This window comes from Triturus cristatus, chromosome 6, assembly GCF_964204655.1.
Source record: "Triturus cristatus chromosome 6, aTriCri1.1, whole genome shotgun sequence".
NCBI lineage: Eukaryota > Metazoa > Chordata > Amphibia > Caudata > Salamandridae > Triturus > Triturus cristatus.
The window spans coordinates 1849065236-1849585196 of NC_140589.1; the positions used below are offsets into that span (position 1 = coordinate 1849065236).

At 48.7% G+C, this 519961-nt stretch overlaps 2 protein-coding genes and 1 long non-coding RNA gene across 7 annotated transcripts; 1 reads left to right on the plus strand and 2 right to left on the minus strand.

Annotated features, from left to right (window-relative positions):
- The first annotated feature begins 30031 nt into the window (after nt 1-30031).
- LOC146822181 (tyrosine-protein kinase Src42A-like) lies at nt 30032-381598 on the plus strand. Of its 3 annotated transcripts, XM_085613317.1 has the most exons (12): nt 30032-30672; nt 213707-213825; nt 256154-256314; nt 272905-273070; nt 299566-299730; nt 310629-310684; nt 326274-326427; nt 360125-360256; nt 372793-374469; nt 375759-376541; nt 376896-377172; nt 380245-381598. In XM_085613317.1, exons 1-9 carry the CDS (start codon nt 30392-30394, stop codon nt 372990-372992), a joined length of 1434 nt encoding a protein of 477 aa, XP_085469443.1. In that variant the 5' UTR covers nt 30032-30391; the 3' UTR covers nt 372993-374469; nt 375759-376541; nt 376896-377172; nt 380245-381598. The 3 variants fall into 3 exon arrangements, with proteins under 3 accessions (XP_085469443.1, XP_085469445.1, XP_085469444.1); XM_085613319.1 differs by lacking the exons at nt 375759-376541; nt 376896-377172; nt 380245-381598 and having other exon boundaries at nt 30057-30672; nt 360109-360256; nt 372793-373481; XM_085613318.1 differs by lacking the exons at nt 360125-360256; nt 375759-376541; nt 376896-377172; nt 380245-381598 and having other exon boundaries at nt 30183-30672; nt 372793-374348.
- Nucleotides 216526-223821, minus strand: LOC146822182 (uncharacterized). Its single transcript, XR_014963244.1, has 2 exons — nt 223707-223821; nt 216526-216737 (listed from the first exon to the last, which is right to left on the minus strand). It is a non-coding gene; the product is annotated as an uncharacterized LOC146822182 (long non-coding RNA).
- A 3382-nt stretch (nt 381599-384980) lies between the features above and the next one.
- CCDC121 (coiled-coil domain containing 121) lies at nt 384981-476759 on the minus strand. 3 transcript variants are annotated; one of them, XM_085613321.1, is made up of 2 exons: nt 475946-476759; nt 384981-389537 (listed from the first exon to the last, which is right to left on the minus strand). In XM_085613321.1, the coding sequence occupies exon 2, from the start codon at nt 389511-389513 to the stop codon at nt 388572-388574; it is 942 nt and encodes a 313-aa protein (XP_085469447.1). In that variant the 5' UTR covers nt 389514-389537; nt 475946-476759; the 3' UTR covers nt 384981-388571. The 3 variants fall into 3 exon arrangements, with proteins under 3 accessions (XP_085469447.1, XP_085469448.1, XP_085469449.1); XM_085613322.1 differs by having other exon boundaries at nt 475935-476759; XM_085613323.1 differs by lacking the exon at nt 475946-476759 and adding an exon at nt 470320-470374.
- Nucleotides 476760-519961: the final 43202 nt, after the last annotated feature.

A 519961-nucleotide genomic window follows, 5' to 3' on the forward strand; every position in this document is an offset into this window, starting at 1 on the left:
TCCCGCAGGTCTCGTCACACCTACGACTCTCAGCTGGGCTGATGAGGTAGGTAAAAGGTCAGAGATGGCAGGGAACTCGGGTCTCGTCGAGCTGGGCAGTCTTGATCCGTAGGAGACGTACAGCAAACCGCAAGCGCTTAGGTGGTGCCTGCTGGTGCAGGGTGGCTACTCCTTAGCCACAAGGGAGAGTCTTCAGAAATAGTCAAGAGTTCCTTTCGTGGAAAGTGGTTCGTGATTCGGAGTTATCCGATTATCTGATTATCCAATTTGGGAAGGGGACTCGCTCCTACCTTTATTCTAAGAAAAGGGGCTGGCCCGTGACTAGGTTCTACCTATGGGTGGAGCCAGGAGGGGGGTGGTTACACCCCTATCCTTTGTCCGGCTTCGCGCCAGCTCAGGGGCTGGTGTGCCCCCGAAACTGGTTTGAGCCGGGCTATGCACAGTGAGCACCGGGGTGCCACTTGCAATCACCTTCCTTTCAGCCCTGCCTACCTGGGATACACAAACCCTGTCTGGGATGGTGCTAACACCGCCCTCGACAGGAAACCCTTTGTCCAAGCTCCCCTTGCTGGACGGTCCCCCAGCAGCAGGAGGTCAGACTTGTGTCTGGTGGCAGCATCCATTTTGTGATGCTGAGGCTTGAGTCAACTTTAACCGGGGTTCAAGGTTACTTCCATGTCGTGTCCCTCTAAAAGGGGGGAATGCTAACCCCGTCGCCAGGACTGGCGAGGGGTTCGTATTCCCATTCGTATGACACCTTACTCGACATGTGTAGGTGATGTGATGCCAAAGTTAGCAAATAACCGCAAGGATTATAATGCATTAAAAGTAGTTGGCCCGCGTCACCATGGAACGGCTATTAGGACTTGGTTCCGCAAGCCGTCGACGGGCTCAGCTCGCGCCAGAGCACCGTCCCACATGATTCCCGGCACTCTGCCTTCAGGATTGATAAGGCCTGCTATAGGAGTGACTGATAGGAATCCATGTGTCCATTTTAGGGTTTAGGTGTAGGAATACTACACCTACAGCAACGGGTGATTACACCACGTGGCCCCAGCTGTCGTGCAGCCAGTTGTGTCAGATTTGGGCGGCCATTCCAGGGGTGGCATAATACATGCTTCAGCCCCTGGTAGGCCCTGGGTACACCGATGCCCTGGATACCTGTGGTATGCTGAGACAGGGACTGACAAGGCGGCCCAGTTCCAATTAGTGGATGCACCTAATGTACATGTGTGTTAATTTCGAGAGAGAACAGCTAGGCTGTGGGTCTGATTGGCAGGCCCACAGCCGGAGAAAGTCGTAAACCAATGAAGCAAAAGCAAAAAATCTGGGTGATCATAGGATTGCAGACCCTACTCTCCTACACTGCGTTCTCCTTGGGAGGGTCCCGCTTCGTCGTGGGGCTCCCCCGCTCCTTCTGGGCGGGAGGCTCCAGAATCCACCCAAGCTTTCAGTGCCTTTTGCATATCTTCTTTGGTGTTGAGACCAGTGGTAGCGATTCTGAGTTCCTTACAGAATTGTTTTAGTTCTTTGTGAGTGTACTCCTCCAGCTGTTCCACCTGGAACACGGTACTGGCGTCGTTTTCTATGAGAACCACGGCGTTTCCTTCTGCCATCTTTGTCGGTAGTGCGTCCGCCGTTCACGGTACGATCTCTAGATTATGGGCCCGAATCCCGTCGCTTGCCACCAATGTTAGAAGGCGACCTCAGAGGTGCCCCGAGGGGGCCCTGACTGCCCTGAGACCCACCCTCAAGGTATCGTAGCCGGGCACTGGCGGGAGACTCCTCAGGGGAGGAACCTCGTACCTAGGATCGCACACTCGGCGCCACACGACAGAGAGACACCACACAAGGAGTTCTTAAGAGCAAATCTTTATCAGATCGGAGTGGTCGGATCTTTATGATCAGCAAGGTAGATATATACAAGCAGAGCGTGGGCTCCCAGAGTCTTGGAGGGGGTTAGGAGGTAGCAGGACAGTCTTTGGGGATATGGATCAAATGCAGGAGCGTACCCGGCGCACAGCTCACAATCCTCGAGCTGGGGGATACGCTTGTTGTTGGGGGGTCCGGCGGGACCAAGAGAGTCTGTGGGAGCCGCGAGTCACTCAGCAGGGCTCGGATAGAAGTTCGGTGGTCTTACGATCTTCGAGGAGCCGCGAGTCACTCAGCAGGGCTCAAGCACCAGTTCGGAGGTCTTACGATCTTCAGGGAGCCGCGAGTCACTCAGCAGGGCTCAAGCACAAGTTCGGAGGTCTTACGATCTTCAGGGAGCCGCGAGTCACTCAGCAGGGCTCAAGCACAAGTTCGGAGGTCTTACGATCTTCCGGGAGCCGCGAGTCACTCAGCAGGGCTCAAGCACAAGTTCGGAGGTCTTACGATCTTCAGGGAGCCGCGAGTCACTCAGCAGGGCTCAGGTGTTCCAAGGCGAATCTGCCGGACAGTCCCAGAGCACCCCTTGTTATAGGGCGACTCCTCTTTGATGTCCGGAGTCTGTGCAGGCAGGGGTCTTGTCACCTGGGGGACGCTTGTCGGGGTTTCCTGCCATTGTCTTTTGATCCTTTCAGGGCCGAGTCGGGAGGAGCCCCAGACACCCAGCAGGCGTGGAGCCAGCCCTCGGGGAGGCCGGCAGGTCAATCGAAACCCACCGTCCCAGGGAAGCGCAGAGGTGTGATAGAAACTGCTCCTCCCTCTCTCATCCCAAGGGGAGCGTGATGTCCTCCAGCCGGAGTGGCGCCTCTAGGCCAGGGTCGCGCTGGGGCCGGGCGGCCATCTTGGTGCATGAAGTGGGCACGCGGGCCCGGTGTGGCCGAAGGGCGGAAGGCCACGGACGGGGAAGGCTGGGTTGGGTGCGTGCGGGTTCTGGTGGGAAGGATCGGCGAGGCCGTGGGTTTAGGGGCTGGTGTGAGGTGCAGGGGTCATGTCTAGCTATGTTATGAGGGCCGGGTCTAACAGGACCCACAGGTCGGAGGCACATGAGTTGCGAGAGGACCTCAAGCAGCTCACAAAAAGATGCAGACCACGATGCACAAGATGCAGTGTGGCGGAAGATTCTGGTCACAGGAGATGCATGAGGTTGGGGCTACTTGGAGCCCGAAGATCTTCTTGGAAAGAAGTAAACAAGCCTTTGCAACTGCAAGTTCACGTGATGCACAGGGGTTCAGTTATTGCAATTCCCACGAGGAATGCTTGCCTGAAACTTGGTGAGAGGGTACAGCAGGCCTCAGGAGCTGTGGAAAACCACCACCTGTGTTGCAGAGCTGTTCGGAATCTAGAGGAGCTCAGGATCAGCAGACCGCTTGTTGGAAGGCGGACCTCGGGGAGTCGGAGAGACCACCCAGAGGGGCCCCCACACTGTACGAAGTAGCCGAGCGCTGCAGAGAAGCCTCCTGGGAGATCCTTCTCCTATTATGTACAAGCACAGTAACACCACCACACAGGACTCAAGGAGGTTGTCTCAAGACGAGCAATTCTTTATCAGCACGTTACGGGATCAATATTTACACGAAAGGGGATCAAGGGATCCACAAAGGTCTCAGTGTTTCTTTAGAAGGGAAGGGGTAGCGGGACAGTCCTTGGCAGGAGCTTGGTACGAGGGTACCTGGGGCCCAGTTCTTATCCTCAAGCTGGAGGGCCTCCGGAACTCGGAGGGGTCGAGCCGCGATGGCGTCAGCAGGGCTCTGGCGTTCAGTTCGTGGAGAGCCGCGACCAGGTCAGCGGGGCTCTCAAGATGGTTTCCGCTCAGCTCGAGCCGCGACGTCGTCAGCAGGGCTCCGAGGGAGGTTTCAGCGAGGTTGGGCTGCGACAGCGTCAGCAGGGCCCCGATGTTCCGGGGGGGGGGCTTCAAGGTTTCAGCCAGAAGGAGCCGCGACGCAGTCTGCAGGGCTCGTGGTGGTTTCAAGCAAGAGTTCTTCTCCGTAGGGTCGGCCGCGATTCAATCAGCAGGGCTCTCGACTCCGGGATACAACTGCCGGTCTGTTGTGGGGTCGCCCCAGATATAGGCCTGGAGCCCTTTGAAGTCCGGACCCTTGCGCCCGGAGGGGCGGAGAGGCCGGGTTGGGAGCGGCCAGACGCCCAGCAGGAGAGGCGCCGGGCCCAGGAGAGATGGAGGCCGATCGCACCTCGGTGTGTGGGGACGGTTGGGGGTCCCATCGATACCGCCCTCTGCCAGGGCGATGAGGTGTTCACGTGATACCCCCTGGCCAGTTCTTGGTGCCTCAATGTCTGGGCCTCGCTGGGGCCGAGGCCGGGTTGAGCGGAGTCAGGGGGACTGGTGTGCAGGGTCACGTGGCAGGCAACAAAATGGTGGAGCCCCGAGGTGTATGCGACCTCGTGCTGCTCGAACGGGTGGCCCGTGGAGGCCAGGGCGGGGAACGGGCCCAACCCCAGGGAAGTCAGGACCACGCCACGAGGCCGGGTCCAACAGGCGTCCCCCCCAGCCGAAGGCAGGGAGAGTCACCCATCTTCTTGGGGATTCTCCTCGTCAAGGCGGAAGAAGCGGGACAGGCCGTCAGCGTTGGCGTGGTCATTGCCGGGTCGGTGCTCAACCGAAAAGTCCATCCCTTGCAGGGCAATGGACCATCGCAGCAGCTTTGGATTCTCGCCTCTCATTTGCATTAACCACCGCAAAGGCCGGTGGTCGGTCTGGACCCGAAAGTGGGTACCGAAGAGATAGGGCCGGAGCTTCTTAAGGGCCCACACTACCGCGAAGGCCTCGCGCTCGATGGTGCTCCATCGTTGCTCCCGGGGCAGCAGCCGTAAGCTGATGAAGGCCACTGGGCGGTCGAGTCCCTTCTCATCAACCTGAGACAGGACGGCCCCGATCCCATATTCAGAGGCGTCTGTCTGTACGATAAACTCTTTACTGTAGTCAGGGGCCTGGAGCACAGGGGCAGTGCACATCGCGGCCTTGAGAGTCTCGAAAGCTGATTGGCAGCGGGGAGTCCAGTGCACCTTCTTGGGCTGCTTCTTCGAGGTGAGTTCCGTGAGAGGCCCCACAATGCTCCCATAGTCCCGGATGAACCGCCGGTAGTATCCGGTGAGGCCAATGAAGGCCCGCACAGCGGTCTGGGTAGTGGGAGGTTCCCATGCCTGGATGGCATCGACTTTTGGCTGGAGGGGGGCCACCTGACCGCTTCCCACCTGATGGCCCAGGTAGGTCACCGATCCTTGGCCGACCTGGCATTTGCTGGCCTTAATCGTGAGCCCAGCCCTTTGGAGGGCGGCCAGGACGGCCCTGAGGTGAACTAGGTGCTCAGCCCAGTGGTGGCTGTACACGGCAATGTCATCCAAATAGGCCGCGCTGAAGGCCTCGAGCCCGGCCAGGACCTTGTTTACGAGTCTCTGAAAAGTGGCCGGGGCATTCTTCATGCCGAAGGGCATCACCCGAAAGTGGTAATGCCCATCAGGGGTAGAAAAGGCGGATCTTTCTCGGGCGCCGGGGGTAAGCTGAATCTGCCAGTACCCGGCGGTGAGGTCCAGCGTGCTCAGGTAGCGGGCGGACCCCAAGCGATCGATGAGTTCGTTGGCCCGGGGTATAGGATGGGCGTCCGTCTTGGTCACAGCATTCAGGGCCCGGTAGTCTACACAAAATCGCAGCTCCGGGGGATGGCCGGGGGCTGCGGCCTTTGGTACCAGGACGACAGGGCTGGCCCACGGGCTGTCAGAGGGCTCGATGACCCCGAGGGCCAACATCTTCGCTACTTCGGCCTGGATGCATGCCCGTACTCCGTCGGGTACCCTGTAGGCTCGGTGTCGCACGGGGGGGCTGTCCCCGGTGTCGACATCGTGGACGCACCAGTGGTTCACCCCCGGGGTGAGGGAGAAGAGGGCTGCGTAGTCCTGCAGCAGTTGTTGACAGTCGATGCGCTGTTCAGGGGTCAGGGAGGATGCGAGCTGGACACCTTTGATGGATCCGTCGTGGACGTCATTCTGCAAGAGGTCGGGTAGGGGCTCGGAGTCGTCCTCGCCCCCCTCGTCGGTCGCCAGCAGCAGGCTCAGTTCGGTCCGGGCGAAGTAGGGTTTGAGCCTGTTAGCATGTAGAACCCGGAGGGGGTTTCGGGGGGACTCTAGGTCAACTAGGTAGGTGACGGGGCTCTTCTTTTCCACCACCTTGAAGGGCCCAGTCCACTTGTCCTGGAGGGCGCAGGGCTCAACAGGGGCCATGACCCAGACTCGCTGGCCTGGCTCGAACTCGATGGTAGAGGTGTTCCGATCGTACCACCGCTTCCTGTCCTCCTGGCTGGCCTCGAGGTTGGCTTCGGCCATGGCTCGGAACTTGCGGGTCTGGTTTCGTAGGGTCAGGAGGCATCGGTAGACGTCAGGAGGGGCGCCTTGGAGCTTCGTCTCCCAGCCCTCTTTGACCAGGCTGAGCGGTCCGCGGACCGGATGTCCGTACAATAGTTCAAACGGGCTGAACCCCAGGGACTTCTGCGGGACCTCCCGATAGGCGAACAGGAGGCATGGTAGTAGGACATCCCATTTCCGCCGGAGGGGCTCTTCCAAGCCCTGAATCATCCCCTTCAGGGTTCTGTTAAAGCGCTCGACCAGCCCGTTCCCCTGAGGGTGATAGGGGGTTGTGAATTTGTACGTGACCCCGCACTGCTGCCACAGGGACCGCATGTACTTGGAGATGAAGTTTGTGCCCCTGTCGCTCACCACTTCGCGGGGGAATCCCACTCGGGAGAAGATCCCCATCAAGGCCCGGCCTACCACGGGGGCCGTTACAGTTCTTAGCGGGACCGCCTCCGGGTACCTGGTGGCACGGTCCACGAGGACCAGGATGAAGCGGTGGCCCAGGGCGGTCCGGGGGTCCAGGGGCCCCACGATGTCGATCCCGACCCGTTCGAACGGGGTGCTGACGGCTGGAAAGGGCTGGAGGGGGGCCTTGACCCGACCCCCCGTCTTCCCGCTGGCTTGGCAGGTCCGGCAGGACCGGCAGTGGTTGTCCACGTCTCTCCGCATCCGGGGCCAGTAGAAATGGGTCACCAGACGGCTGTAAGTTTTGTCTTGCCCTAGGTGTCCGGCGAGGGGCACGTCATGTGCCAGGTTGAGAAGGAACTCCCGGAAGCGGAGGGGGACCACCAACACGCGGCTGGCCCCGAGTTCTGCCACTTTCTGTTCACTGTACAACAGGCCCTCGGCCCAGTAGACCCAGTGGGTGCCGGTCTGGTCCCCGTTGGCTTGTGCGGACGCTTGTTGTCGGACCCCTTCGAGAGAGGGACAGGACTGCTGTTCTTGCTGGAACTGCTCACGGGTGGGGCCCCCTTCGTGGCGCCATTGTGCAAGTTCTGGTAGGGCGCCGAGGGAAGCAATCTCTTCGGGGGAGGGTTCAGTAGGTCCAGTGTCGGTGTCCGCCTCGCCCTCGCTGCAGGCGGGGGGTGGTGCGAGCCCCTCGGGCTGGGCGGCACCGGGGGCCAGGGACGAGCGGGGAGCCTGGGCGGTCATGGACCGGGTGATGGCGCAGGCCCATTCGGATAGTCCCAGCATTTGGAGGTGCTCTCGTCGCTCCACTTGAGCCCAGGGGGAACTCTCCAGGTCATTCCCCAGGAGGCAGTCTACTGGGGCATCGTCGCGGACAGTCACTTTTAGTAGGCCTGTCACCCCTCCCCACTCGAAGGGGACCAGGGCCATCTGGCACAGGCTTTCGCTGTTGTCGGCCGTCCGGACGGGGCACAGCACATTGGGTAGGATCTGTTCGGGGGTCACCAGGTGGCAGCGGACAGCGGTGACACTGGCGCCGGTGTCACGAAGGGCTTCGGCCCGTTGTCCATTGACGGTGACCTGCTGCCGGTACTTCTGGGTGTTGCTTGGGATGGGGGTGCGGGGCACCATTTCTCGGCTGCCCAGGCAGACCAGGGACATGGCCGCCGGTTCCCATTCGGTGGTTCCTCGGTCGAGGGTCTCTTCTCCTTCTTCTCCTTCCCCCAGGGCGGCGGCCGCCAGCTGTCGGGGCGTGGGCCCGCCGGCCCCGCTTCTTCGGTTCAGGGGGCAGACCGGATCGCTGGCATAGTGTCCGGTTTGTTGGCAGCCGTAGCATGTTACTGGGGGCCGTGGTCCGGTTCTGGCTGGGGTCGCCCCTCTTCGGGCTATGCTCGGGGAGAGGGGTTGCTGCAGCGGCCCTCGAGGTGGGCTCTTGGGGGCCCCGGCGGGGGGGTCCCGGTTCCTGTTCGGCCATCCCCCTCCACCGCGTTGGCGGGGAGGTCCGGTGGGGTTCCTCTGGTACTCCCCCATCGAGTTCCGGGGGACTCGGGTGTTGACCCATCGATCGGCCTCGACGGCGAGTTTTCGTGGGTCGGTCATCTTGCTGTCGAGGAGGTGTTGCCTTAGTTCCACGAAGCAATTGTTGGAGAGATGTTCCCAAACAATGAGGTCGACCAGCTGCCCGTAGGTGGTGACTTTGCTACCCTTGATCCATCCTTCTAGGGCCCGGCTGAAAAAGTCCACATATTCCACCCAGGTAGTACCCGGGATCTTTTTGCAGTCTCTGAACCGCTGGCGGTACATTTCCGCGGTTAGCCCGTAGCGGGTGAGCAGGGCCTCCTTCATGTGGTCGTAGGAGGTCATCACCTCCTCTGGTAGCTGAAGCAGTGTGTCTCGACCTTCACTCAGGAACCGACCCCACAGGCCGGCGCCCCAGTCCTTTCGGGGCACCCGATGGGAGGTCATGGCCACCTCGTAGGCCTTGAACCATTGTTGGATGTCGTCATTCTTATAGTACTCCCTGACGACTTCTTTCGGGATATGTACCTTGGCCTCGACAGGCGGTAGGGTGTCTCTATTACTGGGGGTGTCGGTCCCCCCGTTCTTTGCCTTGATTTCGAGCTCTTTGAGACTTCGCTCGTGCTCAAGGGTCAGTCTTTTTTCCTCCAACTCTCGGTGCCGTCTCTTCTCTTCTATCTCCTCTTGTAGCCGTAGCTGCTCTAGGGCCAGTTTCTTTTCTGCCAGCTGAAGTTCGCCGTCCAGCCGCAGTCGTGCGAGCTCTAGTTCGTGGTTCCGGACCTTCTCCCGCTCTCGTATCTCCTCTTCGGAGAGGCCGGTTTCTAGGCTCTTTCCTCCTCCAGTTGCCGGAGTCGGTGCGGTTGATGTGGCCACCGTCAGGGGCAGGGGACCTTCTTCCTGGGAGTGGCCTGCCTCGGCCTCCAGCCAGGTCCTTAGGGCTTTCTGCATCTCCTCTTTGGTACCTAGGCCGGTGGTTGCAAGGCCTTTGTCCTTGCAGAACTGTTTCAATTCTTTGTGCGTGTATTCCTCCAACCGTTCGGGCTGGAACTCCGTGGTCGCGTTGTTTCCTTGGTTGCTCATGACTTCTGTTTGTCTGGATGGGTAGCTAGTGGGTTACTGGCTGGTACGTACTGCGTTCGGCTTGGATCCCGTCGCTGGCCACCAAATGTTGGAAGGCGGACCTCGGGGAGTCGGAGAGACCACCCAGAGGGGCCCCCACACTGTACGAAGTAGCCGAGCGCTGCAGAGAAGCCTCCTGGGAGATCCTTCTCCTATTATGTACTAGCACAGTAACACCACCACACAGGACTCAAGGAGGTTGTCTCAAGACGAGCAATTCTTTATCAGCACGTTACGGGATCAATATTTACACGAAAGGGGATCAAGGGATCCACAAAGTTCTCAGTGTCTCTTTAGAAGGGAAGGGGTAGCGAGACAGTCCTTGGTAGGAGCTTGGTACGAGGGTACCTGGGGCCCAGTTCTTATCCTCAAGCTGGAGGGCCTCCGGAACTCGGAGGGGTCGAGCCGCGACGGCGTCAGCAGGGCTCTGGCTTTCAGTTCGTGGAGAGCCGCGACCAGGTCAGCGGGGCTCTCAAGATGGTTTCCGCTCAGCTCGAGCCGCGACGTCGTCAGCAGGGCTCCGAGGGAGGTTTCAGCGAGGTTGGGCCGCGACAGCGTCAGCAGGGCCCCGATGTTCCGGGGGGGGGCTTCAAGGTTTCAGCCAGAAGGAGCCGCGACGCAGTCTGCAGGGCTCGTGGTGGTTTCAAGCAAGAGTTCTTCTCCGTAGGGTCGGCCGCGATTCAATCAGCAGGGCTCTCGACTCCGGGATACAACTGCCGGTCTGTTGTGGGGTCGCCCCAGATATAGGCCTGGAGCCCTTTGAAGTCCGGACCCTTGCGCCCGGAGGGGCGGAGAGGCCGGGTTGGGAGTGGCCAGACGCCCAGCAGGAGAGGCGCCGGGCCCAGGAGAGATGGAGGCCGATCGCACCTCGGTGTGTGGGGACGGTTGGGGGTCCCATCGATACCGCCCTCTGCCAGGGCGATGAGGTGTTCACGTGATACCCCCTGGCCAGTTCTTGGTGCCTCAATGTCTGGGCCTCGCTGGGGCCGAGGCCGGGTTGAGCGGAGTCAGGGGGACTGGTGTGCAGGGTCACGTGGCAGGCAACAAAATGGTGGAGCCCCGAGGTGTATGCAACCTCGTGCGGCTCGAACGGGTGGCCCGTGGAGGCCAGGGCGGGGAACGGGCCCAACCCCAGGGAAGTCAGGACCACGCCACGAGGCCGGGTCCAACACCGCTCAACTTAGTTGCGGTGCCTGCGAATGCAGGGGATTGACTCCTTCACTCCAAGGGAGATTTCTTCAAGTGTCTTTGATACTTCACAGGCCTTGGAAGGGTCCTGTATGATGCACAGGCACAGACTATGCAGCAAACTGGAAGAGAGACAAAGTCAGGCCCAAACGAAGTCCAGCGAAGTCCAGAGTGCCCAGACTTTAGAAGAGCAGTGGTGTCTGATCTGAATCTTATCCCACAATGAATCTAGGAACCTACACCCAGGTAAGCACTTAAGTACCATAGGGAAAGGGTTGGGTAGATTCAGGGGACCCTCCCAGGAGAGAGTTTGGACAGGAGGGAGGTTACTCCCATGTCCTTTGTCCAGTTTCACACCAGAGTGGGAGCCAACGGCTCCCAGAACTGGTTGGAACTGGACTATGCACAGGAACACCAAATGTGCCCCTCATGCACTGGTAAACACACCCACCCCATCCCAGTACACTAATTCCTGTCTGGGAGGTGGTCATACCTCCCTGATGCCTACTGTCCTACCTTGCTCTGCTCGAGCTTGGCTCAGCAGTAGGAGGGCAGAATCATGTGTCTGGTCGGCAGCAACCATTTTGTGATGTCCGGGTCAAGGAGGCTGGTACCAGGAACACTGAGAGCCGAGAGCCTTCCAGTGCTTGGAATCATACCTCCCACACTGTTTAAGGTGTGGGAGGTATGATTACAACATGTTTGATACCAGCCAGTTTTGAAATGGTCATCGCGTAATTACGCGGTGCCCCTCTATATGGTATATGGCTACTTCACTGACAACCCGGGAGAATGGACTCCGTAGGCTGCAGGGGTTTCCTGCTCATGCAGGGGCACCCTCTCACTTAGAACCAAGCACCCTGCCTTCAGGATTGCAAAGGCCTGCTATAGGGGTGACTTATAGGTTTTAAGTGCAGTGACCCTAGATATAGTAAACCTATATCTTTAGTAAGTGGTGTTAGCAACAACCCCCCCAGGCTGCAATGGCAGGCCTGTAGTTCCCTGTTGCATGGTCTCCCATGGGTGGCATATGCATGCTTCAGCCCATGGGGACCTCTGGGGTACCTATGCCCTAGGTACCTTAGTACCATATACTAGGGACTTATAAGGTTACCCCAGTATCCAATCTGGGATGTACCTAAGTGCTCAACACAACAGTTTTAGGGATAACTCAGACAGACTGGGGTCTTGATTAGCAGAATCCCAGTCAGACTAATCAAATACAGCTTAGCACCAGGCAAAAAGTCGGAGTAAAGATAAAAGTAAATCCTACTTTCCTGCACACTCCCAGGGTGCACTGAATGCGATGAGGACGAAGATCTTGGCAGGAAGAGATGCTGGTGTCTGGAGCTTCTTGTAGCCAGAAGATCTCTGCAGCACAGAGCCAGCAAGCCTTCGCAATGGCAAGTCAACACGGTGCACATGGGTTCTGTTCTAATGGACCCGACGAGGCATACTGGCCTCATATTTGCTGCGAGGGAGTTGTAGAACCACCACATGTGTTGCTGAACCTTTCGGGTCCGTAGGATGTCAAGAGCAGCAGACTGGTCAGCTTTATTTCAGTGCTTGCAGATACAGGGGAGTGACTCCTTCACTCCAAGGAAGATTGCTTTGTGTGTCTTTGCTGCCCAGAGGCCTGGACAGGAACCTGGATGAAGCAAAGGCACAGACGACTAAGACGACTTGCAGAACATCGAGACCTGGAGCAGCAGGGGTCTTCGTTGGTGCAGTCTCAGTTCCAGGCTTAGTCCAGGGTGCCCAGACGGTCGAATTTGAAGTGGTTTCGGGTTTGAATCTTGTTCCACGACGAATCTGAACAGCCACCCACAGGTAAGCCCTTAAGTACCCTAGGGAAAGGGTTGGAATGATTCAGTGTTCCCTTCCAGAGAAGAGGCTGGACAGAGGGGAGGAGTAACCTGTCCTTTGTCCAGTTTCATACCAGTGCGGCAGCCATGGGTTCCCTGAACTGGCTCAAACTGGAGTATGGAAAGGAGGGCACCAAATGCGCCCTTCAAAGCAGTCTGGTGGCACTGGCAAGCGCCCCCACCCCAGTCCAATGCACTAAGTCCTGTCTGGGAGGTGGTCACACCTCCCTGTGACAGGAAACCTATTGTTCTACCTTCCCCTGCTCAAGCTCAGCTCAGCAGCAGGAGGGCAGAATTGTGTCTGTGGTCGGCAGCAGCACTAGCTTACTGACAGACCCTGGAAGGCTGTTACTGGGAGCACTGGGGGCTCCCTGAAGGAGCTCCCTGTTGCATGGAATCATACCTCCAACACTGGTAATGGTGTTGGGATATGATTCCAACAGTTTGATACCAAACATGCCCAGGTTCGGCACAGTCAATATATAGTTAGCCATTGCGTAATGACACATAGCCACTATATGTATGAAAATGACTGACTGCAATTACAAAGTCTGGGGAATCGACTCTGGGGTTTGTAGGGGGTGACCTGCTCATGCAGGGCACCCTCACACTTATAACCTAGAACCCTGCCTTCAGGATTGAAAGGCCTACTTTAGGGGTGACTTAAGTGCACTGACCTCAGATATAAGAAACTTATATCCGTTGTAAGTGGTGCTAGCACCAACTCACTCAGGCTGCAATGGCAGGCCTGTAGTCACAGTTTGAGTAGTCTCTTGTGGGTGGCATAATACATTCTGCAGCCCATGGGAGACCCCTGGTGTACCTATGGCCTGGGTACCTGTAGGAGGCTGGCTTAGTAAATGGTGCTCACTTATGTAAGTGAAGTACCCTGCACTAACCCAGACAACACTTATGGTGATTTTAAAGGTCTTGAACAACCTCAGAAAGATCTCTAAGTGCCAGTTGTGGAGAGCAGCCTTTAAGCTTAGTCCAGAAGGAGTGTAAAGCAGCTTGTTTCACCAGTACTTAATCTTATAGTGTAGGTTAAGTGAAAAAGAACCACACAGCTTAGTTATAAAAATATGTATTTATTGTAAACACTTGCCAACACATCCCAATATCTCCTACCCGGAAATATAACCACAATACACACAATGCTTTGATAATAGAACACATAAGTCGCACGAATACACAGTGGTCTCAACGGGGAGACCAAACCATATACTAAAATAGTGGAATGCGAACCACAACCTAAGTCGAGACTGGACCCAGAAGACTCAGGTTAGTCGGGGACCCAAGGAACCACCCAAGGTGAGTACCGAGGAACCCCTGATATATTATTATTTTTTTGCGACAGAATTTCAGTTGCAATACATCAATGCATCTCATTCTCAATCGGTATGTGGAAGAGACGCACTAAACATGCTCCTTCTAAATATAGATTGGGTATGAAGTCACAAACAAAAATTGCAATTCAGTAACGTGTCATTGAATCGCAAATTGTGTTTGCTAAATACAGTGGCGGCTCGTATTAAGGGGCGTAGGGGGTGTTGCCCCACCTACCAGCATCGGGGGGAGACCTAAAGGGAGAGTGAGTCTGAACATCAATTGAGCAGTTTAAAGAAGTGCTCACTGCTTGGTGGTCCCCCGTGAAACTGGAAAGTTAAACTATGTAAAGTAAAATAAATATATATATTTTTTTTACTTACTTATACTTTGCCCCGAAGAGTCTTCCTGCGCAATGTGCGCATGTGGAAAAGCTGGGCGAGAACTATTCGTCGCCCTCGAGGCACAAGCGAGGAGCGAGGAGGCCGGTGACATCAGCCTTGTGGGAGTGGCTGAAAAAAGCGGCAGTGCATAGGTTTCAAATGGGGCGATAATGAATTGGCCCAGGGCGCGGTCAGTGGAGCGCCATTCAGGGTAATGGGAAGGGGCAGGGCTGGCTCACAGTGCACTGAGTGCAGAGGGCGGTAACAATTACAGCACTCCTTTCACCTCCATAAATTAGGCTTTCTCATTGGGTAAGGCCGAGGAGCGCAGGAGTGGCAATCCATTTAGTTTCCGTTTGGCAGGCAGTTCCTATTTCCGGGAGGGGTGTGTTTGTTGCTGGAAAAAGGCGCCTGCAGCCGTGATTTCAAACGACACGACACAGGTGCAGGTCAGCCTTTTCCCTTTTTTTGAACCCCAGGACTCGGCAGACCGGCTGTTAAATGTCGGATCCTGAGTCCGGAGCCCCTCACTGCACACATGATCTATGCAGGAGCCCATCACTGCACACATGATCTGCTCCAGAATCGGAGCCCTTCCCTTTGCTATCACGCACTCTCTCACTGCAATGAGTGCACGCACTGGCTACTCCTCAACTTCTACCAATGCACTGCCTACTTGTAAGCCGCACACTGTACTCCTGCTGCGGCTCTCACTGCATACATCGTCATCGTTTAATCCCGAGAACCTCACGGCACACACAGTCTACTGCGGATCCTCTCACTGGACACATATTCCGGAGCCTCTCGCAGAACACGTCTTTTAGACTTCTACCCTAGCGCACTGGCTGATCTGAAGCCTTTCACTGCACACACTGTCTATCGAGTCCCGAGCCTCCCACTGTATCTACCTGCTACTACTCCTTCCTCCAGGTCTCACTGCATACATGTTTTACTCCCCAAGTCCCTCACTGCACACAGCGTCTACTCCCGGTCCGTTCACTGCACATACCTACCCTCTGGACTTCTACCTGCACAGCTAACTCCGAAAGCGCACATCTGCCCCTCTCCCTGCCCATACAAACTGTGGCACCACCCTGCCAGTGCCACAGCCACCTCAGCATGAACTGGCATCCCTCCTTGCACACCCCATCATTACTCCCTGCGCATGCAGTGCCTCTCCCTTCCTTTAAATGCCAGCATCAGCCAGTGGGTTGATGCTGGCGTGTAGAGGAAGGGAGAGGCACCGACCTGTACGGAGGGGTCAGCCCCACAGGGCCCGCACTGGTGATGGGGTCACTGGGGGGTGCCCCTGTTGCAAAGCTCCGGGACCGTTCCTGCAGCTCCTTAGACTGGTTGGGCCGTGCACTTCCTGCAGCTCGAACTGCAGCCCCTGGTGTCTCAGCAGGCCCTGCTGGGAAGGCTCACTATCTCTAATGAATACGTTTTTGGCCGTTGGCAGCTTTCGGCGAGAGCAGTCTTTGTAATTAAATACTCTCTCTCAGCAAATACAGCCAATTCTCTTCTGTTTGCAGCTTATTAATAACCGTGAGGTGTGAGTAAACAGAAACTAACTGAAAGGAAAACAAATATACAGTTCTGAATTCATTCGCCAGATGGGAGCCTTTGATCCACACTCCCAACTCTGTTATAGTTTTGAGACTCTTCCTCCCATAGTTAAAGGTTCTTAATATCTACTCAGCGTGGTATTCTCAGTCATATTCTGTAAGAAAATAATGGGGATTTTTCTGTCCTGCTCTGTATTCACCGAGCCCAGAACATCGCTTATTTAGTACTGCTTATTAGACGCTCAGAACTGCACCAGCCTCCTTTAGACTCTAACTGAACCCTATAAACAGTCGTAAACAGTCACAGAAGGTTAGAAAACGTCACTAGTCAATAGACCTGTTAAGTGCAAAAGGGAATAATTAGGTTTGATGGGCACTCAGCCAGCTCACACGGGTAATGAAGGCTTAGAAAAGAGAAAATCCTAAGCAAACCGTTCCTCCTGACACATACGCCACCCCATCCCCCCAAAAAAATTAAGATGCACTGTGTAAAATGTCGCATTCAGATTCTACAGTAAAAGGCAGCAAGGCACGGCAAGATGTATGTAGCCATACATCTTGGTTACGTGAATGGTCCTATAAATGTAATTGTAGGGTACACGAGTGACTGTTCCTGTGGTGTGTTAGTGCTTTGTTAGGCATGCAGTTGTAGGGTAGTTGTCTGGTGACATTGGGGGTTGAACTGTTCTGGGGCTATAGGGTGGTGATGTGGCATTAGTAGTTGGGCAGTATGAGTGTTAGCACACTGATGACGTGGGTAGGGTGGTGCTGGATGTGAGCTTGCCATACTGGTGAAGCTAATCTAGTGTTGAGACCATGGTGCGGTACTGTGGCATATAGTGTGAGTGTGAGAATGATGGATGGGGGTGCTATAAAGGTGATTGTGCACTGGTGGTTGCAGTGCAGTAGTGTGGTTCTAAGATGGTTTTGCATTGTTGTTGGGTGGTAGTGCGGCTCAGAGATGGAACATGGTCCCAGGGGTGGTGATGTACTTCCGGTGAGTGATGATGCAGTGGTGTGGAAGTATTGGTGGGGTGGACCGTAGTAAGGCAGTGAAACATGAATGTCCTTTAAGGTGCTTTTGTGGGATTAGGGGCGGTAGTGTGTAGTGATGAGGTTGGATTTGTGGTGTCGTGTGTTGACATTCCAGTGTTTTGGGTTAATAATGCAGTGCCCTGGGTAGGGTGTTGCCTGGGATCGCCACCAAAGTGAGAATATTAGACATTCTGACAAATGTTAGTTTTACAAACACAACCCTATACTACAATTTATGCTATAAACTTAATACAATGAACAGCTGACAGAAAGAGGAATTCATGCAAAATGCATGCAGTGCTGGCTCCTTCCATAGAGGCATGGGGGCGTCAAAAATTTCTCGGGGGGAAACCCCCCCCTCCCGAACCCCTCGTAGGTGGTTCAGGCTCGCTTGCTACGCAGTGAAGTACAACAATTGTCTTACGCCTCACCACTTTCAAATGTCACCAGCCGCCCCTGGCTAAATACCTTTTTATGGTCACAAACAGCCTGATTTTGTGACTCGGACCCTTTGCGAACACAAAACAACTTAGTAGATCAGGGCCACATGTACTAAAGCATTTTCACACAGGCCCAGATGGGTAAACCCCTTTCATACATCTGGTCCCAGGTTCTTAATCTTCATTCTTGTTGAATGTCTTTCATCTGCATCAAAAGCATGATATGTTTCTTTGAGATTAAAGATACACAGTCAGCCCCTCAACCCTAGTACTGAAAATAAATAACAGAACATGGCTTTGGTAAGCCTTGTTATCACCGACTCAGTAATACTGAAACTGCCTTTGATATCGCAGCCGGTGACCTGCAGTACAGGGGCGTAGCTTCAGGGGGGTATTTGGGGTGTTACACTCCCCCAAAATGTATTCTGTTGTAAGTAGTTGGGTACAAGGGCATTCAGTCGGTATAATGAAGTGTCTATTGTATAGTGCCTATATAGGCAACACTCCACACCCAATGTCAAATAGCATGCATGATGGAATAAATAAATACACAACACAATGTTTGTTTGGGAAAATATTGCTGCAGGTTTATTCCATACAAAAGTATGCAACATGGTGGGTTATCTTACGGGCGATCCAAGGGCAGGCAGCAGTGACTGACCTACGCTGCCCTGCCCGCCTGATTGCACTGTGGCCAACCCAATCAGTGCTACCGATTATGGTGTGATCCCCTCCTTAGGATCACGTGGACCACTAGACCACCGTCTTACTCACGCCCCTTTCTGGGCGGAGCGTTGCAAGGCCAGCCCCCGGTTTTTCAGGTTTATACCCGCCCTAAGGACTAGCGGGCCGCCAACTAATTTCTTCTGGGGACCTACCATGAGGACTCCTGGTATTTTGATGGAGAGTCCGGCGCAAAGAGGGCGCCAGAAAAGCAGGGGGGTATAAGTACCTTCCCCCAACCCTTTGTGCGCTGGAAATTACGCGGCCTGTGCGTCGCGCTGAGGGACTCCTCCCCCCGGGTCCCCAGACTAGAGGGGGTGATGGTGTGCCTAAGTAGCACTAAGGGGGCCGCCCGTTTAGGTGGCCCACTGCGTGAGCCGCGGGCAGCCGCATTTCTGCATGCCCACAGTGACAAAAAACACATATACTCACACTCTCGTCTCTGTTCTGAAGGCCTGGAAAATGTTGATTCGTTTTTAAAATGTTGTTTTTTTAATTGCCCCGAACAATCTGCCCTCCTCTCTTTCCACTGCCCCTTAAGACCCCTCACCATGTCCGACTTCTCATTTAATGTGTTTTAACAAGATACCCCAGTGTGACTGTTGGGAAAATCTGAAGAGCCCCCCAGCTTATTAACCAAGCCACGCCCCTGCTGCAGTGGTTAGGTATTTGAAAACGGAGGGGGGCGGGGACTCAGTGGTAGGGTGAAGAGATGTCCCACTCCCTTAGCATACCTTGCAGGTGGGGTGGGGGCTATAGCTTGTTAGCCACTTGCCTTAGCTAGTTAGCATTGGAGCTAGGCGCTTCCTCAGATAGAGGGGAACTAATGATCGTGTGGCGTGTTTTGGGTCCGTTGTAGTCTTAGGAGAATTAACTGTGGGTGCTGGGATACAGGCTTTGCCGCTGACCGAGGCACCCACAGAGGGCCAATAGAGCGGTCAGCGCTCTAGTATCGCCTGGGCACCTTATACCCCTTCCCGCCCCCCTTGGGGGCAGGGACTCCGGTTGGAGTCCCCCCCACTTCCTGCCCGGTCGTGACGCGAGGGGCGTCACTTCCGGGGCATCTTGGTCTTGGGGAAGGCTATATAGCCCTCCCCCACCATGTTGGCGACCTCTTTATCGCCACGCCAATGCCTCCTGGGCAAACTCAACTTTGCAGCGAGGGTTTTCCCTGTTGGGAGGGTGTTTGCTTGGAGACTAGCAAGGGCCACATCAAAGATTAAAAAGAAGCACCACTGGGTCCGACTGGGGACAGGTTTGAAGCATGACCTCGCCATGTGGGGAGACTTCCTCTCGCAGTTCAATGGGACGGTGATCTGGCGTGAACCCTGGGTGGACAGTCAGGAGCTATGCCTATTCACGGATGCTTCAGGTAGGGAGGGCTTTGGGGCAATTCTGGGCAAGGACTGGTGTGCTCAGGAGTGGCCCAATGCCTGGCGCAGGCGCAACATCACTGCGAACATCACTGTACTTGAGCTCTTCCCCATCGTCATAGCATTACACCTTTGGCCAGAGACCCTGTCAGACAGAAAGGTCCTATTCTGGTCTGACAACATGGTGATAGTCCAGGCCATCAATGGACAGACAGCCAAGTGCCCGTTGGTCCTCTGCCTGCTCAGGGAACTGGTCAGGGCTTGCCTGCGCTGTAATGTGGAATGCAGGGTGTTGGACTTGGCCCTTTTTCCCTCATTTTTTTCGTTTTTGTAATGTTAAGGTGCAGGTGCTTACTTCTCCCAAGATGGCTGCCACAGACCCCTGCTAATGCAGGGTGGTCGTTTTTCATAGTAGCACCCTAGCTGCCAGGAGCTGGCTGGGACCCACAACAATGTGGCGACACCAGCCCGCCTTTTTGTCCCATAGGTAGAGTGGGGAAGCTCCTGGAATATGCTGGAACCTTCTAGAAGGGAGGTGGGGTTTTACTTTTGCCGCCTTGGCTAGAGGTCACCTGACCTAGGGCTACTTAAGAGTGGGAGGGAAACTTTTGTGGTGAGTTGGCCATTGGGGTGAAGCAGAGCTGGAAGAATCCACCAGGAGTGTAGGCGGTAGGGCCTAGCCAGGGACTTATGCCTCTGAGAGTGACAGGATTTAGGTACTGCCTCTTAAGTGAGTGAGGTGCCCTGTGAATCCCACTGATCTTGCCCAGTAGTAGGAGGACCCAGAGACTCTCTGCCAACCTGACTAGGAAGGACCTAGTCGCCCTCTCCATCCCTACCCCTGTAACAGAACCTCTTAAGGGCACCAGATACATCTGCGCCAAAAGACTTCATCTGTCAACTGAGAACTGAAACCTAACTTTAAGAACTGAGACTGCATGACAAGAGCGAGCTGTAAGCCTTGAATGCCAGAGCTGAGACTGCGTGTTCAAGCTACCCTATTGAACAAAATACTAAGCCGATTGCCAAGTCACCGGGGATCGACCAGGTACTAGCGCTGTGACCCCCGCGCTCCCTGCCCTGGTCTGGGACCCCCGGCAGCGTGCTCCGCTGAGCACTTTACCCCCATCCTTAATTTGAGCCCCCCCCCTGCGACGACGAAGCCAGCGCGCTCACCGCCGCGGCCTGGAGGCCTGGAGGAGTGCCCTGCTGTGTCGCGAGGCCCAGGCGAAGTCCGGGGCCCCGTCGCTGCCGTCGCAGCCGTGTGAGGAGGTGCGCAAGATCGGGACCGAGTTCCCCCAACGACGTGAGGACGGACGCCTGCTGACGCCGAGACGGAGGTAAGCCCGGAGGCCGAGATCCCCCCTGGTGCGCCCCCTGCTGGTCTGGAAACCACACTGCACTTGGCCCGGGTTGTCCCCTCCGTGGGAGTCCCCGCCCCTGCCTGCGCGACGGAGAGACCCCGCCGAGGGATCCTGTCCGTGTCCCCCCTTCTGTAATACTGAGTGCGGTGCTCTGTGAACTGCACCGGAGCATAGGGACCCGCTCCTCAAGTCCGGTCACCCTCCCCGCTGGAAGCCGTCCCAAGTACGGACTGACATTACCCTCGTGTGGCGCTTCACGCCACCGACTCTGCTTCCACGTCCTGAGAGACCGGGACTACGAGTAGCGTGTTATGTTATATGCTCTGCTCGCAAGTATTTACATGCCGATGATCACGAGTAGCGTGTTATGTTATATGCTCTGCTCGAAAGTATTTACATGCCGATGATCACGAGTAGCGTGTTATGTTATATGCTCTGCTCGAACGTAATTACATGCCAAGGAATGCGAGTAGCGCATGGTGATTATATGCTCTGCTCGACAGTAATTGTATGCCAGGGAATGCGAGTAGCGCCTTGTGTTATATGCTCTACTCGAAAGTAATTACATGCCAAAGAGTGCGCGTAGCGCATTGTGTTATATGTTCTGCTCGAAGGTAATTCCATACCAGGGATCACGAGTAACGTGTTGTATTATATGCTCTGCTCAAACGTAATTACCTGCAAATGGTTGCGCGTAGCGCTTTGTTTTATATGCTTTACTTCACAGGATTAGGGGCCATTGATTACGAGGAGCGCTCAGTTCTACAGGCTCCATGTTAATGTACCCAATGTCACCTGTTACGAGTATCGTGCTTTGTTAGACGGCCTGTTCAGGGAAAGACCTCTCTTAGCGCGCCCAGCGCTATACTCACCCGCACTTATCCAACTGGCGTGGGTATATGAATAAGGTTAGGCACTGCATATGTGTCGCCAAGATTGCTGTATCTACTGATTGATGGTATTAGGATGCATGTATCGCCTTGTTCTTTCCTGAACTGCAACTGACCAGCTATACTTGGATAAACTTGAAGTATTTGCATAAGTTAAACGGTGTGGCGTCACTTATTGTGTGTGTCCCTAGTCCATGGGAAGCGTGTGCTGTATGGTTGCTTAACACATAGCCCTCTGGTTGCCCGACCGGCTCGCGCCACGTTACCGCCCTTAGGGCCTGGTGACCCCAGGTTCCTACATTGGTGGCGAGCGGTGGGATCCTTGGGACTTGTGACCATACAGCACCCTTCCGTGAGGCGAAGGGCGCCACAATTAAACGCCTATCCTACATTTTTTGTTCCACAGCTCAGAAAACATTGATTGCTGCCTTGTTAGTTCCACTGTCCAGGGAAAGAGTGCAAGAAACCTGGTTAGCTATTGACTGTTGCCTACACCCTAGGAATTTTCTCCTTAGTGTCTAGGTCCCCACCTGCCAGAATGGAATCCCGGCTAGCTGACCTCGAGGGGTACACCGTGAGGCAACTGAGGGAGTTCGTGCAGGAGTTGGGGGTGCCTGGGATGCGGAAGGCCAAAGGGCCGGAACTCCGTACCGCCATTAGGGCATGGGTAGAAGCCCACCCAGAAGGGAGAGGGGATGAGGGACAGGAGGCGCCAGTTGCACCTCAGGAGGAGAGCGCCCAGGAAGTCCTAGACATCGTAAACATAGAGGAGTCTGAAAATGTGCCCCCAGGGAGACGTTCTGGGGCCAGTAGTAGGACAGGGTCTAGTAGGAGCGCGTCTTCAAAGGAGTACGAGGACAGAAGGGAAGAGAGGCAATTAAGATGGGAACTAGCCAAGTTGGAGCATGAAAAAGAAAGGGAAAGAGAGAATAAGAAATGGGCAATGGAGGAGAGGAGGATGGCGCACGAGCTTCGGATGAAGGAGTTGGAGCTGCGTGCCCTCCAGATGAGTGTGTCCAGTGAGGACACTGGTGGCAGCATACCGGAAGCTCCACAGGAGCTAGAAGTTTATTTACCCCAGGATGACATCACCAGGGTGTCTGAGGAGGCATTGGGGTGTGAACCTGAAGGGGGTGGTGCAGGGATCTCCCAACCCAGCGAGGTGGGAGAAGTGGCAGATAGCCCAGCTAGGTCCCAGGGAGAGAGGGTTGTAGGGCCTCACGACCTATCTATAGAAAGGCGTGAGACGGGGAGGTGTCCCGAGGTGCCCCAACCGCAGTCTCAGGGCCTGGAGAGTTCCGCAAGGGAGCCCCAGGTTGGGAGCCTAGGCTGTCCCAATGGGCCATCCAGTGCAGGGGAGCCCCTAGTGTCAGGAGGACCCAGGGCGACTGTAACCAGCGCTCCTGAGGTTCTAGGGTTGGCCCAGTTGCAGGGTTTAGATCCTGGGCTGGGGTGCCAGGCTCTGGGGTTGCCTGACCTGGCGGGTGGGGCCTCTGCTAACAGGGTCCCCCCGAAATTGACTTCCAGGGGTACTTTTCCCATTAGGAGGGTGCTGAAATCTGGAAGGGGGTGCAGAGGGAGGAAGGTCTCGCCTCGGGCACCGGCTCGGCCTAAGGGTTTAGACCCTAGGTTGAGGAATCAGTTGAAGGGTCAAGGCCCTGTACTGAAGAGACAGTGGTGGTCTGAGGGTACCTCGCAGGGTAGGGTGAGGAACCCCAGAAGGAGAGTTAGGGGGAGGAGAGCCTCGCCCCTGAAGGCTGGTAAGCCTAAGGGTGTGGACCCCAGGTGGAAGGACCAGAGGCAGTTTAGGACTGCAAGGAGGAGGACCGGAGTGGTCAACGGGCACTACAGGCCTGGGGCTACTGCCCCCCACTCCGCGAGATCACCCGGGCCAGAGACATCTGGACGGCCCAGGGGCTGGTCCTGGCCACAACTAGCTAGGGAGCCCCAGTGGGGTGGTTTCGTTGGTCCAGGAAGGTTTGTTAGGGAGCCATCAGGTTCCAGAGCGGAGGAGAACCTGCGGGGGCTCCTGCCGTTGCGGGCCTGCATCCAGCTTTTCTCGCCCCAAGCAGGGAAGACCATCAAGGCATTGATCGGTCTACCCTGGCTTTTGGCTGGAAGGGGGTTATGTTGGACTTGGCCCTTTTTCCCTCATTTTTTTCGTTTTTGTAATGTTAAGGTGCAGGTGCTTACTTCTCCCAAGATGGCTGCCACAGACCCCTGCTACTGCAGGGTGGTCGTTTTTCATAGTAGCACCCTAGCTGCCAGGAGCTGGCTGGGACCCACAACAATGTGGCGACACCAGCCCGCCTTTTTGTCCCATAGGTAGAGTGGGGAAGCTCCTGGAATATGCTGGAACCTTCTAGAAGGGAGGTGGGGTTTTACTTTTGCCGCCTTGGCTAGAGGTCACCTGACCTAGGGCTACTTAAGAGTGGGAGGGAAACTTTTGTGGTGAGTTGGCCATTGGGGTGAAGCAGAGCTGGAAGAATCCACCAGGAGTGTAGGCGGTAGGGCCTAGCCAGGGACTTATGCCTCTGAGAGTGACAGGATTTAGGTACTGCCTCTTAAGTGAGTGAGGTGCCCTGTGAATCCCACTGATCTTGCCCAGTAGTAGGAGGACCCAGAGACTCTCTGCCAACCTGACTAGGAAGGACCTAGTCGCCCTCTCCATCCCTACCCCTGTAACAGAACCCCTTAAGGGCGCCAGATACATCTGCGCCAAAAGACTTCATCTGTCAACTGAGAACTGAAACCTAACTTTAAGAACTGAGACTGCATGACAAGAGCGAGTTGTAAGCCTTGAATGCCAGAGCTGAGACTGCGTGTTCAAGCTACCCTATTGAACAAAATACTAAGCCGATTGCCAAGTCACCGGGGATCGACCAGGTACTAGCGCTGTGACCCCCGCGCTCCCTGCCCTGGTCTGGGAACCCCGGCAGCGTGCTCCGCTGAGCACTTTACCCCCATCCTTAATTTGAGCCCCCCCCCCTGTGACGACGAAGCCAGCGCGCTCACCGCCGCGGCCTGGAGGCCTGGAGGAGTGCCCTGCTGTGTCGCGAGGCCCAGGCGAAGTCCGGGGCCCCGTCGCTGCCGTCGCAGCCGTGTGAGGAGGTGCGCAAGATCGGGACCGAGTTCCCCCAACGACGTGAGGACGGACACCTGCTGACGCCGAGACGGAGGTAAGCCCGGAGGCCGAGATCCCCCCTGGTGCGCCCCCTGCTGGTCTGGAAACCACACCGCACTTGGCCCGGGTTGTCCCCTCCGTGGGAGTCCCCGCCCCTGCCTGCGCGACGGAGAGACCCCGCCGAGGGATCCTGTCCGTGTCCCCCCTTCTGTAATACTGAGCGCGGTGCTCTGTGAACTGCACCGGAGCATAGGGACCCGCTCCTCAAGTCCGGTCACCCTCCCCGCTGGAAGCCGTCCCAAGTACGGACTGACATTACCCTCGTGTGGCGCTTCACGCCACCGACTCTGCTTCCACGTCCTGAGAGACCGGGACTACGAGTAGCGTGTTATGTTATATGCTCTGCTCGCAAGTATTTACATGCCGATGATCACGAGTAGCGTGTTATGTTATATGCTCTGCTCGAAAGTATTTACATGCCGATGATCACGAGTAGCGTGTTATGTTATATGCTCTGCTCGAACGTAATTACATGCCAAGGAATGCGAGTAGCGCATGGTGATTATATGCTCTGCTCGACAGTAATTGTATGCCAGGGAATGCGAGTAGCGCCTTGTGTTATATGCTCTACTCGAAAGTAATTACATGCCAAAGAGTGCGCGTAGCGCATTGTGTTATATGTTCTGCTCGAAGGTAATTCCATACCAGGGATCACGAGTAACGTGTTGTATTATATGCTCTGCTCAAACGTAATTACCTGCAAATGGTTGCGCGTAGCGCTTTGTTTTATATGCTTTACTTCACAGGATTAGGGGCCATTGATTACGAGGAGCGCTCAGTTCTACAGGCTCCATGTTAATGTACCCAATGTCACCCGTTACGAGTATCGTGCTTTGTTAGACGGCCTGTTCAGGGAAAGACCTCTCTTAGCGCGCCCAGCGCTATACTCACCCGCACTTATCCAACTGGCGTGGGTATATGAATAAGGTTAGGCCCTGCATATGTATCGCCAAGATTGCTGTATCTACTGATTGATGGTATTAGGATGCATGTATCGCCTTGTTCTTTCCTGAACTGCAACTGACCAGCTATACTTGGATAAACTTGAAGTATTTGCATAAGTTAAACGGTGTGGCGTCACTTATTGTGTGTGTCCCTAGTCCATGGGAAGCGTGTGGTGTATGGTTGCTTAACACATAGCCCTCTGGTTGCCCGACCGGCTCGCGCCACGTTACCGCCCTTAGGGCCTGGTGACCCCAGGTTCCTACACAGGGCTAGACACATTGAGGGGGTAAAGAATGTGGCAGCTGATGCTCTTTCTCGTTTTCAGTGGCTTCGCTTCAGGGAGGCCTGGCCACGGGCGAGAGCACAGATGACCCCCTTCCCGGCGCACCTCTGGAGGACCCTGCAGTGGACCAACAACTGAGAACTATGGGGGAACGAGCACTGGCTCCAGGTACTAGGAAGCGCTATGGGGCACACCTGGCCGCCTTCAGATCTGTGTCTCATACCCTGGGGATTTCTTCGGCACCAATTGAGGGCAGAGTACGGGCATTTGTGGTGTGGGCCAGAGAGCATGGGAAGAGCCACTCCTGGGTGTGCGGCCACCTGGCGGCTGTGAGCCACAACGCCAAGCTGTCTGGGGGGTTAGACCAAACTAAATCTTTTGTCATAAGGGCAGCTCTCAAGGGGTGGGCTATGGATGAGCCCAGGGCCCCAGATAATAGGGCACCTATCAATTTCAACATCCTCATGGGCATGCTGGGTGTACTTGACGGGGTCACCTACTCCAGGTATGAGGCTACCCTCTTCGCGGCAGCTTTCTGTTTGGCTTTCTTTGGCACTTTCCGAATTAGCGAACTGGTGGCCAGGTCCAAGACCGACAGTTCGGGTGATGCCTTAGGCATCCTAGATGTGTCCCTCACTGATTCCCTGTCCATCCGCCTTCAGAGGTCCAAGACTGACCAGGCTGGGCAGGGTTTTGATGTGGTCCTCAGGCCACTCGGGGACCCTAGGTTTTGCCCGGTCCACTGGGTCAGGGAATATCTTGCGTGCCGCCCTCTAGCGCCCGGCTATCTACTGATGCATGTGGACCAGGGCCCCCTGACCAGGTATCAGATGGAAAGAATCATTAGGGCTAGCTTATCCATGGCAGGCTTGGCTCAGCCAGATAAGAGATACTCCAGCCACTCACTTATTGTTTGCAGTGTATTGCAGTGGTTATTGTTTTATTTTGCGTGTTTTGACATGTTATTAAATGATAAGAGAGTGTAAACCGTGTCTCTTGTTTTACTAGAGCTACCGGTATTGGTGATTCGGCATTCATGTATCTCCAGGGTGTCTCAGTGCACTTCGCACCGGAACTGGATGCGGCACTTCCCACAGACACAGTTTGAGTGGATGGGTTTCCCTGGCATGGGATTGAGCTGGCTCAGGAACAAATTGGAGCAGAGACTGGCAGTGCGGGGGGCTCCACCCAAAATGTTAGTGATTCACCTGGGGGGGAATGACCTCATTGCCTTGGGTAGAAGGCTTCTCCTGCAGGCCATGAAAAGCGACCTAGGCGAGATCTGCAAGCGCGTAAAGCAGTGCGATGTTCTCTGGTCAGAGATGATTCCACGCAGAACCTGGCGAGGGGCAAAATCAGGCGAGGCGGTTGAGCATTCCCGGAAGCGACTCAATGGGGCAATGCGCAAGTTCACTGACCAGAGGTGCCTGGGCTTCATCAGACACGAGATGATCAAAGAGAATGTGAAGGGTTACTTTGAGGACGATGGAGTTCACTTATCGCCAGTAGGCATGGACCTTTTCCTTTTAGAACTAAGCGAGGTGCTCGAGATGAGAGGTTGCAGGTAGACTATAGCTGTGGTGGGGGGCCCTGGCGGCGACGGGGGCCACCTCCAGAGCTGTGGCGGAGTTACAGGGGATCTGGAAGCAGGCCGGTACCAAGGGTACCTCTGCGCAGCACCATAGGGGGTGCCAGAGCCAAATCCGAGGAGCCTCATGGGAGGGTCCTGGAAGCCGAGTCGGCGTCCCGCTAGTCCTTCGGGCGGTTGTGGGCCGGAACAACCAGAGATTTGCTATGCGACGCTCCGCCCTGGAAGGGGCGTGAGTAAGAAGTTACCAACGGTCAAGTGATCCTGTAAGAGAGTCACTAGTAGGGCAGCAAAGGCGGGGTTCGCCCCAGTGCTGCCCGGCTCATCAGGCGGGCAGGCGGCCCAGTTGGTTGCCTATAACGGTGTATGTAATAAACCTGCAGCAATTGTACCCAATCAAACAGTCTGTGTTGTGTGTTTATTCTTGGGAAATGTATATATGGTTGGAGGGGTGTACAGAAGGATGCCAATGACTATACTATGCCGCTGACCGAGGCACCCACAGGGTGCCACTAGAGCGGTCAGTGCTCTAGTATCGCCTGGGCACCTTATACCCCTCCCCACCTCCCTTGGGGGCAGGGACTCCGGTTGGAGTCCCCCCCACTTCCTGCCCGGTCATGATACGAGGGGCGTCACTTCTGGGGCGTCTTTTGGTCTTGGAGGAGGCTATATAGCGGAGAAGTGTGGCTCAATGATTAGAGCGGCAGACCCTGATGCAGAGGTCTAGCCCGGGACCAGGGTTCAATTCCCCGCCTCGGGGGGTCTTGGGCTCAAAAATTCCACGGACCTGATAATTCTCACCTCGGTGCCATTCCAATCATGGAGTCCCACTCTGCAACTCTGGGCAATAGCTTGCTTAATCTCCACAACGGCCCCCACAACGCTAAGGATGCCTGGCCTCCACCTTGGGGGTGCCCAGGTGTGGACGCCTCACAGGGAAAGCCAGGATGGGTTCCACAGCGGTATTCGTACAAGCGCCTTGAGACTAAGGGTGGGCGTAGTTCGCGAAGTAGCACTTCGCGAAGCTACGCAAAGTGAAGTTCGCACTACGCGAGCTACGCGTAGCACTTCGCGAACTGCGAAGTAACATGTTCGCACTGTGCAAGATGTTGTTTTCAATGATTGCACAGTGCAGACAAGCAACCGGCACTGTGCAATCATTGAAAATGGCATCTTGCACAGTGCGAGCTGTAGTTTTCTGCTGCTCGAGTAGATTTTTACTCGAGCTGCAGCTTTCTCAACGCGAACTGGTAGTTTCTCATCGCGAGCGGTCGCGAGCATACGCGACCCCTCGCAATGAGAAACCTGACCTTCTCGCGTTGGGAATCTCGCCGGGAGGTTTATTTTCCATGCTCGCGATCGCGAACAAGGAAAAAGTCTCGCCAGGATGTCATTTTGCTTGCTCGCGGTCGCCAACTTGACGTTGAGGACCGCGAGCAAGCAAAAAATGACCGCAGCACTACGCAACACTACGCTACGCGTGTTCGCACTGTGCTACGTGCAGTTCGCGTAGCGCGAAGTAGCGCGAACTTCGCAAACTACGCGAGCGTAGCGTAGTGCTTCGCCCAGGCCTACTTGAGACCCTTGCGGGTGAGTAGTGCGCTATACAAGTATCAATTTACATATATAGCCCTCCCCCACCATGTTGGCGACCACTTTATCGCCACGCACGCCGCATCACTCCCTACCGCTTACCCGGCGTGGTGGTGGCAGGTGGGGGATAGAGAATATTGTAATGTTTTTCTTTTTCGTTGCAGGCGGAGTTACAGGGCGATCTGGAAGCAGGCCGGTACCAAGGGTACCTCTGCGCGGCACCATAGGGGGTGCCAGAGCCAACTCCGAGGAGCCTCATGGGAGGGTCCTGGAAGCCGTGTCGGCGCCCCGCTAGTGCTTCGGGCGGTTGTGGGCCTGAACAACCGGGGGTTTGCTATGCGACGCTCCGCCCTGGAAGGGGCGTGAGTAAGAAGTTACCAACGATCACGTGATCCTGTAAGAGAATCACTAGTAGGGCAGCAAAGGCGGGGTTCGCCCCAGTGCTGCCCGACTCATCAGGAGGGCAGGGGGCCCAGTTGGTTGCCTGCCCTTGGATCGCCCGTATGATAACCCACCTATTACATCACGGTGAATGTAATAAACCTGCAGCAATTGTACCCAAACAAACAGTCTGTGTTGTGTGTCTATTCTTGGGAAATGTATCTATGGTTGGAGGGGTGTACAGAAGGATGCCAATGACGATACTATGACATCACCAGTGCCGGCCCGGCCTGTAGTTTCTGTTCATCCCCTAGTTCCGAGAGGCTTCAGTGCTCGCACTGAGTGAGTACAAAGGCTTTTGTCATTTTATCAACATGCGCGTTCAAGTCGGCTTGGAGTTCTTGATACTCGCTGTGAATTTTCAGAAAGGTACAGAATAAACCGGTCTGGAAAGCCACTCCCTCTCTACGTCAGAAGGTTGAGTATCTGCCTGAGCCCTGCCAGACTAAAGTTCGGGTCCCCTTAGGGCTCTCGTTCGGACTTTTACCCCTTTGAGCATCAGTACTTCTAGAGGCTAATCTATCTGGCGCCTTTAAAAGCAGAGGGACTAGCTTCCAACCCCGCCTTCACAGGCACCAAGTGTGATCCTGGACAGGTCATCACATTGTCGACGGGCGCCTAGGGTGCCTAGAAGCAGATTGAAGATAAGAATAAAGCACTATATATCAGTGAGAGCAGTGTTGCGAGGCGCGCGTCTGGCAAGAGAGGGCTGTAGCCTCGGCAGATCTCGGCAGCTCCCTTGGCAGCCAGTGTGACCTGCTGGGCCGGTTGGTGACTTCCTGGTTCACAAGCCAGGGGGTGTGCACGGAGAGGAATGCACCAGCGGCGGCAGTTCCCTCGGCAGGGCTGAGTGGGGAGCATGAGGCAGCATGGGGCTGGCCCTATGCAAGAGGTACTGCTGCTGCCCCCGGGGCCCCTGCTGCCCCGGGGGCCCCGACATTAACGACGACTGTGCCCTCCAGCGCCAGAGCCACTTCGTGTCCATCTACAGCTACATGCCCCGCACCAGCCAGGACCTGAGGCTGCAGAAGGGCGAGGCCTTCGAGGTTCTGAGGGAGCAGGGCCCCTGGCTCTACGTGCAGCAGGGGGGCAAGGAGGGCTTCGTGCCCCGGGCCTTCGCCGCCAGTGCCGACAGCCTGGAGGCCAAAGAGTGAGTCCAGCCCTCGGGTGCCAGATAACTTCTCTCCCTCTGTGCCGTGTATACCTGCGAGCGCAGCTCTTGAGAGGTCGTGTGCAGCGCTAGGGGTCTCCAGGCGCATTCATCCATCCATTCACCCAGATGCGCACGTCATTGAAAGGCAAAAAGCCGACCTCTTCCTCCCAGGTCGCTGTGGGGAGGCTGCGCTTGCTACCACCCTCCCAGGTGCCCCTGCGTCTAAAACTACCCATGGGTGATGCCCCACGAGTGCCCCGCCTCGCAGGTGCCCCTGCGTCTGATGATAACCCACAGGTTAATGCTACCTGCCCCCTGGTCACCTATATGACTGTCACGCGCCCGTCCCACTCTCACATGTGTCCTTTTCACCTATATGAATGTCACTTTCCTGCTCTCAGGGGTGTCCTGTTCACCCATATGACTGTCACGCTCCTGCTCTCACTGGTGTCCTCCTCACCTATATGACTGTCACTCTCCCGCCCCTGCTCTCACAGGTGTCCTGTTCACCTATACGACTGTCCCGCTATAGCTCTCACAGGTGTCCTGTTCACAAGTATGACTGTCCCGCTCGCGTCCCTGCTGTCACAGGTGTCCTGTTCCCCTATATAAATGCCACTCTACTGCTCCCACGGGTGTCCTGGTCACCTACGACTGTCACGCTCCCGCCCCTTCTTACACAACTCTACGGATGTCTCTTTCGACCTCGCTCTTGCCAGGTCTTCTTACCCGTAGACAGTCATCCTTCACCTGTCTTTCCCCTCTTCAGACCGTGTGTTGTCATAAATACCCGGAAGGTTTGTACCTCGCCGTACTCGCTTTCTTGGGAAGGTGTGTCTCTGCGGCATAGATCTGTGTTGAATGATCAGGACTCAGGGTCGGGTTTTAAATATTTATTTTTCTTTTTTATTGTACAGTTTTATATAGCGCGAACTTGACCCGAATCCAGTATCAGAGCGCTTTACATGGCACCAGTTGCATTACACGAGGACACATTCATTTTTGTTTGGCACGGGAAGATTAAGCAATTTGCCCAGAATCACAGGATGTTCAGCGTCATTGCCGAGACTCGAACCCAGTTCCCCAGATTCGAGGTCGACCGCCCTAGCAGGCCAACTCCTCTCCCCTTAATAAGGGCCACTAAGCCTTTTATCTTCCAAAGGTCGATAGAGTACTCATTTGAACAACGCAAACTCGGAGCGCCAACACACAAAGTAGCTTGTGGTGGGCGCTATTCTCATGAATGTTTTCACTGCTCCTGATTATCTTCCACCGTTGCACGCCCCTGGCCCCTGTTCAAACACTGCTTGCGCGCCCGATTAGCCAAGGCCTTTAGTGTGTTTCATGTGTGTCCTGCCTACAACTGAGCCCTTCAGTGTGTGTCACAGCAGCAGCTGATCCCCTTCAGTGTGTGTAATGCCAGCAGCTGAGCCCCTTTTGTGTGTGCAGCAACTGAGCCCTTCAGTGTGTGTCATACCTGCAGCTGAGCCCCTTTAGTGTGTGTCATGGCAGCAGCTGATCCCCTTATGTGTGTCATGGCAGCAGCTTAAGCCTTAGCCCCTTCAGTGTGTGTCATGGCAGCAACTGAGCCCTTCAGTGTGTGTCATGGCAGCAGCTTAGCCCCTTCAGTGTGTGTCATGGCAGCACCTTAGCCCCTTCAGTGTGTGTCATGGCAGCAACTGAGCCCTTCAGTGTGTGTCATGGCAGCAGCTGAGCCCCTTCAGTGTGTGTCACGGCAGCAGCTGAACCCCTTCAGTGTGTGTCAGACCAGCAGCAGAGTCCCTTCAGTGTGTGTCATGGCAGCAACTGATCCCCTTCAGTGTGTGTCACAGCAGCAGCAGAGTCCCTTCAGTGTGTCATGCCAGCAGCTGAGCCCCTTCACTGTGTGTCATGCCAGCAGCTGATCCCCTTCAGTGTGTGTCATGGCAGCAGCCGAGCCCCTTCACTGTGTGTCATGCCAGCAGCTGAGCCCCTTCAGTGTGTGTCACAGCAGCAGCTGAGCCCCTTCACTGTGTGTCACGGCAGCAGCAGAGTCCCTTCAGTGTGTGTCACGGCAGCAGCTGAGCCCTTCAGTGTGTGTCACGGCAGCAGCTGAGCCCCTTCAGTGTGTGTCACGGCAGCAGCTGAGCCCCTTCAGTGTGTGTCACAGCAGCAGCTGAGCCCCTTCAGTGTGTGTCATCCCAGCAGCTGAGCCCCTTCAGTGTGTGTCATCCCAGCAGCGGAGCCCCCTCAGTGTATGTCACACCAGCAGCAGAGCCTTTTCACTGTGTGCCATGCCAGCAGCTGAGTCCCTTCAGTGTGTGTCATTCCAGCAGCTGAGCCCCTTCAGTGTGTGTCATGCCAGCAGCTGAGCCCCTTCAGTGTGTGTCATGCCAGCAGCTGAGCCCCTCAGTGTGTCACGGCAGAAGCTGATCCCCTTCAGTGTGTGTCATGCCATCAGCTGATCCCCTTCAGTGTGTCACAGCAGCAGCTGAGCCCCTTCAGTGTGTGTTATGGCAGCAGCTGAACCCCTTGTGTGTGTGTCAGACCAGCAGCTGAGCCCCTTCTGTGTGTGTCATGCCAGCAGCTGAGCCCCTTCAGTGTGTGTCATGGAAGCAGCTGAGCCCCTTCAGTGAGTGTCATGGCAGCAGAGGAGCACCTTCCGTGTGTGTCATGGCAGCAGCTGAGCCCCTTCAGTGTGTTTCATGGCAGCAGCTGAACCCCTTCAGTGTGTGTCATGGCAGCAGCTGAGTCCCTCAAGTATGTCATGGCAGCAGCTGAGCCCCTTCAGTGTGTGTCATGGCAGCAGCTGAGCCCCTTCAGTGTGTTTCACATCAGCAGCTGAGTCCTTTCAGTGTGTGTCACAGCAGCAGCTGAGCCCCTTCAGTGTGTGTCACGGCAGCAGCTAAGCCCTTCAGTGTGTGTCACGGCAGCAGCAGAGTCCCTTCAGTGTTTGTCACAGGGGCAGCCAAGTCCCTTCAGTGTGTGTCATGGCAGCAGCTGAACCCCTTCAGTGTGTGTCATGGCAGCAGCCAAGTCCCTTCAGTGTGTATCATGGCAGCTGCTGAGCCCTTCAGTGTGTGTCAGACTCGCAGCAGAGCCCCTTCAGTGTGTGTCATGGCAGCAGCCAAGTCCCTTCAGTGTGTGTTATGGCAGCAGCTGAGCCCTTCAGTGTGTTTCACAGCAGCAGCTGAGTCCCTCAAGTGTGTCATGGCAGCAGCTGAGCCCCTTCAGTGTGTGTCATGGCAGCAGCTGAGCCCCTTCAGTGTGTGTCACGGCAGCAGCTAAGCCCTTCAGTGTGTGTCACGGCAGCAGCAGAGTCCCTTCAGAGTGTGTCATGGCAGCAGCTGAGCCCCTTCACTGTGTGTCATGGCAGCAGCTGAGCCCCTTCACTGTGTGTCATGGCAGCAGCTGAGCCCCTTCACTGTGTGTCAGAGCAGCAGCTGAGTCCCTTCACTGTGTCTCACGACAGCAGCTGTGCCCCTTCAGTGTGTGTCACAGCGGCAGCCAAGCCCCTTCACTGTGTGTCAGGGCAGCAGCTGAGTCCCTTCACTGTGTGTCACGGCAGCAGCTGTGCCCCTTAAGTGTGTGTCATGGCAGCAGCTGAGCCCCTTCAGTGTGTTTCACACCAGCAGCTGAGTCCTTTCAGTGTGTGTCACAGCAGCGGCTGAGCCCCTTCAGTGTGTGTCACGGCAGCAGCAAAGCCCTTCAGTGTGTGTCACGGCAGCAGCAGAGTCCATTCACTGTGTGTCATGGCAGCAGCTGAGCCCCTTCACTGTGTGTCAGGGAAGCAGCTGAGTCCTTTCAGTGTGTGTCACAGCAGCGGCTGAGCCCCTTCAGTGTGTGTCACGGCAGCAGCAAAGCCCTTCAGTGTGTGTCACGGCAGCAGCTGTGCCCCTTCAGTGTGTGTCACAGTGGCAGCCAAGTCCCTTCAGTGTGTGTCATGGCAGCAGCTGAACCACTTTAGTGTGTGTCATGGCAGCAGCCAAGTCCCTTCAGTGTGTATCATGGCAGCTGCTGAGCCCTTCAGTGTGTGTCAGACCAGCAGCTGAGCCCTTTCAGTGTGTGTCATGGCAGCAGCCAAGTCCCTTCAGTGTGTATCATGGCAGCTGCTGAGCCCTTCAGTGTGTGTCAGACTCGCAGCAGAGCCTCTTCAGTGTGTGTCATGGCAGCAACCAAGTCCCTTCAGTGTGTTTTATGGCAGCAGCTAGGCCCTTCAGTGTGTTTGACGGCAGCAGCTGAGTCCCTCAAGTGTGTCATGGCAGCAGCTGAGCCCCTTCAGTGTGTGTCATGGCAGCAACTGAGCCCCTTCAGTGTGTGTCACGGCAGCAGCTAAGCCCTTCAGTGTGTGTCACGGCAGCAGCAGAGTCCCTTCAGAGTGTGGCATGGCAGCAGCTGAGCCCCATTCACTGTGTGTCATGGCAGCAGCTGAGCCCCTTCACTGTGTGTCATGGCAGAAGCTGAGCCCCTTCACTGTGTGTCAGGGCAGCAGCTGAGTCCCTTTACTGTGTGTCACGGCAGCAGCTGTGCTCCTTCAGTGTGTGTCACAGCGGCAGCCAAGTCCCTTCAGTGTGTGTCATGGCAGCAGCTGAACCCCTTCAGTGTGTGTCATGGCAGCAGCCAAGTCCCTTCAGTGTGTATTACGGCAGCAGCTGAGCCCTTCAGTGTGTGTCAGACCAGCAGATGAGCCCTTTCCGTGTGTGTCATGGCAGCAGCCAAGTCCCTTCAGTGTGTATCATGGCAGCTGCTGAGCCCTTCAGTGTGTGTCAGACTCGCTGCAGAGCCCCTTCAGTGTGTGTCATGGCAGCAGCCAAGTCCCTTCAGTGTGTGTTATGGCAGCAGCTGAGCCCTTCAGTGTGTTTCACGGCAGCAGCTGAGTCCCTCAAGTGTGTCATGTCAGCAGCTGAGCCCCTTCAGTGTGTGTCATGGCAGCAGCTGAGCCCCTTCAGTGTGTGTCATGGCAGCAGCTGAGTCCCTTCACTGTGTGTTACGGCAGCAGCTGAACCCCTTCAGTGTGTGTCACGGCAGCAGCGAAGCCCTTCAGTGTGTGTCAATGCAGCAGCTGAGTCCCTTCAGTGTGTTTCACAGCAGCAGCTGAGCCCTTCAGTGTGTGTCACGGCAGCAGCAGAGTCCCTTCAGTGTGTCACAGCAGCAGCTCAGTCCCTTCAGTGTGTGTCACTGCAGCAGCTGAGCCCCTTCAGTGTGTGTCAGGGCAGCAGCTGAGCCTCTTCAGTGAGTGTCACGGCAGTAACTGAGCCCCTTCAGTGCGTGTCATGGCAGCAGCTGAGTTCTTCAGTGTGTGTCACGGCAGCAGCTAAGCCCCTCAGTGTGTGTCATACCAGCAGCAGAGCCTATTCAGTGTGTGTCATGGTAGCAGCTGAGTCCCTTCAGTGTGTGTAATGGCAGCAGATGAGTCCCTTCAGTGTGTGTCATGGCAGCAGCTGATCCCCTTCAGTGTGTGTCACGGCAGCAACTGAGCCATTCAGTGTGTGTCATGGCAGCAGCCAAGTCCCTTCAGTGTGTATCATGGCAGCTGCTGAGCCCTTCAGTGTGTGTCAGACCAGCAGCTGAGCCCTTTCAGTGTGTGTCATGGCAGCAGCCAAGTCCCTTCAGTGTGTATCATGGCAGCTGCTGAGCCCCTTCAGTGTGTGTCAGGGCAGCAGCTGAGCCTCTTCAGTGAGTGTCACGGCAGTAACTGAGCCCCTTCAGTGCGTGTCATGGCAGCAGCTGAGTTCTTCAGTGTGTGTCACGGCAGCAGCTAAGCCCCTCAGTGTGTGTCATACCAGCAGCAGAGCCTATTCAGTGTGTGTCATGGTAGCAGCTGAGCCCCCTCAGTGTGTGTCACACCAGCACCAGAGCCTATTCTGTGTGTGTCATGCCAGTAGCTGAGTCCCTTCAGTGTGTGTCATGGCAGCAGATGAGTCCCTTCAGTGTGTGTCATGGCAGCAGCTGATCCCCTTCAGTGTGTGTCACGGCAGCAACTGAGCCATTCAGTGTGTGTCATGGCAGCAGCCAAGTCCCTTCAGTGTGTATCATGGCAGCTGCTGAGCCCTTCAGTGTGTGTCAGACCAGCAGCTGAGCCCTTTCAGTGTGTGTCATGGCAGCAGCCAAGTCCCTTCAGTGTGTATCATGGCAGCTGCTGAGCCCCTTCAGTGTGTGTCAGACCAGCAGCTGAGCCCTTTCAGTGTGTGTCATGGCAGCAGCCAAGTCCCTTCAGTGTGTATCATGGCAGCAGCTGAGCCTCTTCAGTGAGTGTCACGGCAGTAACTGAGCCCCTTCAGTGCGTGTCATGGCAGCAGCTGAGTTCTTCAGTGTGTGTCACACCAGCACCAGAGCCTATTCTGTGTGTGTCATGCCAGTAGCTGAGTCCCTTCAGTGTGTGTCATGGCAGCAGATGAGTCCCTTCAGTGTGTGTCATGGCAGCAGCTGATCCCCTTCAGTGTGTGTCACGGCAGCAACTGAGCCATTCAGTGTGTGTCATGGCAGCAGCCAAGTCCCTTCAGTGTGTATCATGGCAGCTGCTGAGCCCTTCAGTGTGTGTCAGACCAGCAGCTGAGCCCTTTCAGTGTGTGTCATGGCAGCAGCCAAGTCCCTTCAGTGTGTATCATGGCAGCTGCTGAGCCCCTTCAGTGTGTGTCAGACCAGCAGCTGAGCCCTTTCAGTGTGTGTCATGGCAGCAGCCAAGTCCCTTCAGTGTGTATCATGGCAGCAGCTGAGCCTCTTCAGTGAGTGTCACGGCAGTAACTGAGCCCCTTCAGTGCGTGTCATGGTAGCAGCTGAGCCCCCTCAGTGTGTGTCACACCAGCACCAGAGCCTATTCTGTGTGTGTCATGCCAGTAGCTGAGTCCCTTCAGTGTGTGTCATGGCAGCAGATGAGTCCCTTCAGTGTGTGTCATGGCAGCAGCTGATCCCCTTCAGTGTGTGTCACGGCAGCAACTGAGCCATTCAGTGTGTGTCATGGCAGCAGCCAAGTCCCTTCAGTGTGTATCATGGCAGCTGCTGAGCCCTTCAGTGTGTGTCAGACCAGCAGCTGAGCCATTCAGTGTGTGTCATGGCAGCAGCCAAGTCCCTTCAGTGTGTATCATGGCAGCTGCTGAGCCCTTCAGTGTGTGTCAGACCAGCAGCTGAGCCCTTTCAGTGTGTGTCATGGCAGCAGCCAAGTCCCTTCAGTGTGTATCATGGCAGCAGCTGAGCCTCTTCAGTGAGTGTCACGGCAGTAACTGAGCCCCTTCAGTGCGTGTCATGGCAGCAGCTGAGTTCTTCAGTGTGTGTCACGGCAGCAGCTAAGCCCCTCAGTGTGTGTCACACCAGCACCAGAGCCTATTCTGTGTGTGTCATGCCAGTAGCTGAGTCCCTTCAGTGTGTGTCATGGCAGCAGATGAGTCCCTTCAGTGTGTGTCATGGCAGCAGCTGATCCCCTTCAGTGTGTGTCACGGCAGCAACTGAGCCATTCAGTGTGTGTCATGGCAGCAGCCAAGTCCCTTCAGTGTGTATCATGGCAGCTGCTGAGCCCTTCAGTGTGTGTCAGACCAGCAGCTGAGCCCTTTCAGTGTGTGTCATGGCAGCAGCCAAGTCCCTTCAGTGTGTATCATGGCAGCTGCTGAGCCCCTTCAGTGTGTGTCAGGGCAGCAGCTGAGCCTCTTCAGTGAGTGTCACGGCAGTAACTGAGCCCCTTCAGTGCGTGTCATGGCAGCAGCTGAGTTCTTCAGTGTGTGTCACGGCAGCAGCTAAGCCCCTCAGTGTGTGTCATACCAGCAGCAGAGCCTATTCAGTGTGTGTCATGGTAGCAGCTGAGTCCCTTCAGTGTGTGTAATGGCAGCAGATGAGTCCCTTCAGTGTGTGTCATGGCAGCAGCTGATCCCCTTCAGTGTGTGTCACGGCAGCAACTGAGCCATTCAGTGTGTGTCATGGCAGCAGCCAAGTCCCTTCAGTGTGTATCATGGCAGCTGCTGAGCCCTTCAGTGTGTGTCAGACCAGCAGCTGAGCCCTTTCAGTGTGTGTCATGGCAGCAGCCAAGTCCCTTCAGTGTGTATCATGGCAGCTGCTGAGCCCCTTCAGTGTGTGTCAGGGCAGCAGCTGAGCCTCTTCAGTGAGTGTCACGGCAGTAACTGAGCCCCTTCAGTGCGTGTCATGGCAGCAGCTGAGTTCTTCAGTGTGTGTCACGGCAGCAGCTAAGCCCCTCAGTGTGTGTCATACCAGCAGCAGAGCCTATTCAGTGTGTGTCATGGTAGCAGCTGAGCCCCCTCAGTGTGTGTCACACCAGCACCAGAGCCTATTCTGTGTGTGTCATGCCAGTAGCTGAGTCCCTTCAGTGTGTGTCATGGCAGCAGATGAGTCCCTTCAGTGTGTGTCATGGCAGCAGCTGATCCCCTTCAGTGTGTGTCACGGCAGCAACTGAGCCATTCAGTGTGTGTCATGGCAGCAGCCAAGTCCCTTCAGTGTGTATCATGGCAGCTGCTGAGCCCTTCAGTGTGTGTCAGACCAGCAGCTGAGCCCTTTCAGTGTGTGTCATGGCAGCAGCCAAGTCCCTTCAGTGTGTATCATGGCAGCTGCTGAGCCCCTTCAGTGTGTGTCAGACCAGCAGCTGAGCCCTTTCAGTGTGTGTCATGGCAGCAGCCAAGTCCCTTCAGTGTGTATCATGGCAGCAGCTGAGCCTCTTCAGTGAGTGTCACGGCAGTAACTGAGCCCCTTCAGTGCGTGTCATGGCAGCAGCTGAGTTCTTCAGTGTGTGTCACACCAGCACCAGAGCCTATTCTGTGTGTGTCATGCCAGTAGCTGAGTCCCTTCAGTGTGTGTCATGGCAGCAGATGAGTCCCTTCAGTGTGTGTCATGGCAGCAGCTGATCCCCTTCAGTGTGTGTCACGGCAGCAACTGAGCCATTCAGTGTGTGTCATGGCAGCAGCCAAGTCCCTTCAGTGTGTATCATGGCAGCTGCTGAGCCCTTCAGTGTGTGTCAGACCAGCAGCTGAGCCCTTTCAGTGTGTGTCATGGCAGCAGCCAAGTCCCTTCAGTGTGTATCATGGCAGCTGCTGAGCCCCTTCAGTGTGTGTCAGACCAGCAGCTGAGCCCTTTCAGTGTGTGTCATGGCAGCAGCCAAGTCCCTTCAGTGTGTATCATGGCAGCAGCTGAGCCTCTTCAGTGAGTGTCACGGCAGTAACTGAGCCCCTTCAGTGCGTGTCATGGTAGCAGCTGAGCCCCCTCAGTGTGTGTCACACCAGCACCAGAGCCTATTCTGTGTGTGTCATGCCAGTAGCTGAGTCCCTTAAGTGTGTGTCATGGCAGCAGATGAGTCCCTTCAGTGTGTGTCATGGCAGCAGCTGATCCCCTTCAGTGTGTGTCACGGCAGCAACTGAGCCATTCAGTGTGTGTCATGGCAGCAGCCAAGTCCCTTCAGTGTGTATCATGGCAGCTGCTGAGCCCTTCAGTGTGTGTCAGACCAGCAGCTGAGCCATTCAGTGTGTGTCATGGCAGCAGCCAAGTCCCTTCAGTGTGTATCATGGCAGCTGCTGAGCCCTTCAGTGTGTGTCAGACCAGCAGCTGAGCCCTTTCAGTGTGTGTCATGGCAGCAGCCAAGTCCCTTCAGTGTGTATCATGGCAGCAGCTGAGCCTCTTCAGTGAGTGTCACGGCAGTAACTGAGCCCCTTCAGTGCGTGTCATGGCAGCAGCTGAGTTCTTCAGTGTGTGTCACGGCAGCAGCTAAGCCCCTCAGTGTGTGTCACACCAGCACCAGAGCCTATTCTGTGTGTGTCATGCCAGTAGCTGAGTCCCTTCAGTGTGTGTCATGGCAGCAGATGAGTCCCTTCAGTGTGTGTCATGGCAGCAGCTGATCCCCTTCAGTGTGTGTCACGGCAGCAACTGAGCCATTCAGTGTGTGTCATGGCAGCAGCCAAGTCCCTTCAGTGTGTATCATGGCAGCTGCTGAGCCCTTCAGTGTGTGTCAGACCAGCAGCTGAGCCCTTTCAGTGTGTGTCATGGCAGCAGCCAAGTCCCTTCAGTGTGTATCATGGCAGCTGCTGAGCCCCTTCAGTGTGTGTCAGGGCAGCAGCTGAGCCTCTTCAGTGAGTGTCACGGCAGTAACTGAGCCCCTTCAGTGCGTGTCATGGCAGCAGCTGAGTTCTTCAGTGTGTGTCACGGCAGCAGCTAAGCCCCTCAGTGTGTGTCATACCAGCAGCAGAGCCTATTCAGTGTGTGTCATGGTAGCAGCTGAGCCCCCTCAGTGTGTGTCACACCAGCACCAGAGCCTATTCTGTGTGTGTCATGCCAGTAGCTGAGTCCCTTCAGTGTGTGTCATGGCAGCAGATGAGTCCCTTCAGTGTGTGTCATGGCAGCAGCTGATCCCCTTCAGTGTGTGTCACGGCAGCAACTGAGCCATTCAGTGTGTGTCATACCAGCAGCTGAGTCCTTTCAGTGTGTGTCACAGCACCTGCTGGTGCCTTCAGTGTTCTGTACGTGTCACACCAGCAGCTGGCCCCTCGGTGCACTCTGTATGTCATGCCAACAGCAAAGCTTTTGCCAGCTCCTCAGATTAAAGTTCCTAGTGCCCTGCGCCTCGTAGCTGGCAGGAAGGGCACGCCGGGCACAAGGTGAACAATTCACACCTTATCAGCGCCTCTTCAGATAGTCACAGTAAACAGATTAGAAAGTCCCCGAGGGCAAACACACATGGCACTTCCTGCTCTAGAGTCCGCTTGAAGAGGCATTCATAGGTGAAATAGATATTCAGGGCTGGGAGGGAGCAGTTGCCTGCCTACTTCCTTTTCTCTTTTAACTGTACAAGCACAAAAGCTGTGACTTTGTTCTTGAATGTCCCTGCTGGGGTGTGCTCCATGTCATGTTCATCTCTCTGACATTGCGTAATCTTCTGTCTCTAATGCAATGCTCATTCCTCTGTCCCTGGTGCCATGCTCATTCCTCTCTCTGGTTCCATGCTCATTCCTCTCTCTGGTCCCATGCTCATTCCTCTGTCTCTGATGCAATGCTCATACCTCTGTTCCTGGTGCCAAGCTCATTCCTCAGTCTGGTTCCATGCTCATTCCTCTCTCTGGTTCCATGCTCATTCCTCTGTCCCTGGTGCCTAGTTCACTCCTCTGGTTCTGGTGCCATGCTCATTCCTCTGTCCCTGGTGCCATGCACATTCCTCTGTCCTGGTGCCATTCTCATTCCTCTCTCTGGTTCAATGCCCATTCCTCTGTCTGTGAAGCCATGCTCATTCCTCTGTCCCTGGTGCCATGCTTATTCCACTGTCTGTGATGCAATGCTCATTCCTCTGTCCCTGGTGCCATGCTCATTCCTCTGTCTCTGATGCAATGCTCATTCCTCCGTCCCTGGTGCCATGCTCATTCCTCTGTCTCTGATGCAATGCTCATTCCTCTGTCCCTGGTGCCATGCTCATTCCTCTGTCTGTGATTCCATGCTCTTTCCTCTGTCCCTGGTGCCATGCTCATTCCTCTGTCTGTGATGCAATGCTCATTCCTCTGTCTGGTTCCATGCTCATTCCTCTGTCTCTGATACCATGATCATTTCTCTGTCTCTGATGCAATGCTCATTCCTCTGTCCCTGGTGCCACGCTCATTCCTCTTTGGTTTCATGCTCATTCCTCTGTCCCTGGTACCATGCTCATTCCTCTGTCTTTGATGCAATGCTCATTCCTCTGTCCCTGGTTCCACGCTCATTCCTCTCTCTGGTTCCACGCTCATTCCTCTCTCTGGTTCCATGCTCTTTCGTCTCTCTGATTCCATGCTCATTCCTCTGTCTTTGGAGCCATGCTCATTCCACTGTCTGCGATGCAATCCTCATTCCTCTGTCTCTGGTGCCATACTCATTCCTCTATCCCTGGTGCCATGCTCATTTCTCTCTCTGGTTCCATGCTCATTCTTCTGTCCCTGGTGCCATGCTCATTCCTCTGTCTCTAATGCAATGCTCATTCCTCTGTCCCTGGTGCCATGCTCATTCCTCTTTGTGGTTCCATGCTCATTCCTCTCTCTGGTTCCATGATCATTCCTCTGCCCCTGGTGCCACGCTCATTCCTCTTTGGTTTCATGCTCATTCCTCTGTCCCTGGTACCATGCTTATTCCTCTGTCTTTGATGCAATGCTCATTCCTCTGTCCCTGGTGCCATGCTCATTCCTCTGTCTGTGATGCAATGCTCATTCCTCTGTCCCTGGTGCCATGCTTATTCCTCTGTCTGTGATGCAATGCTCATTCCTCTGTCCCTGGTGCCATGCTCGTTCCTCTCTCTGGTTCCATGCTCATTCTCCTGTCCCTGGTGCCATGCTCATTCCTCTGTCTGTGATGTAATGCCCTTTCCTCTGTCCCTGGTGCCATGCTCATTCCTCTCTCTGGTTCCATGCTCATTCCTCTCCCTGGTTCCATGCTAATTTCTCTGTCCCTGGTGCCATACTCACTCCTCTGTATTTGGTGCCATGCTCATTCCTCTGTCCCTGGTGCCATGCTAATTCCTCTCTCTGGTTCCATGCTCATTCCTCTGTCTCAGATGCCATGATCATTCCTCTGTCTCTGATGCAATGCCTATTCCTCTGTCCCTGGTGCCATGCTCACTTCTCTCTCTGGTTCCAAGCTCATTCATCTGTGCCTGGTGCCATGCTCCTTCCTCTGTCTCTGATGCAATGCCCATTCCTCTGTCCCTGGTGCAATGCTCATTCCTCTGTCCCTGGTGCCATGCTCATTCCTCTGTCCCTGGTGCCATGCTCATTACTCTCTCTGGTTCCATGCTCATTCCTCTGTCTCTGGTTCCATGCTCATTCCTCTGTCTCTGATGCAATGCTCATTATTCTGTCCCTGATGCCACGCTCATTCCTCTGTTTGGTTCCATGCTCATTCCTCTGTCCCTGGTGCCATGCTCATTCCTCGGTCTGTGATGCAATGTTCATTCCTCTGTGTCTGGTGCCATACTCATTCTTCTGTCCCTGGTGCCATACTCATTCCTCTCTCTGGTGCCATGCTCATTCCGCTGTCCCTGGTGCTATGCTCATTCCTCTGTCTGTGATGCAATGCTCATTCCTCTGTCCCTGGTGCCATGCTCATTCCTCTCTATTGTTCCATGCTCATTAAACTGTCCCTTGTGCCATTCTCATTCCTCTGTCTGTGAAGCAATGCTCATTCCTCTGTCCCTGGTGCCATGCTTATTCCACAGTCTGTGATGCAATGCTCATTCCTCTGTCCCTGGTGCCATGCTCTTTCCTCTGTCCCTGGTGCCATGCTCATTCCTCTGTCTGTGATGCAATGCTCATTCCTCTGTCTGGTTCCATGCTCATTCCTCTGTCTCTGATACCATGATCATTCCTCTGTCTCTGATGCAATGGTCATTCCTCTGTCCCTGGTGCCACGCTCATTCCTCTTTGGTTTCATGCTCATTCCTCTGTCCCTGGTACCATGCTCATTCCTCTGTCTTTGATGCAATGCTCATTCCTCTGTCCCTGGTTCCATGCTCATTCCTCTCTCTGGTTCCACGATCATTCCTCTCTGTGGTCCCATGCTCATTTCTCTCTCTGGTTCCATGATCATTCCTCTGCCTGTGGTAAATAAAATTCCTTTACCGGGACTGAATTTGATACAGAAACATTATAAAATAGCTCAGTAAAATGAGAGGCAGAATCCGTGATATTAGAGTTTCGGAATGGGCTTTATTCCAGTGATCGATTATAATCGGTTGCTCCAAGTTCCATCACCACGGGGGTTCAGGAAGTGAAGTACATACTTTATTGACAAGAAGTAACTTTTATAGGACATACATTACAATGAAGCGAATGCAGTAGGCGTAACAATTGATAAGGAAAATGACAATTTGTCTGCGTAACCAGAAATGGGTGTAATAAAGAGTAAAAAGGAACATAATTGGTTATGATGTCATACATAGGTGGATCTATAAGATAATACTTGGCCCAGATGCGCGCGCAGCAGTATGACGTGTAATTGACGTGTAACTAGGGGGTGAAGGGGACTTGACATTTAGCTCTACATGTGGAGACGAAAAGTCTGGGGGGTCAAGTCAACCTAATCCCAAATCATATCTAACATCCTATGTTTAAAGAACTATGTTATCCACAAAAGAAGGACTCTCGGACAGAATCTATTCTATGCTGACTGTGCGTGCATGTACAAGCGTCTAAGTGTCTACACTGAATGCGAGGGGGTAGGAATATTCCATGGTAACAGGGCTATGAATTACTTGCATGAGGACAGAGAAGCCGGGCCTTTTGCTCGGTAACTGGAAGAATGTTTACTTAAGCTACTAGGCAGGAATGCATCGGCTGAGGGGGAAGCAGATAATTCGAAGGTGAAATACAGTACTTGGCAGAGAATAGGCTGATGTCAGGCTTCGTGAGCCGCGCAGAGAATGAGACAAAGTTCATGGTCACAGATGCAGGCTCAGACTGGAGCTTTCAGAGGCAGAAGGCAAAAGGAGTTTTGATGACAGAATCAGGGCCTGCTTGCCTGGACTGTAAAATGGCATAAGTGAACCATATAAAGCCGGTGGCCTTTCATATTTAGGAATGGAATATCCGGCCTGTTCATGGCGGATCTGACAGAGGACATGTTGACGGTGGATGCATATGTATTTGCGTCTTCATAACTGGAACTGGAGGGGACATACATGTACTTGTGACACGCACATAGAACCGTTGGGGTCCAAGATAGGGGACATAACTGACCAGAAAAATCCATATTTCCACATTCCCTCCTTGTCCCCTACTTGCCCTTCAAGAGATATCAATCTTCATCAATCCATTGATCTGTTCATATAGCATCATTTGTTCTTCTTTCTTCTTCCGTGACGAATGAAATCTTGGTGGTGGAATACACGATGTGGCACACAGACCACAGATCGCTGGTCCACATTGTAGACATAGACAGCAACTGAATAGTATGAGAAGGCCTATACCTAGGAAGGATAAAACTCTCCATCCCCAGGCTGATATCACATTCCAAAACCAACTGGACCAAGTCCAAGTGCCTGGGTTCTGGTGTATCTGGCTTACAATCTTATGAAGGCGAGTGATGGCTTTATATACAGATGGCGAATTTTCTGGTATGAATACGCAGCAGCTTGATCCGATGACCCTACAAGCTCCGCCCCTATCAGCCAGGATGACGTCAAGGACAAGACGATTTTGAAGCACAACAATCCGCATAGCAGACTGCTCTTCTGTTAAATTGCCTAAGGCGGAAATAGTCTCATTCACTACTGCTTCAAGGGTTCTAGTTAATCTACGTATCAGCTTACTATTAGTAACGGTACCTATATAGGGAAAGATGCCTTTATTAAAATCTACATACTTGTCCCATGCTGTCTCAGTGTAATCGACAATGGGGAGATCTCTCCTCTCTCTGTTGTGTACTAAATGAATATTTCTGTAATAATCAGGAGGAGCTAGGAAAACAGGTGGCAAAAGGAATGCAATGTAGCAGGTACCATCCCAATCTAGAGGTAAACGCATATATGCAGTCTGACCACATACAAAGTAGGAATGGCGAGAAGCTCTAAATGAAGATTTGCCTTGATCACTGAATTCTACTATAGTAGTGCATTTACTATGGCCCATATGTATGGAACCAACCTTTCTTACACACAATTCACCCTTCGCTGGAAATACTGACATGGTGGGTAAGACCAGTTCAATTTCGGATACGACATTTAGAATCATGAGATTAGGTGTAAAATTACCTAATCCATATACTTCATTTTCTAGATCAGTTCCTGTCCTTTTGGGGCGACCCTCCTTGTCAGGGTAGCAGACCTTGAGTAAAACTAGGTTCAGGTTTCCCCATAGCCAATGATCTTGGTAAACTGCTGTGTCTGAGTCTATGGAATTGATTAAACTGAACCATGCTCCACAGGAGCCATTACGTGTAAATGGATGTGGAAAGAAAGGCAGGACTCCTTCATAATTCTGATAGGGAGGGAGCCGACCACACACCCAACAATTAGTAGCATTACTAGTCTGATGGGAATGATGTAACATACTAATGAAAGTGTTATTGCGCAGCGCAAGTCTATAAGACAATTCATGCGGAGGTAAGTCACTAAAAGAATGTTCAGCAGCAACATTATAAACATGTCTAGAAATAGGGTAATATATGTGCAACAACATACTTGTAATAATTATTAAAAGACTCAATAAAAACAAAATTAATAATGTCACTATGCAGTGGCTACGCAGTGATTTACAATACGCCTGTCGTTTCAACATTTTCCGGGTATTTTCTCTACTCAGGTCCAAGGGATACATGTCAGAGACAATTCAACCGCTTCACCTTGGAGAGGACTTAAACAATCAAATTGCTCGACTTGTTGGGCCTAAGCTTTAGTTTGTAAAGTTCGGTTTCAGTCCTTTCAACCAAAGGAAGTTTTGAATCAGTCTGTGAGGGAGTGCAGGGCATAATGTCTATTTTCGAGGATAGTCCATGAAATTTCTTGATATGACTTGAATGAATCCAGCCCTTGCGGCCCTCGATCTTCACGGCTGTCCTTGTGGTCAGCAGGACCAACTTGGGTGCTTTCCACCTGGGCTCCAGCTGAGTCTTTCGGTCGAAATTCCTCACACAGACGAGATCCCCCGGAACTACGTCATGGGGTTTCACCTCAGTGTTGTCAGGAAAGGCTGCAGCTACCTGTGAACGACAAGATTGTAGTGCAGACATCAAGGAAGCCAAGTAATCTGTCAGCATATTACAGTCAACATCAGTTATTTTTCGTGGTATAGGCGTCCCCCACATATTTGGTGGTCTACCGAAGATCACCTCATACGGGGATAGCCCTGTTCGTGAGTGTGCTACCATTCTCATGTAAAAGAGTGCAACGGGTAACGCTACTACCCAGTCGACACCTTTTTCTCTGCATATTTTGGACATTCTGATTTTCAGTATCTGGTTATGTCTTTCTACGAGACCTGCTGCTTCGGGGTGTCGGACACAGTGGAATTTCCACTGATATCCTAACAGAAGTGAAACGTGTTTCATTAATTCGGATGAGAACGGCTGGCCGTTATCTGAGTGAACAACACGTGGTAAACCGTATCGTGGGAAGAATTCTCGAACCAACTGTTTGGCAGTAGTCGGGGCAGTGTAATCTGAAACCGGGTACGCCTCTGTCCAACGGGACAGAGCGCAGACAACTACGAGAACATATTTGAATCCTCGACATCGTTCCATCTGGATATAGTCCATCTGGAGTACTTCAAAAGGATTATTAGGAGGATGAAATCCACCCTGTTCTACGGGAACGCTTTTTCCTGGGTTAAACTGGCAAGAGATCATACAGGTACGGCCCTTTTGTTTGGCTGCTGCTCGTAAATGTTTATTAAACCAAATGTGTTGAATGCTGTCTAGCATAGCTTTTTCTCCTAGATGTGCTGGACTATGTATTGTGTTAATTATAACTTGGACCATTGAATCAGGAAGGAACCATACAGACTTTTCCTTCATCATCCATCCTTGGTCCGTTTGAATCCCTCCTAATTCAGTCCATTTCTTTATTTCGTCTGGTGTAGCATGTGTCTGTATGTCAATCACGTCAAGAGTAGGATCTTTAACTGTCATACAATGTGTCGGTGTCGGGACTATTGTCTTTGTCATGTCGGGGGTTTGACTTTGAGCCGTCTGTTTAGCTGTTCTGTCGGCTAGATCATTGCCTTGGGAAATGATATCAGTAACCTTCGTATGAGCCTTACATTTCATAATTGATATTGCAGTGGGTAGATGTATTGCATCTAATAAGGCATGAATGAGGGGTCCGTGCTGAATGTGGGCACCGTGGGAAGTTAAATAACCTCTCTCTCGCCACAGCACGCCGAAGTCATGTACAACTCCGAATGCATAACGTGAATCAGTGTATATGTTGACTTTTTTATTTGTGGCTTGAATACAGGCTTGTGTCAGAGCGATAAGCTCTGCGGCTTGAGCTGACAAAGTATTTATACGATTAGTTTCAATGACTTCAGTATCTGTTGTGACTGCGTAAGCGGCCACTAACTTTCCTGTACTTGTTCTCATACATGAACCATCTACATACAACGTCAGGTCTGGATCGGACAATGGAACATCGGTCAAGTCTTGTCTGGGTTTTGTCGTTACAGTAATAACTTCAATACAGTCATGGGCTAGTGGGTCTGTTCCGGTTACTGGCAAAAGTGTGGCAGGATTCAATGTGTTACAGCGTCTGATTTCTATGTGTGGCTGAAACAATGTAAGTTCGTATCCTGTAAGTCGCGCTATAGTCAAGTGTTGTGTTTGCGTTCTATTTACAAGAACCTCTACTGCGTGTGGTACTTGAACTGTCAATGGATGTCCTAACACTATGGCATCGCTTTGTCTGATTGCTAAAGCTGTCGCTGCTACTGATTTCAGGCATGCAGGCAAAGCCTGAACTACTGGATCTAATGTACTAGAAAAGTAAGCACATGGTTTGTGTGCTCCTGCTTGATCCTGTGTGAGTACTGACAAGGCAGTACCTTCGCGTTCTGTAACAAAGAGTGTAAACTGTTTTCTGTAACATGGCGTTGCTAAAACAGGTGCTTGGCATAAAGCTTTCTTTAGGCTTTCAAAAGCTTGTGTATGTTCTTGAGTCCAAGGGAGAACAGTCGATGTGGCTGCCTCCTGTGTGGTTAACTGAATGAGTGGTTTTGCTAGAAATGCATACTGAGGGATCCACTGCCTACAATATGAAGTGAGGCCTATGAAAGCTCGTACCTCCTTTTGTGTCTTGGGTATTGGCATGTTAGCAATTAGCTGGATGCGATCTGGTGTAAGCTGCCTTCCCTCCTTGGACAGCGAGTGTCCAAGATAAACAACTCGCTGGACACAGAATTGCAGCTTAGAAGGGGACACCTTGTGCCCCTTTTCGGCTAGAAATTGTAAAACTGTCAGTGATGCTTTCTCACATTCAGGTTCGCTTCTCGCGGTGATCAGCAGATCATCGACGTATTGAAGCAGTGCAGTGTTAACTGGCATGTGGATACTGTCTAGTTCTCTTTTCAGTGCTTGGCTATAGATGCTGGGGCTTTCTGTAAATCCTTGAGGTGCGCGTGAGAATTTAAAGCTACGTCCATTTAAACTAAATCCGAACAAATATTGGCTTTCCGGATCTATTGGGACGCTGAAAAAGGCATTCTTGAGATCAATTACAGTAAAGAATGTTGCTTCGGAATCAATAGCTGTCAGTAATGATGAGATATCTGGGACCACAGGAAATTGTGGCACAATGCACTTATTTAATTCGCGCAGATCAATAACCAATCGATATACTGGCGGGGCCTTTGGATCTGTTCGTTTAAGAATCGGAATTATCGGTGAATTACATATATTGGAGTCTGTTTCCACAACTACTCCTTGGGCAATGAGTTCGTCAATGATTTGTAGTAAAGCCACTACAGCATCTGGTGGTAACTTGTATTGTCGCATTCGTGGTAGTACCACTCCTGCCTTTAGTGTAACTCGATATGGTGTAATATTCATGCAACCAACATCAGTAGGGCCTTGTGCCCATAGACGTGTAGGTAAAGTCTGCAGTCGGGGATCCATGTCTCTAGACACATAGTGACCTTTAAAATCACGTAAAAACAACCTTACACCTTCCGGAGAACAACATATTATGGCTCCTAGAGCTTTCAGGGTTTTAATTCCTAACAGATTTTCTGGACATGATTTAGTAAGCAATAAATCTGTAGTTCGGGTCAGAGGTCCTATCGTAAGTGGCAGAGGTTGTGATACTTCATTAACAATAGGTTTTCCTGAAAAACCAAGGGAAATATTCTGAGAGCCTGAGAGGGGTGCCCCTGGAACTTCACTACGTTTTATGGTCGTTCGACTTGCCCCTGTATCGAGTAAAAACTTCCTATCTTGGCCTAATAATTCACTATGTACATAAGGTCCTTCTTGATCTACAGGAACCTCGATAAGGGGTAAGTCAACTTCCCTCTCTAGGCTAGTTCATGCGTAACGCTGATACTCAGGATATTCATACTGTGCGGTCTGATACATTTGTCGTGTTGTTGTCTGTGTGGCAGTAACAGGCAACGGTGGTGCAGCTGGCACAAACTGTATTGGCTGTTGTGCGGCTGGCATGGCCTGGGCATGCTGCATAGCTCCTTGTTCATTCTGATCTTGTCTGAGTGGCCGTGATCTTTCTTGTGTTTTACCTATGGCGATATTATGTTTTAAAACTGGAAAATCGTGTACGTAATGACCTGGCTTTTTACAATAATTGCATGTCCCTTTTACAGGTCCTGCTGAATCGGAATGTGTCATACCCTTTTTATGTCCTTCAGCTGGAACAGTCTGGGAAACTAGCATTTTCATTTTCGTGTCTTTCATGCGTCTGTGTTCATGTTCTTGTTCTTCTCTGATTCTATTGTGATGGTACTGTAGCATTTGTAACATTTGTGATGGAGTGTTACCTTGCCAGGTACTCTCGAATTTTAATACTCTATTCTTTACTGGGGGCAGGGCATTTTCTACTAATTTTGTTACAAACAGATGTGGGTATGATTCGCTACTTGCTTTTATGCCACTATTTATACCAAAACATTTTTCAAATCGGGCATAGTAATCACTAGTGTCTTCATCTTGCTTCTGCTTACAGGCTGAAATCGTTCCCCAATCTTCCCTTTTCGTAGTTAATAGACGTGGCAGTACCTGTACTAATAAACCTGGTAATGCTTTAGTTTTATCCCCAAGTCCTGCTCCTGCAGCTCGGGCCTTTTCTTCCGCTTCTAACACTGACCATTCTATCTTTTGGTCACCTACCTCCCACTCTTTTTCCTTGAGTTTTTCATAAATGCCAGCAGGCATCAACACCTTTAATATTGTCATAATGTCGGGATAGGTATACTCTCCCATGAGTAACATGTCTTTAATTTCTCGGTGAAAACCCGCTGGATCTTTGTCATGACTGGGTACCACTTTCTTCATTTGTAACAATTCTATTTTTGATATGGGCGTATATACAAATACGCGCCTAAACTCGTTGTCCTCGCCTCTTATTGGGTGCACTTCTCGTAAGGGATTCTGTCTATCCATGTGATACGTGGTTCCTTCCTTGACGGGCAATGAAACATGCTCTGAGCATACAAAAACAATATACTGCTTTCTTGATTCTAGAATTTCTTTAATTAATTTAGTACCTGGACCTCTCCATTTATTCATAAGCAATTCAGTCAATATGTCAGGTAAGGGACCAGGGTCCGAATGCTGACTCCGATATAGTATAATGAGTTGTTGAATCATATAAATCCCAGCTAACCTCTGTTCATCTGGGGTGAGATTCAAAAATGTGCGTACTACTGTATCATCATTATATTTTCCGGGACTGTCCACCCAATGGACAGCTGCCCTGGCTAAATCTTGTTCATCCATGGAGTCGAGAAAATGATAACCCCTTCGTTCTCGTAGTAGCTTGTCGGCGGTTTGGAACGAATGCTCGTTAGACCTTATATTAATTATAGGTATTTGAAAATTCCTGTTATTATCTGGACATATCGGACGTATTGAGTCAGTATGACATCTAGTCTGATTCCTATTACAAGATCTTCCTCTACCTACATAGGCTATGGTGTCCGACTGTCCTGCGGGCAGTCCTGACCCTTCTTCCTCGCTTTGTTCGAACTCGTCTGCCTCTAATCTTTCTTCGTGTAGGCGTTCTATTTCTTTACGGATCTTTCGGCACATGGCTATTATACAATTTTGCTTATCGTGTCTCCCTTCTGATATATTCTGACTCCATCTGGTAAGAATTTGCATTGCTTCCGGGTCCACCCCCGGTCGGTCTACATTTCTGATCACACAGTTTATGAGGAAACGTAACAGTTCCCCCTGTATCTCTACTTTCTGGTACTCCATAGCTCTGTTAATACATTCTGGATCTCGTCCTGTTTGGACAAAATGATATATTTCGTCTAGATGCGCAGTCATTCCTGGTAACTTCGCTAAATACACTGCGGCTCGTCTGATACGCAATGAGGCCAGGGTCATTTCGTCCTCTATACCGGGCACCGGGTCATATCTACAATCTACGAGAAGTTCTTTAAGTGCACGAGCACTTACGAATTTGGGTGTACGTGAATGCGCTGACTCTTGAAAAGTAAGTTTATTTATTCTAGGTGGCGTAGAAAAGATATTGGTAGCACCTCCCGTGGCCCCGTCTGGGGCGTCGGGTGTGAAAGGATTCGTTGAACGTGACACAGCAACTATAGGTGTGGACACAGCTATAGAAGTACCTGTAGGAACAGATGCGGAAACAGATGTGCTTGCCGGAACTTGTGACTTGATTTGTTGCTGTAGGGATACGGGTACTGGATCTTGGCGTAGGACCTCCCTGATATGCGGTCTATGTGGGGCGGAATTAGCATACTCGGGAGCTGCGTCATCTAAATATGAGGAAAGAAAAACATCTTCTGCGGTTCTAGGATGCCCCTTAGGATGTACCTTGATTGGGAATAATGGGGGTGGCAAGTCTTTCGGTATCTCTGGAGTAGCCTTAGGTAATCCTTCGGCCAGAAGGGGATACATACCATTCATAAGGGCATTTCTCTGTCTGTCTACTTGTTCTGATTTCACTCTGATACCTTCCTCAATTAATAGATTTTCTCGAACTTTGTTTGAACTCACTTTACTCTTCTCTTCCTGTCTACGTGCTTTTTCTGTGCGTCTATGAGATTCTTTACGCCATAACTCAACGGCGTCCTTCTGTGACTGTCTGACTTTCCTTTTCCATAACTCTTCCTCGACTTTCATGATGCACTCTGCATCCCAGGTCCCCGCTGCGGGCCACCTCTGACTTTCTGGTAATCCCTTGGTGTAGTCTACCCATAAATCAAGAAATAATATAGCGTCTAAGCCATGTTTGTGATACATGAAGTGCCCTGGAGTGTCCCTAGGAGGAATAGGAACGGCTTCTTCGAGAACCCCTTTTCTAGTCGTGATCTGTCTTAATTTCGAAAAGAGCGGCATATTGACAACTGATCCGATACCTAATCTTAAACACACTTAATACAAAAGCACAATAATGAACAACCATTCATACAACAATATGCAGGACGTTTAACACATTAAACATTAAACATTAAACATTTTTTACCTTTAAAATAAACAACAATGATGATCGTCTGCATAACTAATCACCAAGCATAACTCTTGACACTAACTAGATACTTCGGAATACTTGATATACTGCTAAACAGTACAGATACACTGCTAAAACAGTGCAGACCGGATTTGTGTACCCAAACCCGTCTTGACCGGCACAACCTATGTGCACGTCAGAAATGCCTCCCCGGTAATGGTACTCACCGGGTAGCTTCGGAAACGGAAGGCCTCGGTAACTTGAACTTGAACCGGACTGGACTCGACTCGTCTCGTCGGAAACTGGGCTTGACTTCGAACTGGTGGGTCTCTGTATACCTCGGATCTTGCTCTCTCAGCTAGGCTCTGGTCGGGATACTTCGCACTTCTCACCGCCTCGTCTGGGTGTTGATCGCAGTCTCAGTCGCCCCCGCTTGGCCGGAGGGAGATACAGGAAATCCTGCTGGTACGCGTTATTGTCCGTCCAGCTGTGGCAGGAGACCGGGCCTGCAACTCACCGCCGGCGCGTGAGATGAGAAAGTGTCCCTATTCGGGCGCCATCATGTGGTAAATAAAATTCCTTTACCGGGACTGAATTTGATACAGAAACATTATAAAATAGCTCAGTAAAATGAGAGGCAGAATCCGTGATATTAGAGTTTCGGAATGGGCTTTATTCCAGTGATCGATTATAATCGGTTGCTCCAAGTTCCATCACCACGGGGGTTCAGGAAGTGAAGTACATACTTTATTGACAAGAAGTAACTTTTATAGGACATACATTACAATGAAGCGAATGCAGTAGGCGTAACAATTGATAAGGAAAATGACAATTTGTCTGCGTAACCAGAAATGGGTGTAATAAAGAGTAAAAAGGAACATAATTGGTTATGATGTCATACATAGGTGGATCTATAAGATAATACTTGGCCCAGATGCGCGCGCAGCAGTATGACGTGTAATTGACGTGTAACTAGGGGGTGAAGGGGACTTGACATTTAGCTCTACATGTGGAGACGAAAAGTCTGGGGGGTCAAGTCAACCTAATCCCAAATCATATCTAACATCCTATGTTTAAAGAACTATGTTATCCACAAAAGAAGGACTCTCGGACAGAATCTATTCTATGCTGACTGTGCGTGCATGTACAAGCGTCTAAGTGTCTACACTGAATGCGAGGGGGTAGGAATATTCCATGGTAACAGGGCTATGAATTACTTGCATGAGGACAGAGAAGCCGGGCCTTTTGCTCGGTAACTGGAAGAATGTTTACTTAAGCTACTAGGCAGGAATGCATCGGCTGAGGGGGAAGCAGATAATTCGAAGGTGAAATACAGTACTTGGCAGAGAATAGGCTGATGTCAGGCTTCGTGAGCCGCGCAGAGAATGAGACAAAGTTCATGGTCACAGATGCAGGCTCAGACTGGAGCTTTCAGAGGCAGAAGGCAAAAGGAGTTTTGATGACAGAATCAGGGCCTGCTTGCCTGGACTGTAAAATGGCATAAGTGAACCATATAAAGCCGGTGGCCTTTCATATTTAGGAATGGAATATCCGGCCTGTTCATGGCGGATCTGACAGAGGACATGTTGACGGTGGATGCATATGTATTTGCGTCTTCATAACTGGAACTGGAGGGGACATACATGTACTTGTGACACGCACATAGAACCGTTGGGGTCCAAGATAGGGGACATAACTGACCAGAAAAATCCATATTTCCACATTCCCTCCTTGTCCCCTACTTGCCCTTCAAGAGATATCAATCTTCATCAATCCATTGATCTGTTCATATAGCATCATTTGTTCTTCTTTCTTCTTCCGTGACGAATGAAATCTTGGTGGTGGAATACACGATGTGGCACACAGACCACAGATCGCTGGTCCACATTGTAGACATAGACAGCAACTGAATAGTATGAGAAGGCCTATACCTAGGAAGGATAAAACTCTCCATCCCCAGGCTGATATCACATTCCAAAACCAACTGGACCAAGTCCAAGTGCCTGGGTTCTGGTGTATCTGGCTTACAATCTTATGAAGGCGAGTGATGGCTTTATATACAGATGGCGAATTTTCTGGTATGAATACGCAGCAGCTTGATCCGATGACCCTACAAGCTCCGCCCCTATCAGCCAGGATGACGTCAAGGACAAGACGATTTTGAAGCACAACAATCCGCATAGCAGACTGCTCTTCTGTTAAATTGCCTAAGGCGGAAATAGTCTCATTCACTACTGCTTCAAGGGTTCTAGTTAATCTACGTATCAGCTTACTATTAGTAACGGTACCTATATAGGGAAAGATGCCTTTATTAAAATCTACATACTTGTCCCATGCTGTCTCAGTGTAATCGACAATGGGGAGATCTCTCCTCTCTCTGTTGTGTACTAAATGAATATTTCTGTAATAATCAGGAGGAGCTAGGAAAACAGGTGGCAAAAGGAATGCAATGTAGCAGGTACCATCCCAATCTAGAGGTAAACGCATATATGCAGTCTGACCACATACAAAGTAGGAATGGCGAGAAGCTCTAAATGAAGATTTGCCTTGATCACTGAATTCTACTATAGTAGTGCATTTACTATGGCCCATATGTATGGAACCAACCTTTCTTACACACAATTCACCCTTCGCTGGAAATACTGACATGGTGGGTAAGACCAGTTCAATTTCGGATACGACATTTAGAATCATGAGATTAGGTGTAAAATTACCTAATCCATATACTTCATTTTCTAGATCAGTTCCTGTCCTTTTGGGGCGACCCTCCTTGTCAGGGTAGCAGACCTTGAGTAAAACTAGGTTCAGGTTTCCCCATAGCCAATGATCTTGGTAAACTGCTGTGTCTGAGTCTATGGAATTGATTAAACTGAACCATGCTCCACAGGAGCCATTACGTGTAAATGGATGTGGAAAGAAAGGCAGGACTCCTTCATAATTCTGATAGGGAGGGAGCCGACCACACACCCAACAATTAGTAGCATTACTAGTCTGATGGGAATGATGTAACATACTAATGAAAGTGTTATTGCGCAGCGCAAGTCTATAAGACAATTCATGCGGAGGTAAGTCACTAAAAGAATGTTCAGCAGCAACATTATAAACATGTCTAGAAATAGGGTAATATATGTGCAACAACATACTTGTAATAATTATTAAAAGACTCAATAAAAACAAAATTAATAATGTCACTATGCAGTGGCTACGCAGTGATTTACAATACGCCTGTCGTTTCAACATTTTCCGGGTATTTTCTCTACTCAGGTCCAAGGGATACATGTCAGAGACAATTCAACCGCTTCACCTTGGAGAGGACTTAAACAATCAAATTGCTCGACTTGTTGGGCCTAAGCTTTAGTTTGTAAAGTTCGGTTTCAGTCCTTTCAACCAAAGGAAGTTTTGAATCAGTCTGTGAGGGAGTGCAGGGCATAATGTCTATTTTCGAGGATAGTCCATGAAATTTCTTGATATGACTTGAATGAATCCAGCCCTTGCGGCCCTCGATCTTCACGGCTGTCCTTGTGGTCAGCAGGACCAACTTGGGTGCTTTCCACCTGGGCTCCAGCTGAGTCTTTCGGTCGAAATTCCTCACACAGACGAGATCCCCCGGAACTACGTCATGGGGTTTCACCTCAGTGTTGTCAGGAAAGGCTGCAGCTACCTGTGAACGACAAGATTGTAGTGCAGACATCAAGGAAGCCAAGTAATCTGTCAGCATATTACAGTCAACATCAGTTATTTTTCGTGGTATAGGCGTCCCCCACATATTTGGTGGTCTACCGAAGATCACCTCATACGGGGATAGCCCTGTTCGTGAGTGTGCTACCATTCTCATGTAAAAGAGTGCAACGGGTAACGCTACTACCCAGTCGACACCTTTTTCTCTGCATATTTTGGACATTCTGATTTTCAGTATCTGGTTATGTCTTTCTACGAGACCTGCTGCTTCGGGGTGTCGGACACAGTGGAATTTCCACTGATATCCTAACAGAAGTGAAACGTGTTTCATTAATTCGGATGAGAACGGCTGGCCGTTATCTGAGTGAACAACACGTGGTAAACCGTATCGTGGGAAGAATTCTCGAACCAACTGTTTGGCAGTAGTCGGGGCAGTGTAATCTGAAACCGGGTACGCCTCTGTCCAACGGGACAGAGCGCAGACAACTACGAGAACATATTTGAATCCTCGACATCGTTCCATCTGGATATAGTCCATCTGGAGTACTTCAAAAGGATTATTAGGAGGATGAAATCAACCTTGTTCTACGGGAACGCTTTTTCCTGGGTTAAACTGGCAACAGATCATACAGGTACGGCCCTTTTGTTTGGCTGCTGCTCGTAAATGTTTATTAAACCAAATGTGTTGAATGCTGTCTAGCATAGCTTTTTCTCCTAGATGTGCTGGACTATGTATTGTGTTAATTATAACTTGGACCATTGAATCAGGAAGGAACCATACAGACTTTTCCTTCATCATCCATCCTTGGTCCGTTTGAATCCCTCCTAATTCAGTCCATTTCTTTATTTCGTCTGGTGTAGCATGTGTCTGTATGTCAATCACGTCAAGAGTAGGATCTTTAACTGTCATACAATGTGTCGGTGTCGGGACTATTGTCTTTGTCATGTCGGGGGTTTGACTTTGAGCCGTCTGTTTAGCTGTTCTGTCGGCTAGATCATTGCCTTGGGAAATGATATCAGTAACCTTCGTATGAGCCTTACATTTCATAATTGATATTGCAGTGGGTAGATGTATTGCATCTAATAAGGCATGAATGAGGGGTCCGTGCTGAATGTGGGCACCGTGGGAAGTTAAATAACCTCTCTCTCGCCACAGCACGCCGAAGTCATGTACAACTCCGAATGCATAACGTGAATCAGTGTATATGTTGACTTTTTTATTTGTGGCTTGAATACAGGCTTGTGTCAGAGCGATAAGCTCTGCGGCTTGAGCTGACAAAGTATTTATACGATTAGTTTCAATGACTTCAGTATCTGTTGTGACTGCGTAAGCGGCCACTAACTTTCCTGTACTTGTTCTCATACATGAACCATCTACATACAACGTCAGGTCTGGATCGGACAATGGAACATCGGTCAAGTCTTGTCTGGGTTTTGTCGTTACAGTAATAACTTCAATACAGTCATGGGCTAGTGGGTCTGTTCCGGTTACTGGCAAAAGTGTGGCAGGATTCAATGTGTTACAGCGTCTGATTTCTATGTGTGGCTGAAACAATGTAAGTTCGTATCCTGTAAGTCGCGCTATAGTCAAGTGTTGTGTTTGCGTTCTATTTACAAGAACCTCTACTGCGTGTGGTACTTGAACTGTCAATGGATGTCCTAACACTATGGCATCGCTTTGTCTGATTGCTAAAGCTGTCGCTGCTACTGATTTCAGGCATGCAGGCAAAGCCTGAACTACTGGATCTAATGTACTAGAAAAGTAAGCACATGGTTTGTGTGCTCCTGCTTGATCCTGTGTGAGTACTGACAAGGCAGTACCTTCGCGTTCTGTAACAAAGAGTGTAAACTGTTTTCTGTAACATGGCGTTGCTAAAACAGGTGCTTGGCATAAAGCTTTCTTTAGGCTTTCAAAAGCTTGTGTATGTTCTTGAGTCCAAGGGAGAACAGTCGATGTGGCTGCCTCCTGTGTGGTTAACTGAATGAGTGGTTTTGCTAGAAATGCATACTGAGGGATCCACTGCCTACAATATGAAGTGAGGCCTATGAAAGCTCGTACCTCCTTTTGTGTCTTGGGTATTGGCATGTTAGCAATTAGCTGGATGCGATCTGGTGTAAGCTGCCTTCCCTCCTTGGACAGCGAGTGTCCAAGATAAACAACTCGCTGGACACAGAATTGCAGCTTAGAAGGGGACACCTTGTGCCCCTTTTCGGCTAGAAATTGTAAAACTGTCAGTGATGCTTTCTCACATTCAGGTTCGCTTCTCGCGGTGATCAGCAGATCATCGACGTATTGAAGCAGTGCAGTGTTAACTGGCATGTGGATACTGTCTAGTTCTCTTTTCAGTGCTTGGCTATAGATGCTGGGGCTTTCTGTAAATCCTTGAGGTGCGCGTGAGAATTTAAAGCTACGTCCATTTAAACTAAATCCGAACAAATATTGGCTTTCCGGATCTATTGGGACGCTGAAAAAGGCATTCTTGAGATCAATTACAGTAAAGAATGTTGCTTCGGAATCAATAGCTGTCAGTAATGATGAGATATCTGGGACCACAGGAAATTGTGGCACAATGCACTTATTTAATTCGCGCAGATCAATAACCAATCGATATACTGGCGGGGCCTTTGGATCTGTTCGTTTAAGAATCGGAATTATCGGTGAATTACATATATTGGAGTCTGTTTCCACAACTACTCCTTGGGCAATGAGTTCGTCAATGATTTGTAGTAAAGCCACTACAGCATCTGGTGGTAACTTGTATTGTCGCATTCGTGGTAGTACCACTCCTGCCTTTAGTGTAACTCGATATGGTGTAATATTCATGCAACCAACATCAGTAGGGCCTTGTGCCCATAGACGTGTAGGTAAAGTCTGCAGTCGGGGATCCATGTCTCTAGACACATAGTGACCTTTAAAATCACGTAAAAACAACCTTACACCTTCCGGAGAACAACATATTATGGCTCCTAGAGCTTTCAGGGTTTTAATTCCTAACAGATTTTCTGGACATGATTTAGTAAGCAATAAATCTGTAGTTCGGGTCAGAGGTCCTATCGTAAGTGGCAGAGGTTGTGATACTTCATTAACAATAGGTTTTCCTGAAAAACCAAGGGAAATATTCTGAGAGCCTGAGAGGGGTGCCCCTGGAACTTCACTACGTTTTATGGTCGTTCGACTTGCCCCTGTATCGAGTAAAAACTTCCTATCTTGGCCTAATAATTCACTATGTACATAAGGTCCTTCTTGATCTACAGGAACCTCGATAAGGGGTAAGTCAACTTCCCTCTCTAGGCTAGTTCATGCGTAACGCTGATACTCAGGATATTCATACTGTGCGGTCTGATACATTTGTCGTGTTGTTGTCTGTGTGGCAGTAACAGGCAACGGTGGTGCAGCTGGCACAAACTGTATTGGCTGTTGTGCGGCTGGCATGGCCTGGGCATGCTGCATAGCTCCTTGTTCATTCTGATCTTGTCTGAGTGGCCGTGATCTTTCTTGTGTTTTACCTATGGCGATATTATGTTTTAAAACTGGAAAATCGTGTACGTAATGACCTGGCTTTTTACAATAATTGCATGTCCCTTTTACAGGTCCTGCTGAATCGGAATGTGTCATACCCTTTTTATGTCCTTCAGCTGGAACAGTCTGGGAAACTAGCATTTTCATTTTCGTGTCTTTCATGCGTCTGTGTTCATGTTCTTGTTCTTCTCTGATTCTATTGTGATGGTACTGTAGCATTTGTAACATTTGTGATGGAGTGTTACCTTGCCAGGTACTCTCGAATTTTAATACTCTATTCTTTACTGGGGGCAGGGCATTTTCTACTAATTTTGTTACAAACAGATGTGGGTATGATTCGCTACTTGCTTTTATGCCACTATTTATACCAAAACATTTTTCAAATCGGGCATAGTAATCACTAGTGTCTTCATCTTGCTTCTGCTTACAGGCTGAAATCGTTCCCCAATCTTCCCTTTTCGTAGTTAATAGACGTGGCAGTACCTGTACTAATAAACCTGGTAATGCTTTAGTTTTATCCCCAAGTCCTGCTCCTGCAGCTCGGGCCTTTTCTTCCGCTTCTAACACTGACCATTCTATCTTTTGGTCACCTACCTCCCACTCTTTTTCCTTGAGTTTTTCATAAATGCCAGCAGGCATCAACACCTTTAATATTGTCATAATGTCGGGATAGGTATACTCTCCCATGAGTAACATGTCTTTAATTTCTCGGTGAAAACCCGCTGGATCTTTGTCATGACTGGGTACCACTTTCTTCATTTGTAACAATTCTATTTTTGATATGGGCGTATATACAAATACGCGCCTAAACTCGTTGTCCTCGCCTCTTATTGGGTGCACTTCTCGTAAGGGATTCTGTCTATCCATGTGATACGTGGTTCCTTCCTTGACGGGCAATGAAACATGCTCTGAGCATACAAAAACAATATACTGCTTTCTTGATTCTAGAATTTCTTTAATTAATTTAGTACCTGGACCTCTCCATTTATTCATAAGCAATTCAGTCAATATGTCAGGTAAGGGACCAGGGTCCGAATGCTGACTCCGATATAGTATAATGAGTTGTTGAATCATATAAATCCCAGCTAACCTCTGTTCATCTGGGGTGAGATTCAAAAATGTGCGTACTACTGTATCATCATTATATTTTCCGGGACTGTCCACCCAATGGACAGCTGCCCTGGCTAAATCTTGTTCATCCATGGAGTCGAGAAAATGATAACCCCTTCGTTCTCGTAGTAGCTTGTCGGCGGTTTGGAACGAATGCTCGTTAGACCTTATATTAATTATAGGTATTTGAAAATTCCTGTTATTATCTGGACATATCGGACGTATTGAGTCAGTATGACATCTAGTCTGATTCCTATTACAAGATCTTCCTCTACCTACATAGGCTATGGTGTCCGACTGTCCTGCGGGCAGTCCTGACCCTTCTTCCTCGCTTTGTTCGAACTCGTCTGCCTCTAATCTTTCTTCGTGTAGGCGTTCTATTTCTTTACGGATCTTTCGGCACATGGCTATTATACAATTTTGCTTATCGTGTCTCCCTTCTGATATATTCTGACTCCATCTGGTAAGAATTTGCATTGCTTCCGGGTCCACCCCCGGTCGGTCTACATTTCTGATCACACAGTTTATGAGGAAACGTAACAGTTCCCCCTGTATCTCTACTTTCTGGTACTCCATAGCTCTGTTAATACATTCTGGATCTCGTCCTGTTTGGACAAAATGATATATTTCGTCTAGATGCGCAGTCATTCCTGGTAACTTCGCTAAATACACTGCGGCTCGTCTGATACGCAATGAGGCCAGGGTCATTTCGTCCTCTATACCGGGCACCGGGTCATATCTACAATCTACGAGAAGTTCTTTAAGTGCACGAGCACTTACGAATTTGGGTGTACGTGAATGCGCTGACTCTTGAAAAGTAAGTTTATTTATTCTAGGTGGCGTAGAAAAGATATTGGTAGCACCTCCCGTGGCCCCGTCTGGGGCGTCGGGTGTGAAAGGATTCGTTGAACGTGACACAGCAACTATAGGTGTGGACACAGCTATAGAAGTACCTGTAGGAACAGATGCGGAAACAGATGTGCTTGCCGGAACTTGTGACTTGATTTGTTGCTGTAGGGATACGGGTACTGGATCTTGGCGTAGGACCTCCCTGATATGCGGTCTATGTGGGGCGGAATTAGCATACTCGGGAGCTGCGTCATCTAAATATGAGGAAAGAAAAACATCTTCTGCGGTTCTAGGATGCCCCTTAGGATGTACCTTGATTGGGAATAATGGGGGTGGCAAGTCTTTCGGTATCTCTGGAGTAGCCTTAGGTAATCCTTCGGCCAGAAGGGGATACATACCATTCATAAGGGCATTTCTCTGTCTGTCTACTTGTTCTGATTTCACTCTGATACCTTCCTCAATTAATAGATTTTCTCGAACTTTGTTTGAACTCACTTTACTCTTCTCTTCCTGTCTACGTGCTTTTTCTGTGCGTCTATGAGATTCTTTACGCCATAACTCAACGGCGTCCTTCTGTGACTGTCTGACTTTCCTTTTCCATAACTCTTCCTCGACTTTCATGATGCACTCTGCATCCCAGGTCCCCGCTGCGGGCCACCTCTGACTTTCTGGTAATCCCTTGGTGTAGTCTACCCATAAATCAAGAAATAATATAGCGTCTAAGCCATGTTTGTGATACATGAAGTGCCCTGGAGTGTCCCTAGGAGGAATAGGAACGGCTTCTTCGAGAACCCCTTTTCTAGTCGTGATCTGTCTTAATTTCGAAAAGAGCGGCATATTGACAACTGATCCGATACCTAATCTTAAACACACTTAATACAAAAGCACAATAATGAACAACCATTCATACAACAATATGCAGGACGTTTAACACATTAAACATTAAACATTAAACATTTTTTACCTTTAAAATAAACAACAATGATGATCGTCTGCATAACTAATCACCAAGCATAACTCTTGACACTAACTAGATACTTCGGAATACTTGATATACTGCTAAACAGTACAGATACACTGCTAAAACAGTGCAGACCGGATTTGTGTACCCAAACCCGTCTTGACCGGCACAACCTATGTGCACGTCAGAAATGCCTCCCCGGTAATGGTACTCACCGGGTAGCTTCGGAAACGGAAGGCCTCGGTAACTTGAACTTGAACCGGACTGGACTCGACTCGTCTCGTCGGAAACTGGGCTTGACTTCGAACTGGTGGGTCTCTGTATACCTCGGATCTTGCTCTCTCAGCTAGGCTCTGGTCGGGATACTTCGCACTTCTCACCGCCTCGTCTGGGTGTTGATCGCAGTCTCAGTCGCCCCCGCTTGGCCGGAGGGAGATACAGGAAATCCTGCTGGTACGCGTTATTGTCCGTCCAGCTGTGGCAGGAGACCGGGCCTGCAACTCACCGCCGGCGCGTGAGATGAGAAAGTGTCCCTATTCGGGCGCCATCATGTGGTAAATAAAATTCCTTTACCGGGACTGAATTTGATACAGAAACATTATAAAATAGCTCAGTAAAATGAGAGGCAGAATCCGTGATATTAGAGTTTCGGAATGGGCTTTATTCCAGTGATCGATTATAATCGGTTGCTCCAAGTTCCATCACCACGGGGGTTCAGGAAGTGAAGTACATACTTTATTGACAAGAAGTAACTTTTATAGGACATACATTACAATGAAGCGAATGCAGTAGGCGTAACAATTGATAAGGAAAATGACAATTTGTCTGCGTAACCAGAAATGGGTGTAATAAAGAGTAAAAAGGAACATAATTGGTTATGATGTCATACATAGGTGGATCTATAAGATAATACTTGGCCCAGATGCGCGCGCAGCAGTATGACGTGTAATTGACGTGTAACTAGGGGGTGAAGGGGACTTGACATTTAGCTCTACATGTGGAGACGAAAAGTCTGGGGGGTCAAGTCAACCTAATCCCAAATCATATCTAACATCCTATGTTTAAAGAACTATGTTATCCACAAAAGAAGGACTCTCGGACAGAATCTATTCTATGCTGACTGTGCGTGCATGTACAAGCGTCTAAGTGTCTACACTGAATGCGAGGGGGTAGGAATATTCCATGGTAACAGGGCTATGAATTACTTGCATGAGGACAGAGAAGCCGGGCCTTTTGCTCGGTAACTGGAAGAATGTTTACTTAAGCTACTAGGCAGGAATGCATCGGCTGAGGGGGAAGCAGATAATTCGAAGGTGAAATACAGTACTTGGCAGAGAATAGGCTGATGTCAGGCTTCGTGAGCCGCGCAGAGAATGAGACAAAGTTCATGGTCACAGATGCAGGCTCAGACTGGAGCTTTCAGAGGCAGAAGGCAAAAGGAGTTTTGATGACAGAATCAGGGCCTGCTTGCCTGGACTGTAAAATGGCATAAGTGAACCATATAAAGCCGGTGGCCTTTCATATTTAGGAATGGAATATCCGGCCTGTTCATGGCGGATCTGACAGAGGACATGTTGACGGTGGACGCATATGTATTTGCGTCTTCATAACTGGAACTGGAGGGGACATACATGTACTTGTGACACGCACATAGAACCGTTGGGGTCCAAGATAGGGGACATAACTGACCAGAAAAATCCATATTTCCACATGCCCCTGGTGCCATGCTCATTCCTCTGTGTCTGATGCAATGCTCATTCCTCTGTCCCTGGTTCCATGCTCATTCCTCTGTATGTGATGCAATGTTCATTCCTCTGTCTGGTTCCATGCTCATTCCTCTGTCTCTGATACCATGATCATTCCTCTGATGCAATGCTCATTCCTCTGTCCCTGGTGCCACGCTCATTCCTATTTGGTTTCATGCTCATTCCTCTGTCCCTGGTACCATGTTTATTCCTCTGTCTTTGATGCAATGCTCATTCCTCTGTCCCTGGTGCCATGCTCATTCCTCTGTCTGTGATGCAATGCTCATTCCTCTGTCCCTGGTGCCATGCGTATTCCTCTGTCTGTGATGCAATGCTCATTCCTCTGTCCCTGGTGCCATGCTCGTTCCTCTCGCTGGTTCTATGCTCATTCCTCTGTCCCTGGTGCCATGCTCATTCCTATGTCTCTGGTGCCATGCTCATTCCTCTCTCTGGTTCCATGCTCATTCTCCTGTCCCTGGTGCCATGCTCATTCCTCTGTCTGTGATGCAATGCTCATTCCTCTGTCCCTGGTGCCATGCTCAATCCTCTCTCTGGTTCAATGCTTATTCCTCTCTCTGGTTCCATGCTCTTTCGTCTCTCTTATTCCATGCTCATTCCTCTGTCTCTGGAGCCATGCTCATTCCACTGTCTGTGATGCAATGCTCATTCCTCTGTCTCTGGTGCCATACTCATTCGTCTATCCCTGGTGCCATGTGCATTCCTCTCACTGGTTCCTTGCTCATTCCTCTGTCGCAATACTCATTCCTCTTTCTCTGGTGCAATACTCATTCCTCTGTCTCCAGTGCAAAACTCATTCCTCTGTCTCTAGTGCTATGCTCAATCCTCTCTTTGGTGCCATGCGCATTCCTCTGTCTGTGATGCAATGCTCATTGCCCTGTTCCTGGTGCCATGCTCATTTCTCTCTCTGGTTCCATGCTCATTACTCTCTCTGGTTCCATGCTCATCCCTCCATCCCTGGTGCCATGCTCATTCTTCTGTCCCTGATGCCATGCTCATTCCTCTGTCTCTAATGCAATGCTCATTCCTCTGTCCCTGGTGCCATGCTCATTCCTCTCTCTGGTTCCATGCTCATTCCTCTGTCTGTGATGCAATGCTCATTCCTCTGTCCCTGGTGCCATGCTTATTCCTCTGTCTGTGATGCAATGCTCATTCCTCTGTCCCTGGTGCCATGCTCGTTCCTCTCTCTGGTTCCATGCTCATTCCTCTGTCCCTGGTGCCATGCTCAATCCTCTCGCTGGTTCCATCCTTATTCCACTCTCTGGTTCCATGCTCTTTCGTCTCTCTGATTCTATGCTCATTCCTCTGTCTCTGGTGCCATGTTCATTCCTCTATCTGTGATGCAATGCTCACTCCTCTGTCCTTGGTGCCATGCTCATTCCTTTGTCTCTGGTGCCATGCTCATTCCTCAATCTGGTTCGATGCCAATTACTCTGTCCCTGGTGCCATGCTTATTCCTCTGTCCCTGGTGCCATGCTCATTCCTCTATCTGGTTACTGTTGGAAAGGCGTTCGCCGGAGGGGGGTTCGATGCCCGTCTTGCCCACCCCTTTGACCCACCTCTCCTACGTAGGCCGAACCAGGCGCGCACACCCTGAGATACACTACGAACAGAGTGACACCACACGTATTCTTCGTAGGACGATAGGATCTTTTATCGATGATTTCAAGGGATCTTTATGATCCAAGATGCAAGCAGTACAGCAGTGGCACAAAGTACCATAAATCGGTCGTGGGGAATGGGGGTAGCGGGACAGTCTTTCAAGATAGTGTCTCTGCGAAATACCCTGCGGATAGCTCACAATCCTCGAGCTGGAGGGTGTCGTGTCTCTGGGCGATCTCTTACCGAGTCGTCCTCAAGGGGAGCGCCGCGAGTCTCTCAGCAGGCACAGGGGGTCGGAGTTCGGGAGCCGCGATTCCGTCAGCAGGGCTCAGATGGTTCAATAGCTGGGGGCCGCGAGTCACTCAGCAGGCCTAGGTGGTTCAGTGTTCGGGAGCCGCGACCTCGTCAGCAGGGCTCAGATGGTTCAATAGTGAGAGGCCGCGAGTCACTCAGCAGGCCCAGGTGACTTCAGCGTTCAGGAGCCGCGACAGCGTCAGCAGGCTCGGATGGTTCCAGGTCTTCTCTGCATTCGTTTCTCCGGCACCCCTTGTTATACTCCGCTGGCTCTTTGATGTGCGGAGTCCTCGCAGAGGGGGGACTGGGGTGACGGAGGGGGTTCGGCGGGATTTCCTGCCGCTCACTTCTTTAGTCTTTTCAGGTGGGTCTGGGAGGGACCCCAGACGCTCGGCAGGGGAGGCGCCTGCTCCCCAGGGGCCTGGTGGCCGATCGAGTCCTCCCGGGGAAGGCGACCCGAGGTGTGACTGGGCTGGCGCCTCTGGGTCTGGCTCGAGGGTTCCCGCTCCCTCGGTCGGACATGCGTGGTAGGGTGTCGAGTCTGTCAGGGCTCTGGCCGGCCCTCGGATCTGGGTGGCTGGGGCGGCCGGAGTCGGAGATGTCGTGTCTTGAGGGTGGTTGCAGGTTGGCTGGATGATGGAGAGGGCAACGCCGTGAGGCCGGTCTCACACGCGTCACCCCCAGCTGAAAGGCGTGGAGAACTACCCATCCACTGGGGGGTTCTCCTCGCCGAAGCGGAAGAACCGGGACAGGCCGTCGGCGTTGGCATGATCCGACCCGGGGCGATGTTCGACAGTGAAATCCATCCCTTGGAGAGAGATGGACCATCGTAGTAGCTTGGGGTTCTCCCCCCTCATCTGCATTAGCCACCGCAAGGGCCGGTGGTCCGTCTGTACTCGGAAATGGGTTCCGAACAAGTAGGGCCGTAGTTTCTTGAGGGCCCAGACTACGGCAAAGGTCTCTCGTTCAATAGTACTCCAACGCTGCTCTCGCGGCAGCAGCCTTCGGCTGATGAAGGCTATGGGCTGATCAATGCCCTTATCGTCGAACTGCGAGAGGACGGCCCCAATGCCGTGTTCGGATGCGTCGGTCTGGACCACAAACTCTTGGGAGTAGTCGGGGGCCTTGAGTACGGGGGCGGTGCATATGGCGGTTTTCAAGGCGTCGAACGCCTGCTGGCACGGGGTGGTCCACTGCACCTTCTTCGGGAGCTTTTTGGAGGTCAACTCCGTGAGGGGCCCCGCGATACTACCATAGTTTTTAATGAACCTCCGGTAGTACCCTGTAAGGCCCAGGAAGGCCCGGACCTCCGTCTACGTGGTGGGGGGCTCCCAGGACTTGATGGCGTCGATCTTCGGTTGGAGGGGGGTGACCTGGCCGCTGCCCACCTGATGCCCCAGGTAGACCACGGAGCCTTGCCCGAGCTGGCATTTGCTGGCTTTCACTGTTTGGCCGGCTTGGCGCAGGGCCATTAGTACTTGTCGGAGGTGCTGGAGATGCTCGTGCCATTGAGAGCTGAATACGGCGATGTCGTCAAGGTACGCTGCGCTGAACTCCTCGAGTCCGGCCAGGACCTTGTTCACCAACCGCTGGAACGTGGCTGGGGCATTCTTCATCCCGAACGGCATGACCCTGAAGCGGTAGTGGCCATCTGGCGTGGAGAAGGCAGAGCGTTCTTTCGCTCCCTCCGTGAGAGCAATCTGCCAGTATCCGCAGGTCAGGTCGAAAGTGCTGAGGAACCGGGCGGCCCCCAGGCGGTTGATGAGCTCGTCGGCGCGGGGAATAGGGTGAGCGTCTGCTCGGGTGACCGCATTGAGCCCCCGGTAGTCCACACAGAATCTTAGTTCGGGAGCGACCCCTGGGGAAGCCGCCTTCGGGACCAGGACCACCGGGCTGGCCCAGGGGCTGTCGGAGGGTTCGATTACTTCCAGGGTGAGCATCTTCTGTACTTCGGTCTTGATGCAGGTGCGGACCCGGTCAGGCACCCGGTAGGCTCGGTGTCTCACAGGCGGGCTGTCGCCGGTGTCCACGTCGTGGACACACCAGTCGGTGACCCTGGGAATGAGGGAGAAGAGCTCTGCGAATTGTCTGAGCAGCTGGCGGCAGTCGTCGGACTGTTGGGGAGTGAGGGTGGTTGAAAGTCTCACTCCCTCCACGGAACCATCCAGGTCCTTAGCGCACAGGGGGTAGGGCAGGGGTTCGGTGTCTTCTTCCGCCCCATCATCGGTGGCCAGTAGCAAACTTAATTCCGTTCTCACAAAGTGGGGCTTGAGACGGTTCACGTGGAGGACCCGGAGGGGGTTCCGTGGGGACTGTACATCGACCAGGTACGTGACCTGGCTCTTCCGCTCGATCACCTTGAAGGGACCAGTCCATTTGTCTTGTAGGGCGCAGGGCTTCACCGGGGCCATGACCCAAACCTGCTGGCCCGGCTGGAACTCGACCAGGGTTGCGTTCTGGTCATACCAGCGCTTCATTTCTTCTTGGCTGGCCTCGAGGTTAGCCTCTGCGAGTTCTCTGAACTTCCTCGTCTGTTTGCGGAGCGCCAGGATGTAGCGGAACACATCAGGGGGTGTCCCCCGGGGGCTTGTCTCCCAGCCTTCTTTGACCAGGCTCAGGGGCCCTCGGACGGGATGTCCGTATAGCAGTTCGAAGGGGCTGAACCCCAGAGACTTTTGGGGAACTTCTCGGTATGCGAACAGGAGGCAAGGGAGGAGGACGTCCCATTTCCGGCGCAGGGGCTCTTCGAGGCCCAGGATCATTCCCTTCAGGGTTCGGTTGAAGCGTTCCACTAGGCCGTTGCCCTGGGGGTGGTAGGGGGTCGTGAACTTATACGTGACTCCGCACTGCTGCCACAGGGACTTCATGTAGCGGGATATAAAGTTAGTGCCGCAATCACTCACAACCTCGCGGGTAAATCCGACACGGGAGAAGATCCCCATGAGAGCCCGGCCCACCACGGGGGCCGTCACGGTGCGGAGGGGGATGGCCTCGGGGTAGCGGGTGGCATGGTCCACCAGGACAAGGATGAATCTGTGGCCCTGGGCGGTCTTCGGATCCAGGGGTCCCACGATGTCGATGCCGACCCGCTCGAACGGGGTACTCACAACGGGGAACGGTTGTAAGGGAGCTTTGCGTTTTCCGCCACTCTTCCCACTGCCCTGGCACGTGAGGCAGGATTTGCAGTGTACTTCTACATTCGCTCGCATCTTGGGCCAATAGAAGTGGGTAACCAATCGCTGATATGTCTTGTCTTGGCCTAAGTGTCCTGCCAAGGGTACATCGTGGGCCAGGCCCAGGAGGAGGCTCCGGAAACGCAGGGGTACCACCAGTACCCGGGTTGCGCCTAGCTCGGCGGACTTTTGCTCGCTGTATAGGAGGCCATTGTCCCAATAGATCCAATGGGATCAGGTTCGGTCACCGGCGGCCTGGGCTTCGGCTTGTTGCCTGAGTCCCACGAGGGAGGGGCAGGTGGCCTGTTCCTGGCAGAACTCTTCACGGGAGGGCCCCCCCTCACAGCGCCACTGGGCCATCTCAGGCAGTTCTCCGAGCTCAGCCAGGGCCTCCGGGGCGGAAGGTTCCGGCCCTTCTCCCGGGTTAGTGTCTTCTTCTCCCTCTGAAGGAGGGTTGTCCGCTTCTGGTAGGGTGTCCCGGCTCTCGGGGATAGTGTTCGGTAGGAGGGCTTCACCGCCCTCGGAGAGAGGCAATCGCGCGGTCATGGAGCGCGTGGTGGCGCAGACCCATTCTGGTAGGCCCATCATCTCCAGATGGGCTCTTCGTTCTACTTGCCCCCACGGGGAACTCTCCAGGTCGTTGCCCAGGAGGCAGTCTACGGGCTGTGATGTCCGGACCGCTACCTTCAGTTCTCCGGAGACCCCTCCCCACTCGAAGGGCACCAGCGCCATCTGGCAGAGGCTCTCAGAATTGTCGGAGGATACGACCGGACAGAGGGCACCGGTTAGGATCTGGTCTTCTGAAATTAGGCTGCGGTGGACCGCGGTGACACTCGCCCCGGTGTCGCAGAGGCCCTCGACTCGGTGGCCGTTGATGGTCACCTGCTGTCGGTATTTCTTTGTGTTGGCGGGCAAGGGTGTCCCGGGGACCATTTCTCGATCACCAAGGGAGACCAGGGCCATGGCCGCCGGTTCCCATTCTTCGGAGTCCTCCATCTCTTCCCCCAGAGCCACGGAGGCCATCTGCCGGGCCGGGGGGTTGGTCGTTGTGGGTCGCTGATACTGGGGACACTGGGGGTCATTGGCGTAGTGTCCGGGCTGTTGGCAGCGGAAGCAGGTGATCCTAGCTCGTGGACCTAGCCGTCCTGCGGCTCCGGTGCTTGCTGGGGACGGGGCTGAACCCGCCGCTGGTGGGCTGCTGGGGGGGCTGCTTGAGGACCCCCCGGGGAAGTCTCTTGGTCGTCCGTGGTTCCCTCCACCCCTCTGGCGGGGGGGGCCTTGACTGTGGCGGCCGTAGTCCCCCACGGGGCCCCGGGTGGCTCGGGTATTCACCCAACGATCAGCCTCAGCGGCCAGCTTCCGAGGGTCGGTGAGTTTACTGTCCAGGAGATGCTGGCGCAGTTCTACAAAGCAATTGGCCGCTAAATGTTCCCAGGCAATCAGATCAAACAGTTCTTCGAAGGTGGAGACCTTGCTGCCCTTGATCCACCCGTCCAAGGCTCGGCTGTAAAAGTTCACGTATTCTACCCACGTGGTGCCCGGTATCTTCTTGCAATCTCGGAACCGTTGTCGGTACATTTCGGGGGTGAGTCCATACCGGCCCACGAGGGCTTCCTTCATGTGGCTGTAGGAGTTCATGACCGTGGAGGGCAGATCTAGCAGGGTGTCTCTTCCTTCGCTTACGAACCGGCCCCATAGGCCAGCCCCCCAATCCTTCTGCGGGATTCGGTGAGAGGTCATGGCGACTTCGTAGGCCTTAAACCACTGCTGGATATCGTCGTTCTTGTAATACTCCTTTACCACATCCTTGGGGATGTGGACTTTGGTTTCCCCGGTGGGAGCGGACGGTGGATTCCCGGGTGGCTGTGACTTTTCGTTTTTAGCCCGCCACTCGATCTCCTTCAGGCTGCGTTCATGTTCTAGCTGGAGCTTCTTTTCGTCGTGCTCTCTTTGGCGTCTCTTCTCTTCGAGTTCCCCTTGTAGCCGTAACTGCTCGACGGCCAACTTTTTCTCTGCCAGTTTTATTTCTCCCTCGATTTTTAGTTTTGCCAGTTCAAGTTCGTGGTTGCGGCTTCTCTCTCGGTCCGCTAGCTCCTCGGGGGACAGGTTCCCCTCTGGCCCGTTGTTCCTCGTCGGGAGGCTTGGTGGTTCATGGGCAGAGTCTCCTTCCGTTTGGGTCGGGGGCGCCCCCGTCTCGACCCAGGTTTTCAGTACTTTCTGGAAGTCTTCCTTTGTGCTTAATCCGGTGGTAGCGATGCCAAGGTCTTTGCAAAACTGTTTTAATTCTCTATGTGTGTAATAGTCCAATTGATCCTCTCGGAACGGTGAGCTTATTTCGGTACCTGCGGCACCCAGGGAGGTTTCTCCTTCCATCTCTGTTTGGTAGTGCGTCAGTCGTTCACTGCACGCTCTCTTTCGGTGTCGGCTCAGATCCCGGAGGGGGGTTCGATGCCCGTCTTGCCCACCCCTTTGACCCACCTCTCCTACGTAGGCCGAACCAGGCGCGCACACCCTGAGATACACTACGAACAGAGTGACACCACACGTATTCTTCGTAGGACGATAGGTTCTTTTATCGATGATTTCAAGGGATCTTTATGATCCAAGATGCAAGCAGTACAGCAGTGGCACAAAGTACCATAAATCGGTCGTGGGGAATGGGGGTAGCGGGACAGTCTTTCAAGATAGTGTCTCTGCGAAATACCCTGCGGATAGCTCACAATCCTCGAGCTGGAGGGTGTCGTGTCTCTGGGCGATCTCTTACCGAGTCGTCCTCAAGGGGAGCGCCGCGAGTCTCTCAGCAGGCACAGGTGGTCGGAGTTCGGGAGCCGCGATTCCGTCAGCAGGGCTCAGATGGTTCAATAGCTGGGGGCCGCGAGTCACTCAGCAGGCCTAGGTGGTTCAGTGTTCGGGAGCCGCGACCTCGTCAGCAGGGCTCAGATGGTTCAATAGTGAGAGGCCGCGAGTCACTCAGCAGGCCCAGGTGACTTCAGCGTTCAGGAGCTGCGACAGCGTCAGCAGGCTCGGATGGTTCCAGGTCTTCTCTGCATTCGTTTCTCCGGCACCCCTTGTTATACTCCGCTGGCTCTTTGATGTGCGGAGTCCTCGCAGAGGGGGGACTGGGGTGACGGAGGGGGTTCGGCGGGATTTCCTGCCGCTCACTTCTTTGGTCTTTTCAGGTGGGTCTGGGAGGGACCCCAGACGCTCGGCAGGGGAGGCGCCTGCTCCCCAGGGGCCTGGTGGCCGATCGAGTCCTCCCGGGGAAGGCGACCCGAGGTGTGACTGGGCTGGCGCCTCTAGGTCTGGCTCGAGGGTTCCCGCTCCCTCGGTCGGACATGCGTGGTAGGGTGTCGAGTCTGTCAGGGCTCTGGCCGGCCCTCGGATCTGGGTGGCTGGGGCGGCCGGAGTCGGAGATGTCGTGTCTTGAGGGTGGTTGCAGGTTGGCTGGATGATGGAGAGGGCAACGCCGTGAGGCCGGTCTCACAGTTACATGCTCATGTATCTGTCCCTGGAGCCATGCTCAATCCTCTGTCTCTAGTGCCATGCTCATTCCTCTCTCTGGTGTCATGCTCCTTCTCTGTCTGTGATGCAATGCTCAATCCTCTTTTCCTGGTGCCATGCTCATTCCTCTATCTGGTTACATTCTCATTTATCTGTCCCTGGAGCCATGCTCATTCCTCTGTCTCTAGTGCCATGCTCATTCCTCTCTCTGGTTCCGTACTCATTCCTCTGTCCCTGGTGTCATGCTCATTTCTCTCTCTGGTTCCATGCTCATTCCTCTGTCTCTGGTGCAAAACGCATTCCTCTGTCTCTAGTGCTGTGCTCAATCCTCTCTCTGGTTCCATGCTCATTCCGCTCTCTGGTGCCATGCTGATTCCTCTGTCCCTGGTGTCATGCTCATTACTCTATCTGGTCCAATGCTCATTCTTTTGTCTCTGGTGCCATGCTCATTCCTCTGTCTCTGGTGCCATGCTCATTACTTTCTCTGGTACCATGCTGATTCCTCTATATCTGGTGCCATGCTCATTCCTCTCTCTGGTTCCATGCTCATTACTCTGTCCCTGGTGCCATGGTTATTCCTGTCTCTTGTTCCATACTCATTCCTCTCTCTGGTTCCATGCTCATTCCTCCTCTCTCTGGTTCCATGCTCCTTCATCTGTCCCTGGTGCCATGCTCATTCCTCTGTCTGGTTCCATGCTCATTCCTCTCTCTGGTGCCATGCTCATTCCTCTGTCCCTGATGCCATGTTCATTCCTCTGTCTCTGGTGCAATAGTCATTCCTCTGTCTCTAGTGCTTTGCTCTATCCTTTCTTTGATTCCATGCTCATTCCTCTCTCTGGTGCCATGCTCATTCCTCTGTCACTGGTGCCATGCTCATTCCTCTGTCCCTGGTACCATGCTCATTCCTCTGGCCCTTGTGCCATGCTGATTCCTCTATCTGGTTTCATACTCATTTATCTGTCCCTGGAACCATGCTCATTCCTCTGTCTCTAGTGCCATGTCTGTCTGTGATGCAATACTCATTCCTCTGTCCCTGGTGCCATGCTCATTCCTCTGTGTGTAATGCAATGCTCATTGTTCTGTCCCTGGTGCCATGCTCATTTCTGTCTCTGGTTCCATGCTCATTCCTCTCTCTGACTCCATGCTCATCCCTCCGTCCCTGGTGCCATGCTCATTCTTCTGTCCCTGATGCCATGATCATTCCTCTGTCTCTAATGCAATGCTCATTCCTCTGTACCTGGTGCCATGCTCTTTCCTCTGTCCCTGGTGCCATGCTCATTCCTCTGTCTGTGATGCAATGCTCATTCCTCTGTCTGGTTCCATGCTCATTCCTCTGTCTCTGATACCATGATCATTTCTCTGTCTCTGATGCAATGCTCATTCCTCTGTCCCTGGTGCCACGCTCATTCCTCTTTGGTTTCATGCTCATTCCTCTGTCCCTGGTACCATGCTCATTCCTCTGTCTTTGATGCAATGCTCATTCCTCTGTCCCTGGTTCCATGCTCATTCCTCTCTCTGGTTCCACGCTCATTCCTCTCTGTGGTCCCATGCTCATTCCTCTCTCTGGTTCCATGATCATTCCTCTGCCCCTGGTGCCATGCTCATTCCTCTGTGTCTGATGCAATGCTCATTCCTCTGTCCCTGGTTCCATGCTCATTCCTCTGTATGTGATGCAATGTTCATTCCTCTGTCTGGTTCCATGCTCATTCCTCTGTCTCTGATACCATAATCATTCCTCTGATGCAATGCTCATTCCTCTGTCCCTGGTGCCACGCTCATTCCTCTTTGGTTTCATGCTCATTCCTCTGTCCCTGGTACCATGTTTATTCCTCTGTCTTTGATGCAATGCTCATTCCTCTGTCCCTGGTGCCATGCTCATTCCCCTGTCTGTGATGCAATGCTCATTCCTCTGTCCCTGGTGCCATGCTTATTCCTCTGTCTGTGATGCAGTGCTCATTCCTCTGTCCCTGGTGCCATGCTCGTTCCTCTCGCTGGTTCTATGCTCATTCCTCTGTCCCTGGTGCCATGCTCATTCCTATGTCTCTGGTGCCATGCTCATTCCTCTCTCTGGTTCCATGCTCATTCTCCTGTCCCTGGTGCCATGCTCATTCCTCTGTCTGTGATGCAATGCTCATTCCTCTGTCCCTGGTGCCATGCTCAATCCTCTCTCTGGTTCCATGCTTATTCCTCTCTCTGGTTCCATGCTCTTTCGTCTCTCTTATTCCATGCTCATTCCTCTGTCTCTGGAGCCATGCTCATTCCGCTGTCTGTGATGCAATGCTCATTCCTCTGTCTCTGGTGCCATACTCATTCGTCTATCCCTGGTGCCATGCGCTTTCCTCTCACTGGTTCCTTGCTCATTCCTCTGTCGCAATACTCATTCCTCTTTCTCTGGTGCAATACTCATTCCTCTGTCTCCAGTGCAAAACTCATTCCTCTGTCTCTAGTGCTATGCTCAATCCTCTCTTTGGTGCCATGCGCATTCCTCTGTCTGTGATGCAATGCTCATTGCCCTGTTCCTGGTGCCATGCTCATTTCTCTCTCTGGTTCCATGCTCATTACTCCCTCTGGTTCCATGCTCATCCCTCCATCCCTGGTGCCATGCTCATTCTTCTGTCCCTGATGCCATGCTCATTCCTCTGTCTCTAATGCAATGCTCATTCCTCTGTCCCTGGTGCCATGCTCATTCCTCTCTCTGGTTCCATGCTCATTCCTCTCTCTGGGTCCATGCTCATTCCTCTGTCTCTGATGCAGTGCTCATTCCTCTGTCCCTGGTGCCATGCTCACTCCTCTGTTTGTGATGCAATGCTAATTCCTCTGTCTGGTTCCATGCTTATTCCTCTGTCCCTGGTGCCATGCTCATTCCTCTGTCTTTGATGCAATGCTCATTCCTCTGTCCCTGGTGCCATGCTCGTTCCTCTCGCTGGTTCTATGCTCATTCCTCTGTCCCTGGTGCCATGCTCATTCCTATGTCCCTGGTGCCATGCTCATTCCTCTCTCTGGTTCCGTACTCATTCCTCTGTCCCTGGTGTCATGCTCATTTCTCTCTCTGGTTCCATGCTCATTCCTCTGTCGCTGGTGCAAAACGCATTCCTCTGTCTCTAGTGCTGTGCTCAATCCTCTCTCTGGTTCCATGCTCATTCCGCTCTCTGGTGCCATGCTGATTCCTCTGTCCCTGGTGCCATGCTCATTCCTCTGTCTTTGGTGTCATGCTCATTACTCTATCTGGTCCAATGCTCATTCTTTTGTCTCTGGTGCCATGCTCATTCCTCTGTCTCTGGTGCCATGCTCATTACTTTCTCTGGTACCATGCTGATTCCTCTATATCTGGTGCCATGCTCATTCCTCTCTCTGGTTCCATGCTCATTACTCTGTCCCTGGTGCCATGGATATTCCTGTCTCTTGTTCCATACTCATTCCTCTCTCTGGTTCCATGCTCATTCCTCCTATCTCTGGTTCCATGCTCCTTCATCTGTCCCTGGTGTCATGCTCATTTCTCTCTCTGGTTCCATGCTCATTCCTCTGTCTCTGGTGCAAAACGCATTCCTCTGTCTCTAGTGCTGTGCTCAATCCTCTCTCTGGTTCCATGCTCATTCCGCTCTCTGGTGCCATGCTGATTCCTCTGTCCCTGGTGCCATGCTCATTCCTCTGTCTTTGGTGTCATGCTCATTACTCTATCTGGTCCAATGCTCATTCTTTTGTCTCTGGTGCCATGCTCATTCCTCTGTCTCTGGTGCCATGCTCATTACTTTCTCTGGTACCATGCTGATTCCTCTATATCTGGTGCCATACTCATTCCTCTCTCTGGTTCCATGCTCATTCCTCCTCTCTCTGGTTCCATGCTCCTTCATCTGTCCCTGGTGCCATGCTCATTCCTCTGTCTGGTTCCATGCTCATTCCTCTCTCTGGTGCCATGCTCATTCCTCTGTCCCTGATGCCATGTTCATTCCTCTGTCTCTGGTGCAATAGTCATTCCTCTGTCTCTAGTGCTTTGCTCTATCCTTTCTTTGATTCCATGCTCATTCCTCTCTCTGGTGCCATGCTCATTCCTCTGTCACTGGTGCCATGCTCATTCCTCTGTCCCTGGTACCATGCTCATTCCTCTGGCCCTTGTGCCATGCTGATTCCTCTATCTGGTTTCATACTCATTTATCTGTCCCTGGAACCATGCTCATTCCTCTGTCTCTAGTGCCATGTCTGTCTGTGATGCAATACTCATTCCTCTGTCCCTGGTGCCATGCTCATTCCTCTGTGTGTAATGCAATGCTCATTGCTCTGTCCCTGGTGCCATGCTCATTTCTGTCTCTGGTTCCATGCTCATTCCTCTCTCTGACTCCATGCTCATCCCTCCGTCCCTGGTGCCATGCTCATTCTTCTGTCCCTGATGCCATGATCATTCCTCTGTCTCTAATGCAATGCTCATTCCTCTGTCCCTGGTGCCATGCTCTTTCCTCTGTCCCTGGTGCCATGCTCATTCCTCTGTCTGTGATGCAATGCTCATTCCTCTGTCTGGTTCCATGCTCATTCCTCTGTCTCTGATACCATGATCATTTCTCTGTCTCTGATGCAATGCTCATTCCTCTGTCCCTGGTGCCACGCTCATTCCTCTTTGGTTTCATGCTCATTCCTCTGTCCCTGGTACCATGCTCATTCCTCTGTCTTTGATGCAATGCTCATTCCTCTGTCCCTGGTTCCATGCTCATTCCTCTCTCTGGTTCCACGCTCATTCCTCTCTGTGGTCCCATGCTCATTCCTCTCTCTGGTTCCATGATCATTCCTCTGCCCCTGGTGCCATGCTCATTCCTCTGTCCCTGGTTCCATGCTCATTCCTCTGTATGTGATGCAATGTTCATTCCTCTGTCTGGTTCCATGCTCATTCCTCTGTCTCTGATACCATGATCATTCCTCTGATGCAATGCTCATTCCTCTGTCCCTGGTGCCACGCTCATTCCTCTTTGGTTTCATGCTCATTCCTCTGTCCCTGGTACCATGTTTATTCCTCTGTCTTTGATGCAATGCTCATTCCTCTGTCCCTGGTGCCATGCTCATTCCCCTGTCTGTGATGCAATGCTCATTCCTCTGTCCCTGGTGCCATGCTTATTCCTCTGTCTGTGATACAATGCTCATTCCTCTGTCCCTGGTGCCATGCTCGTTCCTCTCGCTGGTTCTATGCTCATTCCTCTGTCCCTGGTGCCATGCTCATTCCTATGTCTCTGGTGCCATGCTCATTCCTCTCTCTGGTTCCATGCTCATTCTCCTGTCCCTGGTGCCATGCTCATTCCTCTGTCTGTGATGCAATGCTCATTCCTCTGACCCTGGTGCCATGCTCAATCCTCTCTCTGGTTCCATGCTTATTCCTCTCTCTGGTTCCATGCTCTTTCGTCTCTCTTATTCCATGCTCATTCCTCTGTCTCTGGAGCCATGCTCATTCCACTGTCTGTGATGCAATGCTCATTCCTCTGTCTCTGGTGCCATACTCATTCGTCTATCCCTGGTGCCATGCGCATTCCTCTCACTGGTTCCTTGCTCATTCCTCTGTCGCAATACTCATTCCTCTTTCTCTGGTGCAATACTCATTCCTCTGTCTCCAGTGCAAAACTCATTCCTCTGTCTCTAGTGCTATGCTCAATCCTCTCTTTGGTGCCATGCGCATTCCTCTGTCTGTGATGCAATGCTCATTGCCCTGTTCCTGGTGCCATGCTCATTTCTCTCTCTGGTTCCATGCTCATTACTCACTGTGGTTCCATGCTCATCCCTCCATCCCTGGTGCCATGCTCATTCTTCTGTCCCTGATGCCATGCTCATTCCTCTGTCTCTAATGCAATGCTCATTCCTCTGTCCCTGGTGCCATGCTCATTCCTCTCTCTGGTTCCATGCTCATTCCTCTCTCTGGGTCCATGCTCATTCCTCTGTCTCTGATGCAGTGCTCATTCCTCTGTCCCTGGTGCCATGCTCACTCCTCTGTTTGTGATGCAATGCTCATTCCTCTGTCTGGTTCCATGCTTATTCCTCTGTCCCTGGTGCCATGCTCATTCCTCTGTCTTTGATGCAATGCTCATTCCTCTGTCCCTGGTGCCATGCTCGTTCCTCTCGCTGGTTCTATGCTCATTCCTCTGTCCCTGGTGCCATGCTCATTCCTATGTCTCTGGTGCCATGCTCATTCCTCTCTCTGGTTCCATGCTCATTCTCCTGTCCCTGGTGCCATGCTCATTCCTCTGTCTGTGATGCAATGCTCATTCCTCTGTCCCTGGTGCCATGCTCAATCCTCTCTCTGGTTCCATGCTTATTCCTCTCTCTGGTTCCATGCTCTTTCGTCTCTCTTATTCCATGCTCATTCCTCTGTCTCTGGAGCCATGCTCATTCCACTGTCTGTGATGCAATGCTCATTCCTCTGTCTCTGGTGCCATACTCATTCGTCTATCCCTGGTGCCATGCGCATTCCTCTCACTGGTTCCTTGCTCATTCCTCTGTCGCAATACTCATTCCTCTTTCTCTGGTGCAATACTCATTCCTCTGTCTCCAGTGCAAAACTTATTCCTCTGTCTCTAGTGCTATGCTCAATCCTCTCTTTGGTGCCATGCGCATTCCTCTGTCTGTGATGCAATGCTCATTGCCCTGTTCCTGGTGCCATGCTCATTTCTCTCTCTGGTTCCATGCTCATTACTCTCTCTGGTTCCATGCTCATCCCTCCATCCCTGGTGCCATGCTCATTCTTCTGTCCCTGATGCCATGCTCATTCCTCTGTCTCTAATGCAATGCTCATTCCTCTGTCCCTGGTGCCATGCTCATTCCTCTCTCTGGTTCCATGCTCATTCCTCTCTCTGGGTCCATGCTCATTCCTCTGTCTCTGATGCAGTGCTCATTCCTCTGTCCCTGGTGCCATGCTCACTCCTCTGTTTGTGATGCAATGCTCATTCCTCTGTCTGGTTCCATGCTTATTCCTCTGTCCCTGGTGCCATGCTCATTCCTCTGTCTTTGATGCAATGCTCATTCCTCTGTCCCTGGTGCCATGCTCATTCCTCTCTCTGGTTCCATGCTCATTCCTCTCTCTGGTTCCATGCTCTTTCGTCTCTCTGATTCCATGCTCAGTCCTCTGTCTCTGGTGCCATGCTCATTCCTCTGTCTGTGATGCAGTGCTCATTCCTCTGTCCCTGGTGGCATGCTCATTCCTCTCTCTAGTTCTATGCTCATTGCTCTGTCACTGGTGCCATACTTCTTCTCCTCTCTGGCTCCATACTCATCCACTCTCTCGTTCCATGCTCATTCTTCTGTCCCTGGTGTCATGCTCATTCCTCTGTCCCTGGTGCCATGCTCATTCCTCTGTCTGTAATGCAATGCTCATTCCTCTGTCCCTGGTGCCATGCTTATTCCTCTGTCTGTGATGCAATGCTCATTCCTCTGTCCCTGGTGCCATGCTCGTTCCTCTCTCTGGTTCCATGCTCATTCCTCTGTCCCTGGTGCCATGCTCATTCCTCTGTCCCTGGTGCCATGCTCAATCCTCTCGCTGGTTCCATGCTTATTCCACTCTCTGGTTCCATGCTCTTTCGTCTCTCTGATTCTATGCTCATTCCTCTGTCTCTGGTGCAATGTTCATTCCTCTATCTGTGATGCAATGCTCACTCCTCTGTCCTTGGTGCCATGCTCATTCCTTTGTCTCTGGTGCCATGCTCATTCCTCAATCTGGTTCGATGCCAATTACTCTGTCCCTGGTGCCATGCTTATTCCTCTGTCCCTGGTGCCATGCTCATTCCTCTATCTGGTTACATGCTCATGTATCTGTCCCTGGAGCCATGCTCAATCCTCTGTCTCTAGTGCCATGCTCATTCCTCTCTCTGGTGTCATGCTCCTTCCTCTGTCTGTGATGCAATGCTCAATCCTCTTTTCCTGGTGCCATGCTCATTCCTCTATCTGGTTACATTCTCATTTATCTGTCCCTGGAGCCATGCTCATTCCTCTGTCTCTAGTGCCATGCTCATTCCTCTCTCTGGTTCCGTACTCATTCCTCTGTCCCTGGTGTCATGCTCATTTCTCTCTCTGGTTCCATGCTCATTCCTCTGTCTCTGGTGCAAAACGCATTCCTCTGTCTCTAGTGCTGTGCTCAATCCTCTCTCTGGTTCCATGCTCATTCTGCTCTCTGGTGCCATGCTGATTCCTCTGTCCCTGGTGCCATGCTCATTCCTCTGTCTTTGGTGTCATGCTCATTACTCTATCTGGTCCAATGCTCATTCTTTTGTCTCTGGTGCCATGCTCATTCCTCTGTCTCTGGTGCCATGCTCATTACTTTCTCTGGTACCATGCTGATTCCTCTATATCTGGTACCATGCTCATTCCTCTCTCTGGTTCCATGCTCATTACTCTGTCCCTGGTGCCATGGTTATTCCTGTCTCTTGTTCCATACTCATTCCTCTCTCTGGTTCCATGCTCATTCCTCCTCTCTCTGGTTCCATGCTCCTTCATCTGTCCCTGGTGCCATGCTCATTCCTCTGTCTGGTTCCATGCTCATTCCTCTCTCTGGTGCCATGCTCATTCCTCCTCTCTCTGGTTCCATGCTCCTTCATCTGTCCCTGGTGCCATGCTCATTCCTCTGTCTGGTTCCATGCTCATTCCTCTCTCTGGTGCCATGCTCATTCCTCTGTCCCTGATGCCATGTTCATTCCTCTGTCTCTGGCGCAATAGTCATTCCTCTGTCTCTAGTGCTTTGCTCTATCCTTTCTTTGATTCCATGCTCATTCCTCTCTCTGGTGCCATGCTCATTCCTCTGTCACTGGTGCCATGTTCATTCCTCTGTTCCTGGTACCATGCTCATTCCTCTGGCCCTTGTGCCATGCTGATTCCTCTATCTGGTTTCATACTCATTTATCTGTCCCTGGAATCATGCTCATTTCTCTGTCTCTAGTGCCATGTCTGTCTGTGATGCACTACTCATTCCTCTGTCCCTGGAGCCATGCTCATTCCTCTGTGTGTAATGCAATGCTAATTGCTCTGTCCCTGGTGCCATGCTCATTTCTGTCTCTGGTTCCATGCTCACTCCTCTCTCTGACTCCATGCTCATCCCTCCGTCCCTGGTGCCATGCTCATTCTTCTGTCCCTGATGCCATGCTCATTCCTCTGTCTCTAATGCAATGCTCATTCCTCTGTCCCTGGTGCCATGCTCATTCCTATCTCTGGTTCCATGCTCATTCCTCTCTCTGGTTCCATGATCATTCCTCTGCCCCTGGTGCCATGCTCATTCCTCTGTGTCTGATGCAATGCTCATTCCTCTGTCCCTGGTTCCATGCTCATTCCTCTGTCTCTGATACCATGATCATTCCTCTGATGCAATGCTCATTCCTCTCTCTGGTGCCATGCTCATTCCTCTGTCCCTGATGCCATGTTCATTCCTCTGTCTCTGGTGCAATAGTCATTCCTCTGTCTCTAGTGCTTTGCTCTATCCTTTCTTTGATTCCATGCTCATTCCTCTCTCTGGTGCCATGCTCATTCCTCTGTCACTGGTGCCATGCTCATTCCTCTGTCCCTGGTACCATGCTCATTCCTCAATCTGGTTCCATGCTAATTACTCTGTCCCTGGTGCCATGCTCATTCCTCTGGCCCTTGTGCCATGCTGATTCCTCTATCTGGTTTCATACTCATTTATCTGTCCCTGGAACCATGCTCATTCCTCTGTCTCTAGTGCCATGTCTGTCTGTGATGCAATACTCATTCCTCTGTCCCTGGTGCCATGCTCATTCCTCTGTGTGTAATGCAATGCTCATTGCTCTGTCCCTGGTGCCATGCTCATTTCTGTCTCTGGTTCCATGCTCATTCCTCTCTCTGACTCCATGCTCATCCCTCCGTCCCTGGTGCCATGCTCATTCTTCTGTCCCTGATGCCATGCTCATTCCTCTGTCTCTAATGCGATGCTCATTCCTCTGTCCCTGGTGCCATGCTCATTCCTATCTCTGGTTCCATGCTCATTCCTCTCTCTGGTTCCATGATCATTCCTCTGCCCCTGGTGCCATGCTCATTCCTCTGTGTCTGATGCAATGCTCATTCCTCTGTCCCTGGTTCCATGCTCATTCCTCTGTCTCTGATACCATGATCATTCCTCTGATGCAATGCTCATTCCTCTGTCCCTAGTGCCATGCTCATTCCTCTCTCTGGTTCCGTACTCATTCCTCTGTCCCTGGTGTCATGCTCATTTATCTCTCTGGTTCCATGCTCATTCCTCTGTCTCTGGTGCAAAACGCATTCCTCTGTCTCTAGTGCTGTGCTCAATCCTCTCTCTGGTTCCATGCTCATTCCGCTCTCTGGTGCCATGCTGATTCCTCTGTCCCTGGTGCCATGCTCATTCCTCTGTCTTTGGTGTCATGCTCATTACTCTATCTGGTCCAATGCTCATTCTTTTGTCTCTGGTGCCATGCTCATTCCTCTGTCTCTGGTGCCATGCTCATTACTTTCTCTGGTACCATGCTGATTCCTCTATATCTGGTGCCATGCTCATTCCTCTCTCTGGTTCCATGCTCATTACTCTGTCCCTGGTGCCATGGTTATTCCTGTCTCTTGTTCCATACTCATTCCTCTCTCTGGTTCCATGCTCATTCCTCCTCTCTCTGGTTCCATGCCCCTTCATCTGTCCCTGGTGCCATGCTCATTCCTCTGTCTGGTTCCATGCTCATTCCTCTCTCTGGTGCCATGCTCATTCCTCTGTCCCTGATGCCATGTTCATTCCTCTGTCTCTGGTGCAATAGTCATTCCTCTGTCTCTAGTACTTTGCTCTATCCTTTCTTTGATTCCATGCTCATTCCTCTCTCTGGTGCCATGCTCATTCCTCTGTCACTGGTGCCATGCTCATTCCTCTGTCCCTGGTACCATGCTCATTCCTCTGGCCCTTGTGCCATGCTGATTCCTCTATCTGGTTTCATACTCATTTATCTGTCCCTGGAACCATGCTCATTCCTCTGTCTCTAGTGCCATGTCTGTCTGTGATGCAATACTCATTCCTCTGTCCCTGGTGCCATGCTCATTCCTCTGTGTGTAATGCAATGCTCATTGCTCTGTCCCTGGTGCCATGCTCATTTCTGTCTCTGGTTCCATGCTCATTCCTCTCTCTGACTCCATGCTCATCCCTCCGTCCCTGGTGCCATGCTCATTCTTCTGTCCCTGATGCCATGCTCATTCCTCTGTCTCTAATGCAATGCTCATTCCTCTGTCCCTGGTGCCATGCTCATTCCTATCTCTGGTTCCATGCTCATTCCTCTCTCTGGTTCCATGATCATTCCTCTGCCCCTGGTGCCATGCTCATTCCTATCTCTGGTTCCATGCTCATTCCTCTCTCTGGTTCCATGATCATTCCTCTGCCCCTGGTGCCATGCTCATTCCTCTGGATGTATGACGTTACAACGCACACTTTTACAACACATGCACTTACAACGCATTTTTTACAACGCATAATCCATTACAACGCACTACACTTACAACGCATGACACTACAACGCATTTTTAAAAACTACCTTTACAACGCATACCATTACAACGCATAATATTACATTGCATTTAAGGTAAGTATTAGATAGTATAGGGGTAAAAATTACTTTTCTAACTACAGGGGGTGCAACAGTAGGGTAAATGTTGGATAGTATAGGGGTAAAAATTACTAATCTAACTCCAGGGGGTGCAACAGTAGGGTAAGTGTTGGATAGTATAGGGGTAAAAATTGCTATTCTAACTCCAGGGGGTGCAACAGTAGGGTAAGTGTTGGATAGTATAGGGGTAAAAATTGCTATTCTAACTCCAGGGGGTGCAACAGTAGGGTAAGTGTTGGATAGTATAGGGGTAAAAATTACTATTCTAACTCCAGGGGGTGCAACAGTAGGGTAAGTGTTGGATAGTATAGGGGTAAAAATTGCTATTCTAACTCCAGGGGGTGCAACAGTAGGGTAAGTGTTGGATAGTATAGGGGTAAAAATTACTATTCTAACTCCAGGGGGTGCAACAGTAGGGTAAGTGTTGGATAGTATAGGGGTAAAAATTACTATTCTAACTCCAGGGGGTGCAACAGTAGGGTAAGTGTTGGATAGTATAGGGGTAAAAATTACTATTCTAACTTCAGGGGGTGCAACAGTAGGGTAAGTGTTGGATAGTATAGGGGTAAAAATTACTATTCTAACTCCAGGGGGTGCAACAGTAGGGTAAGTGTTGGATAGTATAGGGGTAAAAATTACTATTCTAACTCCAGGGGGTGCAACAGTAGGGTAAGTGTTGGATAGTATAGGGGTAAAAATTACTATTCTAACTCCAGGGGGTGCAACAGTAGGGTAAGTGTTGGATAGTATAGGGGTAAAAATTGCTATTCTAACTCCAGGGGGTGCAACAGTAGGGTAAGTGTTGGAAAGTGTAGTGTAATATTATGCGTTGTAATGGTAGGCGTTGTAATGGTATGCGTTGTAAAGGTAGTTTTTAAAAATGCGTTGTAGTGTCATGCGTTGTAAGTGTGGTGCGTTGTAATGGATTATGCGTTGTAAAAAATGCGTTGTAAGTGTAGTGCGTTGTAACAGTTGCGTTGTAAAGGTTGTTCCCCCATTCCTCTGTGTCTGATGCAATGCTCATTCCTCTGTCCCTGGTTCCATGCTCATTCCTCTGTCTCTGATACCATGATCATTCCTCTGATGCAATGCTCATTCCTCTCTCTGGTGCCATGCTCATTCCTCTGTCCCTGATGCCATGTTCATTCCTCTGTCTCTGGTGCAATAGTCATTCCTCAGTCTCTAGTGCTTTGCTCTATCCTTTCTTTGATTCCATGCTCATTCCTCTCTCTGGTGCCACGCTCATTCCTCTGTCACTGGTGCCATGCTCATTCCTCTGTCCCTGGTACCATGCTCATTCCTCAATCTGGTTCCATGCTAATTACTCTGTCCCTGGTGCCATGCTCATTCCTCTGGCCCTTGTGCCATGCTGATTCCTCTATCTGGTTTCATACTCATTTATCTGTCCCTGGAACCATGCTCATTCCTCTGTCTCTAGTGCCATGTCTGTCTGTGATGCAATACTCATTCCTCTGTCCCTGGTGCCATGCTCATTCCTCTGTGTGTAATGCAATGCTCATTGCGCTGTCCCTGGTGCCATGCTCATTTCTCTCTCTGGTTCCATGCTCACTCCTCTCTCTGACTCCATGCTCATCCCTCCGTCCCTGGTGCCATGCTCATTCTTCTGTCCCTGATGCCATGCTCATTCCTCCGTCTCTAATGCAATGCTCATTCCTCTGTCCCTGGTGCCATGCTCATTCCTATCTCTGGTTCCATGCTCATTCCTCTCTCTGGTTCCATGATCATTCCTCTGCCCCTGGTGCCATGCTCATTCCTCTATGTCTGATGCAATGCTCATTCCTCTGTCCCTGGTTCCATGCTCATTCCTCTGTCTCTGATACCATGATCATTCCTCTGATGCAATGCTCATTCCTCTGTCCCTGGTGCCACGCTCATTCCTCTTTGGTTTCATGCTCATTCCTCTGCCCCTGGTACCATGCTTATTCCTCTGTCTTTGATGCAATGCTCATTCCTCTGTCCCTGGTGCCATGCTCATTCCTCTCTCTGGTTCCATGCTCATTCCTCTCTCTGGTTCCATGCACTTTCGTCTCTCTGATTCAATGCTCATTCCTCTGTCTCTGGTGCCGTGCTCATTCCTCTGTCTGTGATGCAGTGCTCATTCCTCTGTCCCTGGTGCCATGCTCATTCCTCTCTCTAGTTCTATGCTCATTGCTCTGTCACTGGTGCCATACTTGTTCTCCTCTCTGGCTCCATACTCATCCACTCTCTCGTTCCATGCTCATTCCTCTGTCCCTGGTGTCATGCTCATTCTTCTGTCCCTGGTGTAATGCTCATTACTCTGTCTGTGATGCAATGCTCATTCCTCTCTTCTCGGTGCCATGCTCGCTCCTCTCTCTGGTGCCATGCTCATTCCTCTCCCTGGTTCCATGCTCCTTCCTCTGACCCTGGTGCCATGTTCATTCCTCCGTCTGTGATGCAATGTTCATTCCTCTGTCCCTGGTGCCATACACATTCCTCCGTCTGGTTCCATCCTCATTCCTCTCTCTGGTTCCATGCTAATTCCTCCGTCCCTGGTGCCATGCGCATTCCTCTGTCTCTGGTGCAAAACTCATTCCTCTGTCTCTAGTGCGGTGCTCAATCCTGTCTCTTGTTCCATGCTAATTCCTCTCTCTAGTGCCATGCTCATTCCTCTGCCCCTGGTGCCATGCCCATTCCTCTGTCTCTGGTGCCATGCTCATTCTTCTCTCTGCTTCCATGCTCATTCCTCTCTCTGGTGCCATGCTCATTCCTCTGTCCCTGGTGCCACGCTCATTACTCTCTCTGGCTGGTTCCATGCTCTTTCAGCTCTCTGGTTCCATGCTCATTCCTCTGTCTCTGGTGCAATACTCATTCCTCTGTCTCCAGTGCCATGCTCATTCCTCTGTCCCTGGTGCCATGCTCATTCCTCTCTCTGGTTCCATGCTCATTCCTCTGTCTCTGCTGCAATACTCATTCCTCTGGTGCAATACTTATTTCTCTGTCTCTAGGCCTTTGATCATTCCTCTGTCCCTGGTGCCATGTTCATACCTTTTTCCCTGGTGCCTTGCTCATTCCTCTGCCTCTGATGCCATGCACATTCCTCTCTCTGGTTCCGTGCTCATTCCTCTGTCCCTGGTGCCATGCTCATTCCTCTCTCTGGTTCCTTGCTCATTCCTCACTCTAGTTCCATGCTCATTCCTCTTTCTGGTTCCATGCTCATTCCTCTCTTTGGTGCCATGCTCATTCCTCTGTCTCTGGTGCAAAACTCATTCCTCTATCTCTAGTGCTGTGCTCAATCCTCTCGCTGGTTCCATGCTCATTCCGCTCTCTGGTGCCATGCTCATTCCTCTGTCCCTGGTGCCATGCTCATTCATCTGTCTTTGGTGTCATGCTCATTCCTCTGTCTTTGGTGTCATGTTCATTCCTCTATCTGGACTGTTAGACCTGGCACCTTGGCGTGAGTCTCCCTTCCACTTTTTGCTGATGTGCCTCATTGTGTTTTGTTGGTGTTAGCTGCTCAGAGCACTGTGACACTGCTGATCAGTGCCACAGTGCAAGTGCTCCCTTTTAAAAATGTATACATTGATTGGTGTCCATGATTGAGTCATTTGGTTTGCTGTCAGCCCCTAGTAAAGTGCACCAGGAGTGCCAGGGCTTGTAAATACAAATACCGCTGGTGGGCCTGCAGCACTGGTTGTGCCACCCACAGAAGCGGCCTAGTAAAATATGTCTAGGGTCTGCCACTGCAGAACCTGCGCGCCGTCTGGTACTGTCGCGCTGACTGCGCAAGTGCCCCCACTTGCCAGTCCCTAAACCTTCCCTTAACTACATATTAGTCACCCCTCTGGTAGGCCCAAGGGCAGGGTGCATTGTAGGCATAAGGTAGGACATGCCCTGATGTGTGTGGCATGTCTTAATAGTGAATTACAGCCATTTTCGTTTTTCACTATTGAAGGCTACCTGCTCTCCATAGGCCAGAATGGGCTGCTGGAGTCACTACACGCTGTGACCCCAGTGGACTCATAGAGCATGGTAGAAAGTCATGTTTAGTATGCCTGGACTCAGAATAATAAAATACTTCTTTTAGTAAAGTTTATTTTAATATCCTGTGTTTGTAAATACTACTTTTAGAAAGTTAGTATTTACTGATCTGGCCATTCAGTCCGCCTCTGCGCTGTGTGTGTGTGTGTTCTGCCTAGCAACAGTAAGGAGCAGGGCTGGGGAATTCCAGGAGACAGGCTGGCTGCCAGGTGGTGGGTAGAGAGATTACACCAGGATGGGTGGGAGGAGTACACCTTGACTCTTGAATAGACCTGTGCTCTGCCAGCACAAAGCCGGCGCCGCCCCCTGTGGAGCGGCTGATGTCTCTGCCCTGCTGCTGAAAGGGAAGCGCAGAGTCACCACAACAAAGTGCTCCAAAAACTGGACTGAGCCAGGCCCAGGCCCCCTGGCGCTAAAGAACAAAAGAATTGGTGTATAAAAGTAGGAGCCTGGCTCCTAAGAAATTAGATCCTGTTTGCGCCAAGAAGAAACTCTGCCTGAAGGAGAAGGACCTGGAGAAGCTGAAGGAGGAATACTGTCTCTCTGCCTGAGAGACTGGCCTGCAGTGGGTGCCTGTCTGCTGGAAGGAGAAGGAAAGCCTGAAGAAAAAGACTTTAATTCAACTTGTGCTTTTACAAACAATCTCCAAGGGCTTGCGTGTGAACTTGCCCCCTGACCTGCGCCCCAGGAACAGTGGGCGCTACCACCCTGAAAGAAGAGGAGAAGTGCCGTGGGTAATTCCGCAAGCTGACCCCTGGGAACCTGAGCACCCCCTGACCTCACTGAGCAACGTGACTTCTGCTGCTGGCGTGGCTGCAAACAAAGTAAAGGCCTGACAGCCCGAGCACCGTGAACAGCTGCCCCCTCGAGCCGTAGCTCGCAAAGTAAGGAGGAGAGTCCTGCGTCTGAGCGCCGAGCCCCTGTGACCCCGCCGGGTTGTGCAGGCTCTTACACCCGAACTCCGGTTCTGTGTGGACTACAGAGGACTCAATTCAGTCACGAAGACTGACGCGCACCCCATCCCCAGAGCTGATGAGCTCATCGATCGGTTAGGGGCTGCCCGGTACCTCAGCACGTTTGATCTAACGTCTGGGTACTGGCAGATCGCCTTAACTGATGGGGCCAAAGAGAGGTCAGCATTCTCCACACCAGATGGGCACTTCCAGTTCCGTGTCATGCCATTTGGGATGAAGAATGCCCCTGCCACCTTCCAGAGGTTGGTCAACCAGGTGTTGGGCAGGGGTTATTTTTAAAGAGGTGATCCTTTGCCCTGACTTAGAGGAAAGGGTCCCTGCTTGTCGCAAGTGCATACCTGCGCCAACCAGAGACCCCGGATTCTAACATGGACCCATGCTCATTCCTCTGTCTCTGGTGCCATGCTCATTCCTCTGTCTCTGGTGCCAAGCTCATTACTCTCTGTGGTATCATGCTGATTCCTCTGTATTTGGTGCCATGCTCATTCCTCTTTCTGGTTCCATGCTCATTGCTTTGTCCCTGGTGCCATGCTTATTCCTCTCTCTGGTTCCATGCTCCTTCCTCTCTCTGGTTCCATGCTCATTCCTCCTCTCTCTGGTTCCAGGCTCCTTCCTCTATCTTTGGTGCCATGCTCATTGCTCTCTCTGGTTCCATGCTCATTCCTCTGTCTCTGGTGCAATAGTCATTCCTCTGTCTCTAGTGCTTTGCTCTATCCTTTCTTTGGTTCCATGCTCATTCCTCTCTCTGGTGCCATGCTCATTCCTCTGTCCCTGGTGCCATGCTCATTCCTCTGTCCCTGGTGCCATGCTCATTCCTCAATCTGGTTCGATGCTAATTACTCTGTCCTTGGTGCCATGCTCATTCCTCTGTCCATGGTGCCATGCTCATTCCTCTATCTAGTTACATGCTCACGTATCTGTCCCTAGAGCCATGCTAATTCCTCTGTCTCTAGTGCCATGCTCATTCCTCTCTCTGGTGCCATGCTCTTTCCTCTGTCTGTGATGCAATGCTCATTCCTCTGTTCCTGGTGCCATGCTCATTCCTCTATCTGGTTGCATTCTCATTTATCTGTCCCTGGAGCCATGCTCATTCCTCTGTCTCTAGTGCCATGCTCATTCCTCTCTCTGGTTCCATACTCATTTCTCTGTCCCTGGTGCCATGCTCATTCCTCTCTCTGGTTCCATGCTCATTCCTCTTTCTGGTTCCATGCTCATTCCTCTGTCTCCGGTGCAAAACTCATTCCTCTGTCTCTAGTGCTGTGCTCAATACTCTCTCTGGTTCCATGGTCATTCAGCTCTCTGGTGCCATGCTGATTCCCCTGTCCCTGGTGCCATGCTCATTTCTCTGTCTTTGGTGTCATGCTCATTCCTCTATGTGGTCCCATGCTCATTCTTTTGTCTCTGGTGCTGTTGGAAGGCGTTCCCCGGGGAGTCTGCGGAATGTGTTCCTGACCACCCTGAGGCCCACCTTTCCCAGAGCTAGGCCGAGAAAGAACAGGGAGGCCCTTCCTGGAAGGGTCTTGTACCTAGGATCGCACACGCTGCGCTTACTCTCTTCTTCGGATAGAGGGACACCACACAGTGATTCGTTGTAAGAGAATATACTTTTATCGATGATTATTAGGGATCTTTATGATCCGGCAGGCAGGTGCAGAGTTAATGCCACAAGCGGCAGCGATTTTGTGATGAGAGGTGAGGGGTAGCGGGACAGTCTTTCAATCAGTGTCTCTGCGAGATATCCGGCGCCCAGCTCTCAATCCTCGAGCTGAGGGGATGTTGCTTCTCTCGGCGATCTCTGCCGATTCTCTTGGAGGAGCGGGCCGCGAGTCACTCAGCAGGCACCGGAGATTCTTAGGTCAGGGAACCGCGACGGCGTCAGCAGGGCTCAGATGGTTCAGAGTTCGGGGAGCCGCGACAGCGTCCGCAGGGCTCAGATGGTTCAGAGTTCGGGGAGCCGCGACAGCGTCAGCAGGGCTCAGGTGGTTCAGAGTTCGGGGAGCCGCGACAGCGTCAGCAGGGCTCGGATGGTTCAGAGTTCGGGGAGCCGCGACAGCGTCAGCAGGGCTCAGGTGGTTCAGAGTTCGGGGAGCCGCGACAGCGTCAGCAGGGCTCGGATGGTTCAGAGTTCGGGGAGCCGCGACAGCGTCAGCAGGGCTCAGATGGTTCGGGTAGCGTTCTTCGGTTCGGGGAGCGATCGAGCCTCGACCAAGTCCGCAGGCTCTCGTCAGTCCAGGTCTTCTCTCCCTCCCGTCCCTTCAGCACCCCTTGTTATACTCCCCCTGGTGCCTGGGGGCAGTGTGTGGGGGTTTCCTGTCGCTTGGCCCCTTGATCTGTTCAGGTGTGTCCGGGAGGGACTCCAGACGCCCAGCAGGCGAGGCGCCCGCTCACCGGGGGCCTGGTGGTCGATCGAAACCTCCCTCGGGGAAGAGACCAGAGGTGTGACCGGGTCGGCGCCTCTCGGTCTGGTCTGGGTTGGGGGGTTTCGCTCTCCCTCGGCCAGGCATGCGTGTTGGGGATCTGGTCGGCCCTCGGGATGTTGGTCCACGGGAGCTGGAAGGCCGTGTCCACGAGGTTCGGCATGGTTGTCGTGTAACTTGCTGGTCGGGAGGGCCCACGCCACGAGGCCGGTCTCACAGGTGCCATGCTCATTCCTCTGTGTCTGGTGCCATGCTCATTACTCTCTCTGGTACCATGCTGATTCCTCTATATCTGGTGCCATGCTCATTCCTCTCTCTGGTTCCATGCTCATTGCTCTGTCCCTGGTGCCATGGTTATTCCTCTCTCTGGTTCCATACTCATTCCTCTCTCTGGTTCCATTCTCATTCCTCCTCTCTCTGGTTCCATGCTCCTTCCACTGTTCCTGGTGCCATGCTCATTCCTCTGTCTGGTTCCATTCTCATTCCATTCTCTGGTGCCATGCTCATTCCTCTCTCCCTGATGCCATGTTCATTCCTCTGTCTCTGGTGCAATAGTCATTCCTCTGTCTCTAGTGCTTTGTTCTATCCTTTCTTTGATTCCATGCTCATTCCTCTGTCTGGTTCCATGCTCATTCCTTCCTTTGGTGCCATGCTCACTCCTCTGTCACTGGTGCCATGCTCATTCCTCTGTCCCTGGTGCCATGCTCATTGCTCACTGTGGTGCCATGCTGATTCCTCTGTCCCTGGTGCCATGCTCATTCCTCTGTCTTTGGTGTCATGCTCATTACTCTATCTGGTCCAATGCTCATTCTTTTGTCTCTGGTGCCATGCTCATTCCTCTGTCTCTGGTGCCATGCTCATTACTTTCTCTGGTACCATGCTGATTCCTCTATATCTGGTGCCATGCTCATTCCTCTCTCTGGTTCCATGCTCATTACTCTGTCCCTGGTGCCATGGTTATTCCTGTCTCTTGTTCCATACTCATTCCTCTCTCTGGTTCCATGCTCATTCCTCCTCTCTCTGGTTCCATGCTCCTTCATCTGTCCCTGGTGCCATGCTCATTCCTCTGTCTGGTTCCATGCTCATTCCTCTCTCTGGTGCCATGCTCATTCCTCCTCTCTCTGGTTCCATGCTCCTTCATCTGTCCCTGGTGCCATGCTCATTCCTCTGTCTGGTTCCATGCTCATTCCTCTCTCTGGTGCCATGCTCATTCCTCTGTCCCTGATGCCATGTTCATTCATCTGTCCCTGGTGCCATGCTGATTCTCTATCTGGTTTCATGCTCATTTATCTGTCCCTGGAACCATGCTTATTCCTCTGTCACTAGTGCCATGTCTGTCTGTGATGCAGTACTCATTCCTCTGTCCCTGGTGCCATGCTCATTCCTCTGTCTGTGATGCAATGCGCATTCCTCTGTCCCTGGTGCCATGCTCATTCCTCTCTCTGGTTCCATGCTCATTCCTCTCTCTGGTTCCATGCTCATTCCTCTGTCTCTGGTGCAAAACGCATTCCTCTGTCTCTAGTGCTGTGCTCAATCCTCTCTCTGGTTCCATGCTCATTCCGCTCTCTGGTGCCATGCTGATTCCTCTGTCCCTGGTGCCATGCTCATTCCTCTGTCTTTGGTGTCATGCTCATTACTCTATCTGGTCCAATGCTCATTCTTTTGTCTCTGGTGCCATGCTCATTCCTCTGTCTCTGGTGCCATGCTCATTACTTTCTCTGGTACCATGCTGATTCCTCTATATCTGGTGCCATGCTCATTCCTCTCTCTGGTTCCATGCTCATTACTCTGTCCCTGGTGCCATGGTTATTCCTGTCTCTTGTTCCATACTCATTCCTCTCTCTGGTTCCATGCTCATTCCTCCTCTCTCTGGTTCCATGCTCCTTCATCTGTCCCTGGTGCCATGCTCATTCCTCTGTCTGGTTCCATGCTCATTCCTCTCTCTGGTGCCATGCTCATTCCTCCTCTCTCTGGTTCCATGCTCCTTCATCTGTCCCTGGTGCCATGCTCATTCCTCTGTCTGGTTCCATGCTCATTCCTCTCTCTGGTGCCATGCTCATTCCTCTGTCCCTGATGCCATGTTCATTCCTCTGTCTCTGGCGCAATAGTCATTCCTCTGTCTCTAGTGCTTTGCTCTATCCTTTCTTTGATTCCATGCTCATTCCTCTCTCTGGTGCCATGCTCATTCCTCTGTCACTGGTGCCATGTTCATTCCTCTGTCCCTTTTACCATGCTCATTCCTCTGGCCCTTGTGCCATGCTGATTCCTCTATCTGGTTTCATACTCATGTATCTGTCCCTGGAATCATGCTCATTCCTCTGTCTCTAGTGCCATGTCTGTCTGTGATGCAATACTCATTCCTCTGTCCCTGGAGCCATGCTCATTCCTCTGTGTGTAATGCAATGCTCATTGCTCTGTCCCTGGTGCCATGCTCATTTCTGTCTCTGGTTCCATGCTCATTCCTCTCTCTGACTCCATGCTCATCCCTCCGTCCCTGGTGCCATGCTCATTCTTCTGTCCCTGATGCCATGCTCATTCCTCTGTCTCTAATGCAATGCTCATTCCTCTGTCCCTGGTGCCATGCTCATTCCTATCTCTGGTTCCATGCTCATTCCTCTCTCTGGTTCCATGATCATTCCTCTGCCCCTGGTGCCATGCTCATTCCTCTGTGTCTGATGCGATGCTCATTCCTCTGTCCCTGGTTCCATGCTCATTCCTCTGTCTCTGATACCATGATCATTCCTCTGATGCAATGCTCATTCCTCTCTCTGGTGCCATGCTCAATCCTCTGTCCCTGATGCCATGTTAATTCCTCTGTCTCTGGTGCAATAGTCATTCCTCTGTCTCTAGTGCTTTGCTCTATCCTTTCTTTGATTCCATGCTCATTCCTCTCTCTGGTGCCATGCTCATTCCTCTGTCACTGGTGCCATGCTCATTCCTCTGTCCCTGGTACCATGCTCATTCCTCAATCTGGTTCCATGCTAATTACTCTGTCCCTGGTGCCATGCTCATTCCTCTGGCCCTTGTGCCATGCTGATTCCTCTATCTGGTTTCATACTCATTTATCTGTCCCTGGAACCATGCTCATTCCTCTGTCTCTAGTGCCATGTCTGTCTGTGATGCAATACTCATTCCTCTGTCCCTGGTGCCATGCTCATTCCTCTGTGTGTAATGCAATGCTCATTGCTCTGTCCCTGGTGCCATGCTCATTTCTGTCTCTGGTTCCATGCTCATTCCTCTCTCTGACTCCATGCTCATCCCTCCGTCCCTGGTGCCATGCTCATTCTTCTGTCCCTGATGCCATGCTCATTCCTCTGTCTCTAATGCGATGCTCATTCCTCTGTCCCTGGTGCCATGCTCATTCCTATCTCTGGTTCCATGCTCATTCCTCTCTCTGGTTCCATGATCATTCCTCTGCCCCTGGTACCATGCTCATTCCTCTGTGTCTGATGCAATGCTCATTCCTCTGTCCCTGGTTCCATGCTCATTCCTCTGTCTCTGATACCATGATCATTCCTCTGATGCAATGCTCATTCCTCTGTCCCTAGTGCCATGCTCATTCCTCTCTCTGGTTCCGTACTCATTCCTCTGTCCCTGGTGTCATGCTCATTTATCTCTCTGGTTCCATGCTCATTCCTCTGTCTCTGGTGCAAAACGCATTCCTCTGTCTCTAGTGCTGTGCTCAATCCTCTCTCTGGTTCCATGCTCATTCCGCTCTCTGGTGCCATGCTGATTCCTCTGTCCCTGGTGCCATGCTCATTCCTCTGTCTTTGGTGTCATGCTCATTACTCTATCTGGTCCAATGCTCATTCTTTTGTCTCTGGTGCCATGCTCATTCCTCTGTCTCTGGTGCCATGCTCATTACTTTCTCTGGTACCATGCTGATTCCTCTATATCTGGTGCCTTGCTCATTCCTCTCTCTGGTTCCATGCTCATTACTCTGTCCCTGGTGCCATGGTTATTCCTGTCTCTTGTTCCATACTCATTCCTCTCTCTGGTTCCATGCTCATTCCTCCTCTCTCTGGTTCCATGCCCCTTCATCTGTCCCTGGTGCCATGCTCATTCCTCTGTCTGGTTCCATGCTCATTCCTCTCTCTGGTGCCATGCTCATTCCTCTCTCCCTGATGCCATGTTCATTCCTCTGTCTCTGGTGCAATAGTCATTCCTCTGTCTCTAGTGCTTTGTTCTATCCTTTCTTTGATTCCATGCTCATTCCTCTGTCTGGTTCCATGCTCATTCCTTCCTTTGGTGCCATGCTCACTCCTCTGTCACTGGTGCCATGCTCATTCCTCTGTCCCTGGTGCCATGCTCATTGCTCACTGTGGTTCCATGCTAATTACTCTGTCCCTGGTGCCATGCTCATTCATCTGTCCCTGGTGCCATGCTGATTCTCTATCTGGTTTCATGCTCATTTATCTGTCCCTGGAACCATGCTTATTCCTCTGTCACTAGTGCCATGTCTGTCTGTGATGCAGTACTCATTCCTCTGTCCCTGGTGCCATGCTCATTCCTCTGTCTGTGATGCAATGCTCATTCCTCTGTCCCTGGTGCCATGCTCATTCCTCTCTCTGGTTCCATGCTCATTCCTCTCTCTGGTTCCATGCTCATTCCTCTGTCTCTGGTGCAAAACGCATTCCTCTGTCTCTAGTGCTGTGCTCAATCCTCTCTCTGGTTCCATGCTCATTCCGCTCTCTGGTGCCATGCTGATTCCTCTGTCCCTGGTGCCATGCTCATTCCTCTGTCTTTGGTGTCATGCTCATTACTCTATCTGGTCCAATGCTCATTCTTTTGTCTCTGGTGCCATGCTCATTCCTCTGTCTCTGGTGCCATGCTCATTACTTTCTCTGGTACCATGCTGATTCCTCTATATCTGGTGCCATGCTCATTCCTCTCTCTGGTTCCATGCTCATTACTCTGTCCCTGGTGCCATGGTTATTCCTGTCTCTTGTTCCATACTCATTCCTCTCTCTGGTTCCATGCTCATCCCTCCATCCCTGGTGCCATGCTCATTCTTCTGCCCCTGATGCCATGCTCATTCCTCTGTCTCTAATGCAATGCTCATTCCTCTGTCCCTGGTGCCATGCTCATTCCTCTCTCTGGTTCCATGCTCATTCCTCTCTCTGGGTCCATGCTCATTCCTCTGTCTCTGATGCAGTGCTCATTCCTCTGTCCCTGGTGCCATGCTCACTCCTCTGTTTGTGATGCAATGCTCATTCCTCTGTCTGGTTCCATGCTTATTCCTCTGTCCCTGGTGCCATGCTCATTCCTCTGTCTTTGATGCAATGCTCATTCCTCTGTCCCTGGTGCCATGCTCATTCCTCTCTCTGGTTCCATGCTCATTCCTCTCTCTGGTTCCATGCTCTTTCGTCTCTCTGATTCCATGCTCATTCCTCTGTCTCTGGTGCCATGCTCATTCCTCTGTCTGTGATGCAGTGCTCATTCCTCTGTCCCTGGTGGCATGCTCATTCCTCTCTCTAGTTCTATGCTCATTGCTCTGTCACTGGTGCCATACTTGTTCTCCTCTCTGGCTCCATACTCATCCACTCTCTCGTTCCATGCTCATTCTTCTGTCCCTGGTGTCATGCTCATTCCTCTGTCCCTGGTGCCATGCTCATTCCTCTGTCTGTAATGCAATGCTCATTCCTCTGTCCCTGGTGCCATGCTTATTCCTCTGTCTGTGATGCAATGCTCATTCCTCTGTCCCTGGTGCCATGCTCGTTCCTCTCTCTGGTTCCATGCTCATTCCTCTGTCCCTGGTGCCATGCTCATTCCTCTGTCCCTGGTGCCATGCTCAATCCTCTCGCTGGTTCCATGCTTATTCCACTCTCTGGTTCCATGCTCTTTCGTCTCTCTGATTCTATGCTCATTCCTCTGTCTCTGGTGCAATGTTCATTCCTCTATCTGTGATGCAATGCTCACTCCTCTGTCCTTGGTGCCATGTTCATTCCTTTGTCTCTGGTGCCATGCTCATTCCTCAATCTGGTTCGATGCCAATTACTCTGTCCCTGGTGCCATGCTTATTCCTCTGTCCCTGGTGCCATGCTCATTCCTCTATCTCGTTACATGCTCATGTATCTGTCCCTGGAGCCATGCTCAATCCTCTGTCTCTAGTGCCATGTTCATTCCTCTCTCTGGTGTCATGCTCCTTCCTCTGTCTGTGATGCAATGCTCAATCCTCTTTTCCTGGTGCCATGCTCATTCCTCTATCTGGTTACATTCTCATTTATCTGTCCCTGGAGCCATGCTCATTCCTCTGTCTCTAGTGCCATGCTCATTCCTCTCTCTGGTTCCGTACTCATTCCTCTGTCCCTGGTGTCATGCTCATTTCTCTCTCTGGTTCCATGCTCATTCCTCTGTCTCTGGTGCACAACGCATTCCTCTGTCTCTAGTGCTGTGCTCAATCCTCTCTCTGGTTCCATGCTCATTCCGCTCTCTGGTGCCATGCTGATTCCTCTGTCCCTGGTGCCATGCTCATTCCTCTGTCTTTGGTGTCATGCTCATTACTCTATCTGGTCCAATGCTCATTCTTTTGTCTCTGGTGCCATGCTCATTCCTCTATATCTGGTGCCATGCTCATTCCTCTCTCTGGTTCCATGCTCATTACTCTGTCCCTGGTGCCATGGTTATTCCTGTCTCTTGTTCCATACTCATTCCTCTCTCTGGTTCCATGCTCATTCCTCCTCTCGCTGGTTCCATGCTCCTTCATATGTCCCTGGTGCCATGCTCATTCCTCTGTCTGGTTCCATGCTCATTCCTCTCTCTGGTGCCATGCTCATTCCTCCTCTCTCTGGTTCCATGCTCCTTCATCTGTCCCTGGTGCCATGCTCATTCCTCTGTCTGGTTCCATGCTCATTCCTCTCTCTGGTGCCATGCTCATTCCTCTGTCCCTGATGCCATGTTCATTCCTCTGTCTCTGGCGCAATAGTCATTCCTCTGTCTCTAGTGCTTTGCTCTATCCTTTCTTTGATTCCATGCTCATTCCTCTCTCTGGTGCCATGCTCATTCCTCTGTCACTGGTGCCATGTTCATTCCTCTGTCCCTGGTACCATGCTCATTCCTCTGGCCCTTGTGCCATGCTGATTCCTCTATCTGGTTTCATACTCATTTATCTGTCCCTGGAATCATGCTCATTCCTCTGTCTCTAGTGCCATGTCTGTCTGTGATGCAATACTCATTCCTCTGTCCCTGGAGCCATGCTCATTCCTCTGTGTGTAATGCAATGCTCATTGCTCTGTCCCTGGTGCCATGCTCATTTCTGTCTCTGGTTCCATGCTCATTCCTCTCTCTGACTCCATGCTCATCCCTCCGTCCCTGGTGCCATGCTCATTCTTCTGTCCCTGATGCCATGCTCATTCCTCTGTCTCTAATGCAATGCTCATTCCTCTGTCCCTGGTGCCATGCTCATTCCTATCTCTGGTTCCATGCTCATTCCTCTCTCTGGTTCCATGATCATTCCTCTGCCCCTGGTGCCATGCTCATTCCTCTGTGTCTGATGCAATGCTCATTCCTCTGTCCCTGGTTCCATGCTCATTCCTCTGTCTCTGATACCATGATCATTCCTCTGATGCAATGCTCATTCCTCTCTCTGGTGCCATGCTCATTCCTCTGTCCCTGATGCCATGTTCATTCCTCTGTCTCTGGTGCAATAGTCATTCCTCTGTCTCTACTGCTTTGCTCTATCCTTTCTTTGATTCCATGCTCATTCCTCTCTCTGGTGCCATGCTCATTCCTCTGTCACTGGTGCCATGCTCATTCCTCTGTCCCTGGTACCATGCTCATTCCTCAATCTGGTTCCATGCTAATTACTCTGTCCCTGGTGCCATGCTCATTCCTCTGGCCCTTGTGCCATGCTGATTCCTCTATCTGGTTTCATACTCAATTATCTGTCCCTGGAACCATGCTCATTCCTCTGTCTCTAGTGCCATGTCTGTCTGTGATGCAATACTCATTCCTCTGTCCCTGGTGCCATGCTCATTCCTCTGTGTGTAATGCAATGCTCATTGCTCTGTCCCTGGTGCCATGCTCATTTCTGTCTCTGGTTCCATGCTCATTCCTCTCTCTGACTCCATGCTCATCCCTCCGTCCCTGGTGCCATGCTCATTCTTCTGTCCCTGATGCCATGCTCATTCCTCTGTCTCTAATGCGATGCTCATTCCTCTGTCCCTGGTGCCATGCTCATTCCTATCTCTGGTTCCATGCTCATTCCTCTCTCTGGTTCCATGATCATTCCTCTGCCCCTGGTACCATGCTCATTCCTCTGTGTCTGATGCAATGCTCATTCCTCTGTCCCTGGTTCCATGCTCATTCCTCTGTCTCTGATACCATGATCATTCCTCTGATGCAATGCTCATTCCTCTGTCCCTAGTGCCATGCTCATTCCTCTCTCTGGTTCCGTACTCATTCCTCTGTCCCTGGTGTCATGCTCATTTATCTCTCTGGTTCCATGCTCATTCCTCTGTCTCTGGTGCAAAACGCATTCCTCTGTCTCTAGTGCTGTGCTCAATCCTCTCTCTGGTTCCATGCTCATTCCGCTCTCTGGTGCCATGCTGATTCCTCTGTCCCTGGTGCCATGCTCATTCCTCTGTCTTTGGTGTCATGCTCATTACTCTATCTGGTCCAATGCTCATTCTTTTGTCTCTGGTGCCATGCTCATTCCTCTGTCTCTGGTGCCATGCTCATTACTTTCTCTGGTACCATGCTGATTCCTCTATATCTGGTGCCATGCTCATTCCTCTCTCTGGTTCCATGCTCATTACTCTGTCCCTGGTGCCATGGTTATTCCTGTCTCTTGTTCCATACTCATTCCTCCTCTCTCTGGTTCCACGCCCCTTCATCTGTCCCTGGTGCCATGCTCATTCCTCTGTCTGGTTCCATGCTCATTCCTCTCTCTGGTGCCATGCTCATTCCTCTGTCCCTGATGCCATGTTCATTCCTCTGTCTCTGGCGCAATAGTCATTCCTCTGTCTCTAGTGCTTTGCTCTATCCTTTCTTTGATTCCATGCTCATTCCTCTCTCTGGTGCCATGCTCATTCCTCTGTCTCTGGTGCAATACTCATTCCTCTGTCTCCAGTGCCATGCTCATTCCTCTGTCCCTGGTGCCATGCTCATTCCTCTCTCTGGTTCCATGCTCATTCCTCTGTCTCTGCTGCAATACTCATTCCTCTGGTGCAATACTTATTTCTCTGTCTCTAGGGCTTTGATCATTCCTCTGTCCCTGGTGCCATGTTCATACCTTTTTCCCTGGTGCCTTGCTCATTCCTCTGCCTCTGATGCCATGCACATTCCTCTCTCTGGTTCCGTGCTCATTCCTCTGTCCCTGGTGCCATGCTCATTCCTCTCTCTGGTTCCTTGCTCATACCTCACTCTAGTTCCATGCTCATTCCTCTTTCTGGTTCCATGCTCATTCCTCTCTCTGGTGCCATGCTCATTCCTCTGTCTCTGGTGCAAAACTCATTCCTCTGTCTCTAGTGCTGTGCTCAATCCTCTCGCTGGTTCCATGCTCATTCCGCTCTCTGGTGCCATGCTCATTCCTCTGTCCCTGGTGCCATGCTCATTCATCTGTCTTTGGTGTCATGCTCATTCCTCTGTCTTTGGTGTCATGTTCATTCCTCTATCTGGACCCATGCTCATTCCTCTGTCTCTGGTGCCATGCTCATTCCTCTGTCTCTGGTGCCAAGCTCATTACTCTCTGTGGTATCATGCTGATTCCTCTGTATTTGGTGCCATGCTCATTCCTCTTTCTGGTTCCATGCTCATTGCTTTGTCCCTGGTGCCATGCTTATTCCTCTCTCTGGTTCCATGCTCCTTCCTCTCTCTGGTTCCATGCTCATTCCTCCTCTCTCTGGTTCCAGGCTCCTTCCTCTATCTTTGGTGCCATGCTCATTGCTCTCTCTGGTTCCATGCTCATTCCTCTGTCTCTGGTGCAATAGTCATTCCTCTGTCTCTAGTGCTTTGCTCTATCCTTTCTTTGGTTCCATGCTCATTCCTCTCTCTGGTGCCATGCTCATTCCTCTGTCCCTGGTGCCATGCTCATTCCTCTGTCCCTGGTGCCATGCTCATTCCTCAATCTGGTTCGATGCTAATTACTCTGTCCTTGGTGCCATGCTCATTCCTCTGTCCCTGGTGCCATGCTCATTCCTCTATCTAGTTACATGCTCACGTATCTGTCCCTAGAGCCATGCTAATTCCTCTGTCTCTAGTGCCATGCTCATTCCTCTCTCTGGTGCCATGCTCTTTCCTCTGTCTGTGATGCAATGCTCATTCCTCTGTTCCTGGTGCCATGCTCATTCCTCTATCTGGTTGCATTCTCATTTATCTGTCCCTGGAGCCATGCTCATTCCTCTGTCTCTAGTGCCATGCTCATTCCTCTCTCTGGTTCCATACTCATTTCTCTGTCCCTGGTGCCATGCTCATTCCTCTCTCTGGTTCCATGCTCATTCCTCTTTCTGGTTCCATGCTCATTCCTCTCTCCAGTGCAAAACTCATTCCTCTGTCTCTAGTGCTGTGCTCAATCCTCTCTCTGGTTCCATGGTCATTCAGCTCTCTGGTGCCATGCTGATTCCTCTGTCCCTGGTGCCATGCTCATTTCTCTGTCTTTGGTGTCATGCTCATTCCGCTATATGGTCCCATGCTCATTCTTTTGTCTCTGGTGCTGTTGGAAGGCGTTCCCCGGGGAGTCTGCGGAATGTGTTCCTGACCACCCTGAGGCCCACCTTTCCCAGAGCTAGGCCGAGAAAGAACAGGGAGGCCCTTCCTGGAAGGGTCTTGTACCTAGCATCGCACACGCTGCGCTTACTCTCTTCTTCGGATAGAGGGACACCACACAGTGATTCATTGTAAGAGAATATACTTTTATCGATGATTATTAGGGATCTTTATGATCCGGCAGGCAGGTGCAGAGTTAATGCCACAAGCGGCAGCGATTTTGTGATGAGAGGTGAGGGGTAGCGGGACAGTCTTTCAATCAGTGTCTCTGCGAGATATCCGGCGCCCAGCTCTCAATCCTCGAGCTGAGGGGATGTTGCTTCTCTCGGCGATCTCTGCCGATTCTCTTGGAGGAGCGGGCCGCGAGTCACTCAGCAGGCACCGGAGGTTCTTAGGTCAGGGAACCGCGACGGCGTCAGCAGGGCTCAGATGGTTCAGAGTTCGGGGAGCCGCGACAGCGTCCGCAGGGCTCAGATGGTTCAGAGTTCGGGGAGCCGCGACAGCGTCAGCAGGGCTCAGGTGGTTCAAAGTTCGGGGAGCCGCGACAGCGTCAGCAGGGCTCGGATGGTTCAGAGTTCGGGGAGCCGCGACAGCGTCAGCAGGGCTCAGGTGGTTCAGAGTTCGGGGAGCCGCGACAGCGTTAGCAGGGCTCGGATGGTTCAGAGTTCGGGGAGCCGCGACAGCGTCAGCAGGGCTCAGATGGTTCGGGTAGCGTTCTTCGGTTCGGGGAGCGATCGAGCCGCGACCAAGTCCGCAGGCTCTCGTCAGTCCAGGTCTTCTCTCCCTCCCGTCCCTTCAGCACCCCTTGTTATACTCCCCCTCCTCTTTGAAGTCCGGAGTCCTCGCAGAGAGGGGTCTGGTGCCTGGGGGCAGTGTGTTGGGGTTTCCTGTCGCTTGGCCCCTTGATCTGTTCAGGTGTGTCCGGGAGGGACTCCAGACGCCCAGCAGGCGAGGCGCCCACTCACCGGGGGCCTGGTGGTCGATCGAAACCTCCCTCGGGGAAGAGACCAGAGGTGTGACCGGGTCGGCGCCTCTCGGTCTGGTCTGGGTTGGGGGGTTTCGCTCTCCCTCGGCCAGGCATGCGTGTTGGGGATCTGGTCGGCCCTCGGGATGTTGGTCCACGGGAGCCGGAAGGCCGTGTCCACGAGGTTCGGCATGGTTGTCGTGTAACTTGCTGGTCGGGAGGGCCCACGCCACGAGGCCGGTCTCACAGGTGCCATGCTCATTCCTCTGTGTCTGGTGCCATGCTCATTACTCTCTCTGGTACCATGCTGATTCCTCTATATCTGGTGCCATGCTCATTCCTCTCTCTGGTTCCATGCTCATTGCTCTGTCCCTGGTGCCATGGTTATTCCTCTCTCTGGTTCCATACTCATTCCTCTCTCTGGTTCCATTCTCATTCCTCCTCTCTCTGGTTCCATGCTCCTTCCTCTGTCCCTGGTGCCATGCTCATTCCTCTGTCTGGTTCCATTCTCATTCCATTCTCTGGTGCCATGCTCATTCCTCTGTCCCTGATGCCATGTTCATTCCTCTGTCTCTGGCGCAATAGTCATTCCTCTGTCTCTAGTGCTTTGCTCTATCCTTTCTTTGATTCCATGCTCATTCCTCTCTCTGGTGCCATGCTCATTCCTCTGTCACTGGTGCCATGCTCATTCCTCTGTCCCTGGTACCATGCTCATTCCTCTGGCCCTTGTGCCATGCTGATTCCTCTATCTGGTTTCATACTCATTTATCTGTCCCTGGAACCATGGTCATTCCTCTGTCTCTAGTGCCATGTCTGTCTGTGATGCAATACTCATTCCTCTGTCCCTGGTGCCATGCTCATTCCTCTGTGTGTAATGCAATGCTCATTGCTCTGTCCCTGGTGCCATGCTCATTTCTGTCTCTGGTTCCATGCTCATTCCTCTCTCTGACTCCATGCTCATCCCTCCGTCCCTGGTGCCATGCTCATTCTTCTGTCCCTGATGCCATGCTCATTCCTCTGTCTCTAATGCAATGCTCATTCCTCTGTCCCTGGTGCCATGCTCATTCCTATCTCTGGTTCCATGCTCATTCCTCTCTCTGGTTCCATGATCATTCCTCTGCCCCTAGTGCCATGCTTATTCCTCTGTGTCTGATGCAATGCTCATTCCTCTGTCCCTGGTTCCATGCTCATTCCTCTGTCTCTGATACCATGATCATTCCTCTGATGCATTGCTCATTCCTCTCTCTGGTGCCATGCGCATTCCTCTGTCCCTGATGCCATGTTCATTCCTCTGGTGCAATAGTCATTCCTCTGTCTCTAGTGCTTTGCTCTATCCTTTCTTTGATTCCATGCTCATTCCTCTCTCTGGTGCCATGCTCATTCCTCTGTCACTGGTGCCATGCTCATTCCTCTGTCCCTGGTACCATGCTCATTCCTCAATCTGGCTCCATGCTAATTACTCTGTCCCTGGTGCCATGCTCATTCCTCTGGCCCTTGTGCCATGCTGATTCCTCTATCTGGTTTCATGCTCATTTATCTGTCCCTGGAACCATGCTCATTCCTCTGTCTCTAGTGCCATGTCTGTCTGTGATGCAATACTCATTCCTCTGTCCCTGGTGCCATGCTCATTCCTCTGTGTGTAATGCAATGCTCATTGCTCTGTCTCTGGTGCCATGCTCATTTCTGTCTCTGGTTCCATGCTCATTCCTCCCTCTGACTCCATGCTCATCCCTCCGTCCCTGGTGCCATGCTCATTCTTCTGTCCCTGATGCCATGCTCATTCCTCTGTCTCTGATACCATGATCATTCCTATCTCTGGTTCCTTGCTCATTCCTCTCTCTGGTTCCATGATCATTCCTCTGCCCCTGGTGCCATGCTCATTCCTCTGTGTCTGATGCAATAATCATTCCTCTGTCCCTGGTTCCATGCTCATTCCTCTGTCTCGGATACCATGATCATTCCTCTGATGCAATGCTCATTCCTCTGTCCCTGGTGCCACGCTCATTCCTCTTTGGTTTCATGCTCATTCCTCTGTCCCTGGTACCATGCTTATTCCTCTGTCTTTGATGCAATGCTCATTCCTCTGTCCCTGGTGCCATGCTCATTCCTCTCTCTGGTTCCATGCTCATTCCTCTCTCTGGTTCCATGCTCTTTCGTCTCTCTGATTCCATGCTCATTCCTCTGTCTCTGGTGCCGTGCTCATTCCTCTGTCTGTGATGCAGTGCTCATTCCTCTGTCCCTGGTGCCATGCTCATTCCTCTCTCTAGTTCTATGCTCATTGCTCTGTCACTGGTGCCATACTTGTTCTCCTCTCTGGCTCCATACTCATCCACTCTCTCATCCCATGCTCATTCCTCTGTCCCTGGTGTCATGCTCATTCTTCTGTCCCTGGTGTAATGCTCATTACTCTGTCTGTGATGCAATGCTCATTCCTCTCTTCCTGGTGCCATGCTCGCTCCTCTCTCTGGTGCCATGCTCATTCCTCTCTCTGGTTCCATGCTCCTTCCTCTGACCCTGGTGCCATGTTCATTCCTCCGTCTGTGATGCAATGTTCATTCCTCTGTCCCTGGTGCCATACTCATTCCTCTGTCTGGTTCCATGCTCATTCCTCTCTCTGGTTCCATGCTAATTCCTCCGTCCCTGGTGCCATGCGTATTCCTCTGTCTCTGGTGCAAAACTCATTCCTCTGTCTCTAGTGCGGTGCTCAATCCTGTCTCTTGTTCCATGCTAATTCCTCTCTCTAGTGCCATGCTCATTCCTCTGCCCCTGGTGCCATGCTCATTCCTCTCTCTGGTTCCATGCTCATTCCTCTCTCTGGTGCCATGCTCATTCCTCTGTCCCTGGTGCCACGCTCATTACTCTCTCTGGCTGGTTCCATGCTCTTTCAGCTCTCTGGTTCCATGCTCATTCCTCTGTCTCTGGTGCAATACTCATTCCTCTGTCTCCAGTGCCATGCTCATTCCTCTGTCCCTGGTGCCATGCTCATTCCTCTCTCTGGTTCCATGCTCATTCCTCTGTCTCTGCTGCAATACTCATTCCTCTGGTGCAATACTTATTTCTCTGTCTCTAGGGCTTTGATCATTCCTCTGTCCCTGGTGCCATGTTTATACCTTTTTCCCTGGTGCCTTGCTCATTCCTCTGCCTCTGATGCATACACATTCCTCTCTCTGGTTCCGTGCTCATTCCTCTGTCCCTGGTGCCATGCTCATTCCTCTCTCTGGTTCCTTGCTCATTCCTCACTCTAGTTCCATGCTCATTCCTCTTTCTGGTTCCATGCTCATTCCTCTCTCTGGTGCCATGCTCATTCCTCTGTCTCTGGTGCAAAACTCATTCCTCTGTCTCTAGTGCTGTGCTCAATCCTCTCGCTGGTTCCATGCTCATTCCGCTCTCTGGTGCCATGCTCATTCCTCTGTCCCTGGTGCCATGCTCATTCATCTGTCTTTGGTGTCATGCTCATTCCTCTGTCTTTGGTGTCATGTTCATTCCTCTATCTGGACCCATGCTCATTCCTCTGTCTCTGGTGCCATGCTCATTCCTCTGTCTCTGGTGCCATGCTCATTACTCTCTGTGGTATCATGCTGATTCCTCTGTATTTGGTGCCATGCTCATTCCTCTTTCTGGTTCCATGCTCATTGCTTTGTCCCTGGTGCCATGCTTATACCTCTCTCTGGTTCCATGCTCCTTCCTCTCTCTGGTTCCATGCTCATTCCTCCTCTCTCTGGTTCCAGGCTCCTTCCTCTGTCTTTGGTGCCATGCTCATTGCTCTCTCTGGTTCCATGCTCATTCCTCTGTCTCTGGTGCAATAGTCATTCCTCTGTCTCTAGTGCTTTGCTCTATCCTTTCTTTGGTTCCATGCTCATTCCTCTCTCTGGTGCCATGCTCATTCCTCTGTCCCTGGTGCCATGCACATTCCTCTGTCCCTGGTGCCATGCTCATTCCTCAATCTGGTTTGATGCTAATTACTCTGTCCTTGGTGCCATGCTCATTCCTCTGTCCCTGGTGCCATGCTCATTCCTCTATCTAGTTACATGCTCACGTATCTGTCCCTAGAGCCATGCTAATTCCTCTGTCTCTAGTGCCATGCTCATTCCTCTCTCTGGTGCCATGCTCTTTCCTCTGTCTGTGATGCAATGCTCATTCCTCTGTTCCTGGTGCCATGCTCATTCCTCTATCTGGTTGCATTCTCATTTATCTGTCCCTGGAGCCATGCTCATTCCTCTGTCTCTAGTGCCATGCTCATTCCTCTCTCTGGTTCCATACTCATTCCTCTGTCCCTGGTGCCATGCTCATTCCTCTGTCTGGTTCCATGCTCATTCCTCTTTCTGGTTCCATGCTCATTCCTCTGTCTCCGGTGCAAAACTCATTCCTCTGTCTCTAGTGCTGTGCTCAATCCTCTCTCTGGTTCCATGGTCATTCAGCTCTCTGGTGCCATGCTGATTCCTCTGTCCCTGGTGCCATGCTCATTTCTCTGTCTTTGGTGTCATGCTCATTCCTCTATGTGGTCCCATGCTCATTCTTTTGTCTCTGGTGCCATGCTCATTCCTCTGTGTCTGGTGCCATGCTCATTACTCTCTCTGGTACCATGCTGATTCCTCTATATCTGGTGCCATGCTCATTCCTCTCTCTGGTTCCATGCTCATTGCTCTGTCCCTGGTGCCATGGTTATTCCTCTCTCTGGTTCCATACTCATTCCTCTCTCTGGTTCCATTCTCATTCCTCCTGTCTCTGGTTCCATGCTCCTTCCTCTGTCCCTGGTGCCATGCTCATTCCTCTCTCCCTGATGCCATGTTCATTCCTCTGTCTCTGGTGCAATAGTCATTCCTCTGTCTCTAGTGCTTTGTTCTATCCTTTCTTTGATTCCATGCTCATTCCTCTGTCTGGTTCCATGCTCATTCCTTCCTCTGGTGCCATGCTCACTCCTCTGTCACTGGTGCCATGCTCATTCCTCTGTCCCTGGTGCCATGCTCATTGCTCACTGTGGTTCCATGCTAATTACTCTGTCCCTGGTGCCATGCTCATTCATCTGTCCCTGGTGCCATGCTGATTCTCTATCTGGTTTCATGCTAATTTATCTGTCCCTGGAACCATGCGTATTCCTCTGTCACTAGTGCCATGTCTGTCTGTGATGCAATACTCATTCCTCTGTCCCTGGTGCCATGCTCATTCCTCTGTCTGTGATGCAATGCTCATTCCTCTGTCCCTGGTGCCATGCTCATTCCTCTCTCTGGTTCCATGCTCATTCCTCTCTCTGGTCCCATGCTCATTCCTCTGTCCCTGGTGCCATGCTCATTCCTCTGGCTCTGATGGAATGCTTATTCCTTTGTCTCCGGTTCAAAACTCATTTCTCTGTTTCTGTTGCTGTGCTCAATCCTGTCTCTTGGTCCATGCTAATTCCTCTCTCTGGTGCCATGCTCATTCCTCTGTCCCTGGTGCCATGTTCATTCCTCAGCCTCTGGTGCCATGCTCATTCCTCTCTCTAGTGCCATGCTCATTCCTCTTTCTGGTTCCATGCTCATTCCTCTCTCTGGTGCCATGCTCATTCCTCTGTCCCTGGTGCCATGCTCATTCCTCTGTCTCTGGTGCCATGCTCATTTATCTCTCTGGTTCCATGGTCATTTCTCTCGCTGGTTCCATGCACATTCCTCTGTATCTGCTGCAATACTCATTCCTCGGTCTCTAGTGCCATGCTTATTCCTCTGTCTCTGGTGCCATGCCCATTCCTCTGTCCTTGGTGCCATGCTCATTCCTCTCTCTGGTTCCATGCTCATTCCTCTGTCTCTGCTGCAATACTCATTCCCCTGGTGCAATACTCATTACTCTGTCTCTAGTGCTTTGATGATCATTCCTTGGTCATGCCATGCTCATACCTTTGTCCCTGGTGCCATGCTCCTTCCTCTGTCTCTGATGCCATGCTCATTCTTCTCTCTTGTTTCATGCTCATTCCTCTCTCTGGCTCCATGCTCATTCCTCTGTCTCCGGTGCAAAACTCATTCCTCTGTCTCTAGTGCTGTGCTCAATCCTCTCTCTGGTTCCATGCTCATTGTGCTCTCTGGTGCCATGCTGATTCCTCTGTCCCTGGTGCCATGCTCATTCCTCTGTCTTTGGTGTCATGCTCATTCCGCTATCTGGTCCCATGCTCATTCCTCTGTCTCTGGTGCCATGCTCATTCCTCTTTCTCTGGTGCCATGCTCATTCCTCTGTAGCTAGTGCCATGCTCGTTCCTCTGGCTCTGATGGAATGCTTATTCCTTTGTCTCTGGTTCAAAACTCATTTCTCTGTTTCTATTGCTGTGCTCAATCCTGTCTCTTGGTCCATGCTAATTCCTCTCTCTGGTGCCATGCTCATTCCTCTGTCCCTGGTGCCATGTTCATTCCTCAGCCTCTGGTGCCATGCTCATTCCTCTCTCTAGTGCCATGGTCATTCCTCTTTCTGGTTCCATGCTCATTCCTCTCTCTGGTGCCATGCTCATTCCTCTGTCCCTGGTGCCATGCTCATTCCTCTGTCTCTGGTGCCATGCTCATTTCTCTCTCTGGTTCCATGCTCATTTCTCTCGCTGGTTCCATGCACATTCCTCTGTATCTGCTGCAATACTCATTCCTCGGTCTCTAGTGCCATGCTTATTCCTCTGTCTCTGGTGCCATGCCCATTCCTATGTCCTTGGTGCCATGCTCATTCCTCTCTCTGGTTCCATGCTCATTCCTCTGTCTCTGCTGCAATACTCATTCCCCTGGTGCAATACTCATTACTCTGTCTCTAGTGCTTTGACGACCATCCCTTGGTCCCTGGTGCCATGCTCATACCTTTGTCCCTGGTGCCATGCTCCTTCCTCTGTCTCTGATGCCATGCTCATTCTTCTCTCTTGTTTCATGCTCATTCCTCTCTCTGGCTCCATGCTCATTCCTCTGTCTCCGGTGCAATACTCATTACTCTGTCTCTATTGCTTTGATGATCATTCCTTGGTCCCTGGTGCCATGCTCATACCTTTGTCCCTGGTGCCATGCTCCTTCCTCTGTCTCTGATGCCATGCTCATTCTTCTCTCTTGTTTCATGCTCATTCCTCTCTCTGGCTCCATGCTCATTCCTTTGTCTCCGGTGCAAAACTCATTCCTCTGTCTCTAGTGCTGTGCTCAATCCTCTCTCTGGTTCCATGCTCATTCCGCTCTCTGGTGCCTTGCTGATTCCTCTGTCCCTGGTGCCATGCTCATTCCTCTGTCTTTGGTGTCATGCTCATTCCGCTATCTGGTCCCATGCTCATTCCTCTGTCTCTGGTGCCATGCTCATTCCTCTGCAGCTAGTGCCATGCTCATTCCTCTCTCTGGTTCCATGTTCATTGCTCTGTCCCTGGTGCCATGCTCATTCCTCTCTCTTGTTCCATGCTCATTCCTCTCTCTGGTTCTATGCTCATTTCTCCTCTCTCTGGTTCCATGCTCCTTCCTCTGTCCCTGGTGCATGCTCATTCATCTCTCTGGTTCCATGCTCATTCCTCTCTCTGGTGCCATGCTCATTCCTCTGTCCTGGTGCTATGTTCATTCCTCTGTCTCTAGTGCACTAGTCATTCCTCTGTATCTAGTGTTTTGCTCTATCCTTTCTTTGGTTCCATGCTCCTTCCTCTCTCTGGTGCCATGCTCATTCCTCTCTCCCTGGTGCCATGCTCATTCCTCTCTCCCTGGTGCCATGCTCGTCCTCAATCTGGTTCCATGCTAATTACTCTGTCCCTGGTGCCATGCTCTTTCCTCTGTCCCTGGTGCCATGCTCATTCCTGTATCTGTTTCCATGCTCATTTATCTGTCCCTGGAGCCATACTCATTCCTCTGTCTCTAGTGCCATGCTCATTTCTCTCACTGGTTCCATGCTCATTCCTCTGTCTCTGGTGCAATACTCATTCCTCAGTCTCCAGTGCTTTGCTTAATCCTTTCTTCGGTTCCATGCTCCTTCCTGTCTGGTGCCATGCTCATTCCTCTCTCTGGTACCATGCTCATTCCTCTCTCCGGTTCCAGGTTCACTGCTCTGTCCCTGGTGCCATGCTCACACCTCTCTCTGGTTCCATGCTCATTCCTCTCTCTGGTTCCATGCCCATTTCTCCTCTCTCTGGTTCCATGCTCATTCCTCTGTCACTGGTGTCATGCTCAGTCCTCTCTCTTGTTCCATGCTCATTCCTCCTCTCTCTGGTTCCATGCTCATTCCTCTGTCACTGGTGCCATGCTCAGTCCTCTCTCTGGTTCCATGCTCATTCCTCTCTCTGGTGCCATGCTCATTCTTCTGTCCCTGGTGCCATGTTCATTCCTCTGTCTTTAGTGCCATGCTCATTCCTCTCTCTGGTGCCATGCTCATTTCTCTCTCTGGTGCCATGCTCATTCCTCTCTCTTGTTCCATGCTCATTCCTCTCTCTGGTTCCATGCTCATTCCTCTGTCCCTGGTGCCATGTTCATTCCTCTCTCTGGTTCCATGCTCATTCATCTCTCTGGTTCCATGCTCATTCCTCTGTTTCTGGTGCAATGCTAATTCCTCTGTCTCTAGTGCCATGCTCATTCCTCTGTCTCTGGTGCCATACTCTTTCCTCTGTCCCTGGTGCCATGCTCATTCCACTCTCTGGTTCCATGCTCATTCCTCTGTCTCTGGTGCAATACTCATTCCTCTGTCTCTGGTGCAATACTCATTCCTCTGTCTCTAGTGCTTTGCTCCTTCCTCTGTCCCTGGTGCCATGCTCATTTCTCTTGTCGTGAATAAAATATTACGCTCTCATAATTTCATAATGTCAATAAGATCATGCATAAAGCAAGAGGCTGAGTCTGTGGTATCAGGTTCAAAAAGGGCTTTATTCCAATAACTCGAGTCATAGGGAGAATATTACCATCACCACAAGGGATCTGGAAGGGTCTCAAAAGTATTCTCAAAACATTATTCACAGAGTACAGTATATATACATCGGAAACGAAAAGAGCAAAAGAGAGTGAGATAAGAGCATGAGGGCGTGTAAGTAGGTGTGAAGGTGGGCGTCCATGTGGGCGTCCACTTGATGATAATGGGTAATTTGTCATAGGTGGGTGGATACCTGGAGGAGGTTGCGTGCTCTGCTGGAATTGTACTGGAACTTTGCCTTACTTGTGCTCAACTCAAGCATGACGTGTAGCTGACGTGGGGAAGGGTTGCTATGCGACCGGGAGTCTGGAAGTGAGGCCTTCAGTGAGTGAGGCCTTCAGTGTCAGGACGACCAGCACATCTTGTTTATCTGATATCTGATGTCTGGAGCAGGGACTGATTTGTGACATAGGTTGCTCATCACCAAGAGCCGATGTGGCATCTATTTCTTCATTTACTTCATTTACTGCAGAGGCCTTACACGGGGGCTATGGGTTTGTTACTGGCGTGAGCTTTGCAATCTCACAAAACAGAGACAGGAAGGCTGGGCTTTCTCCTTTGCTGATGGGTTATGGTGATCCCTCCTTCTCCAGGCAGGAATGCGGCTCTGTAGGAGTAAGCAGATAACCGTGCTCAATACTGTCTCGGCACCTTGTGACAGGGCCCCTTTGGCTGAAGCCCAAGTGTGTAAGGTCAAGGATACGCAGCTGCAGCTTTCTGAACGTCTGAGGCCTGAAACCTCTGTTCGGGTCTAGCTGAGCCACAAACACGGGTTTTCATGTGGTGTAGGAAAACATGATGTAAAACGTGTAGGCCTCAATACAGATTTGTCGTTTCTCTCATGGGGGACTGAATGATGGCAGGCCACGTTATAGCATATGTATCATGATAGGAAAGGCCATGGAGGGGAAATGCATAGGTTACATGCATGTGCACATAAACGTTGGGGGGGCACATGGGGACATATAGGCCTCATAGATTTTTATTTTCCTCATTCCCTCCTTGTACCCTATGTAACGTCTATTTTCATGAGACAGTCGATCTGTTCTTGCAGCATTATTTTTCCATTTTCAATGTTTTGTAAATGGGGATGTGGAACACATGCAGTAGCACACAGGCCGCAAATGGCCGGGCCACACTGCAGACATAGGCAACAACTGAATAACAAAAATAGTATCAACCCACAGACGGTCATCACTTTCCATCCCCAAGCCGATATTAATCCCCAGAGCCAACCGGACCATGTCCACGTGCCTGGGTCTTGATGTATGCTTTGGGCAATCTTGTGGAGCCTTGTTATTGCTTTGTATACAGACGGTGCGTTATTAGGTATGAAAACGCAACAGCTAGAGCCGATGACCCTACAAGCCCCGCCCCTATCCGCCAGGATGACGTCAAGAACAAGACGATTCTGAAGAACGACCAGTCTCATAGCATACTGTTCCTGGGTCAGATTCCCCAGGGCCGATGCAGTCACATTAGCAACTGTTTCTAGAATCCTTGTTAGCCTTCGGATAAGTTTACTATTTTGGACGGGACCTATGAAGAAAAAGAATCCTTTATTGAAATCTGTATATTGCTCCCAAGCTGTCTCAGTCTGGTCAATGCCAGAGGCATCAAGCCCTCGTCTGTGTCTGACAAGCGTGAGCCGGAGATCTTGGTGATAGCTCGATGGAGCCAAGAAAACGGGTGGTAAAAGAAATGATATGTAGCACGTCCCACCCCAGTCCAAGGGCAGCTGCACATAGGCTGTCTGGCCACAAATAAAGTAGGTGTGTCGTGATGCTCTGAAAAAGGACTTTCCTTTGTCTTTGAATACTATTATAGTATCACACTCACTGTGTCCCAAATGTACTGAGCCTTCATTTCTGACACACAAGTTCCCTTTTACTGGCAGGACTGTAATTGAAGGCGGACCTGACATGTGTTGGGGCTTTACGTTCAACACTATGAAATCGAGGGTCGCATTTCCTTGCAGATACTCTTCATTTTCTAGATCTGTACCTTTCATTTGGGGAAGACCCTCTTCATCTGGGAAACATGCTTTGTTCATGACTTTATTCAAGTTACCCCATACCCACTCGCCCCTACAATCCTCCTCTTGACATTCTTTGGCATCACCGTTGATGGATGTCATTAAGGCAAACCATGCTCCGCAAGAACCATTATGGGAGAACGGAAAAGGGAAGAGAGGCAACACTCCCTTCACCTTCTGATACGGGGGAAGTCGGCCACAGACCCAGCAGTCTGTAGCATTGCTAGTCTGATGTGAATGGTGCAGCATCTGAATGAAGGTATTGTTGCGTAAGGCAAGTCGATACGATAACTCATGGGATGGCAGATCACTAAATGTGTGTTTTGTGGTAGCATTGGTGGAGGAGTGTAAGAGTGAAGCAATAGGAGGAAAAATAGCATGTAGTATTAAGCTGATACATATTATCGTGATACATAGAAGAGATAGAAAAATCAATGTAACTATACATCTACCACGTAATAATTTACAGTATTTGCTTTTCATCCTGCTCTTTCTCTCGTTCGCTTTGGTCGAGACCTTATGCAAGCCAGAATACATGTTCAACCGCTTCACCACCTAGTGGACTTAATCAATCAAACGGGTTCTGACTTATGAGATCTAAGTTTCGTTTTATATTTCTGCTGCGGAGTCTCCTCTAGTAAAGGGGGCTCAAAGTCCGAGCAGTCAGTGTTCTTTTTAAAAGTACAGTTATTCCCGAAGTAGCGTTTACAGTGGTGAAGGTGTATCCATCCTTTCCGTCCCTCGACTTTAACGGCGGTCCTTGTTGTTAGCAACACCAGTTTCGGCGTTTTCCACCTCGGCTCAAGAGGACTTGATCTATCAAAGTTCCGGATCAGGACATAGTCGCCAGGAGCGATTGAGTATTCCTTGACCTGGGTGTTGTCAGGGAAAGCGGCGGCAACCTGCGAACGACAAGAGAGTAGTGCAGACATCAAGGAAGCCAGGTAATCTGTCAGCATGTTACTATCAACATCAGTAATCTTTTTCGGCATTGGAGTGCCCCACATATTCGGTGGTCTACCGAAAACCACTTCATAGGGAGATAAGCCTGTTCTAGAATGGGCTACCATTCGCATGTAAAAGAGAGCAACCGGTAGGGCTACCATCCAATCCAAACCTTTGTCTGCGCAAATCTTTGCTAGTTTTATTTTTAAGGTCTGATTGTGCCTTTCTACAAGGCCTGCTGCTTCAGGATGTCGCACACAATGGAACCTCCAGGTATACCCTAACAGAAGGGACACTTGTTTCATGAGTTCAGAGGAGAAAGGCTGACCGTTGTCGGAATATACGGCACGCGGTAATCCATAACGTGGGAAAAATTCTCGTACCAATTGTCTGCGGTAGTTACAGCAGTATAATCAGGGACTGGATAGGCTTCGGTCCACCTTGATAATGAACATACTACTACCAGGACATATTTGTAACCTCTGCATCTATCCATTTGGATATAATCCATTTGGAGGGCCTCAAAAGGATGGTCAGGTGGATGGAATCTACCTTGCTCCATCGGAATGCCTTTACCTGGATTGAATTGGCAACAGATCATACATGTTCTAACCTTTTGTTTCACTGCTGCACGCAGGTGCTTGTTGAACCATATATTCTGTAAGCTGTCTAGCATTGCTTTCTCTCCTAAGTGTGCAGGACTATGTGCGGTATTTATGATTACTTGTACCATCGAATCAGGAAGAAACCATGTGGATTTGCCCTTTGTCATCCAACCCTGATCAGTCAGTACCCCTCCTTGTTCCGACCATTTCTTTAATTCGTCTACAGTAGCATGTGTCTGTATGTCTTGTACATCCTTGGAAGGATCCCTTCTCGCAGGTCCACAACCAATCTATATACAGGTGGTATATTGGGGTCAGTTCTTTTAAGATTAGGGAGGACCGGTGAATTACATATGTTTGAATCAGTCTCAACCACCACCCCTTGTGCAATCAGGTCATCTATTATTTTTAGTAAACCTACTTCAGCCTCAGGTGGTATTTTGTATTGTCTGATCCGTGGTAGCACTACACCTTCCTTGAGGGTGACCTGGTGTGGGGTAATGTTCATGTAACCTACGTCAGTTGGGCCTTGTGCCCATAGGTGCTGTGGCACGTCTCGGAGCCTGATGTCAATTTCTTTCATTACAAAATGTCCCTTGAAATCACGTAAATACAGTCGCACTCCTTCTGGTGAGCAACAGATTACTGCTCCTAGTTCTTTTAATGTCTTTATACCGAGCAAGTTTTCCGGACATGATTTAGTAAGTAGTAAGTCTGTAGTATGTATCAGTGGACCAACTCCTAAGGAGACTGGTTCTGAAACCTCATTAATGATAGGTCTACCTGAAAATCCCAGGGATACACTCTTTGAGCCCGAGAGGGGTGCCCCGGGCACCTCGGAATGACTAATGGTAGTTCTACTAGCCCCAGTGTCAATCAAAACCTTTTTATTTTGTCCCAGTAACCGTGCATGTACATAGGGACCCGCTTGGTCCACAGGAACTGGAATGAGGGGCAGGTCGAATTCCCTCTCTGGGCAGCTTCATGAATATGCCTGGTATTCTGGATAGTGATTTTGAGCGTGTTCATACATTTGTGTTGTAGCTCGGGCTGGTGCAGGTGCATGGACAGGCGGTGGCGGCGGTGGAAACGTATCTGATGTCTGATGTGTGTTACTGTCTTTGGGAGGATATTGACGAGGCTTTGTTTTACCTAGCGCTATATTGTTTTTCAGCACTGCACACTCATTTACGAAGTGGCCTGGCTTCTTGCAATAATTACAAGTCCCACCATTTTGTTTTGTGCTATTCTTGTTCGTGTTTGTATTTGTGTTTGCCGGTGTCGATTGGGCAACCAGCATCTTCATCTTTGTGTCTTTCATGCGTCTCTTTTCTTGATCATGTTCCTCTCTAATTCTGTTCTGGTGATACTGTAACATCTGTAACATTTGGGAAGGGCTGTTTGCTTGCCAAGTACTCTCAACCTTCAGTACTCTATATTTTACCTCAGGTATGGAGTTTTCTTCTAATTTGCTCACAAATAGATGGGGATATGAATCACTACCGGGCTTAAGGCCACTGTTGATAGTAAAACATTTCTCAAACCTAGAATAAAAATCGCTAGTGTCCTCGTCTGGCTTCTGTTTACAAGCTGAAATAGCATCCCAGTCTTCTTTCTTGGTAATTAATAATCTTGGCAAGACTTGTACAAGGAGTTCAGGTAATTCTTTAGCTCGGGGACCCAGACCAACCCCCGGGCCTCTTGCATTTTCCTCTGTTTGCAACACATCCCAGCTAATCTTGCTCTCTCCCACCTCCCAGTCTTTTTCTTTAAGTTTCTCATAAATACCAGCAGGCAATAGTACTTTTAATAACTTTAGAACGTCCGCATATGTATATTCCCCTAAGCGGAGAATGTCTTTTAATTCCCTGTGAAAACCCCCCGGGTCTTTGTCATGAGAGGGCAACATTTTCTTCATTTCCAGTATCTCTAATTTTGACAGAGGGGTGTAGACATACACCCGTTGTAGTACATTGTTTGCATCCTTTACAGGATGTACCTCTCGTAGGGGGTTCAGTTTGTCGTATGCCTGCCCTTTAACCTGCGGTGGAACGGGAAGCAGGGATCTAGTTACATATACTATATATTTGTGTCGCTGATCCAAGATGACATTAATCAGTTCAGTACCCAAGTTCATCCATCTGTCTAGTATTATGTCGTCCAGCAACCTATACAATATACCAGGACCAGAGTACTGACTTTCATATAACGTTATTAAATGTTGGACCATGTAAACACCAGCTAAGCGCTGTTCATTCGGTGGAAGGCTCAAAAACGTCTGTGCTACGACATCATTATTATATAAATCGTATTGGGATACCCACAGGGTGGCTGATCGTGCTAATTCGAGTTCGGTCGGGGTTAAGGGCTGTTCATTACCTAACCATTCATTCACCGCCTTGTCGGTAATTTGGAACAAATTTTCAAGGGAAAATCTCTTTTTTATAGCCGTTCCCTGTTCTACGGTAATTCAGGCCTTTGGGTTTCTCGAATCGTCGGGCATGGCCCACGTATTGTATTTTATCTTGGTCCACTGCTTCATCATCAGATGATAAAGCAGCTTTATCATGCGGTCCTGCTTCGTGTGATGCTATTATTGCTTTTCGGATTTTGGTCAACATGTGGACTGTCTGTCCTGATTTATCATGTTGACCGGCATCTATACGATCACTCCAACCAGTATAACGATGGTCTACATCCCCGTTTCCTTCATCTTTTTCTCTGATCAGACAATTAATTAGGAAGCGTAGGATGTCATTTTTAACGACCACTTTTCTATTTTGTATAGCATCTGCTATGCTCTCAGGACCTTCCCCTGTTCTTATGAATGTGTACATTTTCTTCAGATGTTTATCCATATCCGGTAGTTTTTCCAAATCTGTGACTGCTCGTCTAACCTGTAGTGAAAACACAAGCATCCTGCCCTTCCCTGGGTCTGGATCATATATACATTCGGGGATGTCTACTTTTACTGTCGACACCCCTCCTGACGCTGTCCCGGATCCCCCCTCCCCGCCGTCATCGAGCTCCTGGAGCTGTTCAGGCGTTGGTGGTGCAGGGAAAGATCCGTCCACGTAGGCTGGTGGGCATTCCTCTAGATAGGTGTCAATAAACCTGTCGGATGCTGTTTTTAATTTATGGGGTACTGGCGGAGGCACTCTAATGGGTCTTTCTACTGGAGTCACTTTTGCTAGTTCCTCTGAAAGGACGGGGTAAATACCAGCAACAACAGTATTCATTTTTCTTTCAGTCTGCTCTCTTTTTACTCGTTCCCCTTCCTCTCGTAAGTTCTTTTCTTTGGCTTTTTCTGACTCTGCCTTACTTCTCTCTATTTTGTGGAACTCTTTTTCTGTTCTTCTATGTGACTCCTTGCGCCACAACTCAATGGCATCTTTCTGAGCAGGTCTAGATTTTCTCTTCCATATTTCTTCCTCTACTTTCATAATGCTTTCCGCATCCCACGTTCCCGTGATAGGCCATCTATATTTTGACTCTAAATCCTTCGTGTAATCTACCCATAGTTCCAAGAACAGCACGGCATCTAAACCATGCTTACAGTACATGAAATGTCCAGCTGTGTCCCTAGGAGGAATGTTAACTGGTTCCTCTAGTACACCTTTTCTAGTACATATTTTACGTAGTTTCGAAAATAACGGCATGTTGGAATGTAGCCAAAATCAAAAATCACAATAGCGCTGTAAAAACAAAAACTATAATAAAACAAACATACATGAAACCTGACACATTCAAACCTAACTGAACCTGACTAGGATAATAACATTCATACAGGTATATCGGTGCACCTTGAATACTTTGAGATCTCTATTTCCTATAACTCTGACTGCATGCACTTGATTGCAACCCCCATGAGAAAACTCACCGGGAAGCGGAACTTGAACTTGAATTTGAAGTCGAAGGCCTCCGAAACTTGACGCTGCGCGGGGAAATGGCGTAACCTAGGTGGATCTCCAGAAACCTCGGACACAGCTCTCTCGCAGGTGGGCTCTGGGTAGGACAATCTGCGTTCCTCACCGCCTCGTATGGATGCCTGGTCGCAGTCCGTCTCCTTCGTTGGCCTGAGGGAGTTGGCGGGAAAACCCGCGACTTGCGCACTTGAAGTCCGTCACGGCTGTGGAAGGGGGCAAAACTGGACCCTCATCTCCGGCGTGTGGGGAAAGAGAATTGTCCCTGTTCGGGCGCCATTATGTCGTAAGTAAAATATTACGCTCTCATAATTTCATAATGTCAATAAGATCATGCATAAAGCAAGAGGCTGAGTCTGTGGTATCAGGTTCAAAAAGGGCTTTATTCCAATAACTCGAGTCATAGGGAGAATATTACCATCACCACAAGGGATCTGGAAGGGTCTCAAAAGTATTCTCAAAACATTATTCACAGAGTACAGTATATATACATCGGAAACGAAAAGAGCAAAAGAGAGTGAGATAAGAGCATGAGGGCGTGTAAGTAGGTGTGAAGGTGGGCGTCCATGTGGGCGTCCACTTGATGATAATGGGTAATTTGTCATAGGTGGGTGGATACCTGGAGGAGGTTGCGTGCTCTGCTGGAATTGTACTGGAACTTTGCCTTACTTGTGCTCAACTCAAGCATGACGTGTAGCTGACGTGGGGAAGGGTTGCTATGCGACCGGGAGTCTGGAAGTGAGGCCTTCAGTGAGTGAGGCCTTCAGTGTCAGGACGACCAGCACATCTTGTTTATCTGATATCTGATGTCTGGAGCAGGGACTGATTTGTGACATAGGTTGCTCATCACCAAGAGCCGATGTGGCATCTATTTCTTCATTTACTTCATTTACTGCAGAGGCCTTACACGGGGGCTATGGGTTTGTTACTGGCGTGAGCTTTGCAATCTCACAAAACAGAGACAGGAAGGCTGGGCTTTCTCCTTTGCTGATGGGTTATGGTGATCCCTCCTTCTCCAGGCAGGAATGCGGCTCTGTAGGAGTAAGCAGATAACCGTGCTCAATACTGTCTCGGCACCTTGTGACAGGGCCCCTTTGGCTGAGGCCCAAGTGTGTAAGGTCAAGGATACGCAGCTGCAGCTTTCTGAACGTCTGAGGCCTGAAACCTCTGTTCGGGTCTAGCTGAGCCACAAACACGGGTTTTCATGTGGTGCAGGAAAACATGATGTAAAACGTGTAGGCCTCAATACAGATTTGTCGTTTCTCTCATGGGGGACTGAATGATGGCAGGCCACGTTATAGCATATGTATCATGATAGGAAAGGCCATGGAGGGGAAATGCATAGGTTACATGCATGTGCACATAAACGTTGGGGGGGGCACATGGGGACATATAGGCCTCATAGATTTTTATTTTCCTCACTCTTTCTGGTGCCATGCTGATTTCTCTTTCTGGTGCCATGCTCATTTCTCTGTCTCTGATGCCATGCTCATTCCTCTATCTCTGGTTCCATACTCATTCGTCTCTCTGGTTCCATGCTCATTCCTCTGTCTCTGGTTCCATACTCATTCGTCTCTCTGGTTCCATGCTCATTTTGCTAAGTTCTGGTATTCTGCTCATTCCTCTGTCTCTAGTGCTTTGCTGAATCCTCTCTCTGGTTCTATGCTCATTCCGCTCTCTGGCACCATGCTCATTCCTCTGCATCGGCTGCCATGCTCTTTCCTCTGTATCTGCTGCCATGCTCATTCCTCTCTCTGGTTCCATGCTCATTAGGCTAAGTTCTGGTGCTCTTCTCATTCTTCTGTCTCTGGTTCCATGCTCATTCCTCTAGGTTATGCCGCTCTGTTCATTCCTCTGTCTCTGGTGCCATGCTCATTCCTCTGTCCCTGCTGCCATGCTCGTTCCTCTCTCTGGTTCCATGCTCATTCTTCTGTCTCTTGTGCTTTGCTCAATCCTCTCTCTGGTTCCATGCTCCTTCCTCTAGATTGTGCTGCTCTGCTCTTTCCCCTGCACCTTGTTTTTTTATTTTTCACACTTCTTAGTCCTGCCTCCTGAAGGTGTTCTGGCTGTGGGTTGCCGAGAGCCACCAGAGATGGTGAGCTGGTTTTGAAGAAGGCGTGGAGTAGCAAGTGAAACTAATGGTGGTCCATTAGGGTGGTAGTGATATGATCATAGGTCTTCAGGCCTGGATGCGACAAGCTGCGATGTGTTTGATGTCCTCAAGAGGTACCAGTGTTGGGTCTGGGTGGCCATCGACTATGGCATACCACCATCCAGAAGCAACTCACTTCACTTTCTAGAAGAAAGTGTTTGACTTTCTTTGGAAGAGGGAACTGGTACTAGGCTGTGTTTGGTTTTTGGCAATATATTGCTTGAGAGGGAGGTTGGGCCCAGGGTAAATTCAAGGGATTTGTATTTTGGGGGTTCAAACCCGTCAAGGTTCATGTCATTGAGCCATGTTTATCCTGTATCTTGATTATTGTTTTCGGCAAATAACAGGTATTCTGTCTCGTTTGAGATGCGCATCAGGGAGGCTCTGGACAGGTCTGGATGATGTTCAGTGCTTGAGGCGTAGGATGGCTGAAGCAGAGGAGACCTTCAAGTGGAGTGTGTATCATTGACATACTGGTGAATCTTGATGCTGTAGTTAGTGCGTAGAGCACCAAGCGACTCCATGTAAAGGTTGAAGATGACAGGGGACACTATGGAGCCCTGGGGGCTCCGCAGGTGATGGGACCTTTTTCCTATCTAAGAGTAAAGGGCTACGCTACTCAATGGAGCCTGCGCTAATGGAATAGGAAAACATAGAAGAGATATTGTATGTTGATTAAACTTAATGAGCAACCATTCATTGCTTTGCATCTCGGGAACACTACTTCACAATCTGGCATATTAGGCTTGATAATATGCCCTGGAGAATTCCAATAGAAGCCCATGTTCTGGCTTCTATTGGAATTCTCTGCGGCATATTATCAAGCCCATTATCGCTGTTTTAGAGGCAGTTTTCTGCCGCTAAAGCGGCGATAATTTTAACGGCGTGCTTGATAATATGCCCCTATGTTACAATGCATAGTATGGGATGCTAACATAATACACAGCATCGTGGAGGCGGTAACCTGTCACGCTGTGATATATCCTATGAAAACTAACCCGCCTCACGGCACAGCATCCCAGGGGCAGTGCTTCTCGGCAGTCCATTGCATCCTACAGAACATAAACCATCATAGTGAAGCACGCTGAAGTGGCATCGATAGCAACATACTGCACCGCACCCTTGCGACAACAGCTCACTACAGTGCTCTGTATTCTCGGTAGACAAACAGACCATATTGCACTGCATCCTACAGTCATTATCCTGCCACACTTCACTGCATCCTAGGGAAACCAACTCGCCACACTGCAATGCATTCAGGTTCACTAGTTCAACACGCCGCACTGCACTGTACACTGGAGACACTAAAGCACTACACTTCATTGCATCCTAGGAACACCAATTAACCACACTTCACTGAACACTGGGGACACTAACCCACTACATTTCATTACAACCTAGGGAAACCAAAGCGCCACACTGCACTGCATTCAGGTTCTCTAGTTCAACACGCCACACTGCATTGTACACTGAGGACACAGACCCACCATACTGTGACACACTCCTAGGAACACCATCTTGCCACAGTGCACTGCATTCAAGTTCCGTAGTTCAGCACTCCACTGTACACTGGGGACATTAACCCACCACACTGCGATGCACTCCTAGGAGATTAACCTGTCATAGTACACACCATCATAGAGACACCAACCCCCAGGGACCCAAACCCACCACACTCCTAGCAAATGAACCTGTTATACTACACACCATCATAGAGACACCAACCCCCAGGGACCCAAACCCACCACACTCCTAGGAAATGAACATGTTATACTACACACCATCATAGAGACACCAACCCCCAGGGACCCAAACCCACCACACTCCTAGCAAATGAACCTGTTATACTACACACCGTCATAGAGACACCAACCCCCCGGGACCCAAACCCACCACACTCCTAGCAAATGAACCTGTTATACTACACACCATCATAGAGACACCAACCCCCAGGGACCCAAACCCACCACACTCCTAGCAAATTAACCTGTTATACTACACACCATCATAGAGACACCAATCCCCAGGGACCCAAACCCACCACACTCCTAGCAAATGAACCTGTTATACTACACACCATCATAGAGACACCAGCCCACAAATCTGCACGGCAGCCCAGGGACACAACCCATCACATTGCTCCATACCTATGGTAGCTAGGCTCATGCATTTAAAGACAGGCAACATCCACTCAATGTCAAATCCACAAAGAAAACCTTTTCAAGTTAACACGCAAGAAATGCCACATCCGTTTTCAGTGCCAACTTCCACTTGTGAGGAAATATTGGCAATTGTGAAGAAATAGAAACAGCCCTAAACAAAAACATTGCACAGGTTTACACTTACCTTTTTTTTTAGGTTGAGCCTACACAACGCATGTGCTATCTGCAAGACATGCTATATCTCTTCCGTGGACTTTTGGCAGGCCCATCGATTGCCATTGGTTGTTTTCTGTGGCATTCTGAAATGCTTGCTTTTTACGGGTCAGTTACTGCAATTGTCCCTCCTTTGTCTATCTCGTTCCTCCTATTGTGACTTCACTAATGATTCCTTTTGGTTGACCCGCAGGATGAGGCAGTGCCTGGCGGGCGGGGGCGAGTGTGCGCTCTCCTACCTTTAGGTAGAGCTTTCGGTAGGAGAGTGGCTAGCACCATCTGTCTCCTCCCCCCATCCAGGGCACGCCCAAAAATATCAGCTAGTGTTGCCGGCGATCTGTTAGCAATGCGCTTCTGGTTCTAACCCCATTCATACTCTGAGGAGTGGTGTGCAACCATTCACGATTAATTCCTAGAGACACCGTGGTGACCCACAGACTCCCCGGCATGGAGAGTACATTGCCCCACTCCTGGGGGGGCCCATGTGAGTCGCTATTGTGTGATGGTGGCTGGAGAAAGGATGGCGAAGGGGTGTGGCTGTGGAGGGGGCAATTGCTTGACACTGGGTGGCTGGAGCTGCTCTGTGGCATTGGGTGAGGGGGTGGGTCTGCCACATATGTTTGGGATGGGCAGCATTGCTTCTAGCTTGGAAGGCTAGATCACAGCAATTTGCCTGGCCCCCGTGTTAGAAAATGCAGATAGTGGGAGATGTAATTATGTTCATGAAATATGTGCATAATACCAAACATATCTTTGAAACTACTTAGAAAATATTTACTGCAAAATGTTTTTTTCAGCAATTGCTGTAGTAGTTGAAATAGTCTCCAAGTGGTCTCGCTGAAAGCACTTTTCCGCAGTTGCCCGTTTGCCACGTAGCGCGTCCACATTATACATGCCCGCCTAGGCGCGGCACTCTGTACCCAGAAGCCCAAACCCTCCCTTGCATTCCATTGGCCCTCACAGGGGCTGTGCAGCCAGCAGTCCTGGAGCTGATGGTTTTACTTCCAGACCGTTGCCAGGAAGATCTTCAAGCTGCTGTTTGTCTGCCCTCAACGTCCCCCCTTTCATTGCGACTCAGGTAGAGCTCTCAGAAGGACATTGGCCAGCTCCCCTGCCCCTTCCGCCATCCTCCATCCTCACACACCGCTAGTGCACCTTTCTGTTTCAAATTACTTTGGTTTTGTTATGTCCTGTTTTACACACCGCATCTGGGATTGCAGATCAGAGGGGATAGCCCACAGGACCTCCGGCACTTAATCCATTGTCCACCCTGCAGGTGCGCGTGCACATCTGCCCTCCAGAGACCATCTCTCCATTCTTTTGCAGGAACTGTGCGCATCCGCCCTGCCGTCTTTCCTACCTTTATAGCGAGTCTGCTTTCAACGCTTGCCGTAAAGTTCTGTTTAAAATGTGATGCAAACATGGTTGCCATGGAGCGCTCCATTTTGCGTCCCCTTTTAGTTTGCCTTTATTTGATGAAATATAGCCATATCGCCACATGCAGACGCTGCTGCCTTTGTCCTTACTGCACTTAGAATTGCTTCGTCCCTACCTACAATTCTCGGGGTTCCTCATTTGACTTAACTCTCTTCTCCCTATTTCCCTCCAGCTCACATCTCCTTTCTCCCTTTCAGTCTCAACTATTACCCTCCCGTTCCAGTCTGTCTCTCACTTTTATATTTTTCTTTCCATCTCTTCTCTTTCCAAATTCTCCATCAGCATCCTCTGTCTTTCTGCTTGTATATCTCAGCGCCAAGACGCCTATCGGCAGCAGCTGCGCTTTTTAAATTACATAAATAAATAAATTAAATAAATATATAAATAAGCTGCATGCTCCCCTCTCCTACGCCCACCCTTTCATCCAGCTGTCTTCTCTATTATCATACTTCCATTCTATCTCACATCTATATCATATCTATTACCTACTAACTCCTGCCGCCTTCCTATAAATACTTAAAGTATTTTCGAATGTGTCTCTCACCACCACCCTCTAATTAACACTTACACTACTCCCTCTCTTTCTCTCACACTACCTCGCACTCTCCCACACACATCCATCATTTCCCTGATTCGTTCGCTGCACGTCTATTGGCACAGTTAAATACACAAAAAAATATCTACATATTAACACCTCTAACACACACTACCATCCTCTGCTTACAGTGTCTTCTAACTACACAAACACAGACTCTTTATAAGTCTTTAACATTCTCTACCCTTCTTTCACTCTTTCGCAGAAACCTTTTCAAGTAATCTCTCCAGCGTTCATTCACCACATCATGCACACTCTAACTAGCCCTCTCCACATTACTTTCAGTATATTCTATGCACCTCCCAAAATCTATTCATCACACCACACAAGTCCACAACTAGCAATTCCAATACAAAACACAGAATACCACTACAAATTACATACACTACACTGCAAACAAATAAACACGTAAAAACATTATCATTTACAATATCAATAGCTCTAATGTTCACAAATGCAAGACCGATTGCATTGCAAATGCTTGTTAACTTAAGTAGCCTCTACTTTTCCTATGCCTGACATAATCTCTTCTCTTGGCAGTGCCTGTTGCCCTGGTTTTTCATCATCTTCCCCTCAGACCCTGTGTTGACCAGTCTTCCCATCTCCTCTCCTGCCTTTTCTACTGCCTGCAAACTTCCCATAGCAGGTTGAGTTCACCCTGCTTGTTCCACTCCCAACCCATATGTTACCGTAGCTTTGTATTTGTCTGTAGTGTAATGTTACACATACGTATCCAGTTTATGGGGCGCAGCATCTTTCCTACCCATGAATACATGAGCAAATGGCCACCCAGTCCCTTCTCTTGAGCACGGGAAGTGGTCCACGGGCCCAGGGATGTTGATTTGAGGATGCTGTTGGGGACAGCAAGTTCAATGATATGTGCTGGGCTTCATTTGTGCTGGTGGGTGGTGGTGGCGGTGGCAGCAGCCAGGACTTATTTTCCATCATCGGACCTTGGCTCACAGAGCAAGAGAGAACGTTAGAGAAGGAGGAAAGGAAGAAGAAGGGAAGGATCGAAAGATAGCCGCAAGAGTGAGATAAAAGAGACAGGACATTTCGGGAGGTGAAGAAAGAGGCAGGGTGTGGAATCAAGAGTAGGCAGCACTGGCATTCCGCAACACTGGCACCCGGGCACACGGCGGTGGGCTCCTAAGAAAAACGTTTGACACTTCATGTATCTTTTTTTTGCAAACTAAGCGCTGGCTACTGGTGCTATTTGTACGTCAAGACCATGCAGTTGCTGAGAGTCACACTGACCCTCCCAGTAGGCAAATATTCACTGCTTTGTGCATTTGAAAGAGTTTGATTTCAAAGCGGAGTGAGGAAGGAATGGAGTCCCACAGTCTCATTGAGTTGAGATGAAGAGAAGACAAGAGAAGACAAGACAAGACAAGACAAGAGAAGAAAAGACAAGACGACAAGAGAAGACAAGACAGGAGAAGACAAGACAAGAGAAGACAAGACAAGAGAAGAGAAGAGAAGAAAAGACAAGACGACAAGAGAAGACAAGACAAGAGAAGACAAGACAAGAGAAGACAAGACAAGACAGGAGAAGACAAGACAAGAGAAGACAAGACAAGAGAAGAGAAGAGAAGAAAAGACAAGACGACAAGAGAAGACAAGACAAGAGAAGACAAGACAGGAGTTTACAAGACAAGAGAAGACAAGACAAGAGAAGACAAGACAGGAGAAGACAAGACAAGACCTGGCCACCTTGCCGGGCTGTGTGGACCCAAAGCTGTCCAGAGAGATGCATACAATGGAACAGATGGGGCCGCACAGTGCATTCAGAAAGGTTTAAAGAAATGTGATTTCAATTTTAGCATTTTAAAGTGCACTTGTTAAAGATGGATAGAATTTGAATATAAGGTGGCATGGATTCCCAGGGGTTTCTTCAAATCAGTTTTTAGGAATGGGTCTCCCCAAAACCGAACTGGGAGGAATCAGGAACAACAGTGCGGAGAATGTTTGTTCAATGCCCAGAAATACGGTGGCTGCTGCTGGTCCTTCAGTCGTCTCCAGGGTCACTAGTGCTCTGAAGCTCCTGCCCACTCTTCCAGCACCCCCATCAAAAGTCTGCGTTCTTACTATCCGCCCTTCATATCTGCACACAGAAGACATCGAAGCAGTGAAGGACCGGCTCAGATCCCACAACTGTCTTCATCACTCATTCCAGGAATTAACTTAAGGTCCCGAACACAGCATACGTCACGAGCAGGGGCGTAACACAGGCCCCTGCATCCCCCACGGTGCGGGGGGGGGGGGGGCTAAGCTGCAGGGGGCCCCCTCAGCACAGTACTCAAACCTGAGCTCTCAGGCCCCCACTCCGGATTAAATCCGGAGTGGGGGCCCCTCTGTGCACATTGCAGGGGGGGCCCTTAAACGTTCGTTACGCCAGTGGTCACGAGCAGCCCATGGCAGAGCCTTGTTCACAAACATTCGTCCTTCAGACTGAATCCCTAATCAGGGAATCTCGTTTGGGTGCCCAGCGCTGTAGGGTTGGCTTCGTATTGGATTTCCCATCTCAGCTTGGCCCCGCAATTCCGAACTATTTCAATGGCCTCGTCAGTGCTGGAATACGACCGCAAAAACTCACTCTGGTCAATGTAGTTGTTGACTGACCCACTTGTAGTCCATGATATGTGGCGAGTCGGCCTGAGCTCTCCCTTCGCCATCTTTGTAACAATGCCTGCTAGAGACGTAATAAAGTCCGAAAGGGGCGTGCCTCCTGTCCAGCTTGTGCTTCCTTCGGCAACTTAGCCTGTACAATACCCATCATGCCCTTCACTGAGTTCTCAGCCCACCCACTCTGTCAGTGTCCTGCATTAGGAGCATATTTATGATCCCCTTTGAGTCGCTCTTGCGCCACTCTGCATGGTGTAAGAGTGACGCAAAAGAAAAATTAGATTTATGACACCATGCAAGACCACCGTCCGTGGCAGTGTGTGGCTTCATAAATCTTGTGTAAGTTAACACAGCAGCAAATCGCTGTGTTGCATTACTCTTTGCCAGAGAGGCATTCCATGGGTGTTGCATGGGTGTTCCCACGCAACATCCATGGATTCGGACGCATTCCCAGACCTACAAGAACAGGTAAGCCTGAGAATGTCCCAAAAAGATACACCTCCCCTGGAGATGGGTAACAAGGAGAAACATCCTGCACAAAAACAATCCTGTATGCAACAGAGGCCACTTTGCACTAGGGTGCAAGGGAGCATTCGTTGGTGGGAGGCAGCCCATTGTGCGGCAGCGCAAGGGAAAGAACAAGAAGATGCTGCATTGCATCAGCTACTGCCCTTTCCCGGTGACGCAACGCAGTGCAGCAAGATGACTTTCTGCTCTGCGCCAGTTTTTCTTAAATATGCCCCTTGGTATCCTAAATCCATCTCTCAACCCCCGAACACACCTTCCTGGCCCATAATCCTTTTACCACTGATCAGTCAGTTGCACTTGACCTCAAGCACCGGCCTTGCCCAGAGCCACTCTCCTGTTGTTCTCTTTGCACCGGAAGTCCCCCCTGCTCCTTGTCCTCTGAAACATTGGACCAATGGGGGCGATAGCTAAGGTGCAACCAATAATGCTAATAAAGAAAGTGTAACACACAATTTGGCAGCACGCCCATAGTCAGAGGTAAACTGAGAATGAGAGAAAGAATACATAGGGCAGGGAAGACAAACGGGGAGAGGGCGAGACCTAAAAAGAGATAGCAGGAAAGAAGGAGGAAGAAAGAAGTGTATAAAGGAAGGAAGCCATGAACGAGGGTGGATAAGAAAACGAAAGAAGAATGAGTGAGATAGAAACCAAGGCAGACTAGACAGGAAGAGTGGAGGAATGAAGTGGGAGCTAACACTGAGAAGAAGAACTAAAAAGAGGAGGAAAGAGAATAGAGACACACCCAGGGATGAAAGAGACGCCTCGATCATAGAGAGGAAGAGGAGGATAAGTGAGGGCGGAGTCAAAAACTTAAGGGAGATAGAGGGGGGCTAGGAGAGTGGTGGGGGGAGGCACGAGGCTAGAGACAAGCTAGGAAAGTGGAGGTGGGGGGCATTGGGACCACCTAGAGATGTAGCGATAGAGGACAGAGGTAAGAGAGGAAACAAAGACAACATTCGAGGAGGTAACAGTGGTGCAGATCAGGGCATATAAATTCTCCCTACTTCCATGGATAGAGTAATTTCACAGATATACGCACATACACTCACCATACGCTTGGGCCCATTTCACTAACATACACTCACATTACTCTATCAGTACCAACCATGAGAGAGGAAACCGCCTAAACACCCTGCATCTACAACGAGGTCGATGAGACCTAATTGATACTGTCTTGAGTCATGATTTAAACAACAATAATCACAATAGAGTACTCAATATTTGACAAGAAATAACCACCAATACTGTATTTAAAATTATGATTCTTTATCTAAATTAGTTCAAATGGAAAGGCAATCAAAATAAATCATTATTCTCATAGTTACCTATTCTAGCTAAATGTCATAAATGGGTCAGGACAGGTCTCTTAGTAGAAGTCTCCCAAGTCGCCGTCCTCACAGCATCGATCCTCACCAAAGCAAGTTCGGAAAGAAGTGGCCTCAAAAAATCCAAATGCAATGACCACAGACCCTCTCTAGTCTAGTATATTTATAATAAAAATTACAAAATAAAGCAACATAAAATGTTCTGAGTTTCCGTTAAGCCGCTGAGCAGAGCGAGCAGGAAAGGATGTAGCATCGCTACATTTGGAAAATCTCCGCTCAGAAAAATCACAAAAATAAAAAGACGGAAGAAGGAAACTCGAGTTTACAAATGTTTCTTTCGAAGCCGCTCTTCCTTGATATCTCTAGCAGAGCCACCGCAGCATTGTCATTGTTCATTGTGACCTTATCCTCGTCCAAGGCACTTGGACTTACGCCCAGAACTGCTGTCCTCACGAAAAACTTTTAAACCAGGCGAAGACTGTGGTCAGGTGACTCTCGACCATGTTCAGCAAGGCCTTCTCATCAAAATTCGATCACTCGAATACAGGCTGTAAACGGTAGCCATCTTGTTTTAGGCCAAAATGAACCATCTTAATCGAAAGAAATACAAACAACGTTACTACATCATCGCAATGATTAAACAGTGTTAATTCCCACTAATACCCTTTTGTGTATGTAATTAACTAGCCATCTGCAACATATTTAAGCATTAGTACACGTTTTTTCAAAAGCGTTTTGTGCTTTAAAACAAACAACACTTAGCAACATTCATTTAATAAAACCTGCACATTATTATTAAGCAACAGGTATGCTTTCCCACGTGTAATTTCTCTTGTTAATCAGGTTGGTTAATTAGAATCTTCACACAAAACAAATAATTAATAATTAGGAATTAATATTTTTAGTCAACACATATAGACAAAACCGGAGCTTTAAAAACCCGATAAATTTTCAACAGAAAACTCTGCTCCAGCAATCCCCCCTTTGGTGATATTATCACCAAATAAACAACCCAAAAAAAAAATTTTAGTCAAATTTAGTCCCATTTTAGGAGAAATTGGAAATGTCTTTTTCTTTTTCACAACACTACACACCAGACTCGCTTTCATCATCCCTCTTCGTCTCCAAATAAACACTCTCCCTCAATTCTTCTAATTCTATTTCTTGTGGATCTCTTTTTGACCTTTTGTTTTTCTTTTCAATATTTCTTTTGATTAATTTATTTTTCCCTCCCCTGTTTTTACAACACAAGCACCCCAATCTTAGTATCAATAAAGCAACAATTACACAGGTCAAAGGAAACAATATCTTACCTATAATAGTACTACCTATTTTTGCAATAAAACTCTTAACAGCAACTATCTTATTAGCTATTTTAGTCCAGATACTTTCAGCTTCCAGTGGTACTAATTCTTCATGCAAATCAGTAATATTTTTGATATAGACCTTGAGGTCCTTGCTTTCGTCAGGAATGTAAGTGCAACAATGTTGAACTTTCAGCATTCCACAAACTCCACCCTCCTTAGCCAATAAAATATCAAGGGCAAGTCGATTTTGCATAGACATGGCACGTACGGCAATCATCTCCGTATTCACCAAAAGAAACCCTCCAGCGGTACTTGTCGATAAGCGATCCACCACTGTTGACAATTTCCGAATTCCATATGCATTTAAAGAAATTCCCACTGCTGGAATTAAAGCTCCAAAGATATCACCAACTATTTCGGACCAAGTTTCTCTCTTAAATCGTGTTAGTAAATTAATATGTTCTACATCTTCTATTCTATCTATATGAAAGATCTTTGGAAAGACCAGGCCCACATAACACGTGCCATACCAATGGTCAGGCAACCTGTAATAAGCCTTGTTCCCACAAACATAATACACTCCTGGGAAAACTGGACCCTCTCCTCCTTTAAAACCCCATCCTGTCGCAATGAAGTATGTATCATGACACTCACTAGTCCCAACAAAATATGTATCATATTGGGATTTCTTCCTTGTAATGCATAGTTTACCCTTCTGTGGTGCATCTAGAGCTAACGTTGGACTAGCCCCATTCCTCAATTCTTTCCCCATCTCAATGTCCCAAATTGTCTCACTCACTTTGTATTTCCCTACCTTTTCATGCATGCTCATTCTCCTTTCCTCTACCATGTTTAGGAAAGCCTTCTCCTCTTCTTTCAAACTGCAAGTCAAATTATTCTAAAAAATGTAATCTAATGTTAATTCTTCTTTCTCAATAAAAATCTCACCAAAAATGTTAGCTTCTTTAGCTGGATTCAGCCTTTTGTTCATAGACAATTGCCCAAAAATACTATCCTTGTTAGACATCACATAATCTATTTTCCCTAACAAATAAAAAACACTACTCAACACACTACATGAAATTCCATATGTAGCTGGTAAATGGTGATAAGTAACACCCTCTGAAACGGATGCAGGTAACTGCATACATACGTAGCAATCCCTTACTTCCATTGTCTTCACATATTCATACAATAATTTTGAAAAAACATTACTAAAAAAATCATTAATTGACCTATCTTTATGTATGTAAGTATTACTAATTCTAGTTGGGACTACTTTTCGTGAATTCTTCTCTACATTAGTCTCATTCTCAGTATGTATCTCAAATGTACCTATTGTAACTCTAAATGTAACTAATAAAGCTAAAACACCCCATAGTAGCATTATTAATCCAGTACAGCAACAGCACATTCTACACCATCTTTTCAAAAAGGCACATCTACTTTGATTATTCTCTATGTTAGCCATTTTACTACTTTGACCGTGTCTTTTGACTTAGCCTCTACTACTCCACTACTGCAATTCTTTATTTCTGGATTACTTCAGACAGCTAAATTTCAGACTTTCTCCTTTTCACTTTTCACCAAGTGATTTCTTCAGTTCACTCAATTTGGATATTCATCACTCTTCACTCCTTCTTCAGCAATATCAAATTGTATCAGATCATCAACAACATCCTGTGCATCCGACTCTTCTCCAATGTCAGTCAGGATAACTTTTAAGATTCCAACAGACTTTTCCTTTTCCTCAACCACTTTTCTCAAGATCCCCTCCGGATTGTCTCGATTCACTGTTTCTTCTTCTTCTCCTTCAGACAGTGCTACATAAGACCATTCCGGTGATCTGTACTTTTGGTTGGGTCTTTTAATTCTCTTTATCTCCTCGGGTTCTTTTGATTTCCTTTGCTCCTTTTTCTTCACTTCGTTTTGACTCGACACCTCATTCACTTGTTCAGCTTTCGATGTATTTGCTCTTATCAGTCTGTATCTCAGCTTCTTTACTCTGTTGTTAGGCCAAAGATCTCCTCTTACAACCTTTCTTGGTCTTGTTTCTTTATTATTTCTTTCTCCAATCCAAGTTCTCTTTCTCAGAACTCGACCTTCTGATTTCTCATTTTCACTCTCATCCGATTCTGTTTCAAATGCCTCTTGTTCTTCAGCAGTTTTCTTTTGCTCCACACTCTTTATCACCACTGCTTGAGACTTCCCTATTTCTTTCCCTCCTCGGGTCTCCGACACGCAATCTTCTTGCTGTCTACTTGTCCCTTCACCTAGCTCATCAGGAATATTCCCTACACCTCCTCGGGGTCTTCCGCAATCTGTCCCTCTCTATCTTCTTCTGACCCTACTTCTTCAAGTGTAATCTCAAGTGGATTTTCAACCTCCTCATCTGATTCAGGAGTAGTCTCTGTGGAACTGCTCTTTTCTCTTCTTTCTTTTCCACTGCTTGTTGGAACTTCAGGCTCTCTTACAGAATCTGATCTCCCTTTTGAAACTCTCAATGTTTCTCTTGAAGCTTCTCCTGGAAAGAAAGAATCACCTGACTCTCTTTCTCCTTCAGCTCTTCCAGAATTTTGATTTCTCCTTACTGGTTCTGTTTCTTCATCATCACTGGAATCTGACTCTTCAAAATACTCTTTACCAGTCCCATCTTTTGGGTTTGGAACTCTCAGAGTATGACTTGCATGGACCCAGTTTTTCACACCAGCACACTTCACTGCAGTTGTCGTAGTCAGAATGACTTGTCTTGGTCTTCCCCACCTTGGAACCAAGCAATTCCTTCTTCTGTGCACTTTAATCCTCACCCAGTCCCCTGGACTCAGATCATGAGCTTGCTTCTTCTCAAGTGTAGTAGCGTCTTCTCCAACCTGGTGAAACACAGAATGAACTGCGTCAGCCAGGCCTTTACAGTAATCCAAGAATCATGTCATCAGTTATTGTCATCAACTTATTGACAGGTACAAATGCATGACGCATTGCACGTCCCATCAAAATCTCATATGGACTCAAACCAGTAGTTCTATCTGGAGTAGATCTAATAGTCATTAGCACTAGAGGCAAGACATCAGGCCATTTCATTCCAGTGGCTAAACACATCTTACCAATCCTGTTCTTGATTGTGCCATTTATCTGCTCAACAACACCAGAAGCCTCTGGTCTGTAAGCACAATGTAGCTTCTGATGTATGCCCAATGCTTCACAAATCAAACTCATGAGCTCATTATAGAAGTGTCCACCTCTATCAGACTCAATCGTTACTGGAAATCCGTACCTAGGAATCAACTCTCTCAATAGTAACTTTGCAACTGTTATTCCATCATTTCTCCTAGTTGGATAGGCCTCCACCCATCTTGAAAACAAACAGACTACCACTAGAACATACCTCAATCTGTTCACTTGTGGCATTTCAATGAAATCAATTTGCATTCTGGTAAAAGGACCACCTTCTCTATTGTTCCCAGACTCACCACTGTCTTTTTCCCAGTGTTAAATTGCTGGCAAATCAAACATCTTTGACAAATGCTTTCTGCAATCGTCCTGAACTTTGCATTGTACCAAGTCTGTTTAAAAGACCTGATCAGCGCATCCCTTCCCAAATGTCCCTGGCCATGATACATCCTTGCTGTTGGACCCGGCCTCGTGGCATGGTCCTTACCCCCGTGGATTGTGCCCGTTCCCCGCCCCGGCCTTCACGGGCCACCCTTCTGAACTGCACCGAGGCCCTTCATCCTGAGCTGCACGAGGTCGCATACCCCTCGTGGCTCCGCCATCTTGTTGGCACCCACGTGACTCTGTGCACCAGCCAGCGCGACCCCGCTCAACCCGGCCTCGACCCCAGCGAAGCCCCGACATCGAGGCACCACGAACTGGCCAGGGGGTGCCGCAGGAACCATTCATCGCCCCCGGCGGAGGACAGTATCAATGGGACCCCCAACTGTCCTCCCCTCTCGAGGTGTGATTGCCCTGCAACTCCCTTGGGCCTGGCGCCTCTCCTGCTGGGCGTCTGGCCACCTCCACCCGGCCTCTCCGCCCCCACCGGGCGCCTGGGTCCGGACATCAAAGGGCTCCAGACCTATATCTGGGGCGACCCCGCCACAGATCGGCAGTTGTATCCCGGAGTCGAGAGCCCTGCTGATTGAATCGCGGCTGACCCTACGGAGAAGAACTCTTGTCGGAACCATCACGAGCCCTGCTGACTGCGTCGCGGCTCCTTCTTGAACACTTTGAAGCCACCTGGAACATCGGAGCCCTGCTGACGCTGTCGCGGCCCAACCTCGCTGAAACCTCCCTCGGAGCCCTGCTGACGACGTCGCGGCTCGAGCTGAGCAGAAACCATCTTGAGAGCCCTGCTGATTGGATCGCGGCTCTCCACGAACTGTACGCCGGAGCCCTGCTGACGCCGTCGCGGCTCGACCCCTCTGAGATCCGGAGGTCCTCCAGCTTGAGGATAAGAACGGGGTCCCAGGTACCCTCGTACCGCACTCCTGCCAAAGACTGTCCCGCTACCCCTACCCTTCCAAAGAGACACTGAGACATTTGGTGGATCCCTCGATCCCTTCGTGTAAATATTGACCTCGTAACCTTTTTATTGCTGATAAAGAATTGCTTGTCTTGAGACAACCTCCTTGAGTCCTGTGTGGTGGTGTTACTGTGCTAGTACGTGATAGGAGAAGGATCTCTCAGGAGACTTCTCGGCAGCACTCGGCTACTTCGTACCAGTGTGAGGGCCCCCCTTGGTGGTCTCGCCGACTCCTCGGGGTCCGCCTTCCAACATTTGGTGGCCAGCGACGGGATCCGAGCCGAACGCAGTACGTACCAGCCAGTACCCACTAGCTACTCATCCAAACGAACAGTAATCATGAGCAGCCAGGAAAACAACGCGACAATGGAGTTCCAGCCCGAACGGCTGGAAGAATATACGCACAAAGAGTTAAAACAGTTCTGCAAAGACAAAGGCATTGCAACCACCGGCCTAGGTACCAAAGAGGAGATGCAGAAAGCTCTGAGGACATGGCTGGAGGCCGGGGCAGGCCCCTCCCAGGAAGAAGGTCCCTTGCCCCTGACGGAGACCACATCAACCGCACTGACTCCGGCAACCGGAGGAAGAAAGAGCCTAGAAACCGGCCTCTCCGAAGAAGAAATACGAGAGCGGGAGAAGGTCCGGAACCACGAGCTAGAGCTCGCACGACTGCGGCTGGACGGCGAACTCCAGCTGGCGGAAAAGAAACTGGCCCTAGAGCAGCTACGGCTTCAAGAGGAGATAGAGGAGAAGAGGCGACACCGGGAGTTGGAGGAAAAGAAACTGACCCTTGAGCACGAGCGCAGTCTCAAGGAGCTCGAAATCAAGGCCAAGAACGGAGGGACCAACGCCCCCAGTACTAGAGACACTCTACCGCCTGCCGAGACCAAGGTACATATCCCGAAAGAGGTCGTCAAGGAGTACTACAAGAATGACGACATCCAACAATGGTTCAAGGCCTACGAGGTGGCCATGGCCTCTCATCGGGTGCCCCGAAAAGACTGGGGGCGGTTCCTGAGTGAGGGTCGAGACACACTGCTCCAGCTGCCGGAGGAGGTGATGACCTCCTATGATCACATGAAGGAGGCTCTGCTCACCCGCTATGGGCTAACCGCAGAAATGTACCGCCAGCGGTTCAGAGACTGCAAGAAAATCCCGGGACCACCTGGGTGGAATATGTGGACTTTTTCAGTCGGGCCCTAGAAGGGTGGATCAAAGGTAGCAAAGTAACCACCTACGGGCAGCTGGTCGACCTCATCGTGTGGGAACATCTCTCCAACAATTGCTTCGTGGAACTGAGACAGCACCTCCTCGACAGCAAAATGACCGACCCGCGAAAACTCGCCGTCGAGGCCGATCGATGGGTCAACTCCCGGGTCCCCCGGAACTCAATGGGGGAGTACCAGAGGAACCCCACCGGACCCCCCCGCCAACGCGGTGGAGGGGGAGGGCCGAACAGGAACCGAGACCCTCCCGCCGGGGCCCCCAGGAGCCCCCCTCGAGGGCCACCGCAGCAACAACTCTCCCCGAGCCTAGCCCGAAGGGGGGCGCCCCCGGCCAGACCCGGACCACGGCCACCAGTAACATGCTACGGCTGCCAACAAACCGGACACTATGCCAGCGATCCGGTCTACCCCCTGAACCGAAGAAACGGGGCCCCCGCCCCGACAGCTGGCGGCCGCCGCCCTGGGAGAAGGAGAAGAGGAAGAGGAGACCCTCGACCGAGGGACCACTGAATGGGAGCCGGCAGCCATGTCCCTGGTCTGCCTGGGTAGCCGAGAAATGGTACCCTGCACCCCCATCCCAAGCAACACCCAGAAATACCGGCAGCAGGTCACGGTCAATGGACAACGGGCCGAAGCCCTTCGTGACACCGGCGCCAGTGTCACCGCTGTCCGCTGCCACCTGGTGACCCCCGAACAGATCCTACCGAATGTGCTGTGTCCCGTCCGGATGGCCGACAACAGCGAAAGCCTGTGCCAGGTGGCCCTGGTCCCCTTCGAGTGGGGAGGGGTGACGGGCCTGCTGAAGGTGACGGTACTCGACGACGCCCCCGTCGACTGCCTCCTGGGTAACGACTTGGAGAGTTCCCCCTGGGCTCAAGTAGAGCGACGAGAGCACCTCCGAATGCTGGGACTATCTGACTGGGCCTGTGCCATCACCCGGTCCATGACCGCCCGGGCCCCCCGCTCATCCTCGGCCTCCGGGGCCGCCCAGCCCGAGGGGCTCGCACCACCTCCCGCCAGCAGCGAGGGGGAGGCGGACACCGACCCTGGACCTAGTGAATCCTCCCCCGAAGAGATGGCTTCCCCGTGCGCCCTACCAGAGCTGACACAATGGCGACACGAAGGGGGCCCCACCCGGGAGCAGTTCCAACAAGAGCAGCAGTCCTGCCCCACTCTCGAAGGGGTCCGCCAACAAGCGTCCGCCCAAACCAACGGGGACCAGACCGGCACCCACTGGGTCTACTGGGCCGAGGGCCTGCTATACAGTGAGCAGAAAGTGGCAGAACTCAGAGCCAGCCGAGTGTTGGTGGTCCCCCTCCGCTTCCGGGAGTTCCTGCTCAACCTGGCACATGATGTGCCCCTCGCCGGACACTTGGGGCAAGACAAAACGTACAGCCGTCTGGTGACCCACTTCTACTGGCCCCGGATGCGGAGAGACGTGGACAACCACTGCCGGTCCTGCCAGACCTGCCAAGCCAGCGGGAAGACGGGGGGTCGGGTCATGGCCCCCCTCCAACCCTTTCCAGCCGTCAGCGCCCCGTTCGAATGGGTCGGAATTGATATCGTGGGGTCCCTGGACCCCCAGACCACCCTGGGCCACCGCGTCATCCTGGTCCTCGTGGACCACGCCACCAGGTACCCGGAGGCGGTCCCGCTAAGAACTATAACGGCCCCCGTGGTAGGCCGGGCCTTAATGGGGATCTTCTCCCGAGTGGGACTTCCCCGCGTAGTGGTGAGCGACAGAGGCACGAACTTTATTTCCAGATACATGCGGACCCTGTGGCAGCAGTGCGGGGTCACATACAAGTTCACGACCCCCTATCACCCTCAGGGGAACGGACTGGTTGAGCGGTTCAACAGAACATTAAAGGGAATGATCCAGGGCCTGGAAGAGCCCCTCAGGCGGAGATGGGGTGTCCTGCTGCCGTGCCTCCTGTTTGCCTATCGGGAGGTCCCGCAGAAGTCCCTGGGGTTCAGCCCGTTTGAACTATTGTACGGACACCCGGTCCGCGGACCGCTCAGCCTGGTCAAAGAGAGCTGGGAGACGAAGCCCCAAGGCGCCCCTCCTGACGTCTACCGATACCTCCTGACCCTCCGAAACCAGACCCGCAAGTTCCGAGCCATGGCCGAAGCCAACCTCGAGGCCAGCCAGGAGGACATGAAGCGGTGGTACGATCGAAACTCCTCTACCATAGAATTCGAGCCAGGTCAGAAAGTATGGGTCATGGCCCCGGCGCCCTCCAGGACAAGTGGACCGGGCCCTTCAAGGTAGTGGAGAAGAAAAGTCCCGTCACCTACCTGGTCGACCTGGAGTCCCCCCGGAACCCCCTCCGGGTCCTACATGCTAACAGGCTAAAACCCCACTTTGCCCGGACCGAACTGAGCCTGCTACTGGCGACCGACGAGGGGGGCGAGGACGACTCCGAGCCCCTGCCCGACCTCTTGCAGTCCCGCGTCCATGATGGAACAATCGAGGGTGTCCAACTCGCCTCTTCCCTGACCCCGGAACAGCGCAACGACTGCCAGAAACTGCTGCAGGACTACGCAGCCCTCTTCTCCCTCACCCCGGGGGTGACCCACTGGTGCGTCCACGACGTCGACACCGAGGAGAGCCCCCCCGTGCGACACAGAGCCTACCGGGTACCCGACCGAGTGTGGGCATGCATCCAGGCCGAAGTAACGAAGATGCTGGCCCTGGGGGTCATCGAACCCTCCGACAGCCCGTGGGCCAGCCCTGTCGTCCTGGTGCCAAAGGCCGCAGCTCCCGGCCACCCCCCAGAGTTGCGATTCTGCGTGGACTACCGAGCCCTGAATGCAGTGACCAAGACGGACGCCCACCCTATACCCCGGGCCGACGAACTCATCGACCGCTTAGGGGCCGCTCGCTACTTGAGCACGCTGGACCTCACCGCCGGGTACTGGCAGATCCAGCTCACCCCCGGCGCCCAAGAAAGATCCGCCTTTTCGACCCCGGATGGGCATTACCACTTTCGGGTGATGCCCTTCGGAATGAAGAACGCCCCGGCCACTTTTCAAAGACTGGTGAACAAGGTTTTGGCCGGGCTTGAGGCCTTCAGCGCGGCCTACCTAGATGACATTGCCGTGTACAGCAACCACTGGGCAGAGCACCTCCGTCACATTAAAGCCGTCCTGGCCGCCCTCCAGCGGGCCGGGCTCACAATCAAGGCCAGCAAATGCCAGATCGGCCACGGATCCGTGACCTACCTGGGCCATCAAGTGGGGAGCGGGCAGGTGGCCCCTCTTGTGGAAATATGGATTTTTCTGGTCAGTTATGTCCCCTATCTTGGACCCCAACGGTTCTATGTGCATGTTACAAGTACATGTATGTTCCCTCTAGTTCCAGTTATGAAGACGCAAATACATGTGCGTCCACCGTTAACATGTCCTCTGTTGATCCGCCATGAATGGGCCGGATATTCCATTCCTAAGTACGAAAGGCCACCGCCTTTATATGGTTCACTTATGCCATTTTACAGTCCAGGCAAATAGGCCCTGATTCTGTCATCAAGCTTCTCGTGCTTTCTGTCTCTGAAGCTCCAGTCCGAGCCTGCATCTGTGACCATGAACTTTGTCTCATTCTCTGCGCGGCTCACGAAGCCTGACATCAGCTTGCTGCCTGCCAAGAACTGTATTTCACCTTCGAAAATTATCTGCTCCGCTCCCTGCCCAATGCATTCCTGTCTAGTAGCTTAAGTAAACATTCTTCCAGCTACCAAGCAAAGGCCCGACTTCTCTGTCTTCATACAAGTAATTCATAGCCCTGTTACTATGGAAGATTCCGCCCTCGCATCTGGTGTAGACACTTAGACGCTTGTACACGCACTAACCGCCAGTATAGTCAGTATAGAATAAGATTCTACTCTAAGCGACCTCTCTTTTGGATAACATAGTTCTTTAAACATAGGATGTTAGATATGATTTGGGATTAGGTTGACTTGACCCTCCAGACTTCTGTCGCCACATGTAGAGCTAAATATCAAGTCCCCTTCACCCCCTAGTTGCACGTCAATCACACGTCATACTGCTGCGCGCGCATCTCTGCCAAATATTTCTGCTGATACTGCAAAATTATCTCATAGATCCACCCATTTGTGACATCACAACCAATGACGTTTCTCTGTTACGCCCTATTACGCCTCTTTTCATTACGTATGTGTATTCTTATCTGTATTATCAGCTGTTACGCCTCCTGCATCTGTCTTAATGTAAATGCTTTTCATATATATATTGTTACCTGTCAATAATGTATTGCCTTCACTTCCTGAACCTTCGTGGTAATGGAACCTGAAATCCCTGATTCGAATCAGTATTGGAATAAAGCCCATTCCGAACCTCTAATACCACGGATCCTGCCTCTTATTTACTGAGCTATTTTTATTATGTTTCCGTATCAAATTAAGTCCCGGTAATTAAATTATTTACCACATGAATGGCGCCCGAACAGGGACACTTTCTCATCTCACGCGCCGGCGGTGCGTTGCAGGCCCGGTCTCCTGCCACAGCTGGACGGACAATAACGCGTACCAGCAGGATTTCCTGTGTCTCCCTCCGGTCAAGCGGGGGCGACTGAGGCTGCGATCAACACCCAGACGAGGCGGTGAGAAGTGCGAAGTATCCCGACCAGAGCCTAGCTGAGAGAGCAAGATCCGAGGTATACAGAGGCCCACCAGTTTCCGAAGTCCCAAGTCGAGTCCAGTGTCCGAAGCGTTCGAGTCGAGTCCAGTCCGGTTCAAGTTCAGTCCAGTTTCTGAGGCCTTCCGTTTCCGAGCTACCCGGTGAGTACCATTACTGGGGAGGCGTTCTGGCGTGCACATAAGTTGTGCCGGTCCAGACGGGTTTGGGTACACAAATCCGGTCTGCACTGTTTCAGCAGTGTATCTGTACTGTTTAGCGGTGTATCTAGTATATCAAGTATATAAATTCAGAATAATTCAGTTCAAGTCGAGTATCATGTTTAATGATTAAGTTTTCCTTAGATCGTCATCATCATTGTTGCTCAGTTAAATGTTAAATGTTAAATGTTTATAGTACGTTCTGCATATTGTGGTATGAATGACTGTTCATTATTGTGATTACTGTATTAAGTTTGTTCAAGATCAAGTATCAGATCAGTTTTCAATATGCCGCTCTTTTCGAAACTAAGACAGATCACAACTAGAAAAGGGGTACTCGAAGAAGCTGTTCCCATTCCTCCTAGGGACACTCCAGGGTACTTCATGTATCATAAACATGGCCTAGACGCCATATTATTTCTTGATCTATGGGTAGACTACACTAAGGAATTACCAGAAAGTCAGAGGTGGCCCGCAGCGGGGACCTGGGATGCAGAGTGCATCGTGAAAGTAGAGGAAGAATTATGGAAAAAGAAAGCTAGACAATCACAGAAAGACGCCATTGAATTATGGCGTAAAGAATCACATAGACGAACAGAAAAAGCACGTAGACAGGAAGAGAAGAGTAAAGAGAATTCTAATGAAGTCCGAGAAAATCTATTAATTAAAGAAGGTGCACGAGTGAAATCAGAACAAGTAGACAGACAAAGAAATGCCCTTATGAATGGTATGTATCCCCTTCTGGCTGAAGGATTACCTAAGGCTACTCCAGGGATACCAAAAGACTTGCCAACCCCATTATTTCCAATAAAGGTGCATCCTAAGGGGCATCCTAGAACCGCAGAAGATGTTTTTCTTTCCTCATATTTAGATGACGCAGCTCCCGAGTATGCTCATCCCGCCCCACATAGACCGCCTGCCAGGGAGGTTCAACGCCAAGATCCAGTACCCGTATCGTTACAGCAACAAGTTCTGACACAAGTTCCGGCAAGCACATCTGTTTCTGCATCTGTTCCTACAGCTACTTCTATAGCTGTATCCACGCCTATAGTTGCTGTATCACGTTCAACGAATCCTTTCACACCCGATACCCCAGATGGGGCTACCGGAGGTGCTACCAATATCTTTTCTACGCCACCTAGAATAAATAAACTTACTTTTCAAGAGTCAGCACATTCACGTACCCCCAAACTCATAAATGCCCGTACGCTTAAGGAACTTCTTATAGATTGTAGATATGACCCTGTGCCCGGAAAAGAGGACGAAATGACCCTAGCATCATTACGTATCAGACGAGCCGCAGTGTATTTAGGGAAATTACCAGGAATGACTGCACATCTAGATAATATATATCATTTTGTCCAAACCGGGCGAGATTCTGAATGTATTAACAGAGCTATGGAATACCAGAAAGTGGAAATACAGGGGGAACTGTTGCGTTTCCTCATAAATTGTGTGATCAGAAATCAAGACCGACCGGGGGTAGACCCGGAAGCAATGCAGATTCTTACCAGATGGAGCCAGAATATATCCGAAGGGAGACATGATAAGCAAAACTGTATAATAGCCATGTGCCGAAAGATCCGTAAAGAAATAGAACGCCTACACGAAGAAAGATTAGCGGTAGACCAGTTCGAACAAAGCGAGGAAGAAGCATCAGGACTGCCCACAGGACAGTCAGAAACTATAGCCTATGTAGGTAGAAGAAGATCTTGTAATAGTACTAGATGTCTTACTGATCCGATACGTCCGATGTGTCTAGAAAATAACAGGAAATTTCAAACACCAATAATAAATATAAGGTCTAACGAGCATTCATTCCAAGCAGCAGATAAATTACTCCGAGAACGAAGGGGTTATCATTTTCTCGATTCTATGGATGAACAAGAATTAGCCAGGTCAGCTGTCCATTGGGTTGACAGTCCCGGGAAGTATAGTGATGACACAGTAGCTCACACATTTTTGAATCTCACCCCAGATGAACAGCGTTTAGCTGGGATTTATATGATTCAACAACTTCTTATACTATATAAAAGCCAACATTCAGATCCTGGTCCCTTACCTGATATATTGACCGAATTACTCACGAATAGATGGAGAGGTTCAGGTACTAAGCTAATTAAAGAAATACTAGAATCAAGAAAGCAGTACATTCTTTTTATATGCCCAGAACATGTCTCACTGCCCATCAAGGAAAGAACCATGTATTACATGGACAGACAGAATCCCTTACGAGAAGTGCACCCAATAAAGGGCGAGGACAATGAGTTTAAACGTGTATATGTGTATACGCCCATATCGAAAATAGAATTGTTGGAAATGAAGAAAGTGGTACCCAGTCATGACAAAGACCCAGCGGGTTTCCACCGAGAAATTAAAGACATGTTACTCATGGGAGAGTATACCTATCCCGACATTATGACAATATTAAAGGTATTGATGCCTGCTGGCATTTATGAAAAACTCAAGGAAAAAGAGTGGGAGGTAGGAGACCAAAAGATAGATTGGACAGCATTAGAAGCAGAAGAAAAGGCCCGAGGTCCAGGTTCGGGGCTTGGGGACAAAACTAAAGCACTACCAGGTCTACTAGTACAGGTACTGCCACGTTTATTAACCACGAAAAAGGAAGACTGGGGTGCAATTTCAGCCTGTAAACAAAAGCAAGATGAAGACACTAGTGATTTCTATGCACGATTTGAAAAATGTTTTGGTATAAATAGTGGTATAAAAGCGAGTAGCGAATCATACCCACATCTGTTTGTGACAAAATTAGTTGAAAATTCCTTGCCCCAAGTGAAGAATAGAGTATTAAAATTCGAGAGTACCTGGCAAGGTAACACTCCATCACAAATGTTACAAATGTTACAGTATCATCACAATAGAATTAGAGAGGAACAAGATCATGAACAAAGACGCATGAAAGACACGAAAATGAAAATGCTAGTCTCCCAGACAGTTCCAGGTGAAGGACATAAAAAGGGTACGACACATTCTGGCGATTTAGCGGGACCTGTAAAAGGGACATGCAACTATTGTAAACAACTAGGTCATCATGTACACGATTGTCCAGTCCTGAAGCGTAATATCGCCACGGGCATTACAAAAGAAAGACCACGGCCACTTAGACAGGATCAGAATGAACAAGGAGCCTTGCAGCATGCACAGTCCATGCCAGCTCCACAACAGACTATACAGTTTGTGCCAGCTGCACCAGCGCTGCCTGTTGCTGCCACGCAAACCACGACACGACAACTGTACCAGACCGCACAGTATGACTATCCTGATTATCAACGATATGCATGAACCAGCCTAGAGAGGGAAGTTGACTTACCCCTTATCGAGATCCCTGTAGATCAAGAAGGACCTTATGTACATAGTGAATTATTAGGCCAAGACAGAAAATTTTTACTCGATACAGGGGCAAGTCGAACAACAATAAAACGTAGTGAAGTTCCAGGGGCACCCCTCTCAGGCTCACAGAATATTTCCCTTGGTTTTTCAGGAAAACCTATTGTTAATGAAGTGTCACAACCTCTTCCACTTACGATAGGACCTTTGACCCGAACTACAGATTTATTGCTTACTAAATCATGTCCAGAAAACCTGTTAGGAATAAAAACACTGAAGGCTCTAGGAGCTATAATATGTTGTTCTCCGGAAGGAGTAAGATTGTTTTTACGTGATTTTAAAGGTCATTATGTGTCTAGAGACATGGATCCCCGATTGCAGACTTTACCTACACATCTATGGGCACAAGGCCCTACTGATGTTGGTTGCATGAATATTACACCATATCGAGTCACACTAAAGGCAGGAGTGGTACTACCACGAATGCGACAATACAAGTTACCACCAGATGCTGTAGTGGCTTTACTACAAATCATTGACGAGCTCATTGCCCAAGGAGTGGTTGTAGAAACAGACTCCAATGTATGTAATTCACCGATAATTCCGATTCTCAAACGAACAGATCCGAAGGCCCCGCCAGTATATCGATTGGTTGTTGATCTGCGCGAATTAAATAAGTGTATTGTGCCGCAATTCCCTGTGGTCCCCGATATCTCATCATTACTGACAGCTATTGATTCCGAAGCAACATTCTTTACTGTAATTGATCTCAAAAATGCCTTTTTCAGCGTCCCAATAGATCCGGAAAGCCAATATTTGTTCGGATTTAGTTTAAATGGACGTAGCTTCAAATTCTCACGCGCACCTCAAGGATTTACAGAAAGCCCCAGCATCTATAGCCAAGCACTGAAACGAGAACTCGACAGCATCCACATGCCAGTTAACACTGCCTTGCTTCAATATGTCGATGATCTGTTGATCACCGCTAGAAGCGAACCCGAATGTGAGAAAGCATCACTGACAGTTTTACAATTTCTAGCTGAAAAGGGTCACAAGGTGTCCCCTTCTAAGCTGCAATTCTGTGTCCAGCGAGTTATTTACCTTGGTCACTCGCTGTCCAAGGAGGGAAGGCAGCTTACACCAGACCGCATTCAGTTAATAGCTAACATGCCAATACCCAAGACACAAAAGGAGGTGCGGGCTTTCATAGGCCTCACTTCATATTGTAGACAGTGGATCCCTCAGTATGCATTTTTAGCAAAACCACTCATTCAGTTGACAACACAGGAGGCAGCCACATCGACTGTTCTCCCTTGGACTCAGGAACATACACAAGCTTTTGAAAGCCTAAAGAAAGCTTTATGTCAAGCACCTGTTTTAGCAACGCCATGTTACAGAAAACAGTTTACACTCTTTGTTACAGAACGCGAAGGTACTGCCTTGTCAGTACTCACACAGGAACAAGCAGGAGCACACAAACCATGTGCTTATTTTTCTAGTACATTAGATCCCGTAGCTCAGGCTCTGCCTGCGTGCCTAAAATCAGTGGCAGCGACAGCTTTAGCAATCAGACAAAGCGATGCCATAGTGTTAGGACATCCATTGACAGTACAAGTACCACATGCAGTGGAGGTTCTTGTGAATCGAACGCAAACACAACATTTGACTATAGCAAGACTTACAGGGTATGAACTAACACTGTTTCAGCCACATATAGAAATCAGACGTTGTAACACATTGAATCCTGCCACACTTTTACCTGTAAATGGAACAGACCCACTAGCCCATGACTGTATTGATGTTATTACAATCACGACGAAACCCAGACAAGACTTGACAGACGTCCCATTGTCAGACCCAGACCTGACGTTGTATGTAGATGGTTCATGTATGAGAACAAGTACAGGAGAGCTAGTGGCCGCGTATGCAGTCACAACAGACACTGAAGTCGTTGAAACAAATCTTATTAATACCTTGTCAGCTCAAGCAGCAGAGCTCGTCGCTCTGACACAAGCCTGTATTCGAGCCACAAATAAAAAAGTCAACATATACACTGATTCACGTTATGCATTCGGAGTCGTACATGACTTCGGCGTGCTGTGGCGAGAGAGAGGTTATTTAACTTCTCACGGGGCCCACATTCAGCACGGACCCCTCATTCATGCCTTATTAGATGCAATACATTTACCCATTGCAATATCGATTATGAAATGCAAAGCACATACGAAAGTTACTGATATCATTTCTCAAGGCAATGATCTAGCTGATAGAACAGCTAAACAGACTGCTCAAACTCAAACATCCGAGATGACAAAGACAATAGTCCAGACGCCAACACATTGTATGACGGTTAAAGATCCTACTCTTGACGTAATTGATATACAGACACATGCTACACCAGAAGAAATTAAAAAATGGACGGAATTAGGAGGGATCCAAACGGATCAAGGATGGTTGATGAAGGAAAAGTCTGTGTGGTTCCTTCCTGATTCAATGGTCCAAGTCATTATTAACACTATCCATAGTCCAGCGCATCTAGGAGAGAAAGCTATGCTAGACAGCATTCAACATATTTGGTTCAACAAGCATTTACGAGCTGCAGCCAAACAAAAGGTTCGTACCTGTCTGATCTGTTGCCAGTTCAACCCAGGAAAAAGCGTTCCCGTAGAACAGGGTGGATTTCATCCTCCTGATCACCCTTTTGAAGTCCTCCAGATGGATTATATCCAGATGGAACGATGCAGAGGATTCAAATATGTTCTCGTAGTTGTGTGTGCTCTTTCCCGTTGGACGGAGGCATACCCGGTTTCAGATTACACTGCCCCGACTACTGCCAAACAGTTGGTTCGAGAATTCTTCCCACGATACGGTTTACCACGTGTTGTTCACTCAGATAACGGCCAGCCGTTCTCATCCGAATTAATGAAACACGTTTCACTTTTGTTAGGCTATCAGTGGAAATTCCACTGTGTCCGACACCCTGAGGCAGCAGGTCTCGTAGAAAGACATAATCAGACCCTGAAAATTAGATTGTCCAAAATATGCAGGGAGAAAGGTGTCGACTGGGTAGTAGCACTACCAGTTGCACTCTTTTACACAAGAATGGTAGCACACTCTCGAACAGGGCTATCCCCGTATGAAGTGATCTTCGGCAGACCACCAAATATGTGGGGGACGCCTATGCCACGAAAAATAACTGATATTGACTGTAATATGCTGACAGATTACTTGGCTTCCTTGATGTCTGCACTACAATCTTGTCGTTCACAGGTAGCTGCAGCCTTTCCCGACAACACTGAGGTGAAACCCCTTGACGTAGTTCCGGGGGACCTTGTTCTTGTGAGGAATTTCGACCGAAAGACTCAGCTGGAGCCCAGGTGGAAAGCACCCAAATTGGTCCTGCTCACCACAAGGACAGCCGTGAAGATCGAAGGCAGAAAAGGATGGGTGCATTCAAGTCATATCAAGAAATTTCATGGACTTCCTTCGGATGTGAATAGCCCACCTCGTGTGTCTTCACCCATTGACTCAAAACTACCTTTGGCTGAGGCCAACAGTCAGGAACTTTATAAACTGAAACTCAGGCCTAAACCGTCGGACGATTTGATTGTTTAAGTCCTCTCCAAGGTGAAGCGGTTGAATCTGTCTCCGACATGTATCCCTTAGACCTGAATCATGGAAAATTGCGAAAAATGTTGAAACGACAGGCGTACTGTAAATCACTGCGTAGCCATTGCATAATGACATTATTAATTTTGTTTTTCTTGAGTCTTTTAATAATTACTGCAAGTATATTGTTGCACATATATTATCCTATTTCTAGACATGTTTACAATGTTACTGCTGAACATTCTTTTAGTGAATTACCTCCGCTTGAATTGTCATACAGATTTGCGCTGCGCAATAACACTTTTATTAGTATGTTACATCATTCCCATCAGGTTAGCAATGCTACAAATTGTTGGATATGTGGCCGACTCCCTCCCTATCAGAATGATAAAGGAATTCTACCTCTTTTTCCATACCCGTTCACACACAACGGCTCCTGTGGAGCATGGTTTAGCCTAATTAATTCTCTGGATTCGAATTCTGCAGTTTATGAAGATAACTGGGTATGGGGACATTTGAATTTAGTTTTACTTAAGGTCTGCTATCCTAACAAGGAGGGACTTCCCAAAAGAACAGGAACTGATCTAGAAAATGAAGTATATGGATTAGGTAATTTTACGCTTAATCTTATGATCCTAAATGTCGAATCCGAAGCTACTCCAATTTTGCCCGCTATGTCAATATTTCCAGTAAAAGGTGAATTATGTGTAAGAAAGAATGGTTCCATTCATATGGGCCATAGTAGATGCACCACTGTAGTAGAATTTAGTGATCAAGGCAAGTCTACATTTAGAGCTTCCCGCCATTCCTATTTTATATGTGGTCAGACGGCATATGTACGTTTGCCTCTAGATTGGGATGGTACCTGCTACATTGGATTCCTTTTGCCACCTGTTTTCCTAGCTCCTCCTGATTATCACAGAAATATTAATTTAGTATATAATAGAGTAAGGAGAGATCTCCCGATAGTCGACTACACTGAAACAGCATGGGAAAAATACACCGATTTCAATAAAGGTCTCTTTCCCTATATAGGTACCGTTACTAATAGTAAACTGATACGTAGATTGACTAGAACCCTTGAAGCAGTAGTGAACGAAACTATTTCCGCCTTAGGCAATTTAACAGAAGAGCAGTCTGCTATGCGGATTGTTGTGCTTCAAAATCGTCTTGTCCTTGACGTCATCCTGGCCGATAGGGGTGGAGCTTGTAGGGTCATCGGATCAAGTTGTTGCATATTCATACCAGAAAATTCGCCATCTGTATATAAGGCCATAACCCGCCTTCATAAGATTGTAAGCCAGATACACCAGAATCCAGGCACCTGGACTTGGTCCGGTTGGTTTTGGAGCGTGATATCAGCCTGGGGATGGAGAGTTCTATCCTTCCTAGGTATTGGCCTTCTCATATTATTCAGTTGCTGCTTATGCCTGCAATGTGGACCAGCGATTTGTGGTCTGTGTGCCACATCGTGCATTCCACATCAAGATTTTCATTCAAGATCCCGGAAGAAGAAAGAAGAACAAATGATGCTATATGAACAGATCAATGGATTAATGAAGATTGATATCTCTTGACGGGCAAGTAGGGGACAAGGAGGGAATGTGGAAATATGGATTTTTCTGGTCAGTTATGTCCCCTATCTTGGACCCCAACGGTTCTATGTGCATGTTACAAGTACATGTATGTTCCCTCTAGTTCCAGTTATGAAGACGCAAATACATGTGCGTCCACCGTTAACATGTCCTCTGTTGATCCGCCATGAATGGGCCGGATATTCCATTCCTAAGTACGAAAGGCCACCGCCTTTATATGGTTCACTTATGCCATTTTACAGTCCAGGCAAATAGGCCCTGATTCTGTCATCAAGCTTCTCGTGCTTTCTGTCTCTGAAGCTCCAGTCCGAGCCTGCATCTGTGACCATGAACTTTGTCTCATTCTCTGCGCGGCTCACGAAGCCTGACATCAGCTTGCTGCCTGCCAAGAACTGTATTTCACCTTCGAAAATTATCTGCTCCGCTCCCTGCCCAATGCATTCCTGTCTAGTAGCTTAAGTAAACATTCTTCCAGCTACCAAGCAAAGGCCCGACTTCTCTGTCTTCATACAAGTAATTCATAGCCCTGTTACTATGGAAGATTCCGCCCTCGCATCTGGTGTAGACACTTAGACGCTTGTACACGCACTAACCGCCAGTATAGTCAGTATAGAATAAGATTCTACTCTAAGCGACCTCTCTTTTGGATAACATAGTTCTTTAAACATAGGATGTTAGATATGATTTGGGATTAGGTTGACTTGACCCTCCAGACTTCTGTCGCCACAAGTAGAGCTAAATATCAAGTCCCCTTCACCCCCTAGTTGCACGTCAATCACACGTCATACTGCTGTGCGCGCATCTCTGCCAAATATTTCTGCTGATACTGCGAAATTATCTCATAGATCCACCCATTTGTGACATCACAACCAATGACGTTTCTCTGTTACGCCCTATTACGCCTCTTTTCATTACGTATGTGTATTCTTATCTGTATTATCAGCTGTTACGCCTCCTGCATCTGTCTTAATGTAAATGCTTTTCATATATATATTGTTACCTGTCAATAATGTATTGCCTTCACTTCCTGAACCTTCGTGGTAATGGAACCTGAAATCCCTGATTCGAATCAGTATTGGAATAAAGCCCATTCCGAACCTCTAATACCACGGATCCTGCCTCTTATTTACTGAGCTATTTTTATTATGTTTCCGTATCAAATTAAGTCCCGGTAATTAAATTATTTACCACACTCTCCAACCGAAAATAGATGCCATCCAGGCCTGGGAACCCCCCACTACCCAGACCGCTGTCCGGGCCTTCCTGGGTCTCACCGGATACTACCGGCGGTTTATCCGGGACTATGGGAGCATTGTTGGCCCCCTCACAGAGCTAACGTCCAAAAAGCAGCCCAAGAAGGTGCACTGGACACCCCGCTGCCAAGCAGCCTTCGACACCCTAAAGACAGCAATGTGTACTGCCCCGGTGCTACAGGCCCCTGACTACAATAAGGAGTTTGTGGTGCAGACGGACGCCTCCGAGTATGGGATCGGGGCCGTCCTGTCCCAGGCCGATGAAAAGGGGCTCGACCGACCAGTGGCCTTCATCAGCCGACGGCTACTGCCCCGGGAGCAACGATGGAGCACCATCGAGCGTGAGGCCTTCGCTGTGGTGTGGGCCCTCAAGAAACTCCGGCCCTACCTCTTCGGTACCCACTTCCGGGTCCAGACCGACCACCGGCCCCTGCGGTGGTTAATGCAAATGCGGGGCGAGAACCCCAAGCTGCTGCGGTGGTTCATCTCGCTACAAAGGATGGACTTTGACGTTGAACACCGGCCCGGCAATGACCACGCCAACGCCGACGGCCTGTCCCGCTTCTTCCGCCTTGACGAGGAGAATCCCCAAGGAGATGGGTGACTCTCCATGCCTTCGGCTGGGGGGATGCCTGTTGGACCCGGCCTCGTGGCATGGTCCTTACCCCCGTGGATTGTGCCCGTTCCCCGCCCCGGCCTTCACGGGCCACCCTTCTGAACTGCACCGAGGCCCTTCATCCTGAGCTGCACGAGGTCGCATACCCCTCGTGGCTCCGCCATCTTGTTGGCACCCACGTGACTCTGTGCACCAGCCAGCGCGACCCCGCTCAACCCGGCCTCGACCCCAGCGAAGCCCCGACATCGAGGCACCACGAACTGGCCAGGGGGTGCCGCAGGAACCATTCATCGCCCCCGGCGGAGGACAGTATCGATGGGACCCCCAACTGTCCTCCCCTCTCGAGGTGTGATCGCCCTGCAACTCCCTTGGGCCTGGCGCCTCTCCTGCTGGGCGTCTGGCCACCTCCACCCGGCCTCTCCGCCCCCACCGGGCGCCTGGGTCCGGACATCAAAGGGCTCCAGACCTATATCTGGGGCGACCCCGCCACAGATCGGCAGTTGTATCCCGGAGTCGAGAGCCCTGCTGATTGAATCGCGGCTGACCCTACGGAGAAGAACTCTTGTCGGAACCATCACGAGCCCTGCTGACTGCGTCGCGGCTCCTTCTTGAACACTTTGAAGCCACCTGGAACATCGGAGCCCTGCTGACGCTGTCGCGGCCCAACCTCGCTGAAACCTCCCTCGGAGCCCTGCTGACGACGTCGCGGCTCGAGCTGAGCAGAAACCATCTTGAGAGCCCTGCTGATTGGAACGCGGCTCTCCACGAACTGTACGCCGGAGCCCTGCTGACGCCGTCACGGCTCGACCCCTCCGAGATCCGGAGGTCCTCCAGCTTGAGGATAAGAACTGGGTCCCAGGTACCCTCGTACCGCACTCCTGCCAAAGACTGTCCCGCTACCCCTACCCTTCCAAAGAGACACTGAGACTTTTGGTGGATCCCTCGATCCCTTCGTGTAAATATTGACCTCGTAACCTTTTTATTGCTGATAAAGAATTGCTTGTCTTGAGACAACCTCCTTGAGTCCTGTGTGGTGGTGTTACTGTGCTAGTACGTGATAGGAGAAGGATCTCTCAGGAGACTTCTCGGCAGCGCTCGGCTACTTCGTACCAGTGTGAGGGCCCCCCTTGGTGGTCTCGCCGACTCCTCGGGGTCCGCCTTCCAACACTTGCCATTGCTGACAACATAGAATTTGGCATGACTGGTCTACCATCTCTATAGATCCAGACATGATCTGTTTCTCTTGGGGCACAACCTGCCTTGATCCAGTCTTTCTTTTCTTCCTTTCCTGCCTCATCCTGCAACTGTTTCACCTCATCCCACATTTCTAGGACATTAGTAAACATCACAGAACAAAAAGACATTTCCCCTTCTCGTTCCCTAATTCCTTAGGCAGCTGTATCGCCTCAAGCAATTTTCCAATCACCTCAGCATTCTTTATTGGAGTCCCACTCGACGTCAAGAAACCTCTCTGTAGCCAAAGCTGGCCAAAATCATGCACAACTCCAAATCCATACTGACTATCAGTCATCACAGTCACTCTCAGATCTTTCCCAATTTCACAAGCTTTCGTCAATGCCACCAATTCAGCAACTTGTGCAGATTTCACTCTTTTCAATGGTGATGCTTCCATAACTTCTGAAACCTTACACACTGCATATGCTGCACTCAGCACACCATCATCATTCCTCAGACATGATCCATCCACAAACAGCACATGATCACTCTCAGGCAATGGAAGATCTCTTATGTCTGGTCTCGGTTTTGTACAGTAATCCAACACATCCAAACAATTGTGATCATCTTCTGTCTTTATACCCACACCTTCATTATCTGGCAATAATGTTGCTGGATTCACATTTACACATCTCTCAAGAGTCACATTTGATGCTCCCAGAATGACTTTCTCATATTTAGTCAGCCGACTATGTGACATATACTGAGTTCTGCTTCTTGTCAAAAGAATTGCCACATTATGAGGTACAAATACCCTTACAGGATATCCCATTATGATTCCTTCACTCTGTTCCAGACTTTTACATGTTGCAGCTACAGATTTCAGACAACCTGGTAAACCCACAGCTACAGGGTCAAGTGTCGATGAGAAGTACGCAATAGGCCTTCTCAGTAATCCATGTTTCTGAATTAACACTGAAAGTGCACATCCATTTCTCTCACTGCAGTACAACTCAAACTCTTTTTCATAGTCTGGCATACCTAAAGCAGGGGCTTCACACATTCTGCTCTTCAACTCCTCAAATGCTGCCAATTGTTCTCCATCTAGTTCCAATGGGTCTTTCATCTCACTTTTTGTCAGCTTAATCAGTGGCTTTGCTATCAAGGAGAAATTAATTATCCACTGACGACAATAACCCACCATCCCCAGAAACATCCTCACTTCTCTCTGGGTCTTTGGGGCTTTCATTTCTCTGATAATTCTGATCCTGTCATCAGTCACTTTTCTCAGACCCTTTTCAATATTGTGTCCAAGATAATGCACCTCTTTCTTGCAAAATTGCAATTTGGCTGGAGATACCTTTAACCCTCCATCTGCCAGATGATTCAGTAAAGCTATGGTATCTACTTCACAAGCTTCACGTGTCTTTGATGCCACGAGTAGGTCATCAATATACTGCACTAGTACTGAGTTTTCAGGCATGATCAAACTCTCCAATTACTTTTTCAATAACTGATTGAATATCGAAGGACTCTCTGTGTACCCCTGTGGGATTCGACACCATGCTAAAATACGCTGGCCAAACCTAAATGCAAAAATCGGCTGGCTATCATGATGCAATGGAATTGAAAAGAAAGCATGACACAAATCAATCACTGTGTACCACTCAGCATCATGTGGAATCTGATACAAAATCACTGACGGATTTGGCACAATAGGACAACATGCCACCACAATTTGGTTAACTTTTCTCAAATCCTGTACAATCCTGAACTTCCCATTAGGTTTCTTTAGTCCCATTATCGGTGAATTACACGGACTACTCAGTAGTTCTCTCAGAACTCCCTGCTGAATCATTTTCTCAATTATAGGAGTTATTCCTTCAATTATTTCTGGTGTCATTTTATACTGAGGAATGTTAGGATAAGTAATTCCCTCTTTCACTGAAATTTTCACAGGATCTACATTATTCATCAATCCCACATCCTCTCCAGTAAAATCCCAAACTGTCTTTTTCACCGTGTCTCTCAGCTCTTGAGGCAAATCCTCTGGATTAAACACAGCATATGCACCAATCCTCTCACTTTCTCTATTATCTAGAGTCATTCGGTACAAAACATCTTCATCTTGTGTTTCAAAAGCTATTCCATCCGGAGTACAAAAAATTGTACAGTTCATTTTACATAGCAGATCCCTGCCCAACAAGTACACTGGACTAGTGTCACAGACTACAAATCTGTGCATTTCCGAAAATTTCCCTATTTGTACTCTTACCGGTTCAGTAAGTCGTGTCCTGATTTGTGTATTTGCTACACCAACTACTTGGATTGCTTCATCCGAGAGAGGAAGATTTCTAATATCTGCTGACCTGACAGTTGATCTCGTCGCACCTGTGTCTACTAAAAAAGTAACACTTTCTTCATTTATTTTCCCATCTACAAATGGTCCTGCCTGGTCTATTTCTAGAGTTGCACCAAGTATGCACTCTTCCTCCTCTCCTCGGCACCGTCAATAATCACCTTCAGACTCACTCCCTTCATTCTTTAACAAATACTGTTGTACCTGGTTAGAACGCCTTGATTTGTTTACCTGCTCCTCATTGTAGAATCCCGAATCCTGATTGTACTTTTGTGACCCTCTACTCTGCGGCAAGGGCGGTTTTGGCTCTTGGCTCTGCTGTATCACAACCTTCTGTTGTTGCTGCTGTTGATTATTCCCCTCGTTCTGCACCTGTTGATTTAATGTTTTACTCTCGTTATTAGCTAATGGTGGATTGGTACATTCAGATCTCCAATGTCCCAGTTGGCCACAGTTGTGACAAGGGAACTTTTTCTTCGCTTCATCAAGATTCCCCTTTCCTTTCCCTGCATATCTGGGCCTATTCCCTGGATTATTTGCCTGTTCCACCAACTGTGCTTCTTGTCTCTCCGCAACCTTCACTTGTGCCCACATTGCGTTCTCTTTCAGCGTTCTCTGTTTTGCTTCAATTTCATCACTGAAGTACTTTGCATGTCTCAGAATCTCATCTATTTTCTTACTCTGCCAATCCACTGTATGCTCACGAATTCTCTCACTAATCTCAGGTCTCAGGCCATATACAAATCTGTATTCAAAATGACTCAAATCTTTGTCACCCAGGTGCTCATCCCCACTGAATTGATTAAAAGCCAGTATCAGCCTCTCATAAAAAGCATGAACTGATTCTTTTGCTTCCTGATGTGTTCGATCTATCTTAACCCAGTCTGTCTCTTTTGGAGGTACTTTACTTTTCAGGTATACCATCACCTGATCATACTTTCTCATTACCTCTGGATCTGGTGCTCCTGTTCTCTGATCTCTTGGATATTCCTCAGTAGGCCAACTTACAACTATTTTACACTCAGTCCACAAATCTGCTGGAACAATTATATCAAACAGACTATTCAGGTCAATCCACAGCACTTTTGACAATTTCACAAACCTGTCTACCTGCCTATACCACTCGACGGGCTTTTCTCTCAGTCGAGGAAAATCATTCGTAAATGATAGAATATCCTGTCTGGTCCATGGAACATGTAAATATCCTCCTCCAGGTATTTCTCTCATAGGATAAGCATCTACTGTTTTCTCTTTTTCTCTCACAGGAAATGCTGAATAAGTCCTGTCCACTGATTGTTTCCTTTCCTTATACCACCTATCCTTCCACTTTTCTACGTCACCCCATTTTCGCAATAAGGCGATCATCTCTTTAATCTGTCCTGTTCTACCATTACCATTCAAATTTTCAATATCCTTGTCTGTAAAATCCATCCTGTAAGACCTCTGCAATGCTTTCACCTTATCAATGTCAACTCCTTGCTCACTCGCTATTGCTCTTAACCTGTCATGCGTATTTTTAGCTCTCCAGGTAATGTTTTTACACATGAATAACAATTCTCCATCATGATGATTTTTTAGAATGTCTGTAGGAACTGTCCCTACAACAAGCTCCTCTAATTCTATGCGTAACTTGGCCACATCAATTGCCTGGGAATCTTTATCCCTCTTTTGAAGGACTTTCATCCAATCATTCAAATCTTCAGCTGTTATTTCAGTAGTTCTTTTCACTGGAACCACCTTTTCTGGCATCCTCTGTGGTTCTAACATTGGCATCCCTGAACAACTAGCATCACTAGTATCCAATCTCGAATTAGACTGTACCTCTAATCCTCTACTGCATGTGTCACGTCTGGATTGTCTCAAATCATCATTACTTTCTGTCCTTTTTCCTGAATCTCCTGAGGGACCAGCCAAACTTGTTATCTTATTCCCAACATATGGAACCACCAAACCTTTTTCACCATCCTCTGTTTATCAAAAACAGGCATAACCGGACCTATAGTTACAGGCACCGTAACAGCTTCTAGATTCTTCGTTAGTTCCCTAATCCTTTCAGTCAGTTCTTATGTAGTTCTGGCTAATTCTCTCGTATTCTCATCACCACATCTTTTCTCTCCCTCTTTTTCTCTGAAAGGGTTACCACTTCTTAATTCAAGTGTCACAACTTCTGTCTCAATGATACGCAATGTATCTCTTATCGGAGAAACAACTGGTGTGCTCTCTTCTGGTTCTGGTCTATATGGAGGTGGTCTCTTGTAAATCATGTCATTCAAGACCTCATCCTCATAATCGCTAACTCCATATCTTCTCACTTCTGTCTCAGGAACTCTCTCCGTACCCTTCCTTTCTTCCTTCTCGTCAACTGTTCTCATAGGATATAATCCCTCTGACATACTAGCATCTCGCCATCTCCTCATTCGATCATGATGAGTTTCACGATCATGTTTCCTCCCAAACATGTACCTATAATTGCCTCCAGACCTCTGTTTTTCTCGCTCATGTACTTCCTCTTCCCATTCCACCAAAGCCTCAAACTGTGTCGGCCTTGGTCTAGGCTCTAGACCCATCATTTTCTCTCGCAAATTTCTCAACACGGCCAGATTAAATGAACCATGTTCTGGGAATGCGAAGACACCATCTTCCTTAGTATATCTAACCCAATTCTCCAACCATATACAGGTATGATACCCATATCTCGCAACCATAAAGGATGCAGGCGTTTTCGTTGGAGGTAACAATTCACCTTCTCTTGTTTTAACATCTTTATCCTTGTCAAACCATCTCTTTATTTTTCCGAACAAGGACTTCTTCTTTTTCTCTTCTTGGTAATACATTTCTGCGTTTACCAAAACTTTCTAATCCCTTCCGTAATACCAATGTGCAGTACGATATTTTATCCATTAACAGCGCGACTCACACCAACGCACCAATCCTGGAGCGTCTACGTCACCTTGTACCCCTTCCAATCTTTGCGCGGCTCACACCAACGCACCAATCCCAGCGCGAGCACTGTTCTGATTCAATATCCAATCAGAGCGCGGTCTGTATGACGTCAGCAGTTGCTGCAGTCGCTCCTGCTCCTGTCTCCTGTCACTCGTCTACCCCTCCTTTACAAAATCTACTCAGTAGACTTCGTGTCAAATTTTACAAAATCTATTAGTTACAACATATAAACATCTCCATTGTCTGCTTCGCTAACCATAGAATAGTAAAGAAAATCTATTTCACAAGAATCCCGCTTCTCTCTAGAACAGCGCTTACCTCTGCTCCACTACGGAATTATTACTCTCGTTGACACAGTAGCACATCCCTCTACTTTGCCCTTCTAACATGCATCCAGTAACTGCTTCCTCCTGGACTGTTCCTAGGAGCTTTCACAATCAACTAAATGCTCATACATTCACGCACTTTCATACAAAAAAATGTAGTACATGCACACAGAATCCTGCTTTTCCCGAGAACAGCGAACAGTCTGTCCCACTACAGAATTATAACACACATTAACCAAGCAGTATTTACCTCTGCCCAGTCCTTCAGACAAGCTCAGAGAATACCTATTACTCCTCCCGTGATAAGCTTTAACGGCAAACCTTACGGATCCCTGGGACTTAAGACCAGAGTTTCACAGATAACCTTCGCTATCATACACACTCCTTTTATACTAGAAATATATCCCTAATAGTAACACACGACGATGTCACTGATTCCGAACCCAGACAATGTGACGCGCAACTTCAATTGTCACACGTTTTTCCTGCATACGTACAGGTAATTCCAACAATCCCGTCTTTCCCGAGAGCAGCATATACTTCCCTCTGCCCTACTACGGAACTGTCACCAGCTCCCAAATTCCAGAAGCACTACATAAAACTCAACACTACGACTCCAACATATAGTATTAGTACATATACCAACATCAATCAATAATCAATAAATCAAAAAGCCAATGTACAAGCAATCTAATCAGATCAAGACAATAATCAATAACCATCAAATTGTGCTACCAGGAAATTGGTGCAGATCAGGGCATATAAATTCTCCCTACTTCCATGGATAGAGTAATTTCACAGATATACGCACATACACTCACCATACGCTTGGGCCCATTTCACTAACATACACTCAGATTACTCTATCAGTACCAACCATGAGAGAGGAAACCTCCTAAACACCCTGCATCTACAACGAGGTCAATGAGACCTAATTGATACTGTCTTGAGTCATGATTTAAACAACAATAATCACAATAGAGTACTCAATAATTGACAAGAAATAACCACCAATACTGTTTTTAAAATTATGATTCTTTATCTAAATTAGTTCAAATGGAAAGGCAATCAAAATAAATCATTATTCTCATAGTTACCTATTCTAGCTAAATGTCATAAATGGGTCAGGACAGGTCTCTTAGTAGAAGTCTCCCAAGTCGCCGTCCTCACAGCATCGATCCTCACCAAAGCAAGTTCGGAAAGAAGTGGCCTCAAAAAATCCAAATGCAATGACCACAGACCCTCTCTAGTCTAGTATATTTATAATAAAAATTACAAAATAAAGCAACATAAAATGTTCTGAGTTTCCGTTAAGCCGCTGAGCAGAGCGAGCAGGAAAGGATGTAGCATCTCTACATTTGGAAAATCTCCGCTCAGAAAAATCACAAAAATAAAAAGACGGAAGAAGGAAACTCGAGTTTACAAATGTTTCTTTCGAAGCCGCTCTTCCTCAATATCTCTAGCAGAGCCACCGCAGCATTGTCATTGTTCATTGTGACCTTATCCTCGTCCAAGGCACTTGGACTTACGCCCAGAACTGCTGTCCTCACGAAAAACTTTTAAACCAGGCGAAGACTGTGGTCAGGTGACTCTCGACCATGTTCAGCAAGGCCTTCTCATCAAAATTCGATCACTCGAATACAGGCTGTAAACGGTAGCCATCTTGTTTTAGGCCAAAATGAACCATCTTTATCGAAAGAAATACAAACAACGTTACTACATCATCGCAATGATTAAACAGTGTTAATTCCCACTAATACCCTTATGTGTATGTAATTAACTAGCCATCTGCAACATATTTAAGCATTAGTACACGTTTTTTCAAAAGCGTTTTGTGCTTTAAAACAAACAACACTTAGCAACATTCATTTAATAAAACCTGCACATTATTATTAAGCAACAGGTATGCTTTCCCACATGTAATTTCTCTTGTTAATCAGGTTGGTTAATTAGAATCTTCACACAAAACAAATAATTAATAATTATGGATTAATATTTTTAGTCAACACATATAGACAAAACCGGAGCTTTAAAAACCCGATAAATTTTCAACAGAAAACTCTGCTCCAGCAACAGAAGCCAGAGAATGTTAGAGATACCGATTCATTAATTAATGTATTGATTTACTTATTTGTTTAATGTAAAATGTTTACCCAGTGCATCTATCTGTCCCTCCAGGGTATTCGGGCGCTCTACAAAATAATTGTGGGATTTGCTGGTTCCTAAGCTTCATCAACTGTTCTCCTTTTTTATCTCTTCCAAAAAATCTGAGGGCTCCTTTCAGGAAGCCTTGATTTGCCTCCTTCCTAAAGAAAATAAAGACCATACCCTATGTAAGAATTACAGACCCATCTCTCTAATTAATCTGGATTACAAAATCTTTGCAAAAATTCTGGCACTCCGTCTTGATAAAATTTTACCTCACCTGATTGGAAAGGAGCAATGTGGATTCGTCAAAGGCCGTCACCTCTCGGACAATACCCGACTCTTTTTTAACGTATTAAGTAAATCTCACTCCTACCCTCACTCTTTAGCTGCTATTGCGTTGGACGCCGAAAAGGCTTTCGATAGGGTCAATTGGCAGTTTATGTTTGCAGTTCTTGCTTGGTTTGGTTTTGGTCCGAAATTCCTCACATACATTTCTTTATTATACTCCTTTCCTAGATCATTTATATTAGCTAATGGCCTTGTTTCTTCTTCATTTCCCTTACTTAGAGGTGTCCGACAAGGTTGTCCCCTTTCCCCTCTTCTTTTTATTTTAGCATTAGAACCTTTTCTGACAAAACTCCGAGAAAACATCAAGATCACCGGCTTTCCATATGGGGATAAGTATTTGAAACTTTCGGCCTATGCGGATGACATACTTTTATTTATTTCTAATCCTAAATCCTCTATTCCTTCCTTCTTATCCGAAGTTGCTGAGTTCGCGAAGGTGTCAGGTTATAAGTTAAATGTAGACAAGTGTGAGATCCTTCCACTAAATAAATTCTGTTTCCACGCTGACTTTTTGACCTCATCCTTTCATTGGAGCCCGACTCAGATTAAATACTTGGGTTTGTGGTTTAAACCCTCTATTAAGGACACTGTCGCACTAAACCTTAAAAACTTATTAGCAACTCTAAAAGATTCTACAACTCGGTGGCACCCTTTGTTTTTATCCTGGTGGGGTAGATTGGACTCTATTAAAATGATGTTAGTTCCGATAATTTTGTTCTATTTGTCCAATCTTCCAATCAATATACCTAAATCTTTTTATAAAAATATTTATTCCATCTTATCCAAGTTCCTATGGCATCATAAGAAACCTAGGATGTCTTTTGCCAGACTCAAATGCCCTAAGCAGTTAGGTGGAGTTAACTTTCCAGATTTCGCGACGTATCATGCCTCATTTTTTCTCCAACACTCTGTTCCCCTTTTATCTGATCATAATTTTGATGCCCCTTCTCAACCTTTGTGGGTAGATATTGAGTCTTCTTTCTTTCATCCTTTCACCTTTGAAGAATTTATATCTTTGTCCCACATTCCCAAGAACTTTTCCCTTCCCATTCTTAAAAATTCTAGGAAAGCGTTTTCCCCTCTTTTTGTGGATGGTTCTGATGATCGCTCACGTTTCTTGCATTCCCCCCTATGGTACAACCCTCTTATTAAATTAAAAAATAGGACACTCTTTTGGAAAGACTGGAGGGACCTTGGTCTTATTTGGACTCATCAACTGTTTCATGAAGGTTCGTGTGTTTCTTTTAATACTCTTCAATCTCGTTTCTCTTTACCAGTCTCCTTTGAACCGAAATATAATCTCATACGTGTAGCTGCACAGAGTAGCTATGATTCCCTTTCCTCATCTACCACTCACACTATCCCTTCTCCTCTTCCTCTCCCTTGTTTACTTGCCTCTTCTTCTGCTTCCCAAATTTATAGAAAATTGAGAGAAACTCCTGCTACTCAGGGCAAATCCAAAGTAGAATCGGATTGGGAGACAGACTTAGAGGAATCCTTTTCTCCTACCATATGGCAGAAAATCTGGATCAAGATAAGGAAGTCGTCTCGAGCAGCTAATACAACCCAGACGCTATTTTTCATCTATAATAGACTTTTGATCACCCCTGCTAAATTGAACGCGATTGACTCTTCTGTGCCTTCTACTTGTTGGACGTGTTCGGCCCCACTAGCAGATCTTAAACATATGTTATTTACATGCCCAGTGACTTACAAATTCTGGAATGACGTGTGGCGGCAGATCAATAAAATCTTTTCGACACACTTCCCCTTTACTCTCTCACATATTTTCCTGGGTAGTCTTTCCGACATATGGTCTCTCTCCACTACAGACACTCCTATTATTGACCTGCTCATAGCTGTGGCGTTTCAACAAATCACTAAGTCGTGGAAGGATGCCTCAAATATTTCTTTTCAGGCTTGGTGGTATGGGGTTTGTTATCACCATAGATTAGACAGGGCCTATGTATATCCCATTACCCTTGCTATTAAACGCGATGTATTATGGATACCAATTACAAACTTTTTGAATGAAGCTGCTCATTCTCGGCCATTACACAATCCTCGTACAGAGGAAGTTCCCAATCCTCCTTGAACATATTATTGTTGTTTTTTAAGCATCTATACGTATAAAATGTTTGTATTCCTGAATATTTCATATGTTATGACTAGAGAAGTCTCTTTATACTCAATTGTACTTTTATACTTCTTATACATGCGTGTTATACAGCAATAATATTTATACTTTTTATATTTCTACTTTGCTCTAATATTTGACAGTCTCTTTTTTCCCTTTTTGTTCCCTTCCCTTACCTCTTCCTTCCCTCCCTTCTCATAGGACAATTTTCTTTGTAATTGAATTTAGTCATGATGTTTTATTACGATTCTGTTATATTTAAATCTCAATAAAATTTTCTTTAAAACTTAAAAAAAAAAATAATTGTGGGATTACATCACAAGTGAGTGGTAACACTGAACGGCACGTGCTGCAGTAACAGGCAGTAGGGGCATTTATTGACGCTTGGACGGAGCACAACATAGTAACTGGATAAACTTGGGGTCACAGAGGTAGTGTGTATGAGAGAGAAGAGGCCGACATTAAGAAAGGGAGTTTTAGGGGAGAAGGGTGAGTTTAATTCTGCTACCCACGGGCAGAGAGTTCCAAGTGGAGGCCACATCACCAGGAAAGGAATGTTTCTGTGCAAGAGGCTTTGAGGTGAGGTACTTCCGGGTGAGCGAGAATTGGCTTCCGGGGTCACCGTCAGGAGTATGAGGATCTTGGCTAAGTACATGGGTTTAGTCCAATGCAACACTTTTGTAGGTGAGGCAACATCATTTGAATGTACTTCTTGCTGTTATAGAGGCGAAGGCATGGGTCAGCTTAAGAGAGGGAGGTGAGACAATGGGATGCAGGGATGGGGTGAAAGGGAAGCTGGGAGGTGAAGTGACAAAAAGAGATCAGGGGTAAGCAAGGAGTTCATAGCTGTCTGGATGGAGGAGACATGGATGTGAGAAAAGAGGTGGGGAAAGGGAAACTGTGAGAGAGGGAAGTGAGGGGAGAGCAGCACAGAAGTGAAAAAATGAAAGCAAGAGGGAAGAAAGAGCGATGTCACTGAGCACCTTAGACGACTCCTGGATGAGGGTGGTACGGCTGCGCTTATTCTATTAGACCTTAGCGCGGCCTTTCAATCAATCAATCACATAATTTGTAAAGCGCACTACATACCCGGTAGGGTTTCAAGGCGCTGGGAGGGGGAAGGGGAGGGAGATGCTGTTACTGGTCGCAGAGCCAGGTCTTGAGTTGTCTCCTGAAGGTCAGCAGGTCTTCGGTTTGTCGCAGGTCGAGGGGGAGGGCGCTCCAGGTCTTGGCGGCGCGATGGGAGAAGGACCTGCCTCCGGAAGTGGTTCTCCGGATGCGTGGGACCATGGCCAAGGCGTGGTCAGCGGAGCGGAGGTTCCTGTTGGGTACGTAGAAGGAGAGTCGGGCGGGGGCCACGCCCCCTCCGCCCAGTTTGTATAAATCGCGCGCCAAAGCGCCAGCGCTTCATTGACAACCTGAGAACACTACTGAGGCAGAAGCCGGTAGTCGCTAATCTATTTTAAACTTTGTATACTTGTGTATTGTGTGTGATTTTAAAACCATATGCACCCTTAAAAAACCTTGGCCTTACCTGCTCCTGAGCTTAGCGGCAGACAGCTTGTCGCTTCGCTCTTAGAGCACATCGCGTCCTGCAGCCATTTCCTGGTCGCCGCCAGACACGCCCACCGCGGCTGGCCACGCCCCCTTCCTACGCACTGACATCGACTATAAAACATGAGCCCCTGCAGGAAGCGCAGCGGGCGCGGCGAATGCGCGCCGAAGGCGCGCATAAGGCAAGCTCGTCTGCACTCGTCCGCGCCTCGGTAGCGCCCGGAGCGACCCCTGAGGCTCCAGCCCCCCTATCTTCCACTAGCCCTTTGCCTCTGGCGCGCGAGTCTTTAATCCGACTCAGAGACCACGCTCATGAAGGCCATCTGTCCTTCTTTGACACCGCCTATCCTCTGCACGACTTTGCCTGCAAAGGTTTACTGTCGGGTGGCCTGCTGAACGTCAGGTCTTTGCCTAAACATGCTAACGAAATCTCCCAGTTGATCGATAATCACCATCTTGATGCTCTATTCCTGACGGAGACCTGGACCCACTCCGACTGTAATATTGAATTGGATTGGGCCTGTCCTCAAGATTTTAAAATCCTGCATCTCCCTAGACCTAAGGGTCGGGGTGGTGGAGTCGGTATAATATATAGAGCCTCCTGGACCGTAAAAACTCTTGATATGGACCCAGTGGCCGGCACGGAAATACTTGGTCTCTCAATCGACTGCCACTCCGGAACAACTTTCACGGCTGTGATTTGTTACTGCCCACCGGGAGCCTTTAACTCCACTCAGCAGCAGTCGCTCCTCACCACCCTTACTAATATGGCTACCTCTCACAACAAGTTGATCGTCTTGGGCGATTTTAACTTATGGCCCAACGGCAGCCTAGACTCCGCTCTTAACAATCTACTACTTTCTTGTGAAGGTATGGGACTCTCCCAGCTGGTCAATAAGCCTACACACTCCGCAGGGCACCAGCTCGATTTAATCTTTTCCTCCCCCCAGCTAGTACTCCTGAGCGACATTCTGCCTATGTGCTGGACCGACCATGCGCTCATTAAATTTCACATAGCCGACAGCAGGGCCAGCAGATCGTCACTCAGCTCCGGCCCCGATCTTTTGTTCAGAGATTGGAAAGCTCTGGATAAACTAAGACTGACCGGCCCGGTTTTTGAGGTGGAAGACAGCTTCTCCATCGCTCAGTCGGTAGAGGACAACTATCTGTCCCTCTGCTCAAGGATTTCCAACACCTCCGACCGCCTCGTCCCTCAGAAAAAGGGCAAACCAAAGAGACGAGCACCTGCCCCCTGGTTCGACGACTCATTGAGAGCACTCAAACTAGCCTGCAGACAAGCAGAGAGAAGATGGAGGCAAGGCTATTCTGACACCAACAAATCTCTTTGGAAAGACAACCTCCGGGCGTACAAAACTGCCATTGCCCATAATAAGGCCAACTATTACTGTTCCACCATCACCAATGCCACCAACAGTTCGAAAAGTATCTTCCAGATTCTTAAAAACTTAACCCATCCAGACTGTGTAACTTCTTCGCAGCCCCCCACCCAAGCCCTCTGTGATAACCTCGCAGCATTTTTTATCAACAAAATAAACACCATCATTCAAAACCTGAAAACACCCCCTTCTCTGGGAGCACCTAACATTCAGGGATCCAGCACCAGTTCTCAAAACCTGACGCCTCCAGGCTCCGTCCTGACGGCCAGATTACGGGAATTTCCTCCTATCCCGGTCTCCGAGTTTGAAAGACTGGCGCTTGGAATTACCTCGGGCTCCCCACTCGACCCCCTGCCCCCTAAAATTTGGAAAAGTTTTGGAACTGAACTTTTTGGCACCATGCGCCAAATATGTAACCAGTCCTTGCACAGTGGTTATGTCCCAACCTCATGGAAACAGGCGCTGGTCACCCCACTCCTAAAAAAACCCTCCCTGAGTCCAGACTGTCTATCTAACTACCGACCCATCTCCCTATTACCATTTCCGGCGAAAGTCGCTGAACGATGGGTCAGCTCTTGCCTTTCCTGTCATCTAGAACAGAACAACTTTCTAGACGATCATCAGTTCGGATTCCGTCCCGCCAACGGCACCGAAACAGCGGTCTTGACAGCCATGGAAGACCTTCGCATGCGTGCAGACGGGGCCAGCCAGTAGCATTGATACTGCTGGAACTGTCTGCCGCATTCGATACGGTCAACCACAGCACGCTGCTGCAGAGACTAGGTGAGGCAGGCGTGGATGGCACAGCGCTGCTCTGGTTTCACTCCTACCTGTGGGACAGGAGACAGGCTGTCTCCCTCCCCCCATTCCAATCCACCTTCGCACCGGTGCCTCAGGGAGTTCCCCAGGGCTCCTCCATCAGCCCCATTCTTTTTAACGTGTACCTCATCCCGTTGATCACGTTAATTAAGTCTTTCGGGATAAAAACGATCAACTACGCTGATGACACACAGCTCATTCTCTCTTGGGAAGGAGAAGACTCCATTCCTTTAACCACCTTCCACGACTGCTTAAGAGAGACGGCTGGGTGGCTCCACAGAAACTCCCTCCAATTCAACTCCTCCAAAACAGAGGTTCTGTTCTGTGCGGCCACCAACACACCCCGCCCCTTTCCGAGTGAATTCTGGCCACCTGAGACTAGGGATAAACCTCTGCCAGTCTCCTCGGTCCGCAACCTGGGAGCCATGCTCAATAACAAGCTGAGTACGGAAACCCAGGTAGCAAAAACAGTGGGGATCTGCACAGCCCTGCTACGCTCCCTGCGTAAAATCATGCCACTCCTCCCAGCACAAGCCCGGGCGTCGATAGTCAGATGCACAATACTCAGTCGCATTGACTATTGTAACTCCCTGCTCCTTGAATCTCCAGTCACGCTGATGGACCGACTTCAAAGAATTCAATCTGCCGCCGCCAAGCTGGCTCTTGGCTGGACGAGAAGGTCTTCGGCCACAGCAGCCCTGGCCGAGCTACATTGGCTACCCTTAAAGCAGCGTGTGGCATTCAAGTCCCTCTGCATCGTCTTTAAGGCTCTGCATGGACTCGGGCCCAGACCCCTGCAAGCTTTGTTCCTGTGGTACACTCCCACCAGAGACTTACGATCATCATCAGCCCGTCTGGTAAAGGTGCCCAGATTCAACAAAGCCAGAACCGGGGGCAGATCCTTCAGGGTCGCAGCGGCCAAGTTATGGAACAGTCTGCCTATTGACATACGCCAGATCTCACAACTTCTTCCATTTAGGAAGCGCATCAAGACCTGGCTATTCCCCTAAATTCTGCCCACCTGCTAACTACTCCGGTCTATCCTTCAGCAGAGTATTCTCCAGCGCCAGGAAGCCTGCAAGGTATCAGTCGCGCTCTATAAATACTTAAAATAAATAAATAAATATGAGTCGACTGTTGAGATAGGCTGGGCCGGTTTTGTGGAGTGCTTTGTGTGCGTGGATCAGGAGTTTGAAGGAGATTCTTTTGTCGACGGGGAGCCAGTGCAAGTTCCTCAGGTGGGGGGTGATGTGGTCGCGGCGCGGGACGTTGAGGATCAGGCGTGCGGAGGCATTCTGGATTCTCTGTAGTCTGCTGATGAGCTTGGACGGGGCTCCGGCGTAGAGGGTGTTTCCGTAGTCGAGTCTGCTGCTGACTAGGGCCTGGGTGACTGTTTTCCTCGTGCTGGTCGGAATCCATCTGTAGATCTTGCGGAGCATGCGGAGGGTGTTGAAGCAGGTGGAGGAGACTGCGTTGACTTGTTTGGTCATGGAGAGTTTCAAGTCAAGGATTACTCCCAGGTTGCGTGCGTGCGTGGTCGGTGGGGGCCGGGGGGGACCCCAGGAGCATGCCATCTTGCTCGGATGTCATCTTTGGGTTTGGAAGGAAAAGCCTTGGCCTGATTAACATCTTTCCTAAAGGACCGCGCGTTTCAAGTCTTTCCACCAAACGCCAGATCCAATACGCTGGCCTTTGCCTCTGGTGGCCCCCACGGTTCTGTGCTAAGCCCTCTGCTATTTAACATCTACACCCGCCCTTTGGCGGACGTAGTGGAGAGTTGCGGTTTGACCCTTTTTTCTTCCGCAGCTGACACCCAAATTATTTTTTCTCTCTCATCTTCACAGGATTATAGACCTTCTGATCTCTGATCTCAACCTGGGCTTGAGTCGAGTGGCTACTTAGATGAATTCTAACTCTCTTCAGCTTAATGGCGATAATATGGAGGTCAAGGTCCTGGGTACGCATGTTCAACTCTGGGGTCCCCAACACCTGCTGGACTCCTTAGGACCTCTCCCCGATCTGACCCCCAAGGTTAAGAATTTAGGTTTTGTTCTTGATGATAAACTCTCAATGAAGCCTCAGGTGTCTAAGGTTAGCTCTACTTGCTTCGCTGTGCCGAAATGGATGAGGAAGATCACCTGGGTGATCCCCCAAGCAATCTGCCCAAAGGACTTTGATTCAAGCCCTAATCTTAGCCAGATTGGATTGTGGCAACATCTTATATTTGGGAATAGACAGGCATCTATCAGGCGCCTGCAGATGGTCCAGAATTCAGCGGCCAGATTGTTGTTTCGGCTTCATAAGCACGCTTCAGTCGCACACCTTCCTTGAGCTGCATTGGCTCAGAGTCACCAAACGGATTCAATTCAAGGCTCTTTGTGGCATGTTTATATCCAAAGTTGGAAAAGGTTCACTTTGTATTCAGGACCTAGTGACTCCTTGCAGCCCTTTGCGTTCCCTGAGATCTTCCAACCTGGCCTTTCGAACTGTAGCCAGGTTCCATCTGGCTCGGAAGGGAGGGCGTTCTTTTGCAGTTTGGGGTCGGAAACTGTGGAACTCACTTCCCAAATCCCTCAGAGACTGTTCTTCTCTGCTTGCATTCCGCAAAGGCTTGAAAACTTGCCTATATTAAGTTGGCAATTAGGTTTCTTGTTATGTTTAGTGTCGGGAAACCCTTTTTGGGTAGCTTCGCTTGATTATAAATTATAAGATTATAAATAAATACATCACTTGCCAAGTCCTTTTATATAGCTAACCAATACATGGCAGGGAATGGCAGTACCATTTAAAAAAAGCATTGGCAAAGTCAGTAGGCTTGGCCTTTGTATAAGGTATTCTGAGAGGCAAATACCACACATGCACACATACCTGCCCTGAGCGATGAACGTCTGTTTGAAACTTTCTATGGTCTGGAAACAGGAAAGAAGACTGTAACCTCCAAACTCGAGCGAGGTCCTCGGCGGAACCAGAGAAGGCCTCATATTAATCAGGAAGCCATGATTCTGAGCGGTCACAGAGCGTCTGTGTAGAAGGGAGAATGGAAACTCCAGTCCTCTGGGTGATGTGTAACATAACCTGAAGGGTCTCCATGAAGGCCATGTTGCTGATCCACTAACTGGGCCACTGTAGGTCAGTCGCAAGCTGAATCCTCACAAATTACTTTCTAGATTTTCTAGATTTCAGATTAATGGATGGGGTAAAATCACATATGGTTCAGAAAACTTTGCATTCTCTAAAAGAGATCTCTAGATTGGTTAATGATCAGATCAATTTTTGATTCAAGTAATAGTTTTTGCCTTAAAGATTCTGGGCCTGATTCACAGTTTGGAGGATGGGAAACGTCTTCCCAAGCGAGACAGATATGCTTCCGCCATCTTACAAGTGCCATTGAATATAATCCACCTGTAACGCGTGGGACGGGATATCCGCCACTTTGTGACGGAGTAACCCATCCGCCGAACTCTAACTCAGACCCTTGTCTTAAGGTATCGTATCAACATCTTGAAGGATGATTTGATTGTTTTGTTTCTTCACATTCCCCCACTTTCTCTCTAGTCTGTGCCACTAGTACCTAAGCCAGTCAACAGCAACATTCGACCCCGGCGAGCGACTGATCTCTGCTGGTCGTGTTGTGTCCTGTAATGCCATTGGTCGGTTCTGGTGAAGTGCTAAATGACACGGTTGTACTTGTCACCAGAATCTCAAGATGCCATTATGGGTCAATAACACGTAATAATTACTGCTGTGTACCTTTTCATTATCTGGCTTACAAGGTGTAATATGCAACTAATAGTATGCTTTTATCACACCGAAGCTTGCTTATTAAAAGCAGTAATTAAAACATTGCAGTTGACTATATGGTGGCCTGTGCACCACTGTAAAAAGAGTAGAAAGACTGGTTCAATTATTACATGGGGTTCAGTGAAGGTTGGAAAACATGTGTCTTCCTCAGTAGTGGGGTTTGACTGCTACTCTGCAGTGTGCCACTAACAAAGGGTCAGGGGGCGGCACAAGATGCTTTGTTTTCAGATTAGGGCGACTATACTGGTTGAGCAGAGTGTGTTATTTGAGGCAGTGATGCGTGTTGATTATCAATAAAACATAGCTGAGCCATAAACCTGGTGTCCTTTCAGCTGGCATCTGATTTATGATTCTTATTTTCCCACTGCGATGGTGGCCACTGTGCCAGGATCTGTGTGATTTGCTGCTCCAGGGACACAATGAATCATGATCCTGTGTCCTGGGACACACCCGGAAGAACTGAAGCATGTTAGGTTTCTCTTTAGATCTCTAGTAAAACATGTACTTTTTAGACCAATATATTCAAAGAACTCTAGTGTACATTGGCCACTTGGACCATTTTCCAAGTAATGTTCTTGTGGGGACAGACTCAGGGCTCTTCCTGCTCATGCAGGCAGTAGTATGACCAATGATCAAAGGTTCACCAGTCACCCTTCTATATATTCCATAAGTAAACTGTGTGGGCCATACTCAGCTTTTCTCAAATATGTGCACGCGCTTGTAAAAATAATTGTGGCTTCACGCGCAGCTGATTCACAACATGTTTCATTAAAGAGCCTCTCTCTCTTTGTAAACACTTCATTAAAGAGCCTCGCACAACCAAACGCCAGCAGGCACAAGTGCTTGATGACGCTCCTAGATCTACACGAAAGGACACCCAGAATAAGTCCTCTGATGGCATACTAATGTTAATAAGTACTATGCAAATGCCCACCACGTACATAACATCGCATAACTGATTTGTTCCAAGCATACCAGGCCCCTAATGTAGACCCCCAGCCTGCAGTGTGTGTCCCTTCCAATGCATGCGTGTGTGCAAGCTGAGTGTTGGTGACAGAACATATTTCCATGTACTAACTTAAAGTTGGAACTCTATTCATTAACCTGGGATATAGGTTCCAGGGTTAGGGCCCTCCGGGTGTGAGCAGCACCCTCCTGCGTCTTTCACCAGAGGGTTCAAGGGAGTCAATCAATGCCAGAGCAGCAGGCATGTGCACACTGCTTTGGAGCTTATGGAGGGTCCATGGTTAGGGCCCCACTAGTGCACACTGCTGTGGCGCTTATGGAAAGTCCAGGGTTAGGGCCCCGCTGGTGCACACTGCTTTTGGACTCACGGAGGGTCCCGGGTTAGGGCCCCGCTGGTGCACACTGCTGTGGGACTCACGCTGGGTCCAGGGTTAGGGCACCGCTGGTGCACACTGCTGTGGCACTCATGGAGGGTACAAGCTTAGGGCCCTGGTGGTGCCCACTAATGTGGGACTCACGAAGGGTCCAGAGTTAGGGCCCTGGTGGTGCACACTGCTTTGGGGCTCATGGAGGGTCCAGGGTTAGGGCCCCACTAGTGCACACTGCTGTGTCGCTTATGGAAAGTCCAGGGTTAGGGCCCCGCTGGTGCACACTGCTTTTGGACTCACGGAGGGTCCCGGGTTAGGGCCTCGCTGGTGCACACTGCTGTGGGACTCACGCTGGGTCCAGGGTTAGGGCACCGCTGGTGCACACTGCTGTGGCACTCATGGAGGGTCCAAGCTTAGGGCCCTGGTGGTGCCCACTAATGTGGGACTCACGAAGGGTCCAGGGTTAGGGCCCCGCTGGTACACACTGCTGTGGCACTCTCGGAGGGTCCAGGGTTAGGGCCCCGCTGATGCACACTGCTGTAGTACTCATGGAGGGTCCAGAGTTAGGGCCCCACTGGTGCACACTGCTGTGGGACTCATGAAGGGTCCAGAGTTAGGGCCATGCTGCTGTACACTGCTGTGGCACTGATGGAGGGTCCATCGTTAGGGCCCCGCTGGTGCACACTGCTTTTGGACTCACGGAGCGTCCTGGGTTTGTGGTAAATAAAATATTACGCTCTCAGACTTTTAAGTATATAAATAAGATCATGCATAAAGCAAGAGGCTGAGTCTGTGGTATCAGATTCATAAAGGGATTTATTCCAATAACTCGAGTCAAAGGGAGAATATTTCCATCACCAAAAAAGGATCTGGACGGGACTGAAAAGTATTCTCAATATTCTCAAAACATTATTCACAGAGTACAGTATATATACATTTCTCAATTGTACGTAAGCAAAAGAGCAAGAGAGAATGAGATAAGAGCATGTGGGCGTGTAAGTAGGCGTGAAGGTGGGCGTCCATGTGGGCGTCCACTTGATGATAATGGGTAATTTGTCATGTGTGGGTGGATACCTGGAGATGATTTCGCAATGTCAGCAGAAATACTTGGCAGAGATGCGCGCGCAGCAGCATGACGTGTGATTGACGCGCAACTAGAGGGTGAAGGGGACTTGACATTTAGCTCTACATGTGGAGACAAAAAGTCTGGGGGGTCAAGTCAACCTAATCCCAAATCATATCTAACATCCTATGTTTAAAGAACTATGTTATCCACAAGGGAAGGGCTCTCGGACAAAATCTATTCTATACTGACTGTGAGTGCGTGTACAAGCGTCTAAGTGTCTACACTAAATGCGAGGGGGTAGGAATATTCCATGGTAACAGGGCTATGAATTACTTGCATAAAGACAGAGAAGTCGGGCCTTTTGCTCGGTAACTGGAAAGAATGTTTACTTAAACTACTAGGCAGGAATGCATCGGCTGAGGGGGAAGCAGATAATTCGAAGGTGAAATACAGTTCTTGGCAGAGAATAGGCTGATGTCAGGCTTCGTGAGCCGCGCAGAGAATGAGACAAAGTTCATGGTCACAGATGCAGGCTCAGACTGAAGCTGTCAGAGGCAGAGAGCAAGGAAAAGCTTGATGGCAGAATCAGGGCCTACTCGCCTGAACTGCAAAATGAAGTAACTGAGCCATATAAAGTCGGTGGCCTTTCATACTTAGGAATTGAATATCCAGCCCATTCATGGCGGATCTGACAGAGGACATGTTGACGGTGGACGCACATGTATTTGCGTCTTCATAACTGGAACTGGAGGGAACATACATGTACTTGTGATTTATACATGAAACCGTTGGGGTCCAAGATAGGGGACATAACTGATCATGAAAATCCATATTTCCACATTCCCTCCTTGTCCCCTACTTGCCCATCAAGAGACATCAATCTTCATTAATCCATCGATTTGTTCATGGAGCATCATTTCTTCTTCTTTCTTCTTCCGGGATCTTGAGTGAAAACCTTGATGTGGAATACACGATGTGGCACACAGACCACAAATCGCTGGTCCACATTGCAGGCATAAGCAGCAACTGAATAGTATAAGAAGGCCAATACCTAGGAAGGATAGGACCCTCCATCCAAAGGTAGATAATACACTCCAAAACCAACCGGACCAAGTCCAGGTGCCTGGATTCTGGTGTATCTGGCTTACAATCTTATGAAGGCGAGTTATGGCTTTATATACAGATGGCGAATTTTCTGGTATGAAAAATGCAATAGCTTGATCCGATGACCCTACAAGCTCCGCCCCTATCGGCCAGGATAACGTCAAGGACAAGACTATTTTGAAGCACAACAATCCGCATAGCAGACTGCTCTTCTGTTAAATTGCCTAAGGCGGAAATAGTTTCGTTCACTACTGCTTCAAGGGTTCTGATTAATCTACGTATCAGCTTACTATTGGTAACTGTACCTATATAGGGAAAGAAACCTTTATTGAAATCTGTGTATTTTTCCCATGCTGTTTCAGTGTAATCGACAATTGGGAGATCTCTCTGCTGTCTATTGTGTACTAAATGAGTATTTCTATGATAATCAGGAGGAGCTAGGAAAACAGGTGGTAGGAGGAATGCTATGTAACAGGTACCATCCCAATCTAGAGGTAGGCGTATATATGCGGTCTGGCCACATATAAAGTAGGAATGACGAGAAGCTCTAAATGTAGACTTGCCTTGATCACTGAATTTTATTACAGTGGTGCATTTACTATGGCCCATGTGTATGGAGCCATTCTTTCTTATACATAATTCCCCTTTTACTGGGAATACGGACATGGCGGGCAAGATTGGTGTAGCTTCAGATTCAACGTTCAGGATCATGAGGTTAAGTGTAAACTTACCTAATCCATATACTTCATGTTCTAGATCAGGTCCTGTTCTTTTGGGAAGTCCCTCCTTGTTAGGGTAGCAGACTTTAAGCAAAACTAAAGTTCAGGTTTCCCCATACCCAGTTGTCTTGATAAACTGCGGAATTCGAATCTAGGGAATTAATCAAACTAAACCATGCTCCACAGGAGCCATTGTGTGTGAACGGATAGAGAAAGAGGGGCAAAACTCCCTTATAGTTCTGATAGGGGGGGAGTCGGCCACAGACCCAGCAGTCTGTAGTATTGCTAGTCTGATGTGAATGGTGCAGCATCTGAATAGAGGTATTGTTGCGTAAGGCAAGTCGATATGATAGCTCATAGGATGGCAGATCACTAAATGTGTGCTTTATGGTATCATTAGTGGAGGAGTATAAGAGTGAGGCAATAGGAGGAAAAATAGCATGTAGTATTAAGCTGATACATATTATCGTGATGCACATAAGAGATTGAAAAATTACAGTCACTATACATCTATTTGCTTCTTATCTAGCTCTCTTATTTTTGCTTTATGTTATTGTCCAAGATCTTATGCGAGCCAGAATACATGTTCAACCGCTTCACCACCTAGTGGACTTAATTGATCAAACGGGTTCTGACTTAGATCAAAGTTTAGCTTTGTGGAAACTTCTGGGGAGTCTCCTCTAGAAAATGGTGTTCAAAATCCAAAATCCAAGTTTAAAGTCTTTTTCCTTTGTAAAAGAGTGGTGAAGGTGCACTTTGACTTTAACGGCCGTCCCCGTGGTCCAGAGCACTGACTTTGGCGCCTTTCATCCAGGAGCGATGGAGTATTCTTTGACCTGGGTGTTGTCAGGGAAGGCGGCAGCAACCTGCGAACAACAAGAGAGTAGTGCAGACATCAAGGAAGCCAGGTAATCTGTCAGCATGTTATTATCAACATCAATAATCTTTTAGGCATTGGAGTGCCCCACATATTTGGTGGTCTACCAAAGACCACTTCATAGGGAGATAAGCCTGTTCTAGAATGAGCTACCATTTGCATGTAAAAGAGGGCAACCGGCAGGGCTACCATCCCATCTACACCTTTGTCTGCGCAAATTTTTAATGTCTGTTTATGTCTTTCTACAAGGCCTGCTGCTTCAGGATGTCGCACACAATGGAATTTCCATGTATACCCTAACAGAAGGGACACCTGCTTCATTAGTACCAGAACATATTTGTAACCTCTACATCTGTTTATTTGGATATAATCCATTTGGAGCACTTCAAAAGGGTGGTCAGGTGGATGGAATCCACCTTGTTCCATCGGAATGCCTTTACCTGGATTGAATTGGCAACAGATCATACATGTTCTGACCTTTGGTTTCGCTGCTGCACGCAGGTGCTTGTTGAACCATATATTCTGTAAGCTATCTATCATTGCTTTCTCTCCTAAGTGTGCAGGACTATGTGCGGTATTTATAATCACTTGTACCATAGAATCAGGAAGAAACCATATGGATTTGCCCTTATTCATCCAACCCTGATCAGTCAGTACCCCTCCTTGTTCCGACCATTTCTTTAATTCGTCCATAGTAGCATGTGTCTGTATGTCTTGTACATCCTTGGAAGGATCCCTAACTGTCATGGCTTTGGACACTTATTGAACCTGTAACTTTGTCATGTCTAGTGGGGTCTGAGCTGTCTGTTTAGCAGTTCGGTCTGCCAGATCATTGCCTTGGGAAATGGTATCTGTGGCTCTAGTATGTGCTTTACATTTTAGGATAGCTATGGCTGTTGGTAAATGTATTGCTTCCAGTAGGGCTTGAATAAGGGGGCCATGCTGTATCTTGGCCCCATGAGAGGTCAAGAAACCTCTTTCTCGCCAGAGAATCGGTGTAAATGTTTACTCTCAGGTGCTTAGCTCTTATGCACGCTTGTGTCAGGGCGATGAGCTCTGCTGCTTGTGCTGACAATATGTCTATTCTTTTAGTCTCTATTATTACAGTATCAGTAGTCACTGCATATGCTGCCACTAATTCTCCCGCCCCTGTCCTCATGCATGAGCCGTCAACATATAGTGTTAGGTCGGGGTCTGGGAGTGCAACGTCTGTCAAGTCTTGTCTTGGTTTAGTCACGGTATGTATTACTTCAACACAGTCGTGTGGTGAAACGCTTTCTGTACTGGAGGGCAAAAGGGTAGCAGGATTCAGTATGTTGCATCGTCTGATCTCTATGTGTGGTTGAAATAACGTTTGCTCATAGCCTGTCAGTCTAGCTACAGTCAGGTGTTGTGTTTGTGTCCGGTTCAAGAGAACCTCTACTGCGTGTGGTACTTGTACTGTCAGAGGGTGGCCCAGCACTATCAAGTCACTTTGTCTTATGGCTAAGGCCGTTGCTGCAACTGATTTTAGGCACGCAGGCAAAGCCTGTGCTACTGGGTCTAATGTACTAGAAAAATAAGCACAGGGCTCGTGTTTTCCTGCATGATCTTGTGTCAGGACAGATAGTGCTGTTCCATCCCGCTCTGTCACAAAAACATAAACGATTTGTTGTAATCAGGGTTTGCTAAAACTGGTGCTTGACATAAAGCTCTCTTTAATTCTTCAAATGCCACAGTGTGTTCTTGAGGACTTTAGTCTTTTTGTGTCTTGGGCTGGGAAAAACCAGAAATCAATTGAATACGTTCCGGTGCCCACAACTAATTCCCCTGAAAGATCACAATAAAACATGAGAAAAAGGGGAAAGCACCATACCTATTTCCTCGACTTAATTTCTAAGGGGGCTAATTTCTAAGGGGCTTAATTTCTTAAGGGGCTAGCGGGAAGCGAACCTCCTCAGGGGCCAGCAGAAAGCCAATATTCTCCTCCTTCCCCCCCTTTTTGACAGGAGGAAATCTGCAACAGATTTCACTGCTGTCAAACACTATCAAACCCTGTGTCTTGTCAACACTATTAATCCCTGTGTGTAGCTACTGGGCGTAAGCAAAATTATAGGGGATACACAGCGTATTTGAAACGGCGAGAAATCCTTCAAATTAATGTACAAACCTCATTGTGTTAGCTCATAAGCTAGCCAAATGACATCTCATATGCAAATGTCCCTATTACATGAACCTACACCAACCTGAAGTCAATATTAATGCTAGTAGGCCCTAATAGGAATGCTAAATTACCTAAATATTCGGAAAACCAAGTTTAAGAACAGTTGTTAAAGTTGATAATAAATAATTCATCTGCTAAAAAAAAATCAGTAATTCTGCAATAATTTCCACCTATACAATAAACAGCCTAATTTAAAAACAAGTCAACTTTTGGGGCCACCACTTACAAGAATGAGCTTACTAGAGCAAACTTTAAAAAGGAAATCCTGTCAGATATTTTCTCATTACCCTAAATACCGAGCCTCATTTGTCACTCTGTGGTGGCAGTCCTTATTTAAAACAGGCCTTTCAAGAGTTAAGATGCGAGTGCACAGATCATAAGTGTTCCTTAATGTCCAATCTGGAAACATATGACCGAGGCTGCCTGTCTATAAGAGAAAGGCAGTCATGTGAAAAATATTTTAGTCTTGCATAATTTTTCCTTTTATTTCATTCATCTCCAACACCAATTAGACATACACTGATAACGTGTTGTCTGCTATTTTGACAGCATGATAAAGGTAATATCACGTCTGTGAAATTTAGTAATTGTGAACAAGTTCCAGCCAAGCGCTGTGCAAAGATCGCCGTCGTCACGACTATCTCTGTACTTGCACAGGAGAACTTGGTATTAAACGCTAAACAGACTGGTCAATACAACACAAAAACAAAACATATATAAAATACATATGCCAAGCCATCAGTATACCAAGCACAGAAAGCATAGACAATTGCACTAACATATATAAATGAGCAGCGATGCGCAATTACAGTACCTACAGCTCAGAGGTGAACATTCTGGCCTGCTTAATTTGTCAGGCTTATAATCAATAATTCATTTACCTGCCCTATACACCCCCATCTGAAATCACCGTGTCAAGTCTGACACACAGAATCAGCAATAATAATCAAAAACGAAGAACACACGAACCTGTTTGTTTTCTTTTATAAAAACAGAATCAGCAATAATAATCAAAAACGAAGAACACACGAACCTGTTTGTTTTCTTTTATAAAAATGAGCTATGCATCTTCGTCAACACAATGTACCCTAATGTCCCAGACGAAGACGCACCTCTCATCTCTCCTCACAGACTTTTAACCACTGGATCATTTATCCAATGCAACTGGTGGCAGCTTGTGGCCACAATTCAAAAATGTCTGAATTTGAAAATCGTTTTTATATAGGCACATAGCCCTTAAAATTCCAAGCAAGAGCAACATTTTACTTTCTGGCCAGAAGCAATATAGCATTTTCTAAAAAATAAAACAAATCTTCTCCATAGACATTTCCTCGGGGCACTCGTTTTGCACAGAATAGAACAAGGGAATCTTTCTCGACTTACATTTCTCAGCTGCCCTGTCTTATCAGAGAAGTTAAAAATAGCCCCTCAGCGCGGCCTGAGCCTGGGCTGCCAGCCAACTTTTTTTTGTTGTTCCGGCTGCAGGCATTACACAGATGCGATGTCAGAGAAGCTTTCTAAGCAGTGCCTCTGTTCTGCTCCTCTCACCGGCCCCCACCTACACTGGCTACAAGGTCAGAATCTGTCTCCGATTTCTGTATCACATACTGCTCTACACAGCCCCCACCTTCTCCTCACTCTGAAGCTGTCAAAGACAAAAAGACTACTCAATTCCATAAAAACTGCAATAATTCGCTCAATTGAAAAATTATTTTTACATACAATTTGCACTCAGGGGGTCATAATCTCACCGACTTGACCCAGCACATTGGCTCACTGGACCACCAAGAACACAAACCTGTATTCTTGAACAATTTGCAAATTCGAAATACCCACAATTCTTTTTTTTTTTTTTTTTTTTTTTTTTTTCAAGCTAAACTTTTCAAAAATTACTCTTTCATAAGAGTGTTTCGTTGTCCATCTACTTGTTCTGCTTTTACTCGGATACCTTCCTCAACTAACATATTTTCTCGAACTTTATTTGAATTCTCCTTACTCTTCTCTTCCTGTCTACGTGCTTTTTCCGTACGTCTATACGATTCTTTTCGCCATAAATCAATGGCGTCTTTCTGTTATTATCTAGCTTTCCTTTTCCATAATTCTTCCTCTACTTTCACGATGCAATCTGCATCCCAGGTCCCAGCTGCGGGCCACCTGTGACTTTCTGATAATTCTTTGGTGTAGTCCACCCATAAATCAAGAAATAGTATGGCGTCTAAGCCATGTTTGTGATACAGGAAGTGCCCTGGAGTGTCCCTAGGAGGAATAGGAACAGCTTCTTCGAGTACCCCTTTTCTAGTTGTGATCTGTCTTAATTTCGAAAAGAGCGGCATATTGACAACTGATCTGATACTTAATCTTGAACACACCTAATACAAAAAACACAATAATGAACAGTCATTCATACCACAATATGCAGGACGTTTTAACACATTAAACATTTAACATTTAAATGAACAACAATGATGATCGTCTGCAAAACTAAATCACCAAGCATAATTCTCGACAATAACTAGATACTTCGGAATACTTGATATACTGCTAAACAGTACATATACACTGCTGAAACAGTGCAGACCGGATTTGTGTACCCAAACCCGTCTTGACCGGCACAACCTATGTGCACGTCAGAAATGCCTCCCCAGCAATGGTACTCACCGGGTAGCTTCGGAAACGGAAGGCCTCAGAAACTTGACTGAACTGGACTGGACCGGACTGGACTGGACTGGACCCGACTCGTGACCTGGATACTTCAGAACTTCGGAATCTGGTGGGCCTCTGTATACCTCGGACACAGCTCTCTCGCAGGTGGGCTCTGGGTAGGACAATCTGCGTTCCTCACCGCCTCGTATGGATGCCTGGTCGCAGTCTGTCCCCTTCATTGGCCTGAGGGAGTTGGCGGGAAGACCCGCGACGTGCGCGCTTGAAGTCCATCACGGCTGTGGAAGGGGGCAAAACTGGACCTTCATCTCCGGCGTGTGGGGAAAGAGATTAAACTGTTCGGGCGCCATTATGTGGTAAATAAAATATTACGCTCTCAGACTTTTAAGTATATAAATAAGATCATGCATAAAGCAAGAGGCTGAGTCTGTGGTATCAGATTCATAAAGGGATTTATTCCAATAACTCGAGTCAAAGGGAGAATATTTCCATCACCAAAAAAGGATCTGGACGGGACTGAAAAGTATTCTCAATATTCTCAAAACATTATTCACAGAGTACAGTATATATACATTTCTCAATTGTACGTAAGCAAAAGAGCAAGAGAGAATGAGATAAGAGCATGTGGGCGTGTAAGTAGGCGTGAAGGTGGGCGTCCATGTGGGCGTCCACTTGATGATAATGGGTAATTTGTCATGTGTGGGTGGATACCTGGAGATGATTTCGCAATGTCAGCAGAAATACTTGGCAGAGATGCGCGCGCAGCAGCATGACGTGTGATTGACGCGCAACTAGAGGGTGAAGGGGACTTGACATTTAGCTCTACATGTGGAGACAAAAAGTCTGGGGGGTCAAGTCAACCTAATCCCAAATCATATCTAACATCCTATGTTTAAAGAACTATGTTATCCACAAGGGAAGGGCTCTCGGACAAAATCTATTCTATACTGACTGTGAGTGCGTGTACAAGCGTCTAAGTGTCTACACTAAATGCGAGGGGGTAGGAATATTCCATGGTAACAGGGCTATGAATTACTTGCATAAAGACAGAGAAGTCGGGCCTTTTGCTCGGTAACTGGAAAGAATGTTTACTTAAACTACTAGGCAGGAATGCATCGGCTGAGGGGGAAGCAGATAATTCGAAGGTGAAATACAGTTCTTGGCAGAGAATAGGCTGATGTCAGGCTTCGTGAGCCGCGCAGAGAATGAGACAAAGTTCATGGTCACAGATGCAGGCTCAGACTGAAGCTGTCAGAGGCAGAGAGCAAGGAAAAGCTTGATGGCAGAATCAGGGCCTACTCGCCTGAACTGCAAAATGAAGTAACTGAGCCATATAAAGTCGGTGGCCTTTCATACTTAGGAATTGAATATCCAGCCCATTCATGGCGGATCTGACAGAGGACATGTTGACGGTGGACGCACATGTATTTGCGTCTTCATAACTGGAACTGGAGGGAACATACATGTACTTGTGATTTATACATGAAACCGTTGGGGTCCAAGATAGGGGACATAACTGATCATGAAAATCCATATTTCCACAGGTTAGAGCCCCGCTGGTGCACACTGCTTTTGGACTCACGGAGGGTCCCGGGTTAGAGCCCCGCTGGTGCACACTGCTTTTGGACTCACGGAGGGTCCCGGGTTAGGGCCCCGCTGGTGCACACTTCTGTGGCACTCACGTAGGGTCTAGGGCTAGGGCCTGGTGGTGCACACAGCTGTGACACTCACATAGGGTCTAGGGCTAAGGCCCTGGTGGTGCACACTGCTGTAGTACTCATGGAGGGTCCAGAGTTAGGGCCCCACTGGTGCACACTGCTGTGGCGCTTATGGAAGGTCCAGAGTTAGGGCACCGCTGGGGCACACTGCTGTGGCACTCACGGAGGGTCCGGGGTGAGGGCCCCGCTGGTGCACACTGCTGTGGCACTCACGCTGGGTCCAGGGTTAGGGCCCCGCTGGTGCACACTGCTGTGGCACTCATGGAGGGTCCAGGGTTAGGGCCCTTCTGGTGCACACTGCTGTGGCACTCACGTAGGGTCTAGGGCTAGGGCCCTGATGGTGCACACTGCTGTGGCACTCACGTACGGTCTAGGGCTAGGGCCCTGGTGGTGCACACTGCTGTAGTACTCATGGAGGGTCCAGAGTTAGGGCCCCACTGGTGCACACTGCTGTGGCGCTTATGGAAGGTCCAGAGTTAGGGCCCCGCTGGTGCACACTTCTGTGGCACTCACGGAGGGTCCTGGGTGAGGGCCCCGCTGGTGCACACTGCTGTGGCACTCACGCTGGGTCCAGGGTTAGGGCCCCGCTGGTGCACACTGCTGTGGCACTCATGGAGGGTCCAGGGTTAGGGCCCTTCTGGTGCACACTGCTGTGGCACTCACGCTGGGTCTAGGGCTAGGGCCCTGGTGGTGCACACAGCTGTTGCACTCATGGAGGGTCCAGGGTTAAGGCGCTGCTGTACACACTGCTGTGGCACTCATGGGGGGTCCAGAGTTAGGGTCCCGCTGGTGCACACTGCTGTGGGACTCATGGAGGGTCCAGAGTTAGGGCCACACTGGTGCACACTCCTGTGGGACTCATGGATGGTCCAGGTTTAGGGCCCTGCTGGTGCACAACGCTGTGACACTCATAGAGAGTTCAGGGTTAGGGCCCCGCTGGTGCACACTGCTGTGGGACACATGGAGGGTCCAAGCTTAGGGCCCTGCTGGTGCACACTGCTGTGACCCTCATGAAGGGTCCAGGGTTAGGGCCTCGCTAGTGCACACTTCTGTGGTAGTCATGGAGGGCCCAGAGTTAGGGGCCTGCTGGTGCACACAGCTGTGGGACTCATGGAGGGTCCAGAGTTAGGACTCCGCTGGTGCACACTGCTGTGGGACTCATGGAGGGTCCATGGTTAGGGCCCTGCTGCTGCACACTGCTGTGAGACTCATGGAGGGTCCAGAGTTAGGGCCCTGCTGGTGCCTGCTGGTGCAGACTGCTGTGGCACTCAGGGAGGGTAGAGAGTTAGGGCCCTGCTGGTGCACACTGCTGTGGCACTCATGGAGGGCCCAGGGTTAGGGCCCCGCAGGTGCACACTGGTGTGGCACTTATGGAAGTTCCAGGGTTAGGGCCCCGCTGGTGCACACTGCTGTGGGACTCATGGAGCGTCGAGGTCTATGGCCCCGCTGGTGCACACTGCAGTGGCACTCACGGAGGGTCCAGAGTTAGTGCCCCACTGGTCCACATTGCTGTGGCACTCACCGAGGGTCCAGAGTTAGGGCCCCACTGGTACACATTGCTGTGAAACGCATGGAGGGTCCAGGGTTAGGGCTCTGTGGTGCACACAGCTGTGGGACTCATGGAGGGTCCAGAGGTAGGACCCCGCTGGTGCACACTGCTGTGGGACTCATGGAGGGTCCAGAGTTAGGGCCCGCTAGTGCACACTGCTGTGGGTCTGATGGAGAGTCCAGAGTTAGGGCCCTGCTGGTGCACACTGCTGTGGGACTCATGGAGGGTCCAGGGTTAGGGCCCTGCGGGTGCACACTGCTGTGGGACTCATGGAGGTTCCAGGGTTAGGGCCCTGCTGGTGCACACTTCTGTGGCTCTCATGGAGGGTCCAGGGTTATGGCGCTGCTGTACACACTACTGTGGCACTCATGGAGGGTGGAGGGGTAGGGCCCTGCTGGTGCACAATGCTGTGGCTCTCATGGAGGTTCCAGAGTTAGGGCAGCGCTGGTGCACACTGTTGTGGGGCTCATGGAGGGTCCAGAGTTAGGGCCCTGCTGCTGCACACTGCTGTGGGGCTCATGGAGAGTCCAGAGTTAGGGCCCTGCTGCTGCACACTGCTGTGGCACTCATGGAGGGTCCAGAGTTAGGGCTCAACTGGGGCACACTGCGGTGGCACTCACGGAGGGTCCAGAGTTAGGGCTTCGTTGGTGCACACTGTGGTGGCACTCACAGAGGGTCCAGAGTGAGGGCCCCGCTGGTACACACTGCTGTGGCACTCACGGAGGGTCCAGGGTTAGGGCTCCACTGATGCACACTGCTGTGTGACTCACGGAGGGTCCAGAGTTAAGGCCCCACTGGTGCACTCTGCTGTGGGACTCACGGAGGGTCCAGAGTTAGGGCCCCACTGGTGCACTTTGCTGTGGCTCTCATGGAGGGTCCAGAGTTAGGGGCCCACTGGTGCACACTGCTGTAGTACTCATGGAGGGTCCAGAGTTAGGGCCCTGCTGGTGCACAGTGCTGTGGCACTCACGGAGAGTCCAGGGTTAGGGCTTGCTGGTGCACACTGCGGTGGCACTCACAGAGGGTCCAGAGTGAGGGCCCCGCTGGTACACACTGCTTTGGCACTCACAGAGGGTTCAGGGTTAGGGCTTCGCTGGTGCACACTGCTGTAGTACTCATGGAGGGTCCAGAGTTAGGGCCCCACTGGTGCACACTGCTGTGTGACTGACGAAGGGTCCAGAGTTAGGGTCCCACTGGTGCACTCTGCTGTGGGACTCACGGAGGGTCCAGAGTTAGGGCCCCACTGGTGCACACTGCTGTAGTACTCATGGAGGGTCCAGAGTTAGGGCCCCACTGGTGCACACTGCTGTGGGACTCATGAAGGGTCCAGAGTTAGGGCCCTGCTGGTGCACACTGCTGTGGCACTCACGGAGAGTCCAGGGTTAGGGCTTGCTGATGCACACTGCGGTGGCACTCATAGAGGGTCCAGAGTGAGGGCCCCGCTGGTACACACTGCTGTGGCACTCACAGAGGGTTCAGGGTTAGGGCCCCACTGGTGCACACTGCTGTAGTACTCATGGAGGGTCCAGAGTTAGGGCCCCACTGGTGCACACTGCTGTGTGACTGATGGAGGGTCCAGAGTTAGGGTCCCACTGGTGCACTCTGCTGTGGGACTCACGGAGGGTCCAGAGTTAGGGCCCCACTGGTGCACACTGCCGTAGTACTCATGGAGGGTCCAGAGTTAGGGCTCCACTGGTGCACACTGCTGTGGGACTCATGAAGGGTCCAGAGTTAGGGCCCTGCTGGTGCACACTGCTGTGGCACTCACGGAGAGTCCAGGGTTAGGTCTCGCTGATGCACACTGCGGTGGCACTCACAGAGGGTCCAGAGTGAGGGCCCCGCTGGTACACACTGCTGTGGCACTCACAGAGGGTTCAGGGTTAGGGCCCCGCTGGTGCACACTGCTGTGTGACTCACGGAGAGTCCAGAGTTAGGGCCCCGCTGGTGCACACTTCTGTGGCACTCACGGAGGGCCCAGGGTTAGGACCCTTCTGGTGCACACTTTTGTGGCACTCACGTAGGGTCTAGGGATAGGGCCCTGGTGGTGCACACAGCTGTGGCACTCAAGAGGGTCCAGAGTTAGGGCCCTGCTGGTGCACACTGCGGTGGCACTCATGGAGGTTCCAGGGTTAGGACCCTGCTGGTGCACACTGCTGTGGCACTCATGGAGGGTCCAAGCTCAGGGCCCTGCTGGTGCACACTGCTCTGGGACTCATGTAGGGTCCAGAGTTATGGCCCTGCTGGTGCACACTTCTGTGGTAATCATGGAGGGTCCAAGCTTAGGGCCCTGCTGGTGCACACTGCTGTGGGACTCATGGAGGGTCCAGAGTTAGGGTCCTGCTTTGCACTCTGCTGTGGCTAGCACGGAGGGTCCAGGGTTAGGGCCCCACTGGTGCACACTTCTGTGGTAATCATGGAGGGTCCAGAGTTAGGGGCCCGCTGGTGCACACAGCTGTGGGACTCATGGAGGGTCCAGAGTTAGGACCCTGCTGGTGCACACTGCTGTGGGACTCATGGAGGGTCCAGAGTTAGGGTCCTGATTTGCACACTGCTGTGGCTCTCACGGAGGGTCCATGGTTAGGGCCCTGCTGGTGCACACTTCTGTGGTAATCATAGAGGGTCCAGAGTTAAGGGCCCGCTGGTGCACTCAGTTGTGGGACTCATGGAGGGTCCAGAGTTAGGACCCTGCTGGTGCACACTGCAGTGACACTCATGGAGGGTCCATAGTTAGGACCCTGCTGGTGCACACTGCGGTGACACTCATGGAGGGTCCAAAGTTAGGACCCTGCTGGTGCACACTGCGGTGACACTCATGGAGGGTCCATAGTTAGGACCCTGCTGGTGCACACTGCTGTGACACTCATGGAGGGTCCAGGTTTAGGGCACTGTCATATAGTATGAAGTCCTTGGCACCAGGGACTCACCCATGAAAACATGCTGACCTTGATATAGTCGAAGACATTTCTGACATACTGCATTTAAAAACAAGCATTTGCAATGCAATTGGTCTCGCCTTTGGGTTCTTATAAGTATTTAGCCATGCACCGCGTTATCCTGGGTGCTGCAATATCTACTGTTTGCAGATATTTCGGCAATCTAAATCTGCAAACTGTAGATATTGCAGCACCCAGGATAAAGTGCTACATGGCTAAATACTTATAAGGCCCTAAAGGCGATTTAGACAGTGGCACTGCCGGGGGCAGCAGGTCTGCCCTGTGAGGAAAAAGGTGCAACCTCGCCGTCTACATTTCTGCATTATTGGCAGATATCCAACAAACCCAAACTAAAACGATACTAGGTCAATATTTTGCACTGACAGTGGTGCAGAGAAGACGCTGTCAGTAGTGGCGTTCCTTGTTGGCGCTATTTCAGAAAGCACATTATGTTGGTGGTCACATTATTCATCATGAGGTTTTGCGGTACCCAAGGCTGAGGCAGCATTCGTGACTGTGTTCTTCGAGCTGGCAATGAGTGCACGCTAATTGTAAAGCTGGGGAATAGGAAACAGATGTGCTGCACAGCCGGCATCAGCAGTAGGCAGACATAACAGTAACCTCCTACATCAACCCTATGGAGGAAGAGAGTCCGCGTGCGTTCTTTGAACCCTGAGCAGTGACCGTTTTGGAGCGCTTTTGAGTCCCTCAGCTGTAGCAGTAAATAATTAGAAATTGTGGGGCATATTATCAAGACAGGCGATAAAATTATCGCTGTTTTAGCGTCAGAAAACTGCAGCTAAAACGGCGATAATGGGCTTGATAATATGCCCTATGGAATTCCAATTGAAGCCCATGTTAGATGTGATGAACATCTAACCTGAGCTTCAATTGTACTCAAGGTAACCAACATGTGGGCGGATACAAAGCCCCTCTCAGGGTCCAGCAGGAGTGCGGGAAGCACTGTATCTCAGCGACAGCGCTCGCCTTGTGCCCAAACAAGTATTGTACTCAAGGTAACCAACATGTGGGCGGAGACAAAGCCCCTTTCAGGCTCCAGCAGGAGTGCGAGAAGCACTGTATCTCAGCGGCAGCGCACGCCTTCTGCCCAAACAAGTATTGTACTCAAGGTAACCAACATGTGGGCGGAGACAAAGCCCCTCTCAGGGTCCAGCAGGAGTGCGGGAAGCACTGTATCTCAGCGGCAGCGCACGCCTTCTGCCCAAACAAGTATTGTACTCAAGGTAACCAACATGTGGGCGGAGACAAAGCCCCTTTCAGGGTCCAGCAGGAGTGCGAGAAGCACTGTATCTCAGCGACAGCGCACGCCTTCTGCCCAAACAAGTATTGTACTCAAGGTAACCAACATGTGGGCGGAGACAAAGCCCCTCTCAGGGTCCAGCAGGAGTGCGAGAAGCACTGTATCTCAGCGGCAGCGTGCGCCTTCTGCCCAAACAAGTATTGTACTCAAGGTAACCAACATGTGGGCGGAGACAAAGCCCCTTTCAGGGTCCAGCAGGAGTGCGGGATGCACTGTATCTCAGCGACAGCGCACGCCTTCTGCCCAAACAAGTATTGTACTCAAGGTAACCAACATGTGGGCGGAGACAAAGCCCCTCTCAGGGTCCAGCAGGACTGCGAGAAGCACTGTATCTCAGCGACAGCGCGCGCCTTGTGCCCAAACAAGTATTGTACTCAAGGTAACCAACATGTGGGCGGAGACAAAGCCCCTTTCAGGGTCCAGCAGGAGTGCGGGAAGCACTGTATCTCAGCGACAGCGCACGCCTTCTGCCCAAACAAGTATTGTACTCAAGGTAACCAACATGTGGGCGGAGACAAAGCCCCTCTCAGGGTCCAGCAGGACTGCGAGAAGCACTGTATCTCAGCGACAGCGCGCGCCTTGTGCCCAAACAAGTATTGTACTCAAGGTAACCAACATGTGGGCGGAGACAAAGCCCCTTTCAGGGTCCAGCAGGAGTGCGGGAAGCACTGTATCTCAGCGACAGCGCGCGCCTTGTGCCCAAACAAGTATTGTACTCAAGGTAACCAACATGTGGGCGGAGACAAAGCCCCTTTCAGGGTCCAGCAGGAGTGCGGGAAGCACTGTATCTCAGCGACAGCGCACGCCTTCTGCCCAAACAAGTATTGTACTCAAGGTAACCAACATGTGGGCGGAGACAAAGCCCCTCTCAGGGTCCAGCAGGACTGCGAGAAGCACTGTATCTCAGCGACAGCGCGCGCCTTGTGCCCAAACAAGTATTGTACTCAAGGTAACCAACATGTGGGCGGAGACAAAGCCCCTTTCAGGGTCCAGCAGGAGTGCGGGAAGCACTGTATCTCAGCGACAGCGCGCGCCTTGTGCCCAAACAAGTATTGTACTCAAGGTAACCAACATGTGGGCGGAGACAAAGCCCCTTTCAGGGTCCAGCAGGAGTGCGGGAAGCACTGTATCTCAGCGACAGCGCGCGCCTTCTGCCCAAACAAGTATTGTACTCAAGGTAACCAACATGTGGGCGGAGACAAAGCCCCTCTCAGGATCCAGCAGGAGTGCGAGAAGCACTGTATCTCAGCGGCAGCGCACGCCTTGTGCCCAAACAAGTATTGTACTCAAGGTAACCAACATGTGGGCTGAGTCAAAGCCCCTCTCAGGGTCCAGCAGGAGTGCGAGAAGCACTGTATCTCAGCGACAGCGCACGCCTTCTGCCCAAACAAGTATTGTACTCAAGGTAACCAACATGTGGGCGGAGACAAAGCCCCTCTCAGGGTCCAGCAGGACTGCGAGAAGCACTGTATCTCAGCGACAGCGCGCGCCTTGTGCCCAAACAAGTATTGTACTCAAGGTAACCAACATGTGGGCGGAGACAAAGTCCCTCTCAGGGTCCAGCAGGAGTGCGGGAAGCACTGTATCTCAGCGACAGCGTGCGCCTTCTGCCCAAACAAGTATTGTACTCAAGGTAACCAACATGTGGGCGGAGACAAAGCCCCTCTCTTAGGTGTGCTTCTTAAAGCTCTTTTTCTGTGGCTACCATATGGTCAGGCGCAAAATGCGATGTGCATCCATACCTAAAATATTTTACATGTCAATGGGTAAACAGAACTGTACCTTAAGCCAAAAAAGGGTGAGGAACTTATATCTGGACGTGCAATGAGTTGAAGCCTAGGAACAGTGTGAAATCTACGAAATATATTCTTGTTATACTATCAGGGTTGTCCAAAATGTTTACACTGCACAATTTGTCACTTCTTTTTCCTCATATAATGGCTATGAGGTCAGCTCCGACAACTTTTCTGGGAATGCTTGTCCTGCGCCATTGCTGGGAGCAGAGCTGGCTTCAGGGCAGTGCAACCTGTGCGTCCGCACCTGCTGCTGACTTTGGGCGGGGGGGGGGGGGGGGGGGGGTTTAAGAATAACTTTTGGTTTAAAAGCACATGAACTTCCTTGTGCATCCAGCAGTTTGCAGGCGACAATAAAAATGCCAAGAAAACTCTGTTGATAAATGTCCCTACTAGTGAGAGATCATAATTTTGTCTAGTGACAGTTTAGAGTCATCATAAAGTAGTGCATAGGGTTAATGTGCCTGTTGCAAAGAACGTGTACCAAGCAAATCACAGTGAGTGAACTATGAGTAGCGCTATAAAAGAATTGAAATGTATTTCAGAGGGGGCTATGGAGAGATGAGGGACACTCATGGGGAGGGGTGCCAAAAAAGACTGCCGCACAGGGCGCCACCGGCGCTAGAGCTGGCCCTGACCTGGAGCGTTAGCCTCCCCTCACCTCCCCGAAGTTCGGGTCCAGTTGCGCCCCTGCTGGGGTCAATGGTGCACAGTGCTGAGAGGTCTGTAGGGGGGCGTGCACACGCGGTTTCGAGCCCAGACTTTCCCGAGTGCTGATGTTTCGGGCCCAGCGGGCGGGTGTGGGTGGAAGTCACTCAGCCGGTTCTTTGATTCCTTGTGAACAAATTGCGAGCATGCCACAGACACCACAGACTCCATGCGAGGGAGGCCCGAGGCGGGCTGGTGAGTGTGAAGTGCCCCTGGGTATATGGCGCACTTCCATAACAGGCCCCCGGCGCAGCAGCATGGACAGACTGGACACAGTGTACGGTTACGTGCAGCCAACCACGAGCGCTGGTTGCACCTTTATTACCTCCGGACTGAGCCCGGCTCAGAGGCTGTAACAGGCAACAAGGTGTTCAAGTGGCCGGACGGCTCCCTAGAGAGAGTGTCAGGGCCAGAGAGTGACGTCTCGAAGGATGTGTCCAGCGACAGCAGGTCGAGAACGTCCCCTGTGGCGTCGGGGAGGCGAGTGGTCATGTCTGGAGCAGAGGCACCGGACCAGCATATATTAGAAGATTCTAAAGGAGGCGAGGGTTAGGGTTGTGGAATGGTATACAGTCAGCTGGCCGACGACTCCATGCCTTATTTATTTACACTTCCCCAGCAGTGCAATGTGCAAAACTGAAGAATTTTAAACAAGCACCTTTAGCAACCAGTCCCAGTATTCCTTTCACAGCACACCGTTAAGGCATCCCCTTCACAGCACACCCTTCACAGCATCCCCTTCACAGCATCCCCTTCACAGCACCCCCACACCCCCTTCACAGCACACCCTTCACAGCATCCCCTTCACATCATCCTTTTCACAGCACCCCTTCACAGCATCCTCTTCACAGTATTCCCTTCACAGCACCCCTTCACAGCATCCCTTCACAACATCCCCATCACAGCATCCCTTTCACCGCATCCCCCTTCACAGTACCTCCACAGCCCCTTCACAGCACCCCCTTCACAGCACCCCTTCACAACATCCCCTTCACATCATCCCCTTCACGGCACACCATCATAGAATCCCCTTCACAGCACCCCTTCACAGCACAGCCTTCACAACATCCCCTTTACCCCACACCATTAAAGCATCCCTTTCACAGCAACCCCTTCACAGTGGCATCTTCACAGCATCCCACACCCCCTTCACAGCATCCCCTTCAAGGCACCCCCTTCACATAATTCCTTTCACAGCACCCCTTCACAGCACACCCTTCAAAGCATCCCTTTCACAGCACCCCTTCACAGCAAACCCTTCACATCATCCCCTTCACAGCATCACCACCCCCCCTTCACAACATCCCCTTCAAGGCACCCCCTTCACTTCATTCCTTTCACAGCACCCCTTCACAGCACACCCTTCAAAGCATCCCCTTCACAGCACCCCATTCACAGCAAACCCTTCACATCATCCCCTTCACAGCACACCCTGCACAGCATCCCCTTCACAGCATCCCCACACCCCCTTCACAGCATCCCCTTCAAGGCACCCCCTTCACTTCATTCCTTTCACAGCACCCCTTCACAGCACACCCTTCAAAGCATCCCCTTCACAGCACCCCTTCACAGCAAACCCTTCACATCATCCCCTTCACAGCACACCCTGCACAGCATCCCCTTCACAGCATCCCCACACCCCCTTCACAGCATCCCCTTCAAGGCACCCCCTTCACTGCATCCTCTTCACAGTATTCCCTTCACAGCACCCTCTTCACAGCACTCCTTCACAACATCTCCTTCACAGCATCCCCTTCACAGCTTCCCCTTCACAGCTTCCCCTTCACAGCTTCCCCTTCACAGCTTCCCCTTCACAGCTTCCCCTTCGCATCTTCCCCTTCGCAGCACCCCTTCACAACATCCCTTTCACAGCATCCCGTTCACAGCCCCCCTTCACAGCACAGCCTCACAACATCCCCTTTACACCACACCATTACAGCATCCCTTTCACAACACCCACTTCACAGTGGCATCTTCACAGCATCCCCTTCACAGCATCCCATTAACATCATCCCTTTCACAGCAGCCCCTTCACAGCAGCCCCTTCACAGGACCCCCTTCACAGTATCCCCTTCACAGCACACCTTAACACAGCATCCATTTCACAGCCTCCCCTACTTAGCATCTTCTTCACAGCATCCCCTTCAGAGCACCATCTCACAGAATCAGCTACATAGCACCCCTTCCCAGCATCCCCTTCACAACATTCCATTCCCAGCATCCCATTCCCAGCATCCGCATCTCAGCATCCGCTACACAGCACAGCCTTAACAGCACCCCTTCACAGCACCCCCTTCAAGGCATCCCCTTCACAGCACACTCTTCACGGCTTCTCCTTCACACCAGACTCTTCACAGCATCCATTTTACAGCCTCCCCTTCACAGCATCCCCTTCACAGCACCCCCACACCCCAGTCACAGCATCACCTTCAAGGCACCCCCTTCACAGCATCCTCTTCACAGTATTCCCTTCACAGCACCCCCTTCACAGCACCCCTTCACAGCACCCCTTCACAACATCCCCTTCACAGCATCCCTTCACAGCTTCCCTTTCACAGCACCCCTTCATAACATCCCCTTCTCAGCATCCGCTAAACAGCACAGCCTTACCAGCACCCCTTCACAGTATCCTCTTGACAGCATCTCCTTCACAGCATCTCCTTCACAGACCCCTTCACAGCTTCCCCTTCAAAGCATCCCCGTCACATTATCCCCTTTACAGGCCCCTTCACAGTATCCTCTTCACAGACCCCTTCACAGCAGCCTCTTCACAGCACACTCTTCACAGCTCCTCCTTCACAGCACACTCTTCACAATATTCACTTCACATCTTCCCCTTCACAGCATCCCCTTCACAGCACCCCTTCTCAACACCCCCTTCATAGCACCCCTTCACAGAACCCCTTTACAGCAACCCCTTCACAGCACACTTTTCACAGCATCCCCTCACATCACACCGTCACTGCACCCCCTTCACAGATTCCCCTTTACAGCACACCATCACAGCACCCCCTTCACAGAGCCCTTCACAGTATCCCCTTCACTTCACCCCATTCACAGCTTCCCCATTACAGCTCCCCCTTCAAAGCATCACCTTCACAGCACCGCTTCACAGCACCCCCTTCACCGACCCTTTCACAGCGTCCCTTTCACAGTGTCCCCATCACAGCACCCCCTTCACAGCACCCCCTTCACAGCACCCTCCCTTGCTCGGGTCCATCTCCACACAGTCCCTTTGCAGACCAATGTCTTTTATCGGTCGCCAGGGGTCGCAGCTGCGACCCTTTGTTTGTCTCTCGTGTCCCACTGGCAATTGGCGACCCCTGGCTGTAGATGTGGCACAGTCAGTGCCACTTTCTGCCCATTTTGTATTATTCTAACTGTGAATAAATATTACAGCTAATGCGGAAGTGTAGATGGCGCAGGGCTCAGTGCGCAGAGCACGAGGGAGTAAGTGTAGACGGGGTCTCTTGCACCCCTGCTGTCTCTACGGAGCTTGAGGCAAACGTGATTTGGATGTGACCGTGGAAGGTGCACCCTGAGCTGAGATGGATTTAGCCTGTCGAGGCACCTCAGTGTGGGTGGTGGTTTCAGTCTGTAGGACGCCCTCGCCCCTGGCTCCTCCGACACACACACCTCATGTTCACTGCAGTTGTAGAGTTGGTGAAGCCAGGGCCTGCAAGAACAGGTCTGCATTCAGCCCATGAATGATAAAAGCTGACTGTAGGGACGTCTGCGGCAATATACCTTAAAAATCTAAATAAAACAAGCCGCATTCAGCATGAGTGCCTCAAATCCACTGAAAAACCCGGGAGTACTTTGGGGGTGGCTCTGAAAGGGGTTTCCGAGATACTCACAAGCAAACGCATTAATGTGCGTATAGATTGCAGGTGTCAATTGACAATCGTGTTTTTCTTTTGTCCTTCACGAGAAAACATTTCCCGCCACAGAAACACTTCCCGCGAGGCCTTTGACAATTCCTTCCCCATATTTTGTCCTTGACAGTAGTGAGGGCCAATGTAGAAAGCATAGTACCCCCAGGGGCACCCCGCTTTCCCCCCTCCCCCAAATTAGGTTACCCAATGAAAACACAAGAAACAGTTGTAAGTGGGTAACAAATGCTGCAGGTTTATTACATAATTCCAGTATATGTAATAGGTGGGTTATCTTACGGGCGATCCAAGGGCAGGCGGCCATCTACTTCACCTGCCCGCCTGATGAGCCGGGCAGCACGGGAACGACCCGCAAGTGCTGCCCCCCAAGTGATTCTTTTTTACGATCACGTGCCGTTGAAATTCTACTCACACCCCCCCTCTCGGGGCGGAGCGTCGCATAGCAAGCCCCCGGTTGTTCAGGCCCACAACCGCCCGCAGGCCTAGCGGGGCGCCGACCGGCTTCCGGGACCTCTCTGGAGGCTCCTCGTTTTGGCTCAGGCACCACGTGGTGCCGCGCAGAGGTACCGTTTGTACCGGCCTGCTTCCAGATCGCCCTGTAACTCCGCCTGCAACGAAAAGGAAAACATTACAATGCTCAGAAAACCCCCCCCCAACCACGCCTACGCCGGGTAAGCGGTAGGGAGGGAAAAGGCGAGGTGGGCGACAAAAGAGGTCGCCAGTGAGGGTGGGGGAAGGCTAAATAGCCTCCCCCTCACACCTGGGCCCGGAAGTGACGCGCATTGCGCGTCACTTCCGGCCCTGACACGGAGGGGGGCACCAGTCTGTGTCCCTGCCCCCCCCCGAAGGAGGGAGTGGGGAGGGGTGACCGGGGCCCCGGGGCCACTAAGGCGCCGACCGCCGAGTGGCCCCCTGCGGGGGCCGCGGTCAGCGGCATAGTACCCCCAGGGGCACCCCGCTTTCCCCCCTCCCCCAAATTAGGTTACCCAATGAAAACACAAGAAACAGTTGTAAGTGGGTAACAAATGCTGCAGGTTTATTACATAATTCCAGTATATGTAATAGGTGGGTTATCTTACGGGCGATCCAAGGGCAGGCGGCCATCTACTTCACCTGCCCGCCTGATGAGCCGGGCAGCACGGGAACGACCCGCAAGTGCTGCCCCCCAAGTGATTCTTTTTTACGATCACGTGCCGTTGAAATTCTACTCACACCCCCCCTCTCGGGGCGGAGCGTCGCATAGCAAGCCCCCGGTTGTTCAGGCCCACAACCGCCCGCAGGCCTAGCGGGGCGCCGACCGGCTTCCGGGACCTCTCTGGAGGCTCCTCGTTTTGGCTCAGGCACCACGTGGTGCCGCGCAGAGGTACCCTTTGTACCGGCCTGCTTCCAGATCGCCCTGTAACTCCGCCACAGCCCTGGAGGCGGCTAACCGTCGCAGCCAGGGCCCCCCACCAACCCGCTATAGTCTTACCTGCACCTCTCCTATCTAGGGCTTCCTGCAACTAGCTGGAAGGGAACCATCCCTGCAGACAGAAGAGTTTGACATTCTGCCACCTCATGACAGTTTGACAGTGCTCGCGGGACTCGAACCCTTGTCCTGTGAGACCATTACAACCGTAGGCACAAGACTTATTGAGCTATGGCTCCTGGTTAAAGAAGAGTTTGAAATTTTGCCAACTTATGACACTTTGACAGCGTTTGCGGGACTCGAACCCAAGACTTACCATTGAGCTATAGCTCCTGGTGTTGTAGATGGCCCCATCTAAGCCCCCAAGGCCCGAGACGCTATCCTAATCGGAATAGGGTCTGCTGAAATAAAGGACCCATTGGGCCCGGGGAGATGTGCCAAGAACTATTCGCCCCCCAAGCGGGCAGGTTACCCTCTTCACAATTCTGGGCCTGCCCTCTTAGGCTATGAAGGCGAGAAGGGGTTTACTTAACCTTTGGCCAGCCCCTCTGATTGCTAAACCCGGAGCACAGGAGTGCTCCTCGCTGTCAGCGCGTGACCATGGGCAAGGGGCGACTCCTGCCCCTGCCCACCATGCCCTATTCCTTATGGGAATTATGCCCCTACAGATCCCTCAGTGATGTAACCCCCTAGGCATACCAGCTTCGGGAATCTGTCCGGCTTAAACATTGCGTGCTGACAGTAAAGGTCACGCATTGAGGATTGACTAAGTCCTGCTACGCCCTTCCCATCATGCTCCTCAGAAGGAGGGTGGCGGGGGGTGCCCCCCACCACAACCCAGAACATCCCCAGCGGTGCCAAATTCCTGCTCCGTTGAAGTGGAGATTTAGTGCACCCTGGGCGTGTCAAATGTACTATTGACATACTGTCCCCTTGCGATTGCCCCGCTGACACCCCAGATACTGGGACAGCAGCACCCATGTTTGCTGGCAGCACCCCTAGCGCGGTAACGTGTCCGTAAACCCGGATCCCAGTCTCCCGCAGCTGCGGTACGCGACCATTGAATCCGGTGGGGGCTACCCCCAACCGCAATGGCCCTCTAGACATTAAGAAAAGCCCTATTTTACCTGGGCCTATCTCCAAATGATGGTGGTTTCACCCAGCTGTAAGGCCCGCCTATGGAGCCTATTTACTTGTTTTGCTGCTCGGCCCCTTTATGGGTGGCCTCAGAATTAGGGCAACGCGCGTGCTCCCAGGGCACGGAGCTCCCAGAAAGCAGATGTCCGATACCCACACGCTGATACTTTCATCTGTTGCTAACTGCCCTACGGCTGGAAGCTTCCCAGGAACCGTAGACTTCGAGGTCCCACCCAAAGTGAACCATCGACTAGCGGGAACCCAGTGGTGGCAGGACCACATGGTACTCCATCCCCGCGTAGCTAACGCTTATTTGTGACGCCGGAGCAGGAGATGCCCCCTTAGTCTCAAGTTCTACCCCTAAAGGGTAACCTCGGGGGCGGACAAGTCTGTGGGAACCAACCGGAAACTTTGGTGCAAATACCGGCCCTATTCTGAATGTTGCGAATGCTGCATGGTCCATAATGCCCTGACGCCATGAGGCTCTACGTAGTGTTCACCAATCTTTTTGAACGACCACACCCTTGCTATATAACAACTATACCACCCACAAGCGCCCTGGCTAAAGCGCGGGTGGAAGGTCCTCACTGAAGCAACCCGAAATCTGTCTTTGGTTGCAGAGGAATGCCCCCCAAAGTACACCTGGACCTATATGGTTCTTTCAGCTACTTCTCCTGCAGGCCTAACTCTTGGTTATGGTGCCCAGCTCAGTGTGCTGCAGGCTAATCGGCTTAACAATGAACTATCGGTGGGTTTGAGACAGAGGGACACTCCAAGACACCGAAATAACCACGGGTTAAAATCTGCTCGCGAGCGGCGCACCCGCAACCACTTGGTCAATCACGCCGGTAACCTATGTGGTGACCACTTATTCTTTTGCCTCTAAGTCAGTGCGACCCCGTATCCAATGCGATTGGGGCACTGAGCTACACCCATATCTACACCCATCTAGTGGCTCAAACCAGACTTCCTTTAGCATTCGATAATAACTACCATTCTATCTCGGTTGCGTTGCCCTTCGCGACTAGGCACCCACCTGGGTGTCTAGGTTACAGTCATATATGTGTGATCTCCCCAATATCAGTGCCACTATGAGTGACAGTTGAAGGCGGCCCACATAAGCATGTTGGCGGGGCAGAATTGCGGGATTAAGCCTACCTATTTTAGACTGTCGGCAGCAACCCGTGTTTAACTGTTACTAACATGGCAATGACCGTTCTACGTTAGGGCTATCCCCACTTTGGTGCGCCCTGCCCAAGGACGGATGCACTTGGGAGCGCGATGCCGTAAGCAATGGGGGTGGGTGTAAAAACAACAACAACAAACGACCCAAGCCCCCTTTCAGCAAAAGGTTGGAGACGAGGGACACGTGGTCACGTGTGGTCAGGATCGGACAGCGCGACCCTTGCTGTAAATAGCACTTTTATATCGCCCGAACTCGACCCGAAGGTATGACAGCGCTGTGCATGAGCAACAAATTTACACACCTATTCGGGCACGGGAGTGAGATCATGAGCCGCCATGTCTGTGACCCTCGGGAAACCAGGCATACCAGGTCCAGCAGCTCGCATACATATTCGGGCACGGCGATATTTAATGATTTACCCACCGTCACAACCCCAGCGCGAACTCGCTCCGAGGTATTGGCGCGCAGTTCATGAGCTCCGTATTTACATACATAATCGGGCCCGGGGAGATTAAGTGATCTGCCCGCAGTCACAGCGCGACTCGCCCGACGGTATATGAAGCGCAGTCCATGCGCCCCGTATCTACATACCTATTCGGGCATGGAGTAGGATCATGAGCCGCCAGGATTCGCGACCCTTGGGCGCCCAGGTAGAGCAGGCCCAGCAGCACGCATGCGTATTCGCGACCCTCGGGGGCCCAGGTAGACCAGGCCCAGCACCACGGCTGCATATCTGGGCCTGGGGTGATCAGTGATTTGCCCACATCACAACCACAGCGTGAACTCGATCCGAAGGTAATGGCGCGCAGTTCATGAGCACCGCATATACCTACATCCTCGGGCACGAGGATATTAAATTATCAGCCCAGAGTCACAGCGTGACCCGCCCGAAGGTGTATGGAGTGCAGTGCATGAGCCCCGTATTAACATACCTATTCGGGCACGGTGGATTAGTGATTAGCGCAAACCGTAATGGCGCGAAATTATTAGAGCGCCGGACACGAGCACCGGCCAGGTAACCCACTCGGGTGCAGGGGGTGTCGAGATGGCCGGCATCAACTGATGCGCGCGAATGTGTACACGAGCAAATTCTTGTGAATAAACATGCACTTGCATCATGTGTCTGCATTATAGGAAGCCGGCCAATACATGTTGCATACTTATCTAGCACATGACCGTACTTACTCCCGAAAACGAAGATGATTGCGTGGAGCGTCCGTTGGCGTTCGGCGTCCCGTCAAATAGGCTGCATCCGACCGCAATCCGGCCAGAGCGGAACTGTAAAACAAACCATCGTTAGCAAAGAGTCAACCAAGACCACGAGCGCACGATCCGCCCCACAATTGGCCCCTTTACAAATTGCCACAGTCGCGGGGCGCTTTCGCCGGCTCAGCGTATGGAGCTGAAAGGCCCTAACGTCAAGCCCCAATTATTCGCGAGGCCAAACAACATGTTCGCGCGAAGCCTTTGTTGATCACGCTGCTGCGCACCAAGCCAACTGAGCCCGGACGCAAGCACCGCACCCCCTGACTCAGTTCATGAGAACGCGCAATTTGGAGCGCTGGACCCAAGCTACCTGCCGCACATGCATGCGCGGGGCACGTCGAAGTTCCTTAAACATTGATGTGCGCCAACGTATTGGAGCGCCGTGTACGAGCGCCGTGCCCCATGACTTGAGGTGGAAGGGGGTGTCGCAATGACCTGGGTCACCTAATGTGCGCGAATATGGGCACGAGCGACATCACGTGAACAATGCATGCACCCGAATCATAAATCCGTCTTATCGGCAGTCCGTGCATATTTACATAATGCCAAACCGACCCGAAGGAATTTGCGTCAGATTCATCCCCGAATCATGCATCTGCCTTAATGCAATCTATGCATCGCTCATCAGCCCGTATGGCAGCCCACCAATGCCTATTGCACAATATATAGCGTGAAATCTCCCCACGGTATTGGAACGCCTTACATGAGCATTGTATTCACCTTACACAGAGCACTGGGAGAGCGCTTTACGTGAGCGTCGTATTTACATTACACAAGGCACTGGGGGTTCAATGCCGTAATAAACGATCGAATACGAAATTGACCCGAGGTTATCATACAGCTTCAAGCACGCGGTGCCGGGAATGGTTCTACAGTGTTAAGAGCGCTTACTCAGTACGACGTTCAAATTCAAGCATCGGGTGCAGTGTAAAGGAGGGCTGTGTGCCAGTAAATTCTCGCGCGCGAGGGCGCCCCTGCGGTATTATGGAGCACTGCAGCGTTCACAATACCGCCAAGGCACCAAAGTCCAGCAAGCCTCTTTAAATTTAGGCCCACTGCGACGCGAACGCGCCCCCGAGAAGGTATAGGAGCGAAATCTTGTGAACAATGCAAGCACTGGTATCATGGATCTGCCTACGTAAGCAGTCGGCAATTACACGTTGCATACTTATATAGCGTGAACTCGACCTGAAGGTATTGGAGCGCTTTACATGAGTGCCGTATTTACATTACGCATTCAGGCACGGGGAGATTAAGTGTTTTGGCAAGAAACCGAGGAAGTGGACGCGACCCGAGATGATTGAACCTTGGGTTCCAGCACCAAAATCGGCAGTCTAGCCTAGGCACCCCATCCCTACAACTTCAATCGGTGCGAGTTCACCCGAGGGTAGGAACGCCTTAAACAGCCCCGTAGTTACCTTATCCGTCCAGGCACTGGGAGAATAAGTGATTTGCCTACGAACACAGGGTGTGGACGCGCCTAAGAGGTTCGCAACCTGCAAACCACACCTTTGGCGGCCGCGCGACATCCTCATCGCGGCGTGATAGAGGCGGTATTTGAGCGCTTTACATGAGTGCCCTAATTACATTACCCAACCAGGCACTAGGCGCATAAGTCAACCGATGATATGCCTTTGATCACCGGGCCACGCAGGTGCTCGAATGTCCTAATCACCATCTAAATTTACACATCGGGCCGTGAATAATTTAAACTCGCGTAAATGCTTGTTTCTTGTTGGGCACGGGGAGATTAAGTGAATTGCCCCGAATCACGGGATGTTTTGCCGACGCCGAGGCTCGAACCTGGTTCCTATTTCCAATGTCGGCAGCTCTGGCCGTTACGCCACAACCTCTTTTTCTCACGCTGATATTGGTGAAAAAGACACCGTTTTAGAGATTAGGGTTTAAAGGATCTACAAAGCAGTGTTCATTATGGTACTTCTTTGTTTGACCTCTCAGATAGCAATGAGTTCATTTACCAGCTGTTGGGCACGTATTTACATTAACTGGTTAATAGTTGCATCGCTTACTATAAGGAGACCCGTTTTAATCTTTAATTCAAATAATGCCTACAATATGCAATATGAACGTCAGGAGAGCACAAGGTAAAGCCCCCTGTCACTGCGGCCGCCCGGTATCAGAGGACCTGGACAAACAGGCCGAACTAGGCTGGCTCCCTCTCGCATACCTCTGCACGCATACCCGGTAAGCGCTGCCTGCCTCCCGGTTCTGTCGTGCACCACAATCACGCCCAGCACGCTCAGCCCCCGTGGACCTCAGGCGAGCAGCCGAATTATGGCCGTGGAGGGAGGGGGGAGCTTGTTTTATGAGGCAGGGTACCCCCAGAACGCCAACCCGTATCCGAGGTTCGAACCCGGTTCCCGAAGCTCCAAGGACGGGCGCAGATCCCCCACACCCCCCCCCCCCCGACCAGCCGTGAGCACCAGGTGAGGCAGGGTGTCCGCGCGAAACCGCGCGTTAGCCGACAGCCTCCCAGATCCCACAATGGGCCGTGCAGCCATCCCGTCCACAGCGCATCGTGCGAGGGGTGGGGGGGAGTTACGCGCACGCAACCGGACTTGCCACTCACACCGCATCCCTAACGAGGCCCTGCGCCCTCTTGGCCCAACTTGCGCCCTCCCCGCCCGTGGCCATCCGGGCCACAGGGCCCCGTCAACCTGGTACTGCCCAGGGACGGGGCGGGAAGGGTAAAGCAAGACTCACCGTAGTGCAAACGCATGATGGCGATGGGGCCCGCGAGGCGATGACGACGGCAACGATCCCGAGACAGCGACCGATCAAAAGGCGAGGTGGGCGACAAAAGAGGTCGCCAGTGAGGGTGGGGGAAGGCTAAATAGCCTCCCCCTCACACCTGGGCCCGGAAGTGACGCGCATTGCGCGTCACTTCCGGCCCTGACACGGAGGGGGGCACCAGTCTGTGTCCCTGCCCCCCCCCAAAGGAGGGAGTGGGGAGGGGTGACCGGGGCCCCGGGGCCACTAAGGCGCCGACCGCCGAGTGGCCCCCTGCGGGGGCCGCGGTCAGCGGCACATTTGCGGTCGCAATACCTGCAGTTGTGTCAATCTCCTAACTTGTGAACGTAAAAGGTGTGTTTTTGATGCGCAGAGCCCTTTTTCCTACTCTGCAAAGTATTTTTGACTTGCAACAGGGGGTTTACAAGTCAGTCCGAATCGCAGGGAGGAAAGGCCTGAAAGGGGCGTCCTGTCCTAATTGTGATGCGCAGTGACACGTGTCAATGGTTTGTGACTGCCCTGGTTGCGACCCATTGATCAGTTACCGACACGCGCGCAGGCGTGTTATCTCATTCCTGTAGGACAGCGTCTCCGTTGTGAATCGTGTCTGGTGCCTTGGGGGAGCAGACAGGGCTTCAGGGAACCACACCATCCCCCAGGGCCGGCTTTAGGTCAGTGCGACTGGTGCGGCCGCACTGGGCGCTGACCTGTGGAGGGGGCGCCGACCTCAGGGGAGGCTCTGTGTTTAGCAGTAAGTTATGATGAGAGAGATGAGTGGCACTTTTGCCCGGTGGTAGTGAGAGAATCCGAAGAGGCGGTCATGGGGCGCCATAAATGGCTATCGCACCGGGTGCCACCTGTGCTAAAGCCAGCCCTGCCAACCCCCTCCCCCCCCACATGTATTCCATGATAGGAACCATTTGTAAATCACCACCTGTCCCTTTAATGGACATGGGCTGCTTTAACTAATGGCTTCTGTTTGGGAATACAAATGCAGGGGTGGGGCTCTGCTGTCCCTTGCAGGCCACCGTCCCTGTATTTGCGGCGAATCTCACAGGGTCGGAAATTGTGACCTGCCTAAATAATAAATCATTAGCTAGATGAGTTTGCGACCCACTGCAAATGCACATTTTGCAATGATAAATTTGTACATAGGTTGCATCGCAAATTGCATTCCTGTTTCAAGCGAGTCACTATGCGATTAGCACCTCCTGGTAGCCTTTGCCAGGTTGGGATTGTGGCTGCCAAAAATGTTTAACACCCGCAAACTTGCATATTCCCCGATTCCAGTGGTCGAAGTGGGGGGGGACGGCAGGGCACGGCGTGCCCCTACTTCTTCAATTCCAGCGATTCCGTTCCCCTACTTTTTTATTTTGAAAATGCGTCCCAGGAAGCAAGAAATCGGCATGGCCTATAAAGCTCGGCGTTCCTGGCGTTCGAGGACGGGCGCAGAGAAGTAACAGGACCCTGTCTTTTTCTTCTTACCCAGAGAAGCAAAATACAGTGTCTGCTTCTGCTCTGTAGCTTCAGCTGCCTTCCCCCCTCCCCCCAGCTCTTTCCCTCTTCCCTCTCTTTCTGTCTAGCAGTTCTTCTCTTACTGAAAACCATGACTTCAAGACGGGGTTTTCACTCTCTTTCCTCTCCTTTCTCTTATTTCCTCCCCTATGAAATGGATCCAAAAATGAAAATAATTTTTGCTGGAAATGTCGTATTTTAATTCCAAAGTGCAGCATCTGGAACAAAAGGTTAAAAATAGGAAAAATAACGAAGTAAAGTAAGACAGACTGGTAGCCAGAGGGCAAAGAAAAAATTTCGGGGGGGGGGCATAATCTTTAAGCAATAGGCAGAGTGGAGCTGCAGGGGCTCTTAGAAGGGGTGAAACAACAGCGAGGCCTGAACATGCAAATGGTCTTTAAAAGACCTGTGAAGTGCTCGGGTGCGGCTGTCTGGGTGCCCGGGAAGCTGTCTCTTCCCGGGCTGCCACACACGACGGAGGAGGGGGGGGGGGGGGCGGCTGAAGCCCTTTGAGTCCAATGGGTGTTGTGCGCCTGCTGGTAGCAAACTGACCAGGTTGATTTTATTCACACCCAAACACATTAGCGCCACTTTTACAGAGTTTGCCAGTGAAGCGCTATTTTTGTTTTCTTGTCTGGGCTTGCAACTAGTGCACCAATCCTGGAGGGACTGCAAAGTGTGGATTGGAAAACAAAATGTGTACTGCGGCTCTGCGTACAGGGATGTGGTCTTTTACCATACTGCTTATGTTTTTTAAGGATATAAGCAATGGGCATTGAAATGGGTCCATTCAGAGCCCTGTAGTCATGTCCTTAACTTTTCAGGCAAGAGCACTCACTGATTTCTGAATAGTGAGTGTAAACGCATTAAGGTAACCATGTTGTTCCTGCTTACAATTCACATGGTTTGCTAAATTTTGCATTCCCTATGAGTGTTTGCTTTTTCCAGGATGTTGTCACTTTTTTTTATAGGCTGCATATTGCTCTGCATCATTTAAATTGAGCCACATCCAGGTGTTTATAGCCGGCAGCAATTGGGTTGTAGTTGAAGGCAGTGTGAGTTTTTCTCAGTGGGGCAGTATGGTGTTCATTGGGGGAGAGGATGTGGCACTATGGCCAGAGCTACTGAATTTGGAACTGGGGAACCAGGTTCAGCCTTAATACCCAGTCCACCAGACCACTCTCCTGAGAGAGCACAATCCCATGCTAGACCTTAGAAGGCTGCGCAAGACCTTAGAAGCCCTGGTGTCTTAGCACCAGCAGGTGGACCCTAGCAGTGGCAAGTGTGGGTTAACCTTCAAGGTTTGTCCACCACAATCCATATTGAAGTTCACCTCCAGTCTTGCAGACAGGCCTATGAATCAGCACGCCCTAGAGCGACAGTGACTCGGTCACTGAGGTCACAGGACACTTGAGAAGGGCCAGCTCTAGGGCAGTGCAACCGGTGTGACCGCACCGGGTGCAGACTTTGGGTGGAGGCATTATGTTTGCAAGTATATTAAGGTTTTAAAAGCGCTTTCTGCCTCCTTCCTGGCCTCCAGCAATTTTCAGCAACAATAAAAATGTCATGATGACTCTGGTGTTTAATGTTCTTCCTAGAGAGAGATCATTTTGTCTAGTGGAAGTTCTGATTCATGGAAAGGTAGCTCATTGTGTTAATGTGCCTGCTGCAAAGAACATGTACCATACAGATTGTGAGAAGTTGGCCTGGTATATGCTGTCCACTAGTTAAAGTGGGCACCTTGTACCAGTCCAAACAACCCCTTATGGATGATAGGTTAAAGACAACCTTTATTGAAAGATATCCTAGTGGTAGCTATGGAGAGCAGCCTTCAGGCTAAGTTCGAAGGAGTGTAGAGCAGCTTGGTTTACCAGATTATAACCTCTTGAATTACTAAATGAAAGGAGATCCACACAAGGTATATATAAAATATATGTATTTATTTCTAAACACTCACTACTAATCTCTTTATGAGATTAGAGTCCAAGATGCACAATAATACAGTTCTAAAACGACAGTAAATAGCACAATATACAATGGGCCCTAGGGGTGGACCAAACCATATATTAATAAAGTGGTATAAGAACCACGACTTCACTAGACACAGTGCCTAAAGCACGTAGAATCGCTGGGACCCCAAGGAACCACCCAAGGTAGTGACACAGGAGACCCACAGGGGACGTGTGCAGTGTGAGAAAGTCACGGTTGGAATTTTAGAAGTTAAGGACACTTAGGAGAGGACTTTGAGAAAACCCCTTTAGACTTAGGGGGTTCTAGGGCCAACACCCACGGGAGCACCGGAGTACTTGAGTTACCTCACCCAGGGAAGCCGGGTGCAAAGGTGTCAAATGGTGTCAGGGATCGTCGTTGATTTCAATGGCGATCTACTGCAAAGTGCTGCTGCCGGGAAGGAGAAAAGTGTCCGGTGTGATCCAAGCCTGGATCGAAGATCAGAAGAACCTGAAAGCAGAGGGTACAGAGTCTGGTTCACTTGCCAGTGACCAGGGGCACGGTAGACGAAAACACACCGATGTTGGGTGATTCAAGTGCGAAGAGGCGAAGCTTGACTCTGCAGCCACGAGGACCAGGAGGCGTCGACGACAACCAGAAGCTGGATTTGAGCTGTCCCACAAAGGATGTCGAGTGCTGGGGTGTTGGTCCTCGTATTGAACACAACAAGCCTTGGCAACAGCAACCCATGCAGAAAGAGAAAAGATGCTTTGGTGCGGACCAGCAAGGTCCTGGGGACTCCCCAAGCAATGGAGAGTCAGGACAAGTCTGGAGCAATCAGGTAAGCCTAATTAGAGGTAAAGTTGCCTTCACAGGGACCCACCAGTCGACGGACTAGGGATCGCGAAGGGACCTCGAGAGAAAACACAAAGGGCCAGCTCACGGAACACTCGTGGAGTGTAGGCGGGCAATCTTCAGTGCAAATGCTGCTCGGGGTAAGGGCTATAAGTAATCCAAAACTTAGCTGCAGGAGTTGTTGGAAAGCTGATGCTTCTGCAAAGTGACGTGGTGTCCAGGGGTTTGGTTTGCATGGTCGCCACGAGGGATACGGGCCTCAGACTTGCTGTGGGCACTGTTCTACCTCTAAGACCACGGAAACCCACCTCCTGTGTTGCAAAATTCTTCGGAGTCTGGCGGGAGCTTCGGAGCTGCAAACCAGTCAGGTCTGTCTTTGGTGCCTGCCTTGCAGGCGAGTAACTCCTTTACTCCAAGGGAGATTCTTTACTTATCTAGTTCAATGTAGATCGTCGAAGTTCCAGGATTCAGTATCAGAGTTTCGTCCAGATGTAATCTAAAGTCCTGTAGCCAGGGGTTCCTTTCTTATACCCAAGGAAGGGGTGGGACAAACTCTAGGGACCCACCTATGGGAGGGTCAGGAAAGAGGGGTGGTTACACCCATTTCCTTTGTCCAGTTTCACGCCAGAGCAGGGGCTGGTAGCCCCTGCAACCGGTTTGAGCTGGACTATGCACCGGGACACCAAATGTGCCCCCGGTGCTGAACTTCAAAGCACTCTTGGAGTGCACCCACCCAGCCCCAATACACTAAAGCCTTTCTGGGAGGTGGTGACACCTCCCTGTGACAGGAAACCTATAGTCCAGGCCTCCATAAAACAGTGAGCTATTAACCTTCATCCAAGAGCTGCATACAAACAGCAAGGTATTGATTAGAGCGTTATGTTTTTCCCCCCCAGTCTTTGATTATCCTAATGTTGCAAAAAGTGTTCTTTTGGACAGAAATCAATTCTGATTATTAAAGAGAACCCCCAACCATGGTATTATGTTTTAAAATTCTGAGTTTGTTTCTCCAGACCAATCACTATTAAACTATACCGCCTAGTAGTATGGTTGTCATGTGACTCCTACTCCTTCTAGTCCTTAGTCTTATGTAACATTTTCTATACAGTGATTTACACACATATTGATTGTCTCTGAGTAATGTGTGTGATGTAAAGTGCTCTGACACCCTACACTGGTATGAGTGGCGCTGTAAATCAAATTAAATGCATCTGAGAGAGAGTGTGGTTATGGAGACTTGAGGGGCACTGTTAAAGGGTGGTAGTGAGGGAATCCATGGCAGAGGTGGTCATAGGGGGGTACTAACAAACATTAATGCAGAGGGCACCACCAGTGCTAAGACCGGCCCTGCCCTTGAGGCCAGTCTGCCTCAACCATAGTTAGCTCCATTGGCCTTGTTTCAGAAGTAGTAGCTGCAACTCACCAGGGATTGGCAATGCAGAATTTGGCACGCACACCAAACTAAGTTTGCAAACTTCACAGTCTCTCTGCTTCATTCACAAGCACTTCTAACATGTGCTGCTTGCTGTGGGGTCACTGGAATTAAATATGCAGCAAAGGAGGACAAAATTATGCCACAGTGTTGACTAAATTATGCATTTAAAAAAAGGCTGCAGCGTAATGCAGTATATTTTCTGATATTTTATTATTTTGACTTGTACACATGCTTCAGTCTTTGGAAAGATTTTGCCTTATTAGCACCAGTGTAACATACAAATGCAACAGTGAGAAAGATGATCAGTCAACCTTTGCAATAAGCCATCCACTCCGCAGCAAAACAAGTCACATTTTTTGTTAACTTTTGATACATTTGAGCTATAAACAATTTATTAGTTTAAATGGTCAGATCATGCAGCAGATCTTGCATTAGGAGGCAAATATGGCAGAGCCAGAGTTATATAGAAAACATTTGCAAACTAGGATATTTTGCCATTCATGTTTGAACTGCTGTTGTGGAAAAAGGGAGAAGGGCTGATGGCAAACTCCATGGCTAGGAGACAAAGGGCTTGTGCTTCCACATTTTATCGTATTTGGGACATTCTGTGATTAGAAGCATATCCCACTTTGTGAATGTGTTTTACTGTCAATAACTCATTATAACCTTATATAATCATGTGTATCCATTGGTTGATTAAACTGGGCAGTGAAATGCCAAACAAATACTAAAAATTGGGATATTTGCGCATTCTGGCCACACCTCTGGCTCCGCCCACTGAGCCAATCCTTGGGTTATTCCCGCCCTCTGATTCTCCGCCCACAGTTCCCCTACTTTTTTCCCCCCACTTCGACCACTGCCCGATTCAATCAGACATCTCCACCCTGGAACGCCTCGAGCTTGCCTTTCGGATCACATACACTTGCACTTTATTCCGACCACAGCACAGTGTGTGATGTAACATCTGAGCAAATCCATTAAGGAGTGTAAATTCACGTTTTCTGCATGCACGGCCTGATTTCACACTCATGAACTGGTAGGTGCACAAATACACTAGTGAACCAGGGCGCAGCGAGGACAGTCCCGGTTACATACTGTGGGATAGGAGTGGAAGTACCAGATCACGAGATGATTCCCCACCCAATACTTTACAATGTTCTCAAACCCTTTTTAGTGGCAGAGTGAATGGCCTGAAGGTGAAAGAGGACTTAGTGTGAGAGAAAGAAGTGACTTCCTTGATGATAAACTCACTCCTTGAACGAGGCTACACCCGGTAGAGTTCATGCACTGATGGCTTTCCTCACCCAAGGGGCACCTGCTCGAGTTCATGCACTGAAGGCTTTCCTCACCCAAGGGGCACCTGCTCGAGTTCATGCACCGAGGGCTTCCTCAACCAAGGGGCACCTGCCCGAGTTCATGCACCGAGGGCTTTCCTCACCCAAGGGGCACCTGCTCGAGTTCATGCACTGAGGGCTTTCCTCACCCAAGGGGCACCTGCTCGAGTTCATGCACTGAAGGCTTTCCTCACCCAAGGGGCACCTGCTCGAGTTCATGCACCGAGGGCTTCCTCAACCAAGGGGCACCTGCCCGAGTTCATGCACCGAGGGCTTTCCTCACCCAAGGGGCACCTGCTCGAGTTCATGCACTGAGGGCTTTCCTCACCCAAGGGGCACCTGCTCGAGTTCATGCACTGAAGGCTTTCCTCACCCAAGGGGCACCTGCTCGAGTTCATGCACTGAAGGCTTTCCTCACCCAAGGGGCACCTGCTCGAGTTCATGCACTGAAGGCTTTCCTCACCCAAGGGGCACCTGCTCAAGTTCATGCACTGAAGGCTTTCCTCACCCAAGGGGCACCTGCTCGAGTTCATGCCCTGAAGGCTTTCCTCACCCAAGGGGCACCTGCTCGAGTTCATGCACTGAAGGCTTTCCTCACCCAAGGGGCACCTGCTCGATTTCATGCACCGAGGGCTTTCCTCACCCAAGGGGCACCTGCTCGAGTTCATGCACCGAGGGCTTCCTTACCCAAGGGGCACCTGCTCGAGTTCATGCTCCGAGGGCTTCCTTACCCAAGGGGCACCTGCTCGAGTTCATGCACCGAGGGCTTTCCTCACCCAAGGGGCACCTGCTCGAGTTCATGCACTGAGGGCTTTCCTCACCCAAGGGGCACCTGCTCGAGTTCATGCACCGAGGGCTTTCTTACCCAAGGGGCACCTGCTCGAGTTCATGCACTGAAGGCTTTTCTCACCCAAGGGGCACCTGCTCGAGTTCATGCACTGAAGGCTTTCCTCACCCAAGGGGCACCTGCTCGAGTTCATGCACCGAGGGCTTTCCTCACCCAAGGGGCACCTGCTCGAGTTCATGCACCGAGGGCTTCCTTACCCAAGGGGCACCTGCTCGAGTTCATGCACCGAGGGCTTCCTTACCCAAGGGGCACCTGCTCGAGTTCATGCACCGAGGGCTTTCCTCACCCAAGGGGCACCTGCTCGAGTTCATGCACTGAGGGCTTTCCTCACCCAAGGGGCACCTGCTCGAGTTCATGCACTGAAGGCTTTCCTCACCCAAGGGGCACCTGCTCGAGTTCATGCACTGAAGGCTTTCCTCACCCAAGGGGCACCTGCTCGAGTTCATGCACTGAAGGCTTTCCTCACCCAAGGGGCATCTGCTCGAGTTCATGCACCGAGGGCTTCCTTACCCAAGGGGTTCACCCATTCTGTATCTATGGGGCATGCGTTGGTACATAAGTCTCTTCTTTTCCGTTGCAGGTGGTATTTCGGGAAGCTTACGCGTCTTGATGCGAAGAGGTTCCTCATGCAGGCGGAGAACTCGGATGGCGCCTTCCTGGTCTGGCGGAATGAGGAAGTGAACTGTTATTACCTCTCAGGTATCTGACTTTGGCCACGCAGTGTGGTAACCAAGGGGTGTGTATGAGCCGTGTGTTCACCCTGCTCGAGTCACTCTCCAGCTGGAGGCATCAGAGAACAGTGATTGGCCACACTCAGGGTAGCGCCGCGCAGTGTTGTGAAGATTTCTAGGTGGTCCTGGCATGAAGGCGTGGATGGCATTTATTGTGAGATGTGAGCTCAAAGCCGTCTGCACACTTCAGTGGTATTTAGATGTGCAAGTGACTGCTTTATGGGCCTGATTCACAAACTGCACTTTTTTGTAGTAAGTTATGTCGTACTGTAGTAGTACTTCAAAAATTACTACAGCAGGCTATTCACAAACTGCACTTTTGTAGTAACTTACACTGTTGAATAGGTTTACTACTTTTCCTTATCCACAAACTGAACTTTTGCAGTAAGTTAAACTTTTGTCGTAACTTACACATTTGTGGTAAGTCCCTACCTCCATTATTTTGTAAGGGTGGGTGTTGCGGTACCAGAGATTGGCCATGTGTAGTGCTGGACTTACTACAAAAGTATAAGCTACCACAAAAGTGTAAGTTACAACAAAAGGTGCAGTTTGTGAATACCGAAAAATAGGAATTTATTCACCAGTGTAAAGTTACTCAAAAGTGTGTTACCTTTGTGACTCAGGATCTACGAGTCTTAATTCACGTTTTGTGGTTGTAGCGAAGTGATTCACTCTAATGGATAATTACACCCGCGTGGTGGTTTGTCCCATGTGGGAACATGTACTCAAGGAGATGGGGAGTGGGTGTGCCATGGCATGGATGCCTTGGAAAGCAAATAATAAAACCTCTGAGGGGCTCATGTATGAGAGGCGTGCGCCGCCTGAGCATCACTGTTCCTGACACTGCGGCAGAGTAAGCCTCTCAATCACATCTATGAGGCGGCGCAAAGCCGCTCTGTGCGGCTTTGCATGGTCTCATAGATATGGAGTACGACAAAGCAGCGCAAGTCGCTGCCTCGCCTGCCTCTGCGTCAAGGAGCGTTCCATGGGCGTGGCCGTGGGTTTTCCCATGGATTCTGACGCTGCCCCATAATTACTTAACCATGTAAACCTGGGGCAGCACCAAAACCTTACACCTCCCCAGAGCATGTGTAACGAGCAGAAATATTTTTATTTTTCCTCATTTTGTTCTCTTTCTTTGTGTGCTACATTTTGCAGCACACATAGAAAGAGGAAATCGCCTTACAGATATTAAAAATACTACTGGGCGACCCAACTAGCGGCCATAAATCAGGGGACCTATGGTCACCTTGACGACCCGGGATACGCCATGGACAGATGACTCCTCCCTGGGGGAGACTACAGTAGAGCGCTCTACTCTCGACCCCGTAAATACCCCCCTAACGGGACCAACCTCACATTCGGTCCATATATGGCATGTCAAACATCTGGGTTGGAACCGAAGACTTCCTATGGAACTCCGAAAAACTGGGGAACCTGTGGCAAACCAGGGGCTTTGATAAATGGGACCTTATAGGAATTTCCCAGATAAAGGATCTTTGGGTTAAAGATGAAATCCTCTCGTTTGCCTCCCTCCAACAACAGTATAACTTGGCGGACACTGAACACTATAGATATCTCCAAATCCAACATGCCCTCCAGACCCACGTCTCTAGGAGGTCTTCCCTCCTGGATGCGTCTCCCTTGGAGGATAGAATACATGATGGCCACCTGCCCGAAAAGGCCATCTCCTTGATATATAAAAAACGAATTATTAATATGGAGGACCCACTCCAGTCTCTCGAAGAGAAATCGATAAGAGACGGCCTTGAGCTAGACGAGGAAGACTGACAAGAGGCAGTTTCCTCCCCGAGTGAAGTGGCGATCCAGGCCAGATTGAGATTAGTACAACTCAAGATTCTCCACAGGATATACATAACTGGACCAGGATTGGTCCCTATGGGTAGAGCTGACAGCGGGAAGTGCAGACGTAAATATGGGAAAGACGGCACTTTCATCCATATTATATGGGAGTGTGAACAAATACAAACTTACTGCCATACACCGCACACTCCATGAGGTACTCACAATAGACTTGCTCCCGGAGGCGCGTAGGTGCCTCCTGAACATTTGGGAACCGACAGACCTCACCTCCTACACTAAGCAATGGGCAACATCTGGCAGTAATGATCACAAAGAGGAACATCGCACGACATTAGGGAGCCCTCCAACCGCCCAGAATAGAAATATGGAAGGAAGGTCTAGACTGGTGCATGTTCAGGGAGAAGTCAGTCTATATAGCCAGAGGATGTCCCAGGAAATGAAACAGGGTCTGGGGGCCTTGGAACTCGTACAGAGGAGATATCTGCACCCCACCAGCACTCTTGAATGAAGATGAGAACCTTACCCCCCACGATTGTTACACATTGCACACTGTGACTTGAATCTCTGTAACCGAGAACTAAAATACTTGAAATGTACGCTGTCTCTTAAACATGTTTCAATATGGTATGTCATGTCGATAATATTTAATAAAAAGAAATGTTAAAGAAAGAGGAAATCACCTCTCAGGATTCTTTTTGTGCAGGATGGTGTCCTTCCTGCACAAAAACAATCCTAGTGCAAGGGAGGCATCCTTGCACCATGGTGCAAGGGTGACTACATTGGTACCAAAGGACAAAGCTATAGCAGAACACCACTTATAGCGTATAACAATCCAAAAGCAGTATTGGATAGGTAATGGACTAAGTCCAAGTTTTAATGCAATTCTGTTAAAAAATTCACGACGGCAATCAAATGAGACATCAGGTATACAGAAAATGCAGGTAGTCCAAAGAAATCATCTGTTGGTTTTCATTCTCTTTCTATTAATTTTTTCAAAATTTCCCAGCACACGATCTTGCCAACACGTGTTTCGTCTAATCCTAGACTTTTTCAAGGCTGGAAAGAGTAAACATCATATATTCAACAATCCATAGTAATACAGAAGTAAAAAAAGACTTCTACAAAAGGATAAATCTCTATGAATCGTACGGTTTATATCTTACTGATTCTAGTATAACAATGAATGATAAAACCTCACAGAAATTCAAATATGACCACATACATTGTAATTATTGCTAAAAATAATTTTATATTATTTCTCAAGATTTTTAAAAATGGAGGAAGAGAAAAGATCCAGAATTCCACAGTGATCATATAGTAAAAAAAGAAGAAGACGAACCCGAGTGATGATAGGAATAGAGTCATAGTGTAGTGATTGACATTCTGCAAAGTACAAACCGAAAATATAAAAGTGAGTATATAGAGAATTATTGTGTGTGAAAAAAATATATAGAGAGTTATTGTGTGTGAAAAGAATATCACAAACCCAAGTGAAATTAGTCCTAACTGTAATATAAAACAAAAAGACTCATCGATATAAGTAAATTATCACAATGTAGTCTGATGTAAATACTTAATAAGGCAACGTCCGATTGTGAGCTCAAAAGCAAAAAACTATTGACCCGGCAGTCTGGCCAGAAAAAACAAGAAATGAGTTAGTGAACTATATTATTGTACACATAACAAAAATATATTTAACAAATAGGAGAAGCCAATCCTGCAAGTCAGTGGCATGTACTAGAGTATATGTAAGTGCATGTCCGATAGGTCAAGTCAATGATAAATAAGTCAACAACTGAATTTAAAGGATGAATCATTTGGGTCTAGGTACTGTTGTACAGCGGATTACCACTCATGTCCCTAAAGATTCAAGTCACACGAGTTGTGATGATCTAGGCAAGACTACCTTGTCAGCCGGTGAATGATAACCTTGTATAGGAGATACACTGTTGTCAATCCCAAAGTTTTGCGTGGAGCAATAACCGGAAAAGGGAGTAAATAGCCGGCTATATTGGTGCTAGGCAGCAAATTGTGCACCAACGCAGGGGAAAGGACAGGCATGTACCATACTGCATAAATACGGTGCAATCCAGCCCTTTCACATTGGCGTGGAAGACTTGCAGCGCTGGCCTATGCCAATTCCTCAGAAGTGAGGCCCCAAGTGTGCAATTTGTGGGAAGCCATAAACTTTGGAATGGATGCTCACGCTCCACCACAAATATAGTAGAAAAGCAGGTGCAGATTTACAAGGACTGGCGCATCCCTGCATATTAACAGGGATGCGCCAGTAAGATGCGACACGCAGGAATAACCTTGTGCCACCACGGATGCATCGCATTTACAATGCGACTCACCGTGGCGCAAGGATAGTCAGATGCCTGTCGCATCTTCTGGCGTAAGGGCAGCGCATTGCTGGAGTCGTTTCGCAAGTGCAACGCAACTCCAGCAATGCTCAGGGGCGCCCAATACCTAACATGCTGCGTCACTCCTTACGCCTGCTTCAAGCAGGCGTAAGGTTTTGACGCAGCATGGACGTAAAAGTGACTCTGTGAAATCTTGTTGATTTCACTGCATCACTTTACAAGGCTTCCTTGCGACGGAACGCCCACCCTGAATACATTATACCTGACGCAGGTATAATGTAGCGCAGGGCTTTACAACGTGACGCATCTCACTAGATGCGTCACATTGTAAATCTGTCGCATAGTGGCGCATTGTTTACGACGCAACGGTGTCGTAAAGATGACGCAAGGGGCTTGTAAATCTGCCCCCCAGTCTCTTCCCAGCAGTGTAGTTAGTAGTTGTTCCACAAAGAGTTCTATGTTGGGAATGTTGGTGGATTGTGCAATTCCAATTATTCGTATATTATTCCGCCTTGAGCAGGCTTCTAAATCCTCCGCTTTGGCCTGCACACTCCGAAGCAGTTTATCCAGGGCCATATGAGAGAGCGAAGAAGAATTGAAAGCATCCTCAGCGTCAGAGACCCTTTTTTCAACAGTATCTAGATGTTCTGTATGTTTATCTAGCCTTTTAGACATCCTGTCCATGTGAAATGATAACAAATCAATTTTCCCATCTATTTTATTCAGGTTACTTTGCATGGTTGTCAGTATCTGTTTCAGATCCGAGTCAGTAGGAGTATCTCCAGCCTCAGAACCCGACTCGGAGGCATTTTTTTCCTGTTCAGCCTGCCTGTGTGATTTACGTGGTTGGTTTTTCCCATGGTGGAAGTCCACAAGCATCACCAGGGGTGCGGCGAGTTGTCACGGCGTTCAACTGCACAATAGCTGCACTCGCCCTACACTGCCTTGCTAGAGACTGCCAGGTCCTACGTTTTCGCAGTTTCCACAAAAGCGGGTCTGTAGGCCTTCGACCCAGTGCCCTATGTTCTAGGCTCTCAATTCAGGGCACCACACTCTCCGTAGACAAGGAAAGTAGCGTGACACACAGTTTGCTGTGCAGTGCCCTACGAAGATACCCCAGCAAGGGCCAATGGAGACTAATAAATAAGCTCACCGCCTCCGTGTGAAGTTGTCCTCAAGTGGGGGAGAACACTTCCGCAGCGCATATGATGCCAGAGACTCCAGGAGCACACAGCAACCGCCACGGTCCACTCCCCCCACAACCTGAGACAGTCCGCAGTGTTCTCGGATAGCTGCTCTCTGTCAAGGAGGAAGACCCCAGACGACCCGGGCCCTGGCTGCCACAGTTGTCGCGTCGCGTCTCAGCAATAACCACCACACAGCCAGGTCAGCTTCTATTCTTTATTGTATCGTTGTGTATCTGCAGCCAGCATGCTGCACGTCCTGCCTCGTCCCTTGCTTCCTGTGGTCCGCCCCTCACCCCTTGACCGGAACTGGTGTCCGGTGACCTCTCCTGCCCTCTGCCCTCCTCGGGGTCCTAGTGCCCCATTTCTCAGGACACTACATCTCCCCCCTTTGTCACAAAGGCATTACGACAGTAGCATTCGTTAGTAATAAAATGGGACAGTCTCTTTTGTAGTCAGTTGCAGGATGTGAACTGTCGACTGATGTGACCCGTGAGATGCTGCCTAGAGCGGCATTTCACATTTCTTCTATTAGTCTCTTCGGTCTCACAATGTCTCTTCTTGGCCTCTCCACCTGTCCTTGGCCCTCCTTTGGCCTTGTTGCTTCTGCGACACCTGCTCCATTGCACTCCCTTGTTGTTGTTATCCCTTCGGTGCCTGTCACGTGCTCTTCCTCTTTTTCTTCTTTCAAGCCTTTGAAGTGTGAGCTGTTCCTTGTTATTCGCCTGCTGTCTGACTCTGCTGTTATCATTGTTCCTTTCACTTGTGTTATCGTCAATGGGTCTTGGGCGAATGCACTGTCCGACTTCCGTTGTTGTCTCTGTCGTACAATGACAGTATCTCCTTCATGGAGGTGTGATTTGATGGCATGTCGTCTTCCATCAGCATATTCCTTCATTCTCTTCTTGGCTGCCTCATCTTTTGCTGCCACGCCTTCGTGCCCCGGCGCGGCCGGTCCTTCTATCTGCGGCAGCCTTGTTCTGCTTGTCCTACCTAGTACTAACTCCGCCGGGCATTTCCCTGTCGATCCATGAGGCGTGTTTCTGTAGTCCCTCAGCATTTGGCATAGTGCTTGGCCTAGGGAAATCTGCGACAGTTTCGCCCTCTGAACTGCCTTCTTGATGTTTCCCATAAATCTTTCGACCATGCCGTTTGCTTGCGGCCATAGTGGTGTTACCTTTCTGTGCTGTATTCCGAGGTAAGCCATGAACCTTCGGAATTCCTCTCCTGAGAACGGAGGGCCATTATCCGTTTTCAACGTCTCCGGCGAGCCCCAGGCTGCGAATATGTCGTCTAGAACAGGTAGCGTTGCGGCTGCTGACGTTGAGGAGACTGATCGCACAATCGGGAATCTGGAGTATTCATCCATTATGACCAGTAGGTAAGTTCCCGCGTCTAGAGGTCCAAAGAAATCAGCGGCCATTGTTGTCCATACTGCTCTTGGTAGTTCCGACATTTGCAGTGGTTCTTTTCTTGCAGGCGGACCCGTCGTTTGACAGAGGTGACAGGCCGCGATCGTATCTTCGACTAGACGATCTAACCCCGGGAACCAGACCTTTTCTCTCAGCAGTTTTTTTGTCGCCACAATGCCCCTGTGTGACTCGTGTGCAATGCTGACCACTTGGCGTCGTAGTGAACTTGGAATGACTATCCTGGTGCCCCTCATTACGATTCCGCTGTTTGTCTCCGAGAGCTCCCCACTTATTTTCTGTAGGGCCAGCATCTCCTCCTTTTGTACTCCTCCCTTCCATGTGCAGTTGTTGTTTATATGTCTCCATCTTTGCTGTCTCGTCGTTTCTCTGGCCGCTCGGAGTGTGTCATCTCTTTCCGTTTCTCTCTCTATCTCTGTGAGAGTTACTGGTGCCGGCGTGCTTTGCTTTAGCACGAAGTTTAAGTATTCCTCGGCCATTGAGGCCTTTTTTTCTGCATGTGGCAGCGGATGCCGTGACATGTAGTCGGCTGGATTCTGCTCTTTCCCAGGTTTGTGTATAATTTTGAAGTCGTAGTCCATTAGTCTGATGCCCCAGCGCTCAATGCGAGGCGGCATCTTTGCTGCTGGGTTGCCGTAAATTGTTACTAGTGCTTGGTGGTCTGTGATGATGGTGAATGGCTTTCCGTACACAAACATGTGGTAATGCTCGCATGCCCATACCACCGCCAAGCTTTCTTTCTCCGGCTGGGAGTACGCCTTCTCAATGTCTGTCAAGCTTTTGCTGGCGTATGAGACAATCTTCCTTGGTGACTCCTTTCCCGGCAGGTGTTGTGCTAATATTGCACCCAACCCCACTGGGCTGGCATCAACCGTCAGCTCGGTGCAGAGCCGAGGGTCGAAGTATGCGAGGTGCTCCACCGTCATCACAGCCTTCCTTATCTCTTCGAACGACTCATTGCATTCTTGAGACCAGACAAATTTCTGGCCCTGTTTCGTTAGCTCTCTCAGCGGCGTGCTCACTGTGGCAAAGTCTTGTATGTATCGGGCACAGTAGCTTGCCAGGCCTAGGAATGACCTTATTTCTGCCACATCTGACGGTGGCTTTGTCTTCTTTAGCGTTTCCACTTTGCTGGGATCAGGCCTCATCCCTTTTTCCGAGAATATGTGTCCGAAGAAAATCAGTTCTGTTCTCCCTAGCTCGCACTTCTCTCCATTTAGTGTTAGTCCAGCCTGCTTTAGTTGTTTGCACACTTGCCTTAAGGCGCTGTCATGTTCTCCGTCCGATTTCCCAAACACTAGGATGTCGTCACTGTAATTGAAACTGTTGTGTACTGGTCGTATCACCTGTCTTATTGTCTCCTGAAATATTTCGGCCGCTGACGAGATACCAAAACTGAGCCGTTTGTATCTGAATAGTCCTAGGTGTGTGGAGAATGTTGTTATGTACCTCGACTGTGGGTCCAGCTCTAGTTGGTGATACCCTTTGCATAGATCTAGCTTTGAGAATCGGCACGCCCCTGTCAGCCTGCTGATCATGTCGTTCAGATGAGGTCCTGGATGACGTTCCCTCGATATTGCAGTGTTCGGTATTCTCATGTCCACACAGATCCTTATTTTGGAAGTATTTTTCTTCGGGACTGCCACAATCGGTGATACCCACGGTGTTGGCCCGTCTGCAGGCTCAATTATGTCTTGCTGCAGTAGGTTGTTTATTTCTTCCTCCACTTGCGGTTGTAGGTGAATCGGCACTCTCCTGTGATGCTGTGCCACTGGTCTCACCGCCTCATTTATGTGTAGGGTGACCTGTTTGTCTTTTAGCTTCCCCAGTCCCTGCAGTATTTCTTGATATTCTTGCAGTATGTTTTCTTTTTCTGTCATGTGGTACGTCATCGCCAACAGCCCCATGACTTGTGCCGTCACGTTACTCAGCAGGCAGGGCGCTGGGATGTCCCCTTTCAGCACATGTATTTCTTCCTGTAGCGTCACGTCCTGATATGTTAGCGTCTCAGTGAACTTGCCCATGTTTTCTACTGGTGTCTTTGATCCCCACGTGAACACATCTACTGTTGATGGCGATAGCGTTGGCCTTGTTCTCATTTTCACGTACTCGGACATGCACATTATGTTGCATGTGGCACCACTGTCTAGCACAAATTTTGTTCTGTGGCGCCCGACGTCGATGTCTACTGTGGCCGTCTTTTTTATTTGCTGTTTCTCCATCAGCTGGATGTGTTCCTGCTGTCTTCCTTCTTTGGGTGTGTCGGACATGAGATATAGCCGTGCTTCTCTCCCAGCCGTCGTCTGTTCATCCGACTCTTCCGACGAGCCTCTCTCTGCTGTCTCCATATGTCTGGCGTGTCTGGTGCCTGTTGTCCCTTGTCTTGCTGTTCGTCCCCTCTCGTTCCTAAATTGCCTGCTCATGCAGGTGCTTGCGAAGTGATTGTCCCTATTGCATTTTCTGCATTTCTGGCCCATTGCTGGGCAGGTGCCAACGTGTGGGAAGTCAAGGCCGCATCTGTAGCAGGTGACCGCTTGTTTCCTGTGATGTTGTTGCTCCCTGTTGTCGTTCCTTTTGAAATGTTCCGTCATCCGATGTGCCATCGCTTCTCCCTTTTCTTTTCCAATTTGTATTTGTTTGGCATGTTGCGTGGCCCGTGCTTCTGTGCGGGCCATCGTCAGTATTTTCTCAAGTGTTGTTGGTTCTTTTAGGATGCGTGCTCTGAACTCTACTGACAAACACCCTACGATGAGACGCGTTCGTATTGCTTCTTCGTTGTCGAATTTATCGAATTCGCAGTATGTCACCAACTTCCGCAACCTTGTCGCGAAATCATCCATGCTCTCTTCTAGTTGCTGGCATGCTGTGTGGGTCCTAGTGCCCCATTTCTCAGGACACTACAACAGTGAAGGCCGAACCATTCACCAGGGCTGCCCACCGGGCCTCCCCGCAATGCAGGCACCTCATGCACCTCCCTCCCCCGAGGAGCAAGACCTAGTCGGGTCCCCGCAGCATAGGTCCTCCCCTGGAGCTCCCAGCAGCAATCACCTCTCGGGCAGGGCCGGGCAGACTCCTCAGCTCCCAGGCCGGTCGGGGACTCACCCGGCCACGCAGCTCCAGACACTGGGCCCTCTGCAAACACCGGGCTGGATTCAGCAACAGCCGTTCATCAGCCCGAGCCCGCTCAGCCGGCCGCGATCACTGAGGCTGAGTCAGCCACCTCACCGCATAGGTTTGCCAGGTCTCTTCTCATGCCACCACCAGGCCGCACCCAGGTCTCCGACCACGCGCATCCAGTCGGAACTTCGCTGGCACTCATGATACGATTTTTGGGGAATTATACCACCAGGCAGACAATGGGAGTCGATGGCGGTAGCGTCGTGGTGAGTTGCATGCTGTTACTAGTAGGATCGTGAAGGATAGTGTGGAGAGATTCTAACTTGCAGCCATCTTGAAGCCAGGCAAGCTCCCCCCCCCCCCCCCCCCCCCCGCCAAAAAAAATCTCTTTCTTTTTGGACAAAGGTAAAGTAGTCAAAACTGGTCAAAAAGTATTTTTCAAGTTGTAGAAACACTCTCTGATCCCATAAATATAACTCCGACCATTCCTCTCTCACAACCCAAGTGTGAGGAGTTAACCACCTTTTAAAAAAAATATTTAGGCTTTTCTCTCCTACGCACCGGAATGTGTCCCTCAACAGGAATGTCCGGTTGAGCCTTGTGTACTGAGTACCTTTCAGTTTGTGAACCACCAAACTCTTTTTTTCTCTTCTGTCTACCGTTAAGTCAGGTTATCCCCTAGATCCTTGTCCTCATTCAGGGGCAGAATTACAAGCCCCGTACGCCACATTTGCGCCGCCGTTGCGTCACTTTTGTGACGCAGCGGCGGCGCAAAGCCAGAGCCATGCTGCGGGGTATTTACAATGTGACGCATCTAGGGAGATGCGTCACGTTGTAAGACCCTGCGCCACATGTGGGCGTTCCGGCGCAGGAACGCCTCCTAAAAGTGACTGAGTGAAATCTACAAGATTTCACTCAGTCACTTTTACGGCCATGTTGCGTCAAAACCTTGCGCCTCCTTCAAGCAGGTGTAAGGATTGACGCAGCATGTTAGGCATAGGGGCACCCAGAGCCTTGCTGCAGCTGCAGCTGCGTCGCGCTTGCGACATGACTCCAGCAATGCATCACCTTTACGGCAGCAGATGCGTCACGCATCTGTCTATTCTGGCCCCATGGTGCGCCGCATTGTAAATGCAGCGCATCCATGGTGGCGCAAGAGGTGTCTGCCGTGACGCAAAATAACTGGCGCATCCCTGCTGATATGCAGGGATGCGCCATTTATTGTAAATCTGCCCGTCAGTGTTTTGAAAATTCAACTCACAACTATTGGATTTACTCACCCAGCTCTTAAATACCTCCCTCTCTGAAGGCACGGTTCCAAAGGCGTGGAAACATGCAATTGTCAATCCCCTATTAAAGAAGCCCAATCTAGATGCTGACACCTGGTCAAATATAGGCCGATTTCTCCACTACTCACTATCTAAGGTGCTTGAAAAGCATGTTCACGGAGTCTAATGGCTGCTCCACCACTCTCAATCGGGTTTCACGAGCAGGACATAGTACAGAGTCAGCTCTCCTCGCAGTTACAGACTATCTTAGGCACTTCTTGGATATTGGTGGCACTGCAGCACTAACGCTTTTGGAACTTAGTGCAGCCTTTGATACGGTGAATCACATCACACTGCTTCGAAAACTAGAGGCCATGGGCATGCAATTGTGCAAAATTTGTCTGCAAGACTTTCACTCAATCCCCAAAGTTCTCTCCGACTACCAATCTATTCTGAGAACTTCATTGGCTCCCTATTAATTTTATTTCAATTACATTTTGCGTGTTTTAGTTCTATTGTGGGCTGTGGGTTTCTTGGGGAATAGGGTGGGAAGTAATCTAATTATAATCAATTTTTTTTTTTTTATTTATTAGTAATTATGGGGTAGGAAATATAAAAGATTACACTTGTGTAATAATGTTTTTGATTATTAATAATTTCTATTAAAAATAGTTATTTTTGCTAGCGCGCAACCAAGATGGCCGCGTAGGTGCGAGGCTCCCGAGGACCACCACGACCTCCTGAATTAATCCTGCCTATATCCTGTCCTTGTTGAGGGGACTGCATCGGTGAACCCGAGCTGAGGCGCCATCCGTTTTTCGTTTTCGAATCGGACCCCGGACACCGGTGGGAGCACCGATTGAAGGTTGCGGCCTTCTCCGCGCTGGCCCCCCGGATTGGAGTAGTGGGGCGATCCGGGGACAAAGCGAACAACAGCGGCGGGCAGGGCTGGGCGACTCGCGTACCCCGTGCTTTCACTTTCGCTTTTGCGCTCTCCTTGCCCTCAAGCGAGGTAGGGTGGCGGAGCGGGGTGCGGTGGTGTGGCCTTGTCCAGGTGCCCGGCTGACCCGCCGGCCGTGAGTCGTCCTGCGGCCTAGTGGTCGCCCTCCCCCCCCCGGAACCCGTGAACTGGTTTATCGGCCCTTTCGAGGAGATTGGCACGACGGTGGGAGAGCAGGCATGTCCACCAAACAAGATGGCGACCGGGCGAAGGTGAAGACGACCCGCCGCGGCCCGGCGCCTCAATCCAACAGTATGGACCGCTACACCCTCCAGAAGGGATCTCCGGAGACATCGCGCACATCCCCGGCGGGCCCGACGGAGGCATCTGCTCAACCGGTGGATCTGACCCTCCGGGACGTCATGGGCGCCATCGCAGAGATGAAGGCCTCGGTGGACCAGCGCTTCGACACCCTAGCGCAAAAGATAGACTCGGTCCTGGTGGATGTTAGCCTTGTGAGGGCTGACTTGTCCAAAACCAACGACCGGGTCGATTCCCTGGCCCACACCACAACGAGCCTCACGACGGACGTGGTGGCCCTCCAAAAGGAGGTGCGCCGGCTTGGCCAGGCGAGCGCCCTGATGGACCGGCGACTGGAGGATTCCGAGGGTCGGGCCCGGAGGAATACCGTTCGCATTGTGGGGGTGCCGGAAGGACGAGAGGCGGAGGCGGCAGATCTCTTTGTGGAAGAATTGATCCTTACCCATCTCCAGCCCCGGGGGCTGAGTAAGCTTTTTGCGGTGGAACGTGCTCACCGTGTCCCTGGGGGCAGACCTAAGGCCGGTGCCCCGCCGCGGCCTCTCATTGCCCGGATTTTTAATTTTCGGGACAGAGACGCTATCCTGCAGACCTCCAGGCAACAGGGACCGGTCAAGCTTGATAACATGGATGTGCATTTCTACCCAGACTTTACTCCGGCGGTCCAAAAACAGAGATTGAGTTTTCTCGGAGTTAAACGTCGCCTACGGGACATGAACCTTAAGTACTCAATGCTTTTTCCAGCTAAGCTAAGGGTGGAGGTGGATGGGCGCACGCACTTTTTTGACCGACCCGAGGCGGCTGGGGACTGGTTGGACACTCTGCCTGGAGATCGGGGCCGAGGGGGTGGGGGGGGTGCGGTTGGCGGGGAGGGCCCGCCGGATCAGAACTGAGGGGTTACGAATAGGCCTGGCTCTGGACAACATTCCTTTACCATTTACGGATCGTTTATGTTCCCCTCCTATGGAGGTCGTGTGGGGTCTGTTGGGGGCTTCCCTCCTCCTCTGGGGGACTAGTTAGTTTTTCACCTATGGGGCGACAGGCACACTGCACTTTGGGGGGGCTGTCTGGGCTCATGCAGGGGTGCAGGGAGGGGGGAGTTCTGTTGGGATGGGGGGGTGGGGGGGATGTGTTGTTTGTTTGCACCGCAAGGCAAGCCCTTTACTGTATTGTTGCTCTCGAGATGCTCTGTGGGGGACGACTGATTGCTTCTACGTATGATGGGGGGTAGGGATTTGACTGTGTTGTCATGGAATGTTAACGGCCTGGGGGACAGGATTAAGCGTGGTGTGGTCCTGCAGTACCTGAAACGTATCTCACCAGATGTTATCTTCCTGCAGGAGACACACCTTATAGGTAACTCCTTTCATGCCATGAATCGGCGAGGCTATCGATTGGTGGCCCACTCGGGCTTCACCTCGGGCTCGCGGGGGGTGGGTATCATGATTAAGAACTCGCTCCCGTTGGAGATTGATGAGGTGCGCCATGATGAGAGGGGACGCTACACTGTTCTGGTGGGTAGAATGGAGGGTAGAGTGTTTGTTTTTATATCAGTGTACGTCCCGCCTGGGTTACAATCTACTACATTTGCGGATTTGGGGCGCCTCCTCCTGGACCTCCCGGGTGGCCTGCTGGTGGTTGGGGGGGACTTTAATGCGGTAGTTTCTGGGTCTATGGATCGCCATCCCCCTAGGGACCTCCCCCGGGCACAGGCTTGGCTGTCCGGCCTTTTAGATACACTGGGCCTGGTGGATTGCTGGCGACTAAAGCATCCCGCACAGCGGCAATACACCTTCCACTCGGGTGCCCATGGTAGCCTCTCGCGGCTTGATTACATCCTTGTCCCGGCGGCCTATGCTGGGAGGGTGGGAGAGGTGTGCCATCTGGCGCGGGGCATTTCAGATCACTCCCCATTGCTGTTACATTTCGATGTCTTCCCTAGGGGGGAGGGCAGGGTGGCTCCAATCAATGCTTGGTACTTGCGTGACCCCACTATTCGTGCCGACTTGATCAAATCCTTACAGCGATACTTTGATGAGAATGTGGGGTCTGTCCCTTCGGCCATCTCCCTGTGGGAGGCTTTTAAGGTAGTTCTCAGAGGGGAGGCCCTCTCCTCTATCTCCCATGCCCGGAGGCGCGAGCGGGAGGAGGTAACCCGGGTGGAGGCCGAAATTGTGGAACTAGAGGGGGACCTGGGGAGCGGGGTCACTGACGCCAAGTTGCATGTTCTGCACCTCAAGCAGGCGGCCTATAGGGCCCTCGTCACGGAGGCGGCCAGGGGCCTCAGTAGAGAGCAACAGGGGCGACTGTATGATGTGGGTGATAAGGCTGGTAAATTGATTGCGTGGTTGGACAAGAGGGAGAGAGCGAGTCGTGTGGTTCCTTTGATTGAGGGGATGGATGGTGTGCCTGTCACCGAGCCGGAAGCCATTGTCTCCTGCTTCGCGGATTACTTCCGCGAGGTGTACTCCCCGGTCTCTCCCTGCTCTGAGGAAGATTCCCATGCCCTGCTTCGGGATATCGCGCTGCCCTCCCTTACGGTGGAGGACAGGGATTTGCTGGACGCTCCTCCCACCTCGGACGAAATTGCCCTGGCTATTCGCTCGGTCGCATCCGGCAAGGCCATGGGCCCCAATGGTATCCCCATCGAGCTTTACAAGCTGCGACCGGATGTACTGGCGCCCCACCTGCGCGCGATGTTCCTGGCGGCCCACTCGCAGGGTTCCCTCCCGCCGGACCAGCGTCTGGCCACAATCGTGGTGATCCACAAGGAGGGGAGACCCCGTGAGCGGGTTACATCCTATAGGCCTATCTCGCTCTTGAACGCGGAGCCCAAAATCCTCGCCAAGGTACTGGCCAACCGGCTGGTTGGCGTGGTGGGCGATTTGGTCCACCAAGACCAATCTGGCTTTATACCCCATCGTAACACGGCTCTTAATCTGCGACGCTTGCACGGGGTGCTCGCGCGTGTCCCGTTTGTGCGGGAGCCGGCCATCTTGGCGTCCTTAGACGCCACTATGGCGTTTGACACGCTTGAATGGCCATACATCTGGGCGATGCTGGCGAAATTTGGATTTGGACCGGGATTCATTAGCTGGGTCAAATTGTTGTATTCGGGCACATTGGCGCAGGTGGTGGTGAATGGGCGAGTCTCGGCCCCCTTCGCGCTGGGGCGGGGCACGCGTCAGGGTTGCCCCTTGTCACCGCTCTTGTTTGCATTGGCCTTGGAGCCCTTGGCGGAGTGGCTGCGGTGGCACCCCTCTATCCGTGGTCTCCGCTGGACCCCCGAGCATGAGGACCGCGTGTCCCTCTACGCCGATGATATCCTTTTGTATCTCGCCTCCCCGCGTAACTCGCTGATTGTCCTGGTTGATGTTCTGCGCTCCTTCGGTCGTAACTCAGGCCTTGTCATCAACTGGGCGAAATCCTGCGTGTATGTGCTTTCCGGGGAGGCTCCGGCCCTACCACGGGACTGCCCGATCCAGATTGCCTCCCAGGGGTTCCGGTACCTGGGTATATATATTACTCTAGACCCGGAGGCCCGCTACGAGCGGAACTTGCTACCCCCCCTCCAGCGCTTGCGGGAGGACGTTGCGCGTTGGCGGCGTCTTCCGCTTTCGCCGCTTGGCCGAGCGGCCTTGTTTAAGATGATGTCCTTGCCGCGCTTTCTGTATGCGCTTCAGAACACTATGGACTTGGTTCCGGCGCGCTACTTCCGTGAGGTGGAGAGCCTGCAGCGGCGCCTGTTCTGGGACGGGAAGCCGCGTATTGCTCTGGCGAAATTGACGCTCCCGTGGTACGATGGGGGAGTTGCCCTCCCGGACATTAAACGGTATTACTGGGCCTCCCAGCTAGCTGCGATTAATCATGGCCTCTACGGGCCCGCCCTGAACCCGGCATTTGAAATGGACAAGATGCTCCTGCCCGGTGGCGACTACAATCGAGCGCTCTACTCTGGCGCGCCCGACTCCCGTCTGACGGGACCGACGCGTGTCATGGTGCGTGTCTGGCACGCGGCTAATGCAGCTATGGGGTGGAAGGACCGTTTGACCCGGGCGACACCGCTATATGCGTCTGAGAGGTTGGGCTCCCTGTGGACATCGAAGGGCTTCGAGAAGTGGGACACGATCGGAATCAGCACAGTGGGAGACCTCTGGACGAGGGGTGGATTCAAAACTTTTGAGACGCTGCAGACGGAATTTCAGCTGCAAGGCAGTGAGTACTTTCGGTACTTACAAGTCCGCCACGCGCTGGGCTCCGTCTTCCCTGATGTCGCGTCCATTCCGGAGTCTTCCCCCCTGGAGGACAGAGTGCTGGATGGCCATGTCCCAGACAGCACGATCTCCCTTATATATAAAAAACTGATCAACGACAGATCGTGCCTGCTGACTAGTCTCCGCGAGGCCTGGGTTGCCGACGGGCTGGAACTGGACGACGAGGACTGGATTTCCGCGGTGGCCTCTCCGAAGGAGGTGGCCATCCCGGCTCGCCTTCGCTTCGTCCAGCTTAAGATCCTCCACCGGGTTTACGTGACGGGGCCAAGGCTTCTACGTATGGGCTTTGTCGGTGACGGATTGTGTAAGCGTGGCTGTGGTGCCTTGGCAACTTTCATGCATATTCTGTGGGAATGCCCACAGGTGGAGCGATTCTGGCGTGGTGTGCATGAGGTCCTGCGTGTGGTGACGCGTGTTGCGCTGTTGCCTGAAGCGAGGAGATGCTTGCTGAATGTGTGGGAACCAAATGACTATTCGGTCCCGCAGACGCGGTGGGTGACTCTGGGATATATGATAGCTAAGCGTGACATTGCTCAATTGTGGGGATCCCAGAGGCCCCCAGCGGTGTTAGCCTGGAAAGAACATATGGATTGGTGTATGTTTCGTGAAAAGGTAGTGTATGTGGCGAGGGGTAAGCCTGGGGCGTGGGTGAAAATCTGGGGCCCCTGGAACGCCTATCGTGGGGGTATTTGTGAGCCGCCACTGCTGCCGGCCGCCTCACCAGCTCCGTCCCCCTAGCCGACCCCCTCCCTCAGCCACGGGCATGTGGTTCCCCAGTCCCTGATCTATTCCCATTCCCCTCTTCAGAGTTTGGCTGCTGGTTGGGATCCCCCACTTAAGGAGCACGTGCCGTCACTTTGGATGGCGGGTTGCCTTGCGGGTGTGGTTTTTTGTGTTGTTTTGTTTTGAAAAAAGGAAACCGTATTGTGGGCTTGGAGTTATGTGGCCTGCGCTATTGATATCTCCTGATTTACCGATCTGCACCGCCAAGAGACTCTTACTGTCTGTATGTCATATGCTTCTGCCACTCTAGCGGCCGGCCGGATGGTTGTAGGCCCATACTTGTAACCTTTTTAAAATGTAATAAACGGTTTCAAAAAAAAAAAAAAAAAAAAAAATAGTTATTTTATGTAAATTATTTTAAACATTTTTAAAAAGATTCTTGCTAAGTATTTGTTAGATCATTTTAACATTCTGATATGTTTTTATCTTTTGTTAATTTTTAAATATTTTTTATATATGTTTTCTTTTATTTGTTATTTAAAATCTTTTGTGTTGTAGTTGATATTTTGTTTGTTTTTATTTCTGAACTGACTGCTATGCTAATATTAATTTTTACCCCTACGCTATCCAACACTTTCCCTACTGTTGCACTCACTCGAGTGGGAATAGTAATTTTTATCCCTCCACTATCCAACACTTTCCCTATTGTTGCATTCACTGGAGTGGGAATAGTAATGTTTACCCAACTGCTATCCAACATTTTCCCTACTGTTGCACTCACTCGAGTGAGAATAGTAAGCTTTACCTCTCCGCTACCCAACACTTTCCCTACTGTTGCACTCACTGCAGTGGGTATAGTAAGTTTAAACCTCTCCGCTATCCAACACTTTCCCTACTGTTGCACTCACTGGAGTGGGAATAGTAAGTTTTACCTCTCCGCTATCCAACACCTTCACTACTGTTGCACTCACTGGTGTGGGAATAGTAATTTTTACCCCTCCGCTATCCAACATTTTCCCTACTGTTGCACTCACTGGAGTGGGAATAGTAAGTTTTACCTCTCCGCTATACAACACTTTCCCTATTGTTGCACTCACTGGAGTGGGAATAGTAATTTTTACTCATCTGCTATCCAACACTTTCCTTACTGTTGCACTCACTGGAGTGGGAATAGTAAGTTTTACCTCTCCACTATCCAACACTTTCCTTACTGTTGCACTCACTGGAGTGGGAATATTAAGTTTTACCTCTCCGCTATCCAACACTTTCCCTACTGTTGCACTCAGTGGAGTGGGAATAGTAAGCTTTACCTCTCCGCTATCCAACACTTTCCCAACTGTTGCACTCACTGGAGTGGAAATAGTAAGTTTTACCTCTCCGCTATACAACACTTTCCCTATTGTTGCACTCACTGGAGTGGGAATAGTAATTTTTACCCATCTGCTATCCAACACTTTCCTTACTGTTGCACTCACTGGAGTGGGAATAGTAAGTTTTACCTCTCCGATATCCAACACTTTCCTTACTGTTGCACTCACTGGAGTGGGAATATTAAGTTTTACCTCTCCGCTATCCAACACTTTCCCTACTGTTGCACTCAGTGGAGTGGGAATAGTAAGTTTTACCCCTCCGCTATCCAACACTTTCCCAACTGTTGCACTCACTGGAGTGGGAATAGTAATGTTTACCCCTCTGCTATCTAAAATTTTCCCTACTGTTGCACTCACTGGAGTAGGAATATTATGTTTTACCCCTCCGCTATCCAACACTTTCCCTACTGTTGCATTCACTGGAGGGGGAATAGTAATTTTTAACCCTCCGCTATCCATCACTTTCTCCACTGTTGCACTCACTGGAGTGGGAATAGTAATTTTTACCCCTCAGCTATCCAACACTTTCCCTACTGTTGCACTCACTGGAGTGGGAATAGTAATTTTTACCCCTCCGCTATCCAACACTTTCTCTACTGTTGCACTCACTGGAGTGGGAATAGTAATTTTCACCCCTCCCCTATCCAACACTTTTCCTACTGTTGCACTCACTGTAGTGTGAATAGTAATTTTTACCCCTCTGCTATCCAACACGTTTCCAATTGTTGCACTCACTGGAGTGGGAATAGTAATTTTTACCCCTCTGCTATCCAACACTTTCCCTACTGTTGCACTCACTGGAGTGGGAATAGTAAGTTTTACCCCTTCCCTATCCAACACCTTCTCTACTGTTGAACTCACTGGAGTGGTAATAGTAATTGTTACCCCTCCGCTATCCAACACTTTCCCTACTGTTGCACTCACTGGAGTGGGAATAGTATTTTTTATACCTCCGCTTTCCAACACTTTCCCTACTGTTGCACTTACTGGAGTGGGAATAGTATTTTTTACCCCTCCGCTATCCAACACTTTCCCTACTGTTGCACTCAATGGAGTGCAAAATTTAAGTTTAGAGACTAATAAATATTTTAATGTTTTAATTTATAATATAATGCTTTTTTATTAGATTTTATGTTATAGGTGTATGTATATATGTATTTATTTGTAAAGTTTTATATATTTATAAAATGTAAAAATAAATCAAAATCAATAGTTTATTATTTGTTTCAAAGTAAATATATATATTACATTGTATATAAATATGTTTTTCTTTTTTAAATTAAAGTATTTCCTATATTTGGTGAAATGTATATTAAATCCAAATAATCTATTTAATGTTAAGTTTATTATTTAACATAATTAACATATAGTTACGATATTTTGTACATCGATATTTTTTCTTGATATTTTTATACTTATCATTATAAATATAGGATGCTGATATATTTAAAATCTATATTTAGGATTCGATATTTGTGTATGGGGATATTTTGGGCGTCGATATTCTATCAGTGAACCAGGAAACCCTGCCAGGGTGGGCATGCACTGTATATATCCAATTAACATAACATAACGAAAGGACAATGGACAATAATGAAACAGCTTCAGGTGTTCTGTTTCAGGATTACTGAGTGTTACTAGACAGTCAAAGACCATTCAGAGGTAAGCAGAGTCCAGAGAACAAGTTATTTACAGTGATTGCTTATTGTATTATCAGGTAAATCCATCTTTGCAAGTGCCTGTCTGCAGGGGATAGTGTTGCGTACCTTGAACTTTAGAACTCTTCTTGAAGGGTGACAGAAGCTGGTGTAGAGATTCAGCCTAGCATTGGCCTGCACTCTTTATGACAACTCTTACTTACAGATTGTAAGAGTAATCCTATTGTATACATTGAAAATAAAAATGCCTGTTTTGTACCACACCCTCTGTTACCACTTATCCATTATGCATATATACTTTGAATATTAAAACTGAGAGCATTGCAGAATGCATCCCAGAATAGTTTTGTTTTTCTTAAATGTTAAATCACAGGATTATTGCTTAATTAGAAAATATCTGTGCACTTTTCACCAATTAAGCGACCTTGTGGATCCCCCTATTAAGAGAACAAAGCCCTGAGTAAATCTGGGAGTTAGCAAGAGCAGTGCTCTGAGTGAATCTGAGAGTTAGCAAGAGCAGTGCTCTGAGTGAATCTGGGAGTTAAGAAGAGCAGAGCTCTGAGTGAATCTGGGAGTTAGCAAGAGCAGTGCTCTGAGTGAATCTGGGAGTTAGCAAGAGCAGTGCTCTGAGTGAATCTGGGAGTTAAGAAGAGCAGAGCTCTGAGTGAATCTGGGAGTTAGCAAGAGCAGTGCTCTGAGTGAATCTGGGAGTTAAGAAGAGCAGAGCTCTGAGTGAATCTGGAAGTTAAGAAGAGCAGAGCTCTGAGTGAATCTGGAAGTTAGCAAGAGCAGGGCTCTGAGTGAATCTGGGAGTTAGCAAGAGCAGAGCTCTGAGTGAATCTGGACAGTAGCATGAACAGAGCTCTGAGCCAGCTTGGGTATTAATAAGAGCAGAGCTCTGGGTGAATCTGGGAGTTAGCAAGAGCAGTGCTCTGAGTGAATCTGGGAGTTAAGAAGAGCAGTGCTCTGAGTGAATCTGGGAGTTAGCAAGAGCAGAGCTCTGACTGAATCTGGATAGTAGCATGAACACAGTTCTGAGCCAGCTTGGGTATTAACAAGAGCAGAGCTCTGAGTGAATCTGGAAGTTAAGAAGAGCAGAGCTCTGAGTGAATCTGGAAGTTAAGAAGAGCAGAGCTCTGAGTGAATCTGGGAGTTAGCAAGAGCAGAGCTCTGAGTGAATGTGGAAGTTAAGAAGAGCAGAGCTCTGAGTGAATCTGGGAGTTAGCAAGAGCAGAGCTCTGAGTGAATCTGGAAGTTAAGAAGAGCAGAGCTCTGAGTGAATCTGGAAGTTAGCAAGAGCAGTGCTCTGAGTGAATCTGGGAGTTAGCAAGAGCAGTGCTCTGAGTGAATCTGGGAGTTAGCAAGAGCAGTGCTCTGAGTGAATCTGGGAGTTAAGAAGAGCAGAGCTCTGAGTGAATCTGGGAGTTAGCAAGAGCAGTGCTCTGAGTGAATCTGGACAGTAGCATGAACAGAGCTCTGAGCCAGCTTGGGTATTAACAAGAGCAGAGCTCTGAGTGAATCTGGAAGTTAGCAAGAGCAGTGCTCTGAGTGAATCTAGACAGTAGCATGAACAGAGCTCTGAGCCAGCTTGGGTATTAACAAGAGCAGTGCTCTGAGTGAATCTGGGAGTTAGCAAGAGCAGTGCTCTGAGTGAATCTGGGAGTTAAGAAGAGCAGAGCTCTGACTGAATCTGGATAGTAGCATGAACAGAGTTCTGAGCCAGCTTGGGTATTAACAAGAGCAGAGCTCTGAGTGAATCTGGAAGTTAAGAAGAGCAGAGCTCTGAGTGAATCTGGAAGTTAGCAAGAGCGGTGCTCTGAGTGAATCTGGATAGTAGCATGAGCAGAGTTCTGAGCCAGCTTGGGTATTAACAAGAGCAGAGCTCTGAGTGAATCTGGGAGTTAGCAAGAGCAGTGCTCTGAGTGAATCTGGGAGTTAGCAAGAGCAGTGCTCTGAGTGAATCTTGGAGTTAAGAAGAGCAGAGCTCTGAGTGAATCTGGAAGTTAGCAAGAGCAGTGCTCTGAGTGAATCTGGGCAGTAGCATGAACAGAGCTCTGAGTGAATCTGGATAGTAGCATGAGCAGAGTTCTGAGCCAGCTTGGGTATTAACAAGAGCAGAGCTCTGAGTGAATCTGGGAGTTAGCAAGAGCAGTGCTCTGAGTGAATCTGGGAGTTAGCAAGAGCAGGGCTCTGAGTGAATCTGGGAGTTAGCAAGAGCAGAGCTCTGAGTGAATCTGGACAGTAGCATGAACAGAGCTCTAAGCCAACTTCGGTTTTAACAAGAGCAGGGCTCTGAGTGAATCTGGGAGTTAGCAAGAGCAGTGCTCTGAGTGAATCTGGGAGTTAGCAAGAGCAGTGCTCTGAGTGAATCTGGATAGTAGCATGAACACAGTTCTGAGCCAGCTTGGGTATTAACAAGAGCAGAGCTCTGAGTGAATCTGGGAGTTAGCAAGAGCAGTGCTCTGAGTGAATCTAGACAGTAGCATGAACAGAGCTCTGAGCCAGCTTGGGTATTAACAAGAGCAGAGCTCTGAGTGAATCTGGGAGTTAGCAAGAGCAGTGCTCTGAGTGAATCTGGGAGTTAGCAAGAGCAGTGCTCTGAGTGAATCTGGGAGTTAGCAAGAGCAGTGCTCTGAGTGAATCTGGGAGTTAGCAAGAGCAGAGCTCTGAGTGAATCTGGACAGTAGCATGAACAGAGCTCTAAGCCAACTTCGGTTTTAACAAGAGCAGGGCTCTGAGTGAATCTGGGAGTTAGCAAGAGCAGTGCTCTGAGTGAATCTGGGAGTTAGCAAGAGCAGAGCTCTGAGTGAATCTGGACAGTAGCATGAACAGAGCTCTAAGCCAACTTCGGTTTTAACAAGAGCAGGGCTCTGAGTGAATCTGGGAGTTAGCAAGAGCAGTGCTCTGAGTGAATCTGGGAGTTAGCAAGAGCAGGGCTCTGACTGAATCTGGATAGTAGCATGAACACAGTTCTGAGCCAGCTTGGGTATTAACAAGAGCAGAGCTCTGGGTGAATCTGGAAGTTAAGAAGAGCAGAGCTCTGAGTGAATCTGGAAGTTATGAAGAGCAGAGCTCTGAGTGAATCTGGAAGTTAGCAAGAGCAGGGCTCTGAGTGAATCTGGGAGTTAGCAAGAGCAGTGCTCTGAGTGAATCTGGACAGTAGCATGAACAGAGCTCTGAGCCAGCTTGTGTATAAACAAGAGCAGGGCACTGGGTGAATCTCGGAGTTAACAAGAGCAGAGCTCTGAGTGAATCTAGGAGTTAGCAAGAGCAGTGCTCTGAGTGAATCTGAGAGTTAAGAAGAGCAGTGCTCTGAGTAAATCTGGGAGTTAGCAAGAGCAGTGCTCTGAGTAAATCTGGGAGTTAGCAAGAGCAGTGCTCTGAGTGAATCTAGGAGTTAGCAAGAGCAGTGCTCTGAGTGAATCTGGGAGTTAGCAAGAGCAGAGCTCTGAGTGAATCTGGGAGTTAGCAAGAGCAGTGCTCTGAGTAAATCTGGGAGTTAGCAAGAGCAGTGCTCTGAGTAAATCTGGGAGTTAGCAAGAGCAGTGCTCTGAGTGAATCTAGGAGTTAGCAAGAGCAGAGCTCTGGGTGAATCTGGAAGTTAAGAAGAGCAGAGCTCTGGGTGAATCTCGGAGTTAGCAAGAGCAGTGCTCTGAGTAAATCTGGGAGTTAGCAAGAGCAGTGCTCTGAGTGAATCTGGATAGTAGCATGAACAGAGCTCTGAGCCAGCTTGTGTATAAACAAGAGCAGGGCACTGACCTGGCCTAGCTATTTAGTAGCGTGAGCAGAAATCTGAGGGAAGTTCGATATTACCAGTCCATATATTTAGGGCCCGATTCCGATCCCGTCCGGAAAGCCCTCCGAACGGCTCGGATCCAGAGGGCTCTCCGGATGAAATGTGCTCCAGGCATCCGAGCGAGTGAGCACGATGGGGCCTTAAGCATACAGACTTGATTCGCTCGGACTTCCATTGAAGTCTATGGGAGCCTGCATACAGATGCGTACACAGGCTCCCATTGCAGAAAATAGGTGGGTGGGGAAAAGCATACACCTTGTGGCAGGCACCCCATGGTGCCCGCCACACTGTGCATGCTTGTATCGGGGGTACCCATGGGCAACCCCGGGACCGATTCGGAGGGCCCCGGGTGAAGGGGGGCCTGTTACGGCCCCCGAAGTACGCTTACCAGAGCTTTTTCGAGTCAGAGGCTCCGACTTGATCTCGCTGCCCGACGCGTTCATCGTACTAGGTCACTCAGAAATTGGACCCATTGCGCTGCACGGGTAGACCATGTTTTAATCATCCGGAGGGCTTCGCTGACGGGTACGAGTTGCTCGGAGCGCGAGGCGATATTCACATCGTACTTGCTCGCACGTACAGCGGTACGAGTCGTTCGGAAACCGGGGCTACGAATTGGACTTGCTCACTAGGGATCCCGTTCGAAGCCCTTCGGACCGAGATTGGAATCTGGCCCTTAATGTCTCTGTTTTTTATAAAGCTCAAAAATATATGAACTTTACTTTTTGATTTCCCGTGAGAATATTTAACTTAACTCTAACAAGGAAACATCGCCAGGAGTTATGGTGGACTTTTACCTAATTTACTAAAGAAATTGCCATTAGAGGATTTTAATCCTAATACAAGATGGAACCTGGAATGTCATTTGCATCACTTGAACAACAGGAGAAGTGACAAGCATTTTAATTGAGTTTGTTGAAATTATATTTATTTTTCTGTTGTAACTTGTTCTTCTGACATCCCAGTAGAATGTATAGGAAGAACCATTGCGACAATCTGTATATTTTCCAAGGGTGTAAAATCGAAGAACAAAGAATCGATAACTCTTCTTTTAGTTATGTTTCAAGCCAGAAATGTGAATGATGCACATATTATTTTATATTTAATTTGCACTACCTAAATTATCCCAGGGATAAGCGTAACGGAAGCCTATTCATGATTGTTCAGCTATCGCCATAGGACACAACCTTCTCCCTACTGACGAGGCCCAAAAGGCCAGAACTGGTCCCGGGTTGCTTGTGTTCCAGCTCAGAGGGGAGTTGGTTTGGCTGTTCGGGCTGGACTATTACTAATGGAGCCGGTCTAAACAAGTGATTTTATTTTTAATCATGAACATAGGCATAGAGTAAATATGTGTGTGGTATGCCATATGTGACTCTTTTTTATTGTTTCTCTGAGGAAGATGTTAGTATATGTTCTTCCTTGTTGAGGACCCACAGGAGGGTGATGCTTTTGTGTTTGTTGAAAATTAGTAGCCATACACGTTGAGCGCCATTAGTGTTGTGCATGGTCCTCCTGTTTAGTGTAGGAACACTGCCGATGATGATACAGAGAGCCAGTTGGTCGGCTCATGGTGGTCGCTTGCGCGCGGCCCTTCCTATCAATTGGCCCCTAGGAACCGGTTTTGAAAAGTATCACATCTGGACATATGGTCTGACTCTGAGTTGTTATTGGATCATGACCTAACCCTATAGATGACGCTTGCCTGAGGGTGGTGTCCTATATATATAATTTTGGGTGTGACAAGCACTGAGGGCCTTTTTCGTGGTATTGGTTAATCGAGTAGAGGGCGTTCGTGGTACTCTTTCCGCTCCTCTGTAGCCCCTGTTGTGTATGCATTCAGTGCTTTACCAAGACTGGCAAACCCGGGAAATAGTCAAAATCGTACACCTTCCTGAGAAAGGAGGAACAAGAAGAAATATCTTTATTCCTCCTCGTTGTTTCATCTTTCCAAGTGTGCCACATTTTGCAGCACACTTAGCAAGAGGAAGCTCCATCTAAAGATTGTTTTTGTGTAGAAAGGTGTCCCTTCCTGCACAAACACAATCCTTCCTGCAACAGAGGCACCTTTGCACAATGGTTCAAGAGTGCCTGCATTGGCGCTATGCAGCACAGAGTGCACCAGCGCAGGGAGAGAGCGGGAATGGGCCATATCTTGATAGATGAGGGGGCATTCCTGCCCTCTCCAGGTGACGTAGCACAGCAAGTTGTTGTGCGGAGTTGCACTGCTTCAAATAATGATAACTCTGTGCTCTGCACTCGGTAAAACCCAGAGCGCCTCAGAGCTCCTCAGTCCGAATTGTTTCATAATCTGAGTCACTTATAGAGCTATGAGCCTACACATGCCCGCTTCCAAGCACTACCTTACTGATAGCATTAATGTACTGGGAGCTCTGCTCTTGCTTACGTATAGGCTCACCACGACTAGCTCCTGCTGACACCCCAAGCTCATCCTGCCATCTGACAGATTTACTCACACAGAGCTCTTCTGGTCTTACTACCAGGAGTAACTCCGAGGCCACAATTAATAAAGCACAGACCTACTTTGCCCTATTCTCTTGTAATCACTCAGTGCCACAGTCTCTATTTTTACCATAGTGAGAATCCTTCCAAGCCTGACTTAGTTTGAATAGGAATCAAATACAAATTCTGACCTCCTTCCAAATGGCTTCTTGGTGAAAGGTCTGGTTGGGTGTGGCCTGACTGTGCTCCTGTGTCTGGTGATTTTAAACCCCACTCATTATAAACAAAGAAGCCTGAAGTGAGAGGGCAGGATTTCTAAGGGATTAAAGCAGGTGCACTCACTGCGGTGACCTCTTCTGGGACTGGGTGGAGGACAGACGGTGGACCCTTGAAGGATGACAAACATTATTGCCGTCCCTCACCCCATACACTGTTAATTCAATTTGCTGTTCCATAAAGCCCTTGCTGGATGTCCTGCGGGTGTGCACCATGGCACATTCACCAGACCGGGTACATGTCAATAAACACAGCATATACGTGCATCAGTATGGCACAAGAAGGTAGCCAGAAAATTAAAATACCACCCCCTCATTTTGAACCAAAACTCTTATGGCACTGAGCAAGCGAAGCAAGCCATTGCTATCCTCCCCACAAGAGCTCACTTGTCTATTCCATTCAAGCATCTATCCATTCATCCTTCCGTCCACCCGCTGATATCCACCATTTCACCTTTACTCTCTGTTATCTATCCTTTCTTTCATTCAATATTCAGTCTACAACCGTTCTATCTGCCTGTCCATCCGTCTGCCCATCCATATCCAAACCTATCCATCCATCTGCAAACCTATCCATCAAGCACATCCATCAATCCATCCTTCCACTTAACCACCCCCTTTTACTCATCCCTTCATCCACCCATCCTTTCAGCCATCCTCCCTTCTGCTCATCCATCCACACTTTCACTCATCCATCTAATCCCCCTTTCACTCACCCATCTATCAACCCTTTCGCTCAGCCATCCACCCTTTCACTTATCCACCCCCTTTTATTCTTCCATTCATCCACCCATCCTTTCAATCATCCACCCATCTATCCTTTTGCTCATGCATCCACCCTTTCACTCATCTATCCATCCACCCTTTCACTCTCCCATCAGCCCTTTCACTCAGCGATCCATCATTTCACATATCCATACACCTTTCAACACATCTTTCCACTCATCCATCCATCTACCCTTTCACTTATCCATCCTTTCACTCACTCATTCATCCACCCTTACATTCATGTGTCCATCCATCCCCCTTTCACTCTCCCATCAGCCCTTTCACATATTCATACACCTTTCTACCCATCTTTCCACTCATCCATCCATCTACCCTTTCACTTATCCATCCATCCATTCACCCATTCATCCACCCACCCTCTTTCACTCATTCATCCACACATTTATCCTTTCACTCACCCATCCACCATTTCACTCACACATCCATCTACCCTTTCGCTCATCCAGCCATCCTTTCACTCACTCATCCATACCCCTTTCACTCATCTGTCCATCCATTCACCCTTTCACCCATCCATCCACCCTTCCATCTACCCTCCCTTTCACTCATCCACTCATTTGTTCACGCAGCTATCATTTCACTCACTCATCCATCCTGTCACTCATCCATCTGTCCACCCTTTTAACCCATCCACCCATCCAGCCTTTCAATCCGTCCATCCACTTATCCTTTCACTCATCATCCATCCTTTCACTCATTCATCCATCCATCCTCTCATCATCTATCCAGCCTTTCACTCATCCATCATTACATCCACCCTTTCACTCATTCATGCATCTATCCATCCACCCTTTCACACACTCATCCATTTTTTTATTTTACGGAGTTTTATATAGCACAAACAAGACCCGAAGGTATCGGGTATCAGAGCGCTTTACATAGCACCAGTTGCATTACATGAGGACACATTCATTTTTGTTAGGCACGGAGAGATTAAGTGATTTGCCCAGAATCACAGGATGTTCAGCGTCACTGCCGAGACTCGAACCCAGTTCCCCAGATTCGAGGTCCACCGCCCTAGCCGTTAGGCCAACTCCTCTCCATCCATCCATTCGCTCACCGTCCCACCTTTTCACGCTAATGAGGACCCTTTGTCTGTGGAGTTTGCAGACAGAAGAGGCCTATCGAGGACCCCACCGCCGCTGTAGCTGCTAAAGCGGGGGCACATATGGATGTAGCTGGCGCTTCATAACTGATGTTTATTGCTACCCAACTCCTTGCTACTCATCTTCTCAACCTTGGAGGATGAACGTCTGAGTAAATGCCAGGATTCGAACCTGTGATGAGGGGGTGCACACAGATCCCTACTGGGGTTCCATAGGTCGAAAGGCCCACTAGACCTACCTACTCTCGAAGCAGTCTGTGCCTTCCTGGGACGAAGAGCTGACCTGGACATGTCACTTACCTGTCCAGGAAGCCCTCCCACCTCCCTTTCACAAGTACAACACTTATGGAATTAGAATAACTTGTTTTTAGATTGCTCTTAATACTTTTGTTTTGCTGTTTCAAGCACTGTAAATAATAGGTGTAGTAATTAACTGGTTGAAAGGCACTCAATGGATTGACCTTAGAAAGATAAAAGGCTGGGTTGGCCTTTCCAGGATTCAGAAATCTGATCTGCAGAGCACACAAATGGCAAGTGCTTAACTCGCTGAGTCATGCTACTAGCTATAGGTCATAAATGCCTGCTGTCTGGCTGGCTGGTTTGCCAATTCTCCACTTGTGTTATAATTGCCTACTCATTTCACCTAACGCTTATGTGACTTAGCTTCTGGTTCAACATTATATTCTTAAAATAGGTTCTGAAATGTTTCTGATCTAAATATCAGATTGGAGGCAATCGTTTTATATTTTGTAACACCTAAAGTTGTATTGAGTTTAAGAGGCACTTTTCTCCCTCCGCCCTATGCGTAACAGGAAGGCCTGAAGGGTCTATTAACCAGCAGGTGAACATCAGTTACCGATTTAAACAGAGGCGTAATCCGAGGGGCTCATTCTGAGCTAATCCCACCCTATCAGAGAAATATGGGGCGCCATTAGGGCATTGGCTCTGCAGCGCCCCCGCACCCCTGGTTCCGCCTGCGATGAGAGCTGGAAAGTAATCATTAGGCAGATTCACCTGACAACAGCAAACTTTCATCCATCGTGAGTGACACTCGCATCCACCAATGGCGGCTGAATGTGGCTGATCAGTCTGGGAAGAAGAGCTGTGAGTGGCTGAGGAGTGCTGAGCCGTCGCCTCTTCCTCTCTCTCTTTGGGTGTGGATCCGATTATCTCTGTGAAACACCTGACTCTCTTTGGCCAGACCTAAAATGCAAAAGGACCGAAAGTGGATTTGAGGCTCTGATAAACAAACAAACTTTGGCAAAGCCAAGAGAGCTCTCCTTGTTAAGGGGCGTGTCGTGCTACTGGCTTTGCCAATGCTTGCTTCACCAGTTTATAATTGGCGTGGTTTATTTTTCAAATACTTTTCACTCAGGATACTCTGACGCAAATTTGCCAAGGCCTAATTTACTTTCCACATGACTATGGATCAAAACACATGCTCCAGCCATATTATACTCAGCAGTAGCCCAAGGAATTAGGGGGCATATCAGCAACAACCGGCGATAATTATCGCTAAGCGCACTTAGCGCTAGGATATTTATCGCTGGCTAACGTGGATTTTTATCGCTGAGATAGCGTGCTATTAGCAACGCTTATCTCAAAAGCGATAAAAATCCTCACGCTAACGGCCTAACGTGAGATTATCGCTGGAAACCCAGCGATAATCTCACGAAATGTGGCGTTAGCTTGTTGATAGGGCCTCACAAACTTAGCCATGATATCCATCTTCCATAGGATGTCATGGTTAAGACAGTCCTGAAGCAGGCGTAAGGAAAGTAGCGATAACAGGGGTTATCGCTACTTTTCTTGCCGCTATGCTTCATAGCGTGGGGCTTGATGATAGGAGAAATGTCACTTAGCAACATTTCTCCTGTTATGTCAGGTCAGGAACGCCCACTTTGCATCTCATTAGAGATACAAAGCTGGGCATTTGGAATTCGTGCGCTAATGCAAGGTTTCACGCGTTAGCGTGACCTTGCTAATTAGGCGATAAAATTATCGCCGCTTTTCGGCTGAAAACAGCCGCAAAAGCGGCGATAATTTTCTATTGCCGCCTTCTAGATATGCCCCTAGATTCTGGGCGTCTTGGAGAGAGGACATCTCCTTTTCAGTGATGCTACATACAACTTCTGCCTCCGCTGCCAGCGGAGTGCAGCAGTCGACCCTACCCCGGTGCATAATAAACGCCTTCATGTGCCAGGGCCTCTGCCATCATGGAACATGTGGAACCCAAGACACAAAACAAAACAACCCTTAAAGTGTGATCTTTACTAATGCCAGGCAAAAAGACACCCGTTTCTGTACTTTTACAGACATCCTTTTAGGGGTGGAGAGCCACCCTGAGAGTGCGGGAGGAGGGTATTAGAGGGGGTAAGCAGAACACGGGGGAGAGAGAGCAAAAAAACACATGCACTCACATGGCGTGCTCAAAGAAAAAAAGATCTCCCTGGTGTGAGATGAGTAAGGCCACAAGTCAACCAATCAAAAGGATGGTAAAGAAGCTATACTGCAGGGGAGAGCCAGTACAAGAAGAGGAAGGAAAGCCAATAAAAAAGAAGCAAACACATTAGCGGCACAAGAAAGCCAACCAGTGGTAAGATTTGGGCTGGTAGTCAACTGTGAGTTTTTGGTACGGCCAAAAGAGGTCTTTCAACAACAGACAGCTGAAATCTGTCTCTAGGCGAGACCTAAAAAGGCAACCACCGAAAAAACAAACGTACCCTACAAATATGCTGCCCACTTAGGGAGCCGGTCACCTATAGTTCAGAGCGATTCCTCAATTCCAGGTGACCGATTGTTCCCATTCACGTAGTTTTGGGACCACTGAGGCATTTGCCTTAAAGGAGCTGGATGGTCTCACACACCCTCTTTTAAAAAATTTTTTTTTTACAGTTTGGTATATCACAAACTAGACCCGAAGATAACGGGTATCAGAGCACTTTACATTGTACCAGTTTCGTTACATGAGGATACATTCATTTTTTGTTAGGCATGGGGAGATTAGGTGATTTGCCCAGAATCACAGGATGTTGACTGTCGTTGCTGAGACTCAAACCCGGTTCCCCAGCTTCGATGTTGATCACTCTAGCCGTAAGGCCACATTCTCTCCCCAATATATATACCCTCTGGGTATAATGCTTCATCATCTGCCATCCCGCACTCGCCAAAGAATACTCTAATGGCAAACAGCCCCCATCAAAAGACTGGGGGAATATTTAGGGAAAATACAAAAGGGATTGGTTTCAAAATCCCTAGACCTGCCTAGCCAGAAAAACTAAACTTTTATTGGAATGGTGGTGAAGTAATGGTTAAAAAGACGTTATAGGACACATGAGACTATATTAGGCAGCTCATATTCATAATGGTCAACATGTTTCAGCCCTAAAAGGCCCCATACGGCGTCTGGGGCTTTCCTCAGGACCTGAACCCTATTATGTCTACTTCAATCCCTAGTCATACACACTGTTAATGTGCATGCCTACGCACAGTACCAGATGCTAATTTCAGGTTACTCTAAAATTGGTTTTTCCTCTTATTTTAGCCGGGGTTCCCAACATTGGGACATTAATACCGACATTTGAAGGAGATAGGAGATCCTAAATAGGTGCGCTCACGGGGGATACCTTTGGCGAATGTGCAACTACAAGGCTCCTCCAGGGGATTTTAATGTCCCGAAGTGACAGACCCTGGCTAAAATAAGAGAAAAAATTCAATTTTGAAGTAACCAAAAATTGGTATCTGGTACTGTGTGTATGCATGTGCATTAAGAGTGTGTATGAGCATATGACTAGGGATTGAAATAGACATTATAGGGTTCAGGTCCTGAGGAAAGCCCTGTAACCCGTTGCAGCCTTTTCAGGGTTGAAACATGTCAACCATTATGGATATGAGCTACCTAATATAGCCTCATGTGTCCTATCACTGCTTTTTTGGTCTCCCTTCCATTTTTTGCTCTTGCCTCATGTTTTTGCTGGTTATAGATGCTTTGGGCACCGTGCCACTGCTGTTCAGTGCCACAGTGCAAGTGCTCCTTATAGTAAATTGATATATGGATTAGTGACTCCATGATTGGCTTGATTGGTTTACTTGTCAGACCCTAGTACAGTGCACTGCGTCTGCCCAGGCCTTGTAACCAATGCTGCTGGTGGGCTTGCAGCACTGATTGTGCCACCCATCGGAGCAGCTTGTAAAGTGTGTCTCAGGTCTGCCATTGCAGAGCCTGTGTGCAGTCTGGTACTGCCATGCTGACTGGGCAAGTGCACCCACTTGCCAGTCCCTAAAACCTTCCCTTTTATACATATTAGTCACCCCTATGGTAGGCCCAAGGGCAGGGTGCATTGTAGGTAAAAGGTAGGACATGCCCTGGTGTGTGTGGCATGTCCTAATAGTGAATTACAACCATTTTCATTTTTCACTATTGCAAGGCTAGCTGTTCTCCATAGGCCAGAATGGGCAGTTTGGTTATTACATTTTATAATCCTAACTGACTCAGGGAACATGGTAGACATTCGAGTTTAGTATGCCTGAACTCAGAATGATAAAATACATCTTTTAGTGAAGTTGGTTTTAACATTCTGTGTTTGGATATGCCACTTTTAGAAAGTAGGCATTTTCTTGTCTAACCATCCAAACCAATCTCTGCTAGGTTGTGTATTCCTTGTCTGGAGTTTGAGTGACAGGGCTGGGGGATTCCAGGAGACAGGGTGGGTCAGCCCAGTGGTGAATAGAGAGATCTGCATCTAGATGGGAGGGAGGAGTTGCACCTGGGACATGAATAGGGCTGGGCCTTCCCTCCACAATACTGGCTCCACCTCCTAATGTCCCTGCCCTGCACTGTGAAAGGAAAGAAGGAGACATGTCAACAAAGTGCTCCAGGACTGACCAGAACTGGTTTGGACTAGGCAAAGGCCTCTCTGCCTTCAGAGAACAAAGGAAAACTTAGTATAAATATTGGGACCCAGACCCAAGAACTTTAGATCACTTCTAGGAATCAAGACGAACCTTTGCTGAGGAGACGAACCAGGAAGCTGAAGGAGGAAACTACCCCTGTGCTGTGTGTTTGGGGGTTGGCCTGCAGTGGTTGCTTCATTGCCAAAAAGAGGAGAAAAGGACTGAGTGTGCTTTCTATCAACTTGAAGAAGAATCTCCAAGGGCTTGAACTAGAGCTTGCCTCCTGCCTGAAGTCTCAGGGAGATCAAACAAAATGGACAAGTTTCATGACTCAAAGCAAACTTTTTTTGCTGTCATTGTTGAAAACAACGTGAAAGGAGAGAAAAAGCACAACTGCTGTGTAAGAAACCCCTCACCCACCTACCTGGTAGGTGGCATGCTTCATCATCGGGGCCCAACTGGATTGTCTAGCACAATCCAGTTGTGCTACAACGCCTGAGATACAGCGGAGCAGGGTTTTGAGCAGTAAGTGAAGTGCTATGTGTGAAGTGATTTAAGAGTTAAAAAAGTCTCTGGGAGATGCCCTATGAAAAACTTTAATTATAAGGGTCCCAGGACTAATGTAAAAAAGAGTTTTTTAGCGGGATACGTAATAGGAATGTTATTTTCCTTATATCCCTAGTAACTGAGGTCAACTAGTTTCAGCCTTCTTGATGGTTCTAGAGGCTTTCGTCAGGACCAACCAAAATTAATAATAAAAATGATTTTGATGAGTGGCCGTAAAAGTAATGTATAGGCCACGTGTAAATATCAGCACACACCCTAAAGTGTGCTGTGAGTGTAGTGATATGGTACTCACAGTAACTCCGTTCGAGATTACCTGAAAATGAAGAATTAATTTAGATATGGGGAACAGTTGTGAATCATGCATATACGCTGAATGCATGCTCCTTTCGACTAAAAGGCTAGTGATATCGAGCCAAACTGATTTTGTGAGAGTGCATGAACACTATAGAGGCTTGCGTGGCTACAATGTGCCCCACGGTATCCGTAAGTGTGTAATTGTTGTAGTATTGGGGCACATGGTGCACATATTCGTAATCCATTATGTGCGTGCCTATAGCGCGGTCATACACATATTGTACGTATCAACTTGTGACTGTGCAAGTATTACAGACACTAGTAGCTAATGTGCTAAAGTGGCCAGGTGCGCGTGCAGTTACATAATAATAGGTTTACATGGTGGTATATGTAGACATAGAGTTCAGCAGACAGACACTCGTGTTTAAAATTGAAAGACAAACAACAACTAAATGACAGACAACATAAAGTACAGTCTCACTTGAGTATAGAGGTTGTTATGCCTCTGGAAATGGAACGCCGTAAGATTCTCCAAAAAAACAAAACACCACCACCGGGTAGACCCATCGTCTCTGGAATAGGCTCATTGCTTGAACCCCTGTCCCGCTTCTGTGATTTCTACCTACAGCCTATAGTTCAGTCGACTCCTGCATACTTAAAAGATACTAAGGACTTACTGAGCCAAATTAACAACCTGGAATTCAACCCTACTACATCCATCCTTGTAAGCCTAGACATTGAGAGCCTCTATACCAGCCTACCCCAAGATGACACCCTAGAGGTTCTCCGCACCTCCCTTGATAAAACAACCTGGGAGTATAACACCCCAAAATCATTTATAATGGAATGTGCGGAAATAGCCCTCAAAGACAATTTTTTCGAATATGAGGGTACCCTCTTCCTGCAGCAGTACGGAACTTCCATGGGGAGCACATTCGCTCCTAGTGTAGCGGGTTTGTACGTGTCTAATTTTGAAGAACTACATATCCTCAACTCTCAATCAATTTACAATCAAGACATCACGTTCTACAAAAGATACATCGATGATGTGTTCCTAATTTGGACAAGTAACAACCAAAGACTTAATGAATTCTTGCATTGGATTAACACACTAGACCCAAACCTACGTTTCACTCACACCATTAGCAATACCAATATTACCTTTCTAGACCTGGAAATTGAAGCAAAAGATGGAATATTGATGACTAAAACTCACTTTAAACCAACAGCGAAAAATTCTCTTCTGCATTTCCAGAGTTTCCATCCTAGGCCTCTAAGGGACAATTTGCCATTCGGCCAATATCTCAGATTGCGCCGTAACTGTAGTGATCTTAAAGATTTCAAAAAACAATCAGAAGAACTAACTACAAAACTTCAAAACCGAGGATACCCACACAGGGTTATCCAAAAAGCACAAAAAAGAGCCCGTAACCAAAACCGCGAAGGTCTACTGGAACCCAAGATGAATCTGTCAACTACCATACCACTCACGTGTGTAACCACCTTTAACACTATCTCAAATCAAGTAGCAAAACTGATACAAAACAATTGGAAAATTGTAACTTCAGGCAAACTACAATGGGAAAAACCTCTATTTTCGTACAAAAGGTCCCATAATCTCAGAGACAGCCTAGTACCGACCAGGCCAAAAATGACTTTAAACATGCCTAGTACAGTTTTGAATGCATGGGGACTTCCAGAAGTGACAGGCCACTACCCATGTGGCAACTGTAGCATTTGCCATCTCACCGAACCAACGAAAACACTCAATCTTGAACAGGATAAAATCTGGACAATCAAGAAACATACCAACTGCAATTCGGCAAACGTCATCTACCTCATCACATGCCCATGTAAATTGCGATACGTTGGGATGACCACCAGAAAGGTCAAAATCAGAATCTGCGAGCACCGCAGTAACATCCGCTGCAAACGCAGCACGACAAGACTTACTGAACACTACCTAGCCAAGGGACATACTACCAATGACATGTCATGGGTCATAATTGAGCAACTTGACCCCAGTCCAACTAACATCCAGGAACGTCTTTTCGAAAAAGAACAACGCTGGGTATATAGACTCTCAACCCACATCACAGGACTTAACGATAATGTACCCTGGAACAGCATACAGCGGCATTGATGTCAGTGAATCACTGCTTTTCGATCACTCTATAGTCTGCATATATATGATCAGTTCAGTCTTGTGCAAACATCTATTTTTATATTCCGTGCAGATCCCTACGCCCTTCTCCCCAAACACTATCTAATCTGCACCCAGTACCTCTACTCATCAAACCCAACACGCAGCCCTAAGTGGTAGCGTGTTTTCCTGCCCTTTACTCTCCCTCCTAATACATAGGCAAAGAGTGCCTCGTAGGTTGCCTCCTGTTTATTTAATATGGAGCTCTCCTCTTTTTTACTTTTTTCAATACTTTTTTCAATAATTATTTATCTGCACCGCCCGTAGACCCATCTACAATTTCCTCCCCCCCTTTTTTGTGTCACCCCACTCAGTACTCCGAACACGAGATTCCGAGTACTATTTCTTCTATTTCTACTTGCATGGCAAACGTTCTAGTCTTTCAAGCGGCAGCACGTTACTTCCTGCTTGCCGGCCTCTTAAACCACTCCCCATTTGTAACACGGCGCTGAACAAGCGGAACCGAACGCCGCCCTAGGTATTTCGGACCTGTCCTCCCTTACAAACTGTGAGTACAATACGGGCCAACCATGGTCCCGTCTAGACCCTCAATATCACATCGCTTTGACCATTTTTCTGTATTGTGCGTCAACGCGTTTACAAACTCCCCTCGCCATTCCTTCTCCATTAAGGGCAAGCGGAGAATCTTACGGCGTTCCATTTCCAGAGGCATAACAACCTCTATACTCAAGTGAGACTGTACTTTATGTTGTCTGTCATTTAGTTGTTGTTTGTCTTTCAATTTTAAACACGAGTGTCTGTCTGCTGAACTCTATGTCTACATATACCACCATGTAAACCTATTATTATGTAACTGCACGCGCACCTGGCCACTTTAGCACATTAGCTACTAGTGTCTGTAATACTTGCACAGTCACAAGTTGATACGTACAATATGTGTATGACCGCGCTATAGGCACGCACATAATGGATTACGAATATGTGCACCATGTGCCCCAATACTACAACAATTACACACTTACGGATACCGTGGGGCACATTGTAGCCACGCAAGCCTCTATAGTGTTCATGCACTCTCACAAAATCAGTTTGGCTCGATATCACTAGCCTTTTAGTCGAAAGGAGCATGCATTCAGCGTATATGCATGATTCACAACTGTTCCCCATATCTAAATTAATTCTTCATTTTCAGGTAATCTCGAACGGAGTTACTGTGAGTACCATATCACTACACTCACAGCACACTTTAGGGTGTGTGCTGATATTTACACGTGGCCTATACATTACTTTTACGGCCACTCATCAAAATCATTTTTATTATTAATTTTGGTTGGTCCTGACGAAAGCCTCTAGAACCATCAAGAAGGCTGAAACTAGTTGACCTCAGTTACTAGGGATATAAGGAAAATAACATTCCTATTACGTATCCCGCTAAAAAACTCTTTTTTACATTAGTCCTGGGACCCTTATAATTAAAGTTTTTCATAGGGCATCTCCCAGAGACTTTTTTAACTCTTAAATCACTTCACACATAGCACTTCACTTACTGCTCAAAACCCTGCTCCGCTGTATCTCAGGCGTTGTAGCACAACTGGATTGTGCTAGACAATCCAGTTGGGCCCCGATGATGAAGCATGCCACCTACCAGGTAGGTGGGTGAGGGGTTTCTTACACAGCAGTTGTGCTTTTTCTCTCCTTTCACGTTGTTTTCAACAATGACAGCAAAAAAAGTTTGCTTTGAGTCATGAAACTTGTCCATTTTGTTTGATCATATTGTTCAGGGGAAGAGGACAAGTTTTTCTTTTTCCTCGCTCTCTTTTTGTTCTTATTTGAAGTCTCAGGGATACAAGACTTCACCAACCAGCTCCCCCCTGAATTCTCTTGCTGGGAACTGAAGTGCCTGCTGTTGTGCTGGGCCTTCTGAGAGACTGCGTGTCGCTGGGAGCTGGAAGCGCGACGCAACAACAAGAAGCGTGTCGCCGCCGCAGCCGCTATCATCGCATCGCCGAGGAAGCGAGCCGCCGCTGCCACTGGCATCACCAGAGAAGTGGGATGCTGCCACAGAGGTCATTGTCGCATCACCGGAGAAGCGCGTTGCAGGGCCTGTCGCGGCTCCAAAGATCATCGAGTAGCCGCACGGCTGTCGGGCGTGTCGCATCGCACCAACGTTGTCGCATCGCAACAAAGACGCCATTTTGTCGCATCACACCTGAGAGCAGTAAGGAACCGACGCATCCACTCCCCTGCGTGTATGGAACCGACACATCACCTTCCCTGCAACCCTTTTGTTTTTGTTGCGCTACGCATCTAAGGTACATTGAGAGTAAAGTGTCGCATTTACAACTTCAGAGAACTGAGCTATTTTATAACATTTAAGAGACTATTTTTGAGTACAGTATTGTGAATTTTTGTCGTCTGGTCTTGTGTTAAGTCTATATAAAAATACTTATTTTTATACTACAACCTGTGTGGTGTCCATTTGTATTACTGTATGTGTTCACAAATGCTTTACACACTGCCTCTGAGATAAGCCTGTTACAGGTACCTACCTATGCCAACTAGAGACCCCCAAATCTGACAGTATCCTTCAATGCAAGACGAGCGCTGTGGTTTTCAGAGGCTCGCTCACCCCCTCAGCTCCCAGACGATGCCACCAGGGGTTACAGCGTCAGCAGGCATGTGAACTCATTCTTCCGGAGCAAAGACTCATGCCCGCGTCCCGGGAGTACTCATTCTAACCACACATTACATGCTCGCATACCTCCCCCCCCCCCCCGTGGAACTTTGTTTTTCCAGTGTCACAAGTGGCTGATGTCATGTTTTGCCTCTGCATTGAATCACCTGCCGCCCCTCAGATACTACTGTAATCCGCCTAAGCGCAGTGGAACTCCTGGAATGAGGCAAGTGAGGTCAGACGCCCTCCAGCCTTTCTTTGTTTGCTTCTGCCGCTCTCTGTTGGGAGGTCACTCGTTCTCTTGAACCTGAGATGTGCCGTTTCCTCGAACGTAATGCAATAAGAACAATTGATGGACAGCATGCAGAACAATGTCATACATTCACCACAGTACAGAGATCTGGGCCTAAATCCATCGTTTTTTTGCTCACCATGCCATTCCAGTTTGGACCCAGCCATATGCAAATCAGTCGTGACCCTGTGCCCAATGGGAACAGTCCAGCCCGAACTGCCAGGCCAGGTCCTCCCTGGACTGGAAACAAGCCCAGACGTGGGTCCTTGGCTCACTGTGCCACTGGAATCAAGCTATCCTAGCTGAAGAGGGGTGAAACCCCGAAACCGGTCCTAGGTTGCTTGTTTCCAGTCCAGGGAGGACCTGGCTTGGCATTTCGGGCTGGACTGTTCCCATGAGGCACAGGGTCAAGACTGAATTGCATATGGCCAGGTCTAAACTGGGGTGGCATGGTGAGCAAAAGAATGATGGATTTAACCCAGATCTCTTGACTGGGGGTGAATGTTTTGATTTGTTCTGCATTCTGTCAATCAATTGTGTGTCTTTTGTTTCCTCGAACGTAAGGCACGCGTGCCCTTTCCCGGCAGAACTCATGTCCCCAGATGGCTTCCTTCCTTTGCAGGCGAAGTGGGTATTTGCCTACTGGTCTTGCACCTCAGCTCCAGGCCCTGTAGCGTGGCAAGGATGCCATGGATACAACCAAAACACACAAGATGTTGGAAGGAATGTTGCACATTGGCAAAACATTCACCCCCAGTCATAATCCATCGTTATTTTGCTCACCACGCCACCCCAGTTCAGACATGGCCATATGCAAATCAGTCTTGACCCTGTGCCTCATGGGAACAGTCCAGCCCGAACTGCCAAGCCATGTCCTAGGATGCTTGTTTCCAGTCCAGGGAGGACCTGGCTTGGCAGTTCGGGCTGGACTGTTCCCATGAGGCACAGGGTCAAGACTGATTTGCATATGGCTGGGTTCAAACTAGAACGGCATGGTGAGCAAAAAAACGATGGATTTAGGCCCAGATCTCTGTACTGGGGTGAATGTATGACATTGTTCTGCATTCTGTCCATCAACTGTTGTTTTTGCAAATGGATACATCAAGGCAAATAATCGGTCCTCGCCACTTGGTTTGTTAGTGAAAAATACAGCTATAAGTGGCATGCGGTAGGCCCCTCACACTCTAAGGCCCTGGTGACACTGCACCTGCTGCACTATTAATAAGCCCCTGCATCAGACCCTGAGTAGTTCTTTAGTCTTTTGGCTTTTCTGAGTTGCTCAGTGCCCTTCATGCCTAGGTCCTGCCTATTCGCTGTCTGTTCCTCCAGCCTTCACTGTGCCCCGTCTGCCCACCTCCCAGGAGCAACCAAGTGACCTCGTCTTAGGCGGGCTAATCTGCCAGCCATATACTCTTCTTGCCAAGAAAACTGCATTCCGGTCTTTGTGGTTTCACTTAAGATTGTAAATATGGGCTCAAAGTCCCAGCATGCATTGTCCTTTTGGATTAATAAAGCCAGGACTGGCAGATAAGTTCACACGTGACTTGAGGCCATGTGGCAGCTCTCCCTGCCCTCTTGTCATGAGGGGCTGTCCCTGTCTGCATTGCTTAATTTGAGCTGGTGGGTTCTGATGCTTGCACTGGCATTTAATTATGCAGCACAATATCCTTGGTGCAACATCAACTGTTGCATGGTTAAACACTTATAATGTCCCAAAGGCGAGACCTATTGGCAATGCCAATGCTTGTTAACCATCTCTTCACCCCCATTCCAATAAAAGGTTAGTTTTTCTTGGCTAGGCAGGTGATAGGGATTTTTAACAAGATACCTTTTGGATTTTCCCTAGACAGTCCCCCAGTATTTTGACGGGGCCATTTGCCATTTGAGTATTCTTTTGCGCACGTGGGATGCTCGATGAAGAAGCATTATACCCAGGGGGTGTGTGAGGCCATCCTGTTCCTTTTAGGCAAATGCCCCCGCGGTCCTAAAACTGAGTGACTGGGAATGATCAGTCACCTGGAACTGAGGACTCGCTCTGAACTACAGGTGACTGGCTCCCTCAGTGGGGAGCATATTCGTAGGGTACATTTGTTTTTTCGGTGGTTGGTTTTTTTTGATTGGGAAAGTACAAACGTACCCTTTTTAAATTTCTCTATCCTTCCCCCAGCCCTCTAGATATAGAGGGCGTTTGTGTTATACAGAGATCTAAAAAAGAACAAAGAGAGCAGGAAACAGAAAGGCAGATTCCGAGCTGGCCTGCATGATGAATGGGTCCTCGTGAGATTGAATTCAGCATGTGAAGTGATACCGCTGTGCAATGTCCTAGTACCTGCAAACACAGCTTCCCATGCGTACCTATCATTTGTTGATTTTGTTCATGTTTATTCGGTTTTGGTTCCAATGTTTGGGGATTTTTTAAAGAAGTTGTTGCCTGTGTTGCCTAGGATACACCCTGGCAAACACCTACTGTGATTTCTTTAGGGAGTTCTTACCCAGTGTGTTTCTGGTTTTTCAGTGCGGATCCGGAAGTTGGTCAGACACTACCAAATCGAGTCTTTGGACCGCAAGTTCTTCCTCGTGCAGAGAAAGAAGTTCCCCTCTCTGGAGAAACTGGTGAAGTATTACTCCAACAACGCAGATGGGCTCTGCACAAAACTGGAGCTGCCCTGTGTGAAGGTGAGGGCGGCTGGGGCAGATCTGGTAGACTTTGTGGTGGGCATTAAATAGGGGCTTTGCCTTCATGAGCAGTTATCGGGACACATTTAAAACTCTGCATCCACCTTTCAGAGAAAGAAGGACACATCGCCTCCACCTCTCACTTTTACAACTTTTGGGAAACATGAATGTGTCCACCCACTAGCATTATCACACTCCTGTCACCTGAGCGCTCACCCAAGTCATAAGTGTTTACTTTCATCCTTACCCAACACAGACAGGCGGGCGTGGTAAAAAGGGTATTGAACAGTGCCCACTTGTAAACCGCATCCCATGCATGGCCAAGAAGTCAACGCCAAAATATGTTTTTCAATACATAACATACAATATCACACAGTCAACATGTAGTCAGAAAAAAACACAAAAATGTAAGTAACTGCCCCCCCCCCCCCTTAGTGCTACAGCCCTGACACCATCCATGGCACAGAAGGTCACATTGTGCATACCTATTGGCAAACTGGCTGCTTGGCAAGTTGTGGTGTGCAGGAGATACCATCTGTCACCACAAACTGCACAGCTTGTGGTACTTATCACAATACCCACACAACCTGCCCTTTGGATTGCACCACAACAGCACTATTATCAACAGTTTTCTTGCGGTCGATCAATGTACTGATCCCCCTGGTCAGCAAGACAACATCCCATTATACAACCTCAACCGTCCACCTAGGGCTGTCCACTGTGATGCCCAACCCCACCCGGTATCATGAAAGAGTGCACAAGTATTGGGGAATCAGGTGGTGGGCCGCCCTGTCCCGATGTTCATACTGTCGCTTATAGACTTATTGGCGTCGGTCCTGTACACAATGCGCATGATGTGTTGGCTGCTTATACCAGTTTCCTTTCTCCACCATCCGCAGCAGTGTTTGCTCCCATAGGTGCATCCTTTTCAACTCTACTAGAGAAGTCAATCAATGTCCACTATGGTCAGGAGGACACTTCTGACGTCAAATGTCACTATTATGATGACACAAACATCTGCCACATGTCTCAACTAATCAAGCCGAAATAAATGAAGTCGTGTACATGGTCTGCGGAACCACAAAGTCTACTGCAAGATCACCGAGTTGCCAAGCACCTTCTTTTTATGCGGTGACTTTCGGGTGTTACGCACTCAAACAGTTGTGGTTTACAGATGGAAGGTTGTGTGGTTGAACATCTGAGACAGATTGCATTGTGATAATACAAAACAGTGGCATTATACAGTCAGTGTCATATCTTGTGTAAAATGAATGTGTGAAATACCCTGAAAATTGAGACAGTCTAGAAGCATTGGGCAAGCACAAAGTGCATTTACACACTCACTTTGGATACACGCACTAGTGCAATGATGTTTGAAGGGATATCCACGGCTAGGAGTCAGTCACCAGGTCGGCGGGTTAGCCTGTGTCTATAGCACCAGCAGAAGGAAGCACTCCCCACCCCACCACACATAGCATGCATGTTCTACGCATAAATAAAACACACCACCCAATTTTTGTTTGGTTTATTACATAAACCGTTATGTAATATGGTGGGTTATTTTATGGGCGATCCAAGGGCAGGCAACCATCTGGGCCGCCTGCCCGCCTGATGAGCCAAGCAGCACTGGGGTGAACCCCATCTGTGCTGCCCCTTCTGGTGATCCTCTTCCCGGATCACGTGACACATGGTCCCTTATTACTCACGCCCCTTTCAGGGCAGAGCGTAGCAAGGCAAGCCCCCAGTTGTTCAGGCCCACAACCGCCCGAAGGACTAACAGGGCGCCGACACGGTTTTCCAGGAACCTCCCATGAGGCTCCTGGGCTCTGGAACCCCCTATGGTGCCGTGCAGTGGTACCCTTCTGTACCCATTTGCTTCCAGATCGCCCTGTAACTCCGCCTGCAACGAAAAAGAACAACATTACAACATTCTATGCCTCCCCCGCTGCTTCCACGCTGGGTAAGCGGTAGGGTGGGAGACGGCGTGTCCCGGGCGCAAAAGACGAAGGCCAGTGGGTGGGGGAGGCCTAGATACTCCCCTCCCCCCGTTCCTCGCACCCCGGAAATGACGCGCCCTGCGCGCCGCAGTACCTTGGCTGCCAGGGTAGGGGGACTGCTTCCCGAGGGGTCCCCACACAGAAAAGAGGGGTGGTGGGCTGATGCCTTGCTGGCACTAGAGGCCCGCCCTCCTTAGGGCACCCTGCAGGTGCATCGGGCAGCCGCATAGCACCAGCAGAAGGCAACACTTCCCACCCCCACCACACATAGCATGCATGTTCTATGCATAAATAAAACACACCACACAATTTTTGTTTGGGTAAAACTGCTGCAGGTTTATTACATACACCGTTATGTAATATAGTGGGTTATTTTACGGGCGATCCAAGGGCAGGCAACCATCTAGGCCACCTGCCCGCCTGATGAGCCAAGCAGCACTGGGGCGAACCCCATCTGTGCTGCCCTTTCTGGTGATCCTCTTCCCGGATCACGTGACACATGGTCCCTTATTACTCACGCCCCTTTCAGGGCAGAGCATGGCAAGGCAATCCCCCGGTTGTTCAGGCCCACAACCGCCCGAAGGACTAACGGGGTGCCGACACGGTTTTCCAGGAACCTACCATGAGGCTCCTGTGCTCTGGCACCCCCTATGGTGCCGTGCAGGGGTACCCTTCTGTACCCATTTGCTTCCAGATCACCCTGTAACTCCGCCACAGCTCTGGAGGTGGCCACTGTCACCGCTAGAGGCCCCCCGCCAAAACAGCTATAGTCTTACCCGCAAATTCTCCTGTCTAGAGCCTCCTGCTAGTCTAGATAAAAGAGAACATCCCTACTGGTTATAAATGCCCCATCAATGTCCCAATACCCCATGACGTTAGCCGGATCAGCTAGTGTCTGACGAAACAAGAGGCCCTTTTGGCCTTTAAGTTGTGCCAAGAACTGTTCACCCCATGCGGGAAAGTTCCACTGCAGCAATGACTCAGCCCCGTGCCAACCCTGGGCGGGACGATTGCAGACACCATGGCTCACATTGCCCCATCTATTAGCTGATCTCACCTAGCTGCCATCCTTCCAGCACCGTGTGTGCCTGAACCTCTGCGTGCCCCATCTATGGGACAGCCGCCCACTTGCTAGGTGACCGCTCCCCCAACCCGCCTGCCTACTTAAGCTATTATGGCGAGAAGGATTATACTTAACGTTTGGACAGTCCCCATGTTTGCTAAATCCTGACGCACAGGAGTGTTCATAACTGGAAGTGTGTGACAATGGGCAAGGGCCCTCCTGCCCATGCCTCGTATCCCTTATTCCTTATGGGAATTTGACCGTTCAGTTCCCCCTGTGGTGGAACCCCCTGCCATACGGCTTAGAGAATTTAACTGATAAATCAGTATGCCCTTGACGGTAGCTTGGAACAGCAGTGTCTGATGAAACAAGGCGCCCTTTCGGCCTGTGAAACTGTGCAAGCACTATTCACCTCATGAGGGAAAGTTACACTGCGTCACATGACATCAGCCCCGTCCCAACTCTGGGCGGGACAGTTTCTAATTTGCACAAAGCGCCATGTCTGCAATATGGTGCCTAACATTAAAGGCATACTACGTCCTACTTACCCCCATCCTCGAATATTCCCTAATAGAGGGGGGGGGGAGAGGTACCCACTGCCACCCCGGAGCATCCCCAGCGTTGGAAATTACCTGCCCTTTACAGTATGGTTTTTGTGAACACTGGACGTGCCAAATGTTCGATTGACATAGTAGCCCATGTGCTTGACACCTTGTTACCCCATTTATTGGGAAGGCAGCACACTATGTTGGCTGACCGCATCCCCACCAAGCATGACTAGTATAGCTGACCGTGCTGGGCTTTTGAGCTTAACTGCAGCAACAGGTCACCTGCCCTTGGTTCTGGAGTGCACTTACTTCCCCCCGTTGACCAGACAATTGCACAGACCCCTTTGAATGCTAACCCTGGCGAACACCTTATAGGTGTGGAATCAGGTTTGACCATGTATGTATTATTCCCGCTATAGGGGACACCTCACCCTTTCATATAGTGACAACTTATGCAGTGACTTCGCTTGCTTAACTGACGTTGGATCACAGATGCCAGTGCCTGCTAACCATCTGAGACCCTGGATGCTTGAACTCGCAAAAGTGTATTACATACTTTCAGTGGATCTGCTGGGGGATACCACAGACCGGATTGGTGGCTAGACCCTTAAGAAGCACCCAATATGCACCTAGGCATACCTCTACATGAGACTGGCTTTACACATCGTGACCCCGGGGCACGACATCATGCCCGCGGGGCACGATGTCGCTGAAAGGCCGGTGTATGTTACCCACTCGCTGATACTTATCTATCGCTACTGCCCTTACTGGGATAAAAGGAATTCTGGATGCTTCCTAAGGACTGTAGACCTAAAGCTCCAACCTAGTTTGACCCCAAAACTTAGGGACAACCCAAGTAGTAATCATGCCCTTCAGTGTACGTCTATTTCAGCGTTGACTATCAACGTAGTTGGGACACCGGTAGCAGAAGATGCCCCTACTCGTCTCAGTTCTAGCCCATAGGAGGAATGAGCCAGGGGGCAGACAAGTCTGTGGGAACCCGAGGGGACATTCTGAGCAACTACCTGCCCTTGCCAAGAAATTGGGAATGCCAAGTGGTTTATAATAGCCTGTCGCCATAAGTCTCTAACCCAGCGAGCCAAAAAGTTAGACAATGTAATTGGATATGAGGACAGGGAGTAAAACATAAACAACTATACCTGCCCGTTCTGAAATAGAAATGCCAACTGTACGGGTGATTATCAGCAATTGTGCTCCAACTACATCTTCCCAGCCTGCTGAAAGGCAGCACCCTTTCATAAAGCTCCTGGGATGGTGAGAACAAAAACCTTTCAAATTCCCATTTCCGTCTAGCCCGTAGAAGGATAACCAGGGAGCAGACGAGTCTAAGGATAACCAGGGAGCATATAAGTCAGTGGGAACCAGGGGGAACATTCTGTGCACAACCTGCCCTTACCTGAATAATTGGGATGCCAAAAGGTCTATAATATCCTGTCGCCGTTTGGCTCTAGCGCAGTGTTTACAAACTTTTCTGTACCACAGCACACTTGTTGGATGAAAACTGCCACCACCCAGATGCTGCCCTGGCTAAAGCGCGGGTGAATATATCTTAACTGGAGCGACCTGATACCTGCCCTAGGCTGCAGAGGAATGCCCACCCAGTGTACATGGTACCTGATGCTATATGGTGCCCTCAGGTGTTCCCATGAAGGCCCTCGTTGCCAATTGCACAATGCAGTCTCAGCATTTCGCAGTGCTTCTCTTTGCGCTGTAATTTCCTGAGTCAGTGTAAAATTATACTTTCCCACCATTGGGCTGGTAACCGGTGGCAAGGCAGACTGACCTGTTATTATGTGGCTTCTGACATTGCCTCTGGATATATGCTACAGAACCACAGTGCACCTACAACACGCCAATACCACTGGCCTTAACAATGCTTGTTAGTTGCATAAGATAGCTGAAGCCACAATTCTGGCTTTGCTGCGTAGAATCATGAAAACGCATACATTCTGAACTGGTGGGGCTGTCACCTTAACGTGCTGAACATAGCAATAGGTGTCTCCCCTCATTGTATAGCAAGCTCAACCGCAATTGGGACCATTACACTAATCAACACCACCAATCAGCTGACATCAGCCCTACCCCCCAGTGAAACAGGTAAAATGTGTGTAAATCCCAGCCAAGCCAGACTAAACCATTAGAAGCAGTTTATCTGGGGCCATAAGGGATGTATCAGATATTAGACAAGCTGTCCCTACTATCTGAAACCCGTGGACTATTGACTATTGGCACGCGGTGTCGCCAAACCAGGGACAAATACACACCCGCCATATCACGTATGGATCCTGGGATTTTAAAGCCACACTAATGAGAACCTACATTCAAATTGCACACACAGCTGAAAGACCGGGCCTCGTGGATAGCGCCTCTCCCCCAAGTTTACCAAATGTAAATGGCGGCGCCTAAAAATGGACGTGGGGGCCATGTCCAACTGAATACCCCCACGGGACAACATTCGCCGGGAAATGTGCTACCCTGCGGGCTGGTAATTTGCCCGCATCCTAGCCCAGTGGAATGGCGCAACGTAAAACAAACCGGGCCATATCAGCTGGCCGAAATTTCGGCGGGACAGGGCTGCGCAACTCAACGTGCTGGTCACCCTCAGCCTGAAAACCACTCTGCCGCGCAGGAGGCACCCCCCAAGCACCACACTACGAGCCGGGCCGCATCTCCAGCACCACTCCTTCACGACTACGGGCCGGAACATCAGCCCATGCGTCCTCACTGCCATGAGCCGCTGCTCAAAGTATCAGGCAAACCCTGCTGCGTCGCCGACTGGCCAAGCTACCAAACTGATCTGTGCTCTGAAGTGGACAAGGCCCCTCCCTTCTAGTCAGTCAAAGCCAATAACCATTTCCTAAATGACATCCTCATGTGCCTGAGATTTATAGTTAGGCAGCATTATCTCTCAATATTCCAGCATTTAACTCTGGGGTGGAAGAGTCAAAGTCTATCAAACTGCGCAACCTGCAACCTATTGGTATGAAAGGGGAGCCAGGGAATGCATAGGATATCTAAAGGAGCAAAACCCATACTAAAATTGTACGCACCGCGACACACCTTTCCTTCCATTTCTTAATTGAAAAAGCTTTGTTCGACATACAATAACAGCAAATTGGGAAGGATTGAAACAAGACCCTTTATGCCATTATTTAAGATTCCTCTGCGCACAGAACGTGAAAGCACCAAGGAAGAGCCACTAAAAGCCAAGTAGAGCAAGGCGCTGCTCTCCCACAGGAGCCCCAAACCACCCACAGGTCCCACAGCATGCACGTGGAGGCCCAGCCCTCCACAGGGAGGGGCAGCAGCACTGCAGGAACACCACCCATATCGCGGGAGAGGGAGGGGGGACTGTAGAAAATAGAAGAACTTGTGAGCGTCCGTCACATGCTACAGCTTAGGCCCAAATGTATGATTACCAAATGTGGTGGGAGTAGAGACAGTGACTTGGGGACTGTAATATGCTTCTTCTCCAAGCTGAGATTAGAAAACAATGGGAAACAGCTGGGGCTATGTGGTAGAAAGTGACATCAGGAGGCTGCACAATCTAGCGTGACATTCCAGAGAAGCTGCTTCCTAGAACCCTCCCAACAACCAAGAATGAGATCACATCGCTGATAGTACTGGTTGATGTTTTGCACTCATTTGGCCTCAACTCCGGCCTAGTCATCAATTGGGCTAAATCTTGTGTGTATGTCCTCTCTGGGGAGGCTCCTATCCTTCCGCGGGGTTGTCCTATCCAGATTGCTCTGCGGGGATTTAGGTACCTGGGTATCTTCATTACCCTGGACGCGGAGACCCGGTATAACCAGAACTTGCTTCCCCCCCTCCAGCGCCTGAAGGATGATGTCGCGCGTTGGAGGCGCTTGCCGCTCTCGCTGCTCGGCCGGGCGGCATTGTTTAAGATGATGTCGCTGCCACGTTTCCTGTATGCCTTACAGAACACAATGGACGTTGTCCCGGCGCGCTACTTTCGCGAAGTGGAGAGTTTGCAGCGCCGCCTGTTCTGGGAGGGTAGACCGCGTATCGCCCTGGCGAAGCTGACGCTCCCGTGGTACGACGGGGGGGTTGCCCTCCCAGACATCAAGCGATATTACTGGGCCTCCCAGCTGGCTGCGATAAATCACGGCCTTTACGGGCCCGCTCTAAACCCGGCCTTTGAGATGGATAAAATGTTACTGCCGGGCGGCGACTATAATCGGGCGCTTTATTCTAGCTCGCTCGACACACGTCTGACGGGCCCCACGCGGGTCATGGTGCGAGTGTGGCACGCGGCTAACTTGGCGATGGGGTGGAAGGATCGTTTGACTCGGGCGACGCCACTATACGCATCTGAGCGGCTGGGCTCCCTGTGGACCTCGAAGGGCTTTGAGAAGTGGGACATGATAGGCATCAGCAGGGTGGGCGATCTCTGGACGAGGGGGGGGGATTCAAAACGTTCGATGTGCTGCAGACGGAATTCCAGTTGCAGGACAGGGAGTACTTTCGATATATGCAGATCCGTCATGCGTTGTGCTCCGTATTCCCGGACGTTGCCTCCATCCCGGAGTACTCCCCTCTGGAAGATAGAGTGCTAGATGGGCATGTACCGGACGGCACGATTTCATTAATTTACAAAAACCTCATCAATGATCGCTCGGGACTGCTGACTGGCCTTCGTGAGGCGTGGGGGGCTGATGGATTGGAGCTGGATGACGAGGACTGGGTGTCTGCGGTGGCCTCCCCGAAAGAAGTGGCCATACCGGCTCGCCTTCGTTTCGTCCAGCTCAAGATACTCCATAGGGTCTATGTTACGGGGCCGAGTCTGATGCGTATGGGCTATGCTGTGGACGGGTTGTGTAAGCGTGGGTGTGGTTCTTTGGGGACCTTTCTCCATATTTTGTGGGAATGCCCGGAGGTGGCGCGATTCTGGCGTGGTGTGCATGAGGTTTTGCAGGCAGTTACGCATGTGCCGCTGCTGCCCGAGGCGAGGAGATGTCTCCTGAATGTGTGGGAGCCAACCGACTACTCAGTGCCGCAGACGTGGTGGGTGACTCTGGGATATATGGTGGCCAAGCTTGATATTGCGCAATTGTGGGGTTCCCAGAGGTCACCGACTGTCTCGGCGTGGAAGGACAACATGGATTGGTGTATGTTTCGGGAAAAGGTGGTGTATGTTGCGAGAGGTAAGCCTGGGAAATGGGTGAAAGTGTGGGGCCCCTGGAACGCCTACCGTGGGGGAATCTGTACCCCGCCGCTGATGCCTGATCCGTCACCGGCCCCGTCTCCTTAGCCTGCTTGTCTTCCTGGTTCTGGGCATTGAGTCCACTTTGTCTCCGTCCCGACCTATCCCCCCCCTTGATATTCCTGTGTATCGGTAGGGTCCCCCCCAGGGGAGCACATGCTCTTGTTTCCGATTGTGGGTTGCCTTGTGGACTTGTTTTTTTCGTTATTTATATAAAAATGAAACCGTTGTGTGGGGTCCGGATGGTGTGGCTGCCAACGCTTCTCTCAACTCCTGTGATCTCACTTCTGCCGCAGCGTGTGTTCTACTGTTTGTATTATATGCTCTTTTTGTTTGCTAGCGGCCGGCCTGAAGGTTGTAGGCCCATCTTTGTATATCTTTTGGATTCTGTAATAAACGGTTTCAAAAAAAAAAAAAAAAAAAAAAAAAAAGAATGAGATCACAACACCTCATCGGCCAATCCAGCTTTTAGCCGCGACTGCTTTGCCTTCTGGCATCTTATGAGGTTAATGATACACTATAACGTTGTACACCAAACTGGTCTTATATATTTGGCTCCATTCATGGGAATAATTGGTTATGCGTGTGATAACGTCGCAACAAAGTGTTGTAAGAGAGGAACTGAGAAGTCACGTATCCTTACACTAAACACCCATAAATGACACATAAAACAATTGATACTTCCAAGTTCTGATCAAGTACTTCAGTCTCCTCATTGCATGTCAACATCCAGGTTCCAGGATATCCACTAGGACGGCGAGACCTCTCCTCTAAAGCCAATGTCGAACCGCTTCCCGAGGAATGAGGCCTGGCCAGCATCCGAAATCTGAAATCTGACCTCCACTCAGCCTGGCATCGACCGGGGGAGGCCTGCTGCTACGCGTGTGTGACTCACTTCTGAGCTCGTTCCTAATGGCAACTTAGCCTGGGCTATGCACATGAATTGAGAAAAGTGCCCTGCACCACAGCTGCACTTGCGATTCGCAGATTCGCAGAACCCGCTGCACACCCCATTGTCTCTAGCAGCTACAGGAGCAAAGCGAACAGACTGCACTGGCCACTCTGAAACGCCGCCCGCACACACTGAACCACTCAGCGCCCGAAGAGGACTTCGTCAGTTCAATGCAGGTCCAAGCCATGCCTGGCCGAACCTAATCCTTCCTGCTCTCCACCCCCAGAGCCTTACACAAGTAATTAGGCCTTTCACTGGGAGCAACAGGGCCCACCGCGCCCTGCACACCACAAACACGGATGCCCAACACCAGTGTTGATCCATGATGCACCTCGCCACTCTATGCACCCACGTCGGTTCCGAAATCGGTGGAAAATACCCCATCAGACGTAAAAGGGGGGCCTTACAAGGCGGTGTTCATGTAGCTGATATCATTCGCGATGGGCCAATAGGTCTCACCTTTGGGACCTTTATAAGTATTTGGTTATACAGCACAATATCATTTTGGGACTTATAAGGTCCCAAAGGCGAGACAGTGGAAATACAGTTGCGTACTTTGGCACCTACAGTCACCATTAGGCTATACCAAGGGTCTAACGTTTTCTTTAATAAGAGCTACTTATGTTCAATTGAACTCATCTGAGCTAGTCATTTTATAAGTGTTGTAATAGTGACCTCATCAGCCAAGATTACATTCGTGGCCATCATATGCAAAATTACTAGCAAATACCATCTCAGCGCATCGGGAGTGGTTAACAGCAGAAATGTAAAAAAGGCAATATTAGTAATAAGTCTCCCCCCGACACCACATGGATTATCACACATATTTTGAAAATTCTGCCATTTTTCTCCAAACTACAATTTCTTATAATAGACAAATGTTAGTCTCAAATACAGATTATTCAATGTTGGGACACATATATTATATAATAATATATTTGTAACGCCCATGTGACTCCCCTGTTCCAAAGCCCAAAAGCCACTGTTTAAAATGTAGCAAGGTGCGGTGCGTCAATGCTCTGAGTTTCTGTTTAGCGAATAGAACATCACAGTACCAGCATTTTCTTAAAATATTAAAGATTGCCTGCTGATCAAGCAAACGTAAAAACAGCCATTTATCTCACATGAGTGTATATGTATAGCCAGTGTTGTCTGGCGCGCACTGGGGTGCTGCAGATGTGTGAAGATGTGAAAATACCATGTTCCGTTTCAAACCTTACTGCAAAGGTGGAAATAAGAGTTGGCACTTAAGTATCACTTTTTTAAGAAAAACGTTCCTTGCATGCAAACTTGTGAAACGCGCCAATGGAACCAATAAACATTATGTAACACACTTAAAAATAAGTTTACAGTGTGCCTCGGTGAGCAGTGCGCCTAAGGAGAGTAGAGCGCGCCTCAAGAACTGCAGAGAGCCTCAGTGTGACTCGGTGTACACAGCGCCTCACTGTACAATGTACACAGCGCCACAGATTCCCCGTGGTGCTCCCTTTGGTTGGCCAAAGTCCCTCTCTGAAGCTATTACTACTACTCAGGCAGCATGCCCCCCTTCAGGGAAAGGAGGGTTGTTCTAGAAAATACGACCACCAAGAAGCAAGGGTTTTGTTATGTTCTTCTTTTTTTTTCTTTTTTTTAAATGCGGAACAGACTATTGGTTCCTGCCGATCGGCTGCACTGGTGTTCCTTGGGGCGATAGAAATACTTGACACACCCAGTCCCAGACAGGAACAGTGTATGGGTCACACACATGCTTCAGCGGACTCAGGACGAGCCGAACAGCCATGTTGATTATCAAAACTTCATCTCAGTTTGCAGAGCGGCTTACAAGTTTCCATCCACTGTACGAGTCTATGGAGTGTTTAATGATAGAGAAAACAAAAGCATTCCGCTCCCTTCCACAGGCTAGTCAGAAATTGACACATGAGGCCGTGGGACTCTGCTCACGGTCGATCCCCACCGAGCCCCCTTTTGGCCATGGGCACAGCCCAAAGTCTCACACGATGCTGAAACCTCTAGCGTCTAAGCACTGGCAATAAAGGCGCCGAACCGTGTGACCCCGCACGCTCGCATCATGACCCCGGATGAACCCCCCACAGGTCATCATATCTCGTGAGCCCCCGCTCGGCAACAGCCCTTCACAGCTGGTGACGGGTCGCAACCCACTGACTGCGGGGGGACCGCCACGTAGTCAGCCTCCTCAAACTGAGGCATGAATGAACCAGGGCCGCGACGCTCCGTGCTCCGGCCGTGGATGTTCGCCGTGAGCCAAACCACTCCCTAGCACCCGACCCTCCGCCCCATCCACACATTCTTCCTGCCGCCAGCTTCTGACTGGCCCGTCCTCGACTCCCAGGGAGACGGCAGCAGATAAGGTGCCCAAACGTTGTTAGTGGATGTGGAGCGGGAAGGAAGGTAGTACACACTCACCTTAAACCCCGCAGCTGACCAACTTCGCGCGCCCGGTCCCCAAGGCCACACCAACGAATCGCGGAGACAATGCGAACGACCCTCAGGCACCATGGGGCCAATCTATACCCAGCGCACGGCACCTTCCCCTCTGTGCAGTCAACAGGAGGGACAATGCTTCGACGCCAGACCCCAACAATAAATCCATCCCCGGCGAATGCCCTTTGCCCGCCAGCATGCCCCGAGGGGAACAATGGGTGGCGCTCGAGTAGAGCCCCACACAGGCACAGTGGCACCCTTAAAAAAGGGGGGGGGGAACTCACCGCCAAACGCCCTGCAAGCGACCACGACGCGGTGCATGATCAGCGTGGCTCACGACGATACGGTACAATGCGAGACAACCCGTCACGGCGTGTCCAGGGCGCAAAAGAGGAAGGCCAGTGGGTGGGGGAGGCCTATATACTCCCCTCCCCCCCGTTCCTCGCGTCCCGGAAATGACGCGCCCTGCGCGCTGCAGTACCCTGGCTGCCAGGGCAGGGGGACTCCTCCCCGAGGGCTCCCCACACAGAGAAGAGGGGGGGTGGGCTGATGCCTTGCTGGCAAAAGGGGCCCGTCCTCCTTAGGGCACCCTGCGGGCACCTCGGTCAGCCGCATTTTAATCTTCCATTTCAAGCGAAGTTACTCGAGAATGGAGAGTGCTGAACTTTGTAAGGGTGAGAATTACTACTTCCAATCCAATCAAAGCAACAGTAGAAAAAGTGTTGATTTTGGTGGGGTCAGCACGTACACTGGTCAATACGTCAGAAACATGTTTAGTTGTAAACCCGCTGCAAGCCCCTGGTGCTGTTTAACAATTAAACACGTTTCTGCAGTAGTGACAAGTGTATGTGATGGTTTTGGAGTAATTTCACGTGACCTGGAGAATTGGAATAAATATATAAATTTATATATTAAAATTTTTGAAAATAAGATAATTTATGCTTTACAAAATATAATACTTTAAAAGGAATTAAAAAAAGGAATAAATGTATACTAAGCATATATAATTACATAAGGTTTTTCAAAAATTATAAAAATACTGATAATAGCAAAAGAATTCAAACAAAATATATATAGTATCGATTTGTAATAAAAATTGAAAAAATGTATAATTGTTAAATAATCGATATTACATTTAAAAACACATTATTAATACTCATATTACTGAAAAATAATTTCCCAACGTAAGCAACAGAATAGAAAACATTAGGAAAAATATTTAATAATAATTATTCTAAAAAATTCTGTTTTAAATTACAACAATAAAAGTGAATATAAAATTATCAGTGAAAATATTCTTAGCAGATGGAATGTTTGACAAAATCTTTATAAATAACTCCATACTCCAAAAATGTTCTTAAATAAATTTGGAGATAAATTACTTACTGAACAAAATACCAGTGTAAACATTATTTATATATTTAAAAAAGTGAAAACATAATACATTCTAATAAAATAAATAAACTAATTTATTCAGTTAAATAATTTATATGAATAATACTGTTATTATCCAGTGACAATAAACAAATAATTAACATACCAAAATTATTTAAATAATTAATTAATTAAAACCTTTTCATATCTAATATTCTAATTAACCAATAGAAAAAACACATTTTAAACATTTTATCAAATAATATAACACTTAATTTACTCAATTATTAATCAAATTAACCAATTAAATGTAACAAATTCTACAACATGTATAATAAAATGTAAAATAAATATTAAAGTTTCTTCCCAACTTACACCTCAACAAACGCAATCCAATGGCCCGTCAATAATTGAAAAAAATAATACACTCAAAAACAAAACTTTAAAATATTACCAAAATGATCAACAACAACTAATACATTACAGACATAAAAAAGTTAATATAATAATAATTTAAAACACACAAAATCATAAAATATTACAAAAACACAAAATCAATATTATATACAACTATATAAAACATTTTGGTGCCCATTCCGATCCTGTAAAAAGGCCCTACGAATCGTCGTACGGAGCGTTTTCTCCGTACGACTCATACCCGGTAAACTGTCCGTACAACCTAGGAAGTACGATTCGTACAGAAAGCCTATTTCTGTACGAATCGTACAAAAGACCGTACGGGTAAAAAAAACCTAGGAATCTGATCCGGAACAGCCTGTACGCGACGTCCGTACGTATGTAAGCAGCGTTTTACGGCCCAGCAAGTACGATCCATCCCTACGGCACTCCGTATGGCCGTTTTTTACGGGAGCCAATAACAGCCGTAAAAGCTGAGTCCCCAGGGGTATGAGTCGTACAGGCCCCCCCACCCGCATATGTACGCCCCATACCCCCCCGTATGTACGCACCGTACCCCCGTATGTACACACCGTACCGCCCCCATATGTACGCACCGTACCCCCGTATGTACGCACCGTACACCCCGTATGTATGCACCGTACCCCCCGTATGTACGCACCGTACCCCCCCCGTATGTACGCACTGTACCCCCGTATGCACGCACCATACCCCCCGTATGTACGCACCGTACCCCCGTATGTATGCACCATACCCCCCCATATGTACGCACCGTACTCCCCATATGTACGCACCATACCCCCCGTATGTACGCACTGTACCCCCAGCGCATACGCATATGGGGGTACGGTGCGTACATACGGGGGGTACGTTGGGTACATAGGGGGGGTACGGTGCGTACATACGGAGGGGTATGGTGCGTACATATGGGGGGTACGGTGCGTACATACGCAGGTGGGGTGGGGGGGCCTGTACGACTCGTACCCCGGGAACAACTTTTCCCGGGCTACTAGTTGTACAAATTTCGCTTCGTAGCGGGTAGAGTCATTCCCCGTGTACGGGACGTTTTCCGTACGATTCGTACATCGGATAGCCGGTCCGGATAGTACTTGTACGCTCGGACTGTATTTTTACAAATCGTACGGAAAAGTGTCCGGGTACGTCTCGTACAACTTTTCCCGCTACGATTCGTGCGGATCGGGCCAATCCGTATGTACTTTTTCCCGTACGAATCGTACTTCAGGGGTCGGGCGTGACTTGTACGATTCGTACGGAAAAAAATACGGATACGAGTCGTACGGAAATATTTTTTAACGGATCGGAATCGGCACCTATATGTAGAAATATATAATTCAATGAACATACATTTGTGCTATTAGTTCATTACATTAATGTTATTGTACTGTTTAATTAATATTTTACTAATAATTTTTTTACATCTTTATTGCATTTTTGCATATTTCTAAAAGTAGTCATAATACGCTTGGCGGTTGGACCGTGGACCTAGCGTCGGCGATGGGTGTACCGTCGACATTGCAGACCACCGCGGTCTCTCCAGGTGGAGCGCCGTGGCTGCAGTTGACGTTTCAGACACCACAACTTGTAATACGGTGGGCGGTAGATTGCTGGTGCAGTGGTGGGGTGAACGATGTGGTTCTCGGGTGGTAGGACTGCCAAACTCATAATACGCTCCTAAGTGTATAACGGTTGGCTACTGGCACCCTCACTAAGCAGGATTCTTGATGCAGTCACCTATCTAATTATGTGAGTCTGAAAGAGGTATGCCTATTGACCAGTCTGTGATAGGTTTGTACAATGATAGTGCAATCTTTTTATCTGAGTAGGCCAGATGAGACATTTTCCTGCAGCATGGAAATGTGGTTTGCATAGAAATCCAATGAGAAAGCTCCCATGGGGCCTTGTGAAATAGACAACCAGGTATTGCAAGACTCTCTGGGGCTGTGGCAGAGTCAAGTGGGCTAAAATGTGTAGTCTTGCTGTGATTATGTCATTGTCCAGTGTTTATATTCTTAGTTAGTATTGGTGGTCAGGACATTCTGTTGTCTTCTACTGTAAGCGTCTTTTCCATTGGTCAATACAGTGTTCTAGACTAGAATGCCCAAGCGTGATGGTTGGGATGTTGGACAGTTTAAGCCATCTTCTAGGCACTCTCTGTACCTGGACTTATCTATATACTTCGTCGTCAATAAAACTTGTTATTGGTTCACCACATTCTCTTTACGCACATCCATTACTTCAGAGTATGAGCACAAATATGGCTGAAAGTGCGAGAGCAAGGATAGAAGCAGGAGATGATTGAACGGCCTCAGATCCAGTGGAAAAAGTTGAATTGTAATATCTTCCTACCTCAGTGAACACGCACTAGTGGAAAGATGGATGGAGAAAATATCATTCAAAAGGTTGTAGCGTCTTCTAGGTCTTGACTTCCTTCTAGTTCCTGATTATGTTTTCTCTGTAGATGCGTACACTCTCACACATCATATTATTACCTCAGGGATGAAGTCAAATCATTCATCTTTTGTTCTTGGTAGCTAGAGGTGCCTTCGTTGCCGAGTCTGTCTCACAACACTATTGGCCTCCTGGAGATCCAACCTAACTCCATCCAGAAGATCAAGAAGTTGGGCAGCGGCACCTTTGGAGATGTCTGGCTGGCGACGTGGAACGAAACAGCAGAGGTCGCCATCAAGGAACTACGAGGTAAATCTTTCCATGTTATGAGACTCCTCATAACTTGTGGTGTTTGCAATGAAAGTTGAGGCCAAGGTTCATCATGGCCAACCTGCCCTAGTGTCAGGAGCTTAGCTGTGAAAGGGGAAATGGCCGAAGGCCTTAAGTTTGGTGTTAAGTTTGTCTCAAAGTGCTCCTGATGTTGGGAGAAGAGGGAAATAAGGCACAGAGGGAGAACACGATTTGCCAGGTCCATTTGGCCACTGGTGATGCCAGGACTAGAACAGAGGTTTCTGGGGTCCAAAGCTCACAACATAATCTCTAAACTGTCTTTCTTTCTTAACGAAAGGTCAGCAGAAGTTTGATTGTTATGAAAGAGGTAAAAAGATGATCTTACAGAAAACCCTTGATTATCTCTGAAATAGGCTCTCATGTCCTCTACTTCACAGGACAATTCTGCAGTACAACACTTTTGGCCTTAGCCACTCATGTTACCCAAAATGCTGCTGTGTACCATTGCCAGACAGGGTCTCTTCCATTTTCAAGGGCATTTGGTGGCAGAAAACCTACCAGGTGGTCCACACATGGACAGAATCCCATTCTTTAAATATGATTTGGCATAGACACGCGCAAGATGCTTATGCAGCTCTACGCAACACAAACAGCACAAAGGGCAGACAGAACCAATCAGCTTTTGCACAGACAATGATGTTGATGCCAAAAGTTTATATGAATGCGGCAGTAATTATTTTGCTCTGTGCCGCCCCAGTCCCCTGAAAGCAAATTGGGTGTAAGGTGTCAGGAAAACCGCAAAAACCCACATGATTTTACACAAAGCATGATCATCTAAAGTTCCACACTGTGGCATAACCTGATTTTATATAGAATAGTAGAACTAAGTGAAAATAGGTCAAAACAATGGCCAAATAGAAAATGGTGTAATTTTTCCCCACATGTAATAGTGTATCAGTGGGTGAAAGCCTTTCATATCAAGCTCACTTAAAAAACAGGAAACCCCACAATCACGAAGTGCATTAGTGAGTCGCAAAAATACAGCCCCCTAAAAAACGAAATCTAAAATTACTAGACACACTGGGGCATATTCACAAGGGAAATGGCGGAGTGAGACGTTAGCCTTCCTGGCTTAACACCTCACTCCGCCACTTCAGAAACCCCAGGCTGCACCATATTTACAAGGATATGGTGCAGCCTTGCGTTTCCCCCTGTGCTGTTGTTACACTTAGCAGTATAGCGCCAACGCAGGCACACTTGCACCATAGTGTAAGGGTGTCTGCGTGCAGGGGACGATTGTTTATGTTCAGGAAGACGTCCCTTCCTGCACATAAACAATCTTGAAATGCTGTTTTGTAACTTCTATAATGCAACACACACAGAAGTTGCAAAACGGCATTTAAAAAAATGATTGTTTATGTGCAGGAAGGGGGACCTTCCTGTACAGAAACAATCAATGGCCTTTTGCTGTTTTCATGTGTGCTGCAAAAACGAAGAGAAATGAAACATTTCTCCTCGTTGCGCCAAGGTAAGACAAGGTTTTCCCTGGTCTTAATTCTGGTGCTGCCTCCTATTTACGCCTCCCTTGTGAATAGTGGGCAGCGTTAGAATCAATGGGTGTTGCGGTGGAACACCCACCACAACACCCATTGCCCTCCCCTTTCACGCTACGTATAGTGTGAAAGGGTGTCTTATTTACAAGGCAGCGTTAAGTCACGTTAAGTGGCTTAACTCTGCCTTGTAAATAAGGCGAAGCCGCTATCACCACAGGAACGTCGTAAAAAGTGACGTTCCCGTGGCGATAGGGGCTTGTATATATGCTCCACTGTCTCCGAACCTGATAACTGATAAAGCTGCGCTGGTTATGGGTCTTCTTATACATAGCCCTGCAGCTCGAGAGGAAACTTAGTGGCAAACTGATGTAGAAGACCTTAGCCCTGGCTCACAAACACTTTACGTAACATACGGTGGTTACGGACATAGAAACTGCAGATCGGCATGCTTATCAAGGAGGTGCCGTCCCCTTCTTTTGTGAACTATTATTGAAGCAGACACACATTTGGGGGATTATTCTGTCGTCAGTCCATTATTGGGACAACCATTACTTTGCGGCTTCAGACAGACGGAACCATTCTTTACACCTTGCAATCATCACATCTTGAGAGACTATAAGCTTAGTTTGGACATATCGCCATATTTATAGACTTAAAAAAGTCCAGGCAGACGAAACACGTGTATTTTTGGACAACATTGTATGAAAATCTGCTTTTAGAGTAAAAAACGTTGTAGAAGACTTTGACTTGTGTGGACTGGATTTGATAACGGACTACAAACAGGAGACTCGCCTTGTGATTTGAACTGTGTGTGCCTGAGTGCATTTATGTACTGGACATTGGGTCCACACTCTGTTTTCAAAGTGTGGCCAAATCTGCACCAAAGGTGGCTTGGTGCTTTGCACGATAGCACCACAAAGCGTCTAAACCTTAGAATTGATGTTCTGATTATAGCCAATGACTACAGATAGATGTGCAGGCATTGGGTCTAGTCACCAGATGTTGTTAAACACTTTTCATAAACTTTGCATTACTTTTTCATTGCAGACCTGATGCAAAGTGTTGAGTTGGTAGACATTCCACAGCAATTTGCGATTTTCATTGAATTGTAACCGAAAGTAACACAATGCGACGCCTTGTGTTATTTTGCATCAAGGAGGCATTCCGTGTGTGGTGGTCGTTCCAGTGCATCCACCCGTGGATTTTGATTAAATCGATATCTACAAAGAGTAATAGACACAGATTTGAGCCAAAATCCTTTGCCTCACTGAGGCTGAGTTAATGAGGAGAAATATTTTTATTCCTCCTTGTTTTTTTCCTCTTTGACCTACTCATAACCCTATCAGCCTCAGCTGTATATGAACATATATGGCTTCATTTGATTGGTTTTTGAATGTAACATATTGGCTTACAGAGCTAAAATTATTTTTTATATCAGCATCACACTACTGTGTCTTTTCAGTGCCTTGGTGAACGTAAACTAAATTCTGGTGTTTGTGAGTAGCGCAGCGGTTTTCGTGGCACAGGTAACAGTTTGTCAGAATACTCTCTTGCTTTGCCCTCATAATGTATTGATTCATGTGTATAATATTATGGTTTGCAGGAATACCCTGTTGTTGTGTGTGCATAACTCAATGTCCATGCATTTAACATATTGGTGCATAAGTATAATGTATTGATTTTCCCTCATAAAGTGTTGGTTGTACGCAGACATTACATGTTTGCATGCATATCTTACAGTTTTAAATACGTATTTTCATGGGTGCACTTTTAATGTGCTGGTTCATATACAGCATTAGAACACTGGAATGTGGAGAACTCCATTGAATACACAGGAGTGCTGCGGGCTTCTGCAGCCCGGTAGAAGCCTGCAGAGCAACATTCCAATATTGCTGCTGCTGTGAACAAAGCGCTTTCGGAGACTGAGGGGATTTAAAGCACTCGGGCTCTAAGAAGCCTTTGTTTGTAGTAATTGGAACATTCTGCCCTTCCTAGCGGGCTCTACCGGCCACTAAAGGCCGCTCCCTTGTTAAACCCCGGAGCGGGCCTTTAATGGCCAGTAGAGGCCGCTAGGTCAGGCTCCAAGGCCATATCAGAACATTGGAATGTGGAGCACTCCATTGAATACACTGGAGTGCTCCGTGCTTCTAAGGGCTGGTAGAAGCCTGCCGAGCAACACTGCAATGTTGTTTTTGTTCACAGCTGCTGCTGTGAACAAAGCGCTTTCGGAGACTGAGGGGATTTAAAGCACTCGGGCTCTAAAAGACCTTTGTTTGTAGTAATTTGAACATTCTGCCCTTCCTAGCGGGCTCTACCGGCCACTAAAGGCCGCTCCCTTGTTAAACCCCGGAGCGGGACTTTAATGGCCAGTAGAGGACGCTAGGTCAGGCTCCAAGGCCATATCAGAACACTGGAATGTGGAGCACTCCATTGAATACACTGGAGTGCTGCGGGCTTCTGCAGGCTGGTAGAAGCCTGCAGAGCAACACTGCAATGTTGTTTTGTTCACAGCTGCTGCTGTGAACAAAGGCCTCTCGGAGTGTGAGGGGATTTAAAACCCCTCGGGCTCCAAGAGGCCTTTGTTTTTAGTAATTAGAACATTCTGCCCTCTTGGGGCGGAATGTTCTAATAGCCTTAGAGCCCTCCTAGCGGGCACTACCGGCCATTAAAGGCCTGTTCTCTTGTTAAAGGCCCTCATCTTTGGCTCAGGTCTTTAACACTGGAGCGGGCCTTTAATGGCTGGTAGAGTCCGCTATGTCGGGCTATAAGGCTATATTAATTAATTCACTCTTGATATTTTACTGGTTTGTATGTATAATATTTGTATTTCCAAGCACAGCAAGTCAGTGTTTTCTTTAGAGCTTGGCAGACAGGATGAGCTGTCATAAACATGGCAGAGCACCTAGTCCGTCAAACTCATGGCCCCCACTACTCTACCTAAAATTGGTAAACTGCTATGTTTCTGACTGCAGACCCTATGCTGGATCTTCCGGCAGACACCCTTGACTCATGGCCCGACTGACATTGGACCGTCGATCAATGGACATCATTTATTCCTGTTCTGGGCTTCTAGGGAAAGCCTGCCAGTTCCAAACATGAAATTGTATTTATGAACTTCACACATTAGGAAAAAGTTGCCACAGCAGCATGGCATTAATTATTTTGTTTTTCAACAACAAACTTCTGCTTTGGGAACTTGAAAAACCAAAATGTTTGTAGAGCGGGCATATGGAGCCTGGTGCTCGCACCAGAAAAAGCCTCAGCGGTTTCAATGACGCTGCTGTGGTGGTGGCTCCACCATGCACAAATCTCTAACTATAGTAACCTGTATCCCACCAGGGCAGTGGAGTCCACCCCTTCACTGACCTGTGCAGCGGAGTGTATCCACCAGGGCAGTGGAGTCCACCCCTCCACTGACCTGTGCAGCGGAGTGTATCGCACCAGGACAGAGGAGTCCACCCCTCCACTGACCTGTGCAGCGGAGTGTATCTCACCCGGGCACTGGAGTCCACCCCTCCACTGTCCTGTGCAGGGGAGTGTATCCCACCAGGGCAGTGGAGTCCACCCCTCCACTGACCTGTGCAGGGGAGTGTATCTCACCAGGGCAGAGGAGTCGACCCCTCCACTGACCTGTGCAGCGGAGTGTATCCCACCAGGGCAGATGAGTCCACCCCTCCACTGACCTGTGCAGCGGAGTGTATCCCACCAGAGCAGAGGAGTCCACCCCTCCACTGACCTGTGCAGCGGAGTGTATCCACCAGGGCAGTGGAGTCCACCCCTCCACTGACCTGTGCAGCGGAGTGTATCACACCAGGGCAGAGGAGTCCACCCCTCCACTGACCTGTGCAGCGGAGTGTATCCCACCAGGGCAGAGGAGTCCACCCCTCCACTGACCTGTGCAGCGGAGTGTATCTCACCCGGGCAGTGGAGTCCACCCCTTCACTGACCTGTGCAACGGAGTGTATCGCACCAGGACAGAGGAGTCCACCCCTCCACAGACCTGTGCAGCGGAGTGTATCGCACCAGGACAGAGGAGTCCACCCCTCCACTGACCTGTGCAGCGGAGTGTATCTCACCCGGGCACTGGAGTCCACCCCTCCACTGACCTGTGCAGGGGAGTGTATCCCACCAGGGCAGTGGAGTCCACCCCTCCACTGACCTGTGCAGGGGAGTGTATCTCACCAGGGCAGAGGAGTCGACCCCTCCACTGACCTGTGCAGCGGAGTGTATCCCACCAGGGCAGATGAGTCCACCCCTCCACTGACCTGTGCAGCGGAGTGTATCCCACCAGGGCAGAGGAGTCCACCCCTCCACTGACCTGTGCAGCGGAGTGTATCCACCAGGGCAGTGGAGTTCACCCCTCCACTGACCTGTGCAGCGGAGTGTATCACACCAGGGCAGAGGAGTCCACCCCTCCACTGACCTGTGCAGCGGAGTGTATCCCACCAGGGCAGAGGAGTCCACCCCTCCACTGACCTGTGCAGCGGAGTGTATCTCACCCGGGCAGTGGAGTCCACCCCTTCACTGACCTGTGCAGCGGAGTGTATCCACCAGGGCAGTGAAGTCCACCCATCTACTGACCTGTGCAGCGGAGTTTATCCCACCAGGGCAGAGGAGTCCACCCCTCCACTGACCTGTGCAGCGGAGTGTATCGCACCAGGACAGAGGAGTCCACCCCTCCACTGACCTGTGCAGCGGAGTGTATCTCACCCGGGCACTGGAGTCCACCCCTCCACTGACCTGTGCAGGGGAGTGTATCCCACCAGGGCAGTGGAGTCCACCCCTCCACTGACCTGTGCAGGGGAGTGTATCTCACCAGGGCAGAGGAGTCGACCCCTCCACTGCCCTGTGCAGCGGAGTGTATCCCACCAGGGCAGATGAGTCCACCCCTCCACTGACCTGTGCAGCGGAGTGTATCCCACCAGGGCAGAGGAGTCCACCCCTCCACTGACCTGTGCAGCGGAGTGTATCCACCAGGGCAGTGGAGTCCACCCCTCCACTGACCTGTGCAGCGGAGTGTATCACACCAGGGCAGAGGAGTCCACCCCTCCACTGACCTGAGCAGCGGAGTGTATCCCACCAGGGCAGAGGAGTCCACCCCTCCACTGACCTGTTCAGCGGAGTGTATCCCACCAGGGCAGAGGAGTCCGTGGAGCGGAGTGTATCCCACCAGGGCAGTGGAGTCCACCCCTCCACTGACCTGTGCAGCGGAGTGTATCCCACCAGGGCAGTGGAGTCCACCCCTCCACTGACCTGTTCAGCGGAGTGTATCCCACCAGGGCAGTGGAGTCCACCCCTCCACTGACCTGTTCAGCAGAGTGTATCCCACCAGGGCAGTGGAGTCCACCCCTCCACTGACCTGTGCAGTGGAGTGTATCCCACCAGGGCAGAGGAGTCCACCCCTCCACTGACCTGTGCAGCGGAGTGTATCCCACCAGGGCAGAGGAGTCCACCCCTCCACTGACCTGTGCAGCGGAGTGTATCACACCAGGGCAGAGGAGTCCACCCCTCCACTGACCTGAGCAGCGGAGTGTATCCCACCAGGGCAGAGGAGTCCACCCCTCCACTGACCTGTTCAGCGGAGTGTATCCCACCAGGGCAGAGGAGTCCGTGGAGCGGAGTGTATCCCACCAGGGCAGTGGAGTCCACCCCTCCACTGACCTGTGCAGCGGAGTGTATCCCACCAGGGCAGTGGAGTCCACCCCTCCACTGACCTGTTCAGCGGAGTGTATCCCACCAGGGCAGTGGAGTCCACCCCTCCACTGACCTGTTCAGCAGAGTGTATCCCACCAGGGCAGTGGAGTCCACCCCTCCACTGACCTGTGCAGGGGAGTGTATCCCACCAGGGCAGTGGAGTCCACCCCTCCACTGACCTGTGCAGGGGAGTGTATCTCACCAGGGCAGAGGAGTCGACCCCTCCACTGACCTGTGCAGCGGAGTGTATCCCACCAGGGCAGATGAGTCCACCCCTCCACTGACCTGTGCAGCGGAGTGTATCCCACCAGGGCAGAGGAGTCCACCCCTCCACTGACCTGTGCAGCGGAGTGTATCCACCAGGGCAGTGGAGTTCACCCCTCCACTGACCTGTGCAGCGGAGTGTATCACACCAGGGCAGAGGAGTCCACCCCTCCACTGACCTGTGCAGCGGAGTGTATCCCACCAGGGCAGAGGAGTCCACCCCTCCACTGACCTGTGCAGCGGAGTGTATCTCACCCGGGCAGTGGAGTCCACCCCTTCACTGACCTGTGCAGCGGAGTGTATCCACCAGGGCAGTGAAGTCCACCCCTCTACTGACCTGTGCAGCGGAGTTTATCCCACCAGGGCAGAGGAGTCCACCCCTCCACTGACCTGTGCAGCGGAGTGTATCGCACCAGGACAGAGGAGTCCACCCCTCCACTGACCTGTGCAGCGGAGTGTATCTCACCCGGGCACTGGAGTCCACCCCTCCACTGACCTGTGCAGGGGAGTGTATCCCACCAGGGCAGTGGAGTCCACCCCTCCACTGACCTGTGCAGGGGAGTGTATCTCACCAGGGCAGAGGAGTCGACCCCTCCACTGCCCTGTGCAGCGGAGTGTATCCCACCAGGGCAGATGAGTCCACCCCTCCACTGACCTGTGCAGCGGAGTGTATCCCACCAGGGCAGAGGAGTCCACCCCTCCACTGACCTGTGCAGCGGAGTGTATCCACCAGGGCAGTGGAGTCCACCCCTCCACTGACCTGTGCAGCGGAGTGTATCACACCAGGGCAGAGGAGTCCACCCCTCCACTGACCTGAGCAGCGGAGTGTATCCCACCAGGGCAGAGGAGTCCACCCCTCCACTGACCTGTTCAGCGGAGTGTATCCCACCAGGGCAGAGGAGTCCGTGGAGCGGAGTGTATCCCACCAGGGCAGTGGAGTCCACCCCTCCACTGACCTGTGCAGCGGAGTGTATCCCACCAGGGCAGTGGAGTCCACCCCTCCACTGACCTGTTCAGCGGAGTGTATCCCACCAGGGCAGTGGAGTCCACCCCTCCACTGACCTGTTCAGCAGAGTGTATCCCACCAGGGCAGTGGAGTCCACCCCTCCACTGACCTGTGCAGTGGAGTGTATCCCACCAGGGCAGAGGAGTCCACCCCTCCACTGACCTGTGCAGCGGAGTGTATCCCACCAGGGCAGAGGAGTCCACCCCTCCACTGACCTGTGCAGCGGAGTGTATCACACCAGGGCAGAGGAGTCCACCCCTCCACTGACCTGAGCAGCGGAGTGTATCCCACCAGGGCAGAGGAGTCCACCCCTCCACTGACCTGTTCAGCGGAGTGTATCCCACCAGGGCAGAGGAGTCCGTGGAGCGGAGTGTATCCCACCAGGGCAGTGGAGTCCACCCCTCCACTGACCTGTGCAGCGGAGTGTATCCCACCAGGGCAGTGGAGTCCACCCCTCCACTGACCTGTTCAGCAGAGTGTATCCCACCAGGGCAGTGGAGTCCACCCCTCCACTGACCTGTGCAATGGAGTGTATCCCACCAGGGCAGAGGAGTCCACCCCTCCACTGACCTGTGCAGCGGAGTGTATCCCACCAGGGCAGAGGAGTCCACCCCTCCACTGACCTGTGCAGCGGAGTGTATCCCACCAGGGCAGAGGAGTCCACCCCTCCACTGACCTGTGCAGTGGAGTGTATCCCACCAGGGCAGAGAAGTCCATACCATAAATAAGGCCCTAAGTTTGAAATAAAATATACTTGTTTGTGGAAACAATGTACTATTTTCTAAGCATCTCCTACTGATTTATGTGCTCTATTGGCAGGTAGATATTGTTTATGCCTATTGCATTTGTTTTGTTTGTCAATCACACTGGCAAATGTAAATCAAACACCTTGGTTTGAATAGGTTTACAATCAAGGCCTACTCAGGATAACCTCTACAGTCCTACGTTCTGTGCAGGCTTGACCCATCCAAGAAGGCTGGTGGTTGGGTGTCGTTTGAAAAAAATAATACAATAAAAAAAGCCATTTTTAAATATAACATTTTACAATTCTTATTGATTTTCTGATGATACAGAGCACATTGTAGCCATGGCAATATATAAATGGAATCAGCAGTAATGTATACCTTCCCAAAGGTTCACATATTTTAAGCAACAGGTATTTTTCACAACAGGGGACATTGGTTCAGTTTATACCTTATTAACAAACTTTAATCGAACAATTGAAATAGGCAGGTCAGAGCAGGCGCGTACAGTCAAAAACCCTGCGCGAATGGCCGGTAAGTAGTTCAGCACCGGTAAAGAACTCCCAGGAGGGCAACTCCGAGCGGTTTGTGGGTAGAATAGCGCAATCCCATACCAGAGGGAGAGGAGTTTTGGGCATCATAGAGGTAGCAATACCCGGGGAGGCAAGCTTCAAGGCAGAAAACAATAAAAGGGAGAGTGTAACAAAGGAACAAAGAGATTATCCAACATGTGTCATGGAACGGATACAGAGTGAAAATCAATCACAAACCCCATCCAACATGGGATCTTGGAGTTCTTCAGCAAGCGCCTGTAGCTCATGCAGCGGTGTGTCCCACTCTAGTGCAATGGGGGTCCTGCGCAAGCCCCTTGCCTCCTCTTTACGGAGGGCTACTGCCCCACTTCAGCGTGGCCGCAAACCAGTATGACAATTCAGGGAGGGGAGTGTCTTTCCACTTCATGGCGATAGGTCTACGAGCAATGAGCAGGTCTAGATCTAGGAAGCCATTAGTAACTTTCCCTGATTTGTACCTCTCAATAACCCCAATAAGACCCACGTCCATGCTGCTTAAGTCCTCCCTCCCCGTGACAGTTGTCAGAGCATCCATGCACCCCCCCCCCCAACAACGATTGTGCTTCTGGACAAGTCCAGAATACGTTTGCGTTCAGGGAGCAACACCTGGGACAGCTTGATGTACTGCCACATATTCCATGCAAGCATGCAGGTATAAGGTAATCTCCGTGTAGTATGTTATATTGTATATACTGGAACTTCGCTCTGCGAGAAACCTTACACGGGTATAGAAGTACCTTGTCCCACTCTTTCTGCGTTAGGGCACGCTCGATGTCGTGCTCCCAGTTGTGTTGAATTGGGTGCAACATATCTTGCGGTGTATGGGCCATTGCACATGTGAACCATGTAATTAAGCACCATCCATTACCCATTATGTGTACCGTACGAACTAAGGGGTTGTGTCGGGCTCTGTATCCGTAGTATACCTATTGCGCTGCAGCTCAATGAACAAACTTCGATAGGCTAAAAAATGGTCCAAGGGCCGATTAAGTTCCACACTGAGCTGTTCAAATGGCCCAAGGACAGAATTCTGAAACAACGTGCCTAAGGTATCCACTTCCTCTGTCTCCCATAGTTCAATCCCCTCCCTCCCAAGGAGTTCCAGTAATGGGCGCTTGGAACTAATGCGTATCTCTGGTAAGTACGGCAACAGAGTCTGGGAGAGCCGGAGGCTTCTGATACAGCTGGTGTACGCAATGGTCAGCAGTTTAGTCAATTGTGGAGGGAGTTTCCCCATTGGCAGCAGCATCTCATGGATCATACGGGTTGCACGGCATGGCGGGGGGAGGCCCAGCTATTAGTGCCAATATCGGCAACACTCCCCATCCCTCCTACAGCAATATCTTAGAGAAATAAACAGACAAGACACATTCTTAGTGGAGAAAATTGCTGCAGGTTTATTTGCATAACAAATATGCCAACATGGTAGGATATTTTACGGGCGATCCCAGGGCAGGCAGCCCCTCGCCGCCTGCCCACCTGATGAGCCAAAAATCACAGTGGCCCTAGCAAACCGGTGTTTGTTAGATTTGGCGGAGGGGATAGCCCCTCCCACCGGTGGACCACCAGTCCACCCCGTTACTCACGCCCCCCCTAAGAGGGGTGGAGCGTTGAGGCAACCCCCGGTTGCTCAGGTCCACACCCGCCCGTAGGACTAACAGGGCACCGTCGCTCCCCCAGGGTCCAACGCGAGGACCTCCCTGGGGATATTTGGCTTTAGCACCCTTACTGTGCTCGTGCAGAGGGTACCCTTCTGTACCTTACAGCCTCTGGATCGCCCTGTAACTCCGCCACAGCTCTGGGTGTGGCCACCGTCACCGCCAGGGCCCCCCACCATGGTAGGCCTCTTCACCTCCTTCTTGCTGAATCCAGGGACTCTCCCATGTCCAGCAAAATCAGTCTATGCCCACTCTGGGCGGTGCGCAGCCTCCTCTTTCAAACGCCCAGTGGACTTAGCATGCAGCATGCCAATGCCTGATGGACCAAACCCCCTTGTTCCTCGAATCTGCGCCTGGCACTGTAAACTCTGCTGCGTGAGGAATCCTCGGCAACCTCTGACCGAGCCCCTCGCCACACTCCAAGTGGGGTTATCTCTGCCCATTGTAACACCCATGCCTACCATAGGTTGCCTAACTTACACCCAGAGTATTTCATTACTGGCCGCAGTGCCCTCCTATCCCGGAAAGTAGAATCATGCCTCCCTGGTGTCCGATCGAACTTTTGGGAGGGGAGACACCCCCCCAGTCCGTGCCGCAGCTTCTACAGCCAGCTGTACCAGCGCATGCTTAGGACCCCCAACCAACTTATCTAAGTGGAGTGCCGCCGCTTCTCCAGCAAGAAGTTCTAGCGCATGCCTGGGCCCCTCAACCAAATAAGTCAGTGGTGGAAACCCATGCCTCCATTTCTAGAATTTCGCCCGTCGCGTCAATCCCAGGCCACACGGACAGACCTTTGATCCTGGCAAAATAAAGGAATGCTAGGATGCTAACACCTGCAGGTTGAAGGGCCCGCTAGCAGGCGACCAGGTCCACCGGGCTATACAACATAACCTCCAGTTGGTGCACCAGAATACCATCCGGGAGTACCACATCGTCCAGACTCCTCCTAACTATTCATGCCAAATGTGCTCTGGTAGTTGTCCGTATATGTTATCCACCCCTCTATTTCACCCTGTAGCGGTAACAGCACCCTATTGGGACTGGACCTCATGCACTGCTGACTGGATAGTGCCTCTTCGTGTGTAGCCCAAAACCCTGCATTTTTCTGAAGGTGTACCAGGAATGTGCTGAATCTTAGCTTACTTCGCTGCTGAGTGCCCCTCACAAAGTCACAGGTGTTTCTTTGCCATTCCCTAATCTGGATCCCAAAATAGGAAGATATTGCAAGCCCCACTCCTGGGCGACTAAAAGGAAGCATAAATAGACAGGGACTTGGCCTAATCTTCACCTCCTGTGTAGTGCTCAGGACTGTTCAGACAGGCATCAATAAGGCCTTACAATCACGTGCATCAGATCCTCTGTGCTACTTCCGCTGGGTATCTGATACGCTCCCTATCTGTAGTACCTTGTAGATATTCAATCATGCCAACAGCGAGGCCATTGTAATCACCCTCCATCCTCCTGTGCATTGATCATTTGGCAAAGCCAATGGGGACCCTGGAAAGCACTTTGAACCTGATGTCCTCTGCACAGAGCAAGCACCACCCACTGTTTCCCCAAAGTGTGTCCCGTTCGGATCGGAGTGTAAAAATTGTCTTGCTAGCTTGGTCACTTCAAGCTCATATACCATGAAACCATCCTACCCCAAGTACGCACCTGCCCAACTTCTGGTGCATCTAACAGGAGGCCTTAGGGAAAACCTGTCACAGTTAAAATCAGTGGTGCAGAAACTTTACGTCGAAATCTAACCTGTGCAGTTTCATGTCCTGGTGCAGTCCCCAATTATGTGATTCCACTGGACACCTATGCCTGATGCACATGACCTAGGTACCTAGTCCAGCTAGGTTGGCGGCCTGCCTGTACTACAATCAATTACTAATTACTAGCGTACTGCAGGCGTTTCCCGGGGCCCGGCTGGATGGCCAGCACTCCTATGTGAATCCCGTACCCATAGTGCAATCCCTACGTCTAGCCTAGGGTGAATTTGCAGGAGATCTACACACCCAGGATTTAATAGATGGCCTAGGTTGATGAATACAAATAGCGCCCGACATAAAGCTTGGTGCACTGTAGCTGCCCCAAGCCCATATATGATTCGACCCCTGATTCGACGTTTCGACCCCTTAAACCCAGGTAGGTTGATTAGGCCCTTACTGACGGGGTCTTCTTCAGGACAAGGTGACGGTGGGGAGGGGGGGGGGCACCCTTTAGGAAGGATTATAACCTAATAGGTACTGGCTGGACGTCGAAGACAAAGGGGCTGGAAGGCTCCAAGGGTGGTGGAAGTAAAAGACACTTAATGAAGATAATTCTGGAAGGGTAAATTTAAAGCAGCGTCGCTGACCGTGGAGGTACCATCGGTTGGAAACGTGAAATGAATCACAGTGAATTATAGCCTCATCAATCACACGAGGAGCTTGTATCTTCCCAGAGTGAAAGGGAAGATACAAGCTCCTTATCTTCATTAAGTGTCTTTTACTTCCAACCTACCTGGGTTTAAGGGGTCGAAACGTCGACATATAACTGATACCAGTACCTTCAATAGTGTATTTTGCACTGTGTTTGTTCTAATGTACATGGTCGCTCAAACGATTGTATATCCAACGAATGCATTTCTGTTTGAATATGTCAAGTATTCCTGTCATGCGAGGGGAGGAAAACGGTAACCAGCGAAAACGGACTACATCTCCCAGGATGCTTAACGGTTGAGAGGTTATGTAAACAGGAGAGCTGTTACATAACTCAAGGAAAACACGCCCTTATGTAAACAGGAGAGCTGTTACATAACTCAAGGAATACACGCCCTTATGTAAACAGGAGAGCTGTTACATAACTCAAGGAAAACACGCCCTTATGTAAACAGGAGAGCTGTTACATAACTCAAGGAATACACGCCCTTATGTAAACAGGAGAGCTGTTACATAACTCAAGGAATACACGCCCTTATGTAAACAGGAGAGCTGTTACATAACTCAAGGAAAACACGCCCTATAAAGGGAGGAACCGGGAGGTACAACGCTGTCGGATATTGTGTTTACACCGACGTACCTGCTTCGTGAAGAGCAGTGTTCCGGAGTGGTGCTCCAGTAAGGCAAGAACGGAGGTAGGTCGAGTCGTTACTCCCTGGGCCGTGTCTTGCCCCATCGTCACCTGTGAAGGACCCGGAAGCTCTACCGGTCAACCATTGAGCTTCGCTTTTTGACTCGGCTGAGTCAAAGCGCAGTGGCGCTTTTGCTGGTTGGAGTCGTAACTCCCAGCCCGACCAGAGATACAGGGACTGCCAGCTGTAACGCACACCAGGAGGTGTTTGCCGCGTTACAGACTCGGAAGTCCACAGGATCGATCGAGCGGCTGCTCTCGGTTCAGTCTTCTTGCTTTTGATTAGGGTATCGGTGACGCATCACCAGGAGGTGACTCCGCGTCCCGGTGCAGTCTGAGGAAGAGGTTGAGCGGCTGCTCCCTTCAGGTAGAGACCCCGGCTGGGTGTTTCCCTGACTCCTCGATTCTCCCCAACACTCTTCGTGCCCCTCACAGCCTACCGATTGGCATTGTCGGCCATTTCATTTCTGCCCTCTGTTGGCATACGCCGGGATCGGCGTATATGCAGAGGACGGTTAGGACCATCCGTGCTGTGGGCTGGTAACGTACTTAGCCTGGAGGATTCCAGTGACTATAACTTTTGTTTATTCTTTGTATTATTTTTGCCTTCATTAAATAACTAACCCTTCACAAGTGGTTGCGTCCTCATTATCGTGTCTGTTAAACGATCCTGAGACGTTCAGGGCGTTACAGAATATGTGGCATAGAATAGTATGCCAAACAATTCATTTGTGATACTGTCAAAATTTGAAGTCACTTGCCCCCCCTTTTTCTCACGCTTATCACTTTTCCCCCCTCTCTTACCCCGGGCACCTTGTTGTGTTGTATTTTGCATAAGTATTGTAGATATGTTTCTAAAAAGAAATGATACTTTTGCGGAGTGTGATTAAATAACACTCTGGCATCACTTTATTGTTTTTCAATTTTTTTGATGTTTCTTTTTGATTTTGCTCCATAAATATATATGCTCTGGGACCATCCCTCTATACTGCTCTACACCCAGGTCCCAGTGATCCGTGGGTTTACCCTTTGTTCTAACGGTCCATGTGGTCAGTGGCCGGCAGATAATATAGTGCCATATAATATGTTGTGAAAGTGGCGTGATTGTCCAACTGACATGTGACGGTGTGGAGCGGGAGCTGGCAAATCATAGTGATAGGCATGTTTAAGTTCACACTGGGGAGCAGCCAGGCCAGTAGTCAACCAGACTTGTCTCCCTTATCATGCATCTTGGCCTGATAGGCCTGGAAATCAAAGCATCTCAGTTGGGCCACCACTTGGGCATGTCCCTCCCTGGCATTTATAACTGTTCAGTGACCCACCAGGGTTTTGCGAGATGCCAACTCCAATGCACCGAGGGCCTGTTCCAGGGCCATGAGTTTTCTGTGCAGGACAGGCCACACTCCCACCATGGCATTAATGCAGTACCCCCAGAGCACTACTTTCAGTGTCTCCCATTCTAGGGGTCTGGGCGTAGCTGTGCCCCAATTCTCTGCCATTTATCGAGCCAGCACCTCTCGAGATGCTTCCCGGAACACACTGTCCTCCAACAAGGCTGTTTGAAACTGCAACGTGAAGATGGGCAGACATGGGCTCCCCAGTCTAAGTGTAACTGTAGCAGGTTATTATCAAAAAAGGTCTGACCAAGATATTCTCCAGTCACTTTCCCTGTATGGACCGCTGGGTGGCAGAGAATATGGTCCCATCATACATGCAAGTCGTTGGGTGGGGAGTAGATCTTCGCATCTGGGTATAATGTATGCCAGCTTTCCAGGAGAGACCAATGGGCGAGCCACTGTGTGAGTCCCGCCGCAGTCGCCACTACAGGGGAGGTCGGTAGCGGGGGTGTCAATGATCAAGGGCAGGGTCAAGTACGCTGTTAAAGTCCCCTCCAATGAGCCACTGGATTTGTTCCCACATCGTAAGGATAATCGTGAGGCAAGCCAGGAAGGCCTGCTGGGCTACGTTCAGGACATAGATGTGGACCAGTAGGAGCTGACGGCCATCAAGCAGGCCCTCCACAAATACGTATGTTCTATCATGGTCAATTTCGGTGACAAGGCATGTAAAAGGAACAGCAGGATGTATCCAGACCAACACCACTCGGGCAAACCCATAATTTGTAGTGCAATAACACTGCCCTTGCCACCTTTTGTGTAACTGGACATCTTCACCCCGCCATGTGTGTTTCCTGGAGAAATGCAATGTGAGTGTTGCTCTGCCGTATGTATTGTTCAAACTAAGCGTGTTTTTATGCACTGTCCCCATTCCCCGCACATTCCAAGTAGGTACCTGTAGTTTATTCCTGGTGCATTAGAGGCATGGGGTAGATGCATAACCCAATGCCATGTAGGTGTGTGGTGTATGACCTGAAAAAAGTAAACAGCAAGATTAACATATTCCTCAACTCCTCTCCCAGAGTAAACCCTAAACAGGAAGTACCCAAACACTGAACAAGCAGACCTATAATGTGGGAACTCTATTAGCAGGGCCTCATCAGGGTCTCCAGCTAAAACAGAGAGAACATTGTCTGAAGGTGGGGGGCGACTAGTAACATAGGCCAAAACCCAGTCTCCAAATATGAGAGAGTGGTAGTAAAGAACACTATTTGAACCTACTCCTCTGGTCCTGCACAACACTGTTGTAACATAAACGGACAGTTGACGTGTTTGCCAGCTTCAGTGTGAGGGTAATGACCAACGGGGGAGATGACAATACCGGAGAGAAAGGAAGGCCCCATCCATTGAAACATACATGTTTCATTAACAAAGAATTCATCAAAGCCAACCAATCAACAGTTTGCAGGGTGACATTCAGTAGTACCCAGAGCATCCTTGAGTAATTTTATCTCCTGCATCCTCAGCATCAGGACCACTCGGTTGAAATCTATGGTTTGGAACTGAGACTGGAAAACCCTCTGGTGTCCAGGTAACTGCCCAAATCTACCTCATTGGCTCCCCAGACCTACTCCCTGTTGGATTTGGTCTCCCAAGCCGGGCCAGAGTAGCTTGACGAACCTTTACAAACATTTTCAACAGTTTTGAAACTATATGGTTGCCAATACTTGTTAGCCACTGGATTTAAAAATTGTGTTTTCTTCAAAAACCTGGATCTCCAGAACCCTCAGGTAGATTTTGCTCATCATTGACTCTAATAATCCATAAAAATATAATCTATTTTTATAAATTGTGTTTCTTTTGTGTTGCGTGGCTTTCTTATTTCATTGTTTGTTACCGTTAAATGCTTTACACTAGTTCCTTTCTTCAAGTTTTGCTGCTCAAAGCCATAACTACCCAGGGTTGACCTTAAGGTAGTAATAACGAGAGCATGACTGGACCCAAGATAGTTTTTGTGAGTGTACTCCACCGTAAGGCCACACATGCCATATAATACACCCAAAACCTCAAGTTTCTTCTCGGTTTTGCGAATTCTCAGCATTTTCCACATAGTCTTTATACTTTAGAAGTTAGAAAGAGGATATGCCTAAACGCACCAGTCTTTTGATTTCCTTGGACATCAGGAGTAATATTTTTATTGTAAAAAATACCCTTCGTTTTTGCACATAGGTTTAACTATTGCCTGAAATGACCAGGGCAACAACAAATATTTTAAACAAAAGATTGTTGGTTTCTTTTGACAAAAACGACTAATTATAGTGCACATGCTTTCCTTAACAACTGTACTTGTTTATAATGCTAGTGTGTACTGTGTCTTGCACAGGTCTTGGAAGCCTTGCACGTCTTTTATTCTGCACAGGTCTTTGGTTTGTCTGCCTTTCTCGGTTCTTTGGGTTGATTCTCATGCCTTGCGCAGGTCTTTAATTCTCGTTCCTTGCACGGGTCTTTGACTCTTGTGATTTGCAGAGGTCCTTGATTCTCGTGCCTTGCACAGGTCTGTAATTCTTGTGCCTTGCACAGGTCTTTGATTATCTTGCCTTACACAGGTCTTTTATTCAGGTGTCTTGCACAGGTCTCTTGATTCTCCTGCCTTGCACAGATCTCTAATTCTCATGCTTTGCACAAGTCTCTGATTCTCACGCCTTGCACAGGTCTCTGATTCTCACGCCTTCCACAGGTCTCTGATTCTCACGCCTTGCACAGGTCTCTGATTCTCACGCCTTGCACAGGTCTCTGATTCTCTTGCTTTGCACAGGTCTCTGATTCTCACGCCTTGCACAGGTCTCTGATTCTCTTGCTTTGCACAGGTCTCTGATTCTCTTGCTTTGCACAGGTCTCTGATTCCCACGCCTTGCACAGGTCTCTGATTCTCACGCCTTGCACAGGTCTCTGATTCTCACTCCTTGCATGGGTCTTTGATTCTTGTGCTTTTCACAGGTCCGTGATTCTCCTGCCTTGCACAGGTCTTTTATGCAGGTGCCTTGCATAGGTTTCCGATTCTTGTTTTCTGCACAAGTCTTTGATTATCCTTCCTTGCACAGGTCTCTGATTCTCATGCCTTGCACAAGTCTCTGATTCTCCTGCGTTGCACAGGTCTCTGATTCTCCTGCCTTGCACAGGTCTCGGATTCTCACTCCTTGCATGGGACTTTGATTCTTGTGCTTGGCACAGGTCTTTAAATCCCCTGCCTTACACAGGTCTTTTATACAGGAGCCTTGCACAGGTCTCTGATTTTTGTTCTCTAAACAAGTCTTTGATTATCCATCCTTGCACAGGTCTTTGATTCTCTTGCCTTGCTGCTTTGCACAGCTCTCTGATTCTCACGCCTTGCACAGGTCTCTGATTCTCCTGCCTTGCACAGATCTCTGATTCTCCTGCCTTGCACAGGTCTCTGATTCTCTTGCCTTGCACAGATCTCTGATTCTCCTGCCTTGCACAGGTCTCTGATTCTCCTGCCTTGCTGCTTTGCACAGCTCTCTGATTCTCACGCCTTGCACAGGTCTCTGATTCTCCTGCCTTGCACAGATCTCTGATTCTCCTGCCTTGCACAGGTCTCCGATTCTTGTTTTCTGCACAAGTCTTTGATTGTCCTTCCTTGCACAGGTCTCTGATTCTCACGCCTTGCATGGGTCTTTGATTCTTGTGCTTTGCACAGGTCTTTGATTCCCTTGCCTTACACAGGTCTTTTATTCAGGTGCCTTGCACAGGTCTCTGATTCTCATGCTTTGCACATGTCTCTGATTCTCCTGCCTTACACAGGTCTTTTATACAGGCGCCTTGCACAGGTCTCTGATTCTCATGCTTTGCACATGTCTCTGATTCTCCTGCCTTACACAGGTCTTTTATACAGGCGCCTTGCACAGGTCTCTGATTCTTCTCTGCACAAGTCTTTTATTATCCTTCCTTGCACAGGTCTCTGATTCTCACGCCTTGCACATGTCTCTGATTCTCCTGCCTTGCACATGTCTCTGATTATCCTTCCTTGCATAGGTCTCTGATTCTCACGCCTTACACAGGTCTTTTATACAGGTTCCTTGCACAGTTCTCTGATTTTTGCTCTCTGCACAAGTCTTTTATTATCCTTCCTTGCACAGGTCTCTGATTCTCACGCCTTGCATGGGTCTTTGATTATTGTGCTTTGCGCAAGTCTTTGATTCTCCTGCCTTACACAGGTCTTTTATTCAGGTGCCTTGCACAGGTCTCTGATTCTTGTTCTCTGCACAAGTCTTTGATTATCCTTCCTTGCACAGGTCTCTGATTCTCACGCTTTGCACATGTCTCTGATTCTCCTGCCTTGCACATGTCTCTGATTATCCTTCCTAGCATAGGTCTCTGATTCTCACGCCTTACACAGGTCTTTTATACAGGTTCCTTGCACAGTTCTCTGATTTTTGCTCTCTGCACAAGTCTTTTATTATCCTTCCTTGCACAGGTCTCTGATTCTCACGCCTTGCATGGGTCTTTGATTATTGTGCTTTGCGCAAGTCTTTGATTCTCCTGCCTTACACAGGTCTTTTATTCAGGTGCCTTGCACAGGTCTCTGATTCTTGTTCTCTGCACAAGTCTTTGATTATCCTTCCGTGCACTGTCTTTCATTCAGGTACCTTGCACAGATCTTTAATTCTTGTGCCTTGCACAGGTCTTTGATTCGTGTACCTTGCACAGATCTTTAATTCTTGTGCCTTGCACAGATCTTTAATTCTTGTGCTTTGGACAGGTCTTTTATTCAGGTGTCTTGCACAGGTCTTTGATTCTTGTGCCTTGCACAGGTGTTTGAGTCTTGTGCCTTGCACAGGTCTTTGAGTCTTGTGCCTTGAACAGGTCTTTGATTCTTATGCCATGCACGGGTCTTTGAGTCTTGTGCCTTGCACAGGTCTTTGATTCTTGTGCCTTGCACAGCTCTTTAATTCTTGTGCCTTGCACAGATCTTTAATTGTTGTGCCTTGCACAGGTCTTTGATGCTTGTGCCTTGCACAGATCTTTAATTCTTGTGCCTTGCACAGGTCTTTGATGCTTGTGCCTTGCACAGATCTTTAATTCTTGTGCCTTGCACAGGTCTTTGATTCTTGTGCCTTGCACAGATCTTTAATTCTTGTGCCTTGCACAGGTCTTTGATTCTTGTGCCTTGCACAGATCTTTAATTCTTGTGCCTTGCACAGGTCTTTGATTCTTGTGCCTTGCACAGATCTTTAATTCTTGTGCCTTGCACAGGTCTTTGATTCTTGTGCCTTGCACAGATCTTTTATTCTTGTGCTTTGCACAGGTCTTTGATTCTTATACCGCTGCCGTAGTCTTCTTGGAGGAGTCAAGATCTCTGACTCAGAAAAGAGTTTCCTAGGCACTTGCTTGTGGTGCCTCCCTGGCATTTTGCAGTTCTGAATTACCCGTGACCGTAGTGTACAGCTTTGTCTTGGTAAGACACTAGGACTGCAGCCTTTAATGAATTAGCCCACGTCCTGATGGTGCACATATCCGCCTGAAAGCACACTACCCACTCTGTATGCACTAAGGGGCCAGTGCACCATTTACAGAGGAGGCATCATCCTCAGTTGTTCATCCGTACCCTCTGGCAACATCCCTCTCCTGATGCTCGTCATCCACTCCACCTGTGCCGGGAAATAACCATCACTCTCTACCTGTCTTTTCAGTGCTGATGTGGTTCCTATCTGGCCTGTTCCAGAGCTCTTTCACACAGTACTGGACTGAGCTCCACCTAGACCTCTTACCCACAGGATACCCAGGGAGTAACATTCCCAAGTCCATTCCAGGAGGCAAGGCTGATCTCTGGGATGGAACACTGGAGCATCCCTTCCGCAGAGTCTGTGCTGAACCCCCCCTCGTCTCCACAGGGGCTGGGTTGTCTAGTAGGATCATCCCTGACTCTGAGTCCTCTGTTCATGGATGTTCATTCAGCAAAATGTCAGTAAGAGTGAAAGTGACACTTCCCGCTCCCTGACTTCATGGACCTCTGAGATTTGACTCACTAACCCCCATTCACCTCCCCCCCCCCCCCCTCCCCATTCTTATCACCCTATTTACTATTGAAAAGCCAAGGGCAGAACCAATGGTGAGTACATCAGAAAGTAAATCTGGCTCACTGCCTACTCTTTCTTTCTCTGCTCACCTTTATCTTCCCTGAGATATGGGGCAGCAGGGGCAGTGCCAGGGGTACCAAAGGAAAGCCTGAAGCGGAAGCTACTACCCCTTGCTACCCCTAACTGGCATCTATGGGCAAGCCGCTATTCTCAACAAAGGTACAGGAGTTCCTGTTGTGGAGGTGGGACCCCTCAACAGTATTTACTGGGACAGGAAAGAGAGGTGTGGGAGTAGCAATCTCAAACCAATAGGTCAGGTGCAGTGCTTCCCAAACTGTGTGTGAGAAGGTGGTTCTGACCATCTTATCCACCTGCATCTTTTGCTTTTAGATCACCTAGTTTTTGACCTTTTTTCTGCGGGAGAGCCTCTTAACCTGTGACTCATCCTTGATAAACTCATGGTAAAATGGATTGTACGTGGTTACTGCCAGGGTTCACCTTTTAAGATAAGGGTGCCTGCGGTGCAGAAAGGATGGTTACACATGGACACGTGTGCACATGTGTGTACACATGTGAGAGGGCTGTGCATGGGAGACTCATGTCGTGCACAGTCCAAGAACTGCTTGCAGGTAGACTGGCGCGGAAGGGACTATGCAGAGTTGGATAGTGACCTCTAAAAGGCCTTATAATGGGAGGTACACATACAGTGAAGTCTTTGTGCTTTACTTTCTTTGACTGTAGTGACGGTCCATTATATTCCTATGGAAAAGGCTACCTTAGGGCGCAGCTTAAGTTCCCTTGGGTCTAGAGACTCCAGAGTGCACCAATATGCACTGTAACCTGTGTGAAAAGAACAATTCTGTAAAGCCCAAAAGCATATCTGTACAACTTATAGGTCATCCAGGAATGTCATATTTCTTTGCCTCAGCTCAGGATCAGACCCCCAGGCCTTTTGCCATCCTGCTGGGCTGGGTTAATTACTTTTCTCTCCAGCTACAGGAACAAAGGCCTCTCCCATCGAAGGAAGCAATTAACAGTGCTTAAGTCAGCCCCGAAGGAAGACGTAATTGGGTGAGCTACTCTGCATCAATCAGCCAGCTGTCATCCAGTGCCAGGCTGAGGGCCTGCCCCAGCCAACTCAACAAAGGAGGGAGTCCAGACTTCTGGAGCCCAGCCAGAGGGTGGGCTCCTTTGAAGATTTGCTGGGGGAAGGCTCTGGCAGTGATGTCAAAGAGGGGTGGAGTTGAGACCCCCAGAGCCCATGTGGCAAGTGCCTCCTGGGTGACTCAATTTTGAGCTATCCCAGAAGACTGGGCAGGGAGGTTGGAACAGGGGCAGAGAGATGAATTGGCACATCAGGATAGGCCAGGGGCACAGCCCTGCTAGCACCCTTCGCCCCCACTTAAAAGGTCTTGCACAAGGTAGAGAGCTCTCTTGGTTGTGCTTTTCTGCTGGACAATGGACTTGGAGGCAGCCACCAAGAATAACTGGAATGAGGAACCCCCTGACTGCCATCTGACCCCAGGACCAGTGGGGCACTTCCCCAGGACCAGGGACACAGGTCCCCTTAAACCTCTGAGGACCAGTTGAGGGAAAGATTGAGCTTCTGTGTGAGGAGGAGAAGAGGCCCAGAGGAAAACCAAGTCAAAGGCTGGTGTAGGGAGCGAGTAAAACAAGCTACCTGCAAAGTTTGTCACGTTTGGAGGCCAGGAGGCCTGATGAAGTGCTCCAAGTGGCTAGGACTCGCTACTAAGAGAACGAGCCAAAGATAGTCTAGATCGGCCCAACTGGCATGTTTTGGGCAACATTTAATTTAACACAAGCGGAGCTCCGCCGCAGTGTAATCGTTGTCCTTCCAGGGGGTACCAGGCCTTGGTGGTTGCCCCTGAAATGTAACGAGGGAGCGCCATCGTGCCCCCTTGCGATGCAATCAAGGTCTCCAGAACTACATCCCTCGCCCAAGAAAAAACAATACGAGGAGTGTGCCACTGCACCCTCCTCGTAATATGAAGAACCTGTCCAGGACCCCAACCTTGGGCCTTGGCGAATGAAGTGAAGACGGGTAGCGCCATCACACATCCCTCGTTGCTGCTTGGCAGGCCCAGGACCCCATCCCTGGTCCCCGCGATGAAGTTTGAGGAGTGCTGTAGCAGTCCCCCATGTGACCCCGTCTGCCCTCAGGAGCTGGAAGACCAGAAATGAAGAGCTGGCTCCCTCTGCAGCATGCAATGATGCTGGCCGGTCCGGCAGCCGGCGATAGCAGTGTGTAGTGAGGTCGTGGGGTGCCCTGGTGGGACCAGGCACCCTGAGAAAAAGCAAAGCGCTGTTCTAATACGCACACATAAGAAAAGCGAACAAAGGAAAGCTGATTCGTCTGTATCCAGTACAGCGGGAGAGCAGATGTTCAAATATTCAGGTAACCAGCGCATGAAGCGCTCTATACTGGCCTGCGGGGCTCATCAGTACTTCAAATGAAAAACCACCCGTTTGCGGCTTGTGGTGACCCCACAAGAATGGGATCTCCACCAAAATGTTCCCAAAGTGCGGGGGAGCTGCAGGAGCAGCTCAGCTCCCCTCAGAGTGCCAGAGTCCTCACTCTGCTGGGTGGGACTCAATGGCGATTAACGCCGCAAGGTTTTCGAGTGTTTTTAAGCTTTCCCCTGGGTGGGTCTTTTGGTTTGCAGTGGGGAAGGTTGTGCTCTCTATGGGTAAATATTATGGTTGCAACCAGTTATGGCCTGAAAGTGTTTAACATGAACTTCCATGTTAAGAGACATCCTCTAGGGGGACAGGTGGTAATTACACAGGTGTGTATCTACCAAAGTGGCTCTTTGTGAAGTGCAGGGTTTTTATTTATGTTGAAAGTGTCTTTGCTGCAAACACCCTCTAGGAGCGAAGGACTATAATTACAAAGATCTGATTATAAATGTGATGCACTCAGGGGCTAGGTTTAAAGTGCGTGTTTCATGTTAAAGTAGTTTTGATGACCCAAATCACCTAGACATTTTCCCTTGTGAATGCTTTAATGAAGTAAATACACTGACAACCAATCATATGCCAAGTAAATCTACCTTATTGCCAATATTAGGTGCACCTTCATTCACAGTAATATTACATCGTAATACAAGTGAAGGTTTTGACGTGATTTGTTGTTCTAGGCCTCCCTGGGAAGGGGTAAGAATGATTACGCAATGTCAGCCAAAAATATTTATATCATCTTGTGTATATTTGTAAATTCCTGCACAGTATTGAGTAGGGTGTGTGTAATGAATGTACTTTTCCCGTTTTCGAAAAGAAAAAGCACAGACTGGACCATCATTTATTGTGTGTTATTATTGTGTAGCTGTGAATGGAGATTACTACCTCACACCACCTCCCTTGAGTAGGCCTTGGACTGCTCTACAACCCTACCCTGGTAGAGTCAAGCGCTGCAATGGGATGTTTGGTTCTCAGTGGAGGACAAATGGAGACCCATTACTTGTGCAGGCCACACTACTAATGACTCATTTTCTTACACTGTGTGATTGGGTAGCGACGATTTTTGGTGGGTCTCGAAAGTTCAATCAGTAAATAAAGATGCCTTTAAATTCTGTATTCATCTTGTCACATTTGGCGCACTTCAAAGACAGAGAACAAATGTCGGGCGATGTCTTCTGACAAACTGCTGCTTATGTGTTTTTAACGTGGGAATCGGTGTTTACAGACCCCTCTATCTTTGCAGTCACAGACACAAAAGTAAAGTGAATCATGTGACAATCTTGCTGGGGTACATGAAGTGTGAAATGAAAGTCTGTAGATGTCATTTTTTGTAATGCACAACAAAATGTAATAGCATTAAATGAACTGTACACATTCAGCAATTAGGAAAGAAAAAATGAAGTATATTTGTTTGTAATTCTGAATTCTGATGGAAACAAAGATTTTAATAGGATCAAAACAAATCAAATACTTTACATGATGATGCAGGAATGATAAATATTCACAGAAACGCGTTTTTCACACATCATCATTTTGTGCAATGTAGTTTTATCAGTATAATTGTATATTTGTGCAAATTTAGGGGCCATTTAAATGGAAAATGTGCTGTCTGTAAATTATTGCGCTCTACCACAGGATGCTTTAGGTACATAAAAAATATTGTGCCTCATTTTCAATAAAGCCAGGTGGGTAACAAATGTTTGTTGCTCTAAGAAATAATTTGTGGTTGTAAAAAGTTTGGGAAGCAGTGCTCTAGAGAATTTAATACAGAAAATGATTCTTATTTTCATGCTTCGAACCATTTATGGCAAGTGGTAACATTTAGGTGACTCCCTGTCTCCAGCATTGAGAACCATGTACGTGCTCCGGCTCCCTGGGAGTGCACAATTGTTTGTCATGCACGGTATTCTTGTTAATGCTTCCAGTGTGTGATCTCCCTCTCAGCTCTGTGCAGTAATGTTTTAATGGTATGGCCCATAGGTTTACAAGCCTCGCCTCTTTCTTCCTCTCCTAGTGAGCATTGAGTCCATGAAGGACAACATTCAGGATGAGGCTGCGACCATGTGGCAGCTGAACCATCACCGCGTCCTAAAGCTCTACGCGGTCTGCATGCGCGCCAATCCCGTCTTCATTGTCACCGAATACATGAGAAATGGCAGCCTGAAGAAGTACCTGAAAGGTAAATGTATGACAGAACAGGCATCCACAAAGGTTTGCAGAAATCCGTACTCATTAATATTCATGAGGTACAATTTCCTCTTCACATCCTTACCATTCGCTGAGAGTGACACATGCTGGGGGAGGGGACGGCCCTGCATCTCTGCATTCACACTGGTAAAGTATTGTTCTTGCAACTCCTGCCCCTAGAGGCACAGGAGTTGCAACACATTAAAATGGCAGAATGTGAAACAGACCTGGCAGTAGCAGGCTCCCCCTGGTTACCACAACTGCCACTCACGCAGCTGGAGGTGTCCCTCACAGACACCCTTCACTTTGTGATTGGTGAACGAATGCTCTTTGTGAGCGGTTACCGACTGCTCTTTGTGAACAGTGACCGGCTGCTCTTTGTGAACGATGAACGACTGCTCTTTGTGAGCGGTAACCGACTGCTCTTCGTGAACGGTTACCAACTGCTCTTTGTGAACGGTTAACGACTGCTCTTTGTGAACAGTTAACGACTGCTCTTTGTGAATGGTGAACGACTGCTCTTCGTGAACGTTTACCGACTGCTCTTTGTGAACGGTGAACGACTGCTCTTTGTGAATGGTGAACGACTGCTCTTCGTGAACGTTTACGACTGCTCTTTGTGAACGGTTAACGACTGCTCTTTGTGAACAGTGAACGACTGCTCTTTGTGAAAGGTTGCCAACTGCTCTTTGAGAATGGTTACCTACTGCTCTTTTTGAGGGGATACAGAATGCTCTTTGTAAACGGTGACCAACTTCTCTTGCTGCGTGGTTACCAACTACTCTTTGTGAATGGTTACTGACTGCTCTTTGTGCATGGTGACCGACTGCTCTCTGTGAACGGTGACCCACTGCTCTTTGTGAACAGTAACTGTCTGCGATTTGTGACCGGTGACCGGCAGCTCTTTGTGAACGCTTACTGACTGCTCTTTGTGAACGGTGATGACTGCTCTTTGTGAAAGGTTACCAACTGCTCTTGGTGGACGGTAGTCGATTGCTCTTTGTGAATGGTGACCGACTGCTCTTTGTGAATGGGTACCGACTGCTCTTAGTGAATGGTGATGCTTGCTCTCTGTGAACAGTTACTGATTGCACTTTTCGAGCAGTTACTGGCTGCTAATAATAAATAATAATAAAACCATTTCTAGAGCGCCTGGATACACTAACATAGTGTGTCCCCGCGCTAACAAATGCCGCTGCTCCCCTAAAAGAACAAAGTCCGGGGCACGCCCGAATCCAAATACAAAAAAAAGGTTAGTTTTTACACAGAAATAGGTGGGTTTTCAATTTTAATCGGAATCTTGCTTCAGAAGGCTCCATGCGAAGATCAAGAGGAAGCCTGTTCCAGTGTTTGCAGGCTAGGAACAGTGGCTGCTCTTTGCGAATGGTGAACTAGAATTTGTGGACGGTTACTGACTGCTCTTTTTCAGTGGTTACTGATTGCTCTTGTTAAATGGTTACTGCCTGCTTTAGTGACCGATTATCGACTACTCTAGGTAAAAGGTGAATAACTGTTCTTTGTGAATGGTTACCAACTGCTCCTTGTGCATGGTGAGCGACTGCTCTTTGGGGAGAGTTAGTGGCTGGTTTTTGGGAGGAAGCACAGTGGCTGGAGTCTTGGTTAGCAGGATCCTAGCCAGACCTACATTTGACATGGTAAGTACTTATGTACCTCCACAATTGGCTACTGGTGTACCCCTATAAGTCCATAGTATATGGTACTAAGGTATCCAGGGCATAGGTACACCGGGGGTCTCTCATGGGCTGAAGCATGCATTATGCCACCCATGGGTGACCACTCAAACTGTGACTACAGGCCACCATTGTAGCCTGTGTAAGCTGGTGCTAGAATCACTTATGACAAATATAAGTTTCCTTATATCTGAGGGCACTACACTTAAAACCTATAAGTCACCCCTAAGGTAGGCTTTTCAATCCTGAAGGCAGGGTGCTAGGTTATAAGTGTGAGGGTGCCCCTACATGAGCAGGACACCCCTACAAACCCTGCGGTCGAATCCCTAGGCTTTGTAAGTGCGATCAGCCATTTTGATGCATATAGTGTCCATGCGTCATTACGTGATGGCTAACTTTTTAATGGCTGTGCCGAACCTGGGCATGTGTTGCATCAAACATGTTGGAATCATAGCCCAACACCATTACCAGTGTTGGAGGTATGATTCCATGCACTGGGGCGCTCCTTCAGGAAGTCCCCGGTACTCCCGGTAACAGCCTCTCAGGGTCGGCTAGCAAGCTACTGCTGCTGCCGATCACATACACAGTTCTGCCCTCCTGCTGCCGAGCTGAGCTCAAGCAAGGTACGATAGAACAATAGGTTTCCTGTCAAACGGAGGTGTGACCCACTCCTAGACAGGACTTAGTGTATTGGGTTGGAGTGGAGGTACTTGCCAGCACCATCAGACTGCTTTGAAGAGCACATTTGGGGCCGTCTTTGCATACTCCAGTTTGAACCAAATCAGGTAGCTCTTGGCTCCCTGTTAAAGATCCTGGAAGAAGCACAGACACAGACGACGAAGAAGACTTTCAGAAGAGCTAGACCAGGAGCAGCAGGAGTCTTCCTTGATGCAGTCTAGGCTCCTGGCAAAGTACAAGTGTCCAGCCGGTCGAAGAGTTATAAGGTTTCAGGCTCCCGCTCTTTGCGAAACTGGACAAAGGACATGGGAGTATCCTCCCCTCTGTCCAGCCCCTCCTCTGGTAGGAACCCACTCAGTCATCCTAACCCCTTTCCTAGGGTATGAAAGGGCTTACCTGTGGGTGGGTCCTCAGATTCGTCGTGGGACAAGACTCACGCCTGAAAGTGTCAAGGTCACTGTCAACACTTCTGAGCCGTCCGACATAAGTTGGCATTGCTCTTCCGTGCCTCCTGGTCACCTCCTAGTGGCATAGACTCGGTTCTCTCTGCTTACAGGTTCTCTTCTTCAAGAATCCACCCTTGGACAGTCTTCTCCAGTGGCTTCTTCTTCAAAGTCTCTCATTGTGGTCTACAGCGGTTTCTGACGTCACCTCACACCTATGCACCTGGCTTCCCTGGTGTAGGTGTCCTGGTTCCTGGGGTATCCACTGATGGGGTGACTCTCCAACCTTCTGTCTTCTATGGGGTTTCTTCAAAGTCCACTGGGAAGGGTCCTTCTTAAAAACTGCAACCGCGACTTTTCCGTTGATTTCTATTGGACACATGACTGTGTTTCCACTCTGCACACAGCTCCGTGAGGTTCCTGGGTACTAACCTTGGGTTGTTCCTAGTTTCCCCAGCTCCTCTCAGTCTCCTGGTCCAAGCCCCAACTTCAGTTGCTGTTTGCTTTCCACTTTTGTAGTATATGGTTTGGTGTCCCCCTGGAGAACAGTCTATTTTGTGCTTACTTACCTGATTGCAATTGAAGTATTGTTGTGTATTTGGGTTGATATTTCTAGGTAGAAGATATACCAATTTGTTAGTGAGTGTTGCGTAATAAATAGACATCTTTTTATATACATACACTGTTTGGTTCTTTTTCGTTTAACCTACACTACATGATTAAACTGGTAAAACAAGCTGCTTAACACTCCTTCAAGATGAGCCTGAAGGCTGCTCTCCACAGCACCCAAGATTCACCACACAACCAAGATCGACCTTTGGATGAAGCATCTAACAGCCCTCAACTGTTTTCCTCACATTATTGACTCCGCTAGGTCCATGGGAAGTAGACTAAACAGATACCTGAATATGCAGAATCATATCAGTAAACCATATCAGTAATGCCACCAAAGGAGTGAATTACCAGATGAGTATTCTAAGGAAACTTAAACCCTTCCTCCTATAGGAAGACTTTAAGCTTGGTGTTGGACCCGGCCTCGTGGCGTGGCCCTTACCCCCGTGGATTGTGCCCGTTACCCGCCCCGGCCTTCACGGGCCACCCTTCTGAACTGCACCGAGACCCCTCATCCTGAGCTGCACGAGGTCGCGTACCCCTCGCGGCTCCGCCATCTTGTTGGCCTCCACGTGACACTGTGCACCAGCCAGTGCCACCCCGCTCAACCCGGCCCCGACCCCAGCGAAGCCCCGACATCGAGGCACCACGAACTGGCCAGGGGGTGCCGCAGGAACCATTCATCGCCCCCGGCGGAGGACAGTATCGATGGGACCCCCAACTGTCCTCCCCTCTCTAGGTGTGATCGCCCTGCACCTCTCGTGGGCCTGGCGCCTCTCATGCTGGGCGTCTGGCCACCTCCACCCGGCTCCTCCGCCCCCACCGGGCGCCTGGGTCCGGACATCAAAGGGCTCCAGACCTATATCTGGGGCGACGCCGCCACAGACCGGCAGTAGTATCCCGGAGTCGAGAGCCCTGCTGATTGAATCGCGGCTGACCCCACGAAGAAGAACTTTTGTCGGAACCATCACGAGCCCTGCTGACTGCGTCGCGGCTCCTTCTTGTGAACACCTTGAAGCCACCCGGAACATCGGAGCCCTGCTGACGCTGTCGCGGCCCAACCTCGCTGAAGCCTCCCTCGGAGCCCTGCTGACGACGTCGCGGCTCGAGTTGAGCAGAAACCATCTTGAGAGCCCTGCTGATTTGATCGCGGCTCTCCACGAACTGAACGCCAGAGCCCTGCTGACGCCGTCGCGGCTCGACCCCTCCGAGATCCGGAGGCCCTCCAGCTTGAGGATAAGAACTGGGCCCCAGGTGCCCTCGTACCGCACCCCTGCTAAAGACTGTCCCGCTACCCCTACCCTTCCAAAGAGACACTGAGACTTTTGGTGGATCCCTCGATCCCTTCGTGTAAATATTGACCTCGTAACCTTTTTATTGCTGATAATGAATTGCTTGTCTTGAGACAACCTCCTCGAGTCCTGTGTGGTGGTGTTACTGTGCTAGTACGTGATAGGAGAAGGATCTCTCAGGAGACTTCTCGGCAGCGCTCGGCTACTTCGTACAGAGGGAGGGCCCCCCTTGGTGGTCTCGCCGACTCCTCGGGGTCCGCCTTCCAACATTTGGTGGCCAGCGACGGGATCCGAGCCGAACGCAGTACGTACCAGCCAGTACCCACTAGCTACCCATCCAAACGAACAGTAAATCATGAGCAGCCAGGAAAACAACGCGACAATGGAGTTCCAGCCCGAACGGCTGGAAGAATATACGCACAAAGAGTTAAAACAGTTCTGCAAAGCCAAAGGCATTACAACCACCGGCCTAGGTACCAAAGAGGAGATGCAGAAAGCTCTGAGGACATGGCTGGAGGCCGGGGCGGGCCCCTCCCAGGAAGAGGGTCCCTTGCCCCTGACTGAGACCACATCAACCGCACTGACTCCGGCAACCGGAGGAAGAAAGAGCCTAGAAACCGGCCTCTCCGAAGAAGAAATACGAGAGCGGAAGAAGGTACGGAACCACGAGCTAGAGCTCGCACGACTGCGGCTGGACGGCGAACTCCAGCTGGCGGAAAAGAAACTAGCCCTAGAGCAGCTACGGCTTCAAGAGGAGATAGAGGAGAAGAGGCGACACCGGGAGTTGGAGGAAAATAAACTGACCCTTGAGCACGAGCGCAGTCTCAAGGAGCTCGAAATCAAGGCCAAGAACGGAGAGACCAACGCCCCCAGTACTAGAGACACCCTACCGCCTTCCGAGACCAAGGTACATATCCCGAAAGAGGTCGTCAAGGAGTACTACAAGAAAGACGACATTCAACAATGGTTCAAGGCCTACGAGGTGGCCATGACCTCTCATCGGGTGCCCCGAAAAGACTGGGGCGCGGGCCTGTGGGGGCGGTTCCTGAGTGAGGGTCGAGACACACTGCTCCAGCTGCCGGAGGAGGTGATGACCTCCTACGATCACATGAAGGCGGCCCTGCTCACCCGCTACGGGCTAACAGCGGAGATGTACCGCCAGCGGTTCAGGGACTGCAGGAAAATCCCGGGTACCACCTGGGTGGAGTATGTGGACTTTTTCAGTCGGGCCCTAGAAGGATGGATCAAAGGCAGCAAAGTAACCACCTACGGGCAGCTGGTCGACCTCATCGTGTGGGAACATCTCTCCAACAATTGCTTCGTGGAACTGAGGCAGCACCTCCTCGACAGCAAGATGACCGACCCGCGAAAACTCGCCGTCGAGGCCGATCGATGGGTCAACTCCCGGGTCCCCCGGAACTCAATGGGGGAGTACCAGAGGAACCCCACCGGACCCCCCCGCCAACGCGGTGGAGGGGGAGGGCCGAACAGGAACCGAGACCCTCCCGCCGGGGCCCCCAGGAGCCCCCCTCGAGGGCCACCGCAGCAACAACTCTCCCCGAGCCTAGCCCGAAGGGGGGCGCCCCCGGCCAGACCCGGACCTCGACCACCAGTAACGTGCTACAGCTGCCAACAAACCGGACACTATGCCAGCGATCCGGTCTGCCCCCTGAGCCGACGAAACGGGGCCGGCAGGCCCCCGCCCCGACAGCTGGCGGCCGCCGCCCTGGGAGAAGAATAAGAGGAAGAGGAGACCCTCGACCGAGGGACCACTGAATGGGAGCCGGCAGCCATGTCCTTGGTCTGCCTGGGTAGCCGAGAAATGGTACCCTGCACCCCCATCCCAAGCAACACCCAGAAGTACCGGCAGCAGGTCACGGTCAATGGACAACGGGCCGAAGCCCTTCGTGACACCGGCGCCAGTGTCACCGCTGTCCGCTGCCACCTGGTGACCCCCGAACAGATCCTACCGAATGTGCTGTGCCCCGTCCGGACGGCCGACAACAGCGAAAGCCTGTGCCAGATGGCCCTGGTCCCCTTCGAATGGGGAGGGGTGACGGGCCTGCTGAAGGTGACGGTACGCGACGACGCCCCCGTCGACTGCCTCCTGGGGAACGACTTGGAGAGTTCCCCCTGGGCTCAAGTAGAGCGACGAGAGCACCTCCGAATGCTGGGACTATCCGACTGGGCCTGCGCCATCACCCGGTCCATGACCGCCCGGGCCCCCCGCTCCTCCTCGGCCTCCAGGGCCGCCCCGCCCGAGGGGCCCGCACCCCCTCCCGCCATCAGCGAGGGGGAGGCGGACACCGACCCTGGACCTAGTGAATCCTCCCCCGAGGAGATGGTTTCCCCGTGCGCCTTACCAGAGCTGACACAATGGCGACACGAAGGGGGCCCCACCCGGGAGCAGTTCCAACAAGAGCAGCAGTCCTGCCCCACTCTCGAAGGGGTCCGCCAACAAGCGTCCGCCCAAGCCAACGGGGACCAGACCGGCACCCACTGGGTCTACTGGGCCGAGGGCCTGCTATACAGTGAGCAGAAAGTGGCAGAACTCGGGGCCAGCCGAGTGTTGGTGGTCCCCCTCCGCTTCCGGGAGTTCCTGCTCAACCTGGCACATGATGTGCCCCTCGCCGGACACTTGGGGCAAGACAAAACGTACAGCCGTCTGGTGACCCACTTCTACTGGCCCCAGATGCGGAGAGACGTGGACAACCACTGCCGGTCCTGCCAGACCTGCCAAGCCAGCGGGAAGACGGGGGGTCGGGTCAAGGCCCCCCTCCAACCCTTTCCAGCCGTCAGCACCCCGTTCGAACGGGTCGGAATCGATATCGTGGGGCCCCTGGACCCCCAAACCGCCCTGGGCCACCGCTTCATCCTGGTCCTCGTGGACCACGCCACCAGGTACCCGGAGGTGGTCCCGCTGAGAACTATAACGGCCCCCGTGGTAGGCCGGGCCTTAATGGGGATCTTCTCCCGAGTGGGATTTCCCCGCGAAGTGGTGAGCGACAGAGGCACGAACTTTATTTCCAGGTACATGCGGTCCCTGTGGCAGCAGTGCGGGGTCACGTACAAATTCACGACCCCCTATCACCCTCAGGGGAACGGACTGGTTGAGCGGTTCAACAGAACATTCAAGGGAATGATCCAGGGCCTGGAAGAGCCCCTCAGGCGGAGATGGGATGTTCTGCTGCCGTGCCTCCTGTTTGCCTATCGGGAGGTCCCGCAGAAGTCCCTGGGGTTCAGCCCGTTTGAACTATTGTACGGACACCCGGTCCGCGGACCGCTCAGCCTGGTCAAGGAGGGCTGGGAGACGAAGCCCCAAGGCACCCCTCCTGACGTCTACCGATACCTCCTGACCCTCCGAAACCAGACCCGCAAGTTCCGAGCCATGGCCGAAGCCAACCTCGAGGCCAGCCAGGAGGACATGAAGCGGTGGTACGACCGGAACTCCTCTACCATAGAATTCGAGCCAGGTCAAAAAGTATGGGTCATGGCCCCGGTTGAACCCGGCGCCCTCCAGGACATCCACCTTCCAACACTTGGGGTCCAAGCTCTTGTGTTGCCCAGGTTGGACTACGGAAGCTCCACACTATGCTGCCTACCTAGATATAAACTGGCCCCACTAAGGGCCTCCCTTAACGCTGCTGCCAGACTTGTCTCCGGAACAAAAATAAATATTCACATATCCTCCTAAAAGCACAGAGCTGACTCCCTTATGAGACAAGAATACAACTAAAGATTGTTTGCATGACTCATGAAGCCCTGCATTTCAAGACCTCCAGATATTTGCCACAAAAGCTAGAATTATCGGGGGGGGGGTGCAGATCTTCACAAAGCGCAAGCTCCCTGCTACTGAAACCATGGATTTTCCACAAAAAGAAAACGTGCTTCAGAGTCTTCTTGGGTTTCCCCCCTAAGATTTGGAACTCTCTGCCGCCGGATGTCTGCCTAATCTCGTCTACCTCCTCCTTCAAGAAAGAAGTGAAAACACTTCTGATGAACAAGTTTTTGCCCTAAGATAATCACCTTATGTTTTATTGATAACACCGTCTGACTGTATACCTTATTGACTGTATACCTACCTACTATTCTTGTATGGCGTAGGACTACTACATTGATGATTCTCTATAGAGGGCAAATTTACTAATCTTCATTCATACATAGGACGAGTTTCTGTTTTCACAACTATATCCTGCCTTCCTCTCATGTAAAGCGCTCAGATACCCTCTAGGGTCATGTTCGCGCTATATAAAACTTTATAAATTAATAAAATAAAAAATAAAAACAGCTACTACTTTGAGAGCTTTCCATGGTTATCAAAGACCACTCTTTGGTTACCGACTGCTCTTTATGATCGATTACCAACTGTTCTTGGTGAATGGTAACGCCTGCTCTTTGAGAATGGTAACGCCTGCTCTTGGTGAATGGTAACGCCTGCTCTTTGAGAATGGTAACGCCTGCTCTTGGTGAATGGTAACGCCTGCTCTTTGAGAATGGTTACCGACTGCACTTTCTGGACAGTTACTGGCTGCTCCTGGTGAATGGTGGCCGAATGCTCTTTGTAAAGGGTTACCGACTGCTGTTTGTGGATGGCGAACACCTGCTCTTCATGAACAGTTAGTGACTGCTCTTTCACTGTAGTTACCCGCTGCTCTTTGTGAATGGTGACCTACTGCTCTTTGGGGAGGGTTATCATCTGGTCTTTGTGAATGATTAGTGACTTCTGTTTGTGAGCAGTTACTGACTGTACTTCGTGAATGGTACTGACTGCTCTTTGTGAACGGTTACGACTGCTCTTTGTGAACGGTTACCGACTGAATGGTTACGACTGCTCTTTGTGAACGGTTACGACTGCTCTTTGTGAACGCTGACCGACTGCTCTGTGTGAATGGTTACTGACTGCTATGGTGAGCAGTGAAAAAGAAAGGGCATAAAACCAGAGATGCACTAAGGGCTAATGTTTGTAATCAGTATGTTTTGGGATTTTGACACAATTGTGCCTCATGAGTCAACAGCTAGAAGTCGTAGGTTCCACATAGAGGAGCCAAGCGGACACGGCCTTATAGAGCGGATGACTTGGGACTTATATGGGAGTCTTTTGCCGACACCTTCTATTGGAATGCAATCTGTTTTGGCTTTTCTTTGCTAAAAAGGTTTTTACAAGTTTCAGAAATAGTCACAGAACAGTTTCTGATTGGTCAGCAGCATGGGATTCTAGAAATCTCTGGCAGAAAAACCACACATGCCGCCTATCTTTGTAATGAGAGTTCAATTCAGATCTTTTACCAAGAAGCTGTAATTCCGTATTAGAATACACCACAAGGTCAACAGTTCTGAAAATGTACTCTTTGGGGAGAACAGCATGATGCTTCCCTTACTCTCCCCATACATGTGCGAGCAGCCACAGTACATGCTTCATGTTCCTTTCACACAAAGACTACAGATGCAGCAGCAGCAATGTATGAGTTAAACATGTGTCTATACACACAAATACACAGATACAAAGCATGAGCAGCAGCAGTGCATGCTTCCATCACACACCTCGGTCTACTCGTCAGCCCTGAATCCCACCTCTAAGGATCCATACGCTCATCTTACAACAATGGTCTAAAGCAGATAGCCACCGGCGACAACCTTCACATGGGTCTCTCAAGCTTTGTTAATGGTATGAGATGTTCGGTGTACCGAATGGAGAGAATAAATCATGAAATACTTGGAATTGCTTCTGGAACACATTGATTTCTGTGTCTTTCAGATCTGAAGCTCAAGAAATTCTGCTCTTTTTTTCTTCATCCTCACCTCCTTGGGTGAGAGAGATCTCTGCATCGTATTGATCATTTCGATCTTGGTGCCCCAGCAGTGATGAGTACAGCATGTCCTAAGGTACCAGATCTTCATCCTAGGTCCCTCTGCCCAAATATAAAGCACACAGTATGTGCCTCTTACATCCATAGCTTTGAGTCCTAACATTTCTGAATGTTCAATATTTAGCTTCATGAAAACTGCAAGCCTGATGCAGGAACCGACATATAAATGCTGCTGTGTTCTGTGCTGTGGGATTGTTTGAAGGAGTCTTAGTCCACAGATATGACCTGATAGATTCATTTGTTGCAATCTGAAGCTTTTCTCACTTATCAAAAATCTACTAACATGGAATTTATCTCCCATTGACAGGTCACCGACCGAGGAAAGATCTGGAGTTCTTTGCGCTGGTGGATTTTGCTATCCAGGTGAGGTCTCTATGGGTTTTTAAAATAATATTTTACATTGCCGTATTCACATTTAGTCCTGTGAGGAATCAGGTTTTAGTTGAGGGGAGTGAGAACTCAAGTCAAGTAATAATCACAACCCACGTCAGAGTGAACCATTAAAGAGATTAAATGAACCCGAGCTCAGCCCCCGGTAGCTATGGCACAGAGCAGACAGGCTTAACTTAGTGGCAATGTGTAAAGAATGTATGCAAAACCAAAACAGTACTAAAGTCAAAATGCTAAATCTTAAAAATACAAAAATGAATTAGAATAATTCAGTAAAATTCGATCAATAAAATTACATCCAAATTACAAAAATCCAATAACAGGAACCAAAGACATGAACATTTGAGGACAATCTGTCTTCTGTCAAATTGCTGCTTATTCTTAAACATGGAGATTGGTGTTTACTTTTCATTCTCTACCTAAAAGGTGAGAGGAACTTGTAAATTGAATTATGTGACAATCTTGTTGGTGGCTGTAGGATGTTATTTGTTTCAACACAACAACATGTAAATGGACTGTACAAATATTTAAAAATATATCAGTAGTTTAAAAGTACGAATGAAACACTTTTGCAGTTCTAAATTGTGATAGAAACACACATTTTAATAAGATCAAAACAATCAAGATACTTTACTTGGTGATGGGTGTTAGAAATGAGGATCTCTAGTTGGCAGCGGCTGGCGCCGATGTCCAAATAGGGATCCTTCTTCCTAAGTCAGAGTAAGGGGCTACACCCTTTGATAACCCCTGCTCAACCCTGTGGTAATGTAGCAAGAGCAGACAGGCCTATCTCAGAAGCAGTGTGTGAAGCATTTATGACCATACACAACAACGCAGTGAAGACACTACAAAGGGACACCACACAAGTAGCTATAGACAAATAAGTATTTTTATATAGGCTTAACACAAGGCTCAAAAGCGATCAGGAAACCACAATGCACATAATTACAGATTCACTTCAAAGCCATAGAGGCACTCAAAAAGCATATGGAACGAACTTAGTTCGAGGCCGGGGTACACGCGACCTGGTGATGCACAATGTACCTGAGATTGAAAGGGGCACGGCACGCAGCCTCACAAGGAAGCTGCGGTGATGACAGGTGGACTCCCAGCGGCCACAGCTCCCCGCTGTAGCGGTCCGCGACGCGCACTCACAATAATCCTGGGACGGGGCTTAAAGGCAGGCACCCAGCGGCACCCACAGGTGATAGATAGCAAGATCCTCGAAGTGGTGACTAGTGCGGGCACTCAGCAGCAAAGCTCCTCAGCTGCAGCGGCCCACAATAGCGATGGCGTTGATTCTCGTAGGACGGCAAATGCGGGCTGTCAGCGGCACAGCTCCTCAGCTTCAGCGCTCCACAATAGCGATAGCGATGATTTTGGTAACACAGGCAAATGCGGGCTGTCAGCGGCAACAGCTTCTCAGCTGCGGCAGCCCACAATAGCGATCACGATGACATTGGTAACACAGACAAATGCGGGCTCTCAGCGGCAACAGCTCCTCAGCTGCGGCGGCCCACAATAGCGATCACGATGACTTTGGTAACACAGGCAAATGCGGGCTCTCAGCGGCAACAGCTCCTCCGCTGCGGCGGTCCACAATAGCGATGCAATGATTTTCAGCCCGCGTTCCCCGCAGTAGAACCAGAGGCTCTGGAATTCTCAACAGAGGCCTCACCTGCGAGTAGAATACCTCTCAAATAGGAATCCGGACGGCTGATGGGTGAAGTCTAATGTCCCTGAGACTTCAGCAGGAGGCAAGCTCAAATCAGGCCCTTGGGTAGTTGCTTCAGCAAGATGGATAAACGTTTCAAAGTCCTTTCCCTCTCGTTACACGGACAGAGGTTCGTCTTGACATCTAGAATTAACACACCGTGTAGGGGTTTTTGCACAGATCTTTATACCCCAAAAGTCTTTGTTCTCAAAAAGTCACAAATCACTGAACCCAGCCAGAACCAGTTTGGTGTCCTCCTGGAGCACTTTATTTACGAGGCTACATCCTGCCTTTCAGGGAGAGGGGGCCTGCCATCAGACGCACAGTGGGAGGTGGAGCCATCATTCACCTTGCCCGGCACAGCCCTGCTCAGATCAAAGGGTCACCCTCCCCATACTCCAACTGCAGATCCCTCTATTTAATCCAGGTTGGTCTCAGCCTGCCCTGACCCTCCAAAGCCAGACAGCCAATACACATAACAGCAGAGCACACGGGAAGGCTTAGGCAAGAAAATACCTACTTCCCAAAAGTGGTAATTTTAAACACAGAATATAAAAATAATCGTCACTAAAAGATGCACTTTAATATTTGGAGCTCAGGCATAATAAATTCGACTTTCCTATCAAGTTCCTTGGGTCAATTAGGATTATACCAATTCATACAGTCAATTTACAATAGGGAGCATTCGCGCTGTGGCACTGGATGGCAGTGGCACAGCGCCCAGAGCATCTAACACCAGCAAACACAGAGGAGACAAAAGCGAAAAAGGGAAGGGAGACCCACGCCAATGGTGCCAGGTCTAACACGCGTCCCTTCCAGCTGAAATGTGGGGAGAACTACCCACCCACTTAGGAGTTCTCATCACTAAGGCGGAAAAATCTGGACAGACCATCAGCATTGGCGTGATCTGTACTGGGGCGGTGTTCCACTGTAAAGTCCATACCCTGTGGGGAAATGAACCACCTCAACAACTTTGGATTCTCCCCCATCATCTGCATTAACCATCTGAGGGGTCTGTGGTCTGTCTGAACCCGGAAGTGAGTCCCAAACAGGTATGGTCTCAGCTTCTTCAGTGCCCAGACCACAGCAAATGCCTCACGCTCAATTGCACTCCACCTCTGTTCCCGTGGAAGTAACCTCCTACTAATGAAGGCTACAGGTTGGTCTAGGCCCTTCTCATTGATCTGTGACAGAATGCCCCCCACACCATGCTCGGAAGCGTCTGTCTGGACAACAAATTCTTTTGCAAAGTTAGGTGCCTGAAGTACCGGTGCTGTGCACATGGCAGTCTTCAGGGCGTTAAAAGCTTTCTGACAGGTGTCAGTCCAGTTCACAATCTTTGGCTGCTTCTTAGAAGTCAGCTCAGTCAAGGGTGCAAGAATGTTGCCATACCCCCTGACAAACCTCCTATAATAACCCGTGAGTCCTAAAAAGACTCTCACCTGTGTCTGGGTCTTTTGGGGCTCCCAAGCCAGGATGGTTTCAATCTTGGGATGTAGGGTGTGCCACCTGGCCGCGCGCCACCTGGTGTCCCAAATACACCACAGAACTCTGCCCAAGCTGGCACTTACTTGCCTTGATTGTGAGGCCTGCCTTTCGCAGGGCCATCAACACTTTCCAGAGGTGGCGCAGGAGGTCCAGGTGGTCCTCCCATGAGGAACTAAACACTGCAATGTCATCCAGGTAGGCAGCACTGACATTTTCCAGCCCAACCAACACCCTGTTGGCCAACCTCAGAAAGGTGGCAGGGGCATTCTTCATCCCAAAGGGCATCACCCGGAACTGGAAGTGCCCATCTGGGGTGGAGAATGCTGACCTCTCCTTTGCCCCATCAGTCAAGGCGATCTGCCAATACCCAGACGTCAAGTCAAACGAGCTGAGGTACCGTGCAGCCCCTAGCCGATCTATGAGCTCATCCGCTCTGGGGATGGGGTGCGCTTCAGTCTTCATGACTGAATTGAGACCTCGGTAGTCCACGCAGAACCGAAGTTCTGGGGTGGCACCAGGCGCTGCAGCTTTTGGTACCAGGACCACGGAGCTGGACCAAGGGCTGCTAGAGAATTCAATCACCCCTAAAGCAAACATTTTGGAGACCTCCTCCTTAATGCATGCCCTGACCCAGTCAGTCACTCGGTAAGCCTTGTGCTTCACAGGAGGACTGTCCCCAGTGTCTACGTCATGGACTCACCAATCAGTGACACTAGGCACCAGCGAGAACAGGTCACTGAATTGCCCCAACAGTTGGCGACAATCGCTCTGCTGCTCAGGGGTCAGTGTCGAGGAGAGGACCACACCCTCCACTGACCCGTATTGCTCCTCTGCACGCAGGAGGTCAGGAAGAGGCTCACTCTCCTCTTCCATTCCAGCATCTGTGGCCAGAAGCATGCCCACTTCAGACCTCTCAAAGTGGGGCTTCAGGTGGTTGACATGCAGGACCCGCAAGGGGTTCCTGGGAGACCGGAAGTCCACCATGTAGGTAACAGTACTCTTGCGCTCCATCACCTCAAAAGGGCCGGTCCACTTATCTTGGAGCGCACAGGGCTCCACTGGGGCCATGACCCCAAACCTTTTGACCATGCTGAAACTCAATCAGAGTGGCATTCTGATCGTGCCAGCATTTCATCTCTTCCTGGCTGGCTTCCAGATTTGCCTCAGAAAGTTTTCTGAAACGCCGAGTCTGGTTCCTTAAGGCCAGCATGTAACTAAACACATCCTGGGGAGGTTTCCTGGGAGATTGCTCTCAGCCTTCCTTGACCAGACTCAGAGGTCCTCTTACCAGGTGACCATAGAGCAGTTCAAAGGGACTGAACCCTAAGGACTTCTGTGGCACCTCACGGTAAGCAAAAAGCAGGCATGGCAAGAGGACGTCCCACTTACGCCTCATGGGCTCCTCTAGGCCCATAATCATGCCCTTAAGGGTCCGGTTGAATCTCTTAACCAGCCCATTACCTTGGGGGTGGTAAGGAGTCGTAAACTTATAAGTCACCCCACACTCTTCACACAGAGACTTCATATATTTGGAAATGAAGTTAGTACCCCTATCAGACACCACCTCTCTGCCTCCCAGGTTTACCTGGCGGTGGCGCGCAGGTGTTTCCAGAGGTGCCTTCGCCTCACGCGCGCGACCACACCGTACGCTCCGGAGTTGCCATTACTGGGCATGCCTAGCCCGACGGGACCCCTCACGGAGGCCCATTTGGCAGGGTGGGAGCAGGCAGGTGTAGATACGCTAGGTGACCTGTATGAGGACGGCGACTTGCTGACGTTTGCCGCCCTGGCTGACGACACGGCGCTCCCGGCAGGACAGTTCCTCCTGCATGCCTCCCTCATGCAGACGCTCTCGGCCTCTTGGGGTGACATGACGACGGAGCTACCGACGCATGCCTTCATCCAATATCTGCATATTATGGGCAATGGCGCACATGTCATACACTGGCTGGTGCAGGCACTCCTCGCACACTCACGACTGACCACCTCGACATTAAGGGAACGCTGGGCAACGGACAGGGGCAGAGACTGGACAGATAAAGAATGGGCGATGATACTGGCCAGCCCGGCTAACGTTCCACGCAACCCCCGCTTCAAGCTCATACAATATTACATATTACAGCGAGCGTATCTCACTCCGGAGAAGATCAATAAATATTTCCTGCGGACGGATGCCGCCTGCCCACGGTGCTCGTCACCAGGAGCGGACCTTTTGCATATGCTCTGGCACTGTGCTGACGTGCAGACGTATTGGAGTGACGTGCTGTCACTGATCGAGCGCGGCGCGGACGGACGGCTGCCACGCACGTGGGAAGCGTGTATCTTGGGCCTGTACAGGCGCACAAAAGCGAATAGAGTACAGGCGCGCTTTTGGGACATGGGGCTTGTTACAGCCAAACGCTTGCTCACCAAGCACTGGAAGGCGACGGCCCCTCCGCACATCAGGCACTGGAGGGCATCCTTCGTCAACTGGGCGCAGGCGGAAAGTGCAGTGCTCCTCCGTGAGGAAACTGCGGCACTCAGGCAGTACCCCATCGCTCACCTTTGGGATGGCCTCCTCGCCACCTTTCAGACGGCCTGCCGAGCCCGCGGGATAACCTAAACACCAGGTGGGCACTGATATACTACTAGATCGCTGGCAACATGTCTGAGACCCTGGTGGGATTAGCTCCTGGCCCCCTCGACCTGTTTATTCCCCTGACACATCTCACATACTGCGCGGCAGGCTACTACTGTCGGATACTTCTTGCGCTGTGCTCTGGCGCACGCGCGGGACTTACCACCGCTGCTACCCGAGAGGACGCGCACACTGACGACCCCTCCCCGGGCGGCCGGATACGCCCTGCTGGACAGCCCCTATCTCCTCACGCATTGCTGCACGCGGATCTCCACTTCCCCCCCCCCTCACCCCTCTTCTTCTGGCCCCTACCCGAGTTCTCGACCCTGGCCTTGATCCCTAAAGTTTACGTTGCACACCCGGGGTACAACTCGGCGACTGACTACACTCCCTAGCAGAGCATGTGATCCATCATAGCAACGGTCGCCACGCGCACCCTTGCGAACTACGCTGCAACCTCCTTGACGCGCTCCACCCCACGCTACACGCGGGACACAGGGACTCCGATGCCCACAAATCAGGGCACTTGACGGACAACCCAGAACCCAGCACACATCCTTCTGTGAGCCCCGGAGCTAGCTGACAATGCTGCGCAGCGGGCAGATACGAAACGCCCCCCTCACACGCGGACAATGCGCTTTAGCTGAGAAACAACGCGACACATAACAGAAAAGCACCACCGATTCGCTTACACGCAATGTACACACCTGAATCCTCTATCTAGGTACAACTGAGCTCCGCCGCCGGACCTCCGGGTTGTCGGCTAAACGGCTGTGTTTAAACATTTGACTGTATGTACTCGAACATTGCTGACCTGATGCTCTGTCGCAGAATTGTACACTGCCAATTGATGCAACTATGGTTAATAAAAGTTCTCAAAAAAAAAAAAAAAATCAGACACCACCTCTCTGGGGAATCCCACATGGGAGAAAATCCCCATCAGTGCACATCCCACCGCGGGGGCCATCACAGTCCTGAGTGGGATGGCTTAAGGGTACCGGGTGGCATGGTCCACCAAGACCAGGATGAACCTGTTGCCCATGGCTGTCTTGGGGTCCAGAGGCCCCACAATGTCAATGCCCACTCGCTTGAATGGGGTACTGACAACTGGAAAGGGCTGGAGTGGGGCCTTGATCTTCTCCCCACTCTACCCACTTGCCTGGCAAGTTTCACATGTCCTGCAGTGAGCATCTGAGCTCCTGTGCATTTGGGGCCAATAAAAGTGGGTGACCAGCCTCTCGAAGGTCTTGGTCTGCCCCAGATGTCCTGTCAATGGCACATAGTGATCCAACCCCAGTAGGAAGACTCTGAAGCGCTGGGGTACCACCAGCACACAGGCTGACCCAGGCTCAGTAACCTTAGGCTCACTGTAAAGAAGGTCATTCTCCCAATAGATCAGATGTGAACCTGACTGATCACCTGCTGCCTGAGCTACAGCCTGTCGACACAGCCCCTCAAGAGAAGGGCACGTTCTCCGCTGTTCACAAAATTCCTCTCTGGTTGGCCCTCTTTCCGGCTGCCATTGGGTCAGCTCAGGCAGGTCCCCCAGTTCGGCTACTTGTTCTCCTGTAGGCTCCAAGGCATCTCCCTCAAGGTCTGCTCCCTCCTGAACCGTGGCAACTGAGGGGGCCGGTTTCCCGCGCCCCCTACCGCTTCTCTTCAAGGCAGGGGCCTGGGCCGTACTTTCAGGCTCCAGGTCCTTCTGAACATCCTGACTAGCTGCCATGGACCGAGTGGTCGCGTAGGCCCACTCAGGCAGACCCAAAATTTCCAAGTGATATTTCCTCTCAACCGTAGCCCACGGGGAGTTCTCTAAATAGTTGCCCAACAGATAGTCTACTGGCATGGCTGGCCTCACAGCTACTTGAAGAGTTCCTGAGATCCCCCCACTCAAAGGGAACTTGAGCCACCTCACACTGGCTCTCAGAGTTGTCTGCTGACACTACTGGGCAGAATGCATGGGGGACAACCTGCTCTTTGGCCACCAACCGGGAGATGATAGCAGTCACACTAGCTCCTGTGTCCCTCAGAGCCTCCACCCTATGGCCATTGATGGTCACCCACTGCCTGTACTTCTTAGTGTTAGCAGGCAGTGCAGGGTTAGGGACCTTCTCAAAGGCTCCTAGCGAGACAAGTGTCAATTCTATGGGATCCCACCGACCTTGGGCACCCATCTCCTCCCCTCCCAGGGCTACACTAGCAATCTGGTGGGGGGCGCACGGGGTGGTGCACTGGAGTCCCTCTGAGGACACTGGGGATCGTAATACCGGTGGCCCACTTGACCACACTTAAAACAAGTAAGAGGCCCCCTCTGAACAGGCCTACCTGTCGGGGGCACTGGCATCTTCTCAGGGGGAAGCTGGGACACCACTCCTTAGTTCCCTTGGGAATTACTATGGGGCCCTCTCTGGAACTCCCTCTGTTTACCCCTGTCCCCCCTCCTCTCTGCTAGGGACCCTGCCCAGCTTTGGCGGAATCTCCCACTGGACCCTTGCGAACCTGGGTGCTCACCCAGCGGTCCGCCTCCTCAGCAAGCTTCCTAGGGTGAGTTAGCTCGCTATCAATAAGGTGCTGGCGTAGCTCTGGAAAACAGTTACCAGATAAATGCTCCCATGCAAACAAATCATACAATTGCTCAAAAGTTTCCACTTTGCTACCCTTTACCCAGCGATCCATTGCTCTGCAAAAAAAAGACACATATTCATTCCAAGTGGTAACCTCTAACTTCTTACAGGTTCTAAATCTCTGCCTGTACATTTCTGAGGTCAAACCATATCACGTTATCAAGGCCTCTTTCATATGGGCATACACCATCCTGCTATCTTCAGGCAGATCCAACAGGGTATCCCCCCCATCACTCCCAAAGCGTCCCCACAACCCCGCTCCCCAATCCTTCTCAGGGACCCGGTGGGACACCATGGCTATCTCATATGCGGCAAACCATTGCACAATATCCTCACTCTTATGGAAATCCTTCATGACATCCTTGAGTATGTAAACCCTACTCTCTGTAGGTACTAAAGGTATGCTGCCACCAGAGGGGGAGATCTCCAAACTCTTAGCCCTGATCTCCAACTCCCTCAATACTCTCTGATGCTCAAGTTTCATTTTCTCAAGTTCAAATGCCAACCTGTTATTCTCAATATCCAACTTTTTACTCTCTAGGTCCTTCAGACCTTCCAATTTGGCCATCTCCAAACTATGCCTTCTATCTCTCCCTGTCCTCCATCTCTTCTGGGGACAGACCCTTTGAGGACACACTAGTACCTGGATTGGAAAGTGCTTTACCTCCCACTAAATCCCCTTTGCCATCCTGCTGCCCTCCAGCATTCTCTCCCTCATTCCTAGCGGACTATCTCGCTTATAACCAGGCCTTAAGGGCCTTCTGATACTCCTCCTTCCTAGAGAGACCTGCAGCAGGGACTGTGAATCACTTGCATAAAGACTTTAGCTGTTTGGCAGTGTAGGTTTCTAACCTGTCTTCCTCAAAGATGAGGCCCTCCGAAGCATTGGACGTTGGCCTACCCATTTTAGACATAACTGGCAATTACAATCAACAATAGAACAAAATCAAACCGTCTGTGGTTGCGCCTAGGCCTACGCTCACTATTAGCGTACACCAGTTATTGTATGAGGATCATAAATGCAAATCCTGATCCCACCGCTGCCACCAATGCTAGAAATGAGGATCTCTAGTTGGCAGCGGCTGGCGCCGATGTCCAAATAGGGATCCTTCTTCCTAAGTCAGAGAAAGGGGCTACACCCTTTGATAACCCCTGCTCAACCCTGTGGTAACATAGCACGAGCAGACAGGCTAATCTCAGAGGCAGTGTGTGAAGCATGTATGACCATACACAACAACGCAGTGAAGACACTACAAAGGGACACCACACAAGTAGCTATAGAAAAATAAGAATCTTTATATAGGCTTAACACAAGGCTCAAAAGTGATCAGGAAACCACAATGCACATAATTACAGATTCACTTCAAAGCCATAGAGGCACTCAAAAAGCGTGTGGAACGAACTTAGTTCGAGGCCGGGGTCCACACGACCCGGTAATGTACAATGTACCTGTGATTGAAAGGGGCACGGCACGCAGCCTCACAAGGAAGCCGCAGTGATGACAAGTGGACTCGCAGCGGCACAGCTCCTCAGCTGCAGCGACCCACAATAGCGATAGCGATGATTCTCGTAGGACTGCAAATGCGGGCACTCAGCGGCACAGCTCCTCAGCTGCAGCGGCCCACAATAGCGATAGCGATGATTTTGGTAGCACAGGCAAATGCGGGCTCTCAGCGGCAACAGCTCCTCAGCTGCGGCGGCCCACAGTATCGATCACGATGACTTTGGTGACACAGGCAGATACGGGCTCTCAGCGGCAACAGCTCCTCAGCTGCGCCGGCCCACAATAGCGATCACGATGAAATTGGTAACACAGGCAAATGCGGGCACTCAGCGGCAACAGCTCCTCAGCTGCGGCGGCCCACATTAGCGATCACGATGACTTTGGTAACACAGGCAAATGTGGGCTCTCAGCGGCAACAGCTCCTCAGCTGCGGCGGCCCACAATAGCAATGCGATGACGTTCAGCCCGCGTAGAACTAGAGGCTCTGGAATTCTCAACAGAGGCCTCACCTGCGAGTAGAATCCCTCTCAAATAGGAATCCGGACGGCTGATGTCCCTGAGACTTCAGCAGGAGGCAAGCTCAAATCAGCCCTTGGGTAGTTGCTTCAGCAAGATGGATAAAAGTTTCAAAGTTCTTTCCCTCTCGTTACACGGACAGAGGTTCGTCTTGACATCCAGAAGTAACACACTGTGTAGGGGTTTTTGCACAGATCTTTATACCCCAAAAGTCTTTGTTCTCAAAAAGTCACAAAGTCACAAACCAGTTTGGTGTCGTCCTGGAGCACTTTATTTACGAGGCTTCATCCTGCCTTTCAGGGAGAGGGGGCCTGCCATCAGACACACAGTGGGAGGTGGAGCCATCATTCACCTTGCCCTGCACAGCCCTGCTCAGATCAAAGGGTCACCCCTCCCCATACTCCAACTGCAGATCCCTCTATTTAATCCAGGTCGGTCTCGACCTGCCCTGACCCTCCAAAGCCAGGCAGCCAATACACATAACAGCAGAGCACACGGGAAGGCTTAGGCAAGAAAATACCTACTTCCCAAAAGTGGTAGTTTTAAACACAGAATATAAAAATAATCGTCACTAAAAGATGCACTTTAATATTTGGAGCTCAGGCATACTAAATTCGACTTTCCTATCATGTTCCTTGGGTCAATTAGGATTATACCAATTCATACAGTCAATTTACAATAGGGAGCATTCGCGCTGTGGCACTGGATGGCAGTGGCACAGCACCCAGAGCATCTAACACCAGCAAACACAGAGGAGACAAAAGCAAAAAAGGGAAGGGAGACCCACGCCAACGGTACCAGGTCTAACAATGGGCAAATAATAATTTTTCACTGAAACCAGATTTCCACACATTGTCGTTTGTGCGCAATATAGTTTTATCAGTAAAACTGCATATCTGTGCAGATTTGGTTGCAATGTCAATGAACAATTTGCTGTCTGTAAAAAAAACAGTGCCCAACCAAACATGATTATGTAATATATTTGTGGCATTGTGCTCCAGAATGCACCACAGGGTACATATCACACCCATACCACTCTCCTGTTTAATGGGCATAGTTAATTTACTGCACTTGTTCTTTACAGGATTTTTCACAGTCCCTCTGACTTGATTGATGTAACTTTGATCACTGCGCCCCCCCACTCTGAAAATTAGTACAGCATTACTGGTTATACATAAACCTTGCAGACCTATCAAACAGGCTGTGACACAGTAATGTCAAAAGAGGCCCACTGTGATTGGGGCCTGACTGGCTGGGAAGACAATAGAAGAACCCTGCCTAGGTGTGAGCTAAAATTTGCATGTGACAGGGGAGGCCTCTTAAAGTGCAACCCAAGTGTGATATGAAAAGGCCCAACATACCTGTCAAGCAGGATGTGGCATTCAAGCACGATATGACACTTGCATATTCTTTCAGGTTCAGAGTGGTCAACTCTGCCCATTCAGATCAGTCTATTATTTTGCTCCTGGGAACAAGTTTGCACCTCATTCACTCCAATGTAAATGCTAATTACTGGCTGACCAATATGGGAGAACAAACTGCAGATTTAGCTTTCAGGGGCTTTAGGCAGGGCAAAGATAACTTTTTAAATCTTACCTTTCCATAATATTTAGAACAAATCCAACTTCACCATCCAGCTTGTCCCATTTCCAAGTTATAGGATTATTATTTAGTAGGTCATGATATAGTTCCATACTGTTTTCCTATGGAACAGCCAAACCCACTACAGCTCAGCTTTGAGGGCATTTTCACTATAAGGACAAGTTTACCATTAATGTTTTACATGTCCTACTTTTAAATACCATGCACCCTGCCTCTATGGACAACAAGGCCTATGTAGGGGTTGACTTATACATATTTAAAAGGGAAGTTTAGGCCTTTCAAAAGGGGTTAGTTTGCCAGGTCATATTTGCAGTTAAAACCTGCACAGCCAGGCTACTGGTGGCAGGCCTGCAGTGATGTTTACATTGTCACTGTTGTGGATATCACAATGGGTGCTGCAGTCCACTTATAACATTTACCTTACAGGCACTGGGTACACCTTGGTTCCATATACTAGGGACTTATAGGTAGGTTAAATATGGCACTCAGGGGTATGTGAATGTCATGATGTGGACAAGGGGAGCACAGGAACTTAACCACTTGCTAGCATCGGTAAAATGCACAGAAATATAGTACTGAGGACCAATCAGCACAATCGGGAAATCAGTTTCAAATCATTTAAAAATAAAAACATACTCTTTTCCACCCTAAAAAGTGCTCATTAAAACCATTTTGCACCAGAATTAGAGGTCTTGGCAATTTTAGAGGTTTGTAGCGAAATGAGGATGCATGCCCACAGGGTGTTCGCCCAACCACCATTTATGTCCTTATATAGTAGCAACAGGCAGCCCAAAGATCCCTACAGGACCAATAGGGGACGTTCACACTTGAATTGGATGAAATACCAATTGAGTTCAATGGATTTGGAACCTTGTGTTTTTTGGCCCATAAGTCGGGCATTGTTCTTGAACCTAAGAAAGAATAGCAAGAGAAAAAAATTGTTAAAGGTGTGTTATGAGAGAAAGACGACTGAAAAAAATGCCTTTAGTGGGACATTTCGTTCAAAAGATTTAATAGGAAAATTATTTGCATGAGAATGTTGGTGAAGATGTTGAGTTTAACATTCTTCAAAAGTTGTGGTAAGTGCGAGCTTCACCAACTGTGCCCAACTTCAAAAGCAATGCTTCAAACTTTGTCCCGCCCCATTAGCTAGCACCCTCTGTCCAGGCTCTACTCTGTCAGAACATCAAATGGTGAGGCAGTTAAAACTGTAGTTTCATATTTGAATTGTACAGCTGTGTGGCGTGGACCAAACCCACGTGGCAATTTTATCTCAACTTGGAGAAGTTCAGAGGATACCATAATGTTCTTCTAAATGAAACACAGGTAGTGACCAAGACCCTGCAAAGTGCTCTAAAAGTGCTCAGAGAAAGATTACTAGCAAAACACACCTCTCTGGGCGCATTCACACCAATCTGTAAGACCTTTACTATCGGTCCATCTGCAAAACGAACATGACATAGCACTGTCCACCACCTCTTGTGCTGCAGGCGTGGTAGGAGGTGAGGGAACTGCTTAGTGATTGCAGTAAGAGGGTGGGCCGCAGAAGCCATATGAAAGATTGACTCATCGTGGCCAGAGGTTTTAGATTACTTCAAGCTGAGCCTGAGCCAGTCATCTGGCTTGGGCCTGCATGGAAGCCTCAGAGACTCGCCCACGTCTAGTTAATAAGGAATTAGAAAAATATCTTCTGTGTTATATAAAAGACTAAGAGGAATGGGTCACTTTCTTTCCAAGCTGAATTCTGCTATGATAATATCAAACACACCTCTACGCCATAGTATCGTCCTCGAACTCATCTCACCTTAATCTCACTCATAGGGAGAATTCTTCTGCTAGACAACAGGTATATCAAATACAGAAGATAAGGCAATCCACGCAAACACGTGGTACAAGCAAAGGTGCAGTATAAAAAAATACGCTGGTTGGAAACATAGAAGAGAACTATTTACATCCAATGGTTCCAAGTGTGGTTACCCTCGAGTATCTTCAGCTAGATGGTAACAGAAATGTTTTGCCCTTTTTTATTGGACTGTTTAAGGTGGCTCGCTATATCAGTCCTATGGCAGTGAAGTTGGTTCTCTCCTGCACTCGTCGTGTCTGTCCAGTTGTCCATAATTCCCTAATAAAACTGTTCAGTCTGGTATCTGAATCAATCAAAGCCCTTTTCCAATGTTAGTAGATCCTGGATACCCTCACAAGTGATTAGCCACGCTCTACAAATTCACATAACATAAGGTAACATAGCATAACATAACATCGCCTTAATAGTCTCATACAATAAAGGGAGTCCAAAGACCTAAGTACAGGGATACAGGATGTACCACACAAAGCTAGTAACCTTAATCATCACCTCACTGAAGGTGCATAAGACTGACTTCAATAACGAAGAATCTATGGGGCATATTATCAAGCCAGGCGATAAAATTATCGCCGCTTTAGCGGCAGAAAACTGATCTGTGACTTTTGACTGGTGCTCAATGGCCGATCTGGCGTTGCATAACAAGGCTTGGTGGCAGTGACCAAAAAGAGGCAACCTTATAGAGAGATACATTATGGCAAACGTTGTCCACCTTGTGTACTGTGGTCTCCAAAAGGGTGTAATGAGGAGAGAAGGCATTGGGAAGGTCTTGAGGGGAATAACAAATTGCTGTTATAATGGGCATTGAAAGTAGAAAAGGTGGACTGTCCTCTCTTGAGAGCAGCATGGCTGGTGGTTCTCAGCAATCAAGTCCACAAGGACTTTCCTTTGGAGTGGTTGTGGTGCACTGCCAGTGGGCTGACCGCATGAACATGCAGTGGTCACTCCTAAATAAGCATCAGAAGCGTGACACAACGGACTGCAGAGCATCGCCAAAGGAGCCCTCCTACAAAATGTCCGCTTAATAGAAATGAAAGAAATACTGTGTGGCTTGGGTGAAAGAGCTGCTGACTGGCCAGTGTGGCGGTTGATGGAATGAGGATAGAAGGTGCTCCAAGTAAAAAAGTGACCAAGAATCAGCAGCACACAGACCAGGCATGTATGCAGTTCACAGAACAGAGGTCAATTAGAAAAAAATAAAAAAATCCATCTGTGCAGTGGCCATCTCTAAATAGGCACCAGAGGTGTGACACTTCAGGCTGGAGCACGGTCGCGAAAGAACTGGGAGAACCAACAGAACGCCCTCACCCAAGATTACTGCAAAGTAGAAATGAAAAAAATATTGACCTGCTCACGTGAGCGTATCACCAACAGGGAGCATTGCAGTGTAGATGTAGATGGTATGTGTCACACAACACATGACCAAGGTTAAGCTCCACACAAACCAGGCATATTTGAAGCTCAAAGGACAGAGGTCGGACGTGGACCATATGTGTGCCCACCTGGCCGTACATACCTTGATCTGTAGATTGGCCTACTACAGTGCATTCTGAAGGCTTAGCTGAATCATTGGTGCACTGTTGACAATGAAAAGCGCTCTTCCCATCCTCATGCTCAGGTTTTCTGTTGCTTTCAGATCGCCCAAGGAATGGACTACATGGAAAGCATGCACTGCATTCACTGCGACCTGCGCTCCGAAAACATCCTCTTGACCGAGACGCTGTCCTGCAAGATCGGGGATTTTGGCCTTGCAAGCTTCACAGATAATGCATCGATTCAGCTGCTTGCAGGTGCGTTTCACTGTGTTTGTAAGTGCATGTTGGTGTCTTTCCAAGATCTGTGGCACTCCTCACTTTTCCTGAAGTGGTTGGTTGAACATGGCTCACACAGCACAAGTCTTGAGTGGCTTCTCTTCCCCCAGGTCCTTTGAAGATGCCTGGCTTAATGAGGGGGGGTTAATAATATGGTGTTGCTCTCCACAGGCGGAACTATCAGCATTTATGTCTGTAGATTGATTCTGTTCAATCCTCTGTCTCCCCTGATTCATTCTCCTTCCTTTAGATTCATTCTAAATCTTCACATGTCCTTTTTCTAGTCGCTTACCTTGTACCCAGGACTGTAACCTACACCACCAGATCATCCCCACTTTTTCCCCATGGATCTATTCCTTTCCAGGGCCCTAATGCCCCACTCCCCTTCCTGATCAGCACTTTGGAGGAACACTTTTACGCCCCCCAAATCTACCATGTCAACATTCAATGTTTCAGCCATGCATACACAGAAGTCTGGATCTGTTCTTCTGCTGTGACCCCTTCATAACGCTTTTGTAAGGACCTTCTGTCTTGATGTCTTTCCTATGACATGTCTGGCTCTTTCATATAAATGCTCCAATGTTAGTTCTGATGATGATCTTTAACTTACATGAGCGATCGAAACACCGCAGACTTGTGTACAGCTAGACTCATTGACCCTGTTCTCTTCTGTGTTTTCTTGCGTCATGAGTCAGTTGTTCACCTGTACACACACGTTGCTTCTTCAAGATTGCTGCACCTTGTGATCACCCCTTATTTGTTTAGCACTCTGTTGTAGTTTACTCAATAAATGTCTCAATAATAGGTGTTTGCATCAAGCATACAAGTATTGGCTGGAAACTAGGATATAGTAATGAAGTTATCTTGGGAGAGAAAAATCAAAAAGAATGATGGGAGGTGCACTCGTTCTGGAGTCAATAAGGCAGCGTGAATCGTTATTCCACAGTTAAGTCCTTTTATTCAATAGATCTTTTAAAACTGGCACACAGCCAATGCATTTCGTTCCCGATTCTTTGCCAGAGGGAGCTTCGTCAGGGCTGTAACATTATAGACAAGACACAACATCAATATGACATAACCCAACGTTAACAGAATAGACATATACATATATAAAAACATAAATAATGTTTAGATGACCCAAAACATTTAGATGTCAAGAAAGATTTCAGTGACAAAGAATGTTTTTGACACATGAGTGGTATTAACCACGTATTTCTCAGAGACAAACATTTAAAAAACATATAACAAAATATTTAAAAGCAGTTGAGAAGTATACCCGAACAAATATACGGTACACCATTAAAAAGTATATATTTCTAACCAAATTGGAGTATCTGATAAATTGCATAATCTCAAAAGCACATCAATATCCAAAACTATACCGTCAAGGACAAATCCATATTCATACAGTTATGCTTTTGCCAAGGGTGAAATATTACTAACATCTCATGTGTATCAAAAAATGTATAGATCTCTCACCTCCTATGTTAAAAGATTCCGAGCACACATAGGGCATGGATTAAACCTCAATATATGGTGCAAACAGTAAACTATCTGAAACAAGCATTGGCATAGCCAATAGGTCTCCCCTTTGGGACCTTATAAGTGTTCAGCCATGCAACAGTTGATGTGGTTACACCAGGGATATTGTGCTGCATAACTAAATACTTATAAGGTCCCAAAGGCGAGACCTATTGGCTATGCCAATGCTTGTTCCTGTAGAATTCTCCTGCAAAAACATTTTCCTGCACAAACCTGTTCCAGGAAATTTCACCCAGATGAAAAGGTTTCTAATGGTGAAAATAGCTGTACCTTTTTTTAAAAGTTTGTCACGATAAATATATCAATGAAGAGTTTTATATATTGTGCAAATATTCAAAAGGGTGTCCGGGAGATGTCACAATCATAAGAAAAGAGAAACACAGAGCAAGGTGACAGAAAGGTCATTGAGGAAATACATGGAGTTTGAGGACTTTCTTAACAAGGCAGAGAGAGAGAAGGGCTGAGGCAGGAAAGAGAGAGAGAAGGGCTGAGGCAGGCAAGAGAGAGAGAAGGGCTGAGGCAGGAGAGAGAGAGAGAAGGGCTGAGGCAGGAAAGAGAGAGAGAAGGGCTGAGGCAGGCAAGAGAGAGAGAAGGGCTGAGGCAGGAAAGAGAGAGAGAAGGGCTGAGGCAGGAAAGAGAGAGAGAAGGGCTGAGGCAGGAAAGAGAGAGAGAAGGGCTGAGGCAGGCAAGAGAGAGAGAAGGGCTGAGGCAGGAAAGAGAGAGAGAAGGGCTGAGGCAGGGAAGAGAGAGAGAAGGGCTGAGGCAGGAAAGAGAGAGAGAAGGGCTGAGGCAGGAAAGAGAGAAAGAAGGGCTGAGGCAGGAAAGAGAGAGAGAGAAGGGCTGAGGCAGGAAAGAGAGAGAGAAGGGCTGAGGCAGGAAAGAGAGAGAGAAGGGCTGAGGCAGGCAAGAGAGAGAGAAGGGCTGAGGCAGGCAAGAGAGAGAGAAGGGCTGAGGCAGGCAAGAGAGAGAGAAGGGCTGAGGCAGGCAAGAGAGAGAGAAGGGCTGAGGCAGGCAAGAGAGAGAGAAGGGCTGAGGCAGGCAAGAGAGAGAGAAGGGCTGAGGCAGGGAAGGGAGAGAAGGGCTGAGCCAGGAAAGAGAGAGAGAAGGGCTGAGGCAGGGAAGAGAGAGAGAAGGGCTGAGGCAGGCAAGAGAGAGAGAAGGGCTGAGGCAGGAAAGAGAGAGAGAAGGGCTGAGGCAGGAAAGAGAGAGAGAAGGGCTGAGGCAGGAAAGAGAGAGAGAAGGGCTGAGGCAGGCAAGAGAGAGAGAAGGGCTGAGGCAGGCAAGAGAGAGAGAAAGGCTGAGGCAGGAGAGAGAGAGAAGGGCTGAGGCAGGAAAGAGAGAGAGAAGGGCTGAGGCAGGCAAGAGAGAGAGAAGGGCTGAGGCAGGAAAGAGAGAGAGAAGGGCTGAGGCAGGAGAGAGAGAGAGAAGGGCTGAGGCAGGAAAGAGAGAGAGAAGGGCTGAGGCAGGAAAGAGAGAGAGAAGGGCTGAGGCAGGAAAGAGAGAGAGAAGGGCTGAGGCAGGCAAGAGAGAGAGAAGGGCTGAGGCAGGAAAGAGAGAGAGAAGGGCTGAGGCAGGAAAGAGAGAGAGAAGGGCTGAGGCACGAAAGAGAGAGAGAAGGGCTGAGGCAGGCAAGAGAGAGAGAAGGGCTGAGGCAGGCAAGAGAGAGAGAAAGGCTGAGGCAGGAGAGAGAGAGAAGGGCTGAGGCAGGAAAGAGAGAGAGAAGGGCTGAGGCAGGAGAGAGAGAGAGAAGGGCTGAGGCAGGAAAGAGAGAGAGAAGGGCTGAGGCAGGCAAGAGAGAGAGAAGGGCTGAGGCAGGAAAGAGAGAGAGAAGGGCTGAGGCAGGGAAGGGAGAGAAGGGCTGAGGCAGGAAAGAGAGAGAAGGGCTGAGGCAGGAAAGAGAGAGAGAAGGGCTGAGGCAGGAAAGAGAGAGAGAAGGGCTGAGGCAGGAAAGAGAGAGAGAAGGGCTGAGGCAGGCAAGAGAGAGAGAAGGGCTGAGGCAGGCAAGAGAGAGAGAAGGGCTGAGGCAGGCAAGAGAGAGAGAAGGGCTGAGGCAGGAAAGAGAGAGAGAAGGGCTGAGGCAGGAGAGAGAGAGAGAAGGGCTGAGGCAGGAAAGAGAGAGAGAAGGGCTGAGGCAGGAGAGAGAGAGAGAAGGGCTGAGGCAGGAAAGAGAGAGAGAAGGGCTGAGGCAGGAAAGAGAGAGAGAAGGGCTGAGGCAGGAGAGAGAGAGAGAAGGGCTGAGGCAGGAGAGAGAGAGAGAAGGGCTGAGGCAGGGAAGAGAGAGAGAGAAGGGCTGAGGCAGGAAAGAGAGAGAGAAGGGCTGAGGCAGGAAAGAGAGAGAGAAGGGCTGAGGCAGGCAAGAGAGAGAGAAGGGCTGAGGCAGGAAAGAGAGAGAGAAGGGCTGAGGCAGGCAAGAGAGAGAGAAGGGCTGAGGCAGGCAAGAGAGAGAGAAGGGCTGAGGCAGGGAAGAGAGAGAGAAGGGCTGAGGCAGGAAAGAGAGAGAGAAGGGCTGAGGCAGGAAAGAGAGAGAGAAGGGCTGAGGCAGGAAAGAGAGAGAGAGAAGGGCTGAGGCAGGAAAGAGAGAGAGAAGGGCTGAGGCAGGAAAGAGAGAGAGAAGGGCTGAGGCAGGAGAGAGAGAGAGAAGGGCTGAGGCAGGAAAGAGAGAGAGAAGGGCTGAGGCAGGCAAGAGAGAGAGAAGGGCTGAGGCAGGAAAGAGAGAGAGAAGGGCTGAGGCAGGGAAGAGAGAGAGAAGGGCTGAGGCAGGAAAGAGAGAGAGAAGGGCTGAGGCAGGCAAGAGAGAGAGAAGGGCTGAGGCAGGCAAGAGAGAGAGAAGGGCTGAGGCAGGCAAGAGAGAGAGAAGGGCTGAGGCAGGAAAGAGAGAGAGAAGGGCTGAGGCAGGCAAGAGAGAGAGAAGGGCTGAGGCAGGCAAGAGAGAGAGAAGGGCTGAGGCAGGCAAGAGAGAGAGAAGGGCTGAGGCAGGAGAGAGAGAGAGAAGGGCTGAGGCAGGAAAGAGAGAGAGAAGGGCTGAGGTAGGAAAGAGAGAGAGAAGGGCTGAGGCAGGAAAGAGAGAGAGAGAAGGGCTGAGGCAGGAAAGAGAGAGAGAAGGGCTGAGGCAGGAGAGAGAGAGAGAAGGGCTGAGGCAGGAAAGAGAGAGAGAAGGGCTGAGGCAGGGAAGAGAGAGAGAAGGGCTGAGGCAGGAAAGAGAGAGAGAAGGGCTGAGGCAGGAAAGAGAGAGAGAAGGGCTGAGGCAGGAAAGAGAGAGAGAGAAGGGCTGAGGCAGGAAAGAGAGAGAGAAGGGCTGAGGCAGGGAAGAGAGAGAGAAGGGCTGAGGCAGGAAAGAGAGAGAGAAGGGCTGAGGCAGGCAAGAGAGAGAGAAGGGCTGAGGCAGGCAAGAGAGAGAGAAAGGCTGAGGCAGGAAAGAGAGAGAGAAGGGCTGAGGCAGGAAAGAGAGAGAGAAGGGCTGAGGCAGGCAAGAGAGAGAGAAGGGCTGAGGCAGGAAAGAGAGAGAGAAGGGCTGAGGCAGGCAAGAGAGAGAGAAGGGCTGAGGCAGGAAAGAGAGAGAGAAGGGCTGAGGCAGGAGAGAGAGAGAAGGGCTGAGGCAGGGAAGGGAGAGAAGGGCTGAGGCAGGAAAGAGAGAAGGGCTGAGGCAGGAAAGAGAGAGAGAAGGGCTGAGGCAGGAGAGAGAGAAGGGCTGAGGCAGGAAAGAGAGAGAGAAGGGCTGAGGCAGGGAAGAGAGAGAGAAGGGCTGAGGCAGGAAAGAGAGAGAGAAGGGCTGAGGCAGGAAAGAGAGAGAGAAGGGCTGAGGCAGGAAAGAGAGAGAGAAGGGCTGAGGCAGGAGAGAGAGAGAGAAGGGCTGAGGCAGGAGAGAGAGAGAGAAGGGCTGAGGCAGGAAAGAGAGAGAGAAGGGCTGAGGCAGGCAAGAGAGAGAGAAGGGCTGAGGCAGGAAAGAGAGAGAGAAGGGCTGAGGCAGGCAAGGGAGAGAGAAGGGCTGAGGCAGGAAAGAGAGAGAGAAGGGCTGAGGCAGGCAAGAGAGAGAGAAGGGCTGAGGCAGGCAAGAGAGAGAGAAGGGCTGAGGCAGGAGAGAGAGAGAGAAGGGCTGAGGCAGGAAAGAGAGAGAGAAGGGCTGAGGCAGGAAAGAGAGAGAGAGAAGGGCTGAGGCAGGAAAGAGCGAGAGAAGGGCTGAGGCAGGAGAGAGAGAGAGAAGGGCTGAGGCAGGAAAGAGAGAGAGAAGGGCTGAGGCAGGGAAGAGAGAGAGAAGGGCTGAGGCAGGAAAGAGAGAGAGAAGGGCTGAGGCAGGAAAGAGAGAGAGAAGGGCTGAGGCAGGAAAGAGAGAGAGAAGGGCTGAGGCAGGAAAGAGAGAGAGAGAAGGGCTGAGGCAGGCAAGAGAGAGAGAAGGGCTGAGGCAGGGAAGAGAGAGAGAAGGGCTGAGGCAGGAAAGAGAGAGAGAAGGGCTGAGGCAGGCAAGAGAGAGAGAAGGGCTGAGGCAGGAAAGAGAGAGAGAAAGGCTGAGGCAGGAAAGAGAGAGAGAAGGGCTGAGGCAGGCAAGAGAGAGAGAAGGGCTGAGGCAGGAAAGAGAGAGAGAAGGGCTGAGGCAGGCAAGAGAGAGAGAAGGGCTGAGGCAGGAAAGAGAGAGAGAAGGGCTGAGGCAGGAGAGAGAGAGAAGGGCTGAGGCAGGAAAGAGAGAGAGAAGGGCTGAGGCAGGAGAGAGAGAAGGGCTGAGGCAGGAAAGAGAGAGAGAAGGGCTGAGGCAGGCAAGAGAGAGAGAAGGGCTGAGGCAGGCAAGAGAGAGAGAAGGGCTGAGGCAGGAGAGAGAGAGAAGGGCTGAGGCAGGAAAGAGAGAGAGAAGGGCTGAGGCAGGAGAGAGAGAGAAGGGCTGAGGCAGGAAAGAGAGAGAGAGAAGGGCTGAGGCAGGAAAGAGAGAGAGAAGGGCTGAGGCAGGCAAGAGAGAGAGAAGGGCTGAGGCAGGCAAGAGAGAGAGAAGGGCTGAGGCAGGAAAGAGAGAGAGAAGGGCTGAGGCAGGAGAGAGAGAGAAGGGCTGAGGCAGGAAAGAGAGAGAGAAGGGCTGAGGCAGGGAAGAGAGAGAGAAGGGCTGAGGCAGGGAAGAGAGAGAGAAGGGCTGAGGCAGGCAAGAGAGAGAGAAGGGCTGAGGCAGGCAAGAGAGAGAGAAGGGCTGAGGCAGGCAAGAGAGAGAGAAAGGCTGAGGCAGGAGAGAGAGAGAAGGGCTGAGGCAGGAAAGAGAGAGAGAAGGGCTGAGGCAGGAGAGAGAGAGAGAAGGGCTGAGGCAGGAAAGAGAGAGAGAAGGGCTGAGGCAGGCAAGAGAGAGAGAAGGGCTGAGGCAGGAAAGAGAGAGAGAAGGGCTGAGGCAGGGAAGGGAGAGAAGGGCTGAGGCAGGAAAGAGAGAGAAGGGCTGAGGCAGGAAAGAGAGAGAGAAGGGCTGAGGCAGGAAAGAGAGAGAGAAGGGCTGAGGCAGGAAAGAGAGAGAGAAGGGCTGAGGCAGGCAAGAGAGAGAGAAGGGCTGAGGCAGGCAAGAGAGAGAGAAGGGCTGAGGCAGGCAAGAGAGAGAGAAGGGCTGAGGCAGGAAAGAGAGAGAGAAGGGCTGAGGCAGGAGAGAGAGAGAGAAGGGCTGAGGCAGGAAAGAGAGAGAGAAGGGCTGAGGCAGGAGAGAGAGAGAGAAGGGCTGAGGCAGGAAAGAGAGAGAGAAGGGCTGAGGCAGGAAAGAGAGAGAGAAGGGCTGAGGCAGGAGAGAGAGAGAGAAGGGCTGAGGCAGGAGAGAGAGAGAGAAGGGCTGAGGCAGGGAAGAGAGAGAGAGAAGGGCTGAGGCAGGAAAGAGAGAGAGAAGGGCTGAGGCAGGAAAGAGAGAGAGAAGGGCTGAGGCAGGCAAGAGAGAGAGAAGGGCTGAGGCAGGAAAGAGAGAGAGAAGGGCTGAGGCAGGCAAGAGAGAGAGAAGGGCTGAGGCAGGCAAGAGAGAGAGAAGGGCTGAGGCAGGGAAGAGAGAGAGAAGGGCTGAGGCAGGAAAGAGAGAGAGAAGGGCTGAGGCAGGAAAGAGAGAGAGAAGGGCTGAGGCAGGAAAGAGAGAGAGAGAAGGGCTGAGGCAGGAAAGAGAGAGAGAGAAGGGCTGAGGCAGGAAAGAGAGAGAGAAGGGCTGAGGCAGGAAAGAGAGAGAGAAGGGCTGAGGCAGGAGAGAGAGAGAGAAGGGCTGAGGCAGGAAAGAGAGAGAGAAGGGCTGAGGCAGGCAAGAGAGAGAGAAGGGCTGAGGCAGGAAAGAGAGAGAGAAGGGCTGAGGCAGGGAAGAGAGAGAGAAGGGCTGAGGCAGGAAAGAGAGAGAGAAGGGCTGAGGCAGGCAAGAGAGAGAGAAGGGCTGAGGCAGGCAAGAGAGAGAGAAGGGCTGAGGCAGGCAAGAGAGAGAGAAGGGCTGAGGCAGGAAAGAGAGAGAGAAGGGCTGAGGCAGGCAAGAGAGAGAGAAGGGCTGAGGCAGGCAAGAGAGAGAGAAGGGCTGAGGCAGGCAAGAGAGAGAGAAGGGCTGAGGCAGGAGAGAGAGAGAGAAGGGCTGAGGCAGGAAAGAGAGAGAGAAGGGCTGAGGTAGGAAAGAGAGAGAGAAGGGCTGAGGCAGGAAAGAGAGAGAGAGAAGGGCTGAGGCAGGAAAGAGAGAGAGAAGGGCTGAGGCAGGAGAGAGAGAGAGAAGGGCTGAGGCAGGAAAGAGAGAGAGAAGGGCTGAGGCAGGGAAGAGAGAGAGAAGGGCTGAGGCAGGAAAGAGAGAGAGAAGGGCTGAGGCAGGAAAGAGAGAGAGAAGGGCTGAGGCAGGAAAGAGAGAGAGAGAAGGGCTGAGGCAGGAAAGAGAGAGAGAAGGGCTGAGGCAGGGAAGAGAGAGAGAAGGGCTGAGGCAGGAAAGAGAGAGAGAAGGGCTGAGGCAGGCAAGAGAGAGAGAAGGGCTGAGGCAGGCAAGAGAGAGAGAAAGGCTGAGGCAGGAAAGAGAGAGAGAAGGGCTGAGGCAGGAAAGAGAGAGAGAAGGGCTGAGGCAGGAAAGAGAGAGAGAAGGGCTGAGGCAGGAAAGAGAGAGAGAAGGGCTGAGGCAGGAGAGAGCTGAGGCAGGAAAGAGAGAGAGAAGGGCTGAGGCAGGAAAGAGAGAGAGAAGGGCTGAGGCAGGAGAGAGAGAGAGAAGGGCTGAGGCAGGCAAGAGAGAGAGAAGGGCTGAGGCAGGCAAGAGAGAGAGAAAGGCTGAGGCAGGCAAGAGAGAGAGAAGGGCTGAGGCAGGCGAGAGAGAGAGAAGGGCTGAGGCAGGAGAGAGAGAGAGAAGGGCTGAGGCAGGAAAGAGAGAGAGAAGGGCTGAGGCAGGAGAGAGAGAGAGAAGGGCTGAGGCAGGGAAGAGAGAGAGAAGGGCTGAGGCAGGAAAGAGAGAGAGAAGGGCTGAGGCAGGAGAGAGAGAGAGACGGGCTGAGGCAGGAAAGAGAGAGAGAAGGGCTGAGGCAGGAGAGAGAGAGAGAAGGGCTGAGGCAGGAAAGAGAGAGAGAAGGGCTGAGGCAGGAGAGAGAGAGAGAAGGGCTGAGGCAGGAAAGAGAGAGAGAAGGGCTGAGGCAGGAGAGAGAGAGAGAAGGGCTGAGGCAGGAAAGAGAGAGAGAAGGGCTGAGGCAGGAGAGAGAGAGAGAAGGGCTGAGGCAGGGAAGAGAGAGAGAAGGGCTGAGGCAGGAAAGAGAGAGAGAAGAGCTGAGGCAGGGAAGAGAGAGAAAAGGGCTGAGGCAGGGAAGAGAGAGAGAAGGGCTGAGGCAGGGAAGAGAGAGAGAAGGGCTGAGGCAGGAGAGAGAGAGAGAAGGGCTGAGGCGGGAGAGAGAGAGAGAAGGGCTGAGGCAGGGAAGAGAGAGAGAAGGGCTGAGGCAGGGAAGAGAGAGAGAAGGGCTGAGGCAGGCAAGAGAGAGAGAAGGGCTGAGGCAGGAGAGAGAGAGAGAAGGGCTGAGGCAGGCAAGAGAGAGAGAAGGGCTGGGGCAGGAAAGAGAGAGAGAAGGGCTGAGGCAGGGAAGAGAGAGAGAAGGGCTGAAACAGTAAAAAAAAAAAAATCACAATGGTAGGGGTGAACACAAAATACCCGCAATATCTACAAATGAAGATGGTCAGTATTGGAATAAGGTGAGGCCGGGACTGATGGTGCAACAGAGGACACGCCTGCAACCATAAAGTGTCTACAGGGGGAATTGAGAAAGCAATCCCCAATATAAAACATCACGCGTGTTTGGAGCGTGCAGCATTGTTGTACAGACAGTATATCACATCATATGTGGTAAAAAAAAAAAGTTATAAAATGTATTCACAAAACTAAAATGTATAGTATACCACGGGAATGTATGTATGAATCCCATATATGAAAATACAGCTCCTCCCCCTTTGCTAAGCAGCTTCTTGAGAGGAGGTCTTGTAAACGCAGAAGCCATGCGCTCCGAGGGCTGCCCGCCTGGCTCTTGGCGCTGGACAGCTTCAGTTCAGCCTCAGAGGAGCGGCAGGGTAGAAAGAGGTCTCGGGAAGGGTTATTTTGCGCGCGCGCGTGTGTGTGTGTGAAAACAGATGAGGTGACAGTAGAGAACAAGCATTGGCATAGCCAATAGGTGTCGCCTTTGAGAACGTATAAGTGCTTAGCCAGAGGTTTTGGTTTGGCCTTTGTTTTAGGCTATGTTGTAGAGCAGTGTGGCTGCTGTGCAACATGTTGAAAAAGTTATAATAAACAAGACTGGCCACATTATTTTGTAGGCACATGCATGCATTACCACGTGCATTTGCTTGAGTTAGAGCAATTAGTGTTGTTAATGGTAATGTCCTTTACCTATGTGTTGTAGAGGGTATGTAGTGGAATTATGTGAGTTTGTTTGGAATTGTTAGTTGTGGAATTGTGTGGCAGGGCCGGACTGGCCATTGCGGGCACCGGGCTTTTCCCAGGTGGGCCGCTAGGGTTGGGGGCTTGTTTTGAGCCCCTGGGTGGTCGATTTTGTTACACAGCCGTTTTTGCAGCATAGCTGCAATATCAGCCACTGTAATGAAATCGGCAGAAACCGGCCCTAGTAAACAGCTCGGCCGCACCCCCAAACCCCTGGTGGGCTGGCCAAGCACTTAACAGGGCCGGTTTTGGGTCCCAGTCCGGCCCTGTGGTGTGGCGTGTAATTGTGTGGTGTGGAGTGAATCTGTGTAGTGGAATTATGTGGCATGGTACACAATTGAAGTATGTGTATAGTAATTATGTGGTATTGAACATATTGGAATTATATGGAGTGTGTGCGGTGGCGTGTATTTATGTGGAATGGTATTTTGTGGTGTTAATTGGGTTGTAGTGGACTTTAATTATGTTGTGTGCTGTTGAATTTTGCTGCATGATGTGAAATTATGTGCTTGGATTGGAAATATGCGGTGTTAAGCAATTGTGTTGTTGAGTTGAATTATGCGGTGTGTTGGTGAATTATGTAGTGTGGAATGGAAATGTGTGCAGTTGAATTGTGTGGCGTGGAACTGTGTAATGTTGAGTGAAAGAGCAATGTGATAGAGAAAAAAGGGAAGAAAGGAGGAAGTGATTAAGAGAAGGAAGGGAGGAAAGATGAAAGGATGTGAGAGGAATGGAGGAAGGGAAGGAAGGACGGAGTAGGGAGAGAAAGAGGAAAAAGGGATAGGAGAGAAAGCAAGAAGAAAACAAGTACAAAGTGCATGTTTACACACCGATTGCAGGTTTTAAAAATACAGAAATGAAAGGCATTGTTATTTACAATGCCAATAGCTCAAACTCTCGCAAATGCGACACCTATTGCATAGCAAATGCTCGTTTTCTTACTGCGTAGTAGAACCTCCCTTTGTGGAAAACAACAATCATTTATTTATTTTATTTGCAGAGTTTTATATAGCACTGGCTAGACCCAGAGGTGTCAGAACTTATTAAAAACATAAATGAATAAAGGTTAAAGAAAGCATGGTGTCCCTGAAGCGGACGCGCGCTTTTCTTAACAGTAATAACAAAAAAAATATAGTGTTACGTTTTGCCTTTGTTTATTACATCCGCCAGAGAAAGATGAACTCTGTAAGTCTCGAGTGTTTAGAATCCATGTTGTTCCTTTAGGAATTGACTCGTGAATTTAGTGACTCCTGACATCCCATTGTGATAAACGTTGTGCTTCTAGGGGTGGACGGATGAAAGCATTATCACGAGACAGGTGACATTAGTGCATCTTGTGGTAGGTAAATAATGTCATTTTGTTTGCATAGATGGGTAGGCAAAGCTAGGCAGGGAGAGTGCAAGTGTTCCAACAGTTCCCCCCAAAAAACGACATTTTGCCTCTGCATGAGGCCTGTGCAATGGGAAAAAAAGGCCTTTTTGTGGTGTCTGTTGCTGTAATTCGGTGCCACCGACAGAAGGAGCTCTAAGGTTGCTGCCTTACTTCTTCATAACATGACAAAAACATAACATAGTCTTCCTGATATTCACCGGTGTATTAAGTGCACCCTGAGATGGATTTGCAGACTCATGCGCCAGGTTATGCCCCAGGGGCAGGGGCTGTCGTTTCTGGGGCCACTAATGGTTATCAGTTACAGTCATTCAGAATATGCTGGTCTGTTGTGGCCTCAGCCAGGCTTCACCACATCACTGTATTGAGTCATCCTCTGCAATTCGTGAACAAACTACCGCCAAGTTTTAGGAGCTATGATAAAGCTAGAGAGTTCCAAGGGGTGTGATTATGAGTTGAACTATGCAGGAAAGGGAAAAAGGTATTATTTTAGGAGACGCTTTAAATATGACATTGACAGGAGACAGCAATGTATTTACTCATCCGATATTAGACAAGCAACTTGATCAGTGTATGCATTTTATAAAGTTTTATCATTTAAGGGGCTGCGATAAGTTTTGCCTTTGTTTATTACACTCATAAATAAAACTTAAGAATGAAGATACCCCATTTCAAAGTTGGTGATGCCCCCTGAGATTATGGTCACCTATTTTGTAATCGCAAACACTGAAATCCTTATGCCTGGTGCCCCTCAGTCTGTTTCAGCCACCCCAGGGGTCAACTGCACACCTCAGGATATCCCAAATTAATAATAATAAGAATCCATCAGAGATTATAACACCAATAAAAGCGGATGCCTTTCAGTTCGCGGTTGGAAGGCAACAAACCGTGCAGTCACAGTCCAGAGCTTTCAAGTGCAAAGCGCTTCAACACCTCGTCAGGAGAAGAAGGTGCTATATGAATGCAAAAATAATACAAATGCAATGTGAGAAGGAATCTGGCGTGGTGAGGGGAGTATTGGAAAGGGGTACAATAATTAGTATTTATTGTATAGTGGTTGATGTCATGCCACTGTGCGTTGGTGCCGCAGATAATGTATTCTACTACTATACATCACAACGTTTCTCAGACTGCGTAGGAGCAGACTAAGGTTACACAATAATTACTGCAACAGGTGCATTAATCCACCCAACTGTTGAGAGGCTTTGAGTAAACTCGTGGTGCCAGGCAAATGCGAGAACGCGAGGACGGCACACTTCAGGTACCCGAGAAAGCAGTTTACAATGGGGTGGAGTGTAAAAACAACATTGTTGTGGCACAATGGACAGAAAGCACACAAGTACACTGGAATTTTGACGAGAGTTTTGCCAAAATAGATTAATACACAATGACATTAGCACCGATCGGCTAGCGCCAAAACACAGACTCGCTCTTCCAAGTCCACGCTGCACATATTTCATTGTGTATTTAAGTCCCAAGATAAGATCTGACGTGTTATGTTATGACGTGTTAAACTGAGCTCTGTTAAGTGAATACAGCATGGTGCAATGCATGTTAGGGGCTGCTATAGACAAGGTTACTGTGTAACTGGCTTGTTTTATTCCACAAGAAGCGGCGATGTTCCAGGGTGACAGGGCACAAGTGCTGCACAAGTCTGTTGTGCTCAGCAATAAAAACATTTAACATTCCGATGCACTGGTAGTTGTAGTCTTTGGATTAGCGTGCAATGAGTTGTGCTTAGGGGTTTTGCTCCAGTTCAGTTCAATCTCGGTTTGCTGTCACTCGTTAATGAAGCAAATATTTAGCCATTTAGTGTTTGGCCTGACGTGCGTGTCGGTCCCGTTAGTGCTCGGCTCAAGTCAGTCCATGACTGCCTATTGTTTAAGTGGCAGCTGCCGGCGCTGCTGAAAGGGTCATCTGCTAGCCTACGAGTGGTGCGCCCGAGCACTACAAGGAATGTAAACAATGCAAATACCGAGAGATGAAAGCGGGCGCCGCGGCGCCCATGCATATTAAACGTATGCGTATAGCGGCCCATGAAGCGGCCGCCATGGTGATTAAAAACAAGTAGTCCCTAAACGAAACTGACAAAGCCCTACAGCGCAACAAAACTGTAGTTGGTCGGTGCTGCTTCCGATAAAAACGGAAGTGATGCATCGGATCAACAGCCAACAGAAAGCAAGCTAAGAACAGCAATGCCAGAGTTAAACGAATCTCAAGAGGCAGGAGAAATTACACGGAGTTTCAGCCAATTTACAGATTACTTTAGATCTCGCTGAGACAGCGCATGCAGTGCATGCACTGCCAAGCCGAGACCTAAAAATTACTAGTAAAATAGAGGAGTGAATGGTATAATGGGAAGAAGAGCGGAGATATACAGTGGAGAGTGGAAAGAGGTTGAAAAATAGAAAGCGAGATACAAATGTAGAGCGAGGAGGAGAAAGTGAGGATATACAAGAATGGATGTAAGATCGAGTCAGTGACTCAGTGAGCTAATGCATATTATTCCAGGGATCTGTTTGACCTCATCTTCATAGATTGAAATCCCAGCGGGTCTACTTAGCCTGTCATCCTTCCCAGGTCCATAAAATGAGTACCATTTAGTAACAATAAACATGTTATTCTAGCGCCAATAGATCCAACATTGGGTGAACCTGCTCTTTAACGACAGGTGTTATGTTATATTCAAGCTACTTGGGGAATTGTAAGAAAGGTAAGAGGACTACAGGGGGATGCGGGAGAGAGTCAAAGGTGTAAAGCGGCTCGATGAAGATGGATAGTGCCATAAATGGTGACTGGCGGAGAACGGAAGGCGGAAAATAGCGGGAAACATATGGAGAAGAAGATGGGTGAGTGGTCGAGAGCAAACTATTTAAAACTGCTAGATGCAGACGGATACCGGGCTACGTGGGAGAGCGTAAAGTAGCAATATACAGATGAAATAGGGTATATAGGGGAGAGAGCTAACGACAGAAGATAGCTATATACAGATGGATAGCAAGATGAAGGAGTGAGTGAAGAGAGCAGGTGTAAAGCAGCTCGATGGAGATGGATAATGAAATGTGGCGCAGAGTAAAAGGTGTAAAGAAGCTAGATACAGGTGGATGGAAACGTACAGGAGAGACCAAAAGGAGCAAAGCAGCTACATACATATGAAGACCAAGATACTGGGTAAAATGGGGCACATCGAAGCGCTAAGAGCAGGAAAGAGAGGCAAAAGGTACTAGGCTGATGAATTAGAAAAAAAGAGTCGAAGGGTGCTGCGGACCAGAATGGAGAGGTACAGGTGGGAATGGGGAGGCGAAACATAAAAAGTGACGAAATACAGTGGAAGCTACAGGACGGTAGAGTGGACATATGAATGGAAGAAGGTAAGGAAAAAAGAGGAAAGGGGAGAGTTAGCTTTATATAGCGCGAACTTGACCCGAATCCAATCAGGTATCAGAGCGCTTTACATAGAACCAGTTACCTAACACGAGGACATACATTAATTTTTTAGTTAGGCACGGGGAAATTAAGTGATTTGCCCAGAATCACAGGAGGTTTAGCGTTGTTACCGAGACTCGAACCCAGTTCCTCCTGGTCCGAGGTCGAGCGCCTTAGCCATTAGGCCAACTCCTCTGGAAAGTAAAGCACTACAGGGGACAGAAAGGTGTTGATGGATGCAGGAAAAAAGGGAGCGGGGACTAGGGAATTATAGCCATCAATAGCAAATGAGAGGCGGAGGGAAAGTGGAGAGGTAAAGGGAGTGGGGAGAGTGAACGGTAGCGTGATACAGAGGACAAGAAACAGGAGGAGCAGCTGGAGTTATTCTAGGAGTGATGCAGTGGTGGGGGAATGATGAGATTGGAACATGACTATAGCAAGGGAGGTGCAGGACCACTGCAGCTCAATGTCGGCCTTTTTTCACTAGCTAGCCATTGGGATGGGTCCTGTTTCCTTTCACTTTTACTTCACTTATTTATGCCAAAGTCGGCAGCTCTTTCTGTAAGGCCACAACAACTTCTCCAGAATAGGTCATTGAAGGGATGAGGTGGCAACTTAAATGGCAGAAACGTTTCGCAAAGAGACCACTGGCTTATTTTGGAAGTTTGTAAATGGCGTTACATAAATCTCAAAGCATTGTTAACACGCTAGGTTGTCTTAACTAGATCTGAACGCCAGGCGGCGCTATGCCTCCTGCTCCTGAGCCGGCTGCAGCTGATGACGAGCGGCTGCCTCTGCCAAGCCCGGTCTGACACAGCTCTGTATTTATGAAGTCATCCCTGAACGTGGGGCTGGCTCTGTGTAACTAATGTGCCTATTAACGAGAAGCCCGAGCCAAGAGGGAGAGCAGATAACAGCAGCGAAGCAGGCACAGCAACTATTACAATGACGGCACCCGTGCTTAGGCTTTGAACATCTTAAGCTAAAGCGTGGGTGCCACGATTGCTGTAAAAGTAAAAAAAAATTCAATTTCTTTACTTTTAAAGCTATTGCGACACCCGCGCTTTAGCTCAAGATGTTTAAACTCTAAGCGCGGGTGCCATCGATCGCAAGGAAAACAAGCATTGAAAGCGTGCGTCATCGCAATCGCTCTGAAAGCGAAAGTGATCGCGATGACGCACGAGTTTTCAAAGTGCTGCTGGCGGCCGGCTGCGCGCGTGCACGTTCGAGTGAACGCAAGCGCTAGGCCAGCCAGCAGCACTTTGAAAACTCACATAGAAAATGTCTCTCCGAGCCAGCGCATGCGCTGGGCTCAGCGAGACCTAAAAAAGGGGAAAGGAAGGGAAGACAGGGGAAAAAGAAACATATTCACCAGAAGAAACTTAATCTGAAAACCCTCATAAGGGTTGAATTCACAAAAGGGAACTTAATCAAAAAAAGGGAAACTCCTATAAGTGTCATACAAGGCACAGGACTCACCTCATAAATTCAAATATTACTCATATGCTCTATATAGCAGTAAATTACACCTCCCTCTCTGGTTGATGCACAAGGTTTCTAGGAGGAAAAATAGAAAACTAAATAAGAATGAGAAATAAGCCTCATGGTAAAGAGTCCTAGATGTGGACTCAAAATAATAATCCTGCCAGTCACAGTTCTTTAGAGACTCACCTCACAAATCCAGAGTTTAGCGGACGTGAGGGCTTCCTATCTATTGAATGGTATCAACGTTGAATCTTTATTCACCTCTTAACAATATAGTGGCGAATTGCTGTATGAACTGCATTGAAAAAGGGATCAATATCAATGCGGAAAAGCATAATGTACTGTATACATGCACAATGAAGAACTGGCACCGGTATTAATCCTACAGTCAAAGGTTCGCTAAGAATAGCTCAATGCAAACTAATATAAGGTCCATAGTTCGCCATTATATTGATAATTGTCAAATAGGTAGATCGTATAAAAGCAGTGATAAGCATTCAAATTCAAGAATACTGTGTAGTCACATAGTGCCCAAAGTGAGTCACAAATGTATATCAACTGACATCAATCTTCAAAATAAAATCTAATTAGGTTTCCAAGGGAATCAAATATGTATAAAATGACCATATAGTTTCACTTTTGAATGAGGCCGAAGGCATATGGAAATCGCAAGCACTTCATGAAGTTCAGACATAACGAATAAAAACAATTAAATGATTGAACCGTGATATGGTATCGCAGCTCATACAATAATAAGTGAAATGAAAACGAGACAAATTCTAGAGTCCTATAATGTAGCAAGCCATTCCAGAATGAGCTAAACCAGAGCAAAGCGCGCAATATATAGCAAGCAAATCAGAATACCGTGATGCATCAATTATCTTAACACCCGAGCATTCAACATAACACCAGGACAATCATGTAGCCGGAGCGTAGCTATGGGTAAGTTATCTTAATACGGGTATCAAGTCACAGCCACAATAGAGGTACGGAACCCATCCGATATAAAAGAAAAGATATCAAATAACCAGGAGCGAAACCCGGGACTATCCTAGATCGCGAACCTGCTCATAGTCACGAATATCGGAAAATACATCAAGTACTTTGACATGTCTCTTACCTAACAAACGGGAAGGTCTTCTTTGCGTGGCGGTATAACCGGCAGCAAACAGTCAAATTAACCCGCGCCATTATTTAAAGACCACGGGCAACCTTGTTGAAGGATTAGAACCTGGCGGCCATCTTATAATGGTAAAAGGAAGATGAACTAAGCTTGATTCTGACAAATATTTGTTTAGAAAAAACCCAGAGGGACTCAGTAACACCAGTACCCTCCGTTAAACAAATTCATAAGTCACTCACGGAACTAAGCTAATAGTAATCATTAAATATAAAAGTGACCATTATTACGAGCAATCGTTTATGAGCAGCGGCCATTTTTAAACAGTGGCAGGAAAGGTATGAAAACTCTAATTCGGTCAATAATATAGTGATAATCGTTATGTAAAGACGGTCAGTTCAAGAATAAGCTCTGATCGTCATGATGTATGTAATAGAACAAGGGAAAACTGGTCATATAGTAAATAAGTCGCTCAAGGGTCTTACTTAATGGCAGTAATTGGAAAACAGCAGCCATCTTGGAGTAGTAAAGAAGTAAGTACAAAAAGTCAAACTTGTCCTGAAATATGGAAATCGAAATGTTGTTGAAAGAATGTTTGCTGAAAAAAATCAATATGACGTTCTGCTCTGGTCTTCATATTGTATAGTAGTGAGAATAATCTAAATGATACATTTGCAATAAAAGAGAAAAAGTCATTAATAAATGACAAATAAAGAAAGGACTATTGATGTAATGGGATGACACCAAACAATAACAGTGAGAATAAACTAAGTGTTGCATTTGCAATACAAGAGAGCAAGTCATCAATAAATGACAGATAAGGAAAGAGCTATTAATGTAATGGGATGACACAAAAAGATATGTCTAGTAATAAGAGAAAGAATCAAGATTAATTGGAGGTTTCTAACCCGCAAAGCATGATAAGAACTTAATAGAAATTCACCAGTTGGAGACTTGACTGATAGATGTTCCTAGTTGATGCAATTCCCCAAATGTAGACTTAAATAGGAAGATGATCGTGGTCGGTGAACTGGCAGAAATATAAATCAAGTCCCGACAAATCCATACCATACGACTGCAGGAAACCAAAAGACCATTTTAACATGGGGTTTTTTAAAACCTAGAATATAAATTAATTGTAGGGAAATAATGAGTTTCAGAGCCAACAATTTCGAATGTACAATGTGAGCAAATCCAATTAAGATTGATTAGAAACAGCCATGTAGATTGACAAAGGAAGAAACCAATCAAAAATCAGAAAGAGATCACAGTCAAACAGACAAATAACATCAGCAATCCCTCAAACGTCACAAATTAATCAAGGAAGTAATGTAATTCGTTATCAGTATTATGTCCCATGGACGTTTATCGAAGACGGCAAATCCATTTTGCCTCGCACTGTCTGACCATAAATTCACGGTTCCCACCTCTGTCCCCTGCTGTAACATAATCAATTCCATGAAACCAGAAAGCATTGTTATTGGGATATTTCTCATTAAAGTGGTTGCTAAGGGGATAACGGCTGTCATTGTTAAGTAGCGCCCTCCGATGTTCTTGGATACGTACTTTCAAGGGGCGCACAGTACTGCCTACATAAATGATACCACAGTTGCATCCCAATACATAAATTACGTGAGTGGTATTTCAGTTTATGATTTGTTTACTGTTGTAGGACCCTGAATTGTTATAGTCAAAGCTGGTAATCTTGTTTCGTCCAAAAGGACAAACATTGCAGGAGGAGCATATATTGGGAGCGTCAGACATCCATAATCTTGGCAGTAGTACTTGAAAAAGTCTACAGTGGGCCACTGTTTTGTGTAATTCCATTAATGATCTTGACAGCATAAGATCTCTCCTGTTAGGAAAATAACCTATACCATGATGAACATACATTGCGTTCAACCAAACTTCAACTTCTGACGGTGCCAAAATTCTATAGAGAGTGCTTGGTAGGCCACTTGTTCTGTGTGCTGGCCCAGTCTCTGTGGAACTCGATGATCCTTTGAATGAGTACTGGGCTCTGGCAACCATCTCATTGAATTGCTTTGGACAACCTAAGGGTGCTACTCTGTAGGCCAGGTATAGAGAGGTATGCATTCCAGGACTAGGACTCTGGTGATGTTTGCTGTGGGGTTGGGTCCAAGCTTGGAGGAACTTTGACATGTAAGGTGCTTGTTTTCAAGAGAAGCTTGAGCGAAGTCCAGGTGCTGCCTCAGGTGAACAATGACACCCGCCCAGCAGGACAGGTAAGTTGCCCAAACAGAACCCATAGAGTTTCCGAAAGGAGACCAGCAAAGAATCCACACGAAAGAGCTGCCAAACAGACCAGAATGTAAAAGACATAGGTTCTCAGAAATAGCAATTAACAGGCATGGCAGGCTTGCTAACACTGCAGCAGTGCAATAGAACTTGATTTACCCCAAATATAGTCCAGTCTCTTCCTTGGTCCTCTTATTTGTTGCCCGTTCATGTGGATTTTGGCCCCGGGCTTCCCTTGATGGCTATGGAGGTGTCTGCAAACATACAGGGCTTCCCAAGTACCAAAGACATGAGAGATCCTCAACCTCTTTGGGGCACCCATTTTCTTTGTTCCTTGGACATGAAGTGGTGCTACAGTAGAACTCCCATTATGTTTAGAGACCTGTGCCCTGACTGTGGATATCTTCATACAGGCATGTATGTTTTTAGTACCAAATGTTAGAGGGACGAGGGAAGTGCCTGGAAAACGGGGCACTTACTATTAAAGAGGAAGGGTTGAGCAAGGAGTAAGTAGGGGTTAAGGGAGAGTTAGGAGTTGAGGAAGGAACATGCTCCCACCCACAAAAGGCTAAACCCACTGCTATTCACAAACTGTACTTTTTTAGCTACTGCAGCCCAAAAGTCCCAAAACAGTTATAAATGTACTCCTCCTCAGAGCACAACACATGGCCACTCTCTGGTACTGCACACCCTTTCACAGAAAATAAGGGACTTTAAAGAAAACCCCATAGGAAATAATGTTATATTAAATTAATTTATTTAAATTATTTGTAAGTATACATAAATTTGATGTAATGTTTTTAAAATTGCCTATAAATAAAACCTAGTTTTTATTTTATTTTATATTATTGAAATAACTTTGAAAAATTGCCATTATTTAATTTAAACTTTAGAACAAAAGTTATATTAATGTGATACTGTAAACATTTTACATTTTGCAAGTTCAAATAAAGTTAATAATGCTTTTTATATGTTTCCCAAAAATATAAACAAATAATTAGCATTAATATTACCCAAAAGTATTTTTTTTCACATTTTATTTAAAACTAAAATCATCTTTTATGCTTTCCCCTATACTTAACCAAAGGGATATCTCTCCCCCTACATATGAAAAATTACAAGTTGCAACTTTACACTTGTAAATTAGGCTCCACACTCTGAAGTCTACACTTTTGAGTAACTTTACACTCGTAAATGGTGAATAGTCTAAATGGTAAAACTACTGAAAAGTGCAAGAGTACATTTACACATGTAGATATACCTACATGATACCGCAGAGTAGCATTTCAACCTATTGTTTTTACCCATTGTGCCACCATAGGCAAAGCCCCGCCCTATGTAAATCAGCACTGACCCTGCTACTCAAGGGAGCAATCATCCTGAATTGCCAGAGGAGACGCCTCCAAAAGGGAGATATGCAGCTCCCCTTATCCTTCCCGGTGCACAATCAGGCTACCTAGAAACACCCACACACACCTAACAACACACCCACGCACACACCCACACACACCTAGAAACACACACAGACACTTTTGCACCACAGTGCAACGGTGTCTGCATCATGTCTAGCATAGATTTAGTACTGGAATGGTACCCTTCCCGTACAAAATACTATATCTAGACAAACTTTAAAACTTTTCCCACTTTGGATGTGTGCTGTACAGTGTAGCATACATGCAAATTCATAAAGTTTTGGAGAAATTGAAACATTTCTCCTTCTTTTTTTTAAGTTCAAGAAAAGGTTTATTGGAAAGATTATTATGATCATAAAAACAATACTTCATATATGCAGTTATTTGTTAATACATAAATACATGAAGGTGTAATAAAGAATAACGATATATAATATCCATTAAAATAGTAAAAGGATAATATAGAAGATGATATGAATACAAGCAAAGGTTCACAGAAATCATAAATAACAGTACATGTCAAAAATACACAATTAAAATTAAAATATATATATATATATATATAGATATATATATATAGATATATATAATAGAAAATGATAAATTAAACATAATTATAAATAAACAATAGGAGGTCACGGAGGCTTGGTCACTTCTTGTTGTGAGGGAGCAGGTAAAGGAGTTTTCTTCACGATATTGTCTAGAAATTGTGTGAGTGGGCCCCAAAGGTGAGAACGTTTAGTAGCAAGAGAGATAGGATGAACGAGTGCTGTATCGAGGCGATGATTGTGGCATACAGCATACCACCAAGCTAAATAGGACAATTTAGAGGAATCTTTCCAGTTTTTTGATATTTGCTGAAAAGCTACAGTTATAACAAATCAATAAGTGGTAACTGAGATTGACTTGTTTTCCGGTCCGGTGTTAAACTACCTAGGAAAATGATTGTAGGGGAGAGTGGAATTGTGGTGTGAAATATAGTGTTGATTTGGTGCCAGACCTGTTTCCAAAATATAAAAACATGTGGACATGTGAAAAGCATATGATGGAGATCAGCGTGAACCTGGGAACATGTCCAGCAAGTGTTGAGATTTGTGTTGTGTATTTTATGTAGGTATGTGGGAGTAAGAAACAATCTGTTGTAAATAAAGAAGAGTGTTTGTGTTGTGCTGGCCGCTCTGGATGATTTCCTAAGTTTCGTCCAAATTCTGTTCCAAAAAGAGATAGGCCAATTTGTTCCCAGATCGGATTCCCACGAGAGTTCCACTTTGGTTTTGTCTCGGATCTCAGGAGGTACCATTAAACGGAAATAAATGGTGGACGCTTTGGGCTTTATGTGCAAAAGGTTATGCCATGGGAAAAGGGGGTGGGAGGGTGAGGAAGGTGAAGATTTGAGTTTAGCATAAGTATCAAGTATTGCTTTCTGCAAGGTCAAAAATTTAGGTTTAAAGGAAGAAGGCAAATGATAAAGAGTTTGTAATTGCGTAAATTGAATGGGTGTGCCCTGATCTAAAAATTGATGAACCCAGAGTAGACCTTTATTTCTCCAAGCCTTCCAAAATATAGGTTTCCTATTGAGAAGGATTTGTTTATTGTGCCAAATTGTGGAATTGAGAAAAGTGTCTAAATTATGTACTACTAAGTGGGGTGCAGTGGATAGTAGTTTACAGGATTGCTTAATTATGGGAGTAGCGAGCTTTTGTGGTTTGCAAGTAAAGGAGAGATATTCCTGAAATGAAAAGGGAGCTAAAAACGAGGTCTCAAGATCCACCCAGAGAGGTTTATCTTCAGATTGATTAGTGATCCAATTTGATAGTTGTCGTAACTGAAAGGCTTTGTGATAATTGGAGAAATGGGGGATATTGACACCGCCTTCAGATTTTGGTCTTGTTAATTTCTGTAACGCCATTCTTGGTTTTTTAGCATTCCATAAAAAAGAAGTCAAAATAGAATTAATCTTTTGAAAGAATTTAGATGGAATGGAAAGTGGAATGTTAGAAAGGATATACAAAACTATCGGAGTCAACATCATTTTGATTGTGTCCAGACGACCCCACCAAGAAAGATGAAGGGGATGCCATCTTGCGACCAAAGTTTTAAGTTTGGCAGAACATTTGTCTATGTTTAAAGAGATAGATGTCTTTATAGAGGGAGAGAACCAGATACCAAGATATTTTATATGTTTAGGGCTCCAGGTAAAATTGGAGTTGTATTTGGTTAAGGGTAATATCTCATATTTTCCTCTATTCAGTTTATAGCCAGATACCAATCCATAGGCCTCCACCTCTCCCATGAAAGCTGTAAGTGAAGATTTGAGAATTTGACCTCCTGAGGCGGAAGCCGGGAGAGTCTAGCTAGCGTTTTTAAAATTGTATTACTGTGTAAACTGAAGTGATTTTAGACTTTATTTTACTACTTCGAGTGTGTATTTAAGGTGATTGACAACTTTCCTACCTCGATCCCCCTATGCCACGGGATACTTTCTCGAGTGGACGCCCTGCCCTGGGACACGCAGGCCACGCCCACCACCTGACAGGCCACGCCCCTTTGTAGACGAACGAACGCTCAAATAGCGCGCCACTCCTAGCGCGAGGCAGAACACTTTGACCTCCTGAGGCGGAAGCCGGGAGAGTCTAGCTAGCGTTTTTAAAATTGTATTACTGTGTAAACTGAAGTGATTTTAGACTTTATTTTACTACTTCGAGTGTGTATTTAAGGTGATTGACAACTTTCCTACCTCGATCCCCCTATGCCACGGGATACTTTCTCGAGTGGACGCCCTGCCCTGGGACACGCAGGCCACGCCCACCACCTGACAGGCCACGCCCCTACCTCCGCCACTATTTATCATGTGTTTCCACCGGAAGCGCAGCGGACGGGCGCAGCGGGGGCGCCGTTTGCGCGCCGAAGGCGCGCCTAAGGCAAGCCCGTCTGCGCCCGTCCGCGACCAGACCGCGGCCGGGGCCAGACATGCTGCTGGCGAGGGATCTCAGGGTGAAAGGATAGTGTGGTCAGGTGAGGACCTAAAGGCTCTGGCTCCCCCCTTTAAATGCTGTCCGCACTCTACAGACCCTCTGACCTTCGCCCCTCCTCAGATTTGTAACACTTGTGAGATAGTCTTTGGCAACGTAAATTCTGTGAGGCCTCCTAATCCCAAATCTCCACTTCAGATAGGCATTAGAGCCGGACTACTGAATTGTAGATCCCTGGCCAAACATGCTGATGATGTCTGGCTGTTACTTGAAGAACAGGAATGGGATATCCTGTTTTTAACAGAAACATGGATGAAGGAAGACAACTTGACCTCCATTGCATTGGCAGTCCCTCTGGGATTTAAAATATGCCTCGCCAACCGTTCTGGGACAAAAAGAGGCGGTGGCGTAGCTATCATTTTTAAAGAGCACTTAAGACTAACCTCCTCAGCACCTACGACTATTCAAGGAATTGAAGGCCTCCACTTCTGCTTTCAGGCAAGTCCTCAGCTCTCATTAGCAGGACTGGTGATTTATCGCCCACCGGGCGGCGCAGATTCTAACTTATCTATCCTACTGGACATGATTGTTCAGAGCTCGCTCCTCCACCCCCATTTTATTGTGGTGGGTGACTTTAACATCCACATGGATAAATCCGACTGTGCCATGGCAGAGCTACTTAGAGCTACTTTAAGCACGGCCAGTCTTAGACTGATCAATGAGGGCCCTACACATAGGGGGGGGCCATACTATTGATCTCATCTTCTCTAATATCAAAAATGTGCTGTCCGAGGATCCACTCCCTCTGACCTGGTCAGATCACTCACTTGTCCCTTTTACACTGAACTTGGCGCACGACATTTCTGCGTCCAGTAAATGTTACTTCCTAAAAAGACAATGGAAGAAGCTGATTCCCGAGACTATGGGCCCTGTCCTGGAAAAGACTACCCCATCCCTGACAAACAACGCCAATATTGATGCTCAACTCCTCAACGAGTGGGTTGGAAAGATGGTTTCCTCCATTGCGCCAGCTTCCCGTGCACTATCGAAAAGAGACTCTCCCTCAGCACCCTGGTTTTCGCAGGAGCTAAGAATAGAGAAATCAGCTTGTAAAAAGCTGGAGAGACTCTGGAGAGCAAACTATGGTCTGGAGGAAAAGATTAGGTACAAAGAAGCTTCTAAAAATCTACGGAAAGCTATTAGGAAAAATAAAAAACGTTTTTATGCAGACTCGATTCTACAGGCAGAACAGTCTAGCAAACAGATTTTCAAAATAGTACAGTCTTTTTTTAAACCAAAGTGCATTGAGAGGGAGGTTGCTCCAACAGTTATGCTTTGTGAGCAAATTTCTGAGTTCTTTGATCAAAAAATTAAAAAGGTCTACGACTCTTTTGGACCAGAAATAAAAACAGTGAAACAGGACCTCGCGAATAAGAGCGAGCTAAGTGAGACTTTCACCCAGTTCCTCAATATCCCCGTGAGTGAGTTACGGCAAGAACTGCTCCGATGCAAATCTGGTTCACCCGACGACCCCTGCCCTGCAAAATTATGGAGCTCTATAGCCGACTTCATAGCTCCTACACTTCATCATATCTGGAACTCCTCCATTGCTTCGGGCATATTTCCGGATGCATGGAAACATGCTACCCTCCTGCCCTTAAAGAAAAAGCCTAACGGGGACCCGGAAGATCTCACTAATCTCCGCCCGATATCCCTATTAGCCGCCCCGGGAAAAATGTTGGAAAAAGTCATACAGCGCCAGCTGAGTAAATTTGTAGAAGTAAACAAAATTCTCCATGAAACACAGTCTGGCTTCCGGCCCGGCTTTAGCACGGAAACAGCGCTTATTGAGGTAGCCGAGTCAGTTAGGGGGTCGATGGATGCAGGGAACTCAGCAATGCTGGTACTCCTGGATCTGTCGGCCGCCTTTGATACGGTGGACCACGCCAGACTACTCAGCCGGCTGGCCGAGATAGGGATTCAGGATAAGGCGCTGGATTGGGTACACTCCTACCTATCCCAGAGAACCCAGAAGGTGGCACTTGGAACGATCTCGTCGGCTCCCAAGCCCCTTGGCTGTGGAGTCCCGCAGGGGTCGGCCTTAAGCCCCCTTTTGTTCAATGTCTACCTTGCTCCTCTCTTTAAGCTAATTGCCAACTGGGGTGTCAAGGCAATTTCATATGCCGATGACACACAGTTGGTATTTCCGTATTCCGAGATCACGCAAGAGTCCTTTTCTAACTTCAAAGGCTGTCTTCAAGATGTAGCCCACTGGATGAACGCTAATAAATTAAAACTTAATGCCAATAAGACTGAGGTTATCTTTTTTGGCAAGGGCTCCCCGCCCGCGTCAGATCTTTGGTGGCCGTCGGAGATGGGTCCTGCCCCATCACCCAGTCACACGGCAAAAAATCTTGGAGTGAGATGGGATGATTGCATGTCCTTTACCTCCCATATCCAACAAGTTGCCGGATGTTGTACGAGCAAACTGAGAAATCTTCGTAAAATCCTCAGACTCCTACCAGAAGACTGCCGAAAAACGGTTATCCATGCTACTGTGACCTCAAGGCTGGATTATGCCAATGGACTCTACCTAGGCCTACCAAAATACCTGACACAAAAGCTTCAGGTAGTTCAAAATGCGGCTGCGAGACTGTTACTGCGAATTCCACTCAAGCAGTCAGTCTCTCCGCATCTTCGATCTCTGCACTGGTTGCCAGTTGCCAGCAGAATAAAGTTTAAAGCACTAACGCTGGCTTTTAGATCTTTGCATGGCTCCTGTCCAGTATACCTGAAAAACCGTCTTCCCAGATACTCCCAAACCCGCGCATTGCGGTCTAACTGCCGTGTTCAACTGACAGTCCCACGCACGAAAAAGGCTCGACTCGGGGGTCGGACTTTTTCGGCTAACGTCTCCGCTCTGTGGAATACCCTGCCACAAGAAATTCAACAGGCCCCTTCCGAATCCTGTTTTAAGACACTGCTAAAAACCTGGCTTTTTAACCAACCACACTAGCTTTTTAATTTTTATTTGCTAATTTTAACTACTTCCCATGTCTTCTGTGTTCTACTAGCGCCGGGACACCTCCTCGCGAGGTAGCTGTCGCGCTTTACAAAACCCAGTATTATTATTATTATTATTATTATTATTATTAAGATTGTGGTTTGGAGAGAAAAACTAAAATGTCGTCAGCATATGCTGCCAGCTTAATTTGTTGAGGATCCGAGACAAAACCTGTGATTGAGTTATTCTGGCGTATTCTTGAGAGAAAGGGTTCTAAGGCCAAATTGAAAAGAAAAGGGGACAAGGGGCATCCTTGGCGTACTCCTCGTTTAAGATTAAAGTAGGGGGAGATGAGGCCATTGGTAGATATGGCGGCCTTGGGCTCAGAGTAAAGTAGGGCTATTAAAGAAATGATTTTCGGTCCAAACCCAAACCACTTGAGAGCGTGGAAGATAAAAGGCCAGTAAACCCTATCAAAGGCCTTTTCTGCATCTAACGCAATTGCTGCCAAGGAGTCTGGATAATGTGATGATTTAGATAAAATGTCAAAGAATAAGCGTGTATTGTCAGTGATGTTGCGACCTTTGACAAAACCTGATTGTTCTTTTCCAAGCAGCATGGGAAGATATGGTTCTAATCTTAGGGCTAGAGCTTTCGAGAAAATTTTATAATCTACGTTAACTAAGGATATAGGTCTATAATTCTTACAGTAACGTAAATCCTTATCAGCCTTTGGTATTAGACAGATCAAGGCTTCGGAAAAAGAGCCAGTGGAATTACGGGAAGAGATAAAGGAAGAAAGAAGAGTGTGTAAGTGTGGGAGTAATAGATGAACGAAATGTAAATAAAATTCCACTGTGAAGCCGTCTGGGCCTGGGGCCTTGTCTTTTTTAAGAGTTTTTAAAGCATTTAACAATTCTGTTTGTGTAAGTTCAGCTTCCAAAGAGGGTAAATCTAATTGGGGATTAATATGTTTTTGAATCGTGGAGAAATATTGGGATATGTCTGTATCTGAGGGTGTGTTTTCTGGTGTGTAAAGGGATTGATAGAAATGTACAAATTCTTGGAGTATTTCAGTGTCTTTGATTTTCGGTGCTTGGCTATCATCAATAATGGAATCAATATGAAGTTTCTGTTGTTTAATCTTTAGATAATTGGCTAGAAGTTTGCCTGATTTATTTTGGCCACCATAATACTTTGCTGAGGATTTCAGTAAGTATAGGGAGGCCTGTTCGGTAGTGGACTTGTTAAAAGCGATTTTTGCAGTGATGAGATCTTTAAGGGAGTCCTTCGACTTGGAGGTGTGGAAGGAGTGCTCAAGTTTTTTAATCTTAGCAAGAAGTGTGTTATGTAATATGCGGGAAACTTTACGTTTATTTGACACAAATCTAATGATGAAATCCCGAGCGGTGGCCTTAAAGGCGTCCCACACTGTATGAAAGGAGACATCATTCGTTAAATTAATGTGAAAAAACTCTTGAGCGAAAGAGGTAAAAGATGAATTGAAATTAGGGTCAAGGAGTAAGGAATTATTGAAACGCCATTTTTTTGGCAATGTGGATTGATTTAAAAAGTCTAATTGAATTGAAACAGGTGCATGATCCGAAATGAGTATAGGGCCTATGTCAACAGAACGTAAGGATTGGGAAATGTTGCGGGAAATAAAAATATGGTCTATCCGAGATTGTGTTTGATGTGGAGAGGAAAAAAAGGAGTATTCTCTTGTGGATGGGTTGCAGAGGCGCCATGAGTCTAATAAGTTTCTTTGTTGAATAGTTTGTGTGAAAACTTTGTGTGGCATGTTTGGGATAAAGGGGGATTTAGAATTTCTATCAATAAATGGGTCCATCACTTGGTTGCAGTCTCCTGCAAGAATAAAGTTTTCTGATGGGTACTTGAGCAATAATTGAGATATACGAGACCAAAACATGGCATCACCGCTAGTAGGGGCATAAATGTTAAGCAAAGACAGAGGGGTCTTCCCCAGCAGGAGGTTAGTGAGAATCCACCTACCCTCTGTGTTGGATTCTTGAGATACAAGCTTGGCATTCAGTGTTTTGTGACAAAGAGTTATAACCCCATTTCTTTTGCCATCTCCTGGTGAGAAAAAGATTTCACCAACCCAATTTCTTTTCAGTTTTAGTGACTCGCCTTCGGTAAGATGTGATTCTTGCAGTAACGCAATATTAACATCTAATTTGGAGAGGTGAGATAAGACTCTCTGTCGCTTAATGGGGGAGTTCAAGCCTCGGACGTTCCATGTGACAATTTTCAAAAACATTTGTGAGATGAAAGTAATAAAAACATAAGTGAACCAATAAAATCTCGTAAATTGTGAACGATAGTACATGTGAAAAATTCAGCAATAGGAACTATAAAAAACATTGAAGTAAACCTTATATTAGGTACGAAGATATTAAAAGTTAAAACCAATTGAGAGAAGCTGAAAAGGTGGGAAAGATGAAGAAAAGGAAGAAGCAAGATTGGAAAAAGAGGCAAATGATAGAAACATGTATGATAAGAAAGAAGAGGGAAAAAAGGAGAAGGGGTGAGAGCTGTAAAGAAGAATATAAGAAAAAGGATCATATCCACAAAGAAGTCAAAACAATGGAAGGATGTGGGGGGGAGACCACATGGAATGATGACGTACCCAGACTCCACGAGGTAAGGCGGGGAAGACTTCGGGATGTAAACAACATTCAAAACTAAAAGGTCAAGCACATGAGGTTAGGTCCTGTGTAAAAAGAAACAACAAATAGTTAATACAAACAGGATGGAATATTTCACGACACATTATGAGGTCATAATGTGAAATGGAAGACGATAATGAGAACAAACAGACCATTATACCATGAAAAAATCCATTCTAGAATTCTGTAACTAAAACAACATACTGAAAAGCTAAACCCTATTCCAATATATAACAGAAGAAGAGCTATTTAGAGATTCATGAGATCAAACAAACCATTATACCATGGCAAAAGGTATATTAAACTTCTATAGTTAAAACAGCACACTGAGGATTTAATCCCTATTCAAATATATTCCAGACAGAAAACTATTTAAAGCGAGTGCTGGAAATGTCCATCTTTTCTGGGCATTGTGCATTGAGGAAACTCTTCAGCTTTGTTGGGACCTCATAAGTTGTGGTGTTATTGTTGAGAGTGACTTTAAACAAGCAAGGATGAAGCAATCCGAAACGAGCTCCAATTGAACGCAACGCTGGACGAATATTGAGGAATTCTTTGCGTCTATCTGCTGTGGATTTGGCGTAGTCTTGCGAGAAGAACAGTTGATGACCTGAAAATGAAATACGCTTCAGGAGCCTAACTGCGGAGAGCACTTTGAGGAGGTCCGTATACTCAAGGAAATATAATATAACTCCTCTTGGTCTTTTCGTGCTAGAGGGTGTTGAATACAGTGGGCCCAGTCTATGAGCACGTTGTATATTGAGAGTAGTGCCCTCCGGTAGATTTAGTACTGTCGGTAGAAATTTTTGAAAGAAGGAGATGGAATCCGATCCCTCCGTGCCTTCCAATAATCCATAAATGCGAAGGTTGTTGCGTCTGTTTCTATTTTCAAGGCTTTCAACCTGTTTTTGCAAGGATGTAATCTGGGAATGAAAGATGTCTACTTTGTTGTAACATGCACTGAGAGTTTCAACATTATGTTCAACCTTGGTGACTCTTTCTTCCAATTTTTCCCAGCCATCGGTTAAGATTTGTATTTTAGAATTTGTCTCTTCAACAAATGGCCGCAGAGCTCGAATTTCCTCCAGAAGGAGATCCATGGAGACAGACGAAGAAGGCTTGGGTGGAGAGGGTGGATTTTGTTTAAGGCGTTTAGTTGTTATTTTAGTAAGAGAAGAGGAGCCATTAGTCGTATTCGAAGAAGCAGCTGTTTTGTGCGTCGATGTTTGGGAGTCCTCCATTTTAATGAAGTTCACACGTGACTTTGAATGGACAATAAATCTACGATGTGAAGATATTTGCGATGAAGATAGTTTTTTTAACCTACCCATGCAATGGGGAGAGTTAAAACCTATACAGACAAGATAATGTAAAACTGCAAGGTATAACTTAAGTGCGTAATTCCACCTAATAATAGTGGGCAAGGCACACTGTAACAGAATTTGTGTGCATTTGGCGCATGACAGAATATCAAAATATACATTTACCAATAAGCATGAAGTGAAATATAAAAGTGATATCTGTATGCTTAAATGGAATAGAATATATGTATGAAATGTAAGTCACCACAATACATTACAAGAGTGTGTCTATGCCCAAGCAAACCATACCACATGCTTAGCTTAATACCATATCCAATAAAGCCACTTTAAATAAAGAATCTCGTGGTACACTCATATAACATTGTAGGTTCTGAGAGAAACACAGCTAAGAAATGCAGATATTTGCACATACACATATTAGCAACACAGGAACAAGGTTGCTGAAATGCCCATCTAAAGCCTGTTAATACAAGTGCAAGGGAGTAATGTCCAAATTCACTTTTCAATATGACTTCTAGTGTGAAACATCCATAATCAGTGAACCGGGGTCAGTAAATGAATAAAACATTGCTCCTTTCTGAAGAAATTCAGAGTGCGATGGAAATAATCTCCTCAGTGTGCAGCCTGCTTTGAAGCCACATTTCTCATTCAATTAGTCAGGAAGCCATGTGTTTCACAGAAAGGGCATTGCAAGGCAAAGTGAGGCAATAAATCACTGCAGAATTTAACTTTAGAGTTCTTCTCATGTTAGTTCAATTTGTTAACCTCCAGAAATCTATGCTGCCAGTGAAAATGCAAACTGAAAGGAAACCGGGCTCTCCCAGCGGGCAAGCAGCAGTTAAGCAGCTGTCACAGATACCTCAGCTGTGAGCAGAAAGGTTAATAAAAGGTCAAAGCTTGCCAGAAAGAAGACAAAAAATCCCTCAGAAAGCCCCATCACCTCCACAGGAATGCCGCCATCTTCCTCGGGCTCAAGCCACGCCCCCCAAACCTTTCTCCTTCTTAACCCCTTCCATGCGGCGCGAATTCCGCCGCGGTGCTGACCGTTTCTTGCGCGGGCGGGCTCATGACGGAACGGTTCCGTCATGAGCACAGCTCAACCGACGCTCATGACGGAACCGTTCCGTCATGAGCACCGAAGGGGTTAATGCAAGCCTCCAATAGATGTTATTATTTGGGATCTGTGGAGGTCACGACCAACTTAATATTAATATAAGACTAGTTGGTATGTGAGAAGTTAAGACACCAAGGGGTCCATTAGGATGGAGGGCGGATGTCCTCCGCCGGGCTGGCGGTAACCGCCGGACCGGCGGCAGACATCCACCCGCCATCGAAGCCCTAAACACCGCCGGTCTGATTAGCATTGCGGTCGTGACTGCAGCGGTGTGATTTTCCACCCTCCACTTTTCCGCCGGTTGCAGTCCGTCTTCTTGAATGGCGTGCAGAGCTGGACCGCTACAATTGTGGCGGATCAGTGCCAAGCACCGCCGGCACGATTATGATGCCGGCGGTAGCCAGCTTTCCGCGGCGGTGGAACCGCCTACATGTCCCTTTACCAGGTGGCAGGCACTGTGCAGTGCCTGCAACACAGTGCAGGGACATGCAGGACATGCTTGTTTGAACATCGCGGCGGTGCTGCTGGCAGCACTGCCCACCACAATGTTAACCGCCGCTATCCGACCGCCGCAGTCGGATTTCCACTGCGGAGCATAATAATTGGACCGGCGGTTTTCCCGCGTTCCTGGCGGGTGGTGTTTTCCCGCTACCATGGCGGTCGGAGTGATTTTCCGACCGCCATGCTAATAGACCCCCAAGTATAGAAGATTACAGTAATCCTCAGATTTTGATAAATTTGTCTTCCCTTATCCTACTGAAATGAAAGGATTGCAATGCAGGGTCCCAGGGATCTCTTTTCGCCCTGCTGTCTTCCGGCACAAGTTACTAAATGTTTATTAAATAGTCTTTGGCAATTTAGGAGAGCCTGCCTTCTGAAAGTAGGCTCCATTGATCATACCTCCATTCTCCTCTTATTGTTGCTCTGGATTTACTTCTGCTGTTTTCATAATTACCTGCGCAAAATAGTACAGATTCCATGTAGCAAGTTCATTCTGATCAAGCTGCCTTGTGTACTTTATTCCATGTTGTGGTCCTGCTCTGTGATCCTATCAAGCTTCCCACTGACAGGTCTCTCTCTGCACAGAGATGAAACTGCCCATCAAGTGGATGGCGCCAGAGGTCTTTAACAGCCAGAGATACTCAAGCAAGTCTGATGTGTGGTCCTTCGGGGTCCTGTTGGTGGAAATCATGACCTACGGGGAGATGCCCTTCCCAGGTAAGCCGCCTGCTCTGCACATGATCCCATGACACAAGCTGCTCCATTCTCTGTGGAAGCACACGCAATGCAAAGAAGATAACTACTAGAATACATGCTGTAAGATTTTGGAACCTACTCCATTTGCTGGTAAGAGTGTATGTTCATTTCTCAAGAAAAATAAGTTTTATCAAAGGGGGAAGACTGAGCTTTTTGAGGGCCCCTCGTTCGCAACATTGGTTGGTAGAGGTATACATTTTAACATTAATTATTAGGTAGACTACCCTGTGGGGATTTTGCAACAAAAAAAGGGAAGAAAGAGGTGTTTTAATCTTTTTAAGAACTGGATTGTGGAATGTGTAGGTTGTATAAAAGGAGCACTGTATTTAAACAACTCAGTGAGGGTTGTTAGGAGAAAGTGTAAATGTGGGATAGGAAGGCAGGAAGCCGCTTAGGTTTATAAGAGGGTCACAGATTTGAAGTTGCATTAGTCCTGTTTCTATTTTTATACCATTCTGGTACTGAGGAAGGGGCTATTGGTCAAAGGTATTTGTAAACTTATGTCCTAGGCCGCCATGAGCCAGAGATTTTCCTTTTACCTTCAAGTTTTTCCCGCCCATTGGATCTCAGAAGAAACCATTTCATCTACTCTCTTTAGTCTAATTGATTGGTTTTTAGGTCTCGCTGACCCCAGCGCATGGGCGCTGGCTTGGAGAGACATTTTGTATGTGGGCTTTTCAAAGTGCTGCTGGCTGGCCTAACGCTTGCGTTCACGCGATCGTGCATGCGCGAAGCCGGCCGCCAGCAGCACTTTGAAAACTTGTGCGTCATCGCGATCACTTTCGCTTTCAGAGCGATCGCGATCACGATGACGCACGCGCGCACACAACTCCCGCTTCTCCCCTCCCCCACCACATATCGCGTCTCGTTCTTTTTTTGCTTCCGGTACTGTTGACTCCTATGCGAATGCACAGACTGGTTTTAAGGAAGGCATCACCGCCTCAACCTTAAAGGCGATCAGTAATATACCCGCACAGCAAGTAGTGTCTTAATAAAAATCCGTAATGCACTCGCCGCGTTCTGCTGGGAACAGCTAGGTGCTGCTGTTTTTGTTTTGAGATTTATTGTTAGTTGACGCTACTATTGAAATTGCTGTGTTTCGTCTTGACTGACAGAATTAAAATGACAATTTCTTTGTCTTTTGCTGTTTCCACAACGCTGAAGATTACAGCTATTTATTAATGTAGGTATCCCTGTCGAGTGACGCACAACCAGTTTATCGACATATGAAGGCGAAAGACTGCAGTTGGCCCTGCGTGGTTAGGAATTTAGGAGCTGCAGGCCCCCCTCATATGCCAGCAGCATAGTTGACACATTTATACGCGTTATGGTCCTGAAATAAGCGTTAGTAACATCATGTTACTATAGAAACTTTGTATATTCTTTCCAGGTTTGTTAGAAATCAGAGCATGGTTTGTTGTTAAATCTGCAATGAGTCCCAGAAGGGCACACATAACTATTGGTGCTATTAAATACATAAGACCCGTATCTTTGAGAGTTCTTAGACATAGGCATGCTGGCAGTACAGCCTCTCGCATTCCGGCTGTATAGTCTTTGATGTTTGTTGGCACAAGGTAAAGCTGCTTTCGAGACTGTATTTGTTTCAGATGTTGTAGGTGAGGAGACTGTCACGGTCTTTCTTTATCCGTAGCCATTCGCATTCCAAGGCCTGCCTTTGATGTGCTGCTGTGTACGGAGGATGGTTGCTGAAACAACTTTTTTGGCAGCATTTCTTACAGATGCCCCACACTGGAGGCAATCCCATATGCGTGTTTTTAATAAAGTGTTCCTGTTTTTTATTCATGCTTTTACGTTTTTGATTTTTGAGGCACCTCCATCTATTATACAGCGGAAGCTTTAGCAAGTGTGATATAATTTGTTTATTCATTTGTTTCAAGATCACAAAATGTGACTGCACCCCCAACCGATGGGTCAGCAATTGTCTGGTTGCCATGAGTCAGTAGAGATGTCAGGCTCTATTCATAAACAGTTAGCTGTGACTTACTCTTGGAGTACTCCTGTATTATTACTCCTAGGCCATCATTACAAGGGAGAGGTGTGGCGCAGCAGCCAGAGCAGCCGACTCTGGAGCGCGGGTCCACGGTTCGATCGGTATCTCAGCTCAGCATAATGTGACTCTGGTTAATAGCTCACTTAATCTCGCTGCTGAATCACAAAGTACTTTTTTGTGCATTGCACTTCTGACTTTGACCTCTCGGAATCAGCTGGACTGATTTTGCAAAACCAATATTGTTTTCGAATCAAGCCCTAATCTGAATGAGATGCTAAACATCTAAAGCAACGCTAAAAGAAAATATTCCTTACCTAACACTTACCATATAAGTGTAGGGCTGGTTCACAAAGATATTTCGGTGAGTAGCTGTCTTTTACTACTATTCAAGGTGTAAATTACTTCTAAATATTGAGGCCTGCTTTACACATCCTTTTCTTACACCAGACCAGGCTCTCCGGCTCTGCTCCTTTCTTCTGTTACCCCCACCAGCCCCGCCCTCTTTCATCCTCATTAGAAGAAAAGCTGTCTTGGATGACTGAACTAATGAGTGTAAAACCTACGTTTGTGGCTAGCACATCCTACTGGGCTTGACATTTGAAAGATAACAGATCAAACAGGACACTCAAAATGAAGGCATGATGGCAGGGCTCTCAGTGCCAGAAAAGTATGTTGAGTTATCGGGTAAAATTACATTGTCCATCTACTCTCTTACAAATGGATGGTCAGCTAGGAAAAAATATGCGTACATTGTAAGAGAGTGCATTTTATTTTCAATTGATGTCAGAACCACAGGACAGAACTATTCATCATGAGTGCGACTGAATATAAAATATGATCTTTGCATCAATTATAGTTTCAGTGTGTATTGCAGCAAGTGCGTGATGAGGCATTTGAGTACTTGCACTAAGGTTATAACAAGCATTGGCATAGCCAATAGGTCTCGCCTTGGGGACCTTATAAGTGTTTAGCCACGCAACGGTTGATATTGTTGCACCAAGGATATTGTGCTGGATAACTAAACACTTATAAGGTCCCAAAAGCGAGACCTATTGGCTATGCCAATGCTTGTTATCCTTGCTCTCTAATCTCTCTCCTTATTTGACTGGGTAAGTACTAACGATTCACTCCAAAAAGGTGTTTGAAAAACTGCTATTAAATTAATATATCTAGGCAAGATATTGTCTGACTTTCCTAATCTGGATTCCCTGTGGCACACCGGCTCCTTACGGTGAATGCCACAAGTTAAGTGGGATAAAAAGAGACCAGCGAGCCTCATGAAAAAAAGCGAAATCTTTGGTACTAAGGGAAATTCCATGTTATACCCTGAATAGGAGAAAGTGGGGAACCCAAATGACCCATGGAGGCTTGGGAAATGTATCTATTGGTAGGTAATTGTGCCTGCAAGGGATTTCATTCAATAAACTAAGTCAAGCAATTTAAAAGATCTAGCAAAGAAGAATCAATACGGTGAGCAGTCAAAATATCGATTTTTTTATATCGACCTACAGTAATACCGAGTTTTTAATATCGTAGGGACAGAATATCGATGTCAAGCATATTGGTGACCAGAAAATTGACCTTAAGGTAAGTAATATCGTTTTTTTTAATATCGAAGTAAGTAATATCGAAGTTAGTAATATCAAAGTAAGTAATATAATTAGCAAAAAATATTGTTTTATATTAGTGTTATGTATTTTAGTATGTATTTTATATGTATGTTTAACATTTTTTGTAATGTTATTGCTAATTAATTTATTGTTAATTATTAATTGGTAATACATTTTTATTAATTGATTAATTGATAATTAAATTAATTATGTTAATTTTTATGTGTAGTGGGTTGTGGGTTTATAGGGGAATAGGGTGAGACATAATTTAATGATTCTACACTAATACATTTTGATTTATTTATTGTTATTGATAAGTAATTTATTGTTACTTAATTAATTGGTACTAATTTTTATTAATTTATTAATTTATAATTATATTAATTATAATTAATGTACTATTATTTTTTATTTGTTTTTATTGTTAATTAATTTATTGTTAATTTATTATTAATTGGTAAAGAATTTTTATTAATAGATTCATTGACAATTCAATTAATTGAGTTCTTTTTTATGTGTAGCGGGTTGTGTGTTTATGGGGGAATAGGGTGGGAAGTAATTTAATGTTATTTAAGTAAAACTTAATTAAATGTTATTAGTATTTAGTATTAATTTTTTAGTTAATTAATTTTCAATACGTTATTTTCTTTACAAAAATTATTACATTGATAAGTATGTTAATTTAACCCCTACACTATCCTACATTTTCAACACTGTTACATTCACTGGAGTTGGAATAGTAATTTTTACCCGTACGCTATCCAACACTGTCCCTACTGTTGCACTCCCTGGAGTGGGAATAGTAATTTTAACCCCTACGCTATCCCACACTTTCCCTACTGTTGCACGTACTGGAGTGGGAATAGCAAATTTTACCCCTACGCTATCCGACACTTTCCCTACTGTTGCACTCACTGGAGTGGGAATAGTAATTTTTACCCCTACGCTATCCAACGCTTTCCCTACTGTTGCACTCCCTGGAGTGGGAATAGTAATTTTAACCCCTACGCTATCCGACACTTTCCCTACTATTGCACTTACTGGAGTGGGAATAGTAATTTTTACCCCTACGCTATCCAACACTTTCCCTACTGTTGCACTCACTGGATTGGGAATAGTAATTTTTAACCCTACGCTATCCAACACTTTCCCTACTGTTGCACTCCCTGGAGTGGGAATAGTAATTTTAACCCCTACGCTATCCAACACTTTCTCTACTGTTGCATTCAGTGGAGTTGGAATAGTAATTTTGACCCCTAAGCTATCCAACACTTTCCCTACTGTTGCACTCACTGGGGTGGGGATAGTAATTTTTACCCCTACGCTATCCAACATTTTCCCTACTGTTGCACTGTTTGGAGTTGGAATAGTAATTTTATGACCTCCGCTATCTAATATTTTTTGTATTATTTTAGTTAATGTAGTACGTAATTAATATTAAAAAGATTAAAAATATATATTATTTTAAATTTGTTAAATATATTTATTACATTTTTGTTTATTTATTGTTTTATGTGTATAGATGTATTTATAATTTATATGATATCTTTTTTAAAATTATAGGATATTAAAATAATTAGTTAAAATCATTAGTAAGTATAGATATTATATATTATATGTATCTGTTTAATTTATTTTTACATTATATATATATTACTTATAATTTTTTAACGTTTTCAAATATTTTTAACTATGTTTATTTTAATTATATGTATTATTTACTTTATTTTACATAATCTTTATAACTTAAATAAAAAACTAAATTTTTTGCAACGATATTTTTGACATCGATATTTTTTCTCTATATATTTTTGTACTTACCATAATGTAGATAGGATGTCGATATTCTTGACTTCGATATTCTTGCGTCGATATTTCTGTAGGTCGATATTCTGACCTTCGATATTCTGTCAGTGATTCAATCAATACATCAATTCGTTCATTTAAATCATGATGAATCAATCACAGATACTCTCAGAACGAGTGCGAGTTTGCGTACGCTGGAGGAACCTCGTTCCACTTTTCGCTCGATGGATGCGAGCGTCACCACAAGTAAATACTTGCGGATTGCTTTGGTTAAAATGCCCCATTTCGTTTGGACACATATTAAACTTTTGAATAGTTTCTATTCCGGTGTCTGTGACCAGGAAGTTATTAACCATTCTTGAATTAGCCAGGATTAGAATTTCCACTTTGATTAGACATAAGGGTAATTCTACATTCTCAACTTTTCATCGCCAAAAAGACCGAAACGTCGACACTCCCATCTATTTCCCCAGTGATTTATCTTCCTAAGGAATTGTTTTCTGTACTCATCAGATTCATTTTCCGTTGATGTATTTTTGAATAGATGCTCACACTTATGACCCTGAGGCATCAATATGTGTATATCATTTATTAACCTTGGTTATTGTGTTTTGTTATAGTCATTTGTACCCCCTTTTTGTTCACATTAAATAAGTTTGTACTGTCTAAAACTCACACCCGTTCTGAGAGTATCTGTGATTGATTCATCATGATTTAAATGAAAGAATTGATGTATTGATTGTTCAATTGTAAGTGCTGCTGTTTGAGGCAGTAGTTTACAACCCATTTGAAATGGTGCATGTTTGGAATGGTGAGTCTATAGTTTTGCTGTAGTTTGAGGAGTTGGGGTGCGCCTCCCTGTTGCTGTGTCATGTGGTTGTGTACATAAAGTTAACGCTGAGTGAGGTGATGCATCGGTTGCCGTGGTAGAGTCTACAGCTACACTGCTTTTTGAATTGCTTGCTTGTGTTGGAGGAGGGAGGGACTGCTTTACTGGAGGTGCAGCGCATAAGTCTCCGGTGGAGTTAGTAGGTCTAAACGTCTGTTGGTGTTTGAGGTGCTGCTGGTCCACACAGTGGGTCTACAGTTCTGATGGGGTGTGAAGAGCTGTAGTTTGAAGTTCTAGTTGAGCTAGTAGAGTCTACGGTTCTACAGATCACAGGTACTATGCACAAATGTGTTGTCTCTTACCACTGTCCTTGACACATGTCTGTGTGTGCTGATACAGGCAGCCAGAAGTTGCTCAGTGGTAAGCCAAGGGGGGGAGGGGGGAGGAATCCTTAAGGGAAGAGCATGTCTTTAGCTGTTTGCGAAATGTTAGATGGTTGGGTTCCAGGCGAAGGGGAGGGGGGAGGGCATTCCAGAGTTTGGCAGCATTGTAAGAAAAGAGTCGGCCGCCTGCTCTGGCCTTCTTAATTCTGGACACTTCTGCCAAGTGGAGGTCGTCGGAGCGAAGTCTTCTTGTGGACTTATAGGGTCTAACCAAGGTTTTTGATGATGGGAGGCCCATTTCCTTCTAAGGACCTATGGGCGACACAGAGAGATTTAAAATGAATTCTCTCCCGTACCGGAAGCCAGTGGAGGGAGCGTAGGTCTGGCTTTGCTGAGCAGCGATTGTTTGTACCTGTCAGCAATCTGGCTGCTAAATTTTGGACGATATGTAGCTTTGTGATTACCGAGTTAGGGGCACCTAGGTAGAGGGCATTGCCGTAGTCCTGCCTGGATAAAATCAAGGCCTGGATCAGCTGCTTTCTCGCTTGGTAGGGGAGTAAGGGGAGTATTTTCCGGGTCATTCTGAGTAGGCCATAGCATGCGACGGCAGTTTTTCTGGCTTTGGTTTTGAAGGTGAGGTCTTGATCTAATCAGAATCGAAGGCTCTTTATCTCAGTTTTTGGGACTGGTGCTGGGCACATGCAGGCTGGCCACATGGTGCTAGATTTGAAACTTAGCTGATTGCCAAGCAGCATAAGCTCAGTTTTATCCCCATTGAGCTTTAGGTGAGACAGGCTCATCCAGTTGGCAACTTCCTTGAGACAGGAATGGAGATCAGTGGGCGAATGTTCGGCCTGGTTCAGTGCTACTACTAACTGGGTGTCGTCAGCGTATGTAAATATATGGATTCCAAAGGGGAGTACAATATTGGCCAGAGGGGCCATATATATATTAAAAAGAGTGGGGCTCAGGGATGAGCCTTGGGGGACTCTGCACTGCAGCGGGAAGGATTTGGATAGAATCTCACCTTGGAATACCTGGAAGCATCTTTCGTCCAGGAAGGATTGGAGCCAGGATAGGGCCGTACCTGACACTCCCACGCGGCGTCTTGAGGCGGTGAACCAGAGTGCGGTGGTTCACCGTGTCAAAGGCTGCACTTAGATCGAGAAGGATTATGGAAGAGGATCCTCCGGAGTCCAGGATCTTTCTTGCTTCTTCCACCACCACCAACAGTGCTGTCTCTGTACCTTGGCGAGGGCAGAAGCCTGTTTGTTAGGGGTGGAGCAGATTGTGGGATTCGAGGAATGCCGATAGTGTGAGGTTGACATATTTTTCCACAATTTTTCAGACTCCGGGAAGGAGTGATATTGGGCGATAGTTGCCCAGCTCCGCCGGGTCCAAGTGAGGCTTTTTTAAAAGTGCTTTTACCATTGCTTTTTTCCAGTCCTGTGGTCCTACTCCTGAGGCCATTGAGGCATTGATCACATTGGTGATAGGGGGGATAACTGTGGGGGCTACCTGTTTCAGGATGTTGAGTGGAGCCGGGTTGAGAGGGGACCCGCTCTTAACAGAGTTAAAAATGGGAAGGAGAGATTTGTGGGTAAGCGGGGGGAAGGTCTGGAGGTGAAAGTTAATCTCCTGTGGTTCAGGTGCAATGGAATTGGGTATTGGATCAGAGTGCGGATGGGGGAGGTGCCTGAGAATGTTATGGACTTTGGTGGAAAAGAATTCTGCAAGTTCATTACATCGGCGTCCAGATAGATCTGGTGCCACTGGGAGGTCAGGTGTTTTGAGGAGGTTTTTTTGCAATGCGGTATATTTCTCTAGAGGTGTTGGCTGATAATGAGATTTTTTCCTCATAATAGGCGGCTTGGGCTTTTTTTATTTATGATTTGTATGTTGCGATGGCCGCTCTGTATTGTGATTTATTATCGAGAGAAAAATCAATACTCCACATTCTCCCTAGCTTCTTGCAATGTTGTTTTAGAAGGTGTAGTTCCGGGGAAAACCAAGCGGCTTTATTAGGTCCACTTTTCTTCTGAACTAATTTTTTGGGCAGCACTGAGTTGACTGAATTCTCAATCCAAGTGGATAAGCTTCTATTAGCTGTGACTGGGTCGGAATCTTGATTAGGAATGTTTTTTTCAAGGTCAAGTGTCCAGTCTACTACGAGGAGTTTGGACCAGGGACAAATTAGTGTACATGTAGAAAAGGTAGGTGGGGCCGTGGCAGGTGGTGCCCAGGTGGGTTATCGAAATTAAGATTAAGGTCTCTGAGAAGAGTGAAATTGACAGAAATGCTAGCGAGATTAGAAGCTGTTTCCAGCAAGGATTTACAAAATTTACCCTGAGCTCCTGGGGGTCGATAAATAAGAATACCTACAAGGGTGAGTGAGGGGGTGATTTCAATCGAAAAATGGGCATTCTCGCAGTCTAATAGATGATTACCCAACAGGTGTCAGGTGGTGCCCAGGTAAAGGGTACTAGAAAGTGATCCGACCATGGTAGTGGGATGGGGGCTTTCCCTTTTAGTTCAGTCAAGTTAGAGAAAATAAGGGTCTAGGAGATGTCCTTTAGAATGTGTTGATTGCGGGACCTTCTGATGTAATTGGTATGCCGCAAGGTCTTGGACTAAGACGGTAGCAGACCGATCTAGTGGGTTATCGAAATGAAGGTTAAGGTCTCCGATAAGAGTGAAATTGACAGAAATGCTAGCGAGATTAGAAGCTGTTTCAAGCAAGGATTTACAAAATTGACCCTGAGCTCCTGGGGGTCGATAAATAAGAATACCTACAAGGGTGAGTGAGGGGGTGATTCCAATCGAAAAATGGGCATTCTCGAAGTCTAATAGATGATTACCCAACAGGTGGCAGGTCATGTTGTCTTTGTAGATAATTGCGATCCCTACACCCTTGCCGGTTGATCTATCTGAGTGCTGGATCAGGTAGCCTGGGGGAAGCGCTTCTACGATGTCTGGCTCTGAGCTTGGGGCGAGCCAGGTCTCTGTAAGAAACAGAACGTCTGGTTCTGAGTCTTTTACTAATAATGAGATCTCTGTAGTGTGTTTTGGCAGAGATCTACAGTTGAGCAGGAAGAGTGTGAATGATTTCCCTGCGGGTGACGATAGAGGGGGAAGTGAGGAGAATCCATAATGGCAGTGAAGGCATTTGTCCTGGAGTGCCTCAAGTGAGATGGAGTGGGCGCAGATGGGCTCAAGGGTTCTGTTTAGTTGTTTTAGTTCTGTGCTGGTGTAATGGAGGGAGTCTGGGATTGGTGATGCAGGGTTTCTGGCCCCTAGGCCCGGTCGGGCGCGGACGGGCGCGGACGGGCGCAGACGGGCGCAGACGGGCTTGCCTTCGGCGCGCCAGCGGCGTGCCCGCTGTGCGGTTGCATCATCAGGTGCTTTTTATGCTTCCGTGGTACAGCGGGTTTCAACAGCTAGACTGCTGACTCGGCGCATGCGCACTAGCGCCCCTCCCCTGAATAATACACAATTCCCCGTGTGCAATAGATTCGCTAAAACATAGGGTGACAATCGGCTGTTTTCAATTTCCAAATAGCAGCAATAGGTATTTTAAAATTGATTAAGAGCAGGTCACTGTTCTGGGCTGAGGGCTACAGAGTGCTGCAGTAGCTCCCATTGCAGCAGCTGTGGCAGTGGAATGCAGTGTGCTGCATGCCACATCCAGGGCCTTTCAAACACAAGCAGGCCATCCTGCTTACAGCATGTATATTTATTTTGTGGGCATTTCTTTTGTTTTTTGACTGCATTATCCAGTCAATCTGTTTCCTACAAATATACCACAGGACCTACAATTAGAATGATATCAAAACAGAATGAGGTTATTTCTAATTTAATACACACAACTTTTGGGTTTCCTCAGCTGCACAATATTACCAGCTCAGCTCGGACTCCCCAGGCCTAAGAATGAAGTAAGATTGTGGTCTTTCCCATTGTCAATGCTGTTTCTATTTTTATGGAGTATTATTTACTATACAACAAATGATTCTTCCAGAACATCTATGAAACAGCTGTTTTTTTATGGTTTTCCAGAAAAGTCATGACATGTTGCAAAGAGAAAGGGCAAGCCTGCAATGTTTTATCCTGCAGAGCTAAAGATGCACAAAGGGTCTGATCCAGGATCCTAGCTCCCATGACTACACAAAGGCACTTTGGACATAAAAGAATCACTGTGATGCCCCCTCAGCTATTCCACTCGTGTGGTGACTATTATATGGTTGTGACTGTAGTCTGTCCCATTCATGTTTCAGCTGTTTCAGTCAGAATCAGCTCTATGGGTTCTTGAGCCCAAATAGGCCCCAAGAGCTCTTGTACCGATAGCCAGCCCCTGTTTGTTACTGTCTCAGCACTTGGCTCCCATCAGCACTGGGCCATCATCTCCCCTTTGGTTAGTCTCTCACGAGTCAAACGCCCCACCGGTTACTGAGCAGAGATTAGCTCTATATGATGTATGTGAACTAATGGAAAAACTAAAACCGAGACACCACATTGGAGGAAAACAAATCATGGAAAGAGAGTTTTAAGGAAAGACAATTGAGAGGAACTGCAAATCATTGAACATTAAAAGAAAGGTAATTTTAAGGAAAAATCCCAAATTACTTTAAACCTCTGTAAAGTATAGGGGTAGTGAAAACTAAAACCGAGACACCACATTGGAGGAAAACAAATCATGGAAAGAGAGTTTTAAGGAAAGACAATTGAGAGGAACTGCAAATCATTGAACATTAAAAGAAAGGTAATTTTAAGGAAAAATCCCAAATTACTTTAAACCTCTGTAAAGTATAGGGGTAGTGAGGAGTTTGTGGGTTCAAGAATTGGTGATGTTTAGGGGTGAAGATGGCTTGTAAGGGGTCAGGGACAGGTAGAGTCCCGGGTCGTGAGTAGTTTTAGGGTTCAGGGGTGGCCCAAGTTTAGGGCTGATGCCAGTGTTCAGGGTTTCGTGGTGGGCAGAGCTCAGAGATGGTTAAGGGTTTTTTAGGGTTCAGGAATGGGTGAGGTTTAGGCGTTGAAAGTGTTTCAAAGGGACAGGGATGGATGGTACTTACTGGTTGTGAGGTGGCCCTGAGTGGATGGTGTTTTGGGTGGTGAGGGGGTCAGCAAATTGAAAGCTTCGCTGTAATTGTTTGGCAATGTAAAAGGTATATATCCGAGGCAATGTTACCGGAAGGAAAGCACCGAAATAAATACCTCTGCTAACAAGATTTCATACAGACCTGCAACCATTGCAATCACACCTTAAAGATAGGCGCGCAAAAGCCAATTTTGATTAAAAAAGACATGTATGTATTAGTACCCATGAAATGGTAAATGCCGCTCATCCTACAAACGTCCAATAAACAGTTTGTGAAATGGTTTCTCAGTGATGCTATTCCTTGTAATAGTTTTTCTTTTAAATTACATAGACCCAGCTCAATTATCTATGTTGCCATTAATCACCCAGCAGTGTTTGCCACTAATTAGCTGCATCTGCTATTTTGTCCGTAACATCAATTATTTTGCAACAACTCCCCCCATCATTCTCTGGATCGATAGGCGCCTCCCACCAGTGATTTGCTGGGGTTGAGGGCTATTTAACTCTGAGTTGCTCGTCGGCCTCAAGTCCAGACAGACCGCTGAATGCCTACCAGGTACCATTAGGAGTCCTTCTTCTCTTTTTATAAAACAAAAGAAGAAAACATATTTTCTGTTTATGTATTTTAACTTGAAAGACAATAGGTTTAGTAACATATAATTTCACATTTTATGTGCTGTTTTGAAGCAGACATTGGAATAAGTCTACTGTTCACTGCTTGTGTCTAGTTCACCACTCATCTTACCCGTCTGTTGATGTCCTACAGATATAAACAATGAAGCCTACATCAGGGGCTTGCTACAGGGATCCCCCTTGCCTACACCCGAAGACTGTCCCGAAGGGATGGCAGACATCATGAGGTTGTGCTGGACACGAGAGCGTATGCAGAGGCCGTCTTTCAAAGATCTCGAGGAAAACCTGACCAGACTCATCGATGCAGGGCTGGCAGAGGACACGGTGAAGTGAAGATGCTGCGGCATGCAGCCTCCAGCGGCCAACAGTTCCCTCAAGATGGCGCATTCTGCGCCAGGACGGCATTCCAGAGACTAGAGCGACACCTGTCCAACCCACTGCAAAGACTGCTCTACAGGGAAAGCACATCAATGAAAGCATAAGATGGCCATGCCGTCCACAACTGGCAGGGACATTCCGGGAAGGGATAGCGCATTGATAAATAACGACCACGGTGGTATTCGCTAAAGCCGCTGCGATTTCGAACAATACTACTTTGGCAAATTTACTGTGTAAACACATTTGTATAAGATGTATGAAACCATGTCCTTAACTCTGAAAGCCTGAGTGATCCTTTCATCACACAGGAGAGCACGAGATACATGTGAAAAAAATGGGTTGCCCTATCAAATGATTAACTCATATATTTTATTAGCATTTAATTTACCTGTGAATGTAAAAACGTTATAATTCTACCTATATTACAGCAGTAAGATATGGAAAGGCTGTGTCTGATTTCTCTTCCCTTTTGAAGCATTTTTTACTTTTCTATGGTTTCATTATATAGCGACTACCTCTTTATCGATCACTGGTAACTAACCACCCCTCCTTGTCTACCCGTATTGAGCTTACGACGACCTTAATGAAGGCTGAATCATGAGAGTGTGATCAGGGAATCAATAGTCCGCATCCTCTCGGTGATGAGAGATGAAATCCCATTAATATGGAGCTGACATTTCAAACGAATATCAGACTTTACCCCGCAGTCCTTTACCTCGTGGACATTACAACTTGTTGACCTTTACAACACGTAACACCACGCACGGCCTGACCACACATGCCTTAACAAAGCAATGCATTAGTAATGTCTGATGTGTTTGTGGGGGGTTATCCCCCAAATCCCCCTTCTTGCTTATTAAACCCTTTACCTACCTCTTACCATTTCTAAATTCTAAAACCTCTTACTTCTGCTACCCATGGACCCCAAAAGCCCTTTAAATCTTTTTACCTGCACCTGAACCCTAAAACTCCGTACCTCCCTTTACCACTACCTGCGCCTGAGCGCTAAACCCCCTTATCTCCCTTTACATTCCTTACCCTTACGACCTTGAACCCTTACCCTTCCCTAAACCTTTAAATCCATAAAATGTATTACATTTAGGAAAGAGTACCTGTGTATAAAGTACTGCATGGCAAAGTACCAAAAAATGGCTCGCGTGGTACTCTCCTTTGTGGAACGTACCTGATTAGTAATCTCCTGCAGGGTAAAGACTAGGGGGCTCCACTGCAGCATGTTATCCATGGGTACCAATGGAAGAGAAAGGAAACGTCCAAGCTGCCACATTAATAAATGGGATACCCGATAAGACAGATTCTGTGTTCTGGCTCATCCGTGAGTATATGATTAATAAGAAGGGGAATGCATTGAAGATCAATGCTAAGAAAGGATGCTTCAATGAACAAAGCATTGATTACAAGAAGGCGGGATGCAGTGAAGATCAATGCTAAGAGAGGGATGCTGCAGTGATTTTATAAATGATTATGAGAAGGGACAATGTTGTAAAGATCGATCAATGCTAAAAGAGGAATGCTGCAATGAACAAAGCATTGATTACAAGAGGGGCAATGCTAAGAGAGGGATGCTGCGATGAGCAAAGCATTGATTACAAGAGGGGCAATGCTAAGAGAGGGATGCTGCGATGAGCAAAGCATTGATTACAAGAGGGGCAGGCTGCGATGAACAAAGCATTGATTACAAGAGGGGCAATGCTAAGAGAGGGATGCTGCGATGAACAAAGCATTGATTACAAGAGGGGCAATGCTAAGAGAGGGATGCTGCGATGAGCAAAGCATTGATTACAAGAGGGGCAATGCTAAGAGAGGGATGCTGCGATGAACAAAGCATTGATTACAAGAGGGGCAATGCTAAGAGAGGGATGCTGCGATGAACAAAGCATTGATTACAAGAAGAGGCAATGCAGTGAAGATCAATGCTAAGAGAAGGATGCTGCGATGAACAAAGCATTGATTACAAGAAGAGGCAATGCAGTGAAGATCAATGCTAAGAGAAGGATGCTGCGATGAACAAAGCATTGATTACAAGAAGAGGCAATGCATTGAAGATCAATGCTAAGAGAAGGATGCTGCGATGAACAAAGCATTGATTACAAGAAGAGGCAATGCTAAGAGAGGGATGCTGCGATGAGCAAAGCATTGATTACAAGAAGAGGCAATGCAGTGAAGATCAATGCTAAGAGAAGGCTGCTGCGATGAACAAAGCATTGATTACAAGAAGAGACAATGCAGTGAAGATCACTGCTAAGAGAAGGATGCTGCCATGAACAAAGCATTGATTACAAGAAGAGGCAATGCAGTGAAGATCACTGCTAAGAGAAGGATGCTGCCATGAACAAAGCATTGATTACAAGAAGGAGCAATGCAGTGAAGATCAATGCTAAGAGAAGGATGCTGCGATGAACAAAGCATTGATTACAAGAAGAGGCAATGCATTGAAGATCAATGCTAAGAGAAGGATGCTGCCATGAACAAAGCATTGATTACAAGAAGAGGCAATGCATTGAAGATCAATGCTAAGAGAAGGATGCTGCCATGAACAAAGCATTGATTACAAGAGGGGCAATGCAGTGAAGATCAATGCTAAGAGAAGGATGCTGCCATGAACAAAGCATTGATTACAAGAAGAGGCAATGCAGTGAAGATCAATGCTAAGAGAAGGATGCTGCCATGAACAAAGCATTGATTACAAGAGGGGCAATGCAGTGAAGATCAATGCTAAGAGAAGGATGCTGCAGTGAATTTATAAATGATTATGAGAAGGGACAATGTTGTAAAGATCGATCAATGCTAAAAGAGGGATGCTGCAATGAACAAAGCATTGATTACAAGAAGGGCAATGCTAAGAGAGGGATGCTGCGATGAGCAAAGCATTGATTACAAGAGGGGCAATGCTAAGAGAAGGATGCTGCAATGAACAAAGCATTGATTACAAGAAGGGCAATGCTAAGAGAGGGATGCTGCGATGAGCAAAGCATTGATTACAAGAGGGGCAATGCTAAGAGAGGGATGCTGCGATGAGCAAAGCATTGATTACAAGAGGGGCAATGCTAAGAGAGGGATGCTGCCATGAACAAAGCATTGATTACAAGAAGAGGCAATGCATTGAAGATCAATGCTAAGAGAAGGATGCTGCAATGAACAAATCATTGATTACAAGAAGAGGCAATGCTAAGAGAGGGATGCTGCGATGAGCAAAGCATTGATTACAAGAAGAGGCAATGCAGTGAAGATCAATGCTAAGAGAAGGATGCTGCGATGAACAAAGCATTGATTACAAGAAGGAGCAATGCAGTGAAGATCACTGCTAAGAGAAGGATGCTGCCATGAACAAAGCATTGATTACAAGAGGGGCAATGCATTGAAGATCAATGCTAAGAGAAGGATGCTGCCATGAACAAAGCATTGATTACAAGAAGAGGCAATGCATTGAAGATCAATGCTAAGAGAAGGATGCTGCCATGAACAAAGCATTGATTACAAGAAGAGGCAATGCAGTGAAGATCAATGCTAAGAGAAGGATGCTGCCATGAACAAAGCATTGATTACAAGAAGAGGCAATGCATTGAAGATCAATGCTAAGAGAAGGATGCTGCCATGAACAAAGCATTGATTACAAGAAGAGGCAATGCATTGAAGATCAATGCTAAGAGAGGGATGCTGCGATGAGCAAAGCATTGATTACAAGAAGAGGCAATGCAGTGAAGATCAATGCTAAGAGAAGGATGCTGCCATGAACAAAGCATTGATTACAAGAAGAGGCAATGCAGTGAAGATCACTGCTAAGAGAAGGATGCTGCGATGAACAAAGCATTGATTACAAGAAGGAGCAATGCAGTGAAGATCAATGCTAAGAGAAGGATGCTGCCATGAACAAAGCATTGATTACAAGAGGGGCAATGCATTGAAGATCAATGCTAAGAGAAGGATGCTGCCATGAACAAAGCATTGATTACAAGAAGAGGCAATGCATTGAAGATCAATGCTAAGAGAAGGATGCTGCCATGAACAAAGCATTGATTACAAGAAGAGGCAATGCAGTGAAGATCAATGCTAAGAGAAGGATGCTGCCATGAACAAAGCATTGATTACAAGAAGAGGCAATGCATTGAAGATCAATGCTAAGAGAAGGATGCTGCCATGAACAAAGCATTGATTACAAGAAGAGGCAATGCATTGAAGATCAATGCTAAGAGAAGGATGCTGCCATGAACAAAGCATTGATTACAAGAAGGAGCAATGCAGTGAAGATCAATGCTAAGAGAAGGATGCTGCCATGAACAAAGCATTGATTACAAGAGGGGCAATGCATTGAAGATCAATGCTAAGAGAAGGATGCTGCCATGAACAAAGCATTGATTACAAGAAGAGGCAATGCATTGAAGATCAATGCTAAGAGAAGGATGCTGCCATGAACAAAGCATTGATTACAAGAAGAGGCAATGCAGTGAAGATCAATGCTAAGAGAAGGATGCTGCCATGAACAAAGCATTGATTACAAGAAGAGGCAATGCATTGAAGATCACTGCTAAGAGAAGGATGCTGCGATGAACAAAGCATTGATTACAAGAAGGAGCAATGCAGTGAAGATCAATGCTAAGAGAAGGATGCTGCGATGAACAAAGCATTGATTACAAGAAGAGGCAATGCAGTGAAGATCAATGCTAAGAGAAGGATGCTGCCATGAACAAAGCATTGATTACAAGAAGAGGCAATGCATTGAAGATCAATGCTAAGAGAAGGATGCTGCCATGAACAAAGCATTGATTACAAGAAGAGGCAATGCATTGAAGATCAATGCTAAGAGAAGGATGCTGCCATGAACAAAGCATTGATTACAAGAAGAGGCAATGCAGTGAAGATCAATGCTAAGAGAAGGATGCTGCCATGAACAAAGCATTGATTACAAGAGGGGCAATGCAGTGAAGATCAATGCTAAGAGAAGGATGCTGCAGTGAATTTATAAATGATTATGAGAAGGGACAATGTTGTAAAGATCGATCAATGCTAAAAGAGGGATGCTGCAATGAACAAAGCATTGATTACAAGAAGGGCAATGCTAAGAGAGGGATGCTGCGATGAGCAAAGCATTGATTACAAGAGGGGCAATGCTAAGAGAAGGATGCTGCAATGAACAAAGCATTGATTACAAGAAGGGCAATGCTAAGAGAGGGATGCTGCGATGAGCAAAGCATTGATTACAAGAGGGGCAATGCTAAGAGAGGGATGCTGCGATGAGCAAAGCATTGATTACAAGAGGGGCAATGCTAAGAGAGGGATGCTGCGATGAACAAAGCATTGATTACAAGAAGAGGCAATGCAGTAAAGATCAATACTAAGAGAAGGATGCTGCGATGAGCAAAGCATTGATTACAAGAAGAGGCAATGCTAAGAGAGGGATGCTGCAATGAGCAAAGCATTGATTACAAGAGGGGCAATGCTAAGAGAGGGATGCTGCGATGAGCAAAACATTGATTACAAGAAGAGGCAATGCAGTGAAGATCAATGCTAAGAGAAGGATGCTGCCATGAACAAAGCATTGATTACAAGAAGAGGCAATGCAGTGAAGATCACTGCTAAGAGAAGGATGCTGCGATGAACAAAGCATTGATTACAAGAAGGAGCAATGCAGTGAAGATCAATGCTAAGAGAAGGATGCTGCGATGAACAAAGCATTGATTACAAGAGGGGCAATGCAGTGAAGATCAATGCTAAGAGAAGGATGCTGCCATGAACAAAGCATTGATTACAAGAAGAGGCAATGCATTGAAGATCAATGCTAAGAGAAGGATGCTGCCATGAACAAAGCATTGATTACAAGAAGAGGCAATGCATTGAAGATCAATGCTAAGAGAAGGATGCTGCCATGAACAAAGCATTGATTACAAGAAGAGGCAATGCAGTGAAGATCAATGCTAAGAGAAGGATGCTGCCATGAACAAAGCATTGATTACAAGAGGGGCAATGCAGTGAAGATCAATGCTAAGAGAAGGATGCTGCAGTGAATTTATAAATGATTATGAGAAGGGACAATGTTGTAAAGATCGATCAATGCTAAAAGAGGGATGCTGCAATGAACAAAGCATTGATTACAAGAAGGGCAATGCTAAGAGAGGGATGCTGCGATGAGCAAAGCATTGATTACAAGAGGGGCAATGCTAAGAGAAGGATGCTGCAATGAACAAAGCATTGATTACAAGAAGGGCAATGCTAAGAGAGGGATGCTGCGATGAGCAAAGCATTGATTACAAGAGGGGCAATGCTAAGAGAGGGATGCTGCGATGAGCAAAGCATTGATTACAAGAGGGGCAATGCTAAGAGAGGGATGCTGCGATGAACAAAGCATTGATTACAAGAAGGAGTAATGCAGTAAAGATCAATACTAAGAGAAGGATGCTGCAATGAACAAATCATTGATTACAAGAAGGGGCGATGCAGTGATGATCAATGCTAAGAGAGGGATGCTGCCATGAACAAAGCATTGATTACAAGAAGCGGCGATGCAGTGAAGATCAATGCTAAGAGAAGGATGCTCCAATGAACACAGCATTGATTACAAGAGGGGGCAATGCAGTGAAGATCAATGCTAAGAGAAGGATGCTGCAATGAACAAATCATTGATTACAAGAAGAGACAATGCAGTGAAGAGCAATGCTAAAAGAGGGATGCTGCGATGAACAAAGCATTGATTACAAGAAGGAGCAATGCAGTGAAGATCAATGCTAAGAGAAGGCTGCTGCGATGAACAAAGCATTGATTACAAGAAGGAGCAATGCAGTGAAGATCAATGCTAAGAGAAGGATGCTGCAATGAACACAGCATTACAAGAAGGGGCAATGCTAAGAGAGGGATGCTGCAGTGAACTTGGCAATGATTATAAGAAGTGTTAATGCAGTGAGGATGCCTCAGTGAATATCCGATGCACCAGCAATAAACTCTGCACTAAGGCAAGAGACTCTGTAGTGCAGACAGTATCTGACATTCCAAGCAACAACCCTTAAGTGTAAGTATAAGAGAAGGGCTGAAGTGACAAGATACGGCATACACGTTTTGCCGCCTAATGATGGCTGATGACATTCCCATTGCTAAAAAAAGGAACACTGCAGTGTGGAAGCATCAATGGCTTTCCAACACATTAATCAATAATAATTAGCTTTTCACTGGTAATAGAAAGACCTTAGCCGTGAAGAAGTGTGAGTGGGTGCCTTTTAATTCAATACGTAACTGTGAAAAGTAACATGGTAGTAAAGCTTTATCAGTGATTTTTGATGTACCAACCAATAACCTCACAATCTCGATGCTTTGATGACGAACGCTGCAGATAAGATGTTTGAATGTGATGATGTCATGTTTCTTCCTGTTTGCATTATGTACCCAACCCATTGTTCTGCTTGGTTGATTTTAGATTGTAGGGTGCATTTGCTTAGTGGAATCTGCAAGCTCAATTAATGGAGTGTGACCTTCATTCTTTGTATGTGTGCATGTAGCCCAGTGCATCTGTCTTTCCTAAAGCCTGTGTCTGTGTCTCTCATTTCACGTGTCGGCGGCCATTTCTCTGTTATCATATCTGTGTTTGTGCAACACAAACCTAGGGGCAGATTTACAAGCCCCATGCGACACTTTTGCGTCACTTTTCCTATGTTAAATGTGATGCAAAAGTGGCTCAAGGGGCTTGTAATTCTGCCCCCTAGTGTTTTCTCTTATTGCTGGGTCTTTGTTTCTTGGGAGTTGGGCGGTGCGTGGGTTTGTGTTTCTCCTTTCCCCGTTACTCTGTCCAGTTTATAGTTCATCATTTCAGTCTGTGTCACTGTTTCTGTATCTCCCTCTCCCACTACATACATGTTTCTGCGGGATACCGGTCCCAGAGTTCCCAAGTCTCCATGTCTTGCAGTCTCTGCACCCCAGTGTCTTTCGGAGTGCATGTCCACTCATCCTAGTGAATGTGTTTCCCTGTCCCGCTTCCACCTAGTGCCTGTTTCTCCATGGCCCCGTGTGTCCTCCCAGTGTCTTCTGTCCCAGTGTCTCTCGGTCTCTTCATACATGCTTCATACGTGCACTGCTCGAGAGAAGAGCTCTGTCACTTGGCACATTTGTGACACCCAATGATCTGGTGCCCATGCACAAGCTTCCCAAAGAAAAGAGCCGTGACAGTTTTATTCTCTTTGGATTAGTAAAGGTTAGGGCTCTAATCTGATAAACCTGTGACTTTTGGGACACACGTGGGAACTAAAGAGGGTTATTCCATGACTGCTGTGGACAAGCAAACTGCAAAGACGTCGTTGAGCAGTTGTTACATGGCGTATCCTTAGCTGAGAACGAGGAACTGATGCTGAGAGGGTTGTGGTGGTCTTTCTGTGAGGACCAGGGGCACCCCGGTGCATCACAGCCACTAGGTTCACAATGCTACCCATAGGACCTACTGATTAAGCCATAGTTTTCATTTCCTATTGTAAGTGATTCTGCTACTCAATCGTGCTATTTCACCAATGCAACATTGTCAATATTCACAAATACCTCGTTTTCAAGCAATAAAAATGTACATTGATGCTTTGCCTGTGGGGATTTATTGGTAGGGTTTCTGGTTGCTGTTAGTGTGCTGAGCTCAGACTCTTGCTTGTTTTTCTGCCCTCTATGCCTATTGTGTCAGGGCCTCTGGTTTATGCTTCTCCACCATCCTCAGCCTGTCTCCTTGAAGTTAACAGATTCCATTCCATTTACTCCAAACTGGACAGTAGGTACCTGGAACCCTGAAGAAGGTACCTGGAGCCCTGAAGTATTTATGCAAAAAGTAAGGGGTAACTATTGGGCCAGTGCCACAACAAGGACAAGCTTGGCATCCACCGAAGACGCTTCAAGCTAGCAGAGCCAGTTTGGCTTTGATCAAAGGTGTCTCTGTTGCCTCGGTTTGTATTGCATGACTTCATCTTAGAAGGCAAACATCCTTGTACCATGAGTGGTTTAAGGATTATCTCACGCAGGTAGGAAAAGGTGCTGTTCTAAGGTCCTCTCATGAGTTCCTGCTTTCACATCTTTTTCGCTCTCTCTTTCTTGTATTACTAAAATGGCGCATGGCATAATCCACGTAGCGCATCAAAAGATAAAACATGGAGCATGCGCGCAAAGGAGGGGTTTGTAGGAGCAATCTCATTACTAAATAGGGGAACCTTGGGCTAGCAGGCTAGTGTTCTTCAGGAGCTAGGATTTCTGGAAGCGGAGGTCACGACATGAGTGTGGCTAAAGAGGTTAGCGCAGGCTCAGACGCTACGCTAGAGGATATTTGGGTGATAGAGGCTGCAACAGGAAATTACTTGAACATGCCTTGGATGAAAACGAGGGCAGGCAAGTAGAACTACAGCCCATGTACGACTGTGTGGTAGGAGTAGCCAAGGTTCCTGTCAAATTTATTGTCTCTGTGCTTGTCGGTCTCTGATTCACTCTTTCCTCCTAAGAAGTGAGGAGGAAACAAGGTTCCCATTTTTAGAGTTTTTTATGGCAGGGAGGAGAGTGCCTCTTGCAATACTTACTTTGTTGGTCTTTCTATGTGTCAACATATAACATCTGCTTCAAAGCACTCGGCCTTAGAGAAAGGAATTACCACTGAAAATAAATCAATGATTGTGGGACATCAGCTGCTGTCATGGACAGTTAAGTTGTCAGTGCATTTCTTTCAGAATGACATTTTATTAAACCTCTGTTGTTTATATAAGAATACATGCAATAAATTCACATAAAAATATACGTGAGGAACAAAAGAAAAACATTTCTGGACATAACGCTACACAATACTGAAAACACCATACATTATAGTAAATACACAGTGGCACTTCTCAAACTACCAAAATTTAGATTCTGAGCGAATGCGATCACTCCAGAAATTTGAGAAGATCATTCCTCATTTTGGATGAGTCTTTCCACGGCTGCCTGTGTCCTTGCGCCTACCATCCTTCACCAGTGCTCGGTTTGGCTAAAGTCTTGGTGCTCCTTAAGACACCATTCTCATCATGAGTAGGTCTTTAATAAACTCAGATTACCTCCAATGGCTACAGCAATTGCTAGAAAAAAATGATCTCTGTAGAGTCAAGTCCATCCTTCCAAACTCCTCACTCTTGTTTCTGAACTTTTTGGGCACAGTATAGAAGTGCACCTCACTAGCCTGACATAATGACATCAACATGACCAACAGATCTGCCACAACCAGGACTGTGGCTAGCCATTCACATGACTTGGCTTTCAACGTCAAGTCACCAAGAGAGAAGATATATCCATGCAATTGAGGTAATGGTAAGGTGATGTGATATCATGGTCAATGTAGTGGTTTGGTCCATGTAGTGGTCAGTCACTGTAATGGGCTGCTGTTGTGATGTATGCCTAGTAGAGCCTCTCGCCGTGCTTGGACAGCATCCTTCAGATGGAAGCAGAGGTAGAAGCTTATCTGAGAACCTGTGGTTCTGGAGCTGACAGTTTTAGTTTGTTTATCTGTGATAGATCAAAGTCCTCTGGCTGGATGCTGATTTGCTCCTAACTTATGATGTGTAGCATGCTTGTTTTTATGATCAATTGGTTCCTGTACAGTAATCAATAAACAATGCACTGATGTTCCGGTGCCCCTGGTGACACTCCCTTCACCAAAGGATAATTTGTAGAAACTATACAGTTCGGTCCTCCCTCTCCAGCTTTTCCAACTTCTCAGTTGTGAACCACTTCTCAAGTAGAGCCATGTGGCAGAGCTTGTTCACTGCTAACTCCATGCAGACTGTGGAGGGCATAAAACATTTCATAGTGTCCTGATTGTGTTGTTTTACACAGTTGTACTGTTTCTGCAACAGTGGGTTGTTGGTGAGGTGTAACATCCTCAGGCCATGCACTATTCATCCACCAGTGCAATCTAAATCTCATTAAATGAGGTTCCTGCCCAAAGAGGATTGACTAATGGCAGATCCAAATAGGATTGGCTAATGGTGGATCCACTTAGGATCGACTAATGATGGATACACTTAGGATTGACTAATGGTGGATACACTTAGGATTGACTAATGGTGGATACACTTAGGCTTGACTAATGGTGGATACACTTAGGTTTGACTAATGGTGGATACACTTAGGATTGACTAATCGTGGATCCACTTAGGATCAATGAATGGTGGATCCACTTAGGATCGACTAATGGTGTATACACTTAGGTTTAACTAATGGTGGATCCACTTAGGATTGACTAATGGTGGATCCACTTAGGATTGACTAATGGTGGATCCACTTAGGATCAACAAATGGTGGATCCACTTCGGATTGACTAATGGTAGATACACTTAGAATTGACTAATGGTGGCTCTACGTATGATTGAATAATGGTGGATCTACGTATGATTGACTAATGGTGGATCCACTTAGGATTGACTAATGGTAGATACACTTAGAATTGACTAATGGTGGATCTACATATGATTGACTAATGGTGGATCTATGTATGATTGACTAATGGTGGATCTATGTATGATTGACTAATGGTGGATCCACGTATGATTAATAAATGGTGGATCCACGCAGTATTGACTAATGGTGGATCCACTTATCATTGACTATTGGTAGATCCATGTACGATTGGCTAATGGCGGCTCCAATGCTAAATACTGCTTTTGGTCCCCAGTGTTCTATCAGCGTTGTTGACCACAAAGCATGACATATATCGGCTGGCACCGCTTGTTTCCGTGGGTGCTGAGGCAGTGAGTGGTTATAGGGCAGTTCTTTCATGACCAGCTGTCTATCACCCCCATTGATCCCACGTCCCCAGGATCTCCAGCGCTGCTGCTACCAGCCTTACCTCTCAGAAGGGAAGTGCAGTTGAGCGTCTAATGCCTTGACTAAAAGGTGGTGAGGGCTTGGAATTCAGACACTCTATGATAAGTAACCAGACCAAATAAAGGGTCATTATCTTTCAGAACTTTATTTTATTTTAATTCAAGTGCTATATGTACAATATCAACATTTAAAAGAGTAAAAAGGAGGATACCGATAAAGAAATAGAGACCATATCGCCTTCTGGTCCCAAGACAAGACAGAACTCAAAGAATTTTATAGCACTTTTACTGTAAAGCGCTACAGTTCAAGTAAGTGTCAGTCACCCGGGCAATTCAATCCTACTGGTGAAACATCAGGAGCATATGTCTACCCCCAGAACACTCTAGGTCCCGGTCTTCACATTATGGTGCTATTCCCACACCAGCTTCACCTGAATGAAGGCGCCCGAAGGAATGCTTCAATATGCCAAGGATACTACCATCATCTGCACTTTCCCTACTTTCTCAGAGGCCTGGAACAAGGGGAGAAGTGTAGTGGGTTTGAGCACAAGACGCTGAAAGGCTGACAAAAATGTCACAAAACAAACTATTTAGAATATCCCAAAAAAGACTGCCCAGGAGTAAACTGGGATTCCGGCCGACATACAAATAGAAGCTTTTGGCTGCTCTCTTTCTAGCACTGATACACAATCAGGCTGCCATGCTCCACACACCCCCTTTGCAATATATTGCATAGGTGTCTGTGTGAGTCTAGCATAGGTTTTGTACTGGAAAGTACAAAACACTATGCTAAGAGTAACTTTAAATCTTTTCCTACTTTGGTTGTGTGAGGTACAGCGCAGAACACATGCACAGTGGGTAAAGTTACAAGAAATAGAAGCATTTTTCTTTTTAACACCTGCGTTCAAGTAGCGTTAATTTTTGGTGCAAAACCCCATTTACAATTGTTATTAGTTTGCGTTTTGCTCCAACCATCATCACTTGTTGTACAGGAATGCCCATGTACTGGCTATGGGAATCCCCTTGATGCAGAGTAATGCAAAGCAGGGCTTCAGGCTCATTTGCGTTACTATTTCTTACAAACCTATGCAAATACCAATTTGCGCTGTTTGGAAAACCCCAAAAAGGACTGTGCATCAGGTCTGTATTTAAAAAGTAACACAAACTCAACGCAAAACCTTTGTAAATATCGGCCTTGTCGCATTCAAGGTTTCCATGCTAGTGAAGAGTCCATGCAACCCGTGACACTCACTGTATCCCACTTGTTCCTAACACACCAATGTACGCCTTTAGACTCTTAGAGGCTTGCAAGGGGCACTAATAAGACCCTTAGGGCACAGACGTCAGCCCCTTCCTGTCTGCTTCCACCAGCTGGAAGTTAGTACTTCATGCTACACACAGACACCCCTGCAGTGCCTTGAAAGTAGGGATGAGTAAATACTGCTGTAGTGAGACATACTCCTGGGCATTTTGGGTACGCATTGGTACGTGGCACAGTGGGGCGACAGCTATTGGAGGTTGGCACTGGGTCAGTGGTACAGTGGAGTGTAGTCCAGTTTTGGCACTGGATTGGTGGCCTTGGGGACAGCCGAGGCAGATGCAGGCCAAGAAGCCCGGGTGGGGGGGGAGCCCCTCAGGCTTGCATTGAGTGGCACAGAGGAGTGTATGGTTCAGGCTGACATGGAGTTAGATAGCAGATGTGTGCAGTGCCAGTTGGCACATATATAGCACCACACAGCATAGTACCACAGTGTTAATGGCATAGTGGGGGTGTGGGCCAGGGTGGGACCAGGTTACTGGTACGATGGACTTTGTATTCCAGGTTACCACAGACAATACTTCTAGAATAATTCAGTACAGATAGGTACTGTGATCATTGGCACTTTGTAGACTAAGCCACTCAATGCTTAATTTGTAAAAAAAAAAACATACGTGCCAGGGCTCTCGTCAGGAAGCCACTGCAGCTTGCACCACATATGGCCCCTGCTATGCTGCCAATGATAGTAACAACACAACGATTAACCATCACACTCCTACAATGTGACAATTTAGACTATTTCAGGCTCCCAAAGCTATAAGAATGGCTTGTAGACAGGTAAGATACATTTTTTTATATACAGTGAATTAATAATTATCTGTTGTTGTGGTCATCTCTAAATTAGCCAGACAGCACCACCTTGTGGCAGATTGTCACAAGCACCGATGTTGACAATTAAATGCAGATGCTGAGCACCAGAAACCACTGGCCCAGATTAAGCTCTGAAGCCACCTCATGGTGCAATAGTGTGATTGATGTTCTCAAAGATGGAAATTCACCAAACACACATGGCCAGGAATAATCCAGGCTGATAGAATCCGGGATTGTACCGGAATGCCTGAAAGGCCTATTATCTACATGGTGCACCAAGACAGAGTGGTCGTACAGAACCCCAGTTCACTGGTACACGTCACATGGCTCCATGCATGAGATGGAGGTTCAAAGGTGAATGGAAGTATCTCAGACCCTAATGGAGTAATAAGACTATGGGGTCTTACAAGTGTCAACAATTTGGAACCTATCTCAAACCCAGATTGGAGAACATGTCTTCCCCACCATGGCGATGGGATTGTCACACCTGGGATGGTGTCACCCAAGCTGGCACTAGGAGGGGTTGTACTCAGACACACCATGGTGTTTTTTTGACATGGAACCTTTACCTGAGCCTTTGAAAGAGGTTGTCCTGGAAGTTGACTTTGCCAACCACACATAGTGATAACTCTGAAACTCGGTTTGCGCTACAAGCTAGTATGTCAACATCCTTTCCACTCTCCCCAATGCTTAGGGTTGCCCTTCCATGTTCGGCAATGTGATGTTCTGTCCCTACACCTCCATCTACCACATGCCGCATAGAGGCTGAGGTTTAACATGCAGTTGTGGATCGAGCAATGCTTCATCGTATAGATCTGTGACCACAAGAGGTCCTGTGACCATTGCTATGGAGCACATACTATGGGGCAGATTTACAAGCCTCTTGCGCCACTTTTGCGTCATTTTTCCCATGTTAAAAGTGACGCAAAAGTGGCGCAAGGAGCTTGTAAATCTGCCCCAATGTTTGTTAAAGGATGATTGTACACATATGATAACTTCTTAAATATGAGGATTCCGCTTATCCGGTACCAACGCCTTGTGCTCACACTCTTTGCACCACTTTTGGTGATACAAGCCACCAGAGAAGGGGCCACCCTGAAAAAGCATGGGCTCTTCTGGCCTTTGGGGCCTGGTTTTATGCTAAAAAGGAACTTAGAAACTCTGAAGATACAATTAAAACTTAATTACTAGCCTGTGAAATTGACCAAATCTGATACAATATTCCGGCAGTTTGTTCATTCCTGATGGAATTCCAGAATGTGTTGCTGTAGGCTGAGAGCAGTGGCCATGTCCACCCTTAATGTGGCTAACAATAATTCTGCCAAAAAGTCTGTCCAACTGGTTGGATGCAATGAGTACATATTATTACCAACCTTCCCACCACTACTAGCACCATGATAAACACAGGGAATAAACAGGAGCCATGTTGATAGGAAAGGTCGGTTTTGTTTCCTGATTGGGTGTAGGTGGGCCCAGGTGCCCCCAGGTGCCCCCATAATCCACTGCTGATTGGCTTCATATTCCATTCATATATTATGTCATACGTGCAGGGATGAGTCAAGATGGACTATGATTGGTGGTCACTGCAGGTGTCGTTTACTCGTGTTCCTCTGGCAGTCCCTTGAACCTCACTCCTGGCTTTTCACCGGTGGCTGCTCCACAGAAGGGCGGTAGTTGCTGTCGGCGTCGGCAGCGCTCCATGGTCTGGCTGTACTTGGACTCCTGGATGAGCTGCATATTCTGCCCCTTCAGGTGCAGCTTGTGCGCCTGCAGTACTCGCGAGCGCCGGATCAGGTGCAGGAGCTCCTGGCGCAGCTGCTGGTTTTCTTGCACCACCCCCGCATTATGCTCCTTCATAAAGCGCTCTGCCTCCTCTTCTGCCTCCTTGGCCAGATCCTGAACCTGCTGCTCAGAGTCCGTCACGTATGCAGCCTTACCCTGAAGGAAAGCCCCCTTGATCTTCAGCAGCGTGTCTGCGTTCTGGGCCCTGGAGGTCATGACCTCTTGCTCCAGCTCCTTGATCCTGGCGATCTGCTCTAGCTGCAGGTCCTTGACGGGCTTGAGATCTTCGATCTCCTGGTTGACTTGAGCCAGTTTGGCCTCTTGCTGAAGGAGCAGGTCGTTTAGCTGGGCCTCCTTCTCCATGAAGTTGGTTTGCAGCTCCTCCTGTTGCCTTCTGATGTTCTCCAGCTCCCTCTGGTTCTGGTCGCTCAACGTGATGATGGCGTTCTCACGCTTCTGGGTCCGCTTAGACATATAGGACATGTATTCTTGGCTCTCCACCCGGATCCGCTGGGCCTCCTCCTGCAAGAACTCGTTGTCATGCCGCAGCATGTCCAGTCGCTTCCTCAGAGACTCCATGCTCAAGGCGAGCTGCTTGTTCTCTTGTTGAAGGAAGGCCTCTCTCTCGGACAAGACTGGCTTGCCTGTGCCCTCGGCCTCCACCTGTGCCTCCCCTGCTGGGGGAGGAGCCTCCTTTGCGGATTTGCCTACTGGACTCTTGGCATTGTCACTCGGTTGCTTCTTTTTGGCTGGCATGTTGTTGAGCTGCAGTCTTTACTCCTAGAAAATCAATCCCAAAAACAGGTGATGAGTCTGGGGTAAATGACTTAGTAAAACAAATACACCACGCACAGCATTTCAGAGTTAAAGCTGAGGACATCTGAAGCAATCACCGTAAAAACAGACTTGTAGACAAGCTGTAATACTGTGTTTTAATCCGAAATATACCAAACTGAATTGCCAGGTCGTAAAGTTTTTCGATTTAATGTGTAAAAGACTTAAGAGCACCTGATGACAACTAAAACAAAAAAAAGAAAAAAAACTTTTTAAGGTTACTTAATTGATCTTAAGTAAATCTTTAGCCAATGGCAATGTATCAACGAATTTTAAAACACTTATTTCGATGTTTTTATGATATTTTGTAAAGATTTTAACTAATCATGTACAAATAAACAATTACCTTACCTTACCGTAAAAACAGATGGGGACGACCTTGTGTGACCACAGTTTGAAGGTCAACAGTGTCATCTCAAGAAACTGATATGAATGCTTGGGAGAGTAATTCACCTGTTGCAGACTTGTTTCTACAGTAAATTGAAGGCCTAAGTCAGATGCTGACTAAACATTTTGTTATTGTTTCAGATTTCTCTTGGAGGTGTTGAGGCTGGTGGTTGCTCTACTGTCCCGGGGCAGAGTCCTGATGGTAGGGAGGAAAGACATAGCCTGGATCTCAAGGTAGCACGGAGAGTTATAAAATGGTATGGTGGTGGAGTGTTTGGGCTCTAAGCGTGCTACGAAGGTTGAATAAGGTGAAACATATTGAGAAAGGCCCCCATAAGTATTGGAAACTCATGCTCCTATGCTACAGATGCTGAATTTCACTTAGGGAATTCAGAGTTCGGCTTTTCAGCCCGTCAAATGTTAAAATCAAGACTGTGCTTCAGAAAGATTTAACAATATGAAAATTATCCCATCTCATTATATAAATTAGTTGCATAAATGTGTTAATTAGGGATACCTTTAAAACATGACTTGATTCTTGGGTCTGGCACAAACACTACATTTTATTTTGAAAACATGTGCAACAAATGGGCTTTGGGGAAGCCCCCATCAGCTATTGGTTGCTTTAGGTTAGCCCCCTTTGACTATTGCTTTGAGACACTTTTAATCACATCTTGGGTGAACTCAGAAGAGTAGTTGTCTCTTAGCATCATGCTATTGGCTGTTACGCGTATTATTCTGCCTCCAAGGGAGTACAACATTTGCAGTGCATGAGGTTCCTTGTTTTCAGCATCTGGCAGGGCCTCTTTGCAGAATGCAGAAACCATCTGCCAGAGAAGCCCTTCCCCACTGAAAGCAACACATTTCCAGCGCGAAGATTCATCTAAATGAGTATGTAAATGCACTGCAATCAATTACAGGTCTTATTATTTAAAGTTTTGCATACAAAAAATGAGAGATTACAATATTTATAGCGTTTACACCCTTATTTGGATGATACATTAAGGTATGAGTTTTGCCTCCTTTCTGTGACTTTTTTAGGTCTCGCATAGGCAGCGCTTGCGCTGTTTCTTCGAGGTATGCTGTATTCAGTATATGGGCATTACGCTCCTCCCATACATTTTATTGGCTCCTAGCAGTGTGTTTCAGAATTTCTTTTATTTCATTGGGTTATTTTGTTAGTAGTCCACCCTTCTTCCTGTTTAGTACCTCCCTTTCTTCTATTGTTACCTTCCATGAGGACAGACTTTGTTACATGTATCTTACTTATTAGGGTTATTTAGAGAGCTTTGACTGCACTATTTTCTTTTTGTTGGCTTGCCTCTGCTCCTTAATTGTTCTGTTTACTTTGCTTCTAGCAGCTTCATTTGCCATGCCCCTCCATCCCTCCCACACACTGCTTGACCTGCCTCTCATAGGTCGCTGTTCTGTTTACTTTGCTTCTGGCACCTTTATTTGCCATCCCCTCCAACCCCACTGCTTGCCTTTACTGTTTTTTCCTTTTGTTGTTCAATTTAAATTAGTAGGAGATTAAGTGATTTCCTAAGAATTACAGCTCACTGGATGTTGAGCCGATGCCAAGGCTCGAACACGGATCCCCAGCTCCTGAGTCGGGAGCTCTGACCGCTGCACCACAAGGAAGGCCTGGACTCGTACTAATAAAGTTTACCAGTAATTAATCGTGTCATTCTATGCAATTTCCAAATTTAGAAAAGTGTCCCTCTGCATATTTCTATCATGAAATGCTTTTTTGAGGGACAAACCACTGTGGGGTGTTGCTCACCCAGATGTGTGGCTGCAGGGAGCAGTTAATCAGGTGAATAGTGTCAAGCCTGCCAGGAGCTATCATTAGGTTGAGCATAGAGGCAGCGTGCATGTGCTGCTCGGCGAGGCATGCTGTATGGGAGTATGCACTTGAAGCCCCGTCCACTCTCCGACCATATTTGCAATTGACTTGTGTCATTGTCCTTCATAAATGCTGGCTTCTGATTCGTAAATAGGCCTGTTAGTCCCTCCTTGGTACCGCCTAGTCTTCATTTGGAACCTCCCATGGTGACTGGCATTTTTACTTCGGTTGTGAAACGGTACGTGTTATTTAGTCTGTAAGCACTATTTTCTTTATTGAGTTTCTCTTACTGCAGGCATGACTTTCGCTGCTTCAGCTGGAACTGCTTGCGTAAAGCCTCGCCTCCTCCATGAGACTGTCTACTTTGCCTCTATCCTTGCTTGTTCTTCCTTATTTTTGATCTGCCCAGAAGGAAGCGTCGCTATCACTTGGACAGCGGCTATGAGGTTGAGACAATTGCCTCAATTCAGGGGGCAAAAGAGATTTCCATCCATCATTAATTGAAAGAATTGTGCGGGAGCCGGGGTGGCGGAGGAGGCGAGCGAGCTGTCCCTTTCACGAGGTGGCCTTATCCTGCCATCTCTCCTATGACAGCTTCATTAAACACGAGTGCCTCCGCATTAGAAAACTTTGCAGGAGTTATCAGCGGGAGCAGCAGGGCCTGCGGCTCGGGGGATTCAGCAGAGGACACATCAGGCAGGAATAACTCACCATTGATAGAGCGGTGGGGGGCGAGGAGGAATGTGGCCTCCTCCAGCCCAAATGACTTGCCCATTTACGGGCACCTTCCTGGTGCCCTCAGCCTGTAATGGGAGATGACATCTCTCTCTCTGGTCCCTCCTGCACAGTGGCTTCCAGACCAAGGCCCCCAAGCTTTTTCTAACAACCTGCCCAAGGGTTTTAACCCCTCCTGTGCCCATGACGAGCTGGACTCGTCATGGAGCACAGTCGCACTGTGCCCATGACGAGTCCAGCTCGTCATGAGGCATTCCCTGGGGAATCCCTCTGGTGCGGGCACCAGAGGGATTCCCTTTAATTAAAAATCGCCTCGGGAGCTGGGGAAGAGCTTCCCCAGCTCCCGAGGCCCCCCCCCCCCCTTTCACTGTAATGACGATCGGCGCGCACGTCGCGCCGACGTCATTACAGTGAAAGTGAAACTGAAATGAGCCAAGAGGCTCATTTCAGTTTCACTTTCTACGTGCTCAGGGGGCTATCTCAGCCCCCTGAGCACGTAGAAAGACGGGAGAGGTATCGTTGGAAAGGGGAGAATCTCCCCTTTCCAATGGTACCCCTCCCCAGTAGATCCCTACTTGGGGATCACCACAGGAGGGCGATCCCCAAGAAGGGATCCACCCACTAGACACCAGGGAGGGGGGAGTGGCCCCTTGGGCAAGGGCCTTTGCTCCCCCCAATTTATTTTGGCAACATTTAGTCTTTTTGCCCCCCCTGAGGGGCAGATGGGAGCAGTAGCCCCCAATCTGCCCCCGGGGGGGCAAAAAGCCCACTAGACACCAGGGAATTAAAAAAGATATATAAATAGTGGTGGGGGCTGCCCAAAACGGGCAGGCCCATGCCCCCACCCCACCCCCAATTACTACAGTCTTTCTGCCCCCCCCGGGGGGGCAGATGGGGCATTGGCCCCTAATATGCCCCTTCGGGGGGGCAGAAAGCCCACTAAAAACCGGGGATTCGTTTTTAGTTTTTATTTAGGGTGGGGCTGCCCGCAACGGGCACGCCAATGCCCCCACCCACCCACCACCATTACAGCCTTTCTGCCCCCCCTGGGGGGCAGATGGGGCATTGGCCCCCAATCTGCCCCCCCCCCGGGGGGGCAAAAAGCCCTCTAGACACTAGGGAATTAAAAAAAACAAAAAAATATGGGTGGGGGCTGCCCAAAACGGGAGGGGCAAACCGCCCCCACCCCCCAATTACTACAGTCTTTCTGCCCCCCCCCGGGAGGCAGATGGGGCATTGGCCCCTAATCTGCCCCTTCGGTGGGGCAGAAAGCCCACTATACACCAGGGATTTGTTTTCAGTTTTTTTTTAGGGTGGGGGCTGCCGGAAACGGGCACGCCAATGCCCCCACCCCTGCCACCATTACAGCCTTTCTGCCCCCCCGGGGGACAGATGGGGCAGTAGCCCCCAATCTGCCCCCCCAGAGGGGCAGAAAGCCCACAATCCACCAGGGATTTTTTTTGCGCAATTGTTTTTAGGGTGTGGGCTGCCCGAAACGGGCACGCCAATGCCCCCACCCTCCCCCCCACAAAAATGACAGTCTTTCTGCCCCCCAGGAGGCAGATGGGAGCTGTAGCCCCAATCTGGCCCCCCTGGGGGGCGCAGAATGCCCACTAGAAACCATGGATTTTTTGTTTTATTAGTTTAGGGGTAGGGGCTCCCCAAAATGGGCATGACAATACCACACCCCACCCCCAGAGAAATTCCAATCTTTCTGCCCCCCGGGAGGGTAGATGGTGGCGGTGGCCCCTGATCTGCCCCCTGATCTGCCCCCTGGGGGGGCAGAAAGCCCACAAGGCGCCAGCGAGTACGCAGGCTTTTTTTTATTCGTGGGGGCTGCCCAAAATGGTCATACCAATGCCCCCACCCCCACAAAAAATAGCCACAGTATTTCTGCCCCTTTAGGGACCCCCCTTCCCCGATTCCCCTCAGGTCGGGAGAAAGCCCACTGGGCTCCGATTTTTTTTTAGCAAAGTGCATACCTGTGGATTTTGGGCCCTAGCGCAGTTGGCACATAGGCAAACCTAGCAAACCTGTACATTTTTGAAAACTAGACACCCAGGGGAATCCAGGATGGGGTGACTTCACTGGCCCATACCAGGTTCGGTTACCCAGAATCCATTGCAAACTTAAAAATGTGTCCAAAATAACACATTTTCCTCACATTTCTGTGGTGGAAAGTTCCGGAATCTACGTGGGTCCACACAATTCCACCCACCCTGCGTTCCCCAAAGTCTTCAGAGAAAAATGGTCCCTCACTTGCGTGTGTAGGCCTAGTGCCCGCGTCAGGCAAGGGCCCAAAATCTATTGAGGAGACATCAAAATTACCTATCACAAAACAACCTGGTTTTGCAAAGGGGGTCCCATGAGTTTTTGGCCCCGGGCGTGGCGGCCATCTAGGGAAACCTACCAAACCCACACCTTTCTGAAAACTAGACACCCAGGGTATTCCAGGGAGGTATGGCTTGCGTGGATCCCCCAACGTTTCCTTACCCAGAATGCCCTGCAAACCTCAAATTTAGCTGAAAAAATCACCTTTTTCACACATTTTTGTGGGGCAAAGTTGTGGCATCACCGGGCTGACACAAATTTTCTACCACCCAGCGTTCCCCCGGGTCTCCTGATAAAAACGGTGCCTCACTCGTGTGGGAGGCCCAAGTACCCGCGACAGGCAAGGGCCCAAAATGTAGAGAGGCGACATGAAATTTGCCTATCTCAAAACGACCTAGTTTTGCAAGGGGGGTCACTTGGGTATTTGGCCCGGCGCTCGGCGGCCACCTAGGGAAACCTACCAAACCCACACATTTCTGAAAACTAGACACGCGGGGGATTCCAGGGAGGTATGGCTTGCGTGGATCCCCCAACGTTTGCTTACCCAGAATGCCCTGCAAACCTCAAATTTAGCTGAAAAAATCACCTTTTTCACACTTTTTTGTGGGGGAAAGTTGTGGCATCACCGGGCTGACACAAATTTTCTACCACCCAGCGTTCCCCCGGGTCTCCTGATAAAAACGGTGCCTCACTCGTGTGGGAGGCCCAAGTACCCACAACAGGCAAGGGCCCAAAATGTAGAGAGGCGACATGAAATTTGCCTATCTCAAAACGACCTGGTTTGCAAGGGGGGTCACTTGGGTTTTTGGCCCGGTGCACGGCGGCCACCTAGGTAAACCTACCAAACCCACACATTTCTGAAAACTAGACACCCGGGGGATTCCAGGGAGGTATGGCTTGCGTGGATCCCCAAAGTTTCCTTACCCAGAATGCCCTGCAAACCTCCAATTTAGCTGAAAAAATCACCTTTTTCACACATTTTCGTGTGGGAAAGTTGTGGCATCACCGGGATGACACAAATTTCCTACCAGCCAGCGTTCCCCCAGGTCTCCTGATAAAAACGGTGCCTCACTCGTGTGGGAGGCCCAAGTACCCGCGACAGGCAAGGGCCCACAACGTAGTGAGGCGAAATGAAAATTGCCAACCTCATAACGACCTGGTTTTGCAAGGGGGGTCACCTGGGTTTTTGGCCCGATGCTCAGCGGCCACCTAGGGGAAGCTACCAAACCGACACATTTCTGAAAACTAGACACCCGGGGGATTCCAGGGAGGTATGGCTTGCGTGGATCCCCCAACGTTTCCTTACCCAGAATGCCCTGCAAACCTCAAATTTAGCTGAAAAAACCACCTTTTTCACACATTTTTGTGTGGGAAAGTTGTGGCATCACCGGGCTGACACAAACTTCCTACCACCCACCGTTCCCCCGCGTCTCCCGATAAAAACGGTGCCTCACTCGTGTGGGAGGCCCAAGTACCCGCGACAGGCAAGGGTCCAAAACGTAGTGCGTCGCAACAGGCAAGGGTCCTAAGCGTAGTGCGCCTCACTACGTTTTGGGCCCTTGCCCGTGGCGGGTCCTTAGGCCTCCCACACGAGTGAGGCACCGTTTTTATCAGGAGACCCGGGGGAACGCTGGGTGGTAGGAAAATTGTGTCAGCCCGGTGACGCCACAACTTTCCCACACAGAAATGTGTGAAAAAGGTGATTTTCTCAGCTACATTTGAGGTTTGAAGGGCATTCTGGGTAAGGAAACGTTGGGGGATCCACGCAAGCCATACCTCCCTGGAATCCCCCGGGTGTCTAGTTTTCAGAAATGTGTGGGTTTGGTAGGTTTCCCTAGGTGGCCGCCGAGCACCTGGCCAAAAACCCAAGTGACCCCCCTTGCAAAACCAGGTCGTTTTGAGGCAGGCAATTTTCATGTCGCCTCAATACGTTTTGGGCCCTTGCCTGTCGCGGGTACTTGGGCCTCCCACACGAGTGAGGCACCGTTTTTATCGGGAGACCTGGGGGAACGCTGGGTGGTAGGAAATTTGTGTCAGCCTGGTGATGCCACAACTTTCCCACACAAAAATGTGTGAATGGGTGCTTTTTTCAGCTAAATTTGAGGTTTGCAGGGCATTCTGGGTAAGGAAACGTTGGGGGATCCACGCAAGTCATACCTCCCTGGAATCCCCCGGGTGTCTAGTTTTCAGAAATGTGTGGGTTTGGTAGGTTTCCCTAGGTGGCCGCCGAGCACCTGGCCAAAAACCCAAGTGACCCCCCTTGCAAAACCAGGTCGCTTTGAGGTAGGCAATTTTCATGTCGCCTCAATACGTTTTGGGCCCTTGCCTGTCGCGGGTACTTGGGCCTCCCACACGAGTGAGGCACCGTTTTTATCGGGAGACCCGGGGGAACGATGGGTGGTAGGAAATTTGTGTCAGCCCGGTGATGTCACAACTTTCCCACACAAAAATGAGTGAAAAATTTGATTTTTTCAACTAAATTTGAGGTTTGCAGGGCATTCTGGGTAAGGAAACGTTGGGGGATCCACGCAAGCCATACCTCCCTGGAATCCCCCAGGTGTCTAGTTTTCAGAAATGTGTGTGTTTGGTAGGATTCCCTAGGTGCCGGCAGAGGTAGGGTTCAAAAACTACAGCTAGGCACTTTGCCAAAAAAGATTCATTTTTCACTGCGAAATTGAGGTGTGTCCACGATGCGTTTTGCGCTATTTCCTGTCGCGGGCACTAGGCCGACCCACACAAGTGAGGTACCATTTTTTTCGGAAGACTTTGGGGATCATGGGGTGGGTGGAAATTTGTGGATCAATGCAGATTCCAGAACTTTCCACCACAGAAATGTGGGGAAAATGTGTTTTTTTTGGCAATTCTTTAGGTTTGCAAGGATTCTGGGTAGCAGAACCTGATGGGAGGCAGTCAAGTCACCCCATCCTGGATTCCCCTGGGGGTCTAGTTTTCAAAAATGTATAGGTTTGCTAGGTTTCCCTAGGTGCCGGCAGAGCTATGGTTAAAAAACTACAGCTAGGCACTTTGCCAAAAAAGCGTCATTTTTCACAGCGAAATTGAGGTGTGTCCACGTTGTGTTTTGCGCCGTTTCCTGTCGCGGGCACTAGGCCGACCCACACAAGTGAGGTACCATTTTTCTCGGAAGACTTTGGGGAACACTGGGTGGGTGGAAATTTGGGGATCCAAGTAGATTCCAGAACTTTCCACCACAGAAATATGGGGAAAATGTGTTTTTTTTGGCAATTTTCGAGGTTTGCAAGGGATTCTGGGTAACAGAACCTGGTGGGAGGCAGTCAAGTCACCCCATCCTGGATTCCCCTGGGTGTCTAGTTTTCAAAAATGTATAGATTTTCTAGGATTCCCTAGGTGCCGGCAGAGCTATGGTTCAAAAACTACAGCTAGGCACTTTTCCATAAAAAGGGTAATTTTTCGCTACGAAATTGAGGTGTGTCCACGTTACGTTTTGCGCCGTTTCCTGTCGCCGGCACTAGGCTGACCCACACAAGTGAGGTACCATTTTTCTCGGAAGACTTTGGGGAACGCGGGGTGGGTGGAAATTTGGGGATCCACGCAGATTCCAGAACTTTCTACCAGATAAATGTGGGGAAAAAGTGTTTTTTTGGCAATTTTTTAGGTTTGCAAGGGATTCTGGGTAACAGAACCTGATGGGAGGCAGTCAAGTCACCCCATCCTGGATTCCCCTGGGTGTCTAGTTTTCAAAAATGTATAGGTTTGCTAGGTTTCCCTAGGTGCCGGCAGAGCTAGGGTTAACAAACTACAGCTAGGCACTTTGCTAAAAAAGGGTAATTTTGCATTGTGAAAATGTGGTGTGTTCACGTTGGGTTTTGAGCCATTTCCTGTTGTGGGCACTATGCCTACCCATACAAGTGAGGTACCATTTTTATCGGGAGACTTAGGGTAATTCAGATATGTAAAGGAACTGTTATTACCTATTGACGTTCGATGCATTTCTGCCTTCCAAATGAAAGACATTGTGTAAAAAAGAAGTCATTCTAAAAAATGACGGATAATTCTCATGCTAGTATGAGTATTCCCAATTTCGGAAATGTGCAAATATCTGTTTCTAAACTCTATATTTTGTTCCCATTTCAGAAATACATAGGTGTCTTTCATACCGATTTTTCCATGTACACATTTTTACAGAATAATTACTATATACCCGGTACATAATAAAAAACCATTGCAAGTCGCTGCTCAGTTTTTGGCTCTGGGTTCATTGGGTTCTTGGTGAACCTACAAGTCCTATATATCCCCACAACCAGTAATGTCCAGCGGATGTAACGGTATATTGCTTTCAAAGAGCTGTAATAATTAGAGGAAGTTACAGGTGAAAACGTTGACACAAAAGGCTTTTTTATTCAACACATTTTCAATTTATTCTATATTTAACTGTTAGTTTCTATAAAAAAAACCTTGATGGATCTACACAAATGACCCCTTGCTGAATTCAGAATTTTGTCTACTTCTCTAAAATGTATAGCTTTCCAGGATCCATTATTGCTTTTGTACCCATTTCTACCATTAACCAGAAGGAGGTCGAAAGCACAAAAAATAGCAAAAATAGGCTATGTCCCAGAAAAATACCAAAACTGTGTAAAAAATGTTGGGTTTCTGACAAAAGTCTGGTATCCCCTAAAAGCTGGGAAAATGGTGATTTCAGCCCCACAAACCCTTTTTTGATAACACTTGCAGGGAAAAACCCAGAAGCTTTCATTTGCAGCCCGTTTTCCCATTTTCCCCCCAAAAAACAAAATTTTGCTGTATTTTGGCTCATTTCTGTGACGCCTCCAGGGGAATCCACAAACCCAGAGTACCTTCAGAAGCCCCATGATGTTGGAAGAAAAGGACGCAAATTTGGCGTGGATACCTTATGTTGTCAAAAAATTACAGGGGCCTCAGCGCGCACTACCCCAAATAGCCAAAAAAGGGCGTGGCACAGGAGGGGGAAAAGGCCTGGCAGCGAAGGGGTTAAAACCAGCAGATAACATGAAAATCTCATATGGAAACGCTTTCACCACATGGGTCCGCGGTGGGAGGGGGGAGAGGATGGTAAGGCGTGTGACACAGATTCCTCATGACAAGAGCCTCCATGCTTCAGTCTCAGGCCGGAGCTGCCCCTCGCTGACCACTCCTATGTCCCCGTAGAGCCGGCAGATGGGCTCCACACCACCGCCATCCCTTTGGTCTGACCTGAGTGCCTTCACGGTGTGGGCCTCGTTGTAGCACGTCTTTAGCAAGTCACAGCGCTGCAATGGCACCACGTGTCATAACAAATATAAAATAGTGCCCACCAATCATCACGCCTCTAGAGTTCATCGTGTCTGTTCTAATGTTGAGTAGTAGCTGTGAAGCAACGATGGGGCCTTTGACATAGTTTTGAGTAACTACAAAACGTAGTGATGTCTAGTGACGACCTGCCCGGAGCAGAGCAGAACCCGCGCAGTGAGAGGGTTTAGATGACATCACCCTAGACCTGACGTCACTATAGACCCAATAACCGATCTCTGCCCAGTTCCTTCCTCCAACCTTTCCGAACCTGCCTGGTCAACAAGAATGCTCCTTAATGTGCAAGCGTGGGCATAACAGACTTTCCTGGGGCTTGAAGTGGAAATATTTGTTGGGCCCACGCAACCACCTGTCCAGAGGGCATAGAGTGGGTTCCTTACTTGCTTAAAACTGTCATTTTTTTACTTCAGCTTTTATCTTGCCAGAGAATAACCCCAAGGATAAGACATGTTCTTCTCCTGATCACCCATCTCTCTTCTGCATGTCTGTCTGTTTTCTTGCACATCTTCCATCCAGTTGGCTCTCTCGTTTGTGCCTCCCTTTCTACTCTCTATCCCTCTCCTCTCTTCCCTGCACTTTTCCCTTCCCCATTATATCTCTGCTCTGCTGCGCTGCTCACTTACGCTTTGGTCATCTCCCATGAACCCGTCACCCAAAGGACTGTCCCCAATCCAAGCTAGGACCTGACATTCGTCACAGTCAGCAAAAACAGACTCCGGCTCTGGTGCCAGGTTGTTCAGAGCGCCAGGTAAAATGATGTGTTGCCTTTTGGATGCTCCCTTATCCTTAGAAAAATGGCATTTTTAAGGCATTTATTGGCACTTTTCAACCTCTTGTTGCCAGACATGGTGGCTTCATAAGGTAGCAGCCTATGGGTGTCTTATTGCAACATCAGTGATGGCTTACCAAGTGACACAGCTGGACCCACAAAGTCACCACACCACAATCACCCCCTGTAGCATCATTGCTATCCCAGTCTTTAGGCCCAAAGAGAGCCCTGATGGCACACCTTGACCAGGCAATGCAGATCCTGACTGACCAGCAGCAGTCCGGCTATTTTAGTACTTGTTCCTTCTCACACACCCAGTGTAGCCCCAACTCTGACTAACAGCACCCCTCGCTTTTCCAGTTTAAGGCCTACTCACAGCTGTGCCGGTGTGCCTGGTCCTGTTAGGTGATACCAAAGGGGATAATGGACGGAGCGCTTGAGCAAATCAAGCACTCACCCCCAGTCAACTGGTCTGGGTTTAATCCATCACCGTTCTTTAGCTCACTCCACCACCCCAGTTCAGACATGGCCATATGCAAATCAGTCTGACCCTGTGCCTCATGGGAACAGTCCAGCCCGAACTGCAAAGCCATGTCTTCCCTGGACCGGAAACAAGCATCCTAGGACCGGTTTCGGGTTCATTGGCACACCAGAGACCCATACACAGCACTGCCAATGCATCTCAATTGTGACGTGACATACCGCGTGCTGCTTCTATAATGAAATCTTGACACATTATGTCAATATAGAAGAATCCCAGGACACGGTAATAACCACTGGTCCAGCGAGTCACACAATGGTATTTTTAATAGAGATGGAAGTAATGCACTAGAGTGTCATTTGTGAACTGTACACATTCTGCAGGAAGGTTCTGCTACAAAAACTTCTAAAGCACCATCCTAGAAAAAGAGCATGCCTCAATTATCCCAAAAATAAATAATTTGAAAGGGACGTGCTGCTTGAGTGAGGCTGGTGTTGCTGCTGGGCTGGGACTAGGTCCCCCTGTGTGCGTTTGGAGTCTGCCCTCACTGCTCACACCTGAGGGTTGCCAAGACCGATATCACTGGTACCCGAGACCTGCAGCGCGGGAATGCGCCCGGGCACTTGCTCTGGACAAGACCAGACCAAGACCGGGCCTGTCTTTGCCCGCCATCGCCCGGAGTCAGCCGGGCTGGGTCACCTTATTTTCAACTTCATTTCCATGGGTAGGTAAATCTAGGATTAATCTCTTGTGACTATTTTCTTCTGTCTTTGCCCCTGTGTAACTAAATGGGGAAAGGCAAAGTGCTGCCTGCTACTCCTGCCGCGGGTTCCAATCTTGATGGTTAGGTCGAGCCTGGGCGGCGCAGTGCTGCTCTGTGAGTCATGCTGTATAAGAGTATGCCCTTGAAGCTCCACCCACTCTCTGCCCATATTTGTTATTGGCTTGTGTCTTTGTCCTTTGTAAATGCTGGCTTCTGATTCGGTAATCGGCTTGTTAGTCCCTCCTTAGTGCATCCTTGTCTTCATTTGTAACCTCCCATGAGGACTGGCCCCTTTACTTCTGCTGTTACACAGTCTGTGTTATTTACCCTGAAAGCACTATTTCTTTAGTGAGTTTTCTCGTAATAAACGGGGGAGGGGGAGTGCTCTGTTCTGCAGTGAGTCTTGGCCTGATGACCTTGAATAATAAAAGTGAAAAAGATTGTTTCAAATACTGTTTCCCTTTAATTTGTGTTTAATGCTAGCTGATGTGTTAGAGTCTATTACAGACATTTTGCAGAGAAATTTTGTAATGACAAAGGAACAAACAACGGCAGACCACGGTTCAGCACTACAATTCAATAGTTTCAAACCATAATAAGTCCGGTGCAACTACTCCCTGCATTCGCCATTGAAGAATGCTACAGGACAACAAGTTCACAGAAAAGGAAGGTGCACTCAGAAGGAAGTCACACAAGAGCACAGGTATAATCCATGAGCGATGGTTGTGTAAATCCTACAGCAAATTCTTAAATATAGGTCAATGGTGCAAGCAGTATCCATATATCAGGTAATCAGAGAAAAAGGTCAAGCACTTCACTCTCAATCAGAGCGATGGGGAAAATAATCCTACTGCGATATCCGTATTGCGCAGTGAGTAGGAAAGAGCAGCATGATAATCGGCAGCGAAATTTTGTGTTTATCTTTCATGTAACAGCCATAAAAAAACATTTCTCTTACATCAAAATAGGACCTGACATATGAGAAATGGGAGGGGGTCACAGAGATTGTTTACAGTATTAGTGAGCTGCTGCTGCTCACATAATTCCACTTTGCACAATTATACACTACACCATGCCACATAATTCCACACAGAGGCATTCAATTCCACAATTCAGCCCCACACAATTCACCACACACCATAATTAGTCTTCACACATAATACCACTCCACACCACATAATGCAGCTCCACCTAATTACACTCTACTCCATACCACACAAATACACTCAGCATAAATCCAGTCTATACCACATAGCAACACTCCACATAAATACACTCCACACCATGCCACATAATACCACTCAACATAATTTTCACCTAACACCACTTCCACGCCACACAATTCAACTCTAGACATTTCCATTACACACCACATAACTCAACTACAAACAACATAATTCAACTCAACAACACATTTACACACCACATACATCCAATCCACACCACAACATTCCACATCATGAAACAAAATTCAATACCACACCACATAAGTAAACTCCACTGCATACCACTCCCCAACACAAAATACCATTCCACATATTTTCACTCCATAATACACAATCCCACCCCACATAATTCCACTACACTGAATACCTCATAATTACTATCCACATAAATCCACTGCACACCTTGCCACAGTATTCCACTACACAAATCCACTCCACACCACATACAATTCCAATTTAGCCCACATATCAACACTCCACACCACATACATTTACTCCACTCCAAACAGAAAACACACAGGTAAAAGACATTGTCATTTACAACATCAACAGCTCTAACTCTCACAAATGCGAGACCTATTGCATTGCAAATGCTTGTCTTTGTTAGTTCTCATGTTACTGAGCATGGGATAAAGACGTCCTGCAGCTCCTACATTTAACTGTGTCCTCGGAACCCGCTTCATCTAGACCATCTCTGTGTCTCATCCACTGGGCCTTTGAACCCTTCTGATGCCGATATGTTCATGCTGGCTGAGCATCATGGCAGTGAGTGGCGAGGAATGTCTGTGCATGTTTAACTTGGCATCCCAACTCCAAACTCAACTGTGAGGTGGGAGAGTGGAGAAGCCGGCAGAGAGGGATCTCTGCCGCCGCCGCTGCTCTGCCTGGCACTGATCCCAATAACATGAAACAGCAATTTGCTACAGGCCCCCCTCGCAGCCTTGTCTCACATAGAAGATGTCATGGCTCCCACCACACCCATGGGCTCTATGGAGCTGCTGTGGGAGGTGCATTGGGGCAAAAGACACCTCAGCATCCTTGCACATTGCAAGATGGCCGCTGATCTTTCAAAATCAGACCAAGCACATAACTTTGCAACAGTTTGTCTTTTGTGATCATTATTTAAATGTTTTCCAAAGATGTCTGATTTGTCCTGCAAGCATCACATGTGGCATCCACACATGCCCTATCCTGCCGCCTCTTCGCATACTGGGAATGCCCCGTGGTTCAGTTCCTACCTCCACTAAGGGAGAGGGGACATGGCTGGACCGGGGGCCTTAACCAGAGAGGAACGAAAAGTAGAGAGGGGGGACACTAGGGAACATCTGTTGCAGAGGCATAGGATACTTACAGGAGGTCCTTTTGGTTTCAGAGGTTGGGCAGGTTCATACATAAAAAGAGTATGTTGCCACAGGGGAACAAGCTACCAACAGGTCACAGTCAGGACCCAGGGGGTACTGGCAGGCTACCGCAATGGCCTTTTTTGGTTGGAATCAGAAGTAAACAATCAAGGGCTGAGCCTGTGCCCTGGAAGAAGTTGAGGTACAGGTGACCGGGTCACCTTTGCAAGGCTGTTTGGGGGCGTTCACCCAGGATATCAATTCATTCACGGGCAGGAAGCAGACGCTTGTCCTGGATGCAATAAATAGCTGCACTGGAAGTAAATGGTCTCCCGGCAGGCTGGAAGCAGACGCTTGCTCAGACAGGAAAATGTTTGGTTACATCGGAAGTGTTAGAATCCGGGGTCTCTGGTTGGCGCAGGTATGCACTTGCGACAAGCAGGGACCCTTTCCTCTAAGTCAGGGCGTAGGATTACCTCTTTAAAAATAACCCCTGCTCACCCTCTAGGTAACGTGGCGCGAGCAGTCAGGCTAGATTTCCAGAGGGCATTAGGTTAAGCGTTCAAGATATCTCACACAATAATCACCACCCCACCACACAAAGACACAAGGCTGTATTTATATGAAAATAAAGTTCTTTATATAAAAGATTTTCTTCAGGTAGGTTGTAAAAATACAGTTCTCTTGTTCAAATACTGATCCAGTTACTCTCAAATGCTTAAGGGCAGTCCACAGGTTTTAAAATGGGCACAGTTCTGATCAAAATATGCTTCTTGGGGGTTCTGCGTGCTTCGTAGCGCCTTTGTTATGCTTTGTACCAGTTTTTCAGTACATCGTGCCGTTTCTCACGCTTCTCGCGTGAGCACGAGTACGCTTGCCGTTCCTCACGCTTCCCACGTGAGCGCCGGCAATAGCTTTCAATGCTGTTCGGTTCAAAGCAGGTACGGTTCGAACTACGCTGCTTCAGAGGCCAGTACGGTTCGAACTAAAGGCAGGTACGGCTCAAACTATAATCTTGCAGAGGCCCGTACGGTTCAAACTGAAGGCAGGTACGGCTCGAACTATAATATTGCAGAGGCCCGTACGGTTCAAACTGAAGGCAGGTACGGCTCGAACTATAATATTGCAGAGGCCAGTACAGTTCAACTAAAGGCAGGTACGGCTCGAACTATAATATTGCAGAGGCCAGTACGGTTCAAACTGAAGGCAGGTACGGCTCGAACTATAATATTGCAGAGGCCCGTAAGGTTCAAACTGAAGGCAGGCACGGCTCGAACTATAATATTGCAGAGGCCAGTACGGTTCAACTAAAGGCAGGTACGGCTCGAACTATAATATTGCAGAGGCCAGTACGGTCCGTACAACGGCAAGTACGGGCCGTATTTCCACGCACAGCACCCAAATAGTTCCAAAGCAGGTACGGGTCGTACGTAGGCAAGTACGGGCCGTACTTTTAGTGCGATTGTCCCAAATACCTTTTTTTCCTCACGGGGATGGTCACGGCAGCCTCGGATTTCCACGGGGAGGGGTCCCACGTCGCGGTGTCGTCCCTCAAGGTCAGAGGGCGGCGGTGCTTCGTGGCACCCTCGCAGAAGGTCTCAGCCACACGATAGAAGGCAGAGGAGGGGGTAGCAGCTCCTGGGCAATTCTCAGCGCGTCGCAGCGCGATCGGCTTTCTCGGTGATTACCAGTGTCACGGGTCCTTGCGGTGATCTCGGCGGCACGGGGTCGCCAAGGCTCGGTGCATAGACCCTCAGGTTTCCTTTTCTCCGCGTTGCGAGCTACGACTCGGAGGGGCAGGTACTCGCGGTGCTTGGACCAGGTAGGCAGGTCCCTGCAGTGCTCGTGGTTGTCCCAGGTGGCAGATGTCGCGGTGTAGAGAAAGGGAGGGAGGCACACAGGTTCTCTGGGGGTCAGCGTCACGGAATTGCTCCCAGCTACTTCTCCTCTTCTTCTGGAAAGGTAGCGCACACTGTTCCTGGGGCGCAGATCAGGGGGCAAGTTCACAAGCAAGCCCTTGGAGATTGTTTGAAAGCACAAGTTGATGCAAAGTCTTTTCCTTAAGTCTTTTCCTCTCCGTCTTGCAACAAGGCACCCGCTGCAGGCCAGTCTCTCAGGCTTAGAGACAGTACTCCTCCTTCAGCTTCTCCAGGTCCTTCTCTTCGGGCAGAGTTTTTTCTTGGCGCAAACAGGATCTGATTTCTTAGGAGCAGGGCTCCTTCTTTTATAGCAAGTTTCTTTTGTTCTTTGTCCCCAGGGGGCCTGGGCCTCGCTCAGTCCGGTTCTGGAGCACTTTGTTGTGGTGACTCTGCTCTTTCCTTACAGTGCACAGGGCAGAGACATCAGCCGCGCCACAGGGGGCGGAGCCAGCATTGTGGTGGCAGAGCACAGGTCTATTCAGAGTCAAGGTGTACTCCTCCCACCCATCCTGGTGTAATCTCTCTACCCACCACCTGGCAGCCAGCCTGTCTCCTGGAATTCCCCAGCCCTGCTCTTCCCTGTTACTAGGCAGAACACACACACACAGCGCAGAGGCGGACTGAATGGCCAGATCAGTAAATACTAACTTTCTAAAAGTAGTATTTACAAACACTGGATATTAAAATAAACTTTACTAAAAGAAGTATTTTATTATTCTGAGATCAGGCGTACTAAACATGACTTTCTACCATGCTCTATGAGTCCACTGGGGTCACAGTGTGTAGTAATTCCAGCAGCCCATTCTGGCCTATGGAGAGCAGGTAGCCTTCAATAGTGAAAAACGAAAATGGATGTAATTCACTATTAGGACATGCCACACACATCAGGGCATGTCCTACCTTATACCTACAATGCACCCTGCCCTTGGGCCTACCAGAGGGGTGACTAATATGTAGTTAAGTGAAGGTTTGGGGACTGGCAAGTAGGTGCACTTGCGCAATCAGCGCGACAGTACCAGACCGCGCGCAGGTTCTGCAGTGGCAGACCTTAGACACATTTTACTAGGCCGCTTCTGTGGGTGGCACAACCAGTGCTGCAAGCCCACCAGCAGCATTTGTATTTACAAGCCCTGGCACTCCTGGTGCAGTTTACTAGGGGCTGATAGTAAACCAAATAAGCCAAACATGGACACCAATCAATGTATACATTTTTCATAGGGAGAGCATATGCACCTTAGCAGTGGTCAGCAGTGGTAAGGTGCCCAGAGTCATAAAACAGCCAACACCAAGTCAGAAAAAATATAGGAGGAAGGCAAAAAGTTTAGGGATGACCTTGCAAAAAGGGCCAGGTCCAACACAACCCCCTTCCAGCCAAAACGCAGGGTAGACCAATCACCACCGTGATGGTCTTCCCTGCTTAGGGCGATAGAACAAGGACCTAGCCCGCAACTGCAGGGGCAGACTCCAGTTCTACGCCAATCTGAACCTATTGGACTACATCTGTCCATACTCTCAGGGCCCACCAAGCCAATCCATGGGGAACCCTTCTCCTCACCTGTGGGCCTCACCTGTGCAGCACCTAACCTTAACTGGCCCACAGGTGTGTCCCAACAGACAGACAGCAAAATGCTACAGCGGCCACTGACAGTAGTCAGCGATGAGACCCAGGCCGTATGCCTCTCAGGGCTCTCAAGCCTCTGTGGTGCCAGGGAGCGGGGGGTCGTAGCCCCAGGTGCTTGGCACCCTTTGTCCATTCTCCCTCCTGTCAGGTCAGGTATGACATCCTGGCACTGACCCACCACCCCAGGCCTGTACCCGGCGGCTGGACTAAAGACTGGGGTGGCCTCTCCCACACCCGGTCCTCCTCCTTGGGGCTCTGTACCCTCCCACCTGGAGTGGTACCCCCTTCCAGAATTGCCAGGGCACCTGGGGCAGGTGTCCTGCGCAATTCGCCCACCAGTTCAGGGGTTCTATCCTGCAACTGGGCGTCCAGGTCAGGGGGGACACCCTGAACCTGGCCCTCCAACCTAGGGTCTAAACCCTTCAGTTGAGCCGGGGTCAGAGGCGAGGACTCCCTCCCTCTGCACCCCCTTCCAGAGTACTGCCCACTCCCAACTGGCGTGGTACCCCTTGAAGCAACATGGGTCAGGACACTGATTACAGTGGTCCCACCCTCCAGGTCAGACAACACCTGAACCTGGCTTCCCAACCCTGGGTCCAACCCATGCGGTTGAACGCTCGCCTGGCACACCAGGACTTCCCGGGGAGCACGCATGCCCCCCCTGAGGGTGACACATAACTCATGTGTCGTGCGACAGTCTACCTGGCGCTGATCTCCCGTCCTGTCAATCTGACAGTGCCTGAAGATCCCCCAGGACAGAAGTGGTGTCACCATGGTCATTCACTGGTGACGCAGCCCTTCTGGCTGGCCCCTGACCCACTGGTTCTTCCACTGGGGACTCTTTCCCCCTCTCACCCCTCACTCTGGACTTCTGCACCCTCCCAACTGGAGCGGTACTGCCAGACACCAGAACCGAGGGAGGCCTGCTTACAGACACTCCCCGTCCACTAGACACTAGGGGATCCCCCTCAACGGGTGGCCCATCAGGACAGCCTAGGCTCCCCGCCTGGTGTTCCCTTAAAGAACCATCCAGGCTCTGAGACTGGGTTTCGGGCACCTGGGGGCACGCAGCCCTACACTCACTCGTTCTCCACTGAGACAGGACGTGAGCCCCTACACCCCTCCCACTACCATGGGACCTAGCTGGGCTACTCTGCACCACTTCCACCACTCTGGGTTGGAAGATACCTGAGCCACTCCCCACGGGGTCACTCCCCAATGCCTCTCCAGACCCTCTGGAATCCACCGAAAGGTCTGCCTCCAATGTGGGCTCTCTACGGTCAGAGAACTCACCCTCACACAGGTGTTGGCATAGCTCTGGAAAACAGGGACTTACAATATGCTCTCCCACAATTAGATCACACAGCCCCCTAGCAGGGTTAACCAAACTATCCTTCACCTTACCATCCAGTGCCTCACACACGTACTCCACACCACTCTCCTGAGACTGGCAAGACAGTATCTGACTGTCTCTGTCACACAACCCACACTCTTCTGGGCGGTCTTTACACTCACCCACCAGGACTTCAATTTTGGGGGAACCCCTCTCCCTGCACCTCTCATCTAGAGTCAGTAGAGTGTCCCTCCCGCCACTAGGACCATGAACCCCTGCACCAGTTACCCTATTCCCTTCAGGGATACTGCGCACTACTGGAGCTACCTCATGCCCTTGAACCTCCTGGTGTATGTTAACCTCATCCTTCAAGTCAGGCGCCATATCTCTGGGTGTGCGTACTACTCTCCCAGCACTATAAACTTCAATACTGCTGCCACCATCTGAGCTGGATTCCTCCTCCCACTCAGAAAAACTCAATCTCTGAGCTACGCACCTTTCTGGTTGCTGGGCTGAGACACTCATGGCCTCCAGCCTCTCGAGCTCCATATCAAGTTTCTTCATTCTCAAGTCATGCTCCATTTGCATTTTCTTTTCTTCCAGAGCCAGCTTCTTGCTCTCTAGCTCCAATTGGGCATTTACTTCCAGCTCTGCCAACTGTATTTCATGATCCCTGGCGGCCTGTCTTTCTGCCAGCTCCTCTGGCGACAGGCCTCTGCCAAAACTGCGAATGCTTTCCGCTGGTTTCAATGGTGTAACTTCCTTAGTTGCACCCCTTGATTCAATCCAGGCTTTCAGCGCCTGGTAGAGATCTGATTTGTTCTTGCATCCTGCATGTGGAGCCTTTAGCTTCCTGTAGAAGTACTTGAGTTCAGTTCTCTTGTAGCTGTCCAGTTTTGACTCATCCCATTCCATTCCTGCGATTTCAGGGGTTGATTTCTCAATGCTGTTTGGGCCAGGCATGACTCCAAACACAAGGGATCTTCTTTACTTGGCAAGCGAAAATAAATTTTTTAAAAGTTCTGTGGCTCAAGCTACTGGACTGTCCTCACCGTGCAATGGTTAGTAATCACTGCGCAGACACCAAGAACGCAAATCCGTAGATCGTCACCAATGCCACCAATGTTAGAATCCGGGGTCTCTGGTTGGTGCAGGTATGCACTTGCGACAAGCAGGGACCCTTTCCTCTAAGTCAGGGCGTAGGATTACCTCTTTAAAAATAACCCCTGCTCACCCTCTAGGTAACGTGGCGCGAGCAGTCAGGCTAGATTTCCAGAGGGCATTAGGTTAAGCGTTCAAGATATCTCACACAATAATCACCACCCCACCACACAAAGACACAAGGCTGTATTTATATGAAAATAAAGTTCTTTATATAAAAGATTTTCTTCAGGTAGGTTGTAAAAATACAGTTCTCGTGTTCAAATACTGCTCCAGTTACTCTCAAATGCTTAAGGGCAGTCCACAGGTTTTAAAATGGGCACAGTTCTGATCAAAATATGATTCTTGGGGGTTCTGCGTGCTTCGTAGCGCCTTTGTTATGCTTTGTACCAGTTTTTCAGTACGTCGTGCCGTTTCTCGCGCTTCTCGCGTGAGCACGAGTACGCTTGCCGTTCCTCACGCCTCCCGCGTGAGCGCCGGCAATAGCTTTCAATGCTGTTCGGTTCCAAGCAGGTACGGTTCGAACTACGCTGCTTCAGAGGCCAGTACGGTTCGAATTAAAGGCAGGTACGGCTCAAACTATAATCTTGCAGAGACCCGTACGGTTCAAACTGAAGGCAGGTACGGCTCGAACTATAATATTGCAGAGGCCCGTACGGTTCAAACTGAAGGCAGGTACGGCTCGAACTATAATATTGCAGAGGCCAGTACGGTTCAACTAAAGGCAGGTACGGCTCGAACTATAATATTGCAGAGGCCAGTACGGTTCAACTAAAGGCAGGTACGGCTCGAACTATAATATTGCAGAGGCCAGTACGGTTCAACTAAAGGCAGGTACGGCTCGAACTATAATATTGCAGAGGCCAGTACGGTCCGTACAACGGCAAGTACGGGCCGTATTTCCGCGCACAGCGCCCAAATAGTTCCAAAGCAGGTACGGGTCGTACGTAGGCAAGTACGGGCCGTACTTTTAGCGCGATTGTCCCAAATACCTTCTTTTCCTCACGGGGATGGTCACGGCAGCCTCGGGTTTCCACGGGGAGGGGTCCCACGTCGCGGTGTCGTCCCTTAAGGTCAGAGGGCGGCGGTGCTTCGTGGCACCCTCGCAGAAGGTCTCAGCCACACGATAGAAGGCAGAGGTGGGGGTAGCAGCTCTTGGGCAATTCTCAGCGCGTTGCATCGCGATCGGCTTTCTCGGTGATTACCAGTGTCACGGGTCCTTGCGGTGATCTCGGCGGCACGGGGTCGCCAAGGCTCGGTGCATAGACCCTCAGGTTTCCTTTTCTCCGCGTTGCGAGCTACGGCTCGGAGGGGCAGGTACTCGCGGTGCTTGGACCAGGTAGGCAGGTCCCTGCGGTGCTCGTGGTTGTCCCAGGTGGCAGATGTTGCGGTGTAGAGAAAGGGAGGGAGGCACACAGGTTCTCTGGGGGTCAGCATCACGGAATTGCTCCCAGCTACTTCTCCTCTTCTTCAGGAAAGGTAGCGCCCACTGTTCCTGGGGCGCAGATCAGGGGGCAAGTTCACAAGCAAGCCCTTGGAGATTGTTTGAAAGCACAAGTTGATGCAAAGTCTTTTCCTTAAGTCTTTTCCTCTCCGTCTTGCAACAAGGCACCCACTGCAGGCCAGTCTCTCAGGCTTAGAGACAGTACTCCTCCTTCTGCTTCTCCAGGTCCTTCTCTTCGGGCAGAGTTTTTTCTTGGCGCAAACAGGATCTGATTTCTTAGGAGCAGGGCTCCTTCTTTTATAGCAAGTTTCTTTTGTTCTTTGTCGCCAGGGGGCCTGTGCCTCGCTCAGTCCGGTTCTGGAGCACTTTGTTGTGGTGACTCTGCTCTTTCCTTACAGTGCACAGGGCAGAGACATCAGCTGCGCCACAGGGGGCGGAGCCAGCATTGTGGTGGCAGAGCACATGTCTATTCAGAGTCAAGGTGTACTCCTCCCACCCATCCTGGTGTAATCCCTCTACCCACCACCTGGCAGCCAGCCTGTCTCCTGGAATTCCCCAGCCCTGCTCTTCCCTGTTACTAGGCAGAACACACACACACAGCGCAGAGGCGGACTGAATGGCCAGATCAGTAAATACTAACTTTCTAAAAGTAGTATTTACAAACACAGGATATTAAAATAAACTAAAAGAAGTATTTTATTATTCTGAGTTCAGGCGTACTAAACATGACTTTCTACCATGCTCTCTGAGTCCACTGGGGTCACAGCGTGTAGTGACTCCAGCAGCCCATACTGGCCTATGGAGAGCAGGTAGCCTTCAATAGTGAAAAACGAAAATGGCTGTAATTCACTATTAGGACATGCCACACACATCAGGGCATGTCCTACCTTATACCTACAATGTACCCTGCCCTTGGGCCTACCAGAGGGGTGACTAATATGTAGTTAAGTGAAGGTTTGGGGACTGGCAAGTAGGTGCACTTGCGCAATCAGCTCGACAGTACCAGACCGCGCGCAGGTTCTGCAGTGGCAGACCTTAGACACATTTTACTAGGCCACTTCTGTGGGTGGCACAATCAGTACTGCAAGCCCACCAGCATCATTTGTATTTACAAGCCCTGGCACTCCTGGTGCACTTTACTAGGGGCTGATAGTAAACCAAATAAGCCAAACATGGACACCAATCAATGTATACATTTTTCATAGGGAGAGCATATGCACCTTAGCACTGGTCAGCAGTGGTAAGGTGCCCAGAGTCATAAAACAGCCAACACCAGGTCAGAAAAAATATAGGAGGAAGGCAAAAAGTTTAGGGATGACCCTGCAAAAAGGGCCAGGTCCAACAGGAAGTGAGAGGTCACCCGGCTGGGTTGGAAGCAGACGCTTACCCGGAAGGAAAAGTGTGGTTGCACCAGAAGTGAAGCCTAATAAACTGCGGCCTCATTTCTTCCATAAACGTGGAATTGGTGTGGTCTGAGCTTGTGGGATCCAGGTGCGGTGACCAGGTGGGTGGTGCCGCTGCTAAGGCCCCACAGACACATAATAGCTATTTATTGTACTAAAGTTACTTAAGCACAGCTGATGTTTGCCATTTGTGTGCTAAGGGGGTTTGAGCTTCTGTGAAGTCATCTGCTAGAAACCCCTGCTTTATTTATTGCTGCTAAATGTTCAAAGGTCTTAAGCGCCATAGTTGTCAGGTCCGGCTCAGACACTTCTATCAAAGTAGACTTTTGTGACAAGCAGGATAGTAAAATATTTCCACAGACAGCAATGAATGTTTGTGTCTCGGCTTGCTAAAAGCTGCTTTGAAAATTGCTTAAAATTCTAACGCATCATCTCTGCCACATAGCAAACCTCGGCCGGATGCAAAAACAGGAATGGGTGTTGTTATAGATACTTTCAAGACCTGTGAGCATATTTAAAAGCCCATAACGCCACCGTAGCATCACTTTTTCCGACCTTCCGGTGGCATTGCGCCATTCCCCATTTATTCATGGTGGCGCTAAGCCACTTAACCTGGCTTAACCATACCTTGTAAATATGCCCCTTTCCACTGCAGTCTGCTGTAGCGAAGGGGAGGGCAATAGGTGTTGCTGTGGGCGTTCCACCACTACACCCATTGCTTTTTGACGCTGTCCCAGGCCAGGTAATACCTAGTCTTAGAATGACGATACAAGTAGAAATTATTAATTTCACCTTGTTTTTTGCTCTTTCTGTGTGTGTGTGTCATTCTGCAGCACACACAGAAAGAGCAAATCGCCATTATTGATTGTTTATGTGCAGGAAGGTGTCCCTACCTGCACATAAACAATCGCCCCTGCAGTACAGGCAGCCTTGCAGCATGACTCAAGGGTGCCTGCACTGGCGCTAGGCAGCTTTTTTAGCACCAGCGCTAAGGGAAACGCAGGGGTGCACTGTATCTTTGTAAATACCGCACATCCCTGTGTTTTGAAAATGTCGGAGCACAGCATTTCAGGATTTGGCATAACACTGCGCTCCAGCATTATCTTGTAAATATTATCCGAGTGTGTCAGCTTTTAAGTAAACACACATATGGTGGGAGGCCCACAAAAGCTGACAACTACGTGATAAGTATTAAACTCTAACAAGCGCTTAGAAAACCAATAGGTCTGACTTTAATGTGACAAAGCATGCAAAACACAGGAAGCATGAGTTTCCACTATGTAGCCAGAGCTTTTGAGTTTGCCAATGCTTGTTCTGCTTGCTTGGTCAGGAAGCCCAGTCATAAAAGAGAGGTAAGAGGACTCCTGGATGACTGCTGTAACTTCCATTTCATTGTCAGGACCTGTCAGTGGTGCAGGAACAATTTTCAGTGTGTTGGAGATGCCACTAATGTTATATCACTGTAGTCAAACTGAGACTCGAAACCAGCTCCAACAGCGACAAAGAACTTTTAACCATCATCAAGGATTTCTCCAGCAACTACATCATCCCATCCCAAGCACTCTGCAACGACCTCTCAAACTTCTTCGAATAGAAGATTGGCAAGATCTACAACACATTCGACCCACCGCATACTGATACGAACTCCCCCGAACAGCCAAACACCTCCTTCATCGCTAAACAGCAGCTAAGCAACTGGAAGCCCCTCTCGAATTAGGAAACCACTGTACTGATGAATACAATCCAGTCAGGAGCCCCCTCAGACCCATGCCCTCCCTTCATATACAATTTTGGAAGAGCCATCATCTTTCCCACACTCATCCCTCTAATCAACTCCATAACCACCGCCACCTTCCTGTCTTGCTGGTAAAATGCAGAACTCAAGGCCCTATTGAAGAAACCAACAGTGGACCCAAACACCCTCAGCATCTACATCTTGCTCCTGCCTTTTCCAGCTAAAGTCATTGATAAATCCATTAATACCCAACTTGCAGACCACCTAGAACTCCATCAACTCATAGGCAGCCCTCAATCAGGCTTTCGCACCAACCACAGCTCAGAAACAACCCTAATTGCACCGCCAAAGACATCAGAAGCACCTTGACCGAGGAGAAATGGCTGCACTCATCCTCCTGGACCTTTCCGCAGCTTTCGATACAGTGTCCCACAAGTTACTCATTAGAAAGCTTCAACACTTGGATATCTGCTGACGGGCGATCGAGTGGATAGCCTCCTTCCTCACAGATCGGGTGACTAGAGGGCTGTGAGTTACCCCACCTAGTGTGCTCTCTGCTGTGGTGGTTACACGCTGCTATTGTTGTGTTAACAAAAACGTTTTAAAAGCTTTTTAATCAATTTTTACCTTGTAATTTGCACATTTCCGCACTTCCAGTCCCGACTCCGATCCACCGCGGCTGTTGCCGATTGAGTGGAGGGCGGAGACCGGAACAACTACCCACCCTCGCCAGTGACTCATTCCGGTAATTCCGGGTCGTGGAGGAGGCTGGTGCTTTTACCGCTCCCCCCCATTTAAACCAAATGCTGCCACAGACGCGCAGTGGACGCGTGCAGCGGGCGCGCCGCTGGCACACCAAAGGCGCGCCTAAGGCAAGCCCGTCTGCACCCGTGCGTGCCTGTACGTCACCAGGCGCCAGGACCCCTGATCCTGGGCTCCCTCAAGGACTATCCTATACTCGGGAGTTACTGCTCGCCTTGCAACCCAAAGAGCTCTGCAAAAACTACAAGTGGCATCATGACAAAAACAGTTTAATAATTGTGGGTTTAAAGTTACAATGGGCCCTAAATGCTCCTATAAAGCCCCAGGTTCCATCAATATATGCAGCCTTAATTGTAGTTCACTGGTAAAACACCATGATATACTATTTTTAACGGAAACCTGGCTAACCATAGACTTCACAGCCATACCCGCACTAGCCTTACCTGCAGGTTGTAGGCTGCTTACTCAGAACAGGCCCAGCGGAAAAGGGGGCAGGCTTGCAGTTATATTTAAAGATGCTTTCCACTGCTCGCTGTCCCCACAAACTATTCCTGACTGCGAAAGTGCCCTGTTTAAAATCTCCCTATCGCATAATTTCTCCTTCACGGGGCTTCTTATTTATCGCCCACCAGGCCCAGCCAGGGCTTTTCAAGAGGCTCTGGTTCACACTGTCTCCACTCTTGCCTTAGAATCAGCTCACTTCAACATTATAGGCGATCTCAACTTACACCTAGAACGCCGGGACTCCCAGGAGATTTCCAACTTCCTAATTCAGCTGGTGGAAGGACCTTCACACAAGGCAGGCCACCTATTGAATCCAATTCTTTTCGAATCTCTTAAATTTAGCAGCTGATACTCTTCTTCCTTTGATTTGGACTGACCATTTTCTGATCTCCCTGCGTCTTGAGAAAGCAGGCCCTATTCTGAGGTCCCCTTGCCAATCCCTTATGAGGCGCCCGTAGCACAAACTGGATGAAACCACTTTCCTATCTGCCTTAAATACGTCCCGCCCAGACTGGCCTGCGGACTTAGAGGCAGCTGATAGAGCCTTTAGGGGCTGGATTAATAATACACTCGACCATTGCATCCCGATGAAACTGACAGGGGCTAAGCGCACGCATACGCACGCTTGGTATAATGAGACCCTACGGGCAGAAAAGAAAAAATGTAAAATTTTGGAACGAGTCTGGAGACATACTTATGATGCTGCTGCAAAAAATACCTATAGGAAGGCTATAAAAACCTTTCAGAAATCAGTTCAAAAGACCAAAGCCTCATTCTTTGCCACCTCGATCTCATCAAGCTCCAACCCCTCCAAAACTATCTTTTCCCGTATGAAAGATATGTTAAAATTTCCCACAGGAACCAATACAACATATCCTCCAACACTCAATGTGACCCTCTGGCAAGGCACTTCATTAATAAGGTAGAATGTATATACAACACGCTAGATACACAGCGGCGTACCACTGAATCCATGGGGCCCCCCACCTCTAGTCCACTTCCATATTCCTTACAAACACTGCCACCCACCTCTCCCGAAGACCTAGCTACCCTGGCGGCTAAAGTCAAATATGGTTCCCCTGATGACCCCATAAAACCGGACATCTTCAGAAAATGTTATAACTGCCCCATTGACTGAGGGCTGGGAATTCATCAATGGCTCTCTTCTGTCTGCAGTGATTCCTAAGTCGTGGAAGCACGCCAAAGTCGTCCCACTACTGAAGAAACCCACACTAGACGCATCTTTGCCGGAGAATTTTCGACCAATCTCTCTGCTTCCCTTCCTGGCCAAAATTAAGGAGTCCCATGTCAACATCACGCTGACCAAATATCTGGAGGCCAACCAGATCTCAGAATGGATTTCGACCCAGGCACAGCACAGAATCGGCCCTTTTGGCGGTCACTGAGCAGTTGTGGGCCACGCTAGATGAGGGTAATACCTCGGCACTATTATTACTTGATCTTTGTGCGGTCTTTGACACAGTCTCCCACAAGATTCTTCTCCAACGTCTTGAGGAGATCGGGGTCAAAGGCAGGGCTTTGGCCTGGTTTGCCTCTTTCTTATCAGAACGCTATTTTCAGATACATGTCTCCTCCTACCAGTCTAGTAACTACCCTCTTAGCTGCGGGGTTCCGCAGGGCTCCACCTTCAGCCCCACGTTATTCAACGTGTATGCCCACCCTCTGGCCCTCCTGGCAAAAGAGCGTAACATCAAATTGGTATCTTACGCGGACGATACCCAGTTGGTATTCACCTTCTCCAACAACCCTGCTCAGGACCAACTGAAATTTTGTGCTGATGTTCTGGCCATTGTAGATTGGATGGGAAATAACTATCTACAGCTTAATTCGGCCAAGACGGAGGTGTTCGTGGTTGGCCGTGATACCCACAAATGGGACTACCAATGGTGACCTGCGACCCTAGGCACCCCTCCCATACCGAAGAACGCGGTCAAAGATTTAGGGGTCCTGCTTGATACCACCCTTTCATTTAAGCCTCATGCAAAAAAAAGTGGCCGGTACCTGTTTCGGCCTTCTGCGCAGCTTAACCCCTATTTTAGGATTCTTTGACGCTGCCACCCGCCAACTGATAGTTCAATCAACTGTTCAATCGCGCCTGGATTACTGCAATGGTCTTCTACTCGGCGTAAATAAAACAGTTGCTGCAAGACTCCAACGGGTACAGAATGCAGCAGCACGTACTCTGTTTGCCCTACCTAGGAAATGCCACACCTCCAATCTCCTTTGCCGTCTCCACTGGCTGTCAATCAAACAGAGAGTCCAGTTTAAAACCCTCTGCACCAAACATACGATTGTACATTGCCAGGGCTCCCAAATCCTGCAGGGACTTTGCACCCCTTATATTCCTCTGCGTACATTGCGCTCTACTGATCACCACCTGCTGTGCATCCCACGGGTCCGCCGGTGCAGAGCCAGGCCGCTCCTTCACAGCTCAGGCCCCCGCACTATGGAATTCCATCCCACTGGCCACCCGCAGCACCCACGATCACTGGGCTTTCAGGAAACTGATTAAAACTTGGTTTTTCTCTATCATCTAGCCACACTTCCACTGGTCACCTGTCCGCTAGCGCTGGGACGTCCTGTTGCTGGGGCAGCCATGCTCTCTATAAATTACCTCAACATAACATAACATACCAGAGTGGAACTCAATGAGCGAGACTTCCTGTCTACACCTCAAAACTCAAGAAACTCATCTGCGGAGTCGCTAAAGAATCATCGCTCAGCGCAACACTCTTCAACATCTACAGGACGCCCTTCGTGGACATCGTCAGAGCCCATGGCATCAACATAGTATCCTACGTTGATGACACACAGCTCATCCTCTTCCTTACGGACTCACTCATCATTGCCAAAGCAAACTTCACCAACTGCATGAGAAACGTCACTGTTTGGATGAAAAACAACTGCCTCCAGCACAAAACAGACAAAACTGAAGCCCTAATCTTTGGCAACAACCACTCCCCCTGGGATGCCTCTTGGTGGCCCTCCGAACTTGGCGCCCCCACCCACCACCATCAACCATGCCAAGAACCTCGGGATCATCCTGGACACTAACTTCTACATGTGCAGACAGATCAACGTTATGCTTCCTTACAATGGTACTCAAGATTTTCAATGGATCCCACTGGACATCAGACGAATAGTCACCAGGCTCTTATCGCAAGTAGACTTGGTTACGGAAATGCCCTCTACATCAAAATCCCAGCCCATTTCCCACACAGACTCCAAACCACCCAGAAAGCCGCGCATAATGAAACATCTCTCCACACCTCAACAATCCCCACTGGCTCCCAGCCCAGGAAAGATGTAAGTTCAAGATACTCACCCACACCTACAAAGCTCTCACTGGTCCAGCTTACCTCAACCACCACCTCAACTTCTAACAGCCCATTAGACATCTTCAATCTGTGTCCTAGGCATGAGCACACCTCCCTCACATTAAGAAGACCAGAAGCAGCCGACTTTCACAGCCAAAACCTGGAACGACCTCCTGCAACCCCCCCACCCCCTTCCTCATAGACTTACAAAGGAACCTCAAGACACGGCTTTTACAGACTGAACAGGCATGATCTCCCTCCCCCCTCTAAGGCCTGCCCTACTAAGCGCCTGGATACTCTCAGGAGTGATTAGCTGCGCTCTACAAATTCACATAACATAACAACATTGTGAAAAATCCAAGCGTCACACTAGAAACAAGCGTAGCAAAAGAGCCGCGCCCATTAGCAGGCGAGTGGTAGAGGTGTGGTATGCAGCTGCTGGTGTATTCTGGAGAACCAGTGTGGTCACGCACTGTCATTTACATCCCAGCATATTTTCTGTTGAAATGGTCACTACATTTGCGTACATGTGCAGTATTAATGATAAAAATATATAGTGCACAAACAATAATGAGTGGAAATTAGTTTTCAGGAACTATTTGGATCACCAATAAAAGTGTCTGGATTTATTCTGATCCTATTAAAATCTTTGGGCCTGATTTAGATATCAGCGGACGGGTTACTCCATCACAAGCGAGCGAAATCTAAATCCCACAGGATATTATGGGATTTATGTTCCAGCGGATGGGATATCCGTCCCCGTTGTGACGAGTGACCCGACCACTGATATCTACCTCAGGCCCTTTGTTTCCAGCACACTTCAGGACTACAAGCAATGGGCCTCCTTTGTGCTTTCCTCATTGTGCTATGTTTTGTAAAATGTATGGTTTATTTAGAGATACTTACATGTTGTTTGGTGTTAGGAAAGGCTGCAGGATTTCATTGTATTCCTATCACTCCCTGTACCACATCAAGATTGGGACCTAGGTCACTTTTACAAAACCCTCTCAGTTTGAAGTCAGAGGGAGAAAGGCAAACACCAGGTATGTTGTTGGAAGGATGAGCAGCAATTTGTCAGAAGACGTCCCTGACCTTTGAACTTTGCCTTTGAAATCACAGCAAATGTGACTCGGTAATGGCAAAATGTAAAGGCATATTCATTGCTCCTTCGCCATCTGAACCCCAGCACTGTTGTTGTAGGTGTACTGCAGCACCCCTACTTCCAGCAGCTATGCGACCTGTGCTGCCCAAGGTCACAGGTGGAGGAGAGGCTGCCCAGGGGTGGCACTAACCCAGGCAGACCTGGAACTCTAGACTGACGTCATCAATCGCAGCATACTTCACCGGGTGAAAGTGATGCTATTTTGACCATTCAGTGTTGTTGATAATGACGCACATTTGAGGGGAAGGCATTGCATGGATTGTAAACAGGAGCACAAGTGGGGCTGAATAAAATGTGCTTAGTTTTGGGGCATTTTCACTATTTCTGTTTGTTTCAGGAGTACAGCAAAAGGGAGAGGTAAACACAGATACGTCCAGCTTTTTCGTACTGAGACCTAGGGCCTATAGGGAAACAAATAATAATGCATTTAATGCCTATTTTATGTAGTACTTAAAACTGCAGTTTATGTCATAGCATTTAAGCACTTTGGCAGCATACTCTATGCCAAATAACAAAGAACATGTCCTATGACATTTATGGAAGCTATGCAGTGCTTAATTTGTGCCGGTGTTTTCCGGTGCGCAGCACAAGAACTTATTTTATAACACCAGAATTTATTTGGGGCAGTCCACCACATGGTGGCGCTGCCAGTCTTTGTTTAAAATAAAAAGCACATTAGCAAATTGTTTAAATATTAATTATACAATAAAAAAATAAAAAAAATAACAGAGTTCTCAGGTCATTCTTTTAGTTTTGGGTCAGCTAGTACAGTCCAAATTGTAGCATTTGTAGGACTCTAAAGGCAGGTGGGTGTCATTGGTACTGGCCTCTGGCTGCACTGGGCATGGATCTGAAGTGCCACACGCAGCAGTGGCCTCCTGAGGAATATCTTACCCACCGGCACTTATTATTTAAAAAATTAAGCCCCGCATGCAGAGGATATCGGATCGTATTATCCTTCAGAAAACGTTTCTTGAAGTGCGCTTGTAGTGATGGGTCACCAGGGAGGAAGAACTGCTCGCACCCAATATGTTGCAGGTAAGTGTCCTTTTATTTATAGATACAATGCACACATCGGGAGAGCACCGGGAGACCTCCGCTTAACTCGCGGGCTCCGCGCTCTCTCGTTGCACCTAAAATGGCCTCCGTGCTTTACGTCATCACGTTAGACCGTGAAGACTAGAGCGCGACGCTACATATCTACCTTCTTTACGGATATAAATTTCACACATATGATAAAGTCTCGCAGTCTACCTGCTGGTGGGCTCATTCCCATCTTCCATCTCAAAGTCTCTGTACTTCAACGGTCTTACCACAGCTCTGCCAGTGCGGGTACGTCTCACCGGGGTACTGGAAGTGTACCCAGCCGCTTCTTGGGAATTTCTTGCTCCACTCCTTTCTATACTCAGGGGAACTCCTCTACAAGGCGATCCACTGGTGTTTCCCGAGAGTTCCAAGGCGCCTGGATCACTCCCCATCTCTACTTCTTCCTCTCTCTCTCTTTCGCTAGTATTTCTTGTTCCTTCTCCCACTGGATTGGCTTCAGCATCTTGAGTCTGGGGAGCCACTGTCTGTCTACTTTCTCTTTCATTCCATTGCAGTATCTTGTTGCATTTGGACATCCTGTCCTGAGACCAAACTTTCCCCTCACTCAGTAGGGCTGCTCGGTTGTAAACCTCTTCCACTTGCTTGGGTGCGCTGAATTTGCTGTCACCTTTCCTTTTTAACTGGGCTAGTTTGACTCGAACCCACTCTCCTCTCTCTAACTCCGTCTCCTTGACATTTCGTCTCCTTTTGTAGTGTTCCGTATATATTCTTTGCGCTTTTTCCAGATTGTGGTGCACTACGGCTGGAGACCACTTGCTCGTGAAAGTGCGCTCCTTCCAAGCAACATTTTCCTTCGTGAATGGGTCTCGACCTCTTAAGATCTGGAAGGGGCTGTATCCTGTGCTGGTCGGGGTGATCCTATATGCCCACAACATGCACTTTAATTCCTTTTCCCAGTCCTTCCCAGCTCCAATCGCTGACTGTACCGAACCCATAATGACTCTATTGAACCTCTCGGCTAGGCCATTTCCCGCTGGATGATATATGGATGTGTGTTTGACCTTTATGCCATTCCTTCCCATGTATGCGTTCCACTTGTCCGACATGAACTGAGGTCCATTGTCACTTAGGAGGGAGCGTGAAATACCTTCTCCAAGGAAAACGGGGGTTAGAAACTTTAATATTTTGTCGGTGTCCATGTCTTCCTGTATGTCCACCTCTGGCCACTTGGAGTACCTGTCTACGAGTATTACCACATATTTCTGGACTCCCTGAGCGTCCAATATCGGACCCAAAATGTCTATCGACAGATCCTCCCAGGGGTTATCAGGGTTGTCAAATTTTCCTAAAGGTGGTCGCATCAGGCTTTGGGACTTGTCCGCTCTTTGGCATTGATCGCACTCCCATATGTGCCTTTCTATCTGGCTATCCATAGCCGGCCACCAGTACATCTGTTTCGCCCTGAGTTTTGTCTTCACAATGCCCAGGTGACCTTCGTGTATGAGAATAAGTAAATGTGGGACCAATTTGTTGGGAGGAACAACCTTTTCTCCTCTCCGCAGGAAGATCCCTCGGTCACAAACTGATAATTCCTCTCTCACTTCAAAGAATTTCCTGAGCGCTGCCTCCACGTGCCTCTTCTCTGACCATCCTCTTAGTATGAACTGCTTGACCGCCCCAATGTCTGAGTCAGTCTCATACGCTTCCTTCCACTCCTGTTCACTTATCACTTGTTTGTGATCCTCCATGAATGCCACTCTGGTATATTCATCCTCGGAACTGCATGGAGCCTCCTCCATGGCTGATGCTCGACTGAGATAGTCTGCTACTTTATTTTTTTGTTCCCGGGATATGTTCCACATCATACCTATAGTCTAACAATTTCAAGGTCATCTTCGCGATGCGAGGAGTCGCATTCGCATGTCCCGATGACGTGAGGACTTTGACCAGAGGTTTATGGTCTGTTCTTAGCCTGAATCTCGTGCCCCATAGGAACTGGCGGAACTTTTCCATGGCCCAGACTACCGCCAACATCTCCTTTTCTATTACACTGTACTTCTGTTCCGTAGGCGACAATGATCTGGATGCAAAGCTGAGGGTGGCTAGTTCTCCTTTTGTCTCCTGCATTAGGACCGCACCTAGGCCCCTTTAACTCGCATCCGTGGTCAATACTGATCTGGCTTGCTGATCATATCCAAACAGGGGTACTGCTGTGCTGATGTCCGCTTTGATCTTTTGGAACTCTTCTTGTGTTTCCTCCGTCCACTCGAAGGTTGTCTTGTCCCGTTGAAGTTGTCGCAAGTGGTGTGTCTTGGTGGCGAAGTTCTGTACGAATTTGCTGTAAAACTCGGCCATGCCAAGGAATGACCTGACTTCTTACTTGGCTCCTGGGGGTGGTGCCTCACATATCGCTTTGACATTGAACTGTTTAGGTGTGATGCCTTGGTCGCTGATCTCATGACCTAAATATGTGACCGATGTCATTCCAAACCAGCACTTGTCCCATCCTGCCGTGAGTCCATTGCGTTCCAAGACATGTAGGACCTTGGACAATTTAGCATCATGATCTGCTTTGTTCATGCCCATTACCAGAATGTCGTCTTGGAAGTATTGAACTCCTTCTACTTCCTTGAACAACTTGTGCATACGTTTCTGAAATACGGCTGCTGCCGAGGCCAGTCCAAATGGCATCCTGCCAAACTGATAGCACCCGAAGGCGGTTATGAATGATATCAATCTCCGGCAGGTATGGTGTAGGGCAATTTGATGGTAGGCTGAGGTGAGATCGATGGTCGAGAAACATTTCACCCCCTTGGTTTTTGCCAGCATCTCGTCTATCCTTGGTAGTGGGAATTTTTCTACTATTATGTTTTTGTTCAATTCCCTCAGGTCCACACACAGGCGTACTTTGCCATTTGGCTCCATTGCTACCACCAACGGTGCCAACCTCTCTGCACTTGTTATCGGTTCTATGATGCCGTTGTCTTCTAGCCTGCGTAATTCCTGTTGTATTTTTTCTCAGATCACCAGTGGGATATTTCTCACTTTGTGACACACCGGTTGCGCATCTGCCTTGAGCTCAATCTTGTGCGTGAATTTAGTCAATTTGCCAACCTTGCCTCCGAACACGGTGGGAAATTCTTCCTTAAGTTTTCCGACGTCCGGTCGTTGTTCGTCGCTGGTCATCAGGACATTTGTGGTGCCACCGGGGTTTAACTGTATTCCCAAATCTCCTTGGTCAATCCACACTAGGACCGAAGGACCTTTCTCTGCCACGTATAGTTTGCACCTTGCACTCCGTTCCTTGAATTTGAATTTCAGACTTCGGTATCCTACCATGGGAATGGGGTCTCCTGTGAATGTGACTGGACGAATGTCTGGGGTTTCCAGGTGGTGTCCCAGGTGGTCTTTGAGTGTTCGTCCCACACCGTCCGTTGTATTATGGTGTAGGGGGATCCGGAATCTGCTACCATTTGTATTGGTATTCCTCCTATCACTAGGTCGCATTGGGGTTTCTTAGAGCGGTTGCAGTTGATCCCTAGTATGTGTTCTTCTATGCACAACACACTGTCTTCCTCTTCTTCGCCTTCTCCTTCCTCTTCTGGCTCTTGTGCGACATACTTGACTGCCACTCTTTTTTGCTTGTGGCGACACACTTTCTCGTAGTGCCCTACGATCCCACAAAACATGCATTTGGCCTTAAAGGCTGGACACCGCTTATCGTAAACTGGATGAGACGGACTGCCCCACCTGTAATACGTGTTCTTGCCCTCATTTCTCGGTTTCTTCGCCGGTGCAGATCTGGGCGTCCATTTGGTCTGTGCCCTCATGTCCTCTGTTGCTCCCTTGCCTCTTTCTGGTGGTTCTGCCTCCGTGACTTTGTTCACCATGGGCCTGGCGGCTGTCTCTTTTTTTGCCGCTTCCGCACATCTTTTCGATAGCTCCGCTTTCTTCACCATGGCTATAACTTCCTTCAGGGTCACCTCTCCATTTACCTACAGCTTGTCCTGGATCGTCGAGTTCGTGGTGTGCATGACTATTTGATCTTTAATGAATTCATCATGTAATGTCCCGAACTTACACGTGACTGCCAGTTTCTTCAACGCTGCTACGTATTCGTCTATGGACTCTCCCACTGCTTGTTTCCCTTGTTGGAAGTTATATCTGTCTATGGACGTGCACACCGCTGGCCTGTAATGTTTATTCAAATCATCAATCGCATGCTGGAACACGTCGTCATCCGCTGCTTGCCTTGGAGTCGGAACTATATTCTGGTATACTATGAAGCCTTCCAGACCTAGGTTATGAAGCAATATTCTCTTCCTTCTTTTGCTGGGAAACGCTTCACCAGTCTCGTCCTCCAGGGCTTCTAGATAGTTCATAAAGTATTCCCTCCAATCTTCCCACTTCATCGAGGGATCCCCGGTTTGGGTAAGAAGGGGATCGGTGTTGTGAGCGAGGACGTTTGGACGCACATTTCCCCTCTTCTTCCTCGTGGCTCTTCCTCTCCCCTCGGACTGCCTGGCGCGCTTTGTCTATGCAGGCGTGGGGGGCTCTGTTGCGACGCAGATCCACCCCCTTTGCTGTGCTTTGCTTGCTCCGCCAGGGCCCCAGGCGTTCCTTCTCACTTCTCTGAATGCTGGAGCACTGACTCTGTGCTTCGATGATCTTTTCCTGACCCCGCTTCTCTTCTCCCCTGTGGGCAGTATCTTCCTGCCGTGTCTACTCCCTTCTGCGTCTTAGCGTGCTTCTGGTGTTGGTTTGTGGTCTATATAGCTGACCCTTCCGTGCCACGTGGGCAGATCCCCTTGCTATAGTGAGCTTGGCCGCAGCTGCTGAGTTCGGTTGTGTTTCTGTGCGTGGGGGGCTGCTTATGATGCCTGGTATCCCCTCTGCCACGCTCTCCCTTTGTGCGTACCTGTGTGTGGTCGTTTTCTGCCTTCTGGGTGGCTGGTGTGCTGTCCCTGGTTCACGTAGCCACGTGTAGCTCCTGGTTCAGTTTCCTCTCAATTCTTCCTTTTTTTTTTCGAATCCCATCCTCGTCGCCATTTGTAGTGGTGGGTCACCAGGGAGGAAGAACTGCTCGCACCCAATATGTTGCAGGTAAGTGTCCTTTTATTTATAGATACAATGCACACATCGGGAGAGCGCCGGGAGCCCTCCACTTAACTCGCGGGCTCCACGCTCTCTCGTTGCACCTAAAATGGCTACCGCGCTCTACGTCATCACGTTAGACCGTAAAGACTAGAGCGCGATACTACAGCGCTCCTCCTTCTACTCTTAAACAGACACTTTGATGGAAGGAGAAACTAATATAATTTCTAGTGTCCTTGCACTTTCTAGTTGGGTGTGCTGCTCATCGTAAAAATTTGAATTTTGAAAACAATGTACTGAGCTTCTTTCTATAATATAGTCGCGTAATTTATTAGTTATTTTCTTGTAATATATTTTTGATAATATCCAAATGAAAATTGCTTTAGTGTGGATTGTGTTGCATTTTTCTATAACAATGGACTGAGAATGCTATCCACTTGGAATGATTGGATTAAGACTGCCGGTCCTTTGTGAGCCCCTAAACGTCAAAGAGATGGAGCTCCTGCAGGACGCTGTTGTCGCAGACACAAGGTTCGAGCGGAAAGAGTTGACATACTACCCACAGTGGCCGACCCGCCGCTTTTGAGACGAGATGAAATACGAAAATCACACAGAATTTATATAAGGAATACAGTACCCCCTGCATGCATTACGAGGATATTGTGAGTCACTGAGGAGTTCTGTGACCATACAGAGGAACAAGGCTGAAGGCCTTGCCCTTGCTAAGATCAGTGGCGGCTCCTCCGCTAAGGCAGAATAGCGTCGGCTCACTGTATTTAAGCAGTGCAAAGTAAAGGAAATATAAAATGATAATAACTTTGAGTTATCATGTGCTGCTTTGCAGACGGGTGGGTGGGCGGCGCTGCTCTGCTCTCGGAGCAGGACAGGGGAGGAGTGGTTTGCCCTAAGTGCACATGACTGTTTGGCCGGCTGTGAGAAGTTGGCCTGGTATATGATGTTCACTAGTTAAAGTGGCCACCTTGTACCATGCCAAGCAACCCTTATGGTGTGGTTGTAAGTCAACCTTTTCGGACTAGCTGCCCTAGTGGTAGCGTAGGCTAAGCAGTCTTTGAGGCTAAACTCGTGAAACGTGTTAAGCAAGCTGTTTTACCAAATGTAACCCCCTTTTATACCAATGAAAGGACACCACACAGATATATACTCAAAATATATATGTATTTATTTCTCAAAGTAACCCCTAGACTCTTTATGAGCACAGGAGCACAAATCGTTAAACAAGATTACGTTAGAATACACAGAAGTTGCACTTTATATGGATAGGCCCTGGTGGCCGCTCAAACCATATACTAAAATAGTGGTATAAGTACCACGAACAGAAAAGGGAAAAGGCCTAGGGCCTCTAGAATCGCTGGGCCTACAAGGAGCTAACTTTAGTTAGTGACCAGGAGGTCCACGGGTTGCGTGTGCAGAGCAAATAGTCACACGCGGGCTCCCATAGGTTTTCAATGGGTGCGTAAAAGTTACAAAGTTACTGCAAAAAGGATCTTCCGGATGGACTATGAACTCAAGATTGGAAACACAGACACTAGAGATGATACTCTACACTTGGGCACCGGAGTGCCAGCTTTACCTCACCCACAGGAAGCGGGTGCATAGGCCTCGAAGTGCGTCGGGTTTCTTCTATATGTTCAATGGAGCCTGAAGACAAAGATGCTGCAGGTGATCGGTCCGGAAGAGATGCGGTGGATCCAAGAGTGGATCGGAGTTGTAGAAGACCTGTAAGCAGAGGGGACAGTGTTCACAGTCACTAGCCAGTGACCGGCGTGGCACCAGGTGGGTACCAGGCGATGTCGGGTGCAAACAGGAAGAAAGGTGTAGCTTGTCTCTGCAGCCACGTGGTCCCTGAAGGTCGACGATGTCCAGGAGTCGGTTCACGAGCTGTCCCACGCAGGCTCTCGCTGTTGGCAGTGTCGGCGACTTGATCGAAGCAAACAAGCCTTGGCAAAAGCAATTGTTGTGGAAAACGAAATAAGCTGATGGTTCTGACCAGCAAGGTCAGAGGGATTGCTCCTTTGGAGGGGAGCAAGGGCCAGTCTGGAGCAACCAGACCAGCGGTGTAGTTCTTGAAGTTCGTTGCCAAGATGGCCACTAGCCAGCGGGCCAGCAACCGGTTAGGCGTGTCGAGTGGCAAAATGCAGAAGGGCCCCACGCAGATCGTGGAGATGCTGGAGGGCTCACCTTTGGTGCAGATGCTGCTCGGGTGTTGGGCTTCTCAGATCCCAAAGCACAACTTGGAGGGAGCCTCGGTTGTTGTGCTTGCAGCTTGTCGTGGTCTTTTCAAGATGGCTGGCTCCACGTGTCTCGGTGCCTCCACGGGTTCCTTCTTTTCAGGGACTGTGGATCGGGCGGTGAGAGGTCTGGAGGTCCAGGTCTTGTCAGTCTCTGGGCTCCGGAGACGTTGATTCGCTGGATGGTGCTTGTGTTAGCAAGGTGGTCACTACCTGACCACAGGGGAGATTTCCTTCAGTCCTCTGTTCCTGAGAGCGTCGAAGTTCTCGTCTTCTTCTTGTAGTTAAGTTGATTCCAGGATGTCTGAAGTCTTAGGACACAGCTCCTACCTTTAAGCGGATTCTAGGGGCCGGACTACCTGCTAGGTCCCTCCCTAAGGGTGGGACCAGGAAGGGGGGTGGTTACACCCCCAATCCTTTGTCCAGCTCGCCCCAGGCCCGGGACTGGTGTGCCCCAGGACCGGTTTGAACTGGCATATGCACCGAGGCTCCTTGTGAGCCTCAGGCATGTCTGGTTCCTTTCAAGCCCTACCTGACCAATACACAAAATCCTGTCTGGGGTGGTGCACGCACCTCCCCTGGCAGGAAACCCTTTGTCCACACCTCCCAAGCTGGAAGGACTCCCAGCAGCAGGAGGGCAGACTTGTGTCTGTGGTGGCAGCATCCATTTTGTGGAGCTGAGGCTATGTCTGATTTTACCCGGGTTTCAGGTACTGTACATGTCGTGTCCCTCTAGAAGGGTGGAATGCTAACCCCGTCACCAGAATTGGCGAGGGGTTAGTATTCCAATTTGTATGACACCTTACTCGACATGTTTTGATAAAGCCAAACCAAAGATAGCATTTAACCGCGAGGTTCATAATGCACTTAAGAGTATATGGTATGACGATATCTGGAAACAGTAGAAGGAAGTGGTTCCGACCACTGCAGACAGGCTCAGCTCATGCCAGAGCACCATCTCACATGGAACCAAGCACTCTGCCTTCAGGATTGTCAAGGCCTGCTATAGGAGTGGCTGATAGGTTACCATGTGTTCCATTTAGGTTAGGTATAGGTATACTACACCTAAGTAAGAGGTGGTTACACCAACTTACCCCAGCTGAGTGATCAGCCAGTTGTGTCAAATTTGTTAGGCCAGTCCAGGGGTGGCATAATACATGCTTCAGCCCCTGGTAGGCCTTAGATACACCAATGCCCTGGGTACCTAGTGTACACTGGTACAGGGGCTCACAGGGTGATCCACTTCCAATTGGTTATGCACCTAGGGTGCATAGTGTAAATTTAGTAGAGAGAACAGCAGGCTGGGGGTCTGATTGGCAGGCCCACAGCCTCAATATGTCAAAAACCAGTGAAGCAAAAAGCAAACATTTGGGGTGACCATAGGATAGCAGACCCTACTCTCCTACACAACCCCCCCCCCCCCAAACGCAGTGACATTAAACTAGCCTTGACCAGTCTCGTCTTCATGTCCTAAGTGGAAGTACCTGGAGAGACCATCTGCATTCCCATGGTCAGTACCTGGCCGGTGCTCCACTGTAAAGTCCATCCCCTGTAGGAAAATGGACCACCTAAGCAGTTTGGGGTTTTCATCCTTCATCTGATTTAGCCACAAGAGGGGCTTATGGTCGGTCTGAATCTTGAAGTGAGTGCCAAACAAGTATGGCCTCAGCTTCTTCAGGGCCCACACCACAGCAAAGGCCTCCCTCTCAATAGCTGACCAATTCTTCTCTCTGGGGGTCAACCTTCTGCTAATAAAAGCAATGGGTTGGTCTTGACCATCTACATTAAGTTGTGACAGCACAGCTCCCACACCCAACTCAGAAGCATCTGTTTGGACAATAAACTCTTTGGGGTAGTCAGGACTTTTCAGGATAGGTGCAGAGCACATGGCCTCCTTCAGGTCATCAAATGCCTTTTGACAGCTTACTGTCCACTGAACCTTTTTGGGCATCTTCTTGGATGTCAGATCATTAAGAGGAGTCACAATGGACCCATAGTTCTTAACAAACTTCCTGTAGTACCCAGTCAAGCCCAAGAAAGCTCGAACTTGAGTCTGGGTGGTTGGAGGGGACCAGTCCTTGATGGATTGTATCTTACTCTCCAGTGGTTGAACTTGGCCTCCACCTACAAGGTGGCCCAAATACACAACCTTACTCTGCCCTATTTGGCACTTAGTAGCCTTGATAGTGAGGCCTGCCCTGTGCAGGGCCTCAAGAGCCTTCTTCAGGTGGATCAGGTGATCCTCCCAGGTGGAGCTAAAGACAGCAATGTCATCAGGATATGCTGCACAAAAGTCATCCAACCCAGTAAGGACTTGGTTCACCAACCTTTGGAAGGTGGCAGGTGCATTCTTCAGACAAAAGGGCATCACCACAAATTGATAATGCCCACCTGGGGTTGAGAATGCTGTTTTGGCCTTAGACTCCTCAGCTAATCTGATTTGCCAATAGCCAGCTGTCAAGTCAAATGTGCTCAAAAACTTAGCAGAAGCTAGTTTATCTATGAGCTCATCTGCCCTTGGAATAGGGTGTGCATCTGTCCTGGTGACAGCATTGAGACCCCTGTAGTCCACACAGAACCTCATCTCTCTCTTGCCATCTTAGGTGTGAGGTTTGGGGACCAGAACCACTGGGCTAGCCAAGGGGCTCTCTGAGGGTTCAATGACACCTAATTCCAGCATTTTGTGTACCTCAGCCTTTATACAGTCCCTGACGTGGTCAGGTTGTCTGTAAAGCTTGTTCTTTACAGGCAGACTGTCACCAGTGTCCACCACATGGGTACACCAGTCAGTTTGGCTAGGTATTAGGGAAAACAGATGTTGAAATGATTGTTGAACTTGTCTACATTCAGTCTGCTGATGGGCAGTGAGGTTGCCTCCAAGGGCCACTCCTTCAACTGAGCCATCTTCAGGGTTCTGAGACAACAGGTCTGGGAGAGGGTCACTCTCTTCCTCCTGTCCCTCATCTGTAGCCATGAGCAAGCCCATGTCTGCCCTGTCAACATATGCTTTTAACCTGTTAACATGGAGTACCCTGTGGGGACTCCTGGGAGTTCCTAGGTCCACCAAGTAGGTGACCTCTCCCTTCTTTTCCAGGATTGTATGGGGTCCAGACCATTTGTCTTGGAGTGCTGCTGGGGCCACTGGCTCCAACACCCACACCTTCTGTCCTGGCTGAAACTCAACCAAGACCGCCTTTTGGTCATGCCAAGCTTTCTGTAAGGCCTGGCTTGCCTCAAGGTTTTTGGATGCCTTCTCCATATACTCAGCCATCCTGGAGCGGAGACCAAGTACATAGTCCACTATGTCTTGCTTAGGCTTTTTGAGAGGTAACTCCCATCCTTCCTTCACTAAACACAGTGGGCCTCTTACAGGGTGCCCAAACAACAATTCAAAGGGGCTGTAGCCAACCCCCTTTTGTGGGACCTCTCTGTAAGCAAACAGAAGGCAGGGTAGAAGGATGTCCCATCTTCGCCTGAGCTTTTCAGGTAATCCTTTGATCATACCCTTTAGGGTCTTGTTGAATCTCTCAACAAGCCCATTGCATTGTGGGTGATAAGGGGTGGTGAACTTGTAGTTGACACCACATTTCTTCCACATAGCTGTCAAGTATCCTGACATGAAGTTGGTACCTCTGTCAGAAACTACCTCCTTAGGAAACCCCACTCTGGAGAATACTCCCAGCAGGGCCCTGGCCACAACAGGTGCTGTAGTGGTCCTAAGGGGAATTGCCTCTGGATACCTGGTGGCATGATCCACTACCACCAGTATAAATCTGTGCCCAGATGCAGTGGGAGGATCCATGGGACCCACTATATCTATTCCCACTCTTTCAAAGGGGACCCCCACCACAGGTAGTGGTATTAGGGGGGCCTTTGTTGTGCCACCTGATTTGCCACTGGCTTGGCAGGTCACACAGGAGCGACAAAACTCCTTGGTATCTTCATTCATGTGAGGCCAGTGAAAGTGAGGGACAAGTCTGTCCCAAGTCTTGTTCTGGCCTAAGTGTCCTGCTAAAGGAATATCATGGGCCAAGGTAAGAAGGAAGCCCCTAAATTGCAGAGGTATAACCAACCTCCTGGTGGCACCAGGCTTGGGGTCTCTAGCCTCTGAATAAAGGAGCCCATCATCCCAATACACTTTATGGGTACCTTGAGCATTCCCAGCAGCCTCAGCAGCAGCCAGCTGTCTGAGGGGTTCAAGAGAGGGACAGGATAACTGAGCCTGCCTCAAGTCAGCCCTTGAAGGTCCCCCTGTCCCCAGAAACTCAACCTGATCAGGTTCAAGCTCTTCAGGGACAGTTCCTTCAGGGTTCTCTAGATCAGCTTCCTGGGAAGGTTGATCATCACTCTGAGGCGGGGGGAAGGCACAGCCTTGACCCTCCTGTTCTTCTTCTTGGTAGGTGCTTGGTCCATTGTTCCAGGATCCAAGACCTGAGGTTCAGTAAGGCACTTTTTGGCCTGTGACCTGGTCACAGCAAGGACATGTGGTGATATACCTAACATCTCTGCATGTGTCCTGTACTCCACTTCAGACCATAGAGAACTCTCTAGGTCATTGCCCAACAAACATTCTACTGGGAGGTCTGCACTAACCACAACCCTTTTGAGGCCAGTTACCCCTCCCCATGAGAAGTTAACAACTGCCACACTATGTGAAGTAGTGGCATTGCTGGCATTGGTCACCAGGTAATTCTCACCTGGTATGTACTGTCCAGGATCCACAAAGCCTGGTGTCACCATAGTGACACTGGCGCATGTGTCCCTGTAGGCTTGAGCCACTTTTTCATTAATTAAAGGAGTATGTCTGTACTTGCCCAGGTTACTGGGGCTCACAGTCAGGGACAAATCTATGTCCCCATCACAGATCAGGACTGCCTGTGTCAGGGTTCTGTCTAAGTCAGAATCTCCTTCAGTTCCCATAGTGATTCCCACTACACCCTTTGTCTGGGGACCAACACTGCTAACAGTAGTACTGGGAGCAGGTGCCTTAGGGGCAACAGTGTTGGGGGCTCCACCCTTTTTACAATCACTAGTCCAGTGAGTTGTATTCTTGCAAGAATTGCACCAGGGTTTCTTTTGACCTTCTTTCTTCTTCCCTTTAGGCTGGGACCCACCCTCTTTAGTACTAGTTTGGGGCCCTGTTGAAGACTTCTGGTCTTTAGATTTCTGATCTCCACCCTTTTGGTCTGTTTTCTTCTGATCACCCCCTTGGCCCTGGTTCTGGCTCTTTTGCTTAACCCTGGTTCTGACCCATTTGTCTGCCTTCTTTCCCAATTCTTGGGGAGAGGTCAGATCAGAGTCAACCAAGTGTTGGTGCAGTTGCTGGTTTTGACAGTTATTTAAAATCTGTTCTCTCATCATCAAATTGTACAATCCTGTATAATCAGATACCTTACTTCCCAGCAACCAACCCTCCAAAGCCTTAGTGGCACATTCAATGTATTCAGACCAGTCCTGAGTCTGTGTCTTCTGGGTGTCTCTGAACATTAACCTGTACTGTTCAGTGGTTAAGCCTAACCCATCAACTAGGACACTGTTCAGGACTCTGTAATTTCTGACATCCTCTTCTCTAGTAGTGAGGAGTCTGTCTCTGCCTCTTCCTTCAAAGGAGAGCCAGAGGATTGCTGCCCACTGGTCTTCAGGAACCTGCTGCACTTTGCAGGCTCTCTCAAGAGCAGTCATCCATTTGTGGATGTCATCCCCACTTTTGTAGGGGGGCACAACCTTAGACAGGTTCCTATTATCAAAGACCCTATCTTTGTCCTTAGGGACAATGCTGCCACCAGTGGGTATAGACCCACTCTCTTTATGCTGCCTAGCCTTGCTCAGTTTCTCTTCCATCAGAGCTACTTCTAGCTCCTGCTTCCTGATCCTCAGCTGGGCTTCTTGCATTCTGGCCTCATGCTCCCTCCTCTGAGGGGTGGTCATCCTTCTCCTGGAGTGACCTTGAGAGCCTCTAGAGGTATGAGAAGCATTAGATTCACCTGAGTGATTCCTTTGCCTCCCAGACCCCTGGTTAAGTCCACTGGGGAGATCCAATGGGGTGATCCCATTGTCAGTCCACAATAGCCTTAAGTTAGCTGGGCCACGTATAACACTTGGCACTGGGCTAGTTCTCCCTTCATCCTCACTACCTTCTGTATCCCCACCACTTTCCTCCTCTGTAGTATGATTCTCATCTAAGGGATGACTATTGGAAAGGGGTACTTCAGTAGCATCTTCAGAAGGGGGGCCTCCTGTTCCTGTCCCTAAGGGGCCTAACTGGGAGGCTTTCCTGAGAGCTTTCTGATCTTCATCATCCTGTAAAAGCTCTCTAAGTTCAGCAGAAGTAGGATTCTTGGGCTGTTTAAGGCCCCTGATATTTGCCAACTGCCTGAGCTCATTTTGGTTTAGGGTAGCAAAGATGGATGGTGCCCTCTGGGGGTCACTCTCAACAGAGATGGGTACATTGGACCCCTCTGCCCCAGCCATTGCTCTTAAGTGTGGGTGGATGTGTTGCAATCTACCTACACTCGGGTTTGCCTACTAAACCTATCTAGTAGTTGTAGTCAGGGTGTGCTACTCCCTTTGCTCTACAACACTAAGTTCAGTAGAACTTAAGTATATCTAATCTTGTTTTATATGTACCTACAGGTACCTATGTGATCTTTCAATTGGTAACCAAGAGATTACAATGGTAAAACACAGCAAGCTCAAATCCAACCGCTGCTCACCAATGTGAGAAGTTGGCCTGGTATATGATGTTCACTAGTTAAAGTGGCCACCTTGTACCATGCCAAGCAACCCTTATGGTGTGGTTGTAAGTCAACCTTTTCGGACTAGCTGCCCTAGTGGTAGTGTAGGCTAAGCAGTCTTTGAGGCTAAACTCATGAAACGTGTTAAGCAAGCTGTTTTACCAAATGTAACCCCCTTTTATACCAATGAAAGGACACCACACAGATATATATTCAAAATATATATGTATTTATTTCTCAAAGTAACCCCTAGACTCTTTATGAGCACAGGAGCACAAATCGTTAAACAAGATTACGTTAGAATACACAGAAGTTGCACTTTATATGGATAGGCCCTGGTGGCCGCTCAAACCATATACTAAAATAGTGGTATAAGTACCACGAACAGAAAAGGGAAAAGGCCTAGGGCCTCTAGAATCGCTGGGCCTACAAGGAGCTAACTTTAGTTAGTGACCAGGAGGTCCACGGGTTGCGTGTGCAGAGCAAATAGTCACACGCGGGCTCCCATAGGTTTTCAATGGGTGCGTAAAAGTTACAAAGTTACTGCAAAAAGGATCTTCCGGATGGACTATGAACTCAAGATTGGAAACACAGACACTAGAGATGATACTCTACACTTGGGCACCGGAGTGCCAGCTTTACCTCAACAGGAAGCGGGTGCATAGGCCTCGAAGTGCGTCGGGTTTCTTCTATATGTTCAATGGAGCCTGAAGACAAAGATGCTGCAGGTGATCGGTCCGGAAGAGATGCGGTGGATCCAAGAGTGGATCGGAGTTGTAGAAGACCTGTAAGCAGAGGGGACAGTGTTCACAGTCACTAGCCAGTGACCGGCGTGGCACCAGGTGGGTACCAGGCGATGTCGGGTGCAAACAGGAAGAAAGGTGTAGCTTGTCTCTGCAGCCACGTGGTCCCTGAAGGTTGACGATGTCCAGGAGTCGGTTCACAAGCTGTCCCACGCAGGCTCTCGCTGTTGGCGGTGTTGGCGACTTGATCGAAGCAAACAAGCCTTGGCAAAAGCAATTGTTGTGGAAAACGAAATAAGCTGATGGTTCTGACCAGCAAGGTCAGAGGGATTGCTCCTTTGGAGGGGAGCAAGGGCCAGTCTGGAGCAACCAGACCAGCAGTGTAGTTCTTGAAGTTCGTCGCCAAGATGGCCACTAGCCAGCGGGCCAGCAACCGGTTAGGCGCGTCGAGTGGCAAAATGCAGAAGGGCCCCACGCAGATCGTGGAGATGCTGGAGGGCTCACCTTTGGTGCAGATGCTGCTCGGGTGTTGGGCTTCTCAGATCCCAAAGCACAACTTGGAGGGAGCCTCGGTTGTTGCGCTTGCAGCTTGTCGTGGTCTTTTCAAGATGGCTGGCTCCACGTGTCTCGGTGCCTCCACGGGTTCCTTCTTTTCAGGGACTGTGGATCGGGCGGTGAGAGGTCTGGAGGTCCAGGTCTTGTCAGTCTCTGGGCTCGGGCTCCGGCGGGAGGCGGCGGCAAAGCAGACGTTGATTCGCTGGATGGTGCTTGCGTTAGCAAGGTGGTCACTCCCTGACCACAGGGGAGATTTCCTTCAGTCCTCTGTGCAGCAGAGCATCGAAGTTCCCGTCTTCTTCTTGTAGTTAAGTTGATTCCAGGATGTCTGAAGTCTTAGGACACAGCTCCTACCTTTAAGCGGATTCTAGGGGCCGGACTACCTGCTAGGTCCCTCCCTAAGGGTGGGACCAGGAAGGGGGGTGGTTACACCCCCAATCCTTTGTCCAGCTCGCCCCAGGCCCGGGACTGGTGTGCCCCAGGACCGGTTTGAACTGGCATATGCACCGAGGCTCCTTGTGAGCCTCAGGCATGTCTGGTTCCTTTCAAGACCTACCTGACCAATACACAAAATCCTGTCTGGGGTGGTGCACGCACCTCCCCTGGCAGGAAACCCTTTGTCCACACCTCCCAAGCTGGAAGGACTCCCAGCAGCAGGAGGGCAGACTTGTGTCTGTGGTGGCAGCATCCATTTTGTGGAGCTGAGGCTATGTCTGATTTTACCCGGGTTTCAGGTACTGCACATGTCGTGTCCCTCTAGAAGGGTGGAATGCTAACCCCGTCGCCAGAATTGGCGAGGGGTTAGTATTCCAATTCGTATGACACCTTACTCGACATGTTTTGATAAAGCCAAACCAAAGATAGCATTTAACCGCGAGGTTCATAATGCACTTAAGAGTATATGGTATGACGATATCTGGAAACAGTAGAAGGAAGTGGTTCCGACCACTGCAGACAGGCTCAGCTCATGCCAGAGCACCATCTCACATGGAACCAAGCACTCTGCCTTCAGGATTGTCAAGGCCTGCTATAGGAGTGGCTGATAGGTTACCATGTGTTCCATTTAGGTTAGGTATAGGTATACTACACCTAAGTAAGAGGTGGTTACACCAACTTACCCCAGCTGAGTGATCAGCCAGTTGTGTCAAATTTGTTAGGCCAGTCCAGGGGTGGCATAATACATGCTTCAGCCCCTGGTAGGCCTTAGATACACCAATGCCCTGGGTACCTAGTGTACACTGGTACAGGGGCTCACAGGGTGATCCACTTCCAATTGGTTATGCACCTAGGGTGCATAGTGTAAATTTAGTAGAGAGAACAGCAGGCTGGGGGTCTGATTGGCAGGCCCACAGCCTCAATATGTCAAAAACCAGTGAAGCAAAAAGCAAACATTTGGGGTGACCATAGGATAGCAGACCCTACTCTCCTACACAACCCCCCCCCCCCCAAACGCAGTGACATTAAACTAGCCTTGACCAGTCTCGTCTTCATGTCCTAAGTGGAAGTACCTGGAGAGACCATCTGCATTCCCATGGTCAGTACCTGGCCGGTGCTCCACTGTAAAGTCCATCCCCTGTAGGAAAATGGACCACCTAAGCAGTTTGGGGTTTTCATCCTTCATCTGATTTAGCCACAAGAGGGGCTTATGGTCGGTCTGAATCTTGAAGTGAGTGCCAAACAAGTATGGCCTCAGCTTCTTCAGGGCCCACACCACAGCAAAGGCCTCCCTCTCAATAGCTGACCAATTCTTCTCTCTGGGGGTCAACCTTCTGCTAATAAAAGCAATGGGTTGGTCTTGACCATCTACATTAAGTTGTGACAGCACAGCTCCCACACCCAACTCAGAAGCATCTGTTTGGACAATAAACTCTTTGGGGTAGTCAGGACTTTTCAGGATAGGTGCAGAGCACATGGCCTCCTTCAGGTCATCAAATGCCTTTTGACAGCTTACTGTCCACTGAACCTTTTTGGGCATCTTCTTGGATGTCAGATCATTAAGAGGAGTCACAATGGACCCATAGTTCTTAACAAACTTCCTGTAGTACCCAGTCAAGCCCAAGAAAGCTCGAACTTGAGTCTGGGTGGTTGGAGGGGACCAGTCCTTGATGGATTGTATCTTACTCTCCAGTGGTTGAACTTGGCCTCCACCTACAAGGTGGCCCAAATACACAACCTTACTCTGCCCTATTTGGCACTTAGTAGCCTTGATAGTGAGGCCTGCCCTGTGCAGGGCCTCAAGAGCCTTCTTCAGGTGGATCAGGTGATCCTCCCAGGTGGAGCTAAAGACAGCAATGTCATCAGGATATGCTGCACAAAAGTCATCCAACCCAGTAAGGACTTGGTTCACCAACCTTTGGAAGGTGGCAGGTGCATTCTTCAGACAAAAGGGCATCACCACAAATTGATAATGCCCACCTGGGGTTGAGAATGCTGTTTTGGCCTTAGACTCCTCAGCTAATCTGATTTGCCAATAGCCAGCTGTCAAGTCAAATGTGCTCAAAAACTTAGCAGAAGCTAGTTTATCTATGAGCTCATCTGCCCTTGGAATAGGGTGTGCATCTGTCCTGGTGACAGCATTGAGACCCCTGTAGTCCACACAGAACCTCATCTCTCTCTTGCCATCTTAGGTGTGAGGTTTGGGGACCAGAACCACTGGGCTAGCCAAGGGGCTCTCTGAGGGTTCAATGACACCTAATTCCAGCATTTTGTGTACCTCAGCCTTTATACAGTCCCTGACGTGGTCAGGTTGTCTGTAAAGCTTGTTCTTTACAGGCAGACTGTCACCAGTGTCCACCACATGGGTACACCAGTCAGTTTGGCTAGGTATTAGGGAAAACAGATGTTGAAATGATTGTTGAACTTGTCTACATTCAGTCTGCTGATGGGCAGTGAGGTTGCCTCCAAGGGCCACTCCTTCAACTGAGCCATCTTCAGGGTTCTGAGACAACAGGTCTGGGAGAGGGTCACTCTCTTCCTCCTGTCCCTCATCTGTAGCCATGAGCAAGCCCATGTCTGCCCTGTCAACATATGCTTTTAACCTGTTAACATGGAGTACCCTGTGGGGACTCCTGGGAGTTCCTAGGTCCACCAAGTAGGTGACCTCTCCCTTCTTTTCCAGGATTGTATGGGGTCCAGACCATTTGTCTTGGAGTGCTGCTGGGGCCACTGGCTCCAACACCCACACCTTCTGTCCTGGCTGAAACTCAACCAAGACCGCCTTTTGGTCATGCCAAGCTTTCTGTAAGGCCTGGCTTGCCTCAAGGTTTTTGGATGCCTTCTCCATATACTCAGCCATCCTGGAGCGGAGACCAAGTACATAGTCCACTATGTCTTGCTTAGGCTTTTTGAGAGGTAACTCCCATCCTTCCTTCACTAAACACAGTGGGCCTCTTACAGGGTGCCCAAACAACAATTCAAAGGGGCTGTAGCCAACCCCCTTTTGTGGGACCTCTCTGTAAGCAAACAGAAGGCAGGGTAGAAGGATGTCCCATCTTCGCCTGAGCTTTTCAGGTAATCCTTTGATCATACCCTTTAGGGTCTTGTTGAATCTCTCAACAAGCCCATTGCATTGTGGGTGATAAGGGGTGGTGAACTTGTAGTTGACACCACATTTCTTCCACATAGCTGTCAAGTATCCTGACATGAAGTTGGTACCTCTGTCAGAAACTACCTCCTTAGGAAACCCCACTCTGGAGAATACTCCCAGCAGGGCCCTGGCCACAACAGGTGCTGTAGTGGTCCTAAGGGGAATTGCCTCTGGATACCTGGTGGCATGATCCACTACCACCAGTATAAATCTGTGCCCAGATGCAGTGGGAGGATCCATGGGACCCACTATATCTATTCCCACTCTTTCAAAGGGGACCCCCACCACAGGTAGTGGTATTAGGGGGGCCTTTGTTGTGCCACCTGATTTGCCACTGGCTTGGCAGGTCACACAGGAGCGACAAAACTCCTTGGTATCTTCATTCATGTGAGGCCAGTGAAAGTGAGGGACAAGTCTGTCCCAAGTCTTGTTCTGGCCTAAGTGTCCTGCTAAAGGAATATCATGGGCCAAGGTAAGAAGGAAGCCCCTAAATTGCAGAGGTATAACCAACCTCCTGGTGGCACCAGGCTTGGGGTCTCTAGCCTCTGAATAAAGGAGCCCATCATCCCAATACACTTTATGGGTACCTTGAGCATTCCCAGCAGCCTCAGCAGCAGCCAGCTGTCTGAGGGGTTCAAGAGAGGGACAGGATAACTGAGCCTGCCTCAAGTCAGCCCTTGAAGGTCCCCCTGTCCCCAGAAACTCAACCTGATCAGGTTCAAGCTCTTCAGGGACAGTTCCTTCAGGGTTCTCTAGATCAGCTTCCTGGGAAGGTTGATCATCACTCTGAGGCGGGGGGAAGGCACAGCCTTGACCCTCCTGTTCTTCTTCTTGGTAGGTGCTTGGTCCATTGTTCCAGGATCCAAGACCTGAGGTTCAGTAAGGCACTTTTTGGCCTGTGACCTGGTCACAGCAAGGACATGTGGTGATATACCTAACATCTCTGCATGTGTCCTGTACTCCACTTCAGACCATAGAGAACTCTCTAGGTCATTGCCCAACAAACATTCTACTGGGAGGTCTGCACTAACCACAACCCTTTTGAGGCCAGTTACCCCTCCCCATGAGAAGTTAACAACTGCCACACTATGTGAAGTAGTGGCATTGCTGGCATTGGTCACCAGGTAATTCTCACCTGGTATGTACTGTCCAGGATCCACAAAGCCTGGTGTCACCATAGTGACACTGGCGCATGTGTCCCTGTAGGCTTGAGCCACTTTTTCATTAATTAAAGGAGTATGTCTGTACTTGCCCAGGTTACTGGGGCTCACAGTCAGGGACAAATCTATGTCCCCATCACAGATCAGGACTGCCTGTGTCAGGGTTCTGTCTAAGTCAGAATCTCCTTCAGTTCCCATAGTGATTCCCACTACACCCTTTGTCTGGGGACCAACACTGCTAACAGTAGTACTGGGAGCAGGTGCCTTAGGGGCAACAGTGTTGGGGGCTCCACCCTTTTTACAATCACTAGTCCAGTGAGTTGTATTCTTGCAAGAATTGCACCAGGGTTTCTTTTGACCTTCTTTCTTCTTCCCTTTAGGCTGGGACCCACCCTCTTTAGTACTAGTTTGGGGCCCTGTTGAAGACTTCTGGTCTTTAGATTTCTGATCTCCACCCTTTTGGTCTGTTTTCTTCTGATCACCCCCTTGGCCCTGGTTCTGGCTCTTTTGCTTAACCCTGGTTCTGACCCATTTGTCTGCCTTCTTTCCCAATTCTTGGGGAGAGGTCAGATCAGAGTCAACCAAGTGTTGGTGCAGTTGCTGGTTTTGACAGTTATTTAAAATCTGTTCTCTCATCATCAAATTGTACAATCCTGTATAATCAGATACCTTACTTCCCAGCAACCAACCCTCCAAAGCCTTAGTGGCACATTCAATGTATTCAGACCAGTCCTGAGTCTGTGTCTTCTGGGTGTCTCTGAACATTAACCTGTACTGTTCAGTGGTTAAGCCTAACCCATCAACTAGGACACTGTTCAGGACTCTGTAATTTCTGACATCCTCTTCTCTAGTAGTGAGGAGTCTGTCTCTGCCTCTTCCTTCAAAGGAGAGCCAGAGGATTGCTGCCCACTGGTCTTCAGGAACCTGCTGCACTTTGCAGGCTCTCTCAAGAGCAGTCATCCATTTGTGGATGTCATCCCCACTTTTGTAGGGGGGCACAACCTTAGACAGGTTCCTATTATCAAAGACCCTATCTTTGTCCTTAGGGACAATGCTGCCACCAGTGGGTATAGACCCACTCTCTTTATGCTGCCTAGCCTTGCTCAGTTTCTCTTCCATCAGAGCTACTTCTAGCTCCTGCTTCCTGATCCTCAGCTGGGCTTCTTGCATTCTGGCCTCATGCTCCCTCCTCTGAGGGGTGGTCATCCTTCTCCTGGAGTGACCTTGAGAGCCTCTAGAGGTATGAGAAGCATTAGATTCACCTGAGTGATTCCTTTGCCTCCCAGACCCCTGGTTAAGTCCACTGGGGAGATCCAATGGGGTGATCCCATTGTCAGTCCACAATAGCCTTAAGTTAGCTGGGCCACGTATAACACTTGGCACTGGGCTAGTTCTCCCTTCATCCTCACTACCTTCTGTATCCCCACCACTTTCCTCCTCTGTAGTATGATTCTCATCTAAGGGATGACTATTGGAAAGGGGTACTTCAGTAGCATCTTCAGAAGGGGGGCCTCCTGTTCCTGTCCCTAAGGGGCCTAACTGGGAGGCTTTCCTGAGAGCTTTCTGATCTTCATCATCCTGTAAAAGCTCTCTAAGTTCAGCAGAAGTAGGATTCTTGGGCTGTTTAAGGCCCCTGATATTTGCCAACTGCCTGAGCTCATTTTGGTTTAGGGTAGCAAAGATGGATGGTGCCCTCTGGGGGTCACTCTCAACAGAGATGGGTACATTGGACCCCTCTGCCCCAGCCATTGCTCTTAAGTGTGGGTGGATGTGTTGCAATCTACCTACACTCGGGTTTGCCTACTAAACCTATCTAGTAGTTGTAGTCAGGGTGTGCTACTCCCTTTGCTCTACAACACTAAGTTCAGTAGAACTTAAGTATATCTAATCTTGTTTTATATGTACCTACAGGTACCTATGTGATCTTTCAATTGGTAACCAAGAGATTACAATGGTAAAACACAGCAAGCTCAAATCCAACCGCTGCTCACCAATGTGAGAAGTTGGCCTGGTATATGATGTTCACTAGTTAAAGTGGCCACCTTGTACCATGCCAAGCAACCCTTATGGTGTGGTTGTAAGTCAACCTTTTCGGACTAGCTGCCCTAGTGGTAGTGTAGGCTAAGCAGTCTTTGAGGCTAAACTCATGAAACGTGTTAAGCAAGCTGTTTTACCAAATGTAACCCCCTTTTATACCAATGAAAGGACACCACACAGATATATATTCAAAATATATATGTATTTATTTCTCAAAGTAACCCCTAGACTCTTTATGAGCACAGGAGCACAAATCGTTAAACAAGATTACGTTAGAATACACAGAAGTTGCACTTTATATGGATAGGCCCTGGTGGCCGCTCAAACCATATACTAAAATAGTGGTATAAGTACCACGAACAGAAAAGGGAAAAGGCCTAGGGCCTCTAGAATCGCTGGGCCTACAAGGAGCTAACTTTAGTTAGTGACCAGGAGGTCCACGGGTTGCGTGTGCAGAGCAAATAGTCACACGCGGGCTCCCATAGGTTTTCAATGGGTGCGTAAAAGTTACAAAGTTACTGCAAAAAGGATCTTCCGGATGGACTATGAACTCAAGATTGGAAACACAGACACTAGAGATGATACTCTACACTTGGGCACCGGAGTGCCAGCTTTACCTCAACAGGAAGCGGGTGCATAGGCCTCGAAGTGCGTCGGGTTTCTTCTATATGTTCAATGGAGCCTGAAGACAAAGATGCTGCAGGTGATCGGTCCGGAAGAGATGCGGTGGATCCAAGAGTGGATCGGAGTTGTAGAAGACCTGTAAGCAGAGGGGACAGTGTTCACAGTCACTAGCCAGTGACCGGCGTGGCACCAGGTGGGTACCAGGCGATGTCGGGTGCAAACAGGAAGAAAGGTGTAGCTTGTCTCTGCAGCCACGTGGTCCCTGAAGGTTGACGATGTCCAGGAGTCGGTTCACAAGCTGTCCCACGCAGGCTCTCGCTGTTGGCGGTGTTGGCGACTTGATCGAAGCAAACAAGCCTTGGCAAAAGCAATTGTTGTGGAAAACGAAATAAGCTGATGGTTCTGACCAGCAAGGTCAGAGGGATTGCTCCTTTGGAGGGGAGCAAGGGCCAGTCTGGAGCAACCAGACCAGCAGTGTAGTTCTTGAAGTTCGTCGCCAAGATGGCCACTAGCCAGCGGGCCAGCAACCGGTTAGGCGCGTCGAGTGGCAAAATGCAGAAGGGCCCCACGCAGATCGTGGAGATGCTGGAGGGCTCACCTTTGGTGCAGATGCTGCTCGGGTGTTGGGCTTCTCAGATCCCAAAGCACAACTTGGAGGGAGCCTCGGTTGTTGCGCTTGCAGCTTGTCGTGGTCTTTTCAAGATGGCTGGCTCCACGTGTCTCGGTGCCTCCACGGGTTCCTTCTTTTCAGGGACTGTGGATCGGGCGGTGAGAGGTCTGGAGGTCCAGGTCTTGTCAGTCTCTGGGCTCGGGCTCCGGCGGGAGGCGGCGGCAAAGCAGACGTTGATTCGCTGGATGGTGCTTGCGTTAGCAAGGTGGTCACTCCCTGACCACAGGGGAGATTTCCTTCAGTCCTCTGTGCAGCAGAGCATCGAAGTTCCCGTCTTCTTCTTGTAGTTAAGTTGATTCCAGGATGTCTGAAGTCTTAGGACACAGCTCCTACCTTTAAGCGGATTCTAGGGGCCGGACTACCTGCTAGGTCCCTCCCTAAGGGTGGGACCAGGAAGGGGGGTGGTTACACCCCCAATCCTTTGTCCAGCTCGCCCCAGGCCCGGGACTGGTGTGCCCCAGGACCGGTTTGAACTGGCATATGCACCGAGGCTCCTTGTGAGCCTCAGGCATGTCTGGTTCCTTTCAAGACCTACCTGACCAATACACAAAATCCTGTCTGGGGTGGTGCACGCACCTCCCCTGGCAGGAAACCCTTTGTCCACACCTCCCAAGCTGGAAGGACTCCCAGCAGCAGGAGGGCAGACTTGTGTCTGTGGTGGCAGCATCCATTTTGTGGAGCTGAGGCTATGTCTGATTTTACCCGGGTTTCAGGTACTGCACATGTCGTGTCCCTCTAGAAGGGTGGAATGCTAACCCCGTCGCCAGAATTGGCGAGGGGTTAGTATTCCAATTCGTATGACACCTTACTCGACATGTTTTGATAAAGCCAAACCAAAGATAGCATTTAACCGCGAGGTTCATAATGCACTTAAGAGTATATGGTATGACGATATCTGGAAACAGTAGAAGGAAGTGGTTCCGACCACTGCAGACAGGCTCAGCTCATGCCAGAGCACCATCTCACATGGAACCAAGCACTCTGCCTTCAGGATTGTCAAGGCCTGCTATAGGAGTGGCTGATAGGTTACCATGTGTTCCATTTAAGGTTAGGTATAGGTATACTACACCTAAGTAAGAGGTGGTTACACCAACTTACCCCAGCTGAGTGATCAGCCAGTTGTGTCAAATTTGTTAGGCCAGTCCAGGGGTGGCATAATACATGCTTCAGCCCCTGGTAGGCCTTAGATACACCAATGCCCTGGGTACCTAGTGTACACTGGTATAGGGGCTCACAGGGTGATCCACTTCCAATTGGTTATGCACCTAGGGTGCATAGTGTAAATTTAGTAGAGAGAACAGCAGGCTGGGGGTCTGATTGGCAGGCCCACAGCCTCAATATGTCAAAAACCAGTGAAGCAAAAAGCAAAAATTTGGGGTGACCATAGGATAGCAGACCCTACTCTCCTACACCGGCCCTCTCAGGCAATCCAAAACTGTCATGTGCACTTACCCTGTTCTCCATGCAGGCTGCATTACAGCCTGCGTGGGGAGAACATGCCCAGGCCCCCATTCCCTGGCTGAGCGTCAAATCAGGATGCTCAGACCAATCATAACGCTGCATTGCACCACTGTGATTGGTCACAGGAGCCTGGCTGTGCTTCCTGTTACTCAAGTCTAACGAGGAGAGCTGGTGCAGAGACATGGGACCCAGCGGCAAGGTATGTGTTTATTTTTATTTTTATATTGCATCACCCCATCCCCCCACTTCCAACACCCGCAACCCATGCCAGCCCCCACTGGCTAAGATCATGGAAGTCTGAGGAGACTTGCAATATCCTTATAATGTATTGTAGGGGGGACTTTATTCTGTATAATACATGGTCACACCATAACCCTGCCCACAAATCACTTCTATTCTTTGTGTGGTGTTCTTTCATATGAAAGAACTACGATGCTTGTAAGCAAAGAATAATAAAATTAGAATTTCTAGTGGAAAATTTAACACACCAAAATGCAGTTACATAATGTTGTAAAATGATATTAGAGTCAGTTAGCATGTCAGATTTTGAAACAAAGCTGTAACTTTCAATGTCCATGTACAGAGATTCTGTTTCCTATAATTACCTAAAGGGTAAAAATAAATAAAAATCTCCTTCCTGCTTATCAGTGCTCATTTAGAAAGGCAGTGCACAAGAAGGAAAAGCCATGATTTGTTTTTTAAACTGCAGCTTTAATTATGCTCTGTGATCTACCTTTCCCCTCCTCTGCTGACTCTGGTAGCAAACAATGTGGCATCAAAACTCTATTGTAATAAGTTATTACAATTGTGTGTTATTTTGAAAGCAGCCAGCCTTGAGAGCCCGTTGCAATATGACGACTGTATAGGTCTGCTGTATGATTTCGTACTGTATGTATTTTCGATTGGGGAGTGTATTTTAACTTTTCTATGTTTTATGTATGTTCATTTTTAACACGTTTTAACATTATGTAACATATGTATTTTATTGCACTTTTATGGATGAACTATGTATTCGAATGAAGGAATTGATTGATTGAGGGACTATGTCATTTCACAAAACGCCTGTAGTTACCCCGGTTACTTACAGGTCATTTTCATTACCCTTAGTCCATCTCACCCTCGCCACAGTGATTACAAATGAGGTATCATCACCTCGTTTGTAATAACTGGGATGATGATAATTGAAGTAGCGGTAACGAAGAAACGCGAGGCGCGCTTTTATGCAGGGACTGCAGCCTCTCGTGCATTACAGAGATCCAAAGATTGTGCCACTGGCCTGTGAGTCTGAAGTCAGGATGAAAAATGAAGAGGCTCCATGATAGAAACCTTACCATCCTGGACAGTTCACCACTGGCATGAAGTGTGAGGTCTTCCCTACCCATGGGATACAAAAGTGCAGAGAGGGACTCACTGAGTGTGGGAAAGACCACACAAAGACCTGCTTTGGAGCAGAGGTGTATGTAGCAAACTCTACTCTTGCACAGTCGGGCGTGGTCGGGGAATTTGTGCTTTGCAAATAAGTAGAAAGTTCCTTGACTGAGCCCAAGGTGTGGAATCACTTTCCTCCAAACTCAATCCCTCGAACCCGATGATCCTAAGAACATGGAGGCTTATTTACAAGCCCCTTGAGCCACCCGTACGTCACTTTTCCCATATTAAAAGTAATATGCCTTGTAAATAAGCCCCTTGGATGCGGAGACAGGCTCCAGGGAATGTGTTTCCCGCTGTCCCTCAGGGATGATCGGGTGGCAGCTGGAAGAGCACATATGTACCCCTTGGCCGCATCACTTCCTATCACTGCTGCTAGAACTCCTCCTTTTGTCAGCAATGAGTCTCAGTAGTTAAAAGGCTGAGTCTGCATTTACAAACAGGATGTAGAGAATCAGGTTAGAAGCGCAGTGGTCAGACGGATGAAAAAAGAAGGAAGCAAAGGCTATGTTATGTTAATATTAGTAGGAGGACTTTACAACAGGCCTACTCAGGATCTCATTCATCGAAATGGGGATCTGATGGAAGTGACCTCGGTCTTACCAAGCTACATTGACAGAATAGTGGTGGTGAATCAATACTGACATTGATTTTTATTAACCAAAGATCAGACAATAAGTCCTCAGCAAACTGGCCTAGAGGTGTGGCCTGAACCTACCAACACGTGTGCGCTTCCTGACATTGTGCTGACAGTCTAACATAAATCAGAGAGGTTTCCTGGAGTTGTATTTCTATCTGTGTGCTGCACTGGCTTCACACAAGAGCCAGATGTGGAGGTGATTTCCGGTGGAAGTGGTAAATCCTGTCAGCAGAATTGCCGCTGGTGGAGTATTTGTGTTTGTATTTGTATGCGGTATTTATAGAGCGCAGCTATCACCCAACGGGTATCTTGGCGCTATAGTACGTGAATCATCAGTCAGAGATGGCATCAGGTGTGGGATAACATGGAAAGTCCTCAGGGATGTCAAGTTCTAGGGAACAACCATGTTTTGACCTTTTTCCTAAACTGCAAAAGGTCATGGACTGTCTGATTTCCAAAGGAAGTTTATTCCAGAGCTTTGCGGCGGCCGAGCTAAACGCCCTACCTCCTGCCTTGGCTCTTCGAATTTTAGGAGTTCTCACCAGGTAAGCAGAGGAGGAACAAAGGCACTTTGGCGGGATATACCATGCAAAGGTCTTCTGTAAAGGTTTGGGTCCAATGCCGTGAAGGGCTTTGAATACCAAGCAGAGAGATTTAAACTGTATTCTCTGCATTATTGGTAGCCAATGAAGCTCTGCAAGAGCCGAGGAGCCTGACGAGCGGCGAGGTTTCATCAATGCCAGTTTGTCCACCAAAGTTTGAACTCTTTGAAGGCGTTCCATCAGGAATTTTGGGGACTCCAATAGTAGGGTATTACAATAGTCCAACCTGCTGAGAATGATACTTCCAACGACCAAGGCTCTGGCCGTATTAGGCAGCAGCGGGAGGATCTTCCTCAAAGCTCTGATCAGGGAAAAACAGTTCCCCACCAGCTTGTTTACATGTACTTCCAGATTTAAGTTGGCATCTAGCATAACTCCCAAATTACGTACTGATTTAGCCGGGACCAGAGTAGAGGTAGTTGAAGAAGGCCAGAAATTGTCTGGGAAAGGGGAGGGAAGTTTCCCCACAACACAATGTAACACTTCAATCTTGTCAGAATTAAATTGAAGAGAATTGGCTCTTAGCCAAAGGGCAGTGTCCTGCATGCAGGCATGAAATGTCGCAAGAGGTATCGACTGACTTCCCTCTAAGGAGAAAAAGAGCTGAGTGTCGTCAGCGTAGTTCACCAATTTCACACCATGCGCCTTTATAATATCGATTAAGGGTCTCATATAAATGTTAAAGAGAATAGGACTGATCGCCGATCCCTGAGGAACGTCATGATGGATATTGGAAAACTCAGATTGGTACGCAGGGAGACAGACCGCCTGACACCTGCCGGATAAATAAGAGCAAAACCATTCTAGAGCCATGCCCGACACCCTGATCTCTTCCAGCCTGGTCAGCAAGATGTCATGGTTGACCGTGTCGAAAGCGACAGACAGTCAAGCAGAATAAGAATGCCAGATTGTCCCCTGTCTGCCCTCAATCGAAGATCGTCTAACACGGTGACCAGAGCAGTCTCTGTTCCATGGCCAGGTCGAAAACCGAATTGTACATCAGCAAGCCTAAAGTTAGATTCTAGGAACTGGGACAAAGTTTTGCTGACCAGTGGTTCAATGATTTTAACCGGATACGGTAAGAGTGAGATCGGTCTGTAGTTACTAGCACAAGTAGAATCGAGTGTCGCTTTTTTCAAAAGTGGTGTGACCACAGCCCGTTTCCAGCATGCTGGTGCTGATCCAGAAATCAGGGAGCTATTGCAGATCTGTCGATGAGAGGGAAAGAGCTCAGAGCCCAGTTCCTTCCAGATTTCATGTGGGAGAGGGTCTAAAGGGGAACCAGATGACACACCCAAGGCAATTCTGTTAAAGTTCTCCTCCGTGGGTGGTCCAAAATGGTTCAGGGAGATCAGTGGACCTGGCTCCGCCCCGTTCTCCATATCTGTATCTCGTGACCAATTAGTTTTAGTAATAGGACCCTCTTTCCCGGAGAGATCGTTCACCTTCAATCCATCAATAATATTACTCATTTTCTCAATAAAGAAGGCTGCTAAGTTGTCACACAGGGCTTGAGTTGGCAAGATTTTAGATTGTGCACATTCAGGAGCAGCAATATCCTTTACAATTTTAAAAATAGTTCTGGAGTTATTTTTAGAGTTTAAAGATAATGTTTGCAAAATATTCTGATTTTGCTAAAACAATTTCCTTCCTATATTCCACTATTGCAGCCTTCCACATGGATTTGTCCTCATTAGAGAATAGCTTCCTCCACTTCCTCTCCGCCTGCTGCCAGATCTGTTTTATGGATTTAAGGCGATCATTATACCAGCAGGCTGGCGGCCTGCCAGTCTTCTTACAATTTTTCATGGGAGCGACCTGGTCAAGCCTAAGTTTAATCTGATCACAGAAATCCACATAATTGTCTTCCACTGACCTCCCATTGTTGAAATTCTCTTCAAAAGAAAAGACCGAAGATGAAGTGGTCTTTCCTTTTAGAAGTCCCTTCCAGTCTCTACTCCAGAACGTCCTTATCTCGCTGGTAGCTGACCGTACCTTCCTGGGGTTGAATATCTGAAACTTGACCAAATAATGGTCGGACCAGCCAACTGGAAGGATTTCTACTGCTCCCAAGGCCTGTTCCTTAGAGAGGATAAGGTCCAGTATGTTCCCTCCCTTGTGGGTAGCCTCATTGATCCATTGACACAGTCTCAGACTCTCACAAGACTGAATTAGGTTACTGTATCCTGAATCCAGGTTTCCATTAAGCCATAAATTAAAATCACCCAAAATAAGCAGATTAGAGTGAGTAAGGGCCATATTGCAAATTACATCTACCAGGCCCAGCATATGAGTTGAGCTAATCGCACCAGGGGGTCTGTAACAGATTATGCCCACCAGTAGATAACCTTTTGGGTCTTTAAGTGTGAAACCCATGAGTTCAAATCCTTCAACTTCGTCGATATCTAATTGAGCGAAGTCCAGAGTATCCTTAAGAATAATCCCCACCCCACCTCCTCGTCCTCTAGCTCGTGGTTTATGTAAGATTTTGTAACCTGGAGGACATGCCATTCCTAGTTCTACCTCAGATCCCAAATGTGTCCAGGTTTCAGTCATAAAGAAGACATCTAAGCAGTGAGAGTCCAGTAACAACTGGATCTCCACATGGTGTTTAGGTAAGGATCGGACGTTAAGCAGCCCTGCCGCCAGAGCATCTTTCCTAACAAAGTCAGCCTCTAGGCCAGCCGTTTCCTCGAACCATAACGTCAGTCCTGTTGCTCGTTGACTTACCAATCTGTCGTAGTACTTCACTAGAGTAACAGATCTTCCTGTGAGCATCTTCCCCTTCATCAGAATGGGCAGCATGGCAGGCTCTGAGCGCGAGTCATTGCCGCCATGTTGTAGTACGGCACTGAGAATTCTGCAGATGACGGATTTAGGGAATCCACCAAGAATGGGACCCTTTTCGATTACCGCAACTCTCTATTCAAGCTCTAAGTGTTAGCAATGCAAGCACGATTGATTGTTTTTACAAAGCTGAACCTTGTTAAACTACACCAAATACCTAATGCGTTAGCCTACGCGCTGCTCAAACCTGGGAAACTGGACCTCAGTGCCACAGAAATGCAACCATTCCACTGGTTGCAACTGGAAAAACTAACAGATTGGAAGGCAATGGGCCTGCCGTACGTTACTCCAGATTTACCAAGAGCTGCAGGGCCACGCAAGGTTCTTCTCCGAGAAGCTCTTCGTGAGGGGGTGTGTGATTTCTTCTGCAGGATCTCAGTGGTTGGGTCATTTCTGGAATAGTGCCAGAAGAGAGAGCAGGCAAGAAGGGACTGTGCACCACCGAAACAGTTGCTTCCTCAGCAGCAAGACAGGCCAATGTATGAAGCTGATAGAGGATGCAGCCTTCCTGCTAGGGCGGTCCACCTCAAATCTGGGGAACTGGGTTGGAGTCTCGGCAATGACACTCAACATCCTGTGATTCTGGGCAAAAAAATTAATCTCCCTGTGCGTAACAAAAATGAATGTGTCCTTATGTAACGCAACTGGTGCTCATGTAAAGTGCTCTGATACGCTCGGGTCTAATTCATGCTATATAAAACTTCGGGGGGAAAAAAGACTTTCACAGGAATAACAGTTAGGCTGTTGTGCCCCTAGCAGACAACACATGTGAAGGAAGTCCCAGTGATTCAGCTAATCCTCTGAGGAAGAGAGGTGGGCACTGTGAAGCAGAAGTCTAGTCACTCATGGTGGTGGTACACAGCTTCCGGGGGTGGTGAAATCTTGTGTGCTTGCCAAGAAGGTCACCCCAATCTAAGTCTGCTCCAGTCTTTGATGCATCAGTTTAACTTCCTGTGTAGTATGATTCCTTTTTGGTGATCGTCTCTCAAAGCTAGGACTACATGTTTCTCTCACACTTCTTCATCCGTCACACCACCAAACGATACGTCCCATAACACGACAGCTGCTCCTCGGTGGTCGCCATGCACAACATGGAAACACTTTGCACATAGGATCAAAAGTAAAGACAACACGCTATACCAAACAGATTTAACTTCGACTATCTGGATAGATACTGCTGTTAAGAGGCTAGCGCCGGAAAAAGCTAAAATAATGACACAGAAAAAGCGCTTCTGCACCTCGGTAGACTACAGAGCTAAAAATGTTCAAACAAAAATGCAGGGCTCATGAACGGAGATGCAGGAAAGATTACAATGTTGAGGAAATATAAACTAGCTATCGAGGAGTGTAAAGTATTGATTAGCTCATATCTAAATATTATACAGAAAAAAGGAGTGTGCCCAAAGATTCGACAAGAGAACTTTTTAAAACAGTTACTACTCTTTCAAACAATAACAACTCTCACATTTTTACTCCTACTCAAACTTTCTGCAACGAGTTGGCTAAGATTTTCCAAAACAAAGGTGAATGAGGTATGTTAGAAATGGGATTTCTGGTTGGCTGAGGCTTGCGCAAAAGCCAGGCAGAAACCACCGCTCTAGTCAGGGCAAGGGAGTTACACACTGAAGATAACCCCTGCTCACCCCCTTGGTAGCTTAGCAGAGCAGTCCGGCTTATCCCAGAGGCAATGTGTAAAGAGTTTGCGCAACACACACACACAGCAGCAACACACTAGGCACACTACAAAAGAAACTCCACACAAGGTTATATCAAAAATAGCCTTTGTATTGTCATAAACACATTAGAAACATAATCACACAATATACACTGTGCCAACTGGCACTGGCAATATTCACAGGGGATTATATACAGGACCAGGCCAATCGGGCCACGGTCAGAACCATCAGAACAGGTAAGTAAATGTAAAACACAACCAGTAACTACTGGTACCATAATGACCTAAGCATTATCACATTAGCATTAGACACCATCCTAAAATATCATAACATGACATTAGGCATAAGCAGTAGACATAAAAAACATTAGGCCCCCAAACCTCATTAGCATAAACATATTACGCAATGGGCCTTATCAGCATAAACACATTATGCAATAATCATGGTGCATAAATCACATTATAAATACATCATTGTAGGCATAACATTACGCATAAATCACATTACGCATAGACCTCATAGCCATATCTGAAGGCATAAACACATGATGAAAGGGGCATCACATTAGGGCTTTGCACCCTACCAACATTACACTTGTCCCCCAGGCCAATTGGCCTTACCCCGGGGCTCAAATGCCCTATGTCCAGAAAGTCAGGGCTCCTACAAGACCGTCTACTGGCCCTCTGGCTGCCAATGCAGCAAATCAAAAAGTGCGCAATGCACTGGGGCATGGGGTGCAACTCACCCCTTCCTCAATCCCAAAGAACTGGCCCCCAAACTACTGTGCCTGGGGAGCCCCACTCTGGGACTCTGTAAATAAAATGTATCCCCACGTTGCGGCTGCCCACTACGGCGGCGCAGCTGAGGAAACAAAACCAGCACTGGCACTACGGGGCCCCAGGGAGCACCGACACGGCTCCAGGCACCGACAATGTGCCTCGATGGAGCCAAGATTGCCCCCAACGTTGCAGCTGCCCTCTGTAAAGCGGGGCAGCTGAAAAGAACAGCGCTGGCGCTCTCAGTGCCTTGGGAGCCCTGTTTCACAGGGCTCCCCCTTGTGCCATCTCTTGGCACCAATACAGCCCCCTAAGAGAAAATCAGCGCTGGCCCCACTGGTGCCTTCTGCAGCCCCCCACTCACCGGGGCTCTGTTGTGGGCTCCTTCCGGTCTCCTGCCACACGATTACTTGTGTCGGCTCGGCAATGCTCCTCACAGGCTCTGCTCCTCGAGCCTCCCTCATCTCCTCGGTCACCTCAGCGGGAGACGGTCTTCTACAGCGAAAGGCAGAAAGTCGCAGGAGGGAGCCCATGGAACTCCGGTCTTTCTTCTGCTTGCACCAGGAGCCCGCAGGCTCCAGATCGGGCTTCCCGCTAGCCACGCCCACCACCAGGCTCAGCTGCCTGACTTCTGTCCACCACTCCTTGGGCTCAGAAAGCAACAAGCCCTCCACTCTTCCTTTGTGGGCCTTCGGCGGCCGGATCTCGTAGTTGGAGCCCCCTTCCTCGGGCTCTAGACAAAAGATAACAAAAGTGCCCACAACAGCCTCAGGGAACAGGAGGAGGCTCTCCCTTCTCTCACGGGGAGCCCTGCCTCGGATCAGGCACGGCCGCCTGGCTTACTGGTTGCTCCCGGAGCTGCGGCTTCATCCCCTCTTTCGGCACTGCAAGGTGCGGGGTAGAATCCCACCTTAAAATGAAGCTCAAATGCGGGGTGGGCACCCGCAAAAGGCACCATATTGCGGGGTGGGCACCCGCCAATTTAAATACTCAAAGCGGGGTGGGCACCCGCCAAAATAAAGGCATGAAACAGTCGAGCAGGGGAATACCCACGCCGGGATTCCCTCGAGACGCCTCTGCAGCCCAGCGCTACGGAGGCCAGGCGCTTCTCTTCTTTGGGAAACCAAAACACAGCGCTCACGAGGCGCTAGATGTCCCAGGATTCAAAAGCAAAGTTCAGGGGCACAGCTGGGTCCAGGGAGGCCAGCACACAGGGCCCTCCAGCGGTGGCCCTGGTGGCTGTTCCTCCTGGGCCCCCAGCAGCAGCAAGCCACCAATAAGTCCAGAAACAGCACCCCCTTCATGGAGTCACAGCCCCTATATTCATATCACCTTTTCCCTTTGTCTGCGCCAGCATAGGGCTTGGGGAACCAGCAAAAACTGGTTCGGGGGGAATTGGAGCACTTTGTTTACAAGGCTCCTCTTCCCCTTTGTCAGGTGGGGCCTCGTCATTAGACACACCATAGGGGGGTGGAGCCAGCATTGTACAGGGCAAGCACAATCCTATTCAGGGTCAGGGGACTACTCCTCCCACTACTCCAAATGTAGATGTCCCATTCAGCCTAGCGCTGACTCACCCTGCCCCTCCTGGAGCCACAAACTCCTCAGCAGCCCCTGTCACTCAAAAGCCAGACTTGCAATTCACACCAGGCAGGCAGACACATAGCACACAGAAATGCCAATTTCTAAAAGTGGCCTTTCTAAAATAGTTATAATAAATCTGCAACACCGTTGCGTAGCATTTATTATCACTATTCCAAATATACCAAACTTGACCATGCTGCACCTCTCATATCAGGAATTACCACTGAAACACTTATCAGGGAATCCCCAATGCATTCCTATGGGAGGCCAGGCCCACAGTAGTGAGAAACCAAACTGGCTATTTGTCACTACGAGGACATGTCACACACTAAAGGTACATGCCCTATCTTTTACTTACAATGCACCCTGCCCATAGGGCTAGCAAGGACCTACCTTAGGGGTGACTGACATGTAGTAAAAGGGGGGTCAAGGACATGGCACACCCTGTAGGTGCCACGTCACAGTGGCAGTAACACTGCGCACGCAGGCCCTGCAATGGCAGAGGCCTGAGATAGGTTTGAAAGGCTACTTTGGTGGGTGGCACAATCAGTGCTGCAAGCCCACCAGAAGCATTTAATTTACCAGCCTCGGGTATATGAGATACCACTTTACAAGGGACTGACATGTAAACATGTAAATTAAATAGGCCAGATAGGTGTAGACCAATCTTACCATATTTAACAGAGAGAGCACACACACTTTACACTGGACAGAAGTGCAAAAGTGCCCAGAGTCCTAAAACCACCAACACCATGTCAGAAAAAAAGGCTAGGAGAAAGGCAAAAAAGTTTAGGGATGATCCTGCAAAAAGGGCCAAGTCCAACAAGATATATGAGGAATGTTCCTCCTCTTCAAAGGCCAATCTTCTAGGTATTCCCTCATGCCCTCTTTCATCATCCTTGGAGCCACGGGATGATGTAGGAGGTGACATAAATATCCTGGACAACTTTACTCCTCTAACTGAAGATAGAGTAACTAGACTTCTGAAGCCCACTAAATCGGGCTCAAAACTGGACCCTGTCCACCTTATGGGTTGCATATGGTGTCCAGTATGATTTCTAGGTATCTTACCTCACTCCTTAATAAGGTTTTGATCGCATGTCAATTTCCGGCAGTTTTGAAAAGAGCGTCAGTATGCCCCCTCTTGTAAACCCCTCTCTGGATCCTGTTGATATAAAAAATAAATGACCTATATCCAGGCTACCGCTACCTGCGAAAATATTGGAGAAGGCAATTCATGAAGATCTTATGTCATGTCTTGATACCTATAACATCCTCGATTCCTCAACAACACAGATTTAGACCTCAACATTGTAGGGAATCAGCTCTAGTAGTAGCTCCTGAAGAGATTGGAATGCAGGTGGATATGGGAGGAAGGACTGCGCTGATCCTTATCGATCTCTCTGCTGCATTTGATACGGTGAATCATTCTCTACTTATCAACCAGCTATAGAGTATCGGATCAGAGGCGCAGCCTTTGACATACTTAGGTCCTTTCTCTCTGACGGAGAACGAAGTGTTGCCTTTGGGGATTTTACCTTGTATCCCTTCTCTTTACCCTGTGGGGTGCCTCAAAGCTTGTCATTATCTCCTCCACTCTTCAACATCTATGTCACCCCCCTGGCAGAAATGATTAGCTCATATGGCCATGTCTGAACTGGGGTGGTGGAGTGAGCTAAAGAATGACGATGGATTAAACCCAGATCAGTTGACTGGGGGTGAGTGTTTGATTTGCTCAAACGCTCCGTCCATCATCCCCTTTGGTATCACATGGCTTTGCAGCAGTTTCCTATGCCGACGACATGCAAATAGAGATGTCTATATCATCAGATGTCGACGAGGACGCCAGTAAGTTTAGAAACTGCATGACAAATATCGTCGCCTGAATGCAGGAAAACGGTCTTAAATTAAATTCCGAGAAGACAGAAGTAATTCTTTTTGGCGATTACACTTCCATCTTCTTAGGGTGTTAAGGAAAGTAGTTCCGTTTATATTCCTTTGGAAATTTAGAAAATGGTCATTGTGGCACTAGTTCTATTGAGGATGGAATATTGCGATGCGTTATATTTGGGAATCTAAAAATGCTTCCAATTGAATCTCCAATCCCTTCAAAATGCGGCGGCTCGTCTGCTCTTAAAGATACTTAAATGCAACTCCATCTCAAAGAGCATTGGTGGCCTTCACCGGCTGCCTGTCAGTGAGAGAGTAAAAATCAAGGCCCTCTGTATGGTCCACAAGGCCTTGTATTGGGGGGTTCCCCCTATTTCCAGAGGACTTTCCTTTGGTGTATGCCAAAGCGTCAGCTTTGACTCTGCTAAACTGGTGACAGTTCAAAGAATAAAGAAAGCCAGATGGGAGTGAGACGTTTCTCCTTGGTAGCCTGTAAGCTCTGGAATACTATGCCTCTTGCTCTGAGATCCCAATCAAATAGATCATCTTTTAGAAAAATGCTAAAAACCTGGCTTTTTATCATTTACACTAAGTAGACAGTTTGGCTTACTCTTGGAACGCTAGCGCCAAGACCCCTTCGCATTCGGCGCTTTACAAGACTTTTACTTACTTGCTTTGTTTTTTTTACTAACCACACACCCACATGGCGTTGGAAGCTATCCATGTGGTCAAGCACTTCAGCGCCCCACATAGGGACAGTAAGTGCAAATCAAATGCTACGAGGCCATAGGGAAGCCCTAAGTCACATAAATGATGTATTGTATTGACTGAGGATACTTGGGTGTAGCTAGCGGTTTGAGGTGAATTAATAAGGAACTTCTGTGACGCGTTACTGTGTAGGAGTGAGGCAGTGACTTATGTGTCGCTGGAGCTCTACAGGCCGCATTGGCATGGGCGCCATTAGGTACAAGGTGGCCTGGATGCTGGTGGAACAACAAGCTGGGTGTGAAGATAGCGCCTTGAAGCTCTCTCCATTTCTGGTTACAGTCTGGACTTGGAGGAACTGATCTTCCAGAACACATGTTTTCTGGCCTCACAGCTGGTCATTTGTCCACGTGCTCAACACGCATCCAGGAAGCTCAGCAGGCAGTCTGAGGTCACTCACTCCTGAATTATTCATGACTGAATATTTGTTTCTTGGGCAGATTGTGTTGTAGGTGCGGGGCCCCAGGCACAGAACAGAAGATGCCACGAATGCATTTTTGAACAGTGCATAGCTTGCCATCCTCCTCGCCGGCTCTGGGAGCCTGCGGAGGGGTTTCAATCTATGTACAAGTGCTCTTGGGGGGCTCCCAGGCTTGCAGGAGGGGAGGCCTCCACCAGTTCAGAGTGAAGCCCCCGCTCTGTGTGTGTGTGAGGGACATGTGGTGGCCCTGCCTGGGGTGGGCTCTAATGAACACAAGCCCCTCCCTGCCCTGACGCCCTTCTCAGTGCTTAATTTGTAAAACATTAAATGCCAGGGGTCTCACCAGGAGGGCACTGCAGCCTATACCATCCACTTCCCCTGCCAATGACAGTACCAAACCAGCTACTGACCATCACACGCCTACAAGTGTGACAACTCACACTATTCCAGGCCCCCAAAGCTATAAAATTAGCACAGGCGACAGGTATTAGTCATTTTTAACATATATTGAATTATTATAACACTGGTGCTGTTCTCACTCTAAATCAGACAAACAGCACCACCATGTGGCAGACTGTCATAAGTGCTGATGCTGCCAATTAAGTGCCAGTGCCGAGCACCAGAAACCACTGGCTCAAATTAAGCACTGTCGTGTGTGCACTACTTCTACCCAGATAGGAGGAGGGTGCAGGCAGGGTGATGCAGACGGAGGGTTTCTAGCCAGAGGGAGAGAGGAAGGGACCTGTGTCCAATCATGATAACCAGGCCCATGTCACCCTTAAGTCCAACCGGAGCGCGTGGCAACAAACCATGCAGCGGCGCTCACTGCATTAAAGCATGACGCGGTTTATGACTGAAATAACCCCCTAAAGAAGGGTTTTGGGAGACACATTGGGTATTGGGGAGCTGACACCCTGTACAGATCTGTTGAAAAATGAACTACCGTTGTAGTAAACTAAATTTCAACACAAACAATGAAGTCAAGAAATTCAAAAGCAAGATTAACTTGTTAATAGTTACAGCAAAGGACGAATCGAGAGGACTGGGGACACATAAAAAGCAGTGTGATAAGATTGACACTGCTTAATAATTACAGAATTCACAACCCCGTGGCCAGTGAGCGGCTCCAGTTATTGCACACACAATAACAAACATAAGAAGAAGCTGTCAAACAAATGGTGGAAACCAGAAAGACACCAAGGGTGTGCTTCAGAGCATAAAATATTTTTACATTTTCATATATTTAGTCAAGAAAATAATACACGTAGGTGAACCCACAGGTAATTGTGCCCCGGCTGCCAAGGGCATAGTTTTTAGGAGGAGTAAAGCGCTTGCTGCTCCCATTCTGCAGTTTTGTAGAGCTCTACAATAAGTAAAAGAGCAACTAATTGATAAAATGTGTATTATGATGTTTACATGATACTGAATTTATCAAATATTTGGCCACCAACAAATAACTTTAGCAGCACACACTAACCCGGGATCATGACCGAATCTCAGGCCTGTAGGTTGGAACACTGGGATACAAAGTCTGGAACAGCAAAGAAGCGAAGGCTTTTAGGCAATACAGAAATACAAAATAAGGTTGTAGGAAGCTGGCTCTGTTTATACTATACCAAAGTAAGGTATAGTGTGCACAGAGTCCAGTGGTTCCCCAGATGCTTACAGAGACTTAAGTAGTTAATACTACCGGTCTCTTTTGTGGTAGTGTGGGCGAGCTGTCAGGCTTATCAGGAGGTTGTTAAGCATTTGTTGTACACACTCAGGCAAGAAATGATTACACACACTCAAAGACTGAATTGAGACCAATTGTTTTGTATAAAAATATTACTTTGTTACTTTTATTTCTAGAACCAAGAGAAACACAGTTGTAGGTAGGTGCCAGTTTTACAATAGCATTAATTTTCAGGTACAGTGGAAATGGGTTTGCAACAGCAGTACAATACTTTACAATGATATTGAAAATACTTTGTGGTGTCCATCAACAGTAGCAGTAACTTAGCAACTGTAAAAGATAGACACTTAATGCAATGCTAAGAAATGCAATGCAATCCTACAGGAGGAAAACAGTTATATGCCTTTACAGGTAAGTACTCGACTTGCATATCCAGTCTCCAGGGGTTTGGACCAACACTGGGCAGAGTCAGATCAAGGTAGGTACTGCACCACCACCAGCCCTGGGGCGGCTGGGTGCAGAGGTCACTGGGCCCAATGTAAGTCAATGGAGACTGGGGGCACCCACGAGAGGTGCTGGTTGCAGGTAAGTACCCGTGGTTTCAGGCACAGGCCCTGGGGGTTTAGGCAAGAACAGAGGGGCCACACGGCAGCACCAAAGCTACACCACCAGCAGCCGTGGGGCGGCTGGGTGCAGAGGTCACTGGGCCCAATGTAAGTCAATGGAGACTGGGGGCACCCACGAGAGGTGCTGGTTGCAGGTAAGTACCCGTGGTTTCAGGCACAGGTCCTGGGGGTTTAGGCAAGAACAGAGGGGCCACACGGCAGCACCAAAGCTACACCACCAGCAGCCCTGGGGCGGCTGGGTGCAGAGGTCACTGGGCCCAATGTAAGTCAATGGAGACTGGGGGCACCCACGAGAGGTGCTGGTTGCAGGTAAGTACCCGTGGTTTCAGGCACAGGTCCTGGGGGTTTAGGCAAGAACAGAGGGGCTACACGGCAGCACCAAAGCTACACCACCAGCAGCCCTGGGGCGGCTGGGTGCAGAGTGCAAATCAGTGTTGGGCGCCCAATGCAAGTAAAGGGGAATCTCGGTTGAACAAAAACAGGCTGCAGGCACAGACCAGGGGGCTGGACAAAGGTGGCCAGCAGCTGGGCAGGTAAGTTGAGATGTTATTGGACATCTGGGCACCATCAGCTGGGCTTCCCAAAATCGGGGGGCTGAGGATGCAGGGGTGCCTTTTGGCATCAGATGTTCTTTACCAGAGTGGGTCGCAGTCACAGAGATCCTATGTTAAGAGGCTGCAGGTGTCTTCGTGAAGTCCAGGAGAGGTCAGCCACTGATGGAGTTCAGGTCAGGATCGCTGGGAAGACTTCTCTGGACAGGTGAGCCACTCAGATTCGGGCCGTGGGTGTCTGATGAAGAATGGGCAAGAGTCGCGGTTGCAGCTGGATCAGGAGTCCTTGTAGTTGGATTCTTTTGGACAGGGCCGCTGTCCTCAGCCAATATGGTCTTTGTTGAAGAGTGGGCAGTCTTCCTCAGGTTTCTGAAAATCACTGGCCACAGGACAGGCATCGTCTTCTTCGCAGAGTCTTTAAGCTAGAGACAGGCCGGTAGGGCTGGGGCCAAGTCAGTAGTCGTCTTCAGGATTTGCTGCAGGCATCTTATTCATCCTTCTACTTCGTAGGTTGCAGGTATCTGAATATAAAGGTTCAGGGGTGCCCCTAACTACTGAATTTAGGGGCGTTACATGTACTGGCAGATAATAACCAATGAGCTACTTGCCTTTAGAGTTGCCACACCCTTAGTATATCATTCCCTATTGTGATTGGCTAAAATCCTTCATCGAGGCTTTTCTAAGGAGTGGGTCATCTCGGTCGAGGCACCTTAGGGTTGGTCCTGGCAGGGAGGAGACACACCTCTCATGTTTACTAATTTTCCTGCTGACCTTGCTACCAAAAGTGAGTCTTGGACCAGGGGGCGGGCATCTCTACTAGCTGATCCCTGGTCAGCTATACAAAGGGCAGGAAGCCTTCGCGGCTCACCGCCCTGAATGCCATTCCTGCTTGGGGGTAGGTGAGAGGCACCTCCACCCCAAGCAGGCTTTGTTTCTGACCCACGAGAGCACAAGGGCTCCCTCCTCAGGGGGTCAGAAACATGTCTGGGTGTGGCAGGCTGTTGCAGACCAGCCATCTGTGTACTAGAGAGTTGGTCATTTTTCAGGGGGCATCTCTAAGATGCAATCTGAGTGCATTTTGTAATAAAGCCAGCGCTGGCATTAGTGTGGGTTTATTATGCTTAGAAGTTTGATACCAAACTTCTTAGCGCCCTGTAAAGCTATCATGGAGCAGTGGAGTTCGTAATGACAAACTCCGAGCCATGTACTTAATATGTCTTCACTGCACTCACAATGTCTAACAATGGACTTAGACACTGTAGGGGCATTTTGCTCCTGCAGCTATGCCCTCATCTGTGTTATAGTGCACCCTGCCTTAGGGCTGTGAAGCCTGCTAGAGGGGTGACTTACCTATGCCACAGGCAGTGTTTATGAGCTTGACACACAGGGATGTTTGCCATGTCGACTTTTAGGTTTTGTCTGCACCAAAATACACAGGAGCATTTTTACAAGGAGTTAATGTCGCCAGAACGTCACTTTTTCCGACGTTCTGGTGGCGTTAACTCCTTCACCTTATTTACAAGATGGCGTTAAGCCACTTAATGTGGCTTAACGCTGCCTTGTAAATAATGCACCTATTAACGCAGCACTTAGCATAAAGGGGTGTGCAATGGGCGTTGCAGTGGGCTTTCTGCTGCGACATCCATTAATGTCTAATATTCACAAGGTATGGGGCGGAACCAAAAATACAGTCAGTGAATACCAGGTCTTAAGCAGGCGAGACAAGGAGAAATGTTTTATTTCTCCTCATATTTTGCTCTTCCCACACGTGCTGCACTCTGCAGCACACATAGATCAAGCAAATCGCCTGTAAAGATAATGGCACTAGGGTGCCTGCGCTGGCGCTAGACAACTTTTTCAGTGCCAGGGGTAATGCAGGGGTGCACTGCATTCTTGAGAATATGGTGCAACCCTGCATTTTGAAACTGTCAGTGTGCAGCGTTACCAATTCTGGCGCAACACAGCGCTCTGCCAGATTCTTGTAAATATTCTCCAAGGGCAGTGTCTTTGTTTGGTGAGGAGACTCTGAGGGTGGCACAATGCATGCTGCATCCCTCAGAGGCCCTCTCTAGTCACGAGGTCCTTGGTACCAGTGGTACGTTTTACAAGTGACCTATATGTGGGCCAGAGGTGTGCCACTTGTGGAAACAAAGGTGCAGTTTTGAGAAAAAACACAGGCACTGGGAACCTGATCGTCAGGGACCCCGTGCACAATCAGTCATAGTGCATCAGATATCAGGCAAAGAGTTGGGGGGTAACCGTGCCAAAAGGGACACTTTCCTACATAGGGGCTCTGGAATACAGAGATTAGAACCACAAGAGTGCTCAGTTTGGACCAGATAGGAAATGTCATAAAGGACAAACAAATATAGAGTGTTGGACCACCCAGGAATAAAGGGTCTGTGTTGGAAATGGCCCTTTTTGCAGGGTTATCCCCAAACTTTTTGCTTTTTCCTCCTATTTTTCCCTGACCTGTTTGTGTTGGTTTTAGGACTCTGAGCACTTTACCACTGCTAATCAGTGCTAAAGTGATATGCTGTCTGTGTAAATTGTGTTATGGATTGGTGTTTCCATGAGTGGATATTTGATTTATTACCTGTTGGCCCCTAGTAAAGGGCACTGCGTGTGCCAGGGCCGGTGAATCAAATGCTACCCGGGGGCCTGCAGCACTGGTTGTGCCACCCCCGGGAGTAGCCCTGAAAATGGTAACTCAGACCTGCCATTGCAGAGTCTACGAGCAGTTTGTAACTGCCATGTCGACTATGCCAGTGCACACACTGGCCGGACCCTAACCTTCCCTTTTCTTACATCTCAGACATCCCTCAGGTAGGCCGAAGGTACCCCTGTGGGCAGGGTGCAATGTATGTGAAAGGTAGGACATGCCCTGGTGTCTGTGGCATGTCCTAATAGTGAATTACAGCCAATTTCGTTTTTCACTATTGCAAGGTTACCAGTTCCCCATAGAATAGAATGGGAGGTTTGTTTATAACATCTTATAAATATAACTGGCCCAGGGAGTATGCCTGAACTCAGAATCTAAAGATGCATCTTTTAGTGAAGGTGATTTTTACATTCTGCGTTTGAAATACTACTTTTGGAAAGTGGGTATTTTCTTGCTCAGTCATCCCGTGTGCCTCTGAGGGAATGTGGATTGTCTGTCTGGGTTTCGGATGACAGAAGGATGGGTGGCCGGAGGGGCTCCAGATAGTCTAGGTAGGTCAGGAAAGGGCTGAATAGACCTGGGCTGCGATGGGGGAAGGGGGAGGAGATTTCCTTGCACCTCAAAGGGCCTGGTCTGCCTCTGACAATGCTGTCTCCACCTCCTGCCAGGAAATCACACCAGAGGAGGGAGAACTGGTTCTGGCTGGGCATAGGCCCTCCCTGCCTAAGAGATCAAAGGATTTTTGGACATAAATACTGGGTCTCAGACCCCTGAACTTTAGAACTCATCTGGATCAAGAAGACTGCCAAGAAGAAGAGCCGGAGAAGCTGCGAAAAGGAACGACTGCTTTGCTGTGTGCTTTGCTGGGCTGACCTGCAGTGGCTGCTTCTGTCTTGGGCAGTGAAAGGCCTGGACTGGACTTTCTGCAACCCAATTTGTGGACCTCTCCAAGGGCTTGAGGTAGAGCTTGCCCCTTGTTCATGGAGTCTCAGGAACAACAAAGACGTCAAGCTCTTCTGCCCATAGCACTGGGGACTGTGTGTTTTGTGCTGCAAACTGAGGAAAAGCAACTTGACGATGTCTACGACGCTGCTGTCAGCTCCGTGACCTGAAGGCACCGCAGAGGGCACCGCCGCACCGCAACCCTGCTCTCCCCGACAATGCTTGTTGATGCCGCCACTGAGCCGCTGCTTGCACCGTGACCTGTGGGCACCGCACTCCGCACCGCCTCGCTTCACGCCGAAGATTTGGCACCGCCCCGCTGCAACACCGCAACCCTGGTCTCACCGACGATGCCTGTTGACGCCACCACCGAGCCGCTGCTTGCACTGCGACCTGTGGACACCGCACTCTGCACCGCCTTGCTTCACAAGGACGTCTTGGCCTGCCTGACGCCGCCACTTCCTACCGAAATCAACACCGGTGCTTGCACCGTGGTTCGAGGGCACTGCTCGTAAGTCACACGACGCACCGCCCTCATTCTGCACCGCAGCCTTGGCCTACTGACGCCGGCGCCATCAACTCCAGTTCGTCAGTTGACGACAGCGCTTCTGCAACGACGACGACCCTGCTTGCACCGTGGCGAGCACCGCCTTTATCTCGCACCGTGACCCTGGTCTCACCACCGACGCCATCTGATGCCATCACTGAACCGCTTCTTGCACCGCTACCTGGGGGCACCGCACGCCGCACCGCTGCACTTGATGCCTGCCAGCGCTACTGATTTCACCAGAGAGGAGCTCATTGCAACGCGAGTGACTTCAAGGGTCTCAGCGCCCTGCATTTCTCACAGGTACTGTTTGCGGGTCTTCCCGACACCGTAGCTGGCTCACGACCAGCCAGAACTGTTGGATTTGTTGTTCACGACGCCGTGGTATCCCGGACGAAGCTATCCACACAAGGAACTCTTTTTAATCAGCGTATTTTAGGAACTGTGAACTTTTAAGTATAGTATTGTGGATTTTTATCATATTTGGTCTGGTCTTAAAGTATATAAAAATATTGGATATTTTTCTAAACTGATATTGTGTCCTTTTGTAGTGCGTACACTGTATTACTGTTGGTTATGTGCAAATGCTTTACACACTGCCTCTAAGATAAGCCTGGCTGCTCGTGCCAAGCTACCAAGGGGGTGAGCAGCGGTTATTTTAGAAGTGTAACTCCCTTATCCTGACTAGAGTGGTGGTTTTTGCCTGGCTTTTGCCCACGCCCTAGCCTACCAAAAATCCCATTTCTAACAGTCTGGAACCCTAAACTAAATCCAGAGCCTGCAACCACAAGCAACTACAGATTCTTGGACTACAGAGTAATACGGAGTGTGAAACTACAAACAAATACGGAATATAGGGCCTGGCAGAAGTACAAAGCCTGAAACTACAAATACAGAGTCTTGGAACATACCATAATACTGAGGAAATGTGAACTGCAGATGCCTGTACTGTTGCGTGTGTTTGAGAAGATTGCTTGCTCATGCATGTGATGCTGCAGGGCCGGCTCTAGGGCGGTGCGACTGGTGCCACCGCACCGGGTGCTGGCTTCCTGGGGGCGCCGTGTTTGCAAGTTTATTATGTTTTAAAGCACCTGCTGCCGCGTTCCTTTCCTCCTGCAATTACGGAGCCTCACAATAATGTCAAGATAATTCCTATGATTAATGTTCTTCCTGGGGAAAGATTGGAGTTTTGTATAGTTGATGTTTACACTTATGTGAAGGTAGTGCAGAGGGTTAATATGCCTGCTGCAAAGAACGTGTACCAAGTAGATTACAGAGTGCGTATGATGTAAACAGATCAGCAGATTACTGCTTTTAAAAGAGACATTCTTTTTTTACTTGCAATTTATAACTTAAAGTCCTAATATAGAACAGTGAGGTATTTGCTTTCATCATAGAACTGCATACACACTGCAAAGTATAGATTGGAGCATAGATTAATGTTGCAAAAAAAGTTAATTTCGGTAGAAATGTTTTCTTGTTATTAAAGAAAACTCCCAACTATGCTGTTTTTTTTTCGACTCTGAGTTTGTGCTTCTCCACACCAAGCACTCCTAAACTATACTGCCTACCAGTATGGATGACATGTGACTCCTACACTTTTAGTCTTTTGGCTTATGTAACATTTCCTATAAGCTGATTCACACATGTATGTTTGATTGTCTCTGTGTAATGTGTGTGTGATGCAAAGTGCTCTGACATCATTTACTGGCATGAGTGGCGCTATATAACTAATTCAATTCATCTCAGAGAGAGTGGTTATGGAGACTTGGTCACTGTTAAAGGGTGCTAGTGAGAGAATCCGTGGTGGATGTGGTCATTGGGGGGGCGCCAACTAACATTGTCGCACAGGGCGCCACCAGCTCTAAAGCCGGCCCTGTGATGCTGTGTGTGTTTGAGAAGCTTGCTAGCTCCTGCTTGTCCTTGTGTGTATGAGAAGCGTGCTTGCTCCCGCCTGTGCTCTCCCTGTTATGTGTATGGAAAGCTTATTTGCTGCTGCCTGTGCTGACCATATTGTGTGTTTGTGAAGCTTGCTTGTTCCCGCCTGTGCTGTCTCTGTTTTGTGTTTGAGAAGCTTGCTTGCTCATGCCTGTGCTGCTGTGCGAGTTTGAAAAGCTTATTTGCACCGGCCTGTGCTGACCCTCTTGTGTGTATGAGAAGCTTGCTAGCTCATGCCTGTGCTGTTGTGTGTGTATGAGAAGCTTGCTAGCTTCTGCTTGTCCGTGTGTGTATGAGAAGCTTGCTTGCTCCTGTCTGTGCTCTCCCTGTTATGTGTATAAGAAGCTTATTTGCTGATGCCTGTGCTGACCCTGTTATGTATCAGAAGCTTGCTTGCTCCCACCTGTACTGTTCTGTGGATAAGAAGCTTACTTGCTCCTGCCTGTGCTCTCCCTGTTGTGTGCATGAGAAGCTTGATTGCTCCCGCCTGTGCTGTTGTATGTATGAGATGCTTGCTTGCTCCTGTCTGTGCTGTCGTGTGCATGAGAAGCTTTCTTGCTCCTGGCTGTCCCTGCTGTGTGTATGAGAAGCTTGTTTTCGCCTGTGCTCTGCCTGTTGTGTGTGTGTATGAGAAGCTTGCTTGCTTCTGCCTGTGCTCCCCCTGTTCTGTGTATGAGAAGCTTGCTTCCGCCTGTGTTGTCTCTGTTGTGTGTTAGAGAAGCTTGCTTGCTTCTACCTTTGCTCTCCCAGTTCTGTGTAAGAGAAGCTTGGTAGCTCCCGCCTGTGCTGTCCCTCTTGCGTGTATAAGAAGCTTGCTTGCTCCCACCTGTACTGTTCTGTGTATGAGAAGCTTGCTTGCTCCCGCCTGTGCTCTCCCTGTTCTGTGTATGAGAAGCTTGCTTGCTCCCGTCTGTGCTGTTCTGTGTGTGAGAAGCTTGCTTGCTCCCGCCTGTGCTGTCCCTGTAGTGTGTATGAGAAGCTAGCTTGCTCCCACCTGTACTGTTCTGTGTATGAGAAGCTTGCTTGCTCCCGCCTGTGCTGTCCCTGTTGTGTGTATGAGAAGCTTGCTAGCTCCCGTCTGTGCTGTCCCTGTTGTGTGTATGAGAAGCTTGCTTACTCCCACCTGTACTGTTCTGTGTATGAGAAGCTTGCTTGCTCCCCCTGTGCTCTCCCTGTTCTATGTATGAAAAGCTTGCTTCTGCCTGTGCTCTCTCTCAGTTCTGTGTATGAGAAGCTTGCTTGCTCCCACCTGTGCTGTGCCTGTTCTGTGTATGAGAAGCTTGCTTTCTCCCCCTGTGCTCTCCCTGTTCTGCGTATGAGAAGCTTGCTTGCTCCCGCCTGTGCTGTGCCTGTTCTATGTATGAGAAGCTTGCTTCCACCTGTGCTCTCCCTGTTCTGTGTATGAGAAGGTAGCTTGCTTACGCCAGTGCTGTGCTTGGTCTGAAAGAGGGAAGCTTGCTCTCCTGAGTGCCTGCTGTACCATACCGTGGCTTCTATTTGAGTACATCCTGCCTGCTGCTGTTGTTTCTGTATCTCTCATTCTGGAATCGTATTTCACTCTTTAGCGATCGTTCTCTTTCACTCACTCTTTTTGTTTCTTAACTTTAATTTCATTCACCCTTTTCTCTTACCCTATATTTCGTCCTGTTTCGCTCATTTTACTTTTTTTAGTTTTCGCCATTTTCCCTGCGGCTTCAGACTCCGGCCACATCACAGCTCAGAAGTGCACCTCACAAAACTGACATCATAACACCGCACTGAACACAGCAGCACATCACAATACTTTCCAGCACGACGCCGCCTTACACCTCAGCACGTAACAGTAGAGTGCACAGCGTACGGTGGGAGCACAGCACATAAAAGCACACACTATGACACCCCACAGCGGGATATGAGGACACGTCTAGTCTCGTTACACCGGAGCACACACCCGAGCAACACAGCGCATACAACATGTCACACCGGAGCACACACCAGAGCTGGACAGCACAGCACATACAATAGGTCACACCGGAGCACACACCAGAGCAACACAGCGCATACAACATGTCACACCGGAGCACACACCAGAGCTGGACAGCACAGCACATACAATAGGTCACACCGGAGCACACACCAGAGCAACACAGCGCATACAACATGTCACACCGGAGCACACACCAGAGCTGGACAGCACAGCACATACAATAGGTCACACCAGAGCAGCACAATACATACAACAGGTCACACCGGAGCACACACCAGAGCTGGACAGCACAGCACATAAAATAGGTCACACCGGAGCACACACCAGAGCAGCACAGCACATACAGGTCACGCCGGAGCACACACCCGAGCAGGGCAGGACAACACATTCAACAGGTCACACCAGAGCAGCACAATACATACAACAGGTCACACCGGAGCACACACCAGAGCTGGACAGCACAGCACATACAATAGGTCACACCAGAGCAGCACAGCACATACAGGTCACACCGGAACACACACCAGAGCTGGACAGCACAGCACATACAACAGGTTACACCGGAAAACACACCAGAGCTGGACAGCGCAGCACATACAACAGGTCACACCCGAGCACAAACCAGAGCTGGAGAGCACAGCACATACAACAGGTCACACAGGAGCACACACCAGAGCAGCACAGCACATACAGGTCACACCGGAACACACACCAGAGCTGGACAGCGCAGCACATACAACAGGTCACACCAGAGCACACACCAGAGCTGGAGACCACAGCACATACAACAGGTCACTCCGGAGCACAAACCAGAGCTGGACAGCACATACAACAGGTCACACCGGAGCACACACCAGAGGAGCACAGCACATACAACAGGCCACACCGGAGCACAGCGCAGCACAGCACATACAACAGGTCACACCGGAGCACACACCAGAGCAGCACAGCACATACAATAGGTCACACCGGAGCACTCACCAGAGCAGCACAGCACATACAGGTCACACCGGAACACACACCAGAGGAGCACAGCACATACAACAGGTCACACCGGAGCACACACCAGAGGAGCACAGCACATACAACAGGTCACACCGGAGCACAGCGCAGCACAGCACATACAACAGGTCACACCGGAGCACACACCAGAGCAGCACAGCACATACAATAGGTCACACCGGAGCACTCACCAGAGCAGCACAGCACATACAGGTCACACCGGAACACACACCAGAGGAGCACAGCACATACAACAGGTCACACCGGAGCACACACCAGAGGAGCACAGCACATACAACAGGTCACACCGGAGCACAGAGCAGCACAGCACATACAACAGGTCACACCGGAGCACAAACCAGACCTGGACAGCACATACAACAGGTCACACCGGAGCAAACACCAGAGCAGCACAGCACATACAACAGGTCACACCGGAGCACACACCAGAGCAGCACAGCACATACAACAGGTCACACCGGAGCACTCACCAGAGCAGCACAGCACAGCGCAGCACACCAGGCGAGAGGGCACCGGGCACAAGGGGGTCACACCTGGGCACATGGGCGTCCGCAGAAATTTTTCCAGGGGGGGGCGAACCTGGCAAATGAAGGGGCGTGGCTAATGTTAATGGGGGCGGGGCTAAAATGGCAGACAATCCGGATCGGGTAATGTTCAGGCCAACCTGAGAAAAACAAGCATTGGCATAGCCAATAGGTCTCGCCTTTGGGACCTTATGACTGACTCACTGACTGAAGAACTTATATAGCGCACTTCTGCCAAGGCGTCTTGGCGCTGGGTAAGTATGATGCCGGCAGTATAAGTATTTAGTTCTGCAGCAGGTCCCAAAGGCGAGACCAATTGGCTATGCCAATGCTTGTTGTTATATCTGGGCATGTTGAGAGGCTAGGGGACTGGGTCTCGATGTCAGGTTGGGAGCACAGCAATGACCTACTCAATTTGAATGCGTAGATAATACAACCGGAGGGGTGAAATGAAAGGTTCACTACCAGGAATAACAGGAAAGTAGAAAGTTAGGCTGGTTAGAAAGGTAAGGAGGGGTAGAGGCAGGCATGGTGGTGAGGGGAAAAACAGATGCATGCTAGGAGAGCGCTGTGAGGGAGTGAGGCGAAATGGGAAGAGGCACTGAAGGTCGGTCGGGTAAAGACCGTAGTGAGGCAAACAGAAGGGTAGCGAGGGGTGATGGGTAGACAAAGAAGTGAGGTGTAGAAGTAAAAGATTCAGGAGCAGAGACAGGTAAATCAAAGCTGGAGAGGGGAGAATAACGCAATCGTAGAACCAGAGAGGGCCAGGTAGAGAGAGGGAGAGGTGTGTCAGAGACAGGTAGAGACAGCTGAGGAAGAGGGAATAATAACGACTGAGGTAGACAGGCGAGGTAGAGGGGTGCGTTGATATAAAGGAAGTGCAGAGATGTGTCACAGATGTTACTGAAGAGGAAAAGAAGTAGAGATATTGAGAAAGAAGTAAGGCACAAAAAGAAGTAAGGGGTGAACAGAGGTAGAACGAGTGGAAGGGGAGAGAACACGTAGAAGATGAATGGCAGGGTAAAATGAGCGATCAGGCAGTGAGTGTGAGGAGTGGGATACAGAGGCATATGTGGCAGTGAGCGCGAAGTGCGGGGTACAGAGGGATATGTTGTGGCAGTTAGCGCAAGGTGTGGGGTACAGAGGGATATGTCGTGGCAGTTAGCACGAGGTGTGGGGTACAGAGGGATATAAGGCAGTGAGCGTGGGCAGGGCCGACTTTAGCGCTCGTGGGGCCCAGTGCGATAATGCTTTTTGGCACCTCCAATGACCACCTTCACTACAGGTTCTTCATAACCATCCTTTCACAGCGCCCCTCAAGCCTCCGTAACCATTCAGTCTCAGGTGCATTTAATTCATTTTATAGCGCCGCTCCTATCAGTGTAAGGTGTCACAACACTTTACATCACACAGATTACATAGAGACAATCAATCATAGGTGTGTAAATCAGTGCATAGGAAATGTTACATAAGAGAGAGGACAAGAAGGTGTAGGAGTCACATGTCATCCATACAGGTAGGCAGGATAGTTTAAGAGTGCTTGGTCAGGAGAATCAGAAACCTAGAATTTAAAACCTAGCACCATGGATGGGGGGGTTCTCTTTATTAATAAGAATTGATTTCTACCCAAATTAACCCATTTTGCCACATTAGGATAATGAAAAACTGGGGGGAAATCATATCGCTCTAGCCCAGTTTGCATGCATCTTTGCTAACAGTTACTTGCTCACTGTTCCACATTAGGATTTTAACTCATAAAGAGTTATCAACAATATGGTCTCTCTGACAAAAGTGTGACCCACTGACCTATTTACATTACATTATACGCACTTTGTGAGCTGCACGTTCTTTGCAGCAAGCATAGTAACCCTCTGCGCTACCTTAGGATGAGTAGAAACTTCCACTACACAAAACTTTGATCTCTCCCTCTCTCTAAGGAAGTGCATTAATCACTGCAGTCATTTAGACATTTTTATAGGTGGCTGAAAGTTTCTAGGAGTCCAGGAAAGAAGCAGGTGCTTTTAAAATCATCATATTAGGGCCCCCTACACGAAGTCAGCAGCCGGTGCGGTGGCACCGGTCGCACCGCCCTAGAGCCGGCCCTGAGCACGGGGAGTGGGGTGCAGGGGGATATGAGGTAGTGAAACACAGGGTCGGGACGTCCTGCCAGACATGATAGGGTGCATACTGGCAGATAGATATGTTATTGACACAAGTCTGTGTACGTTTTAGTGGGATCTGAAATCCGGTCTATGCTGCAACTTCAGTTTTTGACTTGGGAGAATAATGCATCGACCCCCCCCCCCCCCCCCCCCCCGAACTTCATTCAGAAGACCCCTTGCTCTCAGGCTACAGAGTGTTCAGGGCCGGCTTTAGCGCTGGTGGCGCCCTGTGCGACAAAGTTTGTTGGCGCCCCCCACGGGCGCTCCCCACAGACTCCCACACTACTACCGTTTAACAGTACAGTACCCCCTCAAGTCTCCATAACCACTCTCTCTCAGATGTATTTAATAGTGTCACCTGTACCAGTTTAGGGTGTCAGAGCACTTTACATCGCAAACACTACTCAGATGCAATCAATCATAGGTGTGTAAATCAGTGTATAGGAAATGTTACATAATACAGAGGACTACAAGGTGTAGGAGTTGCATGTCATCCATACTGGTAGGCAGTATAGTTTAAGAGTGCTTGGTCTGGAGAAGCACAGACTCAGAAAGTAAATCAGAACCCGATGGTTGGAGGTTACATTTCATAATGATGATTTTTTTTTACCGAAAGGATCTCTCTGACAAAAGCACTGACCTATTTAAACTATATGCATTTTGTGATCTGCATGGTACACATTCTTTGCAGCACACACATTAACCCTCTGTGATACATAAAATGAGTTAAAAATACCACTTGACAAAACTCCTTTTCTCTCCAGGAAGAACATTAATCACCAAGTTATCTTGACATTTTTATTTTTGTATGACAATTTCGGAGGTGCTTTTAAAACCATAAAATACTTCCAAATAGGCGCCCCCTCGAAGAGTCAGCACCCAGTGCGGTGGCACCAGTTGCACCGTGCTAAAGCCGGCCCTGAGAGTGTTAAAAGGAGGTCTTAGTGTCCAGACCTAACCACTCGTGCTTGTGGCGCGCAGCTCAAACCGGCCATTGTCATTCTGTTTGTGGCAATCAGCCGCAGACAGAATGACAATGGGCGGGAGGGGCAGCGAGGAGGAGTGCAGGAGCCCCATCAGGGAGTTGAGGCCTCTGGCAGGGAACACCTCTGCTCCCTGCAGGGCCCGTAATCCCGGACAAAAGGCGTCCGTAAAAGCATAAGTGGCCACAGGGGGGGCAAGGAGGAGCGTCCAGGGGGGGGCAAGCGCCCCTCCTTGCCCCCCCTGCGGACGCCCATGGGCACGTGACGTCACGGCAAAGCATAGAACCGCACTCCAGTGAACCACAAACACCCCGTGACGTCAGAGCACATATCAACAAATCCTGTGAGAGCTCGGCACGTCAGGGTGCCCCACGTGACATCAAAGGACGTCATACGACATCGTATCACGTTGAAGTAACGCACAACACACCACATGGCAACACCCACGAGCACATGGCTACATCAGAACATATAACATCACCTAGAATGGACCACATACTATAACGTGACAGTGCAACATAGAACAGCACAGCACAACATGGCACATTTCCAAACGTCACAACATAACACAATAAAAGCCCAGCATACCCCCAGCGCACCTGCTGATCCTGGACGCACCGGACTGAGAGTGCTGGAACCAAGGAGCCGGTGTGGAGCAGAGCTGTGTCCGCAGGGAGTGCGGAGCTGTGGGGCCGTCACAGGGAACAGACAGACTGCTGCACAACCCTCATGAGAGGCCCGAGTTACCAGGCAACCCCAAACAAACCGTGTCCTGGGCTGCCCTGCCCGGGGGAGGCGGGCTCTAGAGCCCGGGGCACGGGGCTGGCTGCACCGCGAGGAGTGCGCACGCCTGAAGTGTCAGTCATATAAACACATATGTAAAACAGGGGTCCTGGAATAGTCACCGACGCGCTCGGCGGGGATCACTTCTACATTCAGCGAGCTTTGGGACGTCTAGAACCCTGCAGTGCATCTCCGGACGTCCGTGCATGCCTGCAGGTGTGGATTTCTGTGGGGCGAGGCACAAAAGGATTTGGTGGTAAGGGAATCAGCGCTACGGGAGTTTAGGTGCTTGTAAATCCCTTGTTGGCTTCCCTGGCGGCTGTGGCGGGGCAGCAGGGCCGTCTGGGCTGGGATGCACTTGCTCACGCAGGCACTTCACAGGCGGTGGAAGCAGTCACCGAGTGTCTTTGGACACATCGGCCTGTCGCTGCTCGCATGTCCTGGAGAGGACGCCCACGCAGGCTTTCCAAGGAGTGTCCATGCATCCGATGAACAGGGAGGAGCCCCGAGGAATGCCCCTCTGCCCTGTCAGCTGCCGGGCTGTTTAACCCTTCATTGCCTACAAGAATGAATGAACAAGCCAGCAAGTACCTTTCGTTGTACATTTCACAGCTCTGCACTTTGGCAGAGGACACCATCATCTATGCTTGTTTTCTTCAACCAAGGGCTCGCTGCATTGTGGGTCTTGCAGTTTAGCTGTTAGCAGTTTCATCAAAACCCGTGCGTACAAAGTGCTGGTGGCAACAATTCCACAATAGGCCACCAGTCAGCTCTGCCTTCAAAACTATACCAAGTCATCAGCTCAGTTTTAACATTTTTACAAAGTCGACTACTCTTAAAAAAATGCTTGGTTCACAAACAAATAATCAAAGGAAAACTCTGCTCAGGTTTCACTCGCTCACATCAAGCATTCAAACAAGCACTGGCACTTTGAATCTTTTTGCTTGTTGCTTCACAACACAATAAAGCACAACATGGATAGCAGCAACACAAGCTTCTCTAAGCAAATAGAAAGGTAAGGACATGTGGCAGCAGTAGGAGGAACATACGTCAGTCCTCTCACACGTACAGGGCAAGTACAACACAGGCGGCTAACACGCTGACGAGAGAGGGCGATTACGCTAAATTGCAGCCCTGTCTTCCTCCTAACAATTAGCGCTCAGGACCTTTTATTTACCTACTAAACAGTGGTGGAGGAGAAAACACTTCATAACACGATAACAATATCATACCTGAAAGCACCACAGACTCCGACTTTGAATGTTTGCCAATTTATTATAAGGCCAAGAATAATAAGATGTATACACATCGTAAAAATAGCATATAGAGATACAAGAAGATCAATACAGAGCCGATTCTATGAATACAAGTAATTCGGCATAACAAGAATACAATGGTAAATTCGAGGATCAGGATACAGCTCAAAATAGAAACGGAGTCTAGGTCCTTTTTCATTAGAAATAAAAAAACAAATCTGTCCCTACACTGTACTAAGAGGAGATGCTATCTAATACCCTTCCACCTATTCCCACAGGTGTCAGCACGTGTTGGCTTCCTGAGAAGTACTCACGTCAAATGGGTTAAGGTGCTTAAGGCTCGGAGCGAGTTCTAAGATGCTCCCTTCTCTCCGAAAGCTACCAGAAGTCTGGGGTCTCTGTGCATCATACAATATAGAATTCGATTCCTGGTTTCATCATGGCACAATTTTCCATTGGTACTATTTCTATTTGGATGGTTCACGCCTTTTAATTAAGACATCTTTGTTCGGCGTGGTGACCTTGATTCCCAGGCCAGCCAGACACGAAAGACATCCTCCCTTCTCGCTTCCAACTGTCTTCAAAGCACTCCTTGTATCTTCTCCAATCCAAAAATAACCAGTTGGCATTCCGATACCTGCAGTAGGGTGAGAACACTGCTGCTTCTTGAAAACAACATGCATTTCATTATTTATTTCTCGAGAAGCCAAGGAAATGCAAAAACAAGTACAGTCGTGGGCCTAGGAAGTCGGGCAACTTAAGCTAAAAACGATTACATTATATGATTATAAACGGTCCTGCTCTCTGTATATGCAGGCATGATGATACATACATGATCATATTATAACACTGCACTACAATGTATGTGTAAATGAGTCTACTGAATACATGTTTATGATCATAAAACACAGCAAACAATACATTTGTGCGTAGGTGCATGACAACTATGACTATAATGCACCCATGCAAAATAGAGTGCTGAAAGCGCTCTATCAAGTGAGAGGCGTAAAAGAACTGTTGTACAATTTCCATAAACATAGAAGAAGGACAAACCATCTGGAAGACACAAACCTCTTATGAATTAGCATACATTCCTGTGCTCACATAGGATGATGAACATTCACCTAACTAGTAGTTTCCGTACCTTGGCTGGGAAGCCTTCACGAGTACCACTCTTCACTGTTTGTACAGTCTCCTAGCTATGGGTTCCCTAGTCAGGGTGTGGTTATGTCACTTATGTCAAAGTTGATGTACTCCCTTTCTTACACTGCTAGATTTATGATGAATTTTTATGTGGATGAGTTAAAATGTTGTTTACTGGCGTCTCCCTACCACAGGACAGCAGAGCAATGGACCCTACATTTTTTCATCAACATGTTTCGGTGCTCGAATATTGCCTCTATGGGGCCAGGCGTCTTCCCCAGGAATATAGCTATCTCACATCAAGTATTGTGAAATAGTCCCTGCTTCATATGGCATGTTCACCAGCCTCAGAAAGAGGGGGTGGGGGAGGGGGTTGGCGATGGGGCACGTTTTCTTAGGCCTTACTCCTTGAAGAGGCCTCATAACATGCTACTGGTGAGGCCACCGGAACATGCAGCTTGTTTCACAGGGCAAGTCACTGTAATCATTGCCTGCGCTATGAAACAAGTCAAGCTGCCAAGCCACACTTGCAGCTAACTGGGTGTGGGAAGCGGGAGGTCATAGGTCTCGAGAGTGTGAACTACGTGTCTAACACCAAAGCCTCCCCTGCCTCGCTACCTGTACCACTAGGGGAGTTGTAGTGAGGCAGTGACGACTGGGTCCCATAATTCCGAGCAGCCTTGTCTCTTTTACATCCTTTCTGGAAAATCAGCGCAGTGGAGGCGGAGGAGAGAAGCTCCTGGCTCGCCCTGGGCCTCCTCACCTGCTACACGTGTTGCTAACATTATTTATAGCTGAGCTGTGAACTCGTACATAAAAAAAAGCATTTTGGATTGTTTCACTTTAGCACCTTAGATTATAGAACTTGGAGGAAGCTGGCTCTGTATATATTGTACCAAAGTAAGGTATAGTGTGCACAGAGTCCAGCGGTTCCCCAAAGGCTTACAGAGGTAAAAGTAGATCTTACTAAAAGCTCGATTTGTGTTAGTGTGGGCGAGCAGTCAGGCTTGTCAGAGGGTTGAGTTAAGCATTTGTTGAACACACTCAGGCAAGAAATGAGTACACACACTCAAAGACTGATTCAAGACCGATTGTTTTGCATAAAAAATTACTACTTTGTTATTTTATTTTACATCACCAGCAGCACAGTGGCGGCCAGGTGCAGGATGCAAATCAGCAGCGGGCACCCAATGCTCTCCAATAGGGAATTTCGGTCGCACAAAGAGGCTGCAGGCCCAGACCAGGAGGCTGGATGAAGGTGACCACCGGCAGGGCAGGTAATTTGAGATGTCAAAGGAGGGCTGGGCTCCCTAAAGTCGGGGGGCTGATGATGCAGGGGTGCTCTTTGGTGTCAGATTTTCTTGACCGGAGCAGGCCGCGGTCAGGAGACTCCCTTTAAGACGATGCTGCAGGTGTCTTCGTGGAGTCCAGGAGAGGTGAGCCACCGATGGAGTCGTGGTCCGGATCACTGGGGAGACGTCACTGGACAGGTGAGGCACTCGGGCCATGGGCGTTAGGTGCAGATTGGGCAGGGGTCGTGGAGCCGCCTGGAACCGGAGTCCTTGAGTTGGAGTTTTCTGGACAGGGCCGCTGTCCTGGGGAGAGCTGGTCTTTGTTGAAGAGTGACAGTTTTCCTGCAGTTCTTGGAAGTCACTGGCCACAGGACAGGCGTCATCTTCTTCACAGGCTCTTGGAGCTGGAGACAGGCCGTTTGGGCTGGGACCACAACAGTTATCGTCATCAAGCTTTGCTGCATGACGTCTTCTTCGTAGTAGGTTGCAGTAATCTGAGGATCAAGTATGTCCCATAATACTAACTTTAGGGCTGTTACAGGTACTGGTAGGTGACAGCCAATGGGCTGCTTGCATTTTAGGGTGACTACATCCTTAGTATGTCCCATCTCTTTGGAGAGGGGGCATCCCCTAACCTGATTGGCTAAAATACTTATATTCAGGGGGGAGTCTGTGTATTAGGGTGCGGTGAGAGACTGTGTCGAACACCGCTGAGAGGTCGAGGAGGATGAGGGCTGCTGTTTCTCCTTTGTCCAGTAAGGTACGGATGTCGTATGTTGCGGCGAGGAGGGCGGTTTCCGTACTGTATTTTTTTCTGAAGCCGGATTGGGAGGAGTCGAGGATGTTGTGCTCTTCGATGAATGTGGCAAGTTGGCTGTTGATGGCTTTCTCAATGACTTTCGCTGGGAACGGGAGCAGGGAGATGGGTCTGTAGTTTTTGAGGTCGGTGGGGTCCGCCGAGGGTTTCTTCAGGAGGGGGTTGATCTCAGCGTGTTTCCAGTAGTCAGGGAACGAGGCGGTTGCCAGGCAGCGGTTGATGGTGTGGCAGAGCATGGGTGCGATGGTGTCGGCGGCTCTGTTGAAAATGTGGTGGGATCAGGGGTCCGTGGGGGCCCCCGAGTGGATTGACTTCATCGTCTTCAGTGTGTCTTCGGTGGTGAGGGCTGTCCAGTGGTCGATCGCTGGCTTCAGGGTGTCGGGGTGGTTGGTGAGGGTTCAGTGTGTTGGTTGTCTTCGTTAAAGTTGTCGTAGATGCTCTTGATTTTGTGGTGGAAAAAGGTGCTAAGTTTGTCGCAGAGGTCTTGTGAGGGAGGGATGTCGGTGGACTAGCTAGTGGGTTGGGCGAACTCCTTGATGATGTTGAAGAGTTCTTTGCTGTTGGGTGCATGAGTGGAGATTCTGTCTTCAATCGCTTTTTTCCTCGTTTTTCTGATGAGTTGGTGGTGGGCGTTGGTGGCGGCTCTGAAGTTGTTGTGGGCTTCTGTGGATTTGGTGTTCCTCCAGGCCTTTTCGAGGAGGCGGCAAGTGCGTCTGGATTCTCGAACTTCGGTGGTTAACCATCTAGCTGTCTTGGCGTGGGTGTTGTTTTTCTTGAGGGGGGCTATGGTGTTGGCGCTGTCGGAGATCCATCTGTGCATGGTTCGGGCTGCGGTGTTGGCATCGTCATTTTCCGCGATGGTTGGGGTGGAGTTGCTGAGTGATGAGGTTAGCCGGTCGTCGATGATTCTGGTCCAGTTTCTTCGTGGGAGCAGGTGCTGGTGTCTGTGGATGGTGGGTGTTCTGAAGGTGAAGTGGACGCATCGATGGTCAGTCCATGGGAGTTCAGTGGTGTGGCTGAAGGTGATGGAGTTTCCAGTTGTGAAGAGGGGGTTGAGGGTGTGTCCTGCTGAGTGCGTGGGTTCGGTCACGATCTGGCGGAGTCCAATGTCGTGGAGGTTGTCCAGGAGGGATGTCGTACTGGGGTCCAGTTGGTTGTCGAAGTGGAAGTTGAGGTCTCCCAGTAGGGTGTAGTTGGTGGACGCGATGGCATGCGGGGAGATGATGTCCGTGATGGAGTTGGCGAAAAGTCCGCGGAGTCCAGGGGGTCGGTAGATGAGGGTTTCTAGGAGGGTGGAGGTAGGGCTGGCCAGTATCTTGAAGTGAAGGTGTTCCATCAGGTCTGTGGGCTCGTCGGGAAGTGTGCTCAGGAGGAGGGTGGATTTGTGGATAATGGCGATTCCTCCACCCGGGCGGGTGTGGCGGTCCTTCCTGGAGATCTTGTATCCTTGGGGAATGGCGATGTCTGGTCCCGAGGTGGTGTTGGTCCAGGTTTCGGTAAAGAATGGTATGTCCATGGTAGTGCTGTCGAGGAGGTCCCAGATTTCAGTGGTGTGTTTGTGGAGGGATCGGACGTTGAGGAGGATGCATTGCAGGGTCTTCGGTTCGGTTGTGTTCTTGCGGGCGGATTGCGCTGGGTCAGTGGTCTTGGCGGTGCTTCAGATGTGCCGGCAGCGGCGGCAGCTGAAGGGTCTGTGAGTGTCGGCAGGTGATGCTAGCTTGCAGTTGTTGTTACGGCCTGGGTTGAGAGCGTGGAGTGCCGCTGGGTCGTAGCGTTGGCGGTGCAGAGATCCAGGGTTCCTGGCGCTGGTCGCAGTCGGGTCGCGGACGGGCACAGACGAGCTTGCCTTTGGCGCCCCGGCGGCACGGCCACCATTAAGTAGGGGTCGGGGAGGGCTGGACAGCTGGGAGGCGGGGAGGGGAGCTAGATTGGGCCGGTTGCACTGTTCGTGCTGGGGAGGAGGGAATGCAGGGGCAGCAGCGGCGGGGAAAAACGGGCTGAAAAAGGCAAAAGGAAAAAGGCAAAAAGATAGAGAAAAGTGCAAATAAGGCAGCAAAAGTGCAAGAAAGAGTGGAGGAAAGACACAGAGGACACAGGAGAGTGAAAAGGGGAGATTGAGATGAGGGTAAAAAAACGAGTGAAAAACGGAGGAAAGACACAGAAGGAGAGTGAAGGGGGAACTTGAAATGAGGGGAAAACGACAGAAAAAGTGCAAGAAAGAGTATAGGAAAGACAGAGGACACAGGAGAGTGAAAGCGGGAGATTGAGATGAGGGTAAAAAACGAGTGAAAAACGGTGGAAAGACACAGAAGTAGAGTGGACGGGGGAGCTTGAAATGAGGGAAAAACGACAGAAAATGGAGGAAAGACCCAGAAGGAGAGTGAAGGGGGGAGATAGGAGTGAGGGAAAAAACGAGTGAAAAAGGAGAGAAAAAGCGGAGCAAGAGAATGGAGACAGCGGTCCACTGGACCACCAGGGATGAGGCGCAGGTGAAACCTGCTGGTGGAGGAGGGCCTTGAACACCAACACTCGAGAGTGCAGGGGTTTGGGGGAAGGCCTCACTTAATGGTGGAGCTGCGAGGGAGGGAGAGCAATTTCACAGACAATGAGTCAGTGGTCTTGCTCGCCTGTCCCAGCAGCATACACCATTAAGTAGGGGACCGGGAGGGCTGGACAGCTGGGAGACGGGAGCGGGGAGGGCAGCTGGGTTGGGCCGGTCACACTAGTCGTGCTGGGGGGAGGGGCCACAGGGGCAGCAGTGGTGGGGAAAAATGGGCTGAAAAAGGCAAAAGGAAAAAGGCAAAAAGAGAGAGAAAAGTGCAAATAAGGCAGCAAAAGTGAAAGAAAGAGTGGAGGAAAGACACAGAGGACACAGGAGAGTGAAAGGCGGAGATTGAGATGAGGGTAAAAAATGAGTGCAAAACGGAGGAAAGACACAGAAGGAGAGTGAAGGGAGAGCTTGAAATGAGGGAAAATGACAGAAAAAGTGCAAGAAAAAGTAGAGGAAAGACAGAGGACACAGGAGAGTGAAAGGGGGAGATTGAGATGAGAGTAAAAAGCGAGTGAAAACGGAGGAAAGACACAGAAGGAGAGCGAAGGGGGGAGCTTGAAATGAGGGGGAAACAACAGAAAATGGAGGAAAGACCCAGAAGGAGAGTGAAGGGGGGAGATAGAAGTGAGGGAAAAAACGAGTGAAAAAGGAGAGAAAAAAGCAGAGCAAGAGAATGGAGTCAGCGGTCCACTGGACCACCAGGCATGGTGACACGTTTTCTTTTTGCGAAAGATCTGTGGTTTCAGGAGGAGAGAGTTTGCATTCCTGGAACGTCTACTCCCTTTGGATAATTCTAGCTTTTGCACTAGATAACTGGGGGTTTTGAAATGGAGGGCTTTGTGAGACAGGCAGGCTATCTTTAGCTGTATTCTTGCTTCGTAGGGCAACCAATTTAGGGATTTTAGGACTAGAGAAATGTGCGCATTTCTTTTGGTACCCATAAACGGTCTGGCCGCCGCATTCAATGAGGCCCTTAGTGGGGCCAAGGTATATTTGGGGAGACCACAGAGAGTAGCACTGCCATAGTCTAGTCTCGGCAAAACAAGTGCTTGGACCACTTGCTTGAAGTCAGCTTGTGGGAGGAAAGGCTTGAGATTCCTGAGTATCCTCATCAGATGGTTAGCTCCCTTGCACACATTGCTTATATGATTCTTCATGTTCAGAAGCTTGTCCAGAGTGATTCCGAGAGATTAATAATGAGGGGGGAGCAGTTGAAGGCAGCGAGGTGTTTCATCCAGAGGTCTAACTTTGGGATGTGATTTGGAGGAGAAATGAGAAGGAATTCTGTTTTAGAGGTGTTGAGCAGGAGGTGGTTCTCGGTTAACCAGTTTTGAGTATTCATTAGGGTAGTGTTGAGTGAGATGAAGTTATCCAGGGAGGAGATTTTCAGATAGAGTTGCGTGTCATCCGCATACATATGGAAGAGAATGTCCACAGAATTTAGTGCATTAGCTAATGGTCCCAGGAACAAGTTGAAAAGTATGGGGGATAGGGCGGACCGTTGAGGGAACCCCATGGATACTGGTGATGGCTGAGAGAGAGTGGCTCGCCTTAACACTTTGGGATCTGTGGTTGAGGAAGGGAGAGAACCATTGCAACACCAGACCAGAAAGGCCCATCCTGTGCTCCAAAATGAATAGGAGGTTGTCATGATTAACAGTGTCAAACGCAGGTGAAAAGTCAAGGAGGATAAGGAGGACAGAATCATTTTGGTCAAATTTTTTTAAATGTCATCCATAACGTGAGTGAGAGCCGATTCGGTGATGTGCCCACTGCGAAAGCCAGATTGATGTTGGTACAGGAGATGGAAATTTTCGATGTGGGCACAGAGTTGAGATTGGACGCATTTTTCTAGGAGTTTGGCTAAAGTGGGGATGTTAGAGACAGGGCGGAAGTTGTTAAGGTCAGCACTATCTGCGGCAGTTTTTTTTTAATATAGGTGTAACCTGTTCGGTCATTTCCATTTGTGAATTCCCTAGAGACTATATCAGTTTGTACACTTATCTCAAGGAACTGGTCCTTAGATTTACTTGATAGACTTGCATTCTTATTTTATACTAAGGGTGTGCTTCAAAGCTGATTCTCTCTCAAATAATTGTACGGACTGGTCGATCTATCGACCTGCCAACAGCACTTTTGGGTAGTAAGTGCCATAGCTTTACTAGCACCCTGCAACACCAATACTGTATTGCCTACATCAATAAAATAATTGCTTTACTGTTCTCATTTTGACTTGGTTCTATTGATGTGCGGTTCTTCCCCCATTTTGGGGAACACTACTACCTCTCTCATATTTAGATTTCACAGTGGTACCGGCACTCAATTTTCCTGTAGGCATCATCGGATCATTAATTGTGATCTGATTTGACTGATGTGTGTTAGATTTTACTGTACTTATTCTTACCATGGCTGAATTCAATGATGAAAGGGACAAGCTGTTTAATGATATTTTGTCAGGAAAGGGGATTCAATCTAGCATAACACCTATGACTGAAGCTAAACCATCTGGTTTAAAACAATTATTTATAAAACTTGAAAGGTTAAGGAAGGCGGAATTGTCCAGATGGTGGGACCTCACAACCTTGAAGAAATATATAGAGATCGGACAAGTTCCGAGAGGATTGAGAGTCATCATCTTCCCAACCTTCGAGGACTTGGACCCCGATCTCTTACAAGAGTGGGAGAAACTTATCTCATCCTTGTCCTTTGGCATGATGGATCTACTGATCCGTCACGCGGAAAGAAAAAGAGTTAAATTGATAGAGGAGATTGAACAGATTGAGGAGGAAATAAGAAAACTTAATGCTGAGGAGGCTACTGAGAAACATTTCAAAATCTTAAAAGGTATATTAAGTTCACACCAAAATTATATACGGGATAAGAAAATACGTAAACTAAAAAGAGATGCAAATGACTATAAAAACGGTCGTATATATACCTTTGCAAAACAGTTTGATGAACAAAAACCCAGAGCTGGTGTTCGAGATCTTGACAAGAAGCGAATGGATACTGACACCATGGTTAGTGACTCAGAACTCTCCAGTATTGCTAGCGATAACAGTGATTCTAGGATCGGGGGTACCTCTACTCTTGGGTCTGATGGGAGTATTGCAGGGACCTCCTCGTCCTCTTTTTTATCAGAACTCAAGAGGTACAGGAGGGGTACCAGACTGGGATTCAGCAATCAGGGAGCCAGTGTAAAAACAGGACCAGGCGGGGGGGGACGCAATAACAGAATCAGAAGGGACCAAAAGAATCACAAGATCGGTGACGCGGGTGCAGAAGAAATGAGTGCCGGTGTAGAGCCTAACGTGACTGCTATGACATCTTGTACTGATAATTTAACACCTAATGAAATTGATGATGTATCTGTTGTAAATTTGTCTAAACAGTGTTTAAGTGCAAGTGAGATCAATGTACTTAAGAAAGGACTTAGCTTTTGCCCTATGTCTAAACCAGACTACACTCAAATACATGTAGACTTATTCAAATTCACTCGTAGACTCAAATTAAAAAAGTTTTTTGACAACCAAAACAAATCGTGTCCTATACCTATTTATACCACCAGTGCCAGTGGACAATCTATTCAAGACATTTACAATCTACAAATGCGTATGTCACTTGATGACAGTCTTGAAACCGTCCCCGATGTGGAGGACTTATTGTCAGATCTCAATATCATTAGCAACACACAATCCGACAGTGGGTTGAGAACCAAGTCAACATTCACACCAACTTTGCCATCAGACAATATTATTGATTGCTTTTTCAGGGCGGTCACTACTGATCTCTACAAATTGGAGGATAAACTATATCGGTCTCACAGTAAATTTAGAGACAACCTCACCAAGAAAGAGAGGACCTCTTTGCTCCAATTAAGCAGTTACACACACCTGACCATTAGGGAGGCTGATAAAGGCGGCAACATTGTCCTTATGGATAATGACTATTATCTAAAGGAAATTGGGAATCAACTATCGGATAATAAAGCTTATACTAAAATCACACATAATCCGATGAAGGAAGTCAATACTCTAGTGGAGACAACACTCAAATATTGGCTAGATGCTGGACTTTTCTCTGATCTAGAATTTAGATATCTTTTCAATCCCACACCTAGGACCGCATATATCTATACCCTCCCAAAGATTCATAAAAGCATTACAGCACCACCGGGCAGACCTATCATTTCTGGCATTGGGGGTCCTACGGAACGCATTTCAGAATACATAGACCTGTATCTCCAACCAATTGTCCGCAAACTACCTGCCTTTATTGAGGATATGAAGGATCTTCTCAACAAGTTGGAAGACTTTCAATGGTCCAATGATCTTATTCTTGTCACATTGGACGTCAACTCACTATATACTAGTATTCCACTAGACAAGGGCATGGAAGCATTGACGTATTTTTTATCCAAAAGGGATGCTACTTTGTATGATCACACCAGAATGATTCTAGAACTCACCAAATTGACCTTAGAGAACAACTATTTTAAACACCAAGAAGTTTGGTATAGACAACATTCTGGTGTAGCAATGGGGGCAAAATTTTCACCCTCATTTGCAAATATCTACATGGGGTTTTATGAACAGGAGCATATTTGGAAAGCAGCACCACCCCATTTGACTAACCACATTGTATACTGGGGTCGATTTATAGATGACATCTTGCTCATATGGGAGGGTGAGATCAAACACCTCGAAGATTTTCTATGTCATCTTAATACCAATGATTACAACTTAAGTTTTACACATAATCACAGCAGAACAGAGATTGATTTCTTAGATGTGACATTATTTGTTGATAATGGTATGTTGGAATCCAAACTCTTTCGCAAAAAAACAGCTTGCAACTCGATTTTACACGCTAGCAGTGCGCACCCAACTTCTCAGATCAGGGCCATTCCGTTTGGAGAAATGACAAGGATGAGAAGGAATTGCAGTACAGACCATGATTTCCAAAGGGAGGTATCGAATTTGAAGAAACGTTTTATCATTAGGGGTTATGACAGACGCACCCTAGACAAAGCTCATACCAGAATTAACAGGACAACACGATCTAATCTACTTAGATCCCACAAAAGGTCAAAGAATGCCTCTATAGCCAATAAAATTGCTATGATCACACAATTTCATTCTCATAGTAATGATATATACCGTACCTTGTTGAAACATTGGCACCTACTCCAACTAGATCATGACCTAGATCCATATATTGGAAAGAAACCTCACATCACTTATGTACGGGGTAGGACGCTGAAAAATATGCTCAATCGTCCTACACAGGTGGATCGACAACCGTGTAGTACCTGGTTACCTGCAAAACCTAAAGGTTTCTTCAAATGCTCCACGTGTAACATATGTCAATATGCAGAAGATAAAATTACCAGTTTTAGTTACAACACTCAAAGAACATATAAAATCAATCATTTCATCAACTGCAATACTAAGTACGTAGTCTATTGTATCATTTGTCAGTGTAGTCAGATTTATGTGGGCAGCACAATAAGACCCCTTAAAGTACGACTACAAGAGCACATTAGAGCCATCAAAAAGAATAATGCCAATTACCCTCTGGCAGTACATTACAATGCCGAACACAAAACTTCGGAACCAATACAGATCCGATTCCATGCTATAGATAAATTGATTGATGATCCCAGAGGTGGTAATAAAGTTGTGGCCTTAAGGAAATTGGAGACACAATGGCTCATTAAATTGAGGTCTGTTGATCACGGGATCAATATAGATAGAGAGTTGCATGTCTTCTTAAAAGATTAAATGTATTGTTGTAAATGTAACTCTGTCTCATGCATTCATATACTCCAACATTATTGACTTTATGTGATTTGACTTGTTCTTTATGACGTCATGTTTTGGTTCATTGCTGTTTTTTGATGTGGGGAATTCTAATCTTTTCAATGTTATTTTTAATGATGGTGTCATACTCAGTTTGAACCATAATTATTGCCATTATACTGCATACTTCCATTATGGTCTGTAATTTACTCTCCGAATTGTGACTGATTCAACGACTCACCATTTAGCTGTCTCCTTGATTAGGTGGGTCCGATGTCAACCGACCACAATTAGCAAGCAATCACTAACGTTTGTTCTTTGGATTTTTATTGACCAATGTGACATGTTTACCCTATCTAAAACAATTATGAGCCACGAACTAAACATGGTAGTGGGTATTCACTCATATAACATGTGGCAATTCCGTTTAATGTGGTGGTTTTTCATGTTTCCTCTTCTGTCGTTCTTCATCTCTTCTTTCACTTTAATGTATATAATATGCTTCTTCACAATAGAACATTTAAACGTTTGTTCTTTGTACTTTCTACTGACTAATATGACATGTTTACCCTATTTTAATACAATTACAAGCCACGAACTATACATAACAGTGGGCATTTACTCATATAACGTGGCAATCTCGTTCAATATGTTGGTTTTTCATGTTTTCTAATTTTTCGCCCTTCATCTCTTTTCTTCTTTTCACTTTAATGCATTTAATATGCTTGTGCAATAACATTACTTTTTTCTGTAGGATACACTCCATATTTACATTTGCGCTGTAATATAATTGATCTTGGGCGATTTATCCTACGTATAAGATTTCGTGTGTAGTTCTCATCCAATATCACTAGACGCTATTAACTTTACGTTTTCGACGTGTTAAATTTACATTACACGTCAGTTAAAGATGGTGTTTGCTGCAACAATCAGTATAGTCCTTTCTTTATGTTTTACCACCTTCGGGTGACGTTGCATGTGGGCGGTACTTTCCCCCTGACATCTTATTTTAGATGGTGACCGCGTTCACAACTTGTGACTTCTCTTCGGCGTTACCATACGCTTGGCATACAGACGGATCACTACAATCCGGTAAGTTTATTTGACGCACGCCGCTATGCCTTAGGACTCTTAGGGTTTTCCGTCTTGTATTATTGTCCAATTGTTAGCATCGGGACATTAGATTAGCTTGACAGTGCCTCCAATTAACCTTAGTTTACGTTTTACATTTATCTATGGTGCTTTTGCGTTATCATACGCGAGGGATTTCATGAGTTTTCTTCATTATTACAGCACGCTTAAGACCATGATGCATTATGGGTTTGGTAGTTCTTTTTAATCAGGGACATATTCCACCTTCACATTTCTGTTTTTGGCTACTACATGCCCTTGTATGACTTAGTCTATGACTATTGTCTGTTTCTTTAGACGGTCATTACATATATATATATTCTTTTATATATTCAGGTTTCACAACCATCTCACACCTGATTGCGGTGTGCAGTGCATCGGATACCAAATATAATTTTTGGATTGGACTCTTTGTATTACTGCTACGACTCATAGTTACTGTTGGTGAGTGGTATTATAAACACAAATATGCCGGTTATCGTTACTATTACATATGCTACTTCAGCGTTATAGTGGGTCTAGTTTATAGTCGGTTGAATACTCGATCTTTTCAATATATTAATGTATACTACCTAGTGTGGGCGTAATATTATAGCCCTTTTTCTGCATCATGTTGCCACTTTCCAAAACTCTTGGATTTAGATACTCATTATTCCCATTCAGGTCTCTGTACCAACCAACATCTATTGCGGTATTTTCCCTTTTAATTGTTTGACCGATTCAAGCATTATCTTGGTAAGTGCTATATTCATTTTTATCAGTCTTGGGGCACCTTTTGGATTTTTGCACGCATACCTGACTTAGTATGTTACATGTCTTTCACACTTTCTTTTGTTTAGCTATTTTCGTTACGCTTCCACTAGCATCCAGTTGTACTACCATTTACTTGACCACAAATTTGGTCTTTTTGATTGGATGCTTATCCTGAAACAATCAACTGGATATGTGGACTACCCTACTTTTTTGAGGTGGGTTCAGTCACACACATTAGTTCATGATATAAGTATTGCTCTCTAGATATCCAATTACAAGTGTCCTATCAGTTATCTTAAGACTGTTAGCGTTATTTCAATTTAGCAATCTCTCCATAGCTTTGAAGACTAGTATACTACTTTTTCCATAATACACTTCTATATTTTACCTATATCGTCTCTCTATATTTTTCACCTTCCTTAATTGTTCTGGATATATACGCGACAATCTTGATCTCACCTCTTTCCCTTTAATTCTACTTTGACTTGGTCACGGTGGTGGTTTCTTTAGATCGGGTCTTTCTCTTTGTCTTACTCTTGTTCTTCTGCCTTGGGTGCAGGCTTCATCTATGCAGAGAAGCCTTCTTTAACTTTTGTACTTTGACATTTGGGTATAAACCACTATCAGAGGATAACTCAGCCTTCCATCTCTCCTAATGTTTTTGGAATTTATATTTCTTATTGCTTATAGATATATATTTTTTGTTAACAGCCTTGAAAAAGTCACTGTACAAATATAAGTACGGACGAAACACGTGTTGGCTGCTTTGGATATTGGACGTTTTTCTGAAAACTGATTCACAATCAATAAAGAAGAATTCTTGGAAAACTTTGCCAACTTCTGTATCCTGTTCGGTCATTTCCATTTGTGAATTCCCTAGAGACTATATCAGTTTGTACACTTATCTCAAGGAACTGGTCCTTAGATTTACTTGATAGACTTGCATTCTTATTTTATACTAAGGGTGTGCTTCAAAGCTGATTCTCTCTCAAATATAGGTGTAACCTGAGTTGTTTTTAGGCATTCCGGGATCGTGCCCTGTGACAGAGACGCGTTGACAATCTTTGTCCAGATGGGAGTGACGACATCCTTGATTTCTTTGAAGGTGGGAGGTGGCACTGGGTCGTTGAAGTGATTAGATGGGTTGATACTCTGAAGAACCTTATTTATATCTCTTTCACTGAGGGGAGTAAAGGAGACCCAAGAGGCATTGTTCTTGATACTCAGGCAAGTCGGATCGCACTTGTCTAATAGGGCCGAGGGGGGCGTAGACCCATTGGATGGTAGTAGAGCCTTTCTGGAATCAAGATCAATATTGATGAGTCTTGATTTCTCAGTAAAGAAGGCAGCCAGCTCATCGCATGAAGGTGGGCTGACTCCAGGATCAGAGCGGTTTGGTGCTTCCACGGATTGTTGTTTAACCAGCTCGAAAAGTTTCTTGGGGCGATTAGCGGCTTGATTAAGTTGGGATCTGAGGTAGTCGACCTTAGCGCTCTGGATTTGTTTGTTATAGGAGCTCCTTAACGATCTAAGGTTTTTCAGCTGGTCTGAGGATAGGTTGGATCTCCAGGATTGTTCGATTGGCCTAAGGTTGCGGCGTTCAGAGTTTAAGTTGCCGTTGAACCATGGTTTGGGTATTTTTGTTGAGGCATTTTTTTGTTGGAGTGGAGCAATGGAATCCATGATGCTAGAGATAGTAGAGTTGTAAAAGTCAGTGAGGGCATGAACCTCAGACATGTCAACTTGGGAAGAGAGGGCAGATTTACAGTGGGTTGCTAGATCGGCTGTATTAATATCTCTGAGGTCCCTTTTCCAAAACTTCAATTTTGTTGGTTGAGCCTTCCTCAGAGACACATCCATGTTATTATAAAAGAAGATGGTCAGACCAATCGCAAGGGGTAATGGTATCCATTGTGATGGTGTGACCTTTGGTGGTGATGAGGTCCAGGATTTATCCTTTATCATGAGTTGGTCGATCACAGTGTTGAATCAACTCGTGGTCACTTAAGAAGGATTTGAGGCATGTAACAGCTTGGTCATTGGGGTTAGACCAGTGAAGGTTGAAATCACCGAGGAAGATATAGGACCTAACGGATTCGACATTGCCAGAGATGATTTCCATTAATTGTTCGATGAAGGGGAGGTTGTCCCCAGGGGGGGTGATGAAATGTGTGTAGTTTGCACACTGGAAGGTTGTACCTAGAGATGTTGGGACAGAGGTATTTGCATGAGGATGGCGTAGAGGACTCTGATGAGTGGGAGACCGAGAGTGTGCTCCGATGTATACAAGCTTCAAAGCTCTGTCTAGACGAATTATGTCATGGGTAGGAGGCACTAGGAGGTCTATGATAGGAGTGGAAGAGGGATTAAGCCAAGTTTCAGTGAGGATGATGATGTCTATCTCATTGTGTTGGATGAGGTCGGAGATATCAGAGGCGTGTTTGCTGGCTGACCTGCAGTTGAGTAGTACGCATTTAAGTTGTACCGGTGTATGGGGGGGGAGGAATCTGTAAGATGTTCACTCTCATGAGGTTGTCATTGTTTATGAATCTAAGGTTGTGAGGGGGTTCTCTGTTCGGGTTAGCGTGAATTGCTTGAATTCGCCCTGGAGGAATCTTGTTGGTATCTGGGATAATCGAGTAAGAGCTGAGTAAGTCATCGATATCGTTAGAAGCGAGATCGGCGTTCGATCTTCTGGGGCGAGAGGGAGCATTAGGTAGGGGTATGGTTTTAGAGATAGTGAGGGGGAGAGCTGGTCAGGTCGAGCTCTAACGCCAGTGGGGGCTCTGGCTAGATTCGTAAGAGAGAGGAGGGAACTGAACAAAGGGAGATGATCAAATGAGAGGGCTTTCAAATCATGAAGTTCGATGGTGAGAAGGTGTAGCTGGAGAGAGATATCGTCCAGGCACGCCACCAGGTCTGAGTGCTGGGAAAGGGGTAGAGGTTGTGTGAGGGGTCTGGCGGAGAGGAGGGGGCTCGATGTGTGCCAGAGGGGTCTAAGGCGGTATTGAGAGGTTCCAGAGGGGGGAGTTGGACATTGAGGACTTGCGGTGTTCCAGGATACATTGATAGAGAGGTTGGTAAAAGTGAGAGGGTGGGAGGGTCATTGACCTGTGAATTAGGGACGGTCAAGTAAAGGTTGAGTGGGATTGGCTGATCATGGTCTGTGGAGGGCAATAGTCAAGACACCGGTCTAGCATGTGGCGTAGAAAGAGGGATTCATGAACTGGGATCTTTTGTTGAATGCAAAGGCTGTAGGGTGTGAGGGAACCTCACAGCTTGAGACTCAGCCTGTATCCAACTGGAGAAAGGCGAGCTGAGCAAACCCATAGGCTCACCCTCCTTCTGAGTCGGAGATCTAGTGTATTGGGTGAGTCTGGTAGGGGACTGAGAGGCTCTGGTATCATCTTGGGGGGGAGAATGGTTTATGGAGAGTTTGGAGCTCCCGGCTGTGGTGGGGCAGGGAGGGGAACTGGTTAAGATGCAGGGGCTCTAAGAAGGGGTGAAAGAAAAACAATGCCTCATTAATAAGCAAATGGTCTTTATAGACCTGTGAAGTACTCGGGTGCTGCTGTGTGTGTGCCCAGGAAGCTGTCTCAGCCCAGGCTGAGACACACAACGGGGGGGCTGAAGCCCTTTGAGCCCAATGGGCGTTGCGCGCCTGGGGTTGTGTTTATTATTGACAATAAGCAACTGCTGGCAGCAGCAATGGTCACATGCTTTTTATTTACCTTTCGCCGTGTAAGCTTTGTAGAAGAGTTACGCTTGGATCACTCGACATAACTGAGCAAGCAGGCACATGTTTCTTTACTCTCTACAGGTAGTGCGACTGTGGGATAACTCAGTGGGTAAATGAACCTGTTCTTCCCCCAAGTGGCTCTAAAAACTGCTACCAAAAATATCTGCACTTTAACACTTCCTAAATTAACATTAAGAGCTCTCTTGGCCATTGCGCAGACATCAAGAACGTTTGTTGCTGAGCACTATTAGGCATAGGAAATAGTGACCAATCAGACCACATGCGGGAGGGCAAACAAAACAAGTCCCACCCTCCGGATCTACTTCCTGTTCCAGAGCAAACAAGACAGCGACAGCACATGTCTTACGAATCCCACACAGCAGGATTACAAGCCGCAGTGCCGGTGTCATGGAACTGGAACACCTGTGTAGATTCCAGGTAAAACTAACCAAATCTATTTTTCCTAAAGCTCTCTTACTTTCACTTTGCAGTTTTATCCTCTTAGAGGTACACACATGCACCTTTAGTAATTTTCCAGGAATACGCTATACGTCAATTTTCTGCACTTTTTCTCTTCTTTTAAAACCTGGAAGTTCACTCTGGCTTGCGCTACTTTACGTCTAGCGACAACAGGAAGCCAGCACTGCAAAACGCATTACAACATCTAAATCACATTAAACAAGAAATAGATTTTTTTTTACATTTGTTTCGATAACATGTAAGCCTATGTATGTTTTTGCCTTTGCATAATAAGTAAGCCTTTAACTCCTTCCTTATTTTCTCTTTGTCTTCCACAGCAATAGAACAAATTGAGGCCTATAACCACATGTCCATAACAGGCATTAAATACAACCTGTTCCCCTAATAGGGTGAGTGAATCCACTCACCTTACATAGCACATACACAGCCCCCCAACATTTGAGACGGCTGGTTCCTTTGGTACTGAAGAAAGCCATCCGACCCTTTTGGGCGACACAGGCTGAAACATGTCGACCAACTACTTACTAGGTGCTTTGGACCTATAATTATCCAATTAAGCACCACCCACTTTTTTTACCTTATTTCTCCCCTGTGAAATTGGAAAAAAACAACACAGGAGAGAAGATATTTTTTTATTATTCCAACACTCTTCTCACGCACGACTTGCGCACACCAGACAGTCTCCCTCCTGCCGGAGGATGATGAACACCGGGAAATGGGCCACTCCGGTGCCAAGGCCCTATAATGATTCATCCCACTTAATCAAATAAGCGGATATCCAAGATATATATCGCTGCCATGACAGTGTGGCTGAGGTTCCTCATCAGAAAATTTCCAAGAGACTCTAGATAACGACCTAAGTGATTCAGTCTTTTTGATTATTTAAGTACTGGCTCGGGGAGCTGAATGAATCTCTGCTTCTCTCTCCTTCTTCCTGTTTTTTTAAATCTGCATTCAGCCTATTGGACATAGCTGTGAATATGGCAGGTATTTTCACCTTTCTAGGTCAAATTCAAGAGGACCAGGCTTGCTATGTAAAACAAGCATTGGCAAAGCCAATAGGTCTCGACTATGTGAGAGCTACAGGCTTTGTCAAAATGTTCTTTTTTTACTTTAAAGATGTTGTCCAGTGTGTGCCCTGATCCCGTATGGTCCCGCCAAAAGCCATTGCCAACCAATAGGCCCCAAAGGCAAGACCTATTGGCTTTGCCAATGCTGGTTATTATTTATTTGCACCTATTAGTGAAAGGCAACCTCAGCCTTTTTTGCAAAAAGTGAGATCACTGCAGAATGTGAGGGCAAGGAACATGCATCATTGAGTAAGTCAAGACAATTCGAGCTATACATGTGGGTTAAGGACCACACGCGCGCACACACACCTCAAGAGTTTGCTCTTTTACAGCCTGCCAGGCCAACCATCCTTTATTGTAAGAACTGGTCAGCTGTTTCTTGGCTCTTGGGCTTGGCACACATACAGATAAACACCTAAAAGATACACACACAAAGACTCCTACACACACATACATATGCATAACGTCACCGGCACACAACATACACACACATTCAGTCACATGAATCCAATCTGACACACATAGGCTCACTAAGAGGAAACCGCTACACAAAGCTAGAATAAAGTTCAGCACACCCATACAAATAGACAAGTACAAGCCCACGCACAGACCCATCCATGCAAAGGCCCCTACACTCAGACACAAACGCAAACACAGACAGACCAGGAAACGGGCAGACAAATAGAAGCATGCGGACACAGACACCAATACAACTCAGACACAAACACACACCCAATTACTAACAGAGAGACTCTCACAGGCATACACAGACCAACGCAGGCACTTATAAAAACACCTAAACAAACACAGACAGATTCCATCACATACGGGCACATGCGGAAATAGTCCAAAAAGAAACCAAGACAGATACACAACCACACCATATAAATAATCTGACAGACACATAAAGAGGGCACACAAATATAGACAAAAAATATCAAGATAAACACTCAGGCATAAACACACATTGGCAGCCTCATCAAAACAGATAAGTCTTCATTGGTAGGTAAAAGACAAGAGCCATTGGCTTTGCCAATGCTTGCTTATTATAGAATGTGCTCTTGGCTTTCTGTTCAGACTTTTCACTACTGGTTTGTAGCATGTTTGTATGGCTTGCACTATCCATCCTGACTCTGCGATGTGCACACAGCAAGTACCAGAGAGAATGGAGAGGTTCAGCTGGAAAGGGAACAATGTTCCTTTCCAGTGGTGTCTACCTAGACGATCCTTGCTTTAGGATTTGTGTGCGTGATAAAGCGCCTCTTTTGACATGGTTAGCCCCACTTTTTGCCTGGTATTGATGTGGTTTCGGCGGTCGGGCACAGGGTCCCTGCCAACCAGGCCCCCTGTGCCAGTGCTTCTTCCCTAAAAATGATTCCACAATTGTCCCTTCAGGCCCCCTGTAAGTCCTTAGTTGATGGTACCTGGGTACCAAGGGCATTAGAACTAAAGAGCGTCCCCTAGGGATGCTCACCTAGGCCATGCAGACTGCCACTGCAGCATGCATGGCCTGGTGCAGACACAAACAACAGTCGACATGGCACAAAGTCACCCCTCTTGCAGGCCTTCCAGCCCCAAGACAGGGTGCACTATACCGCCGGTGTGGGCATATCTTCATGAGCAGATGTGCTTCTACAATAGTTAAGGACATTCTTAGATATTGTAGGTGTCAGGGAAGCCATAGAGAGTACAAGGGCTGAAAACTCGAGAACTCGAGTTTCCCAGCACCATGATGGCTTCTCTGAATCCAGGAGTGTTTGGTACCAAACTACTCCATTCCAATAAACCCACACTGACTCAAGTGACTGATTTATTGTACCATGTACTGAGAGGGCACCTCACAGGTGTCCCCTGAAAAACCGCCAACCCTGGTGCGGTCACAGAATGGCTGTAGGCAGCCTGCCACCACCAGACATGTTTCTGGACCCCTGGGTTCAGAGCCTCTGCTCTCTGGGACCAGAAACAATGCAGATCCTGGGCAGAGGTGTCACCTTTTACCCCAGGAGGGGTACAGTGCTCGAGAGGGAAGCTTCAAAGGCCTGCCGCATTTGTAATAAGACCCCACCTCTGCTACTAGCAACAGATGGCAGCCCCCAGTTTACACCCCCACTTTGGGCAGGAAAACATAGGAGGATAGGTGGTGTGCCCACATTTGCCAACTCCACTCCTAAGATGAGGGAGGCAAGGTGAAGCACATCTTTCAGTCCCCGCTATCTTGAAGATGGGGAGACCCCTTTCAATGAGGGCTAGGTCTATGCCTCCTCCCACAGGAGGGTGGCTTAATAGAGGGTGTAGTTACACCAGGTGAGGTGCCCATTGGCCCTACCTGCTACTACCCTATAACACCCCTAAATTTAGTATTTAGGTGGCTCCCCCAGACCTGGAAACTAGCTTCCTGCCAAACTAAGAAAAGGGACGAAGAAGATGCCGTGCACCGAAGCCTGAAGAAGACTACTGACTTGGTCCCAGCCCTACTGGCCTGTCTTCAGCTTGAAAGACCCTGTGAAGAAGACAACACCTGTCCTGCATCCAGCAAGTTCCAGAATCCGAGGAACACTGCCTTCCCTACAACAAAGACCAGAGACTCCCGAGGACAGCGGCTCTGTACCCAAGAAACCTACACAAAGGACTCTGGAGCCCTCCAGATGTGCGAGTCCTGCCCACTGTGCACCCGACACATCCGGCACGTGTCCAGGTGGACCACTGATCCAGAAAAAGTTTCCCTGTGATCCTGACCTCAAGTCCAGCGTTGGCTGATCCCCCTCCTGGATTCCACGACGACGCCTGCAGCCTGAATCCAGAGGCTTTACCTGACCACGACTGGCTCCGGTAAGAAGAATCAGACGTCTAAAGGCACGCCTGCACCCGAAGCCCCTGGGCCTTGGTGAGCTGAACTGACAGTGCCCCGATGATCCTCTACATACCTCTGTTGTCGGTGGTCTCCCTCTTACAACCTCCGGTGTGACGCCTGTTTGTCTGAAGCAAGTTCGCCATTGAAAAGCATTGGACGCCCAACCCTGTATTTGCACCCTGCAATCGGCCGCCCCTGTGCCACTGGTGGTGCAGTTTTGGTACTCTCCTGACCCTTGCCCTTTGCTGACCATTGGTCCCGAAGACTGGAACTGTAAGTTGCGAACTTACCTGTATAACTGCATTATTGTTTTCCTCCATAGGAGAACATTTAACTTTTTGAAAATTGCACTGTTGATTTTTGAAAATAGTAAGTATTTTTCCTACAAAACTTACTTACCTTATTGCGCACATCTTGGTCTTAAAATAAAAATTAAACAAAGCTTATTTTTATAAAATTGGTGTGGATCTCCTTTTTGAGTCGTGCGTCAGTTATTGATCAATGTTGTGCAACAAATGTCTTACACTGCTCTGTGTTAGGCCCAAGGCTGCTTGCCCACACTACTACTAATGGAGCATTTTGGGTTTACATTGAGCCCTACACACTTCTGGGGAATCTCTGGACTCTGTGCACGGTGTAATCACCCCCTAGTGGTGATACCATATACAGAGCCAGCTTCCTAATCTGTGTCACAGTGATCGCCAAGCAGGGATCAACCAACTAGTCACCAGGGAAAATTCTTTGCTGGGGAGGGGCAGCAGCCCCCTGGGCATTGATAAGTGCTTCCCCGGGCACAACAGGCTTTCTGTCCTCTCTGGGGAAAGATACGTGGTGTTTATCTCCCTATTTTTCCCCAGGTGTGAAGGAAGCCCGCTAGACATAAAAGGATTTATCCGTAATAAAGAATAACATAAAAGTCTAAAAAAAAAAAAAGGTATAGATGCCCCCTGAGAGGCTGAGCGGGGTTTATCCCCAAATCTGCATCCTAGGGGCAGAAAGCCCACTGGGGCAAGAGGGGAGGATTTGTCTCTAGCCTGCCTCAGGAGGGAACAGAAAGCATAATGAATGATGAAAATATATATTTTTTAAATAATGTGGTGTGGTACCAGGCTGTCCTGACATTAGGCTGCACCCTCTACCCCTATAGCCCCAACAGCCTTTCTGACCCCATGGGGTCTAGAGATCCCCATGGCAAGTGAAAGGAAATTGGAATTCATTTGTAATTTTGGCATATGGGCCGCCAGTGAGGGAGTAAATCCCAATTTCCTAACCATAGCCTTGTTGAATAGCTGCACTTTTTGGGCTCTGTGTCACCTGGCAACCCAGAAAACCTTTAAATCCTGCGTATTTCTGAAACCAAAAGACTCAGTTGAAGTCAGGGTGATGTGGCTTGCATGGACCCAGCTATTTTTTCTTACTCAGAATGCCCTGTAAACCCCTAATTGTGGCTAAAATAACTCACTTTGCTGACATTTCTGTGAGGGAATGTTCCATTATCTGCAGGGATCCACAAATTCCCACCACCCAGCGTTCTCACACTCCTCCCAATAAAAACGGTACCCTAATTGTGTGGCTGGGCCTAGAGCACACGACAGGAACAAGAGAAACCTGTAGGTGTGAGAAGCATGGCTGCCGAGGCCACCTGCCCTTGAATTCTTCTAGAACAGTCAGGATCAGTGGTATTGGGGGGGAAAAGCTCATGCAGAATCTCATACCAGCTTATCGACCAGGCATTTCCCAGCGACTGGGGTTGGTAGTGCTTGGAGGTGAAGCACTGGCCTCTTGTTTTCTGGTGTTGCGAAGAAGTCCATGCCTGGTGCTCCCCATTGTTTGTAAAGTCTGTCTACTATAAACGGCTTAACCCCTGAGTTGTGTGTGCAACTTGTTTGTCTGCTTAGCCAGTCTGCTAATTTGTTCATGGCCCATCTCCAAATGTTCTGGGCTCTGACAGTGGGTATCATGCAAAACATTGCTGTTGTGCTGCCTGTTAATATTTGCAGTTTCCCCCTCACCTGGCTCTGGAGGCCTTCAGTGCTAGGAAGATTGTTTTCAACTCCAGTGATGTGTCTGGTCGCATCTTGTTCTGACTACAGCCCGTTATCTTTAGAGGGTCCACATGTGCTCCCCATCATCTAGTGAAGCGTCTGTGGTAATGGCGTCTTGAAGGATCTCCCTTTGAGCTTATTAACTGCACTCCACCACCTTGGTTCTTGTTGACCTTGTCTGTTACAGCCACCAGATCCTCCCAAGTGCTTCTTCTCTGTGCCCATTGACTGTTCAGAAATTCTTGTACCGGCCTCATGTATAGCCTCACATTAGGAATGAGGTGGATACAGGATGCCATCATCCCTAAGAGCTTTGTTACTGTCCTATCCGTCAGAGATCTGTGATGTCTGGTAGGGGTGAATTTGGGCCAGCATGAGCAGGATCCTCTGTGTAGTCGGGTATGCCAACTGTGTGTCGAGATCTGCTCCTAGGAACGTTTTCCTTATTTCTGGGCTGTGAGAAGCTTTTTCCCAGTTCACTGTGAATCCTAGTGTTTGCAGCAGTAACACTACCTTTCTCATGTTTGCTCAGCAAAGTTTTGAGGTGTTTGCATTGACTAGCCAATGGTCCAGATTGGGATACACATGTATGTGCTGTCTTCAGAGGTGTGCAGCTACCACCTCCAGTGCCTTGGTAAAGGCCCTTGGCGAGGACTTTATACTGGTAATGTTCCTTCTGCATACAAAGCTTAGTTATTTCGTGTGTGGTGTATGAATGGGTATGTGGAAGCAAGTATCCATGATATCTACGGTTGCTATGTAGTCCCCTCTGTCTAGCACAGGCATAACATCTTGCAAAGTTGTCATTTGAAAGGTTTGCTTCTTTATGCATCTGTTTACAAAGCGCAGATCTAGAATAGGCTGCATGGTCAGGTCGTGTTTCGGCACAAGAAAGTAAACTGAGTACACACCTGGGTTTCTTTCCTCTTGGAGATAGTGTTGTCAACAGCTCTCTTGACATGATTTGCAATTGGTTCTTGTAATACTGATGTTTTGGTGGCTTTTGTGTAAAGTTAATACAGTAACCGCTTATGTACTACATTTACAACCCACTTGTCTGTGGAACTGGTTACCTATGTTTTTGAGGAAGTCATTTATTCCCTCTACAGGTGCACTGTGTTGGAGGAGAGAAGTCCAAGTAATTCAGAGGAGCTAGAGGCAGATCTCCTGGAGTTTCCACCTGTAGGTTTACCTCTGCCTTGAAAAGGAGTTTGGGCTGTTGTTGCTGAGACTGTGCATGACCTGGGAATTGGCTGGTCCCAGACTGCTTTTGACCCTGTTCCCCAATCATCAGCCTCCACTGTCCTCTCCTTTCTTAAAGACTTTGTCTCTTAAATGTAGGCCTAAAAACTTGATGGGCTCCCATAGCCTTTGCAGTTTTATGTGCCTTCTTCCTCTCTTCTGGTGCCTGGTCCACCCTATACCCATGGATAACACTGGATCACACCTCCGGATTAAAACCAGAGATGCACAGCCACGGCGTCTCCTCATGACCGTCCTCATGGCTATCTTCTTGATATGTTCGCAACATCAAAGGCCGATTTCAGGCAAGAGTTAACAATGTTCTTTCCACACTCAATTATGCTTTTAGCCATTTTGTGGTACTCCTCAGGGAGGTGTAACAGGTCTTCCATGTCCTTCCAATATTGGTGGGTATGGAGGTTTAATAAGGTGTACGAGTTAGCAATCCGCCACTGTGTGGCCACGGTTCTCCATCTTCCTTCCTTCAGCCTCTATCCTTTTACTCTCTTTAGCTGGTGGAGGCTCCATTGACTGACGCGGAGGACATGGCTAACTTTCGCACAGTGGACACAATTAGAATCTGGTCTTACGTGGCCTTAAATGTATTTAGGGTCGCGGGTTGAGGCTCTGTATTTCTCCATTATGCAGGGCCTGTTCGCCTTTGCAGTCACCGACTTAGAGAAAACCTCTTTGCCTTGCTCTGCAATGCTGGAAAGCATGGGGAGAAACTGGTTCCTTTTGTAGGCCGGAATTAGGGTTTGGAGGGGAAAACACATCTCCTCCTTTTCCATTTCCATCTCTACCAAGAGGATCTCCAACACCCTCTCCACAGCTGTGTGTATGTGGGAATATCGTCTGAGCGGATGGCCTTGAGGGCCAGGATTCTATCTCCTCCTGGGGTGAGTATGCCTCAAAGTCTTCCACAGCACTTTTTGAGGTTCATCGAGCCCAGTCTTTTGGGGTCAAGCTGAAAATACACTCTTCCTCCTGCCCCATGTCTGTGTGCTGTTTTTCCTTGAGTGGTCTTTCCTGCTTATAATCTCCTGTGTAGGTCTACTAAATCCTACTGGCTTAGATTCCTTCAAAAGAGTCATGGCTCCCTTAAAGGCCCTCTTTTTGCGTCATTGTTTTCTATCTCTGCATCCAATGCCCTCTTCTTTCACTTAACGTCGAATGCCTTAGGTTCCGCATAGACATTTTCCTTCGAGCGTGCCTGTCCCTCCTTCCCTCTCTGCGCTCGATTGCTCTCAGAAGTCGACGCAATACCTTTCAACTTCTACGTACCAGTGAGTTTTTCTTTCCTGGTAGGATGGGAAGTTCCTTGTAATCCTTTCATTGAGTGTTTCATTGGCGTTGAAGGCTTCGCTTTTTGTGACTCTAGGTTGTCGCTAGAAGAACCAAGCTTCGGCGTTGTGGGCATGAGTTTGAATGTCTTGTCCTTTGGGAAATCAGGTATTTTACAGGCATGTGGCACTGTTGGCTCAGGGTCTCTACGGAGACCTAATAGGTCTTGAGTTAAACATCTTGGCGTTCCCCAGAGCCTACTGCACCCCTGCATCATTGAGGTTAGAGAACCCATCTCCTCCATCGACGGAGCACCCCTCTTCTGATTTCAATCTCTGATAAGCCCAGCAGGTCAGTTTTTGCCCAATGTGGTTGCTGAATCTTGCCACTGTTAACCAGATTTAGATTTATTTATTGTAAAGTGTTTTCAGCTTTAATATAAACAAATTGCCTTACACACTGAGAAAATTACAGCCACTTAAACGCAATTCATCACAAAGTAGGTTTAAAAACAATTAAAAACTCTAAGGTATGGAGGTATGATGTAAAAATTCTTCACAAAAGTACATTTTAAAATGCAATTAAAATCCCTCCCATTTAGAATCATATGATAAATAACTCCAATATTAAAGTTCTTCCTCTAGCTCTACTGCTTCTCATTCCTGCTACCAGGCCCGGACTGGCAATGCCGGGCACCGGGCAATCCCCCGGTAGGCTGCCAGGGGTGGGGGCCGTTTTTTTGTCAGGGGGCCGGTTTCATTGCTGGGGCCGATATTTTGGTCCGACGCGACGCCGCCGACGGCGTTAGTATTAAGATAGAATGAAAACACTCTGTGTGTGTCTCGACTCTCTCCTCACTCAGTGCGTGCGGGAAAGAAAAAGCACAATTTTATCAATAAAAAATCAGATTCAGCAGAAATCAGAATCAATTCATGATCGGTCCGATTCCGGCTGCGCGGCAATAATTTATTATTTAACATCAATAGGGGGTGGGTGAGTCGTCGTCACACGGGCGCCCTGGCTCGCGCACAGCGCGCCGCGCAGCCGCAGAAATCTCCGCCGGCGCAGCCCGCGCGTGTGCGCGGACCGCGGTCTCAGTTCATGCACCTTAGGCAGGGTGGGGTGGCCGCTGTGTGACATGCGCATTGGGGTTAGAACAATAAAAGTGCGCGTGACCCCGACCAAGGAGCATTTTCCAGACCAGCCACGAAGACAGAGACTACTGAACGAGGCAGGGGCACCCGGGCGGGCACCCCATAATTCATTTCTAATTGTAGCCTCTGCCTGCTGCCTGTGACTGTCCCAGTCCCTAGTCCCAGCAGGCCAGTACTACTACTACTACCGTCGTCCGTCGGCGTCCGACTGTCCTCCGTCGACCCGTCGCCGAGGTGAGTCAGAGTCATCAGTGTGTCTTCTGTGCAGCGCACTAGCACCCTGGGGGGCCCCGGGCCCTGAGTCTGGAATGATTGTGGATTTAGAGTCACTGAGCAGTGCTCAGACACAGACAGTGACTCTAAATCCACAATCATTCCAGACTCAGAGTCAGGGCCGTGAGCAGGCAGGCCTCTCCTTGCTGTTCGAGAGCAGGGGCCAGGGGGGCGGGGCGGACAACACAGCGCGGCGATGCATTGCCATTTGCCAACTGGTGCCGGAGCGAGGACGGTGGTGGCTGGCTGGCTCAGGCAAGGCCCGGTTCTAGAGGGTCCCTGACACTCACACACAGATATGTTATTGTTAAGCTAATGTGGCGAAGGTAGATCAATCTTCGACAAAATAATCTGTTCAGTGGTCAGTGTAGGTTTCTAGGGAAGCATGCCACGTGACCCCCCTGTGTAGCTGCGTCCAAGCAGTCGATCTGTGTGTTCCGGATCCAAAGTATGGTGTCTTCAGACAGTAGTGCAGCAGGCATAGGCCTGGCTGCAACAGACTTCCTAGTGCCTTGAGCGGCTGGTTTTGCGAGTCCACTGACCACTGTGCATTTCCTCCAGTTTATTTATTTGGGTTTCGCGTTTCACTGTGTCATGCCTCAAACTCAAAGTTTCGAATCTGTGCTCTTCGACGTGGTTCAATCAGGTCTACTAATATGTGCCCCAAAAGCTGGCACCCATCACAGGGTCATCCAGAAACGTATTTTTTCATCGTACATAGTCGTAGTACCAGTGAATAGATAGTGCAGGAGATTGTTAGGCGCTTCTTTTGCTGTTTTAAAGAGAAAGTACCTAGACTGAGACCACAGTTTGACATAAGTACTCTCTGGACATTAACATTGAGCACAAAAGTTTAAGACATCTGAAATGCCTGGTGTCCTGGCATTTACACCCCAAAGTGCTGGAATTCCTAAGCAATACAGCCAATGACAAATACATTAAACATGTGACTTTTAATGCATGCATAGAATTGTTTGTTCAACTCGAATGGCAGAAGCTCTTGTGCACCACATGTGGTGTTTGTGCTGCTTTTTTTCCGACGTTACTCATGCTAACAGCACTAAATTGCAGTGCAAGCAGCGATATGTGCATATTTTCCCGCCCAGTGACAGAACTCTGCAGAATGTTATAGCATTTTTTTATGTGACGCCGCAGAATTTTTACAGAGTGAAACACTGCAAGTTGTGCCCACCCCTAGTCTTTAATGTCTTCCCTTTGTCTTCCTACCTTATGAATTGCACCTCATTTGGCACACTTTGTCGTATAGTTCCTGCGACTCCTGCTCCAGATTAATGTGATTAGACGTGAAGGGGAGCATGGCAAATCTACTGACAAATGTTAGTGAATATCTACTGAGTTAAAGTATGGGAGTTTTCACCGATGAGGGGGTCATGGGGTGGGGGAACTACGGAGCGATGAGGGGCGCTGGTGGAGGGTGGCAGTGAGGGAATCTGAGGACTCACACACCCCATGACCTCCTCCTCACTGAGAAGGAGGTCATGGGGTGTGTAGGAGCTACGGCGAGATGAGGGGTACTGGTGGAGGGTAGTAGTTAGGGAGTCTGAGGAGGAGGCCATGAGGGGGAGTGGCTACGGAGAGATGAAGAGGGTGGTTGGTAAGTTATCTACAGAGAAAGAGGTCAAAAAGACTTTTGTACCAGCACTAAAGCCGGCCCTGTCAGGGCCTTTCTGTTTTTGTTTATTTAATTAACAGTCATATGATTAGGACAACTGACTGTAGAGCATACTTTAACATGCATGCTGATTACATTTACTGCTATATTCAATGTTTCAAGTTTGAAGGTGATTTTACTTTTGTTTTTTACTGGGAATAATGAAAGTGGAACTGAATGGTGGCTGATATGGGGCTGGGTCCCAAGGTCAGCTGTGAGATAAGGTGTAATGTAGAGGGGTGGTAGAAAAGTGGATCATTAAGTCTGTAAGGGAGTGCGCTGCACAGTCATGTGTCAGGTGGAGGTAGTAATGAAGAGGGTTTCTCCCTGAAGGCTCGCACAGAGGGAGCCCGAGTAGAGTCACTTGCTAGATACTCCCACCTTAGAAACCTCCTCTTCCCTTCAAAGGGACATTACATGGGAGAAAAGCACTTTTTTAGAGTGATAACATTTAGAAAGAGAGTGTGTTTTACTGTACCTTGTAAGACTAAGGAGAGATAAAAGGAGGGCCCAGAAGCAGGCCTGGCTAGATACATAAGCGATAAATCGGGCCAGCAGTGGCCCACCCGAATGTACCTTTGGCTCACCCAAACAAAAATTCCTGGAGCCGGGCCTGCTACCTACACCCCCCTTTTGCAGGCAACCCCTTGGTTCCTCCTTCCACCGGCGGAGTCCACTGCTGCCGGAGTGAGATGGTGGTGGCTGCCTGCCTGTGCCTGCGAGAGTGGCTATGCTAGTGCAGCACTGTGGATATGTGTGACTGTGCTCCCATTGGTGGCGCTGTTGTGCTGCTTGACTCTTGGGGGGCTGTAACTGGGGCGAAGGTTGGGGTCAGCAAGTCTGCTTAAAATATATTTTTCAGCACAAGCCCCAACTTGGGGCTTGTGCTGAAAAATATATTTGAAGCAGACAACAGGGCTTTCTAGAGTTTATTTATTTATTTTAACACGACTGAGTCCTTTTGTTTTGTTTTCCACTGGCCACTGCCTGGTGTTGCCACCGGGCTCTGGCAATGGCGCCGCTTAGGCTAACGCGGGGGGCCTTTTTTAGCTCATGTTCAGGACAAAGGCTTTGTCCTGAACATGAAAGATAAGTCTGTTTTTTTGGGAAGGAGTCCGAGCCATGTGGATTACCGAGTTTAACAGAACATACTGCCAACACGTGGCAGTCAGCCTGGTCGGCACTGCGTTCAATCCTTACATCAGGGTGGTTGTTGTAGTGTAGTCCGCATTGTTTCCTGAATTAGGTTAGAGGTTTCAATTCGGTGTCACATTATTGTGTGGTGCACATGGATTTTTCTTGTATCTAGATGTCATAGTGATTGTGCAGTCAGTATTCACGCTAAATAACCGATGTAGAGACAGCGCCTTTAACCGGCTGCTAACACGGTGCCTCATTTTGTATTCGCTGTAGGAAGTGTGCTTCGTATTCAAGGCACACAGCGACAAGATGATGAGCTGCGCACAATATGTACATGCCTTTAATTATCTCAGTAATTTCAGCATCGCATCGACAATATCGGCGAGTGACCTCAACATAGAAGAGGGCATTGCATTGAAACACAGACATAGGCAAGTCAAAGGTGGCAGCTGCTTTTCTTTTAAGATGGTGTTTACTTTAGGGCCACACCCTTGCAGCAACATTCTCCTCTCGCTACCATTATGGGGATACATTAAATAAAAACAGTACTAGACAAATCACATCTCTCGGGAGAGCAGCATTTTATTAAAGCACTCCAAAGTGTGCCCCTCGTGCACGTTCTTATTAATAAAGTTTTCACCAACTAATGCGAACAGAATTTGAAGCTAGCCTACAAGAAGTGACTTATGGGCTCCAGGATCATTCGCGATTCTGATATAGGATTGTAATTTAACATCTTATGGTGCAGGTTATAGAGTAAAGGGCTTAGCGCTACTACCATCTTCTTCAATGTAATGTTTGACCTCTAATGGGCCTTTGTACCCTTGTATCAGTTCCATCTGTTGAAGGTCGCCCTCGGTGCGTTCCCTATGCGCTGCCTGGCTCAGTTGCTTCATGAATCATGACCTATATTTTGTTTAATTTTCTGGATTTCAGGCCGGATTTCACAAGAAAAGAGTTTGCGCTGGTAAAATGCGCACTTGCGTGTTCAGTGCTAGCACTATTTACAAAACTCAGGATATAAAAATCATTTTGCACATTGTCTTGTACACTTTTTACTCTGAACCTTTGCACAATTGTTTGAAGTTAAGTGCGTTTTTAAATGTCTTTATGCTATTTTATATGAAGAATAAATTGGTTATATTTAAATTCATGTTTTGTGCTCGACATTTCAGTTTTTAGTGTTCTCTGTAGGAATGTCTGTGTTTTATGACTGTGTATCTTGGTGCTCCTTAAGGTAATCATTTACTATGCTTTAAAAGTTAATACAATCCAATATGTAATGAAAAATGTGTTGAAAAATACTTTTTTTTTTTGGCCTTTCTGTCTCCCAAATTTCTTGTGTGGGGGGGACAAGTTCAACCCCCCCAAACTCCCCCTAATAGTGGTTGCTCACTGCGCTTGCTCGCTACACACCATCTGGGGGCTGGTCTCACTTTTATTTCTCTCTGATTTACTACTCGTGCCTATTTTTGGTGCTCTCTGAAAGAATGTCTATGGGTACATATGACTGGGTGGGTAACCTGGTGCTCTTGAAGGTCATCATCTACTATTTACTGTGGTTTGAAAGTTGATACAATTGAATATGTAATGAAAAATGTGCTGTAAAATTCACCATTTTGGTCGGTTGTTTTCCAAAATTTTCTTGGGGGGAAAACCCCCCCAAACCCCCCTAGTAGCGGTCGGGCTAGCTCGCTGCGCTCGGTCGCTACGCGCTGAAGACCAAAACTTAAGTCTTACTGAGACAAAAGTCTAAATTTACTACTCGCAAACGTACCTTGCGAATACCTAAAGTTGCAAAGTTAGGCTTTCATCTCAGCTTACCTTTGTAAATGGGGCCCAAAGTCTTTAATTGCTTTGAATGCACAATAAGTATTAGCCACTAAACAGTCCACCAATGATGTGCTTTACCGCTCAACTCACAGCTTCTCTTAGGTCTGCAAGTCAATGGTCCAGTTCAGATCTCAACAGAGAGCGTGTGCGCATATATTTAAGATCCCTACATCCTTATGAAAAGGATGTGCAAGTTTTCAAAAACCTCCCCAAGATGGTATCTCAGATTGATGTGACGTCAAATCTAATGGCCGCCTAGAAGAGCCAGGTTACAGAGACCTGAAACCCTGACTTGCTACGAGTGTTCAAGTGGATGGTCTGACGCTGTCCTCTGCAGGAGCCACCACAATGTCACTGAACATCTGGAGAAGGCATCTGGATGTGTTAGAGCTTATATATATATATATAGAGGACGCTTTGAAGGTTTTTACTGCATAGCCAGGATTACCGGAGCTTGCTGAGAGGAGGGGGGAGGGGACTCTAACCCCCAGAGGCACCCGTGCCAGGAGGCACACTCCAGCCGCGTCTCTCCCGCTGAGTTGAGGTCCTTAGGACCAGCACAGGGCCCCTGCAGCGCGGGACGCGCATGGGCGTGCCCAGGCCAAGGGCGGGCCAGTCAGAGATAGGAGGAGGCTGGGCTGGGCCACCCCCCTGTGATCATGCCATCAAGTTGGACATCTGCTGTTAAAACAAGTTACTCAATTGCGCATTTTGAGGCCCAGTCAGTAATTAAACAGTAGCTACCTGACAGAATGAGTAAGCGGAAGGCCACGGGTTTACTGGCAGGGGGGGGGGGGGGGGGGTGTTGTGGGGACCTTGGACGCATTTCTGACCAGAGCATTTCTGACTCACATTGCTCTCCTGAGGCACAGCCGGGAGTAGCGCGCTTCGCTTCATTTATTTTAAAAAAATTGTATTTTGTGTGTTTCTTACCTGTGTGCTGGAACCCCCCCCCCTGGCATATCTCTTCCAGCTGGCTCATACACCCCCGCACAGCGCTGCTTTCGCTGCCTCGGGTGAGGTGCTTGAACCACTCTTGCCGCCATTCTGCCGCGAGCCTTAGGCCACGCCCACTCGCACAGGCCACGCCCCCTTCGCCAGGATTGCTTTTAAGCGCTGACTACTAGCGCCACCCCCAGACTCACTTTGCTCTCCTGAGGCACAGCCGGGAGTAGCGCGCTTCGCTTCATTTATTTATTTTTAAAAAATTGTATTTTGTGTGTTTCTTACCTGTGTGCTGGAACCCCCCCCTGGCATATCTCTTCCAGCTGGCTCATACACCCCCGCACAGCGCTGCTTTCGCTGCCTCGGGTGAGGTGCTTGAACCACTCTTGCTGCCATTCTGCCGCGAGCCTTAGGCCACGCCCACTCGCGCAGGCCACGCCCCCTTCGCCAGGATTGCTTTTAAGCGCGGACTACTAGCGCCACCCCCAGACTCACTTTGCTCTCCTGAGGCACAGCCGGGAGTAGCGCGCTTCGCTTCATTTATTTTTAAAAAATTGTATTTTGTGTGTTTCTTACCTGTGTGCTGGAACCCCCCCCTGGCATATCTCTTCCAGCTGGCTCATACACCCCCGCACAGCGCTGCTTTCGCTGCCTCGGGTGAGGTGCTTGAACCACTCTTGCCGCCATTCTGCCGCGAGCCTTAGGCCACGCCCACTCGTGCAGGCCACGCCCCCTCCCAACCCTTTCCTTCACTGGTATATAAATGTGTCATCCCCGGCAGCGCAGCGGACGAGCGCAGCGGGCGCGACGAATGCGCGCCGAAGGCGCGCCTAAGACAAGCCCGTCTGCGCCCGTCCGCGGCCGGCAGGGGCCCGGGGCCCATCACTCTGCCCTAATTACCTCCTATGACCCTAGGGACTTGATTGCATTACACTCTCATTTCCCGCTAGACCTCTCCAGCCATTCAAAACTTCTTCAATTGGGGATTCTTAACGCTCGTAGTGTTTTTCCTGAGCTCAGGGCCCTTCCATCCTCCATCATCCAGCCTGCCCAGTTACCTGTTAACATGGAGCTAGCAGTTGTATACCTCAACACCCGGTCTCTTATCAGCCACCAACACGACATATACCACCTTTTGGACTCAGACCGCCCCGACATCCTGTTTCTAACTGATACCTGGCTGAAAGAGGACTCCTCTCCTGACATCTTGGCAGCTATTCCTCCTGGCTATTACGTTCTTCAAGCCAACCGTCCAGCTGGTAAATCCGGAGGTGGCGTAGCCGCTAATATTAAACTTCCTCTCAGATTCTCTTCCCTCTCTCTACTCACCATTCCCCAGGCTGACTGCCTGGTTATTAGACTCGAATCCTCGGTGTCCCCGCTCACCTGCGTCCTGGTATACCGTCAACCCATGCCCAATTTCCTCTCCCTTTTTGGTGACCTTCTATCCCAGCTCACACTCAACAACTCCAAACTCCTGGTTTTAGGAGACTTCAATTACTGGCCATCTGATCCATTTGAAAGCCCCCACTCTCTGGATTTCACCGACTTACTAAGTAGCCTCAATGGCCGTCAGCATGTCCACACAGCGACCCACTCTAAAGGCCACACCCTAGATCAGGTCTGGACCTACAACCTTGACATCACATCACTCACAATCCTCCCTTGCCTCTGGTCGGACCATTCCTTAATTTCTTTCCTTCTTTTGGTCCCCCCACCGCCCTCCCGTAGCCGTGGCGCTAGCCTTCTGGCTCGCAACTGGAATAAAGCCAACCTTGACCTTTTCCTTTCCTCCCTAACATCCTCCGCTCCACCCGGCTTAGGCCCTCCAGATTCTCAGGAAGCTGCTCTCGTCGATTGGTTGGAATCTGCCAGTAACATAGTCGCCCCTCTCAAGTCTATCCGAACTAAGCGCCCTCACGACGCTCATCGCTGGTTCTCCGATAGCCTCAAATCCCTTAAATTGGGACTTCGCCAAGCTGAGCGCCGCTGGCGTCGAAACTACGACCCCTTAGAAAAAGTCCATTTCCTCAAACTATCCGGAGAATACAAACACGCAATCTCATCTGCAAAATCTGTCTATTTTTCCACAAAAATTCTCAACTCTGTGAATAAATCCAAAGACATTTTTGCGATTGTGGAGGAACTCTCACACCCGGATAGAGTGACCATCAAACCCCTCCCCTCTCAGGCACTCTGTGACTCCCTCAACCAATTTTTCATTGACAAAATCAGTAAAATCAAAAACAGTATCTCCTCCAGCCCTCCTGCAATGTCTCCCCCAGAGGCTGCTCCCTTTTTCAACTCTCACTCCTTGTCACAGCTGCCTCCTATATCCGACGAAGTCTTCTTCCCCCTGCTTCATAAAGTCTCATCCGGTTCCCCCACTGATTGCTGTCCCCCAGCAATTCTCCGGACTGCTTTTTTGTCCTGCCCTGGCCCCCCACTGGCCCTTTTGAATAACTCTCTGCTGCTCGGCGTGGTCCCCAGCCAATTCAAGAACGCCCCATATTAAAAAAAAACAACGCCGACCCCACGGTCCTGGGCAACTTCCGCCCTATTTCTCTCCTGCCTTACCTAAGCAAGGTACTTGAGACGCACGTGACCAGCGTCCTCAGTTCCTTCATCGAGGACTCCAACTTCTTAGACTCACAGCAAGCTGGGTTTAGACCTGCCCACTCGACAGAGTCTGTTATCCTCTCTGTTATGGAGGAACTCCGTAGAGGCGCCGACTCCAACACCAGTCAAGCCCTGGTGCTTTTAGATCTGTCAGCAGCCTTCGACACGGTCGATCATTCCATCTTAGTCGACCGTGTCAAAGAGGCAGGCATTAGCAGGACGGCCCTTAATTGGGTTCGTTCCTTCCTTGCAGACCGCCACCAATCGGTCCGTCTCTCTCAGTTCACGGCAAACCAGACGAGAGTCACCTGCGGTGTCCCGCAGGGTTCATCCCCGTCACCCCTTCTCTTTAACCTTTACCTTACCCCTCTGATCCGCTCCCTCCGCGGTAGGAATGTCACTGCATTTAATTTTGCAGATGACATACAGCTCGTTTTCAATCTCGACTCCTCGGACGAAGCGGCTCTAGATTTCCAGTCCACCCTTTGTCACATCAGTAATTGGATGGGCACACACCATCTTAAACTTAACCCCGACAAGACGGAGCTCGTTCTTGTCGGAGGCCCTTCCAATCCCTGGAATTCCACCTTCTGGCCCTCCTCCCTCGGCCCTCCCCCCCACCCTGCTGACAAAGTGAAAAGCCTTGGGGTCTACATCTCCCAAGACCTCTCAATGCAGCATCAGGTCAGTGCCACCGTGTCCTCCTGCTTCTTCCAGCTCCGGAAGATTCGAAAAATAGCCCACTTTCTGACCACTGAAGCCCTCACCTTGGTACTACTGGCATTAGTCATCTCCCGAATCGACTACGCCAACGCCCTATACGTTGGCATCCCACAATATCAAATCAACAGACTACAACTTATTCAGAACCAAGCAGCTCGCCTTATCTATCACCAACCGAAACACCCACCACGTCCGTCCCCTCCTCAAGGCCCTCCATTGGCTTCCTATTTCGGAACGCTGCAAGTTTAAACTTGGTTGCCTGACCCATAAATCTCTGGCAGGCACCGGTCCTTCCTTCATTTCCTCCCTCTTGCACCCCTATACCCCCTCTAGGAATCTCCGCTCCTCTCATCTTGCGCTCCTTCAGACTCCCCGCTTCAAGCGCAAAAAACACGGCGGTCTCAGATTCTCCTTTCTGGCACCCTCTTTCTGGAACTCTCTACCGCTGGAATTGAGACTTTCTCCCTCTTATCTTCACTTCAGGTCCCTCCTAAAAACCCACCTTTTTCTCGGTATCTATTCATAAATCTCTTTCTCCTCGTTCTTGCTTCTGCCTCTCGTTGATTAAAGTGAATAGCGCCAAGAAACCGTCCGGTGAATGCCGCGCTTTACAAATAATTTTTACATTACATTTTACATTACAGCAGAGTCGGTCCTGGCTCTTCAAATCCAGCTTACTAAAAAAAGACTCTCTCTGGATACCTTTGCAGCCCAAAAAAGGTCATCGATGGGAGGCATAGTCATGGCCAAATCCCCCAGGGGAGTGCAGCAACTTGTGGTCCATTCATGTGCTGCCACCCCAGGCCCAAGTAATAATGGGGAAATAACTGATCTCTCAGCCATATCGTTAGCGGCACCTGAGATGATTACAGTTGTACAGACAAATACCACCAGCTCTGCCCAAGATCCTGTGGGGGGGATGTGATCTTGATTCCTTAGACACCTCATCTATATCTATCACGGTTCACAATACAATCACGCCCAGCATGTGCCGTGGTGAGGTTATCACCAGATCTAAAAGGGTCACCAGGGAAAGTGCGATAAGCCCAACAAAAACTTTGGCAAAAGGCAGTGGAGAGCCGCCTGCAAAGCGCACGAGGGGAGGTGTCTTACAAAGGCAGAAACAAAAATCCAGATATAAGCAGCAAGCAAATAGGCATCCTGAAAAACTGGTTTCAGAATCCAACAGAGGACTGGCCCCGAGCCAAACTCCTAATAGTGATGATAAAATCCCAGAGGACCTTGGGGATGACCCTGATCAATGGAAAAGACTGGAGACTCTCATGACTGTTCTTTTGGGGCCTCTTTTATGCAAATTAGGGTCACTTGAAGGAAAACTGTTGGAACTCCTGAATCTTAGTAGTATATCAGCCAACCAAGGGGCATGCAGGTGCACATGTGTAGTCCATGGGGCAACTGAAGTTCCCAAGGTTCCAGCCCCATCCACAATGAACGAGAACATGGGGAGAAAAAATGGGGAAGGGGATCACATAATAGGGGAAGAAGCTAGGGGCAATAGGGCCCCTCATGTACATCCTGAAGTAACTAGACCCGATGTGAACTCTGTTAACAGGGGGCTGAGGGAATCTAGGACAGGGACTGCAGGTAATCCCATGACACAGCAGGTGGATGCTGAAAGCATGGAAAGGGGAGACAATTTGCAACAGCAATTAAAACAGATGTCCCCCCCTTATTGCGCAGAGTACCCCAGGCTTACCAGTTTTAGATTTGCCCCCAGCCAGCTGCCCATATACAGTTGTTTTGACCGGTGTTCCAGCTTCTATAAGTCAAAAAGAGGAATCCACGATACAACTGATCAATAAGGTGGCGCATTGGATGTGTAGGCACGTAGGGTTTAACATCAGTGAGCACCGACTTATTTTGATGGCAAGGAGGGTGTCCTGGATTGGCAGAACCAGAAAAGTCTTTTCTGGGGACTGTGTGATAGTTATGCTCAGACACCCCGATCTTGTGTGCAAGATTCTCTCCCAGACCAGCGGGTTCTAGCCAGTTGAAATGGAATCAGGGATTAAACCGCTCCCGCTGGGTTTCTTTTATAGACCATTGGCCAACTCCAGCCAACGATATTGTCATGTGGGTCAACAGGAGGGGGTAACCTAAACGACATTGGTTGACCACAACTGACGGAAGAAGTAGATATAATTGGTGAGACCCCCCCAGACCAAAATAGATATTAGGGGGAGGGGAGACGAGATCAACCCAGGGATAGCTGTAGCTCAAACCACTCGTGCGCACAAGGATTTCATTTTCTACATGGAAGGTTGTATAAGTCAGATAATCACCAGGACTTGTAGCTCCCAGGTAACGGCCAGCACAGAGAGGCTCATTGGGAGAGAAATAAAAATAGTTTCCTGGAATATAGCAGGCTTATCTACTAAATTTAAGAATGAGCAATGGCTTCTATATATAAGGGAATTTCAGATAATATGTTTGCAGGAAACATGGGAACCAGCAAACAATTTTTTCATAGAGGGATACAAAACCTTCTTTTGCCCGGAACATAAATCAGCCTCAGGTAGCGCGAGGGGAGGGCTGATTATATTCATAGCCCTTACATTACAGGGAAGATGGTCAGATCTGGTTTGGGACTCAAAGAAGTTGCTCAGGGGCTCACATTTTTTAATAAAGGTTATAGGTTACTTCTTACAAACTTTTATAATGCGACGTCACATGGACAGGGTTACGCCAGCCTCTATGAGTTGAATACCAGACTGACCCAGACACAGGAGTGAGGGCAGACGGCGCTGCAGTTGGTTTTAGTGGGTGACTTCAATTGCCATTTGTGCCCAAATTTGAGGGTATCTCATGGGGACTGGTCGTCTTGTGTGCTCCATGACGGCCCAAACACGGAACACACAAAGGAGGGAAGGGAACTCAGTGGCTTATTAGATTGGCATGCGCTAACACACACAACGGACCCAATTGTTGCCAAACAGGATAAAATGGTTCATCCCACCTTTAAGGGAAGAAGATGTGCCTCATTTATTGATTACATCTTTGTTTCTGTATCACTTAAAAACTGTGTATCTAGGTTTAATGGGTACAGCGCCTTCAGTGATCACAATCCCATGGCATTATCCCTTGTTGACGCGTGCAGCCACCCAGTACCCCATAGAGTAGGGGGAAGGGGTCGGTGCCAAGGATCAAGGCAGGAGGCTGCGATGGACACAGGCCAAAGGCGATGCCTTTTATAGATCTCTTTTTAAAGAAGGCGAGCAGGTTATCCTAAAGTGTTTAGATCCCATAGTGGAAGGGGTGGAATTAGTTGAGGCTTTCAGGAGTACGCGCAAATAGTTGATAGTTTGCTGAGAGCTCCAGTACATGCGACCAAAATGGACCCCCCAAGATGGTTTGACCCACAATGTTCACGTGCGTTAAGAGAATTGAAAGCCGCCTTAATGATTTCACCAAGAGACAGGGACTGGGTGATTTCTTGTCGTAAAAAATACAAGCTAGCCATAAAGGGACGTAAGGGCCAATTGCAACAGCAAGCCTGGGAAGACTTGACAGAGGCAATGGTACTAAATGACTCTACTGCCTTTTGGAGAGTCATAAATAAGCCCTGTTTTCATGAAGCTAATAAACCTGGGTTAAGCAATAATATTCTGCCGATGCAATGGCTTGATCACTTCCAGGGACTTTATAATCATCACCCAAGTTCAGACCAGACGCAGGAGCAGAACCTAGAGCAGGACATACCCCCACCTATATTTTCTTTGGACAAGGTTAAAACAGGAATTGAGGGCTTAACCATGAATAAGGCCCAGGCGGGATTCCAACGGACCTTTTTATAAGTAATGTGGATTTATGGGCGCCCCTCCTTACTAGGGTCATAAACGCAGCAGTGGACACAGTAATGCCAGCATCATGGTCCACGGCTACGATCTTCCCCATTTTTAAGAAAGGTAACAAGGACAGCCCTCAATGTTATCGTCCGATTTCGCTCATCGACGTGTCGGCAAAGGTTTTAGGGCGGGTGGTTCTAAGTCGGCTGACAGATTGGGCAGAGGAACACCAAGTTATAACTGATGTCCAATTTGGTTTTAGATCAGGGAAATCAACCACCGATCAATGCCTTAACTTGTATCTTATAACAGCCAAATACACAGTGGTGAACCCAGGGACGATGTACTTGGCATTTATGGACCTGACTGCGGCCTTTGACAGAGTAAACCGTGGGAAACTATGGGCAATTATGGGCAGGCTCGGGGTGGATCCGGGGCTCATTAACATTTTAAAGTCCCTACACCTGAACACCACGGCTGCGGTCAGATACAATCAGGATAGAAGGATAACAGAATCCTTTAAATGTTCTAGTGGGGTCAGACAGGGCTGCATATTAGCACCCTTTCTGCTCACCCTATTTATAAATGGCCTTGATCATGCACTGAGCACTTTACAGGCAGATACCCCATGGATAGGTACCCGCAGGATTCCCGTTCTGCTTTACGCAGATGACACGGTACTTCTCGCTCGTACCCCCAAAAGGCCTTCAGCTTCTAACAGACTGGTTTGTGTCATTTATGGAGAACCTGGATTTGTCACACAATCTTGCAAAATCCTATGCCATGGAAGCGGGGAAGAAGCCAGGTAGATCCTATAACTACAAAATTGTTTCTCATTGTTTAGGAAAGCTACAGTCCTTCTCATATCTGGGCATTTTATTTGACGGCTGATAAAATTTGAAGTATTTATTAGAAGAGAAGTGCCGAGCTATGACCAGGTGTACTGGATCAATAATGAATTTTGCACACAGGTTAGGACGTTGGACCCCAGAGCAGATTTTAAAATTATATAGCTCCATGTGCTGTGCCAAAGTGCTATACGGAAGCGAGGTATGGGGATTTATTGAGGCTAACAAACTGCAAATCGAAGAGAATATGTATCTCAGGCGCCTGTTAAAAGTCCCCCAGAGCACGCCAGCTCATATTATTCACGAAGAACTGGATGTCAGACACATTACGGACATGATGGCAGCTAAACTCCTAGTCTGTTGGGTAAGGATCTGGGCAAATGAAGAGGCGGCATTAAGAAGGCTGGTCATACAAGACTGTCTTTCCCTAGATCATAGTCTCAAATTCCCTTGGTTAAGATATGTGAAGGAGTCCTTTGAGAAAATGGGATGTGCAGATTTATTCACAAATCCTTCTAAAATGAGGATGCGGGATAAGGCCTTGGTCAAGGATCGGTTCTTTAAGTATGGATAGACACTCCGCGAGGATAGAGAGCTTGCCAAACCGTCGGTGAGAGAACATCTAGCAGTTAAGTCTACTGAGGGCCTTGAACCATACTTATCATGTCTAAGCAGTGCCCACGATAGATTTTTAATGACTCGGTTTAGGTTCAACCTTTTACATCATGTTCTAGCGGATCCGGCAGGGTTTACATCGTCAATAGAAACAAAGGGCCCCTGTGGCTGCGACCACAGGTCTCCACAGGACACCCTTCATTTTGTTTTATTATGCCCATTTTATTCATATCCCAGAAGTCTTTTCTTGAAGAATCTCCTAAAAAAAGCTAGATTCAGACAAGCGCGTGTGGCTCTGTTATTTTTAAAATTGGCCCCAGATGTTTTTACACTTTTTTGTATTACTAACTTTTTAAGGGCTGCATTTAGATTAAGGACCACAAGGGGCGGCGGAAGCCTATAGACTTCCCGCTCGCCACTCTTTCATACTGTTTTGATAAAATTCCTTGTAATTTTTAATTATGGCGTGCTATAGGCCTATATTAAGTCTGAAGATGAACTAGATGGATGAGGGACAGGTAATATGTGACGTGTAAACTCTTATTTATCTGTTGAAGTTGCACTATGCAGAATTCATTGGGCTGAACTTTTTATAACGCTTGTACCTGTAACCTTATTCTTTTATACAGTGCATCTTTTGTGGTATTTTCATATGCCGAATAAAGATTGTATTATTATATAGGTAAATAACAAGCGCTTAGATATGCATATAGGTTTCCGCTTACTGAGGATGCTCAATGAAAGGGGTG

What these genes read in the sequence shown, in the direction of transcription:
- LOC146822181 (XM_085613317.1), top strand. Translation starts at nt 30,392, where the DNA reads ATGGGGCTGGCCCTATGCAAGAGGTACTGCTGCTGCCCCCGGGGCCCC. An exon ending in GACAGCCTGGAGGCCAAAGA is followed by an intron (nt 30,673 to 213,706) that starts GTGAGTCCAGCC and finishes TTTCCGTTGCAG; the next exon opens with GTGGTATTTCGGGAAGCTTA. An exon ending in CGCCATCAAGGAACTACGAG is followed by an intron (nt 273,071 to 299,565) that starts GTAAATCTTTCC and finishes TTCCTCTCCTAG; the next exon opens with TGAGCATTGAGTCCATGAAG.
- CCDC121 (XM_085613321.1), bottom strand. Translation starts at nt 389,513, where the DNA reads ATGCCAGCCAAAAAGAAGCAACCGAGTGACAATGCCAAGAGTCCAGTA.